Source organism: Natrix helvetica (genome assembly GCF_964273705.1).
Source record: "Natrix helvetica genome assembly, chromosome: 4".
Classification (NCBI taxonomy): domain Eukaryota; kingdom Metazoa; phylum Chordata; class Lepidosauria; order Squamata; family Natricidae; genus Natrix; species Natrix helvetica.
The window spans coordinates 153,721,176-154,271,386 of record NC_138550.1 but is presented as its reverse complement, the minus strand read 5'-3'; the positions used below and the strand labels follow the sequence as shown (position 1 = coordinate 154,271,386).

Sequence of the window (550,211 nt, the reverse complement as noted above, 5' to 3'; positions counted from 1 at the left end):
AGCTAACCCTAACCCTAAGTGGAATTTTCCCGAGTGGGATTTTCCCATGTATTTTGTCAGGAAGTGTATATAAGGTGGGCTCAAAAGGCGTACCCCCTCCTAACCATTCCGAGGGGCTGTGAATCCAAAGGCGATGTCCGTTTTGCTCTTAGAATTCATGGAGAGCTAACCCTAACCCTAAGTGGAATTTTCCCGAATGTGATTTTCCCATGTATTTTGCCAGGAAATGTACATAAGGTGGGCTCAAAAGGCGTGTCCCCTCCTAACCATTCCGAGGGGCTGTGAATCCAATGGCGATGTCCATTTTCTTCTTAGAATTCATGGAGAGCTGACCCTAACCCTAAGTGGAATTTTCCCGAATAGGATTTTCCCATGTATTTTATGAGGAAATGTACATAAAGTGGGCTCAAAAGGCGTGCTCCCGCTTAACAATACTCAGGGGTTCTGAATCCAATGCCGATGTCCGTTTTGCTGTGAGAATTCATGGAGAGCTAACCCGAACACTAAGTGGAATTTCCCGAATGGGATTTTAGTATTGTTAGGTGGCGGCACGCTTTCTGAGCCCACTTTATGTACATTTCCTGGCAAAATACATGGGAAAATCCCATACGGGAAAATTCCACTTAGGGTTAGGGTTAGCTCTCCATGAATTTTCAGAGCAAAACGGACATTGCCATTGGATTCACAGCCCCTCGGAATGGTTAGGAAGGGGCACGACTTTTGATCACACTTTATGTACATTTCCTGGCAAAATACATGGGAAAATCCCATTCGGAAATTCCACTTAGGGTTAGGGTTAGCTCTACATGAATTCTCAGAGGAAAACGGAGATCGCCATTGGATTCACAGCCCCTCAGTATTGTTAGGAGGGGGCACGACTTTTGAGCCCACCTTATGTACATTTCCTGGCAAAATACATGGGAAAATCCCATTTGGGAAAATTCCACTTGGGGTTAGGGTTAGCTCTCTATGAATTCTCACAGCAAAACGGACATCGGCATTGGATTCCGAACCCCTGAGTATTGTTAAGCGGGAGCACGCCTTTTGAGCCCACTTTATGTACATTTCCTGGCAAAATACATGGGAAAATCCTATTCGGGAAAATTCCACTTAGGGTTAGGGTTAGCTCTCCATGAATTCTAAGAACAAAATGGACATCGCCATTGGATTCACAGCCCCTCGGAATGGTTAGGAGGGGACACGCCTTTTGAGCCCACCTTATGTACATTTCCTGATAAAATACATGGGAAAATCACATTCGGGAAAATTCCACTTAGGGTTAGGGTTAGCTAGGGTTTGCTACATAAGGTGTGCTAAAAAGGCGTGCCCCCTCCTAACCATTCCGAGGGGCTCTGAATCCAATGGCGATGTCCGTTTTACTCTGAGAATTCATGGAGAGCTAACCCTAACCCTAAGTGGAATTTTCCCGAATGGGATTTTCCCATATATTTTGCCAGGAAATGTACATAAGGTGGGCTCAAAAGGCGTGCCCCCTCCTAACAACACTGAGGGGCTGTGAATCCAACGGCGATCTCCGTTTTGCTCTTAGAATTCATGGAAAGCTAACCCTAACCCTAAGTGGAATTTTCCCGAATGGGATTTTCCCATGTATTTTGCCAGGAAATGTACATAAGGTGGGCGCAAAAGGCGTGCCCCCTCCTAACCATTCCGAGGGGCTGTGAATCCAAGGGCGATGTCCGTTTTACTCTGAGAATTCATGGAGAGCTAACCCTAACCCTAAGTGGAATTTTCCAAAGTGGGATTTTCCCATGTATTTTGCCAGGAAATGTACATAAGGTGGGCTCAAAAGGTGTGCCCCCTCCTAACCATTCCGAGGGGCTGTGAATCCAAGGGCGAAGTCCGATTTACACTTAGAATTCATGGAGAGCTAACCCTAACCCTAAGTGGAATTTTCCCGAATGGGATTTTCCCATGTATTTTACCAGGAAATGTACATAAGGTGGGCTCAAAATGCGTGCCCCCTCCTAACAATACTAAAATCCTATTCGGGAAAATTCCACTTAGTGTTAGGGTTAGCTCTCCATGAACTCTCAGAGCAAAACGGACATCGCCATTGGATTCACAGCCCCTTGGAATGGTTAGGAGGGGTACGACTTTTGAGCCCACCTTATGTATATTTCCTGAGGGGATGTGAATCCAATGGCGATCTCCGTTTGGCTGTGAGAATTCATGCAGAGCTAACCCTAACCCTAAGTGGAATTTTCCCGAATGGGATTTACCCATGTATTTTGCCAGGAAATGTACATAAGGTGGGCTCAAAAGTCGTGCCCCCTCCTAACCATTCCGAGGAGCTGTGAATCCAGTGAAATGACCATTTTGGTCTGAGAATTCATGCAGAGCTAACCCTAACCCTAAGAGGAATTTTCCCAAATGGGATTTTCCCATGTATTTTGCCAGGAAATGTACATAAAGTGGGCTCAAAAGGCGTGCCCCCTCCTAACCATTCCGAGGGCCTCTGAATCCTATGGCAATGACCGTTTTGCTCTGAGAATTCATTGATTGCTAACCCTAACCCTAAGTTGAATTTTCCCGAATGGGATTTTCCCATGTATTTTGCCAGGAAATGTACATAAGGTTGGCTCAAAAGGCATGACCCCTCCTAACCATTCCGAGGGGCTGTGAATCCAATGGCGATATCCGTTTTGCTCTTAGAATTCATGGAAAGCTAACCCTAACCCTAAGTGGAATTTTCCCGAATGGGAATTTCCCATGTATTTTGCCAGGAAATGTACATAAGGTGGCATCCAAAGGCGTGCCCCCTCCTAACCATACGGATGGCCTCTGAATCCAATGGCAATGACGATTTTGGTCTGAGAATTCATGGAGAGCTAACCCTAACCCTAAGTGGAATTTTCCCGAATGGGATTTTCCCATGTATTTTGCCAGGAAATGTACATAAGGTGGGCTCAAAAGGCGTGCCCCCTCCTAACCATTCCAAGGGCCTCTGAATCCAATGGCGACCTCCGTTTTGCCCTGAGAATTCATGGTGAGCTAACCCTAAACCTAAGTGGAATTTTTCCAAATGGGATTTTTCTATGTATTTTGCCAGGAAATGTACATAAGGTGAGCTCAAACCTCGTGCCCCCTCCTAACCATTCCGAGGGGCTGTGAATCCAATGGCGATCTCTATTTTGCTCTGAGAATTCATGGAGAGCTAACCCAAACCCTAAGTGGAATTTTCCCGAATGGGATTTTCCCGTGTATTTTATCAGGAAATGTACATTAGGTGGGCTCAAAAGGCGTGCGCCCTCCAAACCGTTCCGAGGGGCTCTGAATCCAGTGGCGATGTCCGTTTTACTCTGAGAATTCATGGAGAGCTAACCCTAACCCTAAGTGGAATTTTCCAAAATGGGATTTTCCCATGTATTTTGCCAGGAAATGCACATAAGGTGGGCTCAAAAGGTGTGCCCCCTCCTAACCATTCCGAGGGGTTGTGAATCCAATGGCGATGTCCGTTTTGCTCTTAGAATTCATGGAGAGCTAACCCTAACCCTAAGTCGAACTTTCCCGAATGGGATTTTTCCATGTATTTTGCCAGGAAATGTACATAAGGTGGGATCCAAAGGCGTGCCCCCTCCTAACCATACGGATGGCCTCTTAATCCAATGGCAATGACCATTTTGGTCTGAGAATTCATGGAGAGCTAACCCTAACCCTAAGTGGAATTTTCCCGAATGGGATTTTCCATGTATTTTATCAGGAAATGTACATTCGGTGGGCTCAAAAGGCGTGCGCCCTCCAAACCGTTCCGAGGGGCTCTGAATCCAATGGCGATATCCGTTTTACTCTGAGAATTCATGGAGAGCTAACCCTAACTCTAAGTGGAATTTTCCAAAATGGATTTTCCCATGTATTTTGCCAGGAAATGTATATAAGGTGGGCTCAAAAGGCGTGCCCCTCCTAACAATACTGAGGGGCTGTGAATCCAATGGCGATCTCCGATTTGCTCTGAGAATTCATGGAGAGCTAACCCTAACCCTAAGTGGAATTTTACCGAATGGGATTTTCCCATGTATTTTGCCAGGAAATGTACATAAGGTGGGCTCAAAAGGTGTGCCCCCCTCCTAACCATTCCGAGGGGTTGTGAATCCAATGGCGATGTCCGTTTTGCTCTTAGAATTCATGGAGAGCTAACCCTAACCCTAAGTGGAATTTTACCGAATGGGATTTTCCCATGTATTTTGCCAGGAAATGTACATAAGGTGGGATCCAAAGGCGTGCCCCCTCCTAACTATTCCGAGGGCCTCTGAATCCAATGGCAATGGCCATTTTGCTCTGAGAATTGATGGAGAGCTAACCCTAACCCTAAGTGGAATTTTCCCCGAATAGGATTTTCCCATGTATTTTATGAGGAAATGTACATAAAGTGGGCTCAAAAGGCATGCTCCCGCTTAACAATACTCAGGGGTTCTGAATCCAATGCCGATGTCCGTTTTGCTGTGAGAATTCATGGAGAGCTAACCCTAACCCTAAGTGGAATTTTCCCGAATGGGATTTTCCCATGTATTTTGCCAGGAAATGTATATAAGGTGGGCTCAAAAGGCGTGCCCCTCCTAACAATACTGAGGGGCTGTGAATCCAATGGCGATCTCCGATTTGCTCTGAGAATTCATGGAGACCTAACCCTAACCCTAAGTGGAATTTTCCCGAATGGGATTTTCCCATGTATTTTATCAGGAAATGTACATAAAGTGGGCTCAAAAGGCGTGCCCCCTCCTAACCATTCCAAGGGCCTCTGAATCCAATGGCGACCTCCGTTTTGCCCTGAGAATTCATGGTGAGCTAACCCTAACCCTAAGTGGAATTTTTCCAAATGGGATTTTTCCATGTATTTTGCCAGGAAATGTACATAAGGTGAGCTCAAACCTCGTGCCCCCTCCTAACCATTCCGAGGGGCTGTGAATCCAATGGCGATCTCTGTTTTGCTCTGAGAATTCATGGAGAGCTAACCCAAACCCTAAGTGGAATTTTCCCGAATGGGATTTTCCCATGTATTTTATCAGGAAATGTACATAAGGTGGGCTCAAAAGGCATACCCCCTCCTAAGCATTCCGAGGCCCTCTGAATCCAATGGCAATGTCCGTTTTGCTCTGAAAATTCATGGAGAGCTAACCCTAACCCTAAGTGGAATTTTCCCGAATGGGATTTTCACTTGTATTTTGCCAGGAAATTTACATAAGGTTGGCTCAAAAGGCGTGCTCCCGCTTAACAAGACTCAGGGGTTCTGAATCCAAGGCCGATGTCCGTTTTGCTGTGAGAATTCATGGAGAGCTAACCCTAACCCTAAGTGGAATTTTCCCGAATGGGATTTTCCCATGTATTTTGCCAGGAAATGTACATAAAGTGGGATCAAAAGGCGTGCCCCCTCCTAACCATTCCGAGGGGCTGTGAATCCAATGGCGACCTCCGTTTTGCTCTGAGAGTTCATGGAGAGCTAACCCTAACCCTAAGTGGAATTTTCCCGAGTGGGATTTTCCCATGTATTTTGTCAGGAAGTGTATATAAGGTGGGCTCAAAAGGCGTGCCCCCTCCTAACCATTCCGAGGGGCTGTGAATCCAAAGGCGATGTCCGTTTTGCTCTTAGAATTCATGGAGAGCTAACCCTAACCCTAAGTGGAATTTTCCCGAATGTGATTTTCCCATGTATTTTGCCAGGAAATGTACATAAGGTGGGCTCAAAAGGCGTGTCCCCTCCTAACCATTCCGAGGGGCTGTGAATCCAATGGCGATGTCCATTTTCTTCTTAGAATTCATGGAGAGCTGACCCTAACCCTAAGTGGAATTTTCCCGAATAGGATTTTCCCATGTATTTTATGAGGAAATGTACATAAAGTGGGCTCAAAAGGCGTGCTCCCGCTTAACAATACTCAGGGGTTCTGAATCCAATGCCGATGTCCGTTTTGCTGTGAGAATTCATGGAGAGCTAACCCGAACACTAAGTGGAATTTTCCCGAATGGGATTTTAGTATTGTTAGGTGGCGGCACGCTTTCTGAGCCCACTTTATGTACATTTCCTGGCAAAATACATGGGAAAATCCCATACGGGAAAATTCCACTTAGGGTTAGGGTTAGCTCTCCATGAATTTTCAGAGCAAAACGGACATTGCCATTGGATTCACAGCCCCTCGGAATGGTTAGGAAGGGGCACGACTTTTGATCACACTTTATGTACATTTCCTGGCAAAATACATGGGAAAATCCCATTCGGAAAATTCCACTTAGGGTTAGGGTTAGCTCTACATGAATTCTCAGAGGAAAACGGAGATCGCCATTGGATTCACAGCCCCTCAGTATTGTTAGGAGGGGGCACGACTTTTGAGCCCACCTTATGTACATTTCCTGGCAAAATACATGGGAAAATCCCATTTGGGAAAATTCCACTTGGGGTTAGGGTTAGCTCTCTATGAATTCTCACAGCAAAACGGACATCGGCATTGGATTCCGAACCCCTGAGTATTGTTAAGCGGGAGCACGCCTTTTGAGCCCACTTTATGTACATTTCCTGGCAAAATACATGGGAAAATCCTATTCGGGAAAATTCCACTTAGGGTTAGGGTTAGCTCTCCATGAATTCTAAGAACAAAATGGACATCGCCATTGGATTCACAGCCCCTCGGAATGGTTAGGAGGGGACACGCCTTTTGAGCCCACCTTATGTACATTTCCTGATAAAATACATGGGAAAATCACATTCGGGAAAATTCCACTTAGGGTTAGGGTTAGCTAGGGTGTGCTACATAAGTTGTGCTAAAAAGGCGTGCCCCCTCCTAACCATTCCGAGGGGCTCTGAATCCAATGGCGATGTCCGTTTTACTCTGAGAATTCATGGAGAGCTAACCCTAACCCTAAGTGGAATTTTCCCGAATGGGATTTTCCCATATATTTTGCCAGGAAATGTACATAAGGTGGGCTCAAAAGGCGTGCCCCCTCCTAACAACACTGAGGGGCTGTGAATCCAACGGCGATCTCCGTTTTGCTCTTAGAATTCATGGAAAGCTAACCCTAACCCTAAGTGGAATTTTCCCGAATGGGATTTTCCCATGTATTTTGCCAGGAAATGTACATAAGGTGGGCTCAAAAGGCGTGCCCCCTCCTAACCATTCCGAGGGGCTGTGAATCCAAGGGCGATGTCCGTTTTACTCTGAGAATTCATGGAGAGCTAACCCTAACCCTAAGTGGAATTTTCCAAAGTGGGATTTTCCCATGTATTTTGCCAGGAAATGTACATAAGGTGGGCTCAAAAGGTGTGCCCCCTCCTAACCATTCCGAGGGGCTGTGAATCCAAGGGCGAAGTCCGATTTACACTTAGAATTCATGGAGAGCTAACCCTAACCCTAAGTGGAATTTTCCCGAATGGGATTTTCCCATGTATTTTACCAGGAAATGTACATAAGGTGGGCTCAAAAGGCATGCCCCCTCCTAACAATACTAAAATCCTATTCGGGAAAATTCCACTTAGTGTTAGGGTTAGCTCTCCATGAACTCTCAGAGCAAAACGGACATCGCCATTGGATTCACAGCCCCTTGGAATGGTTAGGAGGGGTACGACTTTTGAGCCCACCTTATGTATATTTCCTGAGGGGATGTGAATCCAATGGCGATCTCCGTTTGGCTGTGAGAATTCATGCAGAGCTAACCCTAACCCTAAGTGGAATTTTCCCGAATGGGATTTACCCATGTATTTTGCCAGGAAATGTACATAAGGTGGGCTCAAAAGTCGTGCCCCCTCCTAACCATTCCGAGGAGCTGTGAATCCAGTGGAAATGACCATTTTGGTCTGAGAATTCATGCAGAGCTAACCCTAACCCTAAGAGGAATTTTCCCAAATGGGATTTTCCCATGTATTTTGCCAGGAAATGTACATAAAGTGGGCTCAAAAGGCGTGCCCCCTCCTAACCATTCCGAGGGCCTCTGAATCCTATGGCAATGACCGTTTTGCTCTGAGAATTCATTGATTGCTAACCCTAACCCTAAGTTGAATTTTCCCGAATGGGATTTTCCCATGTATTTTGCCAGGAAATGTACATAAGGTTGGCTCAAAAGGCATGACCCCTCCTAACCATTCCGAGGGGCTGTGAATCCAATGGCGATATCCGTTTTGCTCTTAGAATTCATGGAAAGCTAACCCTAACCCTAAGTGGAATTTTCCCGAATGGGAATTTCCCATGTATTTTGCCAGGAAATGTACATAAGGTGGCATCCAAAGGCGTGCCCCCTCCTAACCATACGGATGGCCTCTGAATCCAATGGCAATGACGATTTTGGTCTGAGAATTCATGGAGAGCTAACCCTAACCCTAAGTGGAATTTTCCCGAATGGGATTTTCCCATGTATTTTGCCAGGAAATGTACATAAGGTGGGCTCAAAAGGCGTGCCCCCTCCTAACCATTCCAAGGGCCTCTGAATCCAATGGCGACCTCCGTTTTGCCCTGAGAATTCATGGTGAGCTAACCCTAACCCTAAGTGGAATTTTTCCAAATGGGATTTTTCTATGTATTTTGCCAGGAAATGTACATAAGGTGAGCTCAAACCTCGTGCCCCCTCCTAACCATTCCGAGGGGCTGTGAATCCAATGGCGATCTCTGTTTTGCTCTGAGAATTCATGGAGAGCTAACCCAAACCCTAAGTGGAATTTTCCCGAATGGGATTTTCCCGTGTATTTTATCAGGAAATGTACATTAGGTGGGCTCAAAAGGCGTGCGCCCTCCAAACCGTTCCGAGGGGCTCTGAATCCAGTGGCGATGTCCGTTTTACTCTGAGAATTCATGGAGAGCTAACCCTAACCCTAAGTGGAATTTTCCAAAATGGGATTTTCCCATGTATTTTGCCAGGAAATGCACATAAGGTGGGCTCAAAAGGTGTGCCCCCTCCTAACCATTCCGAGGGGTTGTGAATCCAATGGCGATGTCCGTTTTGCTCTTAGAATTCATGGAGAGCTAACCCTAACCCTAAGTCGAACTTTCCCGAATGGGATTTTTCCATGTATTTTGCCAGGAAATGTACATAAGGTGGGATCCAAAGGCGTGCCCCCTCCTAACCATACGGATGGCCTCTTAATCCAATGGCAATGACCATTTTGGTCTGAGAATTCATGGAGAGCTAACCCTAACCCTAAGTGGAATTTTCCCGAATGGGATTTTCCCATGTATTTTATCAGGAAATGTACATTCGGTGGGCTCAAAAGGCGTGCGCCCTCCAAACCGTTCCGAGGGGCTCTGAATCCAATGGCGATATCCGTTTTACTCTGAGAATTCATGGAGAGCTAACCCTAACTCTAAGTGGAATTTTCCAAAATGGGATTTTCCCATGTATTTTGCCAGGAAATGTATATAAGGTGGGCTCAAAAGGCGTGCCCCTCCTAACAATACTGAGGGGCTGTGAATCCAATGGCGATCTCCGATTTGCTCTGAGAATTCATGGAGAGCTAACCCTAACCCTAAGTGGAATTTTACCGAATGGGATTTTCCCATGTATTTTGCCAGGAAATGTACATAAGGTGGGCTCAAAAGGTGTGCCCCCTCCTAACCATTCCGAGGGGTTGTGAATCCAATGGCGATGTCCGTTTTGCTCTTAGAATTCATGGAGAGCTAACCCTAACCCTAAGTGGAATTTTACCGAATGGGATTTTCCCATGTATTTTGCCAGGAAATGTACATAAGGTGGGATCCAAAGGCGTGCCCCCTCCTAACTATTCCGAGGGCCTCTGAATCCAATGGCAATGGCCATTTTGCTCTGAGAATTGATGGAGAGCTAACCCTAACCCTAAGTGGAATTTTCCCGAATAGGATTTTCCCATGTATTTTATGAGGAAATGTACATAAAGTGGGCTCAAAAGGCATGCTCCCGCTTAACAATACTCAGGGGTTCTGAATCCAATGCCGATGTCCGTTTTGCTGTGAGAATTCATGGAGAGCTAACCCTAACCCTAAGTGGAATTTTCCCGAATGGGATTTTCCCATGTATTTTGCCAGGAAATGTATATAAGGTGGGCTCAAAAGGCGTGCCCCTCCTAACAATACTGAGGGGCTGTGAATCCAATGGCGATCTCCGATTTGCTCTGAGAATTCATGGAGACCTAACCCTAACCCTAAGTGGAATTTTCCCGAATGGGATTTTCCCATGTATTTTATCAGGAAATGTACATAAAGTGGGCTCAAAAGGCGTGCCCCCTCCTAACCATTCCAAGGGCCTCTGAATCCAATGGCGACCTCCGTTTTGCCCTGAGAATTCATGGTGAGCTAACCCTAACCCTAAGTGGAATTTTTCCAAATGGGATTTTTCCATGTATTTTGCCAGGAAATGTACATAAGGTGAGCTCAAACCTCGTGCCCCCTCCTAACCATTCCGAGGGGCTGTGAATCCAATGGCGATCTCTGTTTTGCTCTGAGAATTCATGGAGAGCTAACCCAAACCCTAAGTGGAATTTTCCCGAATGGGATTTTCCCATGTATTTTATCAGGAAATGTACATAAGGTGGGCTCAAAAGGCATACCCCCTCCTAAGCATTCCGAGGCCCTCTGAATCCAATGGCAATGACCATTTTGCTCTGAGAATTCATGGAGAGCTATCCCTAACCCTAATTGGAATTTTCCCGAATGGGATTTTCCCATGCATTTTGCCAGGAAATGTACATAAAGTGTGCCCCCTCCTAACCATTCCGAGGGGCTGTGAATCCAAGGGCGATGTCCGTTTTACTCTGAGAATTCATGGAGAGCTAACCCTAACCCTAAGTGGAATTTTCCAAAATGGGATTTTCCCATGTATTTTGCCAGGAAATATACATAAGGTGGGCTCAAAAGGTGTGCCCCCTCCTAACCATTCCGAGGGGTTGTGAATCCAATGGCGATGTCCGTTTTGCTCTTAGAATTCATGGAGAGCTAACCCTAACCCTAAGTCGAACTTTCCCGAATGGGATTTTCCCATGTATTTTGCCAGGAAATGTACATAAGGTGGGATCCAAAGGCGTGCCCCCTCCTAACCATACGGATGGCCTCTGAATCCAATGGCAATGACCATTTTGGTCTGAGAATTCATGGAGAGCTAACCCTAACCCTAAGTGGAATTTTCCCGAATGGGATTTTCCCATGTATTTTATAAGGAAATGTACATTAGGTGGGCTCAAAAGGCGTGCCCCCTCCAAACCGTTCCAAGGGGCTCTGAATCCAATGGCGATATCCGTTTTACTCTGAGAATTCATGGAGAGCTAACCCTAACCCTAAGTGGAATTTTCCAAAATGGGATTTTCCCATGTATTTTGCCAGGAAATGTATATAAGGTGGGCTCAAAAGGCGTGCCCCTCCTAACAATACTGAGGGGCTGTGAATCCAATGGCGATCTCCTATTTGCTCTGAGAATTCATGGAGACCTAACCCTAACCCTAAGTGGAATTTTCCCGAATGGGATTTTCCCATGTATTTTATCAGGAAATGTACATAAAGTGGGCTCAAAAGGCGTGCCCCCTCCTAACCATTCCAAGGGCCTCTGAATCCAATGGCGACCTCCGTTTTGCCCTGAGAATTCATGGTGAGCTAACCCTGACCCTAAGTGGAATTTTTCCAAATGGGATTTTTCCATGTATTTTGCCAGGAAATGTACATAAGGTGAGCTCAAACCTCGTGCCCCCTCCTAACCATTCCGAGGGGCTGTGAATCCAATGGCGATCTCTGTTTTGCTCTGAGAATTCATGGAGAGCTAACCCTAACCCTAAGTGGAATTTTCCCGAATGGGATTTTCCCATGTATTTTATCAGGAAATGTACATAAGGTGGGCTCAAAAGGCATACCCCCTCCTAAGCATTCCGAGGCCCTCTGAATCCAATGACAATGACCATTTTGCTCTGAGAATTCATGGAGAGCTATCCCTAACCCTAATTGGAATTTTCCCGAATGGGATTTTCCCATGCATTTTGCCAGGAAATGTACATAAAGTGTGCCCCCTCCTAACAATACTGAGGGGCTGTGAATCCAATGGCGATCTCCGATTTGCTCTGAGAATTCACGGAGACCTAACCCTAACCCTAAGTGGAATTTTCCCGAATGGGATTTTCCCATGTATTTTATCAGGAAATGTACATAAAGTGGGCTCAAAAGGCGTGCCCCCTCCTAACCATTCCAAGGCCCTCTGAATCCAATGGCGACCTCCGTTTTGCCCTGAGAATTCATGGTGAGCTAACCCTAACCCTAAGTGGAATTTTTCCAAATGGGATTTTTCCATGTATTTTGCCAGGAAATGTACATAAGGTGAGCTCAAACCTCGTGCCCCCTCCTAACCATTCTGAGGGGCTGTGAATCCAATGGCGATCTCTGTTTTGCTCTGAGAATTCATGGAGAGCTAACCCTAACCCTAAGTGGAATTTTCCCGAATGGGATTTTCCCATGTATTTTATCAGGAAATGTACATAAGGTGGGCTCAAAAGGCATACCCCCTCCTAAGCATTCCGAGGCCCTCTGAATCCAATGGCAATGACCATTTTGCTCTGAGAATTCATGGAGAGCTATCCCTAACCCTAATTGGAATTTTCCCGAATGGGATTTTCCCATGCATTTTGCCAGGAAATGTACATAAAGTGTGCCCCCTCCTAACCATTCCGAGGGGCTGTGAATCCAAGGGCGAAGTCCGTTTTACACTTAGAATTCATGGAGAGCTAACCCTAACCCTAAGTGGAATTTTCCCAAATGGGATTTTCCCATGTATTTTGCCAGGCAATGTACATAAGGTGGGCTCAAAAGGCATGTCCCCTACTAAACATTCCGAGGGGCTGTGAATCCAATGGCAATGTCCATTTTGTTCTTAGAATTCATGGAGAGCTAACCCTAACCCTAAGTGGAATTTTCCCGAATAGGATTTTCCCATGTATTTTATGAGGAAATGTACATAAAGTGGGCTCAAAAGGCATGCTCCCGCTTAACAATACTCAGGGGTTCTGAATCCAATGCCGATGTCCGTTTTGCTGTGAGAATTCATGGAGAGCTAACCCTAACCCTAAGTGGAATTTTCCCGAATGGGATTTTCCCATGTATTTTGCCAGGAAATGTATATAAGGTGGGCTCAAAAGGCGTGCCCCTCCTAACAATACTGAGGGGCTGTGAATCCAATGGCGATCTCCGATTTGCTCTGAGAATTCATGGAGACCTAACCCTAACCCTAAGTGGAATTTTCCCGAATGGGATTTTCCCATGTATTTTATCAGGAAATGTACATAAAGTGGGCTCAAAAGGCGTGCCCCCTCCTAACCATTCCAAGGGCCTCTGAATCCAATGGCGACCTCCGTTTTGCCCTGAGAATTCATGGTGAGCTAACCCTAACCCTAAGTGGAATTTTTTCCAAATGGGATTTTTCCATGTATTTTGCCAGGAAATGTACATAAGGTGAGCTCAAACCTCGTGCCCCCTCCTAACCATTCCGAGGGGCTGTGAATCCAATGGCGATATCCGTTTTGCTCTGAGAATTCATGGAGAGCTATCCCTAACCTTAATTGGAATTTTCCCGAATGGGATTTTCCCATGCATTTTGCCAGGAAATGTACATAAAGTGTGCCCCCTCCTAACCATTCCGAGGGGCTGTGAATCCAATGGCGACCTCCGTTTTGCTCTGAGAGTTCATGGAGAGCTAACCTGAACACTAAGTTGAATTTTCCCGAATGGGATTTTAGTATTGTTAGGAGGCGGCACGCTTTTTGAGCCCACTGTACGTACATTTCCTGGCAAAATACATGGGAAAATCCCATACGGGAAAATTCCTCTTAGGGTTAGGGTTAGCTCTCAATGAATTTTCAGAGCAAAACGGAGATCGCCATTGGATTCACAGCCCCACAGTATTGTTAGGAGGGGGCATGCCTTTTCAGCCCACCTTATGTACATTTCCTGGCAAAATACATGGGAAAATTCCACTTAGGGTTAGGGTTAGCTCTCCATGAATTTTCAGAGCAAAACGGACATTGCCATTGGATTCACAGCCCCTCGGAATGGTTTGGAAGGGGCACGACTTTTGAACACACTTTATGTACATTTCCTGGCAAAATACATGGGAAAATCCCATTCAGGAAAATTCCACTTAGGGTTAGGGTTAGCTCTCCATGAATTATCAGGGGAAAACGGAGATCGCCATAGGATTCACAGCCCCTCAGTATTGTTAGGAGGGGGCACGACTTTTGAGTCCACCTTATGTACATTTCCTGGCAAAATACATGGGAAAATCCCATTTGGGAAAATTCCACTTAGGGTTAGGGTTAGCTCTCCATGAATTCTCAGAGCAAAACGGAGATCACCATAGGATTCACAGCCCCTCGGAATGGTTAGGAGGGGGCACGCCTTTTGAGCCCACCTTGTGTACATTTCCTGGCAAAATACATGGGAAAATCCCATTCGGGAAAATTCCACATAGGGTTAGGGTTAGCTCTCCATGAATTCTAAGAGCAAAACGGACATCGCCTTTGGATTCACAGCCCCTCGGAATGGTTAGGAGGGGGCACGCCTTTTGAGCCCACCTTATGTACATTTCCTGGCAAAATATATGGGAAAATCCCATTCGGGAAAATTCCACTTAGTGTTCGGGTTAGCTCTCCATGAATTCTCAGAGTAAAACGGACATCGCCATTGGATTCAGAGCCCCTCGGAATGGTTAGGAGGGGGCACGCCTTTTTAGCCCACCTTATGTAGCAAACCCGAGCTAAGCCTAACCCTAAGTGGAATTTTCTCGAATTGGATCTTCCCATGTATTTTGCCAGGAAATGTACATAAAGTGGGCTCAAAAGGCGTGCCTCCTTCTAACCTTTCCGAGGGGCTGTGAATCCAATGGCAATGTCCGTTTTGCTCTGAAAATTCATGGAGAGCTAACCCTAACCCTAAGTGGAATTTTCCCGAATGGGATTTTCGCTTGTATTTTGCCAGGAAATTTACATAAGGTTGGCTCAAAAGGCGTGCTCCCGCTTAACAATACTCAGGGGTTCTGAATCCAAGGCCGATGTCCGTTTTGCTGTGAGAATTCATGGAGAGCTAACCCTAACCCTAAGTGGAATTTTCCCGAATGGGATTTTCCGATGTATTTTGCCAGGAAATGTACATAAAGTGGGATCAAAAGGCGTGCCCCCTCCTAACCATTCCGAGGGGCTGTGAATCCAATGGCGACCTCCGTTTTGCTCTGAGAGTTCATGGAGAGCTAACCCTAACCCTAAGTGGAATTTTCCCGAGTGGGATTTTCCCATGTATTTTGTCAGGAAGTGTATATAAGGTGGGCTCAAAAGGCGTGCCCCCTCCTAACCATTCCGAGGGGCTGTGAATCCAAAGGCGATGTCCGTTTTGCTCTTAGAATTCATGGAGAGCTAACCCTAACCCTAAGTGGAATTTTCCCGAATGTGATTTTCCCATGTATTTTGCCAGGAAATGTACATAAGGTGGGCTCAAAAGGCGTGTCCCCTCCTAACCATTCCGAGGGGCTGTGAATCCAATGGCGATGTACATTTTCTTCTTAGAATTCATGGAGAGCTGACCCTAACCCTAAGTGGAATTTTCCCGAATAGGATTTTCCCATGTATTTTATGAGGAAATGTACATAAAGTGGGCTCAAAAGGCGTGCTCCCGCTTAACAATACTCAGGGGTTCTGAATCCAATGCCGATGTCCGTTTTGCTGTGAGAATTCATGGAGAGCTAACCCGAACACTAAGTGGAATTTTCCCGAATGGGATTTTAGTATTGTTAGGTGGCGGCACGCTTTCTGAGCCCACTTTATGTACATTTCCTGGCAAAATACATGGGAAAATCCCATACGGGAAAATTCCACTTAGGGTTAGGGTTAGCTCTCCATGAATTTTCAGAGCAAAACGGACATTGCCATTGGATTCACAGCCCCTCGGAATGGTTAGGAAGGGGCACGACTTTTGATCACACTTTATGTACATTTCCTGGCAAAATACATGGGAAAATCCCATTCGGAAAATTCCACTTAGGGTTAGGGTTAGCTCTACATGAATTCTCAGAGGAAAACGGACATCGGCATTGGATTCCGAACCCCTGAGTATTGTTAAGCGGGAGCACGCCTTTTGAGCCCACTTTATGTACATTTCCTCATAAAATACATGGGAAAATCCTATTTGGGAAAATTCCACTTAGGGTTAGGGTTAGCTCTCCATGAATTCTAAGAACAAAATGGACATCGCCATTGGATTCACAGCCCCTCGGAATGGTTAGGAGGGGACACGCCTTTTGAGCCCACCTTATGTACATTTCCTGATAAAATACATGGGAAAATCACATTCGGGAAAATTCCACTTAGGGTTAGGGTTAGCTAGGGTTTGCTACATAAGGTGTGCTAAAAAGGCGTGCCCCCTCCTAACCATTCCGAGGGGCTCTGAATCCAATGGCGATGTGCGTTTTACTCTGAGAATTCATGGAGAGCTAACCCTAACCCTAAGTGGAATTTTCCCGAATGGGATTTTCCCATATATTTTGCCAGGAAATGTACATAAGGTGGGCTCAAAAGGCGTGCCCCCTCCTAACAACACTGAGGGGCTGTGAATCCAACGGCAATCTCCGTTTTGCTCTTAGAATTCATGGAAAGCTAACCCTAACCCTAAGTGGAATTTTCTCGAATGGGATTTTCCCATGTATTTTGCCAGGAAATGTACATAAGGTGGGCTCAAAAGGCGTGCCCCCTCCTAACAACACTGAGGGGCTGTGAATCCAACGGCGATCTCCATTTTGCTATGAGAATTCATGGAGAGCTAACCCTAACCCTAAGTGGAATTTTCCCAAATGGGATTTTAGGAGGGGGCATGCCTTTTGAGCCCACTTTATGTACATTTCCTGGCAAAATACATGGGAAAATCCCATTCGGGAAAATTCCACTTAGGGTTAGGGTTAGCTATGGTTTGCTACATAAGGTGGGCTAAAAAGGCGTGCCCCCTCCTAACCATTCCAAGGGGTTCTGAATCCAATGCCGATGTCCGTTTTGCTGTGAGAATTCATGGAGAGCTAACCCTAACCCTAAGTGGAATTTTCCCGAATGGGATTTTCCCATGTATTTTATGAGGAAATGTACATAAAGTGGGCTCAAAAGGCTTGCTCCCGCTTAACAATACTCAGGGGTTCTGAATCCAATGCCGATGTCCGTTTTGCTGTGAGAATTCATGGAGAGCTAACCCTAACCCTAAGTGGAATTTTCCCGAATGGGATTTTCCCATGTATTTTGCCAGGAAATTTACATAAAGTGGGATCAAAAGGCGTGCCCCCTCCTAACCATTCCGAGGGGCTGTGAATCCAATGGCGACCTCCGTTTTGCTCTGAGAGTTCATGGAGAGCTTACCCTAACCCTAAGTGGAATTTTCCCGAGTGGGATTTTCCCATGTATTTTGTCAGGAAATGTATATAAGGTGGGCTCAAAAGGCGTGCCTCCTCCTAACCATTCCGAGGGGCTGTGCATCCAAAGGCAATGTCCGTTTTGCTCTTAGAATTCATGGAGAGCTAACCCTAACCCTAAGTGGAATTTTCCCGAATGGGATTTTCCCATGTATTTTGCCAGGAAATGTACATAAAGTGGGATCAAAAGGCGTGCCCCCTCCTAACCATTCCGAGGGGCTGTGAATCCAAAGGCGATGTCCGTTTTGCTCTTAGAATTCATGGAGAGCTAACCTGAACACTAAGTGGAATTTTCCCGAATGGGATTTTAGTATTGGTAGGAAAATTCCAGTTAGGGTTAGGGTTAGCTCACCATGAATTCTCAGGGCAGAACGGAGGTCGCCATTGGATTCAGAGGCCCTTGGAATGGTTAGGAGGGGGCACGCTTTTTGAGCCCACTGTACGTACATTTCCTGGCAAAATACATGGGAAAATCCCATACGGGAAAATTCCACTTAGGGTTAGGGTTAGCTCTACATGAATTTTCAGAGCAAAACGGACATTGCCATTGGATTCACAGCCCCTCGGAATGGTTAGGAGGGGGCACTCCTTTTGAGCCCACCTTATGTACATTTCCTGACAAAATACATGGGAAAATCCCATTTGGGAAAATTCCACTTAGGGTTAGGGTTAGCTGTCCATGAATTCTCAGAGCAAAACGGAGACCTACATTGGATTCACAGCCCCTCAGTATTGTCAAGAGGGGGCACGCCTTTTGAGCCCACCTTATGTACATTTCCTGGCAAAATACATTGGAAAATCCCATTTGGGAAAATTCCACTTAGGGTTAGGGTTAGCTCTCCATGAATTCTAAGAGTAAAACGGACTTCGCCATTGGATTCACAGCCGCTCAGAATGGTTAGGAGGGGGCACGCCGTTTGACCCCACCTTATGTACATTTCCTGGCAAAATACATGGGAAAATTCCATTCGGGAAAATTCCACTTAGGGTTAGGGTTAGCTCTCCATGAATTCTCAGAGCGAAATGGAGATCGCGATTGGATTCACAGCCCCTCGGAATGGTTAGGAGGGGGCACGCCTTTTGAGCCCACTTTATGTACATTTCCTGGCACAATACATGGGAAAATCCCATTCGAGAAAATTCCACTTAGGGTTAGGGTTAGCTCTCCATGAATTCTCAGAGCAAAACGGAGACCGCCATTGGATTCACAGCCCCTCAGAATTGTTAGGAGGGGGCACGCCATTTGAGCCCACCTTATGTACATTTCCTGGCAAAATACATGGGAAAATCCCATATGGAAAAATTCCACTTAGGGTTAGGGTTAGCTCACCATGAATTCTCAGGGCAAAACGGAGGTCGCCATTAGATTCAGAGGCCCTTGGAATGGTTAGGAGGGGGCACGCCTTTTGAGCCCACCTTATGTACATTTCCTGGCAAAATGCATGGGAAAATCCCATTCGGGAAAATTCCACTTAGGGTTAGGGTTAGCTCACCATGAATTCTCAGGGCAGAACGGAGGTCGCCATTGGATTCAGAGGCCCTTGGAATGGTTAGGAGGGGGCACGCCTTTTGAGCCCACTTTATGTACATTTCCTGATAAAATACATGGGAAAATCCCATTCGGGAAAATTCCACTTAGGGTTAGGGTTAGCTCTCCATGAATTCTCAGAGCGAAACGGACATCGCAATTGGATTCACAGCCCCTCGGAATGGTTAGGAGGGGGCACGCCTTTTGAGCCCACCTTATGTACATTTCCTGGCAAAATACATGGGAAAATCCCATTTGGGAAAATTCCACTTAGGGTTAGGGTTAGCTCTCCATGAATTCTAAGAGTAAAACGGACTTCGCCATTGGATTCACAGCCGCTCAGAATGGTTAGGAGGGGGCACGCCGTTTGAGCCCACCTTATGTACATTTCCTGGCAAAATACATGGGAAAATTCCATTTGGAAAAATTCCACTTAGGTTAGGGTTAGCTCACCATGAATTCTCAGGGCAAAACGGAGGTCGCCATTGGATTCAGAGGCCCTTGGAATGGTTAGGAGGGGGCACACCTTTTGAGCCCACTTTATGTACATTTCCTGATAAAATACATGGGAACATCCCATTCGGGAAAATTCCACTTAGGGTTAGGGTTAGCTCTCCATGAATTCTCAGAGCGAAATGGAGATCGCGATTGGATTCACAGCCCCTCGGAATGGTTAGGAGGGGGCACGCCTTTTGAGCCCACTTTATGTACATTTCCTGGCACAATACATGGGAAAATCCCATTCGAGAAAATTCCACTTAGGGTTAGGGTTAGCTCTCCATGAATTCTCAGAGCAAAACGGAGACCGCCATTGGATTCACAGCCCCTCAGAATTGTTAGGAGGCGGCACGCCATTTGAGCCCACCTTATGTACATTTCCTGGCAAAATACATGGGAAAATCCCATTTGGAAAAATTCCACTTAGGGTTAGGGTTAGCTCACCATGAATTCTCAGGGCAAAACGGAGGTCGCCATTAGATTCAGAGGCCCTTGGAATGGTTAGGAGGGGGCACGCCTTTTGAGCCCACTTTATGTACATTTCCTGATAAAATACATGGGAAAATCCCATTCGGGAAAATTCCACTTAGGGTTAGGGTTAGCTCTCCATGAATTCTCAGAGCGAAACGGAGATCGCCATTGGATTCACAGCCCCTCGGAATGGTTAGGAGGGGGCACGCCTTTTGAGCCCACTTTATGTACATTTCCTGGCACAATACATGGGAAAATCCCATTCGGGAAAATTCCACTTAGGGTTAGGGTTAGCTCTCCATGAATTCTCAGAGCGAAACGGAGATCGCCATTGGATTCACAGCCCCTTGGAATGGTTAGGAGGGGGCACGCCTTTTGAGCCCACTTTATGTACATTTCCTGGCAAAATGCATGGGAAAATCCCATTCGGGAAAATTCCAATTAGGGTTAGGGTTAGCTCTCAATGAATTCTCAGAGCAAAACGGACATCGCCATTGGATTCAGAGGCCCTCGGACTGGTTAGGAGGGGTCACGCCTTTTGAGCCCACCTTATGTACATTTCCTGATAAAATACATGGGAAAATCCCGTTCGGGAAAATTCCACTTAGGGTTAGGGTTAGCTCTCCATGAATTCTCAGAGCAAAACGGAGACCGCCATTGGATTCACAGCCCCTCAGAATTGTTAGGAGGGGGCACGCCATTTGAGCCCACCTTATGTACATTTCCTGGCAAAATAAATGGAAAAATCCCATTTGGAAAAATTCCACTTAGGGTTAGGGTTAGCTCACCATGAATTCTCAGGGCAAAACGGAGGTCGCCATTAGATTCAGAGGCCCTCGGAATGGTTAGGAGGGGGCACGCCTTTTGAGCCCACTTTATGTACATTTCCTGATAAAATACATGGGAAAATCCCATTCGGGAAAATTCCACTTAGGGTTAGGGTTAGCTCTCCATGAATTCTCAGAGCAAAACGGAGATCGCCATTGGATTCACAGCCACTCAGTATTGTTAGGAGGGGGCACGCCTTTTGAGCGCACCATATGTACATTTCCTGGCAAAATACATGGGAAAATCCCATTTGGAAAAATTCCACTTAGGGTTAGGGTTAGCTCTCCATGAATTCTCAGAGCGAAACGGAGATCGCCATTGGATTCACAGCCCCTCGGAATGGTTAGGAGGGGGCACGCCTTTTGAGCCCACTTTATGTACATTTCCTGGCACAATACATGGGAAAATCCCATTCGGGAAAATTCCACTTAGGGTTAGGGTTAGCTCTCCATGAATTCTCAGAGCGAAACGGAGATCGCCATTGGATTCACAGCCCCTTGGAATGGTTAGGAGGGGGCACGCCTTTTGAGCCCACTTTATGTACATTTCCTGGCAAAATGCATGGGAAAATCCCATTCGGGAAAATTCCAATTAGGGTTAGGGTTAGCTCTCAATGAATTCTCAGAGCAAAACGGACATCGCCATTGGATTCAGAGGCCCTCGGACTGGTTAGGAGGGGTCACGCCTTTTGAGCCCACCTTATGTACATTTCCTGATAAAATACATGGGAAAATCCCATTCGGGAAAATTCCACTTAGGGTTAGGGTTAGCTCTCCATGAATTCTCAGAGCGAAACGGAGATCGCCATTGGATTCACAGCCCCTTGGAATGGTTAGGAGGGGGCACGCCTTTTGACCCCACTTTATGTATATTTCCTGGCAAAATACATGGGAAAATCCCATTCGGGAAAATTCCAATTAGGGTTAGGGTTAGCTCTCAATGAATTCTCAGAGCAAAACGGACATCGCCATTGGATTCAGAGGCCCTCGGACTGGTTAGGAGGGTCACGCCTTTTGAGCCCACCTTATGTACATTTCCTGATAAAATACATGGGAAAATCCCATTCGGGAAAATTCCACTTAGGGTTAGGTTTAGCGCTCCATGAATTCTCAGAGCAAAACGGAGATCGCCATTGGATTCACAGCCCCTCAGAATGGTTAGGAGGGGGCACGCCTTTTGAGCCCACCTTATGTACATATCCTGATAAAATACATGGGAAAATCCCGTTCGGGAAAATTCCACTTAGGGTTAGGGTTAGCTCTCCATGAATTCTCAGAGCAAAACGGAGACCGCCATTGGATTCACAGCCCCTCAGAATTGTTAGGAGGGGGCACGCCATTTGAGCCCACCTTATGTACATTTCCTGGCAAAATAAATGGGAAAATCCCATTTGGAAAAATTCCACTTAGGGTTAGGGTTAGCTCACCATGAATTCTCAGGGCAAAACGGAGGTCGCCATTAGATTCAGAGGCCCTCGGAATGGTTAGGAGGGGGCACGCCTTTTGAGCCCACTTTATGTACATTTCCTGATAAAATACATGGGAAAATCCCATTCGGGAAAATTCCACTTAGGGTTAGGGTTAGCTCTCCATGAATTCTCAGAGCAAAACGGAGATCGCCATTGGATTCACAGCCACTCAGTATTGTTAGGAGGGGGCACGCCTTTTGAGCGCACCATATGTACATTTCCTGGCAAAATACATGGGAAAATCCCATTTTGGAAAATTCCACTTAGGGTTAGGGTTAGCTCTCCATGAATTCTAAGAGTAAAACGGACATCGCCATTGGATTCACAGCCCCTAGGAATGGTTAGGAGGGGGCACGCCTTTTGAGCCCACTTTATGTACATTTCCTGGCAAAATACATGGGAAAATCCCATTTGGGAAAATTCCACTTAGGGTTAGGGTTAGCTCTCCATGAATTCTCAGAGCGAAATGGAGATCGCCATTGGATTCACAGCCCCTCGGAATGGTTAGGAGGGGGCACGCCTTTTGAGCCCACTTTATGTACATTTCCTGATAAAATACATGGGAAAATCCCATTCGGGAAAATTCCACTTAGGGTTAGGGTTAGCTCTCCATGAATTCTCAGAGCGAAACGGAGATTGCCATTGGATTCAGAGCCCCTCAGAATTGTTAGGAGGGGGCACGCCGTTTGAGCCCACCTTATGTACATTTCCTGGCAAAATATATGGGAAAATCCCATTTGGAAAAATTCCACTTAGGGTTAGGGTTAGCTCTCCATGAATTCTCAGAGCGAAACGGAGATCGCCATTGGATTCACAGCCCCTCGGAATGGTTTGGAGGGGGCACGCCTTTTGAGCCCACTTTATGTACATTTCCTGGCAAAATACATGGGAAAATCCCATTTGGGAAAATTCCACTTAGGGTTAGGGTTAGCTCTCCATGAATTCTAAGAGTAAAACGGACTTCGCCATTGGATTCACAGCCGCTCAGAATGGTTAGGAGGGGGCACGCCGTTTGAGCCCACCTTATGTACATTTCCTGGCAAAATACATGGGAAAATTCCATTTGGAAAAATTCCACTTAGGTTAGGGTTAGCTCACCATGAATTCTCAGGGCAAAACGGAGGTCGCCATTGGATTCAGAGGCCCTTGGAATGGTTAGGAGGGGGCACGCCTTTTGAGCCCACTTTATGTACATTTCCTGGCACAATACATGGGAAAATCCCATTCGAGAAAATTCCACTTAGGGTTAGGGTTAGCTCTCCATGAATTCTCAGAGCAAAACGGAGACCGCCATTGGATTCACAGCCCCTCAGAATTGTTAGGAGGGGGCACACCATTTGAGCCCACCTTATGTACATTTCCTGGCAAAATACATGGGAAAATCCCATTTGGAAAAATTCCACTTAGGGTTAGGGTTAGCTCACCATGAATTCTCAGGGCAAAACGGAGGTCGCCATTAGATTCAGAGGCCCTTGGAATGGTTAGGAGGGGGCACACCTTTTGAGCCCACTTTATGTACATTTCCTGATAAAATACATGGGAAAATCCCATTCGGGAAAATTCCACTTAGGGTTAGGGTTAGCTCTCCATGAATTCTCAGAGCGAAACGGAGATCGCCATTGGATTCACAGCCCCTCGGAATGGTTAGGAGGGGGCACGCCTTTTGAGCCCACTTTATGTACATTTCCTGGCACAATACATGGGAAAATCCCATTCGGGAAAATTCCACTTAGGGTTAGGGTTAGCTCTCCATGAATTCTCAGAGCGAAACGGAGATCGCCATTGGATTCACAGCCCCTCGGAATGGTTAGGAGGGGGCACGCCTTTTGAGCCCACTTTATGTACATTTCCTGGCACAATACATGGGAAAATCCCATTCGGGAAAATTCCACTTAGGGTTAGGGTTACCTCTCCATGAATTCTCAGAGCGAAACGGAGATCGCCATTGGATTCACAGCCCCTTGGAATGGTTAGGAGAGGGCACGCCTTTTGAGCCCATTTTATGTATATTTCCTGGCAAAATGCATGGGAAAATCCCATTCGGGAAAATTCCAATTAGGGTTAGGGTTAGCTCTCCATGAATTCTCAGAGCGAAATGGAGATCGCGATTGGATTCACAGCCCCTCGGAATGGTTAGGAGGGGGCACGCCATTTGAGCCCACCTTATGTACATTTTCTGGCAAAATACATGGGAAAATCCCATTTGGAAAAATTCCACTTAGGGTTAGGGTTAGCTCACCATGAATTCTCAGGGCAAAACGGAGGTTGCCATTAGATTCAGTACATTTCCTGGCACAATACATGGGAAAATCCCATACGGGAAAATTCCACTTAGGGTTAGGGTTAGCTCTCCATGAATTCTCAGAGCGAAACGGAGATCGCCATTGGATTCACAGCCCCTTGGAATGGTTAGGAGGGGGCACGCCTTTTGAGCCCACTTTATGTACATTTCCTGGCAAAATGCATGGGAAAATCCCATTCGGGAAAATTCCAATTAGGGTTAGGGTTAGCTCTCAATGAATTCTCAGAGCAAAACGGACATCGCCATTGGATTCAGAGGCCCTCGGACTGGTTAGGAGGGGTCACGCCTTTTGAGCCCACCTTATGTACATTTCCTGATAAAATACATGGGAAAATCCCATTCGGGAAAATTCCACTTAGGGTTAGGGTTAGCTCTCCATGAATTCTCAGAGCGAAACGGAGATCGCCATTGGATTCACAGCCCCTTGGAATGGTTAGGAGGGGGCACGCCTTTTGACCCCACTTTATGTATATTTCCTGGCAAAATACATGGGAAAATCCCATTCGGGAAAATTCCAATTAGGGTTAGGGTTAGCTCTCAATGAATTCTCAGAGCAAAACGGACATCGCCATTGGATTCAGAGGCCCTCGGACTGGTTAGGAGGGTCACGCCTTTTGAGCCCACCTTATGTACATTTCCTGATAAAATACATGGGAAAATCCCATTCGGGAAAATTCCACTTAGGGTTAGGTTTAGCGCTCCATGAATTCTCAGAGCAAAACGGAGATCGCCATTGGATTCACAGCCCCTCAGAATGGTTAGGAGGGGGCACGCCTTTTGAGCCCACCTTATGTACATATCCTGATAAAATACATGGGAAAATCCCGTTCGGGAAAATTCCACTTAGGGTTAGGGTTAGCTCTCCATGAATTCTCAGAGCAAAACGGAGACCGCCATTGGATTCACAGCCCCTCAGAATTGTTAGGAGGGGGCACGCCATTTGAGCCCACCTTATGTACATTTCCTGGCAAAATAAATGGGAAAATCCCATTTGGGAAAATTCCACTTAGGGTTAGGGTTAGCTCACCATGAATTCTCAGGGCAAAACGGAGGTCGCCATTAGATTCAGAGGCCCTCGGAATGGTTAGGAGGGGGCACGCCTTTTGAGCCCACTTTATGTACATTTCCTGATAAAATACATGGGAAAATCCCATTTGGGAAAATTCCACTTAGGGTTAGGGTTAGCTCTCCATGAATTCTCAGAGCAAAACGGAGATCGCCATTGGATTCACAGCCACTCAGTATTGTTAGGAGGGGGCACGCCTTTTGAGCGCACCATATGTACATTTCCTGGCAAAATACATGGGAAAATCCCATTCGGGAAAATTCCAATTAGGGTTAGGGTTAGCTCACCATGAATTCTCAGGGCAAAACGGAGGTCGCCATTAGATTCAGAGGCCCTCGGAATGGTTAGGAGGGGGCACGCCTTTTGAGCCCACTTTATGTACATTTCCTGATAAAATACATGGGAAAATCCCATTCGGGAAAATTCCACTTAGGGTTAGGGTTAGCTCTCCATGAATTCTCAGAGCAAAACGGAGATCGCCATTGGATTCACAGCCACTCAGTATTGTTAGGAGGGGGCACGCCTTTTGAGCGCACCATATGTACATTTCCTGGCAAAATACATGGGAAAATCCCATTTTGGAAAATTCCACTTAGGGTTAGGGTTAGCTCTCCATGAATTCTAAGAGTAAAACGGACATCGCCATTGGATTCACAGCCCCTAGGAATGGTTAGGAGGGGGCACGCCTTTTGAGCCCACTTTATGTACATTTCCTGGCAAAATACATGGGAAAATCCCATTTGGGAAAATTCCACTTAGGGTTAGGGTTAGCTCTCCATGAATTCTCAGAGCGAAATGGAGATCGCCATTGGATTCACAGCCCCTCGGAATGGTTAGGAGGGGGCACGCCTTTTGAGCCCACTTTATGTACATTTCCTGATAAAATACATGGGAAAATCCCATTCGGGAAAATTCCACTTAGGGTTAGGGTTAGCTCTCCATGAATTCTCAGAGCGAAACGGAGATTGCCATTGGATTCAGAGCCCCTCAGAATTGTTAGGAGGGGGCACGCCGTTTGAGCCCACCTTATGTACATTTCCTGGCAAAATATATGGGAAAATCCCATTTGGAAAAATTCCACTTAGGGTTAGGGTTAGCTCTCCATGAATTCTCAGAGCGAAACGGAGATCGCCATTGGATTCACAGCCCCTCGGAATGGTTTGGAGGGGGCACGCCTTTTGAGCCCACTTTATGTACATTTCCTGGCAAAATACATGGGAAAATCCCATTTGGGAAAATTCCACTTAGGGTTAGGGTTAGCTCTCCATGAATTCTAAGAGTAAAACGGACTTCGCCATTGGATTCACAGCCGCTCAGAATGGTTAGGAGGGGGCACGCCGTTTGAGCCCACCTTATGTACATTTCCTGGCAAAATACATGGGAAAATTCCATTTGGAAAAATTCCACTTAGGTTAGGGTTAGCTCACCATGAATTCTCAGGGCAAAACGGAGGTCGCCATTGGATTCAGAGGCCCTTGGAATGGTTAGGAGGGGGCACGCCTTTTGAGCCCACTTTATGTACATTTCCTGGCACAATACATGGGAAAATCCCATTCGAGAAAATTCCACTTAGGGTTAGGGTTAGCTCTCCATGAATTCTCAGAGCAAAACGGAGACCGCCATTGGATTCACAGCCCCTCAGAATTGTTAGGAGGGGGCACACCATTTGAGCCCACCTTATGTACATTTCCTGGCAAAATACATGGGAAAATCCCATTTGGAAAAATTCCACTTAGGGTTAGGGTTAGCTCACCATGAATTCTCAGGGCAAAACGGAGGTCGCCATTAGATTCAGAGGCCCTTGGAATGGTTAGGAGGGGGCACACCTTTTGAGCCCACTTTATGTACATTTCCTGATAAAATACATGGGAAAATCCCATTCGGGAAAATTCCACTTAGGGTTAGGGTTAGCTCTCCATGAATTCTCAGAGCGAAACGGAGATCGCCATTGGATTCACAGCCCCTCGGAATGGTTAGGAGGGGGCACGCCTTTTGAGCCCACTTTATGTACATTTCCTGGCACAATACATGGGAAAATCCCATTCGGGAAAATTCCACTTAGGGTTAGGGTTAGCTCTCCATGAATTCTCAGAGCGAAACGGAGATCGCCATTGGATTCACAGCCCCTCGGAATGGTTAGGAGGGGGCACGCCTTTTGAGCCCACTTTATGTACATTTCCTGGCACAATACATGGGAAAATCCCATTCGGGAAAATTCCACTTAGGGTTAGGGTTACCTCTCCATGAATTCTCAGAGCGAAACGGAGATCGCCATTGGATTCACAGCCCCTTGGAATGGTTAGGAGAGGGCACGCCTTTTGAGCCCATTTTATGTATATTTCCTGGCAAAATGCATGGGAAAATCCCATTCGGGAAAATTCCAATTAGGGTTAGGGTTAGCTCTCCATGAATTCTCAGAGCGAAATGGAGATCGCGATTGGATTCACAGCCCCTCGGAATGGTTAGGAGGGGGCACGCCATTTGAGCCCACCTTATGTACATTTTCTGGCAAAATACATGGGAAAATCCCATTTGGAAAAATTCCACTTAGGGTTAGGGTTAGCTCACCATGAATTCTCAGGGCAAAACGGAGGTTGCCATTAGATTCAGTACATTTCCTGGCACAATACATGGGAAAATCCCATACGGGAAAATTCCACTTAGGGTTAGGGTTAGCTCTCCATGAATTCTCAGAGCGAAACGGAGATCGCCATTGGATTCACAGCCCCTTGGAATGGTTAGGAGGGGGCACGCCTTTTGAGCCCACTTTATGTACATTTCCTGGCAAAATGCATGGGAAAATCCCATTCGGGAAAATTCCAATTAGGGTTAGGGTTAGCTCTCAATGAATTCTCAGAGCAAAACGGACATCGCCATTGGATTCAGAGGCCCTCGGACTGGTTAGGAGGGGTCACGCCTTTTGAGCCCACCTTATGTACATTTCCTGATAAAATACATGGGAAAATCCCATTCGGGAAAATTCCACTTAGGGTTAGGGTTAGCTCTCCATGAATTCTCAGAGCGAAACGGAGATCGCCATTGGATTCACAGCCCCTTGGAATGGTTAGGAGGGGGCACGCCTTTTGACCCCACTTTATGTATATTTCCTGGCAAAATACATGGGAAAATCCCATTCGGGAAAATTCCAATTAGGGTTAGGGTTAGCTCTCAATGAATTCTCAGAGCAAAACGGACATCGCCATTGGATTCAGAGGCCCTCGGACTGGTTAGGAGGGTCACGCCTTTTGAGCCCACCTTATGTACATTTCCTGATAAAATACATGGGAAAATCCCATTCGGGAAAATTCCACTTAGGGTTAGGTTTAGCGCTCCATGAATTCTCAGAGCAAAACGGAGATCGCCATTGGATTCACAGCCCCTCAGAATGGTTAGGAGGGGGCACGCCTTTTGAGCCCACCTTATGTACATATCCTGATAAAATACATGGGAAAATCCCGTTCGGGAAAATTCCACTTAGGGTTAGGGTTAGCTCTCCATGAATTCTCAGAGCAAAACGGAGACCGCCATTGGATTCACAGCCCCTCAGAATTGTTAGGAGGGGGCACGCCATTTGAGCCCACCTTATGTACATTTCCTGGCAAAATAAATGGGAAAATCCCATTTGGAAAAATTCCACTTAGGGTTAGGGTTAGCTCACCATGAATTCTCAGGGCAAAACGGAGGTCGCCATTAGATTCAGAGGCCCTCGGAATGGTTAGGAGGGGGCACGCCTTTTGAGCCCACTTTATGTACATTTCCTGATAAAATACATGGGAAAATCCCATTTGGGAAAATTCCACTTAGGGTTAGGGTTAGCTCTCCATGAATTCTCAGAGCAAAACGGAGATCGCCATTGGATTCACAGCCACTCAGTATTGTTAGGAGGGGGCACGCCTTTTGAGCGCACCATATGTACATTTCCTGGCAAAATACATGGGAAAATCCCATTCGGGAAAATTCCAATTAGGGTTAGGGTTAGCTCACCATGAATTCTCAGGGCAAAACGGAGGTCGCCATTAGATTCAGAGGCCCTCGGAATGGTTAGGAGGGGGCACGCCTTTTGAGCCCACTTTATGTACATTTCCTGATAAAATACATGGGAAAATCCCATTTGGGAAAATTCCACTTATGGTTAGGGTTAGCTCTCCATGAATTCTCAGAGTAAAACGGACTTCGCCATTGGATTCACAGCCGCTCAGAATGGTTAGGAGGGGGCACGCCGTTTGAGCCCACCTTATGTACATTTCCTGGCAAAATACATGGGAAAATTCCATTTGGAAAAATTCCACTTAGGTTAGGGTTAGCTCACCATGAATTCTCAGGGCAAAACGGAGGTCGCCATTGGATTCAGAGGCCCTCGGAATGGTTAGGAGGGGGCACGCCTTTTGAGCCCACTTTATGTACATTTCCTGATAAAATACATGGGAACATCCCATTCGGGAAAATTCCACTTAGGGTTAGGGTTAGCTCTCCATGAATTCTCAGAGCGAAATGGAGATCGCGATTGGATTCACAGCCCCTCGGAATGGTTAGGAGGGGGCACGCCTTTTGAGCCCACTTTATGTACATTTCCTGGCACAATACATGGGAAAATCCCATTCGAGAAAATTCCACTTAGGGTTAGGGTTAGCTCTCCATGAATTCTCAGAGCAAAACGGAGACCGCCATTGGATTCACAGCCCCTCAGAATTGTTAGGAGGCGGCACGCCATTTGAGCCCACCTTATGTACATTTCCTGGCAAAATACATGGGAAAATCCCATTTGGAAAAATTCCACTTAGGGTTAGGGTTAGCTCACCATGAATTCTCAGGGCAAAACGGAGGTCGCCATTAGATTCAGAGGCCCTTGGAATGGTTAGGAGGGGGCACGCCTTTTGAGCCCACTTTATGTACATTTCCTGATAAAATACATGGGAAAATCCCATTCGGGAAAATTCCACTTAGGGTTAGGGTTAGCTCTCCATGAATTCTCAGAGCGAAACGGAGATCGCCATTGGATTCACAGCCCCTCGGAATGGTTAGGAGGGGGCACGCCTTTTGAGCCCACTTTATGTACATTTCCTGGCACAATACATGGGAAAATCCCATTCGGGAAAATTCCACTTAGGGTTAGGGTTAGCTCTCCATGAATTCTCAGAGCGAAACGGAGATCGCCATTGGATTCACAGCCCCTTGGAATGGTTAGGAGGGGGCACGCCTTTTGAGCCCACTTTATGTACATTTCCTGGCAAAATGCATGGGAAAATCCTATTCGGGAAAATTCCAATTAGGGTTAGGGTTAGCTCTCAATGAATTCTCAGAGCAAAACGGACATCGCCATTGGATTCAGAGGCCCTCGGACTGGTTAGGAGGGGTCACGCCTTTTGAGCCCACCTTATGTACATTTCCTGATAAAATACATGGGAAAATCCCATTCGGGAAAATTCCACTTAGGGTTAGGGTTAGCTCTCCATGAATTCTCAGAGCGAAACGGAGATCGCCATTGGATTCACAGCCCCTTGGAATGGTTAGGAGGGGGCACGCCTTTTGACCCCACTTTATGTATATTTCCTGGCAAAATACATGGGAAAATCCCATTCGGGAAAATTCCAATTAGGGTTAGGGTTAGCTCTCAATGAATTCTCAGAGCAAAACGGACATCGCCATTGGATTCAGAGGCCCTCGGACTGGTTAGGAGGGTCACGCCTTTTGAGCCCACCTTATGTACATTTCCTGATAAAATACATGGGAAAATCCCATTCGGGAAAATTCCACTTAGGGTTAGGTTTAGCGCTCCATGAATTCTCAGAGCAAAACGGAGATCGCCATTGGATTCACAGCCCCTCAGAATGGTTAGGAGGGGGCACGCCTTTTGAGCCCACCTTATGTACATATCCTGATAAAATACATGGGAAAATCCCGTTCGGGAAAATTCCACTTAGGGTTAGGGTTAGCTCTCCATGAATTCTCAGAGCAAAACGGAGACCGCCATTGGATTCACAGCCCCTCAGAATTGTTAGGAGGGGGCACGCCATTTGAGCCCACCTTATGTACATTTCCTGGCAAAATAAATGGGAAAATCCCATTTGGAAAAATTCCACTTAGGGTTAGGGTTAGCTCACCATGAATTCTCAGGGCAAAACGGAGGTCGCCATTAGATTCAGAGGCCCTCGGAATGGTTAGGAGGGGGCACGCCTTTTGAGCCCACTTTATGTACATTTCCTGATAAAATACATGGGAAAATCCCATTCGGGAAAATTCCACTTAGGGTTAGGGTTAGCTCTCCATGAATTCTCAGAGCAAAACGGAGATCGCCATTGGATTCACAGCCACTCAGTATTGTTAGGAGGGGGCACGCCTTTTGAGCGCACCATATGTACATTTCCTGGCAAAATACATGGGAAAATCCCATTTTGGAAAATTCCACTTAGGGTTAGGGTTAGCTCTCCATGAATTCTAAGAGTAAAACGGACATCGCCATTGGATTCACAGCCCCTAGGAATGGTTAGGAGGGGGCACGCCTTTTGAGCCCACTTTATGTACATTTCCTGGCAAAATACATGGGAAAATCCCATTTGGGAAAATTCCACTTAGGGTTAGGGTTAGCTCTCCATGAATTCTCAGAGCGAAATGGAGATCGCCATTGGATTCACAGCCCCTCGGAATGGTTAGGAGGGGGCACGCCTTTTGAGCCCACTTTATGTACATTTCCTGATAAAATACATGGGAAAATCCCATTCGGGAAAATTCCACTTAGGGTTAGGGTTAGCTCTCCATGAATTCTCAGAGCGAAACGGAGATTGCCATTGGATTCAGAGCCCCTCAGAATTGTTAGGAGGGGGCACGCCGTTTGAGCCCACCTTATGTACATTTCCTGGCAAAATATATGGGAAAATCCCATTTGGAAAAATTCCACTTAGGGTTAGGGTTAGCTCTCCATGAATTCTAAGAGTAAAACGGACTTCGCCATTGGATTCACAGCCGCTCAGAATGGTTAGGAGGGGGCACGCCGTTTGAGCCCACCTTATGTACATTTCCTGGCAAAATACATGGGAAAATTCCATTTGGAAAAATTCCACTTAGGTTAGGGTTAGCTCACCATGAATTCTCAGGGCAAAACGGAGGTCGCCATTGGATTCAGAGGCCCTTGGAATGGTTAGGAGGGGGCACGCCTTTTGAGCCCACTTTATGTACATTTCCTGGCACAATACATGGGAAAATCCCATTCGAGAAAATTCCACTTAGGGTTAGGGTTAGCTCTCCATGAATTCTCAGAGCAAAACGGAGACCGCCATTGGATTCACAGCCCCTCAGAATTGTTAGGAGGGGGCACACCATTTGAGCCCACCTTATGTACATTTCCTGGCAAAATACATGGGAAAATCCCATTTGGAAAAATTCCACTTAGGGTTAGGGTTAGCTCACCATGAATTCTCAGGGCAAAACGGAGGTCGCCATTAGATTCAGAGGCCCTTGGAATGGTTAGGAGGGGGCACACCTTTTGAGCCCACTTTATGTACATTTCCTGATAAAATACATGGGAAAATCCCATTCGGGAAAATTCCACTTAGGGTTAGGGTTAGCTCTCCATGAATTCTCAGAGCGAAACGGAGATCGCCATTGGATTCACAGCCCCTCGGAATGGTTAGGAGGGGGCACGCCTTTTGAGCCCACTTTATGTACATTTCCTGGCACAATACATGGGAAAATCCCATTCGGGAAAATTCCACTTAGGGTTAGGGTTAGCTCTCCATGAATTCTCAGAGCGAAACGGAGATCGCCATTGGATTCACAGCCCCTCGGAATGGTTAGGAGGGGGCACGCCTTTTGAGCCCACTTTATGTACATTTCCTGGCACAATACATGGGAAAATCCCATTCGGGAAAATTCCACTTAGGGTTAGGGTTAGCTCTCCATGAATTCTCAGAGCGAAACGGAGATCGCCATTGGATTCACAGCCCCTTGGAATGGTTAGGAGGGGGCACGCCTTTTGAGCCCATTTTATGTATATTTCCTGGCAAAATGCATGGGAAAATCCCATTCGGGAAAATTCCAATTAGGGTTAGGGTTAGCTCTCCATGAATTCTCAGAGCGAAATGGAGATCGCGATTGGATTCACAGCCCCTCGGAATGGTTAGGAGGGGGCACGCCATTTGAGCCCACCTTATGTACATTTTCTGGCAAAATACATGGGAAAATCCCATTTGGAAAAATTCCACTTAGGGTTAGGGTTAGCTCACCATGAATTCTCAGGGCAAAACGGAGGTTGCCATTAGATTCAGTACATTTCCTGGCACAATACATGGGAAAATCCCATACGGGAAAATTCCACTTAGGGTTAGGGTTAGCTCTCCATGAATTCTCAGAGCGAAACGGAGATCGCCATTGGATTCACAGCCCCTTGGAATGGTTAGGAGGGGGCACGCCTTTTGAGCCCACTTTATGTACATTTCCTGGCAAAATGCATGGGAAAATCCCATTCGGGAAAATTCCAATTAGGGTTAGGGTTAGCTCTCAATGAATTCTCAGAGCAAAACGGACATCGCCATTGGATTCAGAGGCCCTCGGACTGGTTAGGAGGGGTCACGCCTTTTGAGCCCACCTTATGTACATTTCCTGATAAAATACATGGGAAAATCCCATTCGGGAAAATTCCACTTAGGGTTAGGGTTAGCTCTCCATGAATTCTCAGAGCGAAACGGAGATCGCCATTGGATTCACAGCCCCTTGGAATGGTTAGGAGGGGGCACGCCTTTTGACCCCACTTTATGTATATTTCCTGGCAAAATACATGGGAAAATCCCATTCGGGAAAATTCCAATTAGGGTTAGGGTTAGCTCTCAATGAATTCTCAGAGCAAAACGGACATCGCCATTGGATTCAGAGGCCCTCGGACTGGTTAGGAGGGTCACGCCTTTTGAGCCCACCTTATGTACATTTCCTGATAAAATACATGGGAAAATCCCATTCGGGAAAATTCCACTTAGGGTTAGGTTTAGCGCTCCATGAATTCTCAGAGCAAAACGGAGATCGCCATTGGATTCACAGCCCCTCAGAATGGTTAGGAGGGGGCACGCCTTTTGAGCCCACCTTATGTACATATCCTGATAAAATACATGGGAAAATCCCGTTCGGGAAAATTCCACTTAGGGTTAGGGTTAGCTCTCCATGAATTCTCAGAGCAAAACGGAGACCGCCATTGGATTCACAGCCCCTCAGAATTGTTAGGAGGGGGCACGCCATTTGAGCCCACCTTATGTACATTTCCTGGCAAAATAAATGGGAAAATCCCATTTGGAAAAATTCCACTTAGGGTTAGGGTTAGCTCACCATGAATTCTCAGGGCAAAACGGAGGTCGCCATTAGATTCAGAGGCCCTCGGAATGGTTAGGAGGGGGCACGCCTTTTGAGCCCACTTTATGTACATTTCCTGATAAAATACATGGGAAAATCCCATTTGGGAAAATTCCACTTAGGGTTAGGGTTAGCTCTCCATGAATTCTCAGAGCAAAACGGAGATCGCCATTGGATTCACAGCCACTCAGTATTGTTAGGAGGGGGCACGCCTTTTGAGCGCACCATATGTACATTTCCTGGCAAAATACATGGGAAAATCCCATTCGGGAAAATTCCAATTAGGGTTAGGGTTAGCTCACCATGAATTCTCAGGGCAAAACGGAGGTCGCCATTAGATTCAGAGGCCCTCGGAATGGTTAGGAGGGGGCACGCCTTTTGAGCCCACTTTATGTACATTTCCTGATAAAATACATGGGAAAATCCCATTTGGGAAAATTCCACTTATGGTTAGGGTTAGCTCTCCATGAATTCTCAGAGGAAAACGGAGATCGCCATTGGATTCACAGCCACTCAGTATTGTTAGGAGGGGGCACGCCTTTTGACCCCACTTTATGTATATTTCCTGGCAAAATACATGGGAAAATCCCATTCGGGAAAATTCCAATTAGGGTTAGGGTTAGCTCTCAATGAATTCTCAGAGCAAAACGGACATCGCCATTGGATTCAGAGGCCCTCGGACTGGTTAGGAGGGTCACGCCTTTTGAGCCCACCTTATGTACATTTCCTGATAAAATACATGGGAAAATCCCATTCGGGAAAATTCCACTTAGGGTTAGGTTTAGCGCTCCATGAATTCTCAGAGCAAAACGGAGATCGCCATTGGATTCACAGCCCCTCAGAATGGTTAGGAGGGGGCACGCCTTTTGAGCCCACCTTATGTACATATCCTGATAAAATACATGGGAAAATCCCGTTCGGGAAAATTCCACTTAGGGTTAGGGTTAGCTCTCCATGAATTCTCAGAGCAAAACGGAGACCGCCATTGGATTCACAGCCCGTCAGAATTGTTAGGAGGGGGCACGCCATTTGAGCCCACCTTATGTACATTTCCTGGCAAAATAAATGGGAAAATCCCATTTGGAAAAATTCCACTTAGGGTTAGGGTTAGCTCACCATGAATTCTCAGGGCAAAACGGAGGTCGCCATTAGATTCAGAGGCCCTCGGAATGGTTAGGAGGGGGCACGCCTTTTGAGCCCACTTTATGTACATTTCCTGATAAAATACATGGGAAAATCCCATTTGGGAAAATTCCACTTAGGGTTAGGGTTAGCTCTCCATGAATTCTCAGAGCAAAACGGAGATCGCCATTGGATTCACAGCCACTCAGTATTGTTAGGAGGGGGCACGCCTTTTGAGCGCACCATATGTACATTTCCTGGCAAAATGCATGGGAAAATCCCATTCGGGAAAATTCCAATTAGGGTTAGGGTTAGCTCTCCATGAATTCTCAGAGCGAAATGGAGATCGCGATTGGATTCACAGCCCCTCGGAATGGTTAGGAGGGGGCACGCCTTTTGAGCCCACTTTATGTACATTTCCTGGCACAATACATGGGAAAATCCCATTCGAGAAAATTCCACTTAGGGTTAGGGTTAGCTCTCCATGAATTCTCAGAGCAAAACGGAGACCGCCATTGGATTCACAGCCCCTCAGAATTGTTAGGAGGGGGCACGCCATTTGAGCCCACCTTATGTACATTTCCTGGCAAAATACATGGGAAAATCCCATTTGGAAAAATTCCACTTAGGGTTAGGGTTAGCTCACCATGAATTCTCAGGGCAAAACGGAGGTCGCCATTAGATTCAGAGGCCCTTGGAATGGTTAGGAGGGGGCACGCCTTTTGAGCCCACTTTATGTACATTTCCTGGCACAATACATGGGAAAATCCCATTTGGGAAAATTCCACTTAGGGTTAGGGTTAGCTCTCCATGAATTCTCAGAGCGAAACGGAGATCGCCATTGGATTCACAGCCCCTTGGAATGGTTAGGAGGGGGCACGCCTTTTGAGCCCACTTTATGTACATTTCCTGGCAAAATGCATGGGAAAATCCCATTCGGGAAAATTCCAATTAGGGTTAGGGTTAGCTCTCAATGAATTCTCAGAGCAAAACGGACATCGCCATTGGATTCAGAGGCCCTCGGACTGGTTAGGAGGGGTCACGCCTTTTGAGCCCACCTTATGTACATTTCCTGATAAAATACATGGGAAAATCCCATTCGGGAAAATTCCACTTAGGGTTAGGGTTAGCTCTCCATGAATTCTCAGAGCGAAACGGAGATCGCCATTGGATTCACAGCCCCTTGGAATGGTTAGGAGGGGGCACGCCTTTTGACCCCACTTTATGTATATTTCCTGGCAAAATACATGGGAAAATCCCATTCGGGAAAATTCCAATTAGGGTTAGGGTTAGCTCTCAATGAATTCTCAGAGCAAAACGGACATCGCCATTGGATTCAGAGGCCCTCGGACTGGTTAGGAGGGTCACGCCTTTTGAGCCCACCTTATGTACATTTCCTGATAAAATACATGGGAAAATCCCATTCGGGAAAATTCCACTTAGGGTTAGGTTTAGCGCTCCATGAATTCTCAGAGCAAAACGGAGATCGCCATTGGATTCACAGCCCCTCAGAATGGTTAGGAGGGGGCACGCCTTTTGAGCCCACCTTATGTACATATCCTGATAAAATACATGGGAAAATCCCGTTCGGGAAAATTCCACTTAGGGTTAGGGTTAGCTCTCCATGAATTCTCAGAGCAAAACGGAGACCGCCATTGGATTCACAGCCCCTCAGAATTGTTAGGAGGGGGCACGCCATTTGAGCCCACCTTATGTACATTTCCTGGCAAAATAAATGGGAAAATCCCATTTGGAAAAATTCCACTTAGGGTTAGGGTTAGCTCACCATGAATTCTCAGGGCAAAACGGAGGTCGCCATTAGATTCAGAGGCCCTCGGAATGGTTAGGAGGGGGCACGCCTTTTGAGCCCACTTTATGTACATTTCCTGATAAAATACATGGGAAAATCCCATTCGGGAAAATTCCACTTAGGGTTAGGGTTAGCTCTCCATGAATTCTCAGAGCAAAACGGAGATCGCCATTGGATTCTCAGCCCCACAGTATTGTTAGGAGGGGGCACGCCTTTTGAGCGCACCATATGTACATTTCCTGGCAAAATACTTGGGAAAATCCCATTTTGGAAAATTCCACTTAGGGTTAGGGTTAGCTCTCCATGAACTCCAAGAGTAAAACGGACATCGCCATTGGATTCACAGCCCCTAGGAATGGTTAGGAGGGGGCATGCCTTTTGAGCCCACGTTATGTACATTTCCTGGCAAAATACATGGGAAAATCCCATTTGGGAAAATTCCACTTAGGGTTAGGGTTAGCTCTCCATGAATTCTCAGAGCGAAACGGAGATCGCCATTGGATTCACAGCCCCTCGGAATGGTTAGGAGGGGGCACGCCTTTTGAGCCCACTTTATGTACATTTCCTGATAAAATACATGGGAAAATCCCATTCGGGAAAATTCCACTTAGGGTTAGGGTTAGCTCTCCATGAATTCTCAGAGCGAAACGGAGATCGCCATTGGATTCACAGCCCCTCAGAATTGTTAGGAGGGGGCACGCCGTTTGAGCCCACCTTATGTACATTTCCTGGCAAAATACATGGGAAAATCCCATTTGGAAAAATTCCACTTAGGGTTAGGGTTAGCTCTCCATGAATTCTCAGAGCAAAACGGACATCGCCATTGGATTCATGGCCCCTCGGAATGGTTAGCAGGGGGCACGCCTTTTGAGCCCACTTTATGTACATTTCCTGATAAAATACAGGGGAAAATCCCATTCGGGAAAATTCCACTTAGGGTTCGGGTTAGCTCTCCATGAATTCTCAGAGCAAATCGGAGATCGCCATTGGATTCAGAGGCCCTTGGAATGGTTAGGAGGGGGCACGCCTTTTGAGCCCACTTTATGTACATTTCCTGATAAAATACATGGGAAAATCCCATTCGGGAAAATTCCACTTAGGGTTAGGGTTAGCTCTCCATGAATTCTCAGAGCAAAACGGAGATCGCCATTGGATTCACAGCCACTCAGTATTGTTAGGAGGGGGCACGCCTTTTGAGCGCACCATATGTACATTTCCTGGCAAAATACATGGAAAATCCCATTTTGGAAAATTCCACTTAGGGTTAGGGTTAGCTCTCCATGAATTCTAAGAGTAAAACGGACATCACCATTGGATTCACAGCCCCTAGGAATGGTTAGGAGGGGGCATGCCTTTTGAGCCCACCTTATGTACATTTCCTGGCAAAATACATGGGAAAATCCCATTTGGGAAAATTCCACTTAGGGTTAGGGTTAGCTCTCCATGAATTCTCAGAGCGAAATGGAGATCGCCATTGGATTCACAGCCCCTCGGAATGGTTAGGAGGGGGCACGCCTTTTGAGCCCACTTTATGTACATTTCCTGATAAAATACATGGGAAAATCCCATTCGGGAAAATTCCACTTAGGGTTAGGGTTAGCTCTCCATGAATTCTCAGAGCGAAACGGAGATTGCCATTGGATTCAGAGCCCCTCAGAATTGTTAGGAGGGGGCACGCCGTTTGAGCCCACCTTATGTACATTTCCTGGCAAAATACATGGGAAAATCCCATTCGGGAAAATTCCACTTAGGGTTAGGGTTAGCTCTCCATGAATTCTCAGAGCAAAACGGAGATCGCCATTGGATTCACAGCCCCTCAGAATTGTTAGGAGGGGGCACGCTGTTTGAGCCCACCTTATGTACATTTCCTGGCAAAATACATGGGAAAATCCCATTTGGAAAAATTCCCCTTAGGGTTACGGTTAGCTCACCATGAATTCTCAGGGCAAAACGGAGGTCGCCATTAGATTCAGAGGCCCTTGGAATGGTTAGGAGGGGGCACGCCTTTTGAGCCCACTTTATGTACATTTCCTGATAAAATACATGGGAAAATCCCATTCGGGAAACTTCCACTTAGGGTTAGGGTTAGCTCTCCATGAATTCTCAGAGCAAAACGGAGATCGCCATTGGATTCACAGCCCCTCAGTATTGTTAGGAGGGGGCACGCCTTTTGAGCGCACCATATGTACATTTCCTGGCAAAATACATGGGAAAATCCCATTTTGGAAAATTCCACTTAGGGTTAGGGTTAGCTCTCCATGAATTCTAAGAGTAAAACAGATATCGCCATTGGATTCACAGCCCCTAGGAATGGTTAGGAGGGGGCATGCCTTTTGAGCCCACCTTATGTACATTTCCTGGCAAAATACATGAGAAAATCCCATTTGGGAAAATTCCACTTAGGGTTAGGGTTAGCTCTCCATGAATTCTCAGAGCGAAACGGAGATCGCCATTGGATTCACAGCCCCTCGGAATGGTTAGGAGGGGGCACGCCTTTTGAGCCCACTTTATGTACATTTCCTGATAAAATTCATGGGAAAATCCCATTCGGGAAAATTCCACTTAGGGTTAGGGTTAGCTCTCCATGAATTCTCAGAGCAAAACGGAGATCGCCATTGGATTCACAGACCCTCAGAATTGTTAGGAGGGGGCACGCCGTTTGAGCGCACGATATGTACATTTCCTGGCAAAATACATGGGAAAATCTCATTTTGGAAAATTCCACTTAGGGTTAGGGTTAGCGGTCCATGAATTCTCAGAGCAAAACGGAGATCGCCATTGGATGCACAGCCCCTCAGAATTGTTAGGAGGGGGCACGCCGTTTGAGCCCACCTTATGTACATTTCCTGGCAAAATACATGGGGAAATTCCATTTGGAAAAATTCCACTTAGGGTTAGGGTTAGCTCACCATGAATTCTCAGGGCAAAACGGAGGTCGCCATTGGATTCAGAGGCCCTTGGAATGGTTAGGAGGGGGCACGCCTTTTGAGCCCACTTTATCTACATTTCCTGATAAAATACATGGGAAAATCCCATTCGGGAAAATTCCACTTAGGGTTCGGGTTAGCTCTCCATGAATTCTCAGAGCAAATCGGAGATCGCCATTGGATTCACAGCCCCTCAGTATTGTTAGGAGGGGGCACGCCTTTTGAGCCCACCTTATGTACATTTCCTGGCAAAATACATGGGAAAATCCCATTCGGGAAAATTCCACTTAGGGTTAGGGTTAGCTCTCCATGAATTCTCAGAGCAAAACGGAGATCGCCATTGGATTCACAGCCCCTCAGAATTGTTAGGATGGGGCACGCTGTTTGAGCCCACCTTATGTACATTTCCTGATAAAATACATGGCAAAATCCCATTCGGGAAAATTCCACTTAGGGTTAGGGTTAGCTCTCCATGAATTCTCAGAGCAAAACGGAGATCGCCATTGGATTCACAGCCCCTCAGTATTGTTAGGAGGGGGCACGCCTTTTGAGCGCACCATATGTACATTTCCTGGCAAAATACATGGGAAAATCCCATTTTGGAAAATTCCACTTAGGGTTAGGGTTAGCTCTCCATGAATTCTAAGAGTAAAACGGACATCGCCATTGGATTCACAGCCCCTAGGAATGGTTAGGAGGGGGCATGCCTTTTGAGCCCACCTTATGTACATTTCCTGGCAAAATACATGGGAAAATCCCATTTGGGAAAATTCCACTTAGGGTTAGGGTTAGCTCTCCATGAATTCTCAGAGCAAAACGGACATTGCCATTGGATTCACAGCCCCTCAGAATGGTTAGGAGGGGGCACGCCTTTTGAGCCCACCTTATGTACAAATCCTGATAAAATACATGGGAAAATCCCGTTCGGGAAAATTCCACTTAGGGTTAGGGTTAGCTCTCCATGAATTCTCAGGGCAAAACGGAGATCGCCATTGGATGCACAGCACCTCAGAATTGTTAGGAGGGGGCACGCCGTTTGAGCCCACCTTATGTACATTTCCTGGCAAAATACATGGGAAAATCCCATTTGGGAAAATTCCACTTAGGGTTAGGGTTAGCTCACCATGAATTCTCAGGGCAAAACGGAGGTCGCCATTGGATTCAGAGGCCCTTGGAATGGTTAGGAGGGGGCACGCCTTTTGAGCCCACTTTATCTACATTTCCTGATAAAATACATGGGAGCATCACATTCGGGAAAATTCCACTTAGGGTTAGGGTTAGCTCTCCATGAATTCTCAGAGCGAAATGGAGATCGCGATTTGATTCACAGCCCCTCGGAATGGTTAGGAGGGGGCACGCCGTTTGAGCCCACCTTATGTACATTTCCTGGCAAAATACATACTAAAATCCCATTCGGGAAAATTGCACTTAGTGTTCGGGTTAGCTCTCCATGAACTCTCAGAGCAAAACGGAGGTCGCCATTGGATTCACAGCTCCTCAGAATGGTTTGGAGGGGGCACGCCTTTTGAGCCCACTGTATGTACATTTCCTGGCAAAATACATGGGAAAATCTCTTTCGGGAAAATTCCACTTAGGGTTAGGGTTAGCTCTCCATGAATTCTCACAGCAAAACGGACATCGGAATTGGATTCAGAACCCCTCAGTATTGTTAAGCGGGAGCACGCCTTATGAGCCCACCTTATGTACATTTCCTGGCAAAATACATGGGAAAATCCCATTCGGGAAAATTCCACTTAGGGTTAGGGTTAGCTCTCCATGAATTCTCACAGCCAAACGGAGATCGCCATTGGATTCACAGCCCCTCAGGAAATGTACATAAGGTGGGCTCAAAAGGCGTGCCCTCTCCTAACAATACTGAGGGGCTCTGAATACAATGGTGATGTCCGTTTTGCTCTGCGAATTCTTGGAGAGCTAACCCTAACCCTAAGTGGAATTTTCCCAAATGGGATTTTCCCATGTATTTTGCCAGGAAATGTACATAAGGTGGGCTCAAAAGGCGTGCCCCCTCCTAACAATACTGTGGGGCTGTGAATCCAATGGCGATCTCCGTTTTGCTCTGAAAATTCATGGAGAGCTAACCCTAACCCTAAGTGGAATTTTCCCAAATGGGATTTTCCCATGTATTTTGCCAGGAAATGTACATAATGTGGGCTCAAAAGGCATGCCCCCTCCTGACAATACTGAGGGGCTGTGAATCCTATGTAGATCTCCGTTTTGCTCTGAGAATTCATGGAGAGCTAACCCTAACCCTAAGTGGAATTTTCCCGAATGGGATTTTCCCATGTATTTTGTCAGGAAATGTACATAAAGTGGGCTCAAAAGGCGTGCCCCCTCCTCACCATTCCGAGGGCCTCTGAATCCAATGGCAATGACCATTTTGCTCTGAGAATTCATGGAGAGCTAACCCTAACACTATGTGGAATTTTCCCGAATGGGCTTTTCCCATGTATTTTGCCAGGAAATGTACATAAGGTTGGCTCAAAAGGCGTGCCCCCTCCTAACAATACTGTGGGGCTGTGAATCCAATGTAGAACTCCGTTTTGCTCTGAGAATTCATGGAGAGCTAACCCTAACCCTAACCCTAAGTGGAATTTTCCCAAATGGGATTTTCCCATGTATTTTGCCAGGAAATGTACATAAGGTGGGCTCAAAAGGCATGCCCCCTCCTAACAATACTGTGGGTCTGTGAATCCAATGGCGATCTCCGTTTTGCTCTGAGAATTCATGGAGAGCTAACTCTAACCCTAAGTGGAATTTTCCCAAATGGGATTTTCCCATGTATTTTGCCAGGAAATGTACATAAGGTGGGCTCAAAAGGCATGCCCCCTCCTAACAATACTGTGGGGCTGTGAATCCAATGTAGATCTCCGTTTTGCTCTGAGAATTCATGGAGAGCTAACCCTAACCCTAAGTGGAATTTTCCCAAATGGGATTTTCCTATGTATTTTGCCAGGAAATGTACATAAGTTTGGCTCAAAAGGCATGCCCCCTCCTAACAATATTGTGGGGCTGTGAATCCAGTGGCGATCTCCGTTTTGCTCTGAGAATTCATGGAGAGCTAACCCTAACCCTAAGTGGAATTTTCCCGAATGGGATTTTCCCATGTGTTTTGTCAGGAAATGTACATAAAGTGGGCTCAAAAGGCGTGCCCCCTCCTAACAATTCCGAGGGCCTCTGAATCCAATGGCAATGACCATTTTGCTCTGAGAATTCATGGAGAGCTAACCCTAACACTATGTGGAATTTTCCCGAATGGGATTTTCCCATGTATTTTGCCAGGAAATTTACATAAGGTGGGCACAAAAGGCGTGCCCCCTCCTAACAATACTGTGGGGTTGTGAATCCAATGTAGATCTCCGTTTTGCTCTGAAAATTCATGGAGAGCTAACCCTAACCCAAGTGGAATTTTCCCAAATGGGATTTTCCCATGTATTTTGCCAGGAAATGTACATAAGGTGGGCACAAAAGGAGTGCCCCCTCCAAACCATTCTGAGGGGCTGTGAATCCAATGTAGATCTCCGTTTTGCTCTGAAAATTCATGGAGAGCTAACCCTAACCCAAGTGGAATTTTCCCAAATGGGATTTTCCCATGTATTTTGCCAGGAAATGTACATAAGGTGGGCTCAAAAGGCATGCCCCCTCCTAACAATACTGTGGGTCTGTGAATCCAATGGCGATCTCCGTTTTGCTCTGAGAATTCATGGAGAGCTAACTCTAACCCTAAGTGGAATTTTCCCAAATGGGATTTTCCCATGTATTTTGCCAGGAAATGTACATAAGGTGGGCTCAAAAGGCATGCCCCCTCCTAACAATACTGTGGGGCTGTGAATCCAATGTAGATCTCCGTTTTGCTCTGAGAATTCATGGAGAGCTAACCCTAACCCTAAGTGGAATTTTCCCAAATGGGATTTTCCTATGTATTTTGCCAGGAAATGTACATAAGTTTGGCTCAAAAGGCATGCCCCCTCCTAACAATATTGTGGGGCTGTGAATCCAGTGGCGATCTCCGTTTTGCTCTGAGAATTCATGGAGAGCTAACCCTAACCCTAAGTGGAATTTTCCCGAATGGGATTTTCCCATGTATTTTGTCAGGAAATGTACATAAAGTGGGCTCAAAAGGCGTGCCCCCTCCTAACAATTCCGAGGGCCTCTGAATCCAATGGCAATGACCATTTTGCTCTGAGAATTCATGGAGAGCTAACCCTAACACTATGTGGAATTTTCCCGAATGGGATTTTCCCATGTATTTTGCCAGGAAATTTACATAAGGTGGGCACAAAAGGCGTGCCCCCTCCTAACAATACTGTGGGGTTGTGAATCCAATGTAGATCTCCGTTTTGCTCTGAAAATTCATGGAGAGCTAACCCTAACCCAAGTGGAATTTTCCCAAATGGGATTTTCCCATGTATTTTGCCAGGAAATGTACATAAGGTGGGCACAAAAGGAGTGCCCCCTCCAAACCATTCTGAGGGGCTGTGAATCCAATGTAGATCTCCGTTTTGCTCTGAAAATTCATGGAGAGCTAACCCTAACCCAAGTGGAATTTTCCCAAATGGGATTTTCCCATGTATTTTGCCAGGAAATGTACATAAGGTGGGCTCAAAAGGCATGCCCCCTCCTAACAATACTGTGGGGCTGTGAATCCAATGGCGATCTCCGTTTTGCTCTGAGAATTCATGGAGAGCTAACCCTAACCCTAAGTGGAATTTTCCCAAATTGGATTTTCCCATGTATTTTGTCAGGAAATGTACATAAGGTGGGCTCAAAAGGAGTGCCCCCTCCAAACCATTCTGAGGGGCTGTGAATCCAATGGCAATGACCATTTTGCTCTGAGAATTCATGGAGAGCTAACCCTAACCCTATGTGGAATTTTCCCGAATGGGATTTTCCCATGTATTTTGCCAGGAAATGTACATAAGGTTGGCTCAAAATGCGTGCCCTCTCCTAACAATACTGTGGGGCTGTGAATCCAATGTAGATCTCCGTTTTGCTCTGAGAATTCATGGAGAGCTAACCCTAACCCTAAGTGGAATTTTCCCAAATGGGATTTTCCTATGTATTTTGCCAGGAAATGTACATAAGTTTGGCTCAAAAGGCATGCCCCCTCCTAACAATATTGTGGGGCTGTGAATCCAGTGGCGATCTCCGTTTTGCTCTGAGAATTCATGGAGAGCTAACCCTAACCCTAAGTGGAATTTTCCCGAATGGGATTTTCCCATGTATTTTGCCAGGAAATGTACATAAAGTGGGCTCCAAAGGCGTGCCCCCTCCGAACAATACTAAAATCCCATTCGGGAAAATTGCACTTAGTGTTCGGGTTAGCTCTCCATGAACTCTCAGAGCAAAACGGAGGTCGCCATTGGATTCACAGCTCCTCAGAATGGTTTGGAGGGGGCACGCCTTTTGAGCCCACTGTATGTACATTTCCTGGCAAAATACATGGGAAAATCTCTTTCGGGAAAATTCCACTTAGGGTTAGGGTTAGCTCTCCATGAATTCTCACAGCAAAACGGATATCGGAATTGGATTCAGAACCCCTCAGTATTGTTAAGCGGGAGCACGCCTTATGAGCCCACCTTATGTACATTTCCTGGCAAAATACATGGGAAAATCCCATTCGGGAAAATTCCACTTAGGGTTAGGGTTAGCTCTCCATGAATTCTCACAGCCAAACGGAGATCGCCATTGGATTCACAGCCCCTCAGGAAATGTACATAAGGTGGGCTCAAAAGGCGTGCCCTCTCCTAACAATACTGAGGGGCTCTGAATACAATGGTGATGTCCGTTTTGCTCTGCGAATTCTTGGAGAGCTAACCCTAACCCTAAGTGGAATTTTCCCAAATGGGATTTTCCCATGTATTTTGCCAGGAAATGTACATAAGGTGGGCTCAAAAGGCGTGCCCCCTCCTAACAATACTGTGGGGCTGTGAATCCAATGGCGATCTCCGTTTTGCTCTGAAAATTCATGGAGAGCTAACCCTAACCCTAAGTGGAATTTTCCCAAATGGGATTTTCCCATGTATTTTGCCAGGAAATGTACATAATGTGGGCTCAAAAGGCATGCCCCCTCCTGACAATACTGAGGGGCTGTGAATCCTATGTAGATCTCCGTTTTGCTCTGAGAATTCATGGAGAGCTAACCCTAACCCTAAGTGGAATTTTCCCGAATGGGATTTTCCCATGTATTTTGTCAGGAAATGTACATAAAGTGGGCTCAAAAGGCGTGCCCCCTCCTCACCATTCCGAGGGCCTCTGAATCCAATGGCAATGACCATTTTGCTCTGAGAATTCATGGAGAGCTAACCCTAACACTATGTGGAATTTTCCCGAATGGGATTTTCCCATGTATTTTGCCAGGAAATGTACATAAGGTTGGCTCAAAAGGCGTGCCCCCTCCTAACAATACTGTGGGGCTGTGAATCCAATGTAGATCTCCGTTTTGCTCTGAGAATTCATGGAGAGCTAACCCTAACCCTAACCCTAAGTGGAATTTTCCCAAATGGGATTTTCCCATGTATTTTGCCAGGAAATGTACATAAGGTGGGCTCAAAAGGCATGCCCCCTCCTAACAATACTGTGGGTCTGTGAATCCAATGGCGATCTCCGTTTTGCTCTGAGAATTCATGGAGAGCTAACTCTAACCCTAAGTGGAATTTTCCCAAATGGGATTTTCCCATGTATTTTGCCAGGAAATGTACATAAGGTGGGCTCAAAAGGCATGCCCCCTCCTAACAATACTGTGGGGCTGTGAATCCTATGTAGATCTCCGTTTTGCTCTTAGAATTCATGGAGAGCTAACCCTAACCCTAAGTGGAATTTTCCCAAATGGGATTTTCCTATGTATTTTGCCAGGAAATGTACAAAAGTTTGGCTCAAAAGGCATGCCCCCTCCTAACAATATTGTGGGGCTGTGAATCCAGTGGCGATCTCCGTTTTGCTCTGAGAATTCATGGAGAGCTAACCCTAACCCTAAGTGGAATTTTCCCGAATGGGATTTTCCCATGTATTTTGTCAGGAAATGTACATAAAGTGGGCTCAAAAGGCGTGCCCCCTCCTAACAATTCCGAGGGCCTCTGAATCCAATGGCAATGACCATTTTGCTCTGACAATTCATGGAGAGCTAACCCTAACATTTTGTGGAATTTTCCCGAATGGGATTTTCCCATGTATTTTGCCAGGAAATGTACATAAGGTGGGCACAAAAGGCGTGCCCCCTCCTAACAATACTGTGGGGCTGTGAATCCAATGTAGATCTCCGTTTTGCTCTGAAAATTCATGGAGAGCTAACCCTAACCCAAGTGGAATTTTCCCAAATGGGATTTTCCCATGTATTTTGCCAGGAAATGTACATAAGGTGGGCACAAAAGGAGTGCCCCCTCCAAACCATTCTGAGGGGCTGTGAATCCAATGGCGATGTCCCTTTTGCTCTGAGAATTCATGGAGAGCTAACCCTAACCCTAAGTGGAATTTTCCCAAATGGGATTTTCCCATGTATTTTGCCAGGAAATGTACATAAGGTTGGCTCAAAAGGCGTGCCCCCTCCTAACAATACTGTGGGGCTGTGAATCCAATGGCGATCTCTGTTTTGCTCTGAAAATTCATGGAGAGCTAACCCTAACCCTAAGTGGAATTTTCCCAAATGGGATTTTCCCATGTATTTTGCCAGGAAATGTACATAAGGTGGGCTCAAAAGGCATGCCCCCTCCTAACAATACTGTGGGGCTGTGAATCCAATGGCGATCTCCGTTTTGCTCTGAGAATTCATGGAGAGCTAACCCTAACCCTAAGTGGAATTTTCCCAAATGGGATTTTCCCATGTATTTTGCCAGGAAATGTACATAAGGTTGGCTCGAAAGGCGTGCCCCCTCCTAACCATTCCGAGGGGCTGTGAATCCTATGGCAATGGCCGTTTTGCTCTGAGAATTCATCGAGAGCTAACCCTAACCCTATGTGGAATTTTCCCGAATGGGATTTTCCCATGTATTTTGCCAGGAAATGTACATAAGGTTGGCTCAAAAGGCGTGCCCTCTCCTAACAATACTGTGGGGCTGTGAATCCAATGTAGATCTCCGTTTTGCTCTGAGAATTCATGGAGAGCTAACCCTAACCCTAAGTGGAATTTTCCCAAATGGGATTTTCCTATGTATTTTGCCAGGAAATGTACATAAGTTTGGCTCAAAAGGCATGCCCCCTCCTAACAATATTGTGGGGCTGTGAATCCAGTGGCGATCTCCGTTTTGCTCTGAGAATTCATGGAGAGCTAACCCTAACCCTAAGTGGAATTTTCCCGAATGGGATTTTCCCATGTATTTTGCCAGGAAATGTACATAAAGTGGGCTCCAAAAGCGTGCCCCCTCCGAACAATACTAAAATCCCATTCGGGAAAATTGCACTTAGTGTTCGGGTTAGCTCTCCATGAACTCTCAGAGCAAAACGGAGGTCGCCATTGGATTCACAGCTCCTCAGAATGGTTTGGAGGGGGCACGCCTTTTGAGCCCACTGTATGTACATTTCCTGGCAAAATACATGGGAAAATCTCTTTCGGGAAAATTCCACTTAGGGTTAGGGTTAGCTCTCCATGAATTCTCACAGCAAAACGGACATCGGAATTGGATTCAGAACCCCTCAGTATTGTTAAGCGGGAGCACGCCTTATGAGCCCACCTTATGTACATTTCCTGGCAAAATACATGGGAAAATCCCATTCGGGAAAATTCCACTTAGGGTTAGGGTTAGCTCTCCATGAATTCTCACAGCCAAACGGAGATCGCCATTGGATTCACAGCCCCTCAGGAAATGTACATAAGGTGGGCTCAAAAGGCGTGCCCTCTCCTAACAATACTGAGGGGCTCTGAATACAATGGTTATGTCCGTTTTGCTCTGCGAATTCTTGGAGAGCTAACCCTAACCCTAAGTGGAATTTTCCCAAATGGGATTTTCCCATGTATTTTGCCAGGAAATGTACATAAGGTGGGCTCAAAAGGCGTGCCCCCTCCTAACAATACTGTGGGGCTGTGAATCCAATGGCGATCTCCGTTTTGCTCTGAAAATTCATGGAGAGCTAACCCTAACCCTAAGTGGAATTTTCCCAAATGGGATTTTCCCATGTATTTTGCCAGGAAATGTACATAATGTGGGCTCAAAAGGCATGCCCCCTCCTGACAATACTGAGGGGCTGTGAATCCTATGTAGATCTCCGTTTTGCTCTGAGAATTCATGGAGAGCTAACCCTAACCCTAAGTGGAATTTTCCCGAATGGGATTTTCCCATGTATTTTGTCAGGAAATGTACATAAAGTGGGCTCAAAAGGCGTGCCCCCTCCTCACCATTCCGAGGGCCTCTGAATCCAATGGCAATGACCATTTTGCTCTGAGAATTCATGGAGAGCTAACCCTAACACTATGTGGAATTTTCCCGAATGGGATTTTCCCATGTATTTTGCCAGGAAATGTACATAAGGTTGGCTCAAAAGGCGTGCCCCCTCCTAACAATACTGTGGGGCTGTGAATCCAATGTAGATCTCCGTTTTGCTCTGAGAATTCATGGAGAGCTAACCCTAACCCTAAGTGGAATTTTCCCAAATGGGATTTTCCCATGTATTTTGCCAGGAAATGTACATAAGGTGGGCTCAAAAGGCATGCCCCCTCCTAACAATACTGTGGGTCTGTGAATCCAATGGCGATCTCCGTTTTGCTCTGAGAATTCATGGAGAGCTAACTCTAACCCTAAGTGGAATTTTCCCAAATGGGATTTTCCCATGTATTTTGCCAGGAAATGTACATAAGGTGGGCTCAAAAGGCATGCCCCCTCCTAACAATACTGTGGGGCTGTGAATCCAATGTAGATCTCCGTTTTGCTCTGAGAATTCATGGAGAGCTAACCCTAACCCTAAGTGGAATTTTCCCAAATGGGATTTTCCTATGTATTTTGCCAGGAAATGTACATAAGTTTGGCTCAAAAGGCATGCCCCCTCCTAACAATATTGTGGGGCTGTGAATCCAGTGGCGATCTCCGTTTTGCTCTGAGAATTCATGGAGAGCTAACCCTAACCCTAAGTGGAATTTTCCCGAATGGGATTTTCCCATGTATTTTGTCAGGAAATGTACATAAAGTGGGCTCAAAAGGCGTGCCCCCTCCTAACATTTCCGAGGGCCTCTGAATCCAATGGCAATGACCATTTTGCTCTGAGAATTCATGGAGAGCTAACCCTAACACTATGTGGAATTTTCCCGAATGGGATTTTCCCATGTATTTTGCCAGGAAATGTACATAAGGTGGGCACAAAAGGCGTGCCCCCTCCTAACAATACTGTGGGGTTGTGAATCCAATGTAGATCTCCGTTTTGCTCTGAAAATTCATGGAGAGCTAACCCTAACCCAAGTGGAATTTTCCCAAATGGGATTTTCCCATGTATTTTGCCAGGAAATGTACATAAGGTGGGCACAAAAGGAGTGCCCCCTCCAAACCATTCTGAGGGGCTGTGAATCCAATGTAGATCTCCGTTTTGCTCTGAAAATTCATGGAGAGCTAACCCTAACCCAAGTGGAATTTTCCCGAATGGGATTTTCCCATGTATTTTGCCAGGAAATGTACATAATGTGGGCTCAAAAGGCATGCCCCCTCCTGACAATACTGAGGGGCTGTGAATCCTATGTAGATCTCCGTTTTGCTCTGAGAATTCATGGAGAGCTAACCCTAACCCTAAGTGGAATTTTCCCGAATGGGATTTTCCCATGTATTTTGTCAGGAAATGTACATAAAGTGGGCTCAAAAGGCGTGCCCCCTCCTCACCATTCCGAGGGCCTCTGAATCCAATGGCAATGACCATTTTGCTCTGAGAATTCATGGAGAGCTAACCCTAACACTATGTGGAATTTTCCCGAATGGGATTTTCCCATGTATTTTGCCAGGAAATGTACATAAGGTTGGCTCAAAAGGCGTGCCCCCTCCTAACAATACTGTGGGGCTGTGAATCCAATGTAGATCTCCGTTTTGCTCTGAGAATTCATGGAGAGCTAACCCTAACCCTAAGTGGAATTTTCCCAAATGGGATTTTCCCATGTATTTTGCCAGGAAATGTACATAAGGTGGGCTCAAAAGGCATGCCCCCTCCTAACAATACTGTGGGTCTGTGAATCCAATGGCGATCTCCGTTTTGCTCTGAGAATTCATGGAGAGCTAACTCTAACCCTAAGTGGAATTTTCCCAAATGGGATTTTCCCATGTATTTTGCCAGGAAATGTACATAAGGTGGGCTCAAAAGGCATGCCCCCTCCTAACAATACTGTGGGGCTGTGAATCCAATGTAGATCTCCGTTTTGCTCTGAGAATTCATGGAGAGCTAACCCTAACCCTAAGTGGAATTTTCCCAAATGGGATTTTCCTATGTATTTTGCCAGGAAATGTACATAAGTTTGGCTCAAAAGGCATGCCCCCTCCTAACAATATTGTGGGGCTGTGAATCCAGTGGCGATCTCCGTTTTGCTCTGAGAATTCATGGAGAGCTAACCCTAACCCTAAGTGGAATTTTCCCGAATGGGATTTTCCCATGTATTTTGTCAGGAAATGTACATAAAGTGGGCTCAAAAGGCGTGCCCCCTCCTAACAATTCCGAGGGCCTCTGAATCCAATGGCAATGACCATTTTGCTCTGAGAATTCATGGAGAGCTAACCCTAACACTATGTGGAATTTTCCCGAATGGGATTTTCCCATGTATTTTGCCAGGAAATGTACATAAGGTGGGCACAAAAGGCGTGCCCCCTCCTAACAATACTGTGGGGTTGTGAATCCAATGTAGATCTCCGTTTTGCTCTGAAAATTCATGGAGAGCTAACCCTAACCCAAGTGGAATTTTCCCAAATGGGATTTTCCCATGTATTTTGCCAGGAAATGTACATAAGGTGGGCACAAAAGGAGTGCCCCCTCCAAACCATTCTGAGGGGCTGTGAATCCAATGTAGATCTCCGTTTTGCTCTGAAAATTCATGGAGAGCTAACCCTAACCCAAGTGGAATTTTCCCAAATGGGATTTTCCCATGTATTTTGCCAGGAAATGTACATAAGGTGGGCTCAAAAGGCATGCCCCCTCCTAACAATACTGTGGGGCTGTGGATCCAATGGCGATCTCCGTTTTGCTCTGAGAATTCATGGAGAGCTAACCCTAACCCTAAGTGGAATTTTCCCAAATGGGATTTTCCCATGTATTTTGTCAGGAAATGTACATAAGGTGGGCTCAAAAGGAGTGCCCCCTCCAAACCATTCTGAGGGGCTGTGAATCCAATGGCAATGACCATTTTGCTCTGAGAATTCATGGAGAGCTAACCCTAACCCTAAGTGGAATTTTCCCAAATGGGATTTTACCATGTATTTTGCCAGGAAATGTACATAAGGTGGGCTCAAAAGGCATGCCCCCTTCTAACAATACTGTGGGGCTGTGAATCCAATGGCGATCTCCGTTTTGCTCTGAGAATTCATGGAGAGCTAACCCTAACCCTTAGTGGAATTTTCCCAAATGGGATTTTCCCACGTATTTTGCCAGGAAATGTACATAAGGTGGGCTCAAAAGGTGTGCCCCCTCCTAACAATACTGTGGGGCTGTGAATCCAATGGCGATCTCCATTTTGCTCTGAAAATTCATGGAGAGCTAACCCTAACCCTAAGTGGAATTTTCCCAAATGGGATTTTCCCATGTATTTTGCCAGGAAATGTACATAAGGTGGGCTCAAAAGGCGTGCCCCCTCCTAACAATACTGTGGGGCTGTGAATCCAATGGCGATCTCCGTTTTGCTCTGAAAATTCATGGAGAGCTAACCCTAACCCTAAGTGGAATTTTCCCAAATGGGATTTTCCCATGTATATTATCAGGAAATGTACATAAGGTGGGCTCAAAAGGTGTGCCCCCTCCTAACCATTCTGAGGGGCTGTGAATAAAATGGCGATGTCCGTTTTGCTCTGAGAATTCATGGAGAGCTAACCCTAACCCTAAGTGGAATTTTCCCAAATGGGATTTTCCCATGTATTTTGTCAGGAAATGTACATAAAGTGGGCTCAAAAGGCGTGCCCCCTCCTAACCATTCCGAGGGCCTCTGAATCCAATGGCAATGACCATTTTGCTCTGAGAATTCATGGAGAGCTAACCCTAACACTATGTGGAATTTTCCCAAATGGGATTTTCCCATGTATTTTGCCAGGAAATGTACATAAGGTGGGCTCAAAAGGCATGCCCCCTCCTAACAATACTGTGGGGCTGTGAATCCAATGGCGATCTCCGTTTTGCTCTGAGAATTCATGGAGAGCTAACCCTAACCCAAGTGGAATTTTCCCAAATGGGATTTTCCCATGTATTTTGCCAGGAAATGTACATAAGGTGGGCACAAAAGGAGTGCCCCCTCCAAACCATTCTGAGGGGCTGTGAATCCAATGGCGATGTCCCTTTTGCTCTGAGAATTCATGGAGAGCTAACCCTAACCCTAAGTGGAATTTTCCCAAATGGGATTTTCCCATGTATTTTGCCAGGAAATGTACATAAGGTTGGCTCAAAAGGCGTGCCCCCTCCTAACAATACTGTGGGGCTGTGAATCCAATGGCGATCTCTGTTTTGCTCTGAAAATTCATGGAGAGCTAACCCTAACCCTAAGTGGAATTTTCCCAAATGGGATTTTCCCATGTATTTTGCCAGGAAATGTACATAAGGTGGGCTCAAAAGGCATGCCCCCTCCTAACAATACTGTGGGGCTGTGAATCCAATGGCGATCTCCGTTTTGCTCTGAGAATTCATGGAGAGCTAACCCTAACCCTAAGTGGAATTTTCCCAAATGGGATTTTCCCATGTATTTTGCCAGGAAATGTACATAAGGTTGGCTCGAAAGGCGTGCCCCCTCCTAACCATTCCGAGGGGCTGTGAATCCTATGGCAATGGCCGTTTTGCTCTGAGAATTCATCGAGAGCTAACCCTAACCCTATGTGGAATTTTCCCGAATGGGATTTTCCCATGTATTTTGCCAGGAAATGTACATAAGGTTGGCTCAAAAGGCGTGCCCTCTCCTAACAATACTGTGGGGCTGTGAATCCAATGTAGATCTCCGTTTTGCTCTGAGAATTCATGGAGAGCTAACCCTAACCCTAAGTGGAATTTTCCCAAATGGGATTTTCCTATGTATTTTGCCAGGAAATGTACATAAGTTTGGCTCAAAAGGCATGCCCCCTCCTAACAATATTGTGGGGCTGTGAATCCAGTGGCGATCTCCGTTTTGCTCTGAGAATTCATGGAGAGCTAACCCTAACCCTAAGTGGAATTTTCCCGAATGGGATTTTCCCATGTATTTTGCCAGGAAATGTACATAAAGTGGGCTCCAAAAGCGTGCCCCCTCCGAACAATACTAAAATCCCATTCGGGAAAATTGCACTTAGTGTTCGGGTTAGCTCTCCATGAACTCTCAGAGCAAAACGGAGGTCGCCATTGGATTCACAGCTCCTCAGAATGGTTTGGAGGGGGCACGCCTTTTGAGCCCACTGTATGTACATTTCCTGGCAAAATACATGGGAAAATCTCTTTCGGGAAAATTCCACTTAGGGTTAGGGTTAGCTCTCCATGAATTCTCACAGCAAAACGGACATCGGAATTGGATTCAGAACCCCTCAGTATTGTTAAGCGGGAGCACGCCTTATGAGCCCACCTTATGTACATTTCCTGGCAAAATACATGGGAAAATCCCATTCGGGAAAATTCCACTTAGGGTTAGGGTTAGCTCTCCATGAATTCTCACAGCCAAACGGAGATCGCCATTGGATTCACAGCCCCTCAGGAAATGTACATAAGGTGGGCTCAAAAGGCGTGCCCTCTCCTAACAATACTGAGGGGCTCTGAATACAATGGTGATGTCCGTTTTGCTCTGCGAATTCTTGGAGAGCTAACCCTAACCCTAAGTGGAATTTTCCCAAATGGGATTTTCCCATGTATTTTGCCAGGAAATGTACATAAGGTGGGCTCAAAAGGCGTGCCCCCTCCTAACAATACTGTGGGGCTGTGAATCCAATGGCGATCTCCGTTTTGCTCTGAAAATTCATGGAGAGCTAACCCTAACCCTAAGTGGAATTTTCCCAAATGGGATTTTCCCATGTATTTTGCCAGGAAATGTACATAATGTGGGCTCAAAAGGCATGCCCCCTCCTGACAATACTGAGGGGCTGTGAATCCTATGTAGATCTCCGTTTTGCTCTGAGAATTCATGGAGAGCTAACCCTAACCCTAAGTGGAATTTTCCCGAATGGGATTTTCCCATGTATTTTGTCAGGAAATGTACATAAAGTGGGCTCAAAAGGCGTGCCCCCTCCTCACCATTCCGAGGGCCTCTGAATCCAATGGCAATGACCATTTTGCTCTGAGAATTCATGGAGAGCTAACCCTAACACTATGTGGAATTTTCCCGAATGGGATTTTCCCATGTATTTTGCCAGGAAATGTACATAAGGTTGGCTCAAAAGGCGTGCCCCCTCCTAACAATACTGTGGGGCTGTGAATCCAATGTAGATCTCCGTTTTGCTCTGAGAATTCATGGAGAGCTAACCCTAACCCTAAGTGGAATTTTCCCAAATGGGATTTTCCCATGTATTTTGCCAGGAAATGTACATAAGGTGGGCTCAAAAGGCATGCCCCCTCCTAACAATACTGTGGGTCTGTGAATCCAATGGCGATCTCCGTTTTGCTCTGAGAATTCATGGAGAGCTAACTCTAACCCTAAGTGGAATTTTCCCAAATGGGATTTTCCCATGTATTTTGCCAGGAAATGTACATAAGGTGGGCTCAAAAGGCATGCCCCCTCCTAACAATACTGTGGGGCTGTGAATCCAATGTAGATCTCCGTTTTGCTCTGAGAATTCATGGAGAGCTAACCCTAACCCTAAGTGGAATTTTCCCAAATGGGATTTTCCTATGTATTTTGCCAGGAAATGTACATAAGTTTGGCTCAAAAGGCATGCCCCCTCCTAACAATATTGTGGGGCTGTGAATCCAGTGGCGATCTCCGTTTTGCTCTGAGAATTCATGGAGAGCTAACCCTAACCCTAAGTGGAATTTTCCCGAATGGGATTTTCCCATGTATTTTGTCAGGAAATGTACATAAAGTGGGCTCAAAAGGCGTGCCCCCTCCTAACAATTCCGAGGGCCTCTGAATCCAATGGCAATGACCATTTTGCTCTGAGAATTCATGGAGAGCTAACCCTAACACTATGTGGAATTTTCCCGAATGGGATTTTCCCATGTATTTTGCCAGGAAATGTACATAAGGTGGGCACAAAAGGCGTGCCCCCTCCTAACAATACTGTGGGGTTGTGAATCCAATGTAGATCTCCGTTTTGCTCTGAAAATTCATGGAGAGCTAACCCTAACCCAAGTGGAATTTTCCCAAATGGGATTTTCCCATGTATTTTGCCAGGAAATGTACATAAGGTGGGCACAAAAGGAGTGCCCCCTCCAAACCATTCTGAGGGGCTGTGAATCCAATGTAGATCTCCGTTTTGCTCTGAAAATTCATGGAGAGCTAACCCTAACCCAAGTGGAATTTTCCCGAATGGGATTTTCCCATGTATTTTGCCAGGAAATGTACATAATGTGGGCTCAAAAGGCATGCCCCCTCCTGACAATACTGAGGGGCTGTGAATCCTATGTAGATCTCCGTTTTGCTCTGAGAATTCATGGAGAGCTAACCCTAACCCTAAGTGGAATTTTCCCGAATGGGATTTTCCCATGTATTTTGTCAGGAAATGTACATAAAGTGGGCTCAAAAGGCGTGCCCCCTCCTCACCATTCCGAGGGCCTCTGAATCCAATGGCAATGACCATTTTGCTCTGAGAATTCATGGAGAGCTAACCCTAACACTATGTGGAATTTTCCCGAATGGGATTTTCCCATGTATTTTGCCAGGAAATGTACATAAGGTTGGCTCAAAAGGCGTGCCCCCTCCTAACAATACTGTGGGGCTGTGAATCCAATGTAGATCTCCGTTTTGCTCTGAGAATTCATGGAGAGCTAACCCTAACCCTAAGTGGAATTTTCCCAAATGGGATTTTCCCATGTATTTTGCCAGGAAATGTACATAAGGTGGGCTCAAAAGGCATGCCCCCTCCTAACAATACTGTGGGTCTGTGAATCCAATGGCGATCTCCGTTTTGCTCTGAGAATTCATGGAGAGCTAACTCTAACCCTAAGTGGAATTTTCCCAAATGGGATTTTCCCATGTATTTTGCCAGGAAATGTACATAAGGTGGGCTCAAAAGGCATGCCCCCTCCTAACAATACTGTGGGGCTGTGAATCCAATGTAGATCTCCGTTTTGCTCTGAGAATTCATGGAGAGCTAACCCTAACCCTAAGTGGAATTTTCCCAAATGGGATTTTCCTATGTATTTTGCCAGGAAATGTACATAAGTTTGGCTCAAAAGGCATGCCCCCTCCTAACAATATTGTGGGGCTGTGAATCCAGTGGCGATCTCCGTTTTGCTCTGAGAATTCATGGAGAGCTAACCCTAACCCTAAGTGGAATTTTCCCGAATGGGATTTTCCCATGTATTTTGTCAGGAAATGTACATAAAGTGGGCTCAAAAGGCGTGCCCCCTCCTAACAATTCCGAGGGCCTCTGAATCCAATGGCAATGACCATTTTGCTCTGAGAATTCATGGAGAGCTAACCCTAACACTATGTGGAATTTTCCCGAATGGGATTTTCCCATGTATTTTGCCAGGAAATGTACATAAGGTTGGCTCAAAAGGCGTGCCCCCTCCTAACAATACTGTGGGGCTGTGAATCCAATGTAGATCTCCGTTTTGCTCTGAGAATTCATGGAGAGCTAACCCTAACCCTAAGTGGAATTTTCCCAAATGGGATTTTCCCATGTATTTTGCCAGGAAATGTACATAAGGTGGGCTCAAAAGGCATGCCCCCTCCTAACAATACTGTGGGTCTGTGAATCCAATGGCGATCTCCGTTTTGCTCTGAGAATTCATGGAGAGCTAACTCTAACCCTAAGTGGAATTTTCCCAAATGGGATTTTCCCATGTATTTTGCCAGGAAATGTACATAAGGTGGGCTCAAAAGGCATGCCCCCTCCTAACAATACTGTGGGGCTGTGAATCCAATGTAGATCTCCGTTTTGCTCTGAGAATTCATGGAGAGCTAACCCTAACCCTAAGTGGAATTTTCCCAAATGGGATTTTCCTATGTATTTTGCCAGGAAATGTACATAAGTTTGGCTCAAAAGGCATGCCCCCTCCTAACAATATTGTGGGGCTGTGAATCCAGTGGCGATCTCCGTTTTGCTCTGAGAATTCATGGAGAGCTAACCCTAACCCTAAGTGGAATTTTCCCGAATGGGATTTTCCCATGTATTTTGTCAGGAAATGTACATAAAGTGGGCTCAAAAGGCGTGCCCCCTCCTAACAATTCCGAGGGCCTCTGAATCCAATGGCAATGACCATTTTGCTCTGAGAATTCATGGAGAGCTAACCCTAACACTATGTGGAATTTTCCCGAATGGGATTTTCCCATGTATTTTGCCAGGAAATGTACATAAGGTGGGCACAAAAGGCGTGCCCCCTCCTAACAATACTGTGGGGTTGTGAATCCAATGTAGATCTCCGTTTTGCTCTGAAAATTCATGGAGAGCTAACCCTAACCCAAGTGGAATTTTCCCAAATGGGATTTTCCCATGTATTTTGCCAGGAAATGTACATAAGGTGGGCACAAAAGGAGTGCCCCCTCCAAACCATTCTGAGGGGCTGTGAATCCAATGTAGATCTCCCTTTTGCTCTGAAAATTCATGGAGAGCTAACCCTAACCCAAGTGGAATTTTCCCAAATGGGATTTTCCCATGTATTTTGCCAGGAAATGTACATAAGGTGGGCTCAAAAGGCATGCCCCCTCCTAACAATACTGTGGGGCTGTGGATCCAATGGCGATCTCCGTTTTGCTCTGAGAATTCATGGAGAGCTAACCCTAACCCTAAGTGGAATTTTCCCAAATGGGATTTTCCCATGTATTTTGTCAGGAAATGTACATAAGGTGGGCTCAAAAGGAGTGCCCCCTCCAAACCATTCTGAGGGGCTGTGAATCCAATGGCAATGACCATTTTGCTCTGAGAATTCATGGAGAGCTAACCCTAACCCTAAGTGGAATTTTCCCAAATGGGATTTTACCATGTATTTTGCCAGGAAATGTACATAAGGTGGGCTCAAAAGGCATGCCCCCTTCTAACAATACTGTGGGGCTGTGAATCCAATGGCGATCTCCGTTTTGCTCTGAGAATTCATGGAGAGCTAACCCTAACCCTTAGTGGAATTTTCCCAAATGGGATTTTCCCACGTATTTTGCCAGGAAATGTACATAAGGTGGGCTCAAAAGGTGTGCCCCCTCCTAACAATACTGTGGGGCTGTGAATCCAATGGCGATCTCCATTTTGCTCTGAAAATTCATGGAGAGCTAACCCTAACCCTAAGTGGAATTTTCCCAAATGGGATTTTCCCATGTATTTTGCCAGGAAATGTACATAAGGTGGGCTCAAAAGGCGTGCCCCCTCCTAACAATACTGTGGGGCTGTGAATCCAATGGCGATCTCCGTTTTGCTCTGAAAATTCATGGAGAGCTAACCCTAACCCTAAGTGGAATTTTCCCAAATGGGATTTTCCCATGTATATTATCAGGAAATGTACATAAGGTGGGCTCAAAAGGTGTGCCCCCTCCTAACCATTCTGAGGGGCTGTGAATAAAATGGCGATGTCCGTTTTGCTCTGAGAATTCATGGAGAGCTAACCCTAACCCTAAGTGGAATTTTCCCAAATGGGATTTTCCCATGTATTTTGTCAGGAAATGTACATAAAGTGGGCTCAAAAGGCGTGCCCCCTCCTAACCATTCCGAGGGCCTCTGAATCCAATGGCAATGACCATTTTGCTCTGAGAATTCATGGAGAGCTAACCCTAACACTATGTGGAATTTTCCCAAATGGGATTTTCCCATGTATTTTGCCAGGAAATGTACATAAGGTGGGCTCAAAAGGCATGCCCCCTCCTAACAATACTGTGGGGCTGTGAATCCAATGGCGATCTCCGTTTTGCTCTGAGAATTCATGGAGAGCTAACCCTAACCCTAAGTGGAATTTTCCCAAATGGGATTTTCCCATGTATTTTGCCAGGAAATGTACATAAGGTGGGCTCAAAAGGCGTGCCCCCTCCTAACAATACTGTGGGGCTGTGAATCCAATGGCGATCTCCGTTTTGCTCTGAAAATTCATGGAGAGCTAACCCTAACCCTAAGTGGAATTTTCCCAAATGGGATTTTCCCATGTATTTTGCCAGGAAATGTACATAATGTGGGCTCAAAAGGCATGCCCCCTCCTGACAATACTGAGGGGCTGTGAATCCAATGTAGATCTCCGTTTTGCTCTGAGAATTCATGGAGAGCTAACCCTAACCCTAAGTGGAATTTTCCCGAATGGGATTTTCCCATGTATTTTGTCAGGAAATGTACATAAAGTGGGCTCAAAAGGCGTGCCCCCTCCTAACAATTCCGAGGGCCTCTGAATCCAATGGCAATGACCATTTTGCTCTGAGAATTCATGGAGAGCTAACCCTAACACTATGTGGAATTTTCCCGAATGGGATTTTCCCATGTATTTTGCCAGGAAATGTACATAAGGTGGGCACAAAAGGCGTGCCCCCTCCTAACAATACTGTGGGGCTGTGAATCCAATGTAGATCTCCGTTTTGCTCTGAAAATTCATGGAGAGCTAACCCTAACCGAAGTGGAATTTTCCCAAATGGGATTTTCCCATGTATTTTGCCAGGAAATGTACATAAGGTGGGCACAAAAGGAGTGCCCCCTCCAAACCATTCTGAGGGGCTGTGAATCCAATGGCGATGTCCCTTTTGCTCTGAGAATTCATGGAGAGCTAACCCTAACCCTAAGTGGAATTTTCCCAAATGGGATTTTCCCATGTATTTTGCCAGGAAATGTACATAAGGTTGGCTCAAAAGGCGTGCCCCCTCCTAACAATACTGTGGGGCTGTGAATCCAATGGCGATCTCTGTTTTGCTCTGAAAATTCATGGAGAGCTAACCCTAACCCTAAGTGGAATTTTCCCAAATGGGATTTTCCCATGTATTTTGCCAGGAAATGTACATAAGGTGGGCTCAAAAGGCATGCCCCCTCCTAACAATACTGTGGGGCTGTGAATCCAATGGCGATCTCCGTTTTGCTCTGAGAATTCATGGAGAGCTAACCCTAACCCTAAGTGGAATTTTCCCAAATGGGATTTTCCCATGTATTTTGCCAGGAAATGTACATAAGGTTGGCTCGAAAGGCGTGCCCCCTCCTAACCATTCCGAGGGGCTGTGAATCCTATGGCAATGGCCGTTTTGCTCTGAGAATTCATGGAGAGCTAACCCTAACCCTAAGTGGAATTTTCCCAAATGGGATTTTCCCATGTATTTTGCCAGGAAATGTACATAAGTTTGGCTCAAAAGGCATGCCCCCTCCTAACAATATTGTGGGGCTGTGAATCCAGTGACGATCTCCGTTTTGCTCTGAGAATTCATGGAGAGCTAACCCTAACCCTAAGTGGAATTTTCCCGAATGGGATTTTCCCATGTATTTTGTCAGGAAATGTACATAAAGTGGGCTCAAAAGGCGTGCCCCCTCCTAACAATTCCGAGGGCCTCTGAATCCAATGGCAATGACCATTTTGCTCTGAGAATTCATGGAGAGCTAACCCTAACACTATGTGGAATTTTCCCGAATGGGATTTTCCCATGTATTTTGCCAGGAAATGTACATAAGGTGGGCACAAAAGGCGTGCCCCCTCCTAACAATACTGTGGGGCTGTGAATCCAATGTAGATCTCCGTTTTGCTCTGAAAATTCATGGAGAGCTAACCCTAACCGAAGTGGAATTTTCCCAAATGGGATTTTCCCATGTATTTTGCCAGGAAATGTACATAAGGTGGGCACAAAAGGAGTGCCCCCTCCAAACCATTCTGAGGGGCTGTGAATCCAATGGCGATGTCCCTTTTGCTCTGAGAATTCATGGAGAGCTAACCCTAACCCTAAGTGGAATTTTCCCAAATGGGATTTTCCCATGTATTTTGCCAGGAAATGTACATAAGGTTGGCTCAAAAGGCGTGCCCCCTCCTAACAATACTGTGGGGCTGTGAATCCAATGGCGATCTCTGTTTTGCTCTGAAAATTCATGGAGAGCTAACCCTAACCCTAAGTGGAATTTTCCCAAATGGGATTTTCCCATGTATTTTGCCAGGAAATGTACATAAGGTGGGCTCAAAAGGCATGCCCCCTCCTAACAATACTGTGGGGCTGTGAATCCAATGGCGATCTCCGTTTTGCTCTGAGAATTCATGGAGAGCTAACCCTAACCCTAAGTGGAATTTTCCCAAATGGGATTTTCCCATGTATTTTGCCAGGAAATGTACATAAGGTTGGCTCGAAAGGCGTGCCCCCTCCTAACCATTCCGAGGGGCTGTGAATCCTATGGCAATGGCCGTTTTGCTCTGAGAATTCATGGAGAGCTAACCCTAACCCTAAGTGGAATTTTCCCAAATGGGATTTTCCCATGTATTTTGCCAGGAAATGTACATAAGTTTGGCTCAAAAGGCATGCCCCCTCCTAACAATATTGTGGGGCTGTGAATCCAGTGACGATCTCCGTTTTGCTCTGAGAATTCATGGAGAGCTAACCCTAACCCTAAGTGGAATTTTCCCGAATGGGATTTTCCCATGTATTTTGTCAGGAAATGTACATAAAGTGGGCTCAAAAGGCGTGCCCCCTCCTAACAATTCCGAGGGCCTCTGAATCCAATGGCAATGACCATTTTGCTCTGAGAATTCATGGAGAGCTAACCCTAACACTATGTGGAATTTTCCCGAATGGGATTTTCCCATGTATTTTGCCAGGAAATGTACATAAGGTAGGCACAAAAGGCGTGCCCCCTCCTAACAATACTGTGGGGTTGTGAATCCAATGTAGATCTCCGTTTTGCTCTGAAAATTCATGGAGAGCTAACCCTAACCCAAGTGGAATTTTCCCAAATGGGATTTTCCCATGTATTTTGCCAGGAAATGTACATAAGGTGGGCACAAAAGGAGTGCCCCCTCCAAACCATTCTGAGGGGCTGTGAATCCAATGTAGATCTCCGTTTTGCTCTGAAAATTCATGGAGAGCTAACCCTAACCCAAGTGGAATTTTCCCAAATGGGATTTTCCCATGTATTTTGCCAGGAAATGTACATAAGGTGGGCTCAAAAGGCATGCCCCCTCCTAACAATACTGTGGGGCTGTGAATCCAATGGCGATCTCCGTTTTGCTCTGGGAATTCATGGAGAGCTAACCCTAACCCTAAGTGGAATTTTCCCAAATGGGATTTTCCCATGTATTTTGCCAGGAAATGTACATAAGGTTGGCTCGAAAGGCGTGCCCCCTCCTAACCATTCCGAGGGGCTGTGAATCCAATGGCAATGGCCGTTTTGCTCTGAGAATTCATGGAGAGCTAACCCTAACCCTAAGTGGAATTTTCCCAAATGGGATTTTCCCATGTATTTTGTCAGGAAATGTACATAAAGTGGGCTCAAAAGGCGTGCCCCCTCCTAACCATTCCGAGGGCCTCTGAATCCAATGGCAATGACCATTTTGCTCTGAGAATTCATGGAGAGCTAACCCTAACCCTATGTGGAATTTTCCCGAATGGGATTTTCCCATGTATTTTGCCAGGAAATGTACATAAGGTTGGCTCAAAAGGCGTGCCCTCTCCTAACAATACTGTGGGGCTGTGAATCCAATGGCGATCTCCGTTTTGCTCTGAAAATTCATGGAGAGCTAACCCTAACCCTAAGTGGAATTTTCCCAAATGGGATTTTCCAATGTATTTTGCCAGGAAATGTACATAAGGTGGGCTCAAAAGGCATGCCCCCTCCTAACAATACTGTGGGTCTGTGAATCCAATGGCGATCTCCATTTTGCTCTGAGAATTCATGGAGAGCTAACCCTAACCCTAAGTGGAATTTTCCCAAATGGGATTTTCCCATGTATTTTGCCAGGAAATGTACATAAGGTGGGCTCAAAAGGCATGCCCCCTCCTAACAATACTGTGGGGCTGTGAATCCAATGTAGATCTCCGTTTTGCTCTGAGAATTCATGGAGAGCTAACCCTAACCCTAAGTGGAATTTTCCCAAATGGGATTTTCCTATGTATTTTGCCAGGAAATGTACATAAGTTTGGCTCTAAAGGCATGCCCCCTCCTAACAATATTGTGGGGCTGTGAATCCAGTGGCGATCTCCGTTTTGCTCTGAGAATTCATGGAGAGCTAACCCTAACCCTAAGTGGAATTTTCCCGAATGGGATTTTCCCATGTATTTTGCCAGGAAATGTACATAAAGTGGGCTCCAAAGGCGTGCCCCCTCCGAACAATACTAAAATCCCATTCGGGAAAATTGCACTTAGTGTTCGGGTTAGCTCTCCATGAACTCTCAGAGCAAAACGGAGGTCGCCATTGGATTCACAGCTCCTCAGAATGGTTTGGAGGGGGCACGCCTTTTGAGCCCACTGTATGTACATTTCCTGGCAAAATACATGGGAAAATCTCTTTCGGGAAAATTCCACTTAGGGTTAGGGTTAGCTCTCCATGAATTCTCACAGCAAAACGGACATCGGAATTGGATTCAGAACCCCTCAGTATTGTTAAGCGGGAGCACGCCTTATGAGCCCACCTTATGTACATTTCCTGGCAAAATACATGGGAAAATCCCATTCGGGAAAATTCCACTTAGGGTTAGGGTTAGCTCTCCATGAATTCTCACAGCCAAACGGAGATCGCCATTGGATTCACAGCCCCTCAGGAAATGTACATAAGGTGGGCTCAAAAGCCGTGCCCTCTCCTAACAATACTGAGGGGCTCTGAATACAATGGTGATGTCCGTTTTGCTCTGCGAATTCTTGGAGAGCTAACCCTAACCCTAAGTGGAATTTTCCCAAATGGGATTTTCCCATGTATTTTGCCAGGAAATGTACATAAGGTGGGCTCAAAAGGCGTGCCCCCTCCTAACAATACTGTGGGGCTGTGAATCCAATGGCGATCTCCGTTTTGCTCTGAAAATTCATGGAGAGCTAACCCTAACCCTAAGTGGAATTTTCCCAAATGGGATTTTCCCATGTATTTTGCCAGGAAATGTACATAATGTGGGCTCAAAAGGCATGCCCCCTCCTGACAATACTGAGGGGCTGTGAATCCTATGTAGATCTCCGTTTTGCTCTGAGAATTCATGGAGAGCTAAACCTAACCCTAAGTGGAATTTTCCCGAATGGGATTTTCCCATGTATTTTGTCAGGAAATGTACATAAAGTGGGCTCAAAAGGCGTGCCCCCTCCTCACCATTCCGAGGGCCTCTGAATCCAATGGCAATGACCATTTTGCTCTGAGAATTCATGGAGAGCTAACCCTAACACTATGTGGAATTTTCCCGAATGGGATTTTCCCATGTATTTTGCCAGGAAATGTACATAAGGTTGGCTCAAAAGGCGTGCCCCCTCCTAACAATACTGTGGGGCTGTGAATCCAATGTAGATCTCCGTTTTGCTCTGAAAATTTATGGAGAGCTAACCCTAACCCTAAGTGGAATTTTCCCAAATGGGATTTTCCCATGTATTTTGCCAGGAAATGTACATAAGGTGGGCACAAAAGGAGTGCCCCCTCCAAACCATTCTGAGGGGCTGTGAATCCAATGGCGATGTCCATTTTGCTCTGAGAATTCATGGAGAGCTAACCCTAACCCTAAGTGGAATTTTCCCAAATGGGATTTCCCCATGTATTTTGCCAGGAAATGTACATAAGGTTGGCTCAAAAGGCGTGCCCCCTCCTAACAATACTGTGGGGCTGTGAATCCAATGGCGATCTCCGTTTTGCTCTGAAAATTCATGGAGAGCTAACCCTAACCCTAAGTGGAATTTTCCCAAATGGGATTTTCCCATGTATTTTGCCAGGAAATGTACATAAGGTGGGCTCAAAAGGCATGCCCCCTCCTAACAATACTGTGGGTCTGTGAATCCAATGGCGATCTCCGTTTTGCTCTGAGAATTCATGGAGAGCTAACCCTAACCCTAAGTGGAATTTTCCCAAATGGGATTTTCCCATGTATTTTGCCAGGAAATGTACATAAGGTGGGCTCAAATGGCATGCCCCCTCCTAACAATACTGTGGGGCTGTGAATCCAATGTAGATCTCCGTTTTGCTCTGAGAATTCATGGAGAGCTAACCCTAACCCTAAGTGGAATTTTCCCAAATGGGATTTTCCTATGTATTTTGCCAGGAAATGTACATAAGTTTGGCTCAAAAGGCATGCCCCCTCCTAACAATATTGTGGGGCTGTGAATCCAGTGGCGATCTCCGTTTTGCTCTGAGAATTCATGGAGAGCTAACCCTAACCCTAAGTGGAATTTTCCCGAATGGGATTTTCCCATGTATTTTGCCAGGAAATGTACATAAAGTGGGCTCCAAAGGCGTGCCCCCTCCGAACAATACTAAAATCCCATTCGGGAAAATTGCACTTAGTGTTCGGGTTAGCTCTCCATGAACTCTCAGAGCAAAACGGAGGTCGCCATTGGATTCACAGCTCCTCGGAATGGTTTGGAGGGGGCACGCCTTTTGAGCCCACTGTATGTACATTTCCTGGCAAAATACATGGGAAAATCTCTTTCGGGAAAATTCCACTTAGGGTTAGGGTTAGCTCTCCATGAATTCTCACAGCAAAACGGACATCGGAATTGGATTCAGAACCCCTCAGTATTGTTAAGCGGGAGCACGCCTTATGAGCCCACCTTATGTACATTTCCTGGCAAAATACATGGGAAAATCCCATTCGGGAAAATTCCACTTAGGGTTAGGGTTAGCTCTCCATGAATTCTCACAGCCAAACGGAGATCGCCATTGGATTCACAGCCCCTCAGGAAATGTACATAAGGTGGGCTCAAAAGGCGTGCCCTCTCCTAACAATACTGAGGGGCTCTGAATACAATGGTGATGTCCGTTTTGCTCTGCGAATTCTTGGAGAGCTAACCCTAACCCTAAGTGGAATTTTCCCAAATGGGATTTTCCTGTGTACTGTATATTGCATAAAGTGTATATATATTTTGCATATTTAGTATATATTGCATAACATCTATGTACAGTATTGCATTCAATCGCAAGGGACATCTGTTCTTCCCCAAAACTAGTCCATAAATTTGACTTTTTATTGTTCATGTTCTACACACCTTATTTTCTCCCTGTAATATAATATTCTCCATATTCATAACTTCTGCAGGGATTTACTTATCCTAAACTCCAGTGTCTGAGAAGCTTGTGGCTGAGATTCTCTTAATCCTTTCCATATGGCACCTAGTTGCCAGATAGGTCTCTACAGCTCAGCCAAGCTACACCTTGTTCTTTGGCAATTCACCAGGATTTTCTCACTAAAGAAGGCATCCCTATTTCCCCTCTTGCTGGGCAAACACCTAGTCTTCCAGGCTTTTTCAAAGTTTGCTCTTATGAAAAGGTATGTACGTCGCTCATTTTTTAAGCCACATCCTTACTGCATGGAGCTTGTTGGTAATTGTGGTTTAGGGTGAAATAGTGGATGAGGAATGCCTATAACAACAAGTTGGGTACACCTGAAAATCTTATGCAAATGTTTCTGAATTTATTCAGGGATTAAGTGACCAAAAAGTGGGTGTGAATCTATTTCCCTTTTTATGCTGAACAATAATCTCTGTGGTCAGCCGCAGCCTTTTGTCATCACATACTTCCATTAAATCAAAAGGTTTAATCTTCCAACTGGATTCTTTAAGTGGTTTCTCTGTCTTTCTCTTCTGTTCCTCTCTGGGGGTCCACCCCTGTCCCCTAAGAATTTGTCAACGAATTTTGGAAATGCAGATATAATTAGCCAGCTTGCTTTCTGGCCCATGAATTGGATGAAGAATGTTGCCAAACTGTTTATGCCCACTTGAGGAACAGGCTTTGGCTAGAAAGAAGTATTGGAGAAGCAAGAGAAGACTTCAGCTCAAAGGTTTGCTCTACATTCTCACTATTGAAGATGATGTGTCCTAGAAACACAGTTCTTGGAGTGTCGACAACTTCCACAAGGACATCGGTTCTAGATCAGAGGCCTTTTTCACAAAGAAGGTAGATGATAGCAGTAGCACTTAGACTTACAATATATACCACTTCACGGTGCTTTACGGCCCTCTCTAAACGGTTTACAGAGTCAGCCTATTGCCCTAACAATCTGGGTCCTCATTTTACCCACCTTGGAAGGATGGAACCTTGAGCCAGTAAGAACTGAATTGCCGAACTGCTGGCATCTGGCAGTCAGAAGTAGCCTGCAATACTACGTTCTAATCACTGTGCCACCATGGCAGGTAGATAGATAGATAGATAGATAGATAGATAGATAGATAGATAGATAGATAGATAGATAGATAGATAGATAGATGATAGATGATAGATAGATAGATAGATAGATAGATAGATAGATAGACAGACAGACAGACAGACAGACAGACAGACAGACAGATGGCAAGCAGACTGATATCTATCTATCTATCTATCTATCTATCTATCTATCTATCTATCTATCTATTCTATCTATCTATCATCATTTAGCTAGATACAGAGAGAGTGAAAGAGAGAGCGAGTGAGAGCGAGAGTGATATGGATAAATGGTGGATAGGATAGGATCGGATCAGATCGTGATGGCAAACCTATAACATGCATGCCACAGGTGGCACACAAAGCCATGATTGGTGGCACGCCAGCCATTAGCTATGGCGCGCATGCACGCACCTGCCAGCTGATTTTTCACCCTTCCGGAGGGCCAGGCAAGGCCGTTTTTGCCCTCCCCATGCTTCAGGAAAGCCTCCAGAGGCTGGGGAGGGTGAAAAACAGCACCAACAAATCAACCAGAAGTTGGCTGGGGCTGTTTTTCAGCCTCCCCAGAGGCTTTCTTGAAGCCTGGGGAGGACGAAAATGGCCTCACCTGCCCCTCGGAGGCCCTCCGGAAGCTGGAAATGGATAGTTTCCTAGCTTCTGGTTGGCCTGTTGGGGCCATTTTTCGCTCTCCTCAGCCTCTGGAGGCTTTCCTGAAGCATGGGGAAGGCGAAAAAGGGAACAGAAACTTCTCCCGAAGTGGTGCGAATTGGCTTAATCCCACCACCGCTTGTATCTTTCAATCTATATTGTTTTTATTTGTTTCCTAGTTGGATTTGATCGCTTATTAGTAACCTTGACTATCACTGTTGAATCTTTTCATTCTTGATGAATGTATTTTATTCTCCTTATATACGCTGAGAGCATATGCACCAAAGATAAATTCCTTGTATGTCCAATCACACTTGGCCAATAAAGAATTCTATTCTATTCTATTCTATTCTATTCTATTCTATTCTATTCTATTCTATTAAATAAAACCAAGAAGATAAAGAAAAAGTATAAGGAAAATTGTACCCCAAAATTGCGTATTCAGTGAGCAAAATAACTTGTTTTTTGTGAGGTTTTGTTTTCAAACCCTCTAAATACAAGACTTCAGCCTGCAGCAAATGCAACATATGTGAGGCTCTGGCACCCAAGGGACACCAGATGTTGCGTTAAAGCAAACACCATTGCATCTCCATCACCTTTGCCTTCCTAAATAGGGAGGGTGGGCACTGAAATTGCTTAGCGGAGTCTAGAGAACACGGTCTCTGCAGCAAAATTCTTCTTCCATTTAGTGAGAAACCAATCAGAGTTATTTCTTCCTCAGAAAATGAAGGCAGAACATCTGTTCCTGCAGCTCCCGCCGCATTCTTAATGCCATTCCTGATAAGACAGGCTTCCATAGTTTTCTCTTGAAGGATTCACTTTAGGGAAAGATTAGTGGTAAGCCTAAGAAAACTCACCACCTTACTCATTTTTCAAGTGAGACACTTAAGACACATTTGCTGTTTTCATATATTTTATCCATATTTCATTGTTAAGAACAGAGGATTAATCTGTGATATAAAATAGTTGCCTTGTTCACATAAACAATGCTGGGTTGTTGTTTTTAATGCAAGAGAGCTTTCATTCAATTACTAATGCAATGATTACATGGCATTATCTTCCACCACACAGTGGATTTAGTTTTCTCCAACTGTGATTTGCTGAAGAAGCCAGACCTAGTCTTGTGGATAAATCCCTGTTTAGTCAATTCCCGGTTTGATTTGAGGGAACTGGCTTATTCTCCAAAGAATCAGAGGACAAGAAGTAATGGGTGGAAACTTGTTAAAGAGAAATCTAACCAAGTAAAGAGAATTTTGTTTGACAGTGAAAACAATTAACCAATGGAATAGCTTGCCTCCTGAAGTTTTGGGTGCTGGAGATTTTAAAAAATAGACTGGAGAACCATTTGATAGAGGTGCTATAAGGTCTCTTGCCTTGAGCAGTGGGTTGGACTAGAATAGGGGTCCCCAACCCCTGGTCCGTGACATGTCAGAAACCAGGCCTTGCAAACAAGTGAAGCCCTATCTGCAGGAGGCAGGCAGAACATGAAACCATGTGCCCTCCAGTTGGCCGAAGAACCTCTCTTCATGGAACCGGTTCCTGGCACACAAAATGTTGGGGGCCACTGGACTAAAAGCAGGGGTGGGTTTCTGGGAGTTCGTAGGGGTTTGGGAGAACCTCTAGCTAAGATTCTATATAGTTCTGAGAACCCCCAAATCCCACTCTTGGCTGGCCCCGCCCACCCACCCCTCCAAGGAGTCCCCATGCATCCCGTTTTGGATACAGGTAAGTGCAGGGTACACATGAAGGCTTGGGAAGGGCCTACCAGAAGTTCGGGAAGCCCAGAAATGGGCTCATTTCTGGCCTCCAGAGGGCCCCCGGAGCCTGGGGAGGCTGTTTTCGCCCTCCCAGAGAATCAAGGAAAGCCTCCGGAGCCCAGGGAGGCCAAAAACACACCCCTTGCTGTGGTGCAGGAGACTGACTAGGTGAAGTCCACCATGACCACGCCCACATAGCAACCTGGCAGAGAACCCATTTCTAAAATTTTTGAAGCCCACCCCTGATTAAAAGACCTGTGAGGTTCCTTCAAGCACCATGATTCTATATTCTGTGATTTTCTTCCCTTTTTAGTTACTTTTTTCTTGAAGCTCTGAGAATGATTAGAAGCTTTGAGGAACATAAGTCATATCAAGAATAACCAGAAAGTTATAAACAAGTCATTTGTTCATATGTCACATAAATCCACAGTTATAATAGCTACAATAATTTAAAACCATGGCTTGCAACTTAAAACAAGCCGTAGTTTGTTCATTGACCTTAGACATATCTCATCATAAGCCCCAACACAACAAACCACATTATATTTTAGCAACAAAAATGTATGAGCCCACCTACAGAGATGCTACCATAGATGACATTATAGTTAATGAATGAGCACAATGAAATTGGCTGGTACCTATTGCTGTCTATACATTTTTGTCCACAGTACTATCACTCTTATAAGTGTGGGATTGCTTTCCGCACAACAGACTTAATTATGACGTTGGTAATGCTCATTTGAGGTCGCACAGCTTGTGTGCAACCACTTCAAGCTTCTTGAGAGGGTACTCAAGATATAAACATTTTGACAACTTCTGTTGTCACAATCTGATATCCATTAAGGGGGAGATTATGGATGGATTAACACTGTTCTCAGGATAATAAAGCACTCCCACATCTGGTTAACCAAAGTACAGAATCATAAAACAAATATTAGCTAGAGACAGAAATAGGGGAAAAATATGCCCATCAAAGTTGGGAAAATATACCCATCAAAGTTGGGAAGATCTCCCATTCAAAGCTTATCTTGCATCAATGCCATGTGTGTAACTTGTGATGGGTTTAGAAAAAAAAAGACAATATTTTATTGCTTCTTTTGGATCCATAGCTTGCAAGGGGAAGAGATGTTGATCTTGGCACCAGCCAATTCTGGCTTATCAAACAGGCTCATGAATAGTGAGCCTCTAAAATAGTGAGCCTCTAAAAACTGGATATTTGCAGAAGTGATTAAAAGTAGATGGATGGAAACTCTTTGAATTATATTCAAGGATCACAGTCGCCCACTTCAATAGCCTTCACTATAAGTCACAAACCAAAACCAACAAAATCAAGGAGCTACTGAACAAACATAACTGGTCTTTCTCTGAGATCTGACTTCTCGGAAGTCTGTGTCATGTTACCGAGTCAGTGCACTCTTTCATTTGCTGGATATGTAGCTTGGGGAAGAATATTTTAAGGCAAAGAGCCTCTTTCCTAGAAGTCACACATTAAAAAAATGAATCCAGCCTCTGGAGAGAGAGTAGAGCAAGTCACATTAACTTTATTTATTTGGTTTTGGGGAGGCTGTATTTCATGCTTAGTGTGGAATGTTATTCTTCCCATCCAAGGATTTGAAACTAAAGACATCCTAACCCAATTTATTGTCATTCCTTCAAATTCTTTGGGATTTGCCCTCCTATCTGTTGTGAATTCAGCTTTAGCCAATGGAAATGAAATTCAATGTAGAAAAAAGTAAAGTCCTACACTTAGGTAAGAAAAACCAAATAAGTACACAGATAAACTGGACGAAACCAGGCTTAACAGCGGGAACTGTGAGAGGGATCTTGGAGTCTTAGTGAACAACCAGTTAAATGTGAGCCAGCAGTGTGTAGCAGCAGCCAAAAAGGCCATTGCAATCCTAAATTGCATTAACAGAGGGATTCAATTATAATCAAGTGAGGTACTAATACCACTCTATAAAGCCTTAGTAAGACTACACCTAGAGTACTACATCCAATCTTGGTCACCATACTATAAAAAAGATGTTGAGGTTCTAGAAAAAGTGCAGAGAAGAGCAACCAGGATGATTAGGGGACTGGAAGCTAAAACATGTGAAGAACAGTTGCAGGAACTGGGCATGGCTAGTCTAGTGAAGAGAAGGACCAGGGGAGACATGATAGCATTATTCGAATATTTGAGAGGCTGCCACACAGAGGAGGAGGTCAAGCTATTTTCCAAAGCAAGCCAGACAAAGAATAATGGATGGAAACTGGCCAAGGAGAGATTCAACCTGGAATCAAGGAGAAATTTTCTGAGAGTGAGAACAATCAACCAATGGAACAGAAGTTGCCTTCGGAAGTTGTGGGAGCTTCATCACTGGAGGCTTTCAAGAAGAGACTGTCAGAAATGGTGTGGGGTCTCCTGCTTGAGCAGAAGGTTGAACTAGATGACCTATAAGGTCCCTTCCAACACTGTTAATCCTATTAAATATTTCTGTTAAATCTGCTCAGCAGCTATGCAGATGGCCTTGACTTATGACCACAACTGAGCCCATTGCTAAGCAAGGTAGGTGTGAAATAATTTTTGCCCTGTTTTACAACATTTCTTGCCACAGTAGTTGAGTGAATCACTACAGTGGTTCAGTTAGTGACACAGTGGTTAAGTGAATTTGGCTTCCCCACTGCTGAGGTCATAAAAGGTGATCACAGAACCCAGGACACTGCATAAATATGAACCAGTTGCCAAGTTGTCCAAATTTTGATTATGGTACCATGGTCGTAAGTGTGAAAAGCGATAATAAGTCATAGGTTTTTTCAGTGCCCTTATAACTTCAGGTAAAGGTAAGGGTTCCCCTCGCCCATATGTGCTAGTCATTCCTGATTCTAGAGGGTGGTGCTCATCTCCATTTCTAAACTGAAGAGCCAGCGCTGTCCAAAGAGATCTCCGTGGTCATGTGGCCGGCAGGACTAAATGGCGAAGATGCATGGAATGCTGTTGCCTTCTCACCAAAGGTGGTTCCTATTTTTCTACTTGCATGTTTATATGCTTTCAAACTGCTAGGTTGGCAGAAGCTGGGACAAGTAACAGGAGCTCACCCCGTTACGTGGCGCTAGGGATTCGAACCACCAAACTGATGACCTTTCTGATCAACAAGCTCAGTGTCTTAGCCACTGAGCCACTGTGCCCCTTACTTCAGATGATCTTCAGTGAACTTCAAATGATCATTAAACAAATGATTGTAAGTTAAGAACTACAATGGGAACAAGGGAACAATAGAATAAAGAGGACAACAGAATAAAGAAAACCAGTACAAGCCAGATAAAGTCACTATGGCCTATTGGTCTCAATGTTATGTATTTTAACTGGACACAATCCTTCAGAGATGCAATCTCTCTCTCCCCCTCCCCTCCCCTCCCCCTCCCTCTCCCTCTATCTCCCTCTGTCTGTCCTCCTCCTCTTCCTATTCCTCTCCATGTGTGTTTTTGTGTGTGTGTTTGTGCAGAACCTAACCAAGCATCCTTTGCATTCTATATTGAAGAGAAGAAAAAGCTGAATATTGTAATCTTCTATCAAAGATCTTGTTGTATCAAAAGCCCCATTTTAACCTGTTTGCATGTTGGGCACCAAATCACCTGCTTCTAAATGCACTTTTAAAGATGGGCTATTTTTAAAGATGTGGCTAAATTTAGACAAGCCCCTGTTTTGTCCAAGAAGTATTCTTTTGAAAATCTGAGCAGTCTTTCAGCCTTTTTATAAGATTCACCTACCAGGAACCCAGTTGCTGTACTCAATATACATGTATTTTTCCCCTCTTTCCACAGATCAATGATGAGATTAAAACAGATCCATTTATGGATTCAGTTATTATAATGACAGGCTAGCTAGAAAATAAATTCATAACAATCTTAGCTCAAACATGAGAGGAAAGCAAATCTTGAAAGGCAGGAAATGAAACAGTAAGCATTGGAACATGCTAAATCATCCTAAATCAATAGTATACAATACTTTATTTCAAAGCTATCTACCCATATATCCTTCCATCCATCCATCCATCCATCCATCCTCTATCTATCCATCTATCTATCTATCTATCTATCTATCTATCTATCTATCTATCTATCTATCTATCTATCTATCATCTATCTATATCTATCTACCTATCTATCTATCTATTTATCTATCTATCTATCTATCTATCTATCTATCTATCTATCTATCTATCTATCTATCATCTACCTATTATCTATCTATCTATCTATCTATCTATCTATCTATCTATCTATCTATCTATCTATCTATCATCTATCTATCATCTATCTATCATCTATCTATCTATCTATCTATCTATCTATCTATCTATCTATCTATCTATCTATCATCTATCTATCTATCTACTATCTATCATCTATCTATCATCTATCTATCTATCTATCTATCTATCTATCTATCTATCTATCTATCTATCTATCATCTATCTATCTATCTATCTCATCTCATCTCATCTCATAACATCCAAACTTCCTTTTTTACTATTCTCTATATAATATCATTGGTGCTTGCTATCAATCCTTGTATTCCGTTTGTGAAGGAACAAATAGTTTTTTCAGCCAACCCTGGCATAAAAATGGCAGTCTTCAAAAAATGATTGGGGAACATTCTGACCCACTCAGACTTTCTATAATGTAAGAATAGGCTATCTGCAGCTTTTGGGCCACTTGCAGCCTTCAGATTGAATTAATCTATCTCTCTTACTGTTCATTTAAAATATCCATTGCAAATTATGAGCTATGGTGGCACAGTGGTTAGAATGCAGTACTGCAGGGCTAACTCACTCCTCGCTCCTGCAGTTCGTTTCTGAGCGGCTCAAGATTGACTCAGCCTTCCATCCTGCCAAGGTCAGTAAAATGAGGACCCAGATTGTTGGGGACAATATGCTGATTCTGTAAATGGCTTTAGAGAGGGCTGCAAAGCACTATGAAGCGATATATAAGCCTACTGTAAGTGCTAAGGACTATTGGTATTGCTATTGATACTTTGGAAAAAGCAGTAATTCTTTAATGCTGAACTGGAACTAGAGCTATCCAGGATCAAGTTCCCACTCAGCCATGAAATTTTCCAGATGACTTCAGAGTAATTACCACCAATCAAATTAGTAGGGATGGGGTGTAAGGGATTAAACTAAGGCAGATCCTTCCATATTTCAACCAAAAGAAATGCAGAATTAAATGTCATCATTGTCATCATCATCATCATCATCAATTACAAGTATATAAAAGTATTAAAAAGAATAAAAAGATGTTGAGTGCAGAGAAGAGCAACGAAGATGATGAGGGGACTGGAGGCTAAAACATATGAAGAACGGTTGCAGGAACTGGGTATGTCTAGTTTAATGAAAAGAAGCACTAGGGGAGACATGATAGCAGTGTTCCAATATCTCAGGGCTGCCACAAAGAAGAGGGAGTCAAACTATTCTCCAAGGCACCTGAGGACAGAACAAGAAGCAATGGGTGGAAACTAATCAAGGAGAGAAGCAACTTAGAACTGAGGAGAAATTTCCTGACAGTTAGAACAATTAATCAGTGGAACAGCTTGCCTCCAGAAGTTGTGAATGCCCCAACACTGGAAGTTTTTAAGAAGATGTTGGATAACCATTTCTCTGAAACGGTATAGGGTTTCCTGCCTGAGCAGGGAGTTCGGCTAGAAGACCTCCAAGGTCCCTCCAAACTGTGTTATTCTATTCTGTAGGAATAACATTTTTCTTCTGTTATTTCTTTAATTGTTGTTAGCTGCCCAATATTATTTTATGTCATATTGATGGCCATACACATCTTTCAGATAAATAAATCAATAACATTATCATTGACTTTGGTAAGAGTGGTCCGTACATCCTTTGGCAGCCTAAGGCACAGGTGAGAAGACTGTTCCAGAAAAGAGGAAAGAATGGGAAGAAAGAAAATAAAATCTCAAAGTTGCTTTTTTATAAATAGCCATCTGGACTATTTTTTTGAGGAAGAAGAAGACATTTTGCTTCTGATCCAAGAAGCTTCATTGGTTGTCACTGGATGGTGGGATAGGTCTCCATTCCCCCATCATCCAGTCACAACAGATGAAGCTTCTCAGATGAGAAATGAAATATCTTCTTCTTCCTAAAAAAAAAAAAGTTCAGTTGCCTTTTGATAAAAAATGCCTTTGAGACAACTGTGACCTGGAGGACTGAGAATCTTCACAGACATTCAACAGAGAAATGTTCTGCACTCCCACAGGAGCGGATTAGAAAGCAGTCATTCTGAAAGAATTTCAAAGAGAAATTTCAAAATGCAATAGCTGAATGACATCTTATAAAAGATGCTGATTTTTCTTTTTTACCACGCTACAATGATAATTATGCTACCATATCTGAATGATCACTGATAACTGTGAATGACTACTGTTAAGAAAAATAAATCCCTACTGTTCATGCTTTTTGTATCTCATTTCACTCCATTGTTCTCTTTGTTGTTTAAAATTGTACCCTGGGGAGCTATCTAAGTGTTTACCCTCACCTACATGTGAGACTGATTAAGCTGACTGTTTGCAATAAAAGTGTGTGCCATCATAAATTCGTTCACTCAATGGCACCACATAACTATATTATTGCTTTTACTGGAAGAAGACTCTACTTGGGAAGGAAATGCCATAGAATCCTATCATGGATGCTTCCCAAATGCTTTGTGTTAGTCTGCAAAGAAAATACCCTTCAATAGTCTTAAATAGTTTACATGCTTGCTGACTGCCTCCTTCCTTCTTAAGAAGTTTAAAGATATATTTTATAAAGAAAATGGGCCTTCATCTAAGTATCTTTCATAGGATGGCTTTTTCTATATTATGGATCATTTTATTGGCTTTGCTGCCTACAAAAGTGCGTATAGTCAAGGCTATGGTTTTCCCAGTTGCAATGTATGGCTGGGAAAGTTGGACCATAAGGAAGGCTGAGCGCCAAAGAATGGAGGCTTTGATCTATGGTGCTGGAGAAGATTCCTGAGAGTCCCTTGGACTGCAAGGCAATCCAACCGGTCAGTCCTAGAGGAGATCAACCCTGACTTCTCTTTAGAAGGCCAGATCCTGAAGATGAAACTCGAATACTTTGGCCACCTAATGAGAAGGAAGGTCTCACTGGAGAAGAGCCTAATGCTGGGAAAGATTGAGGACAAAAGAAGAAGGGGACAACAGAGAATGAGGTGGCTGGATGGAGTCACCAAAGCAGTAGGCACGAGCGTAAACGAACTCCAGAGCAGTGGTGGGTTGCTAACCAGTTTACTCATGCTCACTCGGGCATGCAACATTTCTGCGGGCAGTTGGGTGGAGCCTCCCGCCACCGCTACTGGTTCGGCTGAACTGGGCCGAACCGGGAGCAACCCACCTCTGCTCCAGAGGATGCTAGAGGACAGGAAGGCCTGGAGGAACGCTATCCATGAGGTCGCAATGGGTGGGACACAACTTCGCAACTAAAAACAACAACCATATATATGAGCCCTTTCCCACCTTGTGCTAAATTGGATATATGCGTCTTTTTAGGCATGCCCTGCACCAGTTACTTTTTTAATGTATTTGTGCCTTTGAGACACTGTTGACATCTGGTGATTGCCTATCCAATTCCCAGTAGTTTTATTGGCAATGTTTTCAGAAGCCTTTTGCTATTTTTAGGGGTGGGAGATAGTTACTGGCTCAAGGTCACCAAGCTGGCTTTCATGCCTCAAGTGAATCTAGAAGTCTCATTCTCCTTGTTTCTAGGCTGATGCCTTAAAGCCCCACCCCAAACTGGCTTTCTTTGCTTATTCAAGTAAATAAATAAAGTAATTGCTGCAAGATCAGTAGCGAGAGAGAAACATCTGTTCCCATTTTCAAACTTCCCAGTATTGGCTTATAAACCATCTACATTGTTCATTCAGTTCCATCACATCTTGAAACTGTGTTGGGTACTTCCTGGGTGTAATCAACAATGCCCGATTCATGTTGAATGAAACTTTGGCAGAGGGAATTCAGATTTAAAATTACAAATGGCTTGTAGCTTTAAGTAGACAATTCTCAGTGGGTGACCTAAAGAATTCTGCTTTTTTGCTTGTTCAAAAGCAAAAAAGACAGTAGCAAAATTGCAAATAAGCAGTTTTATCTGTCAACGGCACTGCTAAGAGATGCAGACTTTGCAAGAAAGTTATCACCATCATGTCTTTCTTACTTGCAACTAACTCCAGTACAAACATTTATTTATTTTTATGATATTGTATCCCCATAATGCTAACTTCATCTGATATCTAGCTCAGGACAGGAGCGAGATAGACTTAAGTCATCCTTAGATATGCTGGTGTTAACATATATTGATCCTCCCCCATTTTTCAAAGACTTGCAAACCGTGGTGGGTTCCTACCGGTTTGGACTGGTCCAGCCGAACTGGTAGTAGTTTGGCGGCCTGGGTCACTGGAACCGGCAGTGACTGAGGCCTGTCAGACCCCCGAACCAGTTCTCCTGGTGGCACCTTTGGTGTCTGTTAGATCAGGGCAATGAGAGGACAGACTCAGGTTCAAGGCAACAACAGCTCTTTATTCACAGACAAGTATATACAATCCAGCAACTGTTAGGTCTGACAGCTCTCCTTTTATAGGGAGCTGTCAGACCTCTCAACCAATCAGGTTAAACCTCTGTTCCCGCCTAAACAGAGGACTGGAGTGGAAACCACAGCAGCTTGTGTGGATATCTAACAGTGTCCCCATCTTGTTTTTTACTTCTGTGCATGCACAGAACACATTTTATTGTACTGTGCATGCATGCGCCTGAAGCGCGCCCATGAGCGAATCAGCAGTAGTGGCTGCTGGAACCCACCCCTGCTTGCAATGTATGTAAAACTCTGACATGGGAAGTCAAGGAACTCAATGATTTGAGACAGGATAGAGACTGGCAATGGGTTCAGCAAATTTCATAGTTTTCTTGTGAGCCAGGAATGGATGGTGAGAACTTCCTTCAACAAAGGTTTTGGGAGTTGAAGCTGGTAAACTTGGAAGCAGAGGGCAGGCAACAAAGAGAAGATTTAATATAGCGCAGGATCTGTCCACATTCTTTTCTGAGAAAAGAGCAGAAAAAATGTCCATGAAAGGACAGTGAGGAATATGTCTTTGCCAATGATCCACTATTCCCATTAACTATGATATGTTGGCTACTGTTCTGACCTAGGCTTCCCAAGATTATGAAGCAGACTCCTCGTCCTGATGAAACCTCTTTTATTTAAGTTAAAGGGAATTCCTCTCCAGCAAAATCCCAGAAAACAGTCTTTCATGAGATTTCACAACTACAGACCTCTATCAGGCATGGGGAGTTGCCAGGCCGATATCTTCCAAACGCCATGCTGTAGCAGCAATTACTTGGCAAGAAGTCAGGAACAGATCTTCACCTTAATGAATTGAACTGATTGTCTCCTGCAAACTCCCCTCCCCTTTCGTTCCTCTTTATCCCCTATGGGAGGGACCATTCAACGTCTACCTGTGCCCTTACTCCTGAGTCAGCCCTTGTTCTCTTCTCCTGGCAGCTCTGTGCATGTGCATGTGCATATCAGGAACAGGCTCCAGCTGTTCTTCTGCCCCACTGATGTCCGACTCCGAAGGCAGTTGATAACTGTCAGATGGCCCTGGCCCCATCTCTGCCTCCAGCACTGAACCTTCATCAGAGCCTTTCCCAGACTCCAGGAGTGGCCGATATACCTCCCCAACCTCCTCAACTGTCCGAATCTGCCACCAGCTCCTTTGGCATCTGGCGGCCCACAACAGCTACTCAAATGTCACCTTCAGACATTAATTCCATTCTCTCATAATCAGGACCAACCATAAATAGTCTACTGCTTGGGTAAAAAGGCAAAATGGCACCTCTTCCTCAATGCTTGTGTAGAAAGAGATTAAACGTGTGTTCTGTTCAGGAAGGGAATCAATGTTTCTACTACTCTTGAAGCAGCAGGCTAAATTAGGAGCTCCTGGTCAGTATTTTTAAACTAAACATGGTTGAACATCAAAAAACAAAGTCTCATTAGGAGACAGAATACAGACCAGAAGAATCCAAGAGAAAATAATCTTTAAGTACAGTTTAAAGACTTCAGATGTTGAGGAGGAGGAGGAGGAGAAGAGAAGGAAGAGGAAGAGGAAGAGGAAGGAGGAGGAAGAGGAGGAGAAGGAGGAACATTCTACATTGTTCTATTAAAATAAAATAAATGTATGCAAGATTTATGGGTTTTGGTGTTCTTTTTAACTACAGTTCTTCTTTTTTCTACAGTTGCAAAACTGTAGAAAGAAGTTTGAAGGGTTCTTTGGCTCCACAAGAGAACTTTTACTAAAGATAGAAGAAAAAAGAAGGAAAGAAAAAGAAAGAAGGAAGAGAAAGAAGGAAGAAAAGAAAGAAAAAAGAAGAAGAAAGAGGTAGGAAGGAAAGGAAAGGAAAGGAAAGAAGGAAGTTCTCTTTTGAAAATGATTTTTCTTCAAGATTTTCTGAAATTCCCTGATCATTTGAGAAAATCATTGAGATTACAGTACTAGAAAGTGGGAGAGCAACTTTTTAATCAGCCTTCAAATACTTGATCTTCTTTCAGGTTGAGTAAAAGTTTATGGTTAATTTGCTCCGGTGGATGAAAGATACAGTGAATCAAAAGAGATGCATTGGGAGAATTTTCTGCTCTATTTGTGAATTGGAAAATTGGATAAACTTAAAAGATTAATATTCAACTGAGGCCAGAACTTTCACTTCTGGGATTGATGGATAAAAATTAGAAAAAGGTCATGGGAGACTATTTCAATATATGATTATTGTGGCGAGACCACTATATGTACAAATATTTTCTTACGGCTGATCATGGAAGAATGGCTGGGGAAATTGACAGAACTTGCTGAGATGGACAAATTGATTTATTTGATTAGAGAAAAGACAGTATCTACACATTTATTGGTGACTGGAAATCCCTTATGTATTTTTCACATAAAAATGTACAAAATGAACTTGTGATCTATGGTTTTAATGATTGGATAGGATAGAGTATAGAACAAAGATAGTCACAATGTAACTTTAGAGAGAGAGGTTAAAATATAACTGTACTTTTAACTGTTGTGAAGAATATCAGAAGCTAATTCTTTATATCTTTAAATCTGTTTCTTATTTTTTTTCTTTCTGTTTTCTCTTTTCTCATTACTCTCCTTCCTTCCCTCCCTCCCTCCTTCTTTCCTTCCTCCTTCCCTCCCTCCCTCCCTCTCTCCCTAATTTAGTTTGCAGTCATTCCTACTATTGTTCTTAATTTTAAAAAATAAAAATTATATTTTAAAAAGGAAAATTTGATAGGCAATGATTGGAAAACTAAAATTCCCCAACCATTTTTAGAGTGTCAATTAGAAAAAAAGTTAATAAAGCTTATCATAAATATTTTCTGATAAATTTCAGCAGATGTACTGAAAGTTTCAATGTAGTTCAAATCTGGTAATTCTGAAGCAAGGATAAAGCAGATTGCCACCTGTTTTCCCAGTGCTGGTTCCATAAAATCAAAAGTCTTCTATCGAAACTGCTCTCCTATCTAACTACACTAGGATAAACCAATGTCCACCTTTTCTCCTTCCTGAAATCAGTAACATTGTGTATATTGTAAAGAAAAAACAATGCATTTATCCATATAGTTCTATATTTGTGACATTGTTTTTTGTTGTTAGCAGTTGAAGCCACACTTCAACAAGCTAACTTCATAGCATTTCTTTGGAAATTGTTTCTCTCCATAATTGTCATATAATGTAAGTATTTGCCAAAATACACAACCCATTGCACCTCAGGTAGACCCAAAGGGGCATGGTGGCTCAGTGGCTAAGACACTGAGCTTGTCGATCAGAAAGGTCGGCAATTCAGCAGTTTGAATCTCTAGCACCACATAATGGAGTGAGCTCCCGTTATTTGTCCCAGCTTCTGTCAACCTAGCAGTTCAAAAGCATGTAAAAATACAAGTAGAAAAATAGGAACCACCTTTGGTGGGAAAGTAACAGCGCTCCGTGCGCCTTCGGGGTTTAGTCATGCCAGCCGTATGACCATGGAGACGTCTTTGGACAGCACTGAGTCTTCAGCTTTGAAACAGAGATTTACCCCCTTGTTTCCTGAGTTCTTGCACCTTACACCCATGGCTATCACTGTGACTAAAATGAAAGAAATTGGCTTTGTTTCCAATGAGTTTACTACAAAACTCTGCAGGATGGAAAAGTCTCTTCTGACTTTACTGCAGGTAACATTGCCCAAAATTTCACTGGAGGGAGCTACTTTTCTGCTATTCCTCTACTAATATGAGTCTGGTACACAATAATCACAAACTGACAGAGTGGGCTGCATTTTCTGTATGATCTCATCTCCCTATTATATAGCAGGGCATTCTATGAATTGCTTCCCGACAAAATGTATAGGTTGGTGTTCTGACCCCCCTTCCTCCTTCGCCCACACAGAACACGCTCCGGAACAATACAAATGAACAAGGTTTATTTCACAGACAGACAGAACGTTCCGTGGCAGTAAACCACCAAGACAAAGCTCACAACGACAAGACACGAAAGCAGCTATCCAGCTTGCTACGTTTTCCAGACCAAAACTTCTTGCAGGAGTTCTTTGTTGACTGCTGCAAAGGGCATATGCTCAGTCAACCCTTTTATAGCCTGAAGAGAAGTCTACTGATCAGCAGCTGAGAGCCCTTACCGCCAATAATTGCGCCCATGCTCCTTGCGTCTATGGGCGCGGCGATAACGGGCGTCCAAGAACTCCCTGCTGATCTCTGATTCACTGTCTCGTGACTCCTCCCCACTGCTCCAAGGCATGACATCAGGAGCCCTCCTCCTCTGACTCTCACCGCTGCTCCATGCCTCAGGCACCTCCTGGTGGCCGACCAGACTCTCCGATCCCTGCTCAGAGTCGGAACCCTGTCCAGGGTCTTCCACATCCTCCTGAGCCAACTCATAGGGACCCTCACTCTCGGAGTCTGGTGGCAGCTGCAACGGCTCCTCCTGGGCCACAACAGGTTGGTATGATAGAAAAGGCTCAGCTAGCTAATTTAGATTTCTAAATTTGAATCTGAGTATCCTGAATATGGGTCAGCATATGCTGTGTGCATTTCCTGCAATAGCTGATAGTTACCAGAAGAGATAAAACCAGCAATAAGATCATTAGACAAAGAATTGGCATAGAATCAATCTTAAATTACATACAAAAACAGCAAATAAAGTGATTTGGTTACCTGAAGAGGATGTCTTGGGATTCCATCCCATACAATAGCGGCCACCAACTGGTGGTCCATGGACCACCTGTGGTCTGTGAGAAAAGTTTGGTGGTCCACAAAAAATAATTGCATTTTTTTATATTGCACTAAATGAGGGTCCTCAAACTACGGTCCCTGGGTCAGATACATGCAATGAATGTTTATGTTGTTGCAGAGAGTCTCCCCCTTTGGGGTCTTTTTGTGCGGGTTGGAGCGGGGCAGAAATTCAAACCTGGGGTCTGCTTCAGTCTCCTGGTGCAGGGCTTTGGGTGAAGGCTGGAGGGAAGTGCCGCTGGTGGCAAAGAGCTGGAGGGCCTTGTTCTGGTGGGACTGCATCATGGCCTAGAACTGGATGTCCATCTCTGTCCGCTGAGCCAGGCGCCAGTACCTGCCCTTGCATTCCTGCAGGTCTTCCCTCTGCTTGGAAAGCCTATGCTCATAGTCCTCAGTGAAGTGCTTCTGCTGAGCCTCCTTCTCGGTCAGATCCAATTTGAACTGAGCTATTTTGCCAACTCTTTCTCAGGATGGCTCCTTAGCTCCATCAAGTGCTTCCTGTTGGGGCCCTATGGAGCCTAGGCGGGCAGGAGAGGAGTGGCGAGGAGATGTTGGCAAGGTGCCCCTCAACGTGAGTGACATCGAGTTACTGGCCATGCCCAGCCAGTAACATGACCACCTTGCCACGCCCACCCAGCAGGTCATTAGGCAGATCAAATTAGTGGTCCGCGGGATTTACAATTATGAATTTAGTGGTCCCTGAGATCCAAAAAGTTGGTGACTCTTGCCATACAAAGCATATACAAAAAGAGAAGGCCAAAGAACACAAAGCAGACCCAGAAGAAGATGGAGACAATATCAAAGACACATTACAACATCATGAAATAACAATGTTGAGGCCACCGAAAGAACAAGAACCAGAATCTTGTGCCTACCTTGACACCCGAAGCAGTAAAAGAGAAAATAAAGAAGAAAGAAGAAGAATGTAGCAACAGGATTAGAAATCTTTGTTAGCATAGCATAACAGGGAAACAAATGGCCAGTTTTCACCTCTTATGGTCAATATGCCGTAAACACAACGGATTTCATGTTTTGCTCCATGCATGCTCATGCTATACCATGCAACAGTAATGAAGAGTTCTCAGATGAGAACACAAACTATTTCTTGTTAATGTCAATAATAGAACTTGGGGAAAATGGTGGTGGAAGAAGAGAAAAGAAGGGAAAGGGACAGGATAGGATAGGATAACAGAGTTGGAAGGAACGTTGGAGGTCTTCTAGTCTAACCCCCTGTCTAGCAGGAAACCCTACACCACTTCAGACAAATGGTTATCCAACATCTTCTTAAAAACTTCCAGTGTTGGAGCATTCACAACTCTTGGAGGCAAGTTGTCCCACTGATTAATTGTTCTCACTGTCAGAAAATTCCTCCTCAGTTCTAAGTTGCTTCTCTCCTTGATTAGTTTCCACCCATTGCTTCTTGTTCTACCCTCAGGTGCCTTGGAGAATAGTTTGACTCCCTCTTCTTTGTGGCAACCCCTGAGATATTGGAACACTGCTATCATGTCTCCCCTAGTCCTTCTTTCTCTTAAGCTAAACATACCCAGTTCCTGCAACCGTTCTTCATATGTTTTAGTCTCCAGTCCCCTAATCATCTTTGTTGCTCTTCTCTGTACTCTTTCTAGAGTCTCCACATCTTTTTTACATTGTAGCAACCAAAACTGAATGCAGTATTCCAAGTGTGGCATTACCAAAGCATTATAAAGTGGTATTAACACTTCACGTGATCTTGATTCTATCCCTCTGTTTATGCAGCCTAGAACTGTGTTGGCTTTTTTGGCAGCTGCTGCACACTGCTGGCTCATATTTAAATGGTTGTCCACTAAGACTCCAAGATCCCTTTCACAGTTACTACTATTGAGCAAGGTACCACCTATACTGTACCTGTGCATTTCGTTTTTCTTGCCTAAATGTAGAACCTTACTTTTAAAGGTTCTTTTTAAAGGGAAGACGGAAGGTAGAAGAACTGCAGGAAGAGTGAAACTCAAATAATGTAAAAATAAAGTATTACAAGATATATCAACCTCCCAGCAGAATGAATGCAGAGTTGGATACAAGGAAAGAGGATGTAGAAGCTACGTGGAACAGAATGGAAAGAAGGATGTGACTTCTGGTTTGCTCGGAGGATCCTTTTGAGCGCTCCGAAGGCTTCAGGGAAGCCTCCGGACGGTCCCTGAAGCCTCCAGAGGGCCTCCGGGGGGGCTGGGAGGCTCTTTTTGCCCTCCCCAGGCTCCTATAAAGCCTCTGGAGCCTGGGGAGGGCGAAAAAAGCATGTAAAAATGGGGGGTGGCGCATTGTGCGCGCATGCGCACTGGGGGGTGGCGCATTGCATTATGGGTGCGGCACGCCCGCACATGACGCCCCCTGCGCTCCCCCCACTTGTGGCACGCGAGCCAAAAAAGGTTCGCCATCACTGCTCTATATAATCCTCCCTCCCATTTTCCCACAGTAGAAAATGTGGCAGAACCGAAGGCCCAAATGTAAAATATGGCTTCCAGGTCTGACAGAGTATTCATTTACAATGGTTGCAGCATCTTGGGGTCGTGCCATAACCATTTGCAACTCTCCCAGTCTGACCAGTAAAATCAGCACGAAAGCTGGATTCTTTCAACAACTATGTGATTTAACTTAATAATTGAAGTAATTCACTTAACAACCATGGCAAAAAATGTTCATAATATTGGGCTCTCTTAGGGATGTAACCCTAGTCTTGGCTTGGCAATGTATAAGAAGCCATGATTGTAACAAATGTATCCGTTACTTTAAATGCTAGAGAGATGTAATTGGATGCTAATTGCTTTAAGCAGCCATATAAGGAGGAAGGAAGTATTACGGTTTCTCCCCCCCGGATAGCTACTGATGTTCCTGACTGTTACTGTATGAGCTTTGTATTAGAGAGAAGACCTTGTATTGGATGTTGGCTAGTCTGTAACTAAGTTACCTGTCTACATGGTGAATTGTGAGTTGAGCAACTGTAACTTCAACGAGGTGTAAATAGACTGTATATACTTCAAGACTGCTTATAGTCTGTTTGGAGACTATTTATCCTATTTTTGTTACGCTAGTAAAGCTATTCTTTGTTTTACCTTTGGTGGCTGTGAGTGACTATTCAACTGCTTATTCGTTACTACGTTCCTCTGCTGAACTCTAGTCTCCTAACGGGGATAGACTTAACAGGCTCAACTCATTTAACAACTGCCTTGCTTAGTAATGGAAATTTTGGTCCCAACTGGGGTTCTAAGTTGAGAACGATGTCCTGGCATCTCATACAAGAATATAAGTTGAAGTATTTGCATGATGATTTCATTACATTTTAACGCTAATCTTCTTGCAAGTGACCATGTCTGATGGGAAGCATAGAGAAGGATGTCTTTGAAGATTCTCAGTCATCCAGGTCATGGTTGTCCCAAAGGTGCTTTTTCAAGAGGCAACTGGAGTTTCCGGTTTTTCCTTGAAGATGTTTCGCTTCTCATCCAAGAAGCTTCTTCTACCGCTCAGAGCTGAAGAGAAAAAGTTCAGAGAAAAACAAGAAAATCCAGTTGCCTCTTGAAAAAGCACTTTGGGGACATTGAGAAGGATGCTGGGCAGATTGATGAAGGGCAAGAAGCTGTAGTTGAGGAATAAAGTCAGAGAGGAGAACGCTGCAAAAACAAGAATGAGAGAAATATATCAAATAATGTGTATTTGCTTTGAAGGAAAATAACAACGGTAAGGAAGGATTACGATCAAAAGTGGCAAAGAAAAAACCGAATGATTTTGTTGGGGAAAAAAAATGTTTTGGAAGTGAATACAAAGAGCTAAAACAAAGAATGAATGGAATTTTTTTAAAAAAATTGGAAGGAACTAGAATGGAAGAATTCTGGGTTAAATGTTTTAGTGATTTATACTGGACTAAGGGTATTATATCAAAGAGTGGATTTGAAAAGATTGCTATAAATGGCAGTGTTGAAGAAAAATTGATGAAGAGGAAAATGTAAATACCATGCGCATATTGAAAAAAAAAAGCTAAATCTCCAGATGTCAATGGTTTATGCATATGATTTATTTATGGAGTGTCTCTGAGATTTATATGGTATGTCTGTAAAATTGCACCTTTGCAGCATGAGGATTAAAAGAATACCATCATTGTTCCCTACGCAAATGGAAATGTTGCAAGAAGGAACACATACGACAATGGGTTTATTTTATCAAACGTTAAGCACAATTCTAATGGAAAGGCTACAGGAGGTGACAGTGAGCATAATTTGGGAAGTGTGTGCCAGACAAGAAACGCAGACAAGATTTCCATTCCTTCAGAAAGTTCTCAAAGGAAGTTCATTGGACACTAGTTGATTTTGAGCAGAATTTTTGGTAACTTTTTAAAGATGCATGTTGCCTGGGAAGTTTCAGAGTTGAAGTACATACATCTTAAAGTTGCCATGTTTGAAAAACACTGATTTACAGAAAGCACATGATATGGTGAATTGCAAATTAAGGAATATTCCATGCAAATATAATTGAGGTGGTGTAGTGGTTGGTATGTAGTACTATTTCTGCTGCCTGCTGGCTTCCTGCAGTTTAGCAGTTCGAGTCCCACCTGTTCTGACCTAGCCTTCCCAAGAGCATGAAGCAAACTCCTTTTATTAATTTACTGTGAATTCTGCTCATTCACATCCAACCAAGTCTTCCAAGGGAGGATTTACAGTCACAGACCTTATCTTGCTTGGAGAGCTGCCAGGCTGATATCTGCAAATCTTGGCAAGGAGCCTCGAAGAATCATGTCCCAATTAAGCGAACTAATTGTCTCCTGCAAACTCCACTCCCCTTTCGCTCCTCTTTTATTTCGTCTGGGAGGGCCCTTTCGTCGTCTACCTGTGGCCTTATTTCCAAGTCGACCCCTGTTCTTTAGCTGTTCCTTTTGTCTGGCAACTTTGTGCATGTGCACACTGGGCTCCAGTTGTTCGTCTGCCTCACTGATGTCTGACTCAGAAGGCAGCTGATAACTGGCATATGGCTCTGGCCCCCGCTCTGCCTCCAACACAGAGCCCTCATCAGAGGCTTCCCCAGACCCCAGGACTGACCCATGTTCCTCCCCAACCTCCTCACTGGCTGAATCTGTTGCCAGCTCTGCTGGCTGCTGATGGGCTACAACACCACCAGCTCAAGGTTGACCCAGTCTTCCATCCTCCTGAGGTGGGTAAAATGAGGACCCAGATTTTGGGGGGCAGTATGCCAACTCTGTAAACCTCTGTGAGAGGGCTGTAAAGCACTGTGAAGCAGTATATATGTCTATGTGCTATTATTATAGAGTTGAAGATGGCTTGTTGAATGCATTAAGAGAGCTTTATTATAAACATTGTATTATATTGAATGGGAACAAACCGGCTGCTTAGTGAATGGCTCAATACAGTGGTGGGTTCCGGATCCTGGTGCAACTGGTATGGTGCAATGGGGCATGGCGTCCACCACATGAATGCGCAGAGCATGCACGCAAATGTTCACAGTGCGCGCATGCGTACTTACTGTCTGCGGCACTCCGCGATGCCTCCGCAATGCTCCAGTAGCTCGGCGGAGTGTTGCGCAGGCACCCTACGCTCCATGCATGTGCACGGAAGCCCGAAGAGCTCAAATACAGGTAAGGATGGCGGGTGGCTGGGTGGGCCCTCTGGAGCACCATACCAGAACGGTACCCGTGTTCCCGGCAGGCACTGGTACTCCCGTACCGGGGCGTACCGGTCATAACTCACTACTGGTTCAATACTGAGTAAAGAATAAACAAGAATGTGTGAGATACCCTTGCTAGCCTGCACGTCATATTCACTGATAACAGCATGGGTCTCCAGATACATTCAAGAATGACTTGGGAATCATATATGGAGGGAAATTGCTGTCCTTTTTCCTTTTGACAAGAGAGAAAAACCATCTTGCAAAAACCAGGGCAGAAATAGGTGTAGGAGAAATAAATGCATAGTTTTCCTGGCCCTGGAGCAACTTGAGAAAAAAAAGTTCAATACATTTTGAGAAAAGTTCCATTTGAATGATAGAAGAGGTGACTGTAATGACTGCTATTCAACAGGGACAGTAGAAGCAACCGAGGATAGATGTATGGATGGATTTCTGTCTTAGAATATCTTTTTCTTTCTCTGAAAGGACGTTGTTGTTTTATGTCTGTCCCATGGAGAGCAGTGTAATTTGGCATTTTCCTAACCCCTCCTTGTCTTTTCCTTATTTATTAACTTATTTAGCATCTGGCCATGTTACATTAGCCCAGAGACTCTAGACTACCTTGATTAGTTCCGAGATAATTTCAAAACCTGCCTTCAGGATTTGCCATGGGTACAAGATGGAAGAAGCTCAGTGTATCAAATATGTGAGATCACATTTAACTGTTCTCTGTTGTTGTTGTTGTTGTTGGCCTGCAAAATGGCCTGGATCTAAATGGATTAAACACAATGTTCAAAATCACAGTGAAGTTTCATTCAGGACTGGAATCACAAACCTTAATTTTTTCCAATATAGCAGCTATAGCTTAGGCCAGTGTTACTTTAAGATGTGTGGACTTAAAACTCCCAGAATTCTCCAACCAGCAAGCTGGAAATACTGGCCTAGGCAAAAGGAACTAAAGCATTTTTTTAAAAAAATACAGAATAATTTAGAAAATACAGAATTTAAAAAAGTCTCAGGCATATCTTCCTGATTTATTGTATGTAACAAGGGGAGGAGGGATAGCAAATCCAGGCTTCCATTATTATTGCCATTAAAAAAATAAAGTAGTTTTAAGCTTCCCGTGGAGTTAATTTCCTGGTCTGATTTAGCTGGCTGACATTTATACTAGCCTGTCTCCACAGTGGTTACCTGGATGCTAGAATAGGTAGAATCCAAGTAAATGCAGAGTTTTTTTTCTGTGTAACTCTTCTTTCTGAAACTTGCAAAAGAAGACATAGACTTACATGGATTTCACACACATTACACTAGAGCAGGGAGGCAAGGAATGTTGTGAGTCCCGTCCTTCAGCTCCAGGGTGATAGGATTAAGACATGACCCTCCAGGACAGGGGTGGGTTTCAATTTTTTTTTACTACTGGTTTGGTAGGCGTGGCAGATGGGGGGCATGTGACTAAGTGGGCGTGGCCAACTTTACATCACTCACGCACACTCAGTCACATGACCCCCTCAACAAGACATGCCCACTGAAATGGTGGTGAAAAGTTTTGACAGCGGGAGGGGGGGGGGGGGGCTCCAGCCTCGCCAGAGCTAAGGGAGTGCCTGCAAACTACCCAGTAAGAAAAAAAAGATTTTGTCCTCCCTGGCCCCCAGGAACACTCTGAAGTCTTCAGCAGGCAAAAATGATCCCCTTTTTGTGAAAAATGGGTGGAAAACAGGCCATTTCTTGCAAAAACAGAGGCGTTTTTGCCTTCCCACAGCCCTGCTGAAGCCTGCAGAAGGCTTCTGGTGGCTGGGGAAGGCAAAACGCCCTCTGTTTTTGCGAAAAACAGCCCATCTCTGGGACCGGCATGCACACACCATTAAAAACGGGGAAAAAATTACATTTTTTCAATGAAGACTGTCCTGCGCATGTGCAGAACAGAAAATAAAGTTGGCGTCACCCAGGATAGAACTGGTATGGTCACGTGTCCGGCCGAGTTAGCTATGATGCCTACAACAGCCAATAGAATACATGTTCTTGCACAGGAATAGGAAATTTAAGTGCAAAGCAGAGGTGGGTTTCTGCGGTTCGCTCCAGGAGGCTCTGCCCACCCGCCCAGACGCTTCTGCATATGCGCAGAAGCATCGTGCACACATGCGCACGAGCAAACAGGTAGTAAAACAAATTGCAACCCACCACTGGTGCAAAGCCCAAGAGAAGGTATAAATACACCTCTTAACGCTGTGGAAAGTTATCACCCAGCCCCCTCCCAGAGAAATGAAATATCCTAGGAAATATTGAAAAGGCAGAATATTACATTTCCCTGGATGTGAAAAGGAAGAAACATGTTTAAAGAGAGAATAGCTCCTTGTAGCTTCCTGCCTCCACCCACTTTGTCAATGGGCCATTAAGGTGGCCAAGCCAGTCCCTTTACATAATAAAAAGTTCTTCTCTTCAGCTCCAGGGGGATGGGATTAAGGCATGATAATATTGGCCCTTTACCCAACTCACCACATGGCATCTGAGAACTCAACCAAACCTGGATTCAAAACACAGCCTAGAGAGTTGCCCTTGCATGGCCCCATGGGAGTCTGACAACCAATCAGAAGACAAGATCAAGATCAAAGGCCAGAGAGGGCATAAAACCAGGGACTCAGCATCTCAGTCCTTCCTTCTCTTTTTCTCCACCAACATTGAAGCATGTGATCACCTTTTCTGTTCAGGACTCAAGCCATTAAACCATCATTAAACCATCTTTCCAAGCAGCCTCCATGTCTCCAGTGTCTTTTTCCCCACTTGGAGCCGAACCCAGAAAGATATTTCTTTCATCAATGCCATGTGGTCCGATGCCCAGAACCACCCATGCTTCTGCTTCACCATTAAACCATCTTTCCAATCAGCCTCCATGTTTCTACTGTCTTCCCCGCTCCTGCTTGAAAAAGCAGATATATATTTATCTCAACAATATGTATGAACGTTATCTTTTTTTCTCACACATCTTAGTTGGGCAATTATATATTTAAATTGCTTCCCTCCTGCTTTTGGTTTTCATTTTTAGGGAGGATTATTTCCAAAGAAATATACCATCACAAGCAAAATAATTCCTCTTGCACCCTTTTCCTTAAGAGGGGAAACAAAGGCAGCCTCTTTTATAGGCTACACTATGCTACACTGGCCTCTTTTATAGATTACGCTATGTACTCTTTTATAGGTTACACTATATTGGCTTTAAAAAAAAAAACCCTTTGGCTTAAGTTTTTTTTTCTAAGCCAAAAAAATAATAATTAAAGGTCCAAACACAAGTGATTTTACAAACTGGCATAAAAAACGCCTGGAATTAAATGACAAACGTTTGTGGTCCTTTCACCTGATGGGGAAATAAAACTTAAAAGACTTCCCATTCTTCCCACTCTCTCCTTTCACACACAAATCCAACGAGTCCAAAGTAGGAACTTTAAAAAAAAGCAGTTTCAGGGAGTTATTTTTAAAACGCCGTTCCTATAACAGCCGGGACTGTGTGAATAACTCGGTTCTTTGTTGAAGGTGAGACGTCTTTGGACTCCCCCTTTTTGCTCAGAAAAGGAGGGGGGGCAGTTTCATAACGGAGGTGGTGGCTGGCAGACAGTAATTAGTTAACTCATCCTTCTGCCTGAATCCTCCTCCTCCTCCTCCTCCCTCTCTGCCCTCCCAGAACCTGCGGTTAAGAAGTTGCATGAAATCATCAACAGGTTCCTTTAAAAAAAAATTGAAAGAAATTGATCATGGGGAGGGAAGGAGGGAGGATTTTAAGCTGAGCCACGTTTTCCTGCTGCATGGGGCCACAGAAATATATATAAACGAGGCTTAAATGTGCAGAAGGTCCTGTTTGCAAGCTGCTACTCCCCGGGCTATCTGATTGCCTTTCCAGCTTCTTAAAAGAGTTGTAACGCCGCTCGTACAATGACCAAACTTCTGTGCTGCACGTTGCTGGTAAGTCTCAAGGTTGCTTTGGAAAGCACAAAGTAGAAAGATTATTTCTCTCTGTTTCTTTAAAGCTATGTTTGCCCCTCTTAAGCCTTTAGTAGGACTTTGGTCTGTTTGGAGCAAATTTGGGGCAAGCTCCCTTTTGTTTCTAGAAGTAAAGGAAATGTCCCTGGCATTTTCTTTTTAATTTGAAGAAGGAGTATCTTCTGAACCTCATTGTATCTTCACATGATAGGGCTAAAACCATTGCAGATGTCATTAGCTGGCTGATAGATCATGGTTGTCAACTATGGGACAGCAAGTAAAGATCTATGGGATGGATAGGTGTGCTTAATTTTAAATGGGTCTGCATGGATGTAGGCTGCTGGATTGACAGTCACACCATTGAGTGATCTTACCCAGCATTAGCTACTCTGTTGGGGAAATATTTTCCAGAGTCTCAAACTGAGATCTATCGTTAGAGAGAGATGCCAAGCACAGAACTTGGGTCTTTCTACTGCTTTCTCCTAGTAAATAACTACAAAACTTCGCGCATTTTCATACCTAGCTGTGTATACAGAGCTTCCAGGGTCATTGAAGAGAATAGAAAACTTCCATAGATACTTTAGAAGCAGTTAGCGATTATATGCACCATTAAATGCTGCCTATTCTTCAACTTCTTGAGCTGCTCCATTATGGAATTACAATCGGGATCATCATCTACTGAATTTATATCCCACCCTGGGAGAATCAATATCTATAAATGTAATTTATCACAGAATCAGCCCATAGCAAGGAACAGTAATGCCCTGGTGTTATTTTGAAGCTATATATTCAATATATTTGATTTTGGGGAAAAGGAGGCAAAGGCTCTTTGATGAAATAACTGTGAATGCTTCCTTTATTTCCTGTCAACTTTGTTTCATGTGTATAACTGGTGAATTAATAATATCTTTCACTGAGTCGGAGGCTTTTCAAAGAATAAAAGTCCTTGAGCTGTGATTTTTATATAGATTAGGTTTGGGTTTTTAAATGGAATTCCATCCGATAAGAAATGTCTTGCTCAAGCCTCATTTCCCCAGTGGTTATAAAGAAAAGCTTTGCGAAGTTGTTTTGTTTTACTCCCTGCCCCACAAAAACGTAAGTATGAGATATGGGGAAAAAAGGTCCAACTGGACCATATGCGTTGAAATAGCAATAGCAGTTAGACTTATATACCACTTTACAGCCCCCTCTAAGTGGTTTACAGAGTCAGCATATCCCCCCCCTCCAATCTGGGTTTTCATTTTACCGACCTTGGAAGGATGGAAGGCTGAGTCAATCTTGAGTGGTGAGGATCGAACTGCCAAATTGCAGTCAGTCAGCAGAAGTAGCCTACAGTACTGCATTCTAACCATTGTGCCACCAGAGCTCAAATCCTTATGAACACCATACAGGTTTGAAAAGTGTTTCTTAAATTGTCCATTCATGTTAACTGATCAAAGAATATAAAATAATGGGAATATTCCAGCCCAGGTTAAAACATGTCTACGTTCCATGAAGTTCAAGGATAGTCTAAATCAGGGGTGTCAAACTCACAGCACCATGTCATCGTGACTTTCCCCTTTCGCTAAATTGGAGGTGGGTGTGGCCAGTGCATAATGCATCCGGACCATGAGTTTGACATCCCTGGTCTAAAGCATCTATGGGCTTAACTTTTAAAGTTTTAATTTTGGCTGAATCAAGGAAATACAGGCTCCTCTGATTGACTATCTACAACAGGTAGTCCTTGAGTTATGACCACAATTGAGCCCAACATGTATGTTGCAAAGTGAAACATTTGTTAAGGTTCCAGAAGAGATGGCATGACATGACTGTGACCATCATAAATGGAAACCAATTGCCTAGCAACTGAATTTTGATCGTGGGACCGTGGGGATGCTTCAGTGGTCTTAAGTGTGGAAAAAATGGTCATCAGTCACATTTTTCAGTGCTGTTGTAACTTTGAACGGCCACTAAATGAACTGTTGTAAGTAGAGGACTACCTGTACGGTGTATTAAGTTTTAGCACCCTGGCAATCTTAAACAGTTGCAACAGCTTTCTCTAGTTTTGTTTCATTGCCTTTATGAAACGTAAGCACCAGTAAGGTTTCACAGGATAGAAGGCATCCATTCCCTTTGGTTTCTCATCAGGTTTTAATTAAGTCAGCCAGGTGCTGCCACCTGCTGAAGATACTGAGCAATAGGAAGTGAGGTTAGAAGCAACGTAGAGTAGCTGTAATCATCTAATGCGATTCTGTTCCAGTTTAAAAGAAGATGGCTTAATGTTTATCTCGCTGCTTCAGGCAAACTCTCTCATTGGGTTGAGCCAATGTTGGTACATTCACAGTCATCTTGGTCTGGATCTTCAAAAAAGAATCAACCAAATCCCTCTGTTAATGCAATTTAGAATTGCATTGGCCAAAAAAAAGCCAATGCAAACCCAAATTGCATTGACAGAGGGATACAATCAAGATCAAGTGCGGTACTTATTCCACTTTATAAAGTCTTTGTAAGTCTTTGTAAGTCTTTGTAAGAGTTCCTTCGGGGAGAGGGGGCGGTCTAGAAGTTTAATAAATTAATTAATTAAAATTAATTAATTACACCTAGACCACTGCATCCAGTTTTGGTCACCCCCCCCCATTAAAAAGATGTTGAGACTCCAGAAAGAGTGCAGAGAAGAGCAACCAGGATGATTTCATGATTTGGTGGCCTTCGTTTGCTTTTTAAGAGCTCTGAAAAGAGAAGAAAGTAGAACCGATTAATTGTTTATTAGTTATTGGCTCTGATAGCTGAACTGAATCTCTATCACCAGGACAGTTATCTCCCTGAATATTAGCCCCCCCCCCCCAAATAGTGGTTTGGGGATAATCAAGTTTTTATGTCCTGCTGGTGAGCTCCCATTTGTTGGCTGCAGCCGGAAGTAGAATGAAAGCCAAACTAGATTTTTGCCTGGAGGCAATTACAATGTTCTTACATAATGTAGAAAGGCGAATGCCAGAATTTTCAGATTTGCCTTGGCGCTGGCCCAGCCCTTGGCAGCTGCCATCAAAGAAAAACTAGGTTTCAGGATGTGTTTGCAATTTCAAACAGAGAATGCTTTATCTGTTTTAGTAAATTTGAGCGTTCTTCTGCGGTCTGGGTGAAAAACCCAAAACCGAAGCATATAATCAATGTAGAAAAAACTAGTTTTTTTATTTAAAAAAAAATAAAAATCACAAGGCTGTGATTGAAAGAGGGGGAAAAAAAGATAACTTGAAGGAATATGGGCTGTGTTGGTCATTGCCGTCCAATCTGTATTTATTTCACAAGGGTGGAGCGGTGACATTGGCTTTCATTTGAAGATCAGGGGGAAAACTTCCGAAAGTTCAGAATTCAATTAATAGAATGTAATTTTCCAAAACCTCTTCGGGCGAGGCCCCAAAAGGATAGAAGTCAAGTCTCCTTTGAACTGAATTGTCATTCATCTTATTTTGATGATAACGCTACAGATGTAATTGCCCTTAGCTTTATTATTTGAATACTAGGCCCTATGAATGAAATTCAAGGTAGAAAAAAAGTAAGGTGTTATACTTAGGCAAAAAAAAAGCAAAGGTAGAAGTAGACTAGATGAAATTTGCTCAACAGCAGTAACTGTGAAAGGGATCTCACAGTCCTAGTGGACAATCACTTAAATATGTGCTAGCAAGTGTGTGGCAGCAGCCAAAAAAGCCAATGCTTGCATAGGTTGCATTAACAGAGGGACAGAATCAAAAATCATGAAAAGCAGAGGTGTCCAAACTTGGGAACTTTAAGACTTGTGGACTTCAACTCCCAGAATTCCTGGCTGGGGAATTCTGGGAGTTGAAGTCCACAAGTCTTAAAGTTCCCAAGTTTGGACACCCCTGATGAAAAGGGACACTATATAATGCCTTGGTAAGACTACACATGAAATACAGTTTTGATCATCACAATATATAAAAAAAGATATTGAAACACTGGAAAGAGGGCAGAGAAGAAAGACGAAAATGATTGGGAGGGGGCTGAAGGTTAAAACACATGAAGAACGGTTGCAGGAATTGGGTAGGTCTAGTGAAAAGAAGAACTAGGGGTGACGTAATAGCAGTGTTCCAATATTTGAGGGGCTGCCACAAAGAAGAGGGAGTGAACCTATTTCCACCAGAAGCAATGGATAGCAATGGATGACAAGTCAAGAAGCAATGGATAGAAACTGAACAAAGAGAAAAACAACCTAGAACTAAGGAGAAATTAAATTAAGAACAATCAACCAGTGGAGCAACTTGCTTTCAGAAGTTGTGGGTACTCCAACACCGGAGGCTTTTAAGAAAGGATTGGACAACCATTTGTCTAAAATAGTATAGGATCTCCTATTTTAGCAGGGGGTTGGACTAGAAGACCTTCAAGGTCCCTTCCAACTCTGCTATTTCGTATTCTATTCTGATATATATCTATATATATCTATATCCATATATGAATAGATCAGGTCTACTTAGCTTCTTAATCCAGAGAAGGTTTTCTAAAAAGGAAATAATAACACTTGGTATAATACTGGCGTGTTTTTAACATTTTGAAAGATAACATCTGTAGTTTTTAATTAGATATATTATGGCAAATGTTCAGGCTAACTAATACAACGGAAGATTACTGTATATGACAATTGGTTCAAGTTGATAGGCAGAGATGATAAAATTTGTCATAATGGTCTTTGACAAATATCTGAGATCTTACTTAGTACTGGTAGTAAATATTTTCTAGTAACTTGCCACTTGTGGGACCCCAGTTTCTGTGTGATAAATCTTTTTTATTTTTATTTTATTTTATTCTTTTATTTTTAACATATTATGATGTTGGTTTCAAAATATGGTTTATAATTTAATTCAATGTGTTAATCCAGCCAAATCATAGTTATAAAGGATGACTTAGTACTCGAGGGCACCTTCAACGTATTGCAATAATAATAATACAAAGTTGTTGTGGCCCAGCAGGAGCCATTGCAGTTGCCACCAGACTCCGAGAGTGAGGGTCCCTATGAGTTGGCTCAGGAGGATGTGGAGGACCCTGGACAGGGTTCCGACTCTGAGCAGGGATCGGAGAGTCTGGTCGGCCACCAGGAGGCGCCTGAGGCATGGAGCAGTGGTGAGAGCCAGAGGAGGGGGGCTCCTGATGCCATGCCTTGGAATAGTGGGGAGGAGTCATGAGACAATGAGTCAGAGATTAACAGGGAGTTCCTGGACGCCCATTATCGCCGCGCCCATAGACGCAAGGAGCGAGGGCGCAATTATCGGCGGTAAGGGCTCTCAGCTGCTGATCAGGAGACTCCTCTTCAGGCTATAAAAGGGTTGACTGTGCATACACCCTTTGCAGCAGTCAACAAAGAAATCCTGCAAGAAGTTTTGGTCTTGAAACGTAGCAGGCTGGATAGCTGCTTTTGTGTCTTGTATTTGTGAGCTTTGTCATGGTGGTTTACTGCCACGGAACTTTCTGTCTGTCTGTAAAATAAACCTTGTTAATTCGTATTGTTCCGGAGCGTGTTCTGTGTGGGCGAAGGAGGAAGGGGGGTCAGAACACAAAGTTTAAACATGTTTTTATTTTATTTTATTAGTTATTGGACCTCTCAGTCAAGTGGACAGTCCAGGAAACTCTTCCCCCAAAGTATCTCCATTATGATTCTATCACCTCCCGCCAGCTGATGTGTGACCAATGCCCTCCAGGAACCTATGTCAAACAGCATTGTACAGCCTCTGTGAAGACGGAATGTGCTCTTTGTCCGGATCAATCTTATGCAGATGAATGGAACAATAATGAAAAATGTCATTACTGCAATGTGGTATGCAAGGAACTGCAGTACGAAAAGATCAAATGCACCAGCACCGGAAACCGTGTCTGTGAGTGTGTAGAGGGACGGTACCTCAACCTTGAATTCTGTTTGAAGCACACAGCATGTCCTCCTGGATTTGGCGTTGTTCAGAAAGGTATGTATCTTCTTCTTTTGAAGAGATGATTTCAAGATTGCTCAACCATCAAAAGCTGTTTCAGGGTCACTTAGGGTGAGTTTAAAAAAAAAAAAAACCTCTTCCAGGCAAGTAGATGGAAAAGTTACTGCTCCAAGCCAGCCAGGTGTTACGATAAAAGAGTAAACTCTGGTTTAATCCTATCCTAAAGATAAAAAAACAAAACAAAACATAGACTGATCTAATTGAGGCAGAATTTATTGAGGAGACGGTATGCTGGAATGGCGAGTAATCGGAGTGAAGGTCACGCTCAGCAAATAACCACGTGGGATGAACAAATATATTAACTGCATTTGATTTAGGGATGGGATTCAGCCAGTTCGGCCTGGTTCAGGCGAACTGGATGCTCATTTTACATCTGGTTTGCTGAACCGGTAGTTGCAAGGACTGGCCCTGCCCACCTTGCCTCTCCCCTCCCAGTTGTCTCCATGCGGCCTGTTTTAGATGCCAGGTAAATGCAGGGCCCGTACAGAGCAGAGGTGGGTTGCTGCCAGTTTTACTATCGGTTCGCAACTCGTGTGCACATGCGCAGAACAATTTACAGTGAATTGCACATGCACAGTCACAAAAAATCAAAAGGATGGTGAACAAGCGCCGGTGAGGGAACTGGTTCGGGGGCATGGCAGGCCTTGGTCGATGCCAGTTCTGCGACCCAGACCTGAATTCCACTACCAGTTCGGCCGAACCTGGAGCAACCCACCTCTGGCACAGAGGCTTTAGGAGGGCGAAAAAAGGGCCTCGCAGAAATTCTGGAAGTCTAGAAATGGTCCCATTTCTGGCCTCCAGAGGGCCTCTGGAGCCCATGTTAGGACAAAAATTCCCACCCACCTCCGCTGTGATGCAGGAGGGCCGAAAAGACCCACCATGGCCATGCCCACTCAGTAACCAGGCAGAGAACTGGTTGCTAAAACTTTTGAATCCCACCCCTGATTTGATATTATTATATTTTAAATTACAGTATAATTATTCTGTTTCTATTAATCAAAAGAATAGTGTAGTACAAAGAATAAACAAGTTGGCAGCCATGGCAGAAGTCTTATTAGGAGCCTAATAATTATCCAAGTAATGCCACAAGATTTAACATGTCCAGCAACACGAGGATATTATTTAGTTAGGTAAGGACATTTCTGCAAGAAAACAACTAAGCTCCGAGAGCACCAAGGACCTACCCTACATTAATATTGGTACAGATACGAATGAATGAACCAGGATGATTAGGGGACTGGAGACTAAAACATATGAAGAATGGTTGCAGGAACTGGGCATGGCTAGTCTAGTGAAGAGAAGGACCAGGGGCGACATGATAGCAGCGTTCCAATATTTGAGGGGCTCCCACAGAGAAGAGGGGATCAGGCTATTTTCCGAAGCACCTGAAGATCAGACATGGAATAATGGATGGAAATTGAACAAGGAGAGATTGAACTTGGAAATGAGGAGAAATTTTCTGATGGCGAGAACAATCAACCAATGGAACAGAAGTTGCCTTCAGAAGTTGTGGGAGCCTCATCACTGGAGGCTTTCAAGAAGAGATTGGACTGCCATTTGTCAGAAATGGTGTAGGGTCTCCTGCTTGGATGGGTGGGGTTGGACTAGATGACCTACAAAGTTCCTTCCAACTCTGTTAATCTGTATCTGTAACAACTTAAAAGCCATCTGAGGCAGGCGATACGATCAGAGAAAAGCAATGCCATGAGATCAACATCAAAAAAGAAGTTACTAAGACATACTTAAGTAATGGTTAGATGCAAGTATGAAAACGCTCTTACTAAGCTTACTATTTTTGCCATCTGCTTGGAACTGTAAAAACAAACATCCCCCTGGCTTTGAACACTTCCTAAATAAACATGCTCAAATGAACATGATGGATGGTATATTTCTTGTGAGAACTTGCAACAACCATCTTCTTGGACTGTAACCAAAAGAATGTTGCTGGCAGCCGAACAAAATATTCTTCTTGTATGATAATGACTAATCTAACGGTGGTTGCAAATTGCATTCCACTGAGTAACATGATGGAGTGCCCTCTCTCATGGGAACAGTATCTGAGATGCAATATTTATGGGTGATAACTAATAACATTTTTCATTGGTAAGAAGGCGATTCCAGAGCCTTGTGTGCCTCAGCAAACAGTAGAAATGTTAATTGATATAGCACTAGGAGAATAATTATAACAATATTAGGGTATCAATGAAACCCATAAAAGGCCCTAGGGATTGCACAAAATTAAACCACCTCCAGTTTTTAGCTCTTGTGGGTGAGAACTAAACTTTGTCTCAATTTATGTTTCATAGCACCTAAAAAGCCTAAAAAAGATTGGAAGAAATGGCGCCTATGACATCTGCAACAATACTTTGCCACAGCGTCTGCTTCTCTGCATAATAATGTTTATGATGATAATATTTTCCACTGCAAGTTCCATATGAGCATAGTGACTATAACAGCCTTCGTTCTCAACTCCAAATTTAATTTCCTTTTGAAAATATTTTAATTTAAAAGCGAGCGCACACAAAACAATTGCTCTGAAAAATAACCTGATTATCCTGAAGAAAAAAAAACCTAGTATATAGTATTTGACATGTTAATTTTCAATATCTTTTACTTTATCTTGGAAAATTTCATAGTTATGTATTCACTGAAAGTAGAATCAATATATAACCTTTACAGAGTTACTTTAACAAATTATGACTTGCCTTTAAAAGTCATTTAGTGTTTCCAAGTACTTAATTTACCTAATTCTATCCTTTGGTCAAAGATAATAGTAGTAATAGTAGTAATAATAGTAGTAATAATAGTATAATAATAATAATAATAATAATAATAATAATAATAATAATAATAGTAGTAGTAGTAGTAGTAGTAGTAGTAGTAGTAGTAGCAGCAGTAGTAGTAATGGCAGGAAGCTGCAAAAAGATACATTAACAAATTGCAGCTTCCTGCCATAACACCAGCAGAACTGCAAAAAACTGTGCTACTCGGAACACCGTATATTTTAAGAAGGTACTTGGTTGATACCTAGAAAGAAGAAATCGTGTGTTGTCACAATAGTAATTGGAGCCCTTGGAGCAATACCTAAAGGGCTACTTCGCTATTTGGAAAGTCTAAAATTTACCTGATAAGTGTAAGTGGAACAACTTATATCCTCTGACGTCCTCGAGTTGTTAGGCTACCAACCAGCCCCAAAGGCTGTAAATCTCACCAAAGATTAACATAATAATAATAATAATAATAATAATAATAATAATAATAATAATAATAATAATAACAACAACAACAACAACAACAACAACAACAACAAAAAATAATATTTTAAGAAGGTACTTGGTTGATACCTAGGACGCTGGCAGCAACCTGTATCAACCATTAGCACCAGTCAATGATATTTGTGATGCATTTTTGAATGTTCAGTTGACTGAGTTTCTTGTTTAATGAATAAAAGAAATAACAACAACAACAATAACAATAGCAAATAATACTTCTACATCATTCTTAGAAAGGATAAGTATAAAATGTATAAAAATTAACCTATAGATACAGTATGTATGCAAGTTGGTTTGGAAAAAAAAAAAACATTTTCTTTGGTTTATTACACAAATGGAAATTTGCTCAGAAGAAGCTTAAATCTGTCTGATCAAGTTGGAAGCCCCAAAGCCATCCATGAAAGAGTGACCATGAATGATAAAACACCAGCTGGTTGATAAACCCTTTTCTGGTTACAAATTGTGTAAGAGATTAGGGTTATTAACCATCAACAGGCTATAATGTAGGGTTGACTTGCTCCATGAAACTCACACAGGAATAGCTTTAAAAGCCAGCTTCAAGGAAAATAATATTTGTTGTCTGCCAAATGACACAATAGAATTGATTTCAGTGTCCAGAATAAAAAGGAGATAATAAACGTGTTTAGGAACTGTTTTATCAGTGGTGTTATCTGTGGGGACAAACACACCAGTTTCTTCATCAGCTCTTCTAACAGCTGCTGTTCTCTTTTTATTTGACAACAGGAATGGGTAATAACAATCTGCCATTTTGAATTTCCTATAGTTCCATCAACTTTCTGACATAAGGTGGTAGAATATTAAAATAACACTCTCTTTTTTTGGCATGTTACTTCCTATCAGTACTCTGGAGGCACATTATGGCTCAGCAGGTATTCTGGCTCATTTAGGAGAAATGCAAAATGTGGATAATTAGGAAAATATCAAACTAGGGATCTGTGTTAGTTCATTGTCTCAAGCCAGCCAGAGACCAGATACTGATGCTAATTTTATCCTTGGGGCGGGAATCCACTGATCAACTACAGTTTTGGAATTTAGGAGTTAGGTGGACTATCCAGTAACCCAGGAGTGTCAAACTCAAGGCCCACGGGCTGAATCCAGATCGCAGAGTGCTTAGATCTGGCCTTCGAAGTTGCCCTGGAAACAGTGAAGGACCGGCCCACCTGTGCCTCTGCTAGCCAAAACGGAGCTCAGGAGAGGCACATACGGCCTTCCCAAACTCTATTTTCAACTGCGACAACCTTCTGCAGCCCTCTGCCAGTGAAAATGAAGCTCAGGGGGTCATGCGGAGGGCTGCAGGAGGCTGTCATGATCGAACGTGGAGAACGGGAGGGCCGCACGCAGCCCTTCTGAGCTATGTATTTTCTGGCAGAGGGCTGCAGGAGGCCATTGCAGTCGAAAACGGATGTTGAGCTGGCCACATTCACCCTGGCCACACCCACCTCGCACCCTGAGGTCCAACACAACCCTGTTGTGGCCCTCAATGAAATTGAGTGTGATACTCCTGCAGTAACCATTCAGCATCATCTGAATTTCTTCCTCCTCCCCCCTCTCTTCTCCCCCTCCCTCCTCTTCCCCAAAAGTTATTTGATGAGAATATGTGGCAGTGTGGCACCTGTCTCCCAGTTTTTAAAGAAGCATGCTCTTTCTCAGGATCATGTGGAAACTGTACAAGACAACTGGGGAATCATGGGAAAAGATTCAGTTGCTTTAATTAGTTGCACTTCTGATTTTATATAAGCTCCTATTTTCCGAAGTATCTTTTCCTAATCATTGTTGAAGGGCCTAATGTTTATGATAGATGATATAGACAGACACAGACAGACAGACACATACATACATACCAGAGGTTGTATTCAGCAGGTTCTAACCAGTTCTGTAAATCTTTTACAGGTAGCAGAAAGTTTAAGTAGTTCAGAGAACCAGTAAATACCACCTCTGACTGCCCCTGCCCCCATCTATTCTCTGGCTCCCGAGTCCCAGCTGTTAAGGAGGAAATGGGGATTTTGCAGTATCCTTCCCCTGCCATGCCCACCAAGCCATGCCCACCAAGCCATACAATGCCCATCAAGTAACACCCACAGAACCGGTAGTAAAAAAATTTTGAATCCCATGACAGACAGGCAGGCAGGCAGGCAGGCAGGCAGACAGACAGACAGACAGACAGACACACACACACACACACACACAGAGAGAGAGAGAGAGAGAGAGTGAGAGAAAGAATGAATGAGAATGAGAATAAATTATATAGTTTCTGGTTGAGTCAGACTTGTTTTGTATGAATCTTCCATTTGGCTGAATGTTTCATTTAAAAGCTATGTAGGTGAAAACTACTATCCTTCCTGTAATAGGATTTCTTTGTCCAGTATTATTGTTTTTCATTTAACCTGGACAAAATACAAATAATATCTTCTGTCACCTTCTGAAGTGAAAAAGCTCCTTTCTCTGGGGAGTTTTCTGAATTATTATTTTTTTTTTACAAAACCAAAAGATCAGGGTGAGATTTAAAACATTAATCTACCAAAATATGCCGGATGGCAGTTTTTCCTCTTTCAAAGAATATCAGATGGTTTTCCATTTCTGTTCTTGATGTTGCCATTGTTGAATGGGAAGTTCTTGAAGTGCTATAAACAAAGTGATTGATAGATTTTTTTTTTAAAAAAATCATCTCTTTCCTTTTCTGCAGGTACCCCTGAAAGCGACACCATTTGCGCGAGATGTCCAGAAGGATATTTCTCTAATGATACATCATCCAAAGCTGCTTGTCAAATGCACACTAACTGCAGCGCCCTGAGTCTCAAATTGGTACAGAAGGGAGACTCCACACATGACAATGTGTGCCAGGGAGAAGTCAGTGACAAATTGGATCAGTCATGTGGAATCGGTGTGTATATAATCCAAAAAAAGGAAAATACAGGTAGTCCTCGAGTTACAACCACAATGGAGCCCAACATTTATGTTGCTAAGTGAAACATTTGCTATACGTGAGTTTGCCCCATTTTATGACTTTCCTTGCCACGGTTGTTAAGTGAATCATTGCATTGGTTAAGTTAGTAACATGGTTGTTAAATGATTCTGGCTTTCGCAGGGACTTTGCTTGTCAGAAGGTGGCAAAAGCTGATCGCATGACCCCGGGACACTGCAACCGTCATAAATATGATCCAGTTGCTGAGCATCTGAATCCGAATATGGATTGCGTAACCATGGGGATGCTGCAACGGTCGTAAGTGTGAACAATAGTCAGAAGTTACCTTTTTTTGTGCGGTTGTAACTTTGAGCCGTCACTAAATGAACTGTTGTAAGCCGAGGACTACCTGTAATGAAATTCCTCATGAGTTTACAATTTACACACAGTTAGAAACGCAATGAGAATTTGTTTAATTTTGATTTTGTAGATTATACCTACCGGTCTAATATGCAGATTGGAAAAGTATTGCCTGGTGGAAGGATTCTCGTAGAAAAGATAGAATGGATTTATTCATTATTGCCTGTGAGGACAGAAGCAAAACTAATGGGTTGAATCAGGGGTGAAATGCTACCAGTTTGGGCCGGTTCACCCAAACTTCTAGTAAAAAATACTACCAGTTCGCAGAACCAGTAGTAAAAAATACTAAAAAAAAGTTCTGACGATTGCACATCCAAAAACAGGGTGGGTGGGGTTTTCCCCTCCCCATTTTTGCTTCCAACAGGCTTCCCTGAGGCCTACTAGGCCAAAAATGGGGGGTGGGGGTGCTGAGAAAGACAGAAGGAAAGAAAAACAGAGACAGAAAGAAAGAAGAGAAAGAAAGAGAAAGGAAGGAAGAAAAAGAAAGTGAGGGAGGGAGGGAAAAAGGAGAGGAAGGAAGGACTACAACCTGGCACTAGACGCAGCTTCAGAGGATAAGGGCTGGAAGGGACCTGGAGATCATCTAGTCCAACCCTGCTCCAGCAGGACATTGTTAAAGGGAGTTTCTGTCTTTTAATCCCCCAGTTACATAACTACATAGTCACAAGACCTCACCAAGCCATGCCCACAGAACCGGTAGTAAAAAAAAAATAGATTTCACCACTGGGTTGAAACAATATGAAAATAGTTTCAGACTAAATATCACGAGGTAATTTCTGACTGTATAATGGGAAGGAACAGAATGTCATATGAACTAGGCAAATACAGGTAGTCCTTGTCTTACAACAGTTCATTTAGTGACCGTTCAAAGCTACAATGTCATTGAAAAAAGAGAGTTATGACCATTTTTCACACTTACAACCGTTGCAGCATCCCAATGAGCATGTGATCAAAATTCAGATTTTTGGCAACTGGTTCATATTTATGATGGTTGCAGTGTCCTGGGGTCATGTGTTCACCTTTTGTAACCTTCTGACAAGCAAAGTCAATGGAGAAGCCAGATTCACTTAACAACCAGGTTACTAACTCAACAACTGCAGTCATTCACTTGACATTGTGGCAAGAAAGGCCGTAAAATGAGGCAAAGTTCATTTCACAACTGTCTCACTTAGCAACAGAAATTTGGGACTATCCGTTGGTTGACGTTTCAGATCAGAATCTGGAATGTCATTTTCAAAGGTATTCTAGTGGATCCTTCCTTCAATGGGTGATTGAACTAAACAGACCTCCAAAATCCTTCCAAAGTTATGATTCTAGGAAATAAGTAACTATGAAATTGATACAGATCACAAATGCATTTTTTCAATTCAAAATGCTGTTGGCATTTTCTCCATTGTGTTGGCTTCATTGTCTTTGCCTTTAAAATATGTGTGTGTGTGTGTGTGTGTGTGTGTGTATGTTGTATTTGTACTGATAAAGCAAAGCATATGTATGTATGCTGATAAAGCATATGTATGTATGTATGTATGTATGTATGTATATGTTGTATTTGTGCTGATAAATAAATAAAGGGCATACCAGGGGTTGTAACACAAATACACACACAGACACACATACATACATCATACACACACACACACACACACACACACACATATAAATAAATATAAATAATATAAATATAAATAAATGGATGTGTGTGTGTATGTTCCAGCATAACTCTGGAACGCCTTGAGTAATTTCAATCAAACTTGGTACACAGATTACTTACCCTTTGGAAACAAATACTGTGGGGGTAAGACACCTCTAACACCCCTTGGGGTGTTCTGTTAAGATACAGTCTGTTGTGCTTTAAAATGGCTTCTACTGTACTGCCGTAAAATGACTTCTACTATTCAGTGCAGTGGACTTGCCATGGTAACGGCTTCACAGTACTCCACAAGGGGGCTCCCTCTGGAAAATCGAACATTAGAAATTACATTTTGTCCGGACATTTTCCCCATATAAAAAAATACCCAGGGTTATCAGCTACTATCATTATATAAGAACTTTGCACAGCAACATTCTCTGGCTTGTTGCAGCCTGGAATCACACCTTCTCTTTGTTGGAGTGCTCTGTGAATCTTCTGCTGAGCAAATGTAGAGCCTCACTTCTTCCAGGGAAGCAACACATTGCAGCTGCCCTATTTGAAGTCAGTGTCATCCTGCTTCAAAAGGATATTTTATACACTTTGCCTTCCAAAGGAAGCATTCTGTTAACACTTGCAAAGTGTTAAGTTCAAAACAAAAATCCCATTCTTTTTCAGTAGCGTCCAATCCCTGTTGGTCTGCATAGCATTATAGCTTTTAGAAAAAAAAACTGTACTGTACTTCCTCCCAGCAGTTTTTGACAGTTGCCTCAAAGGTTAATGTCCTGATTTTAAAGTCAGTATCTGCATGCTTTTAGATGTCACCTTGTGTGAAGAAGCATTCTTCAGGTTCATCGTGCCCAAAAAGCTATCTTCCACCTGGCTGAGCACCCTCATGGACAGTCTGCCTGGGGTGAAGATCAATCTTGAAAACAGAGAAATAATTAAACAGAAGAGTAGCCTGCAAGATCAGACCTTCCAGCTGCTGAAGCTATGGAAAGAGCAAAATAAGGACCATCGTACAGTCAAGAATATTGTCCAAGGTACGTATTAAAGAAAAGCAAAGGATTAGGTTTACCAACTGGGCCAGTTTATGTGCAATGTTTGTTCCTGAGTATAGATTAAATCACCACAACAGTCAACGCAATCAGTTGAAGGTGGCCATTGTGGTTCTCACCTCACTCATCGGAGCAGCTTTTGAGTAGATAAGGCACATGGCCACGTTTTGTATCTTTTAGTTAGGCGCTGGAGAACTGAGTGTATGAAAGTAGGAGACCAAGTGCAAAGCAACAGATAATTGGGCAGTTTCCCCCTTTCTCTTTTCTTCTTTGATTTTAGTGCTCAGTAGGCAGAGGGGATTTTCTCTGGCTGCAGTATCTATAGCAGCCTGGAACAAGATAAGAACTGTCCTTCCTTATCTTTAGCATTTGAAGTCAGTGGCAGTGACTACAATCCACCTTAAAAGTGCTTTGAAGGTTAGGGTGTTCAAATAAACACCCTTTATTTATTTGAAAATCGCCTTTCTGCGGCTTTCCACTTACTCTTAAACATTACATAAAGATGCCATAGCCACAACTTCCTCCCTGCTATTTCTCCATGAAGTTGCCTTCATCTCTCATCCTTAGTTCAGGAATAAGGTAAAGGTAAAGGTTCCCTTGCACATGTGTGCTAGTTGTTCCTGACTCTAGGGGGCAGTGCTCATCTCCGTTTCAAAGCCGAAGAGCCAGCGCTGTCTGAAGACGTCTCCGTGGTCATGTGGCCGGCATGACTAAACCCCGAAGACACACAGAGTGCTGTTACATTCTCACCATTTTTCTACTTGCATTTTTACATGCTTTTGAACTGCTAGGTTGGCAGAAGCTGGGACAAGTAATGGGAGCTCACCCTGTTATGCGGCGCTTGGGATTCGAACCGTCGAACTGCCAACCTTCTGATCGACAAGCTTAGTTCACTGAGCCACTACATCCCTAGTTCTGGAATAGAACAGGCTAAAGTTATTATTAGATATGTTGGTGTTAAAATAGTTTCCTCCTTTACTGGGATATCATCCAAAGCAACCTCAAAATGGGTAAAAGCAGTTAGAGATTGTGATCAGGAGAAAAGGCATTAAAAAGGCAAGATCATGACAAGGGGAAGGGAAAATTTCTAGATTTCTAGAGCCAGTTTGATGTTAGTGTTTTGTTCTCACCAGGAGCAGCCTCTGTTCCCGTGGGATAGAAAGTCACCTAAGCCAAAACAATCCTCATTCTATTTATTTGCTCCTCCCCACCCACTTTAAAATGTGGCGAGCCAGAAAAACCCCACATAGTAAAGAGAAAGAAAAGGAATAAATGAGTATAATAGAGAGCTAAATAAAATGGCTACACATATGTCAAATTGGGGCTTGACAGCTGGTATTGTGCCTAAGGCAGGACTAGAACTCCCAGCCTCCTGGCTTCTAGCCCATGCCTTCAACCATTTCACAAAATAACTGGGTACAAAATGAAAATTCTTTTAGAGACATCTGGGATTATTCTATCTGTATGGAATCTAATCGACCCGGATGGCATTGTATCCCTAAACTCAGTTTTCCGCTTTCACTGCTTTTAATTTGTAGGGTAGATTTCAAGAAAGTATTGACAGAAAGAAAGGCTTATGTCCACCAGCAATGTAGCAATGGAGATAGGATCAATCATATTTTTGTGACCTTAATGATGAGAACTAAACAAGTTTAATTCTTTTTTTTTTAGGTATCGATCTTTGTGAAAATAGTGTTTTAAAGCACATTGCCCATCTCAACATCACCTTTGAGCAACTCAATACCTTGATGGAAAATTTGCCAGGGAAAAATGTGGGCAGAGAAGAAATTGAACAGATTTTTGGGATGTGCCAATCCACAGAGCCAATTCTGAAGCTCTTGAATTTGTGGAGGATAAAAAACAAAGACCAAGACACCATCAAGAGTTTGATGTTTGGACTGAAGCATCTGAAATCGTACCACTTCCCCAAAACAACAATTCAAGGTTTTCGGAAGGTGGTGAAATTCCTGCATAGCCTCACAATGCATAGATTATACCAGAAGCTTTTCTTAGAAATGCTAGGAAACCAGATCCATTTGGTAAAAATGAGACGTGGGTAGTTTTAATTTCTCTGATCTTTCATTTGCCACTTGCTGCTAGCAATAATTAAATGGGGGGGGAAATGTTTTCCTATATGATAATGCTTATTTATAATTTATGTGACAGACTGGGATAGCTTAGACTATCTTATAATTTTGGTTGTTGTTTTGTAATATTAAAATGCTTACCTGGATTCTGACTCCATCCAAGAATTCCAGTGAATTCCATGGACATAGAGAGAAATAATAGCAAAAAAAAGCAAAAAGCAAAAAAAAAAAAAAAGGATCCCGATTTGCTATTTATATTAATTAGAAATCTAAATTGTTGCATGTATTTATTACCTTCATTGGCAACTATTTGAGATTAAGTGCTGAAGCAGATGACCACTTGTTATAGAATCATAGGGCTGGAAGGGATGTTGGAGGTCTTCTAGTCCACCACCCCCTGCCCAAAGCAGGAGTCCATCCCAGACAAACCATGCCATTGTTTAAACATTTATGGCCCACTGTGTATTAATGGCCCTAAAACTTTATTTTCCAGCCCTTCAGAGTCTCTAGTGTGGTGTCACTGAAATTCAATATCAAATCAATAAGAGATTTTCTCTTCAATTTCAAGCAAAGAAAAACAAATAAATCCCGCCATTGCATGCAGATGTGCGTTATGCATCTTAAATGCAACATCCCTTCTCCCTTTATCCCTACTTATATGACATCATGGTGTCAGTGGCCTTTGCTGTCCTTGGTAGGCTCCTACAAATGCAAATCCACAATAGAGGGAAAGCATAGTTCCAGTTGCATAAAGAGGCCAGTGGCCATTCATCCTCTACTATAGGGGTGTCAAACACAAGACCCAGGGGCCAGATCCAGCCCATGGGGCACGTCGATCTGGCCCGTGGGGCCGCCTTGGAAACAGCGAAGTTTCTGGATGGAAATGGAGCTCTGTTTTCACTGGCAGAGGGTTGCAGGAAGCCCTGGCAGCCGAAAACGAAGCTCAGGCTGAGCGCTCAGGCCATCACAGATGCCCCTGACAGGAGTAACGTCGAGCTGGCCAGGGCCACCCTGGCCATGCCCACCACGGCTCTCCGAGGTCAAACACAACCCTGATGTAGCCCTCCATGAGATCAAATTTGACACCCCTGCTCTACTACCAGAATATTATATCTCAAACCTATCAGCCTAATGATGCATGGAAGGGCCGAGGAATTCTGGGAGTTGGAGTCCATGCATCTTAAAGTTGACATCTCAAACATGACAACCTTAAGATGTATGGACTTCGGCTACCAGAATTCCCCAGCCCGTCCACACATCTTAAAGTTCACAAGTCCTACTAATTTCTCCACTATGTTACAAGCTACTCCTTACTTACATCTCTGCCATGAAGCACATATCAGGCTCCAAAACAGGGCCCGGGATATACATTTCACGCACAAAAGCTTCAAAAAGTACCTCCACCCCCTTTTTTTTGCATCCCATAACTGATTGCTATAGTTTCAATTCAATAGGTCTGAAATCTCTAAATTCTGGCAGAGTGGCTAGTTCCCTAGGTCTCCATTTTTGCTACTGTGGCCTTTAGATGGGCAGAAATTACCGCCTGCTGGTGTCAAATTGGCCAAGCTAAATTGGTCTATTTTTCAGTGTTCCTACCAGTTCAGCCCCAAATCTCCTGCCTCGTTCACTTCTCTTGAATGAACTTGAGTTAGTATAAGGAAACAAAATGTTTTTGCTACCTTCTGCCACCAAGGGAAATCTTTTGTGTGTATGTGTGTGTGTAAAAAAAAAAGGTAACATATCCTTTTCTCCCTTCAAGCCCCTGATTCATTAATTATTTTTTCTTTTACAAAAAACACAAACTCTACCATTTCTTTCCCTCTTTCCAAGTGGCATTGATGTGGATCCAGACATTGCAGGCTTGAAGCTTGCTCTAAACAAGCAGTTACAATATATATTTTTTTTGCAGGAAAAAAAAACATAGTTGTTTTGTTTCCTTTTGCAATTTAATCTTGAATGTATGAAGGAATCTTAAATTTGAATTACAAATAGGTTGCAGAACTTCCATGATGTCATCAGAACAAACAGGCTGCCTAATCTTTTGCATTGTCTGTTGACTGACTTCTAAAGTTGATAAAACTTCCAAGTCAAAAGGTTTTTGTATGTTTTCACCCTCCAATTTACAGAGGGGAGATTAATGGAATGTGTACTGTTTATTTTCAAGCTAAAAGGGATGGGGGAGATATTTATATGTTGTGTTTTGTAGTAAATCTTTCCGTCATTCTTCCTCTGTGGATTTTTAAAGATTACTTCTTAGGTGTGTCTGTATAGAATGTAATATCTTTTGGAAATAATTTCTAGTAAAAGAAAAGAAAAGAAACGTGTTGCAAGTAGATCATTAAGAAGCTGTACGATTTGTTTTAGAACATGAGTGTACCCTATTTAAAAGATGAGTTTTCAAGATGGATTTTTGACCGTGTTTTATAAAGCTATTTTTTTCATTTAAAATCTGTGGCTCGTTGATTCTTTTGTCTCATAGTCCCTAAAAACTCTGTTCTGGCTACTTCAGAAATCAAAAGGTGGAGGAACCATCATATTACATGATCTCCACACTGTGGAGGATGAATATGATTTTAGTTCTTCCCACAGCTAAGTATTGATGACAATCAGGATTTCCAGCCACCTGGAGAAGTTTAATCTGATTCAGCAGAATATGGTGTCCATCTCCCTTTAACTTTTCCTACTTTATAAGAATCCCCCCCCCCCAGTTTTAAAGTTGACAATGCCTTTATAGCTATAAAACAGTGTTTCTCAATTTAGACAACTTCCAGATAGATATACTTCAGCAATAGCAATATATTGCTATTGCTATTACTAGAAATAATATTTCTAGCAATAGTAATGCTGGATGGGGAATTTGAGAAAGTGACGTTCATATATTTAGGATATGCCCTGTTTGGAAAATACTGGTCTAAAAATATGAAGATATAGAGTTACATTGTACTGACTATGTTCATGTAACATGCTAATTCATGCTTAACTGACTCATGGTTGACTTAATACAGGGGTGTCCAAACTTGGGAACTTCAACTCCCCATGCTGGCTGGGGAATTCTGGGAGTTGAAGTCCACAAGTCTTAAAGTTCCCAAGTTTGGACACCCCTGACTTAATACAACTATTTGGATTCATACAGCATTTAACATTACTGAATGTGTTTACATGATGCATTCAGCTACACATTGGCTGCCGTATTTTAATGTACGATTATATAAATTTCGCCTTTGGATCAGAACCTGGTTTTTTTTATACCCCATATTAGGTTGGAAAATGTCTATTGAGCTCAATGAAGACTTAAATTCTGACAATGTTCTCAAGGAGAGTCAATATGCAGTAGAGTTAACTCAATGTGTTTCTAACTACCGGTAATTTGCCTAGATTTTCACAAAGACATTTTCCTACTACCTGATATCAGATTGCTTAGCTGCCAACTAAATTTGGGACCTTTAGAACAATTATATACAATACAATGGCAGAGTTGGAAGGGACCTTGGAGGTCTTCTAGTCCAACCCCCCACCTAGGCAGGAAACCCTATACTGTTTCAGACAAATGGCTATCCAACATCTTAAAGACTTCCAGTGTTGGGGCATTCACAACCTGTGGAGGCAAGCTGTTCCACCTATTAATTGTTCTGTCAGGAAGTTTCTCCTCAGTCTAAGTTGCTTCTCTCCTTGATTAGTTTCCACCCATTGCTTCTTGTTCTACCCTCAGGTGCCTTGGAAAATAATTTGACTCCCTCTTCTTTGTGGCAACCCCTGAGATATTGGAACACTGCATGTCTCCCCTAGTCCTTCTTTCTATTAAACTAGACATACCCAGTTCCTGCAACCGTTCTTCATATGTTTTAGTCTCCAGTCCCCTAATCATCTTTGTTGCTCTTCTCTGCACTCTTTCTAGAGTCTCCACATCTTTTTTACATTGTGGTGACCAAAACTGAATGCAGTATTCCAAGTTTGGCCTTACCATGGAATTATAAAGTGGTATGAACATTTCACGGGATCTTGATTCTATCCCTCTGTTGATGCAGTCTAGAACTGTGTTGGCTTTTTTGGCAGCTGCTGCACACTGCTGGCTCATATTTAAATGGTTGTCCACTAGGACTCCAAGATCCCTTTCACAGTTACTACTGTTGAGCAAGGTACCACCTATACTGTACCTGTGCATTTCGTTTTTGTTGCCTAGATGTAGAACCTTACTCTTTTCACCATTGAATTTCATTTTATTAGATAGTGCCCAATGTTCAAGTTTGTCAAGATCCTTCTGTATCTTAAGCCTATCTTCTGGAGTGTTGGCTATTCCTGCCAGCTTGGTGTCATCTGCAAATTTGATGAGTTCCCCATTTATTCCCTCATCCAAATCATTGATGAAGATGTTGAAGAGTACTGGGCCCAAAGCAGAGCCTTGGGGTACTCCACTGCATACTTCCCTCCATGTAGATGCAGTTCCATTGAGGACTACACATTGAGTGCAGTTGGTCAGCCAGTTACGAATCCATCTGGTGGTGATGCTGTCCAACCCACATTCTTCTACTTTATCTAGTAGTAGGTTATGTTTAAGAGTAGTTACAATATAAACAAAAACACAAGGAACCAGCTAAGCAAAGAAGAGAATAAAAGTATTCTAAAAGCAATTCAGAATCCTGTTGGATTGGAAAAATGTATGATAGATAATACTGTGAAATAATACACTACATGAAAATATCACAAATTGTCCAGGTTAGTGGTATTTTATGGCCAGCACAATTATGAAATCAGACCAACCAAGGTAACTACATAGTATACAAATTCAGAAGCATGGGAACATACGGTGTAAGACTGCCTTACACTGAATATCCTTTTAGGCTAATATTGTCTATTCTTACCTTTACCTTTATTTCGATTTTTATACCGCCCCCTCTCCCCAAAGGGACTTGGGGCGGTGTACAGTCAAATGAAATAGATAAAATGGACTACAAACATGCAAACATAAAAACATAGAAGAGGAGGCAATACAACACTGTACAGGTAAAGCAGATAAAAACAGTATATAAACAATCTTAAAAAATACCCAATTAAAATTACCCAATTAAAATATATCTGCCAAGAGGTATGATGAGGTTATGAATGGTCCAGGCCGGCTAAACGGAACAGGTGAGTCTTCAGTTTTCGTCGAAAGGAGAGAAAGTCGGTGGTGGTTCTGATATCGGGGGGGAGGTCATTCCAGAGGGTTGGGCCCATCACAGAGAAGGCTCTACTCCTAGGTGTCGCCTGTTGGCACTGCCTAGTGGACGGCACCCGGAGGAGCCCCTCCCTGTGAGAGCGAATCGGTCGCAGGGAAGTGTGTGGTAGGATGCGATCCCGCAAGTACCTAGGTCCTGAGCCATGGAGCGCTTTAAAGATGGTGATTAACACCTTGAAACGCACCCGAAAGACCACAGGCAGCCAGTGCAGCTCGCGCAGGAGCGGTGTTACGTGGGAGTACCTAGTACTCCCAAAAATAGCCCGCGCGGCTGTGTTCTGGACTAGCTGCAGTCTTCAAGCGCGTCCCAAGGGAAGCCCCATGTAGAGGGCATTGCAGTAGTCCAGCCGAGACGTCACCAGTGCATGAGTGACCGTGCGTAGGGCATCCCGGTCCAGTAGGGGGTGCAATTGGCGCACCAGGCGAACCTGGTGGAATGCCCCCCTTGCCACGGCTGCCACATGGTCATCCATTGACAGCCGGGCATCTAGGAGGACGCCCAAATTGCGCGCCCGTTTCACAGGGGGCAATTGCTCGCCCCCTATGGTCAGCGATGGAATCAACTGACTGAACCAGGGTGCCGGTAGCCACAGCCACTCAGTCTTGGAGGGGTTGAGCTTGAGTCTGTTGTCCCCCATCCAGACCCCAACGGCTTCCAAACACCGGGTCATCACCTCGACAGCCTCGTTGGGGTGGTCTGGGGTGGAAATGTACAGCTGCGTATCGTCAGCGTACAGATGATACTCCACCCCAAAACCACGGATGATCTCCCCCAGCGGCTTCACATATGCGTTGAACAGAAGGGGCGAGAGGACCGACCCCTGAGGCACCCCACAAGTGAGTGGCTTCAGAGTCGACCTCTGCCCCCCTGCCAACACACATTGCGTCCGGTCGGAGAGGTAGGAGCCGAACCACCACAAAACAGTGCCTCCAACTCCCATCCCCCCCAGCCGGCGCAATAGGATACCATGGTCGATGGTATCAAAAGCCGCCGAGAGATCTAATAGGACCAGGATAGAGGAACAACCCCTATCTCTGGCCCTCCAGAGATCATCGACCAACGCGACCAAGGCCGTCTCCGTGCTGTGTCCGGGTCGGAAGCCGGACTGGCATGGGTCTAAATATTCGGATTCCTCAAGGTGTCGTGGAAACTGCTGTGCCACCACATTCTCTACAACCTTCGCTAAAAAGGGAAGGTTGGAGACTGGATGATAATTAGCTAGCTCCATCGGGTCAAGGGAAGGCCTCTTGAGTAAGGGCCTCACCGCCGCCTCTTTCAAGGCGGCAGGAAAGGACCCCTCGCTCAAAGAGGCATTCACCAGGCCCAGTAGCCAGCCTCGTGTCACTTCCCAGGATGCCAGTACCAACCAGGAGGGACACGGGTCCATTAAACATGTGGTCGGTCGCAGCCGTCCATGCAACCTATCCAAATCCTCGGGGGCAACAGACGCAAACTCCTCCCAGAGTGGTCTCACAAGACTCACTGTTGGCGGCTCCACTGGTCCACTGAAGGGGGTCCATCACCTCCGGATCTGAGCGATTTTGTCCTGCAGATATTCCCCAAACTCCTCTGCTTTGCCCTGTAGAGGGGCTTCCCGCGTCCTCTGTGATAAGAGAGAGCGGGTCACCCGAAACAGGGCGGCAGGGCGGTTATCGGCGGACGCAATAAGAGTGGCACAATGTCTGCGTTTGGCCACTCTTAATGCCACAAGGTAAGTCCGTAAATAGGCTCTTACTTGTGTTCGGTCAGATTCGGAGCGTGAAGACCTCCACCTGCCCTCTAGGCGTCTCCTATGGCGCTTCATCACCCTCAGGTCCTCGGTGAACCAAGGAGCCCAGGTGGGTCATTGCCGCAGGAGAGGCTGCAAAGGCGCAACTCGCTCCAGGGCCCCAGCGGCCGCCCTATTCCAGGCGGCCACTAGGTTCTCGGAGCGAGAGCGGGTCAGGGCTACAGGGAATGGCCCAAGCTCCGTCTGGAACCTATCCAGTTCCATCAGGCGCCTGGGGCGGTACCAACTTGGACAGTTTGGTTCCGCCTCCTCGCAGTGGGGGGTAGCGCCAGGGAAGTCCAGCCGGAGACATGAGTGATCTGACCATGACAGGGGAGTAATGGTTACATCCCCTCTTCCCAGATCACTCGCCCACTGTTCAGATACAAAAACAAGGTCCAGAGTGTGGCCACCTTCGTGTGTGGGGCCCTGAATTAATTGGGTCAGGTCCATGGCTGTCATGGAAGCCATGAACTCCCGAGCTACCTCGGATGCTTCCCCTGTCGACGGCAAGTTGAAATCCCCCATAACCACAAGCTTGGGGGTCTCAACTGCCATCTCTGAGATCAGCTCGAGGAGCTCGGGCAGGGCTGCTGATGTATAGCGAGGAGCCAAGTATACAATCAGCAAGCCCCACTGCCTCCCTGGGCCCCATTTCACACCAAGGGACTCACATCCGGGTATCTGAGGTACAGTGAACTCCCTCGGCTCTAGACATTCCCGTATAACTACCGCCACCCCACCACCCTTACCCAGGGCTCAAGGCTGATGAAATGCACGGAAACCTGGCGGGCACATTTCCACAAGGGGTAAACCACCCTCGTGGCCCAACCAGGTCTCCGTTATCCTTGCAAGGTCCAGCTCCCCCTCTGAGATCAACTCATTAATGAGGGGGGCCTTGTTGGTCACGGACCTTGCATTGCAGAGCATCAGCCTCAGGCCTTGGCTCTGTAGTTCCTGACCACCTAGGTTGCGGGGGTTGGTACAAACGACCGGGTGTAACCAACAACCACGGTCTCCCAAACGACGCTGTGGTCTTCTCCTGTCCTCGCATCCCCCCCTCCCCGCGACCGATGTAATAAGACAACCCTCTATTGGAACGTTCTTTCCCCTCCCCCCCTCCACCACCCTCACTTCCCTCCTGGACTCACCTGTTCGCCTGGCACTGGCCCTCCTCCTGGACAGATTTCCCTCCCCTCCTACCCTAAAACCCTCCCTGGAGCCCCCTAAAAAGGATAAAAAACATTTAGTTAAAAACCCCCTAAGCCTCCGTTTCTTCCACCTCTCGGGGTCTATAAACCCGTCATCAAGGCGGGCCCTTGCAAGCGTCAAGGGCCATGCCTGCGAGAGGGGGGTCTCCCGCAGGCGGAGCAGGTCAAGCCTCGTATAAATAATCTTCAGAATCTTAAAAACACGATGGGGTCAAGGTATTATAGATGGTAAATGGTCAGTCATAGGAAAAAAAAAGGGGGGGAGAGAGTTCTTAGATGTCCAAATGGTGGTCTGGGTGGAGGAGAGATGGTCCAAAGGGTAGATGATCCTAGGTGGTCCTAGGTGGGTGGGAGTTCATGGAGAGAGTTTAAAGATGGCAATCTGGAGTTCTTAAGGAATGGAGTTCCTGATTGGGAGGGGGCCGATGTTCTTGGGGGGCAGATGGTCTTGGCCTAAACATCCCTGTGGCCTACCCATAGCCCTAATATAGGGCTTCCGGTGACCTCCGGTGTTCCAGGCCGCCCCCAGCCGCCCCCAACCTCCATTCCAGTCTTACTCTCTCATGACTCCCACCTCAAATCCAGATGTTGGTGGGACTCACCCAATGTCCTAATGATGTTACTGGCATCCATGACAACTCTTTCAGCGGCTGCTGTTGGAGCCAGCCTCTCTCCTTCCAGTGACCTTCCAGTGTCCTTCCAACTTCTTCTTTTTCCTCTCTCTCCTTTTTCCTCACTCTCCTTCCAGTCTTTCCTTCTCTCCTTCCAAACCTCTCAGCTCACCAGCTCACTCCTTCCAAACCTCTCAGTTCACCCGTTCACCAGTCTCTTTCCATCCAACCTCACATTCCTCTTCCTGCCGTTCTCACATTCTTCCTTCCTGTCGCTCTCTGCAAAACGTTCCAAAACGCTCCAAAACGCTGTCACAAACGTCGCCATTTCCAGCTCTCCAACTCTCCAGCTCTCCAGCTCACCAGCCTCTTTCCTCGACAACACCACAGCCTCTTTCCTTCCAGCCTCACAATTCCTCCTACTAGCCGCTCTCTTCAAAATGCTCCAAAACGCTTCAAAGCGCTCCAAACGTTGCCGCCGCTGTCGCTGACACACACGCCGCCATTTCCGTTGCCGGTTTCTCTCCCCCATTCCGCACATCATCTGCTCTCTATCCTCCCGCCAGTCTTCTGACCCACCCTGGCAGACCCAAATGGGTCAAAAATGAGCCAGGGTGGTCATGCTATCTGACTCCTGACCCTCGGATGGAAATGAGGGTCGGATACAACCTTTCCGCCCATCGCTGCGCTCCTTGATATTCCAGAGCTTCAGGAGGCGACCGCCATCGCCGGAAGCTCCTCCTCCTTCCACTTTTGTTCATTACTACACAACCTGTGATCCAGTGGGCCATCAATTCAGTTCAGTTTATTCTGGAAATTATGTTTCATGGACATTTACTTACCTAAAAAAAACAACAGAATAATCATGCATTGGGGGTGGGGGTGGGGTGGAGAAACCATGGGGAGCAGAAGCAATTTCCCACTTCCTTCTGGCTTCCCTAGTGACATTGCTTTTTGCAAAGCTTGTAGGGAGAAAGTCAATAGGGATCTAGTAGGGAAGGATACACGTTCCTTGGGTAAGCCCTCTGGGCACTACTCAAATAATCTGTACTTATGTTGCACTGGCACCCCTGTACACCCTCTCCAATCTGCACCACAACCCCATGCACACTGTCCGTCTATGTTACACCCTTGTGAACTTTCATTGACATATGCCATTCTCTCGCACACTCCCTCCTTCCCTCCCCCCCCCCATCTGGCAGTAGCCACTTATCTGTCTGTCAGCCTGAGACTTGCAACTTCCTGCCGGTTTCCCCACTGACTTTGCTTGTGGAAAACTGGCAGGGAATATTGACAATCACTATCAAGTCTAGATTTCCTGATAGCTTCCCCATTGACTTATGAGAAGCTGTCAGGGAGTGTTAGAAAGGCCAATCACATCACTAGCGGTGTGATCATGTTGAAGAGGCCACAACAGTTCAATTTTTTAATCTCATGGGAGTAATAGGCTATAGATTTTGGACAGATTCTGTAGGCTGGCCCATTTGAGGTACTTTGGTTCAAAAATCATTGCCCTGTGATGTATCATTTTGCCCAATTGAAGATTACAAATAGAAAAACACAAGAGTTTTAGTAGTATCTAGGCAGTGCTCAATCATAGTTTTCATTATAGCTCACTGAGTAAAGTACAATGGAAGAGTTTATCCATTGCACTTAATATAAATATAATATAAACAATTGTTCAGGGTTTCATACTGGAAATTTTCAAACCCTACTTGGAGTTGCTATACATTTAATCTAGGACACATTATGGCAAGCAAGCAAGCAAGGACCATACCATGGACATAGAGATGGTTCCCTCACCGCTGCTGGGCCGCTGCCATTTTGGTTTTTAGTGTCTGTGTGTGTGCATGCACCAGTGCTGGGTTCCGGATCCCGTTGCAACTGGTACGGTGCAATGGGGCCCGTCGCCCACCACATGAATGTGTGCAGCTCATGCATGCATCCTTACCTCCTGTGACATTCTGCAATGCCTCCGCAATGCTCCAGCTGCTCGGCGGAGTGTCGCACAGGTGCTATACGCTCTGTGCACGGAAGCGCCGAAGAGTCAAATACAGGTAAGGAGGGCAGGCGGGCAGTCCCTCCGGAGCACCATACCAGAATGGTACCCGGTGCTTCCGGCAGGCACCGGTATGCCCGTACCGGGGCGTACTACCTGCAACCCACCATTGGCATGCACGAAAAACAATTTACATTGAACAGCACACAAATTGCACGCAGGTTGCAAACCGGTAGTAAAACCGGCAGCAACCTACCCCTACACCCCATGTTAGTTCATACCCCAGGATATCATATGCATGAAAGCTCATAGAATAATCTAAGCCTTACATCCAGGTTAAAAATAAAACATCACAACTTCTATGTTCACATAACATGCTATGCCTAAAATAATGTCATATTATGGCTTACTCTAATGGCTTATTCATCCAACTATCTATGACAGTGCTTAGGTTTCCTACCTATAGATTGAACTACAAACTATTTAGCAACCAATTTAGCATGTTGTGTGAATCCAGCATCATGTGTGAAATGTTTTAATCCTAATCTTCCTGTTGCATATTATTTCGTATACATTACCGATGAGAAAAGGAAAGTATGCTAGCTATTTTTCCCACGTCAAGTTTTAGATGAGAATTTGGAATGGTTAATTGTTTAAAATTAGGTTTTCATCAAAATGCCTAGGCCACAGCTACAGCTTTTCATGTAAACAGGTAGTCGAGCTGTATTTCATGTCTATCAAAGGAAATAAAATGATTGGATTGTCACCCACACAGCTCTATTTTCTCAATGGTGAAATAGTTCAGAGTGCATGTCGCCTCTCATGAAGTTGCATTCCCAATTTCTTGGGCTCCCTTGTCATGCTAATGAAGGTGAGAGCTGTTACAAAGGAGCATAAACTGAATTGTATAACCTCCGCCACATTTGTCTTATCTTTTACTACAAGGCCTTTCTTTTCTCACTGCTAGTTATCTTCACATAATAGCAGAGCGGCTGACTTTCAACTTGGGAGTCATTAACTTTGAGAGTCTCCTTTCTAATTCTTTTACAGTCCTACCTTTTAAAAGAAGCATCTCTGTGCGATGAGAATCGATCTGATGGCTGGACCCATTTTTAAAACTTACGAGGGTCTTTTTTCATAGTGTAGAGATGGGATTTTGAGGAGGAAGCTCATGTTCCCGCCCTTGTCCTGCCCTGAAATTCTGCTTTAGGGCTTCCTGTTTACAATCCCACATGTAAGCCAGTAGTGGGTTTCAGCTCCTGTTGCAACTGGTATGCTGCAACGGGAGCCAAGCGTGCACCACGGGCAGGCGCACTGCACATGCATGCGCAACCACCGCCTGTGATGCTCCAGCTGCTTGGCGGAGCATCACGCAAGCGCCGTACACTTCACGCGTGTGCGCAGAGAGCCTGTTTCCTTCAAATACAGGTATGGAATGAGGGCAGGTGGGCAGGCCCTCCAACGTTCTGGAAGGGTGGCTGCTGCTTCCGGCAGGCACCAGTATGTGCCTGCAACCCACCACTGATGTAAGCTCTGTAAAAATCATCCTCAGGTCCAACATCAGCTCCATAAATAATGATTTTTCAGGTGGTTGGGGATGGTAACATCTTGCCAGCTTTGTAAAGTCTGTAGAGATTCTCAGTCATCCAGGTCATGGTTGTCCCCAAAGTGCTTTTTCTGGAGGCAACTGGACTTTCTTGTTTGTTTGTTTTTCTTTTGAAGATGTTTCGCTTCTCATCCAAGAAGCTTCTGCAGCTCTGACAGGATAGTGGTCAGAGTTGAAGATATCTCTGACAGAATGGAATCCTTCCTTTCCCCACTATCCTATCAGAGCTGAAGAAGCTTCTTGGGTGAGAAGCGAAATGTCTTCAGAAGACAAAAAACAAGAAAGTCCAGTTGCCTCCAGAAAAAGCACCTTTGGGACAGCTACGTAAAGGCAAAGAAAATTTAAAAGTTGCTATCAGCATTGGGGCATTTTGCTGCCAATGTTTGATCATGCTTGTGATTATGAATGCCACACCATTTATTCTATTTTATGCCATATTTAGCCATTTAGCATATTTATGCTGTAGGTGCCATATTTAACATACGGCATTCTATCTGAAATATTTGGGTGTCTCATTCTTCAAGTGAGGTCATGCAATCACTGATATACAAATATAAGTTTAAGTAAAGTGTCAACAAATATCTCTATCTATCTATCTATCTATCTATCTATCTATCTATCTATCTATCTATCTATCTATCTATCTACATCCATTCATCCATCCATCCATCCACCCATCCACCCACCCACCCACCCACCCAGGCACCCTAGAGTTGCAATGGGATAGATCGGGGGTCCTCAAAACTTTTAAACAGGGGGCCAATTCATGGTTCCTCAGACTGTTGGGGGCTGGACTGGCTGGCTAGGTGTGGCTAGGTGGTCATGTGACTGGGAGGGCATGGCTAGGTGGTCATGTGACCGGGCAGTCGTGGCCAATTTAACAGTCCATTAAGCAATAAACACAAATTAAACTTTAATTTGTTATGCTCCTGGGGGTGGAAAGCAGGTTAGTAAGGAATGCGGCTACCTTGGGGGGGGGGGTGTACCTCTCTCCCTCCCTCCTCCCTCCCTCTGGAGGCTGGGGAAGCCAAAAAACAGGCCAGTTTTTGGCCTCCTCAGCCTCCATAAGGTGGGTGGAGGCAGTGGGTAGGTGGGGCGATGTGGGTGGGACAGTCTTGTGGTCCCTCACGGGCTGTATTAATGGCTTTGGTGGCTTCCTGAGGAGACCTTCTTGAACTATATGTGTTGTTGTTTGTCCCAGAGCTCCACAGTCACATTGCGGGCTCTCAGCCATTCCCTACTTAAAGAGCTTTGCCTTAATTTTGCCTTAATTCCACCCCGTTAATTTCCAACCCAATCAGCTTTTCTATAAGAAATGAGGAACTAGTGTTGTCCCCTTGTCCTTTGGTGGGAAAGAGTGTTGAGCACAAGCCTTATCCATCGGGTAAGTGTGAGACAAGCTTTGTGCTGCAAATATACTGTAGTACAAGGATGTCAAACTCAAGGCCCAGGGGCCAAATCTGGCCAACAGGGTGGTTAGATCTGGCCCACAGGGCCGCCCTAGAAATAGCGAAGGACCGACCTGTGGTACCTCTACCAGTGAAAACGGAGCTCGCAAGGGCCATGCATGCCCCCTCGAGCTCTGTTTTCACTAGCAGAGGGTTGCAGGAGGCCATTACAGCAGCTGAAATTGGAGCTCGGGAGTCTGTTTTCGCTGGCAGAACACTTAGGCCACCACAGCCCTTTTGACACAAGTGACGTCATGCTGGCCATGCCCCCACCGGCCACCCCCCCATCTCCCCAAGGTCAAACACAACCCCGATGCGGCCCTCAATAAAATCAAGTTTGACACCCCTGCTGTAGTACCTCAGCACTTAATTGCTTCCAAATGCATTGAATTTGGTATTCAACATGTTTTGAAGCAGAGATCTTTTCTTTCTTCTGGTAGTCGATGTGCAAGGAAGAACTTCCTGGCATTGGCTCCCAAATGACTTGCCATTTCTTCTGGCAGGTCACCTGGTAAGTTGCCTGATTTTCTCACTACCCATAGATTTCAGCATTTGGTGTGTCTTCTGGAATGAATTACTGACAAGGATTGAGGTACCAATGTAATGAGATTCGCCTCATGGAGACAAAGGGGTATTTTAATGCTAATTTTAACTGTCTATATGATGTAATTTGTTACCTCCTCCGTGTCCGTGTCCGTGTATGTGTATATGTGTTTGGTATGTATGTATGTCTATTTGTTTTTTATACATTTTCTATGTTTTATATGCTCCATTGTACGCCGCCCCGAGTCCTACTTGGAAAGGGAGCGGCTAATAAATTCAATTTATTATTATTATTATTATTAAAGGAACAACTTGTCTGTCTTGATGAGTCCTGGAGCTTCTCTTTGTCTATTCTGTCCCTTGAAGAGAATGAGGCTATTGCAACAGAGGTGCAAAACAAAATGAAGCCATGGGACCCCTGCTCTTTCTTTTAGAGAAAGTGCAGCCTGCTCAGGGGTGAAATTCAGCAGGTTCTGACAGGTTCTGGAGAACCGGTAGTGGAAATTTTGAGTAGTTTGGAGAACTGGCAAATACCACCTCTGGCTGGCCTCAGAGTGGGGTGGGAGTGGGGATTTTGCAATATCCTTCCCCCAGGACAGTGGTGGGTTGCAGGCGGTACAACTGGAGCACCGGGTACCGTTCCGGTACAGTGCTCCAGAGGGCCCACCTGCCTGCCAGAGCTCCTTACCTGTCCTTTAAGCCTTTGGCACTTCCATGCACTTCCATTGTGCATATGGCGCCTGTGTGATGCTCCACCGAGCAGCTGGAGCATCGTGGAGGCTTGTGGAGGTGTCGCAGGCAGGTATGATGCATGCACACTCTGCACACGTCCATGTGGGCGATGCCAGGCCAGCCGGGATCTGGAACCCACCACTGCCCCAGGAGTGGGGAGGGAATGGGGATTTTGCAGTATCCTTCCCCTGCCACGCCCACCAAGTCATGCCCACACAACCGGTAGTAAAAAGTTTTGAATTTCACCACTGGGCATGCTGCTATATGAAGCAGCTTTGAAGGATGCTTTGTTTGACTCCTCATTAAAGTAAAGTTGTATCATCACAAAACCTGCATTGGTTTTCCAGCTAGTAGGAAGACCACAATCCTCTTGCTATCTCAGTGAATCTGAAATAAGTGGCTATCTCATTCTTCAAGTGAGGTTTCTGAATTTTTCCTCCACCTAATGGCTCTCTTAAATTGCTGATTTAGGAGTTTTCCAAGACATCGCTGGATCCATCCGCTTTATCTCAATTGTAAGCTTAGTCTTGGGAAAAGTGACAAATCTAAAAAGCCATCTGTATCTGGCTTAATCTAGGAGGCATCACGCATTATAGATGGTTCAAGAAATCTTTCTGAAAGCTTTAATAAAATCCATATTGATTCATTGTCACAAAGCATTAAACTTGTTTCCTCTTCTTCATCCCAAATAGCCAGTCTTCCCAGTCTTCAGGGAGCTGTTAAACACTGCCTAGAAGATGGATAGATCTCTTAAGACTGGAGTGACATTTATTGAAGAAGAGTTGGGAGGGGGAAAGTGTTGAAAAAAGATGTTCCTCTTGCTTTCATCTTTCCTTTCAATTACTGGAAATGGCATAAACGTCTCAAGGGTACCAGGTGAGAAACAGCAGCAAACAGCCTGAATGAAGGATCAACCCACCATTCTGCTTAGAAATGCAGAGAATGGCCAACGCTTAACAGTAAATCCCATGCCTTCCATCAACCATGTCCAACTTGACACCTCTAGATTTGCAGGACTACAGCTCCTGTCACCCCGGACAAAACATTGATTCCCTATCCAGGTCAAGGTGAAGAACCCAAAGTTGGTGGCATTGCAGGGATATTGAAGTTATCTGTGGCCAGCAAACCGATCAGGCTCAGAAGTCCTCTGGCTGCGCTCATTCTTCAAGTTGGTTCTTCATTACAATTCAATTTCCTTGATGGTAATCATTCTTTATTTGATTAATTTTATTTGACTTATAGACTTTCTTACACAGAAGGGCATGTGATCTCAAGAAGTGTTTCCATTTGGTAAAGATAATTTGGGGAAACAAGGGTAATGTGTGAGCGATCATCCTAGTTTAAATGGATGGAGCAAATATGGGTCATGTTGGCCCTTTGTCAACATGGACATGACAAGCTGACAGTGGTCGCAAATGTTCATCATGACACTCTTTACTTTAAAAAAAGTATGATCAAGGTCAATCAAGAAATGATGTACAGAGTGACAGATGCCCATTTTATTACCTATGCTTTTTCATAGTAAAGTGGCATGCGTTGCCAAATAAATACACTTAAAGCATGTTACCTCCACCTGTTTACAGAGGGATCATCTATAAAGAGTCTAAGATTACCTAAACCCACAGATGGGCTAGCCACATTCTTGTTTGATTTTGGAAGTTTTATTTGTTGGCTCATAAGAGCCTCCAAACCGGTCTACTAACACAATGGCTTGTCGGTAGCCCCCAGATGAGTATAGATTTACCTGCTCCTCCTCCTGAACAGCTCATCCTTGAATATTCTTACGTGCATTCTCGATAAGGTGAGATGTAAGATAACATAAAATAAAAGATAACCTTTATTGTCACTTTTTTTCTGTGACACTGCAACCATCATAAATACGAACCAATTGTCAAATATCTGAATTTTGATCATGTGGCCATGGGGATGCTGCAACAATTAGAAGTGTGAAAAATGGTCATGTCATTTTTTTCCAGTTCCGTTGTAACCTTGAACGGCCCCTAAACAAACTGTTGTAAGTCAAGCACTACCTGTAAAGCTCCAGGTATTCTACAGAGCAGTGGTGGGCTTCAGGTGGTACGCTCCGGTACGCGCGTACTGGTGCCTGCCAGAAGCAGCAGCCACCATACCGGAATGGTGCTTTGGAGGGTCCGCCCACCCGCCCTTGTTGATTACCTGTATTGGAAGGAAACGGGCCATCTGCGCACGTGCACACAGTGTACGGCGCCTGCGTGACACTCCGCCGAGCAGCTGGAGCGTCACAAGCGGTAGGTGCGCATGCCTATGCAGCACACGTGCCTGTGGTGCATGCCTGGCATCTGTTGCAGTGTACCAGTTGCAGTGGGTGCCGAAATCCACCACTGCTATAGAGCAAGGAGAAGAAGAAAGGAGGAGAGGTGTCTAGATCACACTTGGAGGACCCAGAAGTTAGAAGCTATGTCCCCCCCCCTCTGTTGTGACCCAGCAGCGGCCGGCTGAGCTGTTGGTGGACTCCGACAGCTCAGACCATTATGGGACTGCTCTGGAGGATGAGGAAGACTCTGGAGGGTGTCTGGAATCAGAGCAGGAATTAGAGAGGCCTGTTGGCCACCAGGTGGCATCTGAGTCAGGGAGCAGTGAGGAGGAATAGAGGGAGGTTGTCCCTGATGTGCGTATGCATAGAATTGATAGGAGAAAGGAACAGCTGTGGAGAAAACGTCATAGAAGGAAGTAAGGACAGCTGGCTAAGGGTGTGGCCCCTCCCAAAGAGTTTATAGGTGGAGCGACGGGAGGAGAATCTTTGCAGGAAACAACAGTCCATTTTACTAGCCGTTGAGAAAGCATTCCATAAATTAATCCTGGTTCTTGAAGATAGCATTCTAGGCTCCTAGCCAAGGGGTGGCTTTATCTATGTAATTAGTAATGGCAGACAGCCAAGCGTGTGTCTGCATACTCATTGGAATCACGGGACAAAATACCGCCTCAACACTTCTGTGTGTTCTGCAGAAAGAAATCTAAAAACAATCTAAAAGAATGAAAAAAGAGTGGATATTATAAAGGTTGATCAAATAGGTTGTGCTACATAAAGAAAACAGAGTGAGGTTCCCCATCCCCCTTAATACTATCAGTGAAGAAGAGCAAAAATATAAGTGACCTAGGAAATTTGCTATCAGGAGATGCGGTGATATACATCAGTTTTAAAATGGGATGAAATAAATTTGTGACAGAATAACTGGACTGAAGTTACTTAAAAAATGTTTCTCGGAGCCTGGATCAGAATTTCATTTTTTAAAAAATGTGTGTCAATGTGTTCACGGAAAAAAGTGACAATAAAGCTTACCTTTTACCTTATGTTATCTTACATCTTATCTTCTCGAGAATGGCAGTTGTTAAGTGAATTTTGCTTTTTTTCCTGACAAAATCGAAAGGGAAGTCAGATTCGGTATCAAGCAAGGGTGGGATACTACCGGTTCAGGCAAACGGTAGCTCCGAAGATCAGCTAGAACTGAACCGGTTTGCTCCCACTAGCAACTGGGCCTGCCCTCCCACCCACAAGTGGGTAGGCTTTACCTACCTTTATCTTCTCAGCGTGCAAAGCGCGAACTCAGAGAACTGGCTGTTAAACCAGTAGGATCCCAACCTTGGTATCAACCATGTTATTAACTCAACAGCTGTAGTGGTAAGATGTCATAAAATGGGGCAAAATTCACTTAGCAACTGTCTTGCTTAACAACAGAAATTTGGGCTCAATTGTGGTCAATGAGGAAGCAACCCTATTAACAACTGTTGCAACCGTGCATCCCTTAACTGTCCCTTAACAACCCTGCTGTTTACTTAACAACTGCAGAGATTCACTTAACAACTCCGGCAAGAAAGATTGTCCAGCCGGGCAAAATTAAGAAACTTCTCACTTAGCAACATATATTTTAGGATCAATTGCAGTTGTAAGTCCAAGACTACCTGTCCTTAAGTGAGAAAAACTGGGCCAAGGATGAGCAAACTGACAGAGAAAAGAAGTAAACCTGCAGATCTGTGTCTCTTTTCCTTGCAACCAAGCAGAATTAATTTAGTCAATTGCAGATTGCCCCAGGAAAGAATCAGGCCTCCAGAGTTATTAGTCTGCTTTCCCTTGTCTCAAAATGATGTTCAGGTAATTCATCAGATTATTTTTAAGCTCTGCTTTTTATGAAACAGACACACCAAAGTTCAGGGGGAGTTCAGAAGGGCACTTTCTTTACTTGTTAGCTATTCTGGTTTATGAGTATCTGCTTGAACCAGTCTAGGGGAAAAATGGATTTCCTGTTACACACCCACTGCTACTATTATCGCAGCAGTGTCTAGTCCTCATGGGCAAAGGGTTCCTAAATATAGGGACGCTAACATATATATATATATAATTGAGGCATTATTTTTAAGCTTAGCACACTTTTCCCAGGAGAAGGAACTTGCTAAATTTGAATGGATGCCATGTTCTCTAATCAGCTGGGGTCATTCTAACCTTATATATTGAAATCATTTATTGGTTGTGTGTAAGAATTATGGCCCTGTTTATTTTTCTTGTTTCTTTAAATATTTCCTAAATATAGTATTACCAGATGCTTCGGTATTCCCAGAAAATGCATTATTTACTCCTAGGTATGCAATTAAGTATAAAGCTTTGAACTCCTCCTCCTCCTCCTCCTCCTCCTCCTCCTCCTCCTCCTCCTCCTCCTCCTCCTCCTCTTCTTCTTCTTCTTCTTCTTCTTCTTCTTCTTCTCCTACTCCTACTCCTACTCCTACTCCTACTCCTACTCCCAATTGTGGGATTCAAATAATTTAACAACCGGTTCTCTTCCCTAATGATTTCTTCCAACAACCAGTTCACCAAACTGCTCAGAAAGTTAACAATCGGTTCTCCCAAACTGGTGTGAACTGACTGAATCCCACCACTACCTACTCCTACTCCTACTCTGTCATTCAGGAAGCTTCTTCAGCATGCATGAGAAGCAAAACATCTTCAAAGAAAAAACAAGAAAGTCCAGTTGCCTCCAGAAAAAGCACCTTTGGGACAACTATGACCTGGATGACTGACAATCTCTACAGACTTTTAGCTATACAATTTGGGATGGACACCCTTGGAATGGTGTGGGAGTAGGAATGGATTTTCAGAGAAAAAGTGCAGACTACCGAAACCAGCATTACTCAGGTGACCCTGAGGACACAGATAAACTTCTTAGTGCTTCAAAGACCCTCTCAAAGAATGCAAAGGACCAACTGTCTGCAAGAAGCATAAATCCTTCCATTCCCCACTATCCTGTCAGAGCTGAAGAAGCTTCTTGGATGAGAAGCAAAATGTCTTCAAAGAAAAAACAAGAAAGTCCTGTTGCCTCCTGCAAAAACACCTTTGAGTCAATATTGTTGATTATTAGAATTTTAATTTGCCTTTATTATTTTATAAGTAACTCAGGATGGCAAACATACATGGTAGGCCTTCCTCCTCCTATTTCCCCCTGCAACTTGCTTTGTGTCATAGAGCCTACAGTTAAACCCTCACTCAGTCTTGGAGTTTCAGCCTGCTTGCAAAGTTACTATGCTTGACTTTATTTCTGAAGTTCCTGTGAGCATCAAGGCTGCTGTTTTTCCTCCTAGCTGGAAGTGACTTGCTGTTCATCCTAATTGTGTCTCTATTCCTCTGCCACTGCAAAGATTGAAATGTCAGCTATTGTTGCTAGACAATTACTGGTTCTGATTGTCTCTTCTGATCATCTAATTTAATTCACACTTGGGATCCTGGATAGATTTCTAATAAAGCTTGCACTCCTCAGTGATAATTGAAGCGGGATTTATAGGTTGCTTCTTGCTTCTTCTGATGTGCAGAGTTCTTTAAGAACAAGACAATGAGGATGCAAAGTTGTTGTCTGACTTAGAATTGATATTTATAAAGGTCAGTCCAAGCTCAATTGGGTGGACTATATTTAGTAGGGTAGAATCGAGTTGTCCTGTGACAGAAATAACAGAATAACTGAGTTGGAAGGGTCTTCTAGTCCAACCCCTTCCTCAAACAGGAGACCCTATACCAGGAGTGTCAAACTCGATTTCATTGAGGGCCGCATCAGGGTTCTGCTTGACCATGTGGGGCCATGGTGGGCATAGCCAGCTCAACATTACTTGTGTCAGGGGTGCCTATAGTGGCCCGAGCACTCTGCCAGTGAAAATGAGCTCCCAAGTTCCATTTTGGCTGCTACGGCTTCCTGCAACCCTCTGCCAGCAAAAACACTGCTCGAGAATTCTGCATGCAGCCCTCCCGATCTCCATTTTCATGGGCAGAGGCACTGCGGGCTGGTCTTTTGCTGTTTCCAGGGCGGCCCAGCAGGCGAGATCTAAGCACTTCGCTGGTTCCGGCCCCTGGGCCTTGATTTTGACACCGTTGCCCTATCCCATTCCAGACAAGTGGCTGTCCAGTTTCTTCTTCAAAGCCTCCATTGATGGAGCACCCACAACTTCTGAAGCCATTTCACTGGTTAATAAAACCATAAATACTGTGTCTTCATTGACTGGTGTTTAGTGGTTTATTGTTTGAAAAATATACTGGACAAAATTATATAATTCAAACCATTCCCCTGTGAATTGTAAGCTTTTGTTGATTTATGACTTCATTAGGACTTCTCTATCCAACCATTCAGTTTTGAAAGCAATTAACAGCCACAATCTGGTAGGCTCAGTTATATTCACAATCTTGAATTGTGTTGAAAACAATCTAAAGTATAATAATTAAATATTTATGCCCAAGTTCAAAAAGATCTGCCAATAATTCTTATTAGTGTTGATTCAGCCATTAATATCTGAAAAGGTTTATTCCCCTGGTAGAACTCACCCTTTTTAAAAACTTGAACTTAACCATGACTACCAAAGAGATATCTTGTGCATTTCCTTATTTAATGATGCCTAAGTGACCTGCATTATGTTTCTTCAGTACTTCTCATTGCATTTTGGGTGGAATTCTGATCAATATAGCGTATCCTGTGATTCCGCCAATTGTTTTTTCCATGCAAAGAATACAGTGCAGTAAATATGCAATAGATATGTTGAAAACATACAGGTGAAACTAGAAAAATTAGAATATCGTGCAAAAGTTCATTTATTTCAGTAATGCAACTTAAAAGGAGAAACTAATATATGAGATAGACTCATTACATGCAAAGCAAGATAGTTCAAGCCATTATTTGTCATAATTGTGATGATTATGGCTTACAGCTCATGAAAACCCCAAATCCACAATCTCAGAAAATTAGAATATTGTGAAAAGGTGCAATATTCTAGGCTCAAAGTGTCCCACTCTAATCAGCTAATTAAGCCATAACACCTGCAAAGGGTTCTGGAGGTTTTAAATGGTCTCTCAGTCTGGTTCAGTAGGAATCACAATCATGGGAAAGACTGCTGACCTGACAGTTGTGCAGAAAACCATCATTGACACCCTCCATAAGGAGGGAAAGCCTCAAAAGGTAATTGCAAAAGAAGTTGGATGTTCCCAAAGTGCTGTATCAAAGCACATTAATAGAAAGTTATGTGGAAGGGGAAAGTGTGGAAGAAAAAGGTGCACAAGCAGCAGGGATGACCGCAGCCTGGAGAGGATTGTCAGGAAAAGGCCATTCAAAAGTGTTGGGGACTTTCACAAGGAGCGGACAGAGGCTGAAGTCAGTGCATCAAGAGCCACCACACACAGACGGATCCTGGACACCTGCTGGGTGATGATGTAATGAAAGGGCTTTGGGCAATTCCTACTATGTACAATAGACTGGCCCAGGCCTTAATGTCCCATTGACAAAGATTGGGGGGGGGGGGTGACTTTCTGCCTCCCTTTCAGGGCAAATATTCTGCCCTTTTAATATTTCCTAAAATATCTCATTTTCCTAGAAGAGGGGTGGGTGCTAACTTCCTACAGTACATCAATTATTTTGTGCACAATCTGCCCTCCCTTACTGCACCCCCAGCTCACCCAGCTTAAATCCTACATCTTTCTGAACCTGATTAAATGAGCCCCAGTTCACGAGAACATTTGCCTTTTAATAAAAATGGGAAAAGGTATTATTACATTCCTGATTTTTGCCTAGCATATGCTACCTTGGGCCTCCTTCCATAAAATGGGAGAGGAAAACTTTTTCTATCTGCTGAATGGGATGACCTCACTATCTCCCTCTCTCTGTCTCTCTGTCTCTGTCTCTCTCTCTCTCTCTCTCTCACACACACACACACACACACACACACACACTTTCTTGTGGCTTGGACCTCAAATTAAATTGTGATGTTTGGGTTTTATGGTCAGGCACAACCCTTGTGGTAATAGAGAAGGAAAAAAGAAAAGCGGTGGGGGGGGGGAGGAAAGGAAAATATGGCAATCCTTCTGATGATATGGAAGGATCCCTGTGAAATTGGGTATTGAGTCATAAAAACGTAGACACAGGATACAAGAAGCTCAAAGGGTCATGTTAGGCACAGGATAAATGGTTAATTGCTGGAGAGAGTTACAGATGACATCACAGTGGGGGGGGATCTAAAAATAAACATTGCTGATGCATTAGAGATGCTCCTCAATACTATGGGTGCTCTTTGTTTTAATTAAAGAAAAGAATACAACTAACTTTGTTTCTACTTGGAAACCCCTTCTGGACTTTGTGGTTGAGGTGGGAAAAAAATGAAACGTTCACTTTGGGTTTTGCTGATTAGATAGGTTTGTTGTTATAGAAATGGCTAGTATACATTACTATACCAAAAATCAAAAAGGTGAGGCTGTGTGTTAATACCTTATTCTACTGCACTAAAATGAACTGCAGATCAATGCTTTTCTTTCTTTTTCTCCTTTCCCCTTACACCTTTTTCCTCTTTCCTTTTTCCTCCCTTACTTTCCCATTATTTTTCTTTGCATTTTGATACACTAATACAAATTTTAAAAGGAAAAAAAATACGATGAGTGCTCCTGGTCAAAGCTTTTCACACTGGGCGTCATCATGTTGCCCAAATTCTAACAGAACAGAATAGCCGAATTGGAAGGGATCTGAAATGATGCTACATCTGGGCATTCTAGAAAAAAAATGCAATTGCAGGAATAAAACAGTTGAACTGACATACAATACAATACAATAGTAGAGTTGGAAGGGACCTTGGAGGTCTTCTAGTCCAACCCCCTGCCTAGGCAGGAAACCCTATACCGTTTCAGACAAATAGCTATCCAACATCTTCTTAAAGACTTCCAGTGTTGGGGCATTCACAACTTCTGGAGGCAAGCTGTTCCACTGATTAATTGTTCTAACTGTCAGGAAATTTCTCCTCAGTGCTAAGTTGCTTCTCTCCTTGATTAGTTTCCACCCATTGCTTCTTGTTCTACCCATCATCAGCAGGATTGAAGTCGCAAAGCAACATAAAGCACAAGAAGAAAATGAGCATGGACACACCGGATACATATTTGATTAATGAATGATGTGTCCATTCATGCCTTGACAAATAATAGCATGCAATTATCAAAAATTCTTAATAATGCACATGTCTGCTTGTTTTTTGCTCATCTATTTCTTCTGACAGTTCTGCCAAGCTGAAAGGAGAGGCTGCCTAGCTGAGTAATCAGCTTTAAAAAAATCTCATTTTATTTCATAAGCATATAATTTTGTTTACTAAAACAAGAGGGTAAAGCTATCATCAAGTCGCCGTTCCTTGGCTGAAGTCAAAATGGTATTCTTACTGATGGATCAACATGATGTCCTTTAAAAGTTCATTCTGTTCCAGCTGCTACAGTAATGTTTATCTTGAGCACCTAATTATATAGTGTAACCTGCATCTGGAGAGCTGGATTGATGTTATTATAGTTTCCCAGAGACAAAACAAAAATATTGGTTTAAACTTATCCATTGAACAAGGAATGGGGACTCTTTTAAACTGATGATTGATGAAAACTCAGAGTTAATTGCTTCCATCTCATCCATCCATGGAATACTAAGGTCCGATTATCAATTTCTAATGGAAATTGCTTGGTCACCAAGATATCAGAACTTAATGGAGCAACAAGCCATTTCTGTACTGAGTAATGAATACCCTCTAGAAATTTTTAAATTAATGAAGAATGGTCTATTTATTAGGCATATGAACAGTTGTTCCTTATGGCTGTTTCATAGGTTTGGTGAGTTCTGCAAAAAATCAATCTAAGCGTAACTCTAATTTCTGAAAGCATCTTAAATTATAGGAGTTCTGGAACTCGAAGTCCATATGAGAAGAAGGAATTCAGAGCTTGATAATAGTTTCATATTACAGTCTAGTGAATTATGATAATGGTAAAACTATGATAGAGATGGATTTTAAGGAAATAGAAATAGTAATAGAAATAATAGAAATAAATAGAATTTATTAGAATAATAACAATAATAACAATAGAAATAAATGCATGTAAAGGAAAATATTCTCCTGATGACATGGTTACCCGTTCAATGCTTAGGTGGCCTAGACATTGGTATTTAAACATAGATCATTTAACATTTATATTTTATTGTGTTTTACTAATCTAAGTGAAATGTAAATATATATGATTCTAAACTCTCCAGTCACACACACACACACACAATTATTTGTATATACATATATGTGTACATATACTTTTTAATGTACTTTTTAAAAAAGAGAAACTTAACCATTAAATGTCTGATTCTAAAATCTCCAGTCATACATATGTACATATATACATTTGTGTGTGTGTGTGTGTGTGTGTGTGTGTGTGTGTGTGTGTTACATTTTACTGATAAAGAAATAATGGAAGACTAGCATAGATGTATTTCAAGCTATTTAGGTCTCATCAGCTAGCTATACTCTTCTAGGATTTGAACTTGTGCTGCTTGCATATTAAGCAGTTGTATTAACCTCTAAGCCACAAGTTCTCCTCACTTTATCAGCTGAACCACGGGGGGGAGATTAAGTGGTTTTTTTTTCTGACAGATCACCTGGTCTACCCAAATATGGGAGGGAGCATACTGCTTCCCTTTCGCCTTTCAGCCCCAATCCAGGAGCCTTCACAGGCAGTCACTTTCATGACAAATGAGAGAGAGAGAGTGGGGGGGGGGGGAGAGAGGGAGACTTTAGAATCAAACATTTAATGTTTAAGTATCTCTTTTTTTAAAAGTACACACACACACATATACAGATAACAAAGTGAATATAATGTATCTAATTGTTTATGAGTTTATGATGAAAGAATGATGGGAGGTTCTGAAAATGGGATAGGATCATTTCTTGGCACTATCAAGAGTATATCAAAGACTGAGGTGGAAATCAATCTCGTTCATTCATACAGTAAATAAACAAAGTCTTGGGAAAGATAGATTTAGTCTCCTGTTGCCTCTTACTTGTCCACATTGAACATTCTGTCCATTTGGTTTCTCTTCCTTCCCAGTCCAGGTAAAAACCAAAGTCGATACAGTTCTGATTGTATCTCCTTTGCTAATCCACACATGCAGAATGTCAACGGAATGTGAGTGACTCACCGTGATTGTGTCATCATAACAAGCGAGTTAACTGTATCACTATAGCAGGGGTGTCCAAACTTGGGAACTTTAAGACTTGTGGACTTCAACTCCCAGAATTCCCCAGCCAGCCGGGGAACCCCTGCACTATAGCAAGCAAGTTAGAGATATTGTCATAATTGGGAGTAGGCAAGGGTTTGTGTGTGTGTGTGTGTGTGTGTTTGTGTGTGTGTGTGTGTGCATGTGGCAAGGGAAAGCCAGCCAATCATGTCCTGTGTGGTGAAAAATGAAATTCAATGGTGAAAAGAGTAAGGTTCTACATTTAGGCAACAAAAATGGAATGCACAGGTACAGTATAGGTGATACCTTGCTCAGTAGTAGTAACTGTGAAAGGGATCTTGGAGTCCTAGTGGACAACCATTTAAATATGAGCCAGCAGTGTGCAGCAGCTGCCAAAAAAGCCAACACAGTTCTAGGCTGCATCAACAGAGGGATAGAATCAAGATCACGTGAAGTGTTAATACCACTTTATAATGCCTTGGTAAGGCCACACTTGGAATACTGCATTCAGTTCTGGTCGCCACGATGTAAAAAAGATGTGGAGACTCTAGAAAGAGTGCAGAGAAGAGCAACAAAGATGATTAGGGGACTGGAGACTAAAACATATGAAGAACGGTTGTAGGAACTGGGTATGTTTAGCTTAAGAGAAAGAAGGACTAGGGGAGACATGATAGCATTATTCCAATATCTCAGAGGTTGCCACAAAGAAGAGGGAGTCAAACTATTCTCCAAAGCACCTGAGGGTAGAACAAGAAGCAATGGGTGGAAACTAATCAAGGAGAGAAGCAACTTAGAACTGAGGAGAAATTTCCTGACAGTTAGAACAATTAATCAGTGGAACAGCTTGCCTCCAGAAGTTGTGAATGCCCCAACACTGGAAGTCTTTAAGAAGATGTTGGATAGCTATTTGTCTGAAACGGTATAGGGTTTCCTGCCTAGGCAGGGGGTTGCACTGGAAGACCTCCAAGGTCCCTTCCAACTCTACTATTGTATTGTATTGTATTGTATTGGTGCAGCTGCAAATACTGTTGACAACAAACATGGATTCAGAGGTGGTATTCAGCCGGTTTGGACTGGTTTGCCCAAACTGGTAGTGGAAATTGCTGGTGGGCTTGCCTACCTGCCCCAGCTCTATGCCGTTCTATTTAGGTGCAGAAGGCACGTGCACAAATAAAGCCCATGCGCGGAAGGCCAGGTGCGGACGTGGTGAACTGGTGGTAACAAAATGTGAAACCTACCACTGCGACTGGTTATGTGCACCCAGTGAGAGGGAAAGAAGAAAAACAATACCAATGCAGGTTTGACTGTTTCCAACAATCCCTTTTGTTGCATTAGTCCTGCATGCAACACGCTCAACTCTTCCCCAAACTCAGAAGTTCCATGGAGTTTAATTCCAAAACTCCCTATTGTAAAATTGATTAGCCTTCCAAAATGGAAGTGGGTTTAAGGAAAAGATCTCGGAAGCTTTCTTTTTTTTAAAAAAAAAATCAGGTCAGAAACACCTACAAATTATAAACATATAGCATTCAACACTGAGCAATGAAATAGATCATAGAAGTATTGTGTGTAAAAAGTATGTAGAACAAATAGGATTAACACTAAATTGACATTCACCCAGAATCAGGCTACATCAACAGCATTATCCCTAGCCAGCATAAGGTCTTTCTCCATACATGTTGAAGGACATTGTGTGCACCATTGTTCTTCTTCCCAATCACACAGAGTATCTTCTATGGCAGGGGTGTCCAAACTTGGCAGCTGGCTGGGGAATTCTGGGAGTTGAAGTCCACAAGTCTTAAAGTTGCCATGTTTGGACACCCCTGTTCTATGGAGAAGCCTCATTTTCTTAGAATGCCCTTTGATCTTCCTATCCTGGCACACAGTCAATCAATTCAATCAGAATAGAGCTGGAAGGGACCTTGGAGGTCTTCTAGTCCAATCCCCTGCTCAAGCAGGAGACCTTATACCATTTCAGACAAGTGTCTGTCCAGTCTCTCCTCCAGTGATGGAGCATCTATAACTTCTGTAGGCAAGCTGTTCCACTGGTTAATTATTCTCACCGTCAGGAAGTTTCTCTCCTTAATTCCAGGTTGCTTCTCCCTTGATTAGTGTCCATCTGTTGTTTCTTGTGTTACCTTTTGGTCCTTTGGAAAATATACCTATCAGTCTATTTAGCAATTTCCATACAGACCAAGATTGTTCTTGACCAGACATCAGATATCAGTTTGTCCAATTGCTTTATAGCTCCTTACTCTCCTTCCGGAGTTCCAGGGCAACGTGTAAAGGCTGGCTTTTAGGAAGGGCAAAAGTTTTGAGGCGAAGCTGTTTGGAACAGACTGAAAAGAGTTATGTTACCAAATTCTACCGTTATAAAACAAAGGTAAGGCATGCCTGGGAATAAATGACATCATTAATTAAAGTTTCAACATTAGGTAAGATCCAAGTTGAAGATGAGTGACATCCCCTTGATTGTTTAATCTATTTATGGATAAATGCATATGGAAGGTTTGTGGGGGACACTATAGCTGTGTTGGTAGGGGGCCTGTATATATGTGTACTTTGGCAGACAGGTGAGTGAGATGTTATTAGCTGAGAATGTGCAAAATTTGCAATAAATGTTAGATAGATTAGCTAATATAATGAGGAGCATGGATCTGAAAACTGATCAATGTGGTTGCATTTGACTGGAAAAAATGGAGAACTGTAAATGATTATTATGCATAAATACCTGTGGTCCTCAACTTACAACCACAATTGACCCCAACATGTATGTTGCTAAGTGAGTAATTTATTAAGAGTTTCACCCCATTTGATGACTTTTCCTGCCACAGTTAAGACAATCACTGCAGTTGTTAAATTAGTAAGACGGTTGTTAAATAAATCTGGTCCCCCATTGACTTTGCTTGTCAGAACGTTGCAAAGGTAATCACTTGACTCCGGGACACTGCAACCGTCATTAATGTGAATCCATCAAGCATCTGAATGTAAATCATGCGACCATGGGAATGCTGCAATGGTCATAAGTGTGAAATGGTCATACTTAAGTCACTTTTTTTAGTGCTGCTGTAACTTTGAACAGGCACTAGGAGAACTGTTGTAAGTTGAGGACTAGCTGTAACTTAGAGCATGTAGGTCAGGGGTGTCCAAACTTGGGAACTTTAAGACTTGTGGACTTCAACTCCCAGAATTCCCCAGCCAGCCATGCTGGCTGGGGAATTCTGGGAGTTGAAGTCCACAAGTCTTAAAGTTCCCAAGTTTGGACACCCCTGATGTAGGTGAACTTATACTTGTTGGATGATTATTATGTATGTGCAAATGGTGATAGAAAGTTAGTGGGTGGGTAGTATTTGGTAGGTGATGAGGAGTGTTTATTGAAAGTAGTCAAAGTAATTGAATTGTAAAAGTGTGCCTCTGCCACCTTGTTATATGAGAAAGTTGCCTACTCAGAAGAAACACAAAAGAAGGCTGCCTGCAGTGGGAATAACCAATTTCGTTGTATGCATGATGTACAATGACAATAAAGGCTCTACGGCTATGAATGAGATTCTGAAGTAGTCTGGGTTGTAAAATCAAGAAGAGGGGGGTTGAGAATGAAGGGGTGTTAGATGAAGGGGAATTCAAGAGAAATAGGAGTGAATCATACCAAAGAAATATATGAAAATGTTTCATTTTACAGAGACAGTGAAGAATAAATCACAAAACAAATAAAGGATGGAATAATTTATGGGTCAGGAGAAAGGGACAGCTCAAGTAAGGTATGATTGGATGTATGAGATGCTTCTAAAGAGACAGACAAGACATTTAAACCACAAAAGGTAGCATATAAAGTGGGGTATGGGTATTGTAGAAGTAAGAATGGTTTGCAAAGATAGACAGGTATGTAGAGGTATACTGGATCAGTGGTAGGATTTACTACCAGTTCCGTGGGCATGGTGGGCGTGACTTGGTGGGTGTGGCAGGGGAAGGTTACTGCAAAATCCCCATTTCCTTCCAATCAGCAGGGACTCAGGAGGCAGAGAATAGATGGGGGCGGGGCCAGTCACAGATGGTATTTACCGGTTCTCTGAATTACTCAAAATTTCCACTACCGGTTCTCCAGATCTGGTCAGAACCTGCTGAATACCACCTCTGTACAGGATGATGCTAATGAAATTAATTTAGCCATGTTTCTTTTGTTTCCTTGTGCCTTTAACGATGTTAAAATTTCTGACTCCTTTTCCGTGTTTCGTACCATGTTGCCTATCTAAACACTGAACTTATGGTACACATCTATGTATTTATGAAGGCAGTGGTGGGTCCCTACCAGTTTGGACTGGTCCAACTGAACCGGTAGTGGTTTGGCGGCCTGGGTCGCTGGAACCGGCAGTGACCCAGGACTGCCACACCCCGAACCAGTTCTCCTACTGCGCCGCCATCTTGATTTTTGGTTCTGCGTATGCGCAGAACAATTTTCATTGCACAAATTTAATTCTCCCCCCCCTTTTTTTTTTTTTAATGGTTTGTGCATGTGCAGATTTATTTATGGGCAAGTGCTCATCCGTACAGAGCCAAACAAATTTTTGGCATGCACCAAACCGGCAGTAATGCTGGAAGCAACCCACTCCTGTATAAAGGTATTACTGGGATGTAGGAGAAAAGGTGGATTACTTATTAAACAGAAGTTTCTAACTAGCCCAATATTCTTTGTCTGGGAAATATGAGCATTGTATGATACATTATAAAGAGCCAGTTTGTTGTAATGGTTAATGTTATGTACTAAGAGCGTCCACCAGCAGGTGGCGCTGGCCCGATTCCCACTGATTGGTCCAACTGAGCCAAATTCTTGGCGGGACAATCCCTGTTCTCCTATTGGTTACTGATCTGACAGCTGTCAGTATAAATAGCTGTCAGCCGGTCAGTTGTTGTTCTTTTTTTTTTTTTTCAAAAAGTTTTATTGGTTTTTTTAAAACATTTATGAGGAAAAGGGTAAGTGGAATGGTTAAAAATTTTGGCAGTTGCAAGTGTGGCAGACGCCCCCTCCCTCCAAACTCATAGCATCTAAATATAAAACATTAATACATAATCATAAAAAAATCAGCATATTAATTCTAGAAAAAATAGTTTTCAATCAGTTTATATAGTTATGGTATATAGTCTAGATATAATTTCATTATTACTTTCGGTCTGTTTATAACATTGTGTTTTTCTTATTCATTTTTGTGATCTGAGCTTTCTTGGTATTGCCCCTTCACCCCCCGCTGGCAGAGCTCTGGCCCCTCCCGTGTCCTGTGTGACCATTGTAGTGTCTTCTGTTTTTTCTAGGTTCGCTTTATTTTTTTCCATAAAGGCCTGTGCCTCTATGGGTGTATTGATTCTGATTCTTGTCTCCTCCCAGAATATCAGCATACCTTCAGGCATCAACCATCTAAACCACACCCCCTTCTGGTATAGTTTATTCGCCAGTTGCGAATAGTTTTTCCTTTTCTCCCTAATTTTTTTGGGGATCTGCTTCAGGATGGTTATCTCCCTGTCATGATATGTCAATGTTTGCCCCCTTTGTACACCCAGAATTTCATCTCTTGTGCTTTTCCTAAGGAATTTAATATGAACCTCCCTGGGTACATTGTGTGTTCTGGCATATGCTGAGTTCACTCTATAGACCAGATCTATCTCCCATTCCATCTGTTGTTTATCTTTGTGTATGTATTCAGCTAAAATATTAGTCATAATGTCCCTTATATTTTCCCCATCTGCTTCTATTACATTTTGAAATCTAAGATAAAAGGACATTCTCTCAAACTCTGTTTTCATTTGTTGGATATCAAGTTCTTTGTTTCCCTTCTGTAAAGCCTCTACCCTGCCTCTCGCCTCCGCCACCCCACCCTCCACAAGGTCCAGTCTCTGTGAGTTCTTATAAATTTGGACTTGATTGTCTTTAATTTCTTCCTTCATTTCTTTTAATTGTTTCTTAATTTCTTCCTGGCCCTGTATGAGTTGCTGGAGCATTTGTTGCAGATCCATCTCTGTACTCTTAGGTTGCATCATTTCTGTAATCTTTGACTGTGTGGCAGGGCTGGATGTTGCAGATGTCGGTGCAGAAGTAGCAAAGCCAGGTTTTCCAGGGGGTGGTCTTTTTGGAGACATGGTTTATAAAACAAAGAGATCAGTCAGTGTAGAGACTGGGCAGCTGGAGGAGTAGAGCAGGCAGATGAGTCCAGAAGGCAGAGGATCCAAACAGGTGGGAGTTTCTTTAGTCAATCTAGCAATAGATGAAAGTTTTTTCTCCAAAGAGTTCAGGAAATAACAATCCACAAGAGATTCCTCTGGGTGACACGGAGACAAAGACCGGAAGCCTGGATTTTAAAGGTGGAGTCAGGTTTCACAGTTCATGAAGACAACGGAAGTGTGCCATCTTGCCCTGCCAGCTTTGGGCTAAGAGGCATAGGAAAAATTTTAAAAGTTCAGAAAGTTCTCAGGTCATCAATAAGTTCTGGAACTAAGTCCCATGAAAAACACTTTTACTGGGGTGAGGCATCATTAGTTGGCTCTCCCCCCTCCTCCTTCCCCTGGGGGCGAGAGCAGAATTTTTACAAGCCGCTTGTCCAAGGGGGGGGGGGGAAATCCCCCTCCCCTCTAGCCGCTCCTCCAAGAATAAATCCGAAAGATTAACTTTTAAAATTACTGAAAAGTCCATCAACTCAAAAGTAAGGGGATGAAGAGAGGAAGCATCTCACCACACCGCCTCTGCTTCCTTCAGTTTTGTGTTCTCCGATCAGCATGGGGCGAGACGCAGGCACGCCCTCCAAAACTGCTCCCTGGTGCCTGGAGCAAAACGGAAAAGCCCCCACCAGCCGCCGGCGGTGCCAGAGCCTTCCGCGAGCCGCTCCTTCGGCAGGGCGCCTCTCCTGGGCGTCCTGTGCCCCCCCGAGGACGGGGGAAGCCCACCGAAGAGCGGGAGCGGGCAAAATTCTTGCCCGTTGCCGTAGCCGCCGGAACCGGAAGTCCGGTCAGTTGTTGTTCTGTTCTTGCCTGAGTTGAGTTAATAAACAATTAATGGTTCAGCAGCCTCCTCGACCTTATTACCTCAGAACATAAAAGTTAAGGCATCAGGCTAGAAACCAGGAGACCATGAATTTGAGCCCCGTCTTAGGTACAAAGGTAACCTTGGACCAGTGCATCTCTCTCAACCCTATAAATCAGCCATGGTAAACCACTTCTGAAATCTTGCCAAGAAAACTGCAGGGATTTGTCCAGGAAGTTGCCAGGAGTCAACACTTACTCAGAGGGACACACACATACACTCTACATTATATACAGATATAGCAATATATTAGAGAATGATATCCAGTACAGACTATTCTGTCTGGCAATAATATTATGAGGAATTAAGGAAGACATTTTCTCAGGATGACTATTGTTAAATTGTAAGAAAGTTAGCATCCACCCATCTCCGAGAAGAATGAAATATTCTAGGAAATATTAAAAATATTATATTTCCCTGGATGAGAAAAGGAGAAGTATGTTTTTGAAGACAAAGCAGCTCCCTGCCCTCCCCACTTCAGCTCCAGGGTGATGGGATTAAGACCTTCACCCTCAGGACATGATGGGATTAGCTTCATTACCTCATCACCCAGCAAGATTCAACCAAGCCTGGGACTCAAGACAACCTACAAAGTTACCCCTGCATGGCCCCATGGGAGTCTGACAACCAATCAGGATACCTGCCCTTACACAGGAACAGGAAGCTCCAAGGCGGGGGCCAAGAGAAGGTTTAAATCTCCCCCGCCTCTCACCCGAATGTGATTAATTGCCCAGGATCTCAAACCATGTGGTCCTGTCCACCATTAAACCATCTTTCCAATCAGCCTCCATGTTTCCAGTGTCTTTCTTCCCACTTGGAACTGATCCCAGAAGGACATTTCTTCCAACAATTTCACCCTGCCCCCAAAATGGCAAAGGTGGAATTGTTGTTGTAACACATTGTGAGACTATATTCTCTTCTGATCTTAACTAGGATCCTGTCTTATCAATGACTTCATATAAAGAACTCTTTGCTGCAATATAAGTGTAGTAGTTCAGCAGTAGTTGCCAAGATATGCTAGACAGGCACTAATCTCTCACAAATAGTAGTTCCAGGAGAATTAATCACACTGATAGCTTTCTATTGAAATCCTGTATTCTTTTAGCCTCAGTTTGAAAGTTTGGGGTTAACCTGTTTTGTGGTAACCATGGATCTTCTCCAGCTCTTTCCTCAATGGATTGTAACCTTGGTTTTTTGGATAGTCTTTTCTTTGCCTTCCCTTGAAACCTGAAATCATATTCTGATCCTCTACGGAATATTAGATGAAGGAATGAAGAGTTGCCAGTCAAGAAATCTTTTCAAAAAGGTCACCTTCTGTTAAAAGCCAAATTAGTCCTTATGTCCACCTGACTATTATAAAGAAGATGGGAGCAAGGATGCCTTTAAAAAAAAATTTTTTTTTTGGCAACGGTAAAAGGAAATGGGCAGATAAAACAAACTCTTTAATTCGTGGGCCTTTACTCATAGGTTTCCCGTCAAGCATGGTTTCCTCTTTATTTAGAATCAATACTAAGTAAGGAAAGTATAAATATATAAATCGAAAGCTCTTTTTCTGTGGGCGTTTGGTGGCCAAAGTAAATGGCCTGAGGTTTGGAAAGGCCACGCGCACTCATTTTGCATTTGCTCAAAGATTCATGAGAGGTTTCCCCCCCCCCCCCCCAGTTCCATATTATCCCTAGTAGAATATATTTCAGGATTATTGAAGGAAGAAAGACTTTTAAAATTGGAAGTGCAAGTTATAAAGGGAGCGGTAGATTATGGCAGAAACTGTACAAATGTCACACACGTATTCCGCTAGTGTTCAGCAAATTCCACTATTCTTTGACCCAAAAAACGACTGGAGTTTGTTTTTCCTTGAAGACGTTTCACTTCTGAAGAACTGAAGAAGCTTCTTGGATGAGAAAGGAAGCATCTTCAAGAAAAACAAAGGAAGTCCAGTTGCTTCTTGAAAAAGCACTTTTGGGACAACCATGACCTAGATGACTGAGAATCTTCATAGACACCGTTCTTTGAGTTTCCTGTGTCTTTAGCTCATCCTTGCCAATTGTTGGAGGATAAGAACATGTTCTTCAACTAGGCACCATCCAGGAATGTTGAGACCATCATTTTAAGAAAGTCCTGCCAAACAATCCTAACTCATCAAGAGCTTGAGACAGGCTGTTGTAAGTATGTGAGACAATTCGTTTTAGTTGACAGGGAAGAGGGAGATCCCACATCTGCCTGGGTAAGATCACATTTGGAATGTTGCATCTAGTTTTGATTGCCACAATATAAAAAAGATGTTGAGACTCTGGAAAGAGTGCAGAGAAGAGGAATAAAGATGACTGGGAGAGATGAAGGTTAAAACATATGAAGAACGATTGCAAGAACTGGATATGTGTAGTCTAGTGGAAAGAAGGACTAGGGGAGGCATGATAGCAGTGTTCCAATATTTGAGGGGCTGCCAGAAAAAGGAGGAGGCCAATCTATTTTCCAAAGTACCGGAAGGCAGGACAAGAAGCAAGGGATAGAAACTAGTCAAGGAGAGAAGCAACCTAGAACTAAGGAGACATTTCCTGACAGGGAGAACAATGAACCAGTGGGATGAGTTGCCTTCAGAAGTTGTGGGTGCTCCATCACTGGAGGTTTTAAGAAAAGATTGAACAACCATTTGTTTAGAATGGCATAGGACAGTGATCACTAACCTTTTTGTCATCACGTGCTGAAAGTGTGCGTGCACCCATAATGCAATGTGCCTGTGACCTCCCCATGCCCCCTGCCTCCATGCATGCATGCACGACGCCATGTGCGCCCCACCCCGTGCACCCGTGGGTGACCCCCCCCATGCTCCACCACCACCCTGTGCATACACGCACGACCTCTGCATGTGACCCTACGCATGCATATGCAACTCCTGCACATGCGCCCTGTCCTTGCAGGTGTGTCTCCTGCATGCCCTCGCAGCCAAAAACCATCTGGCTGGCGGGAAGCACACATGCATGCACTGTGGATCTGAGCTGGGGCGACGGCTCACGTGCCCGCAGAGAGGGCTCTGTATGCCACCTGTGGCACACGTGCCATAGGTTTGCCATTATGGGTATGGGGTCTCCTGCTTGAGCAGGGAGTTGGATTAGAAGACCTGCAAGGTCCATTCCAACTCTGTTATTCTATTATTCAGCTAGAATAATATCATGGCTGCAAGTTCAGCTTCACTTACAAGCCATTCCAGTCTTTCCTCTTACATGCAGTTTACAATCTACCGTGTGGTAGGCAAGGGCTAGGACAGAAGACCACATGATTTTCTGGATGCAAAAATATGGAGAGAATCAATCAATCAATCCCAACTGCAAAGGATATCAGGAAGTAGCACACTTAAGATTTATTAATCTTAAGGATTGGGACGGTTTGTAGGCAGGGAGGAAGGGGGGGCAGGATGACCAAGAGAGGCTAAGCAGTGAACATGAGAGAGAGAGCTCAGGCGAAGAGCAAGGACCACCCCCTCTTGATCCTCGAGCATGGAGAGTGGAGAGAAGGTGAGAACAGCACAGACTGACCCAACGACTTGGGAGGAGAGTGCCCCTCTTCACAAGGCACACCTGGGCACTGGGACTTAAGGAGATGCTGTGGGGAGGGGCATTTGTCAGGAAAAAATGCTGAATTCCTGGAGTGTTGAGTGCCGATGTTTAAATTTTCCTGGATTCCTTGCATTGTTTCTGGATTTTTTGCTTTGTGGCCATGATGCTCACAATGTTGGACTGGAATGTTTGCCACCAGAGGCTGCTTGAGGTGTATCATCACTTTGCTCTGGGATTTGCCAGAAACGTGGAAGTATTTGGGGAAATTTGGAGCAATAAAGGGGTGGTTTGAACTGCCAGCTACCTGTGCTACCTCTGTGCCATGCCGCAGATCATCACATTATGGGATCAAAATTTGGGTGCTGGGCAACTGGCATGTATTTATGATGGTTGCAATGTCCTGGGATCATATGATCACCATTTGCAAACTTCCGAGCCATCTTTTGGCAAGCAAAGTCAGATTTGCTTAATGACCATGATTCAGTTAATAACTGTGATGATTCATCTAACACAGGGGTGTCCAAACTTGGGAACTTTAAGACTTGTGGACTTCAACTCCCAGAATTCCCCAGCCAGCCATGCTGGCTGGGGAATTCTGGGAGTTGAAGTCCACAAGTCTTAAAGTTCCCAAGTTGGGACACCCCTGATCTAACAACTGTGGCAAAAAGGTTTGTAAAATTAGGTGCTACTCATTTAATAACCTCCTTGCTTAACAACAGAAATTCTGGTCCAGATTGCAGTCCTAAGTCTAGGGCTACCCGTATTCACCTAGCTGTAATTGAAGCTAACAAAGGATCATTTTCAGAAAAAGACTCTAGAAAGTAATATGTCAGGAATGGAGGGTTTGAGAGGAATTTTCGGGCAGATGGTCGGTGCCCTAAATATTTTGCCCAATTACTTTTGACTGTCTAGTCAAGATGTTGAAAGGAAAATTTACAATGTTTGCATTCATTTGGTGATTCAGAAGTGCACCTATAATTAATAGGACATAAATAAAGGGGCAGGGTAGTAACTGGAAATCACATTGCTGTACGTTTCAAAATATTGTACACATGATTCACCACTCCTATTTTCTCTCAGTATGCCTATTGTTGAATTTGGAGTACTTGGAGTACTCCCATAGTACTTAGTCTATTCAACACCAGCTGAGATAGCCATAAATATCACTGCAATGTCCCATCCAACGAACACTTCTAGTACATATCTTTTAGCACATTTTTAAAAATCCTTTCCTCTGGCTCTGCTGAGAGGCTAGCTGTACCTGACTCCTATTATTAACTGAAATCAGTCCTTCTTTGTGAATGAATGGATGGATGGATGCAGAGGTGGTATTCAGCCAGTCGGACCGGCTCACCCAAATCGGTAGTGGAAATTGTGGGTGGGCTTGCACCGGCTTTATTCCATCCTATTTAGGCATGTTTTTGATACCAGGTGCATGCACAGAAGGCATGTGCCCAAGCAAAGTGCATACAAGGAAGGCTGAGCACATACGTGGAAGGCAACCACGTACCTAGTGAACCAGTGGTAATGAAATGCTGGATGGATGGATGGCTAGATGGATGGATGAAGGGAGGGAGGGAATGCAGATAGGGATGGATGGATAGATGAATAAATGAATGGATGGAAGAAGGAATGGAAGGAGGAATGAAGGGAAGGGCAGAGAGATGGAGATAGAGAGAGAGGTCTTGTTCATCCTTAAAGTCATCATTTATGCTGTCCCAACAGTAACATTTTAAATTTGAAAATGGGTATCAGTGTCCTATTTTCCCTTCTTCTTTCTTTTCCTTTCCCAGACAAAGGATATAGATCGAAACTTCCCCCAATGGAGGAGGAAGGAAAGAAACTGGTTATGTGTGTTTCTTCCCTCATTGCATATTAAACAAGTAGAGCATCAAGAGCAAAAACGTTACCCACAAGGAGAAGCTTACTCTCGAAGATTTCTAGGTTTAATAGCCCCTTTTTGATTCCTCACCAAACACAACCACTACCACTCCCTTCGTTCTTAGCCAACGTAAATTGTTAGGTGGAAGGTGCCAAATAAAAGAAGGACAATGTAGTTTTTGTAAGCACTTGGCCACGTTGCCTAGAGATGATGGAAGTCTTCAAGCTCCCAGAATGGGATAACAGAAAGCACCCAAATCCACATCCAAAGTCCCATAAATGCAGGGGGCCCTGGTGTAACACTCTACATCCTTTTATGAATCATACCCTTGAGAAAGAAATAGGACCTCTCATAGTACTTATTTTTCCACAATCACTTTTCAGGGAGACAAAAGAGAGCCGTGACACAGTCATCCTTCACCAAAAGGAGACCAACCTAACAATGTTCTAAGCACTAATAACCACTTGAAAGCATATGGTCAGAATTTCTGAAGGAGCTTTAGTTCAAAAGCCCAGGACAAGAGTGGAGGGGAGCAACAAGAAAAGACATGCGAGTATTAGACAGAAGGTGCAGTTGGGAACCATGCTTTGCATCAGGGTTAAAAGGAGAGAAAACAAAAAGGGTGAAATGGATGTCACAAAAATCATTTCAAGCCAACCATTTCCTCACTTTCTATAGGGTTCAACAAGGGATGAAGAAAAGCTGAGCATTGAAGCATTACGGATAATCACAGCAATACTTGCAGAGGTGTGTTTGTGCCCTGAACAAATGTGAAATTTGTACAAGACCAACAAAGTCCTTGAGGACATGTCAATGAATATAAGATGAAAGGAACTTGGGGTGTCCATTCAGAAAGAAAGAGGGAGGTAGAGAGAGAGAAAGAGAGAGAAGGAAAGAAATAAAGAAGGAAGGAAGGAAGCAAGGAAAGTAAGAAAGAAAGACAGACAGACTTAGAAGAGATGGGCTTAAAGGCAAGTTAAGGGAAGATCACTAGAGATGTGGTGGCTCAGTGGCTAAGATGCTGAGCTTGTCGATCAGAATGGTTAGCAGTTTGGCGGTTCAAATCCCTAGTCCCACGTAATGCAGTGAGCTCCCATTACTTGTCCCAGCTACTGCCAACCTAGCAGTTGGAAAGCACGTAAAAATGCAAGTAGAAAAATGGATACCACCTTTGGTGGGAAGCTAACAGCATTCCATACACCTTTGGTGTTTAGTCATGCCGGCCACATGACCACGGAGATGTCTTCGAACAGCGCTGGCTCTTTGGCTTTGAAACAGAGATGAGCACTGGCCCCTAGAGTCGGGAACGACTAGTACATTTGTGCAAGGGGAACCTTTACCTAAGTGAAGATAGTCAAGAACTATTTTCTATGGCCAGAGAAACTAGAATGAGAAATAATAGTCATAAGTCACAATTATGTAAACTTTATTTAAATAAAGGAAAAATAATCCTGATGGTAAGAAGTGTATAACAGTGGGATGATTTACTTATGGAAGTTGTTGGTTCTTCCTCTCTGGAGATCCAAGAGACTGGACAGCAACATCTCATAGCCTATTTAATTGGTTCTCCTGCACACTGTAGAAGGTTAGATGGAATAACCTTTGTGGTTCCTTCAATCCTACATTTCTATGGTTTTCCTTATGCAGCTGCACTGCCCTTATTTTGTTCACATTAAATTATCCAGTGAGCTTTCATGGCTAGGAATGTCTCTAAAGCTGGTAGAGAGTTTATTAAATGTTTATGTCATTTGGCTCCCAGCAAGTTTAAGAACAACAAACAAGACCAAAGCACAAAAACAGCACAAGACGAAAGAGCAAAAGGGGTCAAAGAAAAACAAAGCTGCAGGGGAACAAGGAAAACGAAGAAAGAAGCACCAGTCATCCTTGTCAAAGGCCTAGGCCAGGGGTATCCAAACTTGGGAACTTTAAGACTTGTGGACTTCAACTCCCAGAATTCCCCAGCGAGCATGGCTGGCTGGGGAATTCTGGGAGTTGAAGTCCACAAGTCTTAAAGTTCCCAAGTTTGGACACCCCTGGCCTAGGCAAAGAGCTGCATCTTCAGGTTCTTCAAAATATCAGTATGGAGTGGAGCAGGGGTGGGTTGCTCCCACCATTATTGCCGGTTCGATGCGTGCAAAAATTTCTGCATACGCAGAACCAAAAAATCAACATGGCTTCCCCATAAGAAAACCTGTTCAGGGGTGTGGCAGGCCTGGGTCACTGCTGGTTCCAGCTATCCAGGCCGCCAAATCACTACTGGTTCAGTCAAACTAGTCCGAACTGGTAGGAAGCCACCTCTGGAGTGAAGGCCATTTGAATCTCAGTGAGATTCCAGAAGGCAGGTGGTGCTACGGAATAGGTGCACTGCCAGGATCCTGATAGGTGTCATTATTTTATTGAAGGAATCTGAAGCACACCTACCCTGCCAGATCAAACCAGACAGGCAGATACTATGGTGATTGCAAGCTGCCTGGATTGCCACACATCAATTAAATCCTAGGGGAAGCCATAAAGTGATTTTTCCCAACTTGTTAGTTGCAACTACATGATTGAAACCCTTCCCCTTTTATGTATATGCTACACATAAAGAGCCAGTTTGGTTTTATGGTCAAGGCACCAGTCTAGAAACTGGGAGACCATGAATTCCAGTTCCACCTTAGGCATAAAAGCCAACTGGGTGACTTTGGGCCAATCACCTGAAAACTGTAAGTTCTAGTCCTGCCTTAGGCATGAAAACTGGCTGGGTGATTTTTGGCCAATCACCGGAGACTGTGAGTTCATGTCCTACCTTTGACATGGAAGCTGGCTATGTAATTTGGGGCCAATTACCTGGAGACTGTGAATTCTAGTCCCACCCATGAAAGCTGGATGGGTGATTTTGGACCAATCACCAATAAACAGTGAGTTTTAGTCCTGCCTTAGGCATGAAAACTGGCTATGTGACCTTGGGCCAGTCATTCTCTCTTAGGTAAACCCAATTTACCTCACAGGATTATTGTTCTGGGGAAAAGAGGAGGAGAAAGGTGCATTAGGTTTAGGTTTAGGTTTATTAAATTTATAGACCGCCCCCTCTCCCCGCAGGGACTCGGGGCGGTGTACAGACCGTTCATATATAAAAACAACAAAACATGACATAAAACACCAGACATAACAACGCAAACATACAGTCTGTAAATATAACCCAAACTAATTAAATAATTAAAACAATTCTAAAACCAATTTAAAACCCCAAAATTTAAAATTTAAAAAGCCATCCAGGAAGGTCAGTAGTGAGTGTTACTTGTAATTACAATTAGGCCAGGCCGGCTAGTCGAAACAGGTGGGTCTTGAGTTTCTTACGGAAGGAGCGGAGGTCCAAGGTAGTTCTAATATCGGGGGGGAGGTCGTTCCAGAGGGTTGGGCCCATCACAGAGAAGGCCCTACTCCTAGGCACCGCCCGCCCGCACTGCTTAGCGGAAGGTACCCGGAGGAGTCCCTCTCTGTGAGAGCGGATTGGTCGCAGGGATGTGTGGGGTAGAATGCGATCCCCCAGGTAGCTAGGTCCCGAGCCATGGAGTGCTTTAAAGATGACAATCAGCACCTTGAAACGCACCCTAAAAGCCACAGGTAGCCAGTGCAGCTCGCGCAGGAACGGTGTTACATGGGAGTACCTAGTACTCCCCATAATAGCCGCGCGGCTGCATTCTGAACCAGCTGGAGCCTCCGGGTGCATCTCAAGGGGAGCCCCATGTTATTTGCATGCATTAGATATATTTGCTGCCTTGAGCTGTTTAAAAAAATGCTAAAGGTGTGATTTCATATAGATAAATAAATAAACATTTGGCAGTTATAATCTTGCACTCTCAGCCACCATCTTGGATTTTTGACTCCTCCACCCTACAGACACCTCTGGAATAATTCCAAGGCTGAGAAGGAGTTTGTTGAACCAACAGATGGGCCTCCTGGTATGTTAATGTAGGGTCAATACAGCTGGACACAAGCTATTGATGTCCATCACGTAGCTAAATGTTTCTAAGTCTTCTAAAAAGGTCCCTTTAAAAAAATCTGGAGCTTTTGTTTCCTACTGGAGACTTTGTTAAATTTGCTGTTATCCTAATAATTATAAGGGGCTGTACATCGGCAGCAGAAGAAGGAAAGAATTTTTTACCAACTCAGGGCCTTTCCAGAAAGCGATCTGGATTGGGAAAGGGGGGGGGGAGAGGTTCAGGGTAGACACACCCTGGAATATTTCAGGATATATCTAGTAGGTTAGAACAGAGGTCTCCAACCTTGGCAACTTTAAGGCTTGTGGACTTCAACTCCCAGAATTCTTCAGCCAGCAAAGAGGAAATCCAAAGCCAGTTCCAATTCTGGGAGTTGAAGTCCACAAGCCTTAAAGTTGCCAAGATTGGAGTTCTCTGGGTTAGAAGGTTACAGCTTTAGTATGGCAAGATTCTGTCCGTTAAATGCAAGGGAATATAGGATTGAAGTCAAATGGATCTCGCTGTCTTGTTGCTGGCTGTGGCAATAATACAATGTTGCCATCCTATTGGGGGGTGTCTTTATTTGCATGCCATGATTCCTTGGTCAGTGGACCACAAAGGAAAAGAAACACATGTAGATATATACAAACAAAGACATATTTCCTGCTTCTCTCCTTAGAAAACAGCGCTAGAAAATGGAACAATATTGACTTTGGCTGAAGACGCTTGGCTACAATGCCAATGGGATATTTAGTTGGTTTTGTAGTGATTTTTCTTTTCTTTCTTTAATTTCTTGTGCCTGGATAAATTTAGTATACTTCTCATTTAAAAAGCATAAATATTAAAAGAAGTATCTTTAGCTATCATAAATTATACATAGCAAATATTAAATATTTAGGGTGATTAAATTGATCAAATGCCAGCACAATCAAATGCCAGCACAATCAAATACCAACCACTCCAAAACCAGCATACGACAAACAAACCCTACACTTTTAATGGCATTATTTGGTGCAAAAAGAAAAAAGAAAGAAAGAAAGGGAAGAAGAGGAAAGGAAAGAAGGAAAGACTTACTACTCATCTAAATAATTAAAGTTATTTTAAACTCCAGTCCTGATCTGGGATGGAAACTCATTAAATGAGTGCCATAGGTATCTTGTATAAAGTTATAATAATATCATCATTATGCTGTTAATAAGATGTGCATCATTATGTTGTTAATAAGATGATGTCATGATAATGTTAATGTCATTAAGGTTATCATGAGCCCTGCAGACTCTGATGTTGAGTAAATTTATAAGAATATATAAGCTTGAGAGTTAGTTTGGAAAAGTAGTTAAGGCATCAAGTTAGAAACCAGGAGGCTGTGAATTGTAGTTCTAGTCTATTTCTTAGACTAAACCAGGGGTGAAATCCAGCAGGTTCTGGAGAACCGGTAGTGGAAATTTTGAGTAGTTCAGACAACTGGCAAATACCACCTCTCGCTGGCCCCGGTGTGGGGTGTGAATGGAGATTTTGCAGTATCCTTACCCTGGAGTGGGGTGAGAATGGAGATTTTGCAATGTCCTTCCCCAAAGAGTGGGGTGAGAATGGAGATTTTGCAATGTCCTTCCCCCAGGAGTGGGGTGGAAATGGAGATTTTGCAATATCCTTCCCCCAGGAGTGGAGTGGGAATGGAGATTTTGCAGTCTCCTTCCCCCAGGAGTGGGGAGGGAATGGAGATTTTGCAGTATCCTTCCCCTGGAGTGGGGTGAGAATGGAGATTTTGCAATGTCCTTCCCCAAAGAGTGGGGTGGGAATGGAGATTTTGCAGTATCCTTCCCCTGGAGTGGGGTGAGAATGGAGATTTTGCAATGTCCTTCCCCAAAGAGTGGGGTGGGAATGGAGGTTTTGCAATATCCTTCCTCCAAGAGTGGGGTGGGAATAGAGATTTTGCAGTATCCTTCCCCCGGAATGGGGTGGGAAGGAAATTTTGCAGTATCCTTCCCCTGCCACTCCCACCAAGCCATGCACACAGAACCGATAGTAAAAAAATATTAATTTCACCACTGGACTAAACCCAAAGCCAGCTGGATGACTTCAGCCCAGTCCTTCTTCCCACCCTAGGAAGATAGCAATGGTAAATCACTTCTGAAATCTTCTTAAGAAAACTGCAGATTAGAGGAATACCATATTTCACAGATTAATACTTTATTTTAGTGCTTTCCTGCAGCAGCTGCAATGGGAAGGTCACCAGCCAAAGCACTTTTGCCATCCTGCTTTGAGATTTCATACTTGATGTGGGAAGTCATTTAACAATTGACCAATGAGTAAATAATATCCCATCAAATAACCTCTGAGAATATGATCTGCATTCAGAATCTTTATTTAATACTTACATTTTCTAATTTACTTCAGACTGTATGATGTACTGCATAAATCATCTTGTCATTAATAATAATGCCCAATTATCATAAATCTGCTTTGGAGGCTGACATTGTCTGGAACATGGAAACTGCTTTCTGTTCTTCCAGATCTGGAAGATTTACTTCCAGCCAACTAAGAGCCCTCACTGGAATGGCCAGTGTAACAGGTTCCGGAAGACATAAGAAACACTGATATTCAGAGTGATTTTTTAAAATCCTATTTCTTTTTTACCGTGTTTTATTTTGGTGGTGCAGAATATTTTTAGAGTCAAAATCCAACTTGTTCTTTGGTTATCATGTTGAAGATCTCATTCTCCCAATAATAAGGATGGGAGAGATGGTGCTCCCAGGGGGGAACTGGGGTGATGAACTACAACAAAGCAACAATTTCCTAGGAAGGAGGGAGCACATTCCAGAAAGGAGGAGCAAGACAAGAAGCAGCATAGCTTGGAGCTAGACAAGAGACAGAGGAAGAGATTGAGGATAGCCTTGCCATAAAATCTCCCAGAGTTAGGGTAATAAGGGTTTAGTCTGGCAAGATTCTGGCTGTTGTGTATAAGCAAACAGAGAACTGAACTCTGGCTGAATTGCTTAGCCTGATAAAGGATCAGGACAAAGAAGGAGTTGACTCAAAACAGATATTAACATGATTGTTTACCAAAGAGATAATAATCTTCTGTTTAGCTAGTATTCAGAATACAGAATAAGAGAGTTGAAAGGGACCTTGTTATCTAGTCCAATCCCACACCCAAGCAGGAGACCCTACACCATTTTTGACAGAGGGCATTCTAGTTTTTCTTGAAAGCTTCCAATGATGAAGCTCCCACAACTTCTGAAGGCAAGCTGTTCCATTGGTTGATTGTTCTCACGGTCAGAAAATTTCTCCTCATTTCTAGGTCAAAAGGACAATTGGATAGGAACTACACCCAAAGTTTACAAGGGCCACATGAAACTCTGGGGCTGAAGGTTCTGTATCCCAGACTTAAAGAACATCTGTTGTCATGCTTCTTGTTTGGTTCCATGCTTTAAGGGCAACATTCCTACAGAAACAAATTAAATCCTAAATGAGATGTGCATTTCTAAAGTGCTGCGACATTGAAGGTAGAATATGTTGTGGTTAACTCTGCAGAGCTGGAAGCAGAATTGGACAGTGAGGAAGTTGGGGAGGAACATGGGCCAGTCCTGGAGTCTGGGGAAGGCTCAGATGAGGGCTCTGCGTCAGAGGCAGAGAGAGGGCCAGGGCCATCTGGGAGTTATGTGCTGCCTCCGGAATCTCCAGAATCAGACATCAGTGAGGCAGAGGAACAGGGGGAGCCTGTTCCCAGTGTGTGCATGTGCAGAGCTGCCAGAAGGCAAGAACAGTTAAGACAAAATGGGTGACTCAAGTGTAAGGCTTGGAGATGATTGGCCCCTCCCATAAGACATAAAGGAGGAGCAAAGGCACATGACCCTTTGCAGGAAGCGACTTTGTTCGTTCTGGTCGGTTTAAACTCTGAAGCTCCGTTTTGACTCTGTGCTCTGTTTGGCCTTGCAAAGCTAATTGGCAATTAGGTCTTTGGCAGCATTTCAAGGGAGATAAAGGTGGGTCGTTATCAGCCTTACTCCAAAAGACTGTAGCAGACTTTTGTCGGACTCTTTACAAACTATTTGCAGACTCATTAAGTAAGGTGACCAACTTTTTTACAATGAAAAGGAGGACAAATAAATTGGAAAAAATATATTGTAAATAAAAGAAATATTTTATTTATTGCAACAATAATACACTAAAATATGATATATGCATAATAAAAACATTTGCAACATTTTATATTGTAATTATGCTTACATGCCTGTTAATTATTATTTAAATGAGTACTTTTCCATTGGATTAATATTTTTTGTCAATGTATCATCTTCTAACAATATATTGGAAATATCTGAACAAGAAATATCCTTCATATTTAATTTTACGGCAAGTGCTTCAGCTAGAGTATCAACATTCAATCTCGATTTCTCACTTGTCGAAAAATCATTGGCAATTGAAAAAAACTCTTTCAACTACTGCATTAGTTCCAGGGCAGCACAACGTAAATTGAACAAGTATAAATAAATGTTCACATGGAATATGTTCATTTTTGAAATGGCTGAAAATATCCACCCATCTTTTATCAATTTCAACATGTTGATTTTCCCATTGTATTAATTTTTCAGAATTTAAATATACATTCAGTCTTCTAATTTCTTCAAAGAGACAATTATCGTCTATTTTAATGTCTAGCATTTCTTTAGATAAAAATTCAACACAAGATTCAATATCTGTTCAATATACTTGCGATGAAATAAAAAAACACCATTAAAAACTGTTTAATAAAACGTGAATTGTACTTACCTTTGTATAATTGAATATTCACTGAGAAAGAAATAATTACCGTGAGTCATTCAATTGCCGACATGCCGTGAGTCTACTGCATGAGTATGTGCCGTGTTGTGTTTCGGTAAGAAGTAAACAAAGCCACTTGCACGCGGCGGTCTCTCTCAAGGTCTCCCGTGCGGAGCGCATGCGTCTCATAATCGCGTCTTATACCGCACTATACCGAGTCTTGATGAATTGTCATGTCAAATACAAATACGTCACATAACGCGCAACAGATTAGTCTTCAAATATCGAAAAGGAGGACATGTAGGAGGACACTTTTCAAGGGAGGACAGAACGTACAAAAGAAGGACTGTCCTCCCTAAAGGAGGACGGTTGGTCACCTTACATTAAGGTCTGTGAATGAACATAATTCACAGCCGTTGAAATAAAAAGAGGGTTTTTGGGACTGAGCGTGTGATTTTTACTCTCTCAGGAAGCCTAGGTCAGAACAGAATATTTCCACATAGTTGTTGTGTTGTTGCTGGTGTTTTAATACATCATATTTATTTATATGTTACTATAGTATGTTTACTGCTGTCTCTTGCCTCGCCCACCACCTGTTGGACTGCCCATGAATCAAAAATCCCATTAAAATTGACGCATTCCTGAGCCATGCCATCAGATTTCATTGCAAGCTTACATAACAAAGAGATTTCCAAACCCATGAGTAGGCAGCCAAACCCAGGCCACTTCCTATATCAAATGGGACCTTTGCATAATCAAATCACTAGCTGTGCCTTCATGTTTGCTGTCCTTTTTCATGGGAATACAATCTGAACTTTGACTTGAACTGTATAATCATGGTGTCCATAGGTGCCATTTATATCTATGAGGATGTGGTGCATTCTGTGATATCCATTCTCAGGCTTGTTGCGACGACCTGAGAAAACTGTTTATCATCCGAAAGCGGTTAAGTTGTGGATGTTTATAAGATCTGTACTTCCTCCTTAACCCATCGCCCATCTCTTCTAGGTGATTTCTCCCCATATTTTGTTTAACGTTTTATGTGTTTATGACTGTGTTTAAAATTTCCTTGGTAAGGCTCAGTGGGGGGATTCCAATTTTTTTTCTACCAGTTCTATGAGAACATGCTTCATCCACACACTCATGCTTCACATGCACACATGCCTAACACATGCTTTGCGTGCACATGCCGCATTCAGAGACCACCCTCGGTGACAGGGCTGGTGAGCTGAGCTGTTTTTTAGCTCAGCTGAGGCACAGCAATCCACTCTGCTGTGCAAATCAACTGAGCTAAAAAAAACCAAGGGGATATAGGATAGGGAATGACGGGGGCAGAAGGGCGGGGCCAACCAGAGGTGATATTTGCCGATTCTCCGAACTACTCAAAATTTCCACTACCAGTTTGCCTGAACCGGTCCAATACCACCTCTGATAAGGCTGTCTTCTTTGAGAAGACTCATGGTTTTCTCATACGTTTTCCACTTCTTCTGGTTCAGAGAGATCCACATTTTGATTTTAAATCCAAGGAAGAAAGTGGAAAATAGTTGAGAAGGCTAATGCCCATCCCCCAGTTCCTTCCCTGGATCCTGCATTTTAACAGCACACTCGTTTGTGAGCCAACTTACTAAGTGCAGCTAGAGACATAAGAACAAATAAACTTTAGGACTTAACTTCTTTAGTCCTAAACAATCGTTAAATAGCAGCCAAGAATTAAAATTCTCTATGCTATTTTACTTCCAGCTAGCGGTTATCTTGATCTTGATTCCCTGGAATTGGGATCCCTGGTAAAGTTTATTAAGAAAGCTACACATCCCAAGAATAATTTTGCGTTGCTGGACTTTCTGGCCTTATAATGGAGAGCAGAAGGAAGAAAATACTATGTTCCTTCGGTAAAAAGCAGATTGGAGGGGGAAAAAAAGAATCAGTATTCAATGATAGAAAGCACAGCAAATATAAAAACCAGAAAAATGCTTCCAAGCTCCAGATGCCTCTACAGGTAGGTCAATACGTTAGTGCAAACAGCCCAGAAATCTGAGGTTGCATCTTGAAAGTCCTACAATGATGGATTTCGTTCAGTAAATAGATGGGATTTTACATGGATTTCTCCAAATTTCTTCAGAGGAAGAATAAATTCTTACTTTCAGACTATATCTGAAAGATCTAAGGCTGAATGTAATTATACAAGAGAGAGCTGTACAAACTGTGGAAAGAAGTATGTCAAAATGTAATGCCTATGTCAGGGGTGTCCAAACTTGGGAACTTTAAGACTTGTGGACTTCAACTCCCAGAATTCCCCAGCCAGCCATGCTGGCTGGGGAATTCTGGCAGTTGAAGTCCACAAGTCTTAAAGTTCCCAAGTTTGGACACCCCTGGCCTATGTAGATACATTTGAAAGACCGTCCAAACAGTATGTTTTTCTGGCTTATGGACATTGTATTGTACCCATTCATTCATTTGTTCTTGCTGCTGCCACTAATCAAAAGAGGTTTAATATTTTTCTAGGATTTCTCCCACCCCATCAACTTCCCAACATTGACTACTTCAGCTTCAACCACAATAATACACGGGCAAACAATAGATACAAACTCAAGGTAAACTGCTCCAAACTGGACTGCAGAAAATACGACTTCAGCAACAGAGTGGTTAATGCCTGGAATGCACTACCTGACTCTGTGGTTTCTTCCCCAAACCCCCAAAACTTTAACCTTAGACTGTCTACTTTCGACCTCACCCCATTCCTAAGAGGTCTGTAAGGGGCGTGCATAAGCGCACCAGCATTCCTACCGTCCCTGTCCTACTGTCCCCATTTATTTGTACTCATTTCCCTTGTTCATGCCCATGTTTATACTTATACCTGTTACCTTGTACATGTTTGACAAACTAAATAAAATAAACATCTACAAAAAGCTATAGCTAAGAAGGCCACATGATAAGCTCCCAGTATCTGTAAACATATGTATACATATATGTTGATGTGTGGAGCTGAGTGCAGGTGTATCCGATTTTGTATTGGCTGGTATGGGATGTATACTCAATAAATGATCAGTCTTTAGCCACAGCGTTCTTTCTGGATGTCTGAGGAGTATCTATATATCAGAAACCCAGCAATGATACCGGCTAGATCTTATAATAGCATCTGGAGATTCTGTGTATCTGAATGAAGACTGTATCCTGATAAGACCAAGCAGATGCAAGTATTTGGACTACTTGGGTCTGAAGATGTTCCATCTTTAATACTGAACGCCCCCACCCCAGGACTCGTGCACAGTTTGGGAATCTTCTTGGTCCCACCGTTTTTGTGTCAGAAGCAGGCAGCAGCTGTAGCCAAGAAAACCTTAACAGAAATTCATCTTGTGCACCTATTACACCCATACCTGAACCAAGGGTCCTTTCATCACTTCACTTTTGAATGACTGAGGTGTGACATAAACGGGGCTGCCCTTGAAAATCATTTGGAAGTAGCTGTTGGGCTAGGATGCCACATCACAGGTATTTATGGACATTCCATATTATATCTATGTAACACCACTGCTCCATTAAGCTGCCCTGGTTGCCAGTTGGCTTCCAGGTACAATTCAAGGTGCTGGTTATCACTGATAAAGTTTTTCATGATGATGATGATGATGATGTTGTCCATTCAGTCATGTCCAACGCTTGTTGATTCTATGGGCAGGGCCTTTCCACATCTTCCAATCTTGCATCTTACCTGAGTTTTTCTATGCTGTGCCTGGTGTCAGCTTTGATGTTGTGCAGCTACCATGTTCTTTGGCATCCTGTTTCCTTTTACTGCTAACTCTTCCAAACATAATTGCTTTCTTCAGTGAATTCCCGCTGCATAATATGGCCAAAGTGAGTAAGACACAGTTTTGTGATTTTGCCTTCTAGTGACATGTCTGGTATTATGCAGTCCAGTACGTACTTATTAGTCACTTTTGTTGTCCAAGGAATATACAGGAGCCTCCTCTAGCACCACAGTTATAGGACCTACTTATCTGAGAGATTGCCTAATCTTCTGTGGTTGCTATTTATCCCTTATGGCCAAGTAGAGTTGACATGCCCTGGTTCCCATTGATTGAACAGTGTCACCTAATGGAGCCCAGGAAGTGAGCCTTCTTCATTAGTGTCTCTGGTACAATATCTCCCCAGAGATTTGTATGAGCCCAATTGACCTTATTTAAACAAACAAAATCCATAAAATCTAGATTTTTCCAAGACCATGGGGTAGAGTGGGTAGTGGAATAATGATTTGTTGATTAGAAATTGAATTATTTTTGTCAGGCTGTTTTGGTTTTGCCTTAAATTGTTTATCATGGGCACGAATAAATAAAGAAATGGGGCAATTTCTATGAGAATAGAATAACATGAAAGGGACTTTGAAGGGTGTCACTGCGTTAATTGGTTTGCTAGCTGTGCTGAGATTTACTGCGCAGGTCACAGTTCTTATCTGCAAGTGATTTAGTGCGCCTGCTCATTCACATTCCTTAACTTTCTCTCTGATCTTCCGTTTGCCTTCCAAGAAGGTGGGCAACATAGCTCTTGCCAAAATGTAGTTAATTGAGTTAGCACTTTTGTATCTTTATTTTCTTTTATATTAAAATGTTTTTATTAGATCTTGCTTCGGGTTTATTTTTGCTTGTCTTCAGAAGTATACTTCAGGAGAAAGCCACAATCCATGCTTCGTTAATTCATGGCAGAACCTCCCCCCTAACAAAGGGTTTCTAGTCCAACCCCCTGCTTAGGCAGGAAACCCTACACCAATTCAGACAAATGGTTATTCAACATCTTCTTAAAAACTTCCAGTGTTGGAGCATTCACAATTTCTGGAAGCAAGTTCTTCCACTGATTAAATGTTCTAACTGTCAGGAAATTTCTCCTTAGTTCTAAGTTGCTTCTCTCCTTGATTAGTTTCCACCCATTGCTTCTTGTTCTACCCTCAGGTGCTTTGGAGAATAGTTTGACTCCCTCTTCTTTGTGGCAACCCCTGAGATATTGGAACACTGCTGTCATGTCACCCCTAGTCCTTCTTTTCATTAAACTAGACATCCAGTTCCTTCAACCGTTCTCCATATGGTTTAGTCTCCAGTCCCCTAATCATTTTTGTTTCTCTTCTCTGCACTCTTTCTAGAGTCTCCACATCTTTTTTACATCGTGGCAACCAGAACTGAATGCAGAATTCCAAGTGTGGCCTTACCAAGGCATTATAAAGTGGTATTAACACTTCACGTGATCTTGATTCTATCTGTTTATGTAGCCTAGAACTGTGTTGGCTTTTTTGGCAGCTGCTGCACACTGCTGGCTCATATTTAAATGGTTGTCCACTGGGACTCCAAGATCCCTTTCACAGTTACTATTGAGCAAGGTACCACCTATACTGTACTTGCGCATTTGGTTTTTCTTGCCTAAATGTAGAACCTTACTTTTTTCACCATTAAATTTCATTTTGTTAGATAGTGCCCAATGTTCAAGTTTGTCAAGAAATCCATGTATGTTTAAAGAAATCTTTAAGATATGGGGTTCAAAACAGTAAGATTAGGAACATACTGAAGCTCCAGGTTCTCAGGTCTATAACCATCCAACCCCGTTTTAAGTCATACTTTTCTGAAAAAGATGATAAAGAAGAATCTAATCCGCACATAAATTTTTTCAAGAGTTTCATAAAAATCTCTTATAGGGGAAGAAAATGGTAAACTGGTAGGCAGATTTTAATTCCTTGTTCTCTAGACAGGACAATGGCATTTCTTCTCTCTCAAACCCATGTTTGCTTCCATAGTATGCAGACTAGAGATGGGTAAAAATGAAGGGTCTGTGTTTTTAAATTAAGGGGAGGGGAAGGGAAGCTAACCTTTCCTTCACCGTACTTGTATTTTTTTCTCTCTCTTCCAGCGGCATCTTCTCTCAGCTTTAGGTATATAACCCAGGAAAAGCTGAAAATAGAAAGCAGTGGACAAGAAGAGGCACATTACTCTCAATCGCGTGTCCAAGTGACTTTATCAGACTTTCATTTTTCATTTGCCTGTAGTGGGCAAACCTATGTTTAAACCAATGGATATATGGCCTTCATATATTTTCTGTGAATGGATGGTCTGGTGGTACAGAAGCCACTACTTAGCTTCACTGCTTTAGAAGAAAGGATAATGGGAGTATGCTCTAACACTGCCATCTGCTGGCCAGTTTATACTATTGTTGCTGAATTTTTCAGCAATAGATGCTGAATTTTTCATTGAATGTGGGTTTCTATAAAAATACCACCATTCGTGCTCATTATACACTTTGCAATCCCCCCACGTTTCTTGAACCAACATTACCCAATGGGAATCTTCCTAAAACGTCCCAATGAAGGTTGAACATACTTAGGAAGTCCAGAAGGATGACTGTCAAGAAGGCGGGAGTTGAATAGCAGCTGAGAGACGAATAAAATTCAAACTTAGGGGTTCTCCACAAGGCAACATTTTGTTGCTGTTTGATGCTGACCAAATAATAATATGCAGGACTACGGTATAAAGTTAATGCTGATCAACTGATAAGGAGGCGAGCCTGTGGCTTAGTGGCTAAGACTCCTGCCTAAGACATAATACAGCCCAAGTTCAAATCCCAGTAAGGGTATGGCTAGCTGATGAGAGCTAATTAGCTCGAAATAGATCTATACTAGTCTCCCTTTATTTATTTATCAGTACAAATACAAAACACACACACACACACACACACACACACACACACACACACACACACACACACACACACACACACACATATATATATATATATATATATATATATATATATATATATATATATATATATATATATATATATATATGTTTGTTGATTAAAAAAACAGCTTTGGAACTTAAGAATGAAGAAATTATACGAGCCAGAAAATGCTTTCCCTTTTCTCTGTCTTTCTTCATCTAATTCACCTACCCCAAAGAGCTATTTCTCATGCGGAGGCTCGAAATGTATTTTCTCTAAGATCTGAAGTTCGGAAACCATGGCTTGAAGAAAGACTTAAGCATGCTATTTTTCCTCTCCTCAGCCAGCTTTGAATTTAATACACCCAGAGATGTTTTTCTACCGAGAGTAGAGAGAAGAGAAATTGTTAAGTTGTGTGTCAGGAAAAAAAATGTGTTGCTGGCTTAGATTGAAGGTAAATGGCTGCATTGTAACATTTTCCACTGAAAACCAAAGGCAATTTTTGCTAGAGAAAACACTGCTTAGCTGGTCAAAACAAAATATTTAATTCAGAGTGTTCAAAAGAACAAAACCTTATAGCAAGGAATACAGACTTAGAGCTGTAATTGAGCCTTGGTCATAAGGCATGACGGTTGTAAAGCGAGTCATTAGGTCAGGGGTGTCCAAACTTGGCAACTTTAAGACTTGTGGACTTCAACTCCCAGAATTCCCCAGCGAGCTGGCTGGGGAATTCTGGGAGTTGAAGTCCACAAGTCTTAAAGTTGCCAAGTTTGGACACCCCTGCATTAGGTGATTGCGTGTGATTTTACAATCTTTTTTTCCAGTGGTTCTTATGTGAACCCAACAGTAGTAAAGAGAACACCAAGGTCATAAAACAAACACTGCAGTCATTAAGAGAGCCTGTTGTTCATTGTGAGCCATTTTTTTTTTGCTAAAAACTAGAAGTAAATGCAGCCACCTGATCACAGGACACTGCAAATAGCTGTTGATGCAGGCCAATTGCTGAGCACCCAAGATGCAGTCATGTGGCCATGGTGTGTGTGTGTGTGTGTGTGTGTGTGTGTGTGTGTGTGTACAGATGCCAGAACTTTGAATCTGGCTATAAGTTCCTTTCTGGGGATCTGTCGTAACTTCAAAAGTTTGCTAAGTGATTTGTTGTAACATGAGGATTACTTGAATAAAAGGAGTGCATTCTGCACCCTTGTGTCAGACCTGCCAGCACTTAAACCTCTAAATAGAAATGATATTTGGTTCTTTAGTTGAGAAAGGTATAATTTTATTACAAGTCAAGTACTGCAGTAATGCACAGTCAGAACTGAGAATCGTGTGCAAATTCTCTAAGTTTAATTTTCCCTCTCTTTACTGTCTCCCATCACTGACCCCCCCATGTCCAATCAAGTTCAAGCAAGTTGCTTCCAGAAGTCACTTCGAGTATAGTTTGGTATGCAGCTGCGTTCTTCTCCCAGCTGGGTGACCTTGAAGCAGCATCTCAGGGACATACAGTAGTTTCGCTTTCCACCAAACATCCACCCTCCCATCCAACTTCCCCAGAGTCCATGGCAGACCGTCAATGCATGGGGGTGAAGCACAAGCAAATACGAGGTGGCAGCTGACACCTTGTGGCACTGTGAGGGGAATATTAATAGCAGTAACATCTGCAGGGGCCATCAAAACAGTCAAGATGAGCTTGAAACCCCACCCCTTTTGTGTTGTGTTAATATTGTGTACATGGTCAAAGGAGCAGGACTTCATTTGCAAAGGGGCAACCATCAAGGGAATGAGTGTGAGATGTGCTGACCATCAACACTTCATATCCAGGTCGTAAATCACCTTTTTCAGGTAGGTCAAAACTTTGACCGGTTTCTAAGTGATTGTTCTGTTTGTAAAGCAAGGACTATCTGTAGCCCTTATTCAAGATCTGGCTCTCTTGGAATTTTAAATGCATTTTATTCAATGGTGAAATTCAATTTTTTTTACTACCGGTTCTGTGGGTGTGGTTTGGTGGGCGTGGCAGCGGAAGGATACTGCAAAATCTCCATTCCCAACCTACTCTGGGGCCAGCCAGAGGTGGCATTTGCCAATTCTCTGAACTACTCAAAATTTCTGCTACTGGTTCTCCGAACTATTCAAAATTTCTACTACCGGTTCTCCAGAACCTGCTGGATTTCACCCCTGATTTTACTGTACCCTTAAGGAATATAGTTTGTTAAAGTCTCTACAAAAATGTACTACTTCTACAACGATTCCCCAATAAGGGGGAAAATTTGCATCAGTTGGGGACAAAGATGTACATTTGGAGAAATGTGCATCAAAAGAGAGTCATCATTGTTTTTTATACATAGAGGAATGACAAGCCCTGTCATTCAGTACTTTGACTTTCATGCCTGATTTTTCAATATCTTATATATATTTTTTCCCTTCCTCCTTGAACTGTCAGCTTTTTTGTTTGATGTATTGTTCAGAAATGAAACAAGTAGATTAGAATAGTTTTAGGTGAGTTGCATTTCCATAGAGGCCAGGGATTGGAGAAATATTGACATCTTAACAAATTTAGACTAGTAAGTCAATATTGCATGTTGCACTTTTAACGAGAGGGAGAGTTCAGGTGGAAAGGTTTATAAAAATAGAAGCTATTGAGTGACTTCCAAAAAAGACCCTACATCAATCATATTTGTTCCTCTGTCCTGACTCTTTTAGCTGGATGTGACTTTATTTTTTTGCTGAGGCAAGGTTGACCTTCAACAAGTTATTAGTCCTGTGTGGGATATGTCATTAGATGCAAACAGAATATGCACCGAGGAAAAGAATAGACCAAAAGAAAAGAAAGAAAATGATCAGATAAACACAAAGTTTATTGATTGAAAAACATGGTAGTGATTCAGTACAAGTCCAAGCAAGCTACTTACAGTAAGTTTCCACTATGCTCCAGAAACCAGTAATAGGAAATATTTACCTAATATTTCATAGGATCTCAGTTGCAACATAACCATTGCAGTGCTGGAAACAATGACATCACTTAGCAGGAATTATGATATTATTAGGAATAGTCCAGTGGTGGGATTCAATTTTTTTTACTACCGGTTCTATGGGCATGCCTTGGTGGGCGTGGTGTGGCTTGGTGGGTGTGGCTTGGTGGGTGTGGCTTGGTGGGCATGGCAGGGGAAGGTTACTGCAAAATCCCCATTCCCTCTTCACCCCACTAACCTGTTTTCCAGCTCTGTTCTCTTGTTCAGTGCAACAAAATAAGATCAGCTGGGAGGCTGGGAGTCAGCGGGGGTGGGGCCGGCCTATTTGCCAGTTTATCTGTAATACACGTAATGAATAAACTGCAACTTCTCTGTCGGGAATCTTCCAGACTGACAGCCTATCCAAGTGGGCCATTGGCCCGAAGTGTGGTTAAGGCTTTCCTCTTTCATCATAATCTGAAATTACAGCTTGTTCTTGGGTTACCTTGTTTGAATCTATTGTTATTGTGTTGTTAGGCAGCCAGTTGTCCAAATGAGATGAGGCTCTAGATAAGAAGTAGTTTTGCTGCTGCACTTTTATATTTCATTCTTGGGGTATATTAATTGGACAGCAAAGGCACTTGTTTACACCTTGAGCAGACCACTAGATGCTTCTCTTGTGAAAAAAAAAAACAAGGACCAAGAAATGCCAGTAGATAGCCACCACGACCAACTGCTAGGATACCAGTCAGATAGGAGGAAAAGTGTAGTTAATTTGTATGCATCCATATGGTGTGTACCTATAGGTTTGTCTCTTAGCCAAGGTTAAGACTGAGTATAAGTCTTATTATAAGTCTTATTGTTATGATTGCATTTTATTTGCATTGACTGTACACCGCCCCGAGTCCCTTGTTGGGAGAGGGGGCGGTCTAAAAATCTAAGAAATAAAAAATGAAATAAAAATAAATAACATGCCATGAAGACCTGCTCCCAGTTAACTAAACGGAAATGCTACAGACTTTCAAATCTGCTTGAAGTTTGAATAGAATAGAATTCTTTATTGGCCAAGTGTGATTAGACACACAAGGAATTTGTCTTTGGTGCATATGCTCTCAGTGCACATAAAAAGACAAGATGCATTCGTGAAGAATCATAAGGTACAACACTTAATGATAGTCATAGGGTACAAATAAGCAATCAGGAAACAATCAATATCAATATAAATCGTAAGGATACAAGCAACAAAGTTACAATCCTGCAGTCATAAGTGGGAAGAGATGGGTGATAGGAACAATGAGAAGACTAATAGTAATAGTAATGAAGCCTTAGTGAATAGTTTGACAGTGTTGAGGGAATTATTTGTTTAGCAGGGTGATGGCGTTCGGGGAAAAAACTGCTCTTTTGTCTAGTTGTCTTGGTGTGCAGTGCTCTATTGTGTCGTTTTGAGGGTAGGAGTTGAAACAATTTATGTCCAGGATGTGAGGGATCTGTAAATATTTTCATGGCCCTCTTTTTGACTCGTGCAGTGTACGGGTCCTCAATGGAAGGCGGTAATATGAGTAGTAATATGACACTTCATACCTTCCAGTTTTACTTTCGGGAATGTCTTGCCACTCTTAAAACACTGTATATTCCATCATCTTAAAGTTTTCCCTGTCCAATCATGTCCAATTTTAGGAGTGTTCATCTCTGTTTCTTAGCCAAGGAGCCAGCATTGTCAGAAGACATTTCTGTGGTCATGTGGCCAGCTTGACTATACGTCGAGGTACCCAGAACAGTTACTTTCTCACCAAAGTAGTACCTATTTATCTACTCGCATTTGCATGTTTTCAAACCACTTAGGTGTGCAGGAGCGAATAACAGGAGCGCATTCCATGGAGCAGCGCTTGGGTCTTGAACCCAGACCGTTAGCTATCCAGCTGACATGCTCAGTGTCTTTAATCACTGAGCCATCAAGCCCCCTTCCACCAACTTAAGCATGCTTAATTCCAGTTGTCGTTCTTTGTAAAATGGAAGTATGGGCTTGCTTTATAAGCGATGCCATTTGTGTAACTGCACAGAATCCCTCAAGACAAAAAAAAAAAAATCTCAATGCAAGTTATCTGAAATGGAGGGAGGATTCTGGGAATCAGGCCAAAAGTGCCAATTAGTGTTTATAGTGTGGTAATCATTTCTCTGATATTGTGCAACTCCATCCATCTTAAATTGCCTATGGGTCATTGATGCCATTCACTGCCACTTATTTTAAAGGGCTCCCCCCTCCACCAACAGCTTAATAAGACACAAGGTGAATTCAAACAATAAGGATGGCTAAGGTAAGGTAAAGGTTCCCCTTGAACATATGTGCTAGTTGTTCCTGACTCTAGGAGGCGGTGCTCATCTTGGTTTTAAAACCAAAGAACCAACACTGTCTGAAGACGTCTCCTTGGTCATGTGGCCGGCATGACTAAATGCCAAAGGCGCATGGAACGCTGTTACCCTCCCACCAAAGGTGGTTCCTATTTTTCTACTTGCATTCTTTATCTGCTTTCGAACTGCTAGGTTGGCAGAAGCTGGGACAAGTAATGGGAGCTCACTCTGTTATGCAGCACTAGGGATCTGAATCACCAAACTGCCATTTTTTTCTAATCGACAAGCTCAACGTCTTAGCCACCGAGCCACCGTGTGTAGAATCAGACACTATACTACTGAATGGTCATCTTCTCCAAATCTGTGGGAGATAGTTTGAGGAATAAGCTGAAAGGTTTACAAGGCAGAACAATAGCATTTTAGGCTTACATACCGCCCCATGGTGCTTTACACCCCTCTCTGGGCAACTTACAATGTAAAAGCATTATTTGCCTATTGCCCCCAACAATCTGGGTTTTCATTTTACTGGTCTCAGAAGGATGGAGGTCAGGAGTAGGTTGCTGCCAGTTTGCTTCACGTGCACTTCGCACTGCGTGTGTGTGTGTGCACAGTTGACTGCAAATTGTTCTGTGCATACACAGAACATGAAAAAAATTAGTAAAAAAAGACAAGCCGGCCACAGCAGCAGTGACCAGGGAGCCAGTTCAGGGGCTGTTGCCCCTACCAGTTCGGCGATCCAGGCCTCCAAACCACTACCGGTTCAGCCAAACCAGTCTGAACTGGTAGGAACCCATTACTGATTTACCGGTTCTCCGAACTACTCAAAATTTCCGCTACCAGTTCTCCAGAACTGGTCAGAACCTACTGAATACCACCTCTGCTCTAAATGGCCTCAGTGACTCTCTAAAAGGATGCAAATGACCAGCTGTCAGCAAGGAGTATAAATCCTTCCATTCCCCACCTTCCAGTCAGAACTGAAGAAGCTTCTTGGGTGAGAAGCGAAATGTCTTCAAAGGAAAGCAAGAAAGTCTGGTTGCCTCTGGAGAAAGCACCTTTGAGACATCAGAAAGACAGAATACAAAGAGCAAAAGAAGAGGGGAAGGGGGAGGGAAGAGCCGAAGCATAACAGGGGATAGCACTTCTTAACTGGCATGAAATAGTTTTGAGTGAGAAACAATTTGACAGAGCTGATTTTTCAAGAGAGCTGATGAAATAGATGCCTCTCATCCATTTGAGATGCAGCTTGAGGGACTGGCACAGGAAGACATAAATCTCCAGTGTTCTGTCATTCATAGGAAGTGAAACCTGTAGCATGCTACCCTTGGGATTTCACACCGCCTGGAAAAGTGGTGTATGAATAAAAACATAACTTTAGAGAAACAGTTCCTAGACACCTGTGAATTCCCAGACAATTTGCACAAAGATAACGTGATTGTTTGTTCTCTTTGGTTATTCCTGATCCTGGACATTTTTTTTGCAATAGACACCCTCTGTTGATTCTTTGGCTCTGACAAATGTCCAACTTTCTAAGTCCTTGGAACCATCTTGGATGTACTTTATGGTCTTTGAATTGAATAGCTTTCATTGTTGTCCTTTAATTGTATTTATTTAATTTAATAAAGTCATTGAATTATAGTGGTTTTTCCAGTTGCAATGTATGCCTGTGAAAGTTGGACTATAAGAAAAAGAATGGAGGCTTTTGAACTACGGTGCTGGATAAGACTCCTGCGAGTCCCTTGGACTCCAAGATGGTCAAACCAGTCAGTCCTAGAAGAGATCAACCCTGACTGCTCTTTAGAAGGATAGATCCTGAAGATGAAACTCAAATACTCTGGTCACCTAATGAGAAGGAAGGACTCACTGGAGAAGAGCCTAATGCTGGGAAAGATTGAGGGCAAAAGTGAGGATGGAGCCACCAAAGCAGTAGGTGTGAGCTCAAATGGATTCCCGAGAATAGTAGAGGACAAGAAGGCCTGGATGAACATTGTCCATGGCGTCACAATGGGTTGGACACGACTTTGCAACTAACAACAACAACAAAATTGTAGTCATGCTGAGGGAGGAACCAACGTCCCAACGGTATGGACATGCGGTCTTGATGCTCCAAGACCGCCGCTGATACTTTTGCCGCTGAGTGGTTCAATCGGACCTAAACCATCCCAAAGAGACGGTGAACAGGAGGACCACGTCTTGCTGATCTCAGGGACCCCGCAAGTCCCTGATCAATCCAAGAGAAGGCCTTCAAGCTGGCGACAAAAGGCAGCCTAGGCTGATGAAGTTGGGATGGCTCCAGAATGGAAGGAAATGGAAAGAGAAAGTATGTCCATCTGGTGAGGAATCATTTCTGTTTTGAAAAAGACTTCTTTTTTATGCTAAATTATATCCTTAAGCAGAAGAAGTAGTGGCGGAATTGATTTCCATTGGATTGTTTTGGTTAGTATGCTTTTTTCCCTTTTGTAATTACACTTTGTGGATTGAAGTGCTCACAACTTTTTTTCCCTCTCCTCTTCTTAAAGTGAACGGACCGGTATTTCTTCTTCGACTTTTTCTTGTTTTATTTTTTAACTTAAGGATTAAAATCTCCTTCTCTACTTTAACAAAAATCTTCTATTATTTGCTATTAAACTTCATTTAAGAACTTTGTTTCCCCTAAACCTGAGACAACTTCAGAGAGTGAAAGGAAGCAATACTGCCGCTCAGCTAGAGGCTAAAGTTTCTGAAACTACGCATTCGTTCCTGTTTCTCCTTTGATTTCACTGTCTTTGTACTTCAAAGTTCCGTAATTAAAAGTGATAAGAGCCAAGGGCACAAAGTGTTTACACAGCTATCCTTTGAGAGCCTTATCAGCAGTGGGAGAGGGGAAAAAACGGAACCTCTTTCTTGTGAAGATTACAAATGATTTTGTGTTTAAGCTAAATATATATATATATATATATATATATATATATATCTAATGATGGAGATGGAGCCCCCAAAATTGAAGTGAAAAATGAATATAAAGATAAGAAAACTAATGATTTAATTTGTGGAGTGAAAGGGGTTGAAAGCGAAAAATGGGAGTATGGAAAAGGGAATTTGATGGACTGGAGCTCTACCCCAAATCTCAAAGCACAGAAGAAGAAAAAAGAGAAAAAATGATGGTTTTAAGGAGAGAAATCTTATCAGAAGCATGATTGACAATCAAAGATAAATTAATTAAAATAGGAAATGGAGGGTGCCGAGATTACTCGAGAGATGCAACAAGTAACAAGGTGTGGAAAGATGTCCATAAAAACTTTACCAAGGAAATAAACAGAAGATTAAATCCACAAATGGCAAAAGAAATAAGACTATATGCCTTCTGGAAGGATACAGGTTGATATATGAAAGTTGATAATAAAAAGTAGCTAAGTTTGGTGATTAGTAAGTAGGAATTTAGTAATTTTTAGATTGCTTTGTTAAATAAATAGTTGATAATGGTAAGAAGGTACATATTTATGTTGGCTGGAGGTGAGGAAGTTAGATGTAAGTAATAAATGATTTTGTTAACAAATATTAACGATAATAATAATGAAATGATAAGAGATATAGTTAACGACATATATATGTACTGGTTTAATATAAGGAATTTGGATATAAATTGCAAACAGTGGCTTGGGAAAAAAGGCTTAGAAATATTGTTAATTAATTCTTATTTTGAATATGTTATAAAGGTGTAATGTTAATAGATATATGAAAGTTGATAACAAAAAATTAACTAAATGTTATAATTAGTAAGTAGTAATTTAGTAACTTTTAGATTGTTATGTTAAATAAATAATCGATAATGACAATAAGGTGCACACATGTGTTGGCTTGATGAGAAGAAAGTGGATATAAACAGTAAAGGATTTTCATAAATGATTTTGTTAACAAATATTAATGACAACAATAATAATGAAATGATAAGAAATGTAGTTAATGATATATATATGTACTGGTTTAACATAAGGAATTTGGATATAAATTGCAAAGAGTGATTTGGGGGAAAAGGTTTAGAAATTTTGTTAATTAATTCTTATTTTGAATGTGTTATAAAGGTGTAATGTTATTGGATATATGAAAGTTGATAACAAAAATTAACTAAGTTTTATAGTTAGTAAGTAGTAATTTAGTAACTTTTAGATTGTTATGTTAAATAAATAGATAAGGGCAATAAGGTACACATATGTGTTGGCTTGATGAGAAGAAAGTGGATATAAACAGTAAAGGATCTTCTGTTCACCAATATTAATTATAACAACTAATAATGGAATGATAAGGATAAGGGATACAGTTAATGATATATATATATATGTACAACCATAACAAAAGGAACCTGGTCACAAATTGTAAACAGTGACTTGGGGGGGAAAGGCTTAGAAACTTTGTCAACTAATCTTTATTTAGAATATGTTATAAAGGCTTAAGGCTATTGGATGATTTTGTAATAATTAATGAAATGCCATCAGGTGGTTGTGTTTTTAACTGTGGAAAGTTATCGCCCAGTCCTCTGCCAGAAAAATGAAATATCCTAGGAAATATTGAAAAGGCAGAATATTACATTTCCCTGGATGTGAAAAGGAAGAAACATGTTTTAGATTGAGAATAGCTCCCTGTAGCTTCCTGCCTCCATCCACTTTGTCAATGGGCCATTAAGGTGGCCAAGCCAGTCCCTTTACATAATAAAGAGTTCTCCCCTTCAGCTCCAGGGGGATGGGATTAAGGCATGATAATATTGGCCCTTTACCCAACTCACCACATGGCATCTGAGAACTCAACCAAACCTGGATTCAAAACGCAGCCTAGAGAGTTGCCCCTGCATGGCCCCATGGGAGTCTGACAACCAATCAGAATACAAGCGCAAGATCAAAGGCCAGAGAGGGCATAAAACCAGGGACTCCGCATCTCAGTCCTTCCTTCTCTTCTTCTCCCCAACATTGAAGCATGTGATCACCTTTTCTGTTCAAGACTCAAGCCATGTGGTCCTGTCCACCATTAAATCATTTTTCCAAGCAGCCTCCATGTCTCCAGTCTCTTTTTCCCCACTTGGAGCCGAACCCAGAAGGACATTTCTTTCAACAATTGGCACCCCAGAGATGGGACTCCAAGCTAGCCTAACCAATGGATATGGCCCATGCCAGCACAGACCCCATTGAGTCTGTGGGTGGACTTTATCTTGGCCGTAGCCATTTGGATCTAGGTTTTAAAGGGGTTTTGAGTTTGAGCTCAAAGCCTGCCTGGAAAGAAGGTGACTACCTCTAAATTTTAATTCTCTAAAATTTAATTTTAAAGCATGGCAAAGCATGGGAAATGTGTGTATGCCTGCATGTGTGTGAGTGATGAAATCTTTCTCCCAGTCACAGCTGGATCTTGGTTCCTCTGTGTGTTTTACCAAGAGAGACTGGAAAATATTAGGGTCAGGACAGAGCACAGGACTTTCTGTTAGGGAAAGGAGATTGTGTGTGAAAATGGATGGAAAAGTGAACGAAAAATTTCTGCTGTTGTTGTTGTTGCTTTTTTCCTGTGAAAGCAAAAAAGCAAAGACCCATTGTGTGTAAAGAGATAACTGCAGAGGGGCAGAGGTCATCCCCGGATCACCTTTTTGGATCCGGAAAACCTTAGCGGAATTCCCTACGAGGAAAGGGGGTGAATACTTCGTTGAGGGAATCGAAGTCCTTCCCGGAATTTTTTTTCTTCCGAAAACTTACAGCAGGTCAACCAGCTAGGCCAAAATTAGCCCTACATGTAAAGGGTCATGGGAAGCATTAGCTCGTGGGTGACAGGAATTTCCCTTGGAGATTTCCTTGAAGCCTGGGATGCCAGGCACATGCCTATCTTGGTTGGCATGGAGAGCAAGGAAAATGTGTGGTAAATGGACTTTGCTAAAAGATGATACAGGAGAACTAATTTGGCTACATAAAGGTACTTAAAAGAAAAGGGAAAATGTTGAGGTTTCTTTTTTTCCCCTCGCTTGTCTGTTTGTCTCTTTCTCTGTCTTCTATGCAACCATGTGGTTTGTTTGTTAAGATTTGTGCCTTCCCTAATTTAACAGATTTGTACTGGGAATGACCAGGGTGTGTAAACCTGAGAGTTCTCTCCCCCCCTCTTATTTTCTCCTTGTCCTTGTGTAAATGTGTGTCTAAGTCTTTGTGCACCCTCAAGGTAATTGTAAATAAGATGTCTCCAATCCAAAAGACAAGAATTTTAAATTGTTCAATGAAAGAAAAGAGTAAACTGGCAGGAATTGCCTTCGTTCAGTTTGTTAGGCCCAGAAAACTGAGTGAAGGGGAAGGGAAGTCTTTACTTTGTGTATGTTTGGCCAACAAAAACAGAGTAAAGAGAGTATTTTTTTCTTTCCTTTTCTGTACCTTAAAGTAACAACCCAAGAAATGTTTTAAGTTCATTTACAAGAAAAGTTTCATCCTTGCATTTATTGTGTGTTTAAATGATTTTATCTGTTCATTTCTTTCCTGAAGCATGTGAATCCAGACCCCATTTCTCATCTGTGATATCCCCATAATGTTACCAGTTTATCTGTTTAGTAACTGATGGTTTTATTTTTCAAACTCTGCCTGCAAGCTATCTACCCCGCCCCTTACCTCTAATCCTCCAACAAAGCTTTTTTTGTGGGGGAGGGGACCTTGTTCTCATGTCTTTCAGCCCTGGAAGATTGTACTCTTCAAGGTGAGTATAGATTTTCCCCTTTTGGGGGGAGAAGGAGAGTGTTGCCTTGTGTGTGCATGTATGAGAAATTCCTACTAGAGGTTTGCCTTCAACCTGAGTTAAAAAAAAAACCTCTGCACACTTATCTGGCCAACCTACTCTATTGGTCCTAAAGTAGAAACCTGGCCTCCAGAAGGCAGTTTTGATTTAGATTTTGTCAACAAATTTGCTGATTTTCTGGCCACCATCAGATGAACTGAAGAGGAGCTCTACCTGAGTTTCTTCTCCAATCTCCTTTGTTGCCCAGACATTCAGAAAGCGTGTGGGCTAACTCCCAGACCCTCTTCTAAAATTTGTCTCGTTTTTTTAAAAAAAGGGAAAAAGCTTCCCAAGGTGACTGAGGAGTCCACAGGGATATGTTAAAAAACTGTTGCAGCAGTAATAGTTGTCTTTAAAAAGAAAAGAAAAGCTCAAGAGCCCCACCCAGATGCAAACAATGTGTTAATGAAAGTCTCCATACATCTTGGTCTTTAAAACTATGTCAACAATTGCTGGGAGATCAAGATAGAAGAGTTTGGATCTTTAAAAATTCAGCCAGCGCCTGCTGGGAGATCCAACATAGAACCCTGGCTGAATGCAAACAATGTGTGAACAAATCACTCTATACATTGTCCCTATACATCTTGGTCTTTAAAAATTAGCCAGCGTCTGCTGGCAGGTCCAAATTAGGAAAAGGACACAGAACACCCCAGGGCAGAGACAGGTATTAACAATCTAGTGCTTAAGGAGATAGAACAACGGGCGAAACTTCAAGCAAAAGTAAGAAATTTAGCAGGTAATAAGGTAAAGCCTGTCTGAATGGGAAGACCTAGGTAATTGGACTTGATTAATTTGATGTAATGTCTGTTAAAATTCCTAGGTGTGCATCTATACTAATAACATGTAGAATTGAATGGCATTGAATTGATTGTGATATGTTTGACCAGCTGGCAAAATAAGTAAACTTCTCAGCTTGGGCTTGAAGTTGTGGGGAAGGGGAGTGTAGTTAGGACTTAAACTACTCTCTGAGTTTTCCCATGCTTGGAGAATGAGCCACATGTTTCCCAATGAAAGAAAATTGAAGATTTAAAGGGACAGGGCCTCCCCCAGGCCTGAAAGGGTTGTTCCATAGTATTTGTGCATGTATGTGTGTGTGTGTGTGTAATCATTACCAGACCTGGAGGAAAGTTGAGATCCTTTAATAATAGAAAATGGAGCTCATTGGTTTATGTACAGCCCCCTGAAATAATTGTAATAACTGCTTTGCATGAAGAAAGAATGAAATGGGATTTTTGTATGTGAAATTAATTTACACAAGTAGTCTGATTGCAGTGCAAATGTGAGTATGTTGATGGTAAAAGTTGGTATGAATGTACTTTGATTCCCTTTCATATAAAGAAAGAGTAAGTTGCAAGGTTGTTTAATGGTATGTGTGTGTATGCATGTGTGTTATCATTTCCAAACTGAAGGGAGGGTGAGATCCTCTAATAAAAGAAAATGAAGCTTTGTGGCTTGTGAAAAAAAGCTTCCTGAAATACTTATTATGATTGGTTGGCATGAGCAAGCATGAAGGTCTGATTGCAGTATGAATGTGAGTATGTGTCCCCAATGCCCCAAGGAGTGGTAAGTGAAGGGATCCAGAGACCTGTGATTGCCAGCATGAATTTCCCCCCCTCTTTTAATTTAATTTTTTTTTAATTTAATGCTTCTAGACCGCCCCCTCTCCGGAAAGGGACTCGGGGCGGTGTACAGTTCATACAAAATATAACAAGATACAATAAAATTAAATATGTACAGTTGACAGTTGACATGGAGGAGGTTAAAATGCCGTTAAAAGAACTGTACAAAGCAGATATAAAATAAATTCAAACCCCTAAAAACAAATACAGTAAATTAAAAAAAACCTAAAATAACCAGATATAGTACGTTTGCCAGGAGGGACAGTTGAATTATGCCAGGCCTGCTAATCGGAACAGGTGAGTCTTCAGTTTTTGCCGGAAGGAGCGGAGGTCAGAAGTAGTTCTAATGTCGGGGGGGAGGTCATTCCAGAGGGTTGGGCCCATCACAGAGAAGGCCCTACTCCTCGGTGTCGCCCGCCGGCATTGTCCAGTGGATGGCACCAGGAGAAGTCCCTCCCTGTGTGAGCGTATTGGCCGCAGGGATGTATGTGGGAGGATGCGATCCCGCAAGTAACTAGGTCCCGTGCCATGGAGCGCTTTAAAGATGGTAATCAGCACCTTGAAACGCACCCGGAAAACCACAGGTAGCCAATGCAGCTCGCGCAGGAGAGGTGTTACGTGGGAGTACCTCGTACTCCCCATCACAGCCCGCGCGGCTGCATTCTGAACTAACTGCAGTCTCCGGGCGCGTCCCAAGGGCAGCCCCATGTAGAGAGCGTTGCAGTAATCCAGGCGGGACGTCACCAGCGCATGAGTGACCGTGCGTAGGGCATCCCGGTCCAGTAGGGGGCGCAATTGGCGCACCAGGCGAACCTGGTGGAACGCCCCCCTTGCCACGGCCGCCACATGGTCATCCATTGACAGCCGGGCATCAAGGAGGACGCCCAAATTGCACGCCTGTTCCACAGGGGGCAATTGCTCGCCCCCTATGGCCAGCGATGGAATCAGCTGGCTGAACCGAGGTGCCGGTAGCCACAGCCACTCAGTCTTGGAGGGGTTGAGTTTAAGTCTGTTGTCCCCCATCCAGACCCCGACGGCCTCCAAACACCGGGACATCACTTCAACAGCCTCGTTGGGGTGGTTTGGAGTTGAAATATACAGCTGAGTATCATCAGCGTAGAGGCCATCCTCTTCCTTCTGAGTCATTCTTTGGAGGGAAGCAGGAAAGGGGGGGAGTGTGAGTGTGTGCTCATTTTTACCATGAGTGTGTGTAGGAGATGCCCCTAGTGATACAGCGTGAATGCCTCTGTGCATCTCCCCCTTCTTTCCCTCCTTCCTTTTGGGTCATTAAAGGGGGCTGCAGTTTTTTTGCTCACTTTAACCACTTTTTTCTCTCTCTCTTCTGAGAAGTTTGGAGTAAATGGGTGACCTGCTCCTGCACCTTTACCTCTCACTGTTGTGATCTTTTCATCTGCATATAAAAGTTAAGCAGTTACATTTCCTTTTCTGCTCTGAATACAATTTTGATTTTTTTCTTCTGGAAATTGCTTAATGCTTAAAATGCTTAATTAAACCTATAAAAAGAAATGATTCTGAGATATTTTGCTTACATTTGTAAATGTTTTAACATACTTAATGAGAATTTGCTTCCATCTGAATGGAATCTGATATTTTGGAGTGTTGACTCAAAGTACCTCCTTTTTTAATTGCAATTGTTTTTTGAAGCTGTTCTTCTTCCCTCCCTCTTTTATGCCTGAGTGCATTTTTAAATGCTTATGAGTCAAGGTGCTCTACCCTATGTCTTTCAACATAACTGTGGATTATTTTAGGCAAAAGGACACTAAAACAACTTCAGTCAAATGAGAACTATGCTATGTTGATAGTAAGACTCATTAAGAATCTTTGACATTTGATATGAATATAAGCAATGACTGTGGAAGAGACGCGCGAAAGCTAATTGTAACCAATTGACACACTTTCTACAAGATGTAATGTAAGATGATGATTTTTTTGGGTGCTGTTTGTTTAATAAAAATAAAAATTTCGTGCAAAAAAAATTGTAGTCATGCCAATTTTCTAAGAAAGGAACATGAAAACTGGAGAATTTCCTATTATTATTATTATTATTATTATTATTATTATTATTATTATTATTATTATTATTATTATTATTATTATTATTGCATCAACAGAATTGTATCACAGCGGCCAGTTGTTTCGCCGGATTTGGCATTGATTACTAGTCGGGCCCCACCCAGGGGCCTAGGACGTCGTAACGTATTTTCGTAATATGTGTGCGGATCCAAGCAGTGCGGCCTTTTGCATTTGACTGATGGTGATTTTGTCAATTTTTAACTGTTTTAAATGTAATTCCAGTGTTTTTGGAATAGCACCCAGTGTGCCAATTACCACTGGAATTACCACTGCTGGTTTGTGCCATAATCGTTGGATTTCGATTTTTAAGTCCTGGTATTTCTCGATTTTTTCATATTCCTTCTCGGCGACCCTGCTATCACCTTTACTTATTTATTATTATTATTATTATTATTATTATTATTATTATTATTATTATTATTATTATTATTATTATTATTATTATTATTATTATTATTATTATTATTATTATTATTATTATTATTAGCTTGGTGCTTTTGTTAAAATTACCAAAGCAGAGGAATTTGGGGAGGAAACATGGCCGATTAACATGTCCCTATGAAACAGTGAGGATTTTTTACAGGCAAAGACTGACAGCAAGGAGAAGGCATGAGATTACCCACATGAGCTGTGGGATGTGGGGATGTGGCAGGTCCTTGTAAGGAACCTTGCAAAAAGAAACCATCATGCTTACAGCTATGCGTGATTCACTTTCTAAACCAAGTTTAAATGGAGTAAATGTAAAGTTTAGGGAGACCATCAGAGCAATGGAACACCTAAACCTACCTGGGTAAGTATACCTTTGAGCCATGAAATATTAAAGCAAAAAATAGAGTCACTCTGAATGAGATGGACATTCTCTAAATTTGAGGAAGGAAGGAAGGAAGGAAGGAAGGAAAGAAAGAAAGAAAAGGAAGGAAGGAAAAGGAAAGAAAAAAGGAAGAAGGAGCTATTAAAATTTTTAAAAGAATTAAATGTCAAAATGTTACTGGATTTCAGTGTAAGCAAGTTAAAAAAATGGACTAAGAGGACAATTAATTTGGAATGTTGCCTCATTTAAAGTATTTTTGAATTAAATAAATAATTAAATTAAATTAAATAATATGTATCCATATGTATCCATGGGAAAGGAGAATGTTTAAATTCATTGAGGAAGTTGACCAGCTGAGCGTTAAACCAAGAGATAAGTCAAAAAAGAAGGGAAACATGAAGTTGTGAGAAAATCATGTGCTTACAAAGTATGGAGTGTTGATAGAGACATGGAAGTGGAAAATGTCTTTTTATTTTTGCACTAATGCCCTATCATTTCATGGATTACACATTTGAAATAAAGAAGAATTATTAATTTTAAAGGGAGTGAAAGACGAGAGGGGAAGCGATTGTTAGACCAGACAAGAAGAATATATTAGTTTATGATGGAGGCCAGAGGTGGTATTCAGCCAGTTCGGACTGGTTCAGGAGAACCGGTAGCAGAAATTTTTAGTAGTTCGGAGAACCAACAAATACCACCTCTGATTAGTCCCGCCCTCCCGCCCCTGTCTTTCCTTGTTCTATATTCCCTTTTTTAGCTCAGCTTATTACAGATTGCTGCACCTCAGCTGAGCTAAGGCTGACACAGCGCTGACACAGAAGGCGGTCTTTAAGTGCTGTGCAGGTGTGCGCGAAGTGGTAGGAAAAGATTTGGAATCCCACCACTGAGGGAGACATTCAGAGAGGAGGAAATTATTTCATTGGCCAGCATGATGATTACATGTGTACAAAATGATAATATAATGAAGGATAAGATAACACAATAGAGGATAAGTTAACTAATACATTTGTGGAATACTGAAACATGTATTGACATTTTGTTGAAAATGGAAAGACCTAAAATGACAATTTTGAGACTGGATGATTGAAACAGTGTTGAATAACAAGAGGAAGGGATTCTTGTTATGTTTAAGATGGAGGAGGGATAATAATATTGTTTGCAATGAAAGTTGAAAGTCATTTATTTAATTATCTTTTTTTCTTTCTTTTAATTGTATTCTTTCCTGCACTTTTTCTTTTTCCTCTTCTTTTTGTCTTTCTTTCTTTTCTACATTACTTATTTTTTATTGAAGTAAAGATTCTCAATAAAAAATTATTTTGTTAAAAAAACGATCAGAGCAGTGTTGTATTGTAAGTTTGCACTACCCCTTATGATAACATGATGCAGATAAAAAAACCAATGTTTTCAAAAGAAAACTAAAAAAAATTAAAAATCTCAGCCATGGCTATAAGAGATAGCTGCCAAGCCGCCAAGCTGCTATTCCTCGCGGTGGGCTGAAGCTAAATTAAAGTGTACTAAATGCATGATTTAGTTATGGAGAAATCCTGTTAACAGATTTATCATAAAAATGGTACCAAGGCACAATCCGTTACCTGAGCAGACATATTGGAATAAAAATAGGAACTATAAAAATAAAATAAATGCATAAAGAACCGAAGTGCCAAGGTGGCGCAGTGGTTAGAGTGCAGTACTGCAGGCTACTTCAGCCTGACTGCTAGCTGCAGTTTGGCAGTTCAAATCTCATGGGCTCAAGGTTGACTCAGCCTTCCATCCTTCTGAGGTGGGTAAAATGAGGACCCAGATTGTTGGGGGCAATAGGCTGACTCTGTAAACCACTTAAAGAAGTGGTATATAAGTCTAAGTGCTATTGCTATAAATAAACTTTAGGGAGAAATTAAATATCAAAAGGTAATTAATATCAGAAGATAAGCCTAGCCATCCCCATTACTGATAAATAGATGTACGGCAGATACACCATTTCATAAACTTTGATATCTTTCTTCTTCTTCTAGTACTTTGTTGTCAAGGAGCTTCTGATTCATCATAAACATTAATTCCCTGTAGACTTTGTTCCATTGTACATCACTTAATTTTCATAGTGAGAAGAACCATTCCACAGTGAAACACTTGATTTGTAACCAACCACATGATTCTCATTCCCATGCCTAAATTTGGACCACCATGACTCTGTCAATCATTTGAGAAATCTCATTTACCTCAAGATGAGATGTTTTGACAGGAAACCTATGTGGTCTCTATTTGTGATGGTTTTTGTCATCATTAAGAAAATAGATAAATGGAAAATAGATCACTCTTGCTTCATAGAGATTTGGCAGGATAGGAACAAAATGGCACCAGAACTTAAGAACTATAGTAATTTCAATTCTTTTCTTTTTCCAGTGGTGGAATTTAAATAAACTTTCCCCCCATGAGGTCCACTGAAGCATTTGCCTCTTGCTAGATCTTTCTAATCAATCATCTCTTTGAGGGGTGCTTACTTGTCTCTAAGCTTGGTTGTTTTCTTTCAGACACAGATGGATAATTAGCAGAAAAAACAATTGCTACCAACCTGCCTTCCATCAAGGACCTGTATACTGTACGAGTCAAAAAAGAGGGCTGTGAAAATAAATCCAGACCCCTCACATCCTGGACATAAATTGTTTCAACTTCTACGCTCAAAATGATGTACACCAGAACAAATAGGACAGTTTTTTTTCCTGAAGGCCATCACTCTGCTAAACAACTAATTCCCACAACACAGTCTCACTACCTACTAAGACTGTATTACTATTCTTCTTCTCTCCCTTCCTAGTACCCATCTCTTCCCACTTATGAATATAACCATGTTGCTTGCATCTTTAAAATTCATATTGTTTTATTTGTTTCCTAGTATAATTTGATTGCTCATTAGTAATCTATAACTATCCATGAGTAATCTATAACTATCCATGAGTGTTGTATCTTATGATTCTTGATGAATGTAGTCTATTTTATTTTTCTTTATGTACACTGAGAGCATATGAACCAAAGAAAAATTCCTTGTGTGTCCACACTTGGCCAATGAAGAATTCTATTCTATTTACCCAAACTTGGTAATATCGGTAGCACTTGTGATGTTACCTAATTTGGACAATGAAATATTTGCAAGAAAGCAGCCGAGCTCAGAGAGCACCAAGGACCCTTTATATCATCCCTGAGCTACAAATATTCTCTTTTATAAATAGTCACTTTTACTTGCCCTTGAAAATCCAGAATGTGTTGGGAAAAGAGTGAAACAAAAAGGAAGCCAAAGTATCACCTCAAAACATTTCCAGAAACATGCCTTGAGAAAGTCCAGATGGCCAGCTAATCAGAGAAACCCCCTGGCTTGCTGGCAGAATTTAATACGTACATTTTTTAAAAAAAAATCTAAGCATTTTATTTCCTCCTTCCCTTGTTGGCAGAGTATTTCATTTTATCTTTGGATTGCAATCTGTCCTCCAGTTTAAATTTTATTTCTGTTGGAGACCATGTGGACACTTTCATCTAACAACTTGGGAGGCCAATGGTTATTGGTTTACTTATTCATTCATTAAATGTTCTTTGTGTTTCCACTCTAGATAATAAGCGTGGGTAAAGCCTACATTTAACCTGCTGGATTATTCAAACGTTTCTGCTAACTCAAAAAAAGTGGACCCGTGATATGGCACGGTTACCGTATTTTTCGGACTATAAGACGCTCCGGAGTATAAGACGCACCATGACTTTGAAGGGGTAAATTTAAAAAAAAAAACGTTTTTGCACTCTGCAGGCCTCCCAAAGCTTCTGCACGCCTCATATTTTTGAAAACAAAAAGCATGCAGAACCCTTGGGGGCTGGGGAGAGGGGGCAAAAATGAGCAAAAAATGGGCCCTTTTTTGCAAAAAAAAAAGGGCATTCAGAGCTTTGGGAGACTTGTAGACTACTCCTGGGGGCTGGGGGGGGGGGGCAGAAACAGCCTATTCTTGGCTCTTTTTTGACTTCCCCAGGCCTCAGGAGCACTTTGCAAGCCTCTCAAACTCTCTGCACGTCCATTTTTGCAAAGGGGACAGGGTTTCAGTAGGCTAAAAATCCTGTATTCAGTGTATAAGATGCACCCAGATTTTCACCCTCTTTATTTGAGGGGGAAAGGTGTGTCCTATAATCCAAAAAAATACAGTAACTGTTGTATGTAAGTTGCTTCTCCAGCTATGTCATTGTGAAGGACCTGCTTACTTGCCCATTATTTCTGGGCCCAGTTTATTGGGCATTGCAGGAGAGAAGGATTTCTAGCTGCACCTAAGCTCTAGAACCCCAATCTTTTGGGCACCAGGAACCAGGTCTGTGGAGAAAGGATTTTCCATAGACTGGAGCTTTGTGTGCTGCCTGCATCCTGTGGATAAGGCTTCTCTTATTTGCATGGCCCAGTGTCATGCCCCCGTCAGTGTCTGAATCTGCGGAGGAAGATGAGCTGAAACAGGAGCTGACAGAGATCGAGAGGGCGGCTCCATTGGCCTTGGAGGAAACTGGGGAAGGGCAGAGTCAGCATGGGAAAGGCTTTTCAGGGTTAGGAAAGCTTGCAGACGGGGAGGAGCAGGAGAGACAGAGCTCGGGCGAAGAGCAAGGAGAACCCCTTCCTAGAGCACAGAGAGAAGAGAAGAGGCGAGACCAACACAGACTCAGTTAGCTATGAGGGAGGAGAGTGCCCCGCCCCCTTCACAAAGCACACCTGGGGACTGAGATGTAAGGAGGTGCCAGTGGGAGGGGCATTGGTTGGGAACAAGCCTTGAATCTATGGAGTCTTGTGTGCACTTGCCAATGCCTGGAGTTTACTGTGCTCTGTCTCGTGGTGCTTGCCTGGTTACTGTTTGGCTAAACCTGGCTTACTGGACTGCTAGCCCTGGTTACTGTTTGGCTAAACCTAGCTTACTGCTAGCCATGGTTATTGTTTGGCTAAACCTGACTTATTGGACTGCTGGCCCTAGTTACTGTTTGGCTAAAACTGGCTTACTGGACTGCTAGCCCTGGTTACTGTTTGGCTAAACCTGGCTTACTTGACTGCTGGCCTGGTTACTGTTTGGCTTAACCTAGCTTACTGCTAGCCCTGGTTATTGTTTGGCTACACCTGACTTATTGGACTGCTGGCCCTAGTTACTGTTTGGCTAAAACTGGCTTACTGGACTGCTAGCCCTGGTTACTGTTTGGCTAAACCTGGCTTACTTGACTGCTGGCCCTGGTTACTGTTTGGTTAACCTTGCTTACTGGACTACTCACAGCCAGAGGCTGCTGAAAGTGCATGTGAGAGCTTTGCTCCAGGACTTGTAGTAAATGTGGGGACATTTGGAGGCAAAGTTGGAGCAATAAAGAACAGTTGGACCTGTTCTCTTGCTCTTTTGCTTTCCTGCCACACCCCAGATCATCACACCCAGTTTCTGGCACACCGCATGCCGCTCCATGAACTGGGGGTGAATCCTTGCTCCAGAAGATCCTCCCTTGTAAATTCCATTCTGCTACTTGCCTACTTTTTAGGAAAGCAAGCAAGATGTTTCTCTTTAGCCAGATGAATAGCACTAGCATTAACATTTAAAGCACTAGTTTAATAATGGTTTAAAGTCGTTTCTAAAGAGAAGTTAAGAGTTTATGTTCAGTAAAGCAGCATGCTGTATGTAAGTGCTTTATAAATAAAATAACACCAATAATAACGCCGCTGACACCATGTACGGTTCCTACAACTGATACAGAGGCATGGGGTTGTGGCCAAGCCAACCCAGCATGATCAATTCATCAGGGGGCTATGCTGAACTATGATCGCAGCCCCTAGATATTGTGGAGAGCTCTGGGAGGACATAAAAAATATCTTTGCAAGCCACCTCTTTCGATGCAGGTCAGCCATTTCGGGCACAGCCTTTGAAAAACGGCCACCCCTGGTGGAATATTTCAAAAGCAGATGTCATCCGGCATCAGGGAAAATGGGCCATTAACTGGTGAGATCGACTGCCTTAAAAATGCAGGAGTCAAAAGTTTAGCCATGTTACAGACAGATGATCCATTGACCTGGCCAAGGAAACTTTTTCTGCGATACGTGCAGGAGAGTCGCTCTGGTGGCGGAAGGGTTGTATTAGAAGACTTTAGGTTCCCCATCAACCAACAAATGACCATGTTCTTTCTACTCTCTTTCCCTGTTCCCAACCTCAGGACCTCATCTGAATATACTGTATTTTTCAGAGTATAAAACGCACCAAGATTTTGAAGAGGCAAATTTTAAAAAAAATGTTTTTGCACTCTGCAGACCTCCCAAAAACAGCCCATTTTTCACAAAAACAGGCCTGGTTTTTTTTTTTCCAAAAAGGGCATGAATAGCCTTTAGGAGGTTTGTAGAGTGCTCCTGGGGGAGGGGGGAAGCAAAAAATGGCCCATTTTTCATGAAAACAGGCTCATTTGTGCCCCCCAAAAGGGCATGCATAGCCTTTAGGAGGCTTATAGAGTGCTCTTGGGGACTAGGGGGGCAAAATTGCCCCAGCCCCAGCCCCCAGGGGCACTCTGGAAGCTTCCTACAGGCTCTGCGCCGCCATTTTGGTGAAGGGGGCAATGTTTCAGGAGGCAAAAAATGCTGTATTCAGTGTATAAGATGCACGCAGATTTTCAGCCTCTTTTTTTGAGGGGAACAAGGTGCATCTTATACTCCGAAAAATACGGTATATATATTTCAAACCAAAGAGGAGCTTAATTGGGGAACACTTTGCGCTTTTGGGCTCTGGACCTGCGCTTGGTTGTCCAGCTCAAGTGGCTCCACAGAGTCCATATTTTTGTTTCCTGGATGGCTGTGGGTGCAAATTAATGTACAAAATGGGCCTGTAGGATAAGAGGACTAAGTGGCTTAGTGTGTGTGTGTGAGGTAAGTGTTGTTGTTAGTTGAAAAGTCATGTCCGACCCATCACGACCCTATGGACAATATTCCTCCAGGCCTTCCTGTCCTCTACCAACCTCTGGAGTCCATTTAAGCTCATGCCGACTCCTTTGGTGACTCCATCCAGCCACCTCATTCTCTGCCGTCCCTTTCTTCTTTTGCCCTCAATTGTTCCCAGCATGAGGCTCTTCTCCAGAAAAGGCTTCTTCTTGCCATAGGGGGGATAATTATATGCATTCTAATATGCATGGATATAATGGATCTTCATCTCCTGTTTCTTATCTGAAAAGTTGCAGCACTATGGGGCTCAGGAGGAAGCTTGAAGCTTTCTGGTTTGTCCACTTGAAGAGCTTCTTCTTCAAGTAAATGCTCACGCAGGGATGAAAGAGCCTAAGTGACTAGCTTTTCCCAGTTTCGAGGCCTGCGAGGAACTAAAACACCAGAACACATTCTCTCTAGCAGCCTACATTCATATAAGCAGGAATTAACTGCAGACAAACTGTTAAGTAGAAAACAATACCCCAATCAAAGAATTACCAAGATGAAAACCACATCCTCACCAACTAAAACTGGTAGAGCAAGCTCCTGCATATAAGCAGGGAGCAAATCCCACAGTCACAAGAATTGATGATGATGTTACCTAGTCGGATAATGAAACGACTGCAAGCAAATAAAAACGCTCAGAGAGCAACGGACTCCACAGTTCAACCCTGAGCTACAGATATTTTCTTTTATGGAGAACATAATTGCGAACCATTGAAAAATCCTTCCTTCCTGTTCTGAACTAGGCTTCCTGAGAACATGAAGCAAACTCCTCGTCCCAACAAAAAAACTCTTTTATTAATTTACTGTGAATTTTGCTCATTCACATCCAGCCAAGTCTTTCAAGGGAGGATTTACAGTCACAGATCTTATCTGGTGTTGTGTACTGTGGAGCCTGGCCAGCAGAGGGCGTTCAGGGAAGCCCTCTGATTGGTCCAGGCACGCGCTCCAGCCGGCGGGAGAATTAGTTAAATTCTATTGGTTCGCCGTCTGACAGCTGCAAGTATAAATAGCTGTCAGACGGCTCGCATTCTGTTCGTTCCTGTCAGCCTGTTAAAACCAATAAACGTGTTGAACTGACAGCTGCCTCAGTCTCCTCACTATGAATACAACACTGGCGACGAGGACGGGCGACACGGACCCTCACGTAGTGCCTCCAATGGCCACTAACGCCGCTTTTTCACCGTTCCGACCAGAGGCTGAGGCTTGGGAAGCGTTCCTTGAACGCTTCGAGTGCTTCCTTATAGCCCATGACCTTACCAGCCTCTCACTCGAGCGTAAACGTGGCATCTTTCTAAATTACTGCGGGCCAGAGATGTTTGCCACGGCAAGAGCCCTTGCTTCGCCTGATCCAGCTCACACACTGCCGTGGGATGAACTGCTCCTCCGCCTCAAGCATCACTACGAGCCCGCGCCATCTCGTTTTGCCCGGCGGCAATACTTCCGTCGCTGAATCCAGAAGGAAGGCCAGATGATCGCCCAATGTTTTGCCACCCTCCGCGCGGAGGCCATTCATTGCGAATTCAGCGACCTCGAAGAGGTGCTGCTTGAACAATTTATTTACGGCCTCCGCGACGTCAAGCTCCATCGCCGCATTTTGGCTCGGCCTGAGCTCACCTTAAAAATTGTGGTCGATGACGCTAGAGCTTATGAAATGGCTGACCAATCCACCCCGGATTTCAGCCACCTCAGTCAGCTCCCACACGGTGCATATGCACCTCCATAACCCTATGCGGCAATGTCTTCCACCTACGCTCCATCTACTGCCACCTCCTTCCGCACCGATGTGGAGCAGACCATTGACCGACTGCAATCTCTGTCTACAAGGGACGGATGTCCTTGCCTCAGTTGCGGCGGCCGGCACCTCCGCTCCCAATGCCGCTTCAGAGCAGCCCTCTGCCACCAATGCGGCAAGAAGGGTCACCTCATCGCTGTTTGCCGCTCTGCACCTCCGGACCGTCGCACTCAACAACAAGTTCCTCAGACGCCCCGCGCTCCAGCCCGCGCAGGGGAGCCAAAATGGGTACCGGGGCGAATTTCCGATGTAACAGGGCCCTGTTCTTACAGGGTCCTCCTCAACGATGGGAGATATTGGCGGTGGCATTTAGACCTGCTGCGGCGGCGACCAGCAGAAAACCCTGCAAACGCAAACACCGGACCGAAACAACCAGGCCCTAGCAACGCCGCCTGCCGGCCCGACCATGCAAACAGACCTGTCTCCGACTCCGCGCAATACCTTCCCGGTGCGCTGGCAACCTTACCTGCTCCGTTGGGTTCCTTGCAGGGGGTTGGGCCGGCCGGGGCCATTCCACTAGCTGTTCGTCATAAAGGCGGAGCCGACACTCCTTCCACCTTGGACAATGCGCCATCTTTGCCTAGGCGTTCCCAGCACGTGCGCAGACGCCCAGGTTACCTCGAAGATTACGCATGCGCGATCCGGGGGAAAGGGGTGTTGTGTACTGTGGAGCCTGGCCAGCAGAGGGTGTTCAGGGAAGCCCTCTGATTGGTCCAGGCGCGCGCTCCAGCCGGCGGGAGAATTAGTTAAATTCTATTGGTTCGCCGTCTGACAGCTGCAAGTATAAATAGCTGTCAGACGGCTCGCGTTCTGTTCGTTCCTGTCAGCCTGTTAAAACCAATAAATGTGTTGAACTGACAGCTGCCTCAGTCTCCTCACTACGAATACAACATCTGGCTTGGAGAGTTCACGGGCCGATATCTGCAAAACTTAGCAAGGAGTCTCGGAGTCTCCTGCAAACTCCACTCCCCTTTTACTCCTCTTTTATTTCCTCTGGGAGGCGCCATTCATCGTCCACCTGTGGCCTTACTCCCAAGTCAACCCCTGTTCTGTAGCTGTTCCCTTCATCTCACAATTCTACACATGTGCACACTGGGAACAGGCTCCAGCTGTTCATCTGCCTCACTGATGTCTGACTCTGAAGGCAGCAGATAACTGGCATATGGCTCTGCCCTCCTCTCTGCCTCCAACACAGAGCCCTCATCAGAGCCTTCCCCAGACTCCAGGATTGGCCCAGGTTCCTCCCCAACCTCTCCACTGTCCAAATCTGCTGCCAGCTCTGCTGGTGGGCCACAACACTTCCTTCCTTCCCTCCCTCTCTCCCTCCCTTTCTTCCTTTCCTCCTGTCCTTCCTTCCCTCATTCATCACATTGTGTTTTTAAAACCAATACATGCAACATTGTGCATATCAGTAGAACCCAGGGACGGGAATGCATGCGGGGAAAGGGAAAGAATAATTAAATGGGTAGGAATATCTGCAAGAACAGAGAGGGAAAGCGGTCTATTCTGTTCCAAAGGAATTGGTGGGGTGGTTTGATTCTGCAAAGAAGACTGTCAGTAAATTTGGAATATCAGTCTGTAAAGAAATTCAGACAGGGAAAAATTCACCAGCCTCCTAATGCTGATTGGAATAAAGCAATAAGTCTCATTTGCTGGGCAGCTCCTCAGGGTAAGGAATGTCACTCAGCAGGCCAAACTCTAATAGGAAGACAAGTGTCATTTAACCACACAAGAGCAACGAGTACATCCAGGACAGGCAGACCTCTCATACTATCCACCTGCCCTGCAACTTTTAATATGAGAATCTTATTGATTTCCTTACCTCCAGCTTGAAGGATGATGAGCTCAATTTGAAATCAAAGCAGGCACCTTGGAAGTAACCTTGGTAGAACAAGTGGCTGACATACATCAATGAGAGAGGTGCGCTTGACAGGAGAATGCATATAGCTTTGTCTGATGATTTTGAAATGGGGTAGGGAAGCTTCTCTGAATTGCTACTCAGATATACATCGCTCAAAAATGAATGTTTCCAGTTCAGACAGTGTTTTTTATCCATGTATGAGAAGTGGCAAGCTACTTTCATCATCTTGTGAGGTCCCTTTTGGGCAAACTTTAATAGTCCTGTAAAAAAAAAAGAGAGAGAGAGAAAATCATAAACAATTTAATGGCCAAATATTTTCCTTTTTCAGAACCTAATTATAGGGCTACTATAAAAAAGACCCACTGAATTCCAGGCTATTTGATTTTTTTTGTAGCCTTTTTAGTTGATTACAGATCAATACTTTTTTTAAAAAAAATGCAGACAATTTAAGAAGACCCAACTTATAAAAATAAAGGAATTGAGAGGGAAGGAAGGAAGGAAGGAAGGAAGGAAGGAAGGAAGGAAGGAAGGAAGGAAGGAAGGAAAAGAAAGAAGGAAGGAAAGAAGAAAGAAAGAAAGAAAGAAAGAAAGAAAGAAAGAAAGAAAGAAAGAAAGAAAAAGAAAGAAAAGGAAGGAAGGAAGAAATGGGGAGAGAGAGAGAGAGGAAGAAAGGAAGAAAGAAAGAGAAGGAGGGAAGGAAGGAAGGAAGGAAGGAAGGAAGGAAGGAAGGAAGGAAGGAAGGAAGGAAGGTTTTGTTAAATTGTTTACTATTAGCTAAATTGTTAATGTAACAAAATTGTTACAACTTGGGATGGCAAAAGGCTACTCTTCTAAATGTTAACAGTGTAGATCTTTCACACCCTACCTGTAAATTCAATAATAAAAGCCCTTTTTTCATGACAGTTAATATGCATAAAAGGCAAATGATGTTTGTCAGCTGTAAAGGATAATATCATCCTGGTCCACTAAATATATGTTTACCACAGTATACATTTTACAGTAGGGCAGAAGATCCGAAATGTGACAAAATCCCAGCTTTTAGGAATATAACCTAGCCAAGGAGATGAGGGTAATTGAGCGTGCATTGATGGAGCAAGGATAGTGGTGGTCACATTGCCTGCAAGATCGAAGCCAGAGAAACAATTGGTCACTAATTCCATGCGACATCTCGTGGATGAACCATGATAAAGAACAGACTATACATTCCTTTTGAAGGCTTAATATAAATGTATAACTCCGCTGGCGGCATATGGTAGCAATAGCAATAGCACTTAGACTTATATACCGCTTCACAGTGCTTTACAGTCCTCTCTAAGTGGTTTCCAGAGTCAGCGTATTGCCTCCAACAATCTGGGTCCTTATTTTACCAACCTCGGAAGGATGGAAGGTTGAGTCAACCTTGAGCCTAGTGAGAATCGAACTGCCAAACTGCAGGTAGCCGGCAGTTAGTAGAAGTAGCCTGCAGTACTGCATTCTAACCACTGCACCACCATGGCTCTTTGTTTACTGTTTGCTCCATTCCATAGCTATAGCATCACATATTTTTGTTTATAGCTAGACATAGTATGTGTAGTCCTTGAAGTATGACGATAATGAAGCCAGCCCATTAAAATCATAGGTCACAACAGTCATTGCATGACTTTTTTTGCAGTAGTCATTAAACAAACACAGTGGTTGTTAATCGAATATCGTGGTCATTGAAGAAACTCATTATTCATTGTGGTACCCTTCTGCTGACAACCGGAAATGCCACTTTGGGGCAAAACTGTTGCAAAATGGGGTCACGTGACCATGGGTTCCTGCAAACAGCTGTGAATGCAGCCATGTTGCCACTCGAAGTGCAGTCACTCAATTTGTACAATCAATAAATGATGGGCCATAAGTCAAGGATGACCTATACAGCAATATATATATATATATACCGTGTTTCCCCGAAAATAAGACAGGGTCTTATTTTCTTTTGAACCCCCCCCCCCAAATTTTGCTTGGGCCTTATTTATCGGGGGGGGCTTATTGGTTTGGGGTTGCCGGGTGGCTGCTCTCTTGCGAGCGGGCGCCCGAAGAGCCGGGCACAGCCTCAGGGGCAAATGGCTGTGTTGCGCTGTCGTAGCAGCACAACAAAGCTGTCCATGAGATGATCACACTCATGAGCAGCCGCCCGGCAATGCCCCTTTCTAGAGCGCCACTCACCGACCCAGTAATATCCCAAAGGCGCTAAGCCGTGTGGCGCTCTGCCCAGCTGGAAAGAGAGGTTGCGCGAGCATTTGTTCTGCCTCCAGCTCACCTCACCATGCCCAACTCTCCATGCAGGGCTGGGCCAGGGCGCTGCTGCAGCTGCAGCCTCACAGCCCCACTGCCGCCGCTGCCATTTTCCGAGCATAACCGGCTTCCAAACTCAGAGATCTGCTGCCGAGTCTTCTGGCAGCAGCCACTCTGGGACTATGCTCTATGGTAGTGGGCTGACTGCGGGAAGACTCACTGTACCAGTGGCGGTGGCGGTGGCACCCTGGCCCAGCCCTGCAGGGAGAGTTGGCCATGGTGAGGCAGGGAAGCACGCGAGCTGGAGGCAGAACAAGTGCTCGTGCAACCTCTCTTTCCAGCCGGGCAGACTTAGCACCTTTGGGATATTACTGTGTCGGTGAGTGGCGCTCTGCTTGGCTGGAAAGGGGCGTTGCTGGGCGGCTGCTCATGAGAGCAGCTGCCTGGCAACCCCCCGCTCCAGCTGGGCACAGTGCCACCCACCAACCTAACGGTATGCCAAAGGCGTCAAGCAATGTGAGTGCCTTTTTCCCCCCTCCCCCCGGCTCCTGCAGCTTTGGGATATCGCTAGGTTGGTGAGTGGCGCTTTGCCTGGCTGGAGGGGTGGGGTTGCCCAGGGGGCTTATTATTGGGGGAGGGCATATATTTTTTGCCACAGGAAAAATATGGCATGGTCTTATTATCAGGACATGTCGTAATTTCTGGGAAGCACGGTATATAAGCAAAAACCACTCACACCTTGATCACGAAATCTCAAGAACCGTAAATCCTACAAACCTGAAATGTGGCAAGTATGTTCCTCTTGGCTTCTAGGTTTCTCGTTAAGAAAGGAGTTTTTGAAATGACCATCAGATCATTCATATTTTTATATTATTATTAACACGCTCTGATGCTAAGGGGTTAGCCGTTTTACACCTCCTCCCAACCTGAAAATAACTCTGCAGAGAAGGGGATAAGATTGGGGAGGCTTCTGTGGGGCAAGGCTGAGGGAGGGAGCGGGGTAGGATTGGGGAGGCTTCTGTGGGGCAAGCCTAAGGGAGGGAAGGGGAGAGGAGAGGCCGATCATAACTACTCATTAATTTTCAAGCTGTAAGTGTCAATTTATCAAGCCCGATCACATAGAGCATGGGTATTTAGCTAGTAATGGGCATGAAAATCCTAACAGCTAAAGGGGTTTTCCATTGTTCTTTGGGTTAGTGTCCCTGATTATTACTTTTCCCTGTTACCAGCTGTCCTTCTAGAATTTCATACACAACAAATCCTGAGGCTGGAAAATTCTGAGACCCTGAGTCAGATAATGAAATGCAAATATCTCTGTCTTTGGGAGAACTTAATGCTATTCGTTTGCCCCCACCCCACCCCCCTGTGTCCATGGCAGATGTCCGTCTCACAGGCTTGTGCGATGCTTGCCAACAATTTCCAATGTCCCATCCAAAGTGGCTGCCGTTTCCTCTTGAGCAACATCTTGCTTCTTGTAGCCTGTGGGGATTGACAGATGGAAATTCAACCCGGACGTGTGTCCAGTGCAGCCAAGGACAGACTATTCTGTTTTGTCTTTGCTCCTAAAACTTGGTGCTTTCCAAAGATTCTTGGGTACTTAAGAAGAGATAAGCAGGAACTGAGGTGTTCTTTCTCAGTTTTCAGACAGGTACAATTATGGGGTGTTGTTTTTTTTTTAACATAATCTCAAGACTTAAGAATTAGTCCAGACCAGGTATGCCCAATATGTAGAGGAAAGGGCTACATTAATGCATTAAAAATATATTTAATAAATTCATTCCTCTGGATCTCCTTGATCAGTTTATCTTATTTTAAATTTAGATCCTGCCAGAATGATAATTTCACTGTATTTCAATGTGAGATTTTTCCATACGCATGCAGTTTTTAATGTTGCAATTTCTTATTAGATTTTTGAAAGTTTTGGACATTATCCAGGGCTTTCAGTGATATAAAAAATAATAAATTGACTAGATTCTTCTATTAGAGATAGCAATGATAAACTCATGTGTGCTTTGAACTTAGCAAATGCCCTTGGTTATTTTCACCTGCAATTATCTTCACCAAGAGTGGGAAACCTATGTCCCCTAATGTTTCTATATTTCAGGTCCAGCATCTTTGGCCAATTATGATGCTCTCTAAGGCTAATGAGAATTGTTCCCCTTATTTGAAACTATGGTTTGTGACAGATGCCTGAGAGGACACTGAAGAGCCTACTGTAATTAAATTATACTCGTTTGTTCTTCTGAGCTTTAATTTCCTCATCGAAGTCTGTGGAAACTTCTTAAACTACTAATATCAATGCCCATTTTATGTATGCATGTATGTGTAGGAAAAGAGCAGGAAATTAATGTCAGGTACAAAGCATCAGGACCGTACATTAAGTTGCAGTTGAGAAAGAGTTATTGTTGAAGTCTGTATCAGACTATTGTAATGCTCTCTACATGGGGCTCCCCTTGAGATGCGCCCGAAGGCTGCAGCTGGTCCAGAATGCGGCCGCACGGGCAATCATGGGAAGTACCAGGTACTCCCATATAACACCTCTCCTGCGCGAGCTGCACTGGCTACCTGTGGCTTTTCGGGTGCGTTTCAAGGTGTTGATTATCACCTTTAAAGCGCTCCATGGCACAGGACCTAGCTATCTGCGGGATCGCATCCTACCCCACACATCCCTGCGACCAATTCGCTCTCACAGAGAGGGACTCCTCCGGGTGCCGTCCACTAAGCAATGCCAGCGGGTGACGCCCAGGAGTAGGGCCTTCTCTGTGATGGGCCCGACCCTCTGGAATGACCTCCCCCCCGACATCAGAACTACCACCGATCTCCGCTCCTTCCGCAAGAAACTCAAGACCCACCTGTTCCAATTAGCTGGCCTGGCCCAATCGTAGCTTTAATCTTCAATCCTCCTGGCCGGTATTTTAAATTTTTAGGGGTTGACTTTTTAAGCTGTTTTTAATTTTTATTATTATTGTACAGACTCTTTATTTAATTTGTTTTTAAGGGGGTATTTAATATATTTTTATTGTGTATACGGTTTTTTAGCTTTTGTCTGTACACCGCCCCGAGTCCCTTCGGGGAGAGGGGGCGGTCTATAAATTCAATAAATGAATGAATGAATGAATCAACAATCTAGTCAACTAAAGTTCAAATCTGAATCAGCATCAGATAAGGGTCAACAGAATTCAAGGCTGGACTTGGATAGCTTAGTAGGAAGTTAAAATCCACCCCTCTCCTAGAAAAATGAAATATCCTGGGAAATATTAAAAAGGCAGACTATTATGTTTCCCTGGATAAGAAATGGATAAATGTGTTTTTAGGCAGGAAACAGACTCACTCTTAGTAGCCTCCATCATTGTCAATCAGTCATTAAAGAATGAGTTAGTGTACTCTACATAACAAAGGTAGGATTAACCTTCCACAGAAACTCACCACAAGGCACCTGGGAAAATTACATCAGGCAGCAAGGCAACCAAACGTAGACTCAAAGCACAGCCTACGGAGTTGCCCCTGCATGACCCCATGGGAGTCTGACAACCAATCAGAATACAAGATCAAGATCAAAGACCAGAGAGGGCATAAAACGAGGGGCTTTCAATATCTTGGCCCTTTTTTTCTTCTTTACCCAACAATTGAAGCAAGTGACCATCATTTATGTTCAGGATCTCAAGCCATGTGATCCTGTTCATCATTCAACCATTCAACCATCTTTCCAAGCAGCCTCCATGTTTCCAGTGTCTTTTCCTCCACTTGGAGCTTCAATTTTATTGTATCTTGTTATATTTTGTATGAACTGTACACCGCCCCGAGTCCCTTTCGGGAGAGGGGGCGGTCTAGAAGCATTAAATATTAAATTATTAACCATCTTTCCAACCAGCCGCCATGTTTCCAGTGTCTTTTGCCCCACTTCTTCCAACAGCTTAGAACAGGGGAGTCAAACTCACGTCATGGCGGCATCATGTGACGCATCGGGACTTTTTCCCCCTTCACTAAACTGGGCATGGGTGTGGCCAGCATTTGATCCATCGACCCCCAGGCTGGGTGTTTGACAGCCCTGGCTTAGAAGAACATAAGGACTCCAAGGTGATATCACACTTAACTCTGCCCCTCCCCCCCCCGCTCTGCCAGCAGGGGAGTCAAACTAATGGGGTCATGTTGTTGCCACATGACATCTAGTGACTCCTCCCCCAGTGCATGATGCATCTGGCCCACGGGCCAAAAGTTTGACACCCCTGTCCTACAGTATGTATGAATGAATGTGCAAATAGAGCCCACATCTTCTCTTAACATCAGGAGCTTAAGCCAGCTTGTGTGCACATCTGAGCCTACATTATTTTCAGAAGGAGCAATATTATGGATTAGTTTAGCTTGAAAGAGAGTAACTAGCTCAAAGTCACTCTGCAAGTGAAAGCAAAAATAGAAATTGTAATGGAGATTAGGAAATGGAATCTCTAATCCCAAAGCAACAAGGTTAGTCACTACATTATACCGGCTGTTAATTGAGTCATCTAATTAAGAGCAGAGTGTGATATTAGTTAGCAGTTGCAGGTGAAAACTGTAAGTCAGATTAATGTAGCAGCATGAACACATCTCGGGAATTGTCTTGGCATCAGTAGAAAAGTGTTTTCCCATTGCTGTCCTTCAGAATTTATGTTTTCGACACCCCAAAGGTACTGATGGTCTGCTCTTCAAATATTAACCAGTTTGGATCTTATGCAACTTTGTCAACTCATCCAAAGTCATTTAGAAGCAGCAGGTTTTTTTTTTATATCTGGCAGGAATTTTTAGCATAACAGGGACTTTTGGACTGAGATAAAAAAAATACTTCGTAAACAACTAAATTCAGGCTCAGTAAGAAATAATGTTGAGTTATAAAAATACATCAAAAGACAAATCTTTTAGGTGAGGACTAAACCCACTGTCTATCAGCAAAAGACAGCAAACAAAGCAGGAATGTGGGAAACTATATTCCGATTATTTTTAACAGTTGCAGGAGAGTCTCAAATAAGACAAACAATGCCTGGTTAGGATTTCAGCACAGCATTTTTATAAACTCACTTTCTTTTTCAGCAATTAGATCTGTGACCTTCTAGATTCAGAACATTCTGAATAGAGAAACAAAAGGGATACTGTAGTTTTTTGAATCCCATCATAATAGTGAAGCATTCTTAGAATAAACCATTCAGCCCTTGTTATAGAGAAGCAAACAGAGATTTAAAAGAGGGAAGCATTTTGCCATGGAAGAAATGACAGGGGAGATTTTAAAGGGGATTTTAAATGGGGTTTTTTTTCTCCTGCAAGTGCACTTTTTTTTTTGAAGGCACAAGCTAAAGTGGCAGTGGCATATTAAAAAGGAAAAAAAAAAGAATTATAACATGAGAAAGAGAAATTCATTGCTGAAATTACACCAGAACCTCATAATCAATGTTTGCTTAACTTATGGGAAAGGAAGCCAGTATTCGTAAAACTGATTGACCTTCCTTTAATTACATATATTAAAACCTTGACAAGGTGACTTGACTAAAAAAATGGGAGACACAATTATGTTTCATTTTTAAAATTAAGGTAAAAAGGCAATCCATTTATATTTTCAGAGTTTCCTCCTCTTCCCTTCTCCGTAACTATTATTGGGTAAAATTGCTTCAGTAAATGAGGCTTTTATGTCCTTGAACAGATCTTCTGTTAGGCAGAGTGTAATTTCTCCTAAATTGCATCAAAGGTTTGATTAATTAAGGGATCCTGGACAAGGAAAAGCATAGAAGCCTTATTAAATGGATCAGTGAGGATGGTTTTCATATCGGCTTACTTGAAATAGCATTTCTGAGCTCTTTAATAGGGCTGTTCTGGTTTAATTAATGCACAGCATATGCAGTCTTTTCTTCTCCTATAATATTGAGAACGTGTCCCATGGTTTTCTTCTTATGGTGCATTCTTGTAGCCTGATGATCTACACACTGATGATCAGTGTGAGAACTGGACTAGAACTTCCAAAGCACACCAAAGGTTTGCAGTCCACAATTAGGCAGGGACAGGAAACAAAGTCAATCTGTCATGGATTGCAGATTGGCTTTGCTCATTTTTCATGCAGGAATTGGGTATGACCAGTCTAGAGAAAAGAAGGACTAGGTGTGACATGACCTCCCCCCCCCCCATATCAGAACTACTACCGACCTCCGCTCCTTCCGACAGAAACTCAAGACCCACCTGTTCCAATTAGCCGGCCTGGCCCATTTATAGTCCCATTGTATACCAAAAAAGAACTCCTGGCAAACATCTTATCCCGGGATAGTTTTTTAGGGGTAGTTTTTTAATGCATTTTTAAATTTTTAAATTTTTTAAATTTTAAATTTGAACTTTAACTATTATTGTACAGTAAATTATATGTTACCTCCTCCAGCCACACCTATATCTATTGCTATATTTATATTTATGTATATTTGTTGTTTTTTAATATGACTGTACACCACCCCGAGTCCCTTCTGGGAGGGGGCGCGGTTTAGAAATCAAATAAAAGTTAAAGTTAAAAGTTAAAGATAGCAGAATCCCAGTATTTGAAGGGCTGCCACAAAGAAGAGGGGGTCAACTTGTTTTCTAAAGCAGCAGAAGGTAAAACGAGAAATGAATGGGAAATAATCAAGGAGATAAGTGAACCTGGAATTAAAGAGAAACTTCTTAACTGTGAGAACAATTAACCAGTGGAACTGCTTGCCTTCAGAAGTCGTAGGTGCTTCATCACTGAGGTTTTTAAGAAAAGACTGGACAGCCATCTATCTGAAATGGTATAGAGTCTCCTGCTCGAATAGGGGATTGGACTAGAAGACCTCCAAGGTCCCTTCCAACTCTGGTATTCTATGGACATTTTAAGCCTCTGCAAGACTAATATTGTAGCTTCTTTGGACCTTCATTCTCTTGACTCTCCAAAACAAGCCCAAATTGGAGGGGTGATTGCTCATTTGATTGGGATGAGGATTTTAAGAGACTGGAGCATGGATGCAGGGGTGTTATTCACTTACTTTCCCTACTGGTTCGCAAATGTGAACAACATGCATATTTGCTGTTTCCAGGGCTGCCTGGCAGGCCAAATCTAAGCACCCTGTGGGCCAGATCTGGCCCACGGGCCTCGTGTTTGACACCCCTGCCCTACATGTAAGGAAGAACAGTTTCTGACATCCAATAATGAAGTCTAAGTTGGCATCTCAAATAATAGCACCTTCTTGTTGCTAGCCATCTTTTCGTGTTTGGATTTCAGACCTGCCACACTTTCTACTTTGGGAACATGGGAGGGGGGATTATACAGAGTTGGTTGATATGTAGCCATAATAACATTCTTTCTCAGAAAGTCAAGGTCGCTTTTGTCTCGACACCTGGCCAGATGTAGATGGGAGGAATCTGTCCTCGTGGCAGTGGAAGATTGGACCCTGTGTTGAACTTTTGGATGTGGGGGCAGATCTTGAACTTTCAACTGGGTGGGAAAATCTGGAAGCTTTCAGATTTGTGTTTTCCCAGATGTGCCAACATGACATCTCTAATAAAGGGGAACTTTGAGGGAACTCAAGCCTCAGAGTTTTATTTCATTGGGCATGGTTTTTGGAACCCTGACATTTGTACTTATTGCTAGTTCTGTTTTCTCTGTTTTATTCTTGTTCCCATTTGCTCCATTATAATACTATCGGCTCATTGAATCGGCTCCTATCTTTTGAAAAGCAACATATAAACTCAAAGCACAATTGAAACAAACATATAACCAGCAACTAGAATTTTGGAATAACTTGATGTACCTGATCTAAACTTGGTAGAAGAAAGCTTTGTTGGATAGATAAAGTTGAGGGAATTTAAGCACACAACCATGAAGAAAATGTGGGATTTTGGACTTCCGGTTCCGGCTGTTGAGAGCGACGGGCGTGTTTCGCTCGCCCTGCGCGCTCTTGGTGGGGCCCCCTCGATCGGGGGCACAGGGAGCCTTGTAGGGGTGCCCTGCCGAGGGGGCGGCTAGCTGAGGGTCCCCTGTATCGGCGGTGGCTGCGGGGGGCTCCTGGCATTGCCCTAGGTGCCAGGAGGTGGAAAGGGGGTGCGTGAGGAGCTTCCATGCTTCCGCACGCTTTCGCTTCGAGGCTGCTGGACGAATTTGACGATCTGAAGGCTACAGCTGCAATGTGGTGAGATAGAAACTCTCCCCGACTCCCTCTTTGATTGTTAATAAAGGATTGACAGCTTTTTAAAGATCTTCAATCTGTTCCTGGGAAGTGCGATTGGAGGGAGGGGGATTCCCCCCCCCTTGGAAAAGTGGCTTTGGACTGCTCTCTGCCCTAGGAGGAGGAGGGGGGGAGCTTTAGAATGAAATCACACTCGTAGCAAGCAAGCAGATGAATACCCTGCTGCAATTGTGAAATAGAAGTGATGATCTGATTCTTTTGAAAACTTTGAAAACTTTTGGTTTGTTGCCTTCTGATCCCGTGCTGGCAAGGCAAGATGGCACACTTCCGTTGTCTTTATGCACTTTGAAATTTGACTCCACCCATAGAAATTGCTGGCATTTTGTCTTTGTCTCCGTGACACCCAGAAATATCTCTTGATATACTGCATCCTGGACTTGGAATAATGGACTTTATTGTCTGGATTTGAACTATAGAAAAGGTCCCTATTATTGTCTGGACTGCCTGCCTCATGATCTCTCTTGGTTATCCCCTTTCATAGTTGCCATTTCATCCTATGGACATAGACATCTCTGAGTTTCTTTTTATTAAAATGGCACTGAAGAGACCGCCACCTGGGAAACCAGGCTTTGCTGGCTCTGCTCCAACATCCTCAACGTCCAGCCCCTGTGGACAACAGACATTAACATCTTTACTACAACCCAAAGCCCCTGAGGAGGACCTAACTCACCAGTTGCTTCAAAAGCTCTTAAAAGGGCAGGAGGACTTGAAAAATCAACTGAAAGAAATGAATGAACAGCTCAGAGAGAACCAAAACCGAACGGCTCAAAATTAACAGAGACTGGAACTTTTGGAAAAGGGGACGGCTGAGATGAGGGGGGAGGTGAGGGGGGTCCAGAGAGGAAACCAAGAACTTGAGAACCACCAGATAAAAATGGAATTTGAAAGGATGTCTTTTTCCCTTAGATTTCAAAATGTAATTGAGGCTGATGATGAAGATTTGAGGGAGATTATGACAAACTTACTGGCTGAATATATTAAAAAAGACAGACAGCAGCTGGGATGGGATATTGACCTGGTCTATAGAGTTAATTCAGCTTATGCTAGAACACACAATGTTCCAAGAGAGGTTCACATTAAATTTCTTAGAAAGACTGCAAGAGATGAGATTCTGAGTGCACAAAGGGGGCAAATGTTAAAATACAAGGATAGAGAGATAGTCATCCTGAAACAAATCCCAAAGAAAGTTAGAGATAAAAGAAAAAAAATATTCACTTTTAGCGAAGAAATTATTTGAAAAAGGGGTTTGGTTCGGGTGGCTGCTGCCAGAAGGCATGCTGGTATTCTGAGAGGGCAGTAGAGTTAGAATTAATACAACTACGGAGGCGGAGGCCTTCATGGGAAAAAACAAAGCTCTCCTAGATAAAGCTGATGATACTACACGAGACACACAAGACATGGGAGGTGCCGGAGCTTTGCTGGTGGGGGGGGGGGGGAAGAGGCAACATTGAGAAAACTTAGATCACAAAAGTGAGTTAGAAAAATAATGCAATTGCTAATACAGGGAATTTTTTCTGTTTGATATAAAATAGATTGAAATTACTGGAGGATATAAGGTAAAAATATGCTGTCAAAATATTGCTAAGTAGTAATTATTTAATGTATTAACAAGTGAAAGTTATGAGAACCGGGGGGAGTGCCATTTTCTGCATAATGTAGCTGTCAAAATTTGTAACCTTTACCCATTACCCTTCTTCCTAAAAATTTTGTAAAACCAATAAAAAATTTTGTTCAAAAAAAAGAAAGAAAGAAAGAAAATGTGGGATTTTATACACTGGGATCTAAAACCCCAAGAGAGACAGCATAGATTTGTCCCATTCGGATTCAGCATTTAGTTGGCATTCAGAAAAAAATAATGTGGAATTTCATGAGAGAGCAAACTCTCTTTTAAATTGTATTCCCTATACCCAATGAACGGGATTCGTTGTTTTTTTTTTAAAGAAGCACAATGTGATTCTCTGGAGAAAAAGGCAAACATAATTAAAATTATTTCTACTCCAAAAATCCAGTTCTCATTACTTGGGTTGCACCTGGGTATTCCCAGTGCAATTTTTGTTGTCCTATTGAGATGAAGAAAACTGTACACCCAGAAAACTAGGTTGGCTACAGAATGGAATGGTTGTTGGAGAATGTGTGGCTGAGATGCAAAATTGTAATTGTGTTAGACAATGTCCAATCTTCAATCTGCATTACAAACATGGGAAACGAACCATCATTTTTCAGAGAAATATGACACAGGAGACTAATTACTAATTCTTAAATACAGGGGTTGAAGCCTGGAGGGAAAACTGCCTAATAACTTTTGGGATCTCAAGAATTTTTGGAACAGTGGAGGAACAGATGCTTTCAAAAGTCACTAGAATACAAATGTTAAATATAATTAATTCCTTTTATTTAGTCGATTTTTAAAAACAGCACACATGAAGAGAAACACAGCTGAAGGATGCAAACAAATAAGACTTTAACTTTAGACTTAAAGCATAAATAAAATATAAGATGATCACGGAGAAAGAAGAAGTTGCTAACAAAGAAAAGCAGATGGTGTTTTTTTTTAAAAAAAGAAAGAGGGGTGGGTGACAGAAGGGGACAATAAAAAAGGCTGCCAGAAAAAGTGGATAGTGGAAAGGATTGAAAAGAGAGCAAGTAGTGAATCCTTAAAGCAGTACGACTTCTAGAGCAGGAATTTATAAACTTTTTCAGGCCCTGGAATGTGTTAAGTTAAAAAATAAAATTCCTGAAACCCTTCAGCAAAGCATTAGTGGTGCAAAATTGCCACACATATAAAAAGAAAAGCATTTATGGTAGGTGGGAAACTAATATTCCCAATGTAGAAAATTGTATTTTAAAGGTTTGTATGGACAGCCAACTTAAATTGTTGGTGGCTCATAACAATAAAACACCTGAACCATAGAAAGCACAAACTCATAAAACTCAGATAAAACTTGAATTTCACAATCATTTGGAAGGTTCATGTTTAACCAAACATTTGGACATTGTTGGACATTTTTCTCGCTGTTCACATTTTAAAAATGTAGAAAATGCTATTTCTTTCTCATGGCGTTTGGTATATTTTGTTTGGAATACTTAGGATGTTTATGTTATGAGTTACAATTTTGGGTTTCCAGATGCCTACTGTTATGAATAGGGATGTAGTGGCTCAGTGGCTAAAACACTGAGCTTGTCAATTAGAAAGGTCAGCAGTTCGGCGGTTCGAATCCCTAACACCACGTAATAGAGTGAGCTCCCGTTACTTGTCCCAGCTTCTGCCAACCTAGCACTTTGAAAGCATGTAAAAATGCAAGTAGAAAAATAGGAACCGCCTTTGGTGGGAAGGTAACAGTGTTCCCTGCGCCTTTGGCGTTTAGTCATACTGGCCACAGGACTACAGAGACATTTTCGGACAGCGCTGGCTCTTCGGCTTTGAAACAGAGATGATCACTGCCCCATAGAGTCAGGAACAACTAGCACATATGTGCGAGGGGAACCTTTACCTTTACCTTACTGTTTTGCTATCCAAAGGATGTAACCATCCAACTTTCCTTAAGATGACGGGACAGAGAGATATAGATGTTATATTATTTCACATCCCCAATGTATGGGGTTTTACCTGATTTCCTCCACATCTAAACATCTTTCTGTATTTTTACAAGGTGAACATCCTGTGTGGAGTGCTCAGTTATGTTGACCAACAGGAGACACACATTACCAGGTTCATCCTTATTGGGAATTGTCAGTTGTGGACAGCCAGATTTTAATTATTTATTTATATAACACCTCCCTTCCTGAAACTAGTGAGCAAATCATGGTTTATAGGTCACAACAGCTGAATTCACACATCCCACTATGTCAAAACTAAATAAAACACATTGCGACTTAGTAGGAAGTGTGAACTGTCGCAGTCAAAGGGGTGTACAATTTGAACAAGGATACAAAAAGCTGATTAGTCAATTCTATCATTCCCCAAACAGCAAACGGAAGGTGTGATTTATTACTGAGCAATATTTATTTCTCTTCAATATCAGAATTTGTACCTGAGTATGTAGTTTAAGCAGCAGAGAATCCATTTCTGCCCATTTGCTATTTCTGGGGTTTGCACTGGATGATATACTGGAATGCCTACTCAAAGTGATTTATCTCCTTTTGACTTTATTGTAATTAATATTGCTAATTGGCTGTAGAAGTGCCCTGTGATACACGTGGGTTCTCAGATTAAGGTTATTCACTCATTCACTCATAGCCCTGGAAAATTGCCACACTCAAATCACTTCTAAACGAACACTGAGGCACAACCGGTTCTTGAGAACAGGGGTCCTCAATCCCCAGGTCGCAGCCCACTAACGGGCTGAGGCCCGGGCTGCAAAAGCAACAGCTGACTGTGCATGTGTGCACAGCTACACTTCAGGGGTGGGTTATGGGTTATTCTACTGCTGGTTCGCTCAGGGATGCGCTTTGGGCATACGAGCTTGATGCGCGCTATGCGTGCGTGCACAGAAGCAAAACACAAGAACCAGTTTGGGGGCGTGGCCAGCCAAGTTACTCCCTACTCGGCCAAAGCGGTCTGAACTGGTCCGAACTGGTAGGAAACCCACCTCTGCTACACTTATGTTGTGGCCTGTCGGCCTCTAGCCCCTCCAGCAGCCAAATCAGATGAGATGGAGGCGTGGGAGTCAGGGCCAGCAATAAAGCAACCTGAGAGGTCTGAGGGGGAAGAGGGAAGGGAGCTGTCTCGCCAGCAGCCAGAGAGGCAGAGCCTGGGCCATCCATCAGCCCTCAGATGAAGAGTCAACAGCCCCCAGGTCTGGAGGTGGCTGAATGAGGAAGAGGAGGAACAGCTGGGTATAGTGCCTGATGCATGGATGTGCAGAAGGCAGAGGAGAGGAGAGCAGTGGAAATCTATGGGCCGATCCTTGGGACGGAAGAGGCACCGCTGCTAGCAAAGCCCCACCCTAGCTCTGGGGATAAAAGGCAGGGGGCGGAGATGAATAGGTGTGGCAGACGACTATTCATCTCTCTGCTGGACAGACTTCTTAGCCTACTGTGAAAGAGACAGAGAGATATACTTTTTTCTGGGGCTGCTGGGGCTCCTAATAAAGGAAACATTTATTTAACTAAAGAAGGCTTATCGTGTTTGGGAGCCGGGTCAGAACAACTTGCATGCACAGTGGGCGGGTGCACACAACTCCATTTGTGTGAGTGCCAGCACACATGCCCACCACTCAAACAGAACAATGCCCCCTCTGCCCCCATCCCCCTACAAGTCTGCAAAGCTTATGCTTTAGAATACACCGAGACCCAGTGAATTTAAAATCATAGCAAACTTTACTGGTTAATGTATATCTATTTGCTGTTTCACAAAAACACACACACACACTCTCTCCTACCCAACGTCCTTCACTAGGCTGCCAGACCCTAGCCAGAGGTACAGAAGCCACCAAGTCTGAGATTCAAAAACAACTCAAGGAGTGGGCAGGCTTTCAGGTCCCCTTTTATCCCCCAAAATCCTTGCGTTGTTCATGAGGAGGGGCTTTCCATGTATTCAGGCTCAACTCCTTTGTTTATTAGCTGTTGGCAAGACTCGGGGAGGAGCTTCCCATAGGCTCAACTTTTGTTTCCTTAAGGACTGTTGTGGCCCCTCAGCAGCCAGCAGAGCTGGCAGCAGATTCAGACTGTGAGGAGGTTGGGGAGGAACATGGGCCAGTCCTGGAGTCTGGGGAAGCCTCTGATGAGGGCTCTGCATCGGAGGCAGAGAGGGGTCCAGGGCCATCTGACAGTTCTCAGCTGCCTTCAGAGTCAGACATCAGTGAGGCAGACGAACAGCTGGGGCCTGTTCCCAGTGTGCGCATGCGCAGAGTTTCCAGACAAAGGGAACAGCTAAAGAACAAGGGTCGACTCGGGAGTAAGGCCACAGGTGGACAGTGAATGGCCCCTCCCATAGGGAATAAAAGAGGAGCGAAAGGGGAGTGGAGTTTGCAGGAGACAATTAGTTCATTCCTGCATTCTTGCCAAGTGTTGCGGTGTCTGAAAGATATCAGCCTGGCTACTCTCCAAGCTTGATAAAGGTTGGTAATTATGAACTATCTTGAATGACTGTGGGGCAGAACTTTGCTGGAAAGGAATTCTCTGTAAATTAAATAAAAGGGGTTTATCGAGACGAGGACTTGGCTTCGTGCTGTTGGGGAAGGTTAGGTCAGAACAAGGACTTGGTTCCTTTCCCTGAGGAAGTTTTCTTGGCTTTTGTCCACCCTGCTTACCACTTTAGGTATGGTGTCTTCGGCCTAGTCTCACACCATCTTTGCCCATTTGCTTTTGTGGGGTTTGCCCTGGATGATGTACTGCAGGGGTGTCCAAACTTGAAGTCCACAAGTCTTAAAGTTGCCAAGTTTGGACACCCCTGATGTACTGGAATGTCTACACAAAGTTATTGCTCTCCTTTTGATGCTATTGTAATTGATATTGCTAATAGACTGCTCACAAGTTTAAAGATCACAAAACAAAACTGGAGTTCCCTGTTCTAGAAGACTCCTAATCTATTGGTAGCATGAAAAATGCAGAAGTTCAACTGTATTATTTATTGAAAAGTGCAGGCGAGGTCACAATTGCAGAAACAAGGCCAAAAAGAGGAAGTTTCCTGGAAGAAATAGATCATAAAATTGCCTTGCATCTTTGCACCTGTGTCCAGGATGTATGTTCAGGCTTTGTGTCTCAAATTATTTTCTTCTGGCACAAGAGTTCTGTTGTGTGATTTTCCTTTCCCAAGAAAATTCCAAGGGGAGAATTTTCATCAGGGGATGACTTCCTCTGGGTACAGGAGCCCTAGAGACCTAATAGAGTTTTTATAATAAATAAAGGATAATTTTCATAGCTCAGGGTTGAAATGAGGTGTCCTTGGTGCTCTCTGAGCTTGGTTGTTTTGTTGGAGACATTTCATTACCCAAATTGAGTAACATCACCAGTTCTTTGGAGTTTTTACAATGCTTGCTTTTTTATATAAGAAAACAAACTGATTATATGTAGGAGAGCATAGTGTCCCTCCAAAGGAAAAGATCCTTTACCTAATACTAGAAGCCAGAAGAGAGATCCTAGGTTTCCAATGGACTACAGACTTCATCATTGCTAAAAAAATAGGCTGTACATTAATCTCTAATGCATAATGTAGGTTCACCAATACTCTTAGGATAGTGGTGGGATTCATTTTTTTTACTACTGGTTCTGTGGGTGTGGCTTGGTGGGCATGGCATGGCTTGGTCGGCGTGGCATTGTGGGCGTGGCAGGGGAAGGATACTGTAAAATCTCCATTCCCATCCCACTCCAGGGAAAGGTTACTGCAAAATTTCCATTTCCTCCCAATCAGTTGGGACCTGGGAGGCAGAGAATAGATGGGGTCAGGGCCAGGTCAGAGGGGGTATTTACCGGTTCTCTGAACTACTCAAAATTTCCGCTACGGGTTCTCCAGAACTGGTCAGAACCTGTTGAATACCACCTCTGTCTTAGGGGTAAGGGGCATTCAGGTTTAATTATTGAGCTTCCTCATCACTCATGTGCAGCCTAGAACAGCGTTGGCGAAGCTTCTTTGGCTCTTGTGCCATAAGTGGGGGGGCGCGTGTGCGGGCATGCCGCACCCATAATGCAATGCGCGACACACCCCCAGTGAGCATGCGCACACTACAGGCGTGACCCCCCATTTTTTGCATGCTTTGTTCTCCCTCCCCAAGCTCCAGAGGCTTTATAGGAGCCTGGGGAGGGCAAAAACAGCCTCCCCCGGAGCCGGCCAGAGGCTTCAGAGACCTTCAGGGCGCTTCCCTGAAGCCTCCGGAGCAGTCAAAACGAACCTCCGAGTAAACCGGAAGTCCGTTCCCGAACTTCCGGTTTGCCTGTAGGGCTGGTTTTTCCCACTCTGGAGGCTTCAGGGAAGTTCATGAAGCCTCCGGAGGGCCTCCGGGGGGACGGAGGAGGCTCTTTTCGCCCTCCCTAGGCTCCTATAAAGCCTCTGGAGCCTGGGGAGGGTGAAAAATGGCTTTAAAAAAGGGTGAACTCAGCTGGCCAGCGCGCACAGGTGACAGGGCAGCGCCTTGCGTGCCCTGACAAATGGCTCCGCGTGCCACAGGTTCGCCATCACTGGCCTAGAGTATCCAGAACATTGTGGATGCAACCCAAGAACTTGTCCATCATTGCAGTCCTGGTGTCCAAGTTCTGCCCAATCAATTTATTAGATTTTACCACCTTTAATTCAATTTCAGCTTCGGCATTCAGACGGTCTCCACATTTCTTCATAATAATCCCCATAAAGTTGTTTTCTGCCAATATGGAGCACCTGACCCAACATCACTGAACAAACTTTGTGGCTGAATAGTTCTCTGAATCTTTCTCTTCACCCTCATTGTTCACACTAGTAATGATACAAGTAGTCCTCGACTTACAACCATTTATTTATTTAGTGACCGGTTCAAAGTTATTAACAGCACTGAAAAAAGTGACTTATGACTGGTTTTTTTTTCACACTTATGACCGTTGCAGCCTCCCCTCAAAATTTGGATGCTTGGCAACTGGCTCATATTTATAACAGTATCCTGGAATCACGTGATCACTTTTTGTGACCGTCTAATAAGCAACGTCAATGGGGAAGTCAGATTTACTTAACAACCATGTCACTAACGATTACAGTGATTCACTTAACAACTATGGCAACAAAGGTTGTAAAATGGGGCAAAACTCACTTAACATTGTAGCGCCCACCCCTCTCCCAGGAAAATGAGATATTTTAGGAATTATTAAAAGGAAAGAATATTTCCCCCTAAAAGGAAGGCGGAAACTCAGCCCTCCCTCCTTTTGTCAATGGTCCAATATGGGAGTCTATTCTACATAACAAAGATCTACATCCTTCAGGCAGAGCCATAATAGGAATCCCAAAGCCCTTTCATTACATCATCATCCAGCAACAGCTCAACCAAGCTTGGGACTCAAAATACAACCTACAAAGTTACCCCCATGGGAATCTGACAACCAATCAGAAAACAAGCTGAAATTCAAAAGCCCAGAGAGAGCATAAAACCCAGGGACTTTCAGCATCTCTGCCCTTTTTCTTCAAGATCTTCAAGGCATGTGATCTCCTTTTCCCCCAGGACCTCAAACCACGTGGTCCTGTCCACCATTAAAAACCATCTTTCCCAACAACCACCATTGTATCCAGTGTCCTTTCCCCCACTTGGAACTGAACCCAGATGGGCATTTCTTCCAACAACATCTGTCTTGCTTAGTAATGGCAATTCTGGGCTCAATTGTAGTTGTAAGTCAAGGAGTACCTGTATTGCAGGGGTGTCCAAACTTGGGAACTTTAAGACTTGTGGACTTCAACTCCCAGAATTCCCCAGCCAGCCATGGGGAATTCTGGGAGTTGAAGTCCACAAGTCTTAAAGTTCCCAAGTTTGGACACCCCTGCTGTATTGCATTGTCTGTTACTAAGGGAGCAAAGATCCACTCCAGAAAAACATTTTTTTTCCACACTCATGGATCAGATGCACGCAACTAGGGGTGACAAAGAACAATTTCCAAGAGCTGCCGTGAAGGAATCTTCCCAGGAGGCATCTAAACAGTTCTCACCGGGGGAAAAAAAGACAAAACCAAAAGCCATTTCATTTTATGGAGCTTAAAAAAAATTGATTTCTTGCACTTTCTTTAATTTATTGTGCTTGATGCTATTTCACAACTTAGTGTTCAGTATCTTTGTTCTGTGTTATTTTGCCATTCTCTTTTCACACATTAATAGAAATAAAACATTTATACAAACGGGGAGGGTGGAGAGCTGAAAAGAAGAGTACTCTCATCACGTGTTAATTGTTCTGACCCAGGAACAAACAGCAGAGAACCTACAAATTTTCTGGTCCACAGGATTATCATTTTTTTAAAGGTAGCTTTAAAACTCTTTTAATGAAAAGAGGCAATATTGTTGGTCAATGAGTCAACATTGTGGGAGACTTGCAGCCTGCCTCCTGGGGGGGGGGGAGTGGGGGACGACTGGTATTTTTCCACTTTTAAGAAAGTGCAACCAGAAATTTAGCATGCATCATTAAACATTTGTCCCATTGGGTACAGTTGGATAAAAACAGCCACATTTAAACCCTTTGTAAAATGCACACTCAGAAATGATTTTCCCTTTTTATGTTTTTTATTTTTCCCTTTCAAATTCATTCATTCATTCTTATAATTGCTATTTAACATTTATCTATTCATCATTAGTCTCTATACACATTTTTACACACACACACACACACACACACACACACACACACACACACACATATATATATATATATATATATAATGTAGTTTGGGTCACTTTCTTGCCACCATCTTGTTTTGCAACAACCTTGTTCCTTCCATCTTCTCAACCTCCCTTCTCTACCTCCTTCTTTCATCCTCTCCTTCCTTCTTTCTTCTTCCCCTCTCTTTCTCCTCTCCTCCTCCCTCCTCCTCTTTCTTACCCTCTCTCCTACCCTTATTTTCTCTACTTTACAATAATAATACAATAGTAGAGTTGGAAGGGACCTTGGAGGTCTTCTAGTCCAACCCCCTGCCTAGGCAGGAAACCCTATACTGTTTCAGACAGATGGCTATCCAACATCTTCTTAAAGACTTCCAGTGTTGGGGCATTCACAACTTCTGGAGGCAAGCTGTTCCACTGATTAGTTGTTCTAACTGTCAGGAAATTTCTCCTCAGTTCTAATTTGCTTCTCTCCTTGATTAGTTTCCACCCATTGCTTCTTGTTCTACCCTCAGGTGCCTTGGAGAATAGTTTGACTCCCTCTTCTTTTTGGCAACCCCTGAGATATTGGAACACTGCTATCATGTCTCCCCTAGTCCTTCTTTCTCTTAAGCTAAACATACCCAGTTCCTGCAACCGTTCTTCTTACCCTTTCTTCTTTTCCCTCCTCATCCCCCCTCCTTTCTGTTGTTGCCCTTACTTATTGATTTTCTCTGATGGGTTCTCGGGGTGGCATTTCAGCAATCCCAACTTTATATTTTCATACAAATAATTATCTGTGTTTACATTTTATTTCTAATAGTAGTTCCACTTATGTTCATTTGTCCGCTTGTATATTTACATTTTAATATTGTCTTATTTCCCCTCTCCCTAATTTACTAATGTGTCAGCTGAGATATTTAGAGAAATGACTCTTTCCTTTCTAGAATGTGTAAGATGAGAATCGGATCATTTATTTTGCAGGCGTTTGTCCAGTGGGAATATACGTCGGCATCCATTTTGTTGGAAGATGTTGTATAGATGATATGTTTCCCTTTTCTGATATTCAGTGCATTTGTCTAAATTGTGTTGTTCCACAGCTTCTCTTATGGAAAGTTGGCTTGTTACTTTGTAAGTGGAGAACTTGGTTGGTGTGCATAGTTTTATGATAGACCTGGCTTTCTAAATCACCATCACTGCCTCTACTGATGAGGATATCCAGGAAGGGTAGCATGGCGTTGTTTTCTTCTTCCCTTGTGAATTTTATCCCTTTGAAGCATAAAACCATGATACAAAAAAGATGCTGAGACCCTTGAAAGAGTGCGGAGAAGAGTAGCAAACATTGTAAGGGATCTGGGGGCTGAATTGTATGCCTAAGGGAACAAGGTATGTCTAGCCAAACAAAGAGGTGGTTTAGGGGAGACTTGACAATTGTTTCCCAATATTTGAAGGGCAGTCACAAGGAAGAAGTATGGATTTAATTTCCCTAGTGCTCAAGAGTAGGCCAGGAAGCAATGGATAGAAGCTCTGGAGAAGAAAATCCAAACTAGAAATGACAAGAATTCTCCAACGGAGAACTATTAAGCAACCTTCAACACACACACACAGACACACACACAGACACACACACACACACACACACACAGGGACCCTAGAAAAAGTGCAGAGAAGAACAATAATAAGGAGCTAAATCATATGATCAATGGCTGCAGCAACTAGATATGTCTAGTTTAACAAAGAGAAGGCTTAGGGAAAGTCTCATAGCAGTCTTCCAATACTTCAGGGGTGGGGAACTGTGGCTCTTTTGCGACTTGTGGACTTCAACTCCCAGAATTCCAGAACCAACATAGCTGCCTCAGGAATTCTGGGAGTTGAAGTCCACAAGTCGCAAAAGAGCCACAGTTCCCCACCCCTGCAATACTTGATGGGCTGCCACAAGGAAGAGGGCATCAATTTATTCTTCAAAGCCACCTGGCCAACCATAACCAAGGCTATGGTTTTCCCAGTTGAAATGTATGGCTGTGAAAGTTGGACAATAAGAAAGGTTGAGCGCCAAAGAATTGAGGCCTTTGAACTATGGTGCAGGAGAAGACTCCTGCGAGTCCCTTGGACTGCAAGGCGATCAAACCGGTCAGTCCTAGAGGAGATCAAGCTCGACTGCTCTTTAGAAGGCCAGATCCTGAAGATGAAACTCTTTGGCCACCTAATGAGAAGGAAGGACTCACTGGAGAAGAGCCTAATGCTGGGAAAGATTGAGGGAAAAAGAAGAAGGGGACGACAGAGAATGAAGTGGCTGGATGGAGTCACTGAAGCAGTAGACGTGAGTTTAAATAGACTCCAGAGGATGGTAGAGGACAGGAAGGCCTGGAGGAGCATTGTCCATGGGATCCCGATGGGTCGGACACGACTTTGCAACTAACAACAACAAGCCACCTGAGGGCAGGAAAAGAACCAATGGATGGACATTCATAAGAGGGAAATCCAACCTGGAAGTATGAAGTTCCTAACAATGAGAACAATTAATCAAGGGGACAGCTTGCCTCCTGGAGTTACAGTTGTTCTATTGCTGGAGGTTTTCAAGAAAATATTGGACAGCCATTTGTCCTGGATGGTACTGTAAGGACTTCTGCCTTGGGCATGGGGCTAGATTAGAAGATCTCCAAAGTTCCTTCCAGCCCTATGATTCTAAGAAACATGGCTTGATATGAGACAGATACCTAAAAGAGCCCAAGAAATGTGGTAAGAGGCAAAAAAAAAAAAAAAAAAGACCTAGAAGGTGCAAACTTACTTTGGGATTTATTGGTCCATTTGCAGCCACAGCAAAGCTATTTAGAATAAAATAGAATATAATAGAATAGAAGAATTGGAAAGGACCTTGGAGGTCTTCTAGTCCAACTCCCTGCTTAGGCAGGAAATACAATACAATACAATACAATAGTAGAGTTGGAAGGGACCTTGGAGGTCTTCTAGTCCAACCCCTTGCCTAGGCAGGAAACCCTATACCATTTCAGACAGATGGCTATCCAACATCTTCTTAAAGACTTCCAGTGTTGGGGCATTCACAACTTCTGGAGGCAACTTCTGTTCCACTGATTAATTGTTCTGTCAGGAAATTTCTCCTCAGTTCTAAGTTGCTTCTCTCCTTGATTAGTTTCCACCCATTGCTTCTTGTTCTGTCCTCAGGTGCCTTGGAGAATAGTTTGACTCCCTCTTCTTTGTTGCAGCCCCTGAGATATTGGAACACTGTTATCATGTCTCCCCTAGTCCTTCTTTTCATTAAACTAGCCATGCCCATTTCCTGCAACCGTTCTTCATATGTTTTAGTCTCCAGTCCCCTAATCATCTTTGTTGCTCTTCTCTGCACTCTTTCTAGAGTCCCAACATCTTTTCTACATTGTGGCGACCAAAACTGAATGCAGTATTCCAAGTGTGGCCTTACCAAGGCATTATAAAGTGGTATTAACACTTCACGTGATCTTGATTCTATCCCTCTGTTGATGCAGCCTAGGACTGTGTTGGCTTTTTTGGCAGCTGCTGCACACGGCTGGCTCATATTTAAATGGTTGTTCATTAGGACTCCAAGATCCCTTTCACAGTTACTACTACTGAGCAAGGTACCACCTATACTGTACCTGTGCATTTCGTTTTTCTTGCCTAAATGTAGAACCTTACTCTTTTCACCATTGAATTTCATTTTATTAGATAGTGCCCAATGTTCAAGTTTGTCAAGATCCTTCTGTATGTTAAGCCTATCTTCTGGTTTTGATCCCAGCCGCTGTTGTGGTTTTGTTTTTTGGCCAGGCCGTCGGACAACAACCCAGTTTTACCTGTTTCCTCTTCTAATTTGACAAAGAAACGCTCAATCAAACCCGTCCCCACTCCAGGTCTCCGCTAAACCTTGCGGCATGGCATGACGGGAATTGTAGTCTCCCTTTCCCCGTTGGTTTGGAGCCCCTGAGACAAGGCAAGGCGGCAGGGATTCCTCCCCCGCGGGAGACGGCCTCCGGTGGCGAGGACCGGGGCTCCGCGGGCGTGAGGGAGCCCCGTCGCCACCAAGGGCCCCCGGGGCGCCGCTTGAGCGGGAAGGGCAGAGACTCCATTTCCCAGGCTGCAGAGGGAAAGCGAGCTAAAGCCTTCCTCGCTGCAGGTTGAACTTCTCGGGTGCAGATGAGCGAGAGAGAGAAAACCGTGAAGGGAGAAGAAAGAGAAGGAAGGAGAGAAGGGGGTGGGGGAAGAAGGGAGGAAGGAGGAAGGAGGAGGAGGAGGAGGAGGAGGAGAAGCATCTCTGGGCAGGCGAATTATGCATGCACTAAGCGAGCTCTGAGAGAATGGCTGTGGAAGGTAAGGGCTGCGGTTCTCCTGCCTTTTCCTTTTGCAAAGCCAGAGGCGCCCCCTTTGCTCTCACCTGAGGGGGGCAATCGCAGCCGAGTCGGCTGGCTAGGTAAGGTGGGGGGGAGGGTGTCAGCAAGCAGATCAAAGGCTTCGGCGCCTTGGCCAAATGAGGGCTAGGAGTGGGGGTGGGTGGGGGGTGCCAGCCACAATTAGAGGCTTGGAGGGGGCGCGGAGAGGTGAGCCGGCGAGGAACCTGCTGAGCCGCCACGGCTTCCCTCTTTGCTAGGCTCCTGCATAGCTCCACTGCAGCGCTGGCTGGCTCGCCCCTCCGCCCCCTCCCCCGACCTCGCTTTAAAAGGAGCTTGCGGTTTCGTTCAACGGAGACCCAGCCAAATCCTGCACACATAAACACCCCCTCCCCCGCCTTCCCTTCCGAGGGCGTTCATGGAATCCCCACCGTGTCCTTTTTATCTGCAGCTGTTAGTCCAATGTTAAGCTATTGAGCTCCTGCCTGCCTGCCCGCAAGCACTTTCTGGGCATCAGGTGAAGTCGGCAGGCATGGAAGGCTACTACGTGGCTACTAACAATGGTCGGGGCTGCCCTTGAGGCTTCAAAGGAGGCTTGAGCACCAGCGTTTTTGACAGCTCAGGTGTGGTGGCCTCCTCCAGCTCCTGGCAGGAAGTGGCTGCACTCACATATAACTGCCAAATCCTTAAGCCTGTCTAACAAACCCCAGGATGGGGCACCGCCGTGGCTGAGTGGCTAAGACGCTGAGCTTGTCGATCAGAAAGGTTGGCAGTTTGGCGGTTCGAATCCCTAGCGCCGTGTAATGAACTGAGCTCCCGTTACTTATCCCAGCTTCTGCAAACCTAGCAGTTTGAAAGCACATAAAACAATGCAAGTAGAAAAATAAGAAACCACCTTTGGTGGGAAGGTAACCGTGCGTCATGCCGGCCACATGACCACGGAGACATCTTCAGACAGCGCTGGCTCTTCACCTTTGAAACAGAGATGAGCACCGCCCCCTAGAGCCAGGAACAACTAGCACATATGTGCAAAGGCAACCTTTACTTTCATAAGCCCCAGGAGCTGGGTTGCCACCAAACCACACTATTGCCCATTAACATGATGGATGAACTCAGCCCTTGATCTTCTCCCAGATGGCTGTAATCAGCCCTGGGCCATATACAGATGTCCCTGTTTATGAAATAGAACAAGGAAGTATAGTAGTTTTCTTGGCTGGCTGGCTGACCTGCAAAGAAGGCTTGAAATTTTTACAAATGGGCTAAAGAACTTTGGGGGGGGGGATATTAAGGGCCTTTCCCATCCTTTCCAAATGTTTTTGTGTTGGGAATTATTTTGTTGGTCCATGAGAGGTAGTAAGAATGGTCTGAACCTTGCTAATCTTCTACAATAATACCTTCAGCGGATAGAAGGTCCTCAAAGAAGAAAGATGGAATTAGGACGATAGAGAACCCCACACACCGTTCCCATTTAAGTCATAATATAAGAAAGCTCGGCGGTTAAAGAAGCTGAGCTTGTCAGCTAGAGAGCTGACAACCTGGTGTTCGAGACCTGAGCTCCATGCAATGGGGTGAGCTCTTGTTACGTGTTCCAGCTCCTGTCCGCTTAGCAGTTTGAAAGCATGCAAATGCAAATAGATTAATAGGTACCTCAATGCAATCGAGTTTGACACCCCTGGTCTAGAACATGAAATAGACTTGAAATAAAACTGATCTTTCAGCACTGTAGTTTTTAGACATTTAGGTTTCAAGGATTGGGGTTGCTTGATAGAATTAGTGTAACTTAGACCTCCCTCCCTAGTAGCATCTCTTCCGCAGGAGAGGCTCAATAGCTAAATATATTGCCTGGCTGAGCCATGAGAATCAGTGGAAAGCAGTAAATAGCATTAACGTTCCTGTTGCAACTTATATTAATGCTTCTCTTCCCTCAGCATGATCTGCTACTGAAATCCATGTAATTCTCTTTCTAGTAATTCTTGCCTCTTTCTCCCATTTTTTAATCTCCTCATTTCTGTACTATTCACCCGCTCTAAAAATTAAATTCCAGGTTTTCGGGTATTGCTGATGTTCTTGGCAGAATCTAGTCCACAGCTGATAGCAGTAGTCTTTTGCCAATCCTTTCTTGTTTTGTTGTACCGTAAAAGAACAGTTTTGTTTTCTGCCTAAACTGCCAACAAGAAATGGGGTGGAAGTTTTATTATGCCCTTCCCTTTTTTTATATGTTTGTTCATCTAATCAGACCACCTTAATTAGCATATTTTTCAGTGATAAGCCTGCATTTTAGAGAAAAAGGCAGGAAATCCATGCTGTTGGCCTGTATTGTTCATGCAATTAAGTCTTGACATATTCTTTTCCCATTCCACTGAGAGTAAAATTGTCTAAATTACTACCATAGTAGCAATTGGAGTCAGAAAAGCCACTGTCCCATCATAGCATTTATTGGTGCACTTAAGCATCCCCAGATAAGAAAGACTTTGCCTCCTACAAAACTTTCCTTTTGCACAATACAGTGTCTGTCTGTCTATCATCTATCTATCTATCTATCTATCTATCTATCTATCTATCTATCTATCTATCTATCTATCTATCTATATCTATCTATCTAAGACCTCTGCCTAAGATATAATACAGCCCAGGTTCGAATCCCAGTTAGGGTATGGCTAGCTGATGAGAGCTAATTAGATCTATACTAGTCTCCCTTTATTTATTTATCAGTACAAATACAACACTATCTATCTATCTATCTATCTATCTATCTATCTATCTATCTATCTCCATCCAACCATCCATCCATCCACATCCATCCATCCATCTGTTGTCTGTCTGTCTGTCTGTCTATCATCTATCATCTGTCTGTCTGTCTATCATCTATCTATCTATCTATCTATCTATCTATCTATCTATCTATCTATCTATCATCTTTTATTGTCTCTGTCTGTCTGTCCGTCCATCCATCTATCCATCCATCCATCCATCCATCCATCTATCATCTATCGTCTATCATCTATCATCTATCTAGCTATCATCTATCTAGCTATCATAAACCTACCTACCAACCAACCATCCAATGAACCATAAAAATTTCACAGTGGAAGCAATACAAAAATATCAAATTGTAGCATGTTTTTTTTAAAAACCCTCACACTTTAAAAATGTTGTTCCATTTTTAAGCTCATCCAAAATAATCTTTTTTAAAAAATTCTCAGCTTCATTTAGTGAACCATCATTCATGCTATCTTACAATCTGCTTTTGAAATTCCCCTCTGTTTGGAAAGCAGCTTACCATGTGGCAGTAGGGGCTGCTGCCGAAAAATACAAGCCCCCAATGGCCTGGGACCCATATGTGCAGTGTGTTGGAGCCTTGCCTAGGAAAACAAACAACGGGAAGATTAAACAGCCAGGACAGAAATATGATCAAAGCTGTGGCGTTTTGCAAAAGCCAAGATAAAACTATAAACGTAAATGCATCTGCAGGGTTTTTTCCTCCCCTTTATCAATGGTTATTGCAATAAGTTTTATATTTTCTCCATCTCCTCTTCAAGATTGTTCTCAGCTTTGAGCTTGGAAGAAGAAAGAGACTCAGTTAGCCCTGGGACGAATCTCAAGAAGAGACATCAATGTGTGGGACAGAAACATTTTTTTAAAAAAAATCGAAGTGATTGCTATCTCCAAAGAGATCTGATGTTTATCTTTTCAGTAGAAGATGCTGCATTGGTAAAAATAGCAAGCGTCTGCATGGATATGTTCTGAATTGAAATGAAGCCTGGATGTAATTTGATGTGCAACTTGCTTGCAAATAACATCTTCTCTATTCATGTGTAAAACTAATGAATTTTGCTTCCTGGGATTGTTCAGCTACATTTGGCCTAAAACATGCTAAGGCTGACAGTGAGCTGGAGATGGAGGGTAGAGTTTCCATGCATAGCTCAACCTGCCTATGCTCTATGTTGTGTACTGAGCTGGTCCACCAGTAGGTGGCGCTGCGTAGACCTTCCCTTTATTGGCCCATACATCCGGCGGGAGTATCCTGATTACCCTATTGGTTCCCCGGCTGACGGCGTTTGTATAAATTGCTGTCAGCCGGGGATTGTGTATCTTGGCTTAGTCAGTTACTGTTGTTTTTTTTAAATAAAGATTAACGTCTAGTAGCCGTCTTTTACTTCTTGCCTTGGAACACAAAACTCTAAGGCAGGGGTGCCAAGCTCGATTTCATTGAGGGCTGCATCATGTGTTTGAAATGGGGAGGCCAGGATGGGCGTGGCTAGCTCGATGTCACTCATGTCAGGTGCGCCTGTGATGGCCAGAGGCCTTCTCTCAGCGAAAATGGGCTCCTGAGCTCCGTTTCTGGCTGCTATGGCTTCCTGCAACCCTCTGACAGCGAAAGGGTTTTCTGCATTCATCTGAATGTGAATAGAAGCTGCCATAATTCCAGTTTGGTCTAGTAATTAAGGCATCAGGCTAGAAAGTGGGAGCATGTGAGTTCTAGTTTCACCTTAGCCATGAAAGCCAACTGGGTGACTTTGGGCCAGTCGCTCACTTTCAGCCCAACCCACGTCAACCCAAAAAAAGAGGACGAACGAGTACAGGCAGTCCTTGACTTACGACCTCAATCAACATTTCTCTTGCTCAGTGAAACACATATTAAGTGAGTTTTGCCCCATTTTACGACTTTCCTTGCCACCGTTGTTCAACGAATCACTGAAGTTGTTAAGTGAGTAACACGGTTGTTAAGTGAATCTGGCTTTCCCCATTGACTTTGCTTGTCAGAAGGTCGCAGAAGGGGATGACGTGACCTCAGGACGTTGCAACTGTCATAAATATGAATAGTTCCCAAGCATCTGAATTTTGATCACACGACCATGGAGATGCTACAAAGGTCATAAGTATGAGAAACGGTCGCAAGTCACTTTTTTCAATCCTGTTGAAGGGTCACTAAATGAATTGTTGTAAGTCGAGGACTACCTGTATGTTCCTTGCCTGAAGTTATTTGTAAAGTAATAATCCATTCCCCGCTATCCTGTCAAAGCTTCTTGGATGAGAAGCGAAACACCTTCAAAAGAAAAAAAAACAAAGTCCAGTTGCCTCCTGAAAAAGCACCTTTGGGGTAATAAAAAAGGGGAAGAAATAGAGAAAACAATAAATAATTAGTAATCAAGAACACGTGTTTTTACCCATATTAGTTCAACCCAAATGCCCTAAAAACAGCTTGCCTCCAGAAGTTGTGAATGCCCCAACACTGGAAGTCTTTAAGAAGATGTTGGATCGCTATTTGTCTGAAACGGTATAGGGTTTCCTGCCTAGGCAGGGGGTTGGACTAGAAGACCTCCAAGGTCCCTTCCAACTCTACTATTGTATTGTATTCTATTATTATAGACAGCTTGGAACAAAACAGGATGTTTCCTCTGCGTTCAGCCACTGGAAACAATAGAAACTCCAAACAATAACCTTTCCCCTTGTTTGCTTATTTATTATTTATTTGTGTCCAAAGGACCAGTCAGTTCAGATAATAAATCAGTCCTAAACCTGCTGCTATTATCAAGTCAGCTTTTGACAGCCCTGTGAAAGTATTTGCGCATTAAAAGCTTCGGTGCTTCCTCCTCCTGCAGCCAAAAAAGTATATTTTTTTGGCATCTTCCCCATTCTTTCTGTCTGAGAAGAAAGATTGGCCCAGAGATTTTCTTTGCTACATCCTGATGGCTTGAATCAATCCGGTAATAACTTTCTGTATCAAAGAGCAACAGGAAATCTTTCAGGTTGTATGAAAAACAGAGGACAAAGTCTTTTCCTGGCATTCGGCTATAATGTCAGATAGGGACAGAGCATTTCTTGCCAAACTTAAAAAATATCTTAGCAAACTTAAGTTCCTTATTCTGGGTTTGCTGTAGCACTGGGGTCTCTAAATGCGATTTCATTGAGGGCTGCATCAGGTTTGTGTTTGACCTCGGGAGGCTGGGTGGGCATGGCCAGCTAGACATTACTTGTGTTGGGGGCACCTGTGGTGGCCCAAGTACTCTGCCAGTGAAAACGGCCTCCCGGGCTCTGTTTTCGCTGGCAGAGGCACTGCGGGCCAGTCCTTTGCTGTTTCCAGGGTGGTCCAGTTGTAAACTCCATGCAGGTCGGCCCTGGCCCCTGGGCCTTGGGTTTGACACCCCTGCTGTAGCAAGAGAGGCTGCCAGGGGTGGGTTCGGGCAGGCACTACTGCCAGTTCACTTATGTTCATGCCATATGTGTGCTTGAGGTGAGCTGTGCATGCATGGACAGTGTAACAAAAATTGTTCTGCGCATGCGCAGAAGCAAAAAACAAGATGGCAGCTCCTACGGCGCTGCCTAGAGAACCAGTTTGGGGGCGTGGCAGGCCTGGGTTGCTGTCGGTTCCAGCGACCCAGCCCGCCAAACCACTACCAGTTCGGCTGAATCGGTCTGAACCAGAAGGAACCCACCACTGGAGGCTGCATACCTAAGAGGCCAAGGTTTTCTATAGCCATCTTATTTGAATTTAGATATTCAAGCACATAAGCAGAATGCAGGTCTTTCCTTGTTGGTGGGAAAGCGTGACTAAAGAAAGAACAATGCACCCTGTTAATTTCCTAATCAAACTGTAAGTGGGGAGCCTGTTGAAAACTACCAGTAGGAGCCAGGCATTGCAGAGAACAAAGGACAGAAGTCTCTGATGATTAGAGAAATGTAATTATTGGGTATTAATTTCCCTTTCATTATCAGAAGACAAACAGTTCTGAATGCGGAAGGCAAGAATGTAGCAGAAATTCTGGTTTTGCCAATGGATAATGCTGTCACGCTTAGTTTCCAAAAAATGTAAATGACCATCAGGGGAAAGCAGAGAGAGATTTTATGGTATCACTTGGCTGCCAGTTGCTTTGTCCAGTCATCACCAGCCTACTCTACATCTGCACAGGGAGATATAGGTTGCATGCTTGTCCTCCCACCATGACCCCCGGTCCGTGGAAAAATGGTCTTCCATGAAACCAGTGTCTGGTGTGAAGAGGTTGGGGACCGCTGGGTTAAGGCTGAATTAAGGCATCAGGCTAGAAACCAGGAGACTCTGAGTTCTAGTGTTGCTTTAAGCACAAAGCCAGCTGGTGACCTGAATAGTCATTTTCTCTCAGACCTAGGAAAGAAGAAACGGCAAACTGCTTCTGAAAAACTTTGCCAAGAAAACTTTAAGGATCTGTCCAAGCTGGCTCTGTGCATTGCTCTCTCTCTCTCCCCCCCTCCCTCCCTCCCTCCCTCCCTCTCCCTCCCTCCCTCTCTCTCTCTCTCTCTTTAACACACACACACACACACACACACACACACATTTTCAGGAGTACAAATCTTGGTCGGGCAGTCAGTCATTCTCAATATTTGCAAAAGGTTGCAGAGGACTCAAGGAAAAAGCAACTTTTTATTATCTACCGAACGATAGGATTGGCTCCAGATAATGGGTTATAGAGTTTTTTGGGGGGGTGGCTCAAATTTTAACTTAAGCAAAGCTTATATTCCATACTCAATTATCTCCATCTTGTTTTTAAGCTATAGTTCTAACAGCACCTCAAACCTGAATTTGCTTTTAGATACAAGTGTTGTATGCACACTTCAATTTACACCCAGTTTTTTAGCTCAGATTTGTTTTGCAAAACGTTTGCAGTCAAAACCTATGCTGATAATTTAGATTTCAAGCTTTCTGCTTTTCCCAGAAGGAGCCACAGATGCACTAAGAAGCAGCCTTTCAACTGATTTTATGGGGCATGACCCAGAAGCAGCTACAGTTAGGGCAGGTGTTAACAAATGGACTAGTTAGACTGTGAGAAATCTGCTTTAACTCTGAATATCAGTCAATTACAATTATTTCCATTCTCCTACTAGGAGTGGTTCAATCCAAGATTCAGAAAGTAGCTGGATCCTGAATATTGATCCTGAAGATGTCCATTATTGGTAATTGAAACATAATAGGTCTTTTTTTTTAAAAAAAATCCCATATTAGTTTGCTGTTTTGTCCTATGCTTTGTAAGACAATGTGTTTAACATAGAGGTAGTCCTCAACTTACAACAGTTTATTCAGTGACGGTTCGATGTTACAGGGCTGAGAAAAAGTGGCTTATGACTGTTCTTACTACCGTTGCAGCCCCTCCATGGTCACATGATCAAAATTCAGCTGCTTAGCAACTGACTCATATTTATGACGGTTGCAGTGTCCTGGGGTCATGTGATTACTTGCTGTGAGCTTTTGATAAGCAAAGTCAATGGGGAAGTCAGATTCACTTAACAGCGGTGAGATTAACTTAACAACTGCAGTGATTCACTTAAGAACTGTGGCAGGAAAGGTGATAAAATGGGGCAAAATTCACTTAAGAACTTTCTTGCTTAGCAACAAAATTTTGGATTCGACTAAAGCAGGGGTGTCCAAACTTGGGAACTTTAAGACTTGTGGACTTCAACTCTCAGAATTCCCCAGCCGGCTGGCTGGGGAATTCTGAGAGTTGAAGTCCACAAGTCTTAAAGTTCCCAAGTTTGGACACCCCTGGACTAAGGTAATAAGTCGAAGACTATCCGTATATGTTAGCCACAAGTCTTTCAAGAGCTGCGTAAAGATCAAGTACTTAATTCCTTATTATTGTATCCCCATTTCAAATGTTTCATCAAAGTATTTGAAGGCAACAAGTTTCGCATAAGTTTATAAACTTTAAAAATGTAAACTTTATAATATCAAAGAACCTTGGTGGAATAAGCCATAACAATTCATATGTTATCTTTAGTGAAGTGTGCAAACCAGTGTTTGCATTTTCTTGGTTGGATGAGGAGAGCACATCTTTCTGCTTCTGTCCTGGCTACTTTTTACAAAGGGACGTTTGAGAGTGTTTTAATAAACTGCATCACTGTTTGGTTTGGTACTAACAATGCCTCAGATAGAAAGCCCATACAGAGAATAGTAAGGACAGCCGAGAAGATTATAGGATGCTTGCTTCCCATTATTCAGGATACTGCTTCTAAGCGCTATGTGCTTAGAGCTCAAAGCATTGTTAGAGATTCTACATGCCCACTTCATAGTCTGTTTCTCTTGCTCCCCTCTGGGAGCAGGTTTCATAGTATCTATAGCAGGTCTAGTAGATTCTGCAACAGCTTTGTTCCTTATGCCATCGGTCTTGTAAATTCACAGGATTATTTTCTTTGGCCATTTATATGTATACATTCGAACAAGACTGAGATGTTTCTCTGTCATATACAGTATGTGGCTATATGCATAATGGTTATCTTTTGAGAGCTGAATGCAACAAAATTTCATTTTAATACAGGCTGATTAGTGTACATATAGAATAGAAGAGAAGAGAAGAGAAGAGAAGAGAAGAGAAGAGAAGAGAAGAGAAGAGAACAGAATAGAATAGAACAGAATAGAATTCTTTATTGGCCAAGTGTGATTGGACACACAAGGAATTTGTCTTTGGTGCATATGCTGTCAGCGTATATAAGGAGAATAAAATACCTTCATCAAGAATAAAAAGATACAACACTTAATGATAGTCAAGGTTACTAATAACCTATCAAATCATACTAGGAAACAATATAAAGATATAAGCAACATGGTTATAGTCATAAGTGGGGAGAGATAGATACTAGGAAGGAAGAGTACTCTACTCTACTCTACTCTGTTCTGTTCTGTTCTATTCTATTCTATTCTATTCTATTCTATTCTATTCTATTCTATGGTAGCCCTATTCCTAAAAGGGAAAAAAAGAATGGAAAGAGTCCATTTTCCAGAGAGTCAGTTTAATTCCATAATTCTGACAGTCAAGCTCATCCATATGAGTCCAGTGAATGGAGATATGTGTGAAGTCTTGGACTGTATCTAAACTATAGATGTGTAATGTTTCATTCTCATGCTCCTTCTAGGCTATCTTGAGTACTGAAGTTTTATGGAAAATCTCACCAAACTTCAAGACTTTTGTGGGACGTTTTAAAGATGATTGAAGTTTGCAGTATAGAGACTGTACTGTGCTATTGAAAGAGATAGAGCTCTTTTTCCCTTCTCTTGCAGTTCTGGACTTTCTTTTTTCTTCTTTTCGGTTCATTTGGCTCAATAGTTCATTCGGCTATTTTATTGAGGTTTTTGAGAAAAGTTTATCAAGTAGAAGCCCAAAGATTTTTCTTTGTTTCTTTGCACCATTTCCCTTACAGAAATATCCCAAAGTTTACAGCACCTTCTAAAGCTTGATTAGAACCATCTTACCACTTTCTGAATGGTAAAATATCTGTAACTACTAGTAGCTAGTCATTCATTGATCAGGTAATGGCTGCCTATAATTCCCCGATTCTGTAATTTAACGACTGCAGATTAAATCTACATTCTGCTGTTGAGTATGCTGTATATTTGCAAGAGAACATGCAATGAGTAATGATTAGCCATTAGACATACAATAACTAGATATTAAAAATAGGTCTTGGCAAACAGCCTTGTTGCAACAAAAGCAACTATTTTATATGCACAGATGTTTTTTTAAAAGTTTGAAAAGCTGCTATTGCAGTTTTATATAAATGGGATGTCTGCAACCCCTAGTCAAATGTAGACTGCCGCGGTATGAATAAGCTGTAGGAGATGTGGAATTAGTCTTTGTCAGTGTCCAACCAACAAATTAGTTATTTTAATTCCTACAAAAAGAAGGATTAACAGCTTGCTCTTAAATGCAAAAGATTACAGCAGTATTAAAATATAACCAGTTATTGAATCTCATATCTGATTTTTTTAAAAAAAATCTAAGCACTAAAAGTATTGCTCTTTGGAATCCATGGTATTACTCATTTTCTTTTATTGCTGGTCATTTAGAAATGGAGATTTTATAGTTACAGAGAAGTTTCAACTGTGAAACACTTATTCTTCTAAATATGGTTGGTTTAAAGCCCTAAAACCAGATTAATTGAATATGGTGCCAAACTAAGAAATTGTACTTTGCCTTGACATCCCAAAGATGCTTTCTTTCAAAAGGCAACTGGACTTTCTTGGTTTGCTATTTTGCTTCTCATCCAAGAAGCTTCTTCGGTTTTGACTGGATGGTGGAGTCATCTTGCCTTGCAGTCATCTGGTCGTTAGCATTCTTTCTGAGAGTCATTGAGGCCATTTGGGGGTTTATCTGTGATTGACAACATGCTAAGGCAATGGGAATTGCTGGGAGTTGGGTGGCACAATATATATATTCAGGCACGAGCCTGAAGATGATGAGTGTGACCTCGTTGAAACGTCACCAAGATACTGTTAATTTTACACGGGAAAAGATCCGAATACAACAAGACCAGCATACCTACACCCGTGAAAATCTATGAAAATAGATCCATATGTATTTTACAGACGAAAGTTCAAAGCCTGTTATACTGCATTTGCCTACTTAGTTCCTGGATGGGAAAACTATTAAAAATTCTAATTGTGACTAAGTGTGACCCACCACCCAGGCCGTTACAACACAAAACAACAATGGACCCACAGCCAGCACCAATCAGCACCAATCTACCAATCATGATACAGCCACATATCCAATCAATCTACTTACTGAAACAAAGCCAGCACACACACACCCCACACCAAGATTTATAGAAAGACAGCAGCTCCGCCCACGCCTGAGGATGGCATGTGAGACCTCGCCGAAACGTTGCCAAGACAATCTCAATCTTACACGGGAAAAGACCTGAATACAACAAGACCAGCATACTTACACCTGTGAAAATCTACGAATATATATCTATATCTATATATCTATCTATACATCTATATAAAATAATAATAATAATAATAATAATAATAATAATAATAATAATAATAATAATAATAATTGGTTACGTTCCATATTAACTGAACCACAATTTACCCAATCCAATTAAATCTAGTGTGAACCCACCCGAAAACTCTAGTAGATCAAATGCAAAAAACTGGATGTTTTTTGATTCAAGGTCAATTATTGTTGAAACATCCAGTTGTTTTTCTTGGCAATAGTGCAAAAGTGTTTCTCATTATTTTATGTGGTATACTTTGTTAGCCCTCAGTCTAGTCACAATTAGGATTTGTAATGGTTTTCCCATCCAGGAACTAAGTGGACAAATGCAGTATAACAGGCTTTGAACTTTTGTCTGTAAAATATATATGGATCTATTTACGGAACAGCTTATTCCTGCTCATTAGAGCTGGTTTAAATAGCAAGATGAGTGGCATATAAATTTAATAAACAAATTAAAGCTACATTGAGAGAGTTAATTTGCATAGTATAAAGCGATGTTTTTCAAACTTGGCAACATTCAGATGTGTAGACTTCAATTCCCAGAATTTCCTAGTTGGCAAGGCTAGTTGGGGAATTCTGGGAGTTGAAGTCCACACATCCTAAAGTTGCCAAGTTTGAAAAACACTGCCATAAAGCATAAATGCATTGCACAAATATCCCTAGAAATGAAATGGGCTGTTTGTGGCAGTGCTTCATTTGGAAGTATGCCCACCTACTTGGGGCAAAGATTAAATTAGGCTGGAATTTCTAAGACACATTTTGGCTCTAAGCATTTTCAAGAAATAAGGCAATTTGGCAAAACCATGAATTCCTAAACTGGATTGAGAAAAAAAAATACTATAAGAGGCCTGGCATTTGCTATGCAAACATCATGGTGCAGAATTTTTAACTGATAATTGTGGAAAACACACATTCAGTGTTATGATACTGGATAGCCTCTCAGATCAATCTTGATTCCTGAACACAGCTTGGACTGGTCTCTGAAGTTTTCTTGACAACATTTTGGAAGTGGTTGGCCAGTTCCTTCTTTCTAGGACAGAGAGAAAGCAGCTGGGCCCAAATTTTATATATATGGCTATGGGTGTGTATGTTCCAGCATAACTCTGGAACACATTGGAAAACATCATGCAAAGTTTCATTCCATAGGATTTGATCATTTAGCAATATTTCATTTATTTTTCCAACAATAGACACTTGGACCATCTTCTGATATTGTGCATTAATACCTGGATCTTGAAAAGATGGTCAGCTCAGGGTTATTGCAATCTAATGTTTGAAAAGCAGTGGCTGGGATAGTGCTAGCTGTCCAACTGGGTGCAGTCTTTGTTTAGATATAGAATGTTAGACATGTACAGTAGATTTGGAGGTGATCTAAGACATCATCAAGTCAACCCTCTGGACACTGCAGGATTCACTACATCATTCTTGACAGATTATTATTCTGCCTCTGAAATCCTTCAGTGAAGGAAAGGAAAACACTCCATGCTGTAACTTACTCCATTAATGGACAACTTTTATAGTCAAGTAGTTTTACCTAATGTCTAAATTTGCACCTGCATCCTTGAAGTTTTACCCTGTTACCTTCTGGTGCAAATGAGAATAAATCCAAACCTTCTGGTGTTGTGTATGGCAGTTTCCTGGTTCCACTGGGGGTGTGCCGTACTCGGTTCTGATTGGATCCTGCTTGACAACCGGCATATATAAAGAGCTGTCAAGCAGGGTTTCCGTGTTGCCATTATCTGAGACACGCGGGTACTGAAATGCCACGTTGGCAACCTGTTAGCAATAAACTGTTAGCATTAAGAGATCTGGCTTGCCTCAGTCCTTCCCTCCACCCGTGTTCTCCCAGATAGAACATCTACAATGTGATTTGCCCTTCAGATATTTGATGATAGCTATTATCTCAATGTCTGTAGACAAGGGGTGGGCTTCAAAAATTTTAGCAAGGGGTTTCCCTGCCTGGTTGCTGGATGGGCGTGGCCTAGTTGGCTTCCTACACCATGGTGGGGGAGGGATGTTTTTGCCATCCCTGGGCTCCACACACTTTCTTCAAACCTCCGGGAGCGGGGAAATGGCCTCCCCAGGCTCCGGAGGCCCTCTGGAAGCTTGAAATAGGCCTGTTTTGGGCCTTCCAAAACTTCGTAGGCCTGTTTTTCACCCTCACCGGGCCTCCATGCACACTCTGCACTTACCTGCATCTAAAACAGGCCATGTGGGGACTCCTGGGAGGGGTGGAGTGGAGTGGGCGAGGCCAGCCAGGAGTGGGATTTTCGGGTTCTCCGAACTGCACAGAATCTCAGCTAGAGGTTCTCCTGAACCCCTGCAAACCCCCAGCAGCCCACCCCTGGTGAGATTCTCATTCATACAGGCAATGATTGTCCCAAAGGTGCTTTTTCAGGAGGCAAGTGGACTTTCTTGCTTTTTCTTTTGAAGACGTTTCACCTCTCATTCAGAGCTTCTTCACCTCTGACAGGATGTCCTTCCATTCCCTACTGTTTTGTCTGAACTGAAGAAGCTTCTTGGATGAGAAGCGAAACGTCTTCAAAAGAAAAAACAAGAAAGTCCAGTTTCCTCCTGAAAAACGTCTTTTCTTCTGCAAGCTAAACATCCCTAGGTTACTTAAACCCCTCATAGGGCATGGTTTCTGATCCTTTCCCCATCTTGATTGCCCTTTCTGGTCTTGTTCCAGTTTATCAATATCTTTTGACGAATTTCTCCATCTAGTGACTTCCTAATATGGTAGCCAGTAACTTCTATCATTTTCAATCAGTGTGAGACTGAAGACAGCCAACCTAGAGTTTGACTAACGAAACTATTTGCTGTTCAGAGTAGAACATCAGGGAACACTGGATATTGCTTTGCCATGGTAAACCTTTCTCATTTCTAAATTTGTAACTCAATAATTATGAATTATTCCCCTGGATTTTCATTTATAATGGCCTAGAGGTTTCTCGCCAAATTAATTGATAGATCAATCATTGGTCAGATTGATTATCTTGCTCCTTTGGGTAGCGATTTTCCAAAAGTCTTGGACAAAAACCAGTTAGTCACATTTAATTTAAATGGAATTATTTGGATTAGGGTTGATTTAGGTTTATTTACTTCAATACGACTAAATTAGTTAAATTTTAGCTTCACTTTGAATTAGGGAGACCCCAATATAACTCACATTAATTTAAACTTACTTATTTACTTATTTTACCCCTGCATTTTCCCCCCAAATCCGCCCAGAACCTCAGTTAGAAGTTTAGGATATAACTGGAAGGATAATTTGTTTCAATTGTTTTTTTCATTTGTGATGTGACAAACATCCTGACTTGATTTAAATTATGATACAAATCTTTGCATCTCTAGGGAAATTGTGAATTGCTTGGCTAGTCATTTTTTTGCTAATGTACGGTAGGAATTTAATGTCACCAATTGCAAATCCATCTGTTTATCTGCAGTTTGGTTTGGTTTGGTTTGGAGTCTGTCTCTCTGTCTGCCTCTCTGTCTCTCCCTCCGTCTCTCTGTATCTCTCTTTCTCTCTCTGTTTTGGCTTCTCTGAGAGTCAAGCAAATCATCTGGGAATCTGGGATAAGTCTGGACAGAGAGAAATTGCTGCACATCTAAAATGCATGGCTTAGGCTTATTGTCTACTATAAATGAATAATAATCTAAAAATCAGAAAATGTGAAATGTGTTTAAAATGGTGGATAAAGGCAGCCTGAATGTTGAAGTAGTGAGCATTCAGCGGAGAAAGAGTGCCAGTGTTGCATGTTCTGGTTGAACATTATTACTGTTTAATTGAATGAACAATGAATTGAACATGAGTTGAATGAACATTATAAATGTTCCTATTTACAAGGAACAATTGATGTATTCTCTGGTGTGTGTGTGGTGGGGTTGTTTGCAATTAAGTAAGATGCTGAAGATTCCTTCAATGAATTCCTCCCTCTTTCTTTATAGGTAGTGCTCAAGTTATGGCCATAATTAGCAAGAATTTTTGTGGCTAAGCAAGGCAGTTGTTAAATGAGTGGTGCTTGATTTCTCCTCTTCTTTGCCATGTTGTTAAATGAATCACATGGTTGTTAAGTGAGTGTGGCTTCCCCAGACTAGCTTTGCTTGTCAGAAGCTGGCTAGGTCACAAATGTTGAACACATGGCAATGGGATGCTGCAACCATCACAAATACTTGACAGTTCCCAAGATGATATTAGGGGTCGAAAACTTTTGAAGAACAGTTGCAGGAATTGGGTATGTCTAGTTTAATGAAAAGGAGGACCAGGGGTGACATGATAGCAGTCTTCCAATATCTAAGGGACTGGCACAAAGAAGATGGGCTCAACTTATTCTCCAAATCATAAGGCAGAATAAGAAGAATGGATGGAAATTAATCAAACCTAAGGAGAAATTTCCTGACAATTAAAACAATTAATTAGTGGAACAGCTTGCCTTCAGAAATTGGAGGTACTCCATCACTGGGGTTTTTAAAGAGGAGATTGGACAACAAATTGTCTGAAATAGTATGGGGTCTTCTGCTTCAGCAGAAGGTTGGACTAGAAGATGTTCAAGGACCCTTCCAAGTCCAACTCTGTTATTCTGGTGTAGTCTTAGAAGCCAGGATGAAAGCAGTTGTCATCCCCATCTTCAAAAAAGGAAAATAGCAGAACCCAGATACCTGGAAACTTTTCAGTTATCGAGCAATGTTTTTGGATAGATTATTGGCCATTATATCTGGAATGTTGAAAGCATGAGATGTGAGCGGTCACAAAATGGTTGTTGCAAAGGGATTTGGCTGTTTGTAAAATGGCTGTCATGTCAGACTGGCAAGGATGAAATAGTTTCAGAGTTTTTAAAGGATAGGCTGAACTCCTAAAGATTTTTTTTTAAAGTCTAAATTATAACTTTCGTAGGAGATTTGGGCTGACAGTTTGACCTCTATTTCCTTACAGAATTTAAGTGACAGATTTATCTCAAAAGCCATTATGGGAACAGATAGGATTTTGACCCCTTTGATAGCATGGAAGACACTTAGTTCCTGTTTCAACTATAGCTCAGTAGGTTTTCCTAGCTTAAAAACGGCAAGTGAAGAGGAATGGAATTTTATTTCAATTTTCATAAGAAATTGACATTCTGTAGTTATATAATTCACATCATTTGTATGTCATGATACATGTGGTATCAATTAACCCCTCCTGCCGTATTCTTGGGAACTTGAATATTGCTGATAATTGAAATATTATATTTCAACAAATCAATGGTTAGAGTTTTAAAGTACCATATTTTTCGGAGTATAAGATGCACCTTTTTCCCTCAAAAAAGAGGGTGAAAATCTGTGTGCGTCTTATACATTGAATACTGCATTTTTGGCCTCCCGAAAGCCCGCCCCCTTTGCAAAAATGGCCATGCATAGCCTTTAGGAGGCTTCCAGAGGGCTGCTGGGGGCTGGGGAGGGCAAAAATGAGCAAAGAATGGGGATTTTTGCTTGTTTTTGCCCCCCCCCCCCAGCCCCCAGGAGCACTCTATAAGCCTCCTAAAGGCTATGCTATGCATGCCCTGTTTTTGGACAAAAAATGGGCCCGTTCATGAAAAATGGGCCGTTTTGGGGAGGTCTGCAGAGTGCAAAAAACTTTTTTTTTAATTTACCTCTTCAAAATCTTGGTGCGTCTTATACTCCCAAAAATGAGGTATGTTGAACTGTATCCCATAAATTTAAGATTAATTTAATTCAATGAATTTTTTTTTCACATCCATTGGACTCCAAAAGAAATTTAGTGAAGAGTCTTAGCTTTGGTATGTTAGAAGTGTAATAATATAGAAGAATAACATCAACTTATGTGTTTTGGGGGTTATTTTACAGTTGCACAATTTTGTTTTAATATGAGGCTCTGATGCAGGTTTCACATCTTCCAGGAAATTGAAATCATACCCAAATGTCTTTAGTATTGATTTCTTAAGATTTGGTCATTAAAGATAATAAATCACCCAAATAAATCCTCCATATCAGGAAGAGTCCATCTCATCCTGAATTTAGTAAGATCAATAAATGAAAGGAAAAGTCAGGAAAAAAATAATGTACTCATTATTTGTGGTAGGCTTTATCAAAAAGTCGTCTTTACTTCTTCTTTTACTATTTTGGGTGTTGAGATATATTGAGTTCTGGTTCTTGCGCATCTGATGGCTCAATCATTGTTATTTGATGCGATGCAATTGTAGTGTGTCTGACCTAGGCTTCCCCAGCAGCACGAAGCCGAGTCTTCATCCCAATAAACCATTTTTATTTAATTTACAGTGAATTCCTCTCCAGCAAAGTATTTCCTTTGCCACAGTCTTTCAAGATAGTTCACAATTACCGACCTTTATCAGGCTTGGAGAGTGGCCAGGCCGATATCTTTCAGACACCGCAATGCTTGGCAAGAATGCAGGAATGAACTCATTGTCTCCTGCAAACACCCCTCTCCTTTTGCTCCTCTTTTATTCCCTATGGGAGGGGCCATTCATGGTCCACCTGTGGCCTTACTCCCAAGTCGACCCTTGTTCTTAGCTGTTCCCTTCATCTGGCAACTCCCAGCTGTCTGTCTGCCTCACTGATGTCTGACTCCCAATGCAGCTGATAACTGTCAGGCGGCCCTGGCCCCATCTCTGCCTCCGACACAGAGCACTTCCTCAGAGCCTTCCCCAGACTCCAGGAGTGGCCCATGTTCCTCCCCAACTTCCTCACTGTCTGAATTGGCGTCTGGCGGGCCACAACAGTGTTATGGTTGTCTATCATGTTCTTTGGCCATCTTGTCTTTTTGTAGATGCCATACCTTCAAAATAGTGAGTGCTTTATTTATTAATTTAGAATTTATTAGTCCCCCAACTCCAACAGACTTTTGGATCATGGAAACGGATCATGGAAGTATTGAAAAGCATTAAAAGGATACATAATCTATGCTTAGATGTTTTCTCCTCTTTAACTTGGTTGGTCAGGAAATCATTTACTTATTTAGCATTATCCTTTATATAGTTAAATGGATTTTCTTACCAGCTTACATTTTTCTGATATATTCACCAATATATTATATGAGTGTCTACACATTTTTTTCCCTTATGTAAAGAAGACTGACACAAAATATGAACTTTTGTTCTTTATGCTCTACAGGAAAGGAAAAAAGAGAATCTTTTAAGAAATAAAGGATGGGGCTGTACAAGTAGGAAATGTTAGAAGTATTCAAGAATTTCCTTTTTTCATTTTTAAACCTACCTGGGAATTAATCTCTCCTTCCTAAGATTCTTGACATTTCCTTTCCCATTATTAATTTAATATTTATTTATTGAAGAATTTATAAAGCCACCCAAGTTGCAAAAATGCCACTCCAGATGCCCTTCAATAGAAAAATCAAAATTACAGCATTTCTTAAAACAATAAAAATCAAAGAATTACACTGAACACATATTCCCAAAATGTGTTCACTTGGCATCCTAGCCCAAAGCTTTCCTGAAGACTCGTAGGATTGGGGCAACTTCTGCCATTAATTTTTTTTTATCACAATATCTGCCTACCATGCTTTTGGTGGATTGAAATTAACTGTTTCCATATTTCATGTTGTCATATTCTTTCTACTTCTTCTGCTTCCTTAACTAGCACTCCCTTGTTGGTTAATATCAAAAAAAGTTTATACAGAGATCTGAAATTAAAGGACAAAATGGGATTTTGTGTGCATGTAGGGATCATGATAATTAAGCATCTTTTTGTTGTATTCTCGGAGCGTCCACCAGCAGGTGGCGCTAGAGGAGGCCTGTCCACGCGCGCCCAGGATTGGTCGTTTTAAACAGGTTCCAGGGCGGCACGAGCATCAAGCCCCTATTGGCTACCGGCTTGACAGCTGGAGAATATGAATAGCTGTCAACCGGCTTTCAGTTCAGTTCAGTTACTAAGTTGAATAAATCAGTTACTGTTACTGGTTGTCTGTCAGTTATTACTGATACTTAATACTGGCGACGAGGACGGGCGGATCCAACCCAGCAAAACAAGTTACAATGACAACTTCATCGATGTTCGCCCCATTTCGTGTGGAGGCAGAAACCTGGGAGGCGTTTGTGGAAAGGTTTGAATGTTTCCTCCTGGCACACGACTTAACAAGCCTTTCCCTGGAGAGGAAAAGAGGCATATTTTTAAACTACTGTGGACCAGAAATGTTCGCAACTGCCAGAGCTCTCTCAGCTCCCACCCCTGTACACACGGTGCCTTGGGAAACATTAATGGCAAAATTAAAAACACATTATGAACCGGCACCTTCACGTTTTGCAAGGCGACAAGATTTTCGCCACTGCATTCAAGGAGAGGGGCAATCCATAAGCCACTACGTGGCTGCGCTCCGTGCGGCTGCTATTCCTTGTGAATTTGCTGATTTGGACGAAGCCCTGTTGGAACAATTTATTTATGGTCTGAAAGACGTTAAATTACATCGCCGAATTCTATCCCGGTCAGACCTCACTTTGAAAATTGCCGTTGATGAGGCTCGCGCAGCGGAGATGGCCGAACAGTCAACCCCTGACCGTAGACGGTTGCCACAGCCGTTGCCAACGGGACAACAGTTTCCATCGCCTCAAGTAAATCATCAACAACTAGCCTCCTCTATCCAATCAGAAATTGACTTAGCAATAGATCGTCTGCAATCATTAAATTTTAGAGACAGTCGCGCCTGCATGAGCTGCGGCGGCAAGCACGCACGCTCAACCTGCCGATTTAGGGCAGCTATTTGCCGGAAATGCGGGAAAAAAGGACACTTAGCAGCAATATGCCGCTCATCCGCTCCTGACAACCGGCCACAAAATCAAAATGCTGCCTACCGTTTTTCTGCACCTGCCCCACCAAATCGCCGCCTAAATTCTCTATCCCTGGGAGACATCCAAGAATACAACCCCGAGTGGGTTGTCGACTCAGCATCCGCATCTGCAGGAGGTCGCGGTAAGATGCACCTGACTATCTTCCTCGAAGGCCGGCCTTGCTCTATGGAGCTAGATACAGGCTCAGCTCGCTCAATTATTTCTTGGCAAACATTATCATCTATTCTACCCCACTACAAAGTAAAGCAACTCAGCCCTGCAAACTGCCGCCTGAAAGACTACCAGGGAAACTCCATCAAGCTCCTAGGCTGCGCTAAGCTACTAGTTACTTATGGCTCCTTCACAGGCCACCTACCATTATTAGTGGTACAGGATCCCCTGGCCTCTTTATTGGGGCTCGATTGGTTCAGTGCTCTGGGTTTGTCAATAACTGGCATCCATGCAACGCAATACTCTTCCTTACCTACTAACAATTTCACCTCACTAATTGCGGAATTCAAAGATGTTTTTTCACCATCATTAGGCTGCTACAAGGGATCCCCAATATCTTTAAACCTCGACCCTTCAATAGCTCCCATCAGGCTTAAGGCCAGACGTCTACCATTCGCCTTAAAGGCGAAAGTAGACGCGGAAATTGACAAACTCCTGGAACAAGGAGTTCTACAACCAGTTGATTTTTCCCCTTGGGAAACTCCAATTGTTGTTCCCCTAAAATCTGACGGTTCTGTAAGAATATGCGCAGATTTTAAAACAACAATTAATAAAGCCCTCCAAGCACATCCCCACCCAGTACCGGTAGTCCAGCACGTACTACACACATTAGGACGAGGTAAGATATTCGCAAAATTGGATCTAGCTCAGGCCTATCAACAGCTACCTGTTGATGAAGCCACAGCACTGGCACAGACAATAGTCACCCACCGCGGGGCTTTTAAATGTCGTAGGCTGCAATTCGGCGTCAGTGTGGCCCCAGGAATATTCCAGGGATTGATGGAGCGGTTGCTCCATGGCATTCCTGGGGTCACACCCTATTTCGATGATGTGCTCATCGCAGCCAAAGACGCCCCCACGTTAATAAAATCCCTACGTGCGGTCCTCCAAAAATTCCGGGCTGCAGGCCTCCATCTTAAGGCATCAAAGTGTAAATTGGGAGTCCCTGCCGTAGAATTCCTGGGATTCCTAATAAATAAAGATGGAATCCACCCATCACCAAAAAAAGTGGAGGCAATCCTTTCCGCACCAACCCCAACCAATACGGTTGAGTTGCAGGCTTTCCTAGGCCTCCTCAATTTTTATTCGTCGTTCATTCCACACAAAGCGTCGTTAGCAGAGCCCCTCCACCGACTTTTAGACACTTCAGCACCATGGCTCTGGACCAGCCGCGAGGCGCAGGCGCTCGCGGCTGTCAAAAAGGCTTTGACAGCTCCACCAGTGCTAGCGCAATACGACGAGAAGTGGCCCCTGCAGCTAGCTTGCGACGCCTCTCCATTTGGAGTTGGCGCAGTGCTGAGCCATGTATATCCTGACGGCTCAGAGGCCCCCATAGCGTTCTACTCCCGCACCTTGTCCAAGCCTGAGCGTAATTATAGCCAGCTGGACAAGGAGGCGCTGGCCGCCGTTGCGGGAGTAAAACGTTTCCACCATTACCTGTATGGCCGGCCATTTACCCTCCTAACGGACCACAAACCACTTCTAGGCATTGTAGCTGGCGACCGCCCCACTCCAGAAATTTTATCTCCCCGCATGTCCCGTTGGGCGGAATTCTTATCAGCCTATAACTACACGCTGATCCATAAGCCAGGCATAACAATGGGCAATGCAGATGCTTTGAGCCGCTGCCCTTTACCGATTCCGGTATTGGACCCAGCTCCTACAGAAACAATCTGCCTTTTAGATGAATTGCAACTTCCACTGTCTGCATCAGACATAGCAATACATTCCAAAGCAGACCCCATCATCTCAAAAATAATTCATTTCGTCCGCAGTGGATGGCCTAATTCTGATATAGACCAGCCACTACTGCCATTCTATCGCCGCCGAACGGAACTGTCATCTCTCCAAGGCTGCCTCCTCTGGGGACACAGAATAGTAATCCCAAGCAAATTGCGCCAGGCACTGCTATCTCGTCTCCATGAGGGCCACCCTGGCATTGTCCGTATGAAGTGCCTGGGGCGCAGCTACATATGGTGGCCCTCCATGGATGCGGACATTGCAGCGTGGGTACAGGAATGCCCCCAATGCCAGCAGGTCCGCCCCGCACCACCAGCAGCCCCATCCAGAGAATGGGAACAACCCAGATCGCCGTGGAGCAGACTCCACGTGGATTTTTTAGGACCAATAGAGGGAACCACCTTCTTCTTGGTAATTGACGCGTGGTCAAAATGGGTAGAAATGTTCCCTATGCATTCCACTACGTCTGCAGCCACTATAAAAATCTTAGACAACTTATTCACAACACATGGGTTACCTGACATCATAGTGTCGGATAACGGGCCCCAATTTACTTCACAAGAATTTCAGACATTTCTCCAACGCCAAGGCATTCGCCACGCTCCCGTGGCTCCCTTCCACCCGGCGGCTAATGGAATGGCAGAGCGCGCGGTGCGCACGGCCAAGGAATCACTGGCACGCATGGCTCATTTGCCAATGCAGCAACGAGTAGCCACATTCTTAAGATGCCAGCACACCACCCCTTGCCCAATAACTGGCAAAGCCCCTTCCGAGTTGTTAATGGGAAGGAAACTACGTACGACGTTAGACAGATTACATCCCTTTTACGCTACCCCTTCCTACCCATCCTCTCCCCCCCCTAGGGTTTTCATGGTAGGGGAAAGAGTGTTCGCTAAAAACTTTGCAGGGGATCCTAAATGGGTGCCTGGTGTTGTATCGGAGCTAACGGGGCCCTGTTCCTATAGGGTCCTCCTTGGAGATGGAAGAGTGTGGAGGAGGCACATAGATCAGCTGAGGCGAAGAGACACCGGTGCAGCGTCAAACAACTCAAATGTTCCAAATGTTATTCCAAGTTCACAAAGACCTGTTGACGCCGCCCATCAGCCCAGATCTGAGCGAACAACTAGCTCCGGCGGCCAAATCAATGATCCGATACCGGCAAGCTATCTACCTGGTGAGTTGGGAGGAGTTCCACGGTTTGGCCCTTCATGGACACTTCCTCGAAGCGATCCTCCCTCTACGGCGGCAGTCACTCCACAGCTAAGAAGATCGCAGCGCGTGCGCAGAAGGCCAACCAGGTTCCAGGATTACGCATGCGCGGACAAGGGGGAAGGAGTGTTGTATTCTCGGAGCGTCCACCAGCAGGTGGCGCTAGAGGAGGCCTGTCCACGCGCGCCCAGGATTGGTCGTTTTAAACAGGTTCCAGGGCGGCACGAGCATCAAGCCCCTATTGGCTACCGGCTTGACAGCTGGAGAATATGAATAGCTGTCAACCGGCTTTCAGTTCAGTTCAGTTACTAAGTTGAATAAATCAGTTACTGTTACTGGTTGTCTGTCAGTTATTACTGATACTTAATACTTTTCCTCATCTTTTCTACTCTGTAGTTCCGTGATGGCAAACCTATGGCATGTGTGCCACAGGTGGCATGCAGAGCCCTCTCTGAGGGTACACGAGTTGTCACCCATGTCAGCTCCACCGCACATGTGCACGTGCCCCCCACCGGCCAGTTGATTTTCAGGTCTCTGCCAGGAGATGCATGTGCAGGGGTCACACGTGCGCTCCATTTTTTGTGCCAAGAGACTTTAGCGAGGGCCTCCGGAGGCCAGGGAAGACTGTTTTCGCCCTCCTGGTGGCTCGAAGAAAGCAAAAACATCTCCCCTAGTGTGGTGCAGAAGACTGAGTAGACTGCGCCTGGGGTGGTGGTGGTGGTTTGCACATGCATGCACAGGGGGGGTTCAAGGGTGCATGCGCAAGGCGTGAGGTACATTGCATTGTGGGTGCGCATGCCACAATTTCGGCACGCGAGACAAAAAGGTTAATCGTTGCTATAGGTAATGTCCAATTCTGGGAAAAGATGCATCTAGAATCTTTAGTATTCTTTGAACTTGATTATTTGCTTTCAGACATTTCACGGCCTAACTAGATAACATCGTCAGTGCTAGCGAATGTGGAACTTGGTGGTTTGCTTGTAGACATTTCATTACCCAACTACGTAATATCATCAGCGATAACTGATGATGTTGCCTACTTTGGTAATGACATACTTTCAAGCAAAAACGCCGAGCTCAGAGAACACCAAGGGTTCTGCAGTTTGACCCTGAGCTAAAGATATTCCCTTCTATTGAAAGATTCATTTGGTTTTCAAATCAAGGATTTTCCTTTTCTCTTTCTTTATCCTCTGAAGGAGAAAGCTGTCAACAAGACAAGTCAGGAATTGGTAATGTTTGTCTCCCAATAGATGTTGGGGTAATTGAAGACTCCCCATCATCATTATTTCATCTCTTTTTGAAAGATCTGCAACTTGGTTTTAGAAAGCCCAGTCTTTGTATTTTCCTTGGCTGGATGAGCAAAGGAAAGAGCAACAAAAGTATCATTTTATTTGTTGGATTTGGGTACAGATCTTTTCTTGTTATATGTTCCTACTTTTAGCTGACAATGTTAGAAGTGAGTAAATATTGGATTAGGTGGTCTCAGTAGAAATTGGACCAACAAATGCTGGCTATTTTTCTCCCTTCCTTCTGTATCTTTGCCAGGCAGGGGAGCTTCAGCCAGATTACTAGCACAAAAATAGTCTATGAACCTATTTGCTGCAAATGGAGGAAAGTGGTTCATTAATTATGTGTGGAGAGTAAGGAAGTTGATCTTGACAGATAGGCCTGATTCATTACCACAGCAGCAAGGGAAAAAACATGGCTTAAATCCAAAACAAGAAGACATGTGTAAAAGATTTAAGCAGGCACCTCCCTAATTTACACAAGTATGAGGGGAAGTGGGAAATAATACACAATCAGACTTGCAAAATTCTGTTTTTATCGCCAAATAGTTCTAACCTTGGAGGGAGTTGATTTCTTAGTCTGGCCTGCGCAATGGGGCTGACATCACAGGAGTGGCTTAAGCAAAACACATGATGTTGTCTTCAGTAAAAAAGTCATTTTTTAATTAAAAAAAACACATTTAGACCAGGTGTTTCCAACCCACACGCAGCCACATGGACAGCTAGTAATGCTGTCCCACAAGATATAATAAAACATATTTTAAAAATAAAGGAAGCTTGTTATTTGTATACATTAACCATATTGTATATTTTATAAATGGCCCAAAACAATTCCTCTTCACTCAGTGTGGCCCAGGCAAGCCAAAAGTTTGAACACCCAAGATTTAGACAGATTTGTTTTGTCTTTTAATAACCCCATAATTCCTTACATCAGGGTGAATCGGGGCAAATAAATAGAGCTGAGCATTTACTGGCCGGATGCCCTTCCTGTTGCCAATCCAGAGTTTGCAGCTAACAATTATTCATTGAGCCCAGAGGGAAAAATAACTGCCACTACCTACTAACTAACTTGCAACCTCCTGATTGTGAGGTGAGAGCTCCACCTCTAGGCCACTGCACCACTCACCCAAGATTTAGACAGATGCTCAGCCTGAAACACTCTGACACTCAGGTTGATGGGTGTGAGGGGGCATCTTTTGGGGATTTGTTCTATTTATTTTTATTTGCCACTTATTTCCTCATGAGGATACTCTAGGCCGCTTATTTCCTCATGAGGCTACTCTAGGCCAGTGTTTCATTTGCCACTTATTTCCTCATGAGGATACTCTAGGCCAGTGTTTCTCAACCTTGGCAATTTGAAGATGTCTGGACTTCAACTCCCAGAATTCCCCAGCTGGGGAATTCTGGGAGTTGAAGTCCGGACATCTTCAAGTTGCTAAGGTTGAGAAACACTGCTCTAGGCGGTTTACAAGAATAAAATCGAAAACAAAAGGACTTATAAACAGATGATAATGATGATGATGTTATCCATTGAGTTCAGTGGTGGGTTTCAATTTATTATACTACTGATTCTCTTGTGCAGGCTTGCATGACACTTCTGTGCAGAAGCATCTGGGTGGGTGGGCGGAGCCTCCGGCCACCGTCACTACCAGTTTGCCCGATCCAAGGGTGAATCGGCAGAAACCCACCTCTGATTGAGTTGTATCTGATTCTCTTTTTTTTTTAGCAGAGTTGGAAGGGACCTTGGAGGTCTTCTAGTCCAACTCCCTGCCTAGGCAGGAAATCCTATACCGTTTCAGACAAATGGCTATCCAACATCTTCTTAAAGACTTCCAGTGTTGGGGCATTCACAACTTCTGGAGGCAAATTGCTCCACTGATTAATTGTTCTAACTGTCAGGAAGTTTCTCCTCAGTTCTAAGTTGCTCCTCTCCTTGATTAGTTTCCACCCATTGCTTTTTGTCCTACCCTCAGGTGCCTTAGAGAATAGTTTGACTCCCTCTTCTTTGTGGCAACCCCCGAGATATTGGAACACTGCTATCATGTCTCCCCTAGTCCTTCTTTCTATTAAACTAGATATACCCAGTTCCTGCAACCGTTCTTCATATGTTTTAGCCTCCAGTCCCCTAATCATCTTTGTTGCTCTTCTCTGCACTCTTTCTAGAGTCTCCACATCTTTTCTACATCATGGCGACCAAAACTGAATGCAGTATTCCAAGTGTGGCCTTACCAAGGCATTATAAAGTGGTATTAACACTTCACATGATTTTGATCCTATCCCTCTGTTTATGTAGCCTAGAACTGTGTTGGCTTTTTTTGGCAGCTGCTGCACACTGCTGGTTCATATTTAAATGGTTGTCCACTAGGACTCCAAGATCCCTTTCACAGTTACTACTGTTGAGGAAGGTACCACATATACTGTACCTGTGCATTTCGTTTTTCTTGCCTAAATGTAGAACCTTACTCTTTTCACCATTGAATTTCATTTTATTAGATAGTGCCCAATGTTCAAGTTTGTCAAGATCCTTCTGTATCTTAAGCCTATCTTCTGGAGTGTTGGCTATTCCTGCTAGCTTGGTGTCATCTGCAAATTTGATGAGTTCCCCATTTATTCCCTCATCCAAATCATTGATGAAGATGTTGAAGAGTACTGGGCCTAAAACAGAGCCTTGGGGTACTCCACTGCATACTTCCCTCCATGTAGATGCAGTTCCATGGAGAGATCTTGGCCCAGATTTCTCCACATCTTCCAATCTTGCATTAATTTTTTTGAGTTTTTCTATTCTCTGTCTGGTGTCAGCTTTGATGTTGTCCAGCATCATGTTCTTTGGCAGCCTGGTTTCCTTTTACCACCAACTCTTCCCAGCACAATTCCATTCCCCAGTGAGTGTAAACAGAACAGCAGTAAAATAATAAAACAATAAAATAATGACAACAAGAATAATACAGCAGCAATAGCAATAGTATTTAGTCTTCTATGTCACCCCATAGTGCCTTACAGGGTTCTCTGGGTGGTTTACAATGTCAGAATTATTTACATATTTTCCCCAACACTCTGGGACCTCATTTTACTGATCTCAGAAGGATGGAAGGCTGAGTCAACCTTGAGCTGGTCTGGATCAAACTGCAGATTGTGGACAGAGTTTGCCTGTAATGCTGCACTTAACCTCTGCGCCATCAGGACTCCATACATTAGTATGATAATCAAAAAATAAAATTTAAAAAAAGAGTGGGTGGAGAGCAGAAAGCAAGGGGAGGTAGACTCTGCCTTCAATCCAGGAGTCCCCTCCAGGATGGAATTCCCGTATTTGGTCCCTAGACCAATCAGCAAAGCCAGGTCTTCAAGCTCTTGCAGAAAGACAAGAGTGTCTGCTAGTAAAGGTAAAGGTTCCCCTGACACATATGTGCTAGTCCTTTCTGACTCTAGGGGGCGGTGCTTACCTCCATTTCAAAGCTGAAGAGCCAGCGCTGTCTGAAGACGTCTCCATGGTCATGTGACCGGCATTCCGAAGGGGCACAGAATGCTGTTTCCTTCCCACCAAAGGTGGTTCCTATTTTTCTACTTGTATTTTTTACATGCTTTCGAACTGCTAAGTTGGCAGAAGCTGGGACAAGTTACGGGAGCTCACTCTTTTACGTGGCGCTAGGTATTCGAACCACCGAACTGCTGACCTTTCTGATTGACAACCTCAGCATCTTAGCCACTGAGCCACCCTCTAGGTCTGCTAGTAATATTCTGATCCTGAATCTGAAATGTGTATTTCTGTGCTATATCTATGTGCAATAATTACTCTGGCACTTTTTTTGTTGGTTTAAACTATTTCTTCTTTCCAGTTATTCAAGATAACTGTCGTAAAGATTAAAACTGGTAGAAATGCAATCATTATAAGTGAAAAATGTACTCTGTCAAAACCTTAGCAGCAGACCCTGACCAGGGAAACAAACCTTACACAGAGTTTCATTAATCAGTTTTAGCATCCAGAAAGAAATAGTTAGGATATAGGATGTTGGAAAGCGAATAAGCAAAATTCCACCCTCATTTATGAGCAAATGCATTAAGATGGTATCTCAGATTTGCTTGAACCTCTTTTTCCCCGAATGCAAAACTGGGCATTTCTAGTTTGATGAAAAGAAGGACTAGGGGTGACATGATAGCAGCGTTCCAATATCTCAGAGGCTGCCACAAAGAAGAGGGAGTCAAGCAGAAGTGGTATTCAGCAGGTTCTGACCAGTTCTGGAGAACCGGTAGTGGAAATTTTGAGTAGTTCCGTGAACTGGTAAATACTACCTCTGACTAGCCATCTATTCTCTGCTGCTGAGTCCCAGCTGATCGGGAGGGAGTGGGGATTTTGCTGTATCCTTCCCCTGGAATGGGGAGGGACTGGAGATTTTACGGTATCTTTTCCCTGCCACACCCATCAAGCCATGCTCACAGAACCGGTAGTAAAAAAATTTGAATCCCACCACTGGATTTAAGCTATTCTCCAAAGGACCTGAGGGCAGGACAAGAAGCAATGGATGGAAACTAATCAAGGAGAGAAGCAACCTAGAACTACAGAGAAATTTCCTGACTGTTAGAACAATTAATCAATGGGACAACTTGCCTCCAGAAAGTATTGTAAATGCTCCAACACTGGAAGTTGTTAAGAAGAGATTGGACAACCATTTGTCTGAAATGGTATATTGTTTCCTCTCTAAGCGGAGGGGGGATTGGATTAGAAGACCTCCAAGGTCCCTTCCAACTCTGTTATTCTATTCTAAAGAGTTAATGCCATTTTGTCCAGATAAAGCTGGCACTGGAGCATCCATCTCTTTTTTTATTAGCCATGTTTTGAAATATCCTCTTTTGTTTCCCAGCCTCAGTAACATTCTCTGCTTGGTCTCAATGAGGTGCCAGTCTTTGGAAGCTTTGCTTGGTTAGCCATGGATAAAATAACTTCCCTCTTGCCTGCCTGCCACTCAGAAATGCACCGACTTGAAGTTGGCAGCAAAGTAATCTCCGAAGCAATTGGCGTTCTTAGCAAAATGGTGTTTGGGTAGGCTTTTCAGGCATTTTGAATGTCAATTTCCATAATCCCTGAATACTGCTCCCTGATTAGAAAAACCCAAAACACCAAGAGAATGTTAGGTGATGTACTTACCCCTCACAGTATTTCAGCCACAGAACGTGATCAATGTGCAAGGGAAACTTGCTTCTGTGCCTATTTCCTTTTCAGTAGGAAATAAATTATGATTTTTTTTGCCAATGCATTCAAGTGAGAAATTCCTTGAGTGCTCTACAATACAGGTGAAGCCTCAATTGATGAACGCAATTGAGCCCAACATTTCTGTTGCTAGGCAAGACAGTTAAATGAATTTTGCCCCATTTTATGACTCTTGTTGCCACCATGGTGAAGTGAACCATTGCAGTTGTTAAGTTAGTAACACGGTTATTAAGTGGACCTGGCTTCCCCATTGACTTTGCTTGTCAGAAGGTCACAAAAGGTGATCAAGTGACCCTGTAAAATATGTGCCAGTTGCCAAACATCCAAATTTTGATCAAAGGGATGCTGCAACCATCATAAATGTGAAAAATGTCATAAGTCACCTTTTCCAGGGCGTGCAACTCCAAAAGGTCACTAGCCAAAAGTTATGAGTTGGGGGCTATGTTTATATTCTTACATAAAAGATAATAACAGTCACAAGAACAGTAGTGTAATCAATACCCTCTTTCAGTTAAGAGGCACAGATGCAAAAAATGGAGGGGGGGGGCAGCAGCATTCCTTTTGAGGTCCCCAGAGTCTTCCATAATAGATTGTTGTTGGTAGTTGTGAAGTCATGTCTCACCAATCGCGACCCCATGAACAACGTTCCTCCAGGCCTTCCTGTCCTCTGCCATCCTCCATTTAAGCTCACGCCTACTGCTTCAGTGACTCCATCCAACCACCTCATTCTCTGTCTTCCCCTTCTTCTTTTGCCCTTAATCTTTCCCAGCATGAGGCTCTTCTCCAGTGAGTCCTTCCTTCTCATTAGGGGGCCAAAGTATTTCATCTTCAGGATCTGGCCTTCTAAAGAGCAGTCGAGCTTGATCTCCTCTAGGACTAACCGGTTTGATCGCCTTGCAGTCCAAGGGACTCGCAGGAGTCTTCTCCATCATCATAGTTCAAAGGCCTCAATTCTTTGGTGCTCAGCCTTTCTTATGGTCCAACCTTCACAGCCACACATTGCAACTGGGAAAACCATAGCCTTGGCTATACACACTTTTGTTGGCAGGGTGCCAGAATAGATAGGCCACAAATTTAGATAACCTCTTTGTCTTGTTTGTGCTTAGCTCACCCATTTCACTTTTTAAATTGCTAGAACCATTCAAAATGGACTTTGTAGGAATACACTGTGCATCCTGTCAAGCTCCATCAAATCCAGGGCATCCTTGATAAATTTGGTGCTATCGTAGGGTGCAACCATTCGACCCCACAAAATTGCAAACTTGAATAAGCTCCTGGTTGATATCACTACCCACACATCATAGTGCCATTCGTTTGTGAGTTGCTGGAGGTGTACTGGATAGAGCATGGCACAACAACTAAGAACAGCCTTTCCTTCTGTTGGAAGAAATGTCCTTCTGAGTTCAGTTCCAAGTGGGGAGAAAGACATTGGAAACAAGGTGGCTGTTTGGAAAGATGGTTGCAATGATGGACAGGATCACATGCCTTGAAGATCTTGGATGAAGAAAAAAAAAGGGAAGAGATGCTGAGAGTGCCTGAGTTTTATACCCTCTCTGGGCTTTTGAATTTGAGTTTGTATTCTGATTGGTTGTCAGACTCCCATGGGGCCATGGAAGGAGCAACTCTGTCAGCTGTTCTGAGTCCTAGGCTTGGTTGAGCCTTACTGGGTGATGTAATATTCCCAGATGCCATGTGGTGAGAGGGGTAGAGGGCTATTCCTACCTTTGTTGGATCTTGAGTGAGGGTGTTTGCCTATGAATAGACCTAGTTATCTCTTTATCTCTTAAGTGTTGACATTTACTATGGGCTATTGAGGATGGTGGGGGGCTATTAAGAGTGAGCCTGTTTCCTGCCTAAAAACATGTTTCTCCATTTCTCATTCAGGCAAATATAATATTCTGCCTTTTTAACATTTCCTAGAATATTTCATTTTTCTAGGAGGGGGGTGGGTGCTAACTTCCTACACCTCTTCTTCCCTATCTTCTAAACTCACTCTAATTCTTTTTCTCAGCTATCCACTGCAGCCTCAGCCCAAATGGTATCGATCTCTCTGTGTGTACGGACGGAATTAGCCTGCAACTTGAAGGGGAAAGAGTGGAACCAACCTCCCTTAAGAAAGAAACCTCTAAGTTGCCTGAGTTGAAAGAAACTCTCCAAAGACAGCCCCTGGAATCAGAAGCAGCTAAGGTGGGTATTACCAAGCCTTTTTCTTTATTCTCTGCCTTCTTACCCCGATATTTGCAAGCTGTGACAAACTCTGGACTGTATGCAAGAGGGGGACAAAACCCCCAAACAAGGTTGAAACTCACAATATATAATCAAAATATTGGATGGTCACCTACAGTCACCCCAAATCAGAGGGATGCTTGACCTGAATGTTCTTCAAAGCATTGCAAAAGGCATGGAGGGCCTGGTCTAAAAGAAGAACAAGAATATGGGTGCTACTCCCAAAAACATCTACCATCCAGCTGATAGCTGAAGGTACCTCCTATGGCAGTGGAATCTTCAAGCAGCCTCTCTCTAGATCAGAGGTGGGGAATGATGGGTATTTTATGACTTGTGGACTTCAACTCCCAGAATTCTTGAACCAGCATAGTGCAGTTCATAAAAGTCATAAAAGAGACATTGTTCCCTACCCCTGCTATAGATCAGGGGTGTCAAACTCAAGTTCCCCTGGCTGGTTTCAGCCCACAGGGTGCTTATATCTGGCCCTCGGGACCACCCTGGAAACAGCGAAGGACTGGCCCGCAGTGCCTCTGCCAGTGAAAATGGAGCTCGGGAGGACCACACAAGGCCTGCTCAAGCTCAGTTTTTACTGGCAGTGCATGTGGGCCACCCCAGGCACCCTCGACACAGGCACTACTACAGACGCCCCCAACAGGCCCCCAACTTAAGCTTATGTTTAGCTTAAGAGAAAGAAGGACTAGGGGAGACATGATAGCAGTGTTCCAATATCTCAGGGGTTGCCACAAAGAAGAGGGAGTCAAACTATTCTCCAAAGCACCTGAGGACAGAACAAGAAGCAATGGGTGGAAACTAATCAAGGAGAGAAGCAACTTAGAACTGAGGAGAAATTTCCTGACAGTTAGAACAATTAATCAGTGGAACAGAAGTTTCCTCCAGAAGTTGTGAATGCTCCAACACTGGAAGTCTTTAAGAAGATGTCGGATAGCCATTTGTCTGAAACAGTATAGGGTTTCCTGCCTAGGCAGGGGGTTGGACTAGAAGACCTCCAAGGTCCCTTCCAACTCTGCTATTGTATTGTATTGTATTGTATTGTATTGTATTGTATTGTATTGTATTGTATTGTATTGTATTGTATAACACCACAGGTGCCCCAATGACATGAGTGACATTGAGCTGGCCATGCCTACCCTGACTATGTCCACCTGCCCCCCTGAGGTCAAACACAACCCTGATGCAGCCCTCAATGAAATAGAGTTTGACACCCCCCCTCCCCCGCTCTAGATGATTGGACTGGACAAGCTGTATCACATTTTGTCAGCCGGTTCCTGAGACATCTCAGTATCATCTCATATCCAAAGAGGTTTATAGCGCATAACCAACGTTTCAGAGATGGGTCCGGGTCTAGTGAGGAACACGCACAGCTCCCTTATTCATTCCAGGGGTCCCTAAGGAAAAAGAATCCTGAATGGTTAGAATTCTAGAGACAAATTGGTCAGATCTGTTCAGCTGCAAGATGGCCATAGGTGAGCGTGCTTTAAATCCCAAAAGGTTCAGTCCTCGTTTTCTCCAGCCAAAAATAACAAAAAGGTGGGAGCCTAGGAGGGGAAGAAATATGAAACAATATTTTTTTCTCTCTCTGACTGGGTCCGAATTAATTTATTTAAAAAAAACATTCTATGTACAAACCAAAGCATTGTTCCTGCTCAAGCATACAAGATTTGAAATCCGAAACCTTTACTGCGCCTCTCGCTGGCCAGCTGATTTTCAGGTGTCTGCCATGCATGCGGGAGACGTGTACGCATTCACAGGGGGCGGGGGTTGCATGCACATGCAAGGGGGAGTGGGGGGAACATGGGGGAGCTTGTCTCCCCATAGCCCGTTTTGGGAATACGTAGCAGATCTCCCCGAATCCCCAGAACTCTGTTTTTGGTGCCAGGAGCTTCTGGGAGCCTGGGAGGCCCAAAACAGGCCATGGGGGATCGTGTGCACATGCACGGGGGGGGGGGAAGGGGGAGTACGGGATGTTCTCATGCACATGCACTGGGGAGCGTGGGGGCATCGTGCATGCATGTACATGGGGTGGGGCGTTATGGATGTGGGCACGCACACACACCAGAGGTGGGTTTCAAAATTTTTTAGAACCTCTTCTGTAGGTGAGGCCTGCTTTGTGGGAGTGGCTTGCCAGCCATGTGACTGAGTGGGAGTGGCTTGGCAGCCATGTGACTGGGTGGGCGTGGCCAACTTGTAAAATGTGGTGAAACTCACTTAACAACGCTCTTGCTTAGCAACCAAAATGTTGGCTCAGGAACTCTGGCATTGAAGCACACAAGTCTTAAAGCTGTCAAGTTACAAGACCCTTGCACCCCTAACCCTTTAGAAAAAAAACTCCAGGGGTGTTCAAACTTGACAGCTTTAAGACTTGTGGACTTCAACTCCCAGAATTCCTCCTCCAGTCATGTTGGCTCCTGAACTCTGGCATTGAAGTGTGCAAGTCTTAAAGCTGTCAAGTTACAAGACCCTTGCACCCCTAACCCTTTAGAAAAAAAACTCCAGGGGTGTTCAAACTTGACAGCTTTAAGACTTGTGGACTTCAACTCCCAGAATTCCTCCTCCAGTCATGTTGGCTCAGGAACTCTGGCATTGAAGTGTGCAAGTCTTAAAGCTGTCAAGTTACAAGACCCTTGCACCCCTAACCCTTTAGAAAAAAAACCCAGGGGTGTTCAAACTTGACAGCTTTAAGACTTGTGGACTTCAACTTCAATTCCTCCTCTCACTCTTCATCTTAATGATGTGTAGACGGGAGGGGGGGAGGGAGCTGGAACCGGTTCTAAATGGCATTGTAGATTTGTGGAACCTCTTCTATAGAAGAGGTTAGAACTGGCAGGAACCCACCCCTGGTACACACGCTGTCACATGCGCATGTGCACTTCCGGCACCCAAGGAAAAAATGGTTAGCCCTCACTGAATTAGGATGACAGCATTACAAACATCTTCTTTCTTAGCTTTTTCATCCAAGGTGGATATAACATTGAAAAAGAACCACTTCAACTCACATTACAATAAGTGTTATTATACTAAACAAATTAATTGTTGGGCAGGTAAGACCCAGTCCCCATGTGAAGCTTCAATTAACCCGATCTATTGCTAAATGCTTTTGCACAAGAATCTTCTCAACTAGCAGTCTGCACTTGCTAAGTTAAATACGGGTTAATGATACTCAGAGGGGTTGAAATTGGACCTAGTTCTTTTATGGCTACGTAAGGCTTCTAGGCTGATCCCCCTTTTCACTCTGCCCCCAGGTTTTGCCATCTCTTCCCCCCCAAAATTACATAGCTGCCCATTTACCCAAGGGAACTCTGGGCAGTGGTATCTTGGAAACTGGCTGCCAAATGAAGCAGTTGGATTGGCACACGGCACTGTCTCGTGTCTTATTTAATCAGTTGATTGAACAGACTGCAATAGTCTTATGTTTGCACAAATCACCAAGTCATAAATTCCTCATGCTTCAATCCCTTAGAATCAAGGAATGGAGCCATAGATACTATTCATCATTCGTTATGTCTGGGTCAAAATCTTTCATCTGAATTCAGATGGACAGTGTAGAGAAGAAATCAGTGCTTCAGGGTAGATTTTGGCATCCTTTTTTCCCATTTAGCCCCTGCCATTAGGCCAAATCAACCAATAGGTCTGTGGCAGAGAGGATGAGGAAGGTTAAATGGGATTAAAACTACCCATTTCGTTTTTTAATCCCTTCCATCCTATTTCCTCCCCCTAACCAAACAACTCAGCAAACAAAATATTATTTTAGCTTAATTCCTTTTCATAAACGCTGTGTCAAACACCAAAGCCTTGGAGTTTGCCATATTGGGAGAGGGAAGGAGCCCCTGCACTGGGAATGGGGGGAGTGTTGTAGAGATCCGGAGGCTGCAATGGCATGCCACCGAATGCTGAGGACCAGCTGGTCAGTGGAGAGCGAGCCATGGATCAGCTGTGCAGTGGGGAGGTGGAGAGGTGTGAGGCAAGCAGCCTGCTTGGCCTGTTCTGACCGAGGCTTCCCCCAAAAGCATGAAGAAGATTCCTGGTCCCGACAAAATCCCTTTTATTAAACGAATGTGAATTCCTCTCATTCACATCCAGCAAAGGCCTGGTAAACAGTCTTTCAAAGGTGAATGGATGACCACAAACCTTTGGGAAGCTGCCATGTAAATATTTTCCAAGCACAGTGCTGTGCAAGGAAAGATTTGGCACAGAGTCTCTGAGATTCACGGACAGATCTTCACACTCCTGAAATGAGTGAACAAACAAACAAATGAATTGTTTCCTGCAAAAGCCCACTCCCCTTTCACTCTTCTTTTATTTCCCATGGGAGGGGCCACTCATGGTCCACCTGTGGCTTTACTCCCAAGTCGACCCTGATTTCTTAGCTGCTCTTTTCTTCTGGCAGCTCTGTGCATACATACACTGGGAACAGGCTCCCGCTGTTCCTCTGCCTCACTGCTGTCTAACTCCGCAGGCAGCTGAGAACTGCCAGATGGCCTTGGCCCCATCTCTGCCTCTGATGCAGAGCCTTCACCTGAGCCTTCCCCAGCCTCCAGGACTGGCCCATGTTCCTCCCAAACCTCCTCACTGTCCGACTCTGGCAGGCCACAAAACAGGGCCTCAGAGCTCCAGAGACAGGCCCATGCAGTTAGCCTCCATGTGAGTGGTATCTTAATGCTGGTTTAGGTCCAGAACCCAGACCAGGGGTGGGTTCCAACAGCCACTACTGCCAGTTCACTCGTGTGTGTGTTGCAAATTGTTCTGTGCCTGTGCAGAAGCCAAAAACAAGATGGTGCAATAGAGAACCGGTTTTGGGGTGTGGCAGGCCTGGGTCGCTGGCGGTTCCAGCAACCCAGGCAACCAAACCACTACCAGTTTGCCTGAACCAGTCAGAACCCACCACTGACTCAGACCCTTGAGACTCCTTGGGGCTGCAGAAAATTAGTAGTAGCCTGTAAATTCTGTCTCTCATCTGTGAAGGAAGCTTATGCAGTGCTCCAGATTCAAAGGCAAAAATCGGCATGTGAGCATACAGAGCTGCTCATTTAATTCTCATTGGCAACTCCTCAAGCAAAATGTTTCTTTCCCTGGGTCCCTGTTGTGACTGCAGACCTCAGATGAATGACTCAAGATAAAGCTTAGCTGCTCTGAGCAGCTACTGGCAGATGTTAAGGCCTATCACTATGTGTGCCAAAACACCTTTTCTCTTTAAATCTGGAGGACATAAGAGCCCAATGATAAACCAAGGCTAACCCCCCCCCCCCCAAGCATCTGGGGTGAGGCAGCCTATTAAGCCCAGGTTGAATTATTCAGATAATGGCTTAGCACACCGAATGAATCCAACTGGGGTGACTGGGCAAATGATCCTATCTGATTTAAGCCTACTGTCCTTGTTGCTGGCAACGACTGAAGCTGCTGTGAGCATCGCTCCTTGCCCTCCATTCTGCTGGAAGCTCGAAGGTGGATATTTAAGAGTGATTACTATGTAATGCCAAGAGGTCTTACAGTAGCCCTTTTTGTGGACTGCCAGTTGCAAAAGATATCAGATGTTGGCTGTCAATTGTCTACTCCAAGGGCCTTCCACCGTAGCACCTTTAAGACTTGTGGACTTCAACTCCCAGAATTCCTTAGGGAGTCATGCTGACTGAGGGATTATGGGAGCTGAAGTCCACAGATCTTAAAAGTGTCAAGTTTGGAGACCCCTGATCTACTTCAAAGGTGCTTTTCCTCAAATAGAAGTAGTCCTCAACTTACTACCACTATTGAGACCAAAACTCAGTGGGGCAGTGAATTTTTCCTCATTTTATGCCTTTTCCTGTCTCAATTGGTAAGTGAATCGGTGCAGTTGATAAGTTAGTCACCCAGTGGTTAAGTGAATCTGGTTACCCCCTTGACTTGGCTTGTCAGAAGGTCACAAAAGGGGATCACATGATCACATGGGACACAGCAACGGTCATAAGTATGAACCAGTTGCCAAGCATCTGAATTCTGATCACAAGATCATGTGGATGCTGGAAAGGTCGTAAGTGTGAAAAATGGTCATAAATCCCTTTTTCCAGTGCTGTTGTGACTTTGAATGGTCTCTAAATGAACTATTGTGAGTCAATAGTTCTGTATTTGCTTTCTGCTTCGGTTTCCCTTTCTTATGAACTTCCTTTCTTTAAGAGAGGCAGAGTGTGTCTCAGTGGTGGGATTCACTTCCCTTCACTACAAATGTGAGCATGCATGCACAGAAGGTCGAGCATTATGTTGGGGTGGGGAGGAGCGGAGTCTCCAGCAACTGCCACTACCGGTTCACCCAAACTGGTAAGAACCAGCTGAATACAACCTCTGGTGTGTCTCCTTTCCATGCAGGCCTTGTTATTATAAAAGGCAGTACAGAATGATGAATGTAGTGCATGCTTCAGTCCAGTAATTAAATCTCTTTAAGGCTTTAGTGCTGCTATTCATTACACCTGAGCAACAGATAGAAGGTTGTCATTGGGGAGAAAAGCATGCCAAAAGATTATTATTCTCTGCTTTTCCTCTTGTAATTGGCTTGACACTGAGCACAGATGGTTTTTTTTTTTACTTAAGAGTCGTAAACATGTTTTACACTGATTTACCGACACCTCAGCTGATTCCTTTGCTAATATCAAGTGTCAGTTAACAAACGCTGTCTACATTGATCAACTTGGTTCTTGTTATCCTCCATTCATCTCCTTTCATACAGCCAAGAACAGGGGCTGGACTTATAAAGGATCTTGTCTTCTTTACCTGTGGAATCCAGGATGGATATTGACTTGTGAGTTTTGTGAGAAAACGAATATAATAATATTGTGCAGTACCTCTTCCTGTTTCCTTCGTAGAAATGAAATGCACATGTTGTCACATTCAGACTGTCAGGGTTCCAAATAACATCCAAAGGTAAATCAGAGTCTGAGGCAAAGTAAAGTTCCAATTTATTTAGAGAGCCATGTTGACACATCTGGGGAAGCCCGAATCTGAAAGCTTCCCGATTTTCCCCACCCAGTTGAAACTTCAAGATCTTGCCCCCACATCCACAAGTCCCTCACATGGTTCAATCTTCCACTGCCGTGCTGGCAGTTCCACCCATCCGATTCCGGTCAGGTGCAGAGGTGCAGAGACAAAGGATGACCTTGGCTTTCTAGAAAGAATTTTGTTATGGCTACATCACATCTCATTCCGTACAATCCCCCCTCCCATTTTCCCACAATAGAAAACGCATAGAAGAAGAATAAAAAGTGTGGCAGGTCAAAGATCCAAAAGAAAAGATGGCTGCAGGCCTGACACAGACGTTCTGTGGAGGAGTAGAGAAAGTAGTCAAGAAAGTAGACAATATCCCCTTCATTTGTGGTTGCAATCAACAATTTTCTTTTTCTATTCACTGTAGTTTTGGGTTCTTATTTGTTCAGGGTTTGGATTAAGAAAACACATGGTTATAGTCACACTGTAAATGGAAAAATTCACATCTGGGTAGATTTATCCTGCATTGGCCTGATGTTATCTAAATGTCACATTTAGAAAACAGACTGCTATACTTTAAAGATACATCTGATAAGCGTTCGATTATTCTACGTATCACTTTCTTTTGATCTAGTGCAAATGTACTATCATGCTTAGGACTATATTTCGTTTCTCAAATTGTATCATCAGTTCATCTTTTAGATACTTGTACAAGATATTTATCTTATCCGGAAATGCTTTAATAATTTGCTTGCTTCCAAGGAAGAATGAAAACAATCCATACCAAGAACTCTTTATGGGTAGTATATATCTTTATTTCTTTTAGCTCAATGGGGTACAGTATTATATATGGCCGTGATGGCGAATCTTTTTGGCACAAGTGCCCAAACCAGTATGCGCACACACCCATCCGTGCGCACCGGACCACTGGAAACAGGGGTGGTATCCTACTGGTTTAACAACCGGTTTGCTCAGTGCGTGCTTCGTGCACATGCACAGTTTACAGAGAAATCACTTTCCACATTACTGCTGGCGAGGAAAGCAGCTGAGGTGTGGCAATCCACTCTGCTGCGCCGATCAGCTGGGCTTTTGAAAAGGAAACATAGGTGAGTATAGCGTAGAAGCGGGCAGGCAGGTCCACTTCAAAGTTGGAATGAACCGGTTCGTTCCCAGCTGATAGTCGGAGCTACTGGTTCACCCCTGTGCGCATGCATGCGCTGTCCACCTGGGCTTCGGGTTTCCAATGCTCCAGCACACTTGAAGACCAGCTGGCCAGCGTGCATGCATGTGCTGGAAGCCAGAACAGCAGCTGGTGACAGCGTTCGTGCCCACTGAGATGGCTTTGCATGCCACCTTTGGCACGTGTGCCATAGGTTCGCCAACACGTATATATGGTAATTCAGGTACGAAAGTTCTGTACAAAAATTGAATTCCAAACCCCAAAGGATTTGTGCTCATTGTAGAGTAAATATTTGGCATAACTGAGTTTCTTTTATATTGACTGTTAAAGGTAGAATTAAATTTCTTCTATAAAAAGTAATTGCTCCATTGTTATTCTAACGTAGTCCAAGGCAAGCTATCTCAAAGTGGAAAAAACCCTTGCTTTTTTTTTAAAAAAAAGGAGTAAGTAATGTGATCTCTTTATTAACAGGTTGTCCTACTGTACTTCCAGAAGAATCAAGAAGCTCCTTGGTATTTTAGGTGTTCTTTAATATTTCTCCACTATATAATTAATGTATAAGAAATGATAACCAATAAATAAAAAGACATGATAATTACAGTCTTCTCCACTAGGAGCCAACCTCCATGACACCATTTCACCTTCTTTGCTTTTCAAACATTGTTCCAGTTTGCACCATTTTTTAAAAAAAACCTAAATCCACTAGCCAAATTAAACACTTAAAATGGAGATGTGTTAAATGTAGTCTAAAATGTCACTACAGAGAGGGAGCCCCCCCCCCCACATAGCATGTGGTAATGAATTTTAATTTACTTTGCTTTATTGAAAAGCATTATAGATTGTCATTAAGAATATAGTTCCCTTGAGGCAGATTACAGATTAAAAACAAAACAAAACCCAGGCCTATAGTAAAACTAATAAATGCTCATAAGTAATAATGAGACTATTAAAAGAAAAAACTACAACGATTGCGTATACGAAACCTGTTGAAAATCTTGAGAGCTATCAAAGTGGTGGTCTAACAAATTAGCTGGGAGCTAATTCTAGAAAATTCTAGAAAAGAGGGATCCTAGTAGAAAGGACTCTTTCTTGTCCTTTGCTGCCTACATTTGAGAAAGATCTTTGTTATCGATTGCCAAGCCCCAGCCATTTTATGTCAGAAGACACAATTTCATGCAATCAAATCAAAGATCTAAGAATCAGAACTACCGTATTTTTCAGAGTATAAGACACAACGGAATATAAGAGGCACCAATATTTTGAAGAGGCAAATTAAAAAAAATAGTTTTTGCACTCTGCAGACCTCCCAAAAATGGCCATTTTTCATGAAAACAGGCCCGTTTTTGTAAAAAAAAAAAAAAAAAAAAGGGCATGCATAGCCTTTAGGGGGGCTTGTAGAGTGCTCTTGGGGGATGAGCAAAAACAAACAAAAAACAACCTGTTTTTTGCTAATGTTTGCCCTCCCCAGCCCCTAGGAGCACTCTGGAAGCCTCCTAAAGGCTATGCGTGGCCATTTTTGCAAAGGGAGTGGTGTTTCGGGAGGCAAAAAATGCTGTATTCAGTGTATAAGACGCACCCAGATTTTCTCTTTTTTGAGGGAAAAAGGTGGCACAGTTGAACCCAAAATTTCTGTTGCTAACTAATACAATTGTTAAGTGAGTTTTGCTCCATTTTGTGATCTTTCTTGCCACAGTGGTTAAGTGAATCACTGCAGTTGTTAATTTAGCAACACGGTTGCTAGGGGAATCTGGTTTTCCCATTCACTTTGCTCATCAGAAGATTGCAAAAGGCTTATGAACCAACCTGTCTGGTTCTTTCCAAGCCTCAACTGAAGGTATCTATGACCTTGCTGATTCCTGAACTGTGAGGTCAGAATCTGCCAAGCTCTGCTTTTCCAGTTCAGAGTAGAATTCATCAGGTAGGCCCATCACATTATTTCCCTAACCTTTGGAAATAACAAAACAGTAAATTAACTCATTGTAGTAGGCTTAGCATAGATATGGTGTGAACTGACTTCAGGGTCTACCAACATCACTGGAGGTTGAGTGTTTTGACACTTTCTCTAAATTCAGCCCAGTGTAGTCCACTGTAGGGGTCCAGCCTATAGGTCAATAGTAGATCTACAAACAAAGCAAAAATGGCTTTTATTGAGTTGCAGGTGATGTACAGTAACTGCCTGTGTTGATAAAAAAAAACACCACACTGTAATTCTTCTGTCACTTGAGCTTCCTCAGTTAAGTGCAGTGTTCAAAAGAACTCTCAAATTGCTCCCCTGAAAAAGCATTGGGAGAATAATCAAAAGTACTAGCAAAAAATGGTGTTGCGTTCTTTCTTTCAGAGCAGACCACTATATTTCTGGGACTAAGAACTCAAGTTTGATTTAGACTTTTTATCACTTTGCACAACAGGGAATGTTTGGAGATGGTTGCATAGCCAGTGGTGGGATTCAGCCAGTTTGCATCGGTTCGAGTGAACCGGTTGTTAAATTACCCACCCCACCCCCTGCTATCAAAGTAGATCCTGGGCACTGCGCTGCAATGGAGAAATGGGCAATGGAGCAGCCGGCGCAAGGGAAGGAGAAGGCCACTTTCCCTCTTTCTTCTTTCTGCTCCTCCTCCTCCCCTTGTGTCGGCTGCTCCATTGCCCGTTTCTCCATTGTAGTGCAGTGCAGTGCAGCACCCAGGATCCACTTTGATACTGTGTGTGTGTGTGTGTAATTTAACAACTGGTTCACCCAGGGACAGGTTGGCAATCACATGTGCAGTGGAGCTGGAGAACGGGGATGGCCCACACCTCCCATGACAGCCAACCTGACCCTGGGCGGACCGGTTGTTAATTTATTTGAATCCCACTACTGTATAGCTATTGCATGTATACTTTTGCAAATGTTAAAATTCCGTTTAGGAGGTGCTTAAACAACAAAGCACAGAAAATGTAGAAGACATCAACCAATCAGCATGCAAGACGTTCATCTCCCCATAGCATGTAATTGAGATTTGGGAGCTATAAGCATTGGGTGCATCCACAACCATCTGCAACCTGTACTTACCCATCAACCTTTTCACAGCGTAAGGATGCGTCAAAGCCTACACACAGATGCAAACAAGTCTAAATCAAGCTTAAGTCAAAAGTAATTCTAAAAGATAAACATGATAGTGGCATTGTGCATGGAAAGTGGAATGGACAAAATACATGTGTCACTCTTCATGAGGTGCATTGCCATATAAATTTGATTTAATAAGTAAAATAAAAAAAATAAAGATGTGGGTTGTACAAAGAAAGATGAGCGTGCAATCAATTATTGGAGATAGCTTGCTATTAATTTCTGAGATGGATTATACTGTAACATGCGGTTTCATTTTTCAGTGCTTTTGCTATGTGTAATTTCCCTGGGCATTAATTAATTGATACTTTGAATAACTAATTGTGTGTAATTAAAAAAAACACCTAATGAAGTATTCCTATCATTTATGAAATGGAAGAGAAAATAGATGAAAAATAGATGGAAAGAAAACATTTTGAGATGAAGTTTTCATATGGATGTTTTTTCCAATATTAATTGCATCACAAAAGTACCGAAGTACGTCTCTTTTTGTTGCTGTTACAAACAGCTTATCAGCAGGTTTTGTAACAATTTTGCAGAGGATATTTCTATAGTATTTAGCAATGAAATCACATAATTGTTGGATATAGTGGAAATGGTTTGGGGACATGGTGGAAATGGTTTTGGGTTCCGCATTGCATGAGAAAAATACATCTTCCTCTCTCAGTCCTTACCACTTTCTATAGAAGGACGATCAAGAGCATCCTGTCATATGGCATTACTGCCTGGTTTGGAAGAATTACTGCTTTGGAGAGGAAGGCAGTGCAGAGAGTGGTGAGGATGGCAGAAAAGATTATTAGTAGTTCACTTCCTTCTATCCAGGACAGAGCACATAAGTGATGCTTGAGCAGGGTCTGTGGGATTGTCTGGGATGCTACACATCATCTTCACAACCTGTTTTCCTTGTTACTTTCCGGGAGGCTTGGTAGTACCCAAAGCAGAACATCGAGATTCAGTCACAGCTCTATTCCATACAGTATCGCAATTTTCCTTTTTCCATTATGTATTTAAAATGGACAGTGATTTGTGTGTGTGTGTGCATGGGTTTGCTCAAAAATAAGACCGTCTTATTTAGTTTTTTGCCACCAAAAAAAGGCACAAGGTCTTATTTTCAGGGGGATGTTGTCCACTGACTCATTTCACTTGTGTGCGTCGCCCGCAGCCTCCTTTTCTCTATCAGAGGCCTTCAGGAACTTCTGCAGCTGGCAAGACTTTCCTGAAGGCCTCTGCAGCCGATAACAGAGCTCTGGATCAGAGCTCTTTTATCGGCTGCAGAGGCCTTCAGGAAAGCTTTGCCGACTGCAGAAGAAATGGGCTGGCAAGGCAAGGCAGCTATCGGCGTGTGCAAGGCTTGGCTGCAACTATCCAAAGGTAAGTAGTAAGGCAGTTCTCCCACCCCACCCCATCCCCACCCTAGCTTAATTTTTACCCATGCACCCTGGAGTGGGTGGGGTCTTAATTAGGGCTTATTTTGGGGTTAGGGTTTATATTGGGTGCATGTGTAAAAATTAAGCTAGGAATTACTTTCGGGGTAGGTTGTATTTTTTGGGCAAACGCAATATATAGCATGTGTATACCAGAGGTGGGTTGCTCCTGGTTCGGCCCAGATCGGGTGAACTGGTGGCGGTGGCAGGAGGCTCCACCCATCCACCCGGATGCTTGTCCACATGTGCAGAAGCATCCCGTGTGAGCGTGAGCGAATCGATGGTAAAAAAAATGGAAACCCACCCCTGGTGTATATGTGTGTTATGTATGCGTTTGGGTTGATATATACTTTCTTTTGAGAGCAGGCAACAGAATTTCATTTTTAACGTGTGGCAGAGTGATCACAGTAAAAAAATGACGATAAAGGTTATCTTATCTCTCTTATCTTATAGTGTGGAACGACCCTTATGTACTGATGAAAAGAAGTTGCATGTTTATATTAAATAAATAACATATATCAAGGAACTTAACTAATGCTTAAAACCAATTAGGCATTTAATGCATCACAGCAAGTGGCGCAAATAGCATTCACAAGATGGCCCAATCTGTGTTTAGAATAATAGATTCATTAATCTGTGTAATTATTTCTCATAAATCGTGCATTGTGAAATTGATTAGTGGTTATGAGAGCTTACTAAATTTTAGGAGTGGGAAAGACACTTCTGACATTTCTCAGTCCTTGAAAATGCTGATTTCCCCCCCCCCCCCCCCCCAGTTTGATGTTTTAGAATGAGAGAAGATTCTCTCTATCAGCCTCATAATTAAAAATGAGCTTGCCTGTAAGTTTCTGCGTGTTCTTTTACTTTTGGTTGGTTGCCCAGTTTTTGCAGTTATTGTTTGTTTTAGTTTTTCGGGCAAGCAGAGAAATATTAAGAAAAGGAATGATAAATTTTGCTTTGCTGTAGTTTAACTATTTATTAACAGATGGTCCTCGACTTCTAATCATGGCCATTCAAAATTACAACAGCACTGAAAAAAGTGACTTATGATACACTTACAACCATTGCAGTATCCCCATGGTCATGTGATCAAAATTAAATTACTAGGCAACTGGTTCGTATTTATGACAATTGCAGTGTCCTATGGTCATGTGATCCCCTTTTGCAAACTTCTGACAAGCGAAGTCAATGGGTCACGCCAGATTCCCTTAACAACTGTGTTACTCACTTAATAACTGGAGTTATTCACTTAACCACTGTAACTTATAGCAAGAAAGGTTGCAAAATGGGGCAAAACTCGCTTAACAAGTGACATTTTGGGTTCAGTTGTGGCCCTAAGTTGAGGATTGCCTGTACTTATATGGGGAAATGTACATGGACCTGAAACCGTTGTGACCTTGGAAGGCCTGGAGACACCAAAACACAAAACAAACAGTAACATTAATCTGGTACTCAAATTTATACCTCTTCAGTTGTATAATAATCCTTTATATGGCATTTCTGGGATTTGTTTGCATTTTCATCCGCTTGAATGGGAGGAAAAAGAAGTCTCATAGAAAGCTCTTGATTTCTGGTGATTAGGCAGACATAGCTATTTTTCTATATATTCTATCTGTCTGTCTGTCTGTCTATCTATTTGAATAGAATAGAATAGAATAGAATAGAATAGAATAGAGTAATAGAGTAATAGAGTTGGAAGCGACCTTGGAGGTCTTCTAGTCCAATCCCCTGCTTAGGCAGGAAACCCTACACCACTTCAGACAAAGGGTTATCCAACATCATCTTAAAAACTTCCAGTGTTGGAGCATTCACAACTTCTGGAGGCAAGCTGTTCCATTGATTAATTGTTCTAACTGTCAGGAAATTTCTCTTCAGTTCTAAGTTGCTTCTCTCCTTGATTAGTTTCCACCCATTGCTTCTTGTCCTACACTCAAGTGGTTTGGAGAATAGCTTGACTCCCTCTTCTTTGTGGCAGCCCCTGAGATATCGGAACACTGCTATCATGTCTCCCCTAGTCCTTCTTTGTATCTCACCTTCATTATTCTTACAAATAACTCCTTCCCCCCCCTCTTTTTGCCCACAACAACAGCAACCCAGAAGGATAGATTGGGCTGAGAGAGAATGATTGACACAATGTCACCCAGCTGACTTTCATGACCAAGGCAGAGCTAGAACTCACGGTCTCCTGCTTTTTTTGCTTTGACCACTAGACTAGACCAAACTGGCTCTATATTGATTTCTTGACAACAGCATGGAATTCTTTTGGCATTGCTTTCTTTGGGGAAATGTTTCCAACTTCTTTGTCATAAGCACAGTGAGAATACTTGGCTGCATCCCATCCAAGTATTCACCTGGTCTGATTCTGCTTAGCTTTCTAAACTATCAGCCAAGGTCAGCGAGGCCCTGCTATCTCTCCTGACCACTTCGCTAATATTGGCACTGCGTTTCTCCTGTTCTGTGCTGATGCTGACTGCACTTTAAACTAATTTAAGGGAATTCTGCCTGGAATGAGCAAGCTGCCAGGTCTTCGGGTTGCATCGCTGGCTATTCTGCCTATCGCCATTGAATAATTCCCTGCAGCTGTGGCCTCCCAACTTTCTGATTCAGAAAGGAAGTGCCAATCATTTTCCTTTCTGTAGCCAGACCTTACTGAATATATTGTAGGAATTTAGTACCCACCCCTCTCCTAGAAAAATGAAACATTTTAGGAAATATTAAAAGGACAGAATATTTCCCCTAAAAGGAAGGCAGAAACTCAGCCCCCTCCCCCCCTATTTTTGTTAATAGGCCGTTAAGGCCTGGGTCAGTCTATTCTACATAACAAAGATCTACCTCCGAGCCATAATAGGAATCCAAAAGCCCTTTCATTACATCATCACTCAGCAAGGCTCAACCAAGCTTGGGTTTCAAAAACACAACCTAAAAAGTTATCCCTGTATGGCCCCACGGGAGTCTGACAACCAATGAGAATACAAGCTCATATTCACATCCCAACAGAGCAGTAATAGTATCTTATTATCGTCACTATCGGTTTGGTAACGGGAGTGGGCGTGTCTGGGCATGTGCAGAAGGTCTGTAATGACATCTGGGTGGGTGGGCGGAGCCTCACACCGCTGTCACTACTGGCAGCATACCACCTCTGCAACAGAGGCTATAAATCTCTCTCTCTCTCTCTCTCCACTCCATGTGCCTTTTTTGCCCAGGACTTCAAGCCATGTGGTCCTGTCCACTATTAAACCGTCTTTCTAAGCAGCCTCCATGTTTCCAGTTTCTTTTTCTCCACTTGGAACTGAACCCGGATGGACATTTCTTCCAACAATATAAAATGCGACATTGGATGACGTTTTGGGATTTGTGGTCTCAATGCATCTGGAAGATATCAGATTGTAGAATGAATCATGTCCTCCAACTGTTGCCCTTCACACATTACATTCGGCTCAGCTTGCTTTAACTTAATTTTTTTTTAATAAGCCACAAAGTTTGGACACATACCACATGCTAATCTAGAACAGACAAACAAATAAATAACCCCATACCTCCCCATAACATACGTTAAAGTCATGCTTGACTGCTAGTTTTGGTTCTGCCTGCTATAACCTCTAATCCAGTGGTGGGATCCTGGCAGTTTAACAGCCGGTTCAATGATTGCGTGTTTCGCCTGAACCAGTCCGAACTGGCTGAATCCCACCCCTGCTCTAATCCAAACAAGATACACAATTTCTGAAGCTGCATGAAGATAGGAAGTTAGTTTTAATTAAAATGTAACCTGAGATTTTTGGGAGGCTGGATGTACTGTAATTTTAACAACTGGTCTGCAATCGATAAAATATGCACTGCTCTGGTTAAGTATTCCCTGTGAATTCTCTTATTCAAAGTGTTTGTCAAGAGATACCAAAGGCTTCCAAATATTTTGTGGCCTCCAAAAAGCCTGACTTAAAGAAACCCAAAACTTCCATCCGTATCACTTCAAGAAAAAAGCTTTGGGAAAATGTACAATTGGAAAGCCGACTTATGCTAACCTGACAACAAACAGATCTCTAATCCTTGGTATAATGCTTGAATGCTGACAAATACTAAGACAATGCATTTGCGATTTGCATCTATTATGCACGACAATTTGGTGATTGACATTTTGATAATGTGCAGCACAAATGGCCACTTTAAGAGGCAAAGGGACTTGCAGATTAATATTCCATTTTCCAAGCTTGAAAAGAACGATAACTTATTTTTGCAGCACACATTTATACTGAGTACAAAGTACAGTATATTTACGTTGCTGTTCCAGAATATGAGACGTCACTTGAAATATTTCCTTTATCTCTAAATTACAGACGTGTTGTTGCATTAATTCTCTCTTCCACTCACATGTCAGAACATCCTTTTGTTTTGTCACATTCCAGTTTTCTCCGCTAAGCTATTGTTGAACTGATCAGTTTATTATTGCTGGTGTCAGAAATGATTGGATGGGATATATTTTCACTGAATATTAATGACTGGGGTTGCTTTTTGGCTTTCAGAAATCTACATAGAAGTGCATAAATGGATTTCAATAGGTTTTTTTTTATAAAAGAATGAAATGAGATGGACTGTTTACATTTACATAGTCCTTGACTTACGACCACAATTGAGCCCAACATTTCTGTTGTTAAGTGAGACATTTGTTAAATGAGCATTGTCATATTTTATGGCATACTTCTTGCCACAGTTGTTAAGTGAATCACTGCAGTTGATAAATTAGTAGCCCAGTTGTTAAGTTGAATCTATTGACTTTGCTTGTCAGAAGATCACAAAAGGGGATCAATATGAACCAGTCATAAATAGGCATCAGTTGCCAAGCATCTGAATTTTGATCACGTGATCGTGGGGATGCTGCAAAGGTCGTAACTGTGAAAAACGGTCATAAGTCACTTTTTTCAGTGCCATTGTAACTTTGAACGGTTCCTGCATGAACTGTTGTAAGTTGAGGACTATCTCATTGTTTTAAGGGCGTGGGAGGATGTTATAGAAAAGACATGTTGCGGTTTAAGAAATTTAGGCTGAAAATCTTAACATTTGATGGAGCACAGGTAGTCCCTGAGTTACAGACACAATTGGGACCAGAATTTCTGTTACCAAGCAAGATAGTTGTTAAGGAACTGTGGTTAGAATGCAGTATTGCAGGCTATTTCTACTGCTGGCGGTTGCCTGCAATTCGGCAGTTCTAATGTCACCAGGCTAAAGGTTGACTCATCCTTCCAAAGTGGGTAAAATGAGAAGCCAGATTGCTTGGGGCAAGATGTTGACTCTGGAAACAGTTAGAGAGGGCTGTGAAGCACTGTAAAACAGTACATAAGACTGAGTGCTATTGTTATTGCGAAGCGAGTTGTGCCCATTTTTGCAGCCCGTTTGCCACAGTTGTTAAGTGAATCATGCAGTTCTTAAGCGGAACTGGCTTCCTACTGACTTTGCTGGCTGGGAAGGTTGCAGATGGCGATCACATGACCTTGGGATGCTGCAACCATTGTAAAAACATGCCGGTTGCCAGGTGCCCAAATTTTAGGTCATGTGACCAAAGGGGTGCTATGACAGTTTTAAGGGTAAGGACTGGTTGTCAATCACTATTTTTCAATGCCATTATAACTTTGAATGGTTGATAAATGAATCATTGTAAGTCAAGGACTAACCATATGAACTAGATCAGGGCTACACAACCTATGGGCTGCAACCCATTAGTGGGACATGAGAGATTTCCAACTGGGCCATGGAAACGGCTGGCAAGCATGCCAACACCAGTGGTGGGATTCAAATATTTTTACTAGCAGTTCTGAGGGTGTGGTTTGGTGGGCGTGGCAGGGGAAGGATACTGCAAAATCTCCATTCCCTCCTGATCAGCTGAGATTCAGGAGGCAGAGAATAGATGGGGGCGGGTCCAGTTGGAGGTGGTATTTACCAGTTCTGCGAACTACTCAAAATTTCTGCTATTGGTTCTCCTGAACTGGTCAGAACCTGCTGAATACCACCTCTGGCGCACACACATGTCACTTGCACAAGCAGTGGGTGAGTGGGTACGAATGTGCCCTACTTAAGTGAGTAGCAGGCATGTGTGTACTTATTGGGCATTCATGCAGGACCCCTCCTCTCCCCCCGCAAAGCTAGAAACATTCAGGAACTTTGAGCTACATTGTGGAAATACTATACTTGAATAGATTGGTTAGCCTTGAAGTTCCACAACTTCTTCAGATATTGATTACACAAAGCAAGCATCGCATTTCGGTGCTGGCAAGCAAATTGCCAGAAGATGAAGGGACACAAAATAATCAGAAACAGGCTAAGTTCATATTTCTATAGATCAGGGTGAGTAATGTGAGGAAGGGAAATAATTTGATTTTGCTTCCTGGATTGTCTATTTGGTTTGAAAGCTGTAGTTTATGAGTCGCGCGACTGAAAGCGAAGAACAAGCAAGACCAGGTGGGGAAATGCACCCCCACATCGAAATCCCGTCGCAGTCATGCACCCAGATTGGAGGGGGTCCGTTAATGTTTCTCTGTGACAAATTGGATTCTGTGGTAACCATAAATTTACTAGGTTAAAATTTTCTCCCCTTCTAATTTGGACTTGTTTGGAAGCTGGTTTGTTTTTCATCCTATCTATTTCATAATGGCAATGTTATGTATTGAATTGTTGCATGTGCACTGTTATGAATTTCCTGGAAAGAATAACCCATCCATGACATTAAAGTAAAATACAGCAACCTTTAACTTCCTACTTAATTTTGCTTTGGTTAGCAAGATGGTCAGTTAGGAGGAGGAGCTTCCGGAGGAATGGCGGTCTGCCGCTAGAGCTCCGTAGATCCGCGGGGTGCTTTCCAGGGAACTAGGAGTGCTGCCGGTCCCCTTTTCCAGCATGGGGGCCGGGTCCCCAGTAAACAGCTACCCTGGTTTCTTTTATGACCCGAATGGGTCCTCCAGGGTAGCTGGGTGTTTGGAAAAAGCATGAGGAACGTAAGGGACGTGAGGAACGAACTGGGAATGCAGCTGATGGGAGGCGGCGCCCGGAAAAGCCGCAGAGAGGCCGTCTGCGTTTGGAGCCGATTGAAGGAGAGGCAGACGGCCTCGAAATGGCGGACGGAATGTGCAGAGGCGCGCCGATACCAGCGATGCCGAATTTGGACTTCAGGTTGGAGGCTGGTGACCTAGGACCATCTGGGACCGTGGATTGAGGTGGCGAAGGCTGGAAGCGCCGGACGCCAAATCCCTCGGCTTGCAGCTTGTTGTGAAAGGTAGCTGTGGGAGGTTTGAAAAGGCTTAAAAACCATGTTGGTCGAATTTGAGAGGATTGGAGACCGGCCGGGACCTTTGAGGCCGGCAAAGACTGGATGGGTAGGCCGAGAAGGAAGCTGGAGGCCGATGGGAGGCCGGTGGGAGCGGCTTTGGGGCCTGGAATGGTGGTTTGGGGGCCAAATTCACAGCTGCAGGCCAAGGCAGGATTAAAAGCCGAGGACCTGGTAGGAATAGGACTACGATTCAGGAGGCTGTATAGAGACCGGGGGGGGGGGGAGCTTTGTTGGTGGATTGCCAGGAGGCCCTTATCATCGTGCACTCTGACTGCACCCCACCTACCCCCCCCTGCTGACTATTTATTAACAACTGCCCCAGATTCCATCTGCGTGAGCCCTAGAGGACTTCTTCCTACCCTATATGATTTACTGCTGATTGACCATCTGCCCCCTGCCTATTCCAACTACAGTCCAACTACCCCTTGCCATCCGCCACCTACCACCCACCGCCCCCACCTCTTGATTGTCATCTAACCAACCTATCACCATCACCCCACCCCCATCTAAGACTAATGACTGGACTATTCTGTTTTGCTGCAACCATGCTTTTCAAATTTTTACTGGATTATGACATCTTCAGCATAGACCCTAAGCCCCGACGACGAACTCTTTTAACACTCTATGTATTTAAGGTCAGACCTGATCCTACTGCGAGAGTCCCCCCTCTCGCAGGTGTGGCCCTCCGCCCTTTCGAGGGCCCACCTTGATGACGGATTTATTAATCCCGAGAGGTGGAGGAAGCGGAGACTTAGGGGGTTTTTAGTTAGTTGTTTTTTAAAAATTTGTAGGGGTGGGGGCTCAGGGGTTGTGGGGTGGGTGGGTCAGATCAGGAGCGATGTGAGAGCCGGGCTTCCAGGTGTGGTCGCGAGCAGAAGGAGCGGAAGGGAGGAGGAGGGGGAGGATATCATTCCTATACAGGGCTCTTTAATTCCAACGGTCGCAGGGAGGGGCAGATACGAGGACAGATTAAGAACTTACAGTCGGTTGGGAGACCGTGGTTGCTGGTTACACCCGGTCGCTTGTACCAACCCCCGCGTTCTAGGTGGTCAAGAGTTACAGACCCAAGGCCTGAGGCTGTTGTTATACAATGCGAGGTCCATTGTTAACAAGGCCCCCCTCATTCACAATCTAATTTTAGAGGGGGAGCCGGACCTCGCGGGAATAACGGAGACCTGGTTGGGCCACGAGGGAGGTCTTCCCCTCGTGGAAATGTGCCCACCAGGCTACCGAGCATTTCACCAGCCCCGGGCCCAGGGAAGGGGCGGTGGGGTGGCAGTAATTATTCGGGAGGACTTAGAGCCGAGGGAGTCTACTGTGCCACAGACGTCCGGATGTGAATCCCTTGTTGTGAAATGGGGCCCTGGGAGACAGTTGGGCCTGCTGATAGTATACCTGGCTCCTCGCTATACATCAGCGGCCCTGCCCGAACTCCTCGAGCTGATCGCATCGGTGACGGTTGAGACCCCCAAACTTTTAGTGATGGGGGATTTTAACCTGCCATCGATGGGAGAAGCATCAGAGGGGGTTCGGGAGTTCATGACAGCCATGGACCTGACTCAAATGATTCAGGGCCCGACACATGAGGGAGGACACACTCTGGACCTTGTTTTTGTCTCTGGTCAGTGGCTGAGTGATCTGGGAGGAGGGGACTTAACCATCACTCCCCTGTCATGGTCAGATCACTCACTCCTTCGTCTTGACTTCCCTGGTGCTACCTCCCGCTGCGGGGAGGCGGAACCAGAAAGTACCAGATGGTTCCGCCCCAGGCGCCTGATGGAACCTGATAGGTTCCAGACGGAGCTTGGGCTACCTCCTGTAACCTTGACCCGCCCCCGGGTAGAGGACCTGGTGGTCGCGTGGAATAATGCGACTACCGGGGCCTTGAACCAGGTGGCACCTTTGCGGCCTCTCCGGCGGCAACGATCCACCCTGGCCCCTTGGTTTACCGAGGAACTAAGGGTGATGAAATGCCGCAAGAGACGTCTAGAGAGTCGTTGGAGATCCTCTCGCTCCGAATTTGATCGAACACAGGCACAAGCCCATTTAAGGACGTATCTTGTGGCATTGAGAGTGGCCAAACGCCAATATTGTGCCACTCTCATTGCATCCGCGGAGAACCGCCCTGCCGCCCTGTTTCGGGTGTCCCGCTCCCTCTTGTTTCAGAGGCCGCGGGAGGCCCCTCTACAGGGCAGGGCAGAGGAATTTGGTAAATATCTGCAGGATAAAATCGCTCAAATCCGGAGGGATTGGGTCCCTGTCAGTGGTCCAATGGAGACGTCCATGGCGAGTCTTGAGGAATCGATCTGGGAGGAGTTTGACTTGGTTGCCATCGAGGATTTGGACAGAATGCGTGGACGACTGCGACCCACCACATGTTTATTGGACCCGTGCCCCTCCTGGCTTGTACTGGCATCCTGGGAGGTTACACGAGACTGGCTCCTGGGCCTAGTGAATGCTTCGTTGAGCGAGGGGTCTCTCCCGGCCGCCTTGAAAGAGGCGGTGGTGAGACCCTTGCTCAAGAAGCCTTCCCTGGACCCTTTGGAGCTGGCCAATTATCGTCCTGTCTCCAACCTTCCCTTTTTGGCGAAGGTTGTAGAGAGTGTGGTGGCCTACCAGTTTCCACGTCATCTGGAGGAAAATGATTATCTAGACCCGCGCCAGTCCGGCTTCCGCCCGGGTCACAGCATGGAGACGGCCTTGGTCGCGGTGGTGGATGATCTCTGGAGGGCCAGAGATAGAGGTTGTTCCTCTATCCTGGTCCTATTAGACCTCTCGGCGGCTTTTGATACCATCGACCATGGTATCCTGCTGCGCCGGCTGGAGGGGTTGGGGGTCCGGGGCACTGTTTTGCGGTGGTTCGGCTCCTACCTTTCTGGCCGGATGCAGCGTGTGTTGGCAGGAGTAGAGAGGTCGACCCTACGCCCCCTTACTTGTGGGGTGCCACAAGGGTCGGTCCTCTCGCCACTCCTGTTCAACACATATATGAAGCCGCTGGGTGAGATCATCCGTGGTTTCGGGGTGGGATACCACCTGTACGCTGATGATACTCAGCTGTACTTTTCCACCCCGAACCACCCCAACGAGGCCATCGAAGTGATGTCCCGGTGTGTGGAAGCCGTACGGATCTGGATGGATGACAACCGACTCAAGCTCAACCCCTCCAAGACGGAGTGGCTGTGGGTACCAGCTCCCCGGTTCAGCCAATTAACTCCATCCTTGGCCATTGGGGGCATTCAACTTGCCCCCGTGGAGCAGGCGCGCAATTTGGGCGTCCTCCTGGATGCCCGGCTGTCCATGGATGACCGTGTGACAGCCGTGGCCAGGGGGGCGTTCCACCAGGTTCGCCTGGTGCGCCAATTGCGCCCCCTACTGGACCAGGACGCCTTACGCACAGTCACTCATGCGCTGGTGACGTCTCGCTTGGACTACTGTAACTCTCTCTACATGGGGCTTCCCTTGAAATGCACCCGGAGGCTACAGTTGGTCCAGAACGCAGCCGCGCGGGTAATTATGGGGAGTACTAGGTACTCCCATGTGACACCGTTCCTGCGCGAGCTGCACTGGCTTCCTGTGGTCTATCGGGTGCGTTTCAAGGTTTTGATAACAATCTTTAAAGCGCTCCATGGCTCAGGACCTAGTTACTTGCGGGATCGTATTCTGCCCCATACATCCCTGCGACCAATCCGCTCGCACAGAGAGGGCCTCCTCCAGGTGCCGTCCACTAGACAGTGTCGGGGGGCGGCGCCTAGGAGTAGAGCCTTCTCTGTGGCGGGCCCATGCCTGTGGAATGACCTCCCTCCGGATATTAGGAATACCTCTGACCTCCGCTCCTTTCGTATTAAGCTTAAGACCCACCTATTCCAAGTAGCTGGCCTGGCTCAACTTTGATCTAACCATATCGCTCCTGACGGGTTTTTAATTGGGTATTTTAATTATATTTAATTATTTAGGGGTTTTTTAATCACTGTATTCTAATTGTTTTTTATTCATCAGCCGACCTCCTCCTTGTGTATGTCTCGGTATATGTCTCTGTTATATGTTTGTTTTGTCCACATATTTATTTCATATGTTTCATTGTACACCGCCCCGAGTCCTTCGGGAGAGGGTGCGGCTAAGAAATAAATATTTATTTATTTATTTATTTATTTATTTATTTATTTATTTATTTATTTATTTATTTATGTTGCTAACTAGAAATGTGCTTGTGATGTAAAAATAAGGTGAATTTCAACCTAACTACTCTTCCTTTGAGAGGCAGTAAACATACTCTGCTTCCCTGAAAATAAGACCACCCCGGATAATAAGCCCAGTCCGGCTTTTGAGTGCATGAGCTAAAATAAGCCCTCCCCCAAAAATATTGCAACACAGCAACAGCCATGAGGTGACCACGCTCGCTGCCTCCTGCACCTCAGAAATAATAAGACCTCCCCAAAAATAAGGCCAAGTCAAAAGTGGTCGTGGGTCAAGACAAGAAGACCCTGTCTTATTTTTGGGGAAACACGGTAGCCTGGAGCATATTCATTTTACTGTAGTTAAAATTACTTTTAAGTTAATGCCATATCCATTTGGAGTAAGATGGAGTCACACAGGCTAACTCATCCCCAGTTTATATTGGCAATCACTTATTAAACTTTGTGTTAATTTTGGAGCAAATGGCACATGAACTGAAAACAGAGTATATTAATATCAGTTCTTTGGTGAAATTGCTTTTGGATCAAGCTGTGTATTGTCTCTGTCTGTTTGCCTGCCTGCCTGCCTGCCTGCCTGCCTGCCTGCCTGCCTGCCTGCCTGCCTGCCTGCCTGCCTGCCTGCCTGCCTGCCTGCCTGCCTGCCTGCCTGCCTGCATTTCTTTCTATCTATCTCTATCTATCTATCTATCTATCTATCTATCTATCTATCTATCTATCTATCTATCATCTTCCATCTTTGAGTGAAATTGACTTTAAGCAAATACCTGGACAGATTCGTGGTGGCATAGTGGTTAGAATGCAATATTGCAATATAAAGCAGTATATAAGTGTAAATTCTATTGCTATTGCAGCTTGCTTGGCAAAATGTTTGGAAGTGGTTTGCCATTGCCTGCTTCCTAGGACTAAGACTGGCCCAAGGTCATCCAGCTGGCTTTGTGCTTAAGGTGGGACTAGAACTCATAACCTACCAGTTTCTCCCCAATGCCTTAATCACTACATCAAACTGGATTTTTGTTTGGTTCCAAATTATGGATATTTTACAAAAAATATGCAAAAATCAGATAACATAATCACAATTGGAACACAATCTTTGTATCAGACTTAAAAGACTTCAAGTCATTTGCTGCAAATGGACTCAGAACATGCCCTGGATTCTCTGCAACTATGGAGAGCAATGGGCCCTGATTCCAACATTCAGGAAAATTCAGCCTCTGCATACTGTGTATGTCCTGATTTTCATCATTAAATTCAAATTTAATGGACATTCAGCTTTAGCTGGCACCATTTTTCTTCCCAATCGGTTCGGGAAAGCGCGGTTTTACTCTAATGCATTTTTGTCACCTTTTGTACGGTTCAGATATTAATCACTGCTCTATTGTCTGCATTAGATTCTACATGATTTTTTTGCAGTTTGTCAAGAAAGCAGCTGCCAACTCTATAGACTCTGGGATGAAAGAGAGAGCTGCTTCTCTGCCTCCCGCAACTCTTGCATTTCTGCAATTGATCTGTAGGATTGAGTCTGGAGTAATCCAATTAAGTGAGCAAAGAATTACATGACATACATTGCCATCTATTATTTGCTTATCTCAAAAGGAGTTGGAGGACTCCTGGTGATCAACAAAAGCAAGAGAAAAGTGGTGGATTAATTTCCTTTAGCTCTAACTGTCAATATACTGAAGTAGAAAATCAAATCTCATGTCCTTCAGAATCCAGCATACCAATTCTCACTTCTCACTTTTCCTTTAACAACTTAATCACGAGAGGAGCAAAATCATTGTCTCGGACTCAAAAGAGTGACTTTAGCAATTTGCTCTAAATGGGATGGGGCTGTTTTCTGCAGGTTTGGGCAACTGCAGAGAACAATGAAGGCTGAATTCAGCATTCAGAAAAAATCAGCTTCCCCTTTTTTCTTGATTTTCACCTTGAGAGCAGCCAGGGCTCTGATAAAGACAAGGAAGAGCCACCGGTCAAAATACCTGTTCAGCATCTACCGTATTTCCCCGAAAATACGACATGTCCTCATAATACAGCCATGCCACATTTTCTGGTGGGCAAAATATAAGCCCCTCCCCGCATATAAGCCACCTGGACAACCCCCCACCTTCGGCCAGGCAGAGCGTCACTCACCAACCTAGCAGTATTCCGAAGGTGCCAAGCCGCGGGAACCGGGGTGGAGGCAAATGTGATCATGTTGCTTGGTGCCTTTGGGATACCGCTAGGTTGGTGAGCAGCGCTGTGCCCAGCTGTAGAGGGGGGTTGCCAGGTGGTTGCTCTCTTGCGAGCGGGCTGCCAAAGAGCCGGGCACAGCCTCATGGGCGAATGGCTGTGTTGCACTGTCGCAGCAGCGCAACACAACAGCCATGAAGCGACCATGCTCATGAGCAGCCACCCGGCAAACCCCTTTTGCAGCGGGCACAGCGCCATTCACTGACCTAGGGATATTGCCAAGCCACATGCGCGCCTGTTTGCCGCTGCCTGGCTCCCACGGCTTGGCACCTTCCAAATGCCAGTGAATGGTGCTCTGCACGGCTGGAGAGGGGGGTTGCGTGAGCAGCTGTTCCCCTCTCACTCACCCACCTCCCAATGCATGGCCCAGCTCTCATTATGGAGCCAGGGCACCTCCGCTGCCGCCATCCCAGCCTGGCTTTTTCCGCACCTTCCAAACCGAGTCTTTTGGCAGTGGCCGCTCTGGGTGCATGCTCTATGGTTGTATGCTCTGCCAGCAGCTGGCCCACAACCATAGAGCGTGCGCCCAGAGTGGCCACTGTAGAAAGACTCGGGTTTGGGAGCCCGCTCGCAAGAGAGCAGCCACCCAGCAACCCCAAAACAATAAACCCTCCCCCCATAATAAAGCCCAAGCCATATTTTGTAGGTAAAAAGAAAATAAGACCCTGTTGAATTTTTGGGGAAACACAGTAGTTCTGCAACTGATTCAGGCTAAGAGAAAGACATGAACCCAGCTCTAGACTACATGTTGTAGCCCACCAGCCGCCAGCGGAGCTGGTGGCAGACTCGGATAATGAGGAGGTTGGGGAGAAACTTGGAGGAATGTGAATGGCCCCTCCCTGGCTGGGGAATAAATAGAAGGAAGAGGGAGTGGTTGTTGTAGGAGACAACAGTTCGTATTTCTGAAGATTTTGCTCAATGCGTTTCATGCCACAAAGACTGCTTGCCAGAACTTAATGTGCAGCCTTTCGGCTAGAAACTCATGGCCTTGCAATTATCGCAAGGAACTGATAAGGTCTGTACTGCAGTTAACTCCTTGAAAGACTATTGCCTGGACTTTTCAGTGGGTGAATGCAATTAATTCACATGGTAAATAAAGAGGGTTTTTTCCATGACAAGGAGTCTATTTCTTGTTTCTGCTAAGGCTGGGTCAGAACAGTTACATTGGTTCATTCTGTATATGTTCCAGAATGATGCTTTATCATACTACTGCGAGATTACATATCTCTGCTGTTTTCTGTTGTTATGCCTATTGAATAAGCACCGTGTACCTTTTTCTGCCTGGGAATGAACATGTTGAAAAACTTTAGCATAAAACATTAATTTTGAGTCTTTATATTAAAGGTTTGTCAGAATGTTACAATGACCAAGTTCATTAGTTTAAAGACCTTCTTACATTTTCAAATAAGTGAATGGAAAAATAATAATAATAATAAAAAAAGAACAGTTACATTGGTGAAAGTGTGGTTGTAATAATAAGTTTAGTTTTAAACCATGTTGGGGGAAGGGGATTGTGACCATGGCGTGGGGATCGGAAGTTTTAAAATCTTCCTTTTCTATTATTACTTTTACTTTACTTTTATTTAGATTTTTATACCGCCCCCTCTCCCCAAAGGGACTCGGGGCGGTGTACAGTCAAATAAAAACACATCAATAAATAGAAAATACAAACACAAAGAGGAGGCAATAAGAAACTGTACATATCTGAAGTAAAGTAGTTAAAAGCAATATTTAAATACCCTAAAAATACCCAATTAAAATATCTGCCAGGAGGTAGAATAAAACTATAAATGGGCCAGGCCGGCTAAACGGAACAGGTGAGTCTTCAGTTTTTGTCGAAAGGAGCGGAAGTCGGTGATGGTTCTGATATCGGGGGGGAGGTCATTCCAGAGGGTTGGGCCCATCACAGAGAAGGCTCTACTCCTAGGCGCCGCCCGTTGGCATTGCTTAGTGGACGGCACCCGGAGGAGTCCTTCCCTGTGAGAGCGAATCGGTCGCAGGGAAGTGTGTGGTAGGATGCGATCCTGCAAGTACCTAGGTCCTGAGCCATGGAGCGCTTTAAAGATAGTAATTAGCACCTTGAAACGCACTCGAAAGACCACAGGCAGCCAGTGCAGCTCGCGCAGGAGTGGTGTTACGTGGGAGTACCTAGTACTCCCCATAATAGCCCGCGCGGCTGCGTTCTGGACTAGCTGCAGTCTTCGAGCGCGTCCCAAGGGAAGCCCCATATAGAGGGCATTGCAGTAGTCCAGCCGAGACGTCACCAGTGCATGAGTGACCGTGCGTAGGGCATCCCGGTCCAGTAGGGGGCGCAATTGGCGCACCAGGCGAACCTGGTGGAACGCCCCCCTTGCCACGGCTGCCACATGGTCATCCATTGACAGCCGGGCATCTAGGAGGACGCCCAAATTGCGCGCCCGTTCCACAGGGGGCAATTGCTCGCCCCCTATGGTCAGTGATGGAATCAACTGACTGAACCGGGGTGCCGGTAGCCACAGCCACTCAGTCTTGGAGGGGTTGAGCTTGAGTCTGTTGTCCCCCATCCAGGCCCCGACGGCTTCCAAACACCGGGTCACCACCTCGACAGCCTCGTTGGGGTGGTCTGGGGTGGAAATGTACAGCTGCGTATCATCAGCATACAGATGATACTCCACCCCAAAACCACGGATGATCTCCCCCAGCGGCTTCACATATGCATTGAACAGAAGGGGCGAGAGGACCGACCCCTGAGGCACCCCACAAGTGAGTGACCTCAGGGTCGACCTCTGCCCCCCTGCCAACACACATTGCGTCCGGTCAGAGAGGTAGGAGCCGAACCACCGCAAAACGGTGCCTCCAACTCCCATCCCCCCCAGCCGGCGCAATAGGATACCATGGTCGATGGTATCAAAAGCCGCCGAGAGATCTAATAGGACCAGGATAGAGGAACAACCCCTATCTCTGGCCCTCCAGAGATCATCGACCAACGCGACCAAGGCCGTCTCCGTGCTGTGTCCTGGCCGGAAGCCGGACTGGCGTGGGTCTAGATATTCCGATTCCTCAAGGTGTTGTGGAAACTGCTGTGCCACCACATTCTCTACAACCTTCGTCAAAAAGGGAAGGTTGGAGACTGGACGATAATTAGCTAGCTCCATCGGGTCAAGGGAAGGCCTCTTGAGTAAGGGCCTCACCACCGCCTCTTTCAAGGTGGCAGGCAAGGACCCCTCGCTCAAAGAGGCGTTCACCAAGCCCAGTAGCCAGCCTCGTGTCACTTCCCAGGATGCCAGTACCAACCAGGAGGGACACGGGTCCATTAAACATGTGGGCGGTCGCAGCCGTCCACGCAACCTATCCAAATCCTCGGGGGCAACAGAATCAAACTCCTCCCAGAATGGTCTCACAAGACTCACTGTTGGCGGCACCTCTGGTCCACTGAAGGGGGCCCATCCGCTCCGGATCTGAGCGATTTTGTCCTGCAGATATTCCCCAAACTCCTCTGCTCTGCCCTGTAAAGGGGCTTCCCGCGTCCTCTGTGATAAGAGAGAGCAGGTCACCCGAAACAGGGCGGCAGGGCGGTTATCGGCGGACGCAATAAGAGTGGCGCAATGTCTGCGTTTGGCCACTCTTAATGCCACAAGGTAAGTCCGTGAATAGGCTCTTACCTGTGTTCGGTCAGATTCGGAGCGTGAGGACCTCCACCTGCCCTCTAGGCGTCTCCTATGGCGCTTCATCACCCTCAGGTCCTCGGTAAACCAAGGAGCCCGGGTGGGTGGTCGCCGCAGGAGAGGCCGCAAAGGCGGAACTCGGTCCAGGGCCCCAGCGGCCGCCCTATTCCGGGCGGCCACTAGGTTCTCGGAGCGAGAGCGGGTCAGGGCTACAGAGAATGGCCCAAGCTCCGTCTGGAACCTATCCGGTTCCATCAGGCGCCTGGGGCGGTACCAACTTGGATAGTTTGGTTCCGCCTCCTCGCGGTGGGGGGTAGCGCCAGGGAAGTCCAGCCGGAGACATGAGTGATCTGACCATGACAGGGGGGTAATGGTTACATCCCCTCTTCCCAGATCACTCGTCCACTGTTCAGATATGAAAACAAGGTCCAGAATGTGGCCACCTTTGTGTGTGGGGTCCTGAATTAATTGGGTCAGGTCCATGGCTGTCATGGAAGCCATGAACTCCCGAGCTACCTCGGATGCTTCCCCCGTCGACAGCAAGTTGAAATCCCCCATAACCACAAGCTTGGGGGTCTCAACTGCCGTCTCTGAGATCAGCTCGAGGAGCTCGGGCAGGGCTGCTGACGCATAGCGAGGAGCCAAGTATACAATCAGCAAGCCCCACTGCCTCCCTGGGCCCCATTTCACACCAAGGGACTCACATCCGGGTATCTGAGGTACAGTGAACTCCCTCGGCTCTAGACATTCCCGTATAACTACCGCCACCCCACCACCCTTACCCAGGGCCCGAGGCTGATGGAATGCACGGAAACCCGGTGGGCACATTTCCACGAGGGGTAAACCACCCTCGTGGCCCAGCCAGGTCTCCGTTATCCCTGCAAGGTCCAGCTCCCCCTCTGAGATCAGCTCATTAATAAGGGGGGGCTTGTTGGTCACGGACCTTGCATTGCAGAGCATCAGCCTCAGGCCCTGGCTCTGTAGTTCCTGACCACCTAGATTGCGGGGGTTGGTACAAACGACCGGGTGTAACCAACAACCACGGTCTCCCAACCGACGTTGTGGTCTTCTCCTGTCCTCGCATCCCCTCCTCCCCGCGACCGATGTAATAAGACAACCCTCTATTGGAATGTTCTTTCCCCTCCCCCCCTCCACCACACTCACTTCCCTCCTAGACTCACCTGTTCTTTCCCCTCCCCCCCACCCTAAAACCCTCCCTGGAACCCCCTAAAAAGGATAAAAAACATTTATTTAAAAACCCCCTAAGCTTCCGTTTCTTCCATTTCTTCCACATCTCGGGGTCTATAAACCCGTCATCAAGGCGGGCCCTTACAAGCGACAAGGGCCATGCCTGCGAGAGGGGGGACTCCCTCAGGCGGAGCAGGTCTAGCCTCGAATAAATAATCTTAAAAGATCTTAAAAACACGATGGGGTCAAGGTGCTGTGGATGATGAGAGGTCAGTCAAAAAAAAGGGGGGGGGGAAGAGTAATTAAACGTCCAAGTGGTGGTCTGGGTGGTGGAGAGATGGTCCAAAGGGTGGTAGCAGCCTAAATGATCCTAGGTGTGTGGGAGTTCATAGAGAGAGTTTGTAGATAGTAAAAGGAGCTTCTACAAAGATGAGGGAGTCAAGCTATTTCCGCAAAGCACCAAAAGTGAAGACAAGCAACAATGGATGGAAACTAACCAAGGAGTACCTAGAACTAAGGAGAAATTATGTAATGGTGAGGGCAATCAGCCATTGGAACAACTTGCCTTCAGAAGTTGTGAGTGCTCCATCACTGGAGGCTTTCAAAAAGAGACTGGACAACCATTTATCTGAAATGATATAGGGTCTTCTGCTCGAGCAGGGAGTTGGACTAGAAGACCTCCAGAGTCCTTTCCAACTCTGTTATTCTATGTTCTATTTAACTCCTGATAAAAAGCTTACCATTCTCCCCAGAGCTTCAGTGCTTCAGAACGTAAATGCTCACCCCTTCTAAAAGTGATAAACACAAGGACATTCATGCCAGTTGGAATATAGCAAAATTATCCAGGCAAGAATTGCTTTGCAAAGGAGCATACAGTCAACCCTACATCTAAACCCAAACCCCTGAAAGAGAAAGGAAGTCCTCATCATGCTTCTTAGTGTGATATAATGATTAAAATTTTAGAACATGAAAACTCAGTGAATGACTTTGGGTGAGTTTCTCACTTTCAGCTCAGTCTACCTCTCAGGGAAGCTTGAACAAAGGACTTCGATTTCCATATAAATTGGCTTGAGCTTCTAAAAAACTGCAGGTAGAAATCTAACAGACAGACAATTATACTAACTATTGGAGAAAGGCAGAGGTATCTTCCCATGACTGTGATTGATTTTTTTCAACACATCCGGATGTTAACGTCTGGATTTCCTGTTGCTTTCTGTGATTCCCTTAATCACCTGGCCAAATGTTATATTTCTGCTTGGACATGAAACCGACAACACAGCTTTTAACAGACTGGCCAAGAATGACTAATGCGCTCTCCAGAATTGCTTTCCAACCAACCTGTCCAAGTTTCCCCTGCTATAGGCTGAACACTGCAGGTGCCTCTGCACCTTCCCTTTGGATGGCTGTCTTAGAGCACCTCATTTGGCCTCATGCAAACAAAGCACTTCCATGTTGTTGTACAGTGCAGCTTTGGGATGGCTGTTACACCTGCACTAACATGCCCTGCTGCCCTATGGGGTTTATAAAAACAGAGTAAGTTTTATACATTGTGTAGACTAGAATAATAGAGTTGGAAGGGACTTGGAGGTCTTCTAGTCCAACCCCCTGCTTAGGCAAGAAACCCTGCACCACTTCAGACAAATGGTTATCCAACATCTTCTTAAAAGCTTCCAGTGTTGGAGCATTCACAACTTCTGGAGGCAAGTTGTTCCACTGATTAATTGTTCTAACTGTCAGGAAATTTCTCCTTGGTTCTAGGTTGCTTCTCTCCTTGATTAGTTTCCATTGCTTCTCCTCCTGCCTTCAGGTGCTTTGGAGAATAGCTTGACTCCCTCTTCTTTGTGGAACCCCTGAGATATTGGAATACTGCTATCATGTCTCCCCTAGTCCTTTTTTTCATTAAACTAGACATATCTAATTCCAGCAACCATTCTTCATATGTTTTAGCCTCCAGTCACCTAATCATCTTTGTTGCTCTTCTCTGCACTTTTTCTAGAGTCTCAACAGTAGAAGAGGTGGGAGCGTAAAGGGCCTTATTGGGAAATGGGCTTGTGTGTGTGTGTGTGTGTGTGTGTGTGTGTGTGTGTGTGTGCATGTATGTATGTATTTCATGATGAAAGGCAAGTTTGTTCATTCAAGTAGGTTGTAGTTCCCTCCCAAGTGAACTGTCCATGGTCCTAAAAACGTTTATTCAACTATGTTTCTCCATGCAGTGGGTGCATTTGCTCAGTTTCAGACAGAGAGAACAATTTCTTTTGGAGAGCATGATGACATCATTGTTTATTACAGTTTATCTTCTCCTTCTTCCAAAGAACTCTTAACAATGGAGCAAGTTCAAGTTTCGGTATTCCAGCTTCCAATTTTTTTTCAATACTGCTGGGAGCTATAACTGTATGTTCAGAAATCTTAATGTTTTGTGTCATCTAAAAATGATCTTGGTAAGATGTACATAAAGATTTAAAATTGAATCCAGAATGATGAATATGAAATCTAATCAACAGAAGAAAAATATGTTTTGTTTGTTGGGTGTCAAATAATTAATTGCCTTCTTTAAGGGCTTCTTGATCTCCAACTCATACAGGTAGTCCTCGACTTATGACCTCAATTGAGCCCAAAATTTTGGTGTCAAGTGAGACATTTGTTAAGTGAGTTTTGCCCCATTTTATTAACTTGCCATCGTTGTTGAAGTGAATCCCTGCAATTGTTAATTTAGCCACATGGTTGTTAAGTGAATCTGGATTTCCTCACTGACTTTGCTATTCAGAAGATCACAAAGGGGATCATATTACCCCGTGACACTGCAAATATCATAAATATCAGTCAGTTGCCAAGAGTCTGAATTTTGATCACATGACCATGGGGATGTTGCAATGGTTGTCAGTGTGGAAAAATGATCATAAGTCAGTTTTTTCAGTGGCGTTTTAACTTTGAATGGTCACCAAAGAGCTGTTGTTAGTTGATGACTCTGTGCTGGCTCCAATAAACAGAAGAACAGAGTTGGAAGGGACATTGGAGGTCTTCTGGTACAATCCGCAGGTCAAGCAGGAGACCCTATATCAGTGATGGCGAACCTTTTTTTGCTCCCATGCCATAAGTGGGGGGAGCACAGGGGGGTTGCAACGCGCGACCCCCCCAGTGTGCGTGCACGCACAACGCGCGACCCCCCCCCCATTTTTACATGTTTTTTTTGCCCTTCCCAGGCTCCAGGGGCTTTATAGGAGCCTGGGGAGGGCGAAAAGAGCCTCCCCGACCCCCCCGGAGGCCCTCCAGAGGCTGACAAGCTAGGACACAAATACACACAGGCACGAAGTCTATAATATGCATAATTCAGAATCCCCAGACGTTTACATTTCCACGACAGTAGTTCTTGAACCACCCAGCTGAGCAGACACGCATACATAAAACGAGCGTGAAAGTCGCTGGGCAAAACCTGGTGATATTCTCTCAGTTTGGGATCTCCGCTCTCATCTCTTTCCCCTCCCCACGCCGCTCTGTCGTCTGCGTTTCCCTCTCGTTTTACATCCCTTCCCAACGCCACTCACATTTCAACGCGCGCCCCAATTCCACGCGCGGGCGCGAATGTGAACAGGCACACACCGAGTCAGACACAGGCTGAGCGGGCAAACCTGCAGCCGCCAGCCGGGCTGTCGGTCCCTTTAAGAGTGGTGCCTCTGACATCACGGCCAGCTGCAGTGAGCCGGGCTGGGTGCTGCTAAACTGGGGATGATTGTGAATTCTCCTCGCGCCCCTCGTCAGTTCCCAGCCAAGCAGATCCCGTGATCCAGCGGGATCCGGTAGAGGGGGCGCCTTGTGCTTTCCATCCTGGGTGTGTGGGTCTGTGTGTGTGTATGTATGTAGGTCCATGAGCAGGCGCGGGTGTGTGTGTGTGTGCCTACGTGTGCGCGAAAAAGCGGGGGAAGCGAGTCACAGACAACCCAGCCGCCTCTCGGCAGCCGACTGCGGCACCAGTGTCCGATCGAAGCCCCCAGGACAAGCTCGGTAGCGGTGGCAGCTGCCATCCTGTCCCTCCCCATTGCGGCTCAGCTTCATCTCTCACCGCCACGGCAACTGGCTGAGCCGAGCCGAGCCTCCCCCTTGCCCCCTCCGCCGGTGGGATCCTTTGAAGAAACAGGGTGCTCTGGGATTCGTAGCGGCCTGGGCATTTCCACCCCTCGTCTTTTTGTCTTTCTTTGCGACGCTTTTTCTTTCTTGTTTTCTTCTCTCTCTCTCTCTCCCTCTGAGCGCTTAAAACCATGCTCCCAGCAAACCGGAAGTGACTTCCGGGTTGCTCGGAGGGTGGTTTTAAGCGCTCCGAAGGCATCAGGGAAGCCTCGGACGGTCCCTGAAGCCTTCGGAACGCTTAAAACGACCCTCCGAAGTGACTTCCGGTTTGCTCGGAGCGTGGTTTTAAGCGTTCCGAAGGCTTCAGGGACGGTCCCTGAAGCCTCCGGGGGGGGAGGCTCTTTTCGCCCTCCCCAGGCTCCTATAAAGCCCCTGGAGCCTGGGGAAGGTGAAAAATAGCTTTTAAAAATGGTGAACTCAGCTGGCCAGCGCGCACATGCGCGCTGGCCAGCTGACAGGGCAGCGCCTCGCGTGCCCTGACAAATGGCTCTGCGTGCCACTTGTGGCACGTGTGCCATAGGTTCGCCATCACGGCCCTATATCAATCCAGACAGGTCTTAATTCCAAAATTAAGCCTCCAGTGATGGGGCAGCCACAACTTCTGAAGACAAGCTATTCCACTGGTGAATTGTTCTCATTCCTTTTCCAAATGGGCTACCCGAGCTTCAATCAATTTTCATCAAATCATATTGGCTTCCCAAAGACATTGTTGGTTAGTCAGGTTTGACTATTGATATCCCTTTAAAAAACTAAAATTGCAATATGTGAACCAAATTTTTGCTTGATCCTCCAACGTTGTGCTTCCAATCTTTGCCATCTTGTAGTTCAGATGTTTGGGTTAAAAGAGGAAGGAAATAACAGCAAATAAAAATGTGGAAATGCCTAGGAGTACATTGATCTTGCAAAATCATATTTCATAGAAAGTATTGTAGAGATATTTTACAGAATCACAGGTTAAACTTTGCATAGTTATTAAGAGTTTGACTTGTGTGCTGATGTCCCCATTTCTGGAACATGCATTCAAATACTGCACAAGCTATCATTTTTTGTTTTGTTTCTATTATTATTATTATTATTATTGAAACTCTGATGTACCTTTTTCTTCTTGGCACAGGAGAAGAAACAGAGCATGAAATTAAGTGTCACATATTAAATATGATGATCTAACTTTCTCTTTTTGTTTGGATTGTGATCTGGACATTTTTTATTGTGTTTGAAGAGTTCAGGTAAAATCTTTGTCACCACTCTGGAAAGAAATGTATGTTGAGGAAAGTGATTTAGGAAGTAGCTTGAAATAATTTTTAAGGTTTTTTTAGTGAAATAATTAATTAACTACATTATGGTGTAGTAAAGATGATAATCTAAAATCTATTACGCAATCATTCCTCATAGTTCCTAGTGAGTGTAGATCATTTGGAAGACAGAAATCAAGGAAGATGAGCACAAATGAAGGAGAAGCTGTTTGCAATTATTCCTTTTTATTGATGAGAAAGCTACAGAAAATCCAGTGTGTTTCCTTGCAAAATATTACACACTCAGTTAGAGAAGAATATATTCAAATAATAATAATAATAATAACAATAATTCACAGGTATGATATATGTGGTACCTTGCTCAATAGTAATAACTGTGAGAGGTATCTTGGAGACCTAGTGGACAACCATTTAAATATGAGCCAGCAGTATGCAGCAGCTGCCAACACAGTTCTAGGCTACATAAACAGAGGGATAGAATCAAGATCACATGAAGAGTTAATACCACTTTATAATGCCTTGGTAAGGCCACACTTGCAATACTGCATCCAGTTTTGGTTGCCATGATGTAAAAAGATGTTGAGACTTTGGAAAGAGTGCAGAGAAGAGCAACAAAGATGATTGGGACTGAAGCCTAAAGTATATAAATGACCGGTTGCAGGAACTGGGTATGTCTAGTTTAAGAGAAAGAAGGACTAGGGGAGACATGAGAGCAGTGTTCCAATACCTCAGGGGTTGCCACAAAGAAGAGGGAGTCAAACTATTCTCCAAGGCACCTGAGGGTAGAACAAGAAGCAATGGGTGGAAACTAATCAAGGAGAGAAGCAATTTAGAACTGAGGAGAAATGTCCTGACAGAACAATTAATCAATGGAACAATTTGCCTCCAGAAGTTGTGAATGCTCCAATGCTGGAAGTTTTAAAGAAGATGTTGGATAACCATTTGTCTGAAGTGGTGCAGGGTTTCTTGCCTAAACAGGGTTGGACTAGAAGACCTCCAAGGTCCCTTCCAACTCTGTTATTCTATTCTATTCTACTCTATTCAATGGTAAAACGTGAACTTCTCAGATAGAAAATAAAGTATGATAAAGTGTTATACATGGCATTGGTGATTTGTTCTCTGTTTTCTCTCTTTATTGGAATAAAGTGGAAACTGTGGCTTCACAAACATTTACAGTTGATTAACCTTTTTGTTTGAGGGATCTGCATTACTGAATTCCAATTTTTCCCATGTTGTGGTGAAAAGTATGAGAACATTGTAATATAAGACTTTTTAAAAAAATCTTGCCTACTTCTTAGTGCTGACAGAGGCCCAAGGTCACTCAGCTGGCTTTGTATCTATGATGGAACTAGAACTCACAGTTTCCAATTTTATAGCCTGATGCCTCAACCACTACACCAAACTAGCTCTAACGAAGTCTAAAATATTATCAAAGAAGCAAAAGGGGAAAAAAAACAGATAAGGCAGGCTCTACCTACTACTAGATAAAGTAGAAGAATGTGGGTCGGACAGCATCACCACCAGATGGATTCGTAACTGGCTAACCAACCACACTCAACGTGTAGTCCTCAATGCAACTGCATCTACATGGAGGGTATGCAGTGGAGTACCCCAAGACTCTGTTTTGGGCCCAGTACTCTTCAACATCTTCATCAATGATTTGGATGAGGGAATAAATGGGGAACTCATCAAATTTGCAGATGACACCAAGCTGGCAGGAATAGCCAACACTCCAGAAGACAGGCTTAAGATACAGAAGGATCTTGACAAACTTGAACGTTGGGCACTATCTAATAAAATGAAATTCAATGGTGAAAAGAGTAAGGTTCTACATTTAGGCAACAAAAATGGAATGCACCGGTACAGTATAGGTGGTACCTTGCTCAACAGTAGTAATTGTGAAAGGGACCTTGGAGTCCTAGTGGACAACCATTTAAATATGAGCCAGCAGTGTGCCAAAAAAGCCAACACAGTTCTAGGCTGCATCAACAGAGGGATAGAATCAAGATCACGTGAAGTGTTAATACCACTTTATAATGCTTTGGTAAGGCCACACTTGGAATACTGCATTCAGTTTTGGTCACCATGATGTAGAAAAGATGTGGAGACTCTAGAAAGAGTGCAGAGAAGAGCAACAAAGATGATTAGGGGACTGGAGACTAAAATATATGAAGAACTGTTGCAGGAACTGGGTATGTCTGGTTTAATAGAAAGAAGGACTGGGTGGAAGCTAATCAAGGAGAGAAGCAACTTAGAACTGAGGAGAAATTTCCCAACAGTTAGAACAATTAATCTGTGGAACAGCTTGCCTCCAGAAGTTGTGAATGCCCCAACACTGGAAGTCTTTAAGAAGATGTTGGATAGCCATTTGTCTGAAATGGTATAGGGTTTCCTGCCTAGGCAGGGGGTTGGACTAGAAGACCTCCAAGGTCCCTTCCAACTCTGCTATTGTATTGTATTGTAAAAATTATGCATTCTCCTAACATTCCAAATCCATTGGCAATGTCTATTTTGCACTCTGAATTAATGGAGACCTAACCCTAACTAGATTTTCCAGGAATGGTATTTTCCCATGTATTTTGCCAGGAAATATACATAAGGAAAGCTTGGAAAATATGTACCCTCCAAATCATACCGATGGGCTCTGAATCAATGGGCAATGTCTGTTTTGCTCTCCAATTTCATGTAGATTTTTTGAGAATGGGATTTTCCCATGCATTTTGCCAGGAATTGGACTTAAGGCAGGCTCTAAAAGTATACACCCTCCTAACCATACCCATGCACTCCGAATCCAATGGCAATCTCCATTTTGCTCTCCGAATTCATGGAAACCTAATCCTAACCCTAAATCGATTTTCAGCAAATGGGATTTTCCCATGTATTTTACAAGGAAATGTACATAAGGCCTGCTCAAAAAGTATGCACCTTCCTAATCATGCGCTCCAAATCAATTGGGGATGTCCATTTTGCTCTTCAAATTTATGGAGACCTAAGCCTAACCCTATTTGTGTGAATAGGATTTTCCCATGTATATAACCTCAAAATGTAGATGAGGCAGTTCTAAAACTATGCACCCTCCTAACCATACTGATGTGTTCTGAATCCATTGGCAATGTTTATTAGGGTGATTTACCCTGGACCCTAATTTTGGGGGGAATGGGATTTTCCCATGTATATTGCCAGGAAATGTACATAAGGCCACCTTGAAAAGGATGCATCCACCTAACAATGCCTATTTGCTCTGAATCCATTGGCAATGTCCATTTTGCTCTCTGATTTCATGGAACCCTAACCCTAAGTGGATTTTTAGGGAATGGGAATTTCCTATACATTTTTCCAGGAAATGTATATTATAAGACCAGCTGAAAAAGAATACACCCTCCTAACCATACAAATGTGTTCCGAAGCCATTGGCAATGTCCGTTTTACTCTCCGAATTCTTGGTGACCTAACCCTAACCCTGTGGATTTTCTGCAAATGGGATTTTGCCATGTATTGTGCCAGGAAATGTACATAAGGTCGACTCATTAAGTATGCACCCTCCTTATCATACCAATGCACTCAGAATCCATTGACAATGTCCATTTTGGTCTCCAAATTCATGGCGACGTAACCCTAACCCTAAGTGGATTTTCAGCAAATCAGATTTTCCCATGTGTTTTGCCAGGAAAAATACATAAGGCCTGCTTGAAAAGTATGCACCCTCCTACTCATACCAGAGATGGGTTCCTACCAGTTTGGCCGAGTTCGCCATCCTTTTTTTAGTTCTGCACATGCGCAGAACAATTTCCATTCAACTGTGCATGCATGTGCAAAGTGTGTGCATGAGTGAGCCAGCAGTAACGCTGGCTAGAACCCACCCCTGACTCATACCGATGCGCTCTGAATCCATTGTCAATTTCCATTTTGCTCTGTGGATTCATGGAGACCTAACCTTAACCCTGAATGGATTTTCCCCAAATGTGAAAATCTCATGTATTTTGCCAGGAAATGTACACAGGGCTGGCTTTAAAATTATGCAATCTCCTAACCATACCAATGAGCTCTGAATCCATGGGCGATGTCCTTTTTGCTCTCTGAATTCATGGAGACCTAGCCATAATCCTAAGTGGATTTTCCACGAATGAGTTTTTCCCATGTATTGCCTGAGGAAATGTTGATAAAGCAGGCTCAAAAATTATGCACCCTTGTAACCATTCTAATGGGCTCTGAATCCATTGGTGATTTTCATTTTGCTCTCTGAATTCATAACCCTAAGTGGATTTTCTGGGAATGGGATTTTCCCATGCATTTTGCCAGGAAGTGCACATGAGGCAGGCTTGAAATGTATGCACCCTCCTAACCATACTGATGTGTTCCGAATCTATTGGCGATATGCTTTTAGGTCTCCGAATTCATGGAGACTAATCCTAACCCTCAGTGGATTTTCCATGAATGTGAATGTCATCTAATCATGAGAAGCACTCAATTGCAAACCTATTGAAAGTGACCAATCTACATCTGAGTACCAATGAAGGAAAACTTACTAAACTATGACCGAGTATTCTTAATTTCACATGCTTCCAAAATAATGCTTTTGATCATCCAGTGCAGATGTTTAAGCTGGCTTTAGAAAAGATGGAGGAATAAGAAAAATGATTGATGAATGTTAGATTCTTGAGGAAGCCAGAATATATTACGAATTCAACATGTTCTTCATCTATATATATATATAAATGTGTGTGTGTTCCAGCATAATTCTGGAACGCCTAAGCAATTTCAACCAAACTTGGTACACAGATGACTTACTCTCTGAAAAAAAAAATACTGTGGGGGGTAAGACACCCCTAAAGCCCCTCAGGGTGTGTGTTCTGTTAAGATACAGCCTGTTGTACCTTAAAATGGCTTCTACTGTACTGCTTTAAAATGGCTTCTACTGTACATTGCAGTGGAGTTGCCATGGTATTGGCTTCACAGTACACCAAGGGGGCTCCCTCTGGTAAGGGGGAAAATCCCAACATTAGAAATTATGTTTGGTCCCGACATTTCCCCCCTATAAATAAATACCCAGGCAATACTGGGTTATCAGCTAGTCAGTTATAAAAAAGCCCTTGATTGTCTGAACAATGTCAGACTGTGGAACATGCATAAGAAAATGGGAACCCCAGAATATCTCTATAGTGTGATGCAGAAGTTACATATAGGCGAGGAAGCCACAGTCTGAACAGAGCATGGTGAAATAACTTGCTCCAGATTGACAAAGGAATGGTACAAGCCTGTACATCTTTTTATTTATTTAAGCAAAATGCTAAATGCATATTGAGGGAAGCTGGATTGGAAGAAGATGAATGTAGATTTAAAATAGGAGGCAGAAACATTAATAACGTGTGCTGCACTAATGACACTATTTTAATAGCTAAAATGCAAATGATCTTCAAGATCTAATAATTAAAATTTAAGCAGCACAGTGAAAAATGGGACTAATATTAAATATAAAAAGACCAAACTAATGACAAGTATTACGTTGGGGATATCTTCTGCTTTTTAGGATCAACTATCAGCCCTCAAGTAACTAGCAGTCAAGAAATATGTCACAGATTAGTACTTGGTACCCTGTTTCCCCGAAAATAAGGCAGGGTCTTATTTTCTTTTGACCCCCAAAATAAGCACTTGGCCATTTTTTTCAGGGAGGCCTTATTCTTTTTGAGGTGCAGGAGGCAGCGTGCATGGTCACCTCGTGGCTGCTGCTATGTTGCAATATTTTTGGGGAGGGCTTATTTTTGGGAGAAGGCTTATTTCAGCGCATGCGCTCAAAAATCCAATTGGGATTATTATGCAGGGAGGCCTTATTTTCAGGAAAACAGGGTAGATTAGTAATTATTACTAATGGTAAATTAGTAACCAGCTGTGCCAATATGGCATACCTAATAAATTCATACTTTGAGGAAACTCCAGGCCTCAGAGTCCTGATTTCGTTGGAACCCTGACATGAAGGCTTTAATGTACCAAGGCTGTGTTGTGTCTTTTTCCCACAAGGATGAGAATCATGTAATGGTGTGACATTTTATGAAAGTGAAAGTTGGACTTTGAAGAAATAGGAAAGAAAGAATATTGACATCTTTCAACTTCGGGGTTGGACAAGATTCAAGATACTATGGATTGCCAAGAAAACAATTTATCATCCCATCAGTCTCACTTGAGGCACACATTACTAGGCTCAAATTATCCTATTTGGGACTTATTATACAAAGCCATCGTGGTTTAAATTTATAATGCTGGGAAAGGTGAAAGGGAAGAAAAGAGCCTGACCAGGGTGAGTGGAGTCAGTTATACAGTGACTCTCTTGGGAGAGCTGAAAGTTCAGATTAGAGAAAGTTAATTCTAGAGAAAAACCACCTTGACAATCACTGACTTGATGATGCACATTTATCATCATTTCCCTTGAAGTGACTATTAAAAGCAGCTAATAAAATGAAACAGCAGGATTGAAAACGTTGAAATAAAATTAAAAATCATCACATCATTATTAATGGTCTAGTGGCTTTTCTAAATACCGAGTTTGATAGAAGATCAAATGCAGCTTCAGAGGAAAGATTTTCCTGTGTGCCAGAAAGACACAAAGCAATGCAAAAAAAAAAAAAAAAAGGATTCTTCTACAGATCTTCATGGTTGCCCAGAAGAAGTGGTATCCTAGAACAGTGTTTCTCAACCTTAGCACGTTTGCGTTTTGTGGACTTCAATCCCCAGAATTCCTCAGTCAGCATGCTGGCTGGGAATTCTGGGAGTTGAAGTCTACAAAGCGTAAAGCAGCTTAGGTTGAGAAACAGTGTCCTAGAGAGTAATCTCCTAGGCCAGTGGTGGGCAACCTTTTTTTTCAACTGAGCCAAATCTCGGCAAAACCACGATTGAAATTTACTTTGAGAGCCACATTTTTAAAACTGAAAATACATAGGATGGTACACTGTTTTTAGTTTCAATAAGTTTTTATTGAGAATATTCTGCATGCAAGTATCCACATAGGTCGGGAGGATACAAATAACACAACTAATAAAACAAAAACTTTAGAACAATATTATTTATCGATAACGTTAAATTCCGTAAAATTTGCCTTACAATGTAGAGAAAATTACATCCTGACATTGACTGACAAAGTCACAACCACTAATGTGAACATTGGCCTTGCATTTCCTTGGATAGTTTGAGTAAGTCAGGTTTGTATGTTGTTGTTTTTAATTTCATCTCTCTCTCCCACTTTCTTTCTTTTTTTCTTTTTCTTTCTCTCTCTCTCTCTCTCTGGCTCTTTGTCTCTCTCTCCCTCCCTCCCCCATCTCTGTCACTCTGTGTGTGTGTGTGTATCTCTGTCTCTCACTCACTCTGTGTGTGTGTGTGTCTGTCTCTGTCTCTCCCTCTGTCTCTCTCCCCTCCCTTCCTCTCTCTGTCACTCTGTGTATGTGGGTGTGTCTGTCTCTCACTCATTCACTTAATCACTCACTCTGTGTGTGTCTCTCTCTCTGTCTGTCTATCTTTCTCTCCCTCCCTCCCCCTCTCTGTCTCTCTCTGTCTGTGTGTGTGTGTGTGTGTGTCTGTCAGTCTCTCTCTGATTCCCTCCCTCACTCCCTCTCTCTGTTCCTCTCTCTGTCTGTCTGTCTCACTCACTCACACACACACACACACACACTGTGGTCACCTTGAGTGTTCCAATCACATTTGAAACACTCAACAACTGGCCTGCATTTATGGTATTTTGCAGCATTCTGCAGTCATAGGACCAAAATTGGTTGTCACTCGCCCGGGCTTTTGCAGAAGCTTCCCTCCGAAGCCCGAAAAGAGGGAGGGGAGCGGGCACCCGGCACACAGAAGAGCCACATTAAAGGGTGTAAAGAGCCGCATGTGGCTCGCGAGCCGCGGGTTGCCCACCACTGTCCTAGGCTTTTTATATTCAGTAATTCCTAGAATTAGCAACATGCAGGATAATTCTCTCTACTTTTATTATTGCTCCAACTTCTGAAACCTTCAGTTCTCTCCTTTAAATAATTAAGGATGGCCCTGACCTGCACAGGATTACTTAACACTGCTCTATGGTTTTATATCTGAGCAGTTGTCCCATTAACTTTGAGATCAGTTGACTTTGGTCTTTGGACCAAGCAGTAGGATGTGTCCCGTTTTAAATGGAGGTGTGGGGAAAATTCTGCTGTTGTTCTAAGAAAGGCAGAATTTCAATTCCCCGGGGTTCATTAAAATAAAATTGCACTTTCAGGCTAGTCTACCCTGTACTCAAGGATCCAACACAGGCCATTTCCTGCTACAAACAGCCATAAAGTTACTTTTAAAATGGCACCTATTTTTAACTTCCAGAACATGAGGGTTTGTTTTTTTTTAAGAGAGAGAAAAATCGATGCTTAAAGAAAAAAGAAAGAAAGACCAAGGTACAAGTCCTTGAGGAGAAGTTTAAGGAAGCCAGAAGTAGCTTCTAGTAAGTATTTTGACACTTCAGCATTAATTTATTACCAAGAATGTATTTATGCTTAAGACATGAAGGCATAGTTGTTTTCTCTTTAGAGGGTTGCTAATGGACTGTTTTAAAACTTTAATAGCCATTGGACTTTATTCTTTTGATGTCTTTGTATTAATAGCAAAAAAAAAAAGTTGGAATGTTTGTATGTTACTGAACTCTTGGATGTAGGACTATCACTTTTAGACTTCAGAGCTGCGTTTTGTTTAACGGCACTGCTGAACCACAAGCAAACTGAGACCCCAAATTGTTGTGAATGTTGAATGTTGAAAATCCCAGTAAAATAACCACGGAGCCATTTCCAGGGTGCAGAGCATGTTTGACTAAGTGCATTCACTTTGAGTCATGTAACCAGGCGGGGTGGGATATGCAATAATAAAATTTAAATTAATTTACCGTATTTTTATGAATAGAAGAGGCACCTTTTTCCCTCAAAAAAGAGGCTGAAAATTTGGGTGCGTCTTATACACTGAATACAGCATTTTTTGCCTCCCGAAACCCTGCACCCTTCACCAAAATAGCTGTGCATAGCCTTTAGGAGGCTTTCAGAGTGCTCCTGGAAGCTGGGGAGGGCAGAAATGAGCAAAGAATTGTCCATTTTTTGCTCAATTTTGCCCCGCCCCCAGCTCCCAGGAACACTCTATAAGCCTCCTAAAGGCTATCCATGCTCTTTTTGTGACAAAAACGGGACCAAATTTGCAAAAAATGGGCCGTTTTTTTGCTTGTTTTTGCCCCCTTCCCCCAGGAGCACTCTACAAGCCTCCTAAAGGCTATTCATGCCCTTTTTTGGAAAAAAATGGGCCTGTTTTCATGGAATACGGACCGTTTTTGGGAGGTTTGCAGAGTGCAAAAACCTTTTTTTTAAATTTGCCTCTTCAAAATCTTGGTGCACCTTATACTCCGATGCGTCTTATACTCTGAAAAATAATTTAATTTAATAATAATTTAATTAATTTAACTTAATTTAATTTAATTTAATTTAATTTAATTTATTACAATTTAATTTAATTTAATTTAATTTAATTAATTGTTTTATTTAATTTTTTAATTATTAATTTATTTAATTTAATTTAATTATTTAATTTTTTTTAAAGAAAAATAATATTGCTGCCCAACTCACAGTGACTCCAATATTAAACCCAATAACCCTCACCCTTCCTCCTCATGACAACAATCAAACCAACTCAGAGGTGGTATTCTGCCGATTTGCCCCTGTTTGGGTGAACCAGTAGTGGTGGCAGTGGCGCAAGGCTCTGCCCACCCACCCTGATGTCATCAGGGAAGGTTCTGTGTACACCCAGATGTGTGCGCGCTCCCGCAGCTGAACCTTTAGTGAAGGAAATAGAATACCATCTCTGAACCACTTGATGGGCTCCATATCCCCCTGGGTGTTGGGAAACACCCACTCTGAGAGGGGGGAATGGCCTCGAGCCTCAAGTTCTTGTGCAGCTTCAAGAGGCCCAGATGAATCCCGCTTACATTCCACAGAACCGTATCTATTTGTTCCCAGACTTAAGCTGCCAATCTGGGAAGATTCCTGTATAATAGGCAGAATTCAATAAAGTAGTGAGCTTGAACCTTATACATTGAAATCTGGTTATTTGTGCCTGGCACTGGGGTCCCCAGGCCTAGTGGCAAAACTATGTTTTCAGGAAAGAATACCAAGGTGGAGGTCAATTTTATTTCTGCAGGGATGATGTTCAACAGCGAGGGCCCTTCTTTTCATCCCATTAGATGGATCTCCTTAGGAGTGGAGGATCTGTAACATCCCATAACTCCCCGCTTTTGGTGGGTCAGGTAGATGTAATTGGGGAAAGATAGTCTATTTAATCTAATTTAAATTTAACTTGATTCAATTTAAGTTGATTTAGTTTACATTTCACTTGGCTTAATTCAAGTTGATTTCATTTAAATTTCACTTAATTTAATGAATGACCGCCCAACTTCAAAATTGACTCTGCCAATTCTTACCACTAGAATTGAAGTTAGTGCAATAATTATGCCGCACCCTTTTTAAAAAATCTGCAACAAGAGAGAGTGATATAGAGGTGAGCTGCTGCCAGTGCAGCCGAACTGGTCGTGGAAGTGAGGCCTGGGTCGCAGAACCGGCAGCGATCCTGGCCTGTCACACCCCCAAACCGGTTTCCTTGCCGCCGCTGGGCCGCCACCATTTTTTATTTCAGTGACTGCACGTGCACAGTTCACTGTAAATTGTTCTGCGCATGTGCGCAGAACAATTTACATTGAATAGCGCACGTGTGCACGAAGTGCAGGTTGCGAACCGATAGTAAAATCGGCAGCAACCCCCCACCCCACCCCAGAGTGATGGTACTTCCTGGACTCCATCTGGGGGCCGATGGACTACGGCCCAGACTCTGCCTCTGTCTCTATCTCTAACAGCTCTATTCCCTCTTCCCCCTCAGAGCTCTCAGGGTTTTTTGATGCTGGTCCTGACTCCCACACTGCCCCTTATCTGCTTCGACTGCTGGGGGAGGGGGGGAATGGCAGCTGACAGGCAGTGGTGGGTTGCAGGCGGTACGCCCCGGTACGGGCGTACCGGAGCCTGGCCGGAACACCGGGTACCATTTCAGTATGGTGCTCCAGAGGGCCCACCCGCCCACCTGAGTTCCTTACTGTGTTTTAAAGCTTTCGGCGCTTCCGCTCATACGCATGCGTGACGCTCTGCCGAGCAGCTGGAGCATTGCAGAGGCTTGCGGAAGCATTGTTTGCAGCTACAAAGCATGGGCGTGACGCATCCATGGGCACGCACATCGCACGCGTCCATGTGGGCGACGCCGTACCGGTTAGAATGGTCTGCAACCATAATGGAGACTGCTTATTATAATCGTAAGTCAGATTGGTCATTAAGTGGGTCACCCACGTGACCGATCTGATTTTATAACCCTTTATTTGTGGCAATTGTTAAGCAAATCATCATGGTTGTTAAGTGAATCCATTGTTATTAAGCAAATCCATTGTTTGTCAGGATTCCAAGTATCACCCCCAACGAAAGAAGACTCTAAGTTTCCTCAAAGTATCATTTTATTAGCGATGTCATATTGGCACATTTGGGAAAACCCGTATCTGAGAGTTTCCAGGTTTTCCCCACCTAAAAGAAAGTTCAAGTCCTTGCCCAGCCCCCACATGTTCATCACATTGCCCAATCAGGGCAATTCCAACTGGATTCCCAGTCACACCACTCCAGGTGCAGAGCAAAATGTCCTTGACTCTCCGAGAAGGAATGTTATTTAGACTATATATTTCCCATACTCCAGTGGTGGGTTGCAGCTGGTACGCCCTGGTATGGGTGTACCGGAGCCAGCCCGGAGCACTAGATACCATTCTGGTACGATGCTCCAGAGGGCCCACCCGCCCACCTGAGCATCTTACCGGTGTTTAAAGGCTTCTGCGCTTCCATGCAGGCGCATGGTGCATACAGCGCCTGTGCAACACTCCATGGAACAACTGGAGCATCGTAGAGTGTCGCGAAGGTGCTGAGATGCATGCGCATGCTGTGCGCATCCGTGAGGACGCTGCCGGCCCCGTTCTAACCGTACCGGTTGGAACGGGATTTGCAACCCACCACTGCCATACTCCATATAATCCCCCCTCTCATTTTCCCACAGCAGAGAATGTGGCAGGCTTGAAGGCTCAATGCGAAAGATTGCTTCCAGGCCTGACATTGTTCTCTATGGGGCGCTTCTTTCTGAAAACCAGAAATAAATGCTAGTTTTAACAAAAAACATAATAAATCATGCTCACAGGACTGAAAACAATTACAAATGCAGATCGGTTGCCAAACTGCCCACAGTGTGTGTGTGTGTGTGTGTGTGTGTGTGTGCGTGTGTGTGTCAGGCTGGCTGGCTGGCTGACTGACTGACTATAATAAGCACCTTTTTGGGGAGGTACCTCTCATAACTTTGAATAGTCACTAAGCAACTGTCTGTAAATCAAGGAATACCTGTATTTCTCAGTGTCAGAGTATTTAAGATGGGTGGACTTCAACTCCCAGAATTCCCCAGCCAGAAGTAAATCGTAAAAGTGATGAGATTGTGAAATGCTGCTTTAAAGAAATATTTGCTTACTGAAGATAACTGATCATGTTGAAAAACTAAAGCAAAGCAAAGTCTTGATGCAATACCGGGCAGAAAAATGAAAACGATATTGAAAATATGTTTCGTCTGCTATTGAAAATGTAGAATTTCTGTACCGTGACCATTTGATTATGACTTTCCTGTTGTGTCCTTCTTCGTAGCATACTGAAAAATCAAAATGTTGGTTTTCCTGTGGATGTGTAAAGCAGTCATGAGTCGAGATTGCTTTAAAGAATTTTTGCCTTGCAGCATCTGTATTCATGCATAATGGGAACATTTAAAATAGCCTTGCATGAAAACACACACATATTCCTGTACAGGCAAAGAAGACGAAGCCATTATGTGCAGAACTGAACAAGATATACAACAGATTGTCATTTGAAATAGCGATTGGCAAGGTCCCCAGGCAGAGAGGTTGAGTTCCAGATTTAAAGTCACCGTTTTTCTATCCAAAATGAATCAGTGATTTACTCCACTCCAAAGCGGATTGTTGGAAATGAGCCTATTTTACTCAGAGACAAGAAGTGATGGTGGAGAATGAGGTTTGTGCCAGGGTTCAAATGTTTGAACAAATTTACTGGGTCATATTCATCTCTATGGTGGGTCAACTCCACCACATAAACATTCATCCCCCCAATCTTGATTGAAGACACATAAAATCATAGAGTTATAAAATAGAATAGAGTAGGATTGGATAGGGTAAAGTAGAGTAGAGTAGAGTAGGGTAGGGTGGAGTGGAGTGGAGTAGAGTAGAGTAGAGTAGAGTAGAGTAGAGTAGAGTAGAGTAGAGTAGAATAGAATAGAATAGAATAGAATAGAATTCTTTATTGGCCAAGTGTGATTGGACACACAAGGAATCTGTCTTTGGTGCATATGCTCTCAGTGTACATAAGGAAAATAATATACATTCATCAAGAATCATAAGGCACAACACTTAATGATAATCAAAGGGTACAAATAAGCAATCAAATCATACTAGGAAACAATCATTATAAATCGTAAGGATACAAGCAACAAAGTTACAATCATGCAGTCATAAGTGGCAGGAGGTGGGTGTTAGGAACAATGAGAAGATAGACTTAGTAAATAGTTTGACAGTGTTGAGGGAATTATTTGTTTAGCAGAGTGATGACGTTCAGGAAAAACTGTTCTTATGTCTAAGTTGTCCTGGTGTGCAGTGTGCAGTATAGAATCAGAAGGGATCTTGTAGGCTTTCTAGACCACCGCCTGCTTGAGCAGGAGACCTTGCATGTTCCAGACAGATGGTTGTCCAATCTCTTCTTGAAAACCTTCAATGATAAAGAACCCATAAGTTCAGGAGACAAGCCATCCCACTGATTAATTGTTCTCAGTGTCAGTAAAATTTCTCCTTAGTTCCAGGTTGAATCTCTCTTTAAGGAGCTTCCATGCATTTATTCTGGTCTGCCCACAGGTGCTTTGGAGAATACATCTGTTCTGGCCCAGGCTTCCTTAGAAAGAAGAGCAAAGTCTTAGTCCCGACAAAACCTCTTTTATTTACATGACTCTGAATTCCTTTCATTCACAGTCAGCAAGGCTTATCAAACAATCTTTCAGAGGAATATTTATCCACATGCACCTTATCTCGTTAGGAGCACTGCCATATGACTAGTGTCCAAACACAGAGCAAAGCAAAACTTGGCACAGAGTCTCTCACAAGCAAAACTTTCCAGACCGATGAACGAATTGTTTCCTGCAAAAACCCACTCCCTGTTCGTTCCTCTTTTGTTCTTATGGAAAGGGACCAATCACCTCTACTCTTGAGTCGACCCTGATTTCTTAGTTGTTTTTGTCTTCTGGCAGCTCTGCGCATGCACACACTGGGAACAGGCTCCAGCTGTTCCTCTGCCTCTCTGCTGTCTAGCTCCCTCTCTGCGTCGGACGCAGAGCCGTCGTCTGAGCTTTCCTCAGCCCTCAGGACCAGCCCCTGTTCCTCCTGAACCCCCTTGCTGTCTGACTCTGCTGCCAGCTCTTCAGGCCGCCAGCAGATCACAACAACGTCAACCTCATCTTCTCTGTGACAGCCACTTAAGTAGTGGAAGATGACATCTTTGTAATACTCTATGTAGATGAGGCAGCAATACTTTCAAGAACCCCCATTGACTTGGGTGGACTTCAACTCCCAGAATTCCCCAGCCAGCAAATTCACCTATCTTCCAGGTGCTCAGGTTGAGAAACACTGCTCTATATTCTCTTCTATAATGCAATGGAGTTTAAGGGGAAGGGGGCCAAGGGGGCATTTGACAGCTGTGGAGCAGCTGCTTAGCAGCAAAGCAGAATATCGACTGGAAGCGATAAAAAATAAATGACTGAAAAGAGCTGAAGCCCAAGAAGACTTAATGTTCTCCAGCACCTCTAAACAAGAAATCAATCCAATTAAATCTCCTCGTGAACCTGATGTATGAAATTCAGATAATCAATACTGCAAGTAAACGGCATGGCCTGATTAAAAATAACCTTGACTGTATACAGCTAAAGAAATGCTTACTCATCACGGTATTGTCTGTTGTTTAGGCAATGTGCAGAATTTACACGCTGAATAAAATTAACAGAAGATGGAAAACACTGGGTTTTAATATGAGGATCGTAATTTGAGGCAGCATATAGTTCACGGCTAGATGTTGAAATGGGCACATTAAGAAAGCAAGAAATTAACATTGGTTGTCTGGTAAATATCATCAGAATATATTATCTGTCTAGCATAACTTGACCTCCAGAAAAGAATTTCAAGCAATATTGTGGCTAGAATGATTAATTTGACTGCAGCGTCTGATCCAAGAATGCCTTATAATTTAAAGTCCCATAATAGATTAAGAGATAGTTGCAGAGTATCTGCTTAAAATTACAGCATTAACAATGATGATGGGACACTAATGAGTCACTATACAATAAATTGAAACAATAAAAGTAATAACGTTTAAAAGTTGTATGCACAAAGAGAGGAATAAATGGGGTGATTAATTTCTTTCTCTTGCATGGAGTTTGGAAGCATTTAATCACCACTTCATGAGTGTCTTCTTATTCTACGTAGGAGAAAAAGAAGTTGAAAATTCTCTTTCCATTCATACACTTTGGTGAGATTATTGATGTAGGTGCAATACAATTAGAATGGGATGGGATGGGATAGAAGAGGATAGAATGGAATGGAATGGAATGGAATGCGCACTCAGCAACTGCTCTTCCGGTCTCTGGTGCTCCTGGTGCTGAAAAGGTTTGCCAACACTTTCGTAGGATAACAGGAGAAGATTGTAGGGCAGATGAAGCAAGAATTGTTATTTTGGAGGTAGATGGGAGTAGACCAGTGGTAGTTTGCAGGCGGTACGCCCCAGTACAGGCGTACTGGAGCCTGCCCGGAGCACCGGGTGCCGTTACGGTACGGTGCTCTGGAGGGCCCACCTGCCCGCCCGAGCTCCTACCTGTCCTTTAAGCCTTTGGCACTTCCATGCACGCGCATGGCACGTATGGCCCCTGTGCGATGCTCTGCCGAGCAGCTGGAGTGTCGCGAGGGCTTGCGGAGGTGTCGCAGGCAGGTACGATGCATGCGCGCACCGTACGCATCCATGTGGGCGACGCCAGGCCCATTCCAACCCTACTGGTTGGAATGGGATCCAGAACCCACTACTGGAGTAGACAATCCTACTGTGGGCCTGTGCGGAGTCCAGCAGATCTCTAACCACCCAAGACAACTCTTGTGTGTCCACATGACAGGTTTCCAGTTGTCTTAACGGGGAAAATACCATCTTTTGGCCAGTACACTTTGGACCAGGTTTATACTGCCTAAATAATGAGTTGCTTATGAGATGGAGGCATTGTTATGAGGACACGTTCTTTGCAAATGTAAGTGGGGTATTTTCATGCTGTGGAAATCAGGCTGTTTAGATGAGTTCTTCCAGTATTCAATCTGCATGTTTTGGCAACTTCAGTTACATATTCAGTTACCACCCTCTTCCTGCTCTTTAATGCAGCAATAATTCACATCATCTGGCCACAGCTTCGTAGGAAGGTGCGGCTCTGTTTTGTAAAGAGATGATTTCTTAAACGGTCTGGAAAGAATGGCGCATCATTGTGAATCTTGGCTTACCTTTTAAAAGTAAGAAGTTGGCTCTTCTAACTGCTACATGTAGGAAAGAAGAAGAAACAGGAAATGCTGTATGGACTCTTAATAATGATGTTGTAGAGCAGCATAATTGCTCCGTGGCTTTAATCTATAAAAATACTATAATCCAGCCCAAATAGACTTGTAAACATGAATGCATATTTAGTCCTTTGGCATGGTTCCCTACTTCCCCTAAGCGCTCATTGGAACCTTTTTAGTATTCTTAAACAATTGTGCTGGCTGCTGGTCCATTTCTGTGCACAAATTTACATACTATCACTCGTTTTTATAATCTTTTGTGATTTGAGATTAGTTAAAAGCACTCTTGAGTCAAGTTTAAATCCAGGCTCTTATACCGTGTTCTTGGCCATGGCTAGAATGCCAGGACCATCACTTGGCTATAAATCTCTGACCTTCAACATTAAACCCTTTAGCCAGGATTTCCCAAACTCAAAGTGACGTTTCTCAAATAACTCAATGGCAGCCTTACAAAAAATGGGTTGCTATTGCTCTCTTTAGGAATTGTCTCTCGACTTCCCGTACTAACCTATAGCCTTGGGGTGGTATTCACTTATTTTCCCTACCGGTTTCGCAAATGTGAGCACACTTGCCCCACCCATGCAGCCTTCCGTGCTTTCACTTTGATTGCACACGTGGCTTGCACGCATGCACACAGCTTGAAAAAGTGCCTAAATAGGGCAAGCCCACCCGCGATTTCCACTACCGGTTTAGGCGAAGTGGTCCGAACCGGCTGAATATCACCTCTGCTACAGCCCCAATATTTTTGGATGGTCTCCCACAGGGGTGGGTTTCTGTCTGCATTACTGCCGGTTCAGTGTGTGTGCAATTTTGTGCATGTGTGTGTGTGTGTGTGCAGTTGCCTATAAATAGGTCTGTGCATGCGCAGAACATTTAAAAAGGTCAAAAAAAGATGTCGCGGCGACCAGGGAACCAGTTTGGGGGCATGGCGAGCATGCCATCCCTACTGATTCAGAGACAGTTACCATTTCCACTACCAATTCCACCGAACCGGTGTGAACCAGTAGGAACCCACTTCTGGTCTCCCACCTTAGAATTAACCAGATCTGATTCTATTCATCTTTTCAAGGTCAAGCAAGATTGGCTAGGAGCTTGCTGAGATGATCTGGGATGAGGTTGGTCAATGAAGGATTGCCAAAAAGGCAGATTTTAAAAAATCCTTTAAATCTTATTCCTTCCTAATCACTTCCCTCCCCACCAGCTTTCTCAACTTTTAACCTTCCCTTTTTAAATCTTATGGTTCTGCAACTTTCTGTAGTTTTGGTTTCATTGCTTTTTTATGTCTCACTCCCTACTCTTGTTTCATTATTGTGCCCCGATGAATTTACTCGGTGCTTTCCAGGCAAGATTTCTTCACCCATTTCTCATATACTTATATTCCTGCTGAGTCAGGATAAAAGGAAAGTGCCTCATTATGGATTCAGAGAATAGGTCTAAACAGCCCTGTATTGTCCACTACATGGTTTATCCACGGCTGTCTGGGGAATTCTGGGAGTTACCAAGGTTGGACACCCCTGTCATTGCCTGATTCATGTCAAATGCTGAGGCTCTACTCCACAGCAAATCAGATTTCCGATAACAAGTGTGTCTGAGAAGGGGGCATATCCCCCTCATTTTTCTCAGCAACAACTTTTCAGCACATCTGGGAACATCTGGTATTTTTCAAAGGGGGGGAAGTGTAGAGGAAAGATTATTTTTCCCTTTCATCAATGGTTTCCTACACCTTTAATCAGTTTCCCAATGAATTCACCCAATTAGTCAGCTAAAATTGCTTTAGTGATACAACAGTCCCAGCAGCAATATTTCACAGAAGCAGGGCTAGTATGAGCCACGGTGGTTAGAGTGCAGTACTGCAGGCTACTTCTGCTGACTGCCGGCTGCCTGCAATTTGGCAGTTCAAATCTCACCAGGCTCAAGGCTGACTCAGCCTTCCATCCTTCCGAGGTGGGACCCAGATTGTTGGGGGCAATAGGCTGACTCTGTAAACCACTTAAAGAGAGCCCTCTCTTCATAGTAAAGCACTATGAGGCAGTATATAAGTGTAAGTGCTATTGCTAGTAGGTCATTACTTGCCAGTTTGGGAAAGGCAAAAGCCCCAGGTCAATCTGCTTCTTTTTCTCAAGGACAACCACTCCCAAATTCTGCCAAGTGCCATGAAGCAGAGGGAGACAACTCTGATTATAGATCCATGCACGTAAGAACCTGAAGATTTTAGATCCCAGAAAGGGAATGATGGACAGACATCTCCCCAAAGCTATTATTTCCAAGGACTCTTGGATGAGAAGACTCTTAGCACAAGAAATCAGGAACAAGGGTTGTTCAAATGAGTACAAGTTTATTTCATGCTAGCTCTGAACAAGAATCGGAACTACTAATGGTCAGGGGAAATTGGTGGTAGATAAGAGTCAACAGAATTCAGGGAGGGCTGGATTTAGATCTCATGAGTGGAAGGACTGCAAACTGATGACATGCTTGACCCCTCCCTTGGGCTCAGCCTGGTCATCTCTTGCATAGGTAAAGGTAAAGGTTCCCCTTACACATACATGCTAGTTGTTACTGACTCTAGGGGGTGGTGTTCATCTCCGTTTCAAAGGCGAAGAGCCAGCGCTGTCCGAAGATGTCTCTGTGGTCATGTGGCTGGCATGACTAAATGCCAAAGGCTCATGGAACACTGTTACCTTCCCACCAAAGGTGGTCCCTATTTTTCTACTTGCATTTTTACATGCTTTTGAATTGCTAAGTTGGCAGAAGCATCTTCTACATAGACAACTATTAACGTCTCTGAGATCAACTTTCCAAAGGCTGATATTTCAGCATCCCATATTTTCTTTGTAGCATAAAGAGAATCCACAGAGATGACTCTGAGATGTTTGCTGATCACCCAAATTGTTACTTGAATTGAATTTGAGATTTCTTTACCATCCTTCCAAGTCTGAAATCTCTCTGATATCCATGGTTTATTAATTGCTAGCCACATGAAGAAGTGTCTGATTAATCATAATCCTTTCATCCTTGACCTTTTCGTGCAAAGTACAAAATTTAGCTCTGCAGGGTTTGGCCATCCCGGCTGATGATGGTGTACAAAATGCAGGTGGAATATGTGAAATGCAAGCAAGATGATCGGCTTAACTTTTGTTGAACTTATTTTATGTTTCCAGTTTCATATTGTGAAGCTGACCAAACCAGTGGCCCTTTGGACGCAGCAAGATGTATGCAAGTGGTTGAAGAAACATTGCCCCAGTCAGTATCAAATCTACAGTGAGTCGTTCAAACAGCATGACATAACTGGTAAAGTATGAAAATATCAAATCTATTTCATTTTAGAACAGATGTGCACGTTTAATTTCTTCCAATGCCATAAATGTGTAACTTGTTTTATATAGGTGCTCAGTTTGATAAAATTGATGTGATTCCCTGGAGCCATTTGAGGACAGGAAGAAATACCGTATTTTTAGAGTAGAAGACGCTCCGAAGTATAAGACGCAGCTAGCTTTTGGGGAGGAAAATAAGAAAAAAAATATGCCTCTGCCTCCCAGCAATTTGCCTCCTTGCAGCAAACAGCGTATTTCAGTTTCAATTTCAGCACAGCTTGATTAGCACAAGCAGCTGATTGTCAGTTGGATTGGCCTCCCAACCACCAGCTGTTTCAGGCTGCAGGGATTGCCATAGCCTATTGCCACCTCCACGCACCCCGTTTTCTGCCTCTGCATGCCCCATTTTCCACACACTCCAGGCGGTGGGGATTGGAATGGGCGGAAAATGGGGCACATGGAGGCCGAAAACGGGGGGCACAGAGGCAGCAATAGGCAATGGCAATCCCTGCAGCCTGAAACAGCTAATGGTCGGGAGGCCAATCCAACTGACAATCAGCTGCTTGTGCTAATCAAGCTGTGCTGAAACTGAAACATGTTGTTTGCTGCAAGGAGGCAAATTGCTGGGAGGCAGAAGCCAAAGGATGGGGGTCGGCAGGTGGGCGGGACTACATTCGGTGTATAAGATGCACCCAAATTTTCACCCTCTTTTAGGGGGGGGAGTGTGTCTTATATTCCGAAAAATACGATAAACAGTGTGTAATGTGACATCATTTAAAGGAGTGATGAAAAGAATATTACAATGAGGGAGTCATTCTGTGATTTAAAAAAAATAGTTTTAATGGGTTTTTTGGGGAGTGAGAAATGCTCGTATTTAGAATAAAAGGATGCAAATAAAAGTAATTAGTATCATAGGGCTGGAAGGGACCTGGGATATACCAATCAGCACCTTTATATATGAAACATATTCTCTTCCAAAGAGTTACGGCACCCATGTGAGTAAAACAATGGCTCCTGAATTTGGAATCTCAGCAATTACTTACCAGAGATTTGGACTAGAAGCTCATCAAAGTCTGTCTATGGAGATTCTCAATCATCCAGGTCATGGTTGTCCCAAATGGGCTTTTCCAAAAAACAACTGGACTTCCTTGGTTTGTTTCTTGGAAAAGGTTTTGCTTCTCATCCAGGAAGCTTCTTCGGTTCTAACTCTAACTGAAGAAACTTTTTGGAAGAGAAGCGAAATGTTTTCAAAGGGAAAAAATCAAGGAAGTTCACTTGCCTTATGAAAAAGCACTTTTGGGACAATTATGACCTGGATGATTGAGAATCTCCATAGATCTCCATCAATGGCATTCTAGTCCAACTCTGTGGTATGTAGTTGCTGAGATTCCAAATTCTCAGCAATTGTTTTACTCATGGTCACCATAACTCTTTGGAAGTGAAGATGTTTCAAATTTAAAGGGGCAGCTTGGTATAACTGGAAAATGTATATGAGTTTCATAGGATTTCAGTACTCTTGGAAAAAAGCCATTAGGAATTAGAATTCTTCATTGGCCGTAACTACAGTAGAAGTAAAGAAGAGTTAGATTTCTGATGTAGCTCCAGGGGTGGGATTCAGCCAGTTCAGACCAGTTTGGGCAAGGCATGCACACAGTGAAACAGTTGTTACACTGGTTGAATCCCTTCACTGCATCTAAGTTTCTTCCTGCCTTCTATGTTTCTTCTGAAGTCACATGGAACTCGACTGAAAAAGGAGAAGCAGACTGCTCTTTTCTTCTCTATCTTTTGTGATTTTTCTAATGTGTACTATGTTTCTCCAGTAGTTTCAGAAAGCTAAGCCAGGTCTAATGCTTGGAGCTTTTAGAAATATCAGGGCTATTGGCTAGATTGCAAAGTTGTAAAACTTTCCTGGAAGCAGCCAACTCAAATTACTTCTCATTTACCTAAAGTGCATTCCTTTCTTAAATCATTTTTAAAAGCAAAGAAGACTCCATAGTGTGTCTTTTGCTTGGCTCCCTCTATTACCTACTTCTGGATTGGGATAAATATTTAGAAGGGTATTTACTCAGCAGTAGAGCCCATATCTTCACATAGAAATTCCCCATTTATATTATATTCCTTTTACAGTGGTTAACACAGACTCATCAGATAGTATATTCTGTATGTATCCTCTGTTTTCCATTACTCCAAAGTGTAGAATAGAATAGATTAATAGATAGAATAAGAGTTGGAAGGGACCTTGGAGGTCTTCAGTCTACCCCCTGCTTAGGCAGGAAACCCTACACCACTTCAGACAAATGGTTATCCAACATCTTAAAAACTTCCAGTGTGGGAGCATTCACAACTTCTGGAGGCAAATTGATTAATTGTTCTGTCAGGAAATTTCTCCTTAATTCTAAGTTGCTTCTCTCCTTGATTAGTTCCCACCCATTGCTTCTTGTGCTGCCCTCAGGTGCCTTGGAAAATAGTTTGACTCCCTCTTCTTTGTGGCAACCCCTGAGATATTGGAACAATGCTCTCATTTCTCCCCTAGTCCTTCTTTTCATTAAACTAGACATACCCAGTTCCTGCAATCGTTCTTCATTTGTTTTAGTCTCCAGTCCCTTAATCATCTTTGTTGTTCTTCTCTGCACTCTTTCCAGAGTCTCCACATCTTTTCTACATTATGGCGACCAAAACTGAATGCAGTATTCCAAGTGTGGCCTTACCAAAGCATTATAAAGTGGTATTAACATTTCATGGGATCTTGATTGTATCCCTCTGTTTATGCAGCCTAGAAATGTGTTGGCTTTTTTGGCAGCTGCTGCACATGGCTGGCTCATATTTAAATGGTTGTCCACTAGGGCTCCAAGATCCCTCTCACAATTACTACTATTGAGCAAGGTACCACATACTGTATATTGTACCTGTGTGTTTTGTTTTTCTTGCCTAAACGCAGAACCTTACTACGTGTAGTTAGATAACTATGCTCTTAATAATTCAGATAATTTATTTGGGGACTAAGGTTTCTAAAAACAAAGACATTTTGGTATAAAAGTGAAATATACAGATAGAAGATTAGCAAACGTGCCTATTTTTTTATCCTATTTTTGAAAAGACTCTGATTCATAAAGTAACCTGAGATCTGTCCTCCCAGGAACATTTATTAGATATATTTCTATGCCGCCACAATCAGAATGACTCCCAAAGGCTTACTTAGGAAAAATATACAAAACATACCCAGTGAAAAGAAACACAATGGCAATTCAGCAATACAATTGAGCATCACTTTCTTCATCTCAATGCAATTTAAAAAAAAATACGAAGTGGAAGAGAATAATTGTATGAAATTGCAAGAAGGGTGATGTTGCATAAGCTATGCATCTATTCCCTTGATACAAATCATGAGTAAAGCTGCATTGGAAAATCTGAGTAGGATTCATGTATCATTTTTTGACTAATTCACCAGACATTGTCGTCCTTTTTTTAGTTCCCAGATTGTGTGACTTGAACTGCTCTTGTAGATATGCTCTAGATAAGGGGTGGGTTCCAGCTTCTGTTACTGACGGTTTGCTCAGGAACGTGCTTTGCGTGTGCGCCGCTTGATGCATGTTACACGTGCATGCGCAGTAGTAAAAAAATGTTTCTGCACATGTGCAGAAACAAAAAACAAAATGGCGTTGCCTATGGCACCGCCCATAGGACCAGTTCGGGGGCGTGTCAGGCCAAGTTACTACCTACTCAGCTGAACCAATCCAAACCGGTAGGAACCCACCTCTGCTCTAGACAGAAGGAAGTGCAAATAAGGTGTCAAGCCTGGAAGCCCATCTCTTGCATTGGGCCTTCAGGACTGCCACATTTAGTCCGTGGGAAAATGGAAGGGGGAATTATATGGAGTATGGGAGATATACGTATAGTCTAAATAACATTCCTTTCTCAGAAAGTCAAGGACACCTTGCCCTGCAGCTGCGAAGGTATGACTGGGAGGCATCTCCAGTTAGGAGTGCCTGATTGGACCATGTGATGGACATGTGGGTACTGGGCGGGATCTTCAGCTTTCAATTGGGTGAGGAAAACCTGGAAGCTTTCAGATTTGGGTTTTTCCAGATGTGGCAATATGACATCTCTAATAAAATGGAACTTTGAGGGAGCTCAAGCCTCGGAGTCTTTATTCGTCGGGGGTGTTACTTGGAACCCTGACATAAGGTACCTTTATAGATTAATAGTGATCATTTTAAATAATGTGAAATGCAATCTATAAACCAGATCTTTGGGGCAATCAGGAGAGAAGGAACAAACCATAATGTAGCAAAGCGACAATACTTCTGTTTAATAGTTGATAAGATCTGGATAATAAGATCTATGGTGGCTGGCCCCCAGAGTCATTGTTTGATCACTTAGAAAGTCTTCCTTGGAAAATTATTCTTTGGACAAGTCTTCTCTTGAATCCCTGGTTACGTATATTTCATTTACCTTTGCCATTACAGAAGACACTGAGCTTATGGTTTTATCAAAATGCAGCTTCATCTGCCAGGAAGGGGAGGGGGTCTCTTCTAAACCTAAATCCCAATTTATGTACTGTAGCTTTCCTTAGCAACATACTTGAGATGTGACAGAGTTACTAAATTGTAGAGTATTGGGTGCTCTCTGAACTTGGTTATTGAGCTGTGGTGGCACAGTGGTTAGAATGTAGTATTGCAGGCTAATTGTGCTGACTGCCAGCAGTTCGATCCTTAACTGTTTAAGGTTGACTCAGCTTTCCATCCTTCCGAGGTTGGTAAAATGAAGATCCACATTGTTGGGGGCAAATATGCTGACTCTGTAAACTGTCTAGAGAGAGCCGTAAAGCACTTTGAAGCGGTATATAAGTCTAAATGCTATTGCTATTGTTTTCTTGCAGGTGTTTTGTTACCAGACTAAATATAGTGCTTATATCACCGAAAATGCTACCTACTCAGTTAATGAAATGTCTGAAAAACCCAACCAAGCTCAGAGAGCACCAAGGGCTCCAGAGAGTATATATATACAGCTCAACCCTGAACTGCATATATTCTCTATTAGTTTCTAAATTCTCAGACTTATACCAGAGGTGAGAGACCTTGAAGAATGGTTGCTCTGGTAAGGCACTAAGGTATTTATTTACTTATTGCATGTATATGGCTTGAAAGACAGTCAAAGCCACACATACAAAAAAACCAACCCCAAAACATATCATGAAAAGTAAATGGGCAGTAAATGGACAATGCCACTAAAGTATATTACAATTCCTAAAAATGGGGACTCTACACATTAATACTATACATTACAATACAATAGTAGAGTTGGAAGGGACCTTGGAGGCCTTCTAGTCCAACCCCCTGCCTAGGCAGGAAACCCTATACCGTTTCAGACAAATGGCTATCCAACATCTTCTTAAAGACTTCCAGTGTTGGGGCATTCACAACTTCTGGAGGCAAGCTGTTCCACTGATTAATTGTTCTAACTGTCAGGAAATTTCTCCTCAGTTCTAAGTTGCTTCTCCCCTTGATTAGTTTCCACCCATTGCTTCTTGTTCTACCCTCAGGTGCCTTGGAGAATTCTGGCCCAAGGACCTGGATCTCTATCTCAGAGGAGCCAGTTAATTCTTCCCATCATGCAATTGTCTTAACGTTGCTCCTCTGGAGTTGATAATGTCAGAATTAAGAGTAAATCAGTCTTCTCCTTACTGTAGTTCTATGCAATTTGAATTTGGTAATCATCGCCTGTAGTTTGGCAACCACCTCCAAAGACATATTGAAATAAGAGTAAATGGTAAAGGTTTCCCTGTTTAGTCATGTCCAACTCTAGGGCACGTTGCTCATTTCCGTTTCTTGGCTGAGGGAACCAGAGTTGTCCAAGGATACTTCCGTGGTCATGTAGCCAGAATGGTTATATGCCAACGGCACATGGAATGCACCTTTACCTTCCCACAGAAGTGGTACCAGAGGTGGGTTACCTCTGGTTCAGCCCAGATTGGGTGACCTAGTAGTGGCCGTGGCGGGAGGCTCCACCTGGACACTTCTGTGCATGTGCAAAAGCATTGTGTGAGTGCCCAAGCGCACACAAGCAAACCGGTGGTAAAAACAAATTGAAACCCGCCACTGAGTGGTCCCTATTAGTCTACTCACATTTGCATGCTTTCGAACTGCTGGGGGAGCAGTACGGAGTCCTTTTTTAATGTGTTTAGATCAGGGACCGGCAACCTTAAACACTCAAAGAGCCACAAAGGTCCTAACCGGAAGCCCCCCTGTTCAATTATGGAGCCTGTCACTGCATTAATTTGTTTGTCAACTTGAGCTTATATTCTGAGTTATACTGTAGAAATGTTTTCTTATCTGACAATGATTAATGCGCATGTCTCATAATACGTCACACATTCTTGTACTTTTCTTCTGATCTTCCGTTTGCCTGCCGAAGGAGGTGGGCAACATTGCTCTTACAAAATGTAAGATTTAGATACTAAGATTTGTATTTTATTTTATATTAAAGTTTGTTTTATTAGAATATGTTCTCGGGTTTTATTTTTCTGCTTATTCGGAGATATGCTTCTTGGAAGGCTGACGGTCCATACCTCATTAATCAAAGGGGGGAAACTCCCTCCTTCACAGAGCCAACCGAAAGTCCTGTTCCCCCACCATAAAGTCTCCTCCTAGCGGGGTGTCCTTTTTCCTCTACCTGTCCTAACTGGAAGCCCTATCAATTGTGGAGCTGATCGGAAAACCTGCCCCTTGCCATAGAGTTTCCTCCTGGAACGCTGCGCTTTCCCCCCTCTCAACCAGAAGCTCCTCTCAAAATTATGGCGCCAACTGGCAAGAGGGAATCCCAGCAGAGGGATGAAAAAGCCCACATGCGGCTCCATAGCCGCGGGTTGCTGATCCCTGGTTTAGACTGTAGAAAGCTGCAGGGAAGAACTGAGGAAACTACACAAGAAGATGCATTGCTAGGCCATCATTTACACATTAGTCCATTCTTTACAAAGTAGAATTTCTAAAAAAAATAAAATCAAATTCCTTAATTATCCCAATTGGCTAGTATTCTTGAAGCAAGTGGCTTGCCCATAAAACAAGAACTGGCTATAAAAAAGAATGTATAGTTTCTCCGAAATTCACATAAAACTGCATTGTATTAATCAAAGGCTTAGTAAATGGTGCTGGAGGGATTGTAACGGCATTAGAGTAATGTTGAATGTTCCTGGTGGCTTTGTCCATTTAGTTTCTCATTTGGTTCGGAAATTTAGGAGGAAATGGAAAATATTGCTTAGCAGCCTTCAATAATTAATGATAATGTCACTTTGTGACCTATTTTTTTCCAGAACTTATACAATTATAGGATACATGAAATTAATTTAGATTTTGTTTGTTTTTTTTGCCTGCCAGATTGATCCTAGTAAAACACTGGAAAATAAATTACATCTTTCTTTTGATCAGCGATTGTTAAAACGGTGGAAAATAACCATGGCTGAAAAACAAACCCAACAGTAAAAATTCTTCAAAGATCCCTTTAATTAAAATTCATTTCACTCATTCTTGGTTTTTAGTTAGGTTAACAAAGTTATACCAATACATCAAGTCTATTTATGCAATCACTGCTAAGATAGAAATATTGCATATGAATTTAAAATATGGGTACATCTCTCCAAAAGATTAGAAAGTGTGCTTTTCATGTAATTGCTGTTTTCTCTGTCTCTGTTGCTTCCCTCCCACCAGTTATTTATAATTCAAAATGTCTAGATGTGTATGTATTATTATTTTTTTTTTTTAAAAAAGTACATTCAGTATGGATATTAGAAAATCATTTCTAAATGGATGTCTCCTTTGATTCATGCTTGATTCTTGGTAACTTCATGGACATGTTTACATATGCTTCAGTGGTGGGTTCTGGATCCCGTTCCAACCGGTACGGTTGGAATGCGCCCGGTGGCACCACGTGGAGGCACGCAGCATGCGCTTGCATCTTACCGCCTCCACAAGCCTCCGTGACACTCCAGCTGCTCAGCTGAGTGTCGTGCAGGTGCTATATGCGCCATGCACGGAAGCACGGAAGCCTTAAAAGACCGGTAAGGAGCTCAGGCAGGCGGGTGGGCCCTCCAGAGCACCGTACCAGAACGGTATTAGGTGCTCCGGGCAGGCTCCAGTATGTCCGTACCAGGGCATACCGCATTCAACCCACCACTGATATGCTTTATAGCTGTAGCATGGGACCAGTTTGGTGTAATAGTTAAGGAAATAAGCTAAGAGTTCTAGTCCCACCTTAGTCATGAAGCCAGTTGAGTGACCTTAGGCCAGTCATTCTTCTCGTCCCTAGAACAGAGGCAATGGCAAGCCACTTCTGAAAAACCTTGCCAGGTATACTGCAGAGACCTGTCCTTGCACTTTGCTGGCAGCAAAGTCAGACAGTTAGGAGGTTCGGGAGGAACATGGGCTGGTTCTGAGGGCTGAGGAAAGCTCAGATGAGGGCTCTGTGTTGGAGGCAAAGAGAGTTGGACAGCAGCGAGGCAGAGGAACAGATGGAGCCTGTTCCCAGTATGTGCATGCACAGAGCTGCCAGAAGACAAGAGCAACTAAGAAAGCAGGGTCAACTTAAGAGTAAAGCCACAACTTGGAGGTGATTGACCCCCCCCCCCCAGAGGAAACAAAAGAGGAATGAACGGGGAGTGGGCTTTTGCGGGAAATCATTCATTCATTCAGTGGTGTCAAGAGTGGAACGTTCTGTTGGTGATTATAAGAGACTCTGTGTCAAGTTTTGCCTTGCCCTGCGTTTGGAAACTAGTTATCTTGCAGCTCTCCAATGGAGATAAGGTCCGTGTGGATAAACATTCCTCTGAAAGACTGTTTGCTAAAGCCTTGCTGACTGTGAATGAAGGGAATTCACAGTCATGTAAATACAAGACCAAAACTTTTGCTTCTTGCTTTCTAAGGAAGCCTGTGTCAGAATGCCTGACTTGATAACGCCAAAATAAAATAGAAAAGTATGGAAATGGTCTTGGATAGACATCCTTGGATTTCCTAGTGGTGTTCAAAGTATTTATCAGGTCTGACCCTGCTTAGCCTTGTGAGTGACCAGGTGTCTTCCAACAACTCTGCATAGACTTTGGAGAACCAGGTTCTAATTACTGTGCTCTTTGGTTAGGTCGGTGTTTTCATTCTTTTTGGGGGGGTCATTCATTCCTTTTTTTCATTCAGCTCATCAAGTGCTGAGATATCACAGTGTATATTTTTGTGCAAAGTATCTCTGATAAATTGGTAGGGGGGGGGGGGAAGAGAGAAGAACAATGCTTTGTCTCATTTGTAATGGATTTTCCAGCAGGAGACATAGAATAATGCTCTGGAGACATAGAATAATTTTTAGCTCCTCCAGGGGGAGCTTGAACACAAAATACAATGCTCTTATTTTCTCTTGGTTCAGGAGACACACAATACATCTTTCAGCCTTTGGGAATGAATTGAAAGGATTTTTTTTAAAAAAAGGAATTTAATTCAAGGGATCTTTTTAAAATTTCCCCATTAAGCTACAAGAGCCATCGCTTAATGTAGCTGCCTCTTTCTGTTTTCAAAAATTAGTGATGTGTTTGTATTTTAATCAATTTGTTTTTATCGGTTTATTCTTGTAAAATTTAAATGTAAGCTACTTTATTCAGTTGGATCAGCAAAAGGCATATACCATATTATGGTATATGCCATAATATATATGTATAAGATGTATAAGATGCTCCAAAGTATAAGACGCACATTAGTTTTTGGGGAAGAAAACAAGAAAAAAAAATTCTGCCTCTGCCTACCAGCATCCATCGGTATTCATCTGGCTAGCATCCTTTCAGCAAATAGGCTGGTCAGCTTCATGCAGCCTGATTCAGCATGAGCAGCTGATTGCCGATTGGATCAGCCCCCTGGAATATGGCCGATCAGTTGTTCCAGGCTGCGGGGATCGTCAAAGCCCACCGGTGCCTCCGAGTGTTCCATTTTTGGCCTCCATGCATCCAATTTTTGGTCTCCGCATGATCCATTTTAGACCCAATGCAGGCTGTGGGGCTCACCACAGCACATTGTTGCCGATCGCCACTTCTGTGCGTCGCATTTTCGGACTCTGCACGTTGTATTTTCGGTCTCTGCACAGCCAGTTTTTGGTCTCTGCATGTCACCGTTTCAGCCCGTTCCAGGCAGCAGCAATCGCTACCACCACCGCCATCGATCCCTGCCACCTGGAACCAGCCAAAAACGGGGTGTGTGGAGGCTGAAAATGTGGCGTGTGGATGCAGTGATCAGCAGTGATAGGCTATGGCAATCCCCGCAGCCTGGAACAGGCCGTAAACGAGGCATGAAGAGACTAAAAACATGACTCGCAGAGACCAAGAACAGCCAAAGGGTGGGGCCCCGCAGATGAGTGGGGCTTTGGCAACTTTTGGTATATAAGATGCACAGACATTTCCACCCACATTGTGGGGGGGGAGTGCATCTTATAGTCCGAAAAATACGGTAAATAGAATAAACAAATTAGTGAATATTACTTTCCTCTGCCATGGTTTTTTTAAAATTAAGTTGTAATTTAACTGCTGATTTCTGACGTTAAAATTTCTGAGATAGGAACACTTAAATTTTCTATTGTTCTGTATTTCTCCCTTTCTCTATTGTCGTAGGAAATATATATTATTTAATTACATGCATACAAGGAGTTCGGATTTTGGAAAGAATTAAGGTGATGCTTTGCACTCTTGAACCAATCCTTAAAACTGTTTTCAGTACGCCGCACAAATGACAATTCCAAAGAAAAAGGAAAACCATTTTTTTAGTTAGTTGAGTTAGTTTATCTTTATTTTGAATTATTTTGCAAATTGTTCAAAATAAGCAGGAGGAAAACATTATATTGGATGGGGGCGGGGGGGGGGGAGTCACCTGTAGTCCTTGATTACAACCACAATTGAGCCCAAGATTTCTGTTGCTAAGTGAGACAGATGTTGGCCTCCTGCCAGCCAGCTGATTTTCAGGTCTCTGCTGCATTTGTGGGAGATGCACACACATGTGTGAGGGGCAGGGGGTCGCACATACATGCGCGGGGGGAGGGAGGTTGCATGCTCATGCACAGGGGAAGGAGGAGCATGGGGGGGGGACTGCTAGGCCCAAAATGGCGAAGGGGTGGTTTGGTGTGCCCCATGTGTGGGGGGAGGGAGGTTGCATGCTCATGCACAAGGGAAGGAGGAGCATGGGGAGGCCTGCTTGACCCAAAACAGGGCACGGAGGGGGAGGGAGTTGCACGTGCATGCACAGAGTGGGTGGGTGTCACACTTGCAATGCATTATGGGTGTGGGCACATGCATGTGCGTTGTCGTGCGCATACACTTTCAGCATGTGAGGACAAAAAGGTTAGCCATCACTGGCATAGAGTCTCCCGCTGGAGCAGGAGGTTGGACTATAAGACCTCCGAGGTCCTTCCAACTCTGTTATTCTGTTCTGTTCTGAAAGGTGTTTCTCCATTTACTGCCAAATTGTACGTCCCCATTCTTATGCCTTCAGAAGTACTAGAATTGTATCCCAGCAATGACTATTCTATACTAGCTAAGGAATTCTAGAATTTTTAATTTAGACATCTGGAAGGTGCTAAGTTTTGGAAGGCTGGTCTAAAACTATTAAAAATTGTATCAAGAGGTGGGAAAGTTTCCTCTAGGAGCAGAGCAAGCCAGATTTTAGCCCCCGTCCCCCGTCCTCTCAACTATAAAGGTTCACTGGGTGATTTTCAGCCACTCATTCTTTCTCAGCCCAAACTTCCTTACAGGATTGTTGGGGAGAAATAGGGTGAAAGAGCAGGTACGCTATATACCATACACTTGAGCTGCTGTGTTAAGGTAATGATGATTTAATAGCTGACCAGCCGCTGTAAGGCTGTAAACAGCAATCAGAATGAGCAGGTTATCACTTTAAGAGGCTGTCTATATAAGAGAGGCCCTGTGAGAGCCGTCTCTCGCTCCGTGTCTGCTTCCGTGTTATACTTGAAGGTTGATTGATTGCCTGGTTTTGCCTAGTGTGTGTGTGTGTGTGTGTGTGTGTGTGTGTGTGTGTACCCTGTTTTCCCGAAAATAAGAAAACAAGACCTCCCCAGATAAGAAGCCCAATTGGGTTTTTGAGTGCATGCATGTATGTATTGTACCGTTTCCCCCAAAATAAGCCCTCCCTGAAAATATTGCAACACAGCAGCAGCCATGAGGTGACCATGCTTGCTGTCTCCTGCACCTCAAAAATAATAAGACCCCCAAAATTAAAGCTAAATAAAATAAAAAAATAAAATAAAATAAAAAAATAATATATATATACATATATATTGGGCATACCAGGGGTTGTAACACAAACATATATATATATATACATATATATATATATATATGTATGTATGTATGTATGTATGTATGTATGTATACATACATACATACATACATACATATATATATATATATATAGGCATACCAGGGGTTGTAACACAAACATATATCTATATCTATATCTATATCTATATCTATATCTATATCTATATCTATATCTATATCTATATCTATATCTATATCTATCTATCTATCTATCTATCTATCTATCTATCTATATATATATATATATATATATATATATATATGTATATATAGGCATACCAGGGGTTGTAACACAAATACATACCTATTTCCCTGGCTCAGCTGATAAGGAGGAGAGCCTGTGGCTTAGTGGCTAATACATCTGCCTAATATGTAATACAGTCCAGGTTCGAATCCAAGTAAGGGTATGGCTAGCTGATGAGAGCTAAATAGCTGGAAATTGATCTATACTAGTCTCCCTTTATTTATTTATCAGCACAAATACAATATGTATGTATGTATGTATGTATGTATGTATGTATGTATGTATGTATGTATGTATGTATGTATGTATGTGTGTTACAACCCCTGGTATGCCCAAATATGGGAGGGAACTCACTACTCCCTCTTTCTGTCTATCGGCTCACTACAGGAGACCATCCAGGCAGAAAACCATATTTTTAATGTTGCCTTTTTACATTTGTATATAATATTTTATACAAATATAAAAAGTCAACATTAAAAATATGGTTTTCTGCCTGGATGGTCTCCTGCAGTGATCCGATAGACAGAAAGGGGGAGTAGTGAGTTCCCTCTCATATTTTGGCATACCAGGGGTTATAACACAAATAAATACATACATACATACACATACACATACACACACACACACACACACATACACACACACACACACACACACACTGTAGATAAACCATTGTTTGAAAGACAAACCTCTGTGTACTGTATTTTGCTCCTGTGTTGTCTCAAAATAGTACTCACACTGTGTACACTCTGACATGCTGAATGAAGGATGGGATACACATCAGATGAAAGAATAAAGGAATGAATGATGAGTTTGGCATCCCAAATCAGTACCCTGAGACATCATTGCTTTCTCTGTTGTTGTTGTTTAATTTTTTTTAAAAAAATGAACCCAAGCAAAATTAAATGGATTCTTACCTATATACCAAGTGAAAAAATAGCAAAAGTAGCAGAGATGATTAATAGTCTTTTCAAAGCCAAGGAAAGAAGAAAGATAAGACTGCAAGTTCATAACATCTGGAGATTCTTCGATTAGCTGGTGAAGGGTTAGTTACGTCTCTTCTTCATCAAAAGGTGGTTATCAAGGAAGCAGAGAAAGCTCTACTCAATTGAACTCAATGATGGGGAAGCAGGTTTCTTAGAAGTAGAAGACTTGTTATCAAAATGTCTGTAAGTTTCCCTTTCAATAAAAGGATAAAGTACCCTCTGTCAGAATCTTGCTATTGAGTTGTCATCAGATGCCAAACATTTAACAGATTGTATAGCATGCCCTGGAAGAGCATCTACCTGATAACCAGTAAATCAGTGTTTTATGATGGCTACCTTAAAATTCCAAGTCTTTCTCTCTCTGTCTTTCTCTCACCTCACCTTTCTTTATTTTTTTTATAAATAACTCAAGGTGGTGAACATGCATATTATTCCTTCCTCCTCCTATTTTTCCCACAACGATAACCCTGTTGGGCTGAGAGAGAGTGACCGCAAAATGTGCCCCTCCCCCCATCTCAAAAAAACTCTGGATGGGATCTCCAAATCTGCAAGATTTCTGTACATTATGTTCTTCTTTGCTTCCGTCCAGACTCCTCACTACTTGTATTCTGGTATATTTTAATATTCTGTACATTATGTTCTTCTTTGCTTCCGTCCAGACTCCTCACTACTTGTATTCTGGTATATTTTAATATTCATTTATTTTAGAAATTCAGTACTGAAACACTGAAGAAAACCAAGAACTGTTAAAAAAAGAGTTTAGGGTGTGGTCCATTGATTTTAGAAAAGCCTTCAATTGTATTAACTATATCAGGTATGGAAGAACAATTAAAGTTTCAGAACATTCAATGATCCTCATGAGAAACCAAGTGAGGGAGCCACAGTATATGCACAAAATATGGAGAAAAAGACTGGCAAAGGAGTGTAACAAGCTTGTATGCTCTCCCCTTGTTTATTCAGCCCATATGTAGAATAGAGAGAGAGGTTGGCTAAATTGGAAGAAGATGAGCGGTTCCCAAATTGGAGCAAAAAGCATCAACATTTTGATGCTAATATTCTAATAACACTATTCTGTTAGCTGAACAGGCTGCATGACAAGAGGACAGTGAAAAAAATGCGACTAGAATTAAATATAAACAAGACCAAGCTAATGACAAGAGGAAGAGCAACAAGCCTCAGAATTGACAATGAAAATATTGTTGGATAGCTTCCTGCAGACCTGCAGTGCAACATGTGTATGTGTGTGTGTGTGTGCATGTGTGTGCGTGTGTGTGTGTACGTACATACATATATACATATATTTGTGTTGTATTTGTGCTGATAAATAAAAAGGGAGACTAGTATAGATCTATTTCAAGCTATTTAGCTCTCATCAGCTAGCCATACCCTTACTGGGATTTGCTGATGAGAGCTAAATAGCTTGAAATAGATCTATACTAGTCTCCCTTTATTTATTTATCAGCACAAATACAACACAAATATAAAAAGGCAACATTAAAAATATGGTTTTCTGCCTGGATGGTCTCCTGCAGTGAGCCCATAGACAGAAAGGGGGAGTAGTGAGTTCCCTCCCATATTTGGGCATACCAGAGGTTGTAACACAAATACATATATACATATACATATACATATACATATACATATACATATACATATACATATACATATATACATACATACATACATACATACATACATACATACATACATATCAGAGGTGAGTTCCTACTGGTTCACCCGGGTTCAGCCGAATAGGTAGTAACTTGGCGGCCTGGGCACCCTAGGTCGCTGGAACTGGTAGCGACCCAGGCCTGCCGTGCCCCCGAACTGGTTCTCCTACGGTGCTGCCAGCTTGATTTTTGATTCTGCACATGTGCAGAACAAATTTCATTGCAGAAATGTATTTTTTTTCCTTTTCAATTTTTTTTGCATGCTGCATCGGCAACCCACCCCTGATGTGTGTGTGTGTGTGTGCGCGCGCGCACGTGCATGTGTGTGTGTTTACCAGTGGTGGGTTCCGGCATCTTAGCACCTCCGCAAGCCTCTGCAATGCTCCAGCTGCTCAGCGGAGCATCACACAGGCGCTGTATGCGCCATGCGCATGTGTGGAAGTGCCAAAGACTTAAAACACCGGTAAGGAGCTCCGGTGGGCGCTTTGGTGCACCTTACTGGAATGGTATCCAGTGCTCCAGGCAAGCTCCAGTACACCCATACCGGGGTGTACCGCCTGCAACCCACCACCGATATACACACACGCACACAGACACACACACATATGCTTCGAGCAGTTCAAAAGGATGTAAAAATGCAAGTAGAAAAATTGGGACCACTTTGGTGGAAAGTGCGCCTTTGGGGTTTAGTCATGCTGGCCACATGACCACACCGTCAGATGCTTTTGGACAGCGCTAGCTCTTTGTCTTTGAAACAGAGCTGAACACCACCCCCTTGAATCGGGAATGACTAGCACATATGTACGAGGAGAAGCTTTACCTTTACCCTCATGAGGATATGTTTGTTCCTTTATTTCTTATTGGGTTTAGGGATTTCTTTTTTACTTATTGATTTATTGAGATGTATTCTGTGTTTTTGTGTGGGCTGCACCACGGAAACATGCCATGCTAGAGGTGCCTGGTGGAGAAGATACTGTTTGTGGTCTTTGTTCAGTTTTTATATGATTCTGATAATGAAACAGGCAGCATATAAACAAAATAAATGAAAAGACGAGGTATGGTGGAATAGACCAAATGTCCCAAAGAACTGGAAGACTTGGCTCCATCAGTAACACTTCCGTCTGTTCTCTTAGTTGTGTTTGCATTTTCACTTTTTTTAAATTATTTGTTTATTTTTAATTTTCTTAATTTCCTTCCATCCTATCTCCAGCAGAAAAGCAAAGTTTAAGGCAAACAAATAAATGAAATTAAACAAGCCTGTGAGCGATCCTTAGATCAAAACACAGGCAGGGATTTCTTCACCATTTAATGGGTGACACTTTTAAAAATTAAAACATTGCCATCTCATTTTATGATTGGTTCCCTTTGGTTTCCAACTCAGGAGGACTAAAACCCTAAGGTTATCTCTGCAAACACCCTTGATTGATTGCCACCTTCTTTGAAAGGCAAGTGACAAGCTTGTTTTCCTGGCTTTTCTCTCTAGGAGAATTTTAGGATTGGCTTTTTTTTTTATAAAAAAAAGTTAGATTTCCCTTGTTTCAGAGTCCAGTAGTTACTGGTCTTAACTCTGTTCATCAAGCCTGAACATTTGTGAGTCGTGGGATTTCAGATGTCAGAACAAATAAAGCATGGCCATAAGTAATGGGAGGTGTTTTTCTTCTTACTTTGAAGTTTCACGAAGGGGAAAAAATCTTTTCTCCCCTCCAGGGCCTAGACTCCAAGTGCTTTGGTTTTACTTTAAAAAACAAAATACTAGGGGGGAAAAGTTTTTATTTGCAAGCTCATTTGCTTGCCCTTTTGGTAAGAAAGAACATTTAGTTGACAATGCAAGCAACTAAGAAGATATTTTCCCTTCAATTGCTTATAAATTGTGGAACTGGGAAGCAGTTTTCTAGGCTTGGTCTGTTTAGGAAATTCTGTGGGGAAGGCCCTATAGCAGTGATGGCTAACCATGAACCCATCACAGGCCCATTTTGCTGTTAGGTGCCAAAAATGCGAGGGCACGTGCACAATAGCGCGAGAATGTGCCGACATCCATAATACAAAGTACATTCCCACATGCGCATGCACACACAACCCCCCTCCCCCACGTACCCCCCAGGCACACCACACTACTCGCCTTCAAGCTGAGCTTGGTATTTCCGGTGGGAGGAGGGAGCGGGGGAAGATGCTTTTGCCCTCCCCAGGCTCCAGGAAAGCCTCCGGAGGGCGACAAATGGCCCCAATGGGCCTACCGGAAGTTCGGAAATGATCTATTTCCGACTTCCAGAGGGCCTTCGGAGGATCGGGAGAGGCCGTTTTCGCCCTCCCCAGGCTTCATGAAAGCCTCCGGAGCCTGGGGAAAGCAAAAACGGCCTCCCCCAGCCCTCCGGAAGGCTGAAAATCAGCTGGCCGGCATGCACATTCATGCTGGAACTGATGGCTCGTTGCTGGCAGATATGGCTCTGCCACCGGTGTCATGTCTGCCATAGCTTCGCCATTACAGCCTTATAGAGATGACCCAAGTATTATTATAGGCATTTTTCCAACGCCACTCAGCCATATGTCGTCTCTGAGAAGGTTAAAAAAAGTAAGATTTGGGACAAGGGTCAACAGAATATTTCAGTCCCTTACCGCTAAGAGAAGGAAAGTTACTTCTATCTTCCTGAGTTCATGTACTGTGTGCCATATTTACTTGGGTTGTCCATATAAACCTGCTTTTGCCCATCAAAAGCTGTGATCAAATACCAGGTTCATTTTATCATATGTGGTGGACATGTCCCAAAGCAAAAAAATATTGGAAGAAAATTCATATATGGCTGGAAACTATGACAAAACAACACAAAGACTTGAGACCTGAGCTATTTCTGTTGGGCATGTTACCAGAATACTATAATAAAGGAAATACATATTTAATTCTACATATTTTAACAGCAGCCAGGATCATATATATGCACAATACTGGAAAAATAAAGAAACCCCTACTGATGAAATTATAATAATAATAAAAATATATTGGAGTGCGCAGAAATGGGTAGGTTAACCCTAAAAATCAAAGAAAAAGAAGACTTGAAATATTTTATGACATGGGAATCATTTTACAAATGGCTAGTTGAGAGATACAGTGGTTAGATGAGTGAAAAGGATTTATGTGAAAATAAGGACTACATGGGAAAGAGAAACTGATTAGTAAGTACTTTGATTGTTATATAATTGATGTCTATATGGAAGACAGTATACTTTTTAGTAGCAATATATATTATCTAATATATGTTTCTCTTGATTATGATTGTAATAATTATGATGATGTTTACATTTGAACACTTTGGATGCCTAGAATACACACTGCTCAATATAGAACTGGAACTTGCAATATAAAAACAATAAAAATAGTATATATACTGTATGTATGTATGTGTGTGTGTGTGTGTGTGTGTGTGCGCGCACACACACACACACACACAATTGTGAAGATCAATTTAAGAAACACCAAGGAGCTCTGGTGGCGCAGTGGTTAGAATGCAATATTGCATGCCAACTCTGCCCACAGCCTGAAGCCACATCCTGATGTGGCTCAGACTTCCATCCTTGCAAAGTCAGTAAAATGAGGACCCAGATTGTTGGGGGGGCGCAATATGCTGACCCTGTATGCCACTTAGAGAAGGTTGCAAAGCACCGTGAAGCTGCATATAAGTCTAAGTGCTAAAAAGTGTGCTGTAAGACAGGTCCAAAGTGCTAGTGCTAAGGAGCATTCTTGTTTGTATGGGGCAGCCACACACCACACACATACACAATGGCAGTTCACCCAACATATTTAACTAGATCATATGAAAATGTCATGCATTTGCTCCAGTTAATATTAGCCTACTTCTGTTTTCTTTGTAGCTTATGGGGTGATGTGAATGCAACCTGTTTTGTTTGTTTGTAGTTCAGCGTCTGGTGTGAATTCAGAAAATGGTTTCATTCATCTGTCCTGTTAAACCCGTCAGCTGTGGGAGGGGATAGTAATAGGGTATAAGAGAGGAGGAACATACCCAGTTATGCTGAACAGAAAGACTAAGTCTGCTGTCTGTCTGTTAGTGGTATGAGCCAGGAAACTAATCTGAAAACCTAGTCTATGTTTGAGCATCATATTATGGAAACTCAGCTGCTCCTATAGGGTTACCATTGCTATAAGGCAGGTGTGATGTCTCTCTTGGACGGTTCCCCAGATACCTCCTCAGAAGTCAGCTCAGGAGAGGATAAGCTAATTCCTGGCACGTTAGGAACTGAGTTGATAGATGGCTCTGAACGGCCGACCAGAAGGGATTTGGCTGAAGCCACAGCTGGGGAAAGCTTGCAGTGGCAGACGGCCAGTGAAGAGGAGGAGGAACTGCCCTCTCTGCACCTAATCCGGGAATACATAGGGCAGAGAAAAGGCAGGAGCAGAAAAGGTCAACCAGATTACTCAAGAGGAGAAGGCCCCGCCTGTCTTGATGGGCTGTACTGGAAGGTGGCTATTTATCACAGTGGACAGATGGAGGCATTGCTGGGACAATGTGTTTGTTTCATAGCTATGTTGTTTGGTCGTCGTGATTCCTGCTTCACTCTGGATTGACACCATGTTTGAACTTGAAATGTGCCTTGAAGACGTCGGATGTTTCTTGTCTCGTGAGCTCTCTTGTGTGTGTGGATGCAAGCTTTGCCTGGTGGATTAAAGTTTGTCTGGTGGAATTATTTTGTTTGAGCAACGTTCAAGTGGACTATTAGGTCATTGCTCTGTGGCCTAACCTTGGTCTCGTGGCTGCACTTAAGTGGGAAAGTTCTGGGTTTTTGGCAAAGGGAATTGTTGGGGAATATTCCAGCGTTCTTCTGACATCCGAGGCTGCCACATGGGTATGCTGCATTCCTACCATCGTCCGGCTAATCTTCATTGCCCCTGCTGGAGCTCCTGGACTGCTGGAGGCTCACTGGAGCCTTGCCTGTCTCTCCATTCGGCTCAGCTTTGGAGCTCAGCCAAACAGTTGAGGCGACGGCTGCTATTATCAGCAAGCCAGGAAGCATGACTCAATGTAATCAAGGCTTACAGAGGTGGCGATTATCAGTGACGTTCCCTGGAGGCGCGTTAAACTGCCGAAATGAAACTTAGCTTTAATGGATGGAGGAACAGGCCAGCAGCGAGGGGGTTGCTTGGGAAGTCTTTGACTATATGCATTCCAATAGGACACTGGTGATGGGCTCATGGAGAGGGAAAGTGGGAATGTGGGAGGGATTGGCCACTGGATGCTGGGTGTGGCTCAAGACGTTGGCTTATAAGGTGTAGAGGAGCATGGAGCATCAGCTCCACAATTATTCCATTTTTGCAAGAATTTGGTGATCAGTTAGTACCGGTGTGATAAAGAAGCATTTACATCATTCCTTTCCTCCCTGCTCTAGTGGGACAGGTGGATGTGACTGGCAAGAGCTGGTCCCTCTGATAACCCAGTCCCAAGCCATGAAGGCCTTTCAAGGCATTTAGATGCTTTAAATGCAGATTCTCAGTCATTTTATCACCCAGAAACAGATACCTAAGCTGTGCTTCCTCTTCTTGTAACCCTGACTTGAAAATCCATCTTCCAGAGCTCATCCTATCTAGAGCCACTTCTTCTCCACGGAAGTGTTTATGTATATTTTATGCTGTGTCTTGGCTAAGCAAATTTCTATTACTTTACATAGTTTTGAACTGCTGACTTGCAGAAAGTATTCAGCGGTATGCTTGAGCTGTGAGATCATTCATCTAGCAGAAAGCAAAGATCTGCAATTAAATTACACATCTCGGTCGAAAAACCAAAACAAAAACTCTCCAGTGTATCCGTGGGGTTCTGTACCATTTTAGGTTTCTCAGAAATGTTATGTAAAACTTTCCTCACTGTGATAGCTTGTTTGCTCAAGCCTGTAGTTAAGGCACTTAGAGCAGCTGCGGTTGTGATAGAATCACTTGAAAATAGCTTTAAATAGGCACTGAAGGACTTTTACAAGGCAGTAAAAAGGCATTAATTTTCCAGTAGTTGCTAGATACCAGGGTGTAGGAGGGCATTGCCAACGTTATTTTCTGAAAGATACTTTGGAGATCTTGTTCAGGTCTCAAGATAGCAGGAAGACGGGACCTACAAAGCTGAGACGTACATCAAAGTTTTTACCAGACTGTCAGATTGGAATGTTGATGAAAGACCTGAAGTAGAAAGCAGAAGGAACTCAGAATCGGGGAGCTAGTCTTTAAAAAAAGAAGAAGTGTTGAGTAACAAAATAACATACATCAGAGGTTGGAGGAGAAGTAAGGTCAGCATTCAGCCCGAAGAAGCAAAATTATGAAGGAGTGGAAATAAGTTTTTTGATAAGGTAAGCAGACAGGGACAGAACTCAAATTGTAGACGGTTAAACACTTTAGTTTTAAAAAACAATGGGATCTATGCAGAGGTGGCATTCAGCCGGTTTAGACTGGTTCGCCTGAAGCGGTAGTGGAAATCACTCTATGTCGTCCTATTCAGGCATATTTTCAAGCAGCATGCATGCGTGCAAGCTGCACGAGCAATCAAAGTGCAGGGCTGGAAGGCGGAAGGCATGCGTGGACGGGCGCCCGCTCACATTTGCGGTAGGGAAAGTAAGTGAATACCACCCCTGGATCCACGGTCTGCCTAAACACTGTGGGAAGAGCAACACTGGTAATTATCAACTCTATCCTAGCCACTTGATGTTTGTTGGAAGTAAGTAGCCCAATAGCCTCTACTTTTTTTTACTTGGGACAAGCCTTGAAAAAGTTGTTTTTACAACAGATAGTAATCCTTAGAAATGGTTCCATTTGTTGTTAAGACAATGTTTTGTTTCACAGAGTTTGAATCCGAGAGAGTGTCCTCCTCCGTTTTACTGTATAAGGAATTCCCAGGTGATGATTTTGGATTATAAAATCAAGCATCACAACTTTAGTTGGTTATCCCAAAGGTGCTTTTGCAAGAGGCAACTGGGCTTTCAGGTTTTTCTTTGAAGATGTTTTGCTTCTCATCCAAGAAGCTTCTTCAGCTCTGGCTATCTATTATGGATTTGAGGGCACGTGGAGTTGAAGAAGATTCTTGGGTGAGAAGCGAAACGTCTTCAAAGAAAAGAAGTCCAGTTGCCTCTTGCAAAAGCACTTTTAGGACAACCATGTCCTGGGTGACTGAGAATTTCCATAGACATTTAGCTGGTTGTGTATCTGAAAGGGTTTTTATGAAAAAGTAGCTACAGGTAGTCCTCAACTTACAACAGTTCATTTAGTGACTATTCAAAGTTATGATAGCATTAAAAATGTGAGTTACAAATGTATCAACAGTTATGACTTTTGCAGCATTCCCCGTGATCGTGTGGTCGAAATTCAGATGCCTGACAACTGATTCATATTTATGACGGTTGCTGTGTCCCAAGATCTTGTGACCATCTTTTGCAGCCTTCTGATGAGCAGTCAATGGAGAAGCCACATTCACTTAATGACTGGATTAATAACTTATCCACTGCAATGATTCACTTAACAACTGTGGCAAGAAAGGTCGTAAAATGGGGCAAAACTCACATAACAATTGTTTCACTTAGCAACAGAAATGGGCTCAATTGTGGTTGAAGGTCGAGGACTACTTATATTGCATGTTAACAAAGACACTTAATTACTGAATTAGCTCTTTTCTGGGTTTGTACAAATGACCTGGTTAAACATAATACCATGTTTCCCTGAAAATAAGACTGGGTCTTATATTAATTTTTGCTCCAATAGACACATTAGGTCTTATTTTCGGGGGATTGTGGTACTAAATGTGTCCGTTTGGTTGACAATCTTAACTGGGGCTTATTTGTGGAGTAGGGCTTATATTCCGAGCATCCTGAAAAATCACGCTGGGCTTATTTTCCAGTTGGGTGTTATTTTAGAATAGAATAGAATAGAATAGAATAGAATAGAATAGAATAGAATAGAATAGAATAGAATAGAATTCTTTATTGGCCAAGTGCAATTGGACACACAAGGAATTTGTCTTTGGTGAATATGCTCTCAGTGTACATAAAAGAAATGATACATTCATCACGAATCATAAGATACAATACTTAATGATAGTCATACGATATAAATAAGCAATCAAATTATACTAGGAAACAATCAATATAAATCATAAGGATACAAGCAACAAAGTTATAGTCATACCATCATAAGTGGGAGGAGATGGGTGATAGCAATGAAGAGAAGATTAATAGTAATAGTAATGCAGACTTAGTAAATAGTTTGACAATGTTGAGGGAATTATTTGTTTAGCCGAGTGATGGCAGAGTGATGGAGTTTCGCGGAAAGCACGTGGTAAAACTAACTGACCACTACAATTTTCCTCACAGGGAGACTGCCATAAAGGCATTTGCAGTCTTAAAAGTTGCTGTTTTGTTCATCTGGTAAATGAGCTACTTTCTGAGATAAAATCAAGGGTTTTTGTTGTAAATTCAACTACTAAAATCAATGTTACATTTCAGTCTGCACCATGACACATTATATTGTTATATTGTTAATTATTATTATATTGAAGTCTGTTGAAACTGATTGACTTTTATTTTTTTAAACAATGCAACAAGAACATGAAGATTATAAACGGTTATCAGAATGAAATTGACTTAATGGGTATTAAAATTCAATGACTTTATTTGGAATAAAGCTGTTTTATTATTTTTTATTGTTTTTGTATTGCAAATTCCTTTTCTATAAAGCTGACTACACCTCTTAAAAATAATTTCTCTAAAATCTTTTGGTGTTCTTGAAAGATGTTACTGCAATGAGGCCGAACCATTTGAGGATTTCAGGATTACATTTTGAATGTTAATTTGGTCACACTTTTTTGTCTGATGCCCTTTTTGTCTGATGCCCTTTTTGTGCCTTAGTGGTGATCATATCTTGCAATGGCTATTTTTCAGAAATAGTCAACAGCTTTTGAAAAGCTCTAAAGGGCTGCATTTTCAGGACTGAAAAGTCAGGTTTCTCTTAAAGGCATCCCAAATGTGCTGAAAAATCAACATGGCCTTTAGAATAAGCCACAGCAATTTTGTGGCAAGATGGCAAATTAACAAAAATTTATTTGGACTATTGAAAAGGTACCTAGTACTGGGACTTCACTGTATAATGAAAATTTACATAGTTAGACCTTCCATAGGAAAGATGCCAAAGGACATTTGTTAGAAGGACCTATTCAGAGTGTATATCTAATTTTATTTTGCTTCCTGAATCTGATTTTGCAAAATGTACTTGGTTGGTCAAATTTCCCTTTCATAATGGTTAGATTGATGAAAGCTCTTCAAGAATACTATATCTATAGAATAAACAGCTGGATTGGAACCATATTTTCCCTTGCTAGCCCTGTTTGAAGTTATCAAAGCTAGAGGCAGTCTCTGCATCTTATATGAAGATGCCTGCATTCTTTCCCTGCCCTTAACTGACAGCCAAACCTGTCTATGCCTCTTATTTTAGGAAGTTAGGGGAGGGGGGAGATATTTTTACAGAATAATGCATTAAAAGTTAAAAGTTAACTTTTAGTATAAAAGTTGCAGAAGTATCTAACTTTTATAACAGTATAAAAGTTACCATGTTATTATTTATATCTTAAATGTAAAAGGTAAAGGCTCCCCTCGCACATATGTGCTACTCGTTCCTGACTCTAGGGGGCAGTGCTCATCTCCATTTCAAAGCCGAAGAGCCAGCGCTGTCCAAAGACGTCTCCGTGGTCATGTGGCTGGCATGACTAAATGCCAAAGGTACACGGAACGCTGTAATCTTCTACTGACTAAATGTATGTCAAATATTATTCTGGACCAGATACTTCGTTTTTCTTGACTTTGAATCATTGATTGTCAAAAAACCAGCAATCTGTTTTGAAAATTCCCAGATTTTTCCTGGAAAGTTCTCTCAGTAATCTGGGCTGTACTGTAATCGTTGAAACAGAAAATGAAATTCAATGGTGAAAAGAATAAGGTTCTACATTTAGGCAAGAAAAACAAAATGCACAGGTACAGTATAGGTGATACCTTGCTCAGTAGTAGTAACTGTGAAAGGGATCTTGGAGTCCTAGTGGACAATCATTTAAATATGAGCCAACAGTGTGCAGCAGCTGCCAAAAAAGCCAACACAGTCCTAGGCTGCATAAACAGAGGGATAGAATCAATATCATGTGAAGTGTTAGTACCACTTTATAATGCCTTGGTAAGGCCACACTTGGAATACTGCATCCAGTTTTGGTCACCACAATGTAAAAAAGACATTGAGACTCTAGAAAGACTAGAGAGAGGAGCAACAAAGATGTTTAGGGGACTGGGAGCTAAAACATATAAAGAACGGTTGCATCTAGTTTGATGAAAAGAAGGACTAGGGAAGACATGATAGCAGTGTTCCAATATATCAGGGACTGCCACAAAGAAGAGGGAGTCAAGCTATTCTCCAAAGCACCTAAAAGGAAGAGGAGAAGCAATGAATGGATACTAATCAAGGAAAGAAGCAACCTAGAACTTAGAAGAAATTTTCTGACAGTGAGAACAATTAATCAGTGGAACAACTTGCTTCCAGAAGTTGTGAATGCTCCAACACTGGATGTTTTTAAGAAGAGATTGGATATCCATTTGTCTGAAGTGGTGTAGGGTTTCCTACCTACACAGGGGGTTGGACTAGAAGACCTCCAAGGTCTCTTCTAAATCTGTTAGTCTATTCTGTTCTGTTCCATTTTTAGCTGAGAAAGGAAAACAAGTGGAAGCACTCTTATTAGATAAGAGTGGTAAGAAAGACACCATTATCTCTTCCTCCCACCCAGTGGCGTAGCGTGGGTTGTCAGCACCCGGGGCAAGGCAAGTAATTTGCGCCCCCTAAAGCGAGGGCGGCCCGACTGCAGCTGCCCCTGGGTCGGCATCAGTCAAGTGAGGGTCTCCATGCTGGCCTCCTGCCTTCCTCCCGAGGAGGAGCTCGAAGGGCAGCGGGAAAAGGCTCGACTGAAGGGAAGCAGGTGCCGCGGGGGTGGGAGGCGCACCGGGGGCTTCGGGAAGGCGCCGGCTTCCCGGGGCGCTCCAGGCGGAGCGGGAGGACGCGGTGGCGTTGCAGCGGCGGGCAGATGGAGCGCAGCGCAGCGCCGCTCTCCTTCGGCTCCGCCTGGAGCGCCCCGGGAAGCCGGCGCCTTCCCGAAGCCCCCGGTGCGCCTCCCACCCCCGCGGCACCTGCTTCCCTTCAGTCGAGCCTTTTCCCGCTGCCCTTCGAGCTCCTCCTCGGGAGGAAAGAGACGGCCACAGTCCGGCAAAGGGCGGCGCAGGGCGAGTCAGGGCGCCCCCCCAGATGTTGCGCCCGGTGCGGCCGGCCCCCCCTGCACCCCCCACGCTACGCCACTGCTCCCACCAGATTTTGTTCATCTAACTCACAGGAATTGATACATGACAGGTCCAGTGGCAGGATTCAGCCAGTTTGCATCACTTTGGGAGAACCAGTTGTTACGTTTCTGAGCAGTTTGGTGAACTGTTTGTTGGAAGAAATCATTAGGGCAGAGAACCGGTTGTTAAATTATTTGAATCCCACCATTGGACAGATCCCAACTCTGCTTATTTGTAGGAAAACCTCTGTCCCCCCAGGCATTAGGGTCAGTTGAGTGGAATCCCCTTTAGAATATTTTTTTGGGGGGGAATATATTTTTATTATTTGTACATTTAAAACAATGCAGTAGCCCAAAGTCGAAGTGAGTATATGTTTACATTATGTACAGCTAGTCTCAACCATTAACAATTAGCCTACTTAATACATTGTCTGTCCTTCTGTCCAATCACAATATATACAGTTTGTTCCAGTCTTGTCCTCTTATCTTATACCAATCATAAAATCTGTTCCATACTTCAAAATATTCTGATTCCCCTTTATTTTTAAGTTGAAGAGTGAGCCTGTCTGCTTCTGCCCAGGCCAATACTTTTCTGATTATATCTAGCTCTGATGGTGTATTTTCTTTTTTCCAATATTGTGCATAAGTTATGCGCCCCGCAGTTAGTTCCCTTTAGAATATTTTGTACTTGATTACCACAAGATGGTGCAGTGGTTAGAATGCAGTAATGCAGGTCAACTTTGCCCACGATCCTGCGAGAGCTCAAGGTGACTTAGCCTTCCATTCTTCTGTGGTCAATAAAATGAGGATCCAGATTGTTGGGGGAAATATGCAAATAATGCTGATGTTGTAAACTGCCTAGGGAGTAAAGCCATAGAGGGTGGTATATATGTCTAAGTGCTCTTCTATTATATTGTAGATGTTATGTGGCTTGATTGATTGCTTTACCGATTGATCATGTGCCATCAAATCAGTGTCAGTTCTTAGCAAACAAATAGGTTTTCTCCACGACTGAGCCCATCTGCCTTGTTCATCATCTTCTTTCTCCCTTGCAGCATAAGAGCCTTCTTCAGAGAGCCACTTCTTCGCATAATGGTCCAAAATAGGATAATTTGAATTGAAACCAGAACTCTTCTTGTGGGACTTAATGGGTAGATAATTAGAAAAGTGTTATGGAAAATTGATTTTATATATATGAAAACTGCTACAAGATTATTATATGCACAGAAATGGAAGGACCTGAATCACAACGCAGGTATGTCTGGTGACGATGATAGAATTAGCAGAGAAGGCAAAATTGAGTTGTTTGAAAGGACTATAACTACAGTTATTAGTCCTTTCAAACCCCTTAGGGCAGGGGTGTCCAAACTTGGGAACTTTAAGACTTGTGGACTTCAACTCCCAGAATTCCCCAGCTGGGGAATTCTGGGAGTTGAAGTCCACAAGTCTTAAAGTTCCCAAGTTTGGACACCCCTGCCTTAGGGACTTTTTGCCGAAAAAGAAAGTGAATTTTGTGATTTAGGGATTTAATTATTAGAAATAGTAGACAATGGAAAGAAGGAAATTATGTTTTAATCTTACAGAGAGAAGATATAGACATACATGTAACTGCTGTTAAGAAGACTGGAAGCCAGTTACAACTTTTTCTTCCCTTTTCTTTTTTTTTCTCTTGTATCGTTTTCTTTGCACATTTTTTTCCACTTACATATTTTCTTTGCTTCCCTTTGTCTTCTCTTTCAAAACTTTGAGCCTGGTCATTTGGGCCTCCAGTAAGAAGCCTGGGTTGATTTGTTTGACGATCCATCAGTGTGTTTTCTTAGCTGTGGGAATCTCCAACACCAAAGTTCCAAAGTCTGAATATTCTTCCTGTCCTGCTTCTTCAAAATCCAACTTCTGTTTTCATGGAGTGTCACAGGGAATACCATTACTTGCATATTCTGATCTTTGTAGATACAGACACATCACAGTATCTGAATATCTTTTCTAAGGTATTCATGTGCTTCTTAGTGCTAGTCTATGGTGTATCTCTTGACCGCTCATTCCGTTACTGTTAATGAAAAGATAAAGGTTTCCTCTGTCCAGTCATCTTTGATTCTAAGGGGTTGTGTTCATCTCCGTTTCCTAAGTGAGGCAGCCAACTTTGCCTGAAGATGCTTTCACGGTCATGTGGCCAGCAAGACTATAGGCCAGTGGTGGGATTCAGCCGGTTGTGTCGTCCCCGTCCCACCCGCTATCAAAATGAATCTGGGTGCTGCGCTGTGTTGCAATGGAGAAACGAGCAACCGAGTGGCCAGTGTGAGGAGGAGAAGACCGCTTTCCCTCTTTCTTCTCCCTGATCCTCCTCCTTCCCTCCTGCCGGCCGCTCCGTTTCCTATTTCTCCATTGCAGTTCAGTGTCCAGGATCCACTTTGATAGTGGGGGAAAGAGTACTTTAACAACTGGTTCGCCCTGTGTCAGGTTGGCCATCATGGGAGGCTCGTCCCACCTGTGCTGCAGAGCTGGAGGACGGGGATGGGCCAAGCTTCTCATGACAGCTAGCCTGACCCTGGCCGAACTGGTTGTTAAATTATTTGAATCCCACCACTGCTATAGGCCGAGGTGCATGGAATGTTGTTACCTTTCCACTGAAGTGGTACCTATTTATCTACTCGTATTTCCATGCTTTCAAACTGCTAGATTGGCAGGAGCTGGGGGAAGAACAGGAGCTCACCGCATCATGCGGGTCTTGAACTTCTTCTGATCAACCTGCCCAGTGCCTTAACCTCTAGGCCACCCTGTATCTCTTGACTGCCTGTTCTGTTAAGAGTTGATCCTAAAAAGCAGAAGCTAACCACCTTTTCATTGATGTCTTCATTTGCCAATTCTAAGGCTGAATGTTGTATGTGTTGTCATTAGTTTGGCCTTCTTAATACTGAATTTTAGTCTCATTTTCTCATTGTGCTCCCTGACTTTATTACCAGAGCTTGGTAGAGCCTATGCATTGTTAGCTATATATATGAGAAACTCCTTGATCTCATATATGATACTATTGCTCTCTTTCTCACATTCAATTTTAATAGTGTGTTTAAGCACAACTCATACTCTTGACAGCTGTTTATCAATAACTAGAGGATTTATTTACTTCCTTTCCAACATAGTTATTCCAATAATGAAGAATAACCAATCCCTTGCTTCCAGAGCAAATAAAACAGTATTTTATCACAATGTAAATGCGAGTTGATTTCTTCTAGTGCTTAATTGATCATTATTTGCCTCCATTGGCTAGAGGGCAGGGTGAGGGTTAAATTGTGATTTTTTTAAAAAAACTGTGGACTTTTAATGTTGTACGCCTGTGTGAGTTGTGCAGTTATATAAATTTGTTGAACAAATACATATTTTGTGGAATTTTTTTGGGGGGGTTGCTGCTTTGTTGGCTGGTTGTATATATTACCAGGTTATAGAAATTCATTTTGGCAGATGGGCCTAAAAGGAACGAGAATACCTTACATTAAAGTATTAAAGATTTTTCATGTTTGCGGAATGTGTCTCTTTTCTTCCTTTCTTTCACATCTCACAATCCAGTTGGCAAGCTTCGCTCTTCCCCATTTCATTACTTTTGAAAGGCTGCCTTTATTGTTTATACATAATACCGGATTAACAATGTGCAATTAAGAATACTGCTGAATACCTCTAAGAATACCTAAACTGCTTTAGAATAGATTAGCATTATGTCTATGAATAGGAGATAAAACAAGACGCTATTTTGTTGATCCAGAGCTGAAGGCTTTGTAATTAACAATTGTGAGAACTTAATAAGCAGTTTATATTTTTAATAAAATTGGAAGGCTGATTGAAACCTATTTACCAGCTGTGGCTTCACATCTTCCCTATACATGCCAATGAAATATCAATACAAGAGTAGCTTACTTATATGAAACTAGCCAGTGCAATTCTTTAGTTGGTTATCCATCAACCAAGATTAGCTTGCTCAGAGATCCTCAAAGCTAAACATCATCTTTTAACTTTCACACTATACCTAAATCTGGTGTCTTTCAGACTTCAGTTTCTCTCTTGGATTTGATGGTATTATAATGTAGAGGACCACATAGGAAAAAAGTTTATCAGCAATCCTGCTGTTAAGCCAATAAGCTTCCTATGGAATCTCTGTAGAGAGTTAAGGAGATATAGGTTGAAATAGCATGGCTCGCTATTTACATACAGTGCACTTCTAGAGTGGTGTAGTGGCCGAGAGGTGGAGCTCTTGCCTCACAATCAGGAGACTGTGAGTTCAATCCTAGGTGGGGCCAGATATTTCTCTCTCTGGGCACGATGGGAATATATCTGCTGAATATGACTCCGCATTGGCGTCAGGAAGGGCATCCGGCCAGTAAACACTCTGACCCATTTAGTTGCCCAGACTCCACCCTGTAAGGGATTATGAGGTCATTAAAAGAAGATGATGATACAGTGCACTTTTAATTTTCCATTTATACTAACATCAATTATTTAACTTTACAAATATTAACACCATCCACAATTTGACATTCTTAATAGTGTTTGTGGTTAAAAAAGAAGAAGAAGATGCAGGGTCTGTAGGTTTGTGGAGAATTGCACCTTTGTTCAGAACTGAAGAGTGGACTAATATTTTCGTAAGAATTGGGCGGTAGAATTAATTGTGCAGACAGCTATTGCACAATGCTTGAGTTGTGGCCCGCCAGCGCCAAGGAAGCTGGCAGCAGATTCAGACAGCGAGGAGGTTGGGGAGGAACATGGGCCAGTCCTGGAGTCTGGGGAAGACTCTGATGAGGGCTCTGTGTTGGAGGCAGAGAGGGGGCCAGGGCCGTCTGACAGTTATCAGCTGCCTTTGGAGTCAGACATCAGTGAGGCAGATGAACAGCTGGAGCCTGTTTCCATGTGCAGAGTTGCCAGACGAAGGGAACAGCTAAGGAACAAGGGTCGACTTGGGAGTAAGGCCACAGGTGGACAGTGAATGGCCCCTCCCATAGGGAATAAAGGGGGATTGAAAGGGGAGGGGTGTTTACAGGAGACAATGAGTTCATTCCTGCATTCTTGCCAAGTATTGTGTCCAGTGATGGGATTCAAAAAATTTTATTACTGGTTCTGTGGGCATGGCTTAGTGGGTGTGGAATGGCTTGGTGGGCGTAGCTTAGTGGGCATGGCAGGGGAAGGAAAATCCCCATTGCCTCCCGATCATCTGGGACTCGGGAGGTAGAGAATAGATGGGGGTGGGGCCAGTCAGCGGTGGTATTTACCGGTTCTCCGAACTACTCAAAATTTTTGCTACCGGTTCTCCAGAACTGGTCAGAACCTGCTGAATATCATCTCTGATTGTGGTGTCTGAAAGATATCGGCCTGGCCACTCTCCAAGACTGATAAAGGTCAGTAATTGTGAACTATCTTGAAAGACTGTGGGCTGGGACTTTGCTGGAGAGGAATTCACTGTAAATTAAATAAAAGGGGATTATTAGGACGAGGACTCGGCTCCCTGCTGGTGGAGAAGCCTAGTTCAGAACAGCTTGGTTGATCTCAAATTATAATTTGTTGACTACATAAAAACTGCGAGATTGTTTCATTCTGTGGAAACATTGCTGCTATTTTCTGGCTCACGGACAGGGGAATTTTCTGTTACCAGTCAGAAGACAAGAAAAATGACCTTTTCTTCTCCAGGCAATAGAGAATAGGAGATAAGAATAGATCTTAACAGTCATCTAGCTCACTGACTGATAATGGTTTTCTGCAGAGTTTCAAAGGTAGATCTTTCCAGGCAGTGCTGGGACTTGAACCCAGGTTCAATCCTCAGCATTTTTGCATGCAAGCCATGTCCTCTTTCTAATACTTTAAGAATCTTCTTGATAGCTCTGTCTTTGCCCTGAGGACATATATCATACAAATGAACTTCATGCAGGAAGAAACTGTAAAGCCATTGCCTGCCTCTATAGGACAAGAATGCAGCAATTCTTTTCGGAGCATAATAGCAGCAAATACATAGTGTGTGTGTGTGTGTGTGTGTGTGTGTTGTATTTGTGCTGATAAATAAATAAAGGGAGACTAGTATAGATGTATTTCAAGCTATTTAGCTCTCATCAGCTAGCCATACCCTAACTGGGATTTGAACCTGGGCTGTATTACATATTAGGCAGATATCTTAGCCACTAAGCCACAGGCTCTCCTCCTTATCAGCTGAGCCAGGGAAATAGGCATGTATTTGTGTTACAACCCCTGGTATGCCCAATTTAGCTGATGAGAACTAAATAGCTATTTAGCTGATGAGAGCTAAATAGCTTGAAATAGATCTATACTAGTCTCCCTTTATTTATTTATCAGCACAAATACAACACAAATATAAAAAGGCAACATTAAAAATAAAAATATGGTTTTCTGCCTGGATGGTCCTCTGTTATGAGCTGAAGGACAGAAAGGAGTAGTAGTGAGCTCCCTCCCATATTTGGGCATACCAGGGGTTGTAACACAAATACATATATACATACACACACACACACACACACACACACACATATATATATATATATATATATATATGTGTGTGTGTGTGTGTGTGTGTGTGTGTGTGTGTGTGTGTGTGTGTTTTCGTAGATTTTCACGGGTGTAGGTATGCTGGTTTTGTTGTATTCGGGTCTTTTCCCGTGTAAGGTTGAGATTGTCTTTGCAACGTTTCGGCAGGATCTCACCTGCCATCTTCAAGCATGGGCTCAAAAGCCCACATATAAATATATACACGCTGTGAAATATAAGTTGCCAAGAGATGTCCATACGAGATTTATTAAAAAAGCAATTCGAATACAAATACCACAAATGGTAAGAAATAAAAGATTGCACTACAATACAGGATGATGTAATGAAATGTTATAATAAACATTAATTTGAATTCATTTAAAGTTAGAATATTTTGTATAAAATTAAGTAATAATAGTTATGGTGAAATGAATGATTAATAATGATAATACTGTATACACCTATATTGATAATATGCGATTTTATATAATTTGTAAGTGAGGACTATGGAGAGGATGCATAAAAGCTTGGTAACCAAAGATAAACAATTTTATAAAATATAGAATTTATCTTATCAATGGTTAGACAAAGAATTTTATAAAGATGTACTATTACTGGATGGATTTAGGATGATGTAACGAAGTGTCATAATATAAATTTGCCTAAAATGTAGAATATCTCACATAAAACGTAGTAATGACAATCATAGTCAAATAAATGCATAATAATGATAATAATTGCCTACATATAAGTCAGATTGATAATACGAGATTTTATATGAAGTGTAAGTGATGACTTTACGTACAGCCATATTTACTGAACAGTTACTGCATCTAGGAAATGAGTTTGTAAATGTACAAGGAACAAGTAATGTAAATTTATATGTCCGTCTGCCAAAGTTTTAGATTTGTATTTAATTTGCCTTGTGGGTCTTTGAGGTTCTTCCTGCAAGCTCCAAAAATGGCTGTCTTACATTTTGCAATGCATTTCCAAAGCAGCTTAAATATGATTTGTGCTTGAATTTATACTTCAGACGGGAATTCGAGTTATGATTATTTCTTCCTCTTCAAATCATCAAGGCTTCCTGAATAGGTTCAGCTGAAAAACAGAACAATCTTAATAGTCTTTTATCTCCAAGATTTGTAAAGGATCAATATGGTTCCCATCAGGACAATAAATTATTTGCTGAAACACTTCCAGGAATTAAAATGTTCAGTTTTTATTAACTTTTTTCTTCTTGAACTAGAAGCCTCTTCATTGTGTGGGATAGCTGGTGTTCTCCCAACATCACTCAAAAACAATGGATAGTACTCGAACAATTAGGCTGGGGTTAGATTTTAGGAATGCTACTATTTAATAAAGAAGAGCCATACCAAAATGAAATATTTCTCTTGATATGACTATTTAAAGTCTAATAGTTAAGGTACTGGCCTAAAAACTAGGAGACTGTGAGTTCTGGTCCCACTTTAGGCACAAAGCCAGTTGGATGATCTTGGACCAATCACTCTCTCTCAGACCAACTCACTTGATAGGATTCTTGTTATAGGGAAAATATAGGAAGGAAGGAAGGAAGGAAGGAAGGAAGGAAGGAAGGAAGGAAGGAAGGAAGGAGGGAGGGAGGGAGGGAGGGAGGGAGGGAGGGAGGGAATTGAATTTGAATTTATTCGATTTGTTAGCCGTTCCCTCTCCACGAAGGGACTCGGGGCGGCGTACAATAAGGGAGGGAGGAAGGAAGGAAGGAAGGAAGGAAGGAGGAAGGAAGGAAGGAAGGACGGACAGCAATATGCACAGTGGGTAGACAATGGCTAAAATGATGATGATACATACACACATACAATAAAGGCAGGATATAAATAAATATATAAAGGGCCAAAGAGCATTTCTATCCCAGGACCTGAGGACAGTTAAAGATTGCATTCTGAGGCCACCGTGTCACCACAGACATTGTCAATCTTTTGATGGTCACATGGTCAAGTAAGTGCTGGGACTTATAGTCCTCTGTGAAGATTGTTCCAGATTAACTTCTTTCCTATTAAGTAATGTTTCCACCACCCCATCACCCAAGCACAATCCTGTTGTACGTGCAAGTTTTGTGTTAAAGACCTGTTTCTCCTGTTGCACTTTATTTTTTAAAATATTTTTGATACTTTAATTGATTGTGTTACTCTACCTTGACTTCTGTTGTCTACATTGTCTTCTGTTGTGAGGGATGCATCTGAATAAAGTGGCAGAATAGATATTGTAGATAAGTACAACTACTTTACACTAACCCCATACAAATGAGCCCTCAACAAGTACAATTTATTTCCTACCTATTCAACAAAGATCTCTCCCATTGCTTGCTAGATGTTCCTCCTAAGCACAGAGACCAGGGATTGAACTTGAGATCTTGAGTATATAAAACTGAACTGTGGTGGCACAGTGGTTAGAATGCAGTATTGCAGGCTAGCAAACTGCAGCAGTTCAATCCTGATTCAGCCTTCCATCCTTCCAAGATTGGTAAAATGAGGACCTAGATTGTTGGGGGCAATATGCTGACTCTGGAAACCAATCAGAGAGGGCTGTAAAGCATTAGTAAAAGTAAAGGTTCCTCTCGCACATATGTGCTAGTTGTTCTTGACTCTAGGGGGCGGTGCTCATCTCCATTTCAAAGCCAAAGAGCCAGTGCTGTTCAAAGACATCTCTATGGTCAAGTGGCTGGCATGACTAAATGCCAAAGGGGCAGAGAACACTATTACTTTCCCACCAAAGTGGTCCCTATTTTTCTTCTTGCATTTTTTACATGCTTTCCAACTGCTAGGTTGGCAGAAGCTGGGACAAGTAACGGGAGCTCACTCCGTTACACGGCACTAGGGATTTGAACCGCCGAACTGCCAACCTTCCTGATCAACAAGTTCAGCATTTTAGCCACCGAGCCACCGCATCCCTTTCTGTAAAGTATTATGAAGTGGTATTTAAGTCTAAATGCTATTGTTCTTGCTCTATGTTCTCCTCCTAAGCAATTTTGCAGTCCTCATAACTACCTTTTTGACCATAGCATATCAAGCACAGCTCCTTTCCTATAACAAGTACAGGCGCTGGAATCTCAATGAGCTATTTCATCTTTGGAACCTGGATCTCCAGTGTGGAATGTAATTAAATCACTGAGCCAACAAATATTTCGGGGGCCCACCTATTCCCCTCAATTTATCCCATTGTGAATCAGATTGTTTCCGAGAGAATATTGGCGCTGCGGGCAGGTTTTCTCTCCTAGAACAAAGGTATTGACAGCATGTAGAATTTTTTTTAATTCATTAAACAGAAATCCTGGAGTAATCCTTCTTCCTCTTGTCTCTTCCTTTGGATCCAGGCCGCGCACTGCTCCGGCTAACTGACAAAAAGCTGGAGCGAATGGGGATCGCACAGGAGAGCTTGCGTCAGCACATTCTGCAGCAAGTGCTCCAGCTGAAAGTGAGGGAGGAAGTTCGAAACCTGCAGCTCCTCACACAAGGTAGGAAGCGTTCGACTCCAGGAGAATGCAGAAGGTGAGACAGGAAGGTCACCTTCAAGCAGGGAGAGATTAATTTGATGCTTCTCCCTGCATTGAACTTATGCACAAGGAGGTCTCGTGCCAACCCGAGCACTCTCCCTCACACCAAGCAAGAGGGAAATAAGAAAACAACAACAACAGGGGATTTATGTATTATGGACTACCTGCCTGTTATGATAAGAGCCTCTCTTTTTTTGTATTAGAAACAAGCCCTTCTGTTGTTTCCTAGCACATATTTGCATACAGGAGTTAGTCCTTCTGGAGACAAGTATATTCTGTGTTAATTAATGGAAATGAAATCGTGATGATTTGCTTCTCTATCACTCAAGCTGCTGAGGAAAGCATCCATTGTTTGACTTCATAGGGGCTGTTTTTGAAAACAGAAGCTTTGTGCTTAATTATTTGGATTCTAGTGTTAGTCAATACACTATTATTCCCCGTGCTGATCTCTTTCCATTGTCTGAAATCCAGCTGGCCAACATGAGGGATATACTTTATGTTTTGTTATGCTGTGATATCAGTACTAGCTGTTTTCTGTCACCTTCTGTTATGAATTGATGCTTGCAGGATTGGCAGAGACTGGAACCAACACATCTAAAAGGTGCTAGGTTGGAAAAGCTTGCATAGATGGAAGGAAAGGTCTAGTCAAAAGCTATTTTCAGCAGCTGAGTTGTGTTAAATTTAATGCTGAGTTCTCTGGATGGTAGCAGGGTTAAATCCATGGCCCAAGTGAAAGCTTTTACTACTAGACCCAACATAATTCCAACCTGTTAGTCTAAGAAATTCTTCCAAAACTCAGACCAAAACAGATGAAACTCATTCTGGAAGAAACTGAGTAACAACACAGAACATAGAATAATAGGTCACAAAGGTGCTTTTTCGAAGGGCAACTGGACTTTCTGGTTGTTGTTTTTTAAGATGTTTTGCTTCTCATCCAAGAAGCTTTTTCAGCTCTGACTGGATGGTGGAGAAGTCAGAGCTGAAGAAGCTTCTTGGATGAGAAGCTAAAAGTCTTCAAAGAAAAAACAGGAAGTCCAGTTGCCTCTTGAAAAGGCACTTTTGGGACAACCATGACCTGGATGACTGAGAAGCTCCATAGACACATAGAATAATAGGTTTGGAGATGACCTGGGAGGTCTTCTAGACCAGCTCTCTGCCCATGCCAAGAGATCCTATACCATTCCAGATGTTCTTTGGGCTTGATGACATGGATACATGTGATCATGGCAAGTATAACAGAATAACAGAACAGAATAATAGAGTTGGAAGGGATGCCAGAGATCCTCCAGTCCAACCTTCCATCCAAGCAGGAGACCTTATACCATTTTAGACAAATGGTTGTCCAATCTCTTCTTGAAAGTATATCCTCATTTTTCCATACTCACGCTTTTCATATCAAAGAAAGTAAATACTCATCCAGCACTATAGAATCTTCTCTCAACTTGAAGTCAAAATTGGAATAGATGAAAGACATTTGATCAAAAGTATTTTGCAATATCTGACACTAATGAATCTTATCATCTTGGAATCAAAATATAATAACGTTTTAACTACTTGGATCAACTCAGCTTAGTGGCAATCTTGTCTTACCTATATGATAAAGTCTAGATCTCAACCATAAAACTTTAACTTGCAGTTAAGCTAACAACTTCCTATTGTTCTAAATGAGTAAATTGTAGCTAAGAAAGCTGTTTTGGAATATCTGTAATCCCTTAATTTCTCCTGCCAAATCAGATTTCTTTCTCTTTATTGAGCTTGATCCAGTCTTGCCTGATTAATCCAAGATGTAATTGGTTTATCCTCTGAGCCTTATGAAACCTCACGATAGAAATATTACAGAATAGGTGTTTAAATGGGCATTAAACTTTATCTTCTCAAAACAAAACAAAAACAAGCCAAGCCAAAATAAATCAACCAAAATGACCCCAAAAGAATTTAAGTTTTCAAGTTCATCAGGCAAGTTTTTACCCTGAATACAGGCCAGAAAAGAAAGAAAAAGTCCATAATTTCAGTGGGGTGTCATGACTGAAGAAGCTAATTCTCAATCGATTCCAAGATGATGATTGTGGAGCAAATATAGTTGTGTAAGATGTTAGTAAAATGGTTACCGGTTGGTCCTACACCTCTGAAAACAGAAGCATTTATTCCCAGTCTGCTTTTACTGAGTGCAAAGGATTATAGGCTGGAATTTTGGTTGCTAAGTGATGTGGCCAGAGGTGGGATTCAAATAATTTAACAATCGCTTCTCCTCCAACAGCCAGTTCACCAAACTGCTCAGAAACTTAACAACCAGTTCTCCCGAAGTGGTACGAACTGGCTGAATCCCACCACTGGATGTAGCCATAAAACAAGATGTCAGATGATTACATCACTTAGCAACTGCAATCCCCATAATCCCAATTGCAATTGTTAAGCAAAATTTCAAAATTTACCAGTTGTTAGCTGAGTACCTACCCCAATGCAAGCCTTTCCTCACTCTTGATAAATAATGCATTGATGCCTTGTTCATTTATCGCTCTTCAAGAATCTGAAAAATTAAATTAAAATAGTCTAGTCATTAAATGCATACGAAAGGAGTGGTGCGGTGGCCTAGAGGTAGAGTTCTTGCCTCACAATCTGGAGCCGGTGAGTTCGATCCTAGGTAGAGGCAGATATTTCTCTCTCTGGGCACCATGAGAATATATCTGCTGAACAAATCACCACATTGGCGTCAGGAAGAGCATCCGGCCAGTAAACATTCTGCTCGCTCCATTCGGTTGCCCAGACTCTACCCCGCATGGGATTATGGGGTCATTAAAAGAAGAGGATTAAGTGCAGAGGAAGGTGTGGAAGAAGAAGAGGAATTTACAGAGGTTGCTCGAGGTTGTCCTTCTCCAAATAGCCAGCTACAAAATTTGATACTTAAATCTCGAGATACTCTATATTCATAGAATACATCTTGGAATTCCAGAGACTATTGTAGACTTCCTCAATTGGTTCCAGTCTTCTCCCTTCCTCTTCAAGCCAAGGATTTGAAATGTATTTCTATTTCCCTTGTGAAATCAAGGCTGTGACTTGATTTCTCTTCATTAACTTTAATATAAGCCTAGGTAAGTTGGGCTGAGAGAGAGAGAGTAAGTGGTGTTTGAGTAGGAACTTCAACTTGTCTAACATCCTAACCATTACGAACAGTCTACTGAGCCGAAGGGTAATTTTCTCCATTCTTCTTTGTTTCCTCTTGTTGCCTAGCATTTTCTTTGTTCAATATTGCTAGAATATAGAATACGGGATCCTTACTGTTGTTCCTGGCCAGTCTTTGGTTCAGAACTCACTCACAGGAAGAAAAGGCAAGATCTGATCACTGAAAATTAGATCAGATTTGCAGTTATTGCCGAAGATAATATTGCAAATTTGAACCAGCTTCCGCTCTCTAACCGTGTATTCGAATCAGCTTTCTTAGTAAATATCCACATTCAAAAAGGAACTTACTGGGAGGCATAATAATTTTTTTTTTTTGATATCGTTCGTAATTTCAGAGTTTCAAGATTCCAGCTCTCTGTGAACATACACCATGAATGGTACTACTGTTGCTAGATCTCCCTAATGCATGACTTGTTGAGTATGGTTTCATAACTAATATAGTCTTGTGGGTGCTAAGCAGAGGCAGAGGGTTTCACATATTTTTACCACCGGTTCGCCATGCACTGAAAATGTGAGCGCACTTGCGCATGCGCCTTCCACGCATGCACTTTGCTCGTGCATGCGGCTTGCACACATGCACATGGCTTAGAAAACATGGCTAAATAGGATGGCATACAGCCGGGGCAGGTGGGCGGGCCTATCTGCAGGTCACCGCTACCGGTTTGTCGGAACCGGCTGAATACCACCACTGGTGCTTTAGGGTTACAGGTGTTTGTATCAAAGTGTAGACTTTGCTCTACAAGAGACTTGTGTCAGTCTCACCAAAGTGCCTTCTCCATTGCTATGGTTTTAGCTTGATTCAAATTCATCTGCCTTTGACTTTATTTGCTGACCTGCTCTTTGGAAAGCATTTGCTGCTGAGATTATGCCAAGTATAAGCACACTTACAATAATACAATACAATACAATACAATACAATACAATACAATACAATACAATACAATACAATACAATACAATACAATACAATACAATACAATACAATAGCAGAGTTGGAAGGGACCTTGGAGGTCTTCTAGTCCAACCCCTTGCCTAGGCAGGAAACCCTATACCATTTCAGACAAATAGCTATCCAACATCTTCTTAAAGACTTCCAGTGTTGGGGCATTCACAACTTCTGGAGGCAAGCTGTTCCACTGATTAATTGTTCTAACTGTCAGGAAATTTCTCCTCAGTTCTAAGTTGCTTCTCTCCTTGAGTAGTTTCCACCCATTGCTTCTTGTTCTACCCTCAGGTGCCTTGGAGAATAGTTTGACTCCCTCTTCTTTGTGGCAACCCCTGAGATATTGGAACACTGCTATCATGTCTCCCCTAGTCCTTCTTTCTATTAAACTAGACATACCCAGTTCCTGCAACCGTTCTTCATATGTTTTAGTCTCCAGTCCCCTAATCATCTTTGTTGCTCTTCTCTGCACTCTTTCTAGAGTCTCCACATCTTTTCTACATCGTGGTGACCAAAACCGAATTCAATATTCCAAGTGTGGCCTTACCAAGGCATTATAAAGTGGTATTAACACTTCACGTGATCTTGATTCTATCCTTCTGTTGATGCAGCCTAGAACTGTGTTGGCTTTTTTGGCAGCTGCTGCACACTGCTGGCTCATATTTAAATGGTTCTCCACTAGGACTTATACTTGGTATGACAGTTATAATTTTTCTCCCTAATTATTTGCAGGGTCAAAATTAATATTATTATTTTGCCAGGCGGCGCAATCATTTCCTTTTGTCAAAAAGGCAAAGTATGCATGTGGGTGGTATCCCCAACTGTGATGTAGCGGGAGGGGAGAGAAAATGAACTATGAATAGTTGATTATTATTATTTTTTTGCGTTAATGGAAAATATCTGGGACAAGTGATGACAATCCCTTTCAGATAGTTGACCTTGAGGGAAGCAATTCCCAAGAGTCACTTTTGGAATGAAGTTAATGCTATGCCAGCCAAGGTTGTGAACCCTTCACAAGACTTAGATTGGGGTCAATAGTTCTCTGTAGTGCTTTTGATAGTTTAGATATAGCCTTGATTGGAAGATAAGGGCTCGCCTCAGTGGAGTGACTTAACCAAGATATTTTGTAGGCCGTCCCAATGATCTTACTTTGTTGAAACCAAATGATGTTATGACCAATGGGATTCATTTTCTCACTTTCTAATATTCCAGTTGTATGCCACCCTCTTGATGTTGTACAGGAAACCTTGAGGCAAAATGTGCTTCAATTCAAGCTACTGTAATGCTGTTGGGATATTATCAAAGGATGTTGACTGTTGTGAATGTGGCAAATCCATGTGGGAGATTGGAAAATTTATTCATAGAAAAAGAATGGTTAAAAAAAAAGCAACATATCAAATATTATCCATGCTTTTATGCAGTTAAATCAATCACCTACTTGGAATATTGTGCCCAGTATTAGTCTTCAAAGTGGACTTCAAAAAGGATATTATACCATAGATCTTCTATGACAGCCTTTATAGAAGGCCCCGGAGATCTGGCTAGGGAAAAACAGACTTAGATTCAACCCTAATAAGACTGGCTGGCTGAGGGTTTTTACGGTTCTTCCCCCCCCCCTCTACTGCTGTGTAGACCTTTCATCTTTAGCACATGGGGCTGATCTGGAAGACTTTTCAGAAGCTGCAACATGTCCAGAATGCAACACCATTAGCTTTCATTAAGGTTCCCAAGTGCGAATCAATGTGCAGGTCAGCAACAGTATGTCATAGGGTTGGTTTATTAGTGGAACTGTCTGCTGTTAATTCTGTCTGCTCCACCAGATCTGACAATATTTGACATGGCATCAGATGGGAGCCGAGAAACAGGAATTCTTTGTCACAGCAGCTGCCATCACCAACTCCCCTCCCCCCTCCCCCAAAATCATATGTTTTAACCCTGTTGGCCTTCCAAAAGGCCTTAAGATCTGGTTATTTCAGTGTGCATTAGCAATAACAATAGTACTTAGGCTTATATACTGCTTTTATAGCCGTCTCTATGTGTTTTACAGAATCAGCCTATTGCCCCCAACAATCTGGGCCGTTGAAGCACTTGGAGGTTTGTTAGGGATGTAACCCTAGTCTTGGCTTGGCAATGTATATAAGCTATGATTATTTTACTGTTACTTTAAATGCTTAAGATGTGTAATTGGTTTGTTACCTCATGCAGCTATAAGAGGGAGCCAGAATGGCTGTTAGCTCTCTGTTTTGTTAGAAGCTGGTTGGTGTATTCTGAGGTATTGTGGTTTGCAACTGTTTAGCTATACTTTGTGTGTTAAACTGAGAATATTGATAACTGAATTACTGAACCGTGTATGACTTGGACTGATAGCCGGACTCTGAATACCTCTATATTTCTACATAGTAAACTGTTCTGACCCCCTCCTCTTGTATACCAAGACACTCCGACACAAAGTCTCTTCAAAGATGTTTATTGACATACAGGTTCCACCTTGGCAGCAATCCAGCCTGCCAAGGTCAAGATAGCACTCTGGGCAGCAATCCAGCTACAGCGACTCCCCTTGGCAGCAATCCAGCTACCAAGCTCCAGATAATCACCTTAGCAGCACTCCTGCCTGCCAAGGTCCAGGGAACAGATTGACAGCAATCCAGATAAACCCTTTAGCAGCAATCCAGCCTGCCAAAGTAGGACACAGATCTGAGCTTCTCCAACTCCAATGATCAGTTGATTCCTGCAAAGGGTGTGTCCACAAGCAGTCCCTTTATAGTCTGGAGAGGAGTCTAATGATCAGCAGCTGAGAGCCATTACCTCCTGTAATTGCTCAATTGCTCCTTACGCCGGGAAGCACGTCGGTAACGAGCATCTAATAGCTCACTGCTGATGTCTGACTCACTGTCCTGTGACTCCTCCCCACTGCTCCAAGGCATGACATCAGGAGCCCCCTTCCTTTGGCTTTCACCACTGCTCCATGCCTCAGGCGCCCCCTGGTGGCCAACCAGCCTCTCTGCGCCCTGCTCAGCGTCGGAACCCTGTCCAGGGTCCCCCACCTCCTCTTGAGCCGACTCAGAGGTCACCTCGCTGTCGGAGTCTGGTGGCAACTCCAACGGCTCCTGCTGGGCCACAACAGTAAACTACTATATTTTTATACTATTCAGTGTCTCTGTATGCTGGTTTGTGCGTGTTATTCCATATCACTCTCATTATGCTTCTCTGCATACTCGCTCTCCCAACGGGGAGCTTAATTACTTAACAAGGTTTATCTGTGTTCTCAAGGTCACTGAGTGGTGCTCCTGGTTCCTATAATCTGCATTTTTTCCTCTGGAAATCCATTCCTTATTCCCACACCATTCAAAGGGCGTTCATCCCAAATTGTATAGCTGAAAGTTCCAACAACCCTCTAAAAGGATGCAAATGACCAGCTGTCTGCAAGGAATATAAATCCTTCCATTTCTCACTATCCTGCCAGAGCTGAAGAAGCTGGATGAGAAGCAAAAAAGAAAAAGAAAAAACAAGAAAGTCTAGTTGCCTCCTAAAAAAAGCACCTTTGGGACTAAATTGCAATAGTGAATGACATCAGAGCAAGACAGATCTTGGCCCGTATTTTCCCCTCTCCGTAACATATTTCGAAAAGTATGTCTCTTGCCTCTGGTAGTCCTTCTGCAGTTGCTGTAGCCCTGCCGTTGAAATTTATTTTTCAAGGCCTTGTTTTCTTTTCTTATTGTGTTACTTTTGATCCTGCTCCTCAAAAAGAAGAAGAAGAAGAAGAAGAAGAAGAAGAAGAAGAAGAAGAAGAAGAAGAAGAAGAAGAAGAAGAAGAAGAAGAAGAAGAAGAAGAAGAAGAAGAAGTAGTAGTAGTAGTAGTAGTAGTAGTAGTAGTAGTAGTAGTATGTATGTATGTATAGGAAAGATTGTTTTCTGGAAGCCAATAAGCAACAAGGGGAAAAAAATGAATCTCCTAGGATGGAATTTTTGGAACTCTTTAAGCTTCCAAGCCCTGCGGTAGATAATTATGTATCTACTAGTGCAAAAAATAGTTTTGCAAGATAGAGACAGTCAAGTGTAAACTGTCTTACCAGGGCTAGATCTCATGTTGAAAACACAAGCGGGTTTTGGGGGTTATTGTTTTTTTAACCTTGTAATCTCTGCCATGTTCTGACTGAGCTCTGCCGATGGTTGATCACACATGCTAGAAGTCAGGATGTTTCAATACGAAAGAGTCATGCATTTATGTAAATATTGTCACTATTTTCAAAACACTTAAGGGAATGTGAAAATCAGCAAAAAGAACGGCACTGCATATTATTTAAGCAGAATCTATCCTGCTGTTGAAAGGGAGAAAAATGTAAAACACATTCCTTTTTTGGAGGGGGGGGGAGGAATATTTTTAGCAGTTTGCTAACACAATAGCAGGAACAGTTCTCCCACGTTCACCATCGCTTGGCACACTGATATTTTCATTTCAGTACCTGTACATTAAATGTCAATCCAGGTCATGGATCGTCAGCAGGTCATGAATGTCCCAAAAGTGCTTTTTCAAAAGGCAACTGGACTTTGTTTTTCCTGGAAGACGTTTAGCTTCTCATCCAAGATACTTCTTCAGTTCTGGAAGAATTTCTGGAGAACTGAAGAAGCTTCTTGGATGAGAAGCAAAATGCCTTCCAGGAAAAACAAAGTCCAATTGCCTTTTTAAAAAGCTCCTTTGGGACTACCTATACAATACTTCTCTTCATTACAGTACCTATTGCAGAGGTCTTCAAACTTGGCAACTTTAAGACTTGTGGGCTTCAATTCCTGGAATTCTCCAGCCAGTTCTAGTGGCTCTGCGGGCTAGAAAATTCTGGGAGTTGAAGTCCACAAGTCTTAAAGTTGCCAAGTTTGGGGACCCCTGACCTATTTTGTAAGAGTCCCCTTGACTTGTTTTACATTTTAAAAGCACCTGCTTATGATTTTTTTTTTGTTCTTCCTTAAACTTTAAGGAGAGACACATCAATTTTCAAACGGGTTTTTATTCAGCTTTAGACCAGTTCAAAACTTACTTCATTTCAGGAACAGTCCATATCATGCATCTTCAGATCATGCCCTGATTCTTTTCATAAACTTATATGTTGAACTTGATGATGACAGCTTTTTGAATGAGATGTAAATGGAAGCTGACCCAGTTTCTTCATTACTGATTATTCCCCGAGGCTCATGTGATTGACACTTATAGGTCACACTTCTCATTTTATGGAAAACATATCCCAAAGCACCTATAACTTCCTTGACCTATTGATCTCATTCTATTTTATCCTTACCCTGGTCTCCAGCCTCCTGCTTGGAGCATTTTTTTCTGTCACATCACTTGCCTTCTCTCTCTCTCTTTCTCTCTCCATTTCCCAAAACATTCATGCACACACCCACATCCACCATTAGGCAGTGGCATATGCCCAGGATAAGTGCTATCCACTAGGCATTACAGTTGGAGGAGAAGCAAGCACTTGGAATCAAAGCAGCAACTGGGAGCAGAGTTACTGGTGCTGCTGATGAGAGTGAGGAAATGCATTTTATGTTTATGCCAGAATTATTTCCCTAACTGTCAGCCAGAGGAGAACTGCAGAAAAAAAAATTCTGCCAACCTGCCTTCCATTGAGGACCTGTACACTGCACAAGTCAACAAGAAGGCCATGAAAATATCTACAAACCCCTTGCATCCTGCACATAAATTGTTTCAACTCCTACCCTCAAAATGACACTATAGAGCCCTGTGCACCAAAACAACTAAACACAGGAGCAGTTTTTTCCTGAATTGCAACACTCTGCTAAACAAATAATTCCCTCACCGCTGTCAAACCATTCACTAGGGCTGTATTACTATTACTATTAGTCTTCTCATCGTTCCTATCACCCATTTCCTCCCACTTATGACTGCAGGATTGTAACTTTGTGGCTTGTATCCTTACAATTTATATTGATATTGATTGTTTCCTGATTGCTTATTTGCATCCTATGACTATCATTAAGTGTTGCACCTTATGATTCTTGACAAATGCATCTTGTCTTTTTATGTACATTGAGAGCATTGCACCAAAGACAAATTCCTTGTGTGTCTAATTACACTTGGCCAATAAGGAATTCTGTTCTGTTCTGTTCTGTTCTATTCTATTCTATTCTATTCTATTCTATTCTATTCTATTCTATTCCATTCCATTCCATTCCATTCCATTCTATTCTTCTGGTTTTATGTGTTAAATTTATATTTACTGACAAAGAAATAAAGAGAGACTAGTATAGATCAATTTCAAGCTATTTAGCTCTCATCAGCGGAAGCAGTATGCTCCATCCCATATTTGGGTAGACCAGGTTGCCCTAATTTAAAAAAAAACACTTAATCTCTCCCCTGGTATAGCCAGCAAAGCCAGGAGAGCCCGTGGCTTAGAGGTTAATACATGTACCTAAAACGCAAGCAGCCCAGGTTTGAATCCCAGAAGGGTATGGCTACCTGACGAGAGCTAAATAGCTTGAAATAGATCTATACTAGTCTCCTTTTATTTCTTTATCAGTAAATATAAATTCAACACAAAAATAGTTTGCTGCGAAGGCTCCTGGATTGGGACTGAAAGGTGAAAGTGGAAGCAGTATGCTCCATCCCATATTTGGGTAGACAAGGTTGCTGTGATTTTAAAAAAAACTTGTTCTGGTTTTTGTTTTTCATGTAAGGCAAACCACTCTATTCTCCTTAAAAGTTGGGGCCAAAAACAGTTTGACTTTCATCTTCAGACCTGAGGAAATGGTCATTCTTTTCTCCATCCTCATCCTAGCAGCTTCGTAGGTTTAGTTGGCTCAACCTAACTATTAAAACACTGCTTCTGCATCTTCCCATCATCTAGCTAAACTTAAACTAAGCAGAATTAATAACCTGATTTCATTAACACTGGCTTTTTTTAAAAGTTCCCTTCTATCCTTAAACCTGTCTTTTCAAGCATCTTACCTAGGTACGTATTTTTGTGTCCTTTCAATTAGCTTAATTCAGGAATTATCTTAAAATGGATTTGAAATCCAGTGTGATAAACTTCATTGTTATTCTGATTTGATGGCTGCATTTTGCACTTCTTTTTCCGTTGACAAAAACAGCAAAAGCTTTTTGTCTCTTTAGTGATCATTTCTATTAAGTAAAGATTTGACAACGAGGTCAATTTTCTGAAGAAAAGTTAGACTTGTGTCCTTATTGGGCTTGTTGTCATCTTAACTGAAGGGCAGCATTTTGACTTTCTCACCCTACTGAGCTTGGCTGCAAACATTCAGTCAGGTCATTGAATTTATTTGACAAAAATATCCATGTTCCTCTCTCTCTCTCTCTGGGAGAGATGCTTGAGAAGACATGCTTAATTTGTTTCTTAATCTTCATTCATACAAACCAGCAACCCGTCTCCCAAACATTGCACAAAACCCACAAATATTGCTCATTGAGCTATCAGTTCGTGCATCCCTTAGCTTTGTGTGTGGGCTGCTATGCTTTGTGAAAACAAAGAACATTATGTCAGGAATCTGCTGTTGTGGCTCAGAATTAAATCATATTGGGATCATTTTGCAGACAGGTTATTTTTTTTTCATGTAGCATTTTCTAGCATTATCTCTCTGAACTATGAACATTTGGCAGGGCAAGTAATAAAGCTAAAGTTTAGTAATAGAGTAGACACATTCAACAAAAAATGATGCAATTTTACATGGCATTCGTTACAAGTTGTCCTTGACTTACAACCATTTGTTTAGTGACTGTTTGAAGTTACAATGGCACTGAAAAAAGTGACTTATGACCATTTTTCACACTTATAACCATTACAGCATCCTCATGGGCATGTGTTCAAAATTCAGATGCTTGGCAACTGGCAATATATGAAGGTTGTAGTGTTCTGGGGCCTTGCAATCACCTTTTGTGACCTTCTGACATGTAAAGTCAATAGGGAATAGCAATACCACTTAAATTTATATATACCATCCCATAGGGCTTTACAGCTCTCTCTGGGCTTTTTATAATCTCAGCATATTGTCCTCAACAATCTGGGTCTTCATTTTACTGTCGTCAAAAGGATGGAAGGCTGAGTCAACCTTGAGTCCCGTCAAGATCAAATTCCAGGCTGTGGGCAGAGTTTGCCTGCAATACTGAACTTTAACCAGATTCACTTAACAACCATGCTACTAACTTAACAACTGCAGTGATTCAATTAACAGCTGTGGCAAGAAAGGTCACTTAACAACTGTTTTGCTTAGAAATTTTGGGTTTAATTGTGGCTGTACGTTGAGGGCTATCCAAGGTATATTTACCTAAAATGCCTGTAATCCTTTTTTTTGCCTCCACTTTGATTGCCTTCTCATTTCTCGGCTTCCACTGTCCCTTGTTCATTGCACACTGTAGACTTTAATATCTATGTAACTCTTTTTCTAATGGTATGGTTAAAAATACTTCAGATTATATTGCCATTGAAATCAATGTGCTAGGTATATAATTCATCTATATTGTTATTACAGGTCACAAGGGCATGTTAGTAGCATGTAAATTCAGTCCCTGGAGAGCAATTATGCCTAGGCAGATGAAATTGGGCAAAGAGATGGAGTCCAATTCAATCAAGGCAAGCAAAGGTTAAAACTCTATTAAGTTAATCATGATTCAAGGTGACTTTATGGATTGTCACATGTTTTCTTGGCAAGATTCAGGAAGTATTTTGACCTTGTTTCTTCCCAGTCTAGCCTACAGCCCTGGAATTTCCTGGTGATCACCCATCAATTTTTGCCACTCCTGATGTCAACACAGAGAAAGCATGTTTGAATTAAGGGTATTAAATTCAGCACCATGGAGAGCTACCGGTTGAGTTTTGCTGATTAAAGAACTTGGTTACTGTAGGACGGGCCTCAAATCTGGAATTACCATCCTAAACTATGCTGGTCATTAAACAGCTCATCATGTCGCTGATCTGATTTTACATTTTTTGTGGGATTCTTAAGCGAACCACCTGGTCATTAAGCAAACTCATTGTTTGCAAGGGTGTTTTTTGCTGAAAACCAGAAATAAATGCCTGTTTCCAGCAAAAAATAAAAATAAATAAATTGTAAATTGTGGTTGCATGACTGCAGAATGCTGAAGACATCTGTAAATGCAGGCCAGTTGTTGAGAACCCAAAATGGGATCATGTGACTGAAGGGTGAGGATGCCATTGGAACTTTGAATCTGTGTTGTAGTTACTTTTGGGGGAGGGGTTCATCATAACTTTAGATGGTTGCAAAGTGAGCAGTTTTAAGTGGAGGACAACCTGTAGTAGGAAGATGTTGCCTTAGCATCAGCTAAAACCTACTAAGGGATTGGCCATGGTGTAATTTTCTCCATTTCTAAAAAAGCTAGATGGGCTGTTTAAAAGCCCCCATCTGCTTGTTACAGTACCAGCTATGTAAACATATAAACATTTGGCAAAGAAATAAACATTTTGCAGGACTTTTAACATCTGGCCAAAGAACATTATGACAAATCTAGAAGTACCATGAATATGGAAGTGGATATCCTTTTCTGGAAAAATGGTTTAGCCCATATCTTCATCAGAGCTAAGAGTCTAAAAAGCTTAAGAGACCCATATTCCCATAAAAATGACATTTTGCAAATCCCCAAAGAATTGTAAAATAGGTCCATCCACTCTGGGGTCTTGGGGTTCAAGGAGCTGTAAAAGGGATGCAGCTAGCCTGCACAAACCCCATGACTTATCCTTCTGTTTCTGTAATATATCTATTCATGAGCTGTTCAGACTCTGAAAGTCTGAGAACTGAGTGGAGAAACAGGGATGTCATGTACATGGGGTTTTTTCTCGCCGTGAACATCTATACATCCAAATTAGACTGTGTTATTTCTCTGTGTCATATAATATATGTAGATATATGCAAAATTTTGTATTTATTTATTTTGTCATGTTTATGTAGTGTATATTTGAGGTGGAGTCCCTTTGAGAGCTGTATGCAATGAAATTTCATTTTAATGTATGCCAATTAGTGTACAGTAAAAGTGACAATAAAGTTATTCTAAGTGTAAGTCTAATGTGAATTGCAACAATCCACCTGCCTATTTTGAAGTGAACTACCATACATTACGCCACGGTGGCACAGTGGTTAGAGTGCAGTACTGCAGGCTACTTCTGCTGGCTGCTGGCTGCCAGCAATTTGGCAGTTTGACTCTCACCAGGCTCAAGGGTGACTCAGCCTTCCATCCTTCCGCGGTGGGTAAAATGAGGACCCAAATTGATGGGGACAATAGGCTGACTCTGTAAACCGCTTAGAGAGGGCTGTAAAGCACTGTAAAGCAGTATATAAGTCTAAGTGCTCTTGCAACTAGTTGCAAATTCAAGAGTGAAAAAGGAAAGCATTGACTTCAGAATGAAGTGAAGTGCGTGCTGCTGAAAATTATAAACAATGATTCTTAGTACAGCCATGTTTTTAGTATTCAGAACCTAGGGAAGGAGGAGGAATTAGTAATAAATGGGGAATATAATCGACCAAGTGATGGTTTTGATTATTGACTTCTAGGTTAAAACTCTGTGACACCATAAATGTCAAAGGCAAGGTGTCCAAACTTATGAGTCTAGCCTAACTTTGAGTATTAGGAAGATAATATGTGAAAATCTCTGTCTAATTCTGTTATATTCTTTGAAGAATGGAAGCAATCCACATGTTTTAGATACTTTTAAAATAAATACAATATTGAAATTCTCCATTGGGTTTTCAAATTATGTATTACAAAGGTAATTTGTTCCTTCTTTCCACAGAAGACTGCTCTTTTCATTTCTGTATACCTAGCCGCATTATAAATGAAATGTAATTACGAATTGTTTAAGGCTTAGCTAAAATAGGTTTCACTGATGTGCATTTTTAATTCCCTGATCTTTTTTGGGAGGGGTGTCACCCCCCACAATTGCATTTCTAAATTTTAGGATAGTTTAATTCCTGTATGCACATTAGCCCCTGTCCACACTTTTGCTATCTTTTCCTGTCCTGGTATCTTTCTCCAAATTACGTAATTTCTACCAAAGCTTGAGAAGACCTTGCATTGCTCGCTTCTGGCAAGCATTACTATGCAGATATCTCTGATATATCCCATGCCAAAACTGAGAGTCGATTGTTTTCCAGAGATGTGCACACAACCCTTAATTTCCCAGGAGATTTATTTTGCCCTGGGCTTCGTCCGCTTGTCAAACCCCTCTCCGCTGCCTTGCCAAGCATACCACTTCGAAAGCTTTCAGTAAAGGCTAAAGAGATAGGCTCCAGCATGAGTCCAAAAGCTCAGAAGACAAAACCTCAGGTCCTGATGACCGACCCAGATTGCATCCTGCAACATTATTCTGGGACATCTATGGAGATTCTGAGTCATCCAGGTCATGGTTGTCCCAAATATATTTTTTTCAAGAGGCAACTGGACTTTCTTTGATTTTTCTTTGAAGACGTTACACTTCTCATCCAAGAAGCTTCTTCAGCTCTGACTGGATGGTGGGGAATGGAAGGATTTATACTCCTTGCAGGCATCTGGTCATTTGCATTCTTTTTAGTGAATTGTTAAGGTCACCTGGAGGTTTATCTGAGTGGTGCAAATGGGTGTGGAGCCTTCTTGCAAGGCTCCAGACTGTCCTTTCAACAGTTCCAAGAAGGCTCCACACCAGGGGTGGGTTGGTCCCAGCATTGATGCCGGTTCAGTGAACGCAAAAATTTTGATGAGAAAACTAAAGATTTCAGAGTGCAAAAGACTGTAAGTTCAACTCATAAATTCCTTGAATTTCCCCTTGAACCTGAGCACTTGTTTTCTTTCTCCTTCGACCCACTATTTTGTATTCTACTTAGAAGGGTCTAGTAAAAACACAAAGCTGTTTTATTGTCCCTTGAAAACTTCAGTTGTCATTTGCAATAGATAAAATAGATCACCCCTTTCGTGCTAGAGCCACTTAATAGTCTCTGCATTCCCTTGATGAACTCATCAAGTACCAGGTGACATTTGAGTTCATGTAGAATAAGCTGCTTTGACTTCTTCTTGTTGACTTTCATGGAACTGATAGCATTCTATGATGCTGTTGTTTTGTGCTCTTGTTCAAGTGTGCTGAGAGATCAACCTCTTTGAACTGCAGATGCTGGAGATGGCATTGAAGAGCTTCTGATGCTCTGAGAGAGTTTTAGCTTAGCTTGCTTTAGGATGGTAAACTAGGTAAACAGGGTCTTATTTTCTTTTGACCCCCGAAATAAGCACTTGGCCTTATTTTTGGGGAGGTCTTATTATTTTTGAGGTGCAGGAGGTGGCGAACATGGTCACCTCATGGCTGCAGCAGTGTTGCAATATTTTTGGGGAGGGCTTATTTTCAGGGGATGGCTTATTTAAGTGCATGCGCTCAAACCCCAATTGGCCTTATTATCCGGGGAGGTCTTATTTTGGGGGAAACAGGGTAGTGGTTTTCATTTGGTATTAGAGATCATTACATTAGCTATAATCATTGGCCATCCTTTGACTGAAGCAAGTTAGAATCCCAAATTTGTTAGTGCAAATAATAGAAGGGATGGGCAGTTATTGTGTATGTGTGTGTGTGTATTCACATGCTGTATACACACATATGTATACATACATATCAGTGGTGGGTTCCAGCAGAGACTATGGCTGGTTTGCTCAGGGGTCTGCTGTGGGCATATGTGCATTGTGCATACTTCATGTGCATGCACATTACAACTGAAATTGCTCTGCGTATGCACAGAAGCAAAAAACAAGATGGCGGCACCTCGAGCACTGCTGGGAGAACCAGTTTGGGGGCGTGGCAGGCCTGGGTCACTGCCGGTTCCAGCGACCCAGGCCGCCAAGCTACTACTGGTAGGAACTGGTGTGTGTCTGTGTCTGTGTCTGTGTCCATACATATAAATATACAAGATATGTATTTATTTCTAAATACATATAAACACAGAGAGAGATATAACAGATGTATGTATGTATATACTGTGTATGTGTGTGTATATGTATATGTATATAATACAGCCTGATATGTAATACAGCCCAGGTTCGATTCCCAGTAAGGGTAGGGCTAGCTGATGAGAGCTAAATAGGTTGAAATAGATCTATACTAGTCTCCCTTTATTTATTTATCAGTACAAATGTAACACAAATGTAACAAAGGCAACATAAAAAATGGTTTTCTACCTGGATGGCTCCTAGGGTGATCTGAAAGACAGAAAAGGGAAGCAGTATACTCCCTCCCATATTTGGGCATACCAGGGGTTGTGACAGAATACATACCTATTTCTCTGGCTTAGCTAATAAAGGAGGAGAGCCTGTGGCTTACTGCCTGATACAGCCCAGGTGCGATTCCCAGTAAGGGTATGGCTAGCTGATGAGAGCTGAATAGCTTGAAATAGATCTATACTAGTCTCCCTTCATTTCTTTAGCAGCACAAATGCAACATGCACACACACACACACACACACACACACACACACACGATAATAAATAGGTCTGTCTGTCTATTTATCTATCTATCTAATAATGGGTTTGTTAAAATTATTAAACTATATATTTTTTTAAACTTTTAAGATCATTAAGTATAAATTTCAGCTTCATTCGTGTCCTTTGTTATAAATGCACATATTGATAGGTATTTTCTTGAGAAGGAAACTCTCAGAGAAATGGAAATCCTTTTGTCAGGATCTCTTTTCAGTATAAATGAAGTTTATTTTTGACTTCACAGCTTGCCACAATATATTATTATCCTGAAGGCCACAGTGAAAGCATATCAATATATTTATTCTTAATAAATCAATTCTAGCTACATGTATGCAAACCACTATGGAGAAAAAAAATGAAAAACTATTGATCTGAAAGAGAAACCAATATTGTTTCTTGCTTGACATTTTTGGATTCATCAAAAGTCCTTTATAGTCATGGCCAAATGTAAGAAAATGAATAACCGGGTTTTGTTTTTTTTCCTTTTATGAAATGCTCCAAATTTTGCCATATTCTGGCACATCTTCTTAACATCATTAAGTGCTAGTATATATATAAGTTCATATATATATATGAATAAATGAAGGATGGCTTGTCAGATGAAGCACAAAAACCATTAGCAATACACTGTGGTCTGAATAAAGCACCATTAATTTTTAAAAAGAACTTATTCAGGGACTTGAGGGAAACACTGAATGGAGGAACATGAAAATGCAAGCAATGCTTTGTGGGTGATTATTTATGGCATCTCTGTCCATAATCTAGGAATATATGTTAAAAATTATTATTGGACAATAAAATAATTTTCATTAGGGTGGAAATTACATAGATGTCAGCATCTGAAATTTCATTTGTTTGGAGGCATAGCATGAAGAATTGAGCACAAGTTTAACAAAGCATTGTGTGCAACTTTTAGCAAGTTCAGTTAAAAGAAAGAGTGCAGCGAAGAGCAACAAAGATAATAAGAGGTCTGGAGACTAAACCATATGATACTACCATATTTTTTGGAGTATAAGATGCTCTGGAGTATAAGGCGCACCTTTTTGGGGAGGAAAATAAGGGGAAAAAATTCCGTCTCTGCCTACCAGCATCCATTGGTATTCTTCTGGCTAGCATCCTTAGCAAACAGCCTGGTCAGCTTCAGCACATTAGTTTGCTGATTGTGAGCGCGCATGGGAATCACCAAAGCATATCGACACTGATCGCCGACTGAAAACATGATAGGCAGAGGCTGAAAACAGGGCTTGGGGAGACCTAAAATGCGATGTGCAGAGGCCGAAAACATGATGCGCAGAGGCGGCAGTCAATGATGATGTGCTCTGGCGATCTCCACAGCCTTCAACGGGTCTCAAATGGAGCATTCAGAGGCTGAAAACGCAAGGCGCAGAGGCCAAAAGCGCAAGCCACAGAGGTGTGATGGCTTATGGCAATCCCTGCAGGCTGGAACAGGTCTAAAACACAATGCACTGAGGCCAAGGGGTGGGGGGTTGGTGGGTTGGTGGGTTGGGGGGTTGGTGGGCAGGGCTACATTCGGTGTATAAGATGCAGCCAAATATTCACCCTCTTTTAGGGGGGAAAAGTTCATCTTCTACTCCAAACAATACGGTAGATATGTTTAGCCTAATGAAGAGAAGACACAATGGTTATCTACCAGTACTTGAGGGGCTGTCACAGAGAAGAGGGGATTGACTTGTTCCCCAAAGCATCTGAGAACAGGAAAAGAAGCAAGGCTTGGAAGCTTGTCCGAGGGAGATCCAACTTGGAATTAAAGAGGAATTTCCTTACAATAAGAACAATTAATCAATGGAACGTCTCCAGCAGGTGCACCATTGATGGAGGTTTTCAAGAAAAGATTGGAGAGCTATCTGGGATGGAATAAGGTCTCCTAGAAGACCTCAAAGGTCCCATCCAGCCAAATGATTCCATACAAAATTTTCATTATTAAAAGATTCTCCCTCCATAAGTGCTTTAGGCCAAGTTCACAATTTTGAACTAGGCAGGTATTCCTGCTATTTTCATCAGAAAAGACAAGCTATTTTCCAGATGGATTTGCCCTACTTCTCATCCCTTGAACCTAAGAGATCAGGTAAAAAAATGATTAAGATTAGCAGCTTTTTCCCGGGGAGAATCAAGGGAAGAATAAATTCATAGAGATCTTCGAGCTGCTCAGAAGAATTTTACCCTGGAGAAAAAAAGGGACACGATTAATTAGGAGATGTAGCCAAATATGCACGAGAAGAAGCCACCATAGTATTACGTTATACTCAGGGGTGGGTTCCGGCTTCTTCTACTGCCGGTTTGCTCAGGGACATGCTTCACGCGCATGTGCTTGATGTGTGCAATGCACGCATGCGCAATAGGTTAAAAAAATGCTTCTGAGTATGCGTAGAAGCAAAAAACAAGATAGTGGCACCTATGGCGCTGCCGATAGAACCAGTTCGGGAGTGTGGCCAGCTGAGTTATTACCTACTCAGCCGAACCGGTCCGAACTGGTAGGAATCCACCTCTGGTTATCCTGTAGTTAGAACCTACCTCTTCTCTGGTAGCAAATGACAGCTGCAAGGACATTTCCTTTCAATTTATCCTATAGCTTTACAGCAATCCTAAATTGTAGTTTGGGGCTGAGAGATAGTGACTCTTTGGCCCAGAGACATCTATTGAATTCCATGATGGAAAGAGGACTTGAATCTAGATCTCCCAAATTGCAGTCCAACACCATAATCACTATATTTCACTGTCCCAAAAGGGCTTTTTCAGGAGGCAACTGGACTTTCTTGTTTGTTTGTTTTTTCCTGAAGGTTTTGCTTCTCATCCAAGAAGCCTCTTCAGCTCTGACAGGATAGTGGAGAATGGAAGGATTTATATTCCTTGCAGACAGTTGGTCCTTTGCATTCTTTTAGAGGGTGTTTGAAGCCCTTAGAGGTTTATCTGTGTTCCTCAGGGTGAACTGAGTAGTGGTCCTGGTTATATTAGACTGCCTTTTCTTGGAGGAAATGACGGGAGATTATGTACCTTGTACTTTGAGCTAGAAATTGTAATTTTGGATCCGTTTCAGCATTCTGTTTAACTATTTGCATTTAATTTGACACGTCCAAATATCTACCATTCTTGTTAGGTTAAAGACATGATGTTTTAGGCATAGGAATGCATTGTTGCCTATTTCTTCCTGGTACATATTTATAAAGCCTCTTTTTCCTCTTCTTTGTGTGTTAAAAGAAGAGGAAAAAGAAAACTTTCTCCTATGGAGCATTGCCCAGAAAATTTCTATATAGAGATTACACATTTTAATGGGGGAAAAAAAGGTGAAATCACAGAGGAATAACTTACATTTCTTCATTTGTGACAGTTAGACAGAAGTCCAGGGTGGGCTGATGTTTTTCTGCTCAATAGTCATTCTTTATCAAAAGACCAATATTTCCACCTTGGTTGCTGGCATTTTGAAAATGAATTTCATTTTGCAGAACACTTAAGCGTATAAGCGACACAATTGTTCTGATCGGTTTGAGGAGCTAAAGGAAGCCCCTTAAGGGAACATCACCTGTTCTCAAGCACTTGGAATTGTCAAGGTTCAGTAACAATGTTTTTCTGCCTCTGAGAAAGCCCTGGGAGGTTGCTAATTAGACTTCACCTACACCTGTTCATTGGAAATTGTAGCCTCTCCAAAGGCCTTCTGCAGGCGGCATTAGTCACGAGACCCAAATGCCATATTGGTGCTGAAAGCAGGCATGAAGTTCATTGTGAACCGTTCAACCAATTAATTCTAGATGGTATTCCTTTCGTTGGGTGTTTACAAATGATAGTTCTTCTATTCAAAACAGAATGAGCAGCGAAGTATTGGGAATGTGTTAAACCTCTTGTATTACAGCTCAGGTAAGCCAAGCAGATTTGTCCTCACTCAATCAGTGGCTCCAGAAGTTGTGGGTGCTCCAACATTGGAAGTTAGACAAGATTGGACCACCATCTGTCTGAAATGGTATAGGGCCGGGATAGTGAACCTATGGCATGCGTGCCACAGGTGGCATGTGGAGCCATTTCCAAGGGCACGCAAGGCATTGCCCTGTCAACTCCAGCGCTCATGCATGCGCTGCCCAGCTGATGTCAGCCTTGATTTTTGGCCGTTTTTATCCCTCCGGAGTTTTCAGGGAAGCCTCCTGAAGCCTCCGGAGGGTAAACCGCCCAATGCGCAAACCGGAAGTTCGGGAACAGACTTCCGGGTTGCCTGTTGGGCAGTTTTTCTCCCTATGGAGGCTTCAGGGAAGCATCCTGAAGTCTCCGGAGGGCGAAAAACAGCCCAATGCGCAAACTGGAAGTCTGTTCCCAAACTTCGGGTTTGTGTGTTGGGCCAGTTTTCACCATCCGGAGGAAGAGAAATGGCTCAACGCGCAAACCGGAAGTTGGAAAACGGGCCGTTTCTGGCCTCCGGAGGGCCACCGGGGGCATTTTCACCCTCCCCAGGCTCCTAGAAAGCCTCTGGAGCCTGGGGACGGCGAAAAATGAGTCCACCGTGCCATCGGGCACCAAACGTGGGAGGAGGGGCGGGAGGGGGGTCATGCATGCATGCGAGGGTTGGTTGTGCCATCATTGACATAGGGTTTCCTGCTTGAGGAGAAGGTTGGACTAGAACAGGAGTCAGCAACCTGCAGCTCTGGAGCCGCATGTGGCTCTTTCATCCCTCTGCTGCAGCTCCCCGTCGCTCAAAATATGCGTCACAACTGCCAATGTGTGATACCTGCTGGCACGCGATTTATTGAGCTTTTCAACCCCTAGTAGGCCAATCATGGATAAATCCAAGAAAAGAAAAGTTTTAGAAGAATACAGAATGTTTAATTCAACTACATAGGCTAGTTCTTTGGCCGTTCAGGAAATATTCAGGCACGGGAAGGGTTTTGTGGTTCCGGTGTTTTCTTTTCTGTGGGAAATGCGTCCAAATGGCTCTTTGAGAGTTTAAGATTGCCGGCCCCTGGACTAGAAGGCCTCCAAGGTCTTTTACAACTCTCTAGTCTGAAAGGTGCTTTTTCAAGAGGCAACTGGACTTGAAGAAGCTTCTTACATGAGAAGCAAAAACATCTTTATAAAGAAAAAACAGAAAGTCCAGTTGCCTCTTGAAAAGCACCTTTGGGACAACCATGACCGGAATGACTGGGAATCTCCACAGACATCCAACTCTATTATTCTCTTATTCTTCTTCCTCCATCTGTCAGGCTTCCTCGTGACAAGCTGGGAACAAGGCAGATGCTCCTCAGAGATATGGGCAAACATGGTTATAACTAATGTTTGGAAAAGGAAAACATTACAAGGAGTTGACCATGTTTGAGTGGTGGGGAGTGAGAGGGCAGAACTTGGCCACATGCTCTGGCTTCAGTTCATGCCCCAAATTTATTTATTGACTACATGTATAGCCTATCTCTCAATTTATCAACTTGCAAGAGGATGAGGCCTCGTGAGGCCTCTCAAGTCCTGGAGGCAGATTTGAAAGGAACGTTAGAGGGGAAGGGAGAGTGGTGCGGTGGCCTTAGAGGTGGAGCTCTTGCCTCACAATCAGAAGGTTGTGGGTTCGATCCTAGGCGAGGCACAATGAGAATATATCTGCTGAATAAAATTCTGCATTGGTGAACAGGAAGGGTGTCCGGCCATTAAACACTCAGCTCTGTTCAGTTGCCCAGATTCCATCCCGCAAGGGATTATGGGGTCATTAAAAGGAGATGATTAGAGGGGAAGGGTGTGTCTACTCATCATACACAATGATATTGTTCCATTAACAGATGATACACTAGATAAACTTTCCCCCCTCAGGTGCTAGCAGGTACATGCAAAGAAATGGGCAAATGTATTGGAAGAAATGTCCTTCTGGGTTCAGTTCCAAGTGGGGGGGAAAAACAGGGGAAACATGGAGGCTGCTTGGAAATATGGTTGAATGGTGGACAGGATTACATGGCTTGAGTTCCTGAACAGAAAAGGGGGATCACATGCTTCCAGAAGAAGAAAGAACCCAACTCTGGGAAGAAGAAAAGAGAGCGAGATGCTGAAAGTCTCTGGCTTTATGCCTTCTCTGGCCTTTGATCTTGAGCTTGTATTCTGATTGGTTGTCAGACTCCCATGGGGCCATGCAGGGGCAACTCTCTAGGCTGTTTTGAGTCCAGGTTTGGTTGCCCTGCTGGCTGATGTAATTTTCCCAGGTGCCTTGTGGTGAGTTTCTGTAGAGGGTTAATCCTACCATTGTTATATAGAATAGACTGGCCCAGGCTTTTTAATGGCCCATTGACAAAGGTGGGGGCTATTAAGAGTGAGTCTGCTTCCTGCCTAAAAACACATTTCTTCATTTCTGATGCAGGGAAATATAACATTCTGCCTTTTCAATATTTTCTAGGATATTTCATTTTTCTAGGAGAAGGGTGGGTTTTAACTTCCTACATATGTTAAAATGAGGGCAACATGAATGGGACACAGAAAAACAGACCCAGATATTTGTTACTCTGAAAAAAATGCATTTGCTTGCTATTCTAATTAAAGAGCTTGGAAAGAATGGAAGAATCCATGATCTGCACATTTTCACAACCTTCTTCTAGATCAGGGGTCTCCAACCTTGGCAAATTTACGACTTGTGGACTTCAACTCCCAGAATTCCTCAGACAGCATGGACAGAGAGGAGTTCTCCAAGGTTTCGCCCCCTTTTCGGGCCACAGCTTTGGAATTGGTAGCAGGTTTTCCTCGCCTTGGTCGAGCTTTTGGGGTTGCCGGTGACAATTATGGGCTTGCGCAGCATGGCTGACTGAGGAATTCTGGGAGTTGAAGTCCACAAGTCGTAAAGTTGCCAAGGGTGGAGATCCCTGTTCTAGTACAAGATTGGAAAAACATGCAGATTATGGATTCTTCCATTCTTTCCCAATCTTTTTAACCAGAACCAAAGACTTTTTTTTTTTCTAGATCATATATGGAATAAGTATAGTAACAAGTCTGAGAGAAGGTAAGCGCATCTACTTCCTTTCCAATGCTTCCACCTACCACATTTTTTAAAAAATATCAGTAGCTGCTGATTTTCATCTTGTTTCACCTGCCTCTTGTAGCACAAGGGAGATGAAACGACAATTTGTGATGTGCTGTCTTACTGTCATATGGGACTGCATGTACAGTACTAGATGCTTAAAGTGAATTCATCAGCATACTTGGCACAGATCCAGCATATATGGTCATAAATTAAAATTTGTAGAGCTTGTTGGAAGACATGTCCTTCTGGGTTCAGTTCCAAGTGGGGAAAAAGACACTGGAAACATGGAGGCTGCTTGGAAAGATGGTTGAATGGTGGACAGGATCACATGGCTTGAGCTCCTGGACAGAAAAGGGGGATCACATGCTTCCAGATGTTGGGTGAAGAAGAAAAGAGAGCGAGATGCTGAAAGTCCCTGGTTTTATAGCCTCTCTAGCCTTTGATCGTGATCTTGTATTCTGATTGGTTGTCAGATTCCCATGGAACCCTTCAGATGCAACTCTCTAGGCTGTGCTTTGAGTCCACGTTTGGTTGAGCATTGCTTCTTCCCAGGTTTCCTGTGGTGAGATGAGAAAAGGGCTAATACTATCATGCCTTAATCCCATCACCCTTGAGCTGAAGGGGAGATCTTTGTTATGTAGAATAGACTTTTTAAATGTCCCATTGACAAAGGTGGGGGCTATTAAGAGTGAGTCTGTTTCCTGCCTCTTCTCCTTTTCTTATCCAGGGAAATATAATATTCTACCGTTTTAATATTTCCCAGGTTATTTCATTTTTCTAAGAGAGGGGTGGGTTTTAACTTCCTACAAGCTTGATGGGGTTTTAGGGAAAGAACTAGTACTTTTTCTCTTCCGCAATAGGCAGGTCCACATTATGCAACTTAATATTACGCATAAAAGGCAATTTGAAAAGAAATTCCCATTTTGCATTGCAGGGAAAAAAGAGGCTTATGGCTGTCTATGCGATGGATATGTCTTACAATACTGGTTTTATACAAGCAGTCAACTACCTGCGACTGCAATTGAGTCAAAAATTTCTGTTGTTAAGTGAGATACTTGTTAAATGAGTTTTGCCCCCATTTCTTGCCACGGTTGTTCTGTTTGAATATCTCCAACCCAGAGAGTGCCCATCACAGAAAGTAAGACAGTTAATCGTGTCTTGTTAACAGTGTTTGTAAGTAGCAAGCATAATGTTGGGTGCGTAGTCTTAGTGCATTTAACCTATGAAACCCAATCAAATATATGGAGCTTCCAGAGCTGAGGGCCATGTCCACACAGCAACCTTGGCGAGTAACTAGGCCCATGTTGAACAAAGGAGATGAGCGCATAAAGGAGGGATTGCACATGAAATCACTTCCTTTCATTTAAGAGTGTCTGTAGGCCAAGCTGGATGGAACTGAATTCTTTTCGCTTCCTTTTTGCATATATAATTCTTATCAAGGAGCTACTCGGAATTCACCACAGCCTTTTATAAGAGTGCACAGTCTGCCCTAGGACTACATATCCCAGTGAGCTGAGCATCTCCTCGCACGGGCAAATTCAGATGTGCTCATGAATCTGAATATGCACAATCATCTCCTCTTCGTGCACATAGTCATCTACAGGTAGTAGTCCTCGACTTGCGACCACAATTGAGCCCAACATTTCTGCTGATAAGCGAGACATTTGTTAAGCGAGTTTTGCCCCATTTTATTACCTTTCTTGCCAAGTTAGTAACCTGGTTGTTAAGCGACTCTGGCTTCCTCATTGACTTTGCTTGTCAGAAGCAAGCACATGATCTTGGGACACAGCAATGGTCATAAGTATGAGTCAATTGCCAAGCACACGGATTTTGATCATGTGATCCTGGGGATGCTACAAAGGTCGTCAGTGTAAAAAATGGCGATAAATCACTTTTTTTCAAGTCTGTTGCAACTTTGAATGGCCACTAAATGAACTGTTGTAAGACGAGGACCACCGGTGTAGATATGCACATTTTTCACACTCCCAGTTCAACTTTGTAGCTGAAAACCTCATTTCCAGCATACTAAAATCATCTCCAATCAGCTAGGCAAATATGAGGAGCCTAATCTGGTTGGAGGAGGCGCTGCATGGGGATTGACTCGTCTCATAAGACTTCTTCCCCATTTACATTAGATTGCTTCAAAGAATTGCTCTACAACTGGAGTGGTGGGGTGAAGAGGCTTTGTGTAACCTACTTGTATAGGGAAGAGTGTGTAACACAGGGGTATCAAACTCAAGGCTTGAGGGCCAGATCCAGCCCATGGGGTGTTTAGATCTGGCTGTGGGCCACCCTGGAAACAGTGAAGGACCAGCCCTTGGTGCCTCTGCCAGTGAAAATGGGGCTTGGGAGGGCTGAGCGCATCAATTTTAAGCTGCGACAGCCTCCTGCAGTCCTCTGCCACCCCGAGCTCCATTTTTGCTGACAGAGGGCTGCAGGAGGCCATCACAACCAGAAACGGGGCCCACGAGCCCATTTTCGCTAGTAGAGTGCTCGGGCCACCAGAGGCACCCCCGACATGAGTGATATCATGCTGACCACGTCCACCCCAGTCCCCGAGGTCAAACACAACCCTGATGCAGCCCTCAATAAAATCAAGTTTGAAACCGCTAGTATAACGTAAGAGTATTACACAACACATTCCGAGTTTCACTGGCAAGACAGAATTTAGGATGCAGTAGGAGCAGCAGGCGGGGTGTGTGTGTGTGGAGATCCCATCTAGTATGTAAGTAAGGTATTGTGTCCTTTGGGTCACCTTCAATTTTTGGTGATTTCATGCAGCAAATATTAAAAGGTTTCCCGTTGCTTGCTTTCATTTCTCTCCCCCCCCCCCACTTCCCAGGCTGGCCTATAGTCACAGGACACCCTAGCGATCTTCCAACTAAGCATTAACCAGCTCTGACCCTGTTTCATTTTTTAAGACTAACCGCGGCCAGCCAAGTGCTGTGATTTCACGCTGGAGACTCTGCATTCAGATCCTTTGCTTGCTGTACGCTCGCCATGTTCTGAAAGTCACAAATCAATCCATAGACATATATAAGTGATTGTGATTTCCTCCTACTCGTTCCTTATTGCTCCCAAGTAGACATAAATGTTTACGTTCTTCCCTAAAATAAGTATTTAGGAGCAGCCTACCCATAAATTTTGGAAGAGCAACCTTCATAAACGGTTGCAGAGAATTGAGATAAATAGCCCGTCTCTTGGCAATTTAAAAACAACTTTTTTTGCTTCTCATATAGTCAGTCTTTCTTTTGGCACAACCATTCCATATTCCTACGGATTTCCTTTAAACTAACTTATCTTGGGTGAAGAGCATGATGGTTGTTATTAGTAGTTAAAGGTTTATTGTCTTCCCATTGTACTTTAATGACCAACAATCCTTACTTGTATTGGGCCGGTTACAATCAGCGCTAGTAAGCAATTACTTTCACCTGCTGTCTTGCCCTGGGCATAAACAAGACCTTAAACTCTCTTAAATCTATTCGTAATTCTCTACGGTGGTGCTGTTTTGATTCTATGGACTTTCCTTAACCATCCTTTTTTTCCCTTATTTTAATTGTGCCTGAGTTAACTAATTCAACAGTATGGAGACTGTGAACTTATATAGCTATTGTATTGCAATCATTTCTCTGTTCCATAGAGATTGGCATTCGCTATTTCATTATACAGAATAAGGTATATTATATGTACATCAGAGATGGTATTCAGCCAGTTCTGACCAGTTCTGGAGAAGTTTGGAAAACTGGCAAATACTGCTTCTGGCTGGCCCCGCCCCCATCTATTTGCTGCCTCCCGTGTCCCAGCTGATTAACTGGATCTTCTTTGTTTGCCCTTGCACAGGAGAATGGAGCTGGAAAGCAGATTAATGGGGTGGGGAGGGAATGAGGATTTTGCAGTATCCTTCCCCTGCCACATCCACCAAGCCATGCCCACAGAATCAGTAGTAAAAGATGTTGAATCCCACCGCCGATGTACATACCTATATAATTTTTTACAGACATGGTACAGAAAGCATGCTTTTATACACAGTTGTACACCAGTCAATCCCAATATAGTCAATGAGATTATTTTTTTAAAAAAATGTAACCAAGTCCCACTACTATTGAAATATTTATTCTTTCACAGTAGGAATCTTCTGCTTTGATCCTTCATTTCTTCCTTAGTATTGTATTTCTCAATGCCTTTACCATTTACATTTAATATTCCTTGAATCATTCTCATTGCTTATATTTTATTTTATTCTGTTGAATTGCCACTGCAGAATTCCAAATGGTTTCCTTCAACAGCTGAGTTATATTTTCTATTAACAGTGATGGAGATTTAATTTTGTGTGTGTATTGTATCCCTTTGCCATATTTGGCTTTAATGAGATTGCCAAATCAGGCTAACCTAAACTATGCTTTGTTTCCATTTTTCATTCACTCTATGAGTTTAACACATAGCATTCGAATTGTAATAACAGAGTTGGAAGGTATCTTGAAGATTTTCTACTCCATCCCCAGGCTCAAACAGGAGACTCTATACTGTATCATTTCAGGCAAATGGTTGCCCAATCTCTTCTTTAAAATCTCCAGTAATGGAGCACCTACAACTTCTGGAGGCAAGTTGTTCCACTGATTAATTGTTCTCACTGTCAGGAAATCTCTCCTTAATTCTAGCTTGGATCTCTCCTTGATTACTGGTAGTTTCCATCCATTGTTTCTTGTCCTGCCTTCAGGTGCTTTGGATAATAGGTTGACCTCCCCCACTCCTCCTTGTGTCAGCCCCTTAGATTATGGAACACTGCTATCATGTCTCCCCCCCCCTTCTTTTCATGAGACTAGAAATAGAATAACAAGAGTTGGAAGGGACCTTGGAGGTCTTCTAGTCCAACCTCCTATATCACTTCAGACAAATGGTTATCCAATATCTTCTTAAACACTTCCAGTGTTGGAGCATTCACAACTTCTGGAGGCAAATTGTTCCACTGATTAATTGTTCTAGCTGTCAGGAAATTTCTGCTTTGTTCTAGGTTGCTTCTCTTCTTGATTAGTTGCTTCTTGTCCTGCCATCAAGTGCTTTGGAGAATAGCTTGACTCCCTCTTCTTTATGGCAGTCCCTGAGATATTGGAACACTGCTATCATGTCTCCCCTAGTCCTTCTTTTCATTAAACTAGACATACCCAGGGGTGGGCTGTTGGGGGTTCGCAGGGGCTCGGGAGAACCTCTAGCTAAGATTCTGTGCAGTTCGGAGAACCCCCAAATCCCACTACTGGCTGGCTGCACCCACCCCTCCCCTCCCACGTGGGCTGTTTTGGATGCAGGTAAATGCAGGATGTGCGCGGAGGTTCAGGGAGAGTGAAAAACAGGCCTACCAGAAGTTCGGGAAACAGACCCATTCCTGGCCTCCAGAGGACCTCCAGAGTTTGGGGAGGCCATTTTTGTCCTCCCGGAGGCTCGAGAAAAGCCTCCGGAGCCCGGGGAGGGCAAAAATGCCCCCCCTGCTGTGGTACATGAGGTCAACTAGGCACTCCCACCATGGCCATGCCTACCTAGCAACCGGGCAGAAAACCCCTTGCTAAAAAAAATTTGAAGCCCACCCCTGGGCATACCCAGTTCCTGAAATCGTTCTTCATATGTTTTAGCTTTTAGATTTATGATCCTGTACTTTTAGGGTTTGAACCTGTAATCCCTCAGAAGTATTTCTGGCACCATAGAATTTGCTGTTGGGGTGTGTTAATGGAATTCCTCCTTCCAAGGTTGGAAAACACTTTGTATTATTTGCAGTTGGATGGCATTTGATCCCAATCCATGGGACTGTCATATCTAATGCATGTAACAAGTAGTACTGTGTTGACCAATGTCAACTGAATCACATCAGAATTCTCATAAGTCTTCAGCTTGCTTTGAAGAAGAATTTAAAAAGAAGAAGAAGCAAACGCAGACAGATGGTTCAAGCATCCGTAATTCATTTCAGCCTTACACCAATACATAATGGAGCTTCACACCATCAATTACTGCAGGAGAAGTCCAGTACGTTATGCAAAGATTTGGAGAAACCTGAAGTTTTAAGCCTAAACAATAATTAAAGCTGAGCCCTCCAACGTCTTAAAACCTAGATATTATCTCTTTAGAAAGCTATGCAACAGCAAGCAGGAGGTTCTCGTTGCCAGTACGGTGCTTGCTATATGTAAGTTAATTAGTACTTATTGATATGATTTCTGCAGGAGCTGTTTTAATTTTTAAATCGTATCTTTAATTTGTTCCATGCTTTTTTCTTTGGCAGAAGCTGAATTGTGTGTGCATGCATGTCTGAGCATGTATGGCTGCGCTCGCCCATTTGCAAATAGAGAGACCTTCCCAAACAAACACATTCAAAAAGAGAGAGGAAAGAAATGTGCACTATCTTGAGAACGATCACAGAGTGCCGTGCAGCATCTGTATGCTATAATGCACTTTCTCTCCCTTCTCCTCCTTTTATGTTTGCCCTTAATTACTCCACAGAAATGGAACTAGTATCAGCACATCTGGTTTTTTTAGAAAGGAAAACCAAGGGAGTTTTCACATATGTGTACTGGTTATTTTTAGAACTGGTGCAGATCCTGTTCTAACAGCTTTCCTGTAGGCTGGTCCAAGACCTTTTGCTGTCTGAAAGACAGGGCAAGATAGCATCTTTTCCCTAATCCACACAAATGCAGTTGAGTGCATTTGCTTCCAGCTAACAATTAAATTGTGCCTTCCAATGGAAGGACTTTAAAAGACCCAAAATGATAGAGCTAATTCTAGCTCTCCCTCCCTCCCCCCCCCCATGTATGTGCATGTGTGCGTGCGTGCGAGGGAGGGAGGGAGAGAGAGAGAGAGAGAGAGAGAGAGAGAGAGGGAGGGAGGGAGAGAATTTGCACCTTCAAGTCAATTTTTGACTCCTGGTGACTGGACCAGTTCCTGCATTTTTCTTATATAATTGTTATTAAGAATTGTGACTATAATAGTAAAATCTAATGCAAACTACACAATGAAAGAAAAGGGGATAGAAAAGAGTACAAACTGTAAGGAAAAAAGAGAGAGGTGAAAGAAAAGTAAGAATGCAATAAAGAATATGAAAATAAATATATGAAGACGTTACTTCTGTCACAAGAGATATAAATGAATTTAGTGACTCTTCACCCCCTTTAAGTTAGAAATGTTTATCTCTTCTTTCCTTATTCCATCTCTTATCTGTAAACCAATCTATAAAGACATCTTTTTTTCAGCCTGGGGGTGAGCAGAAAGTCATAAAGTTTGCCAGAAGAAAGAATATATTTTCTTTTAATCTTGATCAAATAAACCAACTTTATATTTCTTCCTTTCCGCTTCTAACAGTCTTAATCTTTAGTTTGTCCTAATATTGTCATAGGATTTAGTTTCTGTTCTTTTGTCCCATCACACAGAGTTTTTCAAGGCTTTAACAATCTTTTTTATAAATCCAGTAGCAAAAAAGTATTCAGGTCACTCTCTTGATTTCTCATTTATATATCCTTTTTGAAATTTTAAAACATGCCAGTTTTTTTGTAAAGGTAAAGGTTCCCCTCACACATATGTGCTAGTTGTTCCTGACTCTAGGGGACAGTGTTCATCTCTGTTTCAAAGCCAAAGAGCCAGCGCTGTGGGGGCAGGGTTTTGGGAGGCCAAAAATGCTGTATTCAGATTTTCACTTTTTTTGGGGTGGGGGAAGGTGCATCTTATACTCCAAAAAATACAGTAAGTCAGTTTTTAATTACATAGACAAGTCTCTTCAGTTTACATGGCAGCGTTTTTCAGAAGTGGTTTGCCATTGTAGCCTTCCTTCCTAGAGCTGAGAGAGAATGAGTGGCCCAAGGTCACCCAGCTGCCTTAGTGTCTAAGGGTGTGTGAGTGTGTGTGTGTGTGTGACTAGAACTCACACTCTCCCAGTTTCTAGGCTGGTGCCTCAACCATTACACCGTTCTGTCCTCAGTCATAGCTTACCCATAGAAACACCTTTAATAGATGTTGCACTTGCACAGGCTGAAATATATATAAGGGATCATAAAAGAAAAGAACTCGGTTTACTTAGAAAGGTTTGTGTTCCTGCTAGTTTATTTTCTGCTCCATTCGTAGATAAAGCAAAAGTGTAGAAAACCAATCTCATCCTTTTCTAAGCATAATCTCATTGAGCTCTGTCGGCGTATGAATTTTTATCCAGCCTGGCTTATTTCTAATATTGATACTGAGATTGAAAAATTGCTCAGAGCAATTTACAATTGCAAAGTAAGAGAGAAAGTTTTCTGGATGCATATTTCATGTCAGGCAGAAGTCTACAACCTGAGGCCATAGAAATGCATGGCTTCCTCAAAGCATTTAGCACAGACATTAAAAAGCTGCGAAAATGGTTACAAAAAAAAAACAAGAGTTTGGTTCTTGGCCCAGGAAAAATTATATACCTTTCGTGTGATAAATTCAGCTCTTAATTCCGGCCTTATATGATGGCGGGCAGGAGTGCAATATAAAATGTGCTGATCAAACCCAATTTACCTTGTATGGTTTTCCGAGAAAATGGGGCACATTCATAAATGATAAAAGTGATGCAAAGCATTTATGGAATCATGAGGTCTTTGGTTGGAAGCTCCCTTGAGCTTGATTGTTTTCTTGTAGACCTATTTTGGTTACCAAACTAGGTCACATCATCAGTGCTAGATGTTACCCATAGGTCAGAGAGCACTGAGGACCCCACAATTCAACAGTGAGCTACAAATATTCCCTTTAATGAAATCATTGGGCTAAAAGGTAGTCAATCACTGCCTATGTGAGAGATCTTAGCTTTCACGTCCTCCTCACTTGCTTCTGAAAGTCTTTGGGTTGCTCACCATTAGAACTTCCAAGATCAGTGTGTGTGTGTGTGTGTGTGTGTGTGTGTGTGTGTTTGTGTGTTTGTGTGTGCGTGTGTGTATATTCTGTAGGTGTGGCCAATTTTGTGGGTGTGGCTTGGTGATCATGTGTCTGGGTGGGAGTGGCCAATTTATAAAATGTGGTGAAACTCATTTAACAACATTCTTGCTTAGTAACCAAAATTTTGGGCTCAATTGTGATCAAAAGTTCTTTTTATTTTTCTTTCTTTCTTCCTTCCTTCTTTCTTTCTTATATATCTCTCTCCCTCTTTCTTTCTTTCCTTCCTTTCTTTTTATTCCTTCCTTCCATTCTTTCTTTCTTGTGTGTCTCTCTCCCTCTTTCTTTCCTTCCTTTCTCTTTCTTCCTTCGTTCCTTCTTTCTTTCTTTCTTGTCTCTCTCTCCTCCACTTACTTTCTCTTTCCTTTCTCCTTCTCTTTCTTTCTTTCTCTCTCTTTCTCTCTTTGTCTCTCTCTTTTTCTCTCTCTCCCTTTTCCTTCTTTTTATTCTCTCTTACTCTTTTTCTTTCTCTCTCCCCACCCCCCTCTCTCACACACATACCTTCCAGTTGGCGAAAATTTCTATTTTGCCTGCTGGGAAGCTGGCAAAGAAGCCTCGTTTTCCCTGCCGCCTGCATCACTCAGAGGAAGGAGACAGGGAAGCGAGTCTCGTGCCTCATCTCTGCCTCCTTCCTCGAGAGCTGGCTTTGGGGACGGCCAGCCTCTCCTGTCACTGGGCCCTTCACTTGCCTTTCACCCGGAGGCTCTGCCAGTGGGGCGCCTGCCATTTCACATCCCAAGAGAAGCTCGGGAGAGATGCGCAAACGGCCGCAACTCGAGGCTCTCGAGGAGGACGCTGGACACCAGGGGTTGCGGTGGCACCCACTGCTGCTCTTCTGCTGCTCCCAGTAATGCAGACTTCTTGGAGAGAATTAAGTTGCAGGCGCAGTGGCACACCGATTCCAGCAGCTGTGTTTTCACTTGAAAGCGGAAGGTTATATAAACAAATTTGGCTTCACTTCCTTGCTCAGCAAGAGAGAAAGTTGCCTGAGACACCACTGGGAGAATGTCCCCTTTGGGTTGCCGGAACATCAAGTTTCAAGGAAAAACGCAGTTGCGTCTCAGGTAACTTTCTCTCTTGCCACACAAGGAAGCGAAGCAAACTTTATTTATTTGATTGGTTTGTTCTCGGACCGAGGGGGGCAATCTGGCAGCGCTTTTTATGCCTGCGCTGACCCATTTCGTCGCTTGCGTCTCGCCCTGCGGCTCTCGCTCGAGATTCCAGCTGATTTTCTCCCAAGCAGCGGCCACACTGGGGAACCTCCCGCTCCAGCCTCCCCTGCCCTACTACATTAAGATCCCCGTGCTTCCCATTCCCTCTGGAAGCATGCAGGCCACGCGAGCAAACAGGCACGTGAGGCCCCACAATGATCTGAGGGGAGCTGGGAGGCACCAAACTGTGCCCAGCTGTCCTCACTCCCTCCGGGCTAAGGGTGGGAGTGCCTGAGACCCTGCTGGGACAATGTTCCCTTCGGGTTACTGGGACAGCAAATTTCAAGAGAAAACGCAGCTGCTGGAATCGGTGCGCCTGCAACTTAATGTTCTCCGAGAAGCCTGTGTTACCGGGAGCAACAGAAGCAGCAGCAGCGAGCCCCACCACCCCCCCCAATGTCCAGCATCCTCCTCGGGAGTCTCGAGTTGCAGCCATTTGCGCGTCTCTCCTGAGCTTCTCTCGGGAGGCAAAATGGGAGGCGCCCCACTGGCAGAGCCTCCAGGTGGAAGGCAAGTAAAGGGTGCAGTGACGGGAGAGGCTGGTCGTCCCCGAGGCCAGGTCTTGAGGAAGGAGGCAGAGATGAGGCCCAGGTCTCGCTTCCCTGCCGGGCAATGGGGGGGGGCTTTCTTGCATGCCTTCGGAGAAAGAAAGAAGGTGTGCGAGAAAGCTCCCCCCCCGCCCACTGTCCAAACGTGTGAAGGAAGGAAGCTGCAGGCTCCTTTGCCCTCGGCTACGTGACCTCCTTTCGTTCTCTGCTGCCCGAATGAGTGAAGGAGGCAGACAGAGAATGAAAGGAGGTCGTGTAGCCGAGGCAAAGGAGCCTGCAGCTTCCTTCCTTCACAAGTTCAACGTTCGGGCAATGGGGGGGGGGGGTTTCTTGATTGCCTTCGGAGAAAGAAAGGCATGCAAGAAAGCCCCCCCCCACTGCCTCTCAGAGGCAGGGCAATTGGTGAGCTAGCCAATCAATGAGCGGCAGGCGGGGAAAGCATCGTGCTGACTGGTGGGGTGAGCAAGCGAGGGGGGGCAGGCGGGAGGGAGCATTCTGGTACTGTGCCACCGGATGAACGGGTTCCAAAAGGTACTCTAAATTTCACAAACAGGTTCTAGCATACCAGTGAGAACCGGCTGAAACCCACCCCTGAGTGGCTAATACATCTGCCTAATATGTAATACAGCCCAGGTTCAAATCCCAGTAAGGGTATGGCTAGCTGATGAGAGCTAAACAGCTTGAAATAGATCTATACTAGTCTCCCTTTATTTATTTATTAGCACAAATACAACACAAATATAATATATATATTGTACACTATATATATATAGTGTGACAATCCCTGGTATATGAATGACAATTAAATTAGTTTAAAATGTTTTCCCTGTGCCCCCAGAAGCCTAATTTCTAATGTTGGATTTTTCCCCTTACAAGAGGGAGCCCTTGTGGAGTATTGTGAAGCCTTTACCATCTGCTCTGTACAGTAGAAGCCATTTTAAGGCACTACAGTAGAAGCCATTTTAAGGCACAACAGGATGTATTTTAACAGAACACACATCCCGAGGGGTGTTAGGGTTGTCTTACCCCCATAGTATTTGTTTTCAGAGAGTAAGTCATCTGTGTACCAAGTTTGTTGAAAATGCTTAAAGCATTCCAGAATTATGCTGGAACACACACAGAGACACACACAGACAAACACACACAGAGCCATTTAGATAGATAGATGATAGATGGATAGATAGATAGATGATAGATAGATAGATAGATAGATAGATAGATAGATAGATAGATAGATAGATCCTTAGTATTTGATTAATAACTAGGACTCCCATTGCTTGACTAGAAGGTCCTAAAAGAAACATCCAGAAGAAGGCAGTGACAAACCACATCTATATTTTTGCCAAGAAAATAACATGAATTTATCACATGTATTCACCCGAAGTCAAGTCTGACAGCATATCTTTAGGTTGCATCTACTTCACTGGCCTAAAGGATTGATGATTGCCTTGTATTTATTTTCCATATGAACACAACCACTGATATAAAAAAGAAGTGGTTTACTGCTTCTCTATCCCCATCCCAATCGACTTGCCATGTAAATTTCCCAGTGAGTTCATCTTTTTAAAACATGGAATATGTTCAAAAAAATTAACCTAAAGCTTTTAAATACTCCATCAGCTCACGATTATGAATAATGATGTTGCATATATTGCATTTCACCCTTATCCCAGTTGCTTTCATCACATTTATCTTGGCTATAAATAGTTGTACATCAGTTGTTTTTCTGGTTATCTTGATTGTAAAGCATCCTGTTTTGCCAAGGGTCAGGGCAGTGATCAGATGCCCATGTAACTGTTTCTTTTGGATCCTGAGACTAAGCACACCAGTGAAGAAAGGAATTTTAAACATCATTATTAGATGTTGCAAACAGATTTAAAAGCATAACATAAAAAGCATTCCTATAAACAAGATGATACCCAAATCACTTCTAAGTTGCCAGGAACTCTTTATTAAGGACAACAGAGATACTCCAAGGGTGGCCCGTTTCCACACTACCCAGTGCTGGATTCCATGCAGAGCTCTCAACCCACAATAATCCCAACGTTTTAATCAAAACCTGGCATCAGAACTTCACTGCCCTGCTATGATCAGTAGACTGCAAGAACCGACTTTGAGTGATGGGGTGGGAGCCAAATGTCTGCGACTTTCACAATAAGAAAACCTTTGCAACCATGTCAAGATTGCCCTTTTCTCCTTTAGTCATGAAGCAAAAGTGGAAAACAAGCAGGTTAGCTCAGAAGGATCTCTAAACTTCTAGATTCTTCCTTAATATGAAGGAGAAATCAAAACTTGTCATTCGAAATAACCAGGGTCTTCGTCATTGCCACTACACCTCTTCCTCCTCCTCCTTTCAGGACACACTGTTTAAAGGTAAAGGTAAAGGTTCCCTCACACATATGTGCTAGTTGTTCCAGACTCTAGGGGGCAGTGCTCATCTCAGTTTCAAAGCCGAAGAGTCAGCGCTGTCTGAAGACATCTCCATGGTCATGTGGCCGGCATGACTAAATGCCGAAGGTGCACGGAACACTGTTATCTTCCCACCAAAGATGGTCCCTATTTTTCTACTTGCATTTTTACATGCTTTCGAACTGCTAGGTTGGCAGAAGCTGGGACAAGTAATGGGAGCTCACTCCGTTACGCAGTGCTAGGGATTCGAACCACCAAACTGCCGACCTTTCTGATCGACAAGCTCAGCGTCTTAGCCACTGAGCCACCTTGTCCCCTACACACTGTTTATAACCTATTTAATGTAGAGAAGTTCAGTGGATAAAAAAGTCCCTTTTGGGGGCAACATGCCTCTTTCTGCTTCAGCTGGCGTTATGCTTGACTGGTACACTCGTGCCAAGAACCCTCACTAAAGGGAAAACTGCAAGGCATGGAATAAATGTCTACCTTGACCTTGACTAAACGTGGGGTTTTTTTTTAAGGTTGTATTAGTAAAATATTGATTGTTGGACAGCCCGTGAGATATCTAAGTTGCAAGCATTTTCTCAAATTTACAACACAGTTTTGAGCACGGCTGCATCGTGGGGCTGTGGGATTAGGAGCGATTCTTCAACCGATGTGGAACACAACATGCAAATGCGACCTTCACATCACATCATCTTCCATATGGTGACCTTTTGGGATTTTTGAATGCTGCTTTTCATGCGGTTCTTTCCTTGCCATTTTTCCATTTGGTTAAATGTGTCCAATTTTCTTTAGCTTTCCCTCTTGGCTTCGTGCCTTTGATAGTGCAGCTTGTAACCAACAAACTCATGATTTTCTGCAGCAGGAATCAGACTTTATGTACGAAAGAGTTAAAAGGATAAAACCACAGCGAGCTCCTATGCTACTTTTAGCTTATTTATTTTAAGGCTCCATCCAGCAAATTCCCCCATCCCGCCAAAAAAACACATTACAGTTTTTAAAACGCAATAAAAAGTATGGGAATGTTAGCAAGCATCCTCATTAATATCATTTGACAACAATACAGTGCCAAGCTGTCTGGGATATATTTATACAATGCATAACCTAGTGTTACAGTAAGTACTGGGACTTTAACCACATGATTTTTATAATTAGCTGGTAACAACTGCATGTATAATAGAAAGACCTGTTGCAATGTCCTCAATTAAATTGATGACAGTTGTTACTCCAGGTTTTGAGAAACCCTTGGGCAAGATGCCTTCGGTGGTCTTCTGAATCAACTTAGTTTCCCCCTCCTCCAGTGATATTGTCACTGTCCATTTATTTGAGTTCTCCCTTTGGGTCCAATCAACACAGTTGACCAGAGAGTGAATAGCCAACTGTCGAGAAACTGTGGCTTCTTTTCTTGAACCTTTTTCCTCTAATCACTTGCATGGAGAAGACAAGCCAACAACAACAACAACAGGAAAGACAAACGGCAGCGTAAGGGGTGCTCTGAGATGTGCAACCCCTCTGGCACAAGAGTAGATTTCCGCCGATGCCCAATTTTGCACATCAGCTCTGGCGGAGGCGAATATTTTAAATCATTTCACTTTTGCCTTACACCCATCTGTGAGAGACAGCCTTTGAAAACAAATGCTCTCCCATCTACCAGGTATAGCTGGAACAGGTGGGAAAGACACTTGAAAATATCGGGTGGCAAATATTAATGGATTTTGTAGCCTACATCATCCTACCTGTCCAAATGCCGTTGGCAGACAATATTTGATGCGTCAACAGCTCCTTCTTCCTTGAGCTGATGGCAAACTTCCACAGTAGCAGTGTTCTTCCTAATCCAGCACTGTCAAGGGAAACAATTTAACCAAAGCTGTATAGCTGAGGATGCTTGGATGATAATAGCAATAGCACATAGACTTATATACCGCTTTACAGTGCTTTACAGCCCTGAAGATGAAACTCAAATACTTTGGCCACCTAATGAGAAGGAAGGACTCACTGGAGAGGAGCCTAATGCTGGGAAAGATTGAGGGCAAAAGAAGAATGGGACAACAAAGAGTGAGGTGGCTGGATGGAGTCACCAATGCAGTAGGCATGAACTTAAATGGACTCCAGAAGATGGTAGAGGACAGGAAGGCCTGGAGGAACATGGCCCATGGGGTCGCGATGTGTCGAATACAACTTCGCAACTAACAACAAGCAGTTTACAGAGTCAGCGTATTGCCCCCAACAATTTGGCTCCTCATTTTACTGACCTTGGAAGGATGGAAGGCCGAGTTAACCTTGAGCCTGGTTAGATTTGAACTGCCAGATTGCAGGCAGCTGGCAGTCAGAAGAAGTAGCCTGTAGTACTGCACTCTAACCACTGCACTACCATGGCTCATAAATTGGCACATTTACAGAAACCTAAAGAGGCAACTGCAGATGGCACTCCTTTGTTAACCATAAGTTTGGCATCCTTTCACTGGTGCACACGTAGATTTTTGGAAGGGCCAGGAATGGATCTATGGAAAGGGGAGAAACAGGAAGTTGCTATAGGAATAGTTCCTCTATATAGGTAGTCCTCAACTAAAGACCACAATTGAGCCCCAAAATTCTGTTGCTAAATGAGACAGTCAAGTGAGTTTTGCCCCATTTTTTCAACCTTTTATTGCCACAGTTGTTAAGTAAATCACTGCAATTGTTAAGTTAGTCAGGCGGTTGTTAAGTGAATCTGCCATTCCTATTGAACTTGCTTGTCAGAAGGTCACAAAAGGCAATCACGTGACCCTGGGACACTACAACCGTCAAGTTGCCAAACATCTGAATTTTGATCACATGACCATGGGATGTTGTAAGTGTCAAAATGGTCATAAGTCACTTTTTTCAGTGCCATTGTAACTTTGAACAGTCACTAAACAAATGTTGTACTTCAAGGACAATGTTGTACAAGTAAGGAGGAAAAGCAAAGCAAATGTGAGTTAAGGGTTCTAAACCAGGGGTGGGATTCAGCCGGTTCGGAACGGTTCGGATGAAACGGATACTAATTTTACATCTGGTTCGCCGAACTAGTAGTTGGAAGGACTGGCTGGCCCTGCCCTTCCCGCCCCTCCCATGAGTCTCCACGTGGCCCATTCATCATTCCAGGTAAGTGCAGGGCCCGTGCGCAAGCTCTGGGAATGTAAAAAAACGGCTTCCTGGAAGGTCCGGAAGTCTGGAAATGGGCCTGTTTCCCGCCTCTGAAGGCTAGACGAAAGCCTCTGGAGCCTGGGGAGAGTGAAAGTGCCCTGCCCACTGCTGTGGTACAGGAGGATGAGTAGGCCCCAGGCATTCCTAGGATGCAGAACAGCAAAAGAATTAACCCTCCTTGCCAAAACAAGCATCACCTATCAAATCTTCAAATTTGTGACCCTTGACCTGTTTACACCAGGTGCATAGAAAGTAGAACCTGTTTGAGTTGAAGATGTTGTGCGATCTGCCAAATAGGAAGACAGGCCATGCACATCTGTGCTCCCTTTGTGTTGAAGGAGGAGGCCCCTGGTATTTTAAGCTCTAGAATGCCTCATTGCTGCAGGATCCCACTCTCAGCCCACGTGATGTTCAATTCAAACAGCAGAGCACACAAGACCAGGATGAGTGCTGCTGCTTTTGCGCTCTCTTTTGAAGGTGGGAGAAGAAGAACAGATGCTGTTTTTTTGCCCACTAATACACCATTTTTGTCTCTCTTTATTTAATGCAAAGATGGGTTTGGTAAGTTAATTGCTCTGCTGCCCCTTGGACAATGCCACTCAGGAGCTGAAAGTAATACATTCTGTCCTGTTCCCCCCGCCCCCCCCCCATTTTTTTTTCCTGTGAAAAAAATATAATTCTCCTTTCCATGAGATAAACGACCTTGCTTTCTCTTACAGATGGGCATCTTAAGTGCTCGAAAAACCAAAAACAGATTACACTTGGCGCTGAATATAATTCCCTAAGAATCAGAGGTGGGCTGCTGGGGGTTTGCAAGGGTTCAGGCGATCCTCTAGTTAGAATTCTGCCCAGTTCAGCAAACCCCCAAATGCCCCCCCTGGCTGGCCCCGCTCCGCCCTTCCCACCCTGCCTCAATCCACCCTGCCCCTCCCCTCTTAGGAGTCTCCACATGGCCCGTTCATCATGCCAGGAAGTGCAAGTGCAAGGCCCATGCGGAGGAGGGAAAATGGGCCTACCAGAGGTTCTGGAAGTCCAGAAACGGGCCTGTTTCCAGCCTCCGGAAGGCCTCCAGAGCCTGGGAAGGATGAAAAATGCCCCTCCCCCACCGCCATAATGCAGGAATAGACCACACCCACCAAGGCCACGCCCACCCAGCAATGGTGCAGCAATTGCACCTCGTGCTGCAATTTTTGAAGCCCACCCCTGCCTAAGAGGCAAAGCATTTTGTTCTTTTTCAAGCATCAACAGAATAGAACTGGGATGGCAAACCTATGGCAGGCATGCTCAAAATGACACATGAAGGCACGCATGGCCTTGCCTGTTTGTTTTCTGGGTTTCTGGCGGGCATGCGCATGTACGCTGGCCAGCTGATTGTCTGGCACGCATACACGCCAGAACCCAGAAATCCAGCTTTTCCAGAGCGGGATCCCTTCACACACGCGGTACTACCAAAAACTGGCTTGCGCATGCATGCCAGCAGATCAACGGCCGCGCATGCACGCTAGAACCCAGAAGTCCATTTTTTTTCCGGGGCGCAGCCCTGATGAGCGTGCATGCATGCACGCGCAACGTTTCCACGTGAGTTTTTTTGGAACTCAGTTTCAAAAAGGTTCACCATCTCTGGAATAGAACAAAAACACAGGTGATCGTTAGCATTGAGGCGATCTCCCCCCCCCCCCCCCCCGTTCCACCAGTGTTCATGAATGGTGAACATGAGCAAGTCTTTATTCATATTTGCCTAAGGATCTGCTGTTGTCATTGCTATCTTTTCTTTTTGTCTGTTTGGTTTCTGATAAATCTGACAAGATATATTGTCTGGAGGCAGTGTGCAATAGCCAATGTGACTTCTATCCTAAAGGTTCCCTTGTTGGACAAAAAACAAAAAAAAACCAAGAAAATTGCTCCCTGTTTGTATCTCTGTGTATCATGATTGCCACGGTCGAACCAATGTTAGAACAAATCTGAGGAGTACTTTATAAACAAGTTCTTGACATTTTTAATACACAGCTACCACTTCCAAAGATCATGGCTCACATTAAAGGTAAAGGTTTCCCTCGCATATATGTGCTAGTCGTTCCCGACTCTAGGGGGTGGTGCTCATCTCTGTTTCAAAGTCAAAGAGCCAGCACTGTCCGAAGACAGCTCTGTAACACTATTACCTTCCCACCAAGGTGGTTCCCAATTTTTCTACTTGCATTTTTATGTGCTTTCGAACTGATAGATTGGCAGAAGCTGGGACAAGTAACAGGAGCTCACTCCGTTACGCGGCGCTAGGGATTCGAACTGCCAAATTGCCGACCTTTCTGATTGACAAGCTCAGCATCTTAGCCACTGTGTCCTTATTACCTCACATTATTATAAGTATCATCTTTATTGTCATTGTACTTAAATACAACAAAATTGGTTGTATCTATTACTTATTATTATTTTATTATTACATTATATTACCTATTACCTCACATTACCTACTTCTATATACAACTGCTTCCTGCTTTTCATCCTGAAATGGAAATGGCCCCATGATTATCAGAGGATGTGATGGAATGTGCAGCTGAAGGGGGGTGGAATGTCAGCAATAGCACCACAGCTTGCCAGGAAGGAGGCAGCACATTCTAAGAGAGGCCCAAGGCAAGAGACTGTGCACTCCTGAACTGAAAGGGTTTGGAAGGAAAAGGTTCAGGGTAATCCTAAAGGTGCTTTCTCAAGAGGCAACTGGACTTTCTGGTTTTTCTTTGAAGATGTTTTACTTCTCATCCAAAATGATGCTCTTGAGTTTTCTGATATTATAATGCTCCAGAGACATTTAGGTATGCATTTGGGAAGGATATTGGAAAAGCTTAGGAGGATCTCCCTCCAACACAACATACGTGCAACTTCAAATCCAAGAATACACTAAGGCAGAAGCTCGTCCACCCCAAGGATAAAACACCCAGACACAAACTGAGCTGTGTGGTATATGCAGTACAATCCAGTGAGCCGTGTGCAGATGTGTCCATTGGGGAAACAAAACAGCCACTTCATAAATGCTTGGCACAACATAGGAGAACAAACCCATCAGGACTAGATTCAGCAGTCCATCTGCATTTAAAAGACAAAGGCCTGGTCTTTTGAGGACAGCAAAGCCCACATTTTGAACAAAGGGGATCACTGGTTTGAAAGAAGGGTCAAGGAGGCCATCTATGTCAAATTTGAGCAACAAAGAGGGGGGGATATGGCACCATCTGTCTCCAGTTTACAACACAGTCCTTTCAACAGTCCCAAGTAGGCTCCATAGCCATTTATACTACTCAGGTGACCCAGATCAACCTCCAGGTGGCCTTAATGACTTGGTAAAAGAATGCAAATGACCAGCTGTCTGCAAGGAGTATAAATCCTTCATTCCCCATCATCCAATCAGAGCTGAAGAAGCTTTTGGGATGACAAGTGAAACGTCTTCAAAGAAAAAACCTGAGAGTCTATCTGCCTCTTTAGAAAAAGCACCTTTTGGACAGCCATGAACCGAATGACTGAGAATCTCCGTAGATGTTCAGGGTAGCCTCACCTTAGAATCTCTCAGGGTGTATTCCCAAGGGGATTTTTTTCCAAAAGGCAACTGGACTTTGTTTTTCCTGGAAGATGTTTTGCTTCTCATCCAATAAGCTGCTTGAGTTGGAAAGCAAAATGTCTTCTGAGAATCTCTATAGTTACCCTATAGGCGCTCCCAAGGCAGTAATGGTATTCTATCCTTTCACTACTGGTTGGGTAGCAGGAGCACAGGCATCTGGGCATGCACAGAACCTTCTGCGCATGCACAGAAGGTCCGTGATAACATCAGGGTGAGTGGACGGAGCCTCGTGCTGTCACCACTACCAGTTCGCATACCACCTCTGTCTGTTATCTGTTAAGTTAGAAGCTTTACAGCTTTAGTCTGCCAAGATTTTGTCTACTAAGCGCAAGCAAATAAAGAGCTGGACTCATGTGGATCTCACTGTGTTGAGATTCTAGGGCTTGCACCTTAGAAAGATAATGGTACAAAGTAGCCAATAAAGTACTGAAATAACATGAAATCGAGATACCTCTTTTGAGGCATTCAGTGGTGGATGAAGGCTCACTGGTGCCCTAATCACTGACAAATCTCGGTGCCCCTCCTTTGTACATCCTGTACAAATCTTCATTGGTTCCTTTTTTCTTTCTCAACTTTGTGGTGCCCCTTTGGGCCTGGTGCCCTAAGCACGTGCTTAGTCTGCTTAATGGTTAATACACCTCTGGAGGCACTGCCATGCGTTTGAAGGAAGAAGGGGATGGCATGGTTTTGAAGATATTTCTTTGATCATGTGCTTATCTGTGGTCAACATGATCTTGGACAATTATCTGATTTCTCATTTTTCTTTCAGAGTCAGTTGGGTGTTGCGGTTACACCAAGGCTAGAAATGCAGAGACACTGAGTTTTAGTTATGACTTAGACATGAAGCCAGGTCTTTTCACCAGCCATTCATCCTCAGTTCTTGGCAGAGGAAAACCACTTTTGAAAATGTTGCCAAAAAGTTGCACGGACTTGTTCAGGCAGTCCCTACAAGCTTTTTCTAACTTTAAATATCTAACTTTAGTTCCAATTTTGGGACTTCTTTTGTGCAAAGCCACGATCCTTTTTCCCCCTTACCTAAGGTGGCTCCGTGGCGAAGACGCTGAGCTTGTTGCTCAGAAAGGTCGGCAGTTCGGCGGTTTGAATCCCTAGTGCCACGTCATGGAGTGAGCTCCCGTTACTTGTCCCAGCTTCTGCCAACCTAGCAGTTGAAAGCATGTAAAAATGTAAGTAGAAAAATAGCAACCACCTTTGGTGGGAAGGTAACAGCGTTCCATGCGCCTTTGGCATTTAGTCATGCCGGCCACATGACCACAGAGACGTCTTCGGACAGCACTGGCTCTTTGGCTTTGAAACAGAGATGAGCATGGCCCCCTAGAGTTAGGAACAACTAGCACATACTGTATGTGTGAGGGGAACCTTTACCTTTAAGGATGACAAAAATGATAAATGTGGCTCTCCAGTACAGATAAGACTTTCACAGCTTTTAATACGTGTAGTGTTGTAAGACATGATTAGCCAAATGGCTGTTGCACCAGGTCAAAAAAATAGAAACAGATGTTTCCATGTCAAACACTCACTTTACATTTGTTTGGCATCGATGTGAGGATAGTGAAAGAGTTAATTTACTTTGCCATCAGGTTTTTCCCTCCTCCTTTGTGAAAATGACTTGACACAGTCTGGTAGGGTGCTGCTATTGAAAAATGGAAGCACCAGGTGCAATTAAATAAGATCACACATTTCATTCTCTCTTTAATTTCACATCGGTCTTCAGCAGCTGTATCCTCCAGCTTTCCTGCAGGTAGAGAGCAGCAATGAATTAAAAGCAGACCTTTCATCACACTGCATGTTCCAACAAACTGACTGTTGATCGAATGTGTTCATGGACTAGGCCTGTAAAACTCCCCGTGCACCTGTCCGGGTTGAAACTTAAGGCATGACGTGTTTTGTTATCTTAATGAATGATAGCAAGCTGAAGGTGGTGTATTTGGACCTGATGTTCTGACCCAGCTCCCAAACACGACAAACCCTCTGTAGTTTAATCAATGATCCGTTTATTAGGAGCACCAGCTGCCCCTGCAAAAAGTCTCTCTCTCTCTCACACACACACAGTAGGCTAACAAGTCTGTCTGGTAGGAAGATGAGTAATTGTCTGCCACACCTATTCATCTCCGCCCCCTGCCTTTTATCCCCAGAGCTAGGGTGGGGCTGCGTTAGTAGGGCTGGCTCTTCTGTCCCAAGGATCGGCCCATAGATTTCCACTGCTCTCCTCTCCTCTGTTGTCTGCACATCCGTGAGTCAGGCACTGGACCCAGCTGTTCCTCCTCTTCCTCATTCAGCCACCTCCAGACCTGGGGACTGTTGACTCTTCATCTGAGGGCTGGTGGATGGCCCAGGCTCTGCTTCTGTCTCTGTCTCTGATAGCTCCATTCCCTCTTCCCCCTCAGACCTCTCAGGTTGCTTTATTGCTGGACCTGACTCCTACGCCGCCGCCTCATCTAATTTGGCTGCTGGAGGGGCCGACGGCCAACAGCCCACAACACCTGAATTCTGTCACTCCTAAGTCACTCAAATGATGATGATATCCATTCAGACATGTCCGATTTGTGGAGCTTCTACGTACCACATTTTTCTTTGAGTTATTTTATGCTCTGGCTGGTGTCAGCTTTGATGGTCTTCTACCTGTAGTAGAACTTGATTGTTCTGCCTGGATAAAGCTTCCACTCCTAAAGTCTGCATTTCTCAGCTTCCTTAGATGCCTGAGATTCCCTACTATGAGAAAGACCTTCCACATGACACTATGTAAGCCATAGCCAATTAATGCTGGTCTTACAATAATGTACTCCTGCTGTCTGCCAATCTAAGAACCTAATTTCTTTTGTTCGGTTCTATAACTAGAAATAATGAGGTAACTTAGAAGACTTGTTTACTGTAATTTCCTTTCAAGACCCCCTGCCAAAGCAAAGAATTTCTCCATGCGGAGATACTTGTTCTGAAGGTGAGATCCCAGAAAAGGAAAGCCAGCGAGTGACATATATTATTAAATTAGCGGAACCGTTTCCTTCTCGGGGACAAATAAAACCATTTTGACCTTTCTTTTGCTGCATGAGGCAAATTAAGCTCCACAGTTCTTTCATAATAGAGCCCTGTACCAAATTTGTAATTTGAGTTTGGTGAAATATATATATATTAAAAGGTCTTCAGGTCTGGATCCTATGCAGCTGGAACTATTTTCTCTGGGATATTTTTTTTTTTAGCAATGAATATCAAATTCATGCATGTTTTGCTGAAGTAAACAGGCAATTGCATCTATGCTCTCTCAGAGATTTGACTCAATTTGGGATTGGTTGAATGAAGTGATTGGAATACTGGCTACAAGTATTTTTGAGAGGATCTGGTGGATGAATTGGCTTCTTACAGCTGATTGAAATGAGGAAATAATTTACAGTTTTGAACTTCAGCACATATCCTGGGCTCCCTGAAAATAAGACAGGGTCTTATTTTCTTTTTTGACCCCCCCGAAATAAGCACTTGACCTTATTTTTGGGGACATCTTATCATTTTTGAGGTGCAGGAGGCGGCGAGTGTGGTCACCTCATGGCTGCTGCTGTGTTTTCAGGGTGGGTTTATTTGTAAGGGAGGGCTTATTTTAGCGCATGCACTCAAAAGCCTGATTGGGCTTATTATCCAGGGAGGTCTTATTTTGGGGAAAACAGGGTACTAACTGTCCAGCCCTTTATTTTATTTATTTATTTATTAAATTTATAGACCGCCCCCTCTCCCCGAAGAGACTCGGGGCGTTGTACAGATCACACAATAAAAACAGTATACAAAATTAAATATTCTTAGATACCCGTAAAATCAAATTAAATACTAGGCTGTACAGTATGATTAAAAATTAAAACAACCTAAAAACCTACCCCTAACCATTTAAAATACAGGCTAGAGGGACACAAAACTACAGTTAGGCCAGGCCAGCTAAGCTGAACAGGTGGGTCTTAAGCTTCTTACGGAAGGAGCGGAGATTGGAGCGGACCTTGTTTGACTACTACAGATTAGACAAGCAAGGCTGCTTTATGAGATGCCAAAGTTATGTGTCAACAATCAGTTCTGGTCAAAGGAGGGAACTATACAGAGGAAGACTCTTAAATGCTCATAGCTGGTTACATGATACCCAGTGATCCTAACAGATGCTTCTAAATCAAAATTATTTTTGTAAATATGGGTTCCCCCCCCAAAAAAAAATCATGTTACAAACATGTCTTGTCAACTTGTTTTGCTCTGCCATGTCCCTTCGATGCTGCTTTCATCTCATAGACTAGGGCCGTGATGGAGAACTATGGCACATGTGCCTGAAGTGACATGTGGAGCCATGTCGCCTGGCAGGTGTGGCATCCCCCATTCCTCTTCCGGGTTTCTGGTGTGTATGCAACTGTAGCGATCAGCTGGCCTTCATGTGTGCAGCAGTGCCAGCAACTGGAAGAACTGAAAAATGAACTTCTGTTTTCCAGACAGCTGATTGTCATACGTGCATGTGTGCCATTAACTGGAATTAACTACCTGGCTGGTGCGCATGCACATGATGGAAACCACAAGTTCATTTTCCTCCTTGCGCATGCTCACTGGGCAGCTCCTCTCCTGAATTGTGTCCCAGACAAGGGTGCACAAAGCACGCACGCACGCACACATGCGCTCCCTCCCATTCCCCATCACTGAACTAAGGGTTAGATAGGGTTCAGTTGTCATTAGCCACATCAGGGTTAATATTTCCTCCCTCTCTTGCTCTTTCTACATTATATTCTACAATATTATTACAGTATTCTTCCTCTGCCACACCCACCAAGCCACGCCTGCCAAGCCAAGCCACGCCCACTGGTAATAAAAAATTTGAATCCCATCACTGGCTTCAACCCTATTGGAAGCCATGCCCGGCACCATCATTTTGCAAATATTAAGAGGGAGGACATGCTGTAGATTCCTTCAAGAAATTAATTAGGAGAATGAGAAGAGTGTGAAAAGAAAGGAAAACTTGTTTTATTGCAGAGTATCCATTGGAGAAGAACAGCCTTTCCTTTCACCCTGCAGCAACAATTTTGATAAATCTCTGTCAAATACATTAAGCATCCGTTACCACAAGAATAGATGATCCCTACTGTTGGAAAAGTTCATCGTTCTTAATGTTGTGAGACCCGGAATTGAGAGCTATGGGAAGACCGCAGAGTTGCTTGGAGTAATGTTTTAAACATCGTATCCAGACTGGATTTATTGTGCTTATTATCAGGATGCGATGCTTAAAGGTGTGTGTGTGTTACACACAGATCTCTGGAAACTTTTGCAGCGTTCACGCAGGGACTCGGTGCATTCTTCTTGTGGTTGTCTATTACGTACTTGCATGGAGCATCCTCTGTTGCCGTACCAATGTAGAAGCTGCCTAATTAGAGGAGGATTAAATGCAGCGAGATAGAACAGGATGCTCAAACTTCACTGCTGTGAGCCATCTTCAAGTAGTAAAATAAATGACTTGGAGATTTGAGTTTCCCAGAGTGTAACTGCAACAAAACAACAGTTGATGTGGTGTCGGGGGATGAGGCACTTGTCTGCTTCTGCATGAAAGTCAGCAATCTGACTGTGTCGCTATTTTTTAACGTTCTGCAATAAAACCAAAGCACAGCTGTTATACAGAGCAGCTTAGCGGTGAACTAAGATTGAGCAATACAACCAATGAAGTTGATGCGGAAGCCCACGACCAATGGCAAAGGGGCACCAAATGCTCCTCTTGTTATGACCTAGGCTTCCCCAAAACACAAAGCAGACTCCTTGTCCTGACCAACCAACCCCTTTTTTTTTATTAAGTTACTGTGAATTCTGCTCATTCACAGCCAGCAAAATCTTTCAAGGTTGAATATACTGTCACAGACCTTATCTGGCTTGGAGAGCTGCCAGGCTGATATCTTCAAAACTTGGCAAGGAGTCTCGGAGAGTCACGAACCAATTAAGTAAACTTATTGTCTCTTGCAAACTCCACTCCCCTTTCGCTCCTCTTTTATTCCCTATGGGAGGGGCCATTTATCGTCCACCTGTGGCCTTACTCCCAAGTTGGCCCGTGCTCCTTAGCTGTTCCCTTCGTCTGACAACTCTACATATTCACACACTGGGAACAGGTTCCAGCTGTTCGTCTGCCTCACTGATGTCTGACTCTGAAGGCAGTTGATAACTCTCATCAATGAGAGGCCCCATCTCTGCCTCCAATGCAGACCCCTCATCAGAGCCTTCTCCAGATTCCAGGACTGGCCCATGTTCCTCCCCAAACTCCTCACTTTCCAAATCTGCAGCCAGCTGTGTTGGCTGCTGGCGGGCCACAACACCTCTTTCCTGGAAATCATAAGTGATGGAGGTAGCTGGCATTGTCCATTACAGGTCTTGTTTAGCAAATCTATGCTGCAAAACTGTAGAAGTTTACTGGACATAGCAGGAAAAAAGGATAATAAAGAACATTTTTTGCCATCTCCTAGATGCGGGGAATTTTGCAGCCCAGACTCGGTAAATTTAGTCCCTTCTTTTAAAACACGCCATAATTGGAGGAAGACAACAGGTTGTTTGGAAAGATCCTTACTATATTATTTTTCATATTTTTCCATTTGAAAGAAATGGAAAATAACTGTAAGAGATGACCAAGCTGAGCCTGAGGGAAGGATCAAATGTGTCATCAGTCTTGAGTTCTGTTGTACCAACAAGAGATTTAAATCCAGCCCACCTTGAATTCTTTCTACTTCTATCTCCCACTCCTTTCCCTTGGCCACCATTAGTTGAGACTCTTGTAGAGAGTTTAGGATTACAATAAATCTTTATACCCATTTGAACTCCTGATTTTCCTGGAAGTTGACAATTACAGCTTTAACAAATTCAGCTTTAACTTAAAATACCTAAATAAGAATAAGAATGGAGACAATTTGCTCCATGTAGTAATAGCAGATCTAAGATCAACTATTATTAGCATCATAACTGGAAATGAATTAAGGATGTTCTGTACAGTATAATTGATTGATTATGTACTATTATGTTGGTATTGACCTTTAGTGACTATACAGACTGAACTTTTCTAGGATGATCTGTACTCAGTCTGGTCCTTCATATTTTCCAATGGTGATCACTGCTATAATTGAATCATCCATCTTCCTGATGCTTGTTCTCCTCTTTTTTTTTCCTTCTACCTTTCCCAGCTTTATAGATTCCTCCAAAGAGCCAAACCTTCAGATAATGTATCCCAAAATGATAATTTGAGCGTGATCGTTTGTGACTCAATTGAAAATTTTGGATTGATTTGTTTGAAGCAACATTTGTTTTCTGGGCTACTCATGGTTTTCTCAGGAGTCTTCTTCAGTGCAAAAGTTCAACAGCTTTAGTACTTTTTCTATAAAAAAATATAATATTTGCATCCATAGACCGTCACAGGGAAAATAATCGCTGCACAATTCTGACCTTTGTAGACATAATACAACATATATGGATTGGTTACTGGTATCCTCGGTAGACACAATACATTGGTCTTTTTTGTTGGTTATTGTTTATTTCATTTTTTGTTTTAGTATTTGCTGGTTGGCCAGGATCATGTTTGCATCCATATAAACCCAATGATTGATTGATTGATTGATAGGTCCCAAAAATGCTTTTTCCAAAGGCAACTGGACTTTCTTTGTTTTTTCCTTGAAGATGTTTCAGTTCAGAACTGAAGAAGCTTCTTGGATCTTCAAGAAAAGCAAAGAAGTCCAGTTGCCTTTGGAAAACGCACGTTTGGGACAACCATGACCTGGATGACTGTGAATCTCCATAGACAATTGATTGACATCTTTCTTAAGGTGCTCATTGCTACTCTACCAAATGTAGTCCCTGTTGAATTTCTTGATTGCTGTTTCCTTTACTGTGGATAGTCAATTTTAAAAAGCAGAAGCCACCCACCACTTCACAAAATTCATTCTCATTTCCAAAGATGGTTGCTCTTTTCTATTGACAATGGTGGGAGTTCCTTTATCTAATCCCCAGCCCATTTTTACACTGTGCTCCTTGATTTTCGTTACGAGATCTTCCATCTGCATTTTCAGCTATCAGAGTAGTACCATACATCAATGAAAATTAACAATTATTTCATGGAACTAAATAGGCAAGAGCTGGGTTTCTTGTATCAAAAAACAGTGATGCTTAAATTTTTGTACCCAAGATTTTGAACCCAAAGTGGTTCCGGATATACATGATGATGGATTACTTTGATTAAATCCAGGTTTTCCCTAATCATATATAAACCGGGAAGTTTCATGCAGAGCTTTAAGGCTGAAACTCATAGCTTCTGCTTGCAAACCTGAGATCCCAGGATTATGCTTCCCTGTTTCCCTGAAAATAAGACCTTCCCAGATAATAAGCCCAATCAGATTTTTAAGTGCATGTGCTAAAATCAGCCCTCCCCTCAAAATAAGCCCTCCCTGAAAATATTGCAATACAGCAGCTGCTATGAGGTGACTATGCTTGCTGCCTCCTGCACCTCGAAAATAAGGCCCAAGCTATATTTTGTGTGTAAAAAGAAAATAAGACCCTGTCTTATTTTCGGGGAAACATGGTAGTAAGTGTTATTATTTTAGATTTTCAAGGTTTTAGGGTTTTACTATCCAAACTATAGACAATGTGGGAATGGTAAATTAACTATGGTCAATACAGAGGAACGTTTGTTATGTAGGTAATTCCTAAACTTTCTGCAATACAGCTTTCTGCAGCCTAATATTCTCCGGAGGAAGGGTGTCAAACTCACAGCATCCTGTTGCTACCATGTGATGTTTTGCAACATTCTCCCATTCGCGGAGCTGGGATGGGCATGGCCTGTGTGTGATGCATCCTGCCCATGGGCCACCAGTTTGACACCGCTGCTCCAGATTATTGAAACACTTCTATATTCTCACACACAACATGTCTGTTGGGTGAGGATGATGGGAATTATAATCCTATGCCCCTGGGATGACTGTTTTAATTAGATTCTTTCTGATAAATAATTTTACTCATGCTCTTGTTGTAAACTTAGCATTAATATTTTGAATAAACAAACTTATTTGAGCAATAAATAAATATATCACTATTATTTATCAGTACATTATGAATAAATCTCATACTTCATCCTGCCATACCCTAACAGATATGGGTTAGTTCTGGAGCTAGAAAGTCTTCTGATTTGGAAGCATTTATCATACGTTCTTTAAATAAAAGATACTTCCCTAAGGCAGGAGCTCTGCCTTCTATCTTTGAATATCGGGAAGGATACTGTAAAATCTCCATTCCCACTCCACTCCAGGGGAAGGATACTGCAAAATCTCCATTCCTACCCCACTCCAGGGAAAGGATACTGCAAAATCTCCATTCCCACTCCACTCCAGGGGAAGGATACTGCAAAATCTCCATTCCCACTCCACTCCAGGGGAAGGATACTGCAAAATCTCCATTCCCACTCCAGGGGTAGGATACTGCAAAATCTCCATTCCCACCGCACTCCAGGGGAAGGATACTGCAAAATCTCCATTCCCACCCCACTCCAGGGGAAGGATACTGCAAATTCTCCATTCCCACCCCACTCCAGGGAAAGGATACTGCAAAATCTCCATTCCCACCCCACTCTCGGGCCAACCAGAGATGGCATTTACTGGTTCTCCCAACTACTCAAAATTTCCAGTACCGGTTCTCCAGAACCTGTCAGAAGCTGCTGGATTTCACCCCTGGTGTGCAGCATGAGTCAGGTTTGTGTGCGCTCAGCGAACTTGTTGTTAAACCGGTAGAATCCCACCCCTGAGCACCTTCCTCCATTGCCAAGACAGCCTACCAAGTAGAAGTCAATGGCCAGGGACCTTGTGGGCATCCAAAACAGAGATGGCAAGACACCATCAACAAAGATATATATGCAAACCACGGGTCTCCACCCTGGAGATGCAGCTGACCGTGCAAAGGGGCATTCAGTGATCCAAAAAGCAGACCCTGCACTTGCGGGAATACGCTAGGAAGATGAAGAAGGAGTGCTGTCTTCACTGTGGTTTGATTCCTATTAAAGCATCCTAAAAACAAAGGGGCAGTAAGCATATGAACCCTGCAAGGACTGCCCTATATACCAGCTTGTGATAGCTGTAACCAACCTTTCCATCCAGACTAATGATTTGCAGGGTAAGTTTCCTGTAGCCTGGCTGAGCATGGGCTTCATAGTGTCTGACGTAGCTGATCTTGGCTGGCGGTGCAGTTTCTCTCCAATACGTTCCTCCCCTGCCAGATGTCAGACCTTAGAAGGAAATGTCTTAGAAAGAGGAGGAAGCAACCCATAAACTGAGCTGCACCAGACATCATGAGATTTGAATGGCGTTTTTGCTGGCTAGTATTGCCAGATTGTTTTAATTTACATTCACTTGCTGATTGCAAACTGGGGCAGCAGCTTGTGTTAACTGGGAAAGCATAATGATAGGGGAGGGTGATGGCTAATTTCCATATTCTAGTTAATTAAAACAATTTGCACATAGCCAGCATGAGCGCAGTGGGTACCATGCTAGAGGTGTGATACTTTTATGTTTTTTTTTAAAAAAAACCTCAATCCTTTGAACATCATTCTTCCAAAGGCATAAAGGTAAAGGCTCCCCTCGCACATATGTGCTAGTCATTCCGTGTTCATGTGGCCGGCATGACTAAATGCCAGAGGCGTACGGAATACTATTACCTTCCCACCAAAGGTGGTTCCTATTTTTCTACTTGCCTTTTTGCATGCTTTCGAACTGCTGGGTTGGCAGAAGCTGGGACAAGTACCGGGAGCTCACTCCCTTATGCGGCGCTAGGGATTCGAACTGCCGACCTTCCTGATCAACAAGCTCAGCGTCTTAGCCACCGAGCCACCACTCTTTTATTCAGATGCTTGGAAACTGACTCATATTTAGGATGGTTGCAGTGTCCTGAGGTCATGGGGTCACCTTTGGTGAACTTTGGACAAGCAAAGTTAGTGGGGAAGCCAGATTCACTTAACAGCCGTGTTACTAATTTAACCACTGCGGTGATTCATTTAACAACGGTGGCAAGAAAAATCATAAAATGGGCCAAAATTCACTTAGCTGTCTCACGGAGCAACAAAAAATTGGCGCTCAATTGTGGTCGTAAGTTGAGGACTACCTGTATCGGGGGCTATTTCTGCCCATAGCCTGAAGTTCGATCCGGATGGGGGTCAAGGTTGACTTCCATCCTTCTGAGGTCGGTAAAATGAGGACCCAGATTGTTGGGAGCAAAAGGCTGACATTGTAAACTGCTCAGAGTGTGCTGTAAAGCACCGTGGAGTGGTAAGTGGTATTGCTATTAACCCTGTTAATCTATTTCTTGACTGCTGATTTTTTTGCTGTAGAAAATTCCTCCTAAAAGGCAGAAGCCATCCATGCTTTCTTCTGCCAACCGAGCAGTTCGAAAGCAGGTAAAAATGCAAGTAGAAAAATAGGAACCACCTTTGGTGGGAAGGTAACAACAGTTCCTTGCGCCTTCGGCATTTAGTCATGCCGGCCACATGACCACGGAGACGTCTTCGGACAGGGCTGGCTCTTTGGCTTTGAAATGGAGATGAGCACTGCCCCCTAGAGTCAGGAATGACTAGCACATATGTGTGAGGGGAACCTTTACCTTTACCTATCCCTATTTCAGTATCTTCACTGTCAATAGACCGGTTGCTATATCTGTTGCCATCAGTTTGGATTTATTTATTGTCCATCTCAGCTCCCTCCTCCTTTTTCCTTTGTGTTCTTTTGATTTTCATTTCCAGAGCTTGCAGATTATTTGCATTTTCAACTATTGGAGTGTTTTCATCAGCACGGTGCAGGCTTATTGATGTTTCTTCGATCATTTTAAAACCCTGCTTAACTGCTTCCAGTCCCTCAATATCTATTCTGTATTGTGGGGAGAGTTTGCAGTCTGGTCCCACTCCTTTATTTTATCATCTTCTGTCCAGACTGTGGCTTCCTGACCTGTGTATAAGTTTTACATGAGGACAACGATACTCGTTTTTCTGAGCGCCTTCCACAGCGTGACACGTTTGACACCATGGAAGGCCTTTCTATAGTAAAGCACATAGTGACTTCTTTTTGATATTCTTTGGCCTTCTCAATTATTCAGCATGCATCAGCAGTAATATTCCTTAGCTTTTTAGAAAACCAGCATGAATATTTGACATCTTTTTTTCCATCTAGAGCAAACCCCCAACCCTCCCAATGTGGACTGGCACTGGGCCATGGCATGCCAGAAACCAGGTGTCAACTCTGAAGCTGGCTGACTGAAGCCATCTTGCAGGCTTCAGTGTTGCCAAAATAGTGCTGAGGGATAAGGAGGGGGGAATAGAGATAGTTGGGGTCTTGTAACCAAAACAAAATAATTTCCCCTGAGAACCAAGGACATTTCCACAGATGACTGAAGCGAGGAGGAGTGAAGTTTCCAAGCAACTGGACAGCACCTTGATTGGACCATGTGACTGATTGTTTGGGAGAGGGGAGAAAACTGGCCCCCATCCTTTGGCCTTTACCTCCCCGCAATTTGCCTCCTTGCAGGAAAAAAGCGAACAGCCTGTTTCAGTTTCAGCACAGCCTAATTAGACAAGCAGCTGATTGTTGGTTGGATCGGCTGCCCGACCATCAGCTGTTTCAAGCTGCAGGGATTGCCATAACCTATTGCACCTCTGTGCGCCCTATTTTTGGCCTCTGTACACCCCATTTTCCACCCATTCCAATCCCTGGTGGCTGGAATGGGCAGAAAATGGGGTGCGTAGAGACTAAAAATGGGATGCTGAGGTTGAAAATGGGATGCACGGAGGCGGCAATATGCTATGGCAATCCCTGCAGCCTGAAATAACTGATCCTTGGGAGGCCTGACAATCAATACAATACAATACAATAGTAGAGTTGGAAGGGACCTTGGAGGTCTTCTAGTCCAACCCCCTGCCTAGGCAGGAAACCCTATACCGTTTCAGACAAATGGTTATCCAACATCTTCTTAAAGACTTCCAGTGTTGGGGCATTCACAACTTCTGGAGGCAAGCTGTTCCACTGATTAATTGTTTTAGCTGTCAGGAAGTTTGTGCTTCCTGGTTGTGCTGAAACTGAAACCAGGCTGTTGGCTGCAAGGAGGCAAATTGCTGGGAGGCAGAGGCAGATTTTTTTTTTCCTCTCCAAAAGCTAGGTGCGTCTTATATTTCGGAGCATCTTATACTCCGAAAAATACAGTATAACTCAAGACAACTCATGCCTCATTGGGTTATCATTTCAGGGATATTTCTTTACCCAAACAGAGAAACACAATGACCAAAGTGGGCCAAAAAAGCTGCAGGAAAAGGAGCAACTTGTGACTTCCTGCTGGCTTCCCCATTGATTCCCCCTTGTGGGAATCTGGCAGGGAGCATCAGAAATCTCCCTTACAGTCAATGGGGGATGCCAGATTCACTTAAAGACCCCATTATTCACATAACTGCAGTGATTCGCTTAATAATCACAGCAAAAAAGATCGTAAAATCAGCCATGACTCGCTTAACACTCGCTTTGTTTGGCAAAGGAAATTGTGGTCCCAGTTTTTTTTTCATGTTTTATTTGTTTTATTTATATTCCTTTCAATTTCCATCAAACAGTGTGTGATCTGGGTACAATTATTTTTGAACAGTCACAACCCACATATTTGTTGTAGTATTCATCCCAATAATATTAATAATATAACAACATAATAGTATATTAACAATAATACTTAACATCATCTTCTTTGAATTCTGTCCACAGTAACAGTTCCTCTTTTTGTATCTTCTCCTTTCTAACTTCTATTTCTATTGTATAACCATTGATAAAATACGTCCCACATCAAAAAATATTCAGTTTCTTCTTTATCCTAAAATAGTAAGCATTAATCTGTCCATTTCTGCGCATTCTAGTATTTTCTTAATCACATTCTCATCTGATGGAATCTCCTCATTTTCCCGTTGTTGTGCAGTTACAGACCTGGCTGCAGATGAGGACTGGCTGTACATAGATTTCCAAAGTGAATTCATAGGAAGGAGCAGCTTCCATTTGTGTCGTGAACCAGGAATTCTGATTGTCTTCTCCCAGACTTGGAGAGGGGAAGCCGTGTGGTTTTCAGTGGTAGCACTTGCAAGTTTTCCTCCCTATTGGATTTTGATGTTTTAATGGTACGTGTCCAATATCAAGGTTGAATGTTGAAGTTTAATTCAACTTTATCACATTGTTAAATTTCATTGATGTTGTTTTTGACTTATGCTAGTAGTGGCTGCTGCAGAGTGGATTGCCAAAAATATGCAGTTGATAAATAGGACGGGCGGATGGATGGATGGATAAATGAATGGATGGCTGGACAGAGGGATAGAGTCTGAAGCAGCCATCGAATCCAACCACCTACACGGTGCCAGAATTCAACAATAACAACCGCGGCTCATCACTCTCCAAGCTTCTACTTTAACATATCTATAAAAAAGAGAGAGAACAATTTTACTTAACAATCGGTCCCAGTCGCAAATCTATTCTTAGAAATTTCTCTTGAATGTTCCACCAGAATCTGTCTTCCTGTATCCAGGGGGGGCTGCTGGGGGTTCGCAGGGCTTCGGGAGAACTTTTAGCTAAGATTCTGTGCAGTTTGGAGAACCCCCAAATCCCACTCCTGGCTGGCCCCGCCCACCCCACCCTGCCCCACCCAGGAGTCCCCACATGGCCCGTTTTGGATGCAGGTAAGTGCAGGACACATGCGGAGGCTCGGGGAAGGCAAAAAACAGGCCGACCAGAATGTTTCCAGCCTCCAGAGGGCCTCCGGAGCCTGGGGAGGCCATTTTTGCCCTCCCAGAGGCTCGAGGAAGGCCTCTGGATCCCAGGGAGGGCAACCCTCCCCTACCGTGTTGTAGGAGGCCAACTAGGCCATGGCCACCCAGCAACAGGGGCAGAGAACCCCTTGCTAACATTTTTGAAGCCCACCCTGCCTGTATCCATTACTCTGTGCCCTCCTCTGTGGGGCACTTGATAACAGATCACGGCCTTCTATGCAATGCCCCATCAGTGTTGGAGGACTGTTCCAGAGGTGGATTCCTATCAGTTCAGCCCAGTTTGGCTGAACCGGTAGTGGTATGGCAGTCTGGGTCACTGGAACCAGCAGCGACCCAGGCTTGCCACGCCCCTGAACCAGTTCCCCGGTTGATGCCGTTACTGCCGCTAACTTGTTTTTAAGTTCTGCGCATGCACAGAACAATTTTAATTTTAAAATTTTAAACAAGCGAACCAGCAGTAAAGCTGGCTGGAACCTACCCGGGACTGTTCCCATTTTCCTCCTCAAGATGAAAGATGCCCCCTTCTTTTGAATATGCAACCTATTTTTAAAACGTGTGTGTGTGTGTGTGTGTGCGTGTGCTTGTGTGCGTGTGTGTGTGTGAAGAACACATATGGAGGACACATTGCTTCTTTTGTTAGTCCTAAAATGGTTTGGGAAATGCAAACTTAACAGTATACATCCTTTTATCCCTCTCTTGTTAGCCGTAAAAGAAAGCCCTCCTTGCTGTTCTCTCTTGACAATATTGATGCTGCTGATACACAAATGAGGAGCTAAATAAAAAGTCATGTTAATTTCAAGCTCCAGTGAAAGCCGTGGCAGGGATAAACAGGAGGGGGAAATCAAAAGTTTCTGAAAAGAGACAGAAAACAGCTGGAGCTGGAGCGTTGATCTCCAGGTAAAGTACAAAGGATTGATTGAAGCAGGAGTTGCAAATTGGAACATCCCTGAGATACTTAATGGAGGATTTGTCAAAAGTGCTAAGAGCCCTTTTTTAAAAGGAGAAAAAAAAAATCTAGAGGTTCCTGTTGGATAGACTGCTGCCCTGTATTAGCACTTCTGTCCTTACAAATAAATGTTATGCACAATCCGGTGATGTTTATGGTCTTGGCATTGCATCCATGAAGAACTATTGTTCCGCAATGGTCAGATTTCGTTGGCAGAACCCATCACTAGGCGCCCAGTGAGACTTTTAATGTGGTTTTAAACATCTGTTGCCTCTTCAATATGAAATCTCTGAAATGCATTGCGTCACTTGATTACCTGATTGGAAAAAAAATAGCTTTTGGCGATGTAATGGCTTCCTGCAAATTTCAGGCAAATTGTATTTTATTTTGTATCAAGTTGTTTTCATGGGCTTCTTGCTCTTAAGATTAAGGGCCTGACTTTTATAATTATTTGTTGATCCAATTTCTCAAACAGAGCTGGTGCATAATAGTTTTATTCATCTGGAATGTTCCCAACTACCTGAATGAGCTTGCATAAGGGAAAATTCTGTCATTCGTGATTAATTGATTGCATGGGTGGAATTTTGTCGATAGTTTGCATGGAAAAATTGTGAAAAATGCATTAAGAGTTGACCACCTAGCTGCTCTTGGATCATCTTGAGAAGAACCAATCAGGATGAGACTTGGTTAGTATTTGGAGAACAGCAGGAAATCTGAGAGTTTTGAACTAAACTAGGAGGTTAGAAAATGAAGGCAGTGACAAATAATTTCCATGTTCCAAAATATTGCAAACACATGAACTATCCAGAAGATACAATACAATACAATAGTAGAGTTGGAAGGGACCTTGGGGGTCTTCTAGTCCAACCCCCTGCCTAGGCAGAAAACCCTATACCATTCCAGACAAATGGCTATCCAACATCTTCTTAAAGACTTCCAATGTTGGGGCATTCACAACTTCTGGAGGCAAGCTGTTCCACTGATTAATTGTTCTAACTGTCAGGAAATTTCTCCTCAGTTCTAAGTTGCTTCTCTCCTTGATTAGTTTCCACCCATTTCTTCTTGTTCTATCCTCAGGTGCCTTGGAGAATAGCTTGACTCCCTCTTCTTTGTGGCAACCCCTGAGATATTGGAACACTGCTATCATGTCTCCCCTAGTCCTTCTTTCTCTTAAGCTAGACATACCTAGTTCCTGCAACCTAAGATGCATTCCACTTGAAGGAGACTTTGCCTATACCAGTTGAAGAGAACATTTAGAGCTTGGGGTTGAATTGTGGGGATCCTTGGGGGGTTTTTCCCCCCAAGATGTTTTATTATCCAACTAGGTAACCTCGTCAATGCTAGAAGGGAATGGGGTTTATGTTCTGTTTATATACATATAAACACATTCCTTGTGTGTCCAATCACACTTAACCAATAAACTTAACTTGTCCTATCCTATAGCAATAGCACTTAGACTTATATACTGCTTCACGGTGCTTTACAGCCCTCTCTAAGTGGTTTACAGAGTCAGCATATTGCCCCCAATAATTGGGGTCCTCATTTTACCCACCTCGGAAGGATGGAAGGCTGAGTCAACCTTGAGCCGGTGAGATTCGAACTGCCAAATTGCAGGTAGCCGGCAGTCAGCAGAAGTAGTCTGCAGTACTGCATTCTAACCCCATGCCACTGTGACTCTTCTCTATATATAGATATCCTCTCCTCTCCTCTCCTATTCACACTTGTTTTCATTGAACTGGTCTCTAATTATCTTTCCAAACCTTACCTTGGCATGACATGACCATGACATGATTATTTTACTGGGGCTGAACTTTCCTTGTCCAAACCTGTTCATTGGCTTCCTTTGGGGTGCATGTGCAAAACAACAATATGCTTCTCTCATTGATTCTAGTGTCAAAAGTATCATTGTATGGATAGTTACAGCACTATTAAGATGCACCGTGTTGTGCAAAGTAGAAAGGAATGCTGGAGTCAGAGGAATAGGAGATCCAGCAAAGGGATAAACAAGGGGAGCAGAAGCACTTCAAGTATGTGTACTTAGACTTAATTACAGTAATTAATGTCACTTAATACTGCATAAATTCAGCTTATCATGTCTGCTATGTAGTACCCAAATAATGGATGGCATATTAAAATGACTTTAAGAGCCTATCATTTTAGAATTTAGTCTATTGACAGAGCTGTGGACCTCTAAATGAGGTGTCCATTAAATAGAGAAAACCTATAATGGGGAAGGCTTAATTGTGTTTCTGGTTCCTGGTGATGAGAATTGTTTCTAAAAATTTAATTGGCCTAATCTTGTATATTAAGAAGAACTGTGAACCGTTGGTGTTTCTAAATCAACATGATAAGTTATCCTAAGCTAGCTTTTCAGGGAGCCTCCAAATTGCAGCAGAATAAAAACATGAAAAATAAATAAAAATGAAATAACGGGTTCTGGTTCTAAGCTTACATAGAGCTGGGTGAGATTGTTTTGAGAATAGCTCCTTCCAACAAATCTATGACCCAAATACGCAGTAAATTCATCACCCTCTTAACTATTCTGAGATCAATGGGCTTTAAATTAGTTATCCTCAAATTTAAACATTTAAGTATAACTTCATTTGCATCACTTTCTTCGAAGTAAACATATAAGAATGCAGAGTGTTGGCAGAAGACATCTTGGGTTTCTCCTGAACAATAGTGTACAAATAGGTAAGGAAAGGGAGGTAGCCATCTTGGGACCTACTAGTGGCCTCGTACTGCTGTCCATCACTCTATTTGCCCCATGTGGTTTTTAGGAAAACACATCCCTGGTTGCAAAGAGCCAGAAGGTTGTCTGGACCAACAGTAGCAGTTTCAGTTATAACAGAGCCCTCAATCCTTCTTGGTCCTACTTCCTCATGGAGAGGACCTAACTTGGTAGCTTCAGGGTATCCTTCCAAATGACTTCCCCACCAAGGGAAATCTTTTTCTCTTTTAACTGCATAATCTAATGTATTTGCCATCAAAAGGTCTGAATGCCTTTTTGCAGTTTTATAGTAGTGATACTATAGGGAAGACTCCTGCAAGACCCTTGGACTGCAAGGCGATCAAACCGCTCAGTCCTAGAGAAGATCAACCCTGACTGCTCTCTTTAGAAGGCCAGATCCTGAAGATGAAACTTAAATACTTTCGCAACCTAATGAGAAGGAAGGACTCACTGGAAAAGAGCCTAATGTTGGGAAAGATTGAGGGCGAAAGAAGAAGGGGGCGACAGAGAAGGAGGCTGGATGGAGTCACCAAAGCAGTCATCGTAAGCTTAAATGACTCCGGGGGATGGTAGAGAATAGGAAGGCCTGGAGGAACGTTGTCCATGGTGTCGCGATGGGTCAGACACGACTTCACAACTAACAACAACAAAGTAGCGATACAAATGAAAATTATGAGAACAATGGTTGCTGCTCCAGGGTGTACGGCCAACTTTTGCTCTGCAGTGAGATGGGTGACATATAAATTTAATCAATAAATAATTTTAAAAAGCAGATGACCATTTCCAAAGCTGGATTATAGAATCCAAACTAGCATCTTATGGACTCTTGACTCTGTTCCTTCCTACTTTGGTTATGAAAACGCCAGATATATAATCACTTAGTTGTTATGAGTTGGAAGTCCGTAGAGTGCCACCCAACAGAACAGCCTAGAAATCAAAAGTATCTTGCCAAATGATCACAGCCTTCACCTTCCCCAAGTTGAGGAAGGCTTATTTGGGAAACAGCATAATCAGCGGTGGGATTCATGTAGGTTTATCACCTATAAACCTATTTATCACTGATTTGCAACTATGAGCACGCATGTGTGCATGCTCGCGGCATGCGTGTGCATTTTGCACATGTGTGCTGCCTTCCATGCATGCACTTTGCTTGCATGCATGGCATACACATATGTGTGCGCCATCAAAAATGAGGCTACATAGGATCTTTTGGCGCCAGGGCGGGTGGGCGGGACCACCCGCAGTTTGCCGCTACCAGTTTGGGTGAACCTGTCCAAACCGGCTGGATGCCACCTCTGAGCATCATGCATTATCAGCAACTTTGAACATCATCCATGTTCATTGGGCAGCTGTTCTTAAATCTCAGAATTATCCCTACACAAACAAGTTTGCCCTTGTGTTTGAAGGAGATTGAAAGCAGGGTTCCGCTGTACTTCAATCTCTTTAGGGAGATAAGGAATTCTCTCATTTCACTTCTTCCGCAACACTAATCTAAGGAAGAAAGACTTTTATTATGTAAAATAATCTACTTTCTGATTCTAACACTAGCTTCACCAGCAGCATGGCTAAGTTCAGCCTTGCTGTGATTAAAATATGCTATGAAATGCCGGATCCCTGATTATTATGTTAGATATATGAACGAATATGAAAAGCAAAACAAAAATCCCCGTTGAGACAAAAACTTTTTTTTTTAAAAAAATAGAGACCCTGATTGACTTTGTTTGCCTGGTGATTGACACCATTTCAGCAAAAGTGAAGTTTCGTTACTACCATTAGTATTCATAGACCTTGGAATACCGCTGCATATTGTTTTCTTTTGTAAGCTCATGAATTTTTATGCAGGTTAACTATTTTCATTGTATTGTAAGACAATTAGTGTTGAGAGAGGGGGGGGCCCTGGGAGGTTTGCGGTGGGGCCCAAGTGATTCAACTGACTCCCAACTTCATAAGTGTTTGCGGGATCCATTGCTTTCATCCGAATGACACGCATGCAAACAAATGTTTGTGTATGCTTAGCCAGTCAGCATGTTGCTACTTTTAATATTTTCCCCCTTAGATCAACTGACAGTTTGCCATTTGAATTATTTGTAAACACTCCAGAAGCTTTAATTGTTGATGTTTAAACCAGAATTTCTAATTACAAATTGAAACATTCCCTGGATAAATGCCGCAAATATTGTTGTACAGAGAAGGCATTTTCTTAAAGATACCTCCCCTTCATTTACTGCTTTAGCTAATACCAACTCATAAATACACTTCAGACTCCCTGTCAGTGTTCCAAGTAATGCATCCATAAAAAGCAGGTAGATTTCTCAAAGGACAATTTTATTGGATACATCATATTGGCACAACTGGTGAAAGCCGACTCTGAAAGTTCCCATTAATTCACCTAATTCAGGAGTGTCCAAACTTGGGAACTTTAAGACTTGTGGACTTCAACTCCCAGAAACTCCCAGCTGGCTGGGGAATTCTGGGAGTTAAAGTCCACAAGTCTTAAAGTTCCCAAGTTTGGACACTCCTGACCTAATTGAAAGAGAAAGTTTCCCTCCTTCCCCATGGTGTTGATCACCATCTTTAAAGCGCTCCATGGCACGGGACCTAGTTATTTGCGGGATCGTATCCTGCCCCATACATCCCTGCGACCAATTCGCTCTCACAGAGAGGGACTCCTCCAGGTGCCGTCCACTAAGCAATGCCAGAGGGTGGCGCCGAGGGGAAGGGCCTTCTCTGTGATGGGCCCAGCCCTCTGGAATGACCTCCCCCCCGACATTAGGACAACTACCGATCTTCGCTCCTTCCGCACGAAACTCAAGACCCACCTGTTCCAACTAGCTGGCCTGGCTTGAATTACAACTACATTTTCTAATCCCCCCTGGACAATTTTAAATCTAAACTAACTGATTTTTTGGGTATTTTAATTGTTTTAAATTTTATTGTGTTGTTTTTAACTTATGATTATTTATTTATGAATTGTACAATGTTTTGATTACCTCCTCCTTGTCATTTATTTGTATATTGAGTTGTACGCCGCCCCGAGTCCCTTTGTGGAGAGGGTGCGGCCTATAAATTGAATTAATAAATAATAAATAAATAAATAAGTCATCAGTCACATGGTCCAATCAAGTTGCTGGCCAGTTGCTTGGTTACTTTGCTCCTCCTCTCCCAGCCACCTGTTGGAATGACCTTGGTTCCCACAGGAAAAATTCTTATTTTGACTACAACACCCCAACTAACTATTTCCCTCCCCCTCCCATTCTAGTGGCAGCCCTGAAGCCTCAAAGATGGCCCCAGCCAGGTTCACTTCAGGGTTGACATTCCTTATTATTCTATGTTTTACTATTCTCTTCCTAGAACAATAAATTAACTTTGGCAAAATGCAAAAATGATTCACCAAAGACTCTTATTTCAATTAGATAGCACAGGCTCTTGAACTGTATGTAGTTGTTCCCACCAACAATGGATTTTATCTGCAGACCAGCGTAGGAAAATTTTTGCTTCAGTCCTCAAAATCTGTTTTGCAGGTGGAGATTTCTGGGAAGGAAGTAGATAGTTCTATTTTATAACCAGAAGTTCACTCGTAAACTTTGGATTTCATTCAATATGCTCTGTGGATCAATTGCAATATCGTTTTATAAAATTCCCAGTAATGGAATAGCAGGGAAAGGAAATAGATTTTAAAAAAAAAACAGGAGACCCAACACAAGTAGAATGCCATTACACTTTCTTAAACTTCGTCTGTGATAGGGGAGAAGAACTGTTAGGTAAGTCTTAACAGAAAATACTTTGAAGGCTATTATCATGATATCACCTATTATAATTAGGTGTTTTCAGATGCAGTATTAGGATGCTGATAACATAGGGAAACAAGGAGGAGTTAATTGCAAGTATTCACAAGGAAGTACTATATTTTAAGGAGTTCACAAATCTATTCCTGAGTCAAATGATTTTCTGTTCAGAAATAAATGTGAATTGGAGATTATAATTGTCCTTGGTCACTGACACCCATCCATGCCACTAGGTGGTAGCATTTATTCTTCAAATGCAACTGTCAGCCACACCTGAGTTGCCTTGTCAGACCCAGGGGAGTGGCATTGGATGGTGCTCAACCATTATTTCAAATTGATTTACCAATGGTTGATTGACATAAGAGCTTGACAGAGCCCTCTCTAATAGACCTCTGTGTTAAGCTGAGGGGGGGAAAGCTAAATGCAGATTTCCTTTTTCTTTCTTTGCTTTTTTTATTGCTGATTATCTGCCTCATTTACCACTGGAAGACAACTGAATTTTCTTAAAAGTTCTTACGGTTTCCCTTTTTAAAGCGTTGCCCCTAATCACAATAGGAGAGAATATTTGTAGCTCAAGATTGAACCGTAGGGTCCTTGGTGATCTCTGAGCTTGGTTGTTTACTTGCAGACATCATAAAACATCTGCAAGAAATCAACCAAGCTCAGAGAGCACCAAGGACTCCGCAATTTTATAACATCCCCATAAACATCATTCTTTGTAGTTCAAGACCATGTTCTTTTGTGCCCAGCCTTGTTCAACCATTTGATTGATTATATGCCACCAAGTCGGAGTCAATTCTTATAGAATCTCATAGGGAATATCATCACAGCCACTATTCTGATTTTTGTAGTAATAGACACATCACAGCATCTGAATATATTTTCCAAGGCCTTCATTGCAACTCTTATCAAGTGTTAATCTGCAGAGTATATCTTGACTGTCTGTCCTTTTGATGGTTGATCCTAAAAGGCAGGAGCTTTCCATCACTTTATTGTCTTCATTTTCACTGTATCTAAGGCTGTATGTGCTGCCATGACGGCAGTGGTGGGATCCTGCCGGTTTAACAACCGGTTTGGTGATTGCGCGCTTTGCACGTGCACACAGTTTTAAGAAAAGTTACCATATTTTTCAGAGTATAAAACACGCCTTTCCCCCCCCCCACCTGCAAAAAGAGGGTGAAAATCTGGGTGCATCTTATACACTGAATACAGCATTTTTGGCCTCCTGAAATCCCGCCCCCTTCGCAAAAACGGACGTGCAGAGGGTTTGGGAGGCCTGCAAAGTGCTCCTGGGGGTTGGGGAGGACAAAAACAAGTGAAACATGGGCCGATTTTTGTTCTTTTTTGCCCATCCAGCCACCAGGAACACTCTATAGGTCTCCCAAAGCCGAGCCTGTTTTTGGCAAAAAAAGTGCACATTTTCACAAAAAACAGGCAGTTTTTTGTTCATTTTTGTCCCCCCCCCCCCCAGGCCCCAGGAGCACTTTGCAGGCTTCTCAAACTCTCTGCATGCCCCGTTTTTCACAAAAATGAGGCATGCAGAGGGTGTGGGAGGCCTGCAGAGTGCAGAAACTTTTTTTAAAAAAATTACCTCTTCAAAATTTTGGTGCATCTTATACTCCAGTGCGTCTTATACTCCGAAAAATACAGCTTATCGTCACAGCTACCGGTTCACTCGAACCGGTCCGAACCGGCTGAATTATGCATTATGGTTACTAGACTCTTGTGTAGGGGCTTGAAAAAATCCTGTCTACTGCAGCCTAAGGTGTGGACCCGATTCTTTACACCTGACACATTCCAAGAAAAAAAAATCATTTATTTCAGTGGAAATGAGGCTGCACAACCGTAGGGAAATTGGGGGCATTTTGACTCAGAATTCAACATGCATTCACCTTGTTTTGACTATCTCCATATAGTATTCACAACATAACATATTTCAATCTTTGGGTCCATTCAGGGGTGAAATTCAGCAGGTTCTGACAGGTTCTGGAGAACCGGTAATGGAAATTTTGAGTAGTTCGGAGAACTGGCAAATACCATCTCTGGCTGGACCCAGAGTGGGGTGGGAATTGAGATTTTGCAATATCCTTCCCCTGCCATGCCCACCAAGCCAAGCCCACCAAGCCACGTCCCCAGAACCGGTATTAAAAAAATTGAATTTCACCACTGGGTCTATTGTTTACAGTCTAGCATTTTACCTTTGACTGTAACTGGAAGTACTCCTGGTTTTTTTTGTTTTTTGCCAGGGTGTGGAAGAAGCATCTGTTTAGTCTCCTCAGGCTTAGCATCTCATTTCCTCTGAATTTGTCCACTCCACACCACTAATTTTAGCAACCCCATCTGTGCAACAAGCTTGTGACAAGGCATTTAAGCAATTAGCCATGCCACCTATAAAATGCAGCAAACACAGTGACTTTTTCATTTGTTTTAAGACATCAAAACTAACCAAAGAGAAAAGGAAACAAAGTATTCTCTCCCTCCCTCATAGAAACATCTGGTTCATAGTTTGGGGCTGAAGAGAATGTCATGTCACTGGGGCAGGTCTGAATGGTTTTCTCACCTGCCCCAGGTCAGAACTGGAGGTTCTTTGGTAAGCCTATCTTTGAAATGGGAACCTCCTTTTTTTCCTGACATAAAAAAAAAGTCTGAATGTTTCAAAATGGCCTTATCTGTACATAAATTGTATACATCTATAGGAAACAGAGTTTGTGAGTGGTTTCTTCCTAGGAGGAATGTTCACGCTTTCAACTGCCAAGGAATGTGTTTTGATTCTTTTTGTTACCTTCTTCACTTACAATATCCTCAGGTATTCATACATATACAAGTATTCATCTTGGTCAGAGTATAAAACACACCTTGGCTTTATAATTCGGTTTTTCTAAATTTAACTTTTTTTCTAGCAGTTTTTAAAACTTTTTATTGTATTGTAAATTGCCCAGAGTTACAGTGTCAATGAGATGAGCAGTAGAGAAATTTTAGACGGATGGATAGCTAGACAGATGATAGATAGATAGATAGATAGATAGATAGATAGATAGATAGATAGATAGATGATAGATAGATAGATAGATAGATAGATAGATAGATAGATAGATGATAGATAGATAGATAGATAGATGATAGATAGATGATAGATAGATAGATGATAGATAGATAGATAGATGATAGATAGATAGATAGATAGATAGATAGATAGATAGATAGATAGATAGATAGATAGATAGATATGGATGGATGGATGGATGGATGGATGGACAGATAGATAGATGTTAGATAGACCGAGATAGATAGATCGTAGATAGATAAATAGATAGATGATAGATAGATAGATAGATAGATAGATAGATAGATGATAGATAGATAGATAGATAGATAGATAGATAGATAGATAGATAGATAGATAGATAGACAGACAGACAGACAGACAGACAGACAGACAGACAGACAGACAGACAGACTGACTGACTGACTGACTGACTGACTAGGTCGGTAGGTAGGCAGACAGATAGACAGACAGATAGTAGATAGATAGATAGATAGATAGATAGATAGATAGATAGATAGATAGATAGATAGATAGATAGATATGATAGATAGATGATAGATAGATAGATAGATGATAGATAGATAGATAGATAGATAGATAGATAGATAGATAGATAGATAGATAGATGATAGACAGACAGACAGATTGATTAGGTAGGTAGGTAGGTAGGTAGTAGGTAGGTAGGCAGGCAGGCAGGGAGGCAGACAAATGAAGAGAAGGACTAGGAGTGACTTCATAGCAGTCTTTCAATGTTTGTGGGGTTGCCACAGAAGAAGGGGTCAACATATTCTTCAAAGCACTTCAAGGCCAGACAAAGAAATGATGAATGGAAATTTATCATAGAGTGATCCAACATAGAACTAAGGAGAAATTTCCTGACAGTGAGAACAATTAATTGAATGGCTTTCCTCCAGAAGTTGTGAATTCTCTATCACTGGATGAACTAATTGCTTCCTGCAAAGGCTCACGTACATTTGCTCCTCTTTTAGGACTTATGGGAGAGGCTAATTATCTCCAAGCTTTACTCCTGAGTTGCCCTTTTTTCCTTAATTGTTTTTGCTTCTGGCAGCTCTATGCATGAGGAAACTGGGAACAGGCTCACACTGTTCTTCTGCCTTGCTGATGTCAGACACCGGAGGCCACGGAGGCAGCACATAACTATGAGATGGCCCTGGCCCCCTCTCTGCCTTTAATGCAGAGCCCTCGTCCTAGCCTTCCCCAGACTCCAGGACTGGCCCATGTTCCTCTGACTCTGCTGCCAGCTCCACAGACTGCTGGAGGGCCACAACATCTACCTTTTGTTCCAGCTCCCGCCAGGGACTTAAAAGGATCCCCCCCCCCCCAGCAATGGTGATATCACCAGCTAATCCTTTCAACCCCAAAGTGCCTCAGTGCTTCTGACATGAGTGTGATATGAACAGGAGAAATTTTATATGATCTGGTTTCCTTATGGAGTTTTATGTGACTTATTTAATGGCAGTGTGAGGATCTGAATCCTCAACCATCAGATGATTGGAAGACTAATGATTTTCTAGACAATGGCCTAAGAAGGAAAACTGATGCAGGAAAAGAGCAAGCAGAACTGATAGGTGGTATAAAATGTGTTATCAGTTTGGAATTGTTGCATTGCTACAAGAGACCCAAGTCCAGCTCCCATGAATTTTGTTGACCGTTATCTGGTGCCAAGTTAGCACTGACCATTAGTTAACTAGATTCTTATGTATAGGTAGCAATAATAAACCCTTCTGTGCTTTGAACCCAATGAATAATCCTGGTATTTGCACTTGACAATTGAAGGCAAAAACTACAGGAGAATCAGTTTGTTAGACATGCCCAGAATGGCGTTTGACAGAATTCTGAATGGGTTGAGAAGTAGTGGAAGACCAAGAAAGTTGTGCAGGGGTTGAGTTGGTGTTTTCCTTAAGAAGAGCTGAGTGGTTAAAAAGAACAAAAGGTAATATATGAAGTAGCGTAGCTGTTAATTTATATGCTTCATTTATCCATATTAGCAAAAAATTTACTTGTGTAATATTTAACTGAAGATGGATCAATAGTAATGTCTTTTCTAAAATTAAATTACTTTTAGTGTAACAGATATGATAACCAAGGTGGGGACAATTAAAGAAGGTAGTAAAACATACTCAAAGGTTTCTGGTAGAAGTTTGATGAATTCTCCCATAAGGGCTTTTCTGGAAGTAGCATCAGGGGAATAATTTCTGTATGTATCTGAAAAAATTCTCCATCCTACTTTGGATGATAGCTCAGACTGTGAGTTTAGGCATAAAAGTCAAAACTTATTTCCCACTAACTCAAAAATGAGCTCATGATGTACATTTGGTTAATTATTCTGAGATGTAAAAGTACTGCAGTTCAAACACAACTGCAAAATTGATGTGACTAGAATTTCATAATCTCTTCCTTGTCACCTCCATTAATTTCATATACCATTCTTTAAATGTCATCAGTAGCTCGATGAAATGCCACTGATAGTACTGGCAATGCTTCAGTATGAGAATATTTTGATCATGCCTTCATAAAATCTAAGATTTAGGAGTGGGAGCAGGGATTATAGACAATCTAGTCCACTTTCCATTTTCCTTCAGGGCAAACCACAGAGTACATCCAATTGATGGCTACCACAACTGATGCTTGGAGATGTCCAAGAAACTGATACCCTGGTTGATTTGCTTTTGTGGGGATACAGCAACGTTGATCATGAGCTCTAAAGGCAGGAACAAGGTTAAGATTTTTTAATGTTAACCATTATCTAGTAATGGCTAGAATTTCATTATGGACTTTTCCTATGCCCTCAGCAATAGCCCTTCTCAAAATTTAAGAACATGTGTCACCTTGGTTGAGTTGGTGATCATTGGATGTTCATCTACAGGTGTGTTCTTAAACATGAGTTTCTTAAATGGGAGAGGGTACTGCTTTATTGATATAGGCTCTAGAGTCATTTGGCCTTCCAATTATTTGTGTTTGTGTGTGAGAGAGAGGGGGGGAAGAGAGAGAGAGAGAGTCTTGATTTCTGGCAACCATCCGGGCAACTTTTCTTGGCAACATTTTCTGAAGCAGTTTGCCATTGTCGTCTTCTTAGGACTGAAAGAGAATGACTGGACCAAAGTCATTCAGTTGGCTCTGTCCCTAAGACAGTACTACAACTCATGTTTTCTTGGTTGTAAACTGGTACTTTTAACAATTGCATCGAACTGTGTATTCTTACTGTTTATCATTTGTAAGATACAATGGTGTTGTCCTTATCATTTTTGTGCCTTCCTCTAAGCTAAGCTAAGTTCTTTGTGCCTCTAAATGTCTTCTCTGATAGATAACGACTGTCCGGGAACTACAAACCAAGGTATTTCTCATTTGCTACCTGCTTTGAAATCTTCAAGCTCTTCTCCTGAGCTATATTGTTAACATATGTTGTACCATAAGACCTCTTAGTTTTAAGATTATTTAACTTTCGAACAAAATCCTGTTTCCTACTGAAAATTATTTTTGTAGTTCCTTCTCTCAAAGGTTGTCTTCTTGAAGTGATTACCCACTGGAATTTGAATACTTCATTCTTTAATATTGCCAAATGTATCTGCTTAATCATTTGCGTAGAGATTGAACAGTTTATCTAATTAAATGTCAGCATATACCATACCAATGATGATTAAATATATTCCCTGAAATGTGTCTTGCAGTTACCAAGACAAAAGTGTCTTATGCTATGTATGCTAATTAGACCATCGCTGAAACAACATCTGGGTCATATACTCCTATTATAAATAACATTATCATTTTTGCCAACTCCTCTATCTTTGCCAATAATAGTATGTATACACAGTACAATACTTTCTTAAGACTAAGTTGTTATGTTAAGACTATATTTCCGTGATGGTGAACATATGGCACATGTGCCACAGGTGGCATGTACAGCTCTCTCTGCGGGCACGCGAGCTGTCACCCCAGCTTAGCTCTGCAGCTTAACTCCATGGAATATAGAAGTGAGGACTAACCTTTTCATTGCTGTGTGCCAAAAGCACCCATGATGCATGCATGAGCACCTCCCGCCGGCCAGCGGGTTTTCAGGTCGCTGCCACACATGTGTGGGGGAGAGGGTACGTGGAGGGTGGCACACAAGGGGGCACGCAGTAGCGAAAAGGTTAGCCATCACTGCTACATTTCACGAATTTGATAAAATCAACAGCAATAGCAATACAATACAATAGCAGAGTTGGAAGGGACCTTGGAGGTCTTCTAGTCCAACACCCTGCTTAGGCAGGAAACCCTATACCATTTCAGACAGATGGCTATCCAACATCTTCTTAAAGACTTCCAGTGTTGGGGCATTCACAACTTCTGGAGGCAAGCTGTTTCACTAATTGATTGTTCTAACTGTCAGGAAATTTCTCCTCAGTTCTAAGTTGCTTCTCTCCTGGATTAGTTTCCACCCATTGCTTCTTGTTCTACCCTCAGGTGCCTTGGAGAATAGTTTGACTCCCTCTTCTTTATGGCAACCCCTGAGATATTGGAACACTGCTATCATGTCTCCCCTGGTCCTTCTTTCTCTTAAGCTAAACATACCCAGTTCCTGCAACCGTTCTTCATATGTTTTAGTCTCCAGTCCCCTAATCATCTTTGTTGCTCTTCTCTGCACTCTTTCTAGAGTCTCCACATCTTTTCTACATCGTGGTGACCAAAACTGAATGCAGTTTTCCAAGTGTGGCCTTACCAAGGCATTATAAAGTGGTATTAACACTTCACATGATTTTGATTCTATCCCTTTGTTGATGCAGCCTAGAACTGTGTTGGCTTTTTTGGCAGCTGCTACACACTGCTGGCTCATATTTAAATGGTTGTCCACTAGGACTATCTATTTATATATATACACGTCTTTGGTAACGCAGCTCACCAGCTCAAATCCCTCTGCAACTCAGACTAACACAAGCACAACCAGGCCCCCACCCAAACAGAACACGCCCCCATCCAATCAGAGCACAGCCAAACTCCCATCCAATCAGAGCACAGCCAAGCCCCCTACCAATCAGAATACACCTCCACCCAATCAGAATGCAGCCAAGCCCCCACCCAATCAGCTCAAACCCCCACTGGCAGTTAAAAAGAGGAACCGGCTGAGATCTCACATTGCTCCTGGAAGCACCAAGCCGGAAGCACCAGCCTGAAGATGATGAATGAGACTTCATCGAAACGTCGCAAAGATACTTCCAATTCTACGCGGGAGAAAACCCGAACAACCAAAGACGTACATACAAACACCCGCGAAAACCTCAGAAAACATATATATATGTTTCCTTACACGGGAAAAGACCCGAATACAACAAAACCAGCATACCTACACCCGTGAAAATCTACGAAAACATTATATATATGTTCATAGTGTTTTACAGCCTTCTCTAAGTGGTTTACAGAGTCAGCATATTGCCCCCAATAATCTAGGTCCTCATTTACAAACCTCAGAAGGATAGAAGGCCAGTCAGGATCGAACTCCTGGCAGTTGGCAGAATTAACCTGCAATACTGCATTCTAACCACTGACTGCGCCATTACGCTGTGGTGGATCCCAGGAACTGTGTGATCCAGGCAAGCTTCAGTAATAAATTAGTAACCACAGGACTCTGAGTTATATTCAGTACCAAACTAGCAGCAGAATGGAAAGAATCTATTTATAAGTCTTTTCCACCATTGGTAAATGCCCTCTCATAAATAAATATTTTTTTAAAAAAAAGGCTGGCTGGAACATTCTGATTCATGGTCCTTTGGCTGGAACTTTAAAACTTTGCTTCCTTCCATATAAAGAGAAATGTATTTAAATTCTCTAAGAGTAATTTTTTGCCTTGGTGCTCAAGAGAGATTTCTTGTTTATTTTGTTTGTTTGTTTTATTGGATTTATATGCCGCCCTTCTCCCAAAGAACTCAGGGCGGCGTACAGCATTAAAAAACACACATTACAAAACTTAAAAGAAAATTAGAAACAATCCAAGAAACAAACTGAATTAATATAACACTAACATTTTAAAAATTGGATAAAATTAACAGGCCAGGCTGGCTTGCTGGAAAAGCCAACTTTTTAGGGCGTGTCGGAAGGACCGGAGGTCGGGGATTATGCCAAGCTCCGGGGGCAGCTCATTCCAGAGGGAAGGCGCTCTCACAGAGAAGGCTCTCCCCCTGGGGGTCGCTAGCCAACACTGTCGCTAGGCCAACTCGGTGGGATCGTACTGGATGGTGGGAGGTCTCGCAGGTACCCTGGGCCTAAGCCATGGAGCGCTTTAAAGGTCATAATTAGTACCTTGAATCGCACCCGAAAACAACCCGCAACCAGTGCAGGCCACCTAAAAGGGGTGTAACATGGGAGCACCTAGGTACCCCCATGATAACCCACGTGGCCACATTCTGAACCAGCTGAAGCCTCTGGGTGCTCTTCAAGGGCAGCCCCATGTAGAGAGTGTTGCAGTAGTCCAGGCGAGAAAGGACGAGGGCATGATTGACTGTGCATAGAGCATCCCGATCCAGGAAGGAGTGCAACTGACGTACCAGGCGAACCTGGTAAAAGGCCCCCCTGGTCACGGCCGTCAGGTGTTCTTCTAAACTAAGACGTGTGTCCAGGAGGACTCCCAGATTGCGTGCCCTCTCTGAAGGGGCTAAAATTTCTCCCCCTATCATCAAAGATGGAACAAGATGCACAAATCGGGATGACGGAGACCACAGCCACTCAGTCTTGGAGGGATTGAGCTTGAGCCTGTTCCTCCCCATCCAGATCCACACAGCCTCCAGGCATTGGGACATCACATCGAGGGCATCGTTTGGGTGGTTTGGGGTAGAGAGGAAAAGTTGGGTATCATCAGCATATTGATGATACCGTACCCCAAAACCACGGATGATCTCGCCCAGCGGTTTCATATATATATGTTGAACAGGAGGGGTGAGAGAATCGACCCCTGGGGCACCCCACAAGTGACGCGCCTCGGGGTCGATCCCTGCCCTCCAGTCAACACGAACTGCAACTGATCCAACAGGTAGGAGGAGAACCACTGTAAAATGGTGCCCCCCACTCCCAACCCCCCGAGTCATCGCAGTAGGATACCATGGTTGATGGTATCGAAAGCCGCCGAGAGGTCTAATAGGACCAGGACAGAGGAACAGCCCCTGTCCCAGGCCCGCCAGAGATCATTGACCAACTGGGGAAGCTGACGTGCTACCACACTCTCGACAACCTTCGCTTCTTTGCTAGGAAACAATTAGCTTGTGGATTTACTTCTACTGTGTTGTCTATTTCCTCCCCTGCCTGCACTATACCAAGGTTGCTTTACGAAAGGGTTGGGGATTAGCAATAGGAAGCAATAGGAAGTACGGTGCAAACTAGCTATAATATGAACTGTTTCTGCTGCTCCAGGCTACTCACCTTTCAGCATTTACCTTTCAGCAATTTCACCTTCCCTTGGATGAAAAAGTAGGTGATTTACCAAAGAGCATTCGTGAACCCTTGCGATGTGGGGTAATTTTCTCTGCTGTGCTTGTTGCTAGAAAACCAATCTATTTTTATGGCTGTCTATATCTGGGATATTTCTGGCTAATGAAACAGTTCCATTTGTTATATTTATATTCCCCCCCCCCCATAGGTTTCTTTTTCTTTTCTTTCCCTTAACCGAAGGAGTTAAGCTAATAGAAAGCCGGTCTAAAGTCCCAGGCACAGTGTTTCAGCCAAATTATTTTTAAAAGCCATATAATTCCAACAGAAAATCTATGCCCTGGAAATGAAAAGAAAGGGATGAGCATGACAGCATTTTCTCAGTGGGAAAATGGAGAAGAGTAATACCAGAAGATCATTTATTATTGAAACCATTCCGAAGCTGGATAATATGACTTAAAACCAAACCAGGCAAAAACCTTCACCTACGACAGGTAGTCCTCAACTTACGACCACAGTTGAGCCCAAAATTTCTGTGGCTAAGTGAGACACAGTTGTTATCTAAATTTTGCCCCATTTTACAACTTTCGTTCCCGCAGTTGTTAAGGGAATAGCTGTCTTTAAGTGAATCACTGCAGGAACTGGATATTGCTAGAGAAAAGAAGGACTTGGAGTGATGACAGAAGCGTTCCAATATTTAAAGGTCTGCCACAAAGAAGGAGTCAACCTATTTTCCAAAGCACCTGAGGGCAAGAAACAATGGTTGGAAACTAATCAAGGAGTGAAGCAACCTAGAGCTAAGGAGAAACTACCTAACAGTGAGAATGATTAATCAGTGGAACCAGGGGTGGGATTGAAAAATGTTACCAACCAGTTCTCTGCCCGGTTGGTGAATGGACGTAGCCATGGTGGGTGTGGCCTACTCAACCTTCTGCACCACACTGGAGGGAGTTTTGGCCTCCCTGTGCTCTGGAGGCTTTCCTCAAGCTTCTGGGAGAGTGAAAACGGTCCCCCGCGGCCTCCGGAGACTGGAAACAGGCCCGTTTCCAGACTTCTGGAACTTCCAGGAGGCCCATTTGTCATCCTCCCAAAGCCTCCGCGCAGGCCCTGCGCTTACCTGGCATGCAGAACGGGCAGCATGGAGACTCCTGGGAGGGGAGGGGCGAGGTGGGCGGGCCCAGCCAGTCCTTGCAACTACCGGTTCAGAAAACCGGATGTAAAATTAACATCTGGTTCACTCGAACTGGTCCAAAGTGGCTGAGTCCCACCCCTGAGTGGAAGGGCTTGCCTTCAGAAGTTCTGGGTGCTTCAACACTGGAGATTTTAAAGAAGAGACTGGACAGCCACTTGTCTAAAAGGGGAGTCTCCCGACTGGACTAGAAGACCTCCAAGTCCCTTCCAACTCTATTATTCTGTAGTTACTAAGTTATTAACAGTTGTTAAGCAGTGGTGGTATTCAGCCGGTACACACCGGTTTGGGCGAACCGGTTGTTAAATTACGCACATACACCCTGGCTATCAAAGTGAATCCTGGGCGCTAAGCTCCAATGGAGAAACGGACAATGGAGTAGCCAGCACAAGGGAATGAGAAGGCCACTTTCCCTCAATTCTTCTCCCTGCTCCCCTCCTTCCCTCATGTTGGCCGCTCTGTTTCCCGTTTCTCCATTAGCACAGCATCCAGGATCCACTTTGATAGCCGGGGGGGGGGTAATTTAGCAACTGGTTCACCCAGGGTAAAGTTGGCCATTGCAGGAGGCTCATGTGCACTGGAGCTGGAGGATGGGGATGGCCTATGCCTCCCATGACAGCCAACCTGACCCTGGGCAAACCGGTTGCTAAATTATTTGAAACTCTCCACTGTTGTTAAGTGAATCTGACTTCCCCATTGACTTGCTTGTCAGGAGGTTGCACAAGGTGCTCCCATGATCTCAGGACACTGCATGGATTTTGATCACGTGACCACAGGGATGCTGCAATGGTCATAAGTTTGAAAACTGGTCATAAGTCAGTTTTTTTCAGTGCCATTGTACCGTCAAACCGTCACTAAGCGAACTTTGTAAGCAGGGGTGTGCTTCAAAAATTGCAGCAATGGGTTCGCTGCCCCGTTGCTGGGTGGGTGTGGCCATGGTGGGTGTGGCCTAGTTGGCGGGGGGAGGGTGTTTTTTGACCTCCCCAGGTTCCGGAGGCTTTCCTCAAGCCTCTGGGAGAGTGTATACTGCTTCCCCCGGGCTTCGGAGGCCCTCTGGAGGCGGGAAATAGGCCCGGAACCTCTGGTAGGCCCATTGTCCCCTCTCTCCAAGCCTCCATGCGGGCCCTGCACTTACCTGGCATGATGAATGGGCCATGTGGAGACTCCTAGGAGGGGCTGCGTGGGAGGGGCTGGGTGGGCGTGGCCAGCCAGGGGTGCATTTGGGGCAGTGGTGGGTTCCTGCTGGATCGCACCAGATCGCGCGCGCTCCGCTGAGGAAACATCTCCGTTCCCAGCCGAGCTGGTGGAGCGCAGGCAGGCGTCGTTGCTTCACCAGGGGCGGGGCAAGACTGTACTTCCGGTTTCAGCGCCGGAAGGGAGCGCGAGAGCCAGGTGGAGCGCTGAAAGGGAGCGCGCAAGCCAGGTGGAGCGCTGAAAGGGAGCGCGCAAGCCAGGTGGAGCGCTGAAAGGGAGCGCGCAAGCCAGGTGGAGCGCTGAAAGGGAGCGCGCAAGCCAGGTGGAGCGCTGAAAGGGAGCGCGCAAGCCAGGTGGAGCGCTGAAAGGGAGCGTGCGCGATCTGGTGCAATCCGGGAGGAACCCACCACTGATTTGGGGGCTTGCCGAACTGGGCAGAATCCTAGCTACAGGATCACCCGAACCTGTGCAAACCCCCAGCAGCCAACCTCTGGGTAAGTGGAGCACTTCCTGTACTTTAGCAGGAAGCTGTGAATGCTAGTTAAAATCCCCATATTCCTGCTATCTGTACTGCACGAGAAGCGTAAGAAGGAAGCATTGTCTATACAGTTGAGCATTCATATATAGGCTAGCCAGAGGATATCCGGCAAACTGACAAGCTAGGCAGACCACTTGAGATTTATCTCCATTTGTCTTTTAACATCAAGGCTGAAATAAGGCATTGTGTGCTGCCTGGGGCCAAGCATAAAACAATGCTCTCCCCCATAACCAGTCATTGCTGGTCTCTTAAAAAGGAAAAATTACCACCACGTTCACACAGTCTCTGCAATGTGGAATCAACCAAAGCTCACCAAGAGAGGTGTTTGAACTGAACAAAGAAAGAAAATGCTGTTTTGCACTTTCTCTAGGTCAGTAAAGAGGGGAAGTTATGGCCTTCTAAAGAAATTAATGCATAAACTCCGAGCAATTGATATAAATACCCTATTTTTCTCCACTGTGGTACTCCTTTTCCCTCCCTCCCTCCCTCCCTCCCTCCCTCCCCCCCCCCTCTCTCTCTCTTTCTCTCCCTTCTCTCCCTAGTATGTCGTCTTAAAAATACACAAATATATCACGTTTTATAGATCCCTAGAGTAGGGGGATTCTTTCAGAGGCCTTCGCTAATTATTTAATTTACTGCTATATTTTGCTGTATTCAGCAGCCAATGCATCTTAGACCGTCTTTGCTAAGCAAAGCATCTTTATCAAAGAAAAACTCTTTGCAAATTCTGCTTATTGTAAGCTTTATGGGGGGGAAATATCGCCTTGTTGTGGAATTGCCTGTCTTGGAAAATCCAGATGCCCACTAGATAGCAACAAAGAGAGATGGAAAACTGCCACTGCCATCTAGTGGACCATGGTATTTTGCAGCCCACATTTGGTAGCTTTAAAGTTTGGTTCTTTCTCTGATTCCTTTTTACTGATTCTGGACTATATAATGGGAGGGGTAGAGGGAAGGGGGGAGGAAGAGTGAGAGGGAGAGAATGAGAATGAGAGAGAATGAAAGAGAACAAGAATGGTGCAATGGACTAGAGGTGGAGCTGTCGCCTCACAATCAGGAGCCTGTGAGTTTGATCCTAGGTAGAGGCAGATATTTCTCTCTCTGAGCACACGGGATATTTCTGATGAAAAAAACTCCACATTGGCGACAGGAAGGGCATCTGGCCACTCAGTTCCATTCAGTTGCCCAGACAACATTTTTAAAAACTATTTCTAATTTTGTAGGCCAACTTGAGAGGCTTCAAGCCAGAAGAGTTGTCTTTATTAATAGACTAAAAAAAAAAAAAGATTTAAACAGATGCAATTTTTTTTGCAAAAGAATGACACTACCTTAATTTTTTTTCATGCTTGAAGTAACAAAGACACTTTGGATACATATTTAAGGGCTCCCTCATACCCCATCAAATTTCTACATCAAAATCATTTATAAAATCACACCTTCTCATTACACATAACCTTCATTAAAATGACTTCTTCCACATATTTTGTTTAGATATTTTCTGTCTCTTTTTACACACAAACACACACACACACACACACACAATATCCAGTCTAGTGAAAATCCCAATAATGTAAATCAGAATTATTATCTTCATTTGGTAGAGGATTTTTTTTGTAGAATATGGAAGATGTACCCTATTTGCATAATAACTGACTGTGAGCTTCTGCATATTTTTATTCTGATCTCAACATGGAATTGAATATTTAAAAAACAAATCTAACACCACCACCAAATGGCTTTTTCTTTTGTCACATATTTCAAATGCCTCCTCCTCCTTTGGACTGTTCAAAATCTACAGTGTCAGCTGTCATAATCTTTCCTTTCTTCTTTCCCAAATCATTTCTAAGGAGAAATATAAAGCAATTCTTTACAAACTTTCCCCGAATGCCATATTAAATAGAAGGAGGAGCTTGGTTGAACAAAGAGTGAGATGAAACGAGAAACAGAAAATGTTATGTCTTAGCCTCGGAGACGTGGCTCCGTCTCCGAGTCTCGCCATTGGTCGAGGCGTGCACGCGGCAAGAGCAGGAAAGTTACTGCGCAGTGATTGGCTACTGTGGGACAACCTGCATATAAATTGCTGTCACGTGGGAACTGTTCAAGCTTGTTGGTTCTGGAGTTGCTGTTGCGTTAGCTGTTGCAATAAAGCCTTGTTATCCGAGTCACTGCCTTACCTCAGTCATTGCCACCACTTTAAATATAATATTGGTGACGAGGGTGGGATCTTCTGAGGCATAGGAAGAGCTGTATCACGTAAGAAAGATTTTTTTTTAATTAACACAAGGCTTTCCGGCTAATCGCTGAGGCAATCTCCTCAGAACGTGTCTTTCTCAGAATGGCCACTTCGAACAATTTCGCACCATTTGCGCCAGGTTTAGAGTCCTGGGAGGCTTACATTGACCGTTTCGAATGTTTCCTCGAGGCAAACAATCTGGCCAACTTGCCTAGTGAGGGAAAGAGAGCCCAATTCCTGAATGCTTGTGGGCGCGAGATGTTCGGAACAGCCAGAGCTTGGCCGCACCGCAACCAGTCCAGTCCCTATCATGGGAGACTCCGTTGGCAAGACTGCAGAACCATTATGCCCCAACTCCATCGCGCATAGCTAGGCACTATACGCTCCAACAAAGGCTACAGAAAGAGGGGGAGTCAGTGAACCAGTACGTGGCTGCTCTCAGAGGTGCTGTGTTGCACTGCAATTTTCCTAGATGACTCCTTACTTCAGCAATTCATGTGAAGGGTGACCGATTCGAGACTGAGTTGCCGTTTGTTGGCCCATTCTGAGGTCAGCCTGCAAGCGGCATTAGATGAGGCTCATGCCTCTGAGATGCCCAACGAGTCCTCTGCTGAGATTGAAAGGGGTCAAGCCGCGGCTCCCCCTGCATTACCATCTACTAAGACTGTGCCTATTCATCACGGGGAGGTGGACGAAGGATGAGGCTGGCGTTGACCACCTCAAAACAGCAGACGGCGGAGCAGGCTGCTCACGAATGAAATTACCTCAGAGCCACTGTGCTGGTTGTGGCAGGAACCATGCCCGTGCCTGGTGTTGTTTCAAATCAGCTATTTGCCACAACTGTGGGAAAAAAGGAAATTTGGCTAAGGTGTGCCACGCACCATCTCCTTCTCAAGGTCAACCAGCTGACCGTTCAACTTATCGCAAGCCAAAGTCACGGTCTTACAGACCTCAGAGGACTGTTTTGCAATTTTTCATGAACACTGGCAGGTTGTTCTGCCGAACAGCCAGACCAACGCGACATCAGGGAATAAAATTTATCTGTGTCCAACTCGAGGGCAAGCCCTGTCGCATGGAGGTGGACACCGGCTCTTCAAAGTCTATTGTATCCTGGTCTACTATCAAGTGTTTGGTGCCTTCCCTATCAAAGAAGCACCTGTCACCTTGCTTTATTAAGTTGCGGGACTATCAGGGGAACTACATTCCAGTAGTAGGCAGTGGCCGGTTCCAAGTGGTCACACCAAGGTTTGAGGGCAGGCTTCCCCTCATCGTCATCCAGGGCAACCTCCCCAGTCTACTGGCTCCATTTGATTGTGTGGGGATTTTAAATGCACGATAAGCAGGAGTCTCCAATCGAACCCCTACCTGTCCCTGTAGTACAGGAACTGCTTCATACGTTGGGACGGGGCTCCATTTTCACCAAACTGGACTTTGCTCAGGCGTATCAGCAGCTTCCTGTGGATGCTGCTGCTGTGGAAGCGCACATATTGTCACCCACAGGGGAGCTTTTAAATGCCAGCGGCTCCACTTTGGTGTCAGTGTAGCCCCGGGCATATTCCAGAGCTTCATGGAGTGATTGCTCCATGGAGTTAAAGCTTAAGCCTTCTAAGTGTCAGATAGGGGTAACTGAAATGGCATTTTTGGGGTATCCATCCAAGGGCATCCATCCTACCACCTCAAAGATAGCAGCCATTAAGGAGGCTCCTGTACCAACCAATAAGGCCCAATTGCAAGCTTTCCTTGGGCTCCTAAATTTCTACTCCATGTTTTTGCCCCATAAAGCCTTTGTAGCGGAGTCTTTGCATTGGCTCCTTGATAGCAGGGCCACTTAGAGATGGGGTCATAGGGAGGCAGCCGCTTTTGTGGCTGTAAAGAAGCTTTTAATATCCAATGCTGTCCTTGTCCAGTATTGCAACCACCTTCCTCTGACGCTCACATGTGACGTGTCACCATTTGGGGTGGGTGCCGCCCTGAGCCACAAGCTTCCAAATTGGTCTGAGGCGCCCCTGGCGTACTTTTCAAGGACTTTGTTCCCTGCGGAACGAAATTATAGTCAATTAGACAAGGAGGCATTAGCAGCGGTATCTGGAATTAAACAATTCCACAACTACCTTTATGAACGTTTCTTTGAGTTAGTGACAGACCATAAGCCTTTATTGGGTTTATTGGCATGTGATAGACAAACTCCTTCTATCTTATCGCCCTGTATGTCCCATTGGGCCGTATTCCTCGCTGCTTACAATTATAAGCTGATTTATCGGCCCGGAAAACAGGTGGGGCATGCGGATGCCCTAAGCCGTTGCCTCCTGCCAGTGACCGAGGCTGACCCGGATCCTGAACCTATGCTTTTACTGATAGAGGACCTCCTGGGTCCCTTAACAGCCACAGAGGTTGCCACCCATTCAGCTAGGGATGCTACTCTAGCTCAGGTTTTGGATTGGGTAAGGAGGGGTTGGCCGCAGACGCAGTTTACCTCGCAGTTCCTGCCATTCAAACACAGGCAGCATGAACTGTCGGTACAAGAAGGGTGACTACTGTGGATCCATAGAGTGGACATTCCTCCTCAACTTTGGGAACCTATCCTCTACTGTCTGCACGAGGGGCACCCTGGAATAGTCAGGAGGAAGACCCTGGGCCGGAGCTACGTTTGGTGGCCTGGCCTGGATCAGGATATTGTGCATTGGGTGGCTAGGTGTCAGGACTGTCAGCAGTCCAGGCCAGCTCCCCCTGCAGCACACCCTAAGAAGTGGGAGAACCCCAAGACTCCCTGGGCTATGATCCATTTGGATTTTGCAGGGCCATTCCACGGACAGATGTTCCTGGTAGTGGTTGATGCATATTCAAAGTGGGTGGAAGTCGTTCTAATGCCATCGACCACTACCGAGGCTCTGATTAGGGCATTGCAAAAGATGTTCGCAATTCATGGGTGCCCGGACGTATCGGTATCCAATAACGGGGCCCAGATGACGAGTTAGCCCAGTCGCGGGCAGTTCCCCTGGAGAAGTCTCCTCCTCCTCCTTCTCCTGCGTCAGTTCCAACCAAGCCAAGAAGATTGCATATTTGCAGGATTACGCATGCGCCAGACTGGTGAAGAGGGGTGTTATGTCTTAGCCTTGGAGACGTTGCTCCATCTCCGAGTCTCACCATTGATCGAGGCGTGCGCGCGGCAGGAGCAAGAAAGTTACTGCGCAGTGATTGGCTACCGTGGGACAGCCTGCATATAAATTGCTGTCAAGCGGGAACTGTTCAAGCTTGTTGGTTCTGGAGTTGCTGTTGCGTTAGCTGTTGCAATAAAGCCTTGTTATCCGAGTCTCTGCCTTGCCTCAGTCATTGTCACCCCTTCAAATATAATAGAAATTATCAAGCAATAATATCCAAATCCTTCAGCTGAAATCAGAATAAACAGGACTTATTCTTCCTTGACTTAACAGATCAAGAAGAGAAGAGCCACAGAAGTTTATAAATTGTGGACCTGTTTTGCAAGGAGGTGGGGAACAATTATTATTGCTGGACCATATTAGTATTCAACCAGGCGGGATATTTTATTCGTATGCTTGATATTTTGATCCATGCACTTTCCTCCTTTGATTTAGTCTTGTATTCTTTTTTCTTTGATCTTATATTTCAACTTTGGAAATAAATAAAAATTTATAAAGAAGAGAAGAGCCACGGTAGATGTCTATCTGTGTCAGGATGGCCAGCATTTAATGAAAAGGACTATACAAAGTCTTCAGAAGAGAAGCATATGGGAATGTGAACAGGTAGCTGTCTTTGAATCGTTAATGCAGCTGCTCCTGTCTCCATATGTACATATGTAACATCTTCATTTACTTGGGAAATGATGTTTCTTCCAAGCAAGATGGCAACTTGATGATGTTTGACTAGTTTGTTGTGGACTTCAGAGCTTGAAAGAGAAACCTCATGAACGAGTGTTGTGATTTGGTCTCACGAGATAGCTAAGCCTTTTATGAGCCTTTTTGTATTTTTAGAAGAGAATACCAATAGTTCTTCTGTGCATTTGAAGCAGCACAGTGCAGGACAGTACAAAGCCTTGGGTTTGACACAGGTGAGAAAAATAATAACAACCAGAGCATTTTCTGTGTCCTAATCAATAGGAAGCCCTGACTTCTACCTGTTATTCTTTAGACTTCTGCTTAAGTCCCAAATTCTAACAACATGACAAGTATTTAGCTTGACATGTTCAGATCAGAAATATACACACTTATTCACGGGCACGCAGTGAGTAAAGTATGACTGAGTTACTTTCGTGTTGACACATGGTTGCATCTAGGTAAAGAAACATGGACAAGACACAAAACCACAACCATGGCAAATAAAGCAAACACTACAAAAAGATTGCCCCAGCATCTTAGTTACCCTGGTGTGTGTGAGAGTACCTTTGAATCAATATTGAGTCATGCTGACTCCTTGGACAAATCCCTCCAGTTTCTTGGCAACTTTTCGAAAGTAGTTTGCCATTGCTTTCTTCCTAGGGCCGAGAGAGAGAGTGACTGGCCAAGATCACCCAGCTAGGTGTATGCCTAAGGTGGAATGAGAACTCACAGTCTTCTGCTAGTACAGGAGTGGCTCTGGCTCCCCAGGACGTGGTGTTAAATCTCTTAGCCTTCACACTAACATAGCGGGTGCCATGTTGATCCTGATTGAAAGGTTCAGTTCTGCAAAGTTTTGGTGTCAAACTTCTCTTAGCAAATGCTAGATCTGGAATCCAGATATATCAGTTTAATTATATAGGGGGAAACCATGGGTGAAATGCTACCAGTTTGGGCCAGTTCACCCAAACTGGTAGTAAAAAATGCTACTGGTTCGCAGAACTGGTAATAAAAAAAATATCATTTTAAAAAAAAAGTTCCTATGATCGCACGGCGCACAGCCAAAAATGGGTGGGGGAGGGGGCTGAGAAAGAAAGAAGGAAAGAGAGAGAGAGAGAGAGAGAGAAACAGAGACAGAGAGAGAAAGAAAGGAGAAAGAAAGAAAAAGAAAAAGGGAGGGAGGGAGAGAAAAAGGAGAGGAAGGAAGGACTACAACCTCGCAATAGATGCAGTTTCAGAGGATAATCCAGGGCTGAAAGGGACCTGGAGATCATCTAGTCCAACCCTGCTCTGGCAAGACATTGTTAAAGTGAGTTTCTGTCTTTTGACACACACACACCCTCCAGTTACATGACCCCACCAAGCCATGCCCACCAAGCCATGCTCACAGAACCGGTAGTAAAAAAAAATGTAGATTTCACCACTGGGGGAAACAGACAAAAATTAATGCAGCCCTTAAGAAAGAATTCCAGCAAGTGCTACAGTATATATTAAAAGCAAGCCCTATTTAGCATGAAACCAAGGTACAAACATCTGCATTTTCTTCCTTCGTTTGCATCTTTTTTTGTTATGGTAATGACTGGTCCCCTTTGGTTTGAGGCTATGGGTGTCTGCCTTAACTGACTCTCAGACTCATCCAACACTTAGATTTCCATGCATGGAAGTGCTCCTCTGTCAGCATCCTTCTGGTCCTTTCTTCTTAGAAGCCTGGTGATTGAGGCCGACTCTCCAGCACTGGTATTGACAGGTCTCCGGGTCATCTCCCTGCAGAGGCAACGAGACAACTTGCACAGCCAATTTGCTGCAGCCAACTCACCATGACCAACTCGCCAGGGCCAACTCGCAATGGAACAATTTAACAATTCTATTTAATTATCTACAATAAATAAAAAAATTATTTTAATGTCTGCCATTCAGATTTCATTCTGTACCTCCTTTTGTATTCTTTCTTTAATGATTCTAGTTCATCTTTGATATTAGCGTAACTCTTGTCCCATAGTAAAATACCATACCATACAATGCAATATAATACAATAGCAGAGTTGGAAGGGACCTTGGAGGTCTTCTAGTCCAACCCCCTGCCTAGGCAGGAAACCCTATACCGCTTCAGACAATGGCTATCCAACATCTTCTTAAAGACTTCCAGTGTTGGAGCATTCACGACTTCTGGAGGCAAGCTGTTCCACTGATTAATTGTTCTAACTGTCAGGAAATTTCTCCTCAGTTCTAAGTTGCTTCTCTCCTTGATTAGTTCCCACCCACTGCTTCTTGTTCTACCCTCAGGTGCCTTGGAGAATAGTTTGACTCCCTCTTCTTTGTGGCAACCCCTGAGATATTGGAACACTGCTATCATGTCTCACCTAGTCCTTCTTTCTATTAAACTAGACATATCAAATTACTGCAACCATTCTTCATATATTTTAGTCTCCAGTCCCCTAATTACCCTTGTTGCTCTTCTCTGCACTCTTTCTAGAGTCTCCACATCTTTTTTACATCGTGGCGACCAGAACTGAATGCAGTATTCCAAGTGTGGCCTTACCAAGGCATTATAAAGTGGTATTAACACTTCTCGTGATCTTGATTCTATCCCTCTGTTGATGCAGCCTAGAACTGTGAGTTGTGAGAATAGTGAGTTCTTGTAGTGAGTTGGCTGTAGCAAATTGGCTGGGGTGAATTGACCATGGTGAATTGTTGTAGACCACTGTGGTGAAGAATACCGGGAGTCACTACTTCCCATCACTCTTTTTTCTTTCCTGTTTTTCTTTAACTTTTTTTCTCTTCTTGAACCTTTTGCTTTTTCTTTGCTTCCCCCCCCCCTTTTTTTTTTCTTAATAGCAGAATTAGAAGGGAACTTGGAGGTCTTATAGTCCAACCCCCTGCTCAGGCAGAAAACCCTATACCAGTGATGGCAAATCTTTTCGGCACCGAGTGCCCAAACCAGAATGTGTGTGCATGCGTGTGCCAGAGCACCGGAAACCCAAAGACCAGCTGGCTGGTGTGTGCATGCATGTGCCAGCCAGCTGGTCTTTGGGTTTCCACTGCAGCGGTGCTCAGGTGTGCTCAAAGACCAACTGGCCAGGGCGCATGAGTGCCCCAAAAACCAAAATAACAGCTGGCAACGGTGCGTGTGCCCACAAAGAGGGCTCTGAGTGCCACTGCTGGCATGTGTGCCATAGGTTCGCCATCCCAGCCCTATACCATTCCAGTCTCTTCTTAAAAATCTCCAGAGATGGAAAATCCACAACTTCTAAATACAACCATTCCACTGGTTAATTTTTCTCACTGCTAGGAAATTTCTCCTTTGTTCTAGGTTGCTTTTCTCCTTGATTAGTTTCCATCCTTTGCTTCTTGTCCTATCCTCGGGTGCTTTGGAGAATAGCTTGACATACGGGCACCCTTTTCTTTGTGGCAGCCCCTTAAATATTGGAACACTGCTATCATGTATCATTGCTATCATCTAACTGCTGACAGTTAGAACAATTAATCAGCGGAACGGCTTGCCTCCAGAAGTTGTAAATGCTCCAACACTGGAAGTCTTTAAGAAGATGTTGGATAGCCATTTGTCTGAAATGATATAGGGTTTCCTGCCTAGGCAGGGGGTTGGACTAGAAGACCTCCAAGGTCCCTTCCAACTCTGCTATTGCATTGTATTGTATTGTATTGTATTGTATTGTATTGTATTGTGTTGTATTGCATTGCATTGCATTGCATTGCATTGCATTGTATTGTATTGTATTGTATTGTATTGTATTGTATTGTATGTCACCCCTAGTCCTTGTTTTCATTAAACTTGTTCCAATTCCTTAGTTACTTCGTTAGTTTCTTAGACACGACATTGCACCTGCCACCATTTCAAGCACCAAATCAGGATAGCCCTGCCCTTCCTGATAGAATGCTCTATCCAGCTGTGATCCCAGTATCATTGTAGAAATTTAATCAGCTTATTTTAATTACTGTTGTTATTTAGTATGCAGTGCGAAGATGGTCTCATTTGCCTACTGGCCATTCTTTGCTTTGATTATCTTCTGCAGTAATTTCAATATGCTGTTGGCATTAAAAGGAGGTTAAACAGATTCATGAAGGATAGAGCTATTAGTAACTGCTGGTGATGAGTGTTCTACACTACCTTCAGCATCTTCAGTGGTAGTTGCTAGGGAATATAATGGGGGGGTGCTTTGTCATAGCTGCCCCTCCCTCCTTATGCATTTGACAGCCCCTGGTGGGAGCAGAGTCCTGTTCAGGTGAACAGGATGTTGGTCTGATTCAACACAGTTGTTCTTAGAACAATACACAATGTTCTGTTTTTAATGAACCAGGCGATGTATGGTGTTCTGCAAAGCAAATTTTTAATACAAAATCTGAAAAACCAAAACATGCCATCAAGATTCCAAATATCAGTCTCACTGCTTTCTTGTGCTGGTTGCAATTATTTTCTATTAATGTCAATCCCAGCTATTGATGACAAGATGGTAAGTTGTAATTAATACCCACAAACACTGTGTCAGCTTGCCGACTAACACTATGCAAAGCAGGAAACTAAACGAGCACATAATTATACATGGCGCTACCCAAAGTGCAAAGAGATTAATTCGGCAAGGACTGAATTGTACAGAGGCCCTTGCCACATTTACGCCGAACGCTTTCTGAAAGTATAGCTGTCCATTTCAGTTCATTAATAATGCATATTTTAAAGCAATATTCTGAAATGTTGTTTTTTGTCATTCATTTCACGTCCAAGCTTATCTGAAGCGGGAGGTTTGATGTCAAGGGACAGCAGGGCAGAAGAACTGACAACTTTAAAGGCTGAAAGACAGAAGTAACAACTTAGCAGCCTTGACCTAGGTTGGAAACAAGGTGGAGTCTGCAACCACATAAGATAGAAAGCTAGACAGAATCTTCCTGCCATAATGTGTTACCATTGTGTGAACCTGCATAGAGGTATCCATTAACAAAACCTGATGTTAGCAGAAAGGAAAAACCCAGTGGGGGGGTCAGTCCTTGAAGACAATATCCTTCCAAGAATTAGGGATGGTTCTTCTATGACGCAGGGACATCCCTGCTGGGAGAAAGGAGGGTGAAGCTGATAGAATTGGCAAGCAGAGAAAGCAAGGTGGGAAATTAAGAGTAGGAGAAAGGGTAAGAAAGAGGAGAAGGGAGGAAGAGAGGGGAAGAAAGGAGGAAGGAGAGGAGGAAAGAAGAAGGCAGAGAAGGGAGATTGGGAGGATGGAAGAAGTAAGGTTGTTGCAAAATAAGATGGATGCACTAGAGCAGGGGTGTCCAAACTTGGCAACTTTAAGACTTGTGGACTTCAACTCCCAGAATTCCCCAGCCAGCAGAGCTAGAGAGAAGGGAGATTGAGAGGATGGAAGGAGTAAGGTTGTTGCAAAATAAGATGGATGCACTAGAGCAGGGGTGTCCAAACTTGGCAACTTTAAGACTTGTGGACTTCAACTCCCAGAATTCCCCAGCCAGCAGAGCTAGAGAGAAGGGAGATTGAGAGGATGGAAGGAGTAAGGTTGTTGCAAAATAAGATGGATGCACTAGAGCAGGGGTGTCCAAACTTGGCAACTTTAAGACTTGTGGACTTCAACTCCCAGAATTCCCCAGCCAGCAGAGCTAGAGAGAAGGGAGATTGAGAGGATGGAAGGAGTAAGGTTGTTGCAAAATAAGATGGATGCACTAGAGCAGGGGTGTCCAAACTTGGCAACTTTAAGACTTGTGGACTTCAACTCCCAGAATTCCCCAGCCAGCAGAGCTAGAGAGAAGGGAGATTGAGAGGATGGAAGGAGTAAGGTTGTTGCAAAATAAGATGGATGCACTAGAGCAGGGGTGTCCAAACTTGGCAACTTTAAGACTTGTGGACTTCAACTCCCAGAATTCCCCAGCCAGCAGAGCTAGAGAGAAGGGAGATTGAGAGGATGGAAGGAGTAAGGTTGTTGCAAAATAAGATGGATGCACTAGAGCAGGGGTGTCCAAACTTGGCAACTTTAAGACTTGTGGACTTCAACTCCCAGAATTCCCCAGCCAGAGCTGGCTGGGGAATTCTGGGAGTTGAAGTCCACAAGTCTTAAAGTTGCCAAGTTTGGACACCCCTGCACTAGAGTGACAAGAAAGTGACCCAAACTGTATTATAGATACTGTATATGTGCAAAAATAATTATAGAGACTATTGATGAATAGACAAATGTTAAATAGCAATTATAAAGAATGTATATCTGTGAATGAACTTGAAAGGGAAAAATAAAAAAAAACTTTTTTAAAAAAGGAATTGGCAGTCATGGCAAAATCAACAGCATTCATTAAAGGAAATACTTTAATCTAGAGGGGGGAGGAAGGGAGGGACCGATTCATTTTATTTCTTCTTGGAAATCACTTTTGGATTTTTTGCGAGAAACTGAAATAAATGAAATGTTGATGTTGATGATTAAAACTATACAGGGTTGTAGAATTAATGTCGACAAATGTTAACTTTGGAGCAAGAGTATAATGTAGTTTTTAAATCCATATCTATACCAAAGAAAGTGGGAAATCATTCCTTTTCTATTTGTCTTACTTTTTCTTTTTGTCCCTCTATCTTTCTCTTTCTCAGTCTTTTTTTTTTCTTTTTCCAAAGCTTTTTTCCTTGCCTATTTCTCTTTTTGATCCTGGGTTCTTCAAAAATCAATAAAGTTACATTTCTTTTTTAAAAAAAATACGAGGAAGATCCTGGCTTCAGGAGACAAATTGCAAACAGCGAGAGGTCCATGTGCCTCACCCATAGTCAGACTGCAGTTGCCCGGTCTTCAAATCAAGGCACACTCTTAGAATAAGAATTAGCAGCGCAGCATTTGTAGAGATTGTGTCATCTCAAGGGCTCCAATAGTTCTAGGCTCCTCTCCCTTTGAAACATGCACACATGTGTACGCACAAAAACACAGAGTGGGGTTTTCATACAGTAGCCAACAAAGTCATTCCAACCATACAAATCTCAGATTTTTGTCTGAAAATGATTGGATGGTTGATTTAGAGCATAGGTGTCAAACTTGTAGCATCAAGTTGCCGTCACGTGATGTTTTGTGACTGTTTTTCCCCTTCGCAGAACTGGGGTGGGCGTGGTCTGCATGTGATGCATCTGGCCCACGGGCTGCCAGTTTGACACCCCTGATTTAGAGCAACTAAATCAAGGCTGTTTCAATGGAACAGATATCGGACTGTGTTTAATTCTTTGGCCAAAGAAAACATTGTGGTGGTGGAGAGCACAATTCTTCTATCAGAGTTCATTTGCCTACAACATCTTTTTTCCATTGAAGGATTCCACAGAAACTTCATTGGATGATAAAGATAGATATGATTCCTGATTGGGTGATCATACTATAGAAAGACTAATGTGGAAGAAGATGGAGAAAGAGTGGTACTAACTTGTTTGAGTCCTAGACCCTGATCTCTGGGTCCAGAAAGAGCAATCGCTCTTTCCCTCTTTTCTTTTGCCTCCTTTTCTTTCTCTTTCTCTTTTCTTTTGCCTCCAGGGCTCCATTTCTTTTTAAAAAATGATGCACGTGACCAGGGATGTTATAATAACAACATCTGAGTGGAAAAAGACAATTACATTCTCAACCCAACCTCCCAAAAGGAGGGATTATGGGTGGAAACCTGTTGCTAATTCCCGTTTTAGGTGTAAATATGTGTAAACAATTAAAATAAGCAAATAATCAGGTTTCTTACTGGCTGCAACCTAGTCAACCCCAAATCCTATCATCTTTCCTACATGATATAATTCAGGCACACAGACCAACATTGGCTACCCTACATTGCAAAAGTTTCCCAGTTTGCACAATCAGAAGACCACTACTTTGCAAATTTTATGCCTTCAGGAGTAGCTACTCCAGCTTTATCCTGAGTTTATTGTACTTCTTTCTATACATGGGCATTATTAAAAAGTGGTGGATTTTTACTAGATGTGATCATTGTGTCCTGTCAAATATTCTATCTGAGCATTTTGGCAAGGTACAAAAAAAAGCACCTTATTGTTTCACGGTGGTTAAATAAAGTTTGATCACTGTTTAATTTGTTCCTATTTCTACCAATCTGATCTAGTTTCTTTTATGTAGAGTTGTAATATTTAGTTACTAAATTATACTACTCAGTCCAGATAATTGCTCAGTTTATCTTTATTATCTTTTCTAAACCATTTTATCATCTTTGCTCTAGAGCTGCTACATATTCATTTCAGTTGGTCATATCATTATGATTATATCTGCACAATAACGGGATTCAGTATAAAATAATATGTACAGTTGAGGAAGTTTATTTGGGTTACCTAATACCATTCCCTTGAGAAGAGAAGAGAAGAGAACAGAACAGAACAGAACAGAACAGAACAGAGAAGGATTCATTATACTGTCCACATTTTTTCTTTTTCCTCCTGTTAAGTATTAATCACTCTTCTAGCTTTGTACTATCCTAAAATTAGTAAGCATTCTTGCAACTTCCATATTTGTATCAATGTAAGAACATCATACAGCACTAGGCCCAAATAGAACTTTGTGGCACCTACTTGAGATGTCTTCTCCAGGTTTCAAACCATTTATAACTACCCTTTGAATATCATATTTTAGCCAACTGTGGATCTACCTAATGGTTGAATTGTAAAACCCACACTTCACCATTTTGTTAATAAGGGTGCCATGACAGGCGTTGTCAAAATCCCTACTGAAGACTTCATACAGGACATTTCCCCAATCAACCAGGCTAATATTATCTCATCAAAGGAGATCGAGTTAGTCTGCGTTCACTAGTTCATCAAAAATCCGGGTTGGCCCCTGTTAATTAAAATTCTGATCTAAGTGCTTACAGACATACTATTTGATTGGACCTTGCCCAGTGGTGATGTCAATCAAGCTCATTGCTTCTTTCCTTTTATGAGAAAAGAAATAATATTAATCCTCCTCCAGTCTTCTGGGATTCACCTGTTCTCCAAGACTTCTCAAAGATTACAAACAGTGGTTCTGCAATTACCTCTGCTAATTCCTTTAATACCCTAGGGTGTAATTCAGTTGACTCTAGAGACTTTAACCTATTTAGATTAGCTAGGAATTACCTCACGTGCTCCTTGTTTATCTTCCACTTTGCCTTCTCTTTCTCCTTATTGACACAGTGAGGGCCAAACGAGGATTTGTTTCCTTTGTGAGAGTAAACCAATGCAAATTAGGAATTGGGACATTCTTACTTCTCACCCTCTTCCTTAACTATGTCACCATTCTCTCTGTGCAGGAGATTTGCTGTCAGGTGTGAAGCACTGGTGAGATTAAAAAAAAAATTACTACCGGTTCTGTGGGTGTGGCTTGGTGGGTGTGGCATGGTTTGGTGGGTGTGGCTTGGTGGGCATGGCAGGGGAAGGATACTGTAAAATCTCCATTCCCGCCCCACTCCAGGGGAAGGATACTGCAAAATCCCCATTTCCTCCTGATCAGCTGGGACTTGGGAGGCAGGGAATAAATGGGGGGCAAGGCCAGCCAGAGGTGGCATTTACTGGTTCTCCAAACTACTCAAAATTTCTGATACCAGTTCTCCAGAACTGGTCAGAATCTGCTGAATACCACCTCTGGTGTGAACAACTAGTTCCACATGTGAAGACTTATTTATTTTATTGCTCAAGCCTATAACACAGGAATCTTCTCAAACTGGCAATTTGCAGCTGAGTCAGATTGGATAAGATTCAGGAGCATTCAAGGGGGGGTGGGTGTTATATTTCACCCTCTTATGCCCGTGTAGAGATCCCAAACTAATGCCCTGTTTGATTCCTCTCCCTGACTTGGCCAGCCTCCCTCTGACACTTATTGGGTCCTTGACCTTCCTTGTGCTACTGACATATCTGAAAGTGATTTTGTTGCTGTTTTTTCATCCCTTGTAGCAGAGGCGGATTTCTGCCGGTTCACCCTGGATCGGGCAAAACGTTAGTGGCGGCGGCGGGAGTCTTCGCCCACCCGCCTGGATGCTTCTGCACAGAAGCGTTACGCTAGCACGAGCATGGGCACAAGCGAACCAGTAGTAAAATAAATTGAAACCTTGTAGCCTAACCTCATAATGAGCCTTACATTTCTCATCTTAAACCGACATTTTTTGTAAAATGTTATGCATTCTTCTTTGTATATATTTCCCTTTTTTCATTTCTTGTAGATTTCCATTTCGCTGCTGTTTTAAGCAATTTATTAAGTTCTGGCTGGATCCAATTAGGTTTCTTTTAGGGGTGTCCAATTCTTCTTTCCTGTAGGAATTCTTTACCTTCCAGGATGCTAGTTACCTATACTTCCTCAATCATTTCCCGCTTGTTGGTGAGGATTAGGTCGTTTGTGAGAAACGGACAAGAATTTCCATGGCCTGCAACTGCCAGCAGAATAAGATTTTCAACAAATATCTGGATAGTTAAATTCCCCCATAATTACTGTCTCATGCTTCTTTAAGAGTTGGTTGTCTGGTGGAGACAAATGTCATCCCTTCTCTCCAGATTGTCCCAGAGGCCTACAATAATTTCCCACAATTCTGTCCTTGTTATTATTCTTGCTTGTATTCTTGGTGGACCCTCTCAACAGAGCTCCCAAACAGGGGTGGGCTTCAAAATTTTTAGCAAGAGAGGTTGTCTGCCTGGTTGCTGGGTGGGCATGGCCTACTTGGCCTCCTGCACCATGGGGAGCATTTTTGCCCACCCTAGGCTCTGGAGGCTTTCCTTGAGCCTCTGGGAGGGCGAAAATGACCTCCCCAGGATCTGGAGGCCCTCTGGAACTTCTGGTAGGCCCATTTTTCACCCTCCTCGAGCCTCCGTGCACGCCCTGCACTTATCTGCATTCAAAATAGGCTGCGTGGGGACTCCTGGGAGGGAATGGGCAGCTGGGTGGGGAGGGCTGCGGAGCGCAAGCCGCGGGATCGGGGAGTGCGAGCCGCGGGATCGGGGAGTGCGAGCCGCGGTCCCCTTCATGTTGACTCAGGAAGGCGGGGAATGGGACCACGTGTGCCTTTTCCCTTTTCCCTTTTTTTTTCTTTTCATGATGAGAGCGGTGAGGCTCTGCCTCCCCTGCCTCCCCTGACCACACGTCCCTAGTTGCTTATGATAATAACTCTCTGTTGCTCTGTTAACTAATAATCCCAATAGGTGATTTTCTTTGTGAATTGTTTTTATTGTAACCTTTTTTTTTAATGATATGTTTTTATGGTACGCCGCTCAGAATCGCATTCTACAAGATGGGCAGCTATATAAATATGCTAAACAAACAAACATTGATCAGCTCTCCTAAAGCTTTTTTAATGCTTCCTATTGACATCCCATGTTTCCCCCTTCCTTCATTAAATAGGATAGCAAGGAGTAGCGTTACCGTAGTAGGACCTCAGAAATCTGGATGATTTGAGATGAGGTGGCAGCAAACAGAGGAGTTTATCTTTGTTCCCTTCAGGGTTGGGTTGCTGCCAGTTTTACTACTGGTTTGCAAGCCGCGTGTGTGTGCTGTTCAATGTAAATTGTTCTTTGCACATGTGCAGAATAAATTACAGTGAACTGCGCATGCGCAGTCACTAAAAACCAAAATGGCAGTGGCCCAGCGGTGGCGAGAGAACCGGTTCGGGGGCATGGCAGGCGTGGGTCGCTGCTGGTTCTGTGACCCAGGCCTGAATTCCACTACCAGTTCGGCTGAACCAGGAGCACCCCACCTCTGGTTCCCTTATATGTTATAGTCATCCAGAGCAGGAATCTCCAACCTTGGCAACTTTATGACTTGTGGACTTCAATTCCCAGAATTCCTGCTGCTTCTGCTACTGAGTCATCTGCCTCAAGGTGGAAAAAGTCTAAAGACTGAGTAGGATGAATAGAGAATAAATCTTCTTCTATTCTTTCCTTCATCTGCTCTCAATTGCCTCAATCTTGGCAGTAGGCTTAATACTGTATCATTGGATAGGCCCAATTGTGGGGATACTAGTGTCAACCAAGCATTTGCTTGGAGATTTTGGGAGCAAACCATTCAGGCCTCATGTCTTAGTTAACTGCTTCTCCCAAGAAAGATGTCGCCTAAAGTCTAAAACCAGGAACCTTCTTAAAACTATCTATCCTCTAAAGCAGGGCTGTCAAACTTGCGGCCCACAGCCTGCGGGCGTGTGTCACTCGCTGGCCACACCCAGTTTAGTATGGGGGGGTAGTTGCAATACATCATGTGACGCCGCCGTAGTGACGCAAGTTTGACAGCCCTGCTCTAAAGGATAGATAGTTTTATAGATAAATAGATTGTGCAGTTGTTCTGCTTATAATATCTGAGGATCCATCTTACCCCAATAGGATTGGCTCATCCAATGTGCTGGTAGAAGGGCCAGGCTGTGGACCCCATCGGCCAAGGAATTCCAGCTGGTGGGTACCATGAAAAGGGACTTTTGTGCTTTTGGCTCCTGCCCTCTGACCATCATGCCACTTGAGATGAGGTCCATCTTACTCTCTTGGCCTTCTGAAAGGTTGGCTCTGAGGTTAGCCTGGGGTTCCAGTGGGGCCATTCCATACTGGAGATGGTTAGTTGATTACTCCCTGTTGTATATTGGCTCCTTCCTTAGCTATCTTTGTTCAGTTTAATATTAATATCATTGTAACATTTTCCATTGTCATTTTTACCTTGTTTATAAGCTGCTTAGACTTGCTTGATGGCGAGATCAGCAGCAAATAGCAAGATCCAGTTTGAGTCGGTCACTGGGACCAGAGATTTAGTCTTCCAAGCTTTCGGATCCATGCAGGTCCGGTTGATTGACTCAGATTGGATCCTGCAATCTCATCCTGGGACATGTATATTTGCCTTCATTTGTGGGCAATATATAAATTAAATAAATAAATAAAAATGAAACACAGAGTTTCATTCAAGGTAAGAAAGTACCTGACCAAAGATGTACCTGACCAAAGACATATTCTTAGCCAGCCTTTGAGAGGGCGGGATGGAGAATACGGCATGACCAAAGATGCCAAGTGTTGCCAAGGAACTGTTCTAACAGACCCAATTTCAATTACTGCAATCCTCTTACATATTTATCTTTCATCTGGTCTCTGCTTTCTGAAGGGTGAGCTGCTTCTCTTCTGGTTTCATTAGTATGTGAGAGCTTTATGGGAGATTGTGGGACAGGGATGCAGAGAGGTTAGCTACAAGGAAAGAAGCTGTCTAGCCAAGATTGTGAAGATGCCGGACTGGGGAGAAAATAGCCCACGTCCATCTTTCCCAATTGGTGCTTTGCAGAGAAATTGAGATTATAACCCATCACATCTCTGCTGCCTGGAAATTCTGGAAGCCAGAAGATGCTGGCGGAAAACCAGGGACTTGACAGCTCTTGAAATTTGGAGGGAGCCAGGCAGGAGACGAGAGGCATAGCAAAGAGCAATGGGTAGATATTAAGACCTGCAGATCTTTGAATTTCACAAAAGAGTCTATGCAACCATCCGTTTATAACTCTCAGCACCTTAGGAAGAATAGCAGCTTGAGGAGTATTTACTTTCTGCTGAATAATCTCAAAGAGGATCTAGCGAATGAGCTCAAAATGTTAAAGACACACAGCAAAGAGTCTCTTGACAATGCGAGTGTTGATAAGGGTTGTAGCGCAGGCACCCAGATTTTCTATAGCTTTGTTATCCCCCAGCTCCATAGAGTCCTACAACTTTTAAATAGCAATAGCATTTAGCAATAGCGCTTAAACTTACATACCGTCCCATAGTGCTTTACAGCACTCCCTGGGCAGCGTCATAACATCAGCATATTGCCCCTAACAACCTGGTTCTTCATTTTACCAGCCTCAGGATGATAGGTTGAATCATCCTTGAGCCCATCAGGATTGAACTCCTGACAGTTGGGCAGAGTTTGCCTGCAATACTGCACTCTAACCAATGTGCCACCAGGGCTCTTAAAGCTGTTTTCCCTTTAAGAGAAGGGAATAGATTACAGTGACAGTGGGTATTAGAGTCCCTGCAGGCAGATTCCTTGCATCTAGAGTTATTAAACAAGCAGCAAGGTAGCTCTAAGTAATTCCTTGCCTTACCTAGCTGTAGTCTTTTTTTAAAAAAAATATTTTAATTAAAAGGAACAATGGAAAGCACTGTGTTATGAAGAAAGCACCAGCCTCCAGCATGTTCTCTATTTACAGAGTCTCTGTCAACCCCCAAGGCATTCTTAAAAAATAAAAATGAAGGGAGGATGCATCCAGGTTGGCTGGGAATCTTGGAAGCTGCCATCTCAGCTTCTGGAAGTAGGCCAGGTTCAGAAAGCCTATACGTAGCCCAAGCAAAGCAAGCTACAATAAGGGTTGCTGTAATGAGTCAGCTTAGTCATTATGTTTGTATTGCCACAAAGCTAGCAAAGATCATTCTTCCTCCTTCCAACTCCAGTCTAAAATAGATTCTTTTCTAATTGGGGGATGGCGTTGAGCAACGTGGATGAATAGATTCATTTGCAAGTACGAGAATCCCTTGTGCTAGGAAGATGCTCCAATCTGTTGACTCTCCACGCCCAATGGATGTGCATAAGGCTTGGTTCTTAGAGATGTTTGGATGCGTTGTGCAGATTGACAGGGTTTATTTCCCTTTCCAAGTGTGGGAGGTACAAATCAAAGGCCTCCTTTTGTTTGGCACCTTGTGGCTTATTAGCCACAGGAAGGCAGTAGAGTTATGGATTGGCTCCATTATCTCTTCTTTGTTTATCACTCCTTGCGTAAGAAATTGATAATCTGAAGTCACTTCCTTCTCGTTTTATTCCCTGAGGCACACAAGCACACACACACACCACGTACTTGAGAAGGGGGCTGGACTAGAAAAGTGTATGGGATGGGCTTCAAAAATTTCTGCAATGGGTTCTCTGCCCAGTTACTGGGTGGGAGTGGCCATGGTGGGTGTGTCTAGTTGGCCTCCTGCACCATGGTGGGGGAGGCATTTTCACCTTCCCCAGGCTTCGGAGCAGACGTGGGTTCCTTTCGGTTTGGCCGAATAGGTAGTAACTCAACCACCCATGCCTCCGAACCAGTTCTCTCGGCGGCGCCATAGGCGGTGCTATCTTGTTTTTTGCTTCTGCACATGCACAGAAGCAATTTTTCAGTACTGTGCATGTGTGGGTAGCACACATCAAGCACACATGCACCTGAAGCACATCCCTGAGCGAACCAGCAGTAAAAAATCCGGAACCCACCCCTGTTCTGGAGGTTTTCCCCAAGCCTCTCAGAGGGTGAAAACAGCCTCCCCCTGGCTCCGGAGGTCCTCCGGAGGCCTGTCTTTATCCCTCACCAAGCCTCCGCATGGGCCTTGTACTTACCTCGCATCCAAAATGGGCCATGTGGAGACTCCTAGGAAGGGTGGGGGTGGGGGTGGGAAGGGGCAGGTCCAGCCAGGGGTGGGATTTGGAGGTTCTCCGAACCAGCCATAAAGTTAGCTATGGGTTGTCCCAAACACAAGCAAACCCATAGCAGCCCATCCCTGGAATAGTGGCCTCCAACCTTTTGGGCATCGGGGACCCATTCCATGGAGAAAACCTTTTCCATGGGGATGGGATTTTGCATGCTACCTGCGTCCTGTGGATGGGGCTTCATTTGTTTGCATGACCCAATTGCTGGAATGCCACAGACTGTGCTGGTCCCTAGACTCAGGGTTGGGACCCTTGCACTAGAAGTCCTCCAAGGTCTCTTCCAACCAGTATTCTGTAATGTACCCAGACAGCATGTGCTGTTCTGACCCTCTTTGTGGGGGGCTGTAGAGAGTGAGAGGCCAAGCTTTGCCTAGTCTTATAATCCATTTCCTGTTAATAAAATCTGCTTTGTTTTATAGCTTTAAAAAAGCTTCACATATTTTTGCCCGGGTTAAATTCCTACTTTCAGGAATGTTTTCTCCTCCCTCCCTCCCTCCCTCCCTCTCTCTCTCTCTCTCCCCATCCCCTCTCTCATTCTCTCTCTCTCTGTCAAACACAGAATGTGCAACCTGTTCTGACCTAGGCTTCCACCACAAAACAAAAAGATGAGTCCTCGTCCCAATATACTCCTTTTATTTAATTTAGAGTGAATTCCTCTCCAGCAAAGTCTTTCCTCTGCCACCGTCTTTCAAGATAGTTCACAATTACCGACCTTTATCAGGTTTGGAGAGTGGCCAGGCCGATATCTTTCAGACACCACAATGGTTGGCAAAAATGCAGGAATGAACTAACTGTCTCCTGCAAACACCCCTCCCCTTTCGCTCCTCTTTTATTCCCTATGGGAGGGGCCATTCACCGTCCACCTGTGGCCTTACTCCCAAGTCAACCCTTGTTCCTTAGCTGTTCCCTGTTTGTCTGGCAACTCTGCACATGCGCACACTGGGAACAGGCTCCAGCTGTTTGTCTGCTTCACTGATGTCTGACTCCGGAGGCAGCTGATAACTGTCAGATGGCCCTGGCCCCCTCTCTGCCTCCGCCACAGAGCCCTCATCAGAGCCTTCCCCAGACTCCAGGAGTGGCCCATGTTCTTCCCCAACCTCCTCACTTCGGAATCTGCTGCCAGCTCCACTGGCCACTGGCAGGCCACAACACAAACGCAGAATTCCTCCAACAGGGTTATGGGTTCAGCATGCTTCTTCTGTAACACCAAGTTCATCCGTACCACTGGTATAGTATGTGTGTGTGAGAGGGAGGGAGGGAGAGAGGGAGTGAGGGAGGGAGAGAGAGAGATGGACGGACATAGGGCACTTCTGGGATGACATGGATCTCTAAACCTCCATCTTTCAAGTCCCCAAAGTCCTTTTAATAGTAAATTTTGCTCATTTTAATGAGCCTCATTATATCTAATTTGTTTGGCTCTCTTGTGCGCTGCCATATGGTTCCATTGGATGCCTAGTGAAAATGTATTTATTATCTCATAAAACATATATAAAGATGTCAAATGCATGTAATTAAAGGAATTGTCTTTTGAGATATATATTTTATCAATTAACCACCTGGAGCTTCCTTGCCAAATCTTAATCAGCTAGCTGATGTAGGACAATATGAAAATATGTCTGATGAGAGTCAAGAAACAGAGGCATGCGCTGTGTATGTAAATTGGATTGGGGGGGGTGCGGAGGAAGGCATGTGATCGAATCTTTTCAAGCATGAATACTTTCTTGCCTTCTTCAATTCCAGCCCGGTTTAGAAATTTGGGTTTCCTGATGCTAGATGCATGGCCATTGCCATGACTTAAAAATTGAATTTAAGATTATATCTGGTTAAAATGATTGAAACCTACGGATGATTTAGTGTTAAACTTAAAACTGCTAATACCTATGCAAATGTTGATATTTTTCTATTCTTGTTTGTAAAAGTTGCGAGGCTTGGGGGGGGGCTGCTCTCCCCCGTACGATGTAGCTGTCAAAATGTTCTATAACCTTTTAACCCTTTTTCCTTGGAAAAATGTGTAAAAATCAATAAAATTTGGTATAACAGAAAAGATGGATAATTTCTATCAGAAAAAAAAGATTATATCTGGTTAATCACAGCAGAAAATAGAAAGTTTAATTAGATCCAGAGAGTTTGTTTCTAAACTCTATGGAAGGGTCCTCTCGGGAAACTCTAAATAAATAACTACCTGCTAAGGCAGGGGTGTCCAAACTTGGGAACTTTAAGACTTGTGGACTTCAACTCCCAGAATTCCCCAGCTGGCTGGGGAATTCTGGGAGTTGAAGTCCACAAGTCTTAAAGTTCCCAAGTTTGGACACCCTTGTGCTTAGGATACAGGTAGTCCTTGACTTATAACCATTCATTTAGTGACCATTCAAAATTACAACAGCACTGAAAAAAGTGATGTATGACCATTTTCACCCATACAACGGTTGCAGCATCCCCAGGGTCACATATTCAACATTCGGACACTTGGCAACTGACTCATAGTTATGACCTTGGCAGTGCCCTTGGGATCACAGGATCACGCTTTGTGGCCTTCCGAGAAGCAAGTTCAATAGGGAAAACCAGATTCACTTAACAACCGCCAGACTAACTTAACAGCTGCAGTGGTTCACTTGACAACTGTGGCAAGGAATGTCGTAAAATGGGGCGAGGCTCACTTAGCTGCCTTGCTTAGAAACATACATTTCGGGCTCAATTGCGGTAGTAAGTCGAGGACTGTCTGTACAAGGTTCTTTGATTCTGACTAGTTCGGGGGTGTCCAAACTTGAGAACTTTAAGACTTGTGGACTTCAATTCCCAGAATTCCCCAGCCGGCTGGCTGGGGAATTCTGGGAGTTGAAGTTCACAAGTCTTAAAGTTCTCAAGTTTGGACACCCCTGGACTAGTTGAAATGGGGAGGCTTCAAATATCAGTATTCTTAATTGGGTCCAGAGGTTTTTGTCTGTTTTTGTTTCTAAACTCTATGGAAGGATCATCTCTGGCAACCCTAGATAGACATCTATACCTGCTAAGGATACAAGTAGTTCTTAAGTTACAACCAGTAGTGGGCTTCAGCCAGTTTGCACCTATTCAGAAGAAATGGTTGTTAACTTTCTAAGCAGTTCAGAGAACTGAGTGTTGGAAGAAATCTCATTCTGTTTTTCCCCCACTTTACAGGGCTAATCCTGTAAGGAAGGCAGGAAGGAAACATTCTGGTGTTGTTTGTAGCTTAATCTTTATTGCCCTGCTTCCAGAAACTGCCTCTCCGGTTAACCCTTATTACATTGTAACAGCTAAGGAGAAGCACCCATCGACATGAGTGACGTTGAGTTGGCCACACCCATCCAGTCACATGACCACCGAGCCCCACCTCCCCAGCAGGTTGTTAGGGCAGAGAACCATTTGTTAAATTATTTGAATCCCACCATTGGCTACAACCATTAGATTAGTACCATGAAAATTAAAACAGCATTGAAATGTGATATATGTCAATTTTTTACACTTACAACTGTGGCTTCAAATATCAGGAGGGAGGCTTTATTACATCTCTAGTTTTCAACTGCAAAAATGTCTCCTTTCCTTTCCTCTTATACTCCTTCCTAGTGTTCAGTATTGTTCTTAATTTTATTCCTTACCCAGTGCAGTTTCTTTGCCGTCATACTTTATTCAGCAGTAGCAGTTAACTTTTCAGGCACTAAATATTATCTTGTACGTTCCAATCTCCTCCCTTTGAGCTAGCTCTTGCCAACATTGTAATAACGGAGCATTTTTGTGGCTGCTTTGATTTTAAGTCCAAGGAAGACAATGCATCAATAGAAATAAATGTCCAAATCATGGGATTTTCACACCGACTGCCCATCAGGTGATATCTTGGCAGAACCAAATCTTCAGGAAATAAGAATGAATATAATGTTGGTTTGATTAAAGTTGAGATGGTTAATAAGCTGCTTGGAATGCAATACAATACAATACAATAGCAGAGTTGGAAGGGACCTTGGAGGTCTTCTAGTCCAACCGCCTGCCTAGGCAGGAAACCCTATACCATTCCAGGCAAATGCTATCCAACATCTTCTTAAAGACTTCCAGTGTTGGGGCATTCACAACTTCTGGAGGCAAGCTGTTCCGCTGGTTAATTATTCTAACTGTCAGGAAATTTCTCCTCAGTTCTAAGTTGCTTCTCTCCTTGATTAGTTTCCACCCATTGCTTCTTGTTCTACCCTCAGGTGCCTTGGAAAATAGTTTGACTCCCTCTTCTTTGTGGCAACCCCTGAGATATTGGAACACTGCTATCATGTCTCCCTTAGTCCTTCTTTCTCTTAAGCTAAACATGCCCACTTCCTGCAACCGTTCTTCATATGTTTTAGTCTCCAGTCCCCTAATCATCTTTGTTGCTCTTCTCTGCACTCTTTCTAGAGCCTCCACATCTTTTCTACATCGAATAAGCAGTCAAATGTTCCAAATTAAAAAGAAAAATTCAGTTGCTATAACTCAACTTCCAGACAACTCTACCTGGATGACTGAGAATTTTCATTAGCACACCTGTACCCTTGTTGCATATACTGATGGAAAAACCTATAGAGAACATACAGTAGAATGACTCTTTCTGTCTGGATCACAGGAGACAAGGGATACTTATCCAATATGATATTCAGTAGTAATTAAAGTTCATTCTTTCCAATACCACATGTCCATAAATCATGTCTTAATTTAACTTTGCATAGGTTATTGTCTCCATGCCCCTATTACATACAATCCCGATGTACTTAATCTGATGTGTGATGATCACACATCAGATTATTACTGTATAAGAAGTCCAAGTCCTGTTCTTTCCTCTTCCAGCTATAGAATATAGAATAATGGACTACAGGAAGGAAGACTTCAACTGAGTAATATCCAGGGGTGAGGTTCAAAAATTTTAGCAACAGGTTCTCCACCTGGTTGCTGGATGGGTATGAGCTAGTCAGCCTTCTGCACCATGCGGGGCTCCAGAGGCTTTCCTTGAGCCTCTGGGAGGGTGAAAAGTTCCTCCCCTGTATACGGAGGCCCTCTGGAGGCCAGAAATGGGCCCGTTTCTGAACTTCCATAACTTATGGGAGGCCCATTTTTCACCCTCCCCAGCTCCGGAGACTTTCCTCAAGCCTTCAGGAGGGTGAAAACAGCCTCCCCAGTCTCCGGATGCCCTCTGGAGGATGGAAGCAGGCCAGTTTCCAGACTTCTGGAACTTCTGGAAGCCTGTTTTTCACTCTCCCCGAGCCCTGAACCTATCTAGCATCTGAAATGGGCCACATGGAGATCCCTGTGAGAGGGTGGGGTGGGAGGGACCAGTCAAGGGGTGGGATTTGCAGGTTCGCTGAACAGAGCAGATGTTTAGCTAGAGGATCGCCCAAACCCGTGCGAACCCGCAGCACCTACCCCTGGTGATATCCAACAATGCAATTAATCGTTGAAGGAGTTAGTTATTTCATTGGACATGTTCAAGTAGAAATTAGACAGTCAACTGTCTGAGATGCTTTAATGTGGATTCCTGCAGTGAGTAGAGTGTTGGACTTGAAGAGTTGTTTCCAATTCTAGGATTCATGCTTCTAGGAAGAACTGCTTTGGGACTTGCTTGAATAGAAAAGCAGCACATTTTTGTGCTAAACCAAAGACCTCTGGGATTAGCTGTCGCACTGAGAACAACCTGTTAGGCTAAACATATGCTCGCACAAACACCTTGATCATGAAGTCAAAAATTGGTTCTCTTGCTTAGGACAAAAGAACAAAAAGGAAAGGCTACAGGGAAAACAATGGTTGTTCACTTCGTTAAGAAAGGAGGTGATCATGCCTGATGTCTAAAGATGTTGCGGCTTATTACTATAAGATGTATGCAAACCTTTATTAATTCTGCTCCTCATTTGTATATTAGCATGAATGGTGAATACAAGCTGCAGTTGCTTATTACTTTGTTGTTGTTAGTTGCAAAGTCGTGTCCGATCCATCGTGACCCCATGGACAACATTCTTCCAAGCCTTCCTGTCCTCTACCATTCTCTGGAGTCCATTTAAGCTCACGCCTACTGCTTCAGTGACTCCATCCAGCCATCTCATTCTCTGTTGTCCCCTTCTTCTTTTGCCCTCAATCGTTCCCAGCATTAGGCTCTTCTCCAGTGAGTCTTTCCTTCTCATTAGGTGGCCAAAGTATTTGAGTTTCATCTTCAGGATCTGGCCTTCTAAAGAGCAGTCAGAGTTGATCTCCTCTAGGACTGACCGGTTTGATCACCTTGCAGTCTAAGGGACTCGCAGGATTCTTCTCCAGCACCATAGTTCAAAGACCTCAATTCTTTGGCGCTCAGCCTTTCTTATGGCACAACCTTCACAGTCATACTTTGCAACTGGGAAAACCGTAGCCTTGACTATACCAGACATGGGTTGCTGCCGGTTCGGCCTGGATCAGCTGAATCTGTAGTAGTGACAGCGGAAGGCTCCTCCCACCCACCTGGACGCTTCTGCACATGCACAAAAGCATTGCACACACAAGCATGCAGGAGCACACCCGAACTGGCAGTAACAAAATTGGCAACCCACCACTGGACTATATGCGTTTTTTGTTGGCAGGGTGATATCTCTGCTTTTTAGTATGCTGCTTATTACTACTTAGAGGCAAAACATTTTGCGGAATGCTTTGTCAATTCCTGGTAACTTCATGGACTTTGAATTTCCCTGTGTAGCCTGCAATTAGGATTTCCTGTGGTTTCTCATTGAAATACTAAGATGGTTTATTGAGGTCAGCAAGGGCTGGCTAGATGCTGCCACCCGATGTTAACACTTTGTTCACACTGTTTCTTAATTTAAAAGGTAGGAAAGGATCTATTAAAGAGGCATCTTCAGGCTTCATCCTTCAGATCATTCTCCCTCTCCTGTTTATTTATGTATGTATTCTGTTCAATGTGTTAAGGCTGCTCACTCCAGTGTAAGATTGCTCTTCATTCTCACCTGTTAACTAAGGCATGTCAATCTCTCTCAATATGCAGTATCGTAGATAGGCATTTCCATTCTTGCTTATCTCCCACCACATGTACTTCTACTTTATTTATTTATTTATTTATTTATTTATTTATTTATTTATTTATTTATTTATTTATTTATTAGTTTGTAAGGCATGTACAGGATAGCAGGTATAAGTATAAACATGGACATGAACAAAGGAAATGAATACAAGTAAATGGGGACAGTAAGTCAGGGACGGTAGGCATGCTGCTATGCTCTTATGCATGCCCCCTTTATGGACCTCTTAGGAATGGGGTGAGGTCCACAGTAGACAGTTTAAAGTTGAAGCTGTGAGGGTTTGAGGATGTAACAACGGAATCAGATGCCGTCGACCACTCTTTTGCTGAAGTCGTATTTTCTGCAATCGAGTTTGGAGTGGTTTACCTTGAGTTTGTATCGATTGTTTGTCCGTGTATTATTGTAGTTGAAGCTGAAGTACTCATTGACAGGTAGCACGTTCTAGCAGACAATTTTGTGTACTATGCTTAGGTGCGACCACAGGCGGTACAGTTCTAGATTGCCCAAGCCCAAAATTTCGAGTCTGGTGGCATAAGGGATTCTATTGTGAGCAGAGGAAGGGAGTACTCTTCTTGTGAAATACCTCTGGACCCACTCGATCGTATTAATGTCCGATAAACAGTGTGGATTCCAGGCAGACGAGCTGTATTTGAGGATTGGTCTGGCAAAGGTTTTGTATGCCCTAGTTAGCAGTACAATGTTGCTGGAGAAGAAGCTTCACAAAATTAGGTTAACAATTCTTAATGCCTTTTTGGCAGTGCTGTTACAGTGAGCTCTGTATATTTATATATGCAGAGCATCTCCTAATTTGTATGTGTATATATAAACCATTCTTTTATAAAGCTATAGAGTAGTGTTTCTTAACCTGGATGACTTGAGGATGTGTAGACTTCAACTCCCAGAATTCCCCAGGCAGCATGGCTAGCTGGGAAATTCTGGGAGTTGAAGTCCACCCATCATCAAGTTGCCGGGGTGGAGAAACACTGCTGTAAAAAATGAACTCCATCTTACTACACCATCATTGACCTTTCTTACTAGTTTTTTGTAGTTTTATACAAATACAAAACATTTCCTGAAAAACTAAGGGCTGTCCAAGCTTAGACAGGGAAAAATTGCTGGAAATATAGAGAATTTACATTTCTATTAGGTAAAAGAGAAATCGAGCAGTTCAGACATAAACCAGAGCTTCCATAATCCCTTCTCCTTGATGCTGTGCCTAAAGGAGGAGAATTGTGAGACTAGGCTGTACTTACCAAGAAGAGATACTTAATGTTCGTTACTTAGGCACTACTAATCTAATGTTTAAAATGTACAAAAATACTGAGCATTTTGGCATGCAATGTAGTGGATCCTCCACTGGAAAAGAAGCATTTTTTTCCTGCACTCTCCTGAACCAGGGTCTCCAACCTTGGCAACTTTAAACCTGGCAGACTTTAACTCCCAGAATTCCCCAGCCAGCTGGCTGGGGAATTCTGGAAGTTGAAGTCCTCCAGGTTTAAAGTTGCCAATGTTGGAGACCCATGTCCTAGATTATGCTGGGTGAGGAGCAGAGAGAAAAGGAAAAGGTGTTTCCATTGAGCCTTCCTTTCTTGACCACGGCCTTTGATTACCTATGCTGATACAGACTTTTTCAGGTAGACCAAGAGGACTTATTATTGCAGCTGACACGCCCTACAGACATGGCCATTTCATTGTCGCAGGAGAAGGACCAAACCTGTGAATCAATTAGCAAGCAAGTAGCTATCTCCAAACATATCTCCAGTAAGGATGCCCAGTCTCTTTGTGAGACATTTGCTTTGAAAATCTCCAGCAAGGTGTGCTTCTGCAGCAGCCTGAAGAAACAGAACCAGAGGCTAAGTCAGACGTAATCCTCAGAATAAGACCGCAGGTCTTTCTGCATGGGTTGGACATTGAGTAGAGCTGCTACTGAGGTACAGATAGTAATCGACTTACACCAGTTCATTTAGTGACCTATTCAAAGTTACAAGAGCAGTGAATAAAGTGATTACCATTTTTCAGAGTTACAACCTTTGTAGCATTCCCATGGTCATGGGACCAAAATTCCGATGCTTGGCTACTGGTTCATATTTATGATGGTTGCAAAGTCCCAGGGTCATGTGATCACCTTTTGTGATATGCTGTCAGAGTGTGCACAGTGTGACTACTATTTTGAGGTTTTGTCTTTTCAAACAGTGGTTTATCTACATTTCTTCCAACACCCACCCCACTGCAGAAACATTGTTAAAGTTACTAGTAGTTACTGGAGTTTTTTGTCTGCTGACTGTAGAGTTTGAGCGATCGAATACATGCTGGGATGAGTGAATGGAGCTGAGGATCATAAATAAGATTTAGTTATCTGTTTTATCACATTTATTGGGGATGCCCACTGAAGAAGGCTTTGAGCTTTGAATGAAAACAACCCCCTCTCCCATTCCAGAATGTCCCTGTTTAGAAAGTCAAAATATGAGGAGTATACTCTCTAATTGACTAACTGATTGGATACAATCCACATTTTCTGAAACATAGCTTATTTTGATGTCCCACAAGTAGGTCACCTTTCATTTTTATATCCATTTATATTAGCAATAAAGCTTGCTGATTTGCAGGCCTGGTTTTCCTTTCAGGGCTGCTGTGGGAAGTATCTCATCAGACGTTGAGATCAATTACTTAATGCTTCAGAATGAACTAATGAAAACCCAAGCATTTCCAATTTCACCGAATGCACTGAAACAGCACAGCCCTCGTAAAATTATTTTTATGATATCAGTCCCTGTGGAAATTTATGGTGTTTGAATAATCCTCAAGGTGCAAGAATTTAAGGATCCGCTTGCATTTCAATCACCACCACCCCCAGTTTGTCATCCTCTTGAATTTACGAGTTGGTCCTTACAAATATTTTTAGAAAAACAAAAATATGGATTTCTGGATCAGAGCAACTCTATATTCTTTTACTGACACGGGGCACTACTTTATTCCAATGGTCTCTGGTTATGATGGAATGAAAACCAAGGAGCTTCCCAGCACCTTGGCAAAGTTATCTGTCTTTACTGTAACATTATTTTGATATATGCTTTCATAGTACTAGGCCAAAGCTCGGTAGTAATCTACATGTGTTCCACGCAGAAGGTCTTGGAGGTTGCTTCCTGGCAATTCCAATTGAGAAACGAAAATATGATCAGTGTCAAAGCCTTGATCGGTGTCATGGCTGAAAAAATTTAATAACCAAGTCACTATCTGATCCTTTATATAAACCAGCCCCTTATCACTGAGAACCCAACAAGAATAGTGAAAAACGAGCCATAATTATTGCTAGAAGCTCTCTACATAGCAATTGCGCTCATATTTTCTGTCTGATGCAATCCTGTCTCCGGGGGAAATTTTAGAGGACTTTATTTTCTATTAAGAATCCAAGCACATTTTCTGGCACGCTCACCTATGTCATGCTATGCCTGTGGGACCTCTGGTATAGAATACCTCACTCTTCCTTCAAACTACTTACTATGGAGAAAGAGGAATCATGACAGTTAATCTTTAGGGAAGGTTATCTACTAATTGAAGAAAATTGATAAGTCTTGGAAGTGCTCTAGAACTCAGGTGGAATATCATTGTTAGCAGGAATGGGTAGCTTCTGGCATTACTGCCGGTTTGGTGCACGCAAAGAGTTTGTGTGCGCTCGCTTCGCGCATTTGCTCAAAAGTAGGTCTGGGCATGCGCAAAATGTTAAAAAAGAAAAACAATTAAATTTGTGCAATTGCAATTGTTTTGCACATGCACAGAACCTAAAATCAATATGGCGGCCCCGTAGGAGAACCGGTTCGGGGGCGTGGCAGGCCTCAGTTGCGGCCAGTTCCAGCGACCCCGGCTGCCAAACCACTGCTGGTACGGTTGAACCGATCCGAAATGGTAGGAATCCACCTCTGATTGTTAGGGAAAAGGTGAGACATTTGGTTGCATATAACATATAACAAAATGAATCATAGTTGCAATGTAACAATATGAACTTGCAAATAAGTTATCTATTTCCACCAGCATAAAGGTTTTTTTCTGGTAGAGCTTTGTACAGGCACTCCTTGAGTTACGTCTACAACTGAGCCCAATATTTGTGCTAAGTGAAACGTTTGTTACGTGAGCTTTGCCTCATTTTACGACTTTTCTTGCCACAGTTGTTAAGTGAATCATTGCATGTGTTAAGTGAGTAACATGGTTGTTAAGTGAATGTTGTCTCCCCATTGACTTTGCTGGTCAGAAGGTCGCAAAAGCGGATCACATGACCCAGAGACTCTGCAACCGTCATAAATAGAAGCCAGTTGCCAAGCATCTGAATTTTTTCAGTGCCATTGTAACTTTGAACAATCACTACATGAATTGTTGTAAATCGGGGGCTGACGTACTTTTTGGAGTGTAAGACGCACCGGAGTATTAGGCCCAGGGTACCTACTGCCACCAGTAACCTCCCACCGTCCAGTGCGATCCCACAGAGTTGGCCTCCTCAGGATGCCGTCGGCCAGACAGTGTCGGCTAGCGACCCCCAGGGGGAGAGCCTTCTCTGTGGGAGCGCCTTCCCTCTGGAATGAGCTGCCCCCTGAGCTTCGCATAATCCCTGACCTCCGGTCCTTCTGACGCGCCCTAAAAAGTTGGCTTTTCCAGCAAGCCGGCCTGGCCTGAACAAAATAAGATAAATGCTTGATTTAATTGTTAATTTTAATCCAATTTTTAAAATGTTATTGTTCATACTAATTGGGTTTGTTGGATACTCTATCTAATTTCTTTTTAACTTTTGTAATACGTGGTGTTTTTTTAATGTTGTACGCCGCCTTGAGTCCTTTGGGAGAAGGGCGGCATATAAATGCAATAAACAGAAACAAACAAACAGAACAAAACAGTGTAAGACACACCAAGATTTTGGAGAGGCAAATAAAAAAAAAGTTTTTGCACTCTACAGGCCTCCCCAAAATGGCCTGTTTTTTTGTCAAAAAAGGGCATGAATAGCTTTTAGGAGGCTTGTAGAGTGCTCCTGGGGGCTGGGTGGCAAAAAAACAACCTGTTTTTCGCTCATTTCTGCCCTCCCCAGCCCCCAGGAGCACTCTGGAAGCCTCCTAAAAGCTATGCACAGCCATTTGGGTGAAGGGGGCGGGGTTTCGGGAGGCAAAAAATGTGGTATTCAGTGTATAAGACGCACCTAGATCTGAGGGGGAAAGGTGCATCTTATACTTTGAAAAATATGGTACCTGTATTGTAGATGGTTAGGCTTAGGAACTCTTTCACTTGCCTTGCAAGCTCAGCTTTTGTGTGAGGATAAAAAGTAGCGGACATAGAACTCTTGCCTAAATTTATTCTGACACTGAATCCTAAGTAGGGCTGAGAGAGAATCACTAGCCCCCAAATCATCCAGTAATCTTTGGAATTGAGTGCAGGGGTGAAATGCTACCAGTTCAGACCGGTAGTAGAGATGCTACTGGTTCACCCGAACTGGTAGTAAAATAAATGAAGCCGGTTTGGCCAAACTGTTTTTTCCGACAATCAGCTGTGTGGCGCGATTTATATTAACTAGAAAGCAGGATTTCCTGCTTTCTAGCTGATATAAATTGTGCGGCACAGCAGATTCTCCCCCCCCCTCGCTATTTGCTTACCTTTCCTTTTTTATGCTATGCGCAAGCACGGGCGATACTGCACATGCACGGAGGTGGCATGTGCAAATGAAGGAAGTACGCGCAGGCGTATGTGCACTCACATTGCTACCGAACCGGTAGCAAATCTAAGTGGATTTCACCCCTGGTTGAGTGTGTCTTTCTTTCAGCATCCTTAACCCTACAATGCACTAACTACACTTAGAGATATGGTGGGAAGGCAAATCTTATTTTCATTCTTAGCATAACCGCAACATCATAGAGATCTATGTCTCAAACAGGGAAGGAGGTTTGTGCGCTATTTTAAATCCATGGAAAACATTCAACATTTCTTCATCAGTCTAGCAAATAACATCAAAATAATTATGTTTAGTCAGTTGAAAGTTTGTGTTGTGGAGCTGGTGACATGAGAGGACAGACAAAGTCACAGCTTGAGATCGCTTGGTCCTTCTGTAAATTATTTACCCATCACACACATTGTCAGGTTTATTATCACTGCATCTAATTTAGGGTTGGATCTTGGTTTTAAATAACTGACGGCATATCATGCACAGCTGTCAGAAATACTTGTAGCTTTTGTGTGACCTTTCTCAGTGTGGATTATTATAGTTTCGAACCATGTACTCCAAACTTAGCAAAATCCTTTATATCCTAGTTGTTATGTGCTCATATCACAATGGATAACCTTGGTGGGATTTTTCGGTAGCACTATTTTTGGTCAGAGACAAAGCCTAGGAATTTCCAATGGGTCAGGCTAGCTAGGTGAAGCACAAATGGGAATAAAAACAGACCGTGAATTTCAAGAAATGAAGGCCATGGCTAGTATCAGATGCACAGATTATTATTCATTTTTAAGATCAGGCTCTCGGCAAAAAGTGCATGGCTGGAAGGAACTTCCTTACCCTGCTGTTTCTCCTAGATGTAAATGGGACCTGAATGAATGGATGACAAGAACTGTGAGAATAACTGTGAAGATTCTCAGTCATCCAGGTCAAGGCTGTCTCAAAGATGCTTTTTCAAGAGGCAACTGGACTTTCTTTGTTCTTCCTTGAAGACGTTTTGCTTCTCATCCAAGAAGCTCCTTTGGAGAACTGAAAAAGCACCTTTTATTTATTTTATTTATTTACTTAGTTTGTCAAACATGTACAAGATAACAGGTATAAGTATAAACATGGATATGAACAAGGAAATGAGTACAAATAAATGAGGACAGTAGGACAGGGATGGTAGGCACGCTGGTGCGTTTATGCACGTTCCCTTTACGGACCTCTTAGGAATGGGGTGAGGTCCACGATAAATAGTTTAAGGTTGAAGCTGTGAGGGTTTGAGGATGTAACAACGGAGTCAGGTATAGCATTCCAGACACTGACCACTCTGTTGCTGAAGTTGTATTTTCTGTAATCGGGTTTGGAGTGATTTACCTTGAGTTTGTATCTATTGTTTGCCAGTGTATTATTGAGGTTGAAGCTGAAGTAATCATTGACAGGTAGGACAAGTTGTAGCAGACAATTTTGTGCACTATACTTAGGTCAGACCATGGGCGGTGCAGGTTGTCCAAGCCCAAAATTTCAAGCCTGGTGGCGTAAGGGATTCTATTGTGAGCAGAAGAGTGGAATACTCTTCTTGTGAAATACTTCTGGACCCACTTGATTGTATTAATGTCCGATATACAGAGTGGTGGGTTTGTACCAGTCTTACTACCAGTTTGCTTGTGCACGGGCGCAGGCGCATGATGCTTCTGTGCATGCGCAGAAATGTCCGGGCAGGTGGGCAGAGCCTCCCTCCACTGCCACTACCAGTTCGGCCGAACTGGGCCGAACCGGGAGGAACCCATTTCTCTATATACACTGTGGATTCCAGGCAAACAAGCTGTATTCGAGAATTGGTCTGGCAAAGGTTTTGTATGCCCTAGTTAGCAGTACAATGTTACTGGAGAAGAAGCTTCGCAATTTCCTTTGGGAATTCTGAGAAAGGACTATAACTTTCACGGCATTTTCACTCATCATCCCTTCTTTAGTTGCCAGGAGAAGACTTGGGGAATTACTAGATAGTGGCTTCACATATATGTGGGGAGCAAATGGAATCCATTTCCCCCCCCCTACTTTCTGTTTGCACAAAACCATCCCATTACAACATGGGGCCTTGTGCAATGGAAAACTCCTGCCCTATAAGCTGGCAAATAAAACTGCTTTGTTTTGCCAGGTTTTTAAAGAGTTTTTCTTTTATCTGTTTATCTGACTTATTGGGGCTTGAATGTTCTTTTAATTGCACTGATGTTTATTGTTGTAAAAAAAAACCTTGGGGGCTAATTTTGGAGCCAAAACATAATATGGAAATATTTTATGAACAAACAAATGAATAAAACTAAGTGGGAAATGTGGGACTCTGGAGATTATTGAAGATCAAATGCTTTATGTAAGCCCTGATGAATACATTTTCCCTTCCTTCTCCAATATCATAGCTCCCAAGTTTAATGCACTGTTTATCTGTCATTATCACTTACATACCAGAAATGAGATCAAAAAGAACTTCAGTGCGCTGGCATTCCAATATCGGAATAAAAGTTAATACTAAATATTTTTAAATACTGCAGGAAGCTTTCAGGAGTTCAATGCAGCCTGCACTGGTTTTCTAAGGTATTTCTTCTACATGAATGACACCTTGGTAACTTTTCTCTGGCCACCATGAATTAATTTTTAAAAACATATTCTGGATGTTGCGTGTCCTTGGTGGAGCGCCATTTACATGGTGACATAAATAATGGATTGCCAATCTTGGTAAAATGTCAAGGAATTAATCACAAAATAGGTAGCCTTCCTCTAAGTTTGGTGCAGGCCGATGATGAAAGCTTTTTGTCAGGGTCCGAAATTAATGCTTTCATTGTCCAAATGTTATATGATCTTGTTTGAAAAAAACATCCTGGCCTTGCCATCATCTTTAGGGCTTTGTTTTCGTAAAGGGCAACCTAACTCAGTATCTCATATAGCAGGTGGAATGGTCTTAATCTGAATTCTGTACCTTAGAAGAGTAGAAATAAGGCTACCATTGGCAGTTTGCTTTGACAGTCAGTTGGCAATGCAAATTTCAAGTTGTCTGCTGTAAGAAATATAGTTTATACAGCAAAGCATGTCTCTGCAACATATCACTCCAATAATCTCTGTAAACAGGAGTGCATTAGGACCGTGGCCGTGGATATTTGTGTGTGGAGGAGAAGGGAGGAAAATAATACATGCACAATTGCATAAACATCATGACTTCTGTATTTGCATCAGATATCCTGATGCAAAGGCATACATAATTGTAGGATTCGGGTAATTACATCATCATATGAATGTTGTCACTTAGGCGTCATTGCAGTTAAATATAAATGTGGTTGTATGCAATATGTACAAGATCAGGCAATTTCAGTTTACAAATTTCATCAGACAGATGTAGACTGAACCAGATAGAAGCTGTTCCCATGCCAGTCCTATAATGAATTAAAATGTTGAGCTCTTTCATGCAGAACTCCTAGCTGACAACTCTTATGGAAATAAGAAATGCAGGGTAGGATGCAAAACAAGTGAAAACTTGATTTAATGGACCTTGATTTAACAGACTGGGGAAGCAATTAAGCACATTTGTGTTCAGACATCATGCTAGAAATAAAGTCCACTATTTTTAAATCAGTCAATTGAGACCATTTGTGTCTGTTACATAATTGATAAATGTATGTCATTGGTGTTAATGTCAATTATGTAATTATGAAAATGACACAAATTATGTCAGCTTGGATTTAATGAATGTTTAGATTTAATGGACATAATTTCTCTCCAAATGCTCCAGGTAAACTATTTGAGGTTCACATAAACTCTTCTTCCAGATTAAAAAAAAATAGATATATAGACTCCATCTATGCATGGATGCCTTCACGGGTGTGGGAAAGTGCTTACAAAGCTTTGTATGAAATGTGTGGTCAAGAAACACAGCAGCATTAGGTGTACAACTGTGATGTGAATATTTCTTTCATCTACTTCAAATGTTAGATATCACATGTTGGACATTCTGCTGACATTAGGCCTAGGTATCATTTCTTTATAAACCTGTCCTAAATATTACTTAATATACAACATGAGCAAGCTATTAGTAATTAAAGGAATAGCTGTAGTTTGGCTATAGTGCATAAATGCTATACAAAAGACCCCAAGTTGATCCTTGGTATCCTCAATGAATGGATCAGGAGCAGAGCTATGAAGGCTTGGAGACTCCATATCAGCCAGTAGATAATCCTGGGATAAATGGACTAGTTATACTATTGGCTTTGCTAAGCTATCTCTCTCTCTCTCCCTCTCTCCCTCTCCCCCTCTCCCTCCCTCTCTCTCTCGCCCCTCCCTACTTCCCCCCCATGTGTAGACAGAGAGAAAGAGAGAGACCTACCTTCATGTTGGCTTGTTATATGTATCTAACCATGAAGTTTTGTGTGCTGTCAATTAGCATAATGAAACCATCTACTGCAGATTGTTCAATAAGCTTTGACTTAGGGGGAAGTGGGATGGCAGCCACTGTAAAGCATTTCAATAATCAATGCATCTCTACTGATTGAGTCAATAATTTTGCATACAGTTCTTTTTTTCAGGGCTCTCATCTGACAAAGATGTATTGATTCAAATAAAGGTTTGCAACAGGATCAGGGCAGGCTGTAGGGTCAGCTTTCAAGAATGCTTCCTGAGTGTTTGGTTGTGAATACATTCATCAGATCTGAAGAACACTAGTTCAGTTAGTGATCAGATGCTTTCCCAATGAGCATGTCCCCTGTTCAATTTCTGACACTCTGATTTCTACATCCAGATAAGGTAGAGTTCCTTGTGCTCTCCTCCCAGTAAAGTACATTGCTCTTGTAGATAGGAAAAGAACAATATGTTTACCGGTACTGGAATACAGCAGTTGGGTAAAGGTTTGCAGATGCAGGACTTTGCCATCTTCAGATGTATATGATGTTTAGCTCTCCAATGCAAAGAGTCTATATTCAAACTGCTAGGGCTGACGTGAAAGCAGTCTTCCAATATCTAAGGGTCTGCCACAAAGAAGAGGGAGTCAACCTATTCTCCAAAGCATCTGAAGACAGGACAAGAAGCAATGGATGGGAACTAATCAAGGAGAGAAGCAACTGAGAACTAAGGAGAAATTTCCTGATAGTCCAATCAGTGAGATGATTTGACTCCAGAAGTTGTGAGTGCTCCAGCACTGGAGGTTTTAAAGAAGACATTGGACAGCCATTTGTTTGAAATGGTATAGGGTTTCCTGCTTGGACAAGGGGTTGGACTAGAAGACTTTCAAGCACTGGTGAAATCCCTTTTTTTTTACTACCGGTTCTATGGGCGTGGCAAGGGAAGGATAGTGCAAAATCCCCATTCCCTCCCCACTCCTGGGGGAAGGATATTGTAAAATCTCCATTCCCACCCCACTCTGGGGTCAGCCAGAGGTGGTATTTGCTGGTTCTCCAAACTACTCAAAATTTTTGCTACCGGTTCTCCAGAACCTGTCAGAACTTGCTGAATTTCACCCCTACCTCCAAGGTCCCTTCCAACTCTGTTATTCTATTATTCGGCTCAGTTCTCAAAGAATAATGATTATATCACATCAAATGTTCCACTCCTGGCGACCACATAGATAGCATCAGTGGTGGGATTCAAATAATTTAACAACCGGTTCTCTTCCCTAATGATTTCTTCCAACAACCAGTTCACCAAACTGTTCAGAAAGTTAACAACTGGTTCTCCCAAAGTGGTGCGAACTGGCTGAATCCCACCATTGGATAACATTTTATATTTTCTATCCAGGTAATTTTCTTCGTAAAATATAGCAGCGGTTCACTCTTGCCTTTCCCATTGTCACTAAAGTCATCATCTGCTTCTGGCGTCTTCCTATATCAATGTTGCCCAATATAGGTGTTGGCAGCTGGGATGACCCTCACACCTTGAATGACCAAGGAATAGGATTGCCAGGATGCTGAGAATATACATTCCCAATGTTCTTCGTTTTTTCCTCCCAGGAATGCCCCTCTCCACCACAGGGAAGCAGCACAGTAGGACTAGGGTGGGCAATGAATATATCAGATGATATATTCATTAAAACCTATAAGCCTATTTTATAAAAGAAAAATCAATGAAATGAAAATATGGTTTAAAGGAATACAATTTTTTTTCCGTGTGCAAATGCTTATTTTGAGTTTTCTAAGGGTAAAACGCAAAGCACGTTTGAGAATATCTTTGTAAGCTGCCCGGAGTCACTGAGAGTGAATTGGGTAGCCACATAAATTGACTTAAATAAATAAATAAATATTATTTTGAAATATTTTATGTGTTTTGATTTATGTGGAAATAAAACATGCTGTATTGTTCCGAGCCTAAAACAAAACCCAGCTGTTTTCAGTTGCCTTATTTCAGGGGTGTCCAAACTTGGCAACTTTAAGACTTGTGGACTTCAGCTCTGCTGGCTGGGGAATTCTGGGCGTTGAAGTCCACAAGTCTTAAAGTTGCCAAGTTTGGACACCCCTGCCTTATTTGGATGGTTCTGACTTTTCCAGCATTGCAACTTGGCTAATTTTGATTGTTTTACTTTTCTTTTCTGTTTTGTTTTGTTTTTCAGCCAAGCAATACAGCAGCAAAACCAATTGTTAGGATATTTAAATTTAATAGCTGGAGTAGCGGGCTTGTGCCGTAAGCCATAACACATAGTTACAGTTGATTGGTTGAAGAGTGCTAGCGTGAGGCAATCTGCGCTGTGATTGGTTGCTGTAGGTATGGAGGGGGAGTTTCTCTTTTTTCCCATCTTTTTCTTCTGTGTGTCTAGTCTGCTGTATAGGTGTAAAATATATTTATTTATATAAAACTAGATGTTTGTGTCCGTGTCTCTGACTTCGTTTGGACACTGGTCATGCAATTCCTTGCCGCCAATTAATGCTGCCACAAAGACACCTAATATCGTTGCTATGATTGGTTTCTAAAAGAGTTTGTGCGACAATAAAAAATGTTGACTGGTATATTATAATAGACTGGTAAGGCTATTTCAAGGTTTCTTGTGTTGATGTTGAGCTTCAGAAAGCATGAGAAAAGCAAAGCATGTATCTTGGTGTGGCCAGTTTTTGTTGAGCTCTAACATGCATGCACACAATCTACATCTGCTTTTAGGAGTCATTGTTATTTTAGTGTTATTTGTGGCATTACAAAGCATTAGTAGCTCTTCTTCTTTGCAGCCAACAGATACCTCTGTGAACAAATAAGTACATCATGAAAGAATGGTTGCTCCCAAGTTTGGCAAGTAGGTTGCGGGGGGGGGGGGGGGGAGGCAAGGGAAAGAAGTATGTCATCTGTATTGTTTGATCTTGCTAAATAAGTGGTTTGTCAATGCCTAAGGAAAAAAATGGCGAAGGAGATTCCCCACCCCTTCAAATACAAAGATTAAAAGAAAAATGATAAAGGACAAGTTCTAATTGAAAGGAATGTTAAAGATTAGCAGCTGTCTTTGTCCTGTTGTCTGAGTAATCCAGGGAGTTTATTTCAATTGAAAAGACTTCTGTTATCTCAAATTTGGAGTAAGAGTGGCTTTGTTGCTAACCATCCTGGTCTACAGATTTTTTTAAAAAAATCAGCGTGATAATAGAGTATTGTTTTCTCCCAGTTATTATTTAAATCTTTGAAAAACTGAAACATTTACGTAAATCTAAGTGTAACATCCAGCAAATTGGATAATACCACTTAGGATGGATTACATCCCTATCTTCTGTTATGGCCTTGGGGGAGAAAACAAGGGTATGGGTGTTGGTCTTACAGTCCTCTTATGTTTCTTGAGGCTATTTCAAATGTTGCTACTCTGGAACAAAGCCAACTTAAAACATTCCACTGGGATTTGTTTCAAAAGCAGATGTTTATCCTGACTTGAAACAAACCTCTATTTTTCTGTTGGAACCATCCCCCGTGTTATTCACCTCTGGATTGCAGCTAGATATAAAAAGGTAAAGTTTCCCCTCACACATATGTGCTAGTCATTCCTGACACTATGGGGCGGTGCTCATCTCCATTTCAAAGCCGAAGAGCCAGCGCTGTCTGAAGACGTCTTCGTGGTCATGTGACCAGCCTGACTAAATGCTAAAGGAGCACGTAACTGTTGTTACCTTCTCACAAAGGTGGTTCCTATTTTTCTACTTGCATTTTTATACGCTTTCAAACTGCTAGGTTGTCAGAAGCTAGGATAAGTAACAGGAGCTCCCTCGCGGCGCTAGGGATTTGAACCACCGAGCTGCCAACCTTTCTGATTGACAAGCTCATCGTCTTAGCCACTGAGCCACCACTAGATATAGTCCTTCCTAAAAATGGTTGTCACGTCAACTTGGTATTGACTCTTAACAGGCTACACAGAGCTTTCAAGCAAGGTTGGTGTTTGCATAATGTGCCTAAAATATGATAATCTGACCCTGGTCATTTATATCTCGACGGAGAACTCTGAATTGATTTGTCTTTGATGCATTTATGTTTTCTAGGCTCTACATGTATTCTCGGGTATCTTCTTCAACACCAAAGTTCAAAAACATAAATACTCTTTCAATCTGGCTTCTTCAAAGTTCAACTTTCTCTTCTACAAAGTGTCACAGGAAATACCATGGCTTGCACTATTCTGATCTTTGTAGATAAAGACAAGTCATGTTATCCAAAAATCTTTTCCAAAATCTTTATTGCTTCAAATACTAGCCAGCCATGTATTTAAAAAGTTCATCCACTAAAATCAGTGAGACTTTAATCCTGAGAAACTTCAAGCCTCTTGATTTACAATACAATACAATACAATAGTAGAGTTGGAAGGGACCTTGGAGGTCTTCTAGTCCAACCCCCTGCCTAGGCAGGAAACCCTGTACTGTTATACCGTTTCAGACAGATGGCTATCCAACATCTTCTTAAAGTCTTCCAGTGTTGGGGCATTCACAACTTCTGGAGGCAAGCTGTTCCACTGATTAATTGTTCTAACTGGCAGGAAGTTTCTCCTCAGTTCTAAGTTGCTTCTCTCCTTGATTAGTTTCCACCCATTGCTTCTTGTTCTACCCTCAGGTGCCTTGGAGAATAGTTTGATTCCCTCTTCTTTGTGGCAACCCCTGAGATATTGGAACAATGCTATCATGTCTCCCCTAGTCCTTCTTTCTATTAAACTAGACATACCCAGTTCCTGCAACCGTTCTTCATATGTTTTAGTCTCCAGTCCCCTAATCATCTTTATTGCTCTTCTCTGCACTCTCTTCTCCATTTCAACAGGACAACTCTTAAGTAACACCAAACTGGAACCCAATCTCATTTCTTTTAATTTTGGGGAAACAATTGCATTAAATGAAATCAAAGCTGCCTTCATAACATTTCCTATAATTATAATTCTGACTGTAAGGTGTTTGTTTTCTTTCTGATCCTAATTAATCACCTTATTTCTGAGTTAAAATAATTAAAATTAAATCCCCTCACTTTCTTATAATCCCTCCCATGCTAAGCTGTACACTGCTAACATTTTATGCCTTGGACTGAAGTACAGGTTTCTCTGAGTTATTTTCATGCCTTCTGGAAAATTCTAAACTTAGAGATGAATGTATTTTTTTTTCCTCAAGAGACGAAGCTATTAAACAGTTGCCTAATCACAACAGATATATATTTAGTCCTATGATCATAGGAGACAAAATGTTAGCCCTCTTTGGTACAGCAAGTACTGAAAGTCAAAGATGTTATTTACCCTTGAAATGGGGGTAAAACCTGAAATAATTCATTGAGTTAAACATTACATGGTGCACGCTAGCAAAAAGTCATACACAGAGATTTTTAAGTGATTAAATTCAGGGACTGCCTGCTTGGTAATAACTTTTTAACTGTTAATCAAACTGAGTAGATCAAATAAGTCTGCTTTATATTCAGCTGAACTGCCAGCATTTCCTTTGAAATTCTTGCACCATTTGGATTTCATCATTAAGTTAGTTCTTTTATCAGGCTGGTGCTTACGCCTAGTTGATGAAAATTCACCAAGAAACTCCTGCATGAGACAATGACGACATTGTGTCTTATTAAATAAAAAGAGGGAAATGATGGCATGAGATCAGAGAGAGAGAAGTAGCTTAGAATCTTTACTAGTTTTCTTACTCGACCAAAGATAAAAAGCAGACGTTAGATTAAGAGCCTGCTTTGCTGTGAAGTGATGATGGTAGACAATGAAAGGCAAAACAAAACAAGGCAAGGCAAAAACTAGAGAAAGTAAGTGAAAATAAGATTGAAATCTTACTACTGTTTGGACCAAAAGTCAATGAAGATTCTCAGTCATCCTGGTAAAGTTGCCTGGAAGTTAAATCAATCAATCAATCAATCAATTTAAATTTATTAGCCGCTCCCTTTCCGAATAGGACTCGGGGCGGCGTACAATGGAGTAAAAAACATATAACATTTACATAAACCCATGACATACATAAATACAAAGACACACATGTACGGAGGAGGTTAACAGATACAATACATAGACAATTAAAAACCATTAAAATACCCTAATTATAAAACCCCATGTACAATCCAAATTCAAAATGTTAAAAACAGACAGTCAGGAGGGGTACGAAAAAATTACGGTTGAGCCAGGCCAGATAGTTGAAAGAGGTGGGTCTTCAGTTGTACACGGAAGGAGCGGAGATCGGAAGTAATCCTGATGTCACGGGGGAGGTCATTCCACAGGGCTGGGCCCATCACAGAGAAGGCTCTGCTCCTGGGTGTCGCCCCCCGGCACTGTTTGGCGGACGGCACCCGGAGAAGTCCCTCTCTGTGAGAGCGGATTGGTCGTAGGGATGTGTGGGGCAGGATGCGATCCTGCATGTAACTAGGCCCTGTGCCATGAAGCGCTTTAAAGATCATAATCAAGACCTTGAAACGCACTCGGTAGACCACAGGAAGCCAGTGCAGCTCGCGCAGGAGAGGTGTTACAGGGGAGAATCTAGTCCTCCCCATGATCACCCGCGCGGCCGCGTTCTGGACCAACTGTAGTCTCCGAGTGCATCTCAAAGGAAGCCCCATGTAGAGAGCATTGCAGTAGTCCAGGCGAGACGTCACCAGCGCATGGGTGACTGTGCGTAGGGCATCCCGGTCCAATAAGGGGCGCAATTGGCGCATCAGGCGAACCTGATGGAACGCCCCCCTTGCCACGGCTGTTACATGGTCATCCATGGACAGCCGGGCATCCAGGAGGACGCCCAAATTGCGCACCTGTTCCATAGGGGCTAATTGCACGCCCCCAATGGCCAGAGATGGAAGCACCTGGTTGAACCGGGGCGCCGGAAGCCACAGCCACTCCGTCTTGGAAGGGTTGAGTTTCAGTCGGTTGCCATCCATCCAGATCCGTACGGCCTCCAAACACCGGGACATCACTTCGATGGCCTCATTGGGGTGGTTCGGGGTGGAGATGTATAGCTGAGTGTCATCAGCATACAGATGATATCCCACCCCAAAGCCACGGATGATCTCGCCCAGCGGTTTCATGTATGTGTTGAACAGGAGAGGCGAGAGTACCGAACCCTGTGGCACTCCACATGTGAGAGGCCTCCGGGTCGATCTCTGCTCCCCTGCCAACACACGTTGCGTCCGGTCAGTGAGGTAGGAGCCAAACCACCGTAAAACGGTGCCCCTGACTCCCAGCCCCTCCAGCCGGTGCAACAGGATACCATGGTCGATGGTATCGAAATCATAGCAACTAGACTTTTCTTGTTGGATCAAAACATTTCACACTCCTTGCCCAAACATTTCACTCCTTGCTTCAGTCTGAGCAATTGGTTAGGAGGACCCCACATACCCTGTTTCCCTGAAAATAAGACCCCACGGATAATAAGCCCAATCGGGCTTTTGAGCGCATGCGCTAAAATAAGCCCTCCCCTGAAAATAAGCCCTCCCCTAAAATATTTAAATGCTTTGCAGCCAGTCCCCGCCATTTCCTGAGGGAAAGGGGGGAACGTGCCCTACCCACCCCACGTGTACCTGCCATACATGTGGAAAAGCCTCATGGAGGTCGCTCCTGCAAACCCTAGCTCTTGCGCCCCTTCTCTTAGTGGCGGCCGCAAAAAGAGCAGCAGGACCAATGACGCTAGGGATGACAAGAGTGTGCCAGAAACAGAGACAGAACTTCCGGCCCTCTCTGGATCAGCTGATCCATGGGTCACAGGCTGAGGTTAGGACCTCCTGCACCTCAAAAATAATAAGACCTCTCCAAAAATAAAGCCAAGCGTTTATTTTGGGGGTTAAAAGAAAATAAGACCCTGTCTTATTTTCAGGGAAACACAGTATGACTCTATATATGAAATGAAACCTCCCTGGAGGACATATATCCCCCCCCCTCCAACTTGCTTAGATTGAAGAAGCTATTTGGATAAGCAGTGAAATATTTCGAACCAACAAGAAAAGAAATCCAGTTGCCATGATCCAACTTCCAGACATTTGGACCAGGTTTCTCAATATATTTTACTGCTGAAGTTGGTAGAACAATAATAATCAAAAGGACCTGAAACTGTGGAGAGAACTGTTTGATTGCAGACCAGCTGATTTCAGTCTGAATTAGTTGGATTTGACATGCTTTGGAAATCTAACCATAATTTTTCAAGAGGGTTAACCCAACCATCAGGTAAGTAATTTCTGTAAGATAATTGCCTTGGAAGCCAACAATACCGCATAGACATGATAGCCTTCTACAATTTTCATACGCTCCCTAATTATTGCCTTCTGTTGGAAGGCAACACCATTACTGTCACTCTTCCCCTTACTTCCCATCCCCAACCCCCTCCAGGCTACAATCTCAGGGATGATAGCGATTTCCATTCCTTCTGAAGGTTTGAAAACAAATTCAACCTGTAGTTCAGTCACTTTCTGTATATGGACAGGAAGTCATCCATCTAGTTGCTTATCTCAGGTAGCAAAATGGATGTGGCAGTCCACAGTTAACACCTTTGCACTTGTCATGTAGGAGGTGAATAAAGGCAGTGATATTTTTGGAATGTGTGAGCAGAAACTTCTGTATTTTATAAGGGAATACAGAATACATTTTGTAAGGGAAATCATATGGCCTGTAGTCAACAACTAATGTAGCATGTAAACCTGTGATAGATAGTTAGTTAGATGATAGATAGATAGATAGATAGATAGATAGATAGATAGATAGATGATAGATAGATAGATAGATAGATAGATAGATAGATAGATAGATGATAGATAGATGATAGATAGACGGACGGACGGACGGACGGATGGACAGATGATAGCAGATGGAAGATAGATAGATAATAGATGATAGATAGATAGATAGATAGATAGATAGATAGATAGATAGATAGATAGATAGATAGATAGACAGACAGACAGACAGACAACAGACAGATGATAGCAGATGGAAAATAAATAGATAATAGATAGGTAGATAGATAGATGACAGATAGATAGATAGATGATAGATAGATAGATAGATAGATAGATAGATAGATAGATAGATGATAGATAGATAGATAGATGATAGATAAATAGATAGATAGATAGATAGATGATAGATAGATAGATAGATAGATAGATAGATAGATAGATAGATAGATAGATAGATGAATAAATATGTTTCCTATTGCCCATATTTCATACAACAGGTTAAAGTTTCCATTCTATGAATATTTGTATTACTCGTTCACTCAATATGTTCTGTGCATTATAGAGATGGTTGAAGAGAAAATGCAAGGATCCCTGGAGTCATTCCAAGTTAAGATTTCTCCTAGGAAAATAATGGGTGAACAAAACCAGAATGTTATTAATTGTTTTTGAATGCTGCAGTTGGCATTTTATGCTTTAGGTACTGCTGGGATAATTGAAACAGCTGGGGGAGAAGGAATGTTGTAGAACTGAAGGTGATCTGCAAGGTTCCAGAGATAGACGTGAATATAAATGCATATTTTTTTTAAAAAAAGAAGAAAGCCAAATAAATACATGCAAAATTGCTTTCTCTTATTTATTTGTTGAAATCCATTGGGATGGAACTCCTTTCCCCAAGTTTAGATTCCTGCATTTTATGGGGGTGTTAAAATCTTTTTAGAAAAATCCTTTATCTACAGCTTATTCAATGTTTCAAAGTACAGAGATGAGGACAATTTGCATAATAAAATCACAAAAATGGAATGCATGCAACATTTGATATTTAAAATAGTCACATCTAAAGCTTGGAATCCAGGTATGAAAGGTTAATAAAAAAAACTATCCACAGAGCATATAAATTATGCCAAAATTTAAAATGAGAAACAAAATTATGTTTCATTCATGTTGCTTACTTAACATACAAATATATGTCATCTTGTTAAACCTCCGTATTTTAACAGACACCAGGAAAAGATTGAAAGAAAACTCATTATAATTTGAGCTATCACTTTTTTTTCTCTCCCCTGAATGGGAACAAAAAGTAAGGCGATGTTTGCCGTCCTTGGCAACTTGAAGATGTGTGGACTTCAACCCAAAGAATTCCCCCAAATGGCTGGAGAATGCTGGGGGTGAAGTTCACACATATTCAAGTTGCCAAGATTGACAAACACAGAAGGAACTATGAGAAAGAGTCATTGGGTATGCACAGATTGTCTTTCCTACCGCTGTGTACCTGTAATCAAGTGTTCTGTAGCCTGCACTGAATGCATGGGAGAAACCTCGTAGAAAAAGGCATTGAAGGATGAGGTTGAACAGGATGTTCAGTGAAGTATAGTATTCAGCCAAAAGTCCATGAACCAATGAATGCATCAATATGATCTATACCTATGATTTATTCTGCAATATGAAACAAGAGATATACCTTACAGAAAGAAAACAAGCCCAAGTTATATTGATGACAATGTTTTCATCTTAAGAAATATATAGTCCTAGATTATATTCAAAAAGGAGAGGCATTTTTCTTCCTTTTCAACTGGGGTTTGTTTGTAAAAAAAAAAAAAAAAGTTTAATATGGATTTCCTTGAAAGCAATATTTGGCACATGTGTCAATTTTTCATGTTAAAGCCCCAAGTCATTTCCCAACGAACATCTTATAGAGTCTAGAATCATCTCACCACGACTGTGCCAAAATAACTGCAATGAAGGCAGACTGTATATATAATTTCAGCTGTGACTGGGTGATGCAGTGCAGATGCTTTAAGTCAGTTACATGTGGGGAATTGGTCAAAGGTTGGGGCTTTAAGGTTTTAGCTGTTTCCTTTATTGTAATCCTATTTACGCTTGAGTCAGGTTGGTATGTTTTAATGAATGATGCCCTCGTCACCCAAATGAGATAAGAACTACATTAATTCAGTGACAGAAACAAATGTAACAGTTCAATAGCAAAGAGACACATAACAACTTGACTGATCTCTCTAATACAAACTGTGTACCCTACAAAAATCCAGAGAATCTTATTCTTCAAAGGATACAATCAGAGCTTCAAATCTAATGCTAGCATCCAGATTAAGAAATCTTAGTCAACGAATACAATAAACTGGAATAGGCTATTGCATTTAATCCTTTGCAATATACTGCTATTTTCACAATAGTATTAAAATCTCCTTGCTAGTATGAAAAAAGCTTCTACACACTGCTAGCCCACACCAAGCAGATCCTTGGTATGTGCATGTATCAATAGGGATCTGATATGTTTGTGCATAAGCACGTAATATGTGCTGGTCTTCAGAATCTGATTTAGTGCGTGCATTTTGGATCCACAAAATGGCCACCTAGGACTTAAATGCAGGTAAGCTTCAAATCACCTGACCAAAACTTTGAAAATATTACAATTGATCACCAGGACTGCAAACTGGGTCCAGACATATAGAAAGCTACTATTCCAGGGTAACAGTTTTCTGATGCAATGAATTCCTTTTCTTTACTTTCAGTCAATAAATCCAAGTACTATTACCAGCATCTTCTTAAAAGAGGCATTCCTTCCTATTGAAGAAAGAGAACGAGCATTTTGGATAAAAATATGGTGGGTTATTCAAAATATTTTGAAAAAGAGGATAAAGTTCTTGTCCCAGTTGTTTTTGTTAGGTATAGTTTCAGATTGTACTGTTATAGAGACTAATTTGATTTTGAACGTAACGACCGCAGCAAGATTGTTGGTGGCGCAATACTGGAAGAAGAAAGAGTTGCCCACTATCCAAGAATGGATGTTAAAAGTAGTAAACTTAGCAGAGATGGCCAAAATTTCAGCGTACCTGAAGGACCACTCAGATGAGAAGTACCAGCTGGACTAGAAAAGATGGATTGACTATATTCAAAACAAATACCGGACTAAAAAAATTCAGTTAGCTTATGAATGAAGGCCTAAGGAATGCTACAATTTACTTAAAGTTAGTTTAATAAAGGGGGAGTTAAAGCACAAGAATAGCAACATGTTAAAATTAGTTAGCTTATGTTAGCGTATGGTTGTTAAATGTTTATACCCTGTATTCTGCTCTGGGAGGTCGGGGGGGGGAGGGAGGGAGGGAGGGAGGGAAGAGGGGTAGGGATGGGGGAAGAGGGAGGGAAAGGGGGGTAATAATTGTAAAACTTATTTTAAAAAATTAATTAAAAAAAAGAAAGAGAACGAGGGGTGGCTCTTTCAACTCATCGTTTGCCACCTGCCATTTTATAGCACAATGACAGAGTTGGAAGGGACCTTGGAGGACTTCTAGTCCAATCCCCTGCTCAAGCAAGAGGCCCTTTACAGTGATGGCTAACCTTTTCCTACAGGTGTGCCAAAACTGTGTGGGCGCGTGCTACTGTGCGCCTGTGCCCACCCACCTACACATGCACAAGTGACTCCCATGCTAGGGGGAATTTTAACCCTCCCCAGGCTCCGGAAGCTTTCCTGAAGCCTGGGGTGGGCAAAAATGGCCTCCTCCAGCCCTCTGGAAGGCCAAAAATCAGCTGGCCGGCGCACGCATGCTGAGGGCTGCCAAGGGCTGCCATGCCGGCAAATATGGCTCCATGTGGCACCTATGGCAGGCATGACATAGGTTCACCTTTATGGCTCTATACCATTTCAGACAAATGGTTGTCCAATCTCTTCTTTAAAACCTCCAATGTTGGAGCACAGACAACTTCTGGAGGCAACTGTTTTAACTGTCAGGAAATTTCTCTTTAGTTCTAGATACAATACAATACAATACAATACAATACAATACAATAGTAGAGTTGGAAGGTACCTTGGAAGTCTTCTAGTCCAACCCCCTGCCTAGGCAGGAAACACGATACCGTTTCAGACCAATGGCTATCCAACATCTTCTTAAAGACTTCCAGTGTTGAGGCATTCACAACTTCTGGAGGCACGCTGTTCCACTGATTGTTCTAACTGTCAGGAAATTTCTCCTCAGTTTGAACAATTAATCATCTTGGCTCTCTCCTTGATTAGCTTCCATCCATTGCTTCTTGTTCTGCCTCCATAATAGCAATAATATTTAGAAGAAGCAGTTATGTTGTTTTCAATTTAATTAAACACCAATGGATTAAAATTTGCAGACCTCTGCAAAAGGTAGGCCTCTGCCTTCTACCTATAAATCTCCAGAACTGAGCTTCTGCTTGTTAAAGTGAAGAGCATTAATAGTATCTTGTCTGGCATATATGCCATGTTCTTAGTGATGAACTTCTGATGATGAACTCTCTCTATCAAGAACTGATGTGTGCAGAAATACTGAGGAACAGGAAAGCTTGCTAAAGAACAGATTGTAGCTCAGACATTAATAGTAGAATGTGCTGACAGGAACACATCCACCCTTCAATAGCTTTTTTACGCAGATGACTGGAAATATTTGCACCACGGAACCAGTTTGGTGAATTGGTTAAAGGCACCAGGGTAGACTGAGTTCCAGTCTTTTCTTAAGCCACTTGAATTAGTTTGGACCAGTCACCCTTTCTCAATTCTAAGAAGAAGGAAACGACACTTCTGAAAGTGTTTCCAAGAAGATTGCAGAGACTTGTTTTGGTTGTTGCTAGGAATCACAAGTGATTTGAAGGCACATATTATTAATTTTTTAAAAAATTTCAGGAACCGGCATTATAAAAAATGTTTATATCCCTATACCTTATGCCAGTCTTTTCCTAGTATGTTTCATTTGTGCTGTATTTCAAGTCCTGTAATCACCAAGTTAAGATTAAAATTACCTATGCAGATTGATTTTTAAGGACTAGAAGCCCAACATCTTTAGGAACGGGGAGGGTAACTTTAGACAGAATATGTTCATTGATAAATATCATTATGTACTATATTTGGTAAGATTCTTGGTAGAATGCTGGCTATACTTTGTCTACATCAGCACATTTGCAGGAGTATGCACCAGCAAACCTCTATGTAATAAATTTCTTGGAGTAGTCCGAGGGTGGGATTCAGCTGGTTTGGACCAGTTCGGGAGAACCGGATGTTAATTTTAATCTAGTTCGCTGAACTGGTAGTTGCAAGAACTGGCTGGCCCTGCCCGCTCCTCCCCTCCCAGGAGTCTCCCCGCGGCCCATTTTGGATGCGAGGTAAGTGCAGGGCCCGCACGGATGCTCTAGGAGGACAAAAAACAGGCCTACGGGAAGTCCAAAAACGGGCCTGTTTCCAGCCTCTGGACGGCCTCTGGAGCCTGCGGGAGGCCATTTTTGCCCTACTGGAGGCTCGAGAGGCCCTCCAGAGTCTAGGGAGGGTGAAAACGCCCACCACCACCACACACACCACCATGGTGCAGGAAGCAGACTAGGCCATGCCCCCATGGCCACGCCCACCCAGCAACCGGGCACAGAATCGGTTGCTAACATTTTTCATTCCCACCCCTGGTGTAGTCAATGTAGAAACTTGACATGGTAGTTCATAATCACAAGGCACAGAACGCAACACAAAAACAGTCAAGAACTACCGTGTTTCCCCAAAAATAAGACAGGGTCTTATTTTCTTTTGACCACCACCACCCCAAAAAATAAACGCTTAGCCTTATTTTCGGGGAGGTCTTATTATTTTTGAGGTGCAAGAGGCAGCAAGCATGGTCACCTCATGGCTGCTGCTGTGTTGCAATATTGTTTTCGGGGGAGGGTTTATTTTACCACATGTGCTCAAAAGCCTGATTGGGCTTATTATACAGGAAGGTCTTATTTTTGGGGAAATGGGGTAATCTGTGTGGGCCTTGCTATTCATACTATTCATAATATTCATAGTATTCAGGAGTATGGCAACCGCCTAAAAGAGCTGGGTCCTGATATTCAACCTCTCATGTGGGCTTGCTGCCGCAGTGTCTCCCGGATGTTGATTTTTCTTTATGTGTGGAAGGTAGACAAAGAGATGAAGCAGCACCTTTCCCTCACTGTAGAAAGAAAAGGGCAAGAGTGAAATTCAGCAGGTTCTGACAGGTTCTGGAGAACCGGTAGCGGAAATTTTGAATCGTTCAAACAACCGGCAAATACCACCTCTGGGTGGCCCCAAAGTGGGTAGGAATGGAGATTTTGCAATATCCTTCCCCCAGGAGTGGAGTGGGTATTCTTCTCCTGGAGTGGGTAGGAATGGAGATTTTGCAGTATCCTTCCCCTGCCATGCCCACCATGCCACGCCTGCAGAACCGGTAGTAAAAAAAATTGAATTTCACCATTGCGAAAAGGCTTTTGAATGTGTAGAAAGCATCCGTAAAAGTCTGTTGGGCAAACTTCCCTCTTTACAATACAAGATTATTAATTTTTCTCTTCAGGTGTAAATGTCTCCTTCTTAAGCTCTTTAGCACATTTTATGTGCGCCTTTATTCCCTAACCTATTGCTGAGTGAGTGGTGCCGGTACAGCATGTAATAGGTTCTTCTTACAATTGATCCACAGACATGAGTTAAAAGCCTCATTTAATTTTGACAATTGTGCCATTAGAAATGGAGTTAACAAGCCCCCTCTACCTAGCCGCATACATTAAGTGTGTCAATGTGTTAAATCCCATAGAGATATCTTCCTCCCCCCATTAAGTTACTGTCATCTGAGTATATACCATTTCCTGTACATTTACACAAGAATGGATTAATTCTCCATCTTGGATTCTTGAAAATAGCTTAGGAATCTCCCCACCCTACTAGAGATCATATCACATGCAATTGACTTTATATTATTATTGTTTTGCCTCTTTAATAATAAAAGAAATCATTCAGGTAGGCAATTTGCAAGGTCTTTTTCCTGTTTCTCGATGATGATATGGAGGGCTTGGTTTTGCAGGTTGAAGCTACCACGTCTCAAACTGGATCAGCATGCAGAATAATTATAATACAATATAATAGCAGAGTTGGAAGGGTCCTCGGAAGTCTTCTAGTCCAGCCCCCTGCCTAGACAGGAAACCCTACACCGTTTCAGACAAATGCCTATCCAACATCTTCTTAAAACACTTCCAGTGTTGGGGCATTCACAACTTCTGGAGGCAAGCTGTTCCACTGATTAATTGTTCTAACTGTCAGGAAATTTCTCCTCAGTTCTAATTTGCTTCTCTACTTGATTAGTTTCCACCCATTGCTTCCTGTCTTATCCTCAGGTGCCTTGAAGAATAGTTTGATTCCCTCTTCTTTGTGGCAACCCCTGAGATATTGGAACACTGCTATCATGTGTCCCCAGTCCTTCTTTTCATTAAACTAGACATACTCAGTTCCTGCAACCGTTCTTCATATGTTTTAGTCTCCAGTCCCCTAATCATCTTTGTTGCTCTTCTCTGCACTCTTTCTAGAGTCTCCACATCTTTTCTACATCGTGGTGACCAAAACTGAATGCAGTATTCCAAGTGTGGCCTTACCAAAGCATTATAAATGGTATTAACACTTCATGTGATCTTGATTCTATCCGTCTGTTTATGTAGCCTAGAACTGTGTTGGCTTTTTTGGCAGCTGCTGCATACTGCTGGCTCATATTTAAATGGTTGTCCACTAGGACTCCAAGATCCCTCTCACAGTTACTACAATTGAGCAAGGTACCACATATACTGTACCTGTGCATTTCGTTTTTCTTGCCTAAATATAGAACCTTACTCTTTTCACCATTGAATTTCATTTTATTAGATAGTGCCCAATGTTCAAGTTTGTCAAGATCCTTCTGTATCTTAAGCCTATCTTCTGGAGTGTTGGCTATTATTGCCAGCTTGGTGTCATCTGCAAATTTGATGAGTTCCCCATTTATTCCCTCATCCAAATCATTGATGAAGATGTTGAAGAGTACTGGGCCTAAAACAGAGCCTTGGGGTACTCCACTGCATACTTCCCTCCATGTAGATGCAGTTCCATTGAGGACTACAATTTGAGTGCGGTTGGTCAGCCAGTTACGAATCCATCTGGTGGTGATGCTGTCTAACCCACATTCTTCTACTTTATCTAGTAGTAGGTTATGGTCTACCTTATCAAATGTCTTACTGACGTCCAAGTAAACTATATCGACGGCATTCCTCTCGACCACTAATTTTGACACTTTGTCAAAGAATGCAATAAGATTAGTCTGGCATGATCTGTTTTTGACAAACCCATTTAGGCTTTTGGCTATTACTTTGTTTACTTCTAGGTGTTCGCTAATTCGTTGCTTGATTATCTTTTCTAGAATCTTTCCTGGTATTGAGGTCAGGCTGATAGGTCTGTAGTTTCCTAGACCTTTTTTTTTTCCTTTTTTGAAGATGGGAACCACATCAGCTCTTTTCCAGTCCTCTGGCAGTTCCCCAGTGCTCCAGGATCTCTGAAAGATATAGTTCAGTGGTTCTGAGATCTCGTCTGCCAGTTCCTTCAGAACTGTGGGGTGTAATCCATCAGGTCCTGGTGATTTGAACTCGTCTAGGATAGACAGGTGCTCACTTCTATTTTCTTCCCTATTTCAACTTGTGTTCCTAATCTGATTTTTGTGGTGCTGTTTTTGATATGTTGGACTGTTTTATCCCTTTGTGTAAAGACAGATGCAAAACATGAATTAAATAGTTCTGCTTTCTCTCTGTCACTTGTCACCTTCTTGCCACTTTCTCCCAGCAATGGGCCAATTGTTTCCTTACCTTTTTTCTTATTTTTAACATGTTGGAAGAAGCTTTTTTGTTATTCTTTATTTTTGTGGCAAGCCTTCCTTCATTGTTAGCCTTAGCTTTCCTCACTTCATCTTCACAGGTTCGGGCTATTTGCTGATATTCTGCCTTAGTTATGTCCCCCTCTTTCCACTTTTTACACTTATCTTTTTTGTCTTTCAATTTGTCAGGGAGTTCTTTATGCAGCCATGCTGGTTTCTTTTGGGAGCTGTTTGGGAATTGATTCTGTCTGTTAAATTGCTAGCGTCCCTCATCCCTACCCAGCTTGACAGATGCCCCACTTCAATTAACAGCCAGATGCAGCTAAATTCCTGTATTCCCAAGATGTTCTGATGCTAAATAACCAGCAGTTTGGTTTTATAAATGAAAATATGGCTGTTATTCTCCTTTTTGGGAGCCATCAGATGCTGGTTAATACATGTCAAGTTAGCCACTTACCTAACAAACTTGAGCATTTAGATATTTCTAAAATTCTTCTACTCCTCTCCTTTTGCTTTAGTTGTCTAAGTCTGCTTTGCTTCGTGCCCCATTTGAATTGATGCTCCAAGTAATAGTACCTAATGCCAGAAGTACAAGGCCTATAAATACACGCTATTGCACTTATTCTGTATTAGAGAGAGTGATTTTTGGCCTGTGCTGAAAGCAAGCCGCCAAGAGCGATGCAACTTCTATATTGTTTACTAAACTTAGTGATGGATGTATTGAGCTGGTCGTCTCTACCTATCTGTTTCTCCCTGTTTTCATTAATGTGAATGTCCCAAGTAGCCTCTGCATTCTTCCTAAAATGGGATCTGACAGTACCATTTACTTTCCAAGTCCTGCTGATGCAGTCAGATATGAAAAAGCATCAATCACTCCAGAGAACATTTACCAGAGTACTTTGTACAACAAACAAGAGCAGGCAGTGAGACTAGTGGAAATCCACTCATCAGGTAGTCCTCGACGTATGATCACAACTTTACAACTTCCAATTTCTGTTGCTTGGCGAGACAGTCTTTAAGTGAATTTTGCCCTATTTTTTTACGACCTTCCTTGCCGCAGTAGTTAAAGAACCGCTGCAGTTGTTAAGCTAGTCGCATGGTTGTTAAGTGAATCTGGCTTCCCCATTGAGTTTGCTTGTCAGGATGTTGCAAAAGGTGACCCCCCAGGGCACTGCAACCGTCGTAAATATGAGTCAGTTGCCAAGCATCTGAATTTTGATCACGTGAACATGGGGATAATACAATGGTCATAAGTGTGAAAAATGATAATAAGTCACTTTGTTCAGTGCCATTGTAACTTTGAACGATCACTAAATGAATGGCTCTAAGTAAGGACGACCTGTACTGACTTCCAGTGTGGGCTGCTGCTGGTTCGGACCGGTTCATCCGAACTGGTAGTTCCAAGCACTGGTGGCCCCACCCACCCTCCCTGATTTTATCCGGTCCTAGATATCTCACTTTCTGGCTCACTCAACCTGCCCCGCATCCCAGCTGGTTTGCACGCTTCTCTCGTTCTACTAATTGTGGGTGACCTAGAAGGTGTGCAGGAAGCCGCCCCCATGGAAAAAGCCTTGTTTTAGGTGTTGCGTGCAAGCACGGAAGGTACACGCACATAGCCCACATGCGCAAAGCGGGGGTGTGCACACGGTCACATTTTCAGCGAACCGATTGTTAAAGTATGTGCAGCCCGCCTCGGCTGTCTTCCTTGTTCTTTTCAAATACAGAATCTACCGTTTCATCTTACCCAACCATCATAGCCAACAATTCGTTGAATTCTTGGATGGTTTCTAGGTCTAAGTTTACAAAAATCACCTTCCCTTTCATAAGATTACATTCCCATCATTCCTGCTGTGCATTCTTAGGGATATTCCTTAAATTAATTTCACAGTATATATTATCCTCTCTAATCCCCAAGAGCCCCGGACAGCTTTAGTGAGGCATATTTCAAAAGTGTCATTTTAATTAAGACCTTTTAGTCCAATCGTTTTAATATTGGTAGCGGTTGTAAAAACCATTTTTTCTAAGGTCAAAAATCCCAAACAGCCTTTCTTTTATAGGAGCAGTTTCCTCTTAGGGAAGTTTACACAGCTGCTTTCATATATCCTGAAACTTCTTTCAGATTAAAAAAGGATATGTGTGTGTGTGTGTTGCGTTTGTGCTGATAAATAAATAAAGGGAGACTAGTATAGATCTATTTCAAGCTATTTAGCTCTCATCAGCTAGCCATACCCTTACTGGGATTCGAACCTGGGCTGTATTACATATTAGGCAGATGTATTAGCCACTAAGCCACAGGCTCTCCTCCTTATCAGCTGAGCCAGGGAAATAGGTATGTATTTGTGTTATTTGGGCATACCAGGGGTTGTAACACAAATATATATATTTGTGTTACTTGGAGGTTAGGCCTAGGACAGTGATGGCGAACCTATGGCACGCGTGCCACAAGTGGCACGCGGAGCCATTTGTCAGGGCACGCGAGGCGCTGGCCAGCTGAGTTCACCTTTTTAAAAGCTATTTTTCGCCTTCCCCAGGCTCCCGAGGCTTTATAGGAGCCTGGGGAGGGCGAAAAGAGCCTCCCCCGCCCCCCCTGGAGGCTTCAGGGACCGTCCCTGAAGCCTTCGGAACACTTAAAACCACCCTCCGAGCAACCCGGAAGTGACTTCCGGGTTGCTCGGAGGGTCGTTTTAAGCGTTCCGAAGGCTTCAGGGACCATCCGAGGCTTCCCTGATGCCTTCGGAGCGCTTAAAACCACCCACCGAGCAACCCGGAAGTCACTTCCAGTTTGCTCAGAGGGTGGTTTTAAGCGCTCTGAAGGCTTCAGGGACGGTCCCTGAAGCCTCCGGGGGGGCGGGGCAGGTTCTTTTCGCCCTCCCCAGGCTCCCATAAGCCCCTGGAGCCTGGGGAGGGCGAAAAAAGCATGTAAAAAATGGGGAGGTCACACGTTGTGCGTGCATGCGCACTGGGGGGGATCGCGCATTGCATTATGGGTGCGGCACGCCCGCACTCAACCCCCCTGCGCTCCCCCCACTTGTGGCACGCGAGCCAAAAAAGGTTCGCCATCACTGGCCTAGGAGGTTCAAGGAGCTGCTGACATTCAATTGAAGCAATTGGAAATCTTGCTTCTAAACTATCTCTCTCACATATGTGTATTTGTATATGTGATTTTATGGCCATAATAGTGAAAAACCTATAATTTAAAATGAAAATACAAATATTTGAATTTCAATACAGATAGTTCTTGATTTACAACAGTTTGTCACTAAAAAAATGTGAGTTTTCACATTAACATCTGTTGCAGCATCCCCATGCTCAGGTGATCAAACTTCAAATACTTGACAATTGACTCATATTTATGACGATTGCAGTGATCCAGGAGTCACATGGTCACCTGACAAGCAAATGGGGAAGCCAGATTCTGTTAACAACTGTGTTACTAACTTAACAACCCCAGTGATTCACTTTGGCAAAATGGATGTAAAATGGGGCAAAACGCACTTAACAAATGTCTCAGCAACATAAATTTGGGGCTCAATTGTGGTCGTAAGTCTAGGACTACCTGAATTGCTTGTTTATTGGTTTGTCTGAAATTGAAATATAGCAATACTACTTAGATTTATATACCGCTCACAGTGGTTTACAGAATCAGCATATTACCCCCAACAATCTGGGTCCTCATTTTAATAACCTTGGAAGAATGAAAGGCTGAATCAACCTTGTGCTGGTGAGGAATAAGAATGCAGTCTGATAGATTATGTCCTATCAAGTCACTTTTAACTTTTGATGACCACGTAGATAGACATTTTCCCCTGGCTTGTGATGTTTCGGTGATACCATCTAAGGCAGAGGTGTCAAACTCAAGGCCTGTGGGCCAAATCCAGCCCCTTAAATCTGGCCCATGGGGCCACCCTGGAAACAGAGAAGAATTGCCCCACGGTGCCTCTGCCAGTGAAAACAGAGCTTGGGAGGCCCTCCCGAGCTCCGTTTTCGCTGGGAGTGGATTGCAGGAGGCTGTCCCAGCCGAAAATGGAGCTTAGGAGCCCATTTTCACTGGCTGAGCACTTGGGCCACCACAGGTGCCCCCTGACACGAGTGAGGTCGACCTGGCCACACCTACACCAGCCCCCCAAGGTCAAACACAACCCTGATGCAGCCCTCAGTGAAATCAAGTAGCTGAACTCTGTTTAAGAACAAGATTAATTAACATTCTGGCTCAAATTGGATGCTAAATGGCCTGGCCCAGCATGGCAGGCCAGTTATACAAGAAAAAGTGCATGGAACTAAGAGGAAATCTCTCACCTAGGGAAGGGCAGTGTGCCTCTTGAAAGGGTTGAATTAGAGGTTGTGAAGTATGCTTCTAGTTAGCGATAAAGGATTGTCCCAGAAAATATAAAAGCCACGGAGGATGAGTGCTAAAGAAAGGACCTTAAATCACCAGGGGTTATGGAAAAGAACAGTTGACACTGAAACAGCTAATAACTTATTGTGCAAAGACTGACTGGAATCTCTTCTCTCTTTTTTTATCTCCCATGAAAGAGCTGAACAGAATGCTAAGATTTTTCGCCCCAGCGACTGGCTTTAATTCTGCTGTGAGGGAAGACATTTGAAACTTCACATAAAAACCTAGCCCTCACGAAGGGGAAAGATTGAAGTGCCTTATGAAAGCATAATGTACACTGTACCTTTAGTACCGTATTTGACATGCTGGCATATGGTGGCAAGTGAGTTGCCAGAGAACAAAAGCTGACTTTGTCTCTTTGCTGCAAATGATGAGATCTCTGATATGAAGCCTTCCCACACTCCTGAGCAGGATGTTTTATTAGAGCGAACCGGTTCAATTACAATAATACAAATAAACACTGGGTGGCAGCAAAGAGATACAGAAGATTCAAACTCTTTGCTGACACACAGTGGTCACTTGGGTTTTTACAACCCAGTTCTGATAGCGCTAGTAAAGCTTTGCTTGAAAGCAGGGGTGAAATGCTACCAGTTCAGACCAGTTCGCCCGAATCAGTAGTAAAAAAAATGCTACCAGTTCAGGAGAATTGGTATTTCCAACGATCAGCTGTGCGACGATCAGCTGTGATGCACGATTTATATTAGCTAGAATAGTCAGATTTCCTGCTTTCTTGCTAATCTAAATTGCCTGACACAGAGGATTCCCCCACCACCACCACCACTCACTGTTCTACTTATCTTTGCAGACTCAGAAGGCTTCAAAATGTTCCTTTTCTAGCACTGCGTGGGCGCATCTCAGGCGTGTATGCATGCAAAGCACGCACTCGGTAGCAGACTCACCGAACCGGTAGCAGACTTCAGAGGATTTAACCGCTGCTTGAAAGGACTAAGATCCTGTTTCCCTGAAGAAAACATGTCTCAACTTAGAGGTGCCTGGAGGCTGCGTGCGTCTGGATAGGGAATAACAGATTTCACCTGAACTCTGGCAAGCCTGAGTGGGTTTAGGTTTGGGGCACTGCCAATTTTAGGCTGTGCCATCTTTGGTGTTGGATAGGATGCTACTGCCCCTGATTCTTCAGAATTTGGAGGTCCTGGTGGACTCAGCTTTGGCTCAAAGAGCAATGGCAGTCATGGCTTGGAAGGCCTTTGCACAGTTTCACGTTATGCACCAGTTGTGCCATTCCTAGATCAGAATCTAGTAATGACTGCTCACAATCAGTCACATCAAAGTCACCTCCAGGTTGGATTACTGTAATGAGCCCTACGTGGGGCTGTCATTAAAGAGTAACCAGAAGCTTCACTTGGTACAGAATACAGTGGCATAGACAGTTCGATGTACTTCCAGAACAGCATGTGCCATACCTCTGCTCTGTGACCTGTGTTGGTTGCCAGTTTGCGCCCAGACCCCATTCAAGGTGCTGGTTTTATAACCTTTAAGCCCGTTGCATGGAATTGTGCTATCTGGGGGACCTCATCTCCCCAATTACATCTGTCATCCCATTGGAACTGGCATGTCCTATCTACTAGTGGCTTAGATCTGATGGGTCACAAGAGGTGAGCCTTTTATTATTGTTATTATTATTGAAAAGACAGTGCCATGTCAGGATAACAATTACAAATAAAGCAAAGCCAAAGAGAAATCAATAATAAATCTTAACATACAAGCTAATAACTAAAACAGTACTATATAAACAGTAATTACAGTAATACGACCAAAAAGAAAAAAGAAAAAGAGCTTTAGCTAAATTTCTACTTACATTAGCTTATTTACATTTTTTCTATATTATATCCATAATTTTAAACATCTTTGTTTTCCAAACTAACAATTATTGACATTCGTAAATTTCCCTCTCCTTTCTACCTCTTTTCTCTATCCATTCATAAAATTTGTTCCATGTCCTATAATATTTCGAGTCTTCTTTATCTTTAATTTTTAAGGTTAATCTATCCATTTCAGTACAATCCCAAATTTTCCTAATTATATCGTCATCTGATAGAGACGAGTCTTCTCAGCAGTGGCACCTGCTTTATGGAACCTTCACTCACCTGAAATGAGGTTAGCTCCATCCACATTAATGTTCCATAAATTCCTTAAGACCTGACTTGGTTTTCAGACCTGGAGGTCCCAGGGAATCAGGAGTATTCTAAGATGTCTAGCCATTTGGATAGTCATTTGTCTGAAATGGTATAGGGTTTCCTGCCTAGGCAGGGGGTTGGACTAGAAGACTTCCAAGGTCCCTTTCAACTCTGCTATTGTATTGTATTGTATTGTATTGTCTCCATCATTGTGTTTAATATATTGTCTTCTGTAACTGATGGTTGTTGTATTCTGTATTTCTGAAGTCCACTATGGACCAATTACTATTCCTCAGCCTAGCTACACAGCCTTATTTTCTCAGCCATAAAATGAAGAGAGAGATGCCTATGCAAACTGCCTTGAGCTTCCCTGGGAAAAGACTGTATTCATCTAATAAATGAAGCAAAACAGCATATATTTGCTATTTGTTCTCCTCTTCTCCTACGCCTAAGAAATCTCCCAAATTCTACATACCAGGTTAAATCGTTGAGGAAGACTCTCTCCAATTATAAAATGTGTTGTATAGCAGAGACCCCATCTGTATTCTCAGATGCTCACGTATGAGACACAAAGAGGGAAGCTTCTCTTGAGTTACTCCTCAGATGTAAAATGCAGTCCTTCAAGTGTTAACTTTGACTGCCCCCTCCTTTAAGCATTAGGATATTTCAATGATGCCAATTAACTTTAACCTTGGAGGGTTTTTTCCAATTTTTAAAGGGTGGTGTTTTGTTTTGTTTTGGTGGTGGTGGGAGAAGCCTAAATGTGTTTTGAATAGAAAATCTGTGTCTTCCTCAACCATATTGGGAAAATATGGTTCATCACACAATCAACCAGATGTTTAGACTCGATTTGGCTTTTATATTCATCTATTGAGTCTTTGTCAGGGACAAACTATGTTTGATAGTTATTAAAAATATTGTTGCAAGATATAAGCTGTTGCAAGTAAAGCTGCCTCTAGCTATTTACTGATGGTGATTTTTGTCAATGTCAATGGTGTTTGAGTGATGGATGTTTTGGGATTGCACCCCAAGCTCCTCTTCCTATTGATGCTATCTTTGCTTCCTTTTCCCACACTCGTTCTATATCTATTTCCAAATCTTTGTATTTTGCCATTTTTCTCCACTTGTTTCTATTCAGCAGTGAAGAAGAAATTGTGGATGTGACAATGCCAGGGGATCCCAAAGGTGCTTTTTCAAGAAGCAACTGGACTTTCTGGTTTTTCTTTGAAGACATTTCGCTTCAAAGCGAACCATCTTCAGAGAAAAACCAGAAAAGGTCCAGTTGCCTCTTGAAAAAGCACCTTTGAGGACAACCATGACCCGCATGACTGAAAATCTCCAGACAATATTGGGAAATAATAGAATAGAAGACAAAGAATTGGAGATGACAACAAAATATCAAGTTCTGAAACCTGAAGTTGAAAGATTATGATATAAAGTGATAATGGCAATCCTAATGGTTATTAGGACATTAGACACCATATAAAAAAAAACCCTTGGATGATATTTAGATAATCTGCACATCGACAACATTTCCATCTGTCAGTTACAAAAGTTCTTGGGTCTGCACACTTACTACGTCGGTGCAAGGGCAGTCAGGCCGAGCAAAAGAGCAAACAACGTTTGCATCTCTTCATCCACACTCAGGATTCCTTCCTGTTCTAGCAATCTATAGGTAGAATTATTTACAACATATTACAGGTAGTCCTCAATTTGCAACAGTTCATTTAGTGACCATTCAGTTACAATGGCACTGAAAAAAGTGACGTACAATGACCATTTTTTTTCACACTTAGGACCTTTTTAGCAGCCCCATGAACAAAATTCAGATGATGGGCAATTGGTTCATACTTGCTGTGTCCCAAGGTCGTGGGATTACCTTTTTCAACCTTCTGAGAAGCAAAGTCAATCGGGAAGCCAGATTCTCTTAACAACCGTGTTACAAAGTTAGCAACTGCAGTGATTCACTTAACAACTGTGGCAAGAAAGCTGCTGAAATGGGGCAAAACTCACTTAATAAATGTCTCACTTAATCACAGAAATGTTGGGCTCAGTTGTGGTTGTAAGTCAAGGATTGCCCGTATTACCCCTTTTATTTTTCCTGATCTCGGGGACATGGAACGGTGCACTGAAAATGCTTTATTCCATAGGTATAGACTTTCCGTTCTCTTAACTTTTGCCCTTTAATTTAGAATAAAATAGCAGAGTTAGAAGGGACCTAGGAGGTCTTCTAGTCCAACCCCCTGCTCAAACAGGAAACTCTATACCATTTCAGACAGATGGTTGTCCAGTTCTTCTTAAAAACCTCCAGTGTTGGAGCATTCACAACTTCCAGAGGCAAGCCATTCCACTGATTAATTGCTCTAACTGTCCGTACATTTCTCCTTAGTTCTAGGTTGCTTCTCTCCTTGATTAGTTTCCCCCCATTGCTTCTTGTCCTACCCTCAGGTGGTTTGGAGAATAGCTTGACTCCCTCTTCTTTGTGGCAATCCCTGAGATATTGGAACACTGCTATCATGTCTCCCCTGGTCCTTCTTTTCATTAAACTAGACATACCTGCAACCGCAGTTCATATATTTTCGCCTCCAGTCCACTAATCGTCTTTGTTGCTCTTCTCTGCACTCTTTCTAAAGTCTCAACATCTTTTTTTACATTGTGGCAACCAGAACTGAATGCAGTATTCCAAGTGTGGCCTCACCAAGGCATTATAAAGTGGTATTAACACTTCATGTGATCTTGATTCTATCCCTCTGTTTATGTAGTCTAGAACTGTGTTGGCTTCTTTGTCAGCTGCTGCACACTGCTGGCTCATATTTAAATGGTTGTCCACTAGGACTCCAAGATCCTCCTCACAGTTACTACTATTGAGCAAGGTACCACATATACTGTACCTGTGCAATTTGAGAAAGTTTGGTAGGTTGTTTTTTTTGGAAAGGGCAGCATTGTCCACAGGAACAGATAAAAGTTGACAGCTGCAAGTGTGAGATCAAAACCCTCCCATTTTTTACATGAATCAAAAAAGTGAAGGCAGTGGCCACAATTCAAATCCCCACCATTGTCACCCTTTTTTAAACGTCCACAACCACCTCTTTTGATTCCTAAGAATTCCAACATTGAGACAAAATTATACTCTGTTAAATCTACCTAAATATGAACATTTGCTTAAATAGGAAATCGGGGTAATTAAATATTTTCAACTGATTAATCAACTTAGCAGGGCACTTTTAAGGAAGGTTTAAAAAAAAACACAAGATGGGACCTATGATTGAAGGCCTATGACTTAAAAGAGATTGTTTGTTAATGCCTCAAATAATAGGTTCATGATCAGCCGCAAAGTAAACATTCTAACCTATTCCTGACTGTGGTGTGAATCTGCTGGGTGAATGGTGCTTGTTTGGACCCTGTTGGTTAATTGCAGGACCAAATCCATGGCTTATTTGATGTGCTGTGCGAACTCGGTCACCAAGTTGCTTCTCTATTTGAAGGCCATTTTAGATGAAGTGCAAGGAAGCAGAACTGCCCTAGAAGACCAGAGTGAATTCAGATCTGGGAAGAAAGGGGAGACAAGGGTGTGTTTAGCCTTTCTAATCCGTTGTTTCCTACAGGTTTTTATGATGCCACACCCTTTTGATACTACAGACCGTCTGGTTGCATTTAGACTATTATTCTACAACTAGGAAATAACAGTACTGGGCAAGGATATGTAATTATATATGTAATAAACCACTTCTATATTTCTTCAAGAGTAGGAGAACACCCATAAGCTCAGAACTAGCAATCTACCATTTTAAAATATCCCAGAGCAAGTTAATTTTAGAATTAGTACTTTGTAATTTTGAGTGGGCTGCTGCATCTTTGGAGGATTTCTTTGTCCCCATATTTGATGAGATACTGTCTAACTTGCAGTGGTTTGTTTGTTTTTTTATGAGCATATATCTCTCCCCTCCCCAATTCTGGCAAAAGGGATGAAAAGGAGCCTTAGATCAAAGCTGCGAGGAACAAATATGTACAAATCCCCAAATATGCAAAATAAAGTTACTCTTTATGATGTGTAGGGTGATTAACTATGTTTTCAAATCCTGCTCTGGCAGAGAGTACTAATAGCTATTGTTTTGTCTAGAGGCATTTAAAAAAAAAAAATCAAGAATTTGAATTCTTTTCCCTGTTTTGGTGAACTGATCCAACAGCCTTGGAAATAATGGCTGCATCTACCTTTGACTATCTGAAAATGACCCCAGAATTAAATGGTGTTGAACCACCACAATGTAGTTCAAAGCAATCCAGCATGCTTTTACTAGGAGCATTAAATTGTATTACAGATGGCAACCTCTGGCCAGGATGGATGAACCTTGGAAATACTAAGCAGGGTTGGATCTGGTTAGCATTTGGATGGGAGGCTAGCAAAAACAACAACAGCAGCAGCAAGGCTGCAAACTTTGAAGCTAAACAACAAAAGCAAATCAGGAGAAAAGATGTCAAATGAAAAGAAAAGATATCAAATGATATCAGTATTCCTACTAGGTAAAATGTAAGCCGGTTTAGTGTTGTGGCTAAGACATTAGGCTAGAAACCAGGTGACTGTGAGTTTTAGTTCTGCCTTAGGCACAAAGCCATATGGGTGACTGTCTGGTTGCATGTACTGGGAGCCTGGCCAGCAGAGGGCGTTCAGAGAAGCACCTCTGATTGGTCCAGGCACGCGCTCCAGCCGGCAGGAGAATTGGTTGAATTCTATTGGTTCGCTGTCTGACAGCTGCAAGTATAAATAGCTGTCAGATGGTTCTTGTTGTTCGTTCCTGTCAGCCTGTTGAAACTAATAAACGTGTTATTAATACAGCCGCCTCAGTCTCCTCAGTGCGAGATTTAACAGTGACCTTAGGCCAGTCGCACTCTTCCTGTTGGATATTAACACTAGCTACCATGGTTTCCACTCTGGTCCTATGTTCCGGCGGGAACAGAGGTTTAATCTGATTGGCTAAGAGGTCTGACAGCTCCCTATAAAAGGAGAGCTGTCAGACCGAACGGTTGCTGGATTGTACATACTTGTCTGTCTGAATAAAAAGCTGTTGTTGCGTTAAGCCAGTGTCTGCCTTCTCAATGGCCGATCTAACACTTCCAGCCCTAGGAAGGAGACAATGGCGAACCATTTCTGAAAACTCTAGCCAAGGAAACTGCAGGAACTTGTCTAGGCAGGCTCTGAGAATCGAACATGAATAAACAGAAGGGAAAAAAAGCACATGTTAGCTATATATCGTCACCATGTCTTCAACTGCCCAGACCTGGGATTTCCTGAGGATCATATACTAACATAAAGAGCTTGTAAAAATAGATTCCCATCCTACTTCACTCAAGGTCTTACTTCAAGTATTGGGTTCCTTATCTCCTGGGTTCTTAGTCCTGGGATTCAGCCGGTTCGGACCAGTTTGGGTGAACCGGATGCTAATTTTAAATCTGGTTCGATGAACCAGTAGTTGCAAGGACTGTCTGACCCCGCCCACCCAGCCCCACCCTGCCCCTTCCAGGAGTCTCCACGTGGCCCATTTTGGATGCCAGGTAAGTGCAAGGCCCGCATGGAGGCTCTGGGGGGGATGAAAAATGGGCTTCCCAGAAATTCCAGAAGTCCGGAAATGGGCCTGTTTCCAGGCTCCGGAACACTTCCAGAGCCCAGGGGAGGTTGTTTTTGCCCTCCCGGAGGCTCAAAAAAAGCCTGGGAATGGCGGAAATTCCCCCCCACCCCGTGCGCCATGGTGCAAGAGGATGAGTAGGCCACACCCACCATGACCACGCCCACTCAGCAACAGGGCAGAGCACCAACTGCTAAATTTTTTGAATCCCACCCCTGCCTTCAAGCAACAGTAGGGTATCTCTGGTCTTCCCAAAGTGGTGATCTTTAGCTTCTATTGTATGCAGCCAGTTGTACTAAGGATGCTGGGAGTTATAGTTTAACATTTCCACAGAGATCCACATTGCCCTCACTTGTATTAAGGTGCTTCGTGTTTTCAGCTTCTTATTCTTTGCCATCTCCTCCTTGTGGTTACATAAGAATTCTAGGCTGATTCCTCTTTTAACTCTGCACCCAGATTCTGCCGCTTCTCCTCCTAAAATGTTTTCTTTTCCTTTCACCTTTCATATCAGAAACAAACGGCTTCAAGAAAGTGCAACATTACTTGTTAATATTGTGGATTTAGAAGTAGCTCTCACTGATTAATTAACAGAAGCATTTCTTTGTTAGGCTTTAACCCCCCTTTTCATAAAAGACACAGTGGTTCCTTGTCTTAATTTTCTTCATGCAAGGACTTGTAATGTTAATTAATATTGATTGTAATATTAATTAATATTGACTTACTCAAAGTCACCCAATAAGCCAGGGTGGATTTTAACCTGCATCACCCTGGCACAGCTTAACCACACTAAAATGATTCTCACAATAGATTAACATCAGTGGTGAGATTCAGCCAGTTGGCACCTATTCGGGAGAACTGGTTGTTAACTTTCTAAGCAGTTTGGAGACCCAGTTGTTGGAAGAAATCTCCTTTTGTTTTTTTCCACTTTACAGGGTTAAACCTGTAAGGAAGGCAGGAAGGAAACATTCTGGTGTTGTTTGTAGCCTAATCTTTATTGCCCTGCTTACAGAAACTGCCTCTCCAGTTAACCCTTATTACATTGTAACAGCTAAGGCGAAGCGCCCATTGACTTGAGTGATGTTGAGTTGGACACGCCCACACGGTCACATGATCACCGAGCCATGCCTACCCAGCTGGACATTAGGGCAGAGAATATTTTTTTTTGTTAAATTATTTGAATCCCACCACTGATTAACGTGTATTAATATACTTACTAGTTGATTAACAATTTGGGGTCCTTTATCTACAAATTAAACCGTTTGTCATAGATATAATAGTAGTTTCCTGTCAGATTCTAAATTGTAGCAAATCAGTTGTGCTTAGCTATACATCACAACAAAAGTGATGGTTAGTTCAAAAGATAACTTCATTTCTTCTTTTTTTACAATGCAAGTTATTATATCAAATCCTTTCATTCTGTTAATACTCTTGTCATAACCGTAAGTTCTAAGAAACTTCAATTCCACAGTGAGCGAGGCAGTGAAAAATATATCTATCTGTGGTATAATCAAAACTCTGCACAACTCCATTGTTACAGCACATCTTTTTCAATAATCCCAGTATAAAACATGAAATTATTACCAACATACATCTAACTATCCCCTCTCTGGACAAAAAGCCACAATGATATTTTTTTTAAAAAGATAAATACTAGAAGTAAAAGAAAAGAATCCTCTGTGCAAGAAATCACAGGCAGGTGGTAAGTTAATTGTCCTTTCTAAATATCTTTTTTTGTTTAGAGAAATGTGCCCAATACTGATAAATGAGATCAAAGGCATCTTGATACTGCTCCCTAAGATGTATTTGTTCATTGGGCCAGTTGTCATATTTGGGCCTACATATCCATTTTCTTGACATATAGTAGTTCTTGACTTATGACCACAATAAAACCAAGAATTTGTGACATAGGTCATGACCGTTGTAATGGGGCACCCAAGTGATTGAATCTAATTTTACAAAAAAAAATGTAGTGGTTGTTAAGTGAGTACCATAGTCACTAGAGAATATGGTAGCTGTTAAGTAAATCCATGTATTCCCATGGGGTTTGTGCCCAAAACAAAAAGGCTGGAAACATGCAAAAAGAACCTCTCATAAATTACTGTCATATGACCATGGGATGCTGCAAAAAGCTGTAAAGGTGAGCCAGTTGTCAAACATCTGAAATGTGGTCATGTCATCATGGGGCTATGTAAGGATTGCCAACTCCAGAACTGTTATAATTAGCTTTCAGGGGGTCGGATGTAATTTTGAAGAATCACTAAGTATTCCATTCTTTAGCAAGGAGTAATTTTACTGTAGTGCAGTGAAAAAGCTTGAAATGTTGTTGGTTTGAGCTCCAAGCTTGGCCAGTTGGTTGCAAACATTTCATCCCCACGCGAGGAGATGTCTCCAACATAACTACCAACTTGAGTTACTAATATTCAAAGACATTTCAACCATAGTTTGAAATCCTGTTGCCAGTTTTCAACACATATTTGCTTATTGAAGATCTTGGTCACCTGGTCAAATATTACTCTTAACTACCAAATTTACTTCTTTCCCCACTGCTTGACTGCATGTGCACCTCCAAAGAGAACCACATAGCATGCAAAATGCACGCGCTCCATTTTCCTCGTACTAGCATACTATGTTAGATTTATTCAACCTAGTCACTTCAGATATCAAGGTCCATGGGTCTCAATTCCCAGAATCCTCACCTATAGCCATGTAGATTGAGGAATTGTGGTGTAGAAGGTGGCCATGTTGGTGAAGACTAGCCTAAGGTCATATGGTGGCCTTTGTGCTTGTCAATTATTTGAACCTGACTTCAAATCTGATCACAACAACAGCTTTTTAATGGGTTGTATAAGAAGCTGATATAGTTTAGTCTATATCTAAACAAAAAATATTTGGTATTCTGAAATGTTAAATCTCTTACTGAATTGCGTCATGAGTGAACCTCCGCTTTTTCATTCTAAAATCTCTCTCCATCTGTTAATCAGTCAATCAATCATGTTGGAATAAACTTGTATGAGGATAAGTTGTCAATTCTGGAATACTGCTTGAATAAGTAATAGATTTGTCCCAACATGAATTTCAGCTATAATTTTGACATAAATCATTATACTGCAGAGAAGAGACAGTAGAATTTAATTCCTGTATACCTATGATGGTGAACCTGTGCACATGTGCTGGAAGTGGCATGCAGAACCATCTCTCCGGGCTGTCGCCCATTGCTCTTTCGTGTTCCGGTGCACACATGCTTTAAGCTAGGGATGTCCAATCTTGGCAACTTTAACCCTGTGGACTTCAACTCCCAGAATTCCTGCTTTACATCCTCACTCTCCTTTGTGAACATCCTCACTCTCCTTTGTAGTTATAGTCTGCCTGTAGAATTTTGAGAGTTAAAGCCCACAAGTCTTTAAGTTGCCAAGGTTGGACATCCCTAGTTTAAAGATTCAAATAGGTGTATTTGCACAGAAGAGAGGATTGCTGATCATGATATCAAAACTGGTCTCTTGGCCAACAATGGGGATGATTCTTAGGTTTTATCAACACTTCTAACAAAAAATTAACATACAAGTTAAAAATGCAAGGGAGCCAAACCCTATCCTTGCTTCACTCGTTTTTAATGAGGGTTTGAGTTTCAAAAAGTCACAGTAGATTTCCACAGTGTATTCTTTCCATGCAGTTTCATAATCAGTATCAAAACTCATCACTGATAGAGGGAGCATCCAATTTCTCTCATAACCTATCTGTAGAGATCAAATCAAAAGTTGCCTTTAAGTCAATGAAGGCAAGAAGGATGATATCCTGAAGGGGATTAATGCATTTTTCTGTTAAATCTTGAGGAATAAAACACTGATCTAGTGTCAACTATTCCTCCCAAGGTAGTGCTCTCAGCTTGTTATTCCACTGAGATATTGTCCTGCCTCATCCAATATCTACTACTTTTGCCTCCCATGCTCAGCCAGCTGATAGAGTGAATACTCATCAGATTCCTTCTATCTCGTTTTTATCTAGTACTAGCTGGATAATCTGGCGTTGTCCAGGTATTTATTTATCTCAATCCTGTATTAGACAGGAAAAGGAATGCATTATATGTATAGTGTTGGCAATACTTAAATTAGTTAAAAATGTTTTCCCTGTGCCCCCAGAAGAGTTAAGAAAAATGATACCACCTTATTGTTTTGCTAACTGATCCATGATCATTTGGTATAGGTTTTTTCTGACCTTGATTTAGAACTGGCTTCTTGTCCACAATACAGGTGAAACTCGAAAAATTAGAATATTGTGCAAAAATTCATTTATTTCAGTAATGGAACTTAAAAGGTGAAACTAATCTATGAGATAAGACGCATTACATGCAAAGCAAGATAGTTCAAGCCGTGATTTGTCATAATTGTGATGATTATGGCTACAGCTCATGAAAACCCCAAATCCACCATCTCAGAAAATTGGAAAATTACATGCAATCAATAAAACAAGGATTGTACATAGAACAATATCAGACCTCTGAAAAGTATAAGCATGCATATGTACTCAGTACTTGGTTTGGGCCCCTTTTGCAGCAATTACTGCTTCAATGCGGTGTGGCATGGAAGCCATCAGCCTGTGGCACTGCTGAGGTGTTATGGAAGACGAGGATGCTTCAATAGCGGCCTTCAGCTCTTCTGCATTGTTCAGTCTCATGTCTCTCATCTTTCTCTTGGCAATGCCCCATAGATTCTCTATGGGGTTCAAGTCAAGCGAGTTTGCTGGCCAATCAAGCACAGTAATCCCACAGTCATTGAACCAGGTTTTGGTGCTTTTGGCAGTGTGGGCAGGTGGAAAATGAAGTCAACATTCCCAGAAAGCTTGTCTGCAGAAGGAAGCATGAAGTGCTCCAAAATCTGGTAGACGGCTGTGTTGACCCTGGTCTTAATGAAGCACAGTGTTCCAAAGTCCTGTTGTTCAGTGGTCCAAAGTCCTCTTTTCTGATGAGAGCAACTTTTGCCAAAAGCACCAAAAACTGGTTCAATGACCATGGGATTACTGTGCTTGATTGGCCTCTCCATTCTTCCTCCATACTCTGGGTCCTTGGTTTCCAAATGAGATGCAAAAGTTGCTATCATCAGAAACGAGGACTTTGGACCACACTTTCAATGTCTTTTCCTTTCTCTGCCTTAAGCTAAGACAACCAAGACCACCGTGTGGTGTGGAACAGCAAGCTGCTTAAGAAAATTACAGGAGCCCGTGTTGCTTCATTTCTCCTCCCATTTGAGCCTTTTCTCCAGCATCAGCACGTCCAGAGTTGCCAATAAAAGAACAACCTTAAACCAGTTGACTGCTCCTTAGTGAGCACAGCAAGCATAAAATTGCTGTCCAAGCATCCTGCAGGTATCTTAACCAAGGTCAAAATGAAGTGAAAAGGCATCACCATTATCACCCCACTTCCTTTTAACTGAGATAGGGCAAGATGATATGATGACTTCTCAAGCTTCACATTAATTGGATCAGGTCTCTCAACTACCATTAAGATACTTTGGGCAATCCTGAACTTGGATAAAGCTTCCCAGCATGGGTTGGCTAAAAGTGAATGTCATCATCACTATCCCAACAGGTTATAACCATGGACAGTTAAGATTGATGCCCTGCCTTACGGTCACTTCCCCCCAGATTTTTTTGTGGTGGAATGGTAAATTTGCCTTAAATTTCCCGCAATCAATTCTAAGTAGCAAATGGGCATTTACATTCTTTATATCCCAGTCCTGTCTAGTTCCTAATATAATTAACAGTAATATCAAAGGATTGCCTTTGGTAAAAAGGAGGTTGAGGAATGAATGAGCCTGTCTTTTTCCTAATATTCCACAATCAAAACGCATTCTTGTAAACATAGAACAGAAAGGACATACCTCGCCTTCTTATCACATTTTATGAGTTATCTTGTTATACCTGTGGACCAGTGGGAGGGAGGGGATGGTTTTGTGATTGCTGCCACTGCTTGTGCAAATGGAGCTTTGCATGTTCACCCACTGCTTGTGCAAACTGGTTCCCAATAGTCCGTGGACCGGGACCAGGCCATTGGGACCTGATATACAGTATGTGATAACCCGAGACAAGGCACAAAGATCACACAGCCAGCTGAGAGTTCAAACTCCCCTTTAATGCTCCAAATGTTCTCTCAAATGCGCCCACATTCTTGGCATATCCCAGAGGAAAGTGCACACACACACACACATGACAGCCTCTGGCTGCGCCCAGTCCAGCAAAACAAAGCAACAGGGAAATGAGTCAATGAAACAAGGAACAAACAATGAACCCACAAACCAAGGAACAAACAATGACTCCAAAAAATCAGGAAGGAGGCACTGAGTCCACAAGTAGGGGAGAAGCAAGCAGTGCTGCAAACTCCAAATGTCTGAACTGGCACACCAAACTACCAATTCATCATTTGTTCCCGATAAATGCCCCTCCCCACAGCATCTCCCTAAATCTCAGTCCCCAGGTTTGCCTTGTGAAGAGGGCGGGGTGCTCTCCTCCCGAGTAGTCAGGTTGGCCTGCGCTGTTCCTACCTCCTCTCCACTCTCCATGCTTGGGGATCAGGAGGGGGCAGTCCTTGCTCGTTGCCTGAGTTCTGTTGCTCCTCATGTCTACTGCTTGCCCTCTCTCAGTCATCCTGCCCCCATTCCTTCCTACTAACAAGCCGTCCCAATCCTGAGGGGCCCTGGGTTACCTCAGTTTGCTCCTCCCCACATTCAATCCGAAGCCAACAAAGTTGCCCCCTCAATCTCTGTCGGCTCTAGCTCTGGCTCATCCTCCTCAGATTCAGGCCCCTATGGGGGGCATGACACAATATTTTCATCCTCAGGAAAGTATTGTTTGTTCTGTAGACTTATAGTAGCACCATTGTGCTTTGAAACTGTATGGTCATAACATCCCAAAGATGCTTTTCAAAAGACAACTGGACTTCCTAGTTTCTCTCCCCCACCAAATATATATTTGCTTCTCATTCAAGAAGTTTCTTCAGTTCTGGCTGAATGGTCAGCAATGGAAGGATTTATGTTCCTTGGGAGTCATCTGGTCATTAGCACTCTGAAGGTCGGTTATGGGACAACCATGACCTGGATAATTGAGACTCTTCATAAACATATATGGCCATAATTTTCAACTGTTTCTGGAAAAATGTTGACTTCTTCTTATTCCAATACACTTCTTCTTCTGTCCAATTTGATATTGGTAAGCACAGGTCATTGGGTGCTTTAATAAGGCCCATTCTCTCATACATATGACAACATATGTCAATCATAATAATGATGTTTCATTTTACTCATCTGCACACATATTTGTTTCAGGGCTGGTGCCTTTAGTACCATCCATGGAAATCCATGAATGCCTCTTCCTGAGAGGATATGACAATTTCTAGAGAGAAAGCGGCCTCAGACAAATTTTTCACAGATACACATTTTTTTCCAGTGGTATCTTTTGCTTTATTGGTACGAAGGCTCAAAGTAATGGTAGATGGTTCCCTAAAAGAGCAGGGTTCATGTTTGGAGAGTCTTGTATCACTAGGAACCTACTGGCAAGGTTTACAATATTATGGTTCTTTGAAAAGTCGACAAATGCAGAGGAATAAAGTTTTGTCTTCTGGTGTCTATAGTAGACTTTGGGAGTTGGTTGTAGTCAGCGGAACTATCTGCCTATATCCATGATGGCAAACCTATGGCATGCGTGCCACAGGTGGCATGCAGAGCTCTCTCTGCGGGTGCGCAAGCCGACACCCAGCTCAGCTCCACCACGCATGTGTGCATGCCTCCTGCTGGCGAGCTGATTTTCAAGTCTTCGCTGTGTATGGGTGGGGAGCGGGGCGTATGTTGGAGACACATTGCATTCACACAGCGGGTCATACGCACATGCAGAGGGTGCGGGGAGAGTGGGGTGTGTGGTGTGGGCCCGTTTTTGCTCCCAGGAGGCTGCAGGGAGTCCTACTAGGCCCAAAATGGGGCACAGGGGGTCGCGCGTGTATGCCCAGGGGAAGGGGGTTCGCGTGCGCATTGCATTATGGGTGCTTTTGGCATGTGACAGCAAAAAGGATAGGCATCAGTGGTCTATATATTTCTCAGGCAACTACAAGTCTTTTGCCCTGTTGCTTGAATTGACGCAACAATGTGGACATGGCATGAATAGCAATCAGATACATTTGGTTTTTGGTGTCTCTTTTAAGAGTGAAGACAAATTTACATTAAGCTATTTGCATTCCCATATATCACTTATGGCACAATCTTCTGGATCATGATTTTCTGTGGATTGTCCTTGTATTCCTGTGGACAGAAATATTATTCATTTCAGTCCATTCTTCTCCTATGCAAGAGAAGAAGAAAAAAACATTTTTCTCGTACCACGTTTGGCAAAGTTATCATAGTTTGTTCCATTTCTCCAGTCAGCTAGGGGTGTTTTACTACTTTCTTCCACCAAAGGAAATCTAATTGTATGCTTTGTGCTTCATGTTATCTTTAAAAAAAAAAAAACCACACACAAACATTAAAATTTAAAATCTTCCTTTACATGTTTACTTGTCAGTCATTTTAACATACTGATTTCTTATCTGAAGTTAGCTTGGATTTATTTTATTTTTTTCTTCTGCAGCCCATGGTTAAAAACTTTCTAAAAGCCATACTTAATTTGCATCTTCGAGTGCAAAACCTGGTCTCTGATTGGATTTATCTTTGCCTTATTGATTTAATGAACAAATAGTTTCATCTGTTGGCAACCTGTGCCATAGGTATATTATATTAGAAGTAAGTGCTTTGAATTGCTAAGGCTCATGGGAATAGTGAGTTATGTTCTTTAAGAATAGATATCGCATACATCATAAAGCTTCAAAAAAGAGGCTGAAAATCTGGGTGCGTCTTATATACCGAATACACCAAATTTTTTTGCCTCCCGAAACCCCGCCCCTTTCACCAAAATGGCGTTGCATAGCTCCTGGGGGCTGGGGAGGGCAGAAATGAGTGAAAAATGGAGACTTTTCTGCTCATTTTTGCCCCCACCCCCATCCCCCAGGAGCACTCTACAAGCCTCCAATGCATGCCCTTTTTTTGACAAAAAACAGACCCATTTTCGCAAAAAACAGGTCGTTTTTTGCCCCCCCCCTCACCCTCCAGAGCACTCTACAAGCCTCCTAAAGGCTATTTATGCTCTTTTTAAAAGGGGGGGGGCGCTTTTAAAAAAACGGGCTGTTTTTGAGAGGTCTGCAGAGTGCAAAAACTTCTTTTTTTTTAAATTGCCCCTTCAAAATCTTGGTGCGTTTTATACTCCAGTATGTCTTATACTCTGAAAAATATGGTACTTTTTGATGTTTTGCTGGGTTATTTTTCACTAAAGAGAACAGGTGTGCACTTGTGAGTTCCACCAAACTTTTCAGTGTTTAGAAGGTTGCTACTGAAGTACAAGTAGTTCTTGACTTACAACCAGAATAGAGCCCAAACCTTATATGGCTAAACGTGACATTTGTTAAGTGGGTTTTGCCCCATATAACAACCTTTCTTGCCAGAGTTGTTAAGTGAATCACTGCAGTTGTTCAGTTAATGACATGGTTGTAAAATGAATCTGGCTTCCCCATTGACTTTGCTTGTCATAAGGTCGATCATTTGATCACATGACACACACCCCCCCAAGGATACTGCAACCGTCATAAATACATTGACAAGCATCCAAATTTTGATTACATGACTATAGGGATGCTGCAATGTTTCTAAGCGTAAAAAAATGGCCATAAGTCACTTTATTCAGTGGCGTTGTAACTTCGAACAGTCACTAAACTAATGGTTGTAAATTGAGAACTACCTATAGTGTGAAAATACAAATTACCATCGATGTGAATATACAGATTAGCACTGATACCTCAGTTACAGGTAAGTAACCATTCTTATCTCTATCAAATTTTTTCTGTGTATCCTTCAGAATCCTTCAGCTGATGATGTTACTTAGTCTCGTAATGAAACGCTCAGAAACCAAATTGAAACAAGCTTGGAGAACAAAGCCACTGCCAAAATCTAAAACCTGAGCTACAAGTATTTTCTATTATTTCATCCTTCAGAATTTTCTAAATCCTCTGACTGGAAGCTGGCAAATGCAGAGCAACACCTTGTACAGAGACAAAACTTGCCACCACTTCAGAAGGTGAGTAATGGTGTGCCTTTGCTCACTCTCCATCTTCCCTCGGTGTTCACTGGATAACCTCTTCATAGCTGAGGCAGGTAGGATTACTCACTGATTAGAAATGGTTGAGAATATTCGTGGTTTGGGTTGTAGGTTTTGGCAGGGGACTGTTCTCCGAGCTTGCTGTTTAGCTCCCAGATGTTTCATTATCAACCTAAGTAACATCTTCACCAGGAGTTTTGGCCTCTTTCAGCTTCTTCTCTGCTTATCTAGGTTCTGTGTGGTGTTGTGGTCAGTTGGTCCAGTAGTGGGATTCAAAAACTTTTGCTACCGGTTCTGTGGGCATGGCATGGTGGGCGTGGCATGGCTTAGTGGGCATGGCAGGGGAAGGATACTACTAAATCCCCATTTCCTCCAGATCAGCTTGGACTCAGGAGGCAGAGAATAGATAGGGGCGGGGCCAGCCAGAGGTGGTATTTGCCGGTTCTCTGAACTACTCAAAATTTCCACTACTGGTTCTCCAGAACTGGTCAGAACCTGCTAAATACCACTTCTTGAGTTGGTTGCATGACCAGCTGTTTGTGGAGCACTCACTGATTCCTCTGTGGGAAGAACTGAAAGGAAGTGAACAATATATGTTGTAAGAAAGCAACCTGCTTGCTCCCTTAACAAGTTACTTGAGGTCCCATGACTTTTAATACAATTGTAAGCAATGCATAGCCCTCCAGATATTGCTACACTTCATGATCACCCAGTGTGTGGTAATGAAGAAAGTTCAAAAGCCTCTAAAGTTTTCACACCTCTGCTCTAACTAGTTAATTATCTTATTGGTGGTTCTCACTGATAAAGACTTTATATATACTTCATGCTGATAAAGAGTTTATGAACCATCAGATGGATTTGTAATTGGCTGACAAACCATACTCAATGAGTAGTCCTTAATGGTACTACATCTACACGGAGGGAAGTAAACAGTGGGGTACCACAATGTTCTGTCTTAGGCCCACTACTCTTCAATATCTGCAGAATACCTTCAGATGAAGGAATAGAAGGGGAACTTACCAAATTTGAGGATCAGAGGTGGTATTCAGCAGATTCTGACCAGTTCTGGAGAACCAGTAAATGCCACTCTGACTAGTCCCACCCCCATCTATTCTCTGCCTCCCAGATCCCAGATGATCGGGAGGAAATGGGGATTTTGCAGTATCCTTCCCCTGCCATGTCCACCAAGCCATGCCCACCAAATGTGAATCTTACCACTGTTGCGGATGATACTAAACTGGCAGGAGTAGCCAACGACCTAGATGATAATCTCAAAATCCAGATGGATCCAGGTTTATGCTAACAAAATGAAATTCAGTGTAGAGAAAAGTACAAAATGAAATTCAGTGTAGAGAAAAGTAAAGTCCTACACTTAGGCAAGAAAAACTAAAAGTACACCTATAGTCTGTGTGAAACCAGAATTAATAGCATTAACTGTGAGAGGGATCTTGGAGTCTTAGTGGACAACCAATTAAATATGAGCCAACAGTGTGCGATGGCAGTAAAAAAAGCCAACACAGTCCTAAATTGCATTAGGATTAATGCAATCAATAATGTAATCAAGATCGAATGAAATACTATTACCATTCTATAAAGCCTTAGTAAGACCACACCTAGAGTACAGAATCCAGTTTTGGTCACCACACTATTAAAAGATGTTAAGACTCTAGAAAGAGTGCAGAGGAGAACAACCAGGATGACTGGGGACTGGAGACTAAAACAACTGAAGAACGGTTACAAGAACTGAGCATGGCTAGTCTAGTGAAGAGAAGGACCAGGGGAGACATGATAGCAATGTTCCAATATTTGAGGGGCTGCCACAAAGAGGGGGGGCAAGCTATTTTCCAAGGCATCTGAAGGGCAGACAAGGAATAATGGATGGAAATTGAACAAGGAGAGATTTAACCTGGAAATAAGGAGAAATTTCTGACAGTGAGAGCAATCAACCAATGAAACAGCTTGTTTTTGGAAGTTGTGGGAGCTTCATCACTGGAAGCTTTCAAGAAGAGACTGGACTACCATCTGCCAGAAATGGTGTAGGGTTTCCCGCTTAGGCGAGACTTTGGTCTAGATGACCTACAAGATCCCTTCCAATTCTGCTAATCTGTTAAATCTGTTAACTTCCTGCATAAATTTTACAAATTCCAGCACTGCTTTTTGGGAATTGACAAGATGGAAATATTCTATGAATGGATTCTAGTTGAAGGCTATTCAATCAAAGTTTGTATCCATAAGTTTTTTTAAAAGTGCCATAGACAGGCAAATTCTTACTTCTAAGCAAGCCTAGTCAAAAAGTTTTCTAACACTGCTCTTCATGGAACACATCACACAATTTTGATGAGCCATGATTGACAAATGTATTCTCAGTAAAGGAGAGGGATTTTTTTCTATTTTTGTCACTTAGCCATTCTATCTGCTGTGCAGGTAGGAGATATAATTCATCACAGTTGAAGGAACATCCATGTGCGTGTGATTGGAGGCAGAAGAAAGGATATTGCATCCGTAGATGGAGTCAATCATTTATTTCGCCCTACTAGAGACTTCTTTTTATAGCGTCATTCTGGGCCCAGCTAAAAGAATATATGGCAAAAATGAATGAACAAAGCAGATGGTGGAATAGAAATAAGGACCACTTAATTCCAATTCCTAGTCTGTGACATTCTGGGGACTGAGGGGGAGCTGAATAACATGGGGCTACAAATGTAAACCCATTTGGGACCAACATGATGTTGATGTTACCCTTCAACCAGAGGTGGGTTCCTACCGATTCGGCCCGGTTCGGCCGAGTAGGTAGAAACTCGGCTGGCCATGCCCCCGAACCAGTTCTATTGTAGGTGCCGCCATCTTGTTTTTTTTTAATACTGCACAAGCGCACATAGCGCGCATCAAATAAGTGTGAAGCGCATTCCTGGACGAACCAGCAGTAACAGAAGCCAGAACCCTTCAGCCATGTCCGACTCTTGGTGATTTTATGGGCTGGGTCTCTCTACATCAGGGGTGTCCAAACTTGGGAACTTTAAGACTTGTGGACTTCAACTCCCAGAATTCCCCAGCCAGCATGGGTTGGCTGGGGAATTCTGGGAGTTGAAGTCCACAAGTCTTAAAGTTCCCAAGTTTGGACACCCCTGCTCTACATCTTCCAATCTTGCACTACTTCTTTGAATTGTTCTATGCTGTGGCTGGTGTCAGCTTTGACGGTGTCCAGCCACCGTGTTCTTTGGTGGCCTGGGTGCCTTTGGCTGCTATTTCTTGCAAACGTAATTGTTTTCTCCAGTGAATTTTCCTACATCATCATCCTCTTTTAACAACCTCATAATCCCTTGCTGGCCGGATGCCCTTCTTATTTCTAATGCAGAGGGTTTTTTTCAGCAGATACATTCACATTGTGCAAGAGAAAAAAATATCTGCCTAAACCTAGGATCGAACTCACAGCCTCCTGACTGTGAGGTGAGAACTCCACCTCTAAGCCACCACACCACTCAAATGAATTCTCCTGCATGACATGGCCAAACTAAGTGAGATGCAGTTTTGAGATTTTGCCTTCCAGTGACATATCTGGTGTTATGCAGAAGGATTAGACTGGAACAATGGTTTCCTCAGTTGAGAATTCTGCCTTTAGCATTACCCAGGCCCCCATTTTGACCCAGAATCCCTTCCAGACACTGTTCTATGGCTTATCCTAGGCATCCTTGCAGACAACCTAAAGAGGCAGCAAATTCCCAGGTCTTTAACTGATGAAGACATTTTTATTAGCATAAAAACCTACAAGCTTTTCTTGCCTGTGATAGACAAACAAGATCAATGTGTGTACTTAATGTTGGACAGTCATGGTGAGATTCCTTTGCTGCTTCATCTCAAGAAGCAAAAATGTCTTGGGATCATGGGGCATATATGGGTACTTACATCTACTTAGGACCACAATTGAGCCCAAAATATCTGTTGTTAAGTGAGACATGTGTTAAGTGAGTTTTGCCCCCATTTTACAACCTTTCTTGCCACAGTTGTTAAGAGAAGCATTGCAGTTGATAAGTTAGTAAGCCGGTTGTTAAGTGAGTCTGGCTTCCCCATTGATTTTACTTGTCAAAAGCTTGCAAAAGTGCCCTGGGACACAGCAATGGTCGTAAGTATGAACCAGTTGCCAAGCATCTGAATTTTGATCACATGATCACGGGGAAGCTACAAGGGTCCTAAGTGTGACAAATGGTCGTAAGCAGGGGTGGGCTGATAAGGGTTCGCCCGGGTTCAGGAGAGACCATAGCTAATGTTATGGCCAGTTGAGAGAACCTTCAAACCCCACTCCTGGCTGGCCTCTCCCACCCCGCCACTCCCAGGAGTCTCCACACTTTGGATGGAGGTAAGTGTAGGGCCCACATGGAGCCTCGGGAAGGGAGAAAAACAGGACTCCTAGAAGTTCCGGAAGGCCAGAAACGCCCCTCCACCATGGCCACGCCCACCATGGCCACGCCCAGCTAGCAACCGTGAAGAGAATCCATTGCTGAAATATTTGAAGCCCACGCCTGGTCATAAGTCACTTTTTTCAGTACCATTGCAACTTTGAATGGCCATGAAATGAACTATTTATCAAAATGGGAATTTCAACCCAGCCAGCAAGAAGGGGTTTGGCCAGCATCTTTCACTTGCCAGCCACAAATTGGGCTGCAACCAGTGAATGAAGCACCGCCAGATTGGGTTTTCTTCCCAGACTATGGATGGATAAGATGCCACTGGGCACCTCCTTTGCCATCAACATGGGAAAATCCTCCAATCTGGTGGTGCTTTTGTAAATCAAGGACTACCTGTCACCTACAAAACTTTTAGGAAGGCTCTCAACATGGAGGAGGAAGAAAGACCCGGGTTCTTGCTGGCCTAGGACAGCTGTAAACAATTCCAGCGTTTCCAAATACCAAGCAGGTTTTCTGAAGCATTCCTTCCTTTTCCAAAAAAAAGTTTCAAAAAGAGGTGCAGTTGGGTGCGTCCACAGGTGCCGGCAAGTTCAGCTGTATTTTTCCATCCAAGGGGGCCAACTTTTTAAGTACGAGATGTTCAGTTCAGTATCGGTATATGGTACAATATGAGCCAACACCCTTTGTGTATTCTTCAGTAATCTAGAAATGTCTCCCCATTCAAAGAAGGAATTGATTCGATTCCCCTCCCCAACTGCCTGTTGTTTCCTTTTCTTTCTTCTCTCCACTTCCCCTTTGTACTTTGAGGTTTTTGGTTTTTTTTTTTCATTTTAACATTTCTGGTGATGATTCAACGATGAGAGTCAAAGCTAGACTTGGTGCTGCTGGAAGGCAAGGTGTGATCCGTGGTCTTGGCAGTGACACTAAGTAAAATAGAGGCATTCCTTTAAAAAAGGGAAGACTTCTGTGTCACTGGGACTCATCCAGTTTAGGGATTAGAGCTATAAATTAACTCCTCCGTCTCATTTCAAAATCTCTTTATGAGCAGTCAGTTTAGATCACTGTCCCTTTCCTAACAACCCAGTGGGAATGGGGAAAGAACAGAGGGAAAGAGATGGGAAATGAGTTGGCAGAGGAGATTAACCTGCTCATATTTTGCTTTGGACTCACCAAAATTGACTTTGACTCAAGTCATTAGCCTGGGACCCACAACTGATTCACTTGAAGGAATTTAGCTATTAATAACCCCTCCCCCACCCACCCCCCAAAATTGGGTTTCATGTCTGGCCATGATTTATCTCACACTTTTAATTCAGATTGAAATAACTGACCTGCTGGATTGAACTGGCCTTCGAGATGAGAATTAGTTGTGTTTTGATACATACCTATCATCTACCTACCTACCTACCTACCTACCTACCTACCTACCTACCTACCTACCAACCATCTACATCTATCTATCTATCTATCTATCTATCTATCTATCTATCTATCCATCCATCCATCCATCCATCCATCCATCCATCCATCCATCTATCATCTATCTATCATCTATCTATCTATCTATCTATCTATCTATCTATCTATCTATCTATCTATCTATCTTTCTATCTACCTACCTACCTACCTACCTACCTATCATCTATCTATCTACCTATCATCTTCATCCATCCATCCATCCATCCACCCACCCACCCACCCACCCACCCACCCACCTACCTACCTACCTACCTACCTACCTACCTACCTACCTACCTACCAGTGGTGGGTTCCAGATCCTGTTCCAACCTGTATGCTGCAACGGGGCCGGGCGTCCACCACATTCATGCATGCAGCACGCATGCACATAGTGCCCACATGCGTACTTACCACCCGTGACAGTCCATGATGCTCCAGCTGCTTGGCAGAGCATCGTGTAGGCGCCGTACGCTCTGTGAGCGTAAGCCCCGATTGGCTGAAATGCAAGTAAGGAAGGCAGGCAGGTGGGTGGGCCCTCTGGAGCACCGTACCAGAATGGTACCTGGTGCTCCCAGCAGGCACCGGTACACCCGTACTGGGGCGTATCGTTCGTATCCCACCACTGCTACCTACCTATCATCTATCATTCATCTATCTATCATCTATCTATCTATCTATCTATCTATCTATCTATCTGTACCTACCTATCTACCTATCATCTACCTATCATCCATCTATCATCTAATTATCTGTCTATCATCTATCTATCATCATCATCTCTCTTAATATTGAGGGAAAGAAGCTACTCAGGAAGTATTAAAGAACACAGTGTTTCCATTTTGCAAATTAAGGTACTGCTTAGGACTTTCTGTGTTGACTACAAAGCTTCCCGCTTCCTCTAGGCTCCCTGGCACAGCACCCAGCTTACATTAGGATGAAAAGCCAACACATTTTTAATGCTCCTAAAAGACCTAGTCACTGCATAGTTGATATAGCAAGGTACTGCCTACAGGCATATTAATATATTAGAAAGAGCAAAAGAAGTTGGAAAGAAGGACAGAGGAGACAAGGACTAGAAAATAGGATGACAAAACTAGCTTAGAAACTTTCAAGTCTGAGCAAAGTGAAATTCATAAGCTAACCAATCTTACGACTGTAAATGGGGAAGAAGGGAAGTCATAGGAGTGATAATCTTAAGAATGTCCATGCTGTTTCTGAATCCATATCCCTACTTCTGGAATCAGCTCCTGCAATGTGGGAGTTAATTCATAAATTGTGACCTACAATTTCTCAAAGCAGAAATGCCAGTTAGGTTACCCACCCACTGCTTCTACTATCAAGTCTAAGAACTGCAAAGCAAGATGTCTGTTTAGCTGCAAGAAAGGTGGAACAAAGAAGAGCTGGATATTGAAGTGGGCAATTGAACAGAAGGCAGTTGACAGCTTAAAGTGGCTTCAGCCTAGTATTTCTCTTGCTGAGTTTCTTGTAGCTTCTGTTGAGATCAGGCTGTGTAGTCTGACTAAGTTCCAGACAATTATGATTCTTTTTTTTTCATGGGTGCCTTTTGGGGCATCACAACCAAGCAATGCAAAGTATAAATATATTTCATAATCTTGCCAGTCTGGTTTTTCATATAACATACTAAATATCTCTCCCAAAGTCCTTCAGAAATGGAACAACAATGGTGAAGTGGTGGATACTGATGTAATCACTGCAACTTTTTTACAATTCTATTATTCCACAGCCATTATAAGAGAGAGGGGGGGAGGGACGGAGGGAAGGAGGGAGGGAGGGAGGGAGGGAGAGAGAGAGAGAGAGAGAGAGAGAGAGAGAGAGAGAGAGAGAGAGAGAGAGAGAGAGAGAGATTTATACCCTTTGTTGGGCTTTTAATTTGAGCTTGCATTCTGATTTGTTGTCAGACTCCCATGGGACCATGCAGAAGCAACTCTGTAAGCTGTCCTGAGTCCCAAGGTTGGTTGACTCATGCTGGGTGCTGATGTGATGAAAAGGCTTTGGGATTCCTATTATGGCTCTTTCTGAAGGAGGTAGATCTTTGTTATGTAGAATAGACTGGCCCAGGCCTTAATGGCCCATTGACAAAGGTGTGGGGGGAGTGAGTTTCTGCCTTTTAGGGGAAATATTCCGCCCTTTGAATATTTCCTAAAATATCTGATTTTCCTAAGATAGTGGTGGGTGCTAATGTCAACTTTATGAGTTGACAGCTAACTTCCTACGCTAGATAACATCACCAATTCTGGAACAGCATTGGTGATGTTACCTAGTTTGGGTAATGAAACATCTGCAAGAAAACAAGCAAACTTAGAGAGCACCAAGGACCCCTCCCCATTTAAATCCTGAGCTACAAATATTCTCCTTTATTGGTATCGCATCTTTCATTATCTAATGTTTGTCCAGGAACAAATGCATCAATTATAAGAAAGAGACGTTTAACTTCTGGGTTTATTGTGGCTTCAGGAGGGATCGGAAGCCAAGGAAAAACAGGAAAAGCAATTGAGTCATTATTATTATTACAGCGTACATGGGCTGCAAAACTCCAGATGATCACCAGATGGCAGGAAAGAGACACAGAAAACGTTAAGCACTCCAATCTGGCAATTCTCTGGATTTTGGCAGCCCAGGTAGAGTAACCCTGGGCATTAAACTTGGATCGCAAAGGTTTTCAGCACATTATCTTGTCCAGTAGCTTCAGTGTAATTGGAGGAACCGGAGTTCAGTGGCACTAAGGCAGCCTTTTAGCAGCGGATCAAGCAAGATCAGGATCCAATTTTGGTAAGCTCATCCTTTTCACACCACAATAACTTTCACTTACCTGCTTCTGAGTGAAGAGAGAATATCAATTTAAGGCTGGCTCTGATCCCATTTAATTGCTGTTGCAACAGTGTAGATTATGGGATACCATTTGCGGCTCTTGTACTATGATTCAAACTACAGCTGTCAAAACAGCCGAACAAAACTCTCTTTTGTGATGCATTAGCCCTCCTTTGTTTGCTCATTCCGAGTTCAGCAATTGATAACGAGCATTTGTAGCCATTAGTAGAAATGAAAGAGGCTCTACTTAATGAGCCATATCAAACTGCAATTTCTTTCCTTCTTGGCAAAGAAAAGCTTAGCGACGTCTACTGATATTATTTTGAGTGATATATCTGACACTGCTTCTTTTCTGTGGGTGCAGGGTGGGGAAAATTGGACTTTCACGCAAATGCAGTGTTTCTCAATCTTAGCAACTTGAAAAATGGGTGGACTTCAACTCCCAGAATTCCCTAGCCAGCCTGGCTAGGGAATTCTGGGAGTTGAAATCCACCCATTTTCAAGTTGCTAAGATTGAGAAACACTGCTCTAGATAATGAAATAAACAACAACAACAACAAAAAGCTGAAAATAAAAATAGCCGTTCCAAGCAGAAATGAAACGGGGGATTTTACAAATTAGAAACAGTCTAAACCACTTCTCCAATCAATTCTGTGTATTTAAAGTTAAAGCAAGGTTGTTTTGAATATCTTTCACAATATAAGAACAGATCTAGAATAGCCTGTTATGGACTTATTTTTTTTTTAACAAAAAGGTATGCATTATTCACAGAGAGTGGCTTAAAGTGGCTTTCAAAAGATGAAAAACATAAAAACAAGAACTAGTCATTAAATGCCCATTTACAAGCTAAAAACAAAGACAAAAAATCCAGATTGCCAAAACTAACAGTCAGTGAATAAAATTAAGCCACAGCAGGGATTGTTTAGAGAGAATTGTTTTACATGCAGTAGAATTCAGATTTTTTTTAAAAAAAAAAAAGATGTCCTAACATTTAAGGGAAAATAATACCTCTGATGAATCATTGCCATCACCTCTCTTCCATTTCTATCAACCATAACCTTCTGTTCAAGTCCTAACAATATTTAAGCAAACTTTCTTGCTTTATAAATTGAATTTCTGAAGCTAAGATATAGGCACACCTGTTAGATCTGAACTCCTGGTAAACATTAATATTTGTCCATTTCATTCTTAGCCAGAAAGCTTCCATTGAATTTAAGCAATCAAATTTAACACTAACATCATCAGTGCTTGTAGGGAGTGGGATTTGCTCTCATTTTATACACTAATGGCTTCTCCTGTCAGTGTAGGTAAGAGTAGTCATAGTGGTTCCTTGATTAAGCTGTTGTTTTTTGTCACCTCATTTGGCAGTTCCTTGATTGGGCTATTGTTTGCCACTTGATTGTTAGTCTAATATTAATCTCGGTGTTAATCTCTGCTCATTTGGGTGTTGATTGCTGTTAAGGAGGCGTTTTGGTCTTTTTCTTACTTTTTAGCTTTTTGATTGAATGGAAGTTGAGTAGATGTTGTTTCTCTCTATGTGCTTGTTGATGGCTGATTTGTCTAAGTGTCTGGCTTCCAGGAATTCTCTAGCATTTTGGCTTAATCTATACAGGATTCCAAGTACTATTGAAGTACAGGTCCCCAGTCATAAATCACCAGTGGCCATTGTTCACATATCATTGCTAAGTCTTAATGAATGGAATCATACACCAAACCGCATTTTGACCTAGTACATTAATTCTCAAACTATGGGCTGTGGCAGTGGTGAGATTCAAATAATCTAACAACCGGCTCTCTGCCATCATGACCAGGTGGGTAGGCGGGGCTCGGTGGTCATGTGACTGGGTGGGAATGACAAACTCAACATCATTCTGGTCGATGGGCACTTTGCCTTCGCTGTTACAATGTAATAAGGGTTAACCGGAGAGGCAGTTTCTGTAAGCAGGGCAATAAAGATTAGGCTAGAAACAACACCAGAATGTTTCTTTCCTGCTTTCCTTACAGGATTAGCCCAGTAAAGTGGGGAAAAAACAAAATGAGATTTCTTCCAACAACCGGTTCTCTGAACTGCTTAGAAAGTTAACAACTGGTTCTCCCGAATAGGTGCGTACTGGCTGAATCCCACAACTGGTCTGTGGACCACCTACAACAGCGGTGTCAAACTGGCAGCCCATGGACTGGATGCATCTCATGCAGGCCACACCCATCCCAGCTCTGCGAAGGGGAAAACCATTGCAGTATGTCACGTGACAGCAATGTGACGCCGCAAGTTTGACACCCGTGACCTATAACATGGTTAATGGATTGCATTACTTCAAATGGTTGTTGACGCAAGAAAGAATAAAGCACAATTTTCACAGTATAAAAGCCCTAAAGGAACAACTTTGATCCTGGTTTGCGTAACATACCCAGCAAAATTAATTCCCATTGTTCAATATGTTGATTAAACCAAGGCCATTATTTTCTTTGCGACTGCTTGAGTTTGGCAAAACAATAAAAATTTGAACATGGCAGTTATGTGGATTGAGTACTTTGTCCTGGTGTGGAGTCAGCTCATTGTTGGAGGGAAGATAATTTAACTCACTTCACCCCTTACCTGCCAGTGATGAGATCTGCCACCAGTGCTCTCATCACCCTGAGGCATTTTCATGTGCCACCCCACCCACCCCCCAAATAATAAGCGCATTAAGAAATATAAGAAGGTTTTGCACTTCTATAATTCTGAAGTTTGATTTGTTTTTAATATGAAAACCTCAGAACAGCTTAAAGGAATCCGATGGTTTCGAAATAAGTATCCTGCTGGTGTTATGGAAGTGGTGTGAAATTGACTGAGGATAAACGGCACAGCTAGCAGATCGCAAGCATTTAAACCGTTGCTCTTTGTTCTTTGTCATGCACATAAAAGTTAAAACAGAGTGAAAGCCTTAACATGTGCAATAAAGTAATGTTCTTCCTTAAAGATTGCCCAGCCCATTGTCTGTGCCAGAAAATGCTGTTTGCTGCAATGTGTTTGCTGAGCACAAAGGCCTTTAACCGTGTGATGGCAAAGTCAGCAGCTTTCTTCTTCCCCAGAAGGCTTCTGGGGAATTAAGCATCTCATACAGAAGACCCAGCTATTTTCATAAATATAAAAGCACCCGGGCAAAAAGTTTTCCTACGTTTTTGATTGTTCATCAACAAAAGGCAATAAGATTTGAGTTTCATCTTCATAAATTGCATATTGTTAAATAACTTTGAATAGAATATTTTAGCACTAGCATATCAATAGAATATTCTGTTCATACCAATCAGAAGCTATCAAATGTTCTACTGATAGCAGTATTCCAGTATTTGAGGGGCTGCCACAAAGAAGAGGGGGTCAACTTATTTTCCGGAAGACAAGACAAGAAATAATGGATGGAAACTAATCCAGGAGATAAGCAACTTGGAATTAAGGAGAAGCTTCCTAACAGGGAGAACAATTAACCAGTGGAACTGCTTACTTTCAGAAGTTGTGGGTGCTCCAGCCATGAAGTCTCTTTAAGAAGAGACTGTACAGCCAATTGTCTGAAATGGTAAAGGGACTCCTGCTTGAGCTGGGGGTTAGACTAGAAGACCTCCAAGATCCCTTCCGGCTCTATTCTGAATTTGAGATCCCCAATTTGAGAATACTTAATTTGACCAAGCATGATTGGACACACAAGGAATTTGTCTCCGGTGCAGAAGCTCTCAATATTCATGGAAAGCAACAGGGTAATAATAATCATAATAATGACACCAATAAGACGGGGTAGTAGAGAAGATGAGAAGGATAATAATAGTGTAATTCTATAGCCATACAATACGGTAAATATATTTGGAAAGAAAACAATACTGTGAGGATTAAGTGTTTAGCAGAGTGATGGCATGAGGGGAAAAACTGTCCGTGTCTCTAGTTGTTTTGGCATGCAGTGCCCTGTAGCAACATCTTAAGGGAAGAAGTTGAAACAACTCATGTTCAGGAAATAAGGGGTCTGCAGATACCTTCACAAGTCTCCTTCTGACTTGGGCAGTATATAGGGCTTCTATGGAAGACATGCTGCTTGCAATTGTTGTTTTTTCTGCAGTTCTAACTATCTGTTGGAGTCTCTACCTGTCCTGTTTAGCTGCTGTACCAAACTAGGCAGTTATCGAAGTACAGATAACTCAATAATTCCTGGCTGTTGTGATTCAAATCGATTTTACATGCCAACGTTGCATGCATTATGATTGTGCCCTGTGCAGTCTCAAGAGTTTTCATTCCTAGGACATTCCTGCTAGGATGAAGGCCTGAACTGAACCTCTGCTGTAAGGTTGACTTTCAGAAAGTTCAAAATAATTGTGGTGCTTTTTTTTTAGCATGCAGAGTTTATTTGAACAATATCAGTGGTGGCATTCAGCCAGTTCAGGCGAACTGGTAGTGGTGACATGTGGGTGAACCGGCCCACCCGCCAATTTTGGACACCCCTGATCTTAGTAGTAAAGAGTAGGTAAGGAACTAGTGCAAGCATTGATTAACATGTTAGTCTGGGAACTGGGAGATCAGGTTCAAGTCCACCCACAATCAATACCTTTCAATCCATTTAGGCATTTGACTTGCGCATAGTCATTTCTATCAGGAATTTTCCATTTTTACTCCTTGTTATATAAATGGACTTCAATACTTAATAATTTAATTGAATGCATATTTAATATATGTAATCATTTACTGGCATTACCATGTCATTATATGTCTGAAAGACAAGTTTTATCACAGTGGAAGAAGTATGTTTTATTTTCTACCATGGTTACCGTTCATTTTCTCCACCCACCCTACTGAGGACTATTACCAACAAGGAAAATAGGAGGAGAAAGTACAATGTAGGCTGCCTGAAGCTCCCGGGGGAAAGATGAGATATGAATCTAACAAATAAGTAAATTGAGTGGAAACATCCTACACGGAGTCCTTCTCAACCACACCTTTCCTGGAAGAGCTTTCTAACTGGAGGCAATTCTCAACTAACAACCTCTCTTCTCGAATTGTAGACCATCCCCATTTTCAGATGCATCACCTGTCTGGCAGCCTGTTTTTTGCAGGATAGCATTTCATGCAAGCTACTCATTAAGATACAATCGTCAGTACAATAACACTGTGTGCTGACACACCCACTATGCTAAGCTGCGGTTTGCTTAGTTTGTTGGGTAAAGCACAATTAGTTGAGCTCACACCACCATGCACAAAGTCATTGACCATGTTTTTTCAAAGAGCAATGGTTGGTTTGATGTTACCCCTTAGATATGTAATGTGGCCTAAAACCAAACAATCCGTAAAATTCACATAGTAGGATAAAACGTCAATGGTCTCAAGAAGATCCTGAGATGAGAAGAACAGGGATCTTCCTAAGATAGCGGCGGTTGGCGGTGACTCAACCTCAAAAGCTGATGCTGATCTTTTGAGAGAAACATTTGGCTGCCATTTGCACTGAATTGCTATTTCTTTGAGCATCTGCTGTTTCCTATGGTAGGAACGAGAAAAGGGAATTATGTGACAAGTGCCAAGACTTCCTCTTCTCTGGGGCTCTCTTTCTTCTCCTCTATCATTCCGCCAATTCGTTGCTACATTCTTCAGTTTGATCCAAAGAAGTGACGCCAGCTTCTCCAGGCTACAGAATTTGAACAATAACAGGAACATTCACATAATACATCTGATTTGAATGATAGAGTATCTGCAATTTGAAAATGGCTTCCCATCACTTCCAAATATATATATATATATCTTTTAGCATTTTAGTTTGGCACTGTAATGAGCTCATTTGCTAGAGTGTAAGTCCTAATAATAGAGTGTAAGCCCGGATAAACAAGCTGGCGCTGTGGCTCAGTGGCTAAGACGCTGAGCTTGTCGATCAGAAAGATCGGCAGTTTGGCGGTTCAAATCCCTAGCGCCGCATAACGGAGTGAGCTCCTGTTACTTGTCACAGCTTCTGCCAACCTAGTGACCAAAAGCAGATAAAAATACAAGTAGAAAAATAGGAACCACCTTTGGTGGGAAGGTAATAGCGTTCCTTGCACCTTCGGTGTTTAGCCATGCTGGCCACATGACCGTGGAGACCTCTTCAAAGAGCATTGGCTCTTTGGCTTTGAAACGGAGATGAGCACCACCCCCTAGAGTCAGGAATAACTAGCACATACGTGCAAGGGGAACCTTTACCTTTAAGCTCTAATAACATTGTGGGAGGCAATTCGGGTTAAACCCACCATGTTACAAAAGATATGTGGAGACTCTGGAAAGAGTGCAGAGAAGAGCAACAAAGATGAATAGGGGACTGGAGATAAAAACATATGAAGAAGGTTGCAGGAATTGGGTATGGCCAATCTAGAGAAAAGAAGAACTAGGGATGACATGATAGCAGTATTCCAGTATTTGAGGGGTGCTACAAAGAAGATGGGGTTGACTGATTTTGCAAAGCACTAGAAGGTAAGACAACAAACAATGGATGGACACTAATCAAAGAGGGAAACAATCTGAAATTAAGGAGAAACTTCCCGAGAGTTCTATTCTGATTGATGAATAGAATTTTCCTGTCCATGTTTTAAAAAGCATATCATGCTGGCACAAGCTTTGGCAGAGGTGATGCCACAGCATCAGTTGCATACATCACCATAAGCTGAAATAAACATTACAATAATTTGATGCACCGTGAACATTGTATCTAAGTAATTAATTTTGGGTGGCAGCATAAATAAAGGTGGCATCAGGATGCATTCTAATACCAATAGCCTATTAAACCATAAATCTTCTTTTCTTCATTCCATACCCTCTGCCATCAGAGTACGTCGAAATTAAATTTTAATTTGTATCCTGGTTATGAATACAAAAATGTAATTCTTAGAATAGCAATCTCAAAGTCTGGGACTGAAAAACTAGACAATGGTCTCTGCAAAAGGATCAAGCTATTCTTCCCTTCCATCTCTCTTCTCTTCCATCTCTCAGCATTATCTTGATAAAATCATCAAAGCCTCCTCTTTTGATACAAACACAGCAAAATGGGGGTTTTCATCAGGAAAATGAGAATTCAGAGTCATGTGTTGCTCTATTTTACTATTTAAAGGGCTGCTGCAAAAAAGAAGGGGTCAACCTATTCTCCAAAGCACCTGATGATAGGACAAAGAAGCAACGGATGGAAACTAATCCAGGAGAGAAGCAAAATATGGAGACATTTCCTGACAGAACAATTAATGAGTGGAACGACTTGCCTCTGGAAGTTGTGGGGTGCTCTGTCACTGGAGGTTTTAAAGAAGAGATTGGACAACCATCTGTCTGAAATGGTATAGGGCAGCGATGGTGAACCTTTTTTGGCTCGCGTGCCATAAGTGGGGGGAGCGCAGGGGGGTCGTTTGCAGGTGTAGCGCACCCATAATGCAATGCATGACCCCCCAGTGTGCATGCACGCACTACAGGCGCGACCCGCCCCCATTTTTGCATGCTTTTTTTGCCCCCCCCCCACAGGCTCCAGAGGCTTTATAGGAGCATGGGGAGGGTAAAAACAGCCTCCCCCCCCCGGAAGCCCTCCAGAGGCTTCAGGGACCTTCAGGAAGCTTCCCTGAAGCCTCCGGAGCAGTCAAAACAACCCTCCGAGCAAACAGGAAGTCTGTTCCCGAACTTCTAGTTTGCCCGTAGGGCTGGGTTTTTGCACTCCGGAGGCTTCAGGGAAGCTCATGAAGCCTTTGGAAGGCCTCCAGGGGGGGCGGGGGGGTTCTTTTCACCCTCCCGAGGCTCCTATAAAGTCTCTGGAGCCTGAGGAGGGCAAAAAATGGCTTTAAAAAAGGGTAAACTCAGCTGGCCAGTGCACACATGTGTGCTGGCCAGCTGACAGGGCAGCGCCTTGCGTACCCTGACAAATGGCTCTGCGTGCCACCTGTGGCACGCGTACCATAGGTTCGCCATAACTGGTAGGGTTTCCTGGATGAGCAGGGAGCTGGAGTAGAAGACCTCCAAGGTCCTTTCCAACTCTTGTTATTCTGTTATTGAGGATCATGCATAGAGAGTGTTATGTCCTGAGAGCGTCCACCAGCAGGTGGCGCTCAGTAACTCATCCTACAGCTCACCCCTGATTAGCCCAACTAAACAATCTCCTTGGTGGGACAATCCTAGAGCTTCCATTGGTTGCCGGTCTGACAGCTGTGGGTATAAATAGCTGTCAGCCGGCTCGTTCTCTGTTCTGTTATACTGAGTTAATAAAATAGTTAACCGTTGCTGTTGCCGTTCCGTTATTACCTCAGGACTTAAAACTGGCGACGACGGTTGGCAAAACTAATTCACAACCATCCAACTAAAATGACGACTTCTTCAATGTTCTCACCTTTTCGTGTGGAGGCAGAAACCTGGGAGGCATTTGTTGAGCGCTTCGAGTGCTTCCTGCTCGCTCACGACCTTACGAGCCTCTCGCTAGAATGAAAAAGAGGCATATTTCTTAACTACTGCGGGCCAGAGATGTTCGCGACCGCTCGCGCTCTCTCAGCTCCAACTCCCGTCCACACAGTGCCGTGGGACACCCTGATGGCCAAGCTCAAGACGCATTACAAGCCTGCTCCATCCCGCTTTGCACGGCGACAAAACTTTCGCCACTGCATACAACTAGAAGTGGCTGCGCTCAGAGCGGCCGCAATTCCATGCGAATTTGCCGACTTAGATGAAGCACTCTTAGAGCAATTTATTTATGGGCTCAAAGATGTAAATCTTCACCGCCGAATCCTCTCCCAGTCAGACTTAACCTTAAAAATAGCCGTTGATGAAGCTCGCGCCTCAGAGATGGCTGATCAGTCCACCCCGGACTGCCGCCGTTTACCTCAGCCTCTACCCACGGGCCTGCCGGCGCCAACACCTCAAGTGAATCATCAACAAGTTACTCCATCAATACAATCAGAAATTGACTACGCTATCGACCGCCTGCAGTCGCTGACCCACAAGGATGGCCGTGCCTGCCTCAGCTGCGGCGGCCGTCACTCATGTTCGAACTGCCGCTTCCGTGCAGCAATCTGCCGAAAGTGCGGAAAAAAGGGCCATTTGGCTTCCGTATGCCGCTCCAACGTTCCTGACCTCCGGCCTGCGCCGCAAAGCCCTGCCTATCGATCGCCTGCCCAGGCGCCACCAAACCGTCGACTCAACTCCCTGTCCCTGGGAGACATCGAAGAGTACTCTCCTGAATGGGTCATTGACTCATCCTCCGCTTCCACGGGAGGTCGTGGTAAGCTGCACCTCTCCATCCTCATCGAAGGACGTCATTGCTCGATGGAACTGGACACCGGCTCCGCCCGTTCCATCATCTCCTGGCAAACTCTATCTGCACTTTTGCCACAATACTGCCTTAAGCAACTTGGCCCTGCAAATTGCCGCCTACGAGATTATCAGGGCAATCCAATTAAGCTCTTAGGCTGTGCTAACCTAAATGTCACTTATGGCTCATTCTCCGGCCGCTTGCCTCTTTTAGTCGTCCGAGACCCTCTCGCCTCTTTACTGGGGCTCGATTGGTTCCGGGCTCTGGGACTATCCATAGCGGGCATTCACTCCACCCACTATCATTCTCTTCCACCTGATACCTTCTCCTCTATCCTGTCTGAATTTAAGGACGTTTTTTCCGCCTCTCTGGGTTGTTATAAAGGTTCCCCTATTTCCCTAAATTTAGACCCTAAAATCGCGCCTATTCGCCTCAAGGCCAGGCGCTTGCCCTTCGCCTTAAAGGCGAAAGTGGACGCGGAGCTGGACAAATTAATAGCTCAAGGGGTACTAGAACCGGTAGACTACTCCCCTTGGGAAACACCAATAGTTGTTCCCCTAAAATCTGATGGCTCCATAAGGATCTGCGCAGATTTTAAAACAACATTAAATAAGGCTCTCCAAGCCCACCCCCACCCAGTGCCCGTTGTCCAGCACGTCCTGCATACCTTGGGACGTGGAAAATTTTTCGCCAAATTGGATCTGGCTCAAGCATATCAACAGCTCCCTGTTGATGAAGCCACCGCGCTTGCTCAGACCATAGTCACGCACCGCGGGGCTTTTAAATGCCGCCGGCTCCAATTTGACGTTAGCGTGGCTCCAGGAATATTCCAGGGACTCATGGAGCAGCTGCTCCATGGTATTCCTGGGGTTACGCCTTACTTCGATGACGTATTGATTGCAACTCAGGAGGCCCCTACACTACTGAAGACCCTCCGTGCTGTCCTCCTTAAATTCCGCTCCACAGGCCTGCACCTGAAAGTGTCAAAATGCAAGCTAGGGGTTCCTGCCGTAGAATTCCTTGGATTCCTCATCGACAAAAGGGGAATCCACCCCTCCCCTTCCAAAGTCGACGCAATCCTTTCTGCACCTACCCCTACGAACAAAGTTGAGTTGCAGGCCTTTTTAGGTCTCCTCAACTTCTATTCATCCTTCATCTCCCACAAGGCATCCCTAGCGGAACCGCTTCACCGTTTATTAGACGCTTCAGCTCCATGGGTTTGGACTAGCCGTGAAGCGCATGCGCTCGCGGCTGTCAAACGGGCTTTGACAGCTCCCCCTGTTCTAGCCCAATACGACGAGCGTCTACCTTTGCTCCTAGCCTGCGACGCCTCCCCCTTCGGTATTGGCGCAGTGCTAAGCCACCTTTACCCAGATGGCTCTGAAGCCCCTATAGCCTTCTACTCCCGCACCTTGTCCAAGCCTGAGCGGAATTACAGCCAGCTGGACAAGGAGGCACTGGCCGCCGTTGCGGGAGTAAAACGCTTCCACCATTACCTTTACGGCTGCCCATTCACCCTCCTCACAGACCACAAGCCACTATTAGGCATACTCTCAGGTGACCACCCCACCCCTCCAATCATTTCACCTCGCATGTCACGTTGGGCTGAATTTCTCTCTGCCTATAATTATACACTGATTCACAAGCCTGGCATCCACATGGGACATGCAGATGCCCTAAGCCGCTGCCCTTTGCCACTTCCTGTCTCTGACCCAGCCCCCACTGAAATGATCTGCCTCCTGGACGAACTACACCTTCCTGTGTCCGCTTCGGACATAGCCCTGTCATCCCGATCCGACCCTATTTTGTCTAGTGTCATCACTTTTGTTAGCAGTGGCTGGCCCTCCACTCCTGTAGATCAACCACTCCTGCCCTTCTATCGTCGCCGCACCGAACTATCCACTATCCAGGGGTGTTTGCTATGGGGCCATAGGGTAATCATTCCTGCAGCCTTGCGCCTTGGAGTGCTGACCCGCCTCCATGAGGGCCACCCAGGCATTGTCCGTATGAAGTGCCTGGGTCGAAGTTATGTCTGGTGGCCCTCCATGGACGCGGACATCACTGCGTGGGTGCAGCGTTGCTCTCCATGCCAACAAGTCCGCGCGGCGCCTCCCGCCGCTCCTTCCAGGGAGTGGGAACAACCAAGGGCTCCATGGAGTCGCCTCCATGTGGATTTCTTGGGTCCCATAGAAGGCACCACTTTTTTCCTAGTTATTGACGCTTGGTCAAAATGGGTGGAACTTTTCCCCATGCACTCCACCACCTCCTCTGCAACAATAGGCATTCTGGACAACCTATTTACCACCCACGGATTGCCCGACATTTTAGTGTCGGACAATGGACCCCAATTCACCTCCCAAGAGTTCCAACATTACATGAGCCGCCTAGGCATCCGCCACACCCCAACAGCTCCGTTCCACCCGGCGGGAAACGGCATGGCAGAACGCGCTGTGCGCTCTGCTAAAGAATCCCTCTCCCGCATGTCGTCATTGCCCATGCATCTCCGCGTGGCAACCTTTCTACGTTGCCAACACACTACCCCATGTCCACTTACAGGAAAGGCCCCTTCCTAACTCCTTATGGGGCGCAAACTCCGCACAACTCTAGACCGTTTACACCCCTCTTATTCTACTCCCTCTTTCCCTTCTTCCCCACCCCCTAGGACCTTTCTAGTGGGGGAGGGGGTGTTCGCAAGGAACTTTGCAGGGGACCCAAAGTGGGTACCGGGGGTTATTTCTGAGTTAACAGGGCCCTGTTCCTACAGGGTCCTCCTTGACGATGGACGAGAATGGAGGAGGCATTTAGACCAGTTGTGGCGGCGCATAAAGGATAGAGCACCAGACGGATCGCATGTCCCAGCTCAGAATAAACCAGGCCCTGACGACGATGCCTACCGGCCCGACCAGAACAAACCAACTAGCTCCGGCGCCGTTTCAACCGCCCCGCTCACGCCGGACTCCTTACCTGCAAGTTTTGATGGGACTCTAGGACTTCGGCCTGCCAGGTCACTCCCCAGGAACGCTCCTCCTGCAACGACGGCCACACCTCAATTGAGGAGATCCCAGCGCATGCGCAGAAGGCCTGCGTATTTGAGCGAATACGCTTGCGCGAACAAGGGGGAAGGGGTGTTATGTCCTGAGAGCGTCCACCAGCAGGTGGCGCTCAGTAACTCATCCTACAGCTCACCCCTGATTAGCCCAACTAAACAATCTCCTTGGCGGGACAATCCTAGAGCTTCCATTGGTTGCCGGTCTGACAGCTGTGGGTATAAATAGCTGTCAGCCGGCTCGTTCTCTGTTCTGTTGTACTGAGTTAATAAAATAGTTAACCGTTGCTGTTGCTGTTCCGTTATTACCTCAGGACTTAAAAGAGAATATAGTTTGTATTAGCAATAGAGCAATAAACTTTGACTGATCTTTAGAAAAGGCAACTTGTTGAGGGCATCTGCCAGGACTGTCATACAGTCCAAAGAACTTCAACTCAGAATTTAAGGCTGTGAGGTTAGATTGCCTGGCATTTGCACACAAGGAAATCCTGCTAGATAAAGAATGCCAATGGCTTATGGACAATGGTTTCTAAAATCATAAAGCTAGAAGGAATCATAAGGCCTAATGCTGGGAAAGATTGAGGGCAAAAGAAGAAGGGGATGACAGAGAATGAGATGGCTGGGTGGCATCACCGAAGCAGTCGGCGTGAGCTTAAATGTTTTCCAGAGGATGGTAGAGGACAGGAAGGCCTGAAGGAACGTTGTCCAGGGGGTTATGATGGGTCAGACACGACTTCACAACTAACAACAAAGGCTAGAAAGGCCCTTGGAGGTATTTTAATTCAATCTCCTGCCCAAGTTAGGAGACTGTTGTGGCCCAGCAGGAGCCATTGGAGCTGCCACCTGACTCCGACAGCGAGGGTCCCTATGAGTCGGCTCTGGAGGATGTGGAGGACCCTGGGCAGGGTTCTGACTCTGAGCAGGGATCGGAGAGTCTGATTGGCCACCAGGAGGCCCCTGAGGCATGGAGCAGCGGTAGGAGCCAAAGGAAGGGGGCTCCTGATGCCATGCCTTGGAGCAGTGGGGAGGAGTCACGGGACAGTGACTCAGACATCAGCAGGGAGTTCTTAGATGCTCGTTACCGCCGCGCTCACAGGCGCAAGGAGCAAGGGCGCAGTTACCGGCGGTAATTGCTCTCAGCTGCTGATAAGTAGACTCCTCTCCAGTCTATAAAAGGACTTTGCAGAAGTCAACGTAAGAACCGTTGGGAAAGTTCCATCTTGTGAGCTTGGCATGCTGGATAGCTGCTATCGTGTCTCAGTGCCGGAGGGTTCTGAGAGCCTAGTCGTGGTGGATTGTTGCCAAGGATCTGTCTATCTGTGCAATAAATCCTGTTGAAGTAGTTTTGGTCCGGAGTGTGTTCTGTGTTGGCGAGGGAAGAAGGGGGGTCAGAACAGGAGACCTTATTACATCTCTAACAAATGCCTCTCCAATATTTTCTTGAAGATCTCCAGCAATAGAGTATCCACAACTCCAGTGAACAAGCAGTTCCATTGGTTAATTGTTCTTACTGTCAGGACTTTCCTCCTTAGTTCAATATTCTGTCACCACCACATGCAAAATAGGCAACCATTTTCAAAGGTACTTTTGCATCAGGATTCTTGAGGCTGAACAGTTCTATTTGCTAAGGCAAAAGAGAACACAATAATCCAGTGTTTCCCACCCTCAGCAACTTGCATGGACTACAAATGCCAGCTATTGCAATTACTCAGTGCTGGCTGGGGAATTCTGGGAATTGCAGTCCACACTTCTGAAAGTTGCTGAGGTTGGGAAACTGCAATAATCTCTCTCTCTCTCTCTCTCTCTCTCTCTCTCTCTCTCTCTCTCTCTCTCTCTCTCTCTCTCTCTCCTCTCCCTCTCCCTCTCCCTCTCCCTCTCCTCTCCCTCTCCCTCTCCCCCCCTCTCTCTCTCTCTCTCCCTCCCTCCCTCCCTCCCTCCCTCCCTCCCTCCCTCCCCCTTTATGATCTATGATCTTCTTATCTGCCATTCTGGCAGAATCAAGAATCTGCAAAAAACAGGAGAATTGAGTATTTGAACCTCTTATTATTTAGGATGTGATTTTGAAATCGTAGGGAGTGGCATTCTCAGAAATCTGGGAACTTCTTGCAAAATGCCAAGGAGTAGCAGCTTTAAAGAAGCAATTTCTTTAAAGAATGTGGCGATTAAAGGAGAAAGAATTATGCTTCCCTTTCTCAACCCTGAGGGTGCTCATGGTTTCCAAGTGTTGTAATTCTCGTTACAAAACAAAAAGTGTCGTATTATCTCAAATTCCTAGGAAAACAGGGCAGCTCTGCCAGGGGTGAGCTTCAAAATTTTTAGCAAGGGGTTCTCTGCCCGGCTGCGGACGGGTTAAATCCTCTTTGATAATTCCTAATAGGAATATTTCTGGTTTGAGTTCCAATCTCTGTCCAGTCATTTCTTCCAACCACCTTCGAATCTTTGCCAATATTCTTTTGTTTTGCTACATGACCACCACTTGTGGTAGTAGGTGACAGGAAATTGGTCATATTTCCAGCAGTTAGGTGATAATTTTTAATACATTTTGGCTAGCCTGGCTGGAGGTAGGTGCCACCTATAGAACATTTTATATGGGTTCTTTTTGTACGATGTGGCCAAAGTTAGTTTCCTGTTTTTATTCCATAATTTTTCCCATTTTTCCAATTCGATATTGTACCCAAAGTTCTTTGCCCATACCACCATCGTTTCTTTAACACACTCTTCCTCCATTTTGTATTGTAATAAAAAGCTATACATTGGTTTGATCATTTTCTCCTCTGTCCCCAATAGAAGTTTGTCTCCATGTGCCTTTCGATGGCTGATTCAATTCATCTGGTTCAAACTAGATGTGTGTGGAGCTCTGAGAACCTGTCTCGATGACATAGCAAAGGTGTAATCATTTTTTTGTCTCACGCAAAATGAGGAATCAGGAGAGATGTGTTTCCTTCTCTACAATTAGCAGATGAATAGTCCTCTCTTTTCTGCTCATAGCACATTCTGCAAAGGGAGCAGGTGCATTGATAGTCTTAATGACATCAGTACCATTTTAGGGTACAAGCACAAAGTCATCTATCATTATAAAATAGGAAAATTGACTTTTTTGACCAGATTTTGACTGCAATGGGCTACACAGTATGCTATAAACCATTTGTTTGATTGTTCCACTCTGGAAATACTGCTGCAGCATAGTCCTTCCAGGCCACCTTGATTTCAACCATTAAACATTATTCTTCCAATCCTGTATGCAATCTTTGAATATACTATAAAATGATACTTGCATTTATCAGCTGAAGTCAGTGCAGATGGCTGAAGGGAAAGGGTATTCTCCAGGAAATAATAAGAGGTCTTAAGCTTTGCTGCCTTATTAGAAGACATGGAAATAACCATTTTATGTCAGGTCCATTTTTCTGTGGCTTGAAAGATACATTACGGTAAGTCAGGCTACTATTCTGTTGAACTTACCTGTTGTGGCCTGCCAGTGGCCAACGGAGCTGGCAGCAGATTCAGACAGCGAGGAGGTTGGGGAGGAACATGGGCCAGTCCTGGAATCTGGAGAAGGCTCTGATGAGGGCTCTGTGTCAGAGGCAGAGGTGGGGCCAGGCCTGACAGTTAGCTGCCTTCAGAGCCAGACATCAGTAAGGCAGAAGAACAGCTGGGGCCTGTTCCCAGTGTGCGCATGCGCAGAGTTGCCAGACGAAGGGAACAGCTAAGAAACAAGGGTCGACGTGGACCATGAATGGCCCCTCCCATAGGAAATAAAATAGTAGCAAAAGGGGAGGGATGTTTGCAGGAGACAATTAGTTCATTCCTGCATTCTTGCCAAGTATTGCGGCCTCTGAAAGATATTGGCCTGGCCACTCTCCAAGCCTGATAAAGGTCAGTAATTCTGAACTATCTTGAAAGACGGTGGGAGAGGAAAGACTTTGCTGGAGAGGAACTCACTGTAAATTAAATAAAAGGGGTTTATCGGGACGAGGACTCGACTTCGTGCTGCTGGGGAAGCCTAGCTCAGAACATTACCAACCACCTACAGGTATCCCACCGTCTCTCTGGAATATAGCACTTCTAACTGCTCCATAGAATAGCTTCTTTCATTTTCACACTGCTTCCCTGTCCAGTGTTGAGCTGTTCACAACCACCTTTGAACGTAGGCATCGATGTGCTTATTAGAGAATTGCTTTATTGAATTAAAAATGCATAGAGGGATGTCCCTACATGGGAGGTATACAAATTGAACTTGCTCGGCAGGGTGTCCTTAACACGGGAAGCTCGGAGCAGCTTTCTCCTGCTGACTTTCCACTCTTGGGTGGAAAATCAGAATCAAGAAGAACCTCAACCTTAACGTGACCCATAGGAAATTGTTGGAACCTGAAACCGTTCTTGTTTTTTACCCTGTCTCTGGATGGCATCTTGGCAGCCAGCCACTTTTGCCTGAAGCGGTAACTCTCTTAATACTATCCCTGCTGAGCCACTGTTGGCAGGCTGGGATGTGCGGCTTTTCGAGTGTATATTTTATTTATCAGTGATTTCTTATCAAGCACAGTGTATCGGTAGAACACTTTTAGGCAGAGTGTCTAATTACAGTTTTTAGTACATTTCTTGCTGGATGAGGGGGAGTTTGCAGAAACAAAGGGAAGTGTCAGTGTTTAACTTGCTCTTGAAAAGTGGCAGCTGCCCTTATTTTACCCTTCATCTGATATGCTCTGCCCATTAATAGCGTGCCTCTTCGTTGAGTTTTGTTGTGGCCCGCCAGCGGCCAGAGAAGCCGGCAGCAGAGTCGGACAGTGAGGAGGTTGGAGAGGAACATGGGCCAATCCTGGAGGCTGGGGAAGGCTCAGATGAGGGTTCTGCATCGGGGGCAGAGTTGGGGGGGCAAGGGCGTCTGGCAGTTCTCAGCTGCCTTCGGAGCGAGACAGCAGTGAGGCAGAGGAACAGCTGGAGCCTGTTCCCAGTGTGCACATGTGCAGATCTGCCAGAAGAAAAGAACAGTTGAGAAATCAGGGTCAACTTGGGAGTACAGCCACAGGTGGACAGTGAATGGTCCCTCCCACAGGAAATAAAAGAGGAGCAAAAGAGGAGTGGGCTTTTGCAGGAAACAATTCGTTTGTTCGTTCATTCGTTTCAGGGGTGTGAAGATCTGTCCGTGAATCTCAGAGACTCTGTGCCAAGTTTTTCCTTGCACTGCACTGCATTTGGAAAAGATTTACATGGCAGCTTTCCAAAGGTCTGTGGTCATAAATTCACCTTTGAAAGACTGTTCGCCAGGCCTTTGCTGGATGTGATTCAGAGGAATTCACGTTTGCTTAATAAAAGGGGTTTTGTCGGGACCAGGAATTGGCTTTGTGCTTTTTGGGGAAGCCTCGGTCAGAACAAGTTTTCTAAAAAAAATGAAATGGCAAAAGACAGCAAGGTAATGCTCTGAAGGCTGATGTCCTGGAATAACTTGAAAGAACCTTTTCATTTGTGTCTTGTTTGGAAGCAGTTAGAAAGGGGTCCGTGAAAATTACAAGGCTATTGTTTCTTTCTTTTCGTTCTGAGAAGAAAGGGAAAAAAGTTTTTATCAGAGATTTAAAAGTCAGGATATGGAGAATGCACTTGATGCGCCTCAAGGAAAGCTCATGGGGAAAACACTTCATCCTTTCCTGATTAGGGCTTTTTTCAAGCAGAGTTAGTGCCTCATTAACTTCTCTGGGACACTTTGCCCTTTGAAATAACTGAATGGCATCTGCTTCTTACTCAAAATCAGTGGGGAGAATATATCATCTCCCAAGTCTTTTCTGTCTGTTTGTCTAATAGCTTAGAAGAATGGCATTCAATGAATGGCAGATTTTGTGTTAGAATTAGGATGTCAAACTGGAATTATTTGAGGGCTGGATCAGCATTGTAGTTCTCCTCCATGGGCTGACCGGGGGGGGGGATGGGACAGGATGGGATGGACGCCTCCTGCAGCATCCCACCAGCCAAAATGGGGTGCAGGCAGGGGAGGGCTGGGGTTTGGGAGAACCTCTAGCTAAGATTCTGTACAGTTCGGAGAACCCCCAAATCCCACTCCTGGCTGGCCCTGCCCACCCCTCTCAGGAGTCCCCACACAGCCCATTTTGGATGCAGGTAAGTGCAGGGTGCTCGAGGAGGCTCGAGGAGGATGAAAAATGGGTCTACCGGAAGTTCGGGAAAGCCAGAAACAGGTTCGTTTCTGGCCTCCAGAAGGCCTCCGGGGCCTTGGGAGGCCATTTTCACCTTCCCGGGGGCTCAAGAAAAGCCCCCGGAGTCAAAATGCCCCCCCTTACTGTGATGCAGGAGATCGACTGGGCCACCCCACCATGGCCATGCAACCGGGCAGAGAACCCCTTGTTAAAATTTTTGATGCCCACCTCTGGATGCGGGGAAGGGTTCATTTTGACTGCCAGAGTTGGACCAGTCCTTTGCTATTTCCAGGCCAGCCCTGTGGACCAGATTTAAGCACCTCATGGGCTGGATACGGCCCACAGGCCTTGAGTTTGACACCCCTGTGTTAGAATAACAGAGTTGGAAGGGACCTTGGAGGTCTTCTACTCCAATCCCCTGCTCAAGCAGGAGACCCTATACCATTTCAGACAATTGTCTGTCCAGTCTCTTCTTAAAAACCTCCAGTGATGGAGCACCCCTAACGTCTGAAGGCAAACTGTTCCATTGATCAACTGTTCTCACTGTTCGGAACTTTCTCCTTAGTTCTAGGTCATTTCTGTCCTTAATTAGTTTTCATCCATTGATTCTTCTCTTGCCTTCTGGTGCCTTGGAAGTTGATAGAGAGAAGGAAAGATGCCACTTCTAAGATTACACTTAGATTACACTTACCATTCATAAGGAGGTGAGTTTTATTTATGCTAAATTCTTCTTCACTTTAAAAAAAAAGTTTTTACTAGGATTATCTTTTTAACCTATTTTCTACCCATGTAGAAGTGGGTTACAAAAGAGATAAAGTCACCTAAGATCTGTGCTTGATTCTTGATGACCTCATGACCATGTCCATATAGTTTTCGTAGTAACGGTACAGATGTGGTTTGCCATTGTTTTCTTCTGAAAGGAGATTCTTCAAATTAGCACAACCAGCATTCTGTAATTGGGTAGCTGAAGGACAAGCAGATGCATTCATAAAACATGTTGTGTAAGAAGTTAGCACCCACCCCTCTACTAGGAAAGTGAGATATTTTAGGAAATATTAAAATGGCAGAATATTTTCCCTAAAAGGAAGGCAGAAACTCATCCTCCCCCACCTTTGCCAATGGGCCATTAAGGCCTGGACCAGTCTATTCTACATAACAAAGATCTACCTCCGCCAAGCAGAGCCTTAGTAGGAATTGCCCAAAGCCCTTTCATTACATCATCCCCCAGCAAAGGCTCAACCAAGCTTGGGACTCAGGACAGCCCTCAGAGTTGCCCCTGCATGGCCCCATCGGAGTCTGACATCCAATCAGAATACAAGCTCAAATTCAAATGCCCAGAGAGGACATAAACCCCAGGCACTTTTAGCATGTCTGCCCTTTTTTTCCTTCGCCCAAAATCTTCAAGGCATGTGATGCTGTCCACCATTAAAACCATCTTTCCAAGCAACTTCCATGAATCCAGTGTCTTTTTCCCAGGGGTGAAATCTAATTCCCCCCCCCCCCAGTTTTGTAAGCATGGCTTGGTGGTGGTGGTGGTCATGTGACTGGGTGGGTGTGTCCAACTTTTTTTTTTCACTTTCAGCTAATTTTTTTAGCTTTTTAAAGCATTTTTTCCCCTGCTGGTTCAGGCGAACCGGCAGGGGGAAAATGCTTTTAAAAGTGGGGGGGAAGCTTCCGACCATCACGCAGCTCACAGCTGAGTCACGCGATCCTCAGAAGCTGTTTTTTTTTACTACTGGTTTGCAAAACCAAGGACAATCATCCCTACCAGTTCGGCCAAACCGGGCTGAACCGGGAGGATTTCACCCCTGCTTTTTCCTCACTTGGAACTGGACCCAGAAGGATATTGCTTCCAACGATTGATTATTTCTAATCCTAGTTAGAGGATGTTTTCAGGATCATCATATTAAAGAGGGTCAGGATTTGTTTTTCACTGAATTCAAATGAAGATCCAGATCTCTTGGACTTTTAATTCTAATTGCATATTGGTAAAAATGTTTGAACACTAAGAACAAATTGGAAATAAATGCATAAGGGTAGGTGAATTCATAAAATGCCTTCAAGCAGAGACTGGGGGCTTTTGCAACTTTAGATTCCATGCATCAAGCAGAGTAGCCTACACTGGGATAAGTACTACACCCCTAATAAGAATGGAGTCTATGGAAGTTTCAATAAAATAGCAGTGAAACATCAATTTTAATGAGAGCTTTTAAGTGGAAAGAAAATGACAACTGAATAAGCTGGCAAAAGATGCAGATCTACACTCAGGTGAATAAAAAAGAGAGAACATGGCAGATTGGGGGGGGGGAATCACATAAATTAAGATAGCAGCAGAAACAAATCCTTTTTGCCAAGTTTATTGTTGTTAAGCAGACTAAAATATTGATTTTAAGAGTCTGGTTTTTAAAAAATTGCTCTTAGTCCTCTTGTGTGTTATACAAGAAGGTGAAGGACAGTCAATAACTGTAAAAATATACTAGTACGTTTGGTTCATGAAGACAGTACGAGAAAGGGATCATTTTTGTCTTTGAACCCATGGGTGATAATGCTGAAAGCCCTAACTTTGAGATATGGTTCTGGAGAAAATATGGCCGGGAGAAATATAAAATAGAATTATTTGGTTAATGATTGGATGTAAGAGTGAGAACCTTTCACTGATCTTCCCAAAAGGAGTTGATTTGAAGGGTCACAGAAAGTATTCTGAGATCACAGCAATATTAAACACCAAGCTATATTAAGAAGAATTTTGATCAAATAATTTGGGAACATCTATTCAAAGACGTCTGATGTGACCTATATCTAATGCATTAATTGATGTAATTAATATTGAGAATATTCTTCAAGTCAAAACAGATGGCAATGGGACCTAGATGATCTTGAAAAAAAAAGTTCTTAAATTGGAAACCAAATATAAATCCCAGCTCTGGAGTGGGATTTAAAAGTGCCAGGAAGATAACATTGACATATTGTGTGGTGACCTGGACTGAGTGCTTAATTTAAGGAAGACTTTGCCTTCTAAAACAGGGGTCACCAACCTTTCGGACCTCAGGGACCACTAAATCCATAATTTAAAATCCCATGGACTACTAATATGATTAAAAAAAAAAGATAAATAGTATTTAGTACAATATAAAAATGTAAATAATTTTTCTGCGGACCATCAAAATTTTCTCACGAACCAACACTGGTCCACAGACCACCAGTTGGTGACTGCTGTTCTAAAGTGTCAGGGGATATAGGGGAAGAATGGGAAAAATAATTATCCAGGAGTGCATAAGCTGTGAGGTCCTTGGTGCTCTCTTGAGTTTGGTGGTTTTCTTGAAGACATTTCATTACCAAGCTAGGTAACATCATCAGTACTAGAAGGGAGTGGGATTTGCTCTTATTTATTATTTTTTAAGCTTTAATGCAAGTCTGATCTTTGATTGGAAAGGACCATTCAGCCTGAACGACAATATGTTACAGTTGATTCAAACTCAGCTTGTATTCACTGCTCTTTTTTCCTTTCTCTTCTCTTTTAACAGCCTCGACAGAGAGTTCCCCATAAACATCAGCAACCTCTAAAGCTGCTATCCTGCCAGATGATATAGAAGCGAACTTTTCCATCTGAAAGAAAGAATGATAATACTAATTTTTAAAAAGAAACATAAGAAATGGCACTGCCAGAAGAAAACAGCCACCAAGAACTGGACTCAAATCCAACTGATCTGATTAACACGACAAGTTCTGAATAACGTCTGACTTGCTGATGGTATCCCAGCGTGACACGTCACCAACAATAGAACTCTTTCCACCTAATAGTTGGTGGGCTGTTGTTTTTTTACACCAGAAAACTGTTCCCAGTTTCATCACTGTGCGTAAACTTTATATTCCCATTGGGGAACTCTCTGTGACCTTCACTAAAGGGGTTTGGGTTTAATTGAGTTTTGTTTTTAGCATGGCAAACAATGGATCATATTATATATGCAGATTGCATGGTGTTTTTTTTAATGGGACCGGTAGTTCCAATTCCACACACCCAAATATCCCGATATCCCTTTTACCTCCCCCTGCCCTCCCCCCGCCCTCCCCCCCCGGATAGGAACGTAGAAATATTTTGTGTTAGTGATACACGAAACGATGCCCTGTTTTACAGTATCTGCAATCCATACATGGTCTCCAGACAGACATTCTAGCCAATTTGGTGTGTTATGGGAATGTTTCAGGTATCTGCGTTAAGATTATACCTGGCGTCACTTCACCATGTGCATTGCTTCGGTAGCAAAGTTGGCTTGGTAACTCACATGGATATTGTTGTGGCTGTTTTGACTCTTCACGTGTAGAAGTAGTAGAATGAGAGCACGTATGTTCCTTTGCTGCACCTACTCCCCAAAACGACAAGTAAGATTATATTTCTGTTGCTTGGATGCATGCTAAATAATAGAGAAGAAATTAATGGAGATAAAAGATTGCTGTCTTGTTGCAAGAATCCCCTGGCTGTCGACGATTGAAGACACATGTAACATTTCAGTAGCAACGTGGCCAGTCTGAAAACATTCTCGTTGCACACTGTAGAAATGCAGTGTTTTCTACTTCACAGTTGTAACAAAAGCCAGCTATAAAAAGTGCTGATCGGTGGTTAGCATAGGTGAGTTATTCCTGGCTGTTTAAAATGCTTGCTTGTTTTCAATAGGACAGACAAAAAATACAAATAGCGAACTGATAAACGATTACCGTCTTACTCCATAAGCCATTTTAATTCTTTTTCCTTTGAAGGCACATGCTCCATTTAAAGTAGTACAAATAGACTAACAGATCGAGCTTTTGGCTTGCTAGTAGTGCAACTACACACTACTGTAGAACTGATATATTTATTTTCCCTCCTGGAAGTAAATAGTAAGAGAGTTGGAAGGGACCTTGGAGGTCATCTAGCCCAACCCCTGCTCATGCAAGAGACCTGTACTAGGGATTCGAACCGGCGAACTGCCAATCTTTCTGATCGACAAGCTCAGTGTCTTAGCCACTGAGCCACCTAGTCAGGCAAGTGACTTGCTGAAAATTAGAACATCTACTTTTTAGGGGGCATATGGAGAAATGTTAAAGATAATGAAATCAAACCACAACTCTTGGCAGGGAAATAGGGTGATTGCCCATCAAGATCTTCCTATTTTCTTTCTTAAGTAGAATTGCCTTTGTTCAAGTGTTCTTTAGCAGTTCTGCCCAATGACATTTTCTTCCATTGACATCCAACTGAATCTTGGGATTCACTTTTGTTGTTGTTGTTCATCTGATGTGCCATATTGACCTCAAATTCTTTTTTAATCAGCTATCAGCTAGAGTGAGCAAGCTAACATTTCACAGGCCAAGGATATGTTGAAATCTCAATCATCTTGAATAGTGCACTTAAGGATAATTTATGCTATGGATAGGTACCCACCAATATATTATGTTATGAATTTGTCTTGACCCTCAGATTTATACCTGAGATCTGTTTTGGGGTTGGTTTTTTGTTTTGTTTTTTGCTCTCACAAACAAGTTTGAGCAGAAATGTTTACTTTCCACACAACTGTAGCCGGCTTAAGACTGTTGCAACCAAAATGAGCTCTGCTCTCCATTATTCTTTGTCCAGGTTTCCGGAACAGAGCAGGCTATGGTTTAATCTTTATCCTTACCAATTCTGAGTCAGTGCTTTCCCATACAACTTTTGTTCCTTCATTTCTTCTGGAAACCAAAACCATGATAGCAAAAAAAAGAGCATCCGTAGAAAACAAGTGTCTGATTCTACTTGTCCCTAAATCAAGCAATGGTAGATCTTCAGTTGAACTTTCTTCTGCTTGATAGACTGTTACAAACGTGAGTAGTTTTCAAGTACACATACGGACACACACTTTTATTATGCAATTCATACTTTTCAACTTGTCAGTGTTTCAAGAAATGTACTTGAAGCTATTTTAAGAGAGGAGCGGCTTATTTCCCCTCATGGATCCTGAACTATTCATTTCTATTGTTTCCTTGAAATTTTGTCGATGATTTCTCCCTAGTCTAGATTAGACGTGTCAAACTCAAGACCAGGGGGCCAGATCCGGCCCACAGAATGCTTAGATCCCACCCATGGGACCACCCTGAAAAGAACGAAGGATCGGCTCATGGTGCCTCTGCCAGCGAAAATGGGCTCCTGAGCTCCGTTTTCGGCTGGGACAGCCTCCTGCAACCCTCTGTCAGTGAAAATGGAGCTCGGAAGCCTGTTTTCGCTGGCAGAACACTTGGGCCTCCACAGGCGCCCTGACTTGAATGATGTCAAGCTGGCCACGCCCCCCAATGGTCAAACCCTGATGCAGCCCTCAGTGACATCGAGTTTGACACCCCTGGTCTAGGTTTTCCAATGGCTCGTGAAAGCCTTCACAACAGGAGTAAATCCAAAGTCAGTCATGTCTAGACACATTTTAGGTTTCAACAGAACTTGGATATGGATAAACTACTTTCAAGGCAAAGGTTTTCTCTGTTGTGATTATTTGTGAAGGTTTTCATAAGGTGTTGCCAGCATATGACACTTGGATCACTTTAGTCCCAGGGATGTCCACTCAGTGTAGTTTTTTGTCAAGATAGGAGCTATTGAAGTTCTGATCAATTTTTATGTGTGTTACCACGTGTCACAGATTCAAGTTTATTGCAGTCAAAAATCAGAGATCAGAACAGATTTTAAAAAAAAAAAAACTCAAGGAGTATGCAGTTTAAAATTCTAGAATAAAGTAATAAATAACTGGTCCGAAAAATACGCTATATTAAAGTAACAATGTGGCATCCAGTCTGTCAGTTACACACAGCCTAACTATACTGTAGTATCAATCCTTAAACAATAAGCCCCATAGTCATTAAATACTGAAATACTAAAGGGTAGTAATGCCAAAAGGATTGCGACATTAGTTGTGTAAAATAGCTATGGTGGATTAATCATGTGTTTCCAACGAATCCCCAGTGCTGCTGCTCAGAATCTGGCCACTTGAGCTGTAATCACTGGGACACACCTGGGCATAGTGGGCCCACAATGGGCATAGTTTTGCATGTTGTGGGTGTCTTCTTGACTTTTTTTTGTTTACTGTGCCCTCTAGACATCCTTATTTAATTATGAGATTCCTCTATTTGCAGTCTTTCTAGAGAAAAGATAGTGTGTCTTATTACATGAAAAAAAAAAGAATACTACCAAATATTAAAAAGTTCCCGTCATTTATGCTGGAGCAAGAAAGTAGCAAGGGAAAAGAGCAATAGGATTAAAGTAATATTCCAGAAAACAAAAATCAATTGCCATTAGTCTTAGACAAGACAGTCATCAATATTAAACTCTAATAAAGAACCAGATCTACAATCAGTGCCTCGGATTATTATCAGCTGTGGTGACAAACCTACTTGTGTGTGCCTCGGTAGAATTACTATTTTCTTAACAGACTTTTCCGGCTCATTTTTTCCCCTTTCATCAATGGTTTATTGTATATGCAGCCTCCTTTAATCAGCTCCCTCTCTTAATAATCCATCTGCAGACTCCACTGTCCAAGAAAATAGGTTGAGGCCTGCTAAATCAGATCTCACTATTAGTCCAATGTAATGTTTTCAACTGATCAGCTAATAGCCTCTGGATCCATAGGGCCTAAAAACCTTCGTCTGTGCTTCCAGTGTCTGGAATGTATATATTTTAGAGTCCTGATCTCTTCCGTTCCACTTCAGTTTTCAATAGATTTGTATCTGAGACCTGACTGAAAGAATAATAATAAATTTGACAGAGCACAGTTCGGATTTTGAATGAAGAAAGGCCTAAGTTCAATCACCAGCAACTTAAGTTAATCGAATCTCAGGTAGTAGGACTGGAAAAGACTACAACCAGTGGTGGGTTCCTCCTGGTTTAACAACCGGTTCGGTGATTGTGCGATTTGCACGCATGTTTGTGCGCAGTTTGAAGACATCTTCACTTCCGGGTTTCTTCGGAGGAGTAACGCAGCTGGTTCACACGGCAATCTGCTCTGCCACGTGAATCAGCTGAGAAGATAAAGGTAGGAAAATAGCGTGGGCGGGCGGTTGGGCCCATCTGATCGTCGGGGCAAACGGTTCGCCCGAACCTGTCCGAACCGGTAGAATCCCACCCCTGACTACAACTATCAGATCTAGGTTGCAAAAATCAGAACGACTACTACATGGCAGTACAAGGTTACGTATTTTTCCGAATCACTACGCTACGGACCAGCATTTGGTAGAGTAGCCACTTGGAAAGGGTAGGGTAGACCTTGGAAAGGACCCTCCAACCTTGTTATGTGTTTGTACCTACAAAGGTAAACATTGTGCAAGCCATGAGATTCTCAGTATTCTATGGAAGTGAAAGTTGGACTTTGAGATAGCAAGATAAGGAAAAGCATTTACACTTTTGAATGTTAGTTTTGAAGAAGACACCTGACAGCCCCAAAAAACAAATTAATGGATCATCAAAGAAATAGACCCCATGTTCTCACTGGAAGCAGAAACTACACCAGAGGCTCAAGCATCTTACTTTGGGGACATCAGATCTAGTTCTCTGGGGAAAGCAATAATTGAGGTAGACCTCGACTTACAACATTTAGTGACCATTCGAAGTTACAATGGGACTGAAAAAAATGACTTATAACCATTTTTCACACTCATGACCATTGTAGCATCCCCATGGTCACGTGATTTACATTCAGATGCTTGGTAACTGGTTCATATTTATGATGGTTGCAGGGTCCCTGGTTGCACGTGATCCCCTTTTGCGACCTTCTAACAAGCAAGGTCAATGGAGAAGCCAGATTCATTTAACAGCCATGTTACTGATTTAACAACTGCAGTGATTCACTTAACAAATGTGGCAAGAAAAGTCATAAAGTGAGATAAATTTAACAAATTTCTCATTTAACAAATTTCTCACTTAGCTACATAAATTCTGGGCTCGATTGTGGTCGTAAGTTGAGGACTACCTGTACTGGGAAAGATGGAAGGAAAGGGAAGAGGACAACTAGCAGCAAACTAGATGGACTCACTTGCAATATCAGGGAATAGATCATTGGAAAACCTGAGAGATCAGGTTACAACTAGATCATCATGGAGAAAGTCTGTATCATTACTAGGAATCCAAAATTATTTGAAGGTGTACCATCCAATCTTTGGTATCATCTGGTGGTCTTCTGTTTTTCTGCATTCCAGATCTGTTAGTTGTAGAAAAGACTTCTGCTTAAGGCTTAGAAGAGATCTTGCTAGTTTGGCAGAGATGATTCTAAGGTAGACAACCAATAATCTTATTCAATATATTCAGTGTCATTTATTCATGTAGCAAAAGCAGAAACATAACTGCACACAGTGAAACTTGAAGCTTCTGCTCCTCAATATAAATATTGTCCATTTTCGTGTTTACTTTTCAATATTTGAATACTGTAGCTGCATCTCACCTTACCTTCCATTTAATCTTTTCGCAACTGGTTGTTTTATCACAGCGTTTTCATTGTGGCACAAGTACTGCTCTTTTCTAAGTCCTTTCCAAATTCTCAAATATCGGTGGCCAACTCTAGCTGGCCAAATCAATGCTCATTGATTTGGTTGTGCAGTGATTTTCACACTTGCCTGCATGACTGCTCTTAACATCTTGAATCTCCTGATGGAGTTCATTTTGCCCTGCAAATTTTGAATTCATTAAACCAATGGTTCTCAACCTTTTCTTCACTTTTTGAAGACCACAGACCATGGACCACCAAGACTTAAGATTTAAGGCACTAGGTTGCACCCCCTGAGATAACATTGTGTGCCCCCCAGGGGTCCGTGGGCTACAGGTTGAGAACCACTGATACAGAGGTGGGTTGCTGCCGGTTTAGCCCAGATTGGGCAAACCAATAGTAGTGGCGGTGGGAGGCTCCGCCCACCCACCCAGACGCTTCTGAGCATGCGCTGAAGCCAGTGACGTGCGGTGAGGTTTATGGCTGGTGAGGCACTGACACAGTGGTGGGTTTCAAATATTTTTAGACTTGTAGACTTCAACTCCCAACCAGGCATGCTCAGTTCTAATTTAAAACAACAGCATTTGTTTTTCTCCTTTGCGAAATAAGTTTCCTTTTTTCATTTTCTTTTTCTTCTCCCTTCCCCTCCTTCCTCCCTCTCTCCCTTCCTCCCCCTCTCTCAAACACACACACACACACACACACACACACAAGTTGGATTGGACTATCTCTCCTACCCCCTTCCCTCTCTCACTCACTCTCAAACAAACACACACACACACACACACACAAAAGTTGGATTGTATATCTTTTCCAGTGGCTTGAAAGCAGCTCCTCTGCCATCCCCCCCATTCCCCTGCTGCCTTCCCCAAACACCTCCACCATTGCAAATGCAGCCTGCTGTCTGGGTGGAAAATGCCTGGAACGCAATAAAGCCCACCGACTCACCTCCTGCTGGCAGGGTGGGGTGAGAGGAGAGGCAGAGAAGCCAGAAGGGAGCCGATCCGAGCCTTCCAAAAGAAAGAGGCTGGGGGAAAGTGTATGTGCTACAGCATGGCTCTTTCCCTGGCTTCCGTGGATGACTCTGCTTAACTGTTTAAAAAAGCCTCTAAAAAGCGCTCTCTACTATGAAGCAGGAGAACTGAGTGCCTCACCTACGTCAGGAATTTTTAGGCTTTTAACCCTTGCTTAACTCTGCTCGAGTGATCATAAAACGCCTAAAGTCAGACTAGATGAGGCATGCAGTTCTCCTGCCTCATAGTAGAGGGCGCTTTTTAGAGGCTTTTTTTTAACAGTTAAGCAGAGTCACCCACCGTGAGGCAGCAACTAGCTCAGCTTTTTCCTTTTCCTTTTCTTTTCATGATGAGAGAGGTGAGGCTGTGCCTCACTTGCCTCACCTGACCGCACGTCACTGGCTGAAGCATCATGCCCACAAACACGCTTGGGAGTAAAAATATTAGCAACCCACCTCTGCACTGATATAAACAATTGGCTGGTTTCATAAGTACCTACACATCAACCGGAGACCACATCCAGTAATGCAGAGCCAAACACTTACTACTTTACTGCTAATACTTTCTGAAGAAATCTCAGCTGCCCAATGTACATTTTGAAGATCACATTCACTAGAAATTCTGAGAGTTATATTCCCCAATCTAGAAAATGGGTGCCAGCATGAAGGACTTACTATTAAGCATTTTACTCTGCCTGATGATGTTGATGCATCCCTACAGGATGACATTCCTTACCAAAAGGTGCAGCAACTATTATTTACTGTTATATAGTCCTCAAATGTACACAAATTCTCAGGTGCTACTTTAATCCAAAGCTAGAACTAAACATTGGGTTGTGTACAATAGCCCATATTTTGCTTGTACTTCGGGTGGATAAGCCTCTAAAATGTTTCTCCAAGTTCTACCAAATTTCCTTCTGCTCCATTTTTACTATTGTTGACAACTGCTTTCTTTTACGATAAAATTAAGCACATCCAAGTGGTTTCAACAGAACAGATGTAAGCCTATGTTTAAGTCTCTGGTTTTTTTTTTAAGTTTTTAACTTCAGCAAGAGTGCATTATTTCATTTAAACCAATAGTTCTTGATTCTGGTCTCTAATAAAATGACCAACGGGGAGTATTTATTTCTCACAGGCCTCAGGCAAATATAGAATGCATTCTGACATGCAGTCTGGTCAAATGTGTCTTTATTATCATGAGATTGAAATAAAAGTCTGAATAGTTAGTGTGTGTGTTTGTTAATAGTGACGGTCATTTCTTTCTAATGTTTTTTCACAGGGTAAGCAAGAGTTTCCCAATAGTAACAGAATCACAGAGTTGGAAAGGACCTGGAAGGTCTTCTAGTCCAGCGGTCACCAACCGGAGGTCTCTGAACCACTGGTGGTTTGCGAGAAAATTTTGGTGGTCCCCAGAAAAATTATTTGCATTTTTTATATTGCACTAAATCAGGGATCCTAAAACTATGGCACCTGGGCTAGATGTGTGCAATGAACGCTTCTGTTGCTGCAGAGAGTCACCCCCTTTGGGGTCTTTTTGTGTGGGTCGGGGGGGGGGCAGAAATGCCAACTTGGGATCAGCTTCAGCCTCCTGGTGCAGGGCCTTGGGCAAAGGCTGGAGGGAAGTGTCCCTGGTGGCAAAGAGCCAAAGAACCTTGTTCCAGTAGGACTGCATCATGGCCTGGAACTGGCTGACCATCTCAGCCCAGTGAGCCTCTAGGCACCAGTTCCTGGTCTTGCACTCCCAAAGGTCTTACCTCTGCTTGGAAAGCCTATGCTCATAGTCCTCAGTGAGGTGCTCCTGCTGAGCTATCTTCTCGGTCAGATCCAATTTGAACTGAGCCAGCTATTTTGCCAATTCTTTCTCGTGGTGGCTGCTTCCTATGGGGGGTTCTAAGGAGCCTGGGTGGACATGCAAGGAATGGCTGGGAGGGGAGGGGTGAGTAGAGACCATTGAGGCGCTCCTTGGTGTCAGTGATATCAAGTTGGCCACGCCCACCCAGTCACATGATCACCTAACCAGGCCCACCCAGCCAGTCATTAGGCAGATCATATTAGTGGTCTGCAGGATTTAAAATTATGAATTTAGTGGCCCCTGAGGTCCAAAAGGCTGGGGACCCCTGTTTTTATCCAACCCCATGTTCAAGTAGGAGACCCAACAACATTCCGGACAAATTAATGTCCAATCTCTTCTTAATAGTATTGGAATCCTTCTTATTTGTATAATGAAGCAGCAAGACAAAGGCTCCAGGATGAAAATTTTGAAAATACAACTGCTGTATTAACTTGTAACTGGTAAATGATTTGGATTCAGTTCAAACTTGGTTTGAATCCAAATTATTTGGGTTGAAATCCAAAATTGGTGCTAGCAGGACAAAGACATTTGATACACGGTGCACTCAATTCCAGGGCCTTCTTATCTCTGATGCTTTAATCCTCTATCTCATATGATCCCTAATTGTAATGGGCAAGGAGAAGGCAAGGCTACTTCTGGCCCTTTATTCAGCACTCTCAAAGCTGGAATTTAAAGCTGTGCATGAAATTCAATCCAAGCATGAAGTGTGCATCATTTCAATTTGGGGTAGAAGAGGTCACAGCTGGAATATCAATTTTTAGTTAGAAGAACAGATTTTGGAGAAAGTTTGGTTGCGAATATCAAGATTTGAAAATGTTTGTCCAATCTTGTTATGAATAGTAGAATAACAGAATTGGAAGGGACCTGGGAGATCCTCTAGTCCCATGATGGCGAACCTATGGCACCCATGCCCAAAAATGGCATGTGAAGCCATGTCACCCAGCACGCACGGCCTTGCCTGTTTGTTTTCCAGGTTTCTAGTGCACATGTGCGCGTGACAATCAGCTGTCTTTCATTTGTGCTGCAGTGCTGAAAACCAGTGTGCGCATGCGCACCGGCCAGCTGATTGCCGAGTGCACATGTGCGCCAGAACCTGGCAGTTCGGCTTTTCCTGAGCATGATCCCTTCACACGCGTGGCGGTGCCGAAAGCCATCCTGTGCATGCGCACTGGCCAGCTGATTGAACCCAGACATTCTGCTCTTTCAGAGCGCAGCCCCGATGAGCGATATTTCCACACAACCTTTTCACTCGGTGCTGAAAAGGTTTGCCATTACTGCTCTAATCTAACCCCCTGTTCAAGCAAGAGACCCTACGCCCATGATGGCGAACCTATGGCACATGTGCCACAGGTGGCACTTGGAGCCATATCTGCTGGCACTCAAGTCATCAGCTCCAGCACGCACGCGTGCTCTGGCCAGCTGATTTTTGGCCTTCCGGAAGGCATGGGGAGGCCATTTTTGCCCTCCCCAGGCTTCAGGAAATGGCCTCCCCCCGGCCCCCAAGAGACCCTCCAAAAGCTGGAAACGGATCATTTCCAGACTTCTGGTTGGCCCGTTGAGCCCGTTTTTCACCCTCCCCAGGTTCCGGAGGCTTTCCTGGAGCCTGAGGAGGGGTAAAATAGCCTCCCCCGCCCCTCTGGAGGAAATACCAAGCTCAGCTTGGGGGCAAGTAGTGTAGCACGCTAGAGGCAAGTGTGTGTGTGTGTGGGAGGTTGTGCATGCATGCCCATGTGGAGACGCTCTTTGTATTTTGGGTGCTGGCAGCACACACGCCCTTGCATGCATGCCCTCGCATTTTTGGCGCCCAATAACAAAAAGGTTAGCCATCACGGCCCGATACCATTTCAGACAAAGAGCTATCCAATCTCTTCTTAAAAACCTCCAGTAAAGGAGCAACCACAAATAGTGATATGTATTGCTCCATGCCCACTTCCAGGATATACTGAAGGAGATGATGACAGAAGGTGCTAAATAATGTCAAAATCATGACCAGGCATGAACCTCTTCCTTTTTACAGGTAGTCCTCAACTTGTTACTGGTTGTTCGAAGTTACGATGGATCCCCCCAAAACCTAACTTACGATCCAAGTTTAAGCTATTGACAGCTGGTCCTCCATACTCACCTCACCGCATCCTGGGCGCTCAGCAACTGGCCCATCGTGATGTCTGTTTGCGGTATCCTGTGGTCACGTAACCATGATTTATTATAGTTTTGCTGGAAATAGACATTTACTTCCAGATTCCAACAAACAAACAAAAAAGCCCCGTAGCCAACAAGGGGTTTACACAGCATTTATTTAACGTCTGCTACAACCAAGATCATAAAATCGGTCATGCGATGACCTTCTTAAGTACCCTCACAAGTTACTACTGTAATTGCAGGCTCAATTATGGTCATACCCCAAGGATTACCTCTATGTGTGTATAGTGCATGTGGCACACATTGAAAATAGGTAGTGTGGCGTTGACAATTTGGATTGCTTAATTACTAACAGTTGATAGAAGTTAGTTTATTTCTGGTAAGTTGGCAAAGTTCTCTCTCTCTCTCTCTCTCTCTCTCTCTCTCTCTCTCTCTCTCTTAATTAAGCTGAAAACAAAAAAAAACCTATAAAGCTGGATGAAGGAACTAGAATTTGTCTGGCACCAAAAATATGTTAAAGTGGGTGTTAGGAACACCTGCCTGGGAAGACATTTTAGTCATGTACAAGAATTTCCCCTTCTTGTTGATTGCTTTTTCCCTTAATAACACCAACTCCTTCTGTTTTTAGAGCTTATCTTTTCCATCCCCTCCTCCATTCAGTTTCTTGAAGCTTTTATCTCCTTCAATTACATCCTTCCATCTCTATCCATCAGATTTTTGGATAGCAATAGCACTAGCATTAGCCCTTAGACTTATATACTTCACAGTGCTTTTACAGCCCTCTCTAAGCAGTTTTACGGAGTCAGCCTATTGCACCCAACAACCTGGGTCCTCATTTTATCCACCTCGGAAGGAAAGAAGGCTGAGTCAACCTGGAACCTGGTGAGATTCGAATTGTCAAATTGCAGGCAGCCGGCAGGCAGCAGAAGTAGCCTGCAGTACTGCATTCTAACCACTGCGCCACCATGGATCCTTCTCAAATTAAGCTTTGGTCATTATATTTGCAGGAGACCTTTGTAGAAACTCTGTTAACTGAATCAGATGGGCAAAAATCAAGACTCCCAAAGCAGAAGAATACATTACCAACTTTCACATGAATCAGGAAGCTTGCAGAGCTGGGTCAACAGTACGAAGTTCAAATGTCATTAGATGATGTCCCAGGGCAAAAGTCTGGATTTATGTCATTAAGGAACATACTATTTTTTTAATTTAGTGACGTAGATGAGCCAAGGAAGGAACACAGAAGTTGTGCAATGGAAGGCAGCTGGCATCAAGCTAATAGGCTGGAGTCAAGGTCCACTGAGAGGAACATGACTTGGGCAAAGATTTAGCACAAATCATTCAGCACCAGTTGCCTTTTGCCTAATCCTTTCTGTGTTACAGAACAGCTTTGTCAAATAACAACACTTTAACCTTCAGCACCTCCTCGCATTCTAGAGCCGAAGTGGTACAATAGTTAGAGTACAGCACTGCAGGCTATTTCAGCTGACTGCTAGCTGCAGTTTGGCAGTTCAAATCTCACCGGCTCAAGGTTGACTTAGCCTTCCCTCCTTCCAAGGTCGGTAAAATGAGGACCCAGATTGTTGGGGGGGCAATATGCTGACTCTGTAAACCCCCTCAGCATTGGGATCCTTCAGTCTCAAAAGACTATGGAATCGTGCTCTGGAAAGAGGTCAAAGCTGGAGCGGCGCGGGATTTACCAGAACGTGGTTGTATACAAGCATGAACTGCTTCCGGGATTCTGGCTCTGGATTTTGCCTCAAGGTTGACTCCTGAAGGCTTTTCCAGTAGTGGATAGAGCCACAAGGCCAGTGGAGGTTTGTAATCAGAGTTTCCCTTCTCCTAGAAGATGGTTCTGCCTCTTTATCTGCCGTTGGGGTGTAGAGCCCTCTTCAGCCTTCAAAACAGCTGACCGTCTTCTCCTGTAACCCTGGAAAGGGGCCCTTATGAGTTGCTACCAGCCGGACCAGCCGGACCAAGGTTTTTTAAGGAGGAGTTAATCTTCCATCACTCACCCTTTGTTTTGGCTTGTGACAGGCAGAGCCTGGCTTCCCTAACGTCGGGCCCAGGATGGCGGGTTTGAACAGCTTAGATAGGGCTGTAAAAGCACTATGAAGCAATATAAAAGTCTAAGTGCTATTGCTTTTCCATCCTAGATCAGTTCCTGGAGAAGACAAGTGTTCACCACGTCTCCATCCAATCCTTTTGAAGGACACTTTCTCTGTCTATGGCGATTCTCTTTACAAAAGGCAACTGGACTTTGTTTTTCCTTGAACTGAAATTCCTCTGAACCGAGGAGAAACTTCTTGGATGAGAAGTGAAATGTCTTCAAGGAAAAACAAAGAAAGACCAGTTGCCTTTTGAAAAACCACCTTTGGGTTTCCATGTCTCCATTTTCTTCCTCCCGATATGATGAATGCTGATTTGCTTTGTCTGCTCATGTAGCCCAGTGCTGTCTAATCTGATTTGCAGCAGCTTTCCAACATCTAACTTTTCCTTTTCAATTCTAATAAAGCGTAACTGGAGATGACAAACATTGTTTGCTTGTATTACGGGGCAATGAATATGGTGAGATTCGCCAGTAGTCGCAGGATGGGAAGGGCAGTGGAAGGAGGGGATAAGCTGGGACTTGCAGGAGTAGGTTAGAGGGAAGGCAATTTTCCACATGTTCCTCCACCCAGCTATTTCGGTGAAAGTCCCTGAGATTTTAATTATTTTATATACCGTTTCAAATTCATGAAAGTGAAAGGCAAAGGCATAGATAAGCCACAATTCTCTAAACCATGAAAGTGTCCCTCAATTTCTCTTACTTTTTGTTTCTGTTTTCTTCGTCTTTTAAAAGTATGGATATTGACTTTGCAGGAAACGGTCCAGTATTTGATTGTGTTAAAGGAGATAAAAATCACACAGAAATGACATTCGGAAAACTTTCCCTTTGTACCTCTGGTGTTGCTCATTCTTTGCTTTCCAAGGGCACCAGTTACTTGTGTTCTTTGTTCAGCCTTCTCTCTCTATTCCACAGAGTAAATTTGTTGCTTGACAAGTAGACTTAAAGCAGCTTTGGAGTAAATCTTCGAAATGATAACAAGGTTTGTATTGTATAAAGTGTGTGGGCTAAAGCCTGCAATGGCAGGAAGACATTTCTTGTTGGAGAAAACACTTATGTATTTGCATCCTCTCTGTCTCTAGTCCTTATTCTACCTTCTTTCTTCTCCTTCTCTTTCCCCTTCCCCTTCCCCTTCCTCTTCTTCTTCTCTTTCTCCTTCTCCTCCATCCCCTTCATCCCCCTTTAAGAAGACATTTCTGTATTTGTATCCTCTGAATCTATTCCCTATTCTTCCTACTTCCTCCTCCTCCTCCTCCTCCTCCTCCTCCTCCTCCTCCTCCTCCTCCTCCTCCTCCTCCTCCTCCTCCTCCTCCTCCTCATTCTCCTTCTGGAAGCTTTCAAATACATACAATCCTCCCCCTTGTTTTTCCTTTGCCTTCCCCTTCTCCTTCTAGAAGCTTCCAAATGCATAGAGAAACATCTTCTTTGACCCCTTTGCATTTTCCTGCCAAAACAAATAGTATCTTTAAATTTCTGTTTCTGAAAATACCTTCATTGTGGCATTCATAGTTGGATAAACCACTCTATTCTTGGTTCAATAATTTAAGTATATAGGGGAGATCTAAAAATGGTCATTGAAACTTAGATTTCTGACTTCCATCTGGAGTGTAAGCGAAATTATGAGACACGCAGGGACGTGCGGTCAGGGGAGGCAGGGGAGGCAGAGCCTCACCGCTCTCATCATGAAAAGAAAAAAAAGGGGGAAAGGGAAAAGGCACACGTGGTCCGATTCCCTGCCTTCCTGAGTCAACATGAAGGGGACTGCGCGCGCCGCCGGCTCGTGCTCCGTGGTCCCCTTCATGTTGACTCAGGAAGGCGGAGAATGGAACCACGTGTGCAGGAGGCTGAGGCAGCCTCAGCCTCCAGCACATGTGGTCCCATTCCCCGCCTTCCTGATGACGTCACCAGCCTCACCAGCCATAAACCTCACCGCACGTCACTGGAGACACGTGATAGCTGAAGCGAAACCCAGGCTCTGCTTTTTTGCCCTTGTACATCTCAAGAGCTGGTAGAATTAAAACAAGGCTTGTGAAATCTTTGAGTTGAAGTTTACAGTGACTGCTACCATGGCATCATGGAAGTGCAAAACATGAAAGACTAATGTTTTTCATTAGACCTCAGAGAGGGAATCCTTGTTGGGCAGCATCCATCTCTTATGGTCAGCAGCCGAGATCACCTGAGGTAGGAGTAGTGAGAAAGATCTGATGGATCATCATGGGAACTATTCAGCAACATCCTGTTGTGGTCTGCCAGTGGCCTATGGAGCTGGCAGCAGAGTCGGATAGTGAGGAGGTTGGGGAGGAACATGGGCCAGTCCTGAGTTTGACATCAGCGAGGCAGAAGAACAGCAGGAGCCTGTTCCCAGTATGCAAATGCGCAGAGCTGCCAGAAGGCAAGAACGATTAAGAAAACAAGGTCCACTCGAGAGTAAGGCTTGAAGATGATGGGCCCCTCCCATAAGACGTAAAAGAGGAGCAAACAGGACATGAGCTTTTGCAGGAAGCAATTAGTTCATCTAGTCGGTTCACGCTTTGAAAAGTTCTGTTTGATTCTGTGCTAAGTTTGGCCTTGCTCTGCATTTGGCAATTAGGGCTCTGGCAGCCTTCCAAGGAAGATAAGGTGAGTGCTTATCAACATTCCCCTGAAAGACTGTGGCAACTCGAGCAGACATCTGTCAGAATCTTCATAGACTGTGAAGCCATGCAGGCTGTGAATGACCATAATTCACAGGTGTATAAATAAAAGAGAGTTTTTGGGACTAAGATTGTGATTTATGCTTTCTAAGGAAGCCTAGGTCAGAATACATCCAGAGTAAGATTTGCAAATCAGAATATCCCTAACATAAACTGGGTCTGGCTTCTATCTTCTTATATAGGAGATAGCTTCGCTTAAAAGAAACATTTGGGATTTTTCATGGGTATCTACCAGAGGAGATGGAAGAGTGGCACTCATATCTGTTTGACCAACTCTTTTTGTTTGCGTATTGCAATTGTGATGTACTTTTAAAGGATGGGACTTAGATTGTGAAGTTGCAGCCCTCATTTTGATTTTTTTTTTACTAGCCTCTAGAATCCCTTTGGAGTATAAATTCTCCAGCATTTCAGATATCCAAAATGATTATCCCAAACCTCTCATGACTTTCATCCAGAATCGGCCAACCTACTTACATGGGAAAACAAACATTGTTTCAAAAAGCAAAACAAAATAATGTTATTGCCGTGAAGAAGCAAACTTATAAAGGTTGGTTATTAGGTAACGTGATCTGAATTAATGCAGTTACTTACTGTTGAAAAGCCTCATTCAAAATAGTTAAGAAGTGAGTAATAGTAATATAATGGGGAAATGGAGCGCTCTCAAACAAGAGAGTCTATATTGTCATTTTGAGCCAATAACTTAAATTGCAAGATGATTTCGGGAAGGACTTCTACTGACATTTACATCTCCTCATTTTCTTCACATGTCTGTGAACTTTTGTATCTAATTTTTTAAAATTGCATTTCACTGTTGCCATCCCCATGACATGTCTCGGTATGCAGTTAATGTTTTTCAAGTTACTAGGCTCCAACAGCCAGGCCATTGCTGAAATTTCTGTGACAATGA

The 550,211-nt window shown here is 43.2% G+C and overlaps 2 protein-coding genes across 5 annotated transcripts; both read left to right on the top strand.

Moving 5' to 3' along the window:
* Positions 1-94,298: 94,298 nt before the first annotated feature.
* Positions 94,299-114,330, top strand: TNFRSF11B (TNF receptor superfamily member 11b). The gene is made up of 5 exons (XM_081950657.1): positions 94,299-94,508; positions 100,102-100,471; positions 106,472-106,669; positions 109,556-109,780; positions 111,467-114,330. Exons 1-5 carry the CDS (start codon positions 94,479-94,481, stop codon positions 111,853-111,855), a joined length of 1,212 nt encoding a protein of 403 aa, XP_081806783.1. The 5' UTR covers positions 94,299-94,478; the 3' UTR covers positions 111,856-114,330.
* Positions 114,331-218,302: 103,972 nt separating this feature from the next.
* SAMD12 (sterile alpha motif domain containing 12) lies at positions 218,303-534,007 on the top strand. Of its 4 annotated transcripts, XM_081950862.1 has the most exons (6): positions 218,303-218,670; positions 250,913-251,088; positions 307,635-307,764; positions 344,235-344,375; positions 502,807-502,889; positions 533,562-534,007. In XM_081950862.1, the coding sequence occupies exons 1-6, from the start codon at positions 218,658-218,660 to the stop codon at positions 533,625-533,627; spliced, it is 609 nt and encodes a 202-aa protein (XP_081806988.1). In that variant the 5' UTR covers positions 218,303-218,657; the 3' UTR covers positions 533,628-534,007. The 4 variants fall into 4 exon arrangements, with proteins under 4 accessions (XP_081806988.1, XP_081806989.1, XP_081806991.1 ...); XM_081950863.1 differs by lacking the exons at positions 502,807-502,889; positions 533,562-534,007 and adding an exon at positions 416,769-416,882; XM_081950865.1 differs by lacking the exons at positions 502,807-502,889; positions 533,562-534,007 and adding an exon at positions 432,266-432,461 and having other exon boundaries at positions 218,307-218,670.
* The last annotated feature ends 16,204 nt before the right edge of the window (positions 534,008-550,211 follow it).

Bases quoted from the DNA above. Each gene is read 5' to 3' on its own strand.
- SAMD12 (XM_081950862.1), top strand. The intron at 307,765-344,234 runs GTAAAGTATGAA...CTTTGGATCCAG, and splicing joins CAAACAGCATGACATAACTG to GCCGCGCACTGCTCCGGCTA. The intron at 344,376-502,806 runs GTAGGAAGCGTT...TTCATCCTTCAG, and splicing joins CCTGCAGCTCCTCACACAAG to AATTTTCTAAATCCTCTGAC.
- TNFRSF11B (XM_081950657.1), top strand. From the start codon at position 94,479: ATGACCAAACTTCTGTGCTGCACGTTGCTG. The intron at 94,509-100,101 runs GTAAGTCTCAAG...TTATTTTATTAG, and splicing joins TTCTGTGCTGCACGTTGCTG to TTATTGGACCTCTCAGTCAA. The intron at 106,670-109,555 runs GTGTGTATATAA...GCATGCTTTTAG, and splicing joins GGATCAGTCATGTGGAATCG to ATGTCACCTTGTGTGAAGAA.